This window comes from Triturus cristatus, chromosome 3_2 (assembly GCF_964204655.1).
Source record: "Triturus cristatus chromosome 3_2, aTriCri1.1, whole genome shotgun sequence".
Taxonomy (NCBI): domain Eukaryota; kingdom Metazoa; phylum Chordata; class Amphibia; order Caudata; family Salamandridae; genus Triturus; species Triturus cristatus.
Genome location: NC_140584.1, coordinates 16,674,736 through 17,148,500, shown reverse-complemented (window position 1 = coordinate 17,148,500; position 473,765 = coordinate 16,674,736). Strand labels below are relative to the sequence as shown.

At 45.1% G+C, this 473,765-nt stretch overlaps 1 protein-coding gene across 2 annotated transcripts; it reads left to right on the top strand.

The window, feature by feature from the left end:
• Positions 1-134,737: 134,737 nt before the first annotated feature.
• KCNJ1 (potassium inwardly rectifying channel subfamily J member 1) lies at positions 134,738-463,303 on the top strand. 2 transcript variants are annotated; one of them, XM_085647186.1, is made up of 3 exons: positions 134,738-134,887; positions 428,649-428,751; positions 461,860-463,303. In XM_085647186.1, the coding sequence occupies exons 2-3, from the start codon at positions 428,746-428,748 to the stop codon at positions 462,997-462,999; spliced, it is 1,146 nt and encodes a 381-aa protein (XP_085503312.1). In that variant the 5' UTR covers positions 134,738-134,887; positions 428,649-428,745; the 3' UTR covers positions 463,000-463,303. The 2 variants fall into 2 exon arrangements, with proteins under 2 accessions (XP_085503312.1, XP_085503313.1); XM_085647187.1 differs by lacking the exon at positions 134,738-134,887 and adding an exon at positions 308,882-310,963.
• The last annotated feature ends 10,462 nt before the right edge of the window (positions 463,304-473,765 follow it).

The window sequence follows — 473,765 nt, the reverse complement described above, 5'->3', positions numbered from 1 at the left end:
TGGCAAAGTGAAGGTTTAGAGACTGGTAAGTAGGTTTCCTTACCAAGTCGACATGGCAGTCAGGGACTGCACGCAGGCGCCGCGGTGGCAGGCCTGAGACACATTTTGCACGCTGCTTCTGTGGGTGGCACAACCAGTGCTGCAAGCCCACCAGCAGCAGTTAACTTACACGCCCTTGGCACACGCAGTGCACTAGACTAGGGTCTGAACAGTAAGTCAACCAAGCCAATCATGGTAACACCAATCAATGTAACAATTTAACATAGGGAGCACTTGCACTGTGGCACTGATCAGCAGTGGCACAGTGCCCAAAGCAATAATCCAGCAAAAACATCGTAAACAGAGGAGGCAAACAGAAAAAAATGGAGGAGAGACTCATGCCAATGATGCCAGGTCTAACACGTGTCCCCTCCAGCTGAAATGTGGGGAGAACTACCCTTCACCCAGGGAGTCCTCATCACTAAGGCGGAAAAATCTGGACAGACCATCAGCATTGGCGTGATCTGTACCAGGGCGGTGTTCCACCGTAAAGTCCATCCCCTGTAGGGAAATGGACCACCTCAACAGCTTTGGGTTCTCACCCCTCATCTGCATTAACCATCTGAGGGGCCTGTGGTCTGTCTGAACCCGGAAGTGAGACCCAAACAAGTAGGGTCTTAGCTTCTTCAGCGCCCAGACCACAGCAAATGCCTCACGCTCTATCGCACTCCACCTTTGTTCCCTGGGAAGTAACCTCCGGCTGATGAAGGCTACAGGTAAGTCTCGGCCCTCCTCATTCATCTGTGCTAGAACAGCCCCCACACCATGCTCTGAAGCGTCCGTCTGGACAATGAATTCTTTTGAAAAGTCGGGTGCCTGGAGGACCGGTGCTGTGCACATTGCAGTTTTCAGGGTGTCAAAGGCTTTCTGACAGGCGTCAGTCCAGATCACAAGTCTCGGCTGCTTCCGGGAAGTCAGCGAGGTCAAGGGGTGCACAATGTTGCCATACCCCTTGACAAACCTCCTGTAGTAACCCGTGAGACCCAAGAAGGCTCTCACCTGAGTCTGGGTTTTGGGCGGTTCCCAAGCCAGGATGGTATCTATCTTGGGTTGCAGGGGGGCCACCTTGCCGCTCCCTACTTGGTGCCCCAAGTACACCACTGAACCCTGCCCAATCTGGCACTTACTAGCCTTGATTGTGAGGCCTGCTCTGCGCAGGGCCAACAACACTTCCTGGAGGTGGCGCAAGTGTTCCTCCCAGCTGGCGCTGAACACTGCTATATCGTCCAGGTAGGCGGCGCTGAAATCTTCCAGCCCGGCCAATACCTGGTTAACCAACCTCTGGAATGTGGCAGGGGCATTCTTCATCCCAAAGGGCATCACACGGAACTGGTAGTGCCCATCTGGTGTGGAGAATGCAGACCTCTCTTTTGCCCCATCAGTCAAGGCGATCTGCCAGTACCCAGACGTTAGATCAAACGTACTAAGGTACCGGGCAGCCCCCAACCGATCGATGAGCTCATCAGCTCTGGGGATGGGGTGCGCGTCAGTCTTGGTGACCGAATTGAGTCCTCGGTAATCCACACAGAACCGAAGTTCTGGTGAAGCACCAGGCGCTGCAGCCTTTGGGACCAAGACCACTGGGCTGGCCCAAGGACTGCTAGAGGACTCAACCACCCCTAAGGCAAACATCTTGGAGACCTCCTCCTTGATATATGCTCTGACCTTTTCAGTCACCCTGTAGGCCTTGTGCCTCACAGGAGTGCTGTCCCCAGTGTCCACATCATGGACACACCACTGAGTGACACCAGGGATTAAGGAGAACAGATCAGGGAATTGTACCAACAGGTGGCGACAATCTTGCTGCTGCTCAGGGGTCAGTGTGTCAGAGAGGACAACACCATCCACTGACCCATCTTTTTCTTTTGCACACAGGAGGTCAGGAAGAGGCTCACTCTCCTCCTCCACCCCAGCATCTGTGGCAAGGAGCATGCCCACTTCGGACCTTTCTAAGTGGGGCTTTAACCGGTTGACATGCAGGACCCTTAAGGGGTTCCTGGGAGATTTCAAGTCCACCAAGTAGGTGACATCGCTCTTCTTCTCCACAACCTCAAATGGTCCAGTCCACCTGTCCTTGAGCGCACAAGGTTCCACAGGGGCCATGACCCAAACTTTCTGACCAGGTTGAAGCTCAACCAGAGTGGCATTCTGATCGTACCACCGCTTCATCTCTTCCTGGCTGGCCTCCAGATTTGCCTGAGCAAGATCTCTGAAGCGCCGAGTCTGGTTCCTAAAGGCCAGCATGTAACTATATACATCCTGGGGAGGTTTCCTGGGAGATTGCTCCCAGCCTTCTTTGACCAGACTCAAAGGTCCTCTTACCGGGTGACCATACAAAAGCTCAAAGGGGCTGAACCCTAGAGACTTCTGTGGCACCTCACGGTAAGCAAACAGCAGGCATGGCAAGAGGACGTCCCATTTACGCCTCATTGGTTCTTCAAGACCCATGATCATGCCTTTTAGGGTCCGGTTGAATCTCTCAACCAGCCCATTACCTTGAGGGTGGTAAGGAGTGGTAAACTTGTAGGTTACCCCACACTCCTTCCACAGAGACTTCATATAATTCGAAATGAAGTTGGTGCCCCGGTCTGACACCACCTCTCTGGGGAACCCCATGCGGGAGAAAACACCCATCAGTGCCCGTCCCACCACGGGGGCCGTCACTGTTCGGAGAGGGATGGCTTCCGGGTACCGGGTGGCATGGTCCACCAAGACCAGGATAAACCTGTTGCCCATGGCTGTCTTGGGGTCCAGTGGCCCCACAATGTCAATTCCCACTCGCTCAAAGGGGGTACTGACGACGGGAAAAGGTTGGAGGGGAGCCTTCTGCTTCCGCCCACTTTTCCCACTTGCCTGGCAAGTTTGACAGGTCCTACAATGGATATCTGAATCCCTTCTCATCTGGGGCCAATAAAAATGGGTGACAAGCCTGTCATAGGTCTTGTCCTGCCCCAGATGTCCAGCTAACGGAACGTCATGAGCCAACCCCAGTAGGAAGGCTCTGAAGCGCTGGGGTACCACCAGCACACGGGCTGACCCAGGCTCAGCAGCCTTAGGCTCGCTATACAGGAGGTCGTTCTCCCAGTAGACCCAATGTGATCCTGACTGATCACCTGTCGTTTGGGCTGAGGCCTGCTGCCTCATACCCCCAAGAGAAGGGCACACTTTCTGTTCAGCACAAAATTCCTCCCTGGAGGGACCACCATCCTGCTGCCAATGGGTCAGCTCGGGCAGGTCTCCCAGTTCGGCCACTTGTTCTCCTGTCGGTTCCAGGGCATCCCCCTCAGGGTCTGCTCCCTCCCGGACCGCGGGAACGATGGGGGACGGTTTCCCGCGCCCCCTGCCTCTTCTCTTCACGGTTGGGACCTGGGCCATAATTTCAGGCTCCAGGGCCCCATCAACACCCTTACTGACTGACATGGACCGGGTGGTCGCACACACCCACTCAGGCAGACCCAACATTTCCAGATGCGCTTTTCTCTCCACCTTAGCCCAAGGGGAGTCCTCCAAATCATTGCCCAAGAGACAATCAACAGGCATGGCGGGCCTCACAGCAACCTGAAGAGTACCTGAGACCCCCCCCCACTCAAAGGGAACTTGAGCTACCTCACACTGACTCTGTGAGTTGTCAGCAGCTACAACGGGGTAGAATGCATGAGGGACCACCTGCTCTCTGGACACCAAGTGACACTTGACAGCTGTCACACTCGCTCCGGTGTCTCTGAGAGCTTCCACCCTATGGCCATTAATGGTCACCCACTGCCTATATTTCTTAGTGTTACTAGGCAGAGGGGTTGGAGGGACCATTTCCACGTCTCCTAAAGAGACCAGGGACATTTCTGCGGGACCCCACCCACCGGGGGCACCCATCTCCTCCCCTCCCAGGGCTACACTCGCCACCTGACGAGGGGGTGCACGCGGCGGTGCATTCGAATCCTTCATGGGACACTGGGGATCATAATAACGGTGTCCCACCTGCTTACAGGCATAGCAGGTCATGGGGCCCCTGTGAACAGGTTTACCTGTCGGGGCCTCTGGCTTCTTTACAGGGGGAGGCTGGGAACCCTTCCCTTGGTTCCCTTGGGGACTACTTTGGGGCCCTTTCTGAAACTCCCTCTGTTTACCCCTGTCCCCCCCACTCTTCTGCTGGGGACCCTGCCCACCTTTGGCTGAGTCTCCCACTGGACCCTTGTGGACCCTGGTACTGACCCAGCGGTCCGCCTCCTCAGCAAGTTTTCTAGGGTTAGATAGCTTGCTATCAACAAGGTGCTGGCGTAGCTCTGGAAAACAGTTATTAGACAAGTGCTCCCAAGCAAACAAATCATAAAGAGCATCATAACTATCAACCTTGCTACCCTTTATCCAACCATCCATGGTTCTGCAGAAAAAAGACACATATTCAACCCACGTAGTACCAGGCAACTTCTTACATTCTCTAAAGGTTTGTCTGTACTTTTCTGGAGTTAGGCCATATCTCAGCATTAAAGCATCTTTCATATGAGTATAAGACATCCTATCCTCAGCAGGAAGGCTCAACAAGGTATCTCTCCCCTCGTTTGTAAAGCGGCTCCACAACCCCGTTCCCCAATCCTTCTCAGGGACCCGGTGGGCCAACAATGCTAACTCATATGCTTTAAACCATTGGCTAATATCTTCATTCTTACTGTAATCCTTGATCACATCTTTAGGAAAATAAAACCTACTTTCTGCAGGCACAGATGGAGTGCTGCCACCAGAGGGATTCAACTCTAAACTCTTAGTTTTAAGCTCCATCTCCCTCACCATCTTCTCACGTTCAAACGCTAATTTCTCTCTCTCAAAATCTAATCTTTTGCTCTCCATTTCAGCTTCTCTCTTGCTTCTCGCATTCTCTAATTCCAACTGCCCTCCTAATTTAAGTTTTGCCATTTCTAACTTGTACCCCCTCTCCTTCTCCCTGTCTTCTAATTCTTCGGGGGAAAGGCTCCTAGAGGACGCACTACTGCCTGGAGATGACACTGGCCCATCTGCGGGCTCTTCCTCCTCTTCTTCCTCTTCCGGTACCACCACCGGATCAGAGGGATTTCTGGCCTCTAACCAGGCCTTCAGCGCTTTGAGGAAGTCGTCTTTCCTTGTGAGACCTGTGGTAGGAACTTTAAACTGCTTGCAAAATCCTTTTAGATCCTTTAGCACGTAGGAATCTATCTTCTCCTTATCAAATTCCCCCACAACAATCTCCACAGGTGTAGCAGCTCTGGCATTCTCCATGGTCAAAACTGGCAGTGTTTAAAAAAATAAGCTCCAGGAAAGCGGAGAACAAAAATAGAATATCCTACCAAACAGACTGTGGCTGCGTTATGGTCTGCTTTCACTATGTAGCGTACACTAATCACTGCACATGAGTCATAAATGCAAAGTTCAAATCCTCACCGCTGACCACCAATGTTAGAACCGGCGGTCTCTAGTTGGCAGAGGTATACACTTCTGACAAATAGGGACCAACCAACTCTAGTCAGGGAAAGGGGATTACCCACTCAGATAACCCCTGCTACCCCCTTGGTAGCTTGGCAGAGCAGACAGGCTTATCTCAGAGGCAGTGTGTTAAGCATTTATGACCACATACAGTAATAAAGTGAATACACTACAGATGGACACGACACCGAAGTTATTATAAAAATAGTATTTTTATATAAGGCTTAGCACAAGACCAAATAACGACAAAAATATACCACAGTCTTAATAAATACTCTTTGGCAGGAAAAATAATAGTTCAAGTAAGGTTTCTTCTTGGCAAATAGTTCTTTAGCAAAGTATTCTTCTGAGCACAGTTCTTTGGCAACAATGTAACCCCCACAGGAGTCACACGACGTCGAGTCTACACGATTCCCAAGGTTCGGCGTCGACCGCGAGGAGTGCTACGTCGAGCCTGGAGTCGCAACAGACCCCACAAGTACAGTACCTTGAGAAACGAAGAAAACGATGATCCACGGCGTCGAGATCGGCGTCGAGGTCGTGCCTCGGAGTCGGGTCAATCCGCAGCGGCGTCGAGGGATGTCGGGCCGGAGCAGCGCTCACGGCGTCGAGAAGGGCGTCGAGTCGATGCGATCAGCAGCGGCGTCGGGACGGGGACGCTTGGAGGTAGAGCCGATACTCACTCCTCACTGGCGTCGATACCGGCGTCGAGACGGGGTCACTTGGAGCCGGGGCCGATACCCACTGCTCACTGGCGTTGCTGCTGGCGTCGAGACTGCAGATTTTCCCTTGTGTACTGGAAACAACACTTTCCAGCAATTCAGCAAATGGTGAAGTCCTTTGGCCCTGTGACTTCAGCAGGAGACTGGCACTCTTCCAGCCCTTGGAGATTTCCTAGCAAGTGTTCAGAGAGTACACACCAAGTTCCTCTCTCCTTGTTCCTTGGCAAAAATAAAGAAGCAGCTTTCAGGTTCCTCCACAGCAAAACAGCACTCTGGCAGAAAGGGGAGGCAAGTCCTTAGATCAGCAGGCTTCTTGTCCTTGGTACAGGTTTCCTTGTCAGAAGTGATCTGAGTTCTTGGTTCAGGGGTCCTTCTCTTATACCCCTTTTTCCCTTTTGTCCAAGCAGGGCGATTCCCACCATCTCAGGTTTGTTGTGGGTGTTGCCAGGCAGAGGCACCTGGCCTATTCACTGAGCAGGGCAGAGTCCTCAGCCGCCCAGCAGGAGGCGGAGCCAGTATTGTCACTGGCAGGAGCAGGGCTATCAGTCGCCCAGCAGGAGGCGGAGCCAGTATTGTGTCAGGCAGGGCAGGCTACTCTTCCCTCACTCTACGTGTAAACGCCCCATTCACCCCACACTGACTCACTCAGACCTCTGGAGCCACCCAGCCCCTGACACACACACCAAACCAGCAGAGACCGGTAGATAGTTGGACAAGAAAATAGCCACTTTCTAAAAGTGCTATTTTCAAACATAGAATTTAAAAACCATCCATCCTAAAGGGTGTGTTATTAAATTCTGAGTTCAGGGATACTAAACTCGACTTGCTACCATGCTCCCTGAGTCAGATAGATTATAATGGAGTTAATAATCAGTCTGCCCAGTCTGGCCTATTGGAGGCAGGTAGCCCTTCAATAGTGAACAACGAAAATGGCTGTAATTCACTATTAGGTCATGCCACACACGTCAGGGCATGACCTACCTTTTACCAACAATGCACCCTGCCCTAGGGCCTACCATAGAGGTGTCTGAAATGTGGCAAAGTGAAGGTTTAGAGACTGGTAAGTAGGTTTCCTTACCAAGTCGACATGGCAGTCAGGGACTGCACGCAGGCGCCGCGGTGGCAGGCCTGAGACACATTTTGCACGCTGCTTCTGTGGGTGGCACAACCAGTGCTGCAAGCCCACCAGCAGCAGTTAACTTACACGCCCTTGGCACACGCAGTGCACTAGACTAGGGTCTGAACAGTAAGTCAACCAAGCCAATCATGGTAACACCAATCAATGTAACAATTTAACATAGGGAGCACTTGCACTGTGGCACTGATCAGCAGTGGCACAGTGCCCAAAGCAATAATCCAGCAAAAACATCGTAAACAGAGGAGGCAAACAGAAAAAAATGGAGGAGAGACTCATGCCAATGATGCCAGGTCTAACAATGACTTATGTTATATTGTGTATTCAACATTGCTCTCTGGCATGCACATTCTTCTCCCACATAAGAAATTCCTTAACCTGACCTACCAAAGGCAATTGATTGCAAGTTAGAATTTGTTTGCTTAAATATATAAGTTTCTCTATACTTTTGTGTGGATTTTTGGCAGAGTGTCATGGTGGATGGTTTGCTTTCGCGATGGCAGCGAGTTTGTAATGCTGTTGGCAAACCTATTGTACATTTTTTCGATGAAAGAAATTGTGCGCAGAAAGGGTGCTGCTGCACCGTGGACATGCCCGATAGAGCAGATTAATGCACTACAAAGGTAGCTCGGTGGGTATATGTACCTTTGCCAGCAGTTAACTGGAGTACAGTCAAGCTTAACTGGCACCCGAATTTTTTTTTAACAGACCTGTAATGGAGATTTTTTGCCAATACAAGACTAAGTTACTCTTTTGCCAAGCCATGTCGCAGGAACCTTTATTGCTATGTAAATCAAATGCTTACATTGGCACAGCATGGTGTTTTTTTAGACCCTTGGCCTAATACCACATTTTAGTTTAATTTTTAGGCTGACCTCTCCGCCGGAATGTTCTCCATGAAAGTAAGATAAATAAAAGACAAAACTGCAAGCTCAAAGTCGTATCTAATAAACTTCTCAGTAAAAAAATATGGAATGTGCTCCTTCATACAGTGTCTCAATACACCCAGGTATTCCAACATGGCTACATATGGGCTTTACTATCACCAGCAGTGTTGTAGCTTTCATTGGTGAATCAGGTGCAGTGACACCTGGGCACCGAAGAGTGAGGGGCCCTAATTATTGCTGTATTTCACAGTTCAAACAGCGGCCAGGGGGCCCAGTTCCATTCTTGCACTAGGGCCCAGGACATGTCGGCCTGCCATTACTCACTGGAAACTTAAGATGAATCTACCATAGAGGGTAGGCAGGTACAATGGCGCATGTGGGTGAAGGCGTAGACACACAAAACCAAGAAACTGAAGGCAGAGTCTTTTTTTTAAAGTTGTGAAATGTATTTATAATGCTTACAATTTCTTTCTGGCTCGATCCCACATGAGATGAAACTAAAAACAGGTGAGGAGTGCTTATTTTACAGGGCTGCCCATGAACAAAGTTCATTTTGATGTTTTGCCATCATACAAAAAACATACAAACTATTTTCTCTATCACCTAACATACCTAATCCTTGTCAGTCCTCACATTCAGGCACACAGGCAGAGAAAGATGAAACACCTGGAAATAGCTTAACGCCACGTGCGGCAAGCGTAACAGGACAACCACAAATGCCACAAGGGAAATGTTTGGGTGTTGCTGCCCTGCCCCCTCGACAACTGGCTTTAAGGAGGTTTCAGGCTAAGAGAAAAGGAGACGTGGAAGGAAGATACAGACTGAGGGGTGTGTGCTTGCAGCAGGAGTCCTTTATAGTGTTCTTTTAAGAGGGGTTGTTACAACTGGGGGTCTGTAGTTGGCTGAGGTAGGTACCTTAGTCCAAATAGAGACCCTGGCTTCTAAGTCAGGGAGCGGAAGGACACCTTCTCAGATAGCCCCTGCTCACCCCCTCGGTAGCTTGACATGAGCAGCCAGGCTTATCTCCAAGGCAAATGTGTAAAGTATTTGCAATCATGCTCTCAGTAACCCAATGGTAACACCACACATGACCTCCACACGAGTTTTATAAAACAATTATATGTTTATATAAAAAGATATACGATGAGACCACATGATAACAAACCAATATATGCCTATTTGTAATATTTTACCCTGCTGGTTATTAGGCCAGCAAGCCCTGGTAGGTTCTTGCAGTATTGATGAGCAATTCTCAATGATCCAATACAGTCCTAATGCAATGCTATGCAGTTCGTAATGCAGGAATCAGGCCCTTCGTACTGTAAAAATAATGCAGTTGGTTATGCAACAATAAGGCAGTTCGTAATGCCAAAATAATGCAATTCGTAATGCAACAATCAGGCAGTTTGTAATGCAAAAATAATGCAATGCGTAATGCAACAATCAGGCAGTTTGTAATGCAAAAATAATGCAATGTGTAATGCAACAATCAGGCAGAGTTCGTAATGCAAAAATAATGCAATGCGTAATGCAACTATCAGGCAGTTTGTAATGCAAAAATATTGCAATGTGTAATACAACAATCAGGCAGTTCGTAATGTCAACAAAAATATACTACGGCACCGTGCACGGTGCTCTGGACGGACTCTATGCCACTTGTACTGACTCGCGGTCAGCTACTGCCAAAATATGCCCCCAACAAGGGTCTGATGCAAAACAAAGTGCAGTTCCACGCTCCGGCCCGATACTGCCACTCCTCGGCAAGTAAGGGCAGTGATTCTGACTTGAGCGGAGGGTCGCGCTGCTAAGATGGGAAAGGCTGAGTGCGTTTCTCTCGGAGACCGCACCCCGCCCCAGGCAGTGACACACGCACGTTTGCTGAGCATTACCTGGGGGGTGCAATCTCACTCTCCTGTCCTCTCCTCGTGGTGTGGGCCTCCGGTGCGACTTCGTTGATCTCGGGGAGTGGAACACAGACCCCGACGTGATGGTTTGAGGTCTCTCCTTGGCAACGGCAGGCTCGGGCCGGCGGTGGTGAATTCCTACAGCTGCTCTGGGGCTGCCGGTCCGGGCCGATGGCAATGACGATCGCAGCACTTCTGGTTACGCTGTCAATCAACTCAGAGAACATGACTGCTCCGGGACACACAAGGTCTCAGGCTGCAACAGGGCACACGCACACAGTGTCGCTGAGACTCACTTAAGTTCCGGGTGTACACGATCACAGGGCAATCTCCACGAAGGTCTCAGGCTGCACGAAGCACACGCACACAGCGTCTCTGAGACTCACTTAGATTCCGGGTGCACACAATCACAGGACAATCTTCACGAAGTTCTCAGGCTGCACAAAGCACACGCACAAAGCGTTGCTGAGACTCACTTGGACTCCGGGTGCACATGATCACAGGACAATCCTCACAAAGGTCTCAAGCTGCACGAAGCACACCCACACATTGTCGCTGAGACTCACTTGGATTCCAGGTGCCCACGATCACAGGGCAATCCTTACGTATGTCTCTGGCTGCACAAAGCACACGCACACAGTGTAACTGAGACACTTCTGGAAACTTTTATGTTCCTGAGTTTCCACAACAGGGAGCCAGCTCTCCTTGGGCCCTTGGGGACAAGTTACTTCAGGACACAGCACACAGCAAAGTCCTTTCAAGCAGGGGGACACAGCAAAGTCCCTTAGCCTCTCCTTGGTTAAATCAGCAAACTGCAGGCTAGCCCCAGAACGAACAGCAAGGGTCAGTCCTTTCCTTCAGTCTCTTCAGCTGTTTCTTCCTTGGCAGAGGTTCCTCTTGACCACAAAGTAGTTTCAATCCTTTTCAGTCTTGATCAGTTCCAACGTTTGGGGTCTTCAGCTCTCATAGTTATACCCCAAATGTCTTTGAAGTCTTCATGTTCAGGGGGGCACTGACCCCTGTCAAAACCAGTTCTGGGTGTCTCCCTGCCAGTGACACCTTCTTCCTTTGGTAGTGGAGATCTGGATCCTTAATCACGCAGCAGGGGATGAAGCCATTGTTTTATGTCAGCAGCCCAGGCCTCCTTACCTCCAGGGGCTACTCCTCCCCCCTACACTCCAGATGCAGGTCAGCCTGTTGCTGTCTCACCTCCTTCCCTGGGTCAAGACATTCCCCAGATCCTATCGCTTTCAAATCCAGACAGTCAATCCACAACCAGGCAGAGACACACAGAATTGTTAGAACACAAAAAAACAGCCACTTCTAAAAGTGTGGTTTCTAAACACACAATGCAAAAAACCACCTTCACAAAAAATGTGTTATTAAATTGTGAGTTTAAACACACTAAACTTCACCTCTCCATCTTAAGCTTATGGGAAGACTGGCTGGAAACATATTACACAGGCTCCCCATTTTGTCCTATGGGCAAGATGGCCTTTCAACATTGAAAAACGAAATGGAGAGTTTTTCACTGTCAGGACATGGTACACACCTCAGTACATGTCCTACCTTTCGCATACACTGCACCCTGCCCAGGGGGGTACCTCGGGCCTACCATAGGGGTGTCTGATGTTCATAAAATGGGAAGGGTTAAGCCTGGCAAGTGGGTGCACTTGTCAGGACAACAAGGCAGTTTAACAAACTGCGTGCAGGCACTGCAGTGGCAGGCCTGAGTTCTCTCTTTGGGGCTACTTGTGTGGGTGGCACAATTAGTGCTGCAGGCCCACTGGTAGCATTTGCATTACCAGCCCTGGCACACATAGTGCACTTTACTAGGGACTTTACTAGTTTGGCAAACATAACAATTATGGACAACCAATTACCATTACACTTTATACAGGGAGCACTTGCACTTTGACACTGATCAGCAGTGGCAAAGTGCCCAAAGCATCTAAGTTGGCAACACTGTGTCAGAAAAAGGTCTAGGGCAAATGCAAAAAGTTTAGGGAACTTTAGCCAAAAAGGGCGAAGTCCAACAGGGGTTCTACCCACCCCCACTCCAGCCTGAAAACCTGCCGACAGGGGATTTCGGAAGCTACATGCCACCTTTTGTGAGGCAACACAAGAGCTGGAATCAACAGGTATCCTCAGTTTTGAAAGGTGCAGGGAGTTGGCCCCTGTCCACTGGGGTCTTGGGGTTGAAAGTTCATGCAGCAGACAAACAATCTGAGGAAGGTTTGAGGTCTAGATGAGTCTTCAAATAGGGTGAATCAGACAACTGCAGTTGGCAACAATCGGCCCCGACAGAGGGGTACCGTGAAGCCTGAAACGAGAATTGCCCTAGGCATCACACAAAAAAACATGATAAACTAAAGATCTGTACCTGTAATTTTGGAGGTCTTCCAACAAAAACTGGAGATGTAACAATAATGGAATACTTTGAGACGTTTGACATATTTGCTGTGCAGAAGACCTGGGAGCAAACCAACACCCCATTAATTGTGTAAATTTACTTCAACAGATGGGCATGCAAAACTAGCACCTACGGAAGGGCAAATGGTGGGCTAACGACCTGTGTGAACTCAAATCTATCTGTTAAGGTAACACCATTGGATATAGAGGAACCCTGGTTACTTGCTCTATGTCTGGAGGGATGTAACAAGCATTCGAAAACTCCATTGGTCCTGTTTAGTATTTATCTCAACCTGAGAGAATAAGATAAAACAGTAGGGAAACTGGTCAAGCTGCTCCTGGAGCCGAAAGGCGATAAACAAATGGCAAACCTGGTATTTACCGGAGATTCTATCTGAACCTTTACCAAGATACATATGAGGCTACAGACGAGGCATTACAGTTGATGCTTGAACAAAGTCACCCCCGCATAGATGCCATGACAATCTTGGAAAAAGGCTCTGGAAGGCTTGCGAAGCAGCTGGTCTAGGGGTACTCAATGAGCATCTCCCGGAAAGACTTCGCACCTTCCTTGACAAGGCATTTATGTAAGACGGTCTCTTACCTTGACTATATGATGGTGAGTGCCAGACTGTTTAGTGGAGTAGTCAACTTCAAAATTGAGCACAGAACGGAGAGCGACCATCACCCACAAAATTTCTGTCTAAGCACTGATGTATCCGTACTAGATCCGGTGCGGATAGTGCAGGCTGAAGCTCACACCAAAAATGTAAAATGCCTCAAATGGGGCTCAGCCAACATTGGATGCTTGGCAAGTGAGGCCGAAGGAATCCTGAAGGAAATTCTAACTAATGCAACACAAATCTGTAATTGACGGATCATTGAACCTAACCTGGGGAGCAGGTTGTTTTTTTGCAAATACGCGAAAAAGCAACCCCTGTATTGAGGAAAGAAGAATCCTTTTCTTGAGTCCCCCTCACTCACCAAGGCTTTCCCCTAGGTGACATGCTCCGTCATTGAGGCCATCCCAAACAGCTACTGTCTGTGGCATGCTGCGACTTGCGAAATTACGTAGGAGCACTCACTTGTGAAAAATGTGTAGTGCAGTGTTGGGGGAGTGGTGCAAAATTGACGTTAAAAATACCTAGCTAGTGAGCTAATGTTTTATTCTTGCTCCTAGTTGGTATGGATAAAAAGGGGTTAATATTAGGAGAAAAGTAATTGTTATGTGATTACTGTCACTAATATTTCGTCGACATGTTTCGAGGTGTCCCCTAACCTCTTCTTCAGAACCACATGAGGACCAGCCTCATGCGTACCACTCCGTGAAAAAACCTATAATAAGGAAATGAACTATTATAAAGAAACAATATAATACAATATGTATGCACACCTAATGTGTGGGCATCAAATAAAATACGTACGGTTTCTGAATTAGACTCGTAGTATCTGTTCAGGGAATAAACTAGAATGTCAATTAGTACATGCTGCCTGCCCACCTCTCAAGTGGGCAGGTGACGACTATGTGCGGTTTTGGATCAATGTACTCTTCTAGAGATGATGTAGGTGCCCTTTAAAATTAAATTTAAGTTAGTGCTTTTAAACCAATGTGGCAAGATAATACACATTAGGCGTTTCTGTTGTGGAAAAGCGTGGTTAAATATTTCCTAAACAGTTTAACTCGTGATAAAGGACTAACTATGACACACAACACATAACATTTAAATAAATCTCCATTGTCTTTGAAACATACCTAAGCTCAGGCTCTAATACGCCTCATGGTCTGTACGGGTGGAGGGGCTTGTAGTAACCCTGCAAATGTAACAATAGTATAGTATAATTTTGTTTGTGAAAATTCTAACTAGCAAGGAAACCCCTACAAAGGCATGGGAGTGCCTCTCTTAGACCCTAGGAGCAAGATACCTGGCCAGCAATCAGGAGAAAGGTAAACATATTTCCCACAAACATTTTCTCATTCAGCCAAAGCCAGTTTGCTCAAGCTGCGCGCCTGGCCCTAAAGGCATGCCAACTGCTCTTCTAAAGCTCAATGCCACAACCTGGGCTGTTTTTCTTTAAACCTAATGTTTATGCAAGGGCGTGGTAGATGCGCCCCTAGCAATTACAGGTTGATATCACTGCTCAATGCGGACATCAAATACTTTTTAACATTACTACTGCAAGATTTACAAGAGTGGGTGATGGAGGCAAAAAGGCGGCCAATGAACCAAACAAGGTTCACTAAAAGCAAGGAACCACCACTAACTTGATGGCTGTGGGCCTCATAATAAAAAGAGCATGCAACACCGGGGCATCACTTTTCATGTGTTTTGTGGACTTTAAAGCGGCCTTCAAATGCATCCCCCGAAGCCTGCTCTGGAAAAAACCATCACGTTAGGGAATTCCACAAAACCTTTTAAGGGCCATCCAGCTGATATACACAAAGACCTGGGTAAAGATCAAGGAGGGGGACGGGCGCCATTTATCCAGAAAAGTTCACGCCTCCCTTGGTTTTAAACAGGGATGCGCATTGGCCCAGCTGTTGGTTAATATGTTCACCAGGGACCCCCCAGCCTCCCTGGTAGAAGTGATTTAGCAAGCACCGGTCTCAACAGTTGAACAACATCCTGTACGATTAACTGCTATGAAGCAACACCCATGTGGGCCTACAGAGGCAGATCAATAGGCTCACCGAGTACTCAGTAAACAACTAGGAAATTAACCTTAAGAAAACGAAAGTTATACAATTGAAACGACGAATAGCGAAAAAAGGGAAATGGCCCCTCAGCGTGTCCAACATTGATGAAGTTGCAACATACATGTACTTGGGGTTTATATTGGACTCACAACATTATTTTGCGGCACAAAAAAAGCTATCACTGACTAAACAGAGGCTTTAAACGTTGCCTTGTCAAATCTGAGGCAAAGCCTGTGGGGTCATAATCTAAAGGCGCGGATAAGAGCTATCAAATGAAAACTGATTTCAACCTTATCATATGGAGGCGAGATAATGCAGGGTGGAGATGCAGTCCTGCTGGGAAAGCTCACAATACGAACATATAAACATGCATTCCAGCAGCCAAGGTCAGCCTCCCCCACCCAAGTATGGTTAGAATTTGCCCTCGTAAAACAGTCACTAGCCAGGCAAGTGGCCTTCATGAAGTGCTGCCATCAACTGCGGAGGGCCCCTGAGGGATCCCTGCCTAAACTAGTCTGGGCAGAGTTACACCTGACAAGGGGGAAAGGTCAATTTGAGAAATACCTGCAGGAAATTACACAGAATCTTGGTATTCAGGACTTATGGCAACTGAACATGTGTGGCTATACCTTTAAACAAGCATTTGCAATGCAATAGGTCTCGCATTTGCGAGAGTTTGTGCTATTGACAATGTAAATGACACTGCCTTTTATTTATGTGTTTTGAAAACCTGCAAGTGGTGGGCATAAACACATACTTTGTAGGTTTTCTTAACACATACATAAAAGGCATTGTCATTTACAGGCATGCGTACATAAAAATGTCATGCTAAATAAAGTGTAGCAATGACGCTGAAGCAGCAGGATCACACAGGCCTCCACAGTGGTGTAGCACAAAATGATTGGGACCACCCTGCAGAATGTGATGAGGGTCCCTGAGTCCCAGATATCTTACCGATCCTCCTTGGCCTGAACTGGGGCCCCATTGTTTGAGGGTTGGGGGGTTCCATGGTGTGTCCCTACCCATGCTGCATGGGTTTGTGTTACGCCCCGGGCCTCCATTCCCGAGGAGAAAGGCAAAGTGCTGAAATTGCATGCAAATCACAAGTACAGCATACGTAACAACCTTTTCACTATGGCTTATCATTTTGTGCTTTTATATAGCGCTAACTCGACCTGAAGGTATTGGAGCGCTTTACACGTGAACCAGTTACACAAATTCACGTTATAGGGATTTTAATCAGAATCAAAGGATGTCGAGCTCACACTGAATCTAGAACCTCGTTCCCCCAGTTCCAAAGTTGGCCGCTCTGGATGTAACGCCACATTCCATCCCCCCAGGGCTGCATTGAACATTAAGCAAAATAAGCACATGGGAAGGGAAGGAGGGGCACACAGACATTTTCCATTGCCGGATTTGCCATGGACCATATGGTGAAACTGCAAACTGAAAATATAAAGTGGAAGTATACAAAAATAAACATTATTTTCCAACATTTTGTTTCATTAAAAATATATATATATATATTTTACGGTTTATTATTGTTTATATTTTCATTTAGATATATATGGGGGCACCAAAATCTTTATAAAGTGCTTTGGGCCTCTACAGGTCTTAATCCGGGCCTGCCTCCCCCGTTGCCTGAATTCCCATAGGGCAAAACAATACAACCAAAACAGAGGCTTAGAAGAGAAGAGAAGTCACTCATGTCATCAGATAGTGCGATATTGGTTTGTTCTTATATTACACTCGGTCTCTATCTGAAGCCCTGAAAGCGCGCTACGAAAATGTTTTGGCTTCTGCAATCAACAACATGGAGCACTGTGATCCCAACAAAAGTGAAAAGCATTTATCAAAATACTGAAATCAATTTCGAGTTCACCATAAATTTCAGTCTCATGACACAGTGACAACTAACTCCTGTTTGAGCATTTCAAAACCCCTTCACTGGCACGAATCCTTCTTGTATCAGTCAAGGTCTGTTAAAGGCAGGTACCAATAGTAGCAGCTACATTCACCCTCAGAAACCATTAGTAAACACAAAGACAGGGCAGCTCCTTTCCTGGTTTCAGACTGCATGAAACATTGACGAAGACTCACATTTCCTGCAGGTCCTTAGAAAAGAAGGCATAGATTGTTGGCTGTTGTAAAAACGTGTTCAGAATGCGGGGTGGCTTTAAGTGGGGTGGGTCCCTCCGGCACTAAAACCTGGCAGTAATTAATGACAGACCTTGAAAGGGGCCCCCTATCTAGCCTTATATTCATGTTGCTAACTTTAAAGGAAAAAACACTGATCAATTTCTGAGCAATAACTGTAAAAAAAGAATTTGTTAGGGATGTGGTTACTATTTACATTTCAGATGTTTTACTTAATCTTGCTTTCCCTAAGAGTTTTTGCTTGCTCCAGGATGTTCTTTAGTATTTTTTTTTTTTGCAGTTTATTATCCCTGAATAGTGCCTACTGTGAACTGAGTCGCCTTTAGGCGCCTGAGTGATTGTTTATAAAGGGTCATGTTTGCAACCTCTGGAGTTGAGGCTGAAAGTAGTGCTAGTTTCTCACAGTGCTTTTCAGTGGACCATATATTTAGAGCACATGGTCATTCAATCCTTGGCCTCTTCACTGCGCACAGAGCAATTGACATGTTTGCTACTTGTAATTGTGATTCTATTTGCAAGTGTGCAAAGGAAGTACATACTTGTCAAATATATTGACAGGCTAAAAGTAATCCGCAGTGCTTAGAGGTGAGTGGGTGAGCAGGGATGGTGAAGTGAAAAAAGATACAAGGAAGTAGAAGCAAGAGAAACTGAAAACAGGGAGTTGCGAAAACAAAGAGAGAGAGAGAGGTGAGAAGAGGCTTTCAAGCTGGTCTTCTCGCCGGGTCTCGGTGGGTGACTGCAGAGATGTGACATGGCTATCCGACTGCTTTCAGTGCTGGCACACATCTGGGGTATTAGGTGCCGCTGGGTCCCGGCACAGCTGGGGCTCCCCGGTGGCACGGAAACTTCTCTCTTCCCCAGGAGATCAGAGAGGAAGCTGGCAGGTGACATTTCAAAGCCAATCAGTGAGTAATTTGGCACACTGAGTTCCAGCATCCTCGATTTTCCTCTTTCTACAAAGAGCAGGGCTGGATGTGCTGATGCCGAGGCACTGTTAAAGGAATGTATGTGTGGCACTACATTTGTGACAACCTCATATTCGCATGGAGGTTTAAAGCCCCAGCCTCTGTTACGCAGAAAATAGCACTTCAAAATATGTGCCTATTACACACACAGCACTTCAAAGACAGACCGGATCTGGTTTTTGCTACACTCTGGCTTCGGATTCTTGTGGTGCATGTGAAATGTTACACACTGAGGGGAAAGGGATTACTGAGATGTCTTACATGGCAGACCCACAACAGATCTCAAGGTGCGAGTAATTAATTTAATCTTGTGTATTGTCTGCGTGTTTTTTACATCCGGGTACAAGCTATACCTGAAAACAGATGTTCAAGAATTCAAACAAACACAAATACACACATTCACTCTCTCTCTCTCTCCCAGACAGCCATGACACCACCTACCGAGCAACACTGCTGTGTACAATCCAGCCTCCCATCACCTGAACAATTGGTACAATGCAACACCAAGCACAACAAACTTAAAAAAATTAACCCAAATTAACTCGGCTGAGGTTTTGAGTTTCAAGGTGTGCGTGAGAGACGCGGTCTGTCACATGTACCTCTGTTTGTGTTTCTGTGTGCAAGTGTTTTGTCTAGTCTAGGAGTGTGTTGAGTCTGCGTGTGAGATATTCTGGATGTGTACATGTGCCCTGCTGGAAGTCTACGGACCCCCCACCCCACTCTGGCCTGACTGAGATGCTGTAAAGGGTCCTCGGCTTATCGCGTGCTTGCACCTGGTGCCCTCTTGTCGAGCTGAGAGGTTAAAGCGCCGGCTCCGGAGTCACACACGTGGGTCTGCGGTGGGAGCCGGGGACCCCCACATTCTGCCTCAGAGTAACCACACCCCCTCTTCCGCCTGGGGTGCTGATACCGGAGCAGGCTCATAAACAACGAGGGCAACACGGGGTGAAAATATTTAGAAAGAAATGATGAGGGTAGAGGAGGGAGGTCCGGGGAGATAGGCGCCCGCTTTAGCGATGTTTTGTGTTAGGCGTGCGCTTCTCGTCTCTGCAGGGTGCCACTGGCAATAACCTTTTTGCACCTCTTGGCTGCAGCTCTGAGGGGGACCAAAGGCAGCCGTTGGAAAGGAAGGCGAGGAATAAAAGTAAATTTAAGTGAAGAGTCAAGCACAGGCATGTAGCGAAGCCCAGACCTAATCCGAGGCCAGGCATCCCGGGAAAGGGAAACAAAAGTTTAACAACCCCCCCCCCCCCAGGAGACCTGGGAAGAAGCATCCGACCCATGACTGCCGTCTGGATTCAAAGAAGCATAGGGTATCAGTGGGCACGCAGAGCCCCCACACGGAGAAAGAAGCGCAGCACCCGGAATGTGTGTAATTGCCACTGAAGCAGGCATGGCGAGCTGCTCCCTATCGGCTTCCTTGGGGGTCGCTGGCGTGTCCATGGTGAAGCCGGAAGACGAAGAGACCGTAAAAGAATGTAGTGCTCACCAACTAAAGATGAACACACAAAAGCGGACGAAAACTGTAGTTAGGCGGTGCTGCTTCCGGAATAATCCGGAAGTGAGTATCGGAACAGCAGCCAATGAAAAGCCCTATAAGAAGAGCAATGCCAGAGTTAAACCAATGGCAAGCAGCAGTAGAAAGTACATTGAGTTTCACCCAACATACTAATTACTTAATGCCTCGGAGAGGCAGCGCATGCGCTGCCCTATGCGAGCCCTAAAAATATGTGAACAAATGCTTACAACAGAAAAGCAGGTTGGAAGATAAAACAGCACTGGTCAAATGATCAGATGGGGGGGGGGGGTTAGTAATAAATTCATAGGACTCAAGGAAGGAACAGTTATATTTCGAGGCAGCTTTGTCACTGACCATCAAGCGATAAACTGATTAGGATGTGCCACTTGTGTTGTCAGGCAAAAGAAACGTTTATACATGTAGGTTGTGTGTGCCCGAACTTGCTAGTAACGGGAGGTCACTACTGCGCAAGGAGTGTTCAGCCTTAGATGTTAGAACCTGTAGGGCGACGGCCATAGAGGCTTTAATATTCTAAAGAATTTCATGTTGAACATTTGCATGGTGCAGGTTTTAGAAACCTTTTACAAAGAGGTTGCAATTCTAACTTGAATGCCATCCACGGGTCGGAAGGGGATACACACTACACTTTCAACTCACTATTTGCACAGTTAATGTTTCCCTTACACTGCTCTTTAATGGACGCACTAATTGGACAAAGCTAATCGCATTAGGCACCTTGGTAAAGCACTGCACGTATACATTCTCACTAGGTTGGTAGGAGTATTATTAATAGCTTTAAAATGCCAATGCCTTTTTCGCAAAAATTGCGTGGCTTACTTTTGAGACTTGATAATGTCTATTTTGCACAATAGCGTCAAGTATCATGAATAATGTTGTCATGCACTTAACTCTAGCAGGCGACTGGAGCAGCTGTTCTGTCCTAAAAATGTTTAGATTGTTTTTGCCTTAAACCTGTGGATTTTTGTACACTCTATAGGTTGCACAATCCTTATTGGCTCAGGATAATAAATCTGAGTTGTGAGTTTTATATTGTACCTTTATGATCTCCCTGATACCCAATGCGCAATAAAAGAAAGCCAATGTGTTTATATAGGTCAAAATGTCCATATTTTTATCTTGTTTTATGCACGATTTTTAGACTTGGCTTGGTGTGCTCGTGATGCTCACACTGGTGCTGAGATTGCCTAAAGTGGAGATTTATTGATTGTACACGTATTGTATTGGTGATTATGCTGTGGATTATATGTAAATTTATGCTTTTTATTAACTAATAAAATAAATTGTTGATTGATTGATTGGAGTGGCATATAGTAAAGTGGTGTACAGTCGAATAGGGTACAGTGGAGTGGGGTTTACTTGTGCGGCATAAACTGGAGTTGATAGAGTGGAATAGCGTAGAGTGGAGTGTCATACAGTAGAGTTGCGTTCAGTCAAACAGTGCACAGTGGAGTGGTGTAGAGAGAAGTGCTGCCCAGTGAAGTGGTGAAGACTTGAGCGGCAAAGAGTAGAGTGGGATAGAGTGCATTAGCATAGAGTGGAATAGCGTGGAATGAAGTGGGGTAGACTGCAGTGGGATACAGAGTAATGGTGTACAGTGTAATAGTGTAGAATGTGTAGCATAGAGTGAAGTGGCTTAGAGTGGAATGGCATACACTGGAGTGGTGTAAAATGAAGTGGCATACAGCAAAATAGTTTAGAGTCTAGTGGCATACAATACAGTAGAATAGAGTGGAGTGTTGTAAACTGGAGTGGTGTGCAGTGTAGTGGCATAAAGTGGAGTGCCATACAGTGAAACAGCGTACAGTGGATTGACGCAGAGTGGAGTGGGATACACTGAAATAGCGTAGAGTGGAATGGCACAGAGTGGAGTGGGATACAGTGAAATAGCGTAGAGTGGATTGGCATACAGTGTAGTGGCATAGAATAGAGTTGCATACAGTGGAATAGCGTAGAGTTGTGTTGTGTAGATTGAAGGGGAATAGAGTGTAATAGCATAGAGTGGAGTAGCCGACAGTGTATTGATATAGAGTGTAGACGCATACAGTGGAATAGCTTACAGTGGATTGATGTAGAGTGAAGTGGGACACAGTAAAGTGGTGTAAAGTGGAGTGTCATAGAATGGAGCATAATAGAGTGGAATGGCGTACAGTGGAGCAGAATAGAGTGGAATAGTGCAGAGTTTAGTTGCGTAGCCTGGAGTGGCACATAGTGAAGTGACATACATTGAAATGACGTAAAGTGGAGTGGCATAGCCTAGAGCAGAGGACTTCAATATGTGGGGCACAACCCCCAGGGGGGCCATGAAGTCATGGGGACGGGAGGCATGCATTACCCAGCCTCTCTTCTGCCTGGAATCCAAAACGTTTTCTCTTCGTTTTGGAGAAAGACAACTGTCCCCAGATGGTTGTTAATTCTGATAGATAAAATGCTTCAGCTGGAGTGCTGCTTGCCTGAAAGAAATGCAAATGTGCATAACGAGTTAAGCTGCAAATGTAAAGGATGCTTGGAAGCTGGTATTGGCTATAATTGATCGAATCAATTGAAGCTTTGTGATGACAAAGATTTATTCTTTTGAGCGGTAGTGCAAAGGGTTAACAACTGAGCTCTTAAGTGCATGCTTTTAATTTTCATTGTTTTTACACATCGCTTACTATCCTGTGAAGGTTTTAAAATGATAAAAATTACATTACGCTCGGTTAAGGTATTACTAAAATCTATATATTGGAAGCACCATTTCATTGTCTCACAGAAACTTGGATCAGAGCAGAATCAGCTGTAGAGATTGGCCTCGCCTGTCCTGACGGATTTAAAATTATACATAAACCTAGGATGGGGGGCATAGGAGGAGGGGTGGGATTGATTTTTAGGGAGGAACTTAATTTCACCCTGTTACAGGTAGATGAGTTAGAGGGATTTGAATTGTTGGGTTTTTCGCTTCACGAAGCTAGAGGTAATCTTTTTACAGGACTGCTTTGCTATCGCCCCCCAGGGAGCAACACTCCACAGCAGCCTCTCCTGAACACTATTGCTAACCTATCTCTATCACATTCTAAAATGGTCATTTTGGGCGGCTTTAATTGGTGGGAGAACGCCAGTATGAAGAATCAGTTGAGAGATTTGAAGTATACGTGTAAAAATCTCGGTCTCCAACAATTAGTCACCTCCCCGACTCATCAGGGAGGTCACATACTTGATCTTCTCTTTGCAAATGAATCTGAGGCGGAACTCTTAAACATCACCCCCCAAATCTGGACAGACCACTACCTTATCCATTTTAAAATACAGTTAGCCGATTATCCTGTCCACGCTAAAACTGCTGTACTGTATCGGAAAGGTAGGAACTGGATTAAATTAGCAAGGACAGGTGCCCTCTTAACACCACCCACAGTGAGCCCATTTCAGGCCTCTAGCACGGTGGAGGCAAACTATAACACCTATAAGGAGTTTATCACTGATGCTTTAGATCACTTAATTCCGTTGAAAAAAATAAAAATTAGGAATAAAATCTCAGCGCCCTGGTACAATGAAGACCTGAGACAGCTAAGGCTACACTGCAAAAAGGCCGAAAGGAAATGGAGGAAGGGATATTTGGACAGGGACAAGCTTGTATTAAAGTCAGCACAGAGCAGGTATAAGCTGCTTATTCTGGAAAGTAAGGCTAATTTTTATGCCAAATCCATTGTGAAAGCACCAAATGGGGTTAAGGAACTTTTTAGAATCGTAAGAACTATTTCGGCGCCGAATTGCCTGGAGAACAAAGTAGTTGCCTCACAAAAGCTGTGTGACGAGATTGCCACTCACTTCAAAGATAAAGTGGCAAAGATCGTCGACCTTTTCAAGGGCAACGAAGTGGCTGCTCAGGATTCTGATAAAGAGGTGACCAGGGAGATGTCGGGTCGGCACTGTTCCCTGGCTACCTTTCCCTTCTTCACAGATCTTACTTTCGACACTATGGCTTATAGTATCTCCTCTGGCTCACCCCTTGACCCCCTGCCTCAGAAAGTGTGGAAGTCATATGGCCACCTGACCTTTCCTTGGTTGTGTCAGATCTGCAACCAATCTCTGGAAGTGGGTTCAGTTCCAGAGGGTTGGAAGCAGGCGGTGGTGTCCCCCCTTATTAAAAAGCCCACCCTGGATCCAACTAATCCGGCTAATTTCTGGCCTATCTCTCTCCTCCCTTTTCCTATTAAAATCCTGGAAAAGGCCGTGAGCAGATCCCTCTCAGATTATTTAGAGGAACATCACTTGCTGGATAGGGACCAGTCCGGCTTCCGTCCCGGTCACGGGACGGAGTCAGCCCTGGTCACTATGATGGACAACATGCGAAAGCGGGCTGACAACGGGAGCACCGCTGTTTTGGTGCTCCTGGATATGTCAGCCGCATTCGACACAGTAAGTCATCCAATTCTGCTGGAGCGATTGGAGGAAATAGGGGTAAAGGGCCGGGCACTGCAGTGGCTCCGCTCCTATCTGGTGGGAAGACATCAAGTGGTAACTCTGGGGTCGTTCTCCTCTGGAAAACCCCTTGTAGCTTTTGGAGTACCGCAGGGCTCCAGCATCAGCCCCATTCTTTTTAACATATATATACAGCCACTATTTTCGATCATCAAGGCGCTCGGGGTCGATCTAGTTAACTAAGCAGACGATACGCAACTGGCTTTCTCACTGGAAGGAAAACAGGCGGTCCCCCTAGAACAATTTCAAAACTGCATGAGTCTGACTATAGACTGGCTATGGAGAAACTGCCTGCAGTTCAATGGAGAAAAAACTGAGCTATTGTACTACTCGCCGCTAAGGCAAATTCAACATCTGCCGGTAGGCTCGCTCCGGATGAGGTCCCACTGGTTCCAGCAAGTACAATACGTAATCTCGGCTTTCTGTTTGACAGTAATCTCCAATTGGACTCGCAGGCCAGTAAGACAGCCAGTGCATGTTTTGGGCTACTACGGCTATTACGCCGGATCCATCCGCTTCTGCCCGAAGACATGCGAGCCACGATCGTAAGGAGCACGGTACTAAGCAGAATGGACTACTGTAACTCTTTGTATTTAGGAGCCCCCCAATACATCCTGCAGGGGCTACAGAGAGTTCAGTCAGCTGCAGCGAAGCTGGCGTTAAATCGTAGGCACGACTCTTCCACACTCAGGCGCTGCGAGAGCTTCACTGGCTGCCAGTCAGAGAAAGGGTTCTTTTTAACTCCCTTTGTCTGGTTCATAAAGCAATATACGGGATGGGCCCGGTCCCTCTTCAGGAAAGATTTACATGGTATCTCCCCCCGAGACAGTTGCGCTCCTCCAACGCTAGCCTGCTGGCACAACCTAGATTTAAACGGACTAGGATGGGTGGGAGGGCTTTCAGTGTGGTGGGTGCTCGGATGTGGAACGAGCTCCCACTGAGGATTAGACAGATGGATTCTTTAATGGAATTCAGAAAGAGCCTTAAGACCTGGCTCTTTCCAGCAGCTTGATGGCCCCCGACCTGCCCCCTCCCTCAGCATTAGTGATATCTGTTTTTTCAGAGCGCCAGGATACCCGTAGGGTGATAGTGCGCTATACAAATACCAATACAATACAATTGTAAAATTGTTAGTGCATTTTTTAGCAGTCTATCTTATAATGTGTGTAATGCAAGTATAAAATAATGACTTACATATTCACAGTGCTTTCTGTAACAGGCTGTGACTCTAGCACAAAAAATTAGAACCATTTTCCAGAGCCTCATTGCTGATTATGGCAGGTGTTTGGGAGGCAGTGGCCAAAAATGTCACATAGTTTGTCAAATCCACCACTTTCTAGGGGAATGGAAAATATCGTCCTCAGATGTATGGGTTCTGGACATTGATAGGGGAGAATACGCTGCCACCCCGACCCCTCCTCGGTGATCCTGTGACGTCATCAGGAAGCGCTGGGACGCCTGGAAGCCATTTGCTTCCAGGCGTCCCAAGGAGAGGGTGAGTGTTTGTGTGCTCCGGTGGGGCGTGGGGGCCAGATGCACACGCATTGAGGCATCGGGGGAGAGGAAAGAGCTTTTCCTCTTCCCTGATGTGTCAATGCACGACCTTCCTGCTTCACGATCGCGCGCAGCGTGGCGATCGTGCAGCAGGAATGCCCCACTAGACACCAGGAATGTTTTTTAAAAAAGGAAGTGACCCTTGGGCAAGGGTCGCTTCCTATGGGGGCCAATTAATTTTAAGACTTTTCTGCCGCCCCGGGGACAGTTCGGCCATTTTTTGGGCCGTTTCTGGCCCCAGGGGTGGCTAAAAAGCCCATTAGAGTCAGGGACAATTAGAAAATTTATATGGAAGTGACCCCTTGGGCAAGGGTCGCTTCCAGGGGGCCAATTTTTTAGTATGGGAATTCTACCCTCCCTGGGGGCAGATCGGCCCGTTCTTTAGCCTTTCTGCCCCCGGCAGAAACCCCCATTAGACACCAGGATGTTATGTAAAATTTAAATGGAAGCGACCCCTTGGGCAAGGGTCACTTCCAGGGGGCAATTTTTTTTAATGTGTATTCTGCCCCCCTGGGGCAGATCAGTGTTTTTATTGGGCCTTTCTGCCCCCGGGGGGGGGCAGATAACCCCACTAGACACCAGGGACTAATTTAAAAATTAAAATGGAAGTGACCCCTTGGGCAAGGGTCACTTCCAGGGGGCATATTGTCTTTGTATGCTTATTCTGCCCCCCCCCCCAGGGGCAGATTGGCCTGTTTTTTTTGCCTTTCTGCCCCGAACCCCACTAGAAACCAGGGACTTATTTTAAATCAAAATGGAAGCGAGCCTTTAGCAAGTTTCGCTTCCAGGGGGCAAATTCTTTTTAAATATGTGTATTCTGACCCCTAGGGGCAGATCGGCCCTTTTCTTTGCCCTCTCTGCCCCCAGGGGGGGGGGGGGGGAGAAAACCCCACCAGGCACCAGGGATATTGTTTTGTGTGTAATGGAAGCGACATGGTTGCTTCCAAAGGGGTAACATTTGGTTAATGTTTTTTATGCCTCTTCTGGGGACAGATCTGCCCCTTTTTTTGGCCTTTCTGTCCTAGGCGGGAGGGGGGGGGCAAAAAACCCTACTAGGCACTAGGGATTGGCCTGGCAGACAACCTCACCCGATCCCTTGGGCAAGATCACCCCCTTTTTACTCAGCCCTATTTGAAGGCCCATCTTGCCGATCGACCATTTGGGTAGTGACATAGCGTGTTATAATGTTAATTGTGTTTCTTCTTGTGAATTGCAATTGTAATGCTTTATTTCTCCCTTTTTGTTCTAGTTCAAGGCTTTTGCTCTTTAGACTGTTCCAGGTTGCGGTTTCGTTACTGGTGGTTTTGCTGTTTGAGTAGTTGCATGTGTTTGGTAAGAGAGTTTTTTGTACAAGGTAAGTGAGTTTCATTTCTCTGCATTAATCTGTTTTTGTAAATGGTGTAATAATAGCAGTATGTTTGGCTTCTATTTTTTGAGTGTCAAAAACTTTTTGCATTCGTGCTCAATGTGTAGTTTGCTGTCTTGTGAGTAATTGTTTTTGTTTTTTTCTTTCTAGTGGGATATTGTTGGTTTTTGCTGTGTCTCTGCAGAGGAGGTGCTGGTGAGTGTAGCTGTCTTTTGCAAGTGAATCGTATTGTGTTTGAGCATATAGATTTTTGTGATAAAGGCACACTTTTTTTTACTTATTTTGCACAGTGTTGGTTGTTGTTGACTTGTTTGTGCAGTCTCCTTTCTTAGTAAAGATAATGGCTAGCCGCAGGATTACTGCTCAGCAGGTTGTTTGTATGCTTTTTGAGTCTTCCTCTGACCATGGTTCAGAGACTGACTCTGCATCTGAGGCAGAGGAGGGAGGGGAAGATTCAGGCAGTGAGTTTTCTCTCCACATGGAATCATCGGATGATGAACTACTCTCAGTGCGGATGAAGTGTGTGTGTTAGAGGAGGACATTGATGTGCCGATAGTGCGGCAAGAGGCATCTGGGCTGCAACCTGGGGCTGCAAGACTTCCTGTTGAAAGTGCTGACCTCTGGGTTGCCCCAGGCATGGTGCAGCCGGCATTGCCAGACTTTACTGGTGATCCAGGGTGTAGAGTGAATACGGAAAACGTTTTGCTGATACATTTTTTTCAGTTGTTTATGGACGATGTATTTTTGGCAGAGATTGTTGAGAAGACTAATTTGTATGCCGAACAGTTTTTGAGGGACAACAGTGCCAGCCTTAAGTCCCACTCTAGAGCTACCCGGTAGACTCCCACAAAGCTGGAAGAGATGAAAAAGTTCATGGGTTTATCTTTTTTGATGGGCTTGCTAAGGAAGCCATCAATGTCTTCATATTGGTCTACTAGTCCCTTGATGGCAACAGCTATATTTCCGGCAATCATGAGTCATGATAGGTATTTGCTTCTGCTTCGGATGCTGCATTTTGACGATAATGGTTTAGCGTTGGCACGAGATCACCCTGATTGTGACCGTCTTTTAAAGATTCAGCCTGTCATTGATCACTTTGTTGATCGATTTTCTCAGATCTATGCTCCAGGAAAAGAAATTGCAGTGGATGAGTCTTTGGTCTTGTTTAAGGGCCACTTGGTTTTTAGGCAATAAATTCCTAGTAAGAGGGAACGCTATGGAATTAAGCTGTATATGCTGTGTGACAGTAGGACTGGATATGTCTCTAATTTCAGGGTGTACACTGATAAGGAATCCAGGATTAACACCCCTGGTTGTCCGTTCACTTTTGGAGTGACTGAGAAAATTGTGTGGGAACTTGGTAGAGGACTTTTTAACAAAGGCCATCATTTATATGTAGATAACTTCTGCACTGGTTTTTTTTTTTTTTTTTTGGTCCTCATTAGCCTGCCCCACAATCTCCATGAGAAACGCCACTCCCCTTAGATGTCGTCTGGAACTAGATACCATTCCATCCCAAACCCTGACATCAAACGAGTATAGACCGGCGAGAGACGTTCTCGAGGATGATGTTGTAGGAGGAAAGGGAGAAATGTGTGAAGGCTCACAACCCCTTAGAACTCCATCTTAAACTCGGAAGGCCTTCCGAAGAGACAACCATGGCACCTGGAGTATGATGTTACAGCAAACAAATGATGGACGGAATGCTGACAATGCAGACATTCTCCCCCAGTCAAGAGATCTGGGTTAAATCCATCGTTCTTTTGCCCACTACGCCACCCCAGTTTAGACATGGCCATATGCAAATCAGTCTTGACCCTGTGCCTCATGGGAACAGTCCAGCCCGAACTGCCAAGCCATGTCTTCCCTGGACCGGAATCAAGCATCCTAGGACCGGTTTCTGGCTATCAGCCGTCATCAGCCAGGATAGCTTGACTCCAGTGGCGTAGTGAGCACGGGTCCCACGTCTGGGAATACCCATCCCACTTAGGGCGAAAAGCGTTACAACAAACAAATGATGGACGGAATGCTGACAATGCAGACATTCTCCCCCAGTCAAGAGATCTGGGTTAAATCCATCGTTCTTTTGCCCACTACGCCACCCCAGTTTAGATATGGCCATATGCAAATCAGTCTTGACCCTGTGCCTCATGGGAACAGTCCAGCCCGAACTGCCAAGCCATGTCTTCCCTGGACCGGAATCAAGCATCCTAGGACCGGTTTCTGGCTATCAGCCGTCATCAGCCAGGATAGCTTGACTCCAGTGGCGTAGTGAGCACGGGTCCCACGTCTGGGAATACCCATCCCACTTAGGGCGAAAAGCGTTACAACAAACAAATGATGGACGGTATGCTGACAATGCAGACATTCTCCCCCAGTCAAGAGATCTGGGTTAAATCCATCGTTCTTTTGCCCACTGAACGATGGATTAAACCCAGATCTCTTGACTGGGGGAGAATGTCTGCATTGTCAGCATTCCGTCCATCAATTGTTTGTTGTAACGCTTTTCGCCCTAAGTGGGATGGGTATTCCCAGACGTGGGACCCGTGCTCACTACGCCACTGGAGTCAAGCTATCCTGGCTGATGACGGCTGATAGCCAGAAACCGGTCCTAGGATGCTTGATTCCGGTCCAGGGAAGACATGGTTTGGCAGTTCGGGCTGGACTGTTCCCATGAGGCACAGGGTCAAGACTGATTTGCATATGGCCATGTCTAAACTGGGGTGGTGTAGTGGGCAAAAGAACGATGGATTTAACCCAGATCTCTTGACTGGGGGAGAATGTCTGCATTGTCAGCATTCCGTCCATCAATTGTTTGTTGTAACGCTTTTCGCCCTAAGTGGGATGGGTATTCCCAGACGTGGGACCCGTGCTCACTACGCCACTGGAGTCAAGCTATCCTGGCTGATGACGGCTGATAGCCAGAAACCGGTCCTAGGATGCTTGATTCCGGTCCAGGGAAGACAGGGCTTGGCAGTTCGGGCTGGACTGTTCCCATGAGGCACAGGGTCAAGACTGATTTGCATATGGCCATGTCTAAACTGGGGTGGTGTAGTGGGCAAAAGAACGATGGATTTAACCCAGATCTCTCTTGACTGGGGGAGAATGTCTGCATTGTCAGCATTCCGTCCATCAATTGTTTGTTGTAACACCTGGAGTATGATGGCATAATCATCGGACCCGGGGGAAAAAAAAAAAAAACCCGGGGGCTCAACGGAGCCACTTATTTCCACTGGACCAACAAGTTCCAAAAGGAGAGGTTGCATTGTTGACATGATCTGGCCATATCCATTTTTGATGTGTCATATAAAGACTCTAGCCGTATTCAAGAGTTACTCATGTTTACAGGTATTGGATATCAGATGTCCTGGGTTTTCCTCTACCTTGCCTCCGTTTTCTTTAATTTTTTCTTTTCCCTCCCCCCTTTCAAACCGACCCTCCCCCCCATTCCCACCCCTCTATCTTTTCTTCCATTGGTCCCTCTCCCTTGCACTCTAATTTGCTGATATGAATATGCCTTGATTGGCCCTGATCTTTTCTACTCCAACTCTAGGGCCTTCCTTTTCCTTGTCTTTCAATGACCAGTTCACCTTATTTCTTGGTCCTTTTTCTTTATTTCTTATCTTTGACCTTTCCCTCCCTTTCTTGTACAGCACTGTTTCTTGAATATGACAGCCCAGTCCTGATGATGATCCCTAATTGCTCGGATCGAAACGCCGTCGACTCCTCAGCTTAATTGATGGCCTTATGGTTCTTTATTATGTATATCTAAGTAATTCTATTGTAAAGAAATTGAATTCAGAACCTTTGTATATATTATTCTAAATTTCACTATCACTTCACTTTGCGCCGTCCCCTGCTGACTTCACCTTGTCACTTGCGTCGCCGTCTCTCTGACACGTACACTTTAAGCACCAAGTACAAGTTTGGGTTGTTCTTATGCGTCATTGATTTTGCGTACAGTGCTGATACAACTGTTCCATTATCCTGTTCATTTACATTATTGTATGTCTCCTTGTAAACATTTTTTTGATCTAATACATTATGACCTTTTTCTACCTAATTCTTCCAGAGTCTTCCTTATTCTAACTGTAATGTCTTGTACATGCAATTTATCTGTCTGTGCTGAATGATACCAGTTGAGAATCATTGTTGTTTCTTACACTATTTCCCCAGTCTCAACGAGGTTTAAGGGTTTATGCTCCTGTTGTTTATTATAAGAGTGTGTGTGGACTGGCGCTCGGCTGGCAGTGTACGTGGACTGGCACTTGGCACTACACACACTGCTAGCTAAACGCCACTCCACGCAATCCGTGAGCTGGTGTGGTTGCTGTGTCAGGAATGTGGGCGTGTGAAAGTGATGGGCCCTTGAATGGCGCAGTCTGCTGGTGTGAGTGTTGTAATGTGCTGGGCCCGCGACTGGCGGTATGAATGGTTTTGTATGTGTCACACATATGAAAGGTGAATGAATGGCCTGTAAAGAGGTTGGTGCCGTTTCGTGGCTTTACAGCTCACGAGCTGTGAGTCAATGGTTCAGTTTCTCGTCCTTTCAATTATTAACAGTGCATTTATTTTTTGTGAACTCTCTGGTTAATACAACTGTATATACTGAACCATCACTCACCCTCGTGCCAAATCCAACCAGTATGTATGTGTGTTTGAGGAATAGGTGGTTGTGCAGAAAAATGTGTCTTTTCTGTTTTTGTCAAGCAGGGTATACCTTGTCCCTTTCTGTGAATGTTGTAATGTGTTGGTTTTGTGCCTGGTGGTGTGAATGGTCTTGTGTGTATCATGTATGAAAGGTGTGTGAATGACCTGTAAAGTGGTTGGTACCTTGACTTGGCTTTACAGCTCACAAGCTGTGAGTCACTGGTTCAGTTTTTTGTCCTTTCAATTATTGACAGTACATTTCATTTTTGTGAAATCTCTTGGTAATAAAATTTTATATACTGAACCATCACTCGCTCTCGTGCCAAATCCAACCAGTATGTGTGGGTGCTTGAGGAATAGATGGCTGTGCAGTAATCTTTGTTTTTTTGTCTCTCTGCCAAGGTGTACATTTCATCTAAGAATAACCTACCAACTGTAGATTTTTTCGTAAACTAAACACCCATGGCAGTACATGGTGATGTCTCTCTTGTGGATCCCAACAAGTTATCTTACCCACAATGTCCTGCAAACCTCAAAATGTCTGTCACATTTTCCTTGCAATGTTGTGCCAAAATGTTCACGCTGCAGAAAGACACAACAAATTTCCTACCCCTTTGCCTTTCTCCAAGTATCCCAATAGAAATGGTACCTCACTCGCGTGGATGGGTCAAGGACCCGTGACAGGCAAGGGCCCAAAACCTTTCTGAGGCAACATCAAAATTGCCTATCACAAAACAACCTGGTTTTGCAAGGGGGGGTCACCTGGGTTTTTGGACCCGTGCTCGGCGGCCATATAGGGAAACCTACCAAACCCACACACTTCTGAAAACTAGACACCCGGTGGATTCCTAGGAGGTATGGCTTGCGTGGATCCTCCAACGTTTTCTTACCCAAAATCCCCTGCAAACCTCAAATTTAGCTGAAAAAATCACTTTTTTCACACATTTTTGTGTGGAAAAGTAGTGGCATCACCGGACTGAAACAAAATTTCCTACCACCCAGCGTTCCCCTGGGTCACCCAATAGAAATGGTGCCTCATTCGTGTGGGAGGCCCACGTACCTGTGACAGGCAGGGGCCCAAATCATACTGAGGCAACATCAAAATTGCCTATCACCAAACAACCTGGTTTTGCAAGGGGGGGTCACCTGGGTTCTTGGCCCCGTGCTCGGCGGCCATCTAGGGAAACCACCAAACCCACACATTTCTGAAAATTAGACACCCGGGGAATTGCAGGGAGGTATGCCTTGCATGGATCCCCCAACGCTTCCTTACCCAGAATCCCCTGCAAACCTCAATTTTAGCTGAAAAAATCACTTTTTCACACATTTTTGTGTGGGAAAGTTGTAGCATCACCAGGCTGAAACAAATTTCCTACCACCCAGCCTTCCCCCAGGTCTCCCAATAAAAATTGTGTCTCACTCGTGTGGGAGGCCCAAGTACCCGCATCAGGCAAGGGCCCAAAATGTATTGAGGTGACCTTAAAATTGCCTATCACAAAACAACCTGGTTTTGCAAGGAGGGTCACCAGAGTCTTTGGCCCTGTGCTCGGCGGCCATCTAGAGAAATCTACCAAACCCACACACTTCTGAAAAGTAGACACCCTAAGGATTCCAACGAGGTATGGATTTTGTGGATCCCCCAATGTTTCCTTACCGAGAATCCCCTGAAAACCTCAATTTTAGCTGAAAAAATCACCTTTTTCACACATTTTTGTGTGGGAAAGTTGTGGCAATACCGGGCTGACACAAACTTCCTACCACCCAGCGTTTCCCCAGGTCTCCCGATTAAAATAGTGCCTCCCTCGTGTGGGAGGCCCAAGTACCTGTGACAGGCAAGGGCCCAAAACGTATTGAGGCGACATCAAAATTGCCTATCACAAAACAACCTGGTTTGGCAAAGGGGTTCACCTGGGTCTTTGGCCCTGTGCTCGGCGGCCATATAGGGAAACCTACCAAACCCACACACTTCTGAAAACTAGACACCCGGTGGATTCCTAGGAGGTATGGCTTGCGTGGAACCTCCAACGTTTTCTTACCCAAAATCCCCTGCAAACCTCAAATTTAGCTGAAAAAAATCACTTTTTTCACACATTTTTGTGTGGAAAAGTAGTGGCATCACCGGGCTGAAACAAAATTTCCTACCACCCAGCGTTCCCCAGGGTCACCCAATGGAAATGTTTTTTTTGACAATTGTTTAGGTTTGCAAGGGATTCTGGGTAACAGAACCTGGTGAGAGGCAGTCGAATCACCCCATCCTAGATTCCCATAAGTGTCTATTTTTCAAAAATGTATAGGTTTGCTAGGTTTGCCTAGGTCCCGGCAGAGCTAGTGTTAAAAAACTATAGCTAGGCACTTTGCCAAAAAAGGGTCATTTTTCACTGTGAAATTGTGGTATGTCCACGGTACATTTTGCGCCATTTCCTGTCGCGGTCACAAGGCCTACCTATACAAGTGAGATACCATTTTTCTAGGAAGACTTTGGGGAATGCAGGGGGAGGAAAATTTGTGGATCCACACAGATTCCAGAACTTTCCACCACAGAAATGTGAGAAAAATTTGTTTTTTTGGACAATTGTTTAGGTTTGCAAGGGATTCTGGGTAACAGAACCTGGAGAGAGGCAGTCAAGTCACCCCATCCTGGATTCCCCTGGGTGTCTCTAGTTTTTAAAAATGTATAGGTTTGCTAGGTTTCCCTACGTTCCGGCAGAGCTAGAGTTAAAAACTACAGCTCGGCACTTTGCCAAAAAACGCTCATTATTCACTGTGAAATTTTGGTGTGTCCACGTTGCGTTTTGCGCCGTTCCTGTCACGGGCACTAGGCCTACCCACGCAAGTGAGGTACAATTTTTCTCAGAAGACTTTTGGGAATGCAGGGTGGGTGGAAATTTGTGGATCCACTCAGATTCCAGAACTTTCCACCACAGAAATGCGAGGAAAATGTGTTTTTTTGGACAATTTATTAGGTTTGCAAGGGATTCTGGGTAACAGAACCTGGTGAAAGGCAGTCGAGTAACTCCATCCTGGATTCCCCTGGGTGTCTATGTTTAAAAAATGTATAGGATTTCTAGGTCTCCCTAGGTGCCGGCAGAGCTAGGGTTCAAAAACTTCAGCTAGGCACTTTGCCAAAAAAGAAAGTAATTTTTCACTCTGAAATTGTGGTGAGTCCACATTGCGTTTTGCACTGTTTCCTGTTGCAGGCACTAGGCCTACCCACACAAGTAAGGTACCATTTTCCTTCGAAGACTTTGGGAAACGCGGGGTAGGTGGAAATTTGTGGATCCACGCAGATTCCAGAACTTTCCACCACAGAAATGGAAAATGTAGTTTTTTGGACAATTGTTTAGGTTTGCAAGGGATTCTGGGTAACAGAACCTGGAGAGAGGCAGTCAAGTAACCCCATCCTGGATTGGCCTGGGTGTCTAGTTTTAAAAAATGTATAGGTTTGCTAGGTTTCCCTAGGTTCCGGCAGAGCTAGGGTTAAAAAATTACAGCTAGGTAGTTTGCCAAAAAACGGTCATGTTTCACTGTGAAATTGTGGTGTGTCCACGTTGCATTTTGCATCGTTTCCTGTTGTGGACACTAGGCCTACCCACATAAGTGAGGTACCATTTTTCTTGGAAGACTTTGGGAAACGCAGGGTAGGTGGAAATTTGTGGATCCACGCAGATTCCAGAACTTTCCATCAAAGAAATGTGAGGAAAATGTGTTTTTTTGGACAACTTTTTAGGTTTGCAAGGGATTCTGGGTTACAGAACCTTGTGAGAGGCAGTCAAGTCACCCCATCCTGGATTCCCTTGGGTGTCTATTTTTCAAAAATGTATAGGTTTTCTAGGTTTCCCTAAGTGCCGGCAGAGCTAGCGTTCAAAAACTACAGCTAGGCACTTTGCCAAAAAACGCGTCATTTTTCATTGTGAAATTGTGGTGTGTCCACGTTGCGTTTTGCGCCAATTCCTGTCGCGGGCACTAGGCCTTCTCACGAAAGTGAGGTACCATTGTTCTCGGAAGACTTTGGGATCACGAGATAGGTGGAAATTTGTGGATCCACGCAGATTCCAGAACTTTCCAACACAGAAATGTGACGAAAATGTGGTTTTTTTGGACAATTTTTTAGGTTTGCAAGGGATTCTGGGTTACAGAACCTTGTGAGAGGCAGTCAAGTCACCCCATCATGGATTCCCTTGGGTGTCTATTTTTTAAAAATGTATAGGTTTTCTAGGTTTCCCTACAGCTAGGCACTTTGCCAAAAAACGCGTAATTTTTCACTGTGAAATTGTGGTGTGTCCATGTTGCGTTTTGCGCCGGTTCCTGTCGTGGGCACTAGGCCTACCCACGCAAGTGAGGTACCATTGTTCTCGGAAGACTTTGGGAAACGTGGGGTAGGTTGAAATTTGTGGATCCATGCAGATTTCAGAACTTTCCACCACATATATGTGAAGAAAATGTGGTTTTTTTTTACAATGTTTTAGATTTGCATGGGATTCTGGGTAACAGAACCTGGGGAGAGGCAATCAAGTCACCCAAATCCTGGATTTGCCTGGGTGTCTATTTTTCAAAAATGTATAGGTTTGCTAGGGTTCCCTAGGTGCCGGCAGAGCTAGGGCTCAAAAACTACAACTAGTCACTTTGCCAAATAGGGTAATTTTTCACTGTGAAATTGTGGTGTGTGCACGTTGCGTTTTGGGCCGTCTTCTGTCTCGGGCGCTAGGCTAGGGTGACCAGACGTCCCCGTTTTCCCAGGACGGTCCCCGTTTTTGGGGAAGTGTCCCCGTGTCCCGACACTTTTCTCCAAGTGACTCAAATGTCCCTGTTTTCAAACAGTGTCCCCGTTAAACACAGAAATGTCCCTGTTTTTCATTGTTCCGGTTGAGCATGCGCGCGCATGTTCTCTTTGCACTGTTTACGGCATGTGTCGTCACTGAGGTGAGCGCTGTAGCAAGAAGGGAAATCCTTTGAAGAGAGACATTTTACATGCATGCTTTGTGTTCTCCATATCAAAGCTATGACTTGACCTTTTGACTGACCTTTCAGATCACGGCAAACTGTTTAGCTGGAAAGGACTTAAAGGAGCAGGGTTAACGCCTGTGGGAGAGGCGAGCAGCACTGCTCGAGCTTTTTGCTCAGGTCTTCACAGTATTGCACTATGAGATGATACCAATGGCTAGAGTGCACTATACATACCCCAGTAAGGTAACATGACATCTCAGCAGTAACTACGCAAATGTGGGAGGACAGTGTGGTCGACCAACCTTTGCCACCCTTAAGACCCTAAGGCAGTAATACCTGGAGAGAAGTTTTTTTTTGTACATTGGTCCATGGCTGCCATTTGGCAATTTAGCATTCCGCAGTTTACCTCCCATGCTTTTCTGTCATGAGCAACTAAGCAACATTGGTGAGTTGTACTTTATGTGGTGCTGACGTGCAGCTATAGAAACGAGCATTGATAAAGCTAGTAAATCTGGCGTTTGCTAGCCTGTGATGTTTTATTGATTTTTGGCAAATATATGCTATAGTCCTTAAAAGTGTAAATGTAATAAAAAGTACTAATGCTGCTGTGTGAAGGAGAGGGTTGCCAATAAAAGACCGCGGATTTGTTGTCTGTAATGCTTCATCTCGGTCTGTGGAGGGAGCTGTAATTGTAGTCCTTTTTCTATGTCTATGACAGCTGTCAAATAGTCCTACTTTTATGTCGATGGTTACTGCAAACCATAGTCCTACTTCTATGTCTATGACCTGTCCCCGTTTTTTGTTTTGAGAATCTGGTCACCCTACGCTAGGCCTACCTACACAAGTGAGGCACCATTTTTCTTGGAAGACTTTTGGGAACGCGGGGTGGGTGGAAATTTGTGGATCCTCGCTGTGAGAAATTCGCCTGGCATATGCTGGTCACTAGTTGTATTGGCCACCTTGCACCAGTCCAATTAGACTCTTATGGTAGATAGGTTTAAGACAACCTTTTAAAGAAAGCTATCCTAGTGGTAGCTGTGGAGAGCAGCCTTCAGGCTAAGTCTCAGATGAATGTAAAGCAGCTTGTTTTACTTTATAATCTCTTGAATTACCAAATGAAAGGACACCACACAGGTATATATATCAAATATATATGGATGTATTACTAGACACACTCTACTAATCTCTTTATGAGATTAGAAGTCAAGGACATGCACAAATATCAACGTTTCCCAATAAGTTAAGCATAAATATGGCTGGGACCCTAGGGGCGTACCAGACCATCTACTAAAAGAAGAGGTTTAGGAATGTCGACTTGCAAGGGGACAAGGCCTAGGGCCTGTAGAATCACTGGGGCTTCACTAATCCACCCAAGGCAGGTAAGTAAAAGACCCACGGGAGACACGTGCAGTGTGAGAACACAGCCGCGGGTTCCCTATTGATTTCAAAGGAGCAAGTCGCGGTTGGATTTTTAAAGTTTTAGGGTACTTCGAGGAAGCCTACAAGCAAGCCACTTACAAGGTAAGTAATTCGAGGGCCAACACACACTGGAGCACCAGAGTGCACGAGTTACCTCACCCAGGGAACCCGGGTGCATAGGTGTCTTTTGGTGTCGGGTCGCGTCGTCGTTTTGTGAAGACTGGAGAAGTGTCCGGTGGAATCCAAGGCTGGATTTAAGATGAAGAAGTTCTGAAAGCAGAAGGGACAGTGTTCACAGTCACTTGCCAGTGACCCGGGGCCAGGAAGATTGATGCCCACGGAAGTCGGGTGATTTCAGGTGATCAAGGGTGTTTTGACTCTTCAGCACGAGGTCCAGGAGGCATCGACGATGACCAGGAGCTGGATTCGGACTGTCCCACAATGTCTGCAGCTTACTGAGGTTTTGGCAACCAGATTAGAGCCAACAAGCCTTGGCAACAGCAAGTGTTGTGGAAACTGAAGAAAGTCAGCGGTGCAGACCAGCAAGGTCTGAGGGACTCACCCAGCACAGGTAAGTGAGGGCAGGCCTGGAGCAATCAGGGGAGCCCTTTGGTTTGATAAGAAAGTCTTCAGGGGACCCACAAGCCAACGGGCAGGGGATCGCAAAGACACCTCGTGAGGATTCACTTCAAAGGAGCCCACGGTCATTCGGGACAAGGTAGGCCTCTGATTTTCAAGGAAAATCCTGCTGGAGGCTTGGGCCACACGTGGTCCAATGCACAAGTTCATAGAGCATCATGAAGGGCTTGCACTTTACAATAGTGCACGTTACACGGGTATTGCTGTTCCTCGAGACTCGTGGGGTCCACTCACCTCAGCTTTGCTGGGGACTCACAATGGCCGTCGAGAAGTCAGGAAATCTACTTCCAGGGCTGCAGGAACTTTGGACTCTGGCGGGAGCGGGAAAGTTTGCAACCATTGATTAGAGTTTTTGATGCCTGCCAAGCAGGGGAGTCACTCCTTGACTCCAAGGGAGATTGTTCTGTCTTCCAAAGGTAGTAGAAAGTCAAAGGGCCAGGATTATTCTTGTAAAGCGTCGTAAAGGGATATCTGATTTGCAATGGCAAGTTTTCCCTATCTTATACTAAAGGAAAGGGAGGGACTAGCTCTATGACCACTCCTCTGGGAGGGTCAGGGTAGGGGGTGGTTACACCCACTTCCCTTTGTCCAGTTCCGTGCCAGAGCAGGGACAGGTAGCCCCTGAACCGGTTTGAGCTGGCATATGCACAGAGGAGCCCACTGTTCCCCCAGTGCAGGACTTCAAAGCACTCTAGGAGTGAACCCACCCAGCCCCAATACACTAAATCCTGTCTGCAAGGTGGTTACACCTCCCTGTGACAGGATGCCTATTGTTGGGCCTCCTCCACTGCGAGTTTCGGTCAGAAGCAGGAGGGCAGCCCAGTGTCTGTGCTGGTGGCATCCATTTTGTGATGCCAGGGCTCTTTCAGATTTCTACAGTGTTTCCACAGTGGGTACATGTCGTCCCCTCTAGGAGGGTGGGATCATACTCCCACACCAGTTACTGGTGTGGGGGTATGATTCCAAGTTGTTTGACACCAAACAAGACATATTTTGATGCAGTCATTCCAAAGTAAGCATTTACTGGTAGGTTATAATGCACTTAAGAGTATATGGTTTAATCGCATCCACAAACAGCCATAGAGAATAGACTCTGCCAGCTGCAGAGGGCCCTGCTTGTGCAGTGGCACCCCCTCACATTGTAAACCAAGCACCCTGCCCTCAGGATTGATAGGGCCTGCCTTAGGGGTGTCTGATAGGTTTATATGTGTGTGTATGGTGAGATATAGGGAACCTATACCTCAGTGAGGAGTGCTAACACTACCTCACCCAGGCTGCAGTAGCTGGCCTGTGGTGTCAGATTTAGTCTGCTTCCCAGGGGTGGCATAATACATGCTTCAACCCCTGGCAGGCCTGTGAAGTACCTATGCCCTTTGTACCTAAGGTACCATATACTAGGGGCTCATAAGATACCACAGTATCCAATCACTAGTGCATCTAATATGCACTCCAAGTTGTTTAGAGAGAACAGAGAGACTGGGTGCCTGATTAGCAGGGACCCAGCCAGACTATAGCCAGAAACCAGTGTTATCATCAGAAAAAAAGCGGGGGCAACATAAGCGCAGATCCTACTCTCCTACACAACCCTCCCCCCCCCCAAACGCAGGGACTCTAAACTAACCTTGACCAGTTGAGTCTTCGTGTTCTAAGTGGAAATACATTGAGAGTCCATCTGCATTGGCATGTTGGGTCCCAGGTCTATGTTCCACTGTATAGTCCATACCCTGAAGGGAAATGGACCACCTTAGCAGTTTAGGATTTTCACCTTTCATCGGTTTGAGCCATAGGAGAGGCTTGTGGTCAGTCTGAACTATGAAGTGAGTGCCAAACAAGTATGGCCTCAGCTTCTTCAGGGCCCACACCACAGCAAAGGCCTCCCTCTCTATAGCTGACCAACGTTTCTCTCTAGGGGTCAGCCTTCTGCTTATAAAAGCTACTGGCTGGTCTTGACCTTCATCATTTAGTTGAGAAAGTACAGCTCCCACACCCAGCTCTGAAGCATCTGTTTGTACAATGAACTTCCTGGTGTAGTCTGGACTCTGTAAGATGGGGGCAGTGCACATGGCCTGCTTTAGGTCCTCAAATGCCTTCTGACAGCTAGCTGTCCACTGAACCTTTTTTGGAATTTTCTTTGAGGTAAGATCATTTAAGGGGATCACTATAGATCCATATCCCTTAACAAACCTCCTATAGTACCCAGTCAGTCCTAAAAAGGCTCTCACCTGTGTCTGGGTGGTTGGAGCTACCCATTCCATTATGGTTTGGATTTTGCTCTGCAAAGGTTGAACCTGGCCTCCACCTACAAGGTGGCCCAGGTACACAACCTGACTCTGCCCTATCTGGCACTTAGTGGCCTTGATAGTGAGGCCTGCTTTTTGCAGGGCCTCCAAAACATTTCTGAGGTGGACCAGGTGATCCTGCCAGGTGGAACTAAAGACAGCAGTATCATCTAGATAAGCTGAGCAATACGTTTCCATACCTGTCAGAACATTGTTCACCAACCTCTGAAAAGTAGCAGGTGCATTTTTCAAACCAAAGGGCATCACCGCAAAGTGTTAGTGCCCACCAGGGGTTGAGAATGCAGTTTTGGCCTTGGCATCCTCAGCTAACCTGATCTGCCAGTAGCCAGCTGTTAGGTCAAATGTACTAAGATACTTGGCTGTGGCCAAAGTATCAATTAGCTAATCTGCCCTTGGTATGGGATAGGCATCAGTCCTGGTGACTGCATTGAGGCCTCTGTAGTCTACACAAAACCTCATTTCTTTCTTACCCCCCTGGGTATGAGGTTTGGGTACTAGGACTACTGGACTAGCCCAAGGGCTATCTGAAGGCTCAATTACACCTAACTCCAACATTTTCTGGACTTCAGTCCTGATACAGTCCCTGACATGGTCAGGTTGCCTGTAGATTTTACTCTTGACAGGCAGACTGCCTCCAGTGTCCACCTCATGGGTGCACCAGGAAGTCTGACTAGGGGTCAGGCTAAACATATGTCTAAACTGTTGCAGAACTTGTCTGTATTCAGTTTGCTGATGATCAGTGAGGCTGCTTGCCAAAGCAACACCATCTACTGACCCATCATCAGGGTTCTGTGAGAGCAGATCAGGGAGAGGGTCACTCTCCTCCTCCTGTTCCTCATCAGTTGCCATGAGCAAGCCCATGTCAGCCATGTCCACATATGGCTTAAGTCTGTTGACATGGAGCATGTTAGAACCCGGGGTCTCTGGTTGGCGCAGGTATGCACTTGCGACAAGCAGGGACCCTTTCCTCTAAGTCAGGGCGTAGGATTACCTCTTTAAAAATAACCCCTGCTCACCCTCTAGGTAACGTGGCGCGAGCAGTCAGGCTAGATTCCAGAGGGCATTAGGTTAAGCGTTCAAGTTGTCCCACACAATAATCACCACCCCACCACACAAAGACACAAGGCTGTATTTATATCAAAATAAAGTTCTTTGTATAAAAGATTTCTTCAGGAAGGTTGGCACAATACAGTTCTCTTGCTTTAAATAAAGTTCCAGTTACTTTCAAATGCTTTCAGGCAGTCCACAGTTCTTAAAATGGCAAAATTGTACTTAGAATGGCTTCTTTAGGGTGTCTGTGCGCTTCGTAGCGACTAGCGTACACTTCGTACGAGGATTCGGACATCACTTGCCGTTTCTCATGCTTCTCGCGTGAGCACGCGTACTCGGGACGTGAACCGTACGGACCGTACCTTCGTTGGTACGCGTCGTACACGTCCGGTACGCCTCTTGCCAAAGCTCACGCTTCCCGCGTGAGCGCCGTCAATGTGTTTAAAGCAGGACGAGCCGTACCTCCGTTGGGACGATGCGAACAGCTGATTTTGAACCGTACACCAGTTCACAATACACGCGTTCGTCGCGTATCGGGTCTACAGCGCTAGTACGGCCCGAACAAAGCAGCGGACGGGTCGTACTTCAGCGCGTTCACACACAGTACCTCAGTTCTTGGGTCGGATGATCGTAGCAGCTTCAGGGGTCCTTGCAGGAGCATCCCACGTCGCGGTGTCGTCCCTCTTCGGCAGTGGGCGGCAGTGCTTCGTGGGGGGCTCAGGACGGTCTCGGCCACAAGATCAGGACCAGAAGCAGGAGGGCAGCTCGGGGGCAATCTCTTCAGCGCGTCGCGCTGTCAGCTTCACGGCGAGGGCACAAAAGGCGTCGCAGGTCCTCACAGGAGCTTCCACGGCCAGGGGGGTCGCAGAGGCTCGGCGCTTGGAGCCTACACAGTCTTTTCTTTGCGGTGCGAGCTACGGCTCGGGGGCAGGTGCTTGCGGTGCTTGGACCAGGGAAACAGGTCTTTGCGGTGCTCGCAGTAGCCCCGGTGGCAGATGTTGCGGTGCTTAGACGAGGGGCACAAGGTCCTCAGGGGTCAGCTTCACAGGATCGCTTCCAGCAGTTCTCCTCTTCTGGGGGAAAGGTAGCGCCCCCTGTTCCTGGGGCGCAGTTCAGGGGGCAAGTTTACAAGCAAGCCCTTGGAGATTGTTTGAAAGCACAAGTTGATGCAAAGTCTCTTCCTTTAGTCTTTTCCTCTCCTTCCAGCAGACAGGCACCCACTGCAGGCCAGTCTCTCAGGCAGAGAGACAGTATTCCTCCTTCAGCTTCTCCAGGTCCTTCTCCTTCAGGCAGAGTTTCTTCTTGGCGCAAACAGGATCTGATTTCTTAGGAGCAGGGCTCCTTCTTTTATACACCAATTCTTTTGTTCTTTGTCGCCAGGGGGCCTGGGCCTGGCTCAGTCCAGTTTTAGAGCACTTTGTTGTGGTGACTCTGCTCTTTCCTTTCAGCAGCAGGGCAGAGACATCAGCCTCTCCACAGGGGGCGGAGCTGGCATTGTGGTGGCAGAGCACAGGTCTATTCAGAGTCAAAGGTGTACTCCTCCCACCCATCCTGGTGTAATCTCTCTACCCACCACCTGGCAGCCAGCCTGTCTCCTGGAATTCCCCAGCCCTGCTCCTTACTGTTGCTAGGCAGAACACATACACACAGCAGAGGCGGACTGAAATGGCCATGTCAGTAAATACTAACTTTCTAAAAAGTAGTATTTACAAACGCAGGATATTAAAATACCCTTTACTAAAAGAAGTATTTTATTATTCTGATTTCAGGCATACTAAACTTGACTTTCTACCATGCTCTCTGAGCCCACTGGGATTACAGCGTGTAGTAATTCCAGCAGCCCATTCTGGCCTATGGAGAGCAGGTAGCCTTCAATAGTGAAAAACGAAAATGGCTGTAATTCACTATTAGGACATGCCACACACATCAGGGCATGTCCTACCTTATGCCTACAATGCACCCTGCCCTTGGGCCTACCAGAGGGGTGACTAATATGTAGTTAAGGGAAGGTTTAGGGACTGGCAAGTGGGTGCACTTGCGCAATCAGCATGACAGTAACAGACTGCACGCAGGTTCTGCAGTGGCAGACCTTAGACACATTTTACTAGGCCGCTTCTGTGGGTGGCACAACCAGTGCTGCAAGCCCACCAGCAGCATTTGTATTTACAAGCCCTGGCACTCCTGGTGCACTTTACTAGGGGCTGATAGTAAACCAAATAAGCCAAACATGGACACCAATCAATGTATACATTTTACCATAGGGAGAGCATATGCACCTTAGCACTGATCAGCAGTGGTAAGGTGCCCAGAGTCATAAACCAGACAACACCAGGTCAGAAAAAATACAGGAGGAAGGCAAAAAGTTTAGGGATGACCCTGCAAAAAGGGCCAAGTCCAACACAACCCCCTTCCAGCCAAAACACAGGGCAGACCAATCACCACCATGATGGTCTTCCCTGCTTGGGGCGATAGCACAAGGACCTGGCCCGCAACTGCAGGGGAAGACTCCAGTTCTTTGCCAGGCTGAACCTATTGGACTCCCTCTGTCCATGCTCTCAGGGCCCACCAAGCCAATCCATGGGGAACCCTTCTCCTCACCTGTGGACACCACCTGTGCAGCACCTAACCTTAACTGGCCCACAGGTGTGTCCCAACAGACAGACAGCAAAATGCTACAGCGGCCACTGACAGTAGTCAGGGATGAGACCCAGGCCGTATGCCTCTCAGGGCTCTCAAACCTTTGTGGCACCAGGGAGTGGGGGGCAGTAGCCCCAGGTGCTTGGCACCCTTTGTCCATTCTCCCTCCCGTCAGGTCAGGTATGACATCCTGGCACTGACCCACCAGCCCCAGGACTGTACCCGGTGGCTGGACCAAAGACTGGGGTGGCCTCTCCCACACCCGGTCCTCCTCCTTGGGGCTCTGTACCCTCCCACCTGGAGTGGTACCCCCTTACAGAATTGCCAGGGCACCTGGGGCAGGTGTCCTGCGCAATTCGCCCACCAGTTCAGGGGTTCTATCCTGCAACTGGGCGTCCAGGTCAGGGGGGAACACCCTGAACCTGGCCCTCCAACCTAGGGTCTAAACCCTTCAGTTGAGCCGGGGTCAGAGGCGAGGACTCCCTCCCTCTGCACCCCCTTCCAGAGTACTGCCCACTCCCAACCGGTGTGATACCCCTAGAAGCAACATGGGTCAGGACACTGATTACAGTTGTCCCACCCTCCAGGTCAGACAACACCTGAACCTGGCTTCCCAACCCTGGGACCAACCCATGTGGTTGAACGCTCGCCTGGCGCACCAGGACTTCCCGGGGAGCACGCATGCCCCCCCTGAGGGTGACACATAACTCATGTGTCGTGTGATAGTCTGCCTGGCGCAGATCTCCCCACCCCTGTCCATCTGACAGGGCGCGAAGATCCCCCAGGACAGAAGTGGTGTCACCATGGTCATTCACTGGTGACGCAGCCCTTCTGGCTGGCCCCTGACCCACTGGTTCTTCCACTGGGGACTCTCTCCCCCTCTCACCCCTCAATCTGGACTTCTGCACCCTCCCAACTGGAGCGGTACTGCCAGACACCAGAACTGATGGAGGTCCGATTACCGACACTCCCAGCTCACCAGACACTAGGGGATCCCCCTCAACGGGCGGCCCATCAGGACAGCCTAGGCTCCCCGCCTGGTGTTCCCTTAAAGAACCATCCAGGCTCTGAGACTGGGTTTCGGGCACCTGGGGGCACGCCGCCCCACACTCACTCCTTCTCCACTTAGACAGGATGTGAGGCCCTACACCCCTCCCACTATCATGGGACCTAGCTGGTCTACTCTGCACCACTTCCACCACTCTGGGTTGGAAGATACCTGAGCCACTCCCCACAGGGTCACTCCCCAATGCCTCTCCAGACCCTCTGGAATCCACCAAAAGGTCTGCCTCCAATGTGAGCTCCCTGCAGTCAGAGAACTCACTCTCCAACAGGTGTTGACATAGCTCTGGAAAACAGGGACTTAAAATATGCTCTCCCACAATTGGATCACACAGCCCCCTAGCAGGGTTAACCAAACTATCCTTCACCTCACCATCCAGTGCCTTGCACACGTACTCCACACCACTCTCCTGAGACTGGCAAGACAGTATCTGACTGTCCCTGTCACACAACCCACACTCTTCTGGGCGGTCTTCACACTCACATACCAGGACTTCACTTTTGGGGGAACCCCTCTCCCTGCACCTCTCATCTAGAGTCAGTAGAGTGTCCCTCCCGCCACTAGGACCATGAACCCCTGCACCAGTTACCCTATTCCCTTCAGGAATACTGCGCACTACTGGAGCTACCTCATGCCCTTGAACCTCCTGGTGTATGTTAACCCCCTCCTTCAAGTCAGGCGCCACATCTCTGGGTGTGCGTACTACTCTCTCAGCACTAGAAAATTCAATACTGCTGCCACCATCTGAGCTGGATTCCTCCTCCCACTCAGAAAAGCTCAATCTCTGAGCTACGCACCTTTCTTGCTGCTGGGCTGAGACACTCATGGCCTCAAGCCTCTCGAGCTCCATATCAAGTTTCTTCATCCTCAAGTCATGCTCCATTTGCATTTTCTTTTGTTCCAGAGCCAGCTTCTTGCTTTCTAGCTCCAATTGGCTTTCTAATTCCAGCTTTGCCAATGTTATCTCATGATCCCTGGCGGCCTGTCTGTCTGCCAGCTCCTCTGGTGACAGGCCTCTGCCAAAACTGCGAACGCTTTCCGCTTGTTTCAATGGTGTAACTTCCTTAGTTGCACCCCTTGATTCAATCCAGGCTTTCAGCGCCTTGTAGAGATCTGATCTGTTCTTGCATCCTGCATGTGGAACCTTGAGCTTCCTGCAGAAGTACTGGAGTTCAGTTCTCTTGTAGCTATCCAGTTTCGACTCATCCCATTCAACCTCTCCAGCCTCAGAGGCTTCAGACGCGGTTTTCTCTATGCTGTTTGGGCCAGGCATGACTCCAAACACAAGGGATCTTCTTTACTTGGCAAGCAAAATTATAAAAAGTTCTGTGGCTCAAGCTACTGGACTGTCCTCACTGTGCAATGGCTAGTAATCACTGCGCAGACATCAAGAACGCAAATCTGTAAATCCTCACCGCTGCCACCAATGTTAGAATCTGAGGTCTCTGGTTGGCGCAGGTATGCACTTGCGACAAGCAGGGACCCTTTCCTCTAAGTCAGGGCGTAGGATTACCTCTTTAAAAATAACCCCTGCTCACCCTTTAGGTAACGTGGCGCGAGCAGTCAGGCTAGATTTCCAGAGGGCATTAGGTTAAGCTTTCAAGATATCTCACACAACAATCACCACCCCACCACACAGAGACACAAGGCTGTATTTATATCAAAATAAAGTTCTTTATATAAAAGATTTCTTCAAGCAGGATGTCAAAATACAGTTTGTTCACTTAAATAAGGTTCCAGTTACTTTTAAATGCTTTTAGGCAGTCCACAGTTCTTAGATTGGCACTATTCTCTTCCAAATAAGATTCCTTGGGGTATTGTGCATTTTGTAGCGCCTCCGGTACGCTTCATACCGCTATCTGGGCGCATCGTGACGTTTCTCACTCTTCTCGCGTGAGTACGCGTATGCCGGACATGAACCGTACCCTCGTAGGTACGCGTCGTACACGTTCGGGACGCCTCTTGCCAAACCTCACGCTTCCCGCGTGAGCGCCGGCAATGGATTGGATGCTGTACGGACCGTACAGAGGCAGGGACGCGCCGCACACGGACAGCAGAGCAGGTACGGCTCGTACAAAGGCAAGTATGGGTCGTACCAAGGCGCACAGATCACAATACCTTGGTTCTTGTAGAGGGGGTTCGTGGCGGCCCCGTAGTCCCGCACAAAGGCGTCCCACGTGGGCCAAGTCCAACAGAGCAACCTAAGGGGGCTCCTGGGAGTTCCAAGATTCACCAGCTAGGTGACTTCTCCCTTTTTCTCAACAGCTGTATGGGGGCCACTCCACTTGTCTTGGAGAGCTGCTGGGGCCACAGGCTCCAACACCCACACTTTCTGTCCTGGCTGGTATACAGTCAGCACAGCCTTTTGGTCGTGCCAAGTTTTTTGTAGTTCTTGACTGGCCTCCATGTTTTTAGTTGCCTTCTTCATGTATTCAGCCATCCTGGAGTGGAGAACAAGTACACAGTCCATCACATCCTGTTTGGGAGGTTTGAGAGGTAACTCCCAGCCCTCCTCCACCAAACATAATGAACCTCTTACAAGATTCCCAAACAGAAGTTCAGAAGGGCTGTAGCCAACCCCCTTCTGTGGGACCTCCTTGTATGCAAACAGAAAGGTCCCATTTTCGCCTAAGCTTTTCTGGGAGGCCTTTAATCATTCCCTTTAGGGCTTTGTTGAACCTTTCAACTAACCCATTGCATTGTGGGTGATAGGGAGTAGTGAACTTGTAGTTTACACCACACTCCTTCCACATTGCTTTTAGATACCCTGACATGAAGTTGGTACCTCTGTCAGATATAACCTCCTTAGGGAAACCCACTCTGGAGAAGATTCCAATGAAGGCTCTTGCCACCACAGGTGCTGTGGTGGTCCTGAAGGGAATTGCTTCTGGGTACCTGATGGCACTACCACCAGGATAAACCTGTGCCCAGATGCTGTTGGAGGGTCAAGGGGACCAACAATTTCAATCCCTACCCTTTCAAAGGGAATCCCCACCACAGGTAGTGGTATCAGGGGGGCCTTTGTTGTGCCACCTGACTTGCCACTGGCTTGGCAAGTGACACAGGAGCGACAAAACTCCTTTGTGTCCTCTGACATGTGTGGCCAATGAAAATGTGGGACAAGCCTGTCCCAGGTCTTGTTTTGGCCCAAGAGTCCTGCTAAAGGGATGTCATGTGCTAGGGTCAAGAGGAACCCCCTAAACTTCTGAGGTATTACCAACCTCCCAGGCGCAGTGCGTCCATTGGGGCGTGGGGGCGTTGCCCCCCCGCCCGCGTCCACGCCCGCAGCTCCCTCCTCTGTGTGAATGTCAGTCAGCATGACGTCGGACCGTGGGCGGTCCGGCGTCATGTTGACTGACATTATTGTCTGACGCGCCTTTGGGAAAGGCAGCACAAGTGCGCATGAGTGGGCATGGAGCTTAATTTTTACTCCGTGCCCAGTCATGCGTACTTGTGTTTTTGCTGCCTCGCGCATGCTCATTAGGAGCCCCTCGGTCTCCTAATGGGCAGGCGGCGGGCGAGGAGTAGGCGGTGCCGTCAGCCAATCCTGGCGCTGCTGCAGCGCCATGATTGGCTGAGGGCCGGGTTGCAGTCACTTGCGTCACGTGGACGTGGTGTTCCGGACCGTTTGAAGGGGCAGAGAGGCACCAACGCGGAGCAGGAGAAGAGGCGGTCAGGTAAGTGTTTTTTAATTTTACTTTTAGGGTGGTTTGGCTGGGTTGGCTGTTCTGCCTTTCTAATGTTATTATGTTGGAAAACTGCTTGTCAGCTTGAGATGTGTGATGTACGCAAAACAAAAAACCCTCTCATCGGTTGTGCCTTACCTCGCAAGGCTGTGCTCAAGATTGTAACCTGATACGCAGGGTTCAGCCAAACTTGAAATATTATGACATCGTTAACACGCGAAGCAAACCCAAGAGGAGACATTAATCATGAATAAATAAACTAGAGGAGAGCTTATCCATGTGGCGCACTCCTTACAGACACAAGTGAGGGATTTATGTTCAGAGAATTCATGTCTCAGGCGCTTATGTCACTGAGAACACGAGGAGGCGCGTGCTTGCTTTAGATTTAGCCATGCATGGCAGATTTAATGTACCTCACAATAATAGCAAGCAGCCTCAAATCACTGCGAAGAAATGTTTTATGTTGAGCAGAGCCGTACAATGCGTTATTTCGATAGACCTTGGCAATGTAACTTGAGTGCGACGTTATGAGCTGCATTTTCCTGGTGTCCTCTGTAAGAAATGAATGCCTCTCAGACAGCCGGAGTTCAGTCATACATTTAATTTAGCGGCCTCCCCCGCTAGTATTGCGACTGCGAGTAGTGACTGACTGACACAACTACTGATAGCACCCTGGAGCAATAAAACGTAAGCAGGGGGCAGGTGCAGGCGATGTGGGGAAGGCCGAAGGACTCATGTTCCCAAGAACGATAACTTGAAAACTTTCATACTGAGTAACGTCGTCAGTTATTTATTGGCAAAAACGATGGTATTATGAGGAGAAAAAACGAGTTATTCTTAATAAATGATGTGACGCCGCCATACCCAGTAGAGAGCATAGCAGAGGATGGCAGTGGAATGGAAAGATTTACTTAAAAGGCAGACTCCTTGTTTGAGTCAGTGGTGCTTGAAGGTCAGACATGACTGAGCGTCCGTACTTGAGAACCAATGACCCTCTGTAGGACAAGTGGGAATGTCCGCAACGACGCATCGTGATGCCATCTAATGTGCTATGGGTATAGGGACAGAGTTCATAAACTCACAGCAGGTACATAACCCAGCAAAAAGACCAGCGACCGAGGCCAGAGAGGAGAGACTGTTCGTTTGCTACCATGCGTTCCTGTAGCCACCACTGTAGGTAGAGTGGGGAAGGGAGGAACCGCTGTCCTATATTATTGTGTATCAGATGTTGCTGGTAATGTGTTAAGAAGTGAGATAGACATATATGTAGTAGGTTGTTTCACTGTGTCCGACTTATTGAGGCTGCTTGGTGTCTTAGTTTTGGCCAATCTGATTGTCTTGGTTGGGATAACGGGTATGGGAACTTCTGATGGTACACTGCCTTTTTCAAATTAGGAATAGCAATCGATTGTTACATGTTATCTAATCGAGTTCAAAGTTCAAAGAGGGGGTGACAGAGATGCAGATGAGGGAGATTTGCAGGGAGGGACAGGACAAAGGGAAGTGGAAAGAGGTACAGCAAGGAGAGTCACACAGATGGAGATAAAGAGCGTGTGATGAGGTTCCTAAGGGCCAAATGAGAGTGGAAACAATGGCAATGAGAGGAGAGTGACAGAGATGGAGGTCAGAGAGAGAGGTTCACAGAAAGGAGGAAAGGGCAAAAGGGAGTGGAAAGAGTGACAGCAAGGTGAGAGTGAACGGATGAACATGAAAGAGGGTGCAATTCAGGCAGAGCTGTATGGGGGAAAACAGGAGGTAGAAAGAGTGATGGGGAGACCTAAAGCTGAGGGTGAAGTGCAAAGGGCAGCTGAGGAGAGGGTGGCAGAGATGGTGAAGGGTGTGAGACACAAAGTTACCGAAACACAGAAATGAGTGGGAGGCAGAAAAAGGAAGGTGGTAATTTTTTAACACAGAAAGAAACTCGACTTGCTGGGACAAGCACTCAGTATTTCCTCATCCTGCCCAGCACGTCTCCTGGAAGCTCCTGGAAACTCCCAGAAAGGGGAAGGTGTGACCAGGGGTGCTTATGAGGTGGCACCGGGCCCAGTATGTCTGGCTGCGGGTTTTGTGTTTGTCACTTTGTGAGTGAATCGAGTATTTCACGTCTGCTTGCAGCTGCAGCGGTCTCTGTATACTTTTGTGTTTATAGGTCTTTAAGCCTAAACAAATGTTTGTGACTCGTGCTTTATGTGTGTACTTGAAAGAGTTTGAGTGTGTGTTTTTACTTGTGTTGGGGTAAAGTTGATGGATATAAGGATGTAAGGATGTTATTACAGATCCTGTCATAATACTTTCGCAAGTGCTTTATCAACCTTCCTGCTTCCTCAAATTTGCTTGAAAATGCTCAATTTATCCACACTTTTTCACAATTTTCTTGGAGGAGTTGTTAGGGCTCGCTCGCCTCAGTGCAGTACCATGATAACTTTACGCCCCACCACTTTCAAATGTCACCAGCCGCCCCTGCAACCTCCTGGTGGCTCCAGGGGTAGGATCTCTAGCCTCAGAATATAGGGGTCCCTCATCCCAATAAACTTTATGGGACCCACTAGCAGTCCCAGCAGCCTCAGCAGCAGCCTGCTGTCTGAGGGGTTCAAGAGAGGGGCAGCACTGTTGCTCCTTACTCAGATCTTCCCTGGAAGGTCCCCCTGCCCCCAATAACTCAACCTGATCAGGCTCAAGTCCCACTGGGGCAGCTCCTTCTTCAGAATCTGCTTCTCCTCCCTCAGGAGGGGAATCTGAGATCTGAGACAGAGGGGAAGGCACTGCCTTAACCCTACTGCTCCTCCTCTTGGGTAGCATCTGGTCCATAGTTTTAGGATCCAGAGCTGGTTCAGCTTTATGCATTTTGGCCTGTGACCTGGTCACAGCAAATACCTCGGGCAGGTATGCCTAACATCTCAGCATGAGTCCATAACTCCACTTCAGACCAGGCTGAAGTCTCTAGATCATTGCCCAACACACATTCGACAGGGAGGTCTGCACTGACTACTACCTTCCTGAGGCCAGTTACCCCTCCCCAGGAGAAATTCACAACTGCCAGACTATGGTTTGTCCTGACATTGCTTGCATTGGTAACCTGGTACATTTCACCCAGGATGATCTGCTCAGGGTCTACCAGATCCTCTGCCACCATGGTGACACTAGCACCTGTGTCCCTGAATGCCAAAGCCTCTTTGCCATTTATTACAGGCTGCTGTTTGTATTTGCCCAGATTACTGGGGGTCACTAGGAAGGACATATCAATGTCTCCCTCACATACCAGCAATGCCTGAGTGGGTACTCTGACTAGGCCAGAGTCCACTTCAGAACCCAGGGTCAACCCTACTACACCCTTATTCTGATTACCACCTCCACCAGTACCTGTACTAGGGGTAACAGTTGCCTTAGGGGCAGGAGTGGTGGTGGTTTGGTCTTTGGACATGTTACAATTAGAAGTCCAGTGCCCTTTCCAGAATTTGCACCAGGGCTTCTTTTGGCCGTTTCCCTTTGTAGACTGTGAATCCCCACCAGATGCAGATTTTTGGGGCCCTTGTGAAGACTTCTGGTCTTTTGACTTATCCCCGCTTTTCTCAGAGCCTTTAGGATCCTGCTTCTTAGTGCCACCCCCTTGGTTCTGGGTTTTCTGCCTCACCCTGGTTCTGACCCATTTGTCTGCCTTCTTTCCCAATTCTTGGGGAGAGGTCAGATCAGAGTCCACCAGGTACTGATGCAACAACTGGTTTTGGCAATTATTAAGGATCTGTTCTCTCATCATAAGATTATACAATCCCTTAAAATCAGTAACTCTACTATCAACCAGCCAACCCTCCAGAGCCTTGGTTGCACAATCTACAAAGTCTGTCCAGTCCTAATTCTGTGCTTTCTGGGTGTCTCTGAACTTCAACCTGTATTGCTCAGTGGTTAAGCCAAACCCACCTATTAATGCACTCTTCAGGACTTCATAGTCATCAGCATCCTCTTCACTAACAGTGTGGAGCTTGTCTGTACCTTTATCTGAAAAGGAGAGCCACAAGATTGCTGCCCACTGTTTTTGGGGGACCTATTGTATTCTACAGGCCCTCTCCATAGCAGTTATCCATTTTTGGATATCATCCCCACTCTGGTAGGGAGGAACAACCTTGGACAGGTTCCTATGGTCTGGAATGTAATCTCTGACTCTAGGGACACTGTTGCTGCCACCAGGGGGTTCTATCCCCTCTTTCCTAGAAGCTCTCTGGAGCTCAAAGGCTTCTTTATCTAATGCCAACTGCTTGGACTTAAGGGCAAACCTTGCTTCCTCATACTGCAACAGTTTGTACATTCTTTCAGTGGATGTCTCTCTTCTATTAAAGTATGAGCTCCTCTGATGGACAGATTCTTTTCCAGAGTGATATGAGTGTTCAGATTCCCTTGAAGGGGACCTAACCCTCTCTTCTACTCTGTCAGTTCTCTTAGGGAGAATTCCTCTGTTCTGTTCAGATCCTTCTGGATCTGGCCCTTCAATCACAGATTCCTGGTCATCTTGATTTTCATCATCAGACCCTGACACTGTAATTGACCCACTCCCTGATTCAGATCTGTTAGCTCCTAGAGCCAAACTCCGATCACCTGTTGTTAGCAGATCTATCAGGCCTAGTGTGGAGGGACTCTGTCCTAGCTTCAGGTGTCTTGCAACACACATGGCCTTCAGGTCAAAGAAGGTCATGTCCTTATACTGAGGCTGGGTGGACCCATTGGCTCCAACCCTTAAGGACTTTCTAGTGTTGTGCAGTGTTGTACTACCTACACTAGTTTGTGGCCTACTGATCCTAGCTTGAGCTGTAGCAAGGGTGTGCTATCCCTTCACAAACAGCTCTAAGTTCAGTAGTCCTTCTATGTGGAACTCACTTTGGTGGCCAGCGGCGACTGGGCAATGCCCCCTCCCGGTCATGAAGGTAAGGAATCTGGGTGTGATTTTGGACGATAAACTGGATATGTCTGCCCAGATCAATAGCTTAACGTCATCGAGTTTTTATCTCCTAAAAACTCTCCGTAAAATTCTCCCTTACATTCCTCAGGCGCTCCAGAAGACTGTGATGGCCGCTCTGTTTATGTCCAGACTGGATTACTGCAACGCCATGTTTTTGGGGATGGACAAGTTTCAGGTGGGAAAAATGCAGTCCCTACAGAATGCTGCAGTTCGTGTTATCTTGAACCTACAGAGGGGCTGTCCTTCCTCTGAAGGAAGGAAATCCCTGCATTGGCTTCCGGTCCAGCAGAGGATTGAGTTTAAGGCTCTCTGTTTGGTTCACCGGGCCCGTTTTGGGGGTGGCGCCAATGATGGAAGAGAGAGATTTAAACCCTATCTCCCGCCCCGTGCCTTGCGGTCTGCTAATCAAGGCCTTATCTGTACTTCGAGATTCAAATTGGCTAGATGGGGTGGTCGCTCTTTTGACAGGCGTGCAGCAAGATTGTGGAACCTCCAGCCCTTGGAGCTACGACTTCAACCCGATCATGCTCTATTTAGGAAAATGCTAAAACATCACTTATTTAAGACCCAACCATAATCTGATTTGCTTTCTTGCCTCACTACATACACCACAGCGCCAAGACACCTCCGGTAATAGAGCGCTTTAGAAATTTCTTTATACTTATACTTATACTAAGCTTGACTTTATATGTACCTTGAGTACCTTTAGTGGTTTTCTGTTACTAATTCAAATAGAGATTTTCTGGTAAAACAATGGCAAGCTGGAATCCCACCGCTGCTACCAATGTGAGAAGTTGGCCTGGCATATGCTGGTCACTAGTTATAGTGGCCACCTTGCACCAGTCCAATTCAACTCTTATGGTATATAGGTTTAAGACAATCTTTTAAAGAAAGCTATCCTAGTGGTATCTGTGGAGAGCAGCCTTCAGGCTAAGTCTCAGAGGAATGTAAAGCAGCTTGTTTTACCTTATAATCTCTTGAATTACCAAATGAAAGGACACCACACAGGTATATATATCAAATATATATGTTTTTATTACTAGACACACTCTACTAATCTCTTTATGAGATTAGAAGTCAAGGACATGCACAAATATCAACGTTTCACAATAAGTTAAGCACAAATATCGCTGGGGCCCTGGGGGCGTACCAGACCATATACTAAAAAAGAGGTTTAGGAATGTCGACTTGCAAGGGGACAAGGCCTGTAGAATTGCTGGGGCTTCACTAATCCACCCAAGGCAGGTAAGTAAAAGACCCACGGGAGACGCGTGCAGTGTGAGAACAGAGCCGCGGGTTCCCTATTGATTTCAATGGAGCAAGTCGCGGTTGGATTTTTAAAGTTTTAGGGTACTTCGAGGAAGTCTACAAGCAAGCCACTTACAAGGTAAGTAATTCGAGGGCCAACACACACTGGAGCACTGGAGCACCGGAGTGCACGAGTTACCTCACTCAGGGAAGCCGGGTGCATAGGTGTCTTTTGGTGTTGGGTCGCGTCGTCATTTTCTATGGAAGCCGAAGAAGATTTGCTGCTTGTGAAGACTGGAGAAGTATCCGGTGGAATTCAAGGCTGGATTCAAGATGAAGAAGACCTGAAAGCAGAAGGTACAGTGTTCACAGTCACTTCCCAGTGACCTGGGGCCAGGAAGATGGATGCCCACGGACGTCGGGTGATTTCAGGTGATCAAGGGTGTTTTGACTCTTCAGCCACGAGGTCCAGGAGGCATCGACAATGACTAGGAGCTGGATTCGGACTGTCCCACAATGTCTGCAGCTTACTGAGGTGTCGGCAACTGGATTGGAGCCTACAAATCTTGGCAACAGCAAGTCTTGTGGAAACTGAAGAAAGTCAGCGGTGCAGATCAGCAAGGTCTGAGGGACTCATCCAGCAAGGGTAAGTAAGGGCAGGCCTGGAGCAACCAGGGGAGCCCTTTGGTTTGATAAGAAAGTCTTCAGGGGACCCACAAGCCAACAGGCAGGGGACTGTGAAGACGCCTCATGAGGATTCACTGCACAGGAGCCCACGGTCACGAGGGACGAGGTAGGCCTCTGATTTTCAAAGCAAATCCTGCTGGAGGCTTGGGCCACACGTGGTCTAATGCACAAGTTCGTAGAACATCATGAAGGGGTTGCACTCGACAATAGTGAACGGTACCCGAGTATTGCTGTTCCCCGTCACTCATGGAGTCCACTCGCCTCAGCTTTGCTGGGGACTCACAATGGCTGTCGAAAAGTCAGGAAATCCACTTCCAGGGCAGCAGGGACTTCAGACTCCGGCGAGAGCGGGAAAGTTTGCGACCGTTGATCAGAGTTTTTGGTGCTTGCCAAGCAGGGGAGTCACTCCTTGACTCCAAGGGAGATTCTTCTGTCTTCCAAAGGTAGTGGAACGTTGAAGGGCTAGGATTCTTCTTGTAAAGCGTCGTCCAGGGATATCTGATTTGTAATGGCAAGGTTTCCCTATCTTATACTAAAGGAAAGGGAGGGACTAGCTCTATGACCACTCCTCTGGGAGGGTTAGGGTAGGGGGTGGTTACACCCACTTCCCTTTTTCCAGTTTCACGCCAGAGCAAGGACAGGTAGCCCCTGAACCAGTTTGAGCTGGCATATGTACAGAGGAGCCTACTACACCCCCAGTGCATGACTTCAAAGCACTCTAGGAGTGCACCCACCCAGCCCCAATACACTAAATCCTGCCTGGAAGGGGGTTACACCTCCCTGTGACAGGATGCCTATTGTTGGGCCTCCTCCACTGCGAGTTTCAGTCAGCAGCAGGAGGGCAGCCCAGTGTCTGCGCTGGTGGCATCCATTTTGTGATGCCAGGGCTCTTTCAGATTTCTACCGTGTTTCCACAGTGGGTACATGTTGTCCCCTCTAGGAGGGTGGGATCATACTCCCACACCAGTTACTGGTGTGGGGGTATGATTCCAAGTTGTTTGACACCAAACACGACATGTTTTGATGCAGTAATTCCAAAGTTAGCATTTACCGGTAGGTTATAATGCACTTAAGAGTATATGGTTTAACCGCATCCACAAACAGCCACAGAGAATAGACTCTGCCAGCTGCAGAGGGGCCCTGCTCGTGCAGAGGCACCGCCTCACATTTTAAACCAAGCTTCCTGCCCTCAGGATTGATAGGGCCTGCCTTAGGGGTGACTGATAGGTTTATATGTCTGTGTATGGTGAGATATAGGGAACCTATACCTCAGTGAGGAGTGCTAACACTACCTCACCCAGGCTGCAGTAGCTGGCCTGTGGTGTCAGATTTAGTCTGCTTCCCAAGGGTGGCATAATACATGCTACAGCCCCTGGTAGGCCTGTAAAGTACCTATGCCCTTGGTACCTAAGGTACCATATACTAGGGGCTCATAAGATACCACAGTATCCAATCACTAGTGCATCTAGTATGCACACCAAGTCATTTAGAGATAACAGAGAGACTGGGACCCTGATTAGCAAGGACCCAGCCAGACTATAGCCAAAAACCAGTGTTAACATCAGAAAAAAGTGGGGGCAACATAAGTGCAGATCCTACTCTCCTACACTCACAGATTCCAGAACTTTCCACCACAGAAGTGTGAGGAAAACGTGTTTTTTTGACAATTGTTTAGGTTTGCAAGGGATTCTGGGTACCAGAACCTGGAGAGAGGCAGTCAAGTCACCCCATCCTGGATTTGCCTGGGTGTCTAGTTTTAAAAAATGTATAGGTTTGCTAGTCTTCCTAGGTGCCCGCAGAGCTAGGGTTAAAAAACTACAGCTAGGCACTTTATCAAAAAAGGGTCGTTTTTCATTGTGAAATTGTGGTGTGTTCACGTTGCGTTTTGCGCCGTTTCCTGTCGCGGGCACTAGGCCTACTCACGCAAGTGAGGTACCATTTTTCTCAGAAGACTTTTGGAAATGCGGGGTAGGTGGAAATTTGTGGATCCATGCAGATTCCAGAACTTTCCACCACAAAAATGTGAGGAAAATGTGGTTTTTTGGACAATTGTTTAGGTTTGCAAGGGATCCTGGGTAACAGAACCTGGAGAGAGGCAGTCATGTCACCCCATCCTGGATTTACCTGGGTGTCTAGTTTATAAAAATGTATAGGTTTGCTAGGTTTCCCTAGGTTCTGGCAGAGCTAGGGTTAAAAAATTAGAGCCAGGTAGTTTGCCAAAAACGGTCATGTTTCACTGTGAAATTGTGGTGTGTCCACGTTGCGTTTTGCGTCGTTTCCTGTCACGGATACTAGGCCTACCCACGCAAGTGCGGTACCATTTTTCTTGGAAGACTTTGGGAAACACGGGGTAGGTGGAAATTTGTGGATCCACGCAGATTCCAGAACTTTCCACCACAAAAATGTGAGGAAAATGTGTTTTTTGGGACAATTTTTTTAGGTTTGCAAGGGATTCTGGGTTACAGAACCTTGTGAGAGGCAGTCAAGTCACCCCATCCTGGATTCCCTTGGGTGTCTATTTTTCAAAAATGTATATGGTTTCTTGGTTTCCCTAGGTGCCGGCAGAGCTAGCGTTCAAAAACTACAGCTAGGCACTTTGCCAAAAAAAGGGTCATTTTCACTGTGAAATTGTGGTGTGTCCAAGTTGCGTTTTGCGCTGTTTCCTGTCTCAGGCACTAGGCCTACCTACACAAGTGAGGTAAAATTTTTCTCAGAACACTGTTGGGACCGTGGGGTGGGTGGAAATTTGTGGATCCACGCAGATTCCAGAATTTTTCACCACAGAAATTTGAGGAAAATGTGGATCTTTTGACAATTGTTTAGGTTTGCAAGGGATTCTGGGTAACAGAACCTGGTAAGAGGCAGTCAAGTTACCCCAGCCTGGATTTGACTGGGTGTCTAGCTTTCAAAAATGTATAGGTTTGCTAGGTTTCCCTAAGTGCCGGCAGAGCTAGGGTTCAAATACTACGGCTAGGCACTTTGCCAAAAAAGGACCATTTTTCACTGTGAAATTGTGGTGTGTCCACGTTGCGTTTTGCGCCGGTTCCTGTCGCGGGCACTTGGCCTACCCACGCAAGTGAGGTACCATTATTCTCGGAAGACTTTGGGAATCGTGGGGTAGGTGGAAAATTGTGGATCCATGCAGATTCCAGAACTTTCCACTACAGATATGTGAAGAAAATGTGTTTTTTACAGTGTTTTAGATTTGCAATGGAATCTGGGTAACAGAATCTGGGGAGAGGCAGTCAAGTCACCCAATCCTGGATTTGCCTGGGAGTCTATTTTTCAAAAATGTATAGGTTTGCTAGGCTTCCCTAAGTGCCGGCAGAGCTAGGGTTAAAAAGCTACAGCTAGGCACTTTGCCCAAAAAGGGTCATTTTTCACTGTGAAATTGTGGTGTGTCCACCTTGCGTTTTGCGCCATGTCCTGTCGTGGTCACTAGGTCTACCTACACAAGTGAGGTACCATTTTTCTTGGAAGACTTTGCGGAACGCGGGGTGTGTGGAAATTTGTGGATCCACGCAGATTCCAGAACTTTCCACCACAGAAATGGGAGGAAAATGTGTTTTTTGGGACAATTCTTTTAGGTTTGCAAGGGATTCTGGGTTACAGAACCTTGTGAGAGGCAGTCAAGTCACCCCATCCTGGATTCCCTTGGGTGTCTATTTTTCAAAAATGTATAGTTTTTCTAGGTTTCCCTAAGTGCCGGCAGAGCTAGCGTTCAAAAACTACAGCTAGGCACTTTGCCAAAAGAGGGTCATTTTCACTGTGAAATTGTGGTGTCTCCACGTTGCGTTTCGCGCTGTTTCAGGCACTAGGCCTACCTACACAAGCGAGGTACCATTTTTCTCAGAACACTGTTGGGACCGTGGGATGGGTGGAAATTTGTGGATCCACGCAGATTCCCAGAATTTTTCAGCACAGAAATGTGAGGAAAATGTGGATTTATTGACAATTGTTTAGGTTTGCAAGGTGTTCTGGGTAACAGAACCTGGTAAGAGGCAGTCAAGTTACCCCATCCTGGATTTGACTGGGTGTCTAGCTTTGAAAAATTTATAGGTTTGCTAGGTGTCCCTAAGTGCCGGCAGAGCTAGGGTTCAAATACTACGGCTAGGCACTTTGCCAAAAAAGGATCATTTTTCAGTGTGAAATTGTGGTGTGTCCACGTTGCGTTTTGCGCCGGTTCCTGTCGCGGGCACTAGGCCTACCCACACAAGTGAGGTACCATTGTTCTCGGAAGACTTTGGGAATCGTGGGGTAGGTGGAAATTTGTGGATCCATGCAGATTCCAGAACTTTCCACCACAGATATGTGAAGAAAATGTGTTTTTTCTACAATGTTTTAGATTTGCAAGGGATTCTGTGTAACAGAATCTGGGGAGAGGCAGTCAAGTCACCCCATCCTGGATTTGCCTGGGAGTCTATTTTTCAAAAATGTATAGGTTTGCTAGGTTTTCCTAAGTGCCGGCAAAGCTAGGGTTAAAAAACTACAGCTAGGCACTTGGCCAAAAAAGGGTCATTTTTCACTGTGAAATTGTGGTGTGTCCACCTTGCGTTTTGCGCCGTTTCCTGTCGCGGGCACTAGGCCTACCGACGCAAGTGAGATACCTTTTTTCTCTGAAGACTTTGGGGAACGCGGGGTGTGTAGAGATTTGTGGATCCACGCAGATTCCAGAACTTTCCACCACAGAAATGGGAGGAAAATGTGTTTTTTTGGACAATTTTTTAGGTGTGCAAGGGATTCTGGGTAACAGAACCTGGTGAGAGGCAGTCAAGTCACCCCATCCTGGATTTCCCTGGGTGTCTAGTTCTCAAAAATGTATAGGTGTGCTATGTTTCCCTAGGTGCCGGCAAAGCTAGGGTTAAAAAACTACAGCTAGGCACTTTGCCAAAAAAGGGTAATTTTTCACTGTGAAATTGTGGTGTGTCCACGTTGCGTTTTGCGCCGTTTCCTGTTACGGGCACTAGGCCTACCCACGCAAGTGAGGTACCATTTTTCTCGGGAGACTTTGGGGAACGTGGCGTGGGTGGAAATTTGTGGATCCACGCAGATTCCAGAACTTTCCACCACCAAAATGTGAGGAAAACGTTTTTTTTGGACAATTTTTTAGGTTTGCAAGGGATTCTGGGTAACAGAACCTGGTGAGAGGCAGTCAAGTCACCCCATCCTGGATTTGCCTGGGTGTCTAGTTTTTAAAAATGTATAGGTTTTCTAGATTTCCCTAGGTGCCGGCAGAGCTAGGGTTAAAAAACTACAGCTAGGCACTTTGCCAAAAAAGGGTCATTTTTCACTGGGAAATTGAGGTGTGTCCACCTTGCGTTTTGCGTTGTTTCATGTCACGGGCACTAGGCCTACCGTCGCAAGTGAGGTACCATTTTGCTTGGAAGACTTTGGGGAACGCGGGGTGGGTGAAAATTTGTGGATCCACGCAGATTCCAAAACTTTCCACCACAGAAATGTGAGAAAATGTGTTTTTTTGACACTTTTTTAGGTTTGCAAGGTATTCTGGGTAACAGAACCTGGTGGGAGCCAGTCAAGTCACCCCGTCCTGGATTTCCCTGGGTGTCTAGTTTTTAAAACTGTATAGGTTTGCTATGTTTCCCTAGGTGCCGGCAGAGCTAGGGTTCAAAAACTACAGCTAGGCTCTTTGCCACAAAAGGGTCATTTTTCACTGTGAAATTGTGGTGTGTCCACATTGCGTTTTGCGCCATTTCCTGTCGCGGGCACTAGGCCTACCCACGCAAGTGAGGTACCATTTTTCTCAGAACACTGTTGGGACCGTGGGATGGGTGGAAATTTGTGGATCCACGCAGATTCCCAGAATTTTTCACCACAGAAATGTGAGGAAAATGTGGATTTTTTGACAATTGTTTAGGTTTGCAAGGGATTCTGGGTAACAGAACCTGGTAAGAGGCAGTCAAGTTACCCCATCCTGGATTTGACTGGGTGTCTAGCTTTGAAAAATGTATAGGTTTGCTAGGTGTCCCTAAGTGCCGGCAGAGCTAGGGTTCAAATACTACGGCTAGGCACTTTGCCAAAAAAGGATCATTTTTCAGTGTGAAATTGTGGTGTGTCCACGTTGCGTTTTGCGCCGGTTCCTCTCGCGGGCACTAGGCCTACCCACGCAAGTGAGGTACCATTGTTCTCGGAAGACTTTGGGAATCGTGGGGTAGGTGGAAATTTGTGGATCCATGCAGATTCCAGAACTTTCCACCACAGATATGTGAAGAAAATGTGTTTTTTACACAATGTTTTAGATTTGCAAGGGATTCTGTGTAACAGAATCTGGGGAGAGGTAGTCAAGTCACCCCATCCTGGATTTGCCTGGGAGTCTATTTTTCAAAAATGTATAAGTTTGCTAGGTTTTCCTAGGTGCCGGCAAAGCTAGGGTTAAAAAACTACAGCTAGGCACTTTGCCAAAAAAGGGTCATTTTTCACTGTGAAATTGTGGTGTGTCCACCTTGCGTTTTGCGCCGTTTCCTGTCGCGGGTACTAGGCCTACCGACGCAACTGAGATACCTTTTTTCTCTGAAGACTTTGGGGAACGCGGGGTGTGTAGAGATTTGTGGATCCACGCAGATTCCAGAACTTTCCACCACAGAAATGGGAGGAAAATGTGTTTTTTTGGACAATTTTTTAGGTTTGCAAGGTATTCTGGGTAACAGAACCTGGTGAGAGGCAGTCAAGTCACCCCATCCTGGATTTCCCTGGGTGTCTAGTTCTCAAAAATGTATAGGTGTGCTATGTTTCCCTAGGTGCCGGCAAAGCTAGGGTTAAAAAACTACAGCTAGGCACTTTGCCAAAAAAGGGTCATTTTTCACTGTGAAATTGTGGTGTGTCCACGTTGCGTTTTGCGCCGTTTCCTGTTACGGGCACTAGGCCTACCCACGCAAGTGAGGTACCATTTTTCTCGGGAGACTTTGGGGAACGTGGCGTGGGTGGAAATTTGTGGATCCACGCAGATTCCAGAACTTTCCACCACCGAAATGTGAGGAAAACGTTTTTTTTGGACAATTTTTTAGGTTTGCAAGGGATTCTGGGTAACAGAACCTGGTGAGAGGCAGTCAAGTCACCCCATCCTGGATTTGCCTGGGTGTCTAGTTTTTAAAAATGTATAGGTTTTCTAGATTTCCCTAGGTGCCGGCAGAGCTAGGGTTAAAAAACTACAGCTAGGCACTTTGCCAAAAAAGGGTCATTTTTCACTGGGAAATTGAGGTGTGTCCACCTTGCGTTTTGCGTTGTTTCATGTCACGGGCACTAGGCCTACCGTCGCAAGTGAGGTACCATTTTGCTTGGAAGACTTTGGGGAACTCGGGGTGGGTGGAAATTTGTGGATCCACGCAGATTCCAGAAATGTGAGAAAATGTGTTTTTTTGACATTTTTTAGGTTTACAAGGGATTGTGGGTAACAGAACCTGGTGAGAGCCTGTCAAGTCACCCCATCCTGAATTCCCCTGGGTGTCTAGTTTTCAAAAATGTATAGATTTGCTAGGTTTCCCTAGGTGCCAGCAGAGCTAGGGTTCAAAACCTACAGCAAGGCACTTTGCAAAAAAAGGGTAATTTTTCATTGTGAAAATTTGGTGTGTTCACGTTTTGAGCCGTTTTCTGTCGTGGGCACTTTGCCTACCCACACAAATGAGGTACCAATTTCATCGGGAGACTTATGGTAATTCAGATTTGTAAAGCAACTGTTCTTACCTATTGACTTTGAATGCATTTGTGCCTTCCAAATAAAAGACAATGTGTAAAAAAGAAGTCATTTTGAAAAATGACTGATAATTCTCATGCTAGTATGAATATTCCCAATTTCGAAAATGTGCAAATATCTACTGTTTCTAAACTCTATATTTTGTTCCCATTTCAGAAATACATAGGTGTCTTTCATACCAAGTTTTCCATGTATATATTTTCCCAGAATAATTGCTATATACCCGATACATAATAAAAAAACATTGCAAGTTGCTGCGCAGTTTTTGGCTCTGGTATCGTCGGGTTCTAGGTGAACCTACAAGTCTTAAATATCCTCACATCCAGTACGGCCCAGTGGATGTAACGGTATATTGCTTTCAAAGAGCTGTCATAATTAGAAGAAGTTACAGGTGAAAACGTTGACACAAAAGGCTGTTTTTTCCAACTAATTTTCCATTTTTCATACATTTAACTGTTAGTTTCTATAAAGAAACCTGAAGAATCTACACAAATGACCCCTTGCTAAATTCAGAATGTTGTCTAATTTACTAAAATGTATAGCTTTCCAGGATCCATTACTGCTTTCATACCCATTTCTACCCTTAACTGGAAGGAGGTTGAAAGCACAAAAAATAGCAAAAATAGGCTATGTTCCAGAAAAATACCAAAACTGTGTAGAAATTTTTGTTTTCTAACAAAAGTCTGTAATTCCCTAAAAGCTGGGAAAATTGTGATTTAAGCTCCACAACCCTTTTTTGATATCATTTGCAGGGAAAACCCCAGACCCTTTCATTTGTAGCACTATTTTCCAATTTTCCCCCCAAAAAACAACATTTAGCTGTATTTTGGCTAATTTCTGGGTCCCCTCCAGAGGAATCCACAAAACCTTTAGAATCCCCGGGATGTTGGAAGAAAAGGACGCAAATTTGGGGTGGATACCTTATGTGGTCAAAAAGTTACAGGGGCCTAAGCGCAAACTACCCCAAATAGCCAAAAAAAGGCTTAGCACAGGGGGGAAGAGGCCTAGCAGCGAAGGGGTTAAAGTAAAATGTTTCATGATTATGTTTTCTACTTTATAATAAGAGTAATTGATTAAGTAAGAACCCATATTTTTAAATTGAGTTACGTTTTTGAATCTAATTAGAATAATGAATTCTTAATTTCTGTTTTCCTTATGTATTCTCTTTTCTCTCTCAGTAGTTCGTGTGTTTAATTCCTCAGAAAAATGACGATTTATGCTTTTCCTACGAAGGCCTCAAACCCTGCTGAAGTTATTTTTCTCTTTTGATAAACTAGGCCTCAAAAGGAATGTACTTGGTCCTTTGTTAGTTTTCCAAATTTCAAAATTTGCTGATTTATTTGTTTAGTTGTGCTAAACATATCACTAGAATTCCCTTTCTATGGTTAGAGTATTTCTTTCTATGAATAATTGTGTCGGCTAAGTTGCAAGCTGATGTGGAAGCTGATGTGGAAGCGAGCGTGAAGACGTGAAGAAAGTTTCAAGTTCTTTTCCAGCGTCCATGGAGTGATGGCATCTTTCATTTTAACAATGGACTGTCCTGTTAAAGTTCCGAATGACACAGCTTGGAGAACGATCACCTCATCATCTTAACCAATAGAATTGTGTAGAACTGTGAAATTAGGAACAAAGAGGGGTTGGATTATGAACATTTTGTGTGTAATTATGTCCGTGGGAAAATAATTTGGCAGTAGATGTTTCTATGAGAAGAGATCCTTTAGCTGCTGTATTTTTTCTATGCTACTCCAGCTGGCTATAATCCTTGCAAATACTGGGCGTGACATGCTGCCAGTCCGAACCTGATTTTTCTTTAAACAAAGCTATCCTGATTACCTTGCACTTCATCGGCTGGTGGTGTTGCTTAAGCTATACCTTTTCGGGTGAAGGGTTAGATATTTGACTATTGTGCGCTATGCATTAGGTCATTTATCCTAGGTTCGTATGAATTTTGTATTGCATACTTATATTGCAATGTATTATTTCCTTTGCTTGTCTCTTTCTCTCTCCTCTCACACTTGTTATTGATTTTTATGTATTCGCAATGAACTGTATTTCTTTATTGCACTTTTACCTGTAACATTGAAATAATATTGAATTGACATTACTAATGTATTTGGTGTATTGACCATTCATATTTTGATGATTTAGATAAAAGTGACTTGATGAGTATACAGTGTTTGTCGTTATTTGTGAATTATTTTACATTGATGTATACTGTGACTATTATGGTTGGTTAGGCTTTTTCTTCATTATAGGTCCTCATGAAGGAAATAGCATCTGTCTCTCATTATCTGAGTCCCTATTAGCTCTCCAAAGATCTATTGGAGGACCAAATCAATATAAGTGGTTATCAGTTTCTATGGGCCCAAACTCTTAGTTGTGAAAGTTTCTGTTCATTGTTATAGTGGTTTTATAATAAATGAGTATAAAATTTACACCGCTTCCGCCGGATCAGTATGTTCCTGGTGATGGTTTCTCCAGATCTCTGATCAGTGACCATTGTATCTTTTATTGACTGCACCTTCTACGGATCAATTTCAAAAGGGAACATGAACTTGCTCCGGGGATATCTATTCTTCACCATCAACAGATCGCCAACCACGATAAAGCTACTTCTGGCTCTGAGGACTCTGAACATGCAGTCATTCCGTGTCTGGCACTGTGGCAGTGTGTCAGCAATTTGCTTCTGTATTGATGTTGGCCTATAGATCAATGGAATGATATCACCCATGGGTTGGTTCAAACACAGTGAGCTGGGACTGACTTGAGTTGTTGTGTGAGGTGTCAGGTGGTATTCCTTGAGAAAAGTGTATAGAGCACATTCAATATTTTGTCACTTGGACACAGCAATCAGGAGTACCAGAGTGCAAATTAAATGCTCCGCTTCTGCATTGGCTTGCTGCCATAGGAGCATCACTCACCACTCATCACTCACCATGAACTGACAGGTCAACGCCGTCACCTCCAGCTGCTTCAACACCCTTCGCATCCTCCGCAAGACCTTCAAGTGGATCCCCCCTGAGTCAAGGAAGACAGTCACCCACGCACTCATCACTAGCAGACTGGACTATAGAAACGCACTCTACGCTGGCATCAACAAGTCCCTACTCTGCAAACTCCAGACAATACAGAACACCGCCGCCAGACTCGTCCTCGGCATCCCCCGACACGAACACATCAGCCAACACCCACAAAGTCTCTACTGGCTCCCCGTGGAGAAAAAAGTCACTTTCAAAATCCTCACTCACGCCTACAAATGCCTACATAACAACAAACCCAAATACCTCAATGACAGAATCAACTTCCATGTACACAAAAGAAACCTCCGATCTTCCAACCTTACACTGGCCGAAACCCCGCTCATCCATGAGCCAGAGCAGGCGGAAGATCCTTCTCTCACATTGCTGCCAAGACCTGGAAAGAGCTACCGGCAGACATCAGACACGCCCCCTCCGTGAACACCTTCAGGAAGACCATCAAGACCTGGCTCTTCGGCTAATCAGATCTGCGGACCCCCCTCCCTAAGCGTCTTGAGAACCTCACAGGTTAGTAGCTCGCTTACGATTCCCTGATTGATTGATTGATTGACTTTCTGAGGTTGAGTACTATGGGACCATGAGTACTCTGTGAACTCCTAGACGGGAGCCTCTCAGGAGACAGCCATCAGGGGACACTGCCATTATGGAGTGAACATTGTAAATGGAGGCTAACGTCAGTCTGGCTTCTTTAGTCTGATAGGGAGTCTTGCGGAGTAAAGTGCACCATTGCCCACAAACCACAGTGGAGGCAGCCACCTGGAGACATTCATCGGTGGCCGTGGCCTTGAGGATCTCAGCCACCGAGATTGGACATAGACTGGAATGTTCTACAACTAACCGGGCATACTCCTCCACTTCTTCTGCATCCAACTCTTCACTCTTGGTGGCCGGTCAGGCATGTCTTGATCAATAATCTGAATCCGAACCTCAGTGGGTGTTTAGAGGATGATCCCATGAACAGCGAACTGAGGGGTTTGTGATCTGTATGAACAGCAAAAACGCTGGCCATATAGATACAGGTGGAAATGACAGCAGCCCCAATGCACAGAAATGGCCTCCTTTTCGATGTGCGAATAGCATTGTTCCATCTCTGTCAGCGCACGGCTGGTATACACCATGGGAGGCCATTCTCTGTTGTCCTGTTTCTGGGATAATAGTGCACCACGGCCAGTGGGGGGTTGCATCCAGGGACAGTTCTGATTGACGGGCAGGGTTGTTGTAGTACACCAGAGTGGTGCCAGCTGACAATACTAGCTTCGCTGCTTGGAATGGCTTTTGCCTGATCAGGTCCCCAGTTTCAAATTCTGTTGGTTTTTGTTAGTTCTCTCAATGGATCTCTGAGGTCTATTAAGTTTGAATTAATCAACCACAGTATGTAATCATACCAAGGAAAACTTCGCAATCCTGTAATGGTGGTGGGTGCCGTGCTGCCTGAATGCCCTGGACTTTTACTGGGTCAGGTAGTAATCCATTCTGGGAAAACCTATAACCAAAAAATGCTATTTCTTTCTGGAGGAAAGCACACTTTTCTTTGTGAGACCAATGGTTTGTAGGAGTTGGAATGTGGCTGTCAGCCGATTGAGGTGTTCTTCCAGCGTTGGGGCATGCACCAAGATGTCATCACTAACATTGAGGACTCCTCTAAGACCAGCCAGCATGCTCTTTATAGTATCCTGGAATACCTCAGCTGTACTGGAGACACCAAAACTGAGGTGCTAGTAGCTTCTCAGGCCCATGTGGGTGAAGAAATTTGAGATGGCCCGAGACGTGGGATCCAGCTTCGGCTTGTGATATCCGCCCTGCAAGTCCATCTTGGAGAACCATGGTCGGCGTCAGATGATGTTCTCGCTTAATGGTTAGATTGAGTAGGTGCATATCAACACATATCCAAACTGCCCATGGTTGTTTGGGTTTGTGTGCTATGACAATCGGGGACACCCATGTCGTCAGTAGATAGACCCTCTCAATGATGTCGGCCTGTAAGGTGTCAGGTGGAAAGCCACTCAACGGTTTTTCAAAGCCACAGGCTGGATTGATTCATCGACATGGAGGTGTATCAGACGGTCTTTAAGGGACCCTATGCCTTCCAACAGAGGTGCAAATTTGGTTACCTGGTCAGCCACACTTTCCTAATGTACACTGAAGGTGAAAGCGACGAGATGAAGCTATTTCACAGTGCAATAGCATAGCAACATTCCTGAGCCTCCTTTGGTAGCATACACTTTGGTGCGAGTGGAGTGAGATTCATGGGCAATTTAAGTTGTGAATACTCTGGCCAGTAGGAGTGGAGTCGTAGACCCATATGTAAACACCTGTGTAGGGGTGAGGTGCAAAGTGGGCTGAACAGGAAGTGTCTGTATTACTGATTGATCTATGATGTTAATGGATGCTCCTGTGATGATCAGCGCCTGCACTTGATGACCACAGAGAAGTATATTACACTTCGGGAAATGCTTCCCAGGGGCATCCTTCTGGCGTCTGATATGAATGACATCCACTACCCCTCCGATATCTTCATCATCCATGTCTTCCACGTCCTCTGGGACATGCAACTTCTGCAGAGTGTTGACTGGTTACGTCTTCTGACCCTCTCAGCGGCATACTTTTGCTAAATGGTTCAGTTTATTCCACACAGAGCATCTCTTCCCTTGTGCTTTACATGGCCCTTGATGTAGGTATTAACCTCCACATCCATAGCATGTTTTAAGTTCAAGTCCAGCCTTAGTGCGTGCTTTTCTTTTTCAGGTGTTCCCATAAAAACTGCGTTGATGGTTTCCGTCTTGACTTGGGATTGCAATGCTGCTCCCATGTGTGCTGCTCGCACCTTGGACAGCTCTTTGGACCTACCCATCATCAGCATGTCCCCTATGGGCATTCCTGGGACCTGAAGGATGTTTTCTCTCAGCTTCACAGATGAACATCCCTGGATGAACTGTGCTTAAATTTCATAGTTTTCAGCTGGTAGCATGCAGGCTCTCGCTAGATCTCTCAGGCATGAGTAGAACGTATCCATTGACTCGTCAGATAGTTGTCTGGCTTGGCATAGCAGTAAACACTTGTAGTCAGGGTTTGCGAGAGGCTTGAAGTATAATATTAGAGCTCGTCTCAGCGTGCCATATGTGAACGTTGGTCAGGATTCTGCGACAAATTTTTCAAGCTTGTAGATGGCTGCACCTCCCAGGCGCCAAAGCATGGGACATTTTCAGTCGCTGTCTAATGCAATACTGCGAAGTAGGTTTTAAGGCGCTCTGACCATTCTTTCCACTTCAGGGCTTGAGCGGATGGGGGGTACTCGACTAGGAATGGCTCAATGGGGGGTATGGCTGACACAAGTGTGGTTCAACCACTGAGCACCAGCATGTGCTCTCCAACCCGCCAGCAATCTTCAGTGTAGAGCTATACCACCACTGTAAAGGCTGTTTAGCCGTGTAGAAGGCAATGTCCATGCCTAATGGGCCTCCAGTATGCCCTCAAAAAACCCTCAACGTCTGCTTTACATGAACAGAGGTAGACAGATCACAAATAGGGTTTGCAGGGCTTCACACTGAGAACTTACACACAGATTTAGAACCCAGACTGGCTGGTCACTGGCAGGAGTGTTAGGTTGACTCACTTCCTTAGAGTTGCAGAGTATGGTTTGTGCTGCAGGGGGCCCTCTCTATCGGGTCCAGTATGAGGCCAGCAGCAGATTGGCTGGCACAGGGCGATCTGTGGTGGGGGCTGCTGACAGCATCCAATGCGCAGCTGCACACATACACCAGCAGCGAGCAGCCGAGTGCACCACTTGCATAGACAGTGCAAGCGGTGAGCCCCAGGGAGCCAGAAGCCTGAACAGGAGGCAGCGCAGTTCAGGACAGGTCAGAGGGTCACCTGCCATTGAGACACAGAGTTGGGTAGCTGCACAGCCGGCACACCGGCCCACGAGAAGCAGGAGACACCACCAGAACACGGTGAAGGGGTGTGGGTGAGTCCACCTCTATCTCCAGTTCTTGCGTGGTGGGTCAATGAGGCCCAACGGTTACGGGAAGTGTTGCACAAAGTAAAGACGTACATATACACTAGGGGTGGTTTCAAAAGACCACGAGGTGTGTCCCTCAGGCCCCTTTATTAACTGCCTTCTCCACGTCACGGCCTGGACCATGGCGAAGGTGTTAGAGTGTTAAACGGGGAATCACCTCTCCTGTCGTTTACATAGTAGGCTCACCCACTAACCAAAACATATCAAGAGCAAGCAAACAGTGAAGACAGTCAGTAGAATGAAAGTGCTGATCACTGCTTTAAATGGGCAGGTTCTCCGTTACTGAGTACCTGCACTTCTTTAATTTGAAAGAGACTCTTCAGTACTGCTGCTAAACATTTAATATGAGAGAGTACTACCACCTCTTAGCAGCCGGGCTCTGTGCAGGTAACAGCGGTGGGGCCGAGTAAGGGGGAATTTTGAGGGACGATGCCAAGGGAAATCTAATTATTTATTTAATATTCCCTCTGCATCGTCCCTCAAAATCCCCCCTTACTCGGCCCCACCGCTGTTACCTGCACGGACCACGGCTGCTTCTCAGTAACAAACAGGTACTCTAAATAATAGGTACCTGTACTGCTATATATACATTTAAAGCAATGGCTTATTTAATGCGTGACAATTCTGGAACAGCTGTTGAGGTCCGATCCAGTGGTCCCTTTCCAAAGCGCTTTGGGCCTCATTTATGGCATTTTGCCATAGGGCTTCACATCAAGGTGCCTTGCTGCGCTGTCCTATGCCAAAGTAAAATGGCAGGAATGCACTTTATTTTTGCAATATGGTGCATTCCGGCCCTTTCTGCCTGCGCTGGTGCCATTTCGGGGGCCTATCGCCAATGTAGGCACCCTTGCACCATGGTGCAAGTGGGCCTCCATTGCATGCAGAATTGTTTTTGTGCAGGAAGAAACACCTTCCTGCACAAAATCAATCCTAAGAGGCGTTTTTCTCTTTCAACTGCAGCACAATTATGTAGAGGAAAAAACAAGGAAAAATAAACATATTTTTCCTCGTTACGTCTCACCTCTGGAGGCATACGGATTTGTCACTTTCCTTGATTTGCTTCACTTTATAAATCTGAGGCAGCGTCAAATTCCATGTGTGTTAAATGGGATAACCACCGCAATGCCAATGGAATGGCTCCCTGGTGCAGGGTACGGCAATGCAGGGATTTGCGCTGTGTCACCTTACTCATGATTTATAACGCCACTTAAATCCACACAGGGTTGCTTTGCGTGGCTTTATAAATTGAAAACAGAGCCCTGCGTCACTCATGCACCACTGTAAATTGTGCAAAAGTGACGCAGGGCTCTCATAAATATGCCACCATATGTGTGCTGTTGACAGCATGAGCTGACGAGAGAGGATGGGGTAGGTCGAGAAGTATTGGGAACGAAAGAATATGCTGAGAAACTGGTTCAAGAGGGCTAGAAGGAGGGTACTTTGTAAGACAATAATGGGCTGACAATAAAATATGGCACACATTTGTTGGTGCCAGAACCTGAAGAAGGTGCACCAAATCAGCCAATAGCTAAAAAGAGCTGTACTAAGGCCCATCTCTGAATGTTAAGTGTTGTACGTTATGTATGGGGTGTGTTGTTATGTAGTGTTGTTATGTAGTGTGTGATGTGTGCTGACAAGAGGTTTTCACATACAGCTGAAGTTGTCTGTAGTCAGACTTAAAAAGGATCCCATAGGATTAAAGCAGAGCAGATGTAAATTATGTACAGTTTAAGTAAGAAAGAGTCAAAATATTACATGTCACAATAGTGAACTTAAATATCAACCTACAGAGGTGACGGCTTTCATTCACAAAGAAAGTTGCAAATATACTCTTGCAGATTAACTTTAATGTTCAAGTGTAGGTTTACTACTTTCTGGAATTCACATAACTATCCAGGAATCTCCAGAGAAAGCTGCACTGGGCTTAGGTTTCCATGAAGATTCCTGGGAAATCATATGACCTTCCAATTGGGATCCCATTCCTACTGTACGGAAGGGAACTCCACACAGGAAGGTTATCCATCCCCTGAGCAAATGCCTACTTTGTAACTTTTTTTCTCCAAGGAAAGGTCTTTTTCCCCATGGAGAAACCCCTTCCCCTACAGCCCCTCCAAATCGAGATTTGCTTTATTCCTCTTTCGCCTCTGCAATGGGATTTACACCAGCTTTTGGCTGGAGACAAAATTTGACCCCTCCATTAGTCCCACCCTATGAGTGGTATATATGAGCATGGATAACTCTGCCTTTGTGGCAGACATCTCTGCATTGGAAAAAAAATTATGCCTGCCAGGAATCCCTTTTTTTGTTTTTTGAAGTAACTTTATTGGCATTTACAATTCTATACAAGCCTTTGTTGATTACCAGGAAAAAAGTGACATTGGGACGATTCCCCCCACACTTTTTCTATTCCCAAGCATAACAGATAACATCTAGCTTGATTACATTCAGCAGTTAAAGAAGTTTGGTCCTCATATTTCCATCCTGTATGTCTTCTGCCAATATGAACCCCAGAACCCTCCACTCCCTCCCTCCATGTCAGTGTGTCTGTGTCTATCATTTCTTACAGTGCCTGGGGATGTCTAATAGTCCATGGTTTCCTCACAACCCATCCATCAGCCTCATCTCTATTTAGTACTGGGGGATTGGTCTCATCACCTATGATGTCACACTCTCTGGCGCATCAGTTTTCCCGGAGGCCTGCAAATCCTTTATCATAGCCACCCACATCCAGAGATCATCTTTGAGTTTGTCATCCCTTCGGACCAGTTTCATGCAAACCATCTCCGCAGTTGCCGTGGAGAAGTAGGGGTTAACTATGCTATGGCAATCCGTTGTTTTGCTAACACCAAACCCAGGAGGATGAACCTTCTGCTTAGTTTCTTATTTTTAGGAGTAGGTAGCAACCCCAGCAGTACCATGCGAATCTCTCTGGGTACCATCCATCCCGTGGCGTTTTTTTGTTTCGTTAGTATATCCTCTCAGCATGGGATTAAAACTGGACACGTCCACACCCTGTGCAGAAAAGCCGCCTTGTCTCTCTCATCTGAACGATCTGGGTATATTCTGCATAGTGTTTTTGGGGTGAGGTAGGTTTGGTGCCCGAAATTTTATTGGACCAATTTAAATCGTGCATTCAAACTCACCTTTCTGACACCCTTGTGGATTTTCACTCATTCCTGTTGTGTCAGGGGTTCTCCTATTGTATCATCCCACCCGGGATGTAACTCTGGAGCGCCTAGTATAAGTGAGGTATAAAGCGCCATCCTTGGGCCTTATAAACCATCACTTGCAATACATTTTGCTAGGGGGTTCCTCTGGGTAGGATGGCCACACCTCTCTGGCCACCTTTGAGATCTTTTCATATTGCATAATCTGCCCCTTCCCCAGTTTTTAAGGAGGTCTCCACAGACTCCAGTGTTCTAAATCAACCATTTTCATACAGGTCTCCCACCGTGAGGCAGGCACCCTCCTTCCATCTCCATACAGACATAGATTCCAAAAGTTTGCGGAAGGGCTTCCCCACCCATAATGGCATGTCAAGGGCATAGGGTGTGCATCGCACCACCCTTCTGATCTGGTGATCTGATAGGGCTAGTGGGTACCCCAAGGTCTTTGGGTGCCCCATGCCAAAAGGAAATGGCCTGAATGCCCCTGGAGGGCCCGAACGGAGGCAATCCTTGTGAAGAAGACCAACACTGGGCTATCCCAGTGACTACTATTCTGCCAGCAAGGGTCTGGACCCCCTTGGTGCTTCAGATGAATTCCCTTACATTAAAACATTCACTGAGGGCCAGTCAGTCAGAGTATGCTTTATTCGAATTTCATTCATAAAAGCAAAAACACAATACAATAAAACAAACACAAATACATACATTTTAAAACAAGATTAAACTTCAATCATTGGCATCAATTGCAAAGCACACTTCAAGAAGAAGAGAATTTTTAACTGAGATATTTAGTCCTATATGCGTGTACTGTTCTACCTATATTGATAAGAAAAAGATAATTAAAAAGCATGATTTAGAATAGTTATAAAATGGCTGATAGGACACGAGAATAAAACATAACAGAGAATAGTCAAATAGCTAGCAGTCTCTGCAATAGTTGGGAGAGTAGTTAAGTACCTAGCAATCTCCTTCTAATTGACCACGCCCAACCTAAATACTTTGCGGTGGCTACTGAGACCCATGTCAAAGTGCTGGTGCATATAATACGCAGGGCCACAGTACTGCTATCTGTCCCAAAATTTTTGCACATAGGGACAAACAAATACGCCTGGGTACCGCATAGAGTTTACAAGAGAATAAAAAATGGCCGATGGTTTCTTTAGTAATACCACAAACAGGGCAGGTGTCACAGGATCCACCATTCCACTTAGCTGTCAGAAATTTAAGGGGGAGTGCACCTGCTCGAAGTTGGAAGAGGAGCTTCCTATCTCCAGGCCTGGTAATAGTGTCCCAGTACGATTCTAAACAGGGATACATTTTTGCCTCTAAAAATTCACCAGACATTGAACCAGCACTAGAGCTTCTCCAATGTCGAGAGGCAACCATCTCCCAGTAAGCACTTTTTAAAATACTTTTGGAGGGGAAGATTGCTCTCGTAGGATCTTCCCAAAGTGGGGACATACCAAGCTCAATAAGGGATGTCTTTAATGATTTCAGCCATCCAATTTTGTGGTATACATCAGAACTCATAATGTCTAAAAAACCCTCGGCATAATGTTGAAGTACAGGGGTGGTCCACAACCTATGCCAATAAATAATCGGACGTAACTTAACTAAATCTGTGACTGCTCTTCTACCCAAATCATATTTTAGGGGCAATAATGGGGTGCTTTTAGGAACACCAGTTATAGCCCTGAGAAATTTATTCTCCGAGGTTTGAAGTGCTGCCACCTTTTCAAAACCCCAAAGCTCGGCGCCGTATAGCACAGAGCCTATAGCCTTTGCTTCATAAATCTGCAAGGCGGGTTTGACAGGTTTAGTTAAGGATTTTCTGTGCTCTGCGCAGATAGCACCAGACAATTGCCTATGCCTGAGTATTGCAAGATCAATATGGTGCCGCCAGGTCTTCTCTTTAGATATATGTATACCTAGGTATGTAAAGGTTTTCACTACCTCTAGCGGACGATTGTTCAAAGTAATTTTAGATTTAAAACTTCGATGGGGGTTAAAAATCATAAGCTTAGTTTTGGCTGTGTTAACCTCTAAGCCATACTCCCCGCAGAATTGATCAAAGATTGACAAGGCATGCTGTAGACCACTAGGAGTTTTCGATAGGATGAGCGTGTCATCAGCAAACATTAAAATAGGGATTTTAGTCCCAGCTAAAAAAGGGGCATCCACTTGGGCTGAGAGCATGCGGCCCACAACGTCATTGATGTATAATGTAAAAAGCACAGGAGCCATCGAACAACCCTGACGAACTCCCCTTTCAACTGGAAAGTCCGCAGTTACCGAACCCATCCCCCCCATTGGATTCTAGCATAATTGGATTCGTGAAGTCTCATTATGAGGGATAATAATTCGTTTGGGAGACCCTGTTTCTTAAGTACCGCCCATAACGTAGAACGTGGGACAAGGTCGAAAGCGGCCCTTAGATCAACAAAAGCCGCGTAAAGACTTCCCTCGCCCAACAATACGGTTTTCCACTGTAGCAGTGTGAATCGGAAAACCTGATCGACTGTACTGGTGGAGCGACGGAAACCTGCCTGGAAGGGTGAAAGAGCATTAAACTCCTCCGCCCAATCCAGGAGCCTATTGACGATAACTCGTCCCACAACTTTTTGTATAGTGTCTATAAGACTTATTGGCCTATAGTTACCTGGCTTGGACCTGTCAACTTTTTTAAAGATAGGAATGATTACTGCGCCTTGCCAGGAAGTGGGTACCGGCGCGCCCAGAGCAATGGCATTCAAGAGTAGGTGAATGTACTTACTCCAGCGTTCTTTGTCATTAATAAATAAATCCGCTGGCACTCCATCAAGACCAGGGGCACGCCCACTTGCCACTGAACCAAGGGCCATCATAATCTCAGAGACACTAAAAAAAAAAAAAAAAAGTTTCCTGGGATTGTTCTACTCTAGTTTCTGGCCCCAAGCTAAGACTATTTGGGTTGGCATACTGTGCTCTAAAGAATGTCACCCATTCTTCCTCAGGCACATTATTGTATGGGGTTTCTGGAAAACCAGATTTTCCCCACCTGACAATGTGCCAGAACGACCGGGAGTCCCGTTTGTTACTGGCTACCAGTAACTCAGACCAATGGTGTTCGTCCCATGCTTTCTTAGCCTTTGATATGCTGGTTTTATAATCCCTTCTAGCTGATTGAATTACTAGGGGTGTACCACCTTTAATAGCATTACCCAAGGCTAGACGTGCTTCTCTACATTGTTTATTATACCACTTGGCGGGCTTGAAGATTCTAGCTCCATTATTTTTTGCAGGTTTGAGGAAATAATCTTTAATTGTGGAGAAAAGAGTATTATGTATTCCTTCTACCTTATCTAAACCGGTGTCAAGTGAGTTAGAGAGCTCAATTGCCAGCATTGCTTGATCGACCTGATCAGATATATCAGCAATAACTTGACAATTAGTTGCTATCTTTTCCCACTTTAATCTACGTAGATCATTGGTTGGAACAATCACAGGAGGAACCGGCTCAGAAAAACCAGCATGCCGGTTGGTAAGGGACCACCATTTATGTGTGATACACAAAGGATTATGGTCACTCTCAATTCTCCCAGCAACCTCCATGTCGCATATTGAGGGCCACAAACTAAGACTACATAAAACGTAGTCAATTCGACTACTGTAACGCCCATTGTCAAATGTGTTGGCTCCATTCCTGTCACTGTTAGACCTTCCATTCAGAGCTCTTAAGCCCTTCTCATAGCAGATGGAGTTTAGGGCTATGACATCACTGGTCCAACGCACAACCGGTTTGAGCTCTAGTTTAGGGACTCCCCATTGACAATCCTCTTCCTCCCCAAAAAAATTGTCTTCATTGATCAATGGCTCAAATGTTCTGTTAAAATCGCCTGCAATGACAATGTTGTTATTTGGAGAGTGGGTGTCAAGAAGGCGGCACAAGACTGCTAGAGTCTCTAGGCTCCCTCCCCTATTACTCCGGACATAGATATTATAAATATCCAGCATACCTAAATTTTCTAGGTTCACTTTAATTAGTTGGATATCTCGATTATTAGTTTCTACAACTTTAATAGTTAATTTTAGAATCTGGCGGACCCATATAGTTAGTCCCCCCATTGGTCTTCCTCTCGGTCCTTTTAGTGCAGGCACCGAATAATTCAGGTATCCCTGCACAAAAAGAGGTTCACAAAGCCAAGTCTCCTGGAATATGCACAAATCATAACGATTAACAAAAAGTATCCAATCCTCAGAATCCATTTTAGAGGATAAACCAGCAATATTCCAGGAGAATAGGTTCCCCATGACAGTCTTGGTACCAACCAAACTGTCAACAGGTGGTGAAATATCTGGGGCAGGGGGATAGCCATTAAAAGTATCTGAGCTTGCTTGTAATAATACTGGCTTGCTTGGGTCACTAGAAGCTAGAAGTGTATCGGAGGATGGCTGTTCAAGGGCCAAAGGGGGAGCTTTAGGGCTATCAAGTCAGTCCACATCCTCAAGACTTGCTAGTGCCTCATAACGATTTCTGAGCGGGATAGGAGGGTTAAATTGGTTAAGAAGTGGAGCCTCAAAGTTAATATTGGGAACTATCTCACTTCTTGGATAGAAAAAAGTCAGTTCCCAAGTAGTAATAGAAGATCTCGTGTAATTAATATGCCAATTAAGAATATGACTGACAGCTCTAGGGTCCCTGAAGTTAATTAAAATAATATCTCCATCTATCTTTTTTTGTGTATTTCCCAGCCAGGGTAAACGCCGTACATGAAGAATATCCCCATTAATATGTGATGGAAGAGGGCGGTTCTGGGCAAGCCAGTGAATCACCTTGTTTTTTAGCTGAGAATATCCCTCTGTTGTGCCGTTTTTTAGAGTAGGAACACCCGCAAGAACTACCACAAGGGGGACAGCTACCGGTGGCAAGTTAATAAAGGAAGCTCGATGTGGTTTGGTAATAGGAGCTGACTTATAACCTTTTCTGTCACTCGTTGGGCCATTTTGTGGCAAAACATTATCTCCCAAGTAATTACTGGTATTATTCGAAGTAGTGGGTTGCATTGTATTGCCATCTACATTTGTGCAGGTTATCTTACTGGTACTCGACTGAGTTTGGGAAGTGGTCTCCAGAAGTGGAGCAATATAAGGTGTTTCAACAGAACCTGGCCCAACAGAAGGTACTGTGTGCGATGTACAAAAACCCACAATTGATTCCATTTTACTGTTCATTAAGAATTCCACTTTCTCCAGCCTTTTTTCAATAGCTTTTAAGCTATCAACAACGGGTAACAGAAGGGATTTCAATAACTGATCTATATTACCCATTAACTCTTTAACGTTTATGTTATTTGAGAGACAGGATGTAAGCTTACCAGGAGAAGATAAGTTAACTGCACAATGAGTAGGATCTTTATCAATGAGTGTCATACCAGAATTGCGGCTACGTTTTGTCTTTCTAGTCTTTGACAAATCAGGATCTATCTTTCTCCGTTTATTAGGCAAAGGACCCGTTGATTTAAATTGCCTAGATGGATTAGCCTTGTGGGATGGGGTCTTACCGGCTTGTAATGACCCATTACAAACAGCCGGCTCAGCAGTTTGGCTCGGGGATGTATGTGAAACAGTTGGGGATAAATCGATCAATGTCTCAACAACACATACACTTTGGGGTTGTACGATTGAATCATTTTTACCAGAAGGGAGTGGAGTATCTTTAGGAGAATACCCACTCACAACTGGAGTAGTTACCACATGCTGTGGGCTCGTGAGTGAGGGCGTGCTTTTAATCAGTTCAATAGAATTACGACGCCTCACTCTTAATTCAGCAAGTGTTGCCTCACGATCTGAGCCCGTGGGAACTTTCAATAAATAACCATCGAGTGTACCCCTATCAGCGCAATCAGCCATATCGATGTAACTTGTTTAAAAACACCGCTGTATGGACATATGCAACGCTACAAAAGAGGATATATCACAGTCCAACAGTCCAACGATGTCATATAAGACAAAAAAAGGTTTGTGAACAGTACCAGCAAATGTTAAGGGGGTGTGCCCAGCCCGGCCTCCTTCGGCTCCTGAGGGCTACAGAGGGCCCGCCCTTGTCCCGGGCTTCTCCCGGCGCTGCCCGCGCGCGTCCCGCGAGGCGGGAGTCAGAGGCGACTCTTATGCGCCTCCTGGCGCGAAAATACGGCGTCGGCGGCGACTTCCTGCCGCTAGGGGATCTGGGTATTGTAGTCCAATGCCCGCTCCGCGACCGCTGTAGATGTAGGAGCGGCGGCGGGAGACCGGACAACCAGGAAACCAAGCACTGCGCCAGAGAAAAGGTCAGACCAGCACCTCCACGACCCACAGACAAGTAAGACTGCCCGCTCAGCCGGAGTCAGAGGCGACTCTTATGCGCCTCCTGGCGCGAAAATACGGCGTCGGCGGCGACTTCCTGCCGCTAGGGGATCTGGGTATTGTAGTCCAATGCCCGCTCCGCGACCGCTGTAGATGTAGGAGCGGCGGCGGGAGACCGGACAACCAGGAAACCAAGCACTGCGCCAGAGAAAAGGTCAGACCAGCACCTCCACGACCCACAGACAAGTAAGACTGCCCGCTCAGCCGGAGTCAGAGGCGACCCTTATGCGCCTCCTGGCGCGAAAATACGGCGTCGTCGGCGACTTCCTGCCGCTAGGGGATCTGGGTATTGTAGTCCAATGCCCGCTCCGCGACCGCTGTAGATGTAGGAGCGGCGGCGGGAGACCGGACAACCAGGAAACCAAGCACTGCGCCAGAGAAAAGGTCAGACCAGCACCTCCACGACCCACAGACAAGTAAGACTGCCCCACTTCACTGAGGGCATGTAATGACCAAACAAAACTGGATTCACCAGGCAATTACACTTTCAACAGAATTGGGTATGCCTCCATTCTAGATTATATTTTGATAGATACAAAATCTTGGCACAGGGTAATAGATTTTAAGATCGTGCTTCGCCATGATAGCGACCACAATGCCTTGTTTTTAGAGATGGTTTTGCCATCCCCTTGGAGCGTATCTGGTCCGGTATCTCCAGCTGATGATAGATTAACCCTCACCAACTGTAGGAAGAGAGTTCGATGGGTGGACACGTCAATCCCAAGAAAAACTGTCCTCTGTGCATCAAACCATCATCCCGATTCTAACGAATGCGATGCAATCAGTTTTGACTGACGGCACCTCAATTGCACTTCTGAAAGTTGTCAAAAACCACACTACAGTGACAACCACTATGGCTCATTTTTTCTACCCGAACAAAAGAATCTGGGAAAATAAAAAACACAGACATCCCTGATTTAATTAAAGCTGTTGTATGGCCAAAACAGCTCTGATCTCTGCCATTAAGGCCAAGGATAGGCCGCTAATTAAAGAAAAAAGGGTGGCCTATAGAAACAACATGGATGAGGCCAAAAAAGGGTGGGACCGAGACAAGTGGGATACTCTGAGAAGTTCACTGAGCAACCGTGATATGTGGACTTTCTGTAACGTGGTAAACACGGGCAGATCTGAAGGTAAACCTGCGATAGAACCTAACCTAGGGGCGGATGTGTGGAGGGATCATTTTGAGTCCCTCTACTCGAGGGCAGAGGCAGTAGATAGTGCAGAAGATAATGAGCCTACTCCCCCACAGGTAAACTGTCCTGAGGCACATACGATAACTTTTAAGGAGATAATAGATACCCCTGTGATAACACTTAAAGAGATAATTGCATCCATGAGCAAAGTAGTGCCAGCCAAAGCCCCTGGGCTTGATAAGGTTCCCGGGGACCTCTTCCGTAGCGAACCCACCATCTGGGCAACTTACTTGTGGACTCTATTCAATGCCATCCTGTTAGGAATGGCAATTTCTGCCACTTGGGCAGGTGCGGATATCGTACCTGTTTATAAAAAGGGCTCTTCACAAATTACAGGCCTAAAAGCCTCATTAGTCAAAAAATATTTGCACGAGTGCTGTTGGGTCGTCTACAGAGTTGGATGGAGGAGCATAATGTTCTTAGCCCATTCCAAGCCGGGTTTAGAGAAAAATGGACACACTAGATCAAATTTTTAGGCTCCATTTATTATACTGGAAGACTGTGTGTATAGAGGGTGGCAGTCTCTACCTAATATTTGTGGACCTAAAATCTGCCTTTGATCTGGTGCCGAGAGACAAACTGTGGGCAACCCTACTGGACCTGGGGGTCCCAGTGTTCCTCTGCCAACTTTTGAGGCGATTACACAAAGGTAATTTTGCCCAAATTAGGTTTGGCAAACATGGAGAACTTACCACGCCCATCTCAGTAGACAGAGGTGTCCGCCAGGGCTGTGTCCTTGACCCGGCTCTTTTTTGCCTAGTTATAAATGTATTTGTTGAAGCTTTAAATACTGGGAAGGACGTAGATGCCTCCAAGTTGGCGAACCGTAAAATTCCAGCCATGATGTTCGCTGACGACACTCTGCTACTTTCAAAAACACCTATTGGTATACAGAGGGTTCTTGATAAGTTTGACGGCTTTTGCAAGGAAAGGTGGCTTGAGATTAACCTACAGAAAACAAAGTTTATGTTGTTCACCTCACGTACTAGCACCCGGCCAAATCCGTGTTTGGAAAGCAGACCTCTGGAGAGGGTGCCTGTTTTTGAGTACCTTGGCATCACGATTACAGAAAAAATGGATTGGGGGGGGGCACAAATTAAAAAAGCTAGTTTGAAACTAACCCAGACAACGGGGAGGGCCTGACAAAGATATTCTGAAATTCCATCCATAAACCTGTGGGTCCGGTAGTAGAAATCTATAAAGCGCAAGCTAGAGGTGCTGCCTTGTATGGGGCTGAAATTTAGGGCCACTGTCCCCCTGGCAACTTAGTAAATGTTGAGAACATCTTTGCCCGGCAATTATTTGGCTCCTCTTGTAGCTCCCTCCTCACACCGCTTCGCCTAGACCTTGGGGTCAGATCAATCTCAGAAGAAGCTGCCCTCAGACCACTTCTATTTTGGCAACGTCTGTGGGTTACCCCACAGCTGGTTGAGTATAGGGAAGAATTGAAAGAGGTGTTGAGTATACAAGGGGTGGGAAAACTGCCATGGTTGGCTTTTATGCGGGACACCTTTTTAGGTCTCGTGTGAGCCAGCGCATGTGCTGCTCTGGCGAGACATTTAGTAGCTGCTTTTAAAAGTGCTACCTTGCCTGCCACCAGCTTGCTATTACGCGCACAAGCGTGCGTGACGTGCACAGCTGCCATCTGTCTTTCAGCGTGGGCGTGAATCCCCTCCCCTACCCCCTCGCTTCTCCCACTCCCTCCTCGTCAGCTTCATGCCTTTGCATGCCGCGCGATCACTTTCAGCAGTTTAACTTTCATCATCTGCAAAACTAAAGACATAGAAAGAAACATCTATTTCTTAGATGAATATTTTTGCTATAACGGCGCATTACTTTTACTCACTCCCCGTCAGCTTCATGTCCCTGCATGCTGCGCGATCACTGGAATCCCCTCCCCTACCCCCTCCCTTCTCCTACTCCCTCCTCGTCAGCTTCATGTCTCTGCATGCAGCGCGATTATTGGAATCCCCTCCCCTACCCCCTCCCTTCTCCCACTCCCTCGTCAGCTTCATGCCTTTGCATGCCGCGCGATCACTTTCAGCAGTTTCACTTTCATCATCTGCAAAACTAAAGACATATCGAAGCGCGGGTGCCGCAATTATAGCAAAAGTAAAGAAATAGATGTTTTTTCTAGTTCTTTACTTTTGCTATAATCGTGGCACCGGCGCTTTACTTTTAACATTAAAAGTAAAGCGCGGCTGCCGCGATTATAGCAAAAGTAAAGAAATAGAAAAAAACTTCTATTTCTTTACTTTTGCTATAATCGCGGCACCCGTGCTTTACTTTTAACATTAAAAGTTGTCCAGCCTGCTGCAAGGAAGCTATACCTGCAGTTTAGGCATGGTGTGCTGCCACTGCGAGTTTTCACAAATAAATGGGTGGGCTTATAAACTTTGGGTTGCCCGGCCTGCGATAGCACAGCAGAGACAGAACACCATGTTTTTTTTTCTCCCCAGGATACAAGAAGGCGAGAAAACGATGGCTGATTCAGCTGTGCAGAAACCTGGGAACCAGGCACTGCACAGAGGCTTTCAGGATATTGAAATATGACACGTGTCTCCCTGTAATATTTTCGGTAGCAGGCTTTTTATTCTCTATGTGGTGCACACGCAGAGCTCTCTAGAAGTTGACCCCCATAGACTCTGGCTATTTATTTTATTATATTTGAAAAGGACTTTGGATGTCTTTTTTATTTGTGTGGTAGATTTATGACTCTTTTATGAGTTATTTTTATTATATTATCGATGTATATTTGGTTTTATGAATATTGCACATGTACGCAAGACCGCCAACAAGTTGAACGGTGGTCCTCGGGCTAGGGCGAATACTCATGTTTACAGTTTCTAGTTGATATACACAATCACTTTATAAAAAAACTATTGTAATGGTTGGCCAGTGGGCTAGAGCTCGTGCTTACTTTGCCCGACCTTACATATTGCACATATACTGCATATGCACTTTATTGAAGTTAGTGGGTCTGGTCTGACCGGAATATAGATTGCCTTTATGTTACACCTACATGTTAAGTTTGCTGATATTGTGTATCTCAGTCCCAGGATGCAACCACCACGTTTTTGGATGAAAAAATCACCGTGAGTCAAAAAGTAATCAGTTTTAATCCACTTTCATCATTTTCTTTATGGGTTTTATTGTCCATTTATTTGAATAGATGAAACATGATGATTCCAATGTACAAATGCATGTATAATGCCACAGCCTTTAATACAGCATGTCGGATTCTCACGTTTCAAGTTTATATTTGACCCAATGCATTTCGGCCGTTCGGCCTTCGTCAGGGGTAACTCTGAAGTAAAGAAAAACATTGTATCGTGAATAGTTTCTCAAAACTTGAATACTTTCCTAATAAACTTAAAGTGTGAACTTAAAAACACTCTCCAATAAATAATCCCCCGTTTCTTGTGAATAAGTAAAATCCGCTATTTGTTCAAAACCCATAACGTTAAAAAAACAACTGCATTAAATCAAAATCATCATTTGTTGTTAAACCCTTATGTTGCTCAACACGTGCGCTACATTGTGTCCCAATCCTACCTTCAACGTACAACGATCAAGTTCAAACCCATTCATAATATGCTCCCGCTGACACGGATTGCAAAAAGTTCTGACGTAGCTGTAACCCAACTAAAGCTTATATCCCCAATACCACGCCTTCTGTTACCACGTGTTTCTCCACTGTGTGTGTTCATCGACATAAACAAAATACTTGAAAACAAAAATCAACCGTTATTGCCTCTAATGGTTGATTTTTGTTTTCAAGTATTTCAAGGCTCTTCTTCATGTAGGATTTTTAAATTTGTTTATTTGAGTGAATTTAATTTTGGGAAAAAGTTGAATGGGTATTCGACCACTTGAGCTTATGCCCACTTAGCTGTCTGCTCCTGAGACACTAAAGCAAAAGGGAAACAAGTCTATACAAAGTAAGACTCCGCCTAGCATGCTTACAGTTGCTCCACCTTAATATTGACTCAAAACTATCATTAAGAAATAACAATTGTGGGAAATATATTGTGATGCCATAAATAACGTGGGACTTACTATCAGAGTTAAGAATATAGGTTTTTTAACTTTGCATAAAAGATTGATGTAAATGATTTAGATGAGTTTAATATTGTTGTATATATCATTTTTTCAGTTAATCCACTTTTTACTTTATAAATATTTTATGTTCTTGTTTTTATATTAAGTGTTTATTTTCATTTTTTTTATATTGTACAATATTTGACTGTATAATTAAAACACACAAACACACACACACATATATATATATATATATATATATATATATATATATATATATATATATATATATACACTGAAAAAACTATAGGTTTCACACATGTTATAGTTAGCTGGACATTTCACTCGTGAAAAACCAATGAAATTCCCCCGTTATAGTTAGTTCAGCTAACTATAACTCGCGCCCCCGCAATGCACTGCTGATGACGTCACATATTACATCACTCATGACATGGTCAGTGACATCACTCATGACATCACTGATGACATCTCAAATGACATCAATGATGACATCATCCTTGTGACAGAGTGTCAGACCTCCTCTCACCCGAATATAACCTTTGATACAAACATTCAAAAATAGAGACTAAAATTTTCAAAAAAAAGGACATACCAATACCAGTTACAACAACCTCTTCAGTAATTCTAAGATCCACATACACATCCACTCATTGACCAACAGTCCTGTACAGTCACTCATACATGTACTCACTCATCATATGTACTCATACACCTATACATCCTGTTACACAATGCCTCACATCCACAGAGTTACTGACACACATAGTCACTCATGAAAATAAAGAAAGAAACATACATTTACTTGCATATACATTTATACACACACCACCACACTTACTTCTACGGGAACTTACACATACTTAGTCTTTTAAACAATCACTTATAGTAACACATATTTATTCTTACAGGAACTCTTTCAATCTCTCACTCTCACATATACTCAGTTATATACACCAATAGTCACATATACTAGTTTAAAAAATATGTAGTTACTCATAGAGACACTATTGAGACAGTCATTCACTCACTAACACACCCATGCACACACTCATCCACCCATACAGTCCTGCAGACATGCTGTCTTCAACACATACAAACAGTGAGTCACTCATTCATGTACCTATGCAGTACGTAATACCCCCCACCGAACCATACACACACTCACACTGATACTAAAAAAACCAACTAATAACCTATATAAACACCCATGTAGCTACTCACCAACCCATGCAGCCACTTATACACAAAGTGAGAGACTGATAAAGATATTTACATATTTAAACATTACTCACTAAGCCATGTATTCACTAAGATACACTTAATCAGTCAGTTATACAATCAATTTTTAAAAAACAAATCATCCATTTAGACACTTATATACCCATTTATTCTTCCATCGTCCTTGAGATATACATATATAAAACATATTTAATTTTCAGAAAAATACACATTCACTGGATGATGTCATCAGTGATGTCATATGAGATGTCATCAGTGATGTCATGAGTGATGTCACTGACCATGTCATGAGTGATGTAATATGTGACGTCATCAGCAGTGCATTGCGGGGGCGCGAGTTATAGTTAGCTGAACTAACTATAACGGGGGAATTTCATTGGTTTTTCACGATTGAAATGTCCAGCTAACTATAACATGTGTGAAACCTATGGTTTTTTCAGTGAATTTGCAAGGTTTTTTAAATGCTAATTCCTAACTATAACGTGTGTGAAACCTTTGGTGTTTTCAGTGAATTTGTACGTTTTTTTAAATGCTAATTTTTGAATTATTTAATTAAAAAAAAAAATTTTATATTAAAAATAAAATTCCTATGTATTTATTTATATATTATCTGTATCTTTTTATTTGTTTTTGCTTTTTTATTAAAATTTCAATTAGGATAAACTTGAACAGTTTTTTTAATTTTTGCAATTAATTTTTCTCCACTTTTTTTTTTTTTTATTTAAATTCTTGGGGTGCGCGCTCTGAGCGCGCTCCTAGTACAATTTCGTAAGTTTTTTATGAATACCATCGTACGTTATTTACGTACGCATATATACGTTATAGTGCACGCTGGGAGCGCGCACCCAGTACGTATGCGTACGTACGTACGCATGCGTGCGTGCGTCCTACGCGCTCCACGCGGTTTACTTCCGCATACGCTAAAATTACGCGCAATAACCGTCGCGTATACGCGTGTTCAACGTATGCGCGCTACGTACGCGCATATGACATATGCACATGCGCTCCTACGCGTTCGCGCATACGTAATCACGAGGTGCGCGCTCGGAGCTTGCGCAGTGCGCGCACCTCGAGTATATGCATAATAAAACAGCACTTCTTATTGGTTATCATTACTTTCAGTTTCTGATTGTTTCAACACCACACCCAATCCCCTCATGGCAAGTCATGTGATCAACAATCATCACTTTTGATTGGTTTGAAGTACTTTCAGTTCCAGATTCTTCCCAAACCACACCTACTCCCCTCATTATTAGTTCTGATTCCTTTGGAGAAGGAGCTATTCTGTTGTTGAGAGACAATGGCTGAACAGCAACCATCTTCAGACAGTGACCAGGACACTCTTGAGAGGCAGAGGAGCAGGAAGCAGAAAGACAGCTTTATATGGCAGTTTTTTACTTTCCCAGAGGGACAAAAAAAGGTAAATGCACCTAAAGTTACATGTGTACTTTGTCAAAAAGTCTTGTCACGTGGGAATCCTAACAAGAAATATTCTTTTAGCATTCACACTATGTTGAGGCATGTTGACAAAATGCATCCAGTGACTTTTCGTCGAGCTTCTGGAGCAAACCCTCCACCTGCTCTACCGACGACATCTGCAGCAGCTCAGCCGAGCACATCTTCGGCAGCTCAGCCGAGCACTTCTTCTGCAGTGGTGCCTTTGCCTTCTTCCAAACCTCGTTTTGGACCACCTTGTTTTGCGAGGTTGTCCACACGCTGCACTGATTGCGGTCAACTTATTTCTGTGGGTGAGACCAGTCTTGATCTCATTCAGAGAAAATTTGATGCGCATCAGTGCAGTAGGCCATAGATGTTTTTTCATTTTTTTCGTTTTTCTCTTCCTGTTTCCCTCCATTAACTCAAGGGCTCTTTTAAGATCCACTTATAAACTAAACCCCCAAAATTTTTTGGGGGGTATTTTTTATTTTATTTTTGGGGGGGGGTGCGCGCACCCTGCGCGCACCCAAGGTTTTTTTTTTAATTTTTTTTTTTTTTTTAATGTAATATACAAAAAGAGGTGAAGAAATGGAAGCATGAAAAGGGAGGATTGAGTAATACTAATATTTTTCACTTATTTTTAAAAAAAAAAAAAAAAAAAATTTAGAAAAAAAAAATATTTAAAGTATTTTGCAAGGGAACAGAATTTTTTTATTTTTTCTTTCCAGTTCTGCAAAAAAAGAAAAAAAGTATTAATATTCAATCATACATTACAAAAAGCATTACATGTTTTTACATATTTTACAAAGCAATTTTTTGCCCTTTTTTTGCTGTTTTCAGAATTTTTTATTTTTCACTTAAAATAGTGAAAACAATTGTATTCATCATTTAACAGTGGGCAAAAAAAAACAATCTGAAAGATTGCTTAAAAAAAGCCCTAAAACTTTCCTCACTAAAATATACCTTGTTAGAAATATTACATATATATTACAAGTACTTCTCTAGATGAATAAAAATTTTCTAGACAAACCGTCTTTAAACCTTGTCGCAAAAGCACACATGCCAAAATAATTTCTGTCAAAGGAGTCCACAATTGATTTTATTACTTTTCCTTTAGGCCAAATAGTAATTTTAAAATCCTTTTTAAGTGATATCTTCAATTATAATCCTTTAAAAATACAAAAAATGCTTTGTTCAGATGCAGTTTTTAGTTTTCAAAATTTAGGTTTGAGAAAAATTAAATAAGAATTGGGTAAATCATAAGGCAAACGTTGCTTGAAAATCAATTGGGAATCATTACACAGTGTCCAGCCTTTTTCACATTTAAGATAAACTGTGTAATGCCCAGAAGTTACAGTAGATCCTTCATGAAAAATTATTGCAACTGTAACAAAAGTTTTTCCAGAAATTGATAATTGCTGTCCTGTAAACTTCTTAATTAAAGTTTCCAATTTTGAACCATCAACTCTACAACGTTGCATCATTAAAATTACATACTGACCATATTTCTGTAAAAATAATGTGGAAAGCATGTCTGATTTACATTCAGAACATTCCATGTTGTGATTGGCATCTTTAACTAATTTACTAAAAGTCACTGATTTACTTTGTGGTAATGGTAAAAATATGAACCTTTCTGAATCAACATTACTACTGCATGTGTTCATACAGTTTTCACCGCAATGTTCCCATTTGTAAGAGACACCAAATAAGTTTTCTACTTCTACTCCTTCATCTTCTAGTACACTCAAAATATATATTAAGAATTCCTGTGCATCTTGCTGGACATTTTCTTTAAACTGTGTAAAACCACAACATACATCTAAAAGATTTCTAACATCAGAAACACTTTCTATTTCAGTTTTATCAGTACTCATCTTCTCAAAAAGGAGACTCAGCAGAGAACACAATCTTTTTCCATGATTTACTATTATCTGTTCTAGCAACTTTTCAAGATAAAATACAACATTCAGCACTACACTTGCATAGCAGTTGACACCAGAGCTATTTTAAAAATGGCAACCAACAACCTCTTCAACACTGTCCTTTTTCTTTTTCCTTGCTATCACATCACTGTCCTTTTTTTTTTTGTTCTGTTCATCCACATTACAGATATTCTCAAATCTCCTTTTCCGACAAACAACATGTTTTTCAATCACAGAATACTGACCTAAATGAGGAGCATAGGTTCTTCTTAATCTATTATACTCCTTTACACAGTTTGTATCAGCACTAACTTTTGAGTCCTCAAAGTCTATCATAAATAAACCAGATAATGTTTTCACTCGTGACAAAGCAACATATGCCATACCTTCTTTGAACACAGTAGAACCAATGTTTACAAAAACACTATCTACAGTCAATCCTTGAGACTTGTGAATAGTTACAGCATATGCTAGAGAAAACGGAAATTGTTTCCTACGCACATATAAGTCTTTCACAAGCATGAAACGAACTGAACAACAACAAATGTCTTTAACTTCTTCTATCTGATCAAATTTTATTTTTAAACATTCAATTCCTTCTTTTTTCTGATAATTAATAAAACCCACAACTCTTCCCATAGCTCCATTCACTAAACCTTTTTCTACATCCAAATTTCTCCTTAAAATCACTCGACAATTCATGCAAACATATAGATTTTTTTCTAATCCAGCTGTTTTGGAAATGTTCTTCTCTAGTGAATCCAATTTATTTTTCAGTTTGCCTGTTAATGTAAAAGTAATTCTTTCATGCTGAATTTTGTCCTCTGCTTCCATTTTCTTAATCTCTTCCTTTTCCAATTTCAAAAGTTCCTCATTGAATATTGAGCACTCACGTAGTGTTGGCATTAAGCAGATTACAGTATTTTTTTCTGCAATGTTCTGGTATATTTTCTCTGCAACTATTTCTTCATTTGGAAATAAGTTATGTAGCAACCGACTCTGTAATGTTTTTTTGCCAACTTCTGTGAGTAGTCCAATTCTGATATCTTTCAGAATATTTGCATAATCTTCGTCGTTTGCTTGTCTCATATTGGTAGTGAGTTCTTTGTACTCAAAGAATGACCAAATATTCGCATTACCAATGCTTCCTAATGACTTCTTCGTGTCTTCATGTGTCACAGTATTAAACACTGGTTGTCCTTTAACTGGAGTGAGCTGTAAAAGATCTCCAAAAACTATGACGTGTTTACCTCCAAATAACACGTCATAGTCTCTCTTAAGAATTTGTTGCATTCTTAAATGCACAAAGGCCAGCATTAAATTTGAAACCATGCTCACCTCATCAATAATGAGAACTTGCATCTTCTTCAACACTCTTGAAACTTCGAGGCATGCTTCTCCAGTTAGCTTGTGGTATTCTATTTTGTTCTCATGCTCCACTGGTAACATTAGCAAGCGATGTAAGGTAATTCCTTTTATGTTATAGGCTGCTAACCCAGTTGGAGCAGTTACCACACAAGACAAATTTGAAGCTGTTTTTTGCTGTAGGTAGCTTCTGATGACTTTTATTAAGAAACTTTTACCAGTTCCAGCTTGTCCACTCACATACATCCTGATTGGTTCAAATGATGTGCATGAGCACTCTTTCTTTTCATGTAGTAATCCATGATCAATTTTTTTGGTGACTTCTTCATAAATTTCTTTTTGTTCTTCATTCAGTTGTTGTTCCAGATTTAGTAAGTTGATTGAATCTTCCTGTGCTTGATTCATAGCCGTTTCTACTTCAGTCATGGCTACTGCAGCTTCATTTTCTATGATTGGTTGTCCTAGGGGATCTTGACTAAGTGTTCCTGAACTTTGGCTGTCTTGAGAACTGTCTCTAGCTACTTCAGCCGCAATTTTTGCTTCCTGTTCATTTTCTTCATTTAACATTTGGACATAAGTTGTGAAAGTACTGCATTCTATGCTGTCTTTGCTAGCATTAAAAGAATCTTCATAGCTTTGAAATTCTCCCAGTAGTTCGTCCTCTGAACGCCATGGTTTAAACAGCTGTAAAAGAGCCAAGTAGTAAAATTCCTTTGAGTCAGTAGTTTCGCAACTGAGCTTCCTGTGATTTATCAAACTTCCTTTTGTTTGCTTCACCAAACATCCTTCCTCACCAATGACTTTATATTTTCCATTGTTGATGTCTTCTGTGGCTTTCCGTGAAAAAATGTAGTTCTGCAGCACTTCATAGAGACACATGTTCTCAAGATGATGACTTCTCTTTGGGTAATATGTGTCCAACATGTTTGATTTCAAAATATCTGTACTTTCTGGGTCATTCTCGGCCAAATATTCAATTATCCAACAGATTTCACTACCCGATTTCTCATTCCTGCAAGGCCTAAGCTTACTCAAATTATTCTTCGGGATTTCGAGTAAAGACTTGCAGATGATAACCTATCTGAGCATTCGTAGGATCCAATTTCTCGATGCGATAACATCTTTAAACTGAAACTGTACAGCTTCTTACTGACAGTCTTCTCGTGAGAAATCTCTTCCCACATTTCCTTCAATTCTCTTTTCTCAGATTTAGTGATGTAAGATGTTACATACCGAGCAACAGCAATAGAATTGTCTGCCACATACTGAATATCCATGTTAGCATTCCACATGGATAAAATGACTGGATTGAAGTCATTTATAAATTTTGACTCTTCTTTTCTTTTTAGGTTGTAGGTATTTTTGGGAGAGTTTCTGGTTATAGTATGTCGCACAGCTGACATAAAACTGTTGACTCTTCCTTTTGAAAGAACAGGTCTAGGAAATCCAAATTGACACTTTGTGTAGAATTTATCTTTGGTCTTGTACTTCCGTCGACAGTATTTTCCACACCGATGACTTTGGAAACGTAAAACTTGTTCTTTTAACTTTTTCTCTTCTGTGCTTTTAGGTATAGCACATGTTGCATATTCGTCAATGAAAGATAACACTGCTTCATCAGTATCTGTTCCAAACTTTGGGGCATCCTTGATCCACAACAGCATATGAATATGAGGAGCACCTCTTGCCTGGTACTCTTTTCTCCAAAAGAAATCCACTACTTCTCCAAGAGGTGGATTTTTTTTATTGCAGATGAAGGACATCATAGCCTCAAATCTATGATTGAAATATCTGCAAACATTAACTGGATCCAATGAGCACAGTTCTCCTGCTGTCTTGTATTCAATGTTTTTAATGTTTGAATTTGCCTCTCGTAGAAAATCCAGTAAATCATCCCAAGCGTACTCGGCACAGCTTAGGGTTAGAAACCATGTAGGAGTTCCTAAATTCCGTAACATGCATTTTAATTCACCATGGCGTCGGTACCAATATTCATTTGTCCCACGCTGACAAGCCATCAGATTGATCAGTTGTGTTTCCAAATGATCATCTCGGTGCTGCACTTTCTCCATAAAATCCTTAGCAGACACATTTTGTAAATTTACTCCACTTTTTAAAATGTGATTTACTGCATAAGATAATGCAGACAAGTCGCTTTCAAATAAAAGATGGAACAAATAAGGAATACTTTGACGAAATCTTGGATCTTCTGCATATAATCTTGTAGTCCGATACTCAGAAGCAGGAATCTGTTCTGGGCGTTCATCGTATCGTCCACCTTTTCCTGTAGGAAACAGCTGAGGAAAACATCGAGCTTCCAAGCTCTTCTCCCATACACTCACGGGAGTTCCTTTTGCTTTCTTCATCTGAAACAGATCAATAGTATCTCCCATAACTTCTTTTGAATGAAGAGGATGTATGCTAAAATGTTCATAAATTTCTTCTTCCTTTGACTTGTCCACTTTTTCAATTTGACCAGTTGGTGTTTCTGTGTCTTCTTGTAAATCTTCTTCTTCTTCATCTATATAAATTGATTCATACCATTTATTATTTTTTTTCAAATACAAATTTGCTCTTTGTACTTTTCGTACATCCACCAGCTCCTGCCAAATCTTCTTATTCTTTGTAGGTACACCATTAACCAGAATTACTAATGGTTCAGTTTCCAAAGTATCTGCATCAATAGTTTCCATATTTTTTTTCAAATCCAAGGGCAAATACACCACTCTTCCTTTTAAACCTCTCAGTAAATCAGAAGGAGGTAATTTACCAGTTTTGGGCTCCATACGTACTATGGTCTGGAACGGATGAACACATTGAATGAGTATAGACTCATATGTATTTAATTCATAAAGTTCAGCAGGAATAGCATCCAATTCTAAATTATTATGTACAGCTCTGGTCGGCATTCTATTTTCTTCTAACTTGTTATAACAGTATTTACAAATACGCTGATCTTCACCCAATTCAAAACAATTTTCAAGAAATATATATGTTGCAAAATCCTTCCACTTATAATTATCTTCATTTTCACTTTTTTTATACAGATCAACATTCCTTGTTTGAATTTTATAATGACTTCTGCGGCAACAAATACAAGTAATATTTGGTCTTTCATTAGAGGTGATAGTAAATTTTGTCATTTCATCCTCAAATTTTTTAGTAATAATAAGTTCTACATTCTGTTCCTCATTTTCCTCATTTACTGTGTCCTTTTCTGCACTTTCTTGTTCTTGACCAAAGTAACAAAACTGAATCTCATCAGTAACCTTCACTACATCTGATACAGATCCACGGAACAGAGCATTATTCAACTCATTCAACTTTACTGCTGGACTTTTCGCAAAATACAATGTTCTCACAAACTTTCTCATTTCAGTATGATGAACAGCCAGCATCCTAAAATGATGAAAAACACTTTTACACACTTTTCTAGATAGACAAGCCAGAGAATGTCCCTGCAAACCAGTATTTTCTCTCACTCTGCATGGATCTAGTGTTTGAAGCACCTTCATCTTCTGTTTTACACTCTTTTTACTATATTCTCTTAGAAAGTCACGTAATTTATCAATAGATTCCTGACGCACAGTACAAATACTACTACAGTTCCAAGTGTACACTGGGGCTTTTGGACGTCTCCCCATAGCCTCAGCAGCCATTACTTCTTCCTCATTTCTTGGGACCATTTTCTCTTTTTCCATCACACAACCATCCTTAACTTCATATGCTCTACCATTGGTGTCAACTGCATGCAACAAACTATTACTTTGAAGATAACTCACTTCATTAAAAAATGGTTCAGTACTTGAACTGTGTTTCCATTCTCCCAAGAACACTTTACAAAAGTTACTTTTTTTCACTTCTCTTTTCCTTTTGCTTTGTGACTTCATTGCATTCACTAATTTATCAAATCTACGCATCCTATTCAAAATTAGAATAAAAAGTTTTCTTTTTATTTCCAAAGCCTTACTTACAATATTTTCTATAAAAAAAATTTTCTTAATACATTTTGTTTTTTTCTTATATTTTTTCACATCCTTTAGCAAATTTAACATCACTCTTCTATGAAACATTTTTCGACGAATGTTTTTAAAATCTAACTTTCGTGTTAAATCACTTTGACATACTTCTGATTGTACATTAGCTTTTTTTTTGCTGTTGACTGTGTTGTTGCTTTGTACATAAAATACTGTTTGTTTTACAGTTATTTTTGCCATTTTTTTGTTTTTTGAAAATCTTTTTTAAGAAATCTCTGCTCTGCTTACCAGTAGACTTTTTCTTTTTGCCATCACCAGCTTCTCCACCTATTTTTTTTTTCCCAGTTTTGTCCAGATATACTTGTTGTTGCTTTTCTTTCCTCTTTCTTGCAATACCTGCAAGGAACTTAAAAAAAAATCCTTTTTGTAATTATAATTCAATAAAATATTTTTTTTTACTTTTCATTAATTTCAAATGTTTTTCCATTTGTCTCTCATTTGTGATTTACTAATTTGTGCACAGTGCTAACCACCACAGTTGAAAAAAACCAAGCTGCCCCTTTCCTGCAAGTGCATGTTTTACAGAACATCTGCAACACAAATTATATCTGTGGCCACAATTCCTGGGCGCACACAGCCTCATGGTGTGCTTCTAAGCAGAAAACAGAATTTGATTTGCAAATTCAAAGCACATTTACTACTCTGGTAGATCAAGTGATAATTGCTGTTACAGCCTTACACATTTTCCTTGTAGATCACAGAGGCAGAAAAGAGCACATTTCCTAACAGCTACTTCATACCATAAGTATCTGCAACCTGGGTGAGTGTTTAGAGTAGAGCAAAGAAAATGAGGCCTTGGTGACGTTGAATGTGTTTGCATTACACACAGTCCTGAGTAGTACGCATGGGAGGGTTGGAGAAGCTGCTGCGTGTGTCCCAAGAGTGTGTTTCTGCAGACTATGTATTGTCAGCTGCAAGAGACATGAGCAAGGAGATTTCCAGAACTGCATGAAGACTGCAGGGATGTACGTAACAGTACATGTGTGCTAAGGGATAATTTGTGTAAACACAACAGGCTGCCCCTTTCCTGGGACTGCAATTCTTACTGAACAACAACTTCACAAACTAAATCTCTGCCCACAATTCCTGTGCGCACACAGACTCATGTTATGTTTTTTTGAACAAAACAGTGTCCCTGAATAGTACCAAATTACTGTTACTGCCTGACACATTTCCCTTATCATTTACAGAAGCAGAAAACAGCACATGTCCTAACAGCTCCTTAAGACCATGACCATGTGTTACAGGGTGAGTGATTAGACTAGATCAATTTAAATGAGGCCTTGGTGACGTTGAATGTGTTTGCATTACACATTGCTATCTGAAACAGCACACAGAGCTGAGTACTACACATGAGAGTGTTGGAGAAGCTGCTGCGTGTGTGCCAAGAGTGTGTTTCTGAAGACTGTGTATTGTCTGGTGCAAGACAGATGAGCAAAGAGACTTCCAGAACTGCATGAAGACTGCAGGGATGTATGTAACAGTGCATGTGTGCTAAGGGATAATTTGTGTAAACACAACAGGCTGCCCCTTTCCTGGGACTGCATTTCTTAATGAACAACATCTTCACAAATTAAATCTCTGCCCACAATTCCTGTGCGCACACAGACTCATGCCATCATTTTACGCACATAACACAGGCTGCCCCTTTCCTGGGACTGCATTTCTTACTAAACAACAAATTCATAAATTAAATCTCTGCCCACAATTCCTGTGTGCACACAGAGTCATGCCATCATTTTACGCACATAACACAGGCTGCCCCTTTCCTGGGACTGCATTTCTTACTGAACAACAAATTCATAAATTAAATCCCTGCCCACAATTCCTGTGTGCACACAGAGTCATGCCATCATTTTAGGCACTTAACACAGGCTGCCCCTTTCCTGGGACTGCATTTCTTACTGAACAACATCTTCACAAACTAAATCTCTGCCCACAATTCCTGTGCGCACACAGACTCATGCTATGTTTTTTTGAACAAAACAGTGTCCCTGAATAGTACCAAATTACTGTTACTGCCTGACACATTTCCCTTATCATTTACAGAAGCAGAAAACAGCACATGTCCTAACAGCTCCTTAAGACCATGACCATGTGTTACAGGGTGAGTGATTAGACTAGATCAATTTAAATGAGGCCTTGGTGACGTTGAATGTGTTTGCATTACACATTGCTATCTGAAACAGCACACAGAGCTGAGTACTACACATGAGAGTGTTGGAGAAGCTGCTGCGTGTGTGCCAAGAGTGTGTTTCTGAAGACTGTGTATTGTCTGGTGCAAGACAGATGAGCAAAGAGACTTCAATAACTGCATGAAGACTGCAGGGATGTATGTAACAGTGCATGGGTGCTAAGGGATAATTTGTGTAAACACAACAGGCTGCCCCTTTCCTGGGACTGCATTTCTTACTGAACAACATCTTCACAAATTAAATCTCTGCCCACAATTCCTGTGCGCACACAGACTCATGCCATCATTTTACGCACATAACACAGGCTGCCCCTTTCCTGGGACTGCATTTCTTACTGAACAACATCTTCACAAACTAAATCTCTGCCCACAATTCCTGTGTGCACACAGAGTCATGCCATCATTTTAAGCACATAACACAGACTGCCCCTTTCCTGGGACTGCATTTCTTACTGAACAACATCTTCACAAATTAAATCTCTGCCCACAATTCCTGTGCGCACACAGACTCATGCCATCATTTTACGCACATAACACAGGCTGCCCCTTTCCTGGGACTGCATTTCTTACTGAACAACAACTTCATAAATTAAATCTCTGCCCACAATTCCTGTGTGCACACAGAGTCATGCCATCATTTTAGGCACATAACACAGGCTGTCCCTTTCCTGGGACTGCATTTCTTACTGAACAACATCTTCACAAATTAAATCTCTGCCCACAATTCCTGTGCGCACACAGACTCATGCCATCATTTTAAGCACATAACACAGGCTGCCCCTTTCCTGGGACTGCATTTCTTACTGAACAACAACTTCACAAATTAAATCTCAGACAACAATTCCTATATGCACACAGACTCATGCTGTGTTGGTAGGCACAAAACACAGGCTGCCCCTTTCCTGGGTCATCAATTCTTACAGAACTAATGCTTTTTTCAAATGTGCTGCCATTTTCCTCTCTTTTCTTTCAAAGTGATTTCTGCTAAATCCTAACCATCACAATTAAAAAGAAGCTGTCCTTTTCTTTCAACTGCAAGTCTTACTTTTCAACAGCAACACAAATTAAATCTCTGTCAACAATTCTTCTCTGCACACAGACTCATGGTTTGATGGTAGGCACAAAACAGTATTCCTCATTGTTACCAGTACACATTAACTTATGGTGAATATATACTCCATAATATTTTACATATTCAAGACAGTTAAATATCTCCCAAAACAGAAAATGTAAATCACAACTTTAAACAAATAATCACAATTCTTTTTTTTATATCTAAATTAACCACAAACACCCCCCTCTCAAACTCATAACTCACCTTTAAAATTAGTTATTTGGGAAAGAAATGTGGCAGTCACACAGCAGTTTATCAGACCAGAATCTCTGAGCTAAACACCTCTCTCCTCTCAGCAGAACCAGTTAATGGCACAGTTTCCCTCTCTTTTTTCACACATATACATGTTAATTACAAATCTCAGTGCTTCCCACTTTTTTTCAAATGAAATCACACATTTCTATTGGTTGAAAACTTCAACCCCTTTCCAAATGTACCCTTCCCCCAACTTGACTTCTGCCTGCTACCATAGCAACAGGTCATGGAACACAGGTGTGAGCAGAGAGGTCAGAAGTTCAGCAGACAATGTTTCATTTCCAAAGAGCAAGAGTGCTTGACTTTTCAAACCTAACAGCAAATCCAAATTAATGTTCTTTGTTCACACATTTTTCTGAACCAATACAAAACATGCTTTTTTAAATTTAAACATACAGCCTAGTTTTTAGTGTAGAATGGTTTGAAACAGCCAATGAGTTCTTTTTATAAAAAAAAGTATGTGTGCCCCCATTTTTCAACTGTCTTTCATTTCTTTTTGCCTTTCTACTGAAAGACACCTCCTGAGTGCATCCAGATCTCCTTTGAAGATGTTCACAGTGTGGATTGTAGGTCACAGCTATGTCTTCTGGAGTGAAAAATTTGCAGAAAAAAAAGGTATGGTGAGAGACCTTGCTTTGCCAAATGTAGACATTAAATGGATTGGTCAGAGAGGATTAAAGTGGCACCAATTAATGCCTTTGGTGAAAACCTTTCTACATCTCCCACAGCCTAACCTTATTATTGTGCACTGTGGTGGAAATGACCTAGGCACTTTAACTGGGGTAGGTCTGGAAATGCTTATTAAGGACACCTTTGTGCAATTGATGTCGCTTTTTCCACAAACTGCCTTCGTATATTCTAACATATGCCAAAGGCAAAAGTGGAACTGGTCCAACCAATTTTGTCCGCAGATTGACAAAGCAAGGAAGCACGTCAACAAATCTATTTCTGCTTTCCTCAGAGACTATGGTATGGGTTCTATATACCACAACAACTTGCGTTACAACATGCAAGACATTTATAGAGGAGATGGTGTACACTTCACTGATGAAGGCAACAGAGTCTTCCTCTTGAACTTTAGACTCTGCATCGTTACTTACTTGTAGGTACCAAAAAACAAACAATAAACACAAGGGCTCTTTTTAGAGCCACCTTATATCTAAACACTCAAATGCGATTTTTTATTATTTTTTTTAAATAGTTTTTTTTCGGGTGCGCGCTGGGTGCGCGCACTCGGCGATATTTTTTTTCAAAATATAAATCTTTTTTTTTGCCTTACAAGGTCCTACTGTGACCCCCTTACAATGCCTAGTGGGTCAATATCTCCCCACTCTGCCCCCTTTTCAAGTTCTCCCCCTTTGTTTATCACCCCCTCTTTATGCGAGAGACAAAATGGCGGCCGCCGCTTCCTGATTTCCACCGATTCGAATGTTTACTGACATCTAACAACCAATCAGAAGTGCGCTCGCGCACGGCAAGGTGCGCGCACAGGACTTGCTCAGTGCGCGCACGGTACGCGCGTACAGATATATATATTGATTTAAATGCTAATTTCTCAGGAAATACTGAACAGATTTACACCAAACCTGCAAAAGGCACTTCATGGACCTTATGGCTACCTCTCTGCCAAATGTCACATAATTCTGTTCAGCCGTTCGGGCTGTAGCTGCGACTAAAGTCCCTATGGAAAAATGCATGGGGAAAACGCATTTTGGGACCCCCCTTTTTCTCGGCCCCCGCTTGACGAATCCCCCCGAAACTTTCAGGGTAGGAGCTGAGCGGAGCGCCCCATTAGTTTTGAAAATTTCGCGAGGATTCGTCAACCGGCGCCAAAGTTATTCAAAATAGAATTTTGAGATTTCCTATGGAAACACGGTCCTAACTATAACTACCTACTGGCGACCGCCAGTAGGTAATATATATATATATTTCAAAACACATCAGGTTGCCCTGCAAAGAAACGCCATCACAATTGGAAATCTTTCCTTCTTTAATGTGGGAAGTAGGTACAGCGCATTCACCCTCCAAACAGAAGCGCCATACGCGTTTCGGGTTCTACGCCCTTATCATTGGCTGTAAGTTGAAAGTTCAAACTGCTTTATGGACTGTTCACATTTAACCCCGCCTATTGTAGGATTTCATTGCAGGTAAGCTTTCTGGGTCATGTAGTCCTAGCCTTCCCATAGTGAGCGCCATTCAGAACTTCTTCTAGAAATGCTTTCCCCAAGTGGGTTCCGTGGAGGGAAAAACATGCTGATACCTCACTTGTCCAATTGCCCACAAAATCGGCTTTCCAATTCCTCATGGCACCTCTGACTCAAGGTGCTGTCGGCCCGCTGGATAAGCGACGGGGCGTTTCCGCGGCGAGGCGCGCCGCAAATTCAATTTCAAAACACATCAGGTTGCCCTGCAAAGAAACGCCATCACAATTGGAAATCTTTCCTTCTTTAATGTGGGAAGTAGGTACAGCGCATTCACCCTCCAAACAGAAGCGCCATACGCGTTTCGGGTTCTACGCCCTTAATCATTGGCTGTAAGTTGAAAGTTCAAACTGCTTTATGGACTGTTCACATTTAACCCCGCCTATTGTAGGATTTCATTGCAGGTAAGCTTTCTGGGTCATGTAGTCCTAGCCTTCCCATAGTGAGCGCCATTCAGAACTTCTTCTAGAAATGCTTTCCCCAAGTGGGTTCTGTGGAGGGAAAAACATGCTGATACCTCACTTGTCCAATTGCCCACAAAATCGGCTTTCCAATTCCTCATGGCACCTCTGACTCAAGGCGCTGTCGGCCCGCTGGATAAGCGACGGGGCGTTTCAGCGGCGAGGCGCGCCGCAAATTCAATTTCAAAACACATCAGGTTGCCCTGCAAAGAAACGCCATCACAATTGGAAATCTTTCCTTCTTTAATGTGGGAAGTAGGTACAGCGCATTCACCCTCCAAACAGAAGCGCCATACGCGTTTCGGGTTCTACGCCCTTAATCATTGGCTGTAAGTTGAAAGTTCAAACTGCTTTATGGACTGTTCACATTTAACCCCGCCTATTGTAGGATTTCATTGCAGGTAAGCTTTCTGGGTCATGTAGTCCTAGCCTTCCCATAGTGAGCGCCATTCAGAACTTCTTCTAGAAATGCTTTCCCCAAGTGGGTTCCGTGGAGGGAAAAACATGCTGATACCTCACTTGTCCAATTGCCCACAAAATCGGCTTTCCAATTCCTCATGGCACCTCTGACTCAAGGTGCTGTCGGCCCGCTGGATAAGCGACGGGGCGTTTCCGCGGCGAGGCGCGCCGCAAATTCAATTTCAAAACACATCAGGTTGCCCTGCAAAGAAACGCCATCACAATTGGAAATCTTTCCTTCTCTAATGTGGGAAGTAGGTACAGCGCATTCACCCTCCAAACAGAAGCGCCATACGCGTTTCGGGTTCTACGCCCTTAATCATTGGCTGTAAGTTGAAAGTTCAAACTGCTTTATGGACTGTTCACATTTAACCCCGCCTATTGTAGGATTTCATTGCAGGTAAGCTTTCTGGGTCATGTAGTCCTAGCCTTTCCATAGTGAGCGCCATTCAGAACTTCTTCTAGAAATGCTTTCCCCAAGTGTGTTCCGTGGAGGGAAAAACATGCTGATACCTCACTTGTCCAATTGCCCACAAAATCGGCTTTCCAATTCCTCATGGCACCTCTGACTCAAGGTGCTGTCGGCCCGCTGGATAAGCGACGGGGCGTTACCGTGGCGAGGCGCGCCGCAAATTCAATTTCAAAACACATCAGTTTGCCCTGCAAAGAAACGACATCACAATTGGAAATCTTTCCTTCTTTAATGTGGGAAGTAGGTACTGCGCATTCACCCTCCAAATAGAAGCGCCATACGCGTTTCGGGTTCTACGCCCTTAATCATTGGCTGTAAGTTGAAAGTTCAAACTGCTTTATGGACTGTTCACATTTAACCCCGCCTATTGTAGGATTTCATTGCAGGTAAGCTTTCTGGGTCATGTAGTCCTAGCCTTCCCATAGTGAGCGCCATTCAGAACTCCTTCTAGGCCAATGATTAAGGGCGTAGAACCCGAAACGCGTATGGCGCTTCTGTTTGGAGGGTGAATGCGCTGTACCTACTTCCCACATTAAAGAAGGAAAGATTTCCAATCGTGATGGCGTTTCTTTGCAGGGCAACCTGATGTGTTTTGAAATATATATATGTATATATATATATATGAAGCTCAGTTCCCTCTGGTAATGAACAGAAAGGATGTCGCACTCACGGGGCGTTGAAATGCAGTTTATTCAATCAGATGACCAGCAGCGTAACAGACGCGTTTCGGCGAAATGCCTTTCTCGATGTTACTGAGGCACCGCTAACGCCATGTTTTTCAATCATTTCCATGTCCACAAAATGGAAAAGGGACCAAGAGAAACGCTGTAACATCAGCGCCATTTTGTAGTGGATACACTAATCGGACACAACCCAAAAATTCTGTGTAGGAAGTTACAGCTGCCATTTTATATAATGTGACTCAGTTACAGAGGGGTGAAAATGAATATTGAACCTAATAGAAGGTAGAGGTACCCTGACTTCATATGGGCAACAAAATGCCACAAACTGATTTTTTTACACAATGCTAAGTGTGTCCATGGCAGAGTCGTGAATTCGGCCAAAAAATTTAAAATTAATTCACTTATTCACTCATACACTAATGCACCCACTCACAGACACACTCAGACAATCTCACACCCCATCACAGACCCACTCAGACATTCACGTACACACTCACACCCTCACTCAGACACTCATGCACCCACTCACACATCCACTCACACCCACTAACTCATCCACTCAAAGAATCACTCAAAGACTCATGCACCCAGTCACAGACCCACTCAGACACTCATGTACCCAGTCACAGACCCTCTCAAACACTCAAGCACCTTCTCACACACCCACTCAAAGTCTCACACACTCACTTAGACACCCACTCAGACCCTCACACACCCACTCACAGATGTTCTAAAACACACATACCCACTCACAGACCCACTCAGACACTCATGCACCCAGTCACAGACCTACTCAGATACTCACACATCTAGTCACAGACCCATTCAGACACTCATGTGAGTACCTGCTCACAGATCCTCACAGACATTCACGCATCCACTCCGATCCACTCAGAAACTCATGCCCCCATTCACAGACACACTCAGATGCTCACTCACCCAGTCACAGACCCTCACTGGCACTCATGCAAACCCACTCAGACACTCATGCACCCACTCCCACACCCACTCACGCACTCACTCACACGCCCACTCAGATACTCACACATCCACTCAGAAACTCATACACCCACATAGAGACCCACTCAGATATGGACATACCCACTCATAGAGCCACTCAGACCCTCACATCCCCCTCACAGATCCTCTCATATACTCACACACCCACTCACAGACGCACTCAGACACACAAACACATTCACACATCAATACAGTCACTCACACACCCACTCACCGACCTATACAGCCACTCACACAACCACTCTGAAAAGTTACAGATCAAAGTTAGGAAATAAAATAAAAACTCCTTAGAAATTCTCTGAAAAAACAAAGTTATTTATTAGCAGGATGAAGGTGCTGCCTCCGTGCTTTTAATGAATACATTTGGAAATTTGGATACAGCACTGCCCTGGAGTGCCCGTAGTTCTTTGGTGATCTGAAGTGTTCTGGAATAATGAGTAGAGAACTGCGCCCGCCACAGACACCCGTTCATATGGTGGACAAGAACCCCCATCGTCAAATTGTCGAATTTCTAGCAAGTAATAATTATAATTATATCTATATATCTATATCTATCTATATATCTATCTATATATATATATATATATATATATATATATATATAAACTCTATGTAGTTCGGAAGTTTAGGTGGTGAGGTGGAGAGCTGCTCCTATATATAGAGCATCCTACAACACCGGTGGCACTAAATTTGCTCACCTCAAATATCTGTTTTTGTCGCAATGTTTTTAAGCATAGGATTAGCTAGTGCCATAAAAAGTTGTAGGTTTGTAGCTGATATAACATGTATGTAAATTTGTTATAAAACTCTAGGGTTGATGACTTGTGATAATTCAGGGATCAGGGTACCCATGAAATATTACATGATCAGATTTTTGTGACGCTTTAGGTGGACACGTAAGGTTACTCAATAAAGAGCTTCCATTAACTTTGAACTATGTGTTAAGCAATTTAAGTGAAGATGCAAGTTCTGGGCCTTGACAGCTTAGTTTATATGTCCACAAGAGACATTTTACCATTACAAGCTATCCGATCCAATATTGCAATGGATGCATCATAAGAAAAATATACTAAATACTATATGTAAAGAGTAGAGATGAATTTTATCATAACAAATACTTAATGTTAATAATATTGAAAGGCACAGAGCTTAAGTGAGACTTAGGGAGAGTCAATAAGCACAAGGCAGTCAATACACTGAAACAAGATAGGACACATTCAGATCACAGGTGATATTTTGAATACTGATGTACAAAACAACTCTTAAAACATCCTTTCATAAACATTTCTGGTACATAAACCAGCTACTCTGCATATGTGTAGAGCCTACTCTGCAGCACAGGTGGATCATTAGTAAGTGATGGGATTTGTCAATTTTAAAAATTGGCTATGTAAAATAAACTCATATAATACCACAGCATCTTTGGTTCTAGTGATAAATCCTTAAGACATTGGCTCTTGCCCGCCCTATGATGGAATGTGTTTTTAAAAACATTGTCATGTACACGCTCTATTTTAGATATTAGGGTTTATATTGCAATCATGGAAATTAAGGTTAAAATGAAAAGATTAGATATGCATGCTCTCTACCTATTATAGATACTTTGAGCTATATTGATAATCAAGTAAAGGGTAGTTCATGTCATTATTTGGTTACCTCTATGTTTTCAATTACAAAACTATGGGAGTATGAATTCTTAATTAATGAGTTGATATTACAACAGAATGAAAGAAATGTAAGGGAATATACATGGGGTCAAATTTGGTCAATTTAGAAAAACAGTATTGTGTTTACATGAAATGTTGTTTAAAATATTTATATATTGTAAGTAATAAATGTTAATGACTGATGTATGTAATATTGCAGCTTTCAAAACGTTCCTGCCAGAACGATGTGTGTTACCTGGGCTGAAGATTTCTTATCTCCTCTGGACATTGTAAGATTACTAAAGAACTGAGAAAATACGGACTACGCTTGTGGCAACTGTGGATTTCTTGATTATGAACCACCATCTGAATGGACACAAGATAAGAGTGACTGGGAGCACAAAAGCAAATAAATTCAGTTAATTATATCTATTGTGATTAAATATTTGGAGTGCTTTCCCTATCAGAATATTTTTTTGTCTTATAAACAACAGGGGCGGTATTATGGAATGTGCCCTGGGGGCGTAACGGCCGTGTGCACCCACTTTGTGCACCCCTGGGGCCCTTTGGTATTACAGAAAGACCCATAAACGCTTATGCATTCCTTTCTATAATACAGATAGCGCTGATGCACATATAGCACCAGCACTATCAACAGAGGGTGTTTCCTAAGTTGCATGGGGGTGTGGCCCGATGCAAATGAGCGAATCCCTTAGCCACTGAACCTGCGCCGTATAGTAGGCGCACAACGTGACATTCACTCTTCCCATTTGCCCAAGAACTCTCAGAAACAGAGCGTGTTGTTCATGGCGTAGCCTTTTTATTCACGAAACAGGTAATTCACCAGTGACCAACACGAGAGTAACAGTATCCCTTTTGGATATAAAATTATCAAAGCATCACTCTTTAGCGGTATTAACTTGACGAAGGCTGCCGGGCAATTAGGCACAACATTACACTTGAACTTGAGCTTGGCCGTACACTTTAGTGGCCTTGGCCTGTCAAAGGCAGTAAAGATGAATGCACCACATTACATTTGAACTCTTGAACTTGGCCATACACTTGAACTTGGCCATCTCGGCCCACCAAGCCCCCACTCTGCTGTGCACATTGTGCCAGCAGGCCCCAACGCGCTACAGCGAACAGTTGCACTACTTGTAAACCAGGGCCCCGCATGGCACACTGGCATGCCCACCAGGGTACCTGCACTCAGGCAGCCTCCCCAGGGTTCACCTCAGTCCATAGGTTGTGGGTTAGGGCAGAAGAGTCAGGGACCACCAGCAGGCCAATCCCCCCTTCCGCCTACCCTCTGCACACGTGGCTCCTACCCCTTTCTGGGGGCCATCCAATTGTTTAACCGCCATTGTTGTGCTTGCTTGTTGTTAACTGTCACCGTTCCGCCCTCGCTCTCTTGCCGGGTGGGTGGGTGGTTGACGATGTGCCCCTGCAGCTTGCCGGAGGTTCAAAGGGACAAAGAGGCTGAAGATCGCAGGGCGCGGAATAAATAGCCTTCCAGCGCACCCCGATGACGTCACTTCATTCAGCCCCCTTTGCGGCCCTGGGGAAGGTCCAGTCCCGTGGCGCTACTAAGGGCGCCCCTCCTCTAGGCGCGGGGGGCGCCGGTCATAGTAGGCGCACAACGTGACATTCACTCTTCCCATTTGCCCAAGAACTCTCAGAAACAGAGCGTGTTGTTCATGGCGTAGCCTTTTTATTCACGAAACAGGTAATTCACCAGTGACCAACACGAGAGTAACAGTATCCCTTTTGGATATAAAATTATCAAAGCATCACTCTTTAGCGGTATTAACTTGACGAAGGCTGCCGGGCAATTAGGCACAACATTACACTTGAACTTGAGCTTGGCCGTACACTTTAGTGGCCTTGGCCTGTCAAAGGCAGTAAAGATGATATGCACCACATTACATTTGAACTCTTGAACTTGGCCATACACTTGAACTTGGCCATCTCGGCCCACCAAGCCCCCACTCTGCTGTGCACATTGTGCCAGCAGGCCCCAACGCGCTACAGCGAACAGTTGCACAACTTGTAAACCAGGGCCCCGCATGGCACACTGGCATGCCCACCGGGGTACCTGCACTCAGGCAGCCTCCCCAGGGTTCACCTCAGTCCATAGGTTGTGGGTTAGGGCAGAAGAGTCAGGGACCACCAGCAGGCCAATCCCCCCTTCCGCCTACCCTCTGCACACGTGGCTCCTACCCCTTTCTGGGGGCCATCCAATTGTTTAACCGCCACAGGGCGAGAAGCTCCCTGGCACGCTCGCCCTCCCCCCGCGCTAACTGTGCTCCCAAATGGCCCCTAGCATTGTTTGTATGAGCCACTGCCCGTCTACCAAAATTATGACCTCCATCCTGATTCCACCTCTCCCTTTTGTTATCTGGGCCGTCCTGTGATACATTACCTGCCCCCTTTCAGTGACCATCGAGTTGTGAAGAGCCTAGTTTACACCATCTCCTGTTTCCCCTGAATTAATCCATGACCCCCTGCCAGGAACCTGTCACCAGCTGTATTTCCACCACCGTTATCCTAAAGGGAACTACTACCCCAGGCCCTCCATAAAATGTCCGCCCGTACGGGTGCCTAGATGCTAGCGCAACCCAATTAGACTCCCCTGGTCTCCTGGGACAGCGGAGGAAGTGTTGGACCCGCTGCCTTCCTCTTACTGGTCGCCCGTATCACTTTCTTCCCAAGCTTGTCCTTGGCCTTAACCAGAACCCCCTTAACTTATACTGCCTGCGTTATCCTACTGACCACATATAGAAACTTCCCTTCAGACCATCGGTCATTGAGCGGTGGCGTAATAACGCACCCTCTTACAGCCTTGTGATAATTTACCAGGCCCAAGAATGCGTTAGATAAAATATCTTGGCAACTAACCTCAGCAGCAGGCACATTGTCCAGAAGCCTCTCTTAATGCCCACCGAGTTGGGAAGGCCCAACACTATCTCCCGTTTTTACTTTATGACATCCACCTCCCTCCCCAAGGAAACTAGTCCCTTAGGGCCTCCAATAGCAAATCTGCCCACCGGGATGCCTGCAACCTTAGTGCAACCCTAAGTGTACTCTCCCGAGCCTCTCCGGTATGCCTCTTCGATATGCCCATGAAGTCCAGGACCCCCAGGGGTCCGAACTCTGTCACCAGCCAGGTGACGTCTGGGACCACCGGCAGGTCAGTCCCGTTTGTCGCCAGCCAGACAAAGAAGAACTACTGCCCCATACCGTTACCTACTGACATCAGTCATAGTTAACTTACCAACCAGGCACCTCCTTGTGCCTAGAAACCACTCAGCTATGCTACATATTTTGTGTCCATCAACAGACCTTCTTGAGCCGGACTTGCACTGGGCTGGACTCCTGCACTGCCACCCTCTGAGCTATTGCTCCACCCACTGACAAGGCTGCTCCCTTTGTGAGAGGTGTTGCTTTGCCCCTTACTGTTAGGACCTGTGGGTATAGGCCGCCACAGGGGTATAAAAGGCTGGTTTTGCTTCGCCCCTTACTGTTAAGACCTGTGGTTGCAGGCTGCCACAGGGGTATAAATGGCTGGGTTACCATGATAATGTAGCACCTGCCGGGTAATTACCCTGTGCCCGAGGTGAAGTTTGTAAATTGTACTCCATAACCACCTTTACCAGGGAGCCTCCGGTTACCGTATCCTCTGCTATGTGCCTCTATATTATAAATCCTCCCACCCCGCATGGCCAACACTATGTGAAGATGGCGTTGCCCTTGGTCGAGGGAAGCGGCGGCTGGATGATTTAATTTATTGCCTGGTAACTAGCCAGACCTGGTAGCCCACGCCACAATACTCACCGTTCAGCCCCAAACTGACTACTACCCTAACGGTTATTATGTCCCTCGCAAAAGACCCCCTACGTGAAAGGAATAAATACTGTTCCATATCGGCACAAACTGGTGATTGTAAACTTGGGTTTTGTAAGGGGTCCTCCTGCAACAAGGCCTTGAGAATGTTTTTGCACTGTCTCCTCACACTTATTGGCATCACCGTGAAAACATAACAAGAAACTACATCCATGCCAGAATTGGTTCCCCTGCACTAGCGGCTCAAGGGTAATTGTAAGCAGACAAAATTTCATCTGTTTCCTGACTTCTTAGCAGCACCATGAGCACTTGATGAGACGTTCTCCTTCAGGCCAAGGCTGATTCCCCCTATACTGTGATTCCCCCTATACTATCACACCAGCCATGTGATTATGTTGGCAAGACAGAGTTTATGTCCCTTGTGCTGAACTGACCATAACGTTTCACAGATAACTGGAAGAAGGTAAAAGTTTTGAACTGTTAAACCATTTTTTTTTTGTTTTTTTTATTTTAATATATGGTCTGGTACGCCCCTAGGGCTACAGCCATATTTGTCCTTAATTTATTGAGAATTGTTGATCTTTGAATGTTTACCTGGCTCTAATCTCATAAAGAGATTAGTAGAGTATATTTAGCAATAAATACATATATATTTGACATAAATACCTGTGTGGTGTCTTTTCATTTGGTAATTCAAGAGATTATAAGGTAAAACAAGCTGCTTTACATTCCTCAGAGACTTAGCCACCCGGACCATTATGGCTGGCATTTTTAACCGTACCGTGTTACCCCCAGGAAACTTGGTTATTGCCACTGACGGGAGTATTGGGACCAAACGTACTAAAAGTGACTGAGACCAATGGCTGATTTCCTTATTGTTGGTAACATAAAACGGAAATGAGTATGTGCTGCCTTTAAAATAACAGCATTGTCCGGTTTTAGATCTACTGAGTTCCTACTGGACTGCATAACCTTACTGGAGTTGGTGTAATGGGAGCTACCCGAATACGCAAAGTTCTGCTCAGCTGTGCCTGCAAGAGCCTATTCCAACGTGTACCTTATCAATGAAGGAAAGCCAGTCCGCAAATCCTGCTGTTTAGAGAACTTGTATATGCATTGTACCAGGTGACCTATAGCGTGTGGATTCAGGTACACATCCGGCGCCTATTGAAACTGGGCTGGATCAGCTCCCAGTATTTCCACGTGCAGCCCCTATCCCACTGTCTCATTGCAATGTACCGAGAGTGGTAATAAGCGTACGCCCACCCGGAAGCAATGCCCACTACTAGTGTGCAGTTGCTGTGTACAGCGGTGTGCTTCCGCGCCATTTGGCATGAAATGTACACCCACACCGTAAGAATACCCGCTATTAGCATGCGGCCTCTGTATGCATTGGTGTGTTTCTGCCCCATTTAGCATGAATTATACACCCACCCAGAAAGAATGCCCGCTACTAGCGTGCGGTTGCTGTACGCGACGGAGTGTTTCTGCACCACCTGACATGAATTGTCCACCTTTGTGCAAGGAGTCACAGCATACCTCAGCATAGCCCAGGCCTGAAAACACACTTGCACGTGGTAGGAATGCAAGTCCAGTCCCATTTACAACCAAAGTTGTATTTGAGAAAAAATTCCGCCAACATCGTAACTGGGGATTCCGGGGCAACGACCCCCTATACCTTAAAACGCATTCTTATTCGAGAAAATAAAATAATGTTCGTAACTGTCGCCTGGAGGGCAAAGATCACCCCTTATTTAGGATGTGCAAGGCCGCAGCCCTTCCCATAACATGCATTTAAAACAGTGTAGTTGAGATAACACATTGAGCTAAAATAGTGCTCCTATGACGCAAGTCTAACAAATTGCTCTTTTTATTATCTCGGCCATAATCTCAACTGCGTTTGCACCAATGCCCTCGATGTTATACAGTAATCTCAACAGTAAATTAAATACGTTCCCCAGATCCAGTAACCGAAGCTACGAACAGTGTGCCGGGTTCTCTGTGTATGGCTAGCACTTGGAAAAAACAGTGGTTGTCCAGTTTTTGTATCAATGGCTCTGCATTAAAGAGCTCAGGGTGTAATAGGTGACGAAAATTAGTGATTCTCGCAAATTACATATCTGATAACATCAAACTCTGGGTTGGTTCGAACCACCCAACCTTTCCGTTAATAGCTGAACGTGCTAACCGATTGCGCCACAGAGATGACTCTTGGACAAAATGTATGCTATGCGCCTCCCGCGGGGACCCCTCTGAGTCACATGGAGCGCCGACTGTACAGTGAAAAGTACGGGCCTCTTTGAAGACAGGTGAGTAAATAGACATAACAACGGGTATAGTACGAGCAGTTCGGGTTTCCTCCGTAACATGGAGTGCCACCCTGATAGATAAAACCACACTGCTAGATAACACCTGGACAAATTACACCGCCAAATGTGCCTGCCCGTTATGAAAACCGCTCGCAGCCCCCCCTTTCATCCTCAGCATTCTGCAAAAGATGTGCACAAATGGGTACGCCCTACGAGATCTCCGCAGCCTCCAGCACTATACCGCCTCACGCCCCAAACGCCTATGAGCCCGTCCCAACCTACACCGCTACCTACTGCGACAATAAAAACGGCTATGCGGGACATATAACACCAACAAAATGTGTAATGAAACCGCTCGCGGCCGAATGTTTCAACTCTGCAGCCTCAAAAGCGAGGGCAGGAATCGAACCCATGACGCCAGACTTTGGAGACAACGGCACCCACCACTGCGCCATTTCATTGCTCCGATCGGGCCACCAACTGCACAACCACGACCCAGGCCACGCCCCCCACCAACGGGGCAGGCGGGCCCCAGCAAACTGCAGCATCTATCCCGCTGGCCGCCCCCACTGTCTATTGTTGTGAGCCCTGCGCAATCTGTACTTCCAGGTCCGCTGGCACAACAAAACCCCACCAAAAACGGATCTGTGCCCCATCGCGGCGAGAACCAAGCCCCGTACCGTCCCCCATGCGGACAGGCCCCTGCATAACGGGCAGCCCCCATCCCATGAGCCGTCTTAAACTGCACTAAAAGTTGTCGAACAAGGTTTATTATCTGCACCCTTCAGGCAGGGCACGGCCGTGCTCAGCTAGACGACAATGACTTCCATCTAAACTTCTTTACCAAAAGCTTCTGGGAATGAGTAGGAGCCCCCCACGCCTAGGGGAGGGGCACCCTTAGTCGCGCCACGGACAGCGCGGCAGCTTCAAAACCCATTCTGTTTCCCGCACCAAAAAGCGGCCTCGGTACCTCCCTCATTAAACATCTAAAGAGCTATAAAATACATAAAGGCAGTTGCAGGCATTACAATCGGGCAAAATATCACCATCTACCACCGCGCCCCTCGACAGTAAAGGGAGCATCCCCTCGCATATTGTGGCGAAATGCCTTACCCTACAACCGTATCTTTCCTGTAACAGCACGGAAAGGAAATACACAAGAAAACAAAGGCGCGCCCCACCGCATATGGTGCTGGGCCGCCTCGCACTCTAAAAGGCAATATTTATTTAAATACATGATCGTCAATCTCTCCTAAAACTACGCCTAGGGCCCCCTCAAACCTCCTGTGCCACACTCGGCACACCGCCGACTCGAACTCTCTCCGCGTTGACGATGTGCCCCTGCAGCTTGCCGGAGGTTCAAAGGGACAAAGAGGCTGAAGATCGCAGGGCGCGGATTTAAATAGCCTTCCAGCGAGCCCCGATGACGTCACTTCATTCAGCCCCCTTTTTGGCCCTGGGGAAGGTCCAGTCCCGTGGCGCTACTAAGGGCGCCCCTCCTCTAGGCGCGGGGGGCGCCGGTCATTAGAGATGTGAATGCAGAGGCAAAGAAGCTGTCCGGTGGTGCACTGTAAGTATGCCCCCTGATGGTAGCCCTATGGAGGGGGAAAAGGGGGCCTATGGATCCCCAGGACATCCCCTTGCAGGCAGGTGCAGTCACTCACTGCACCCACCTGCAAGGTGATCTCTTTCCCCTCTTAAAAGTGCAAGTGGGTTGCCACTTGCACAGTTAAACACGGAAACACGGAGTGGCTGCTTCAAAGCTGGCCCGTTTTTCTCACTTGAATGCGCTGCCTCCCGGGCAGCACGACTATGTGGTTGCCATGGGGGCAGTGCATTCAATGTAGTAGGGTGGACTGTCCTTGTTTGTGCCCGGTACACCTACTTTAAGGTGCGCCTTGTCGCAAATAGAAAAAGTGTGCCATATGTGTAATAGGGCCTCAGCTCTTTGAAGGCCTCAGCTCTTTGAATATAGATGCAGAAAAACGTGAATTAGCACACAAAAAATCAAACCAATGAGAATTGGAGAGTGGTAGGAAAGACATGATTAGAACATATATCACCCCTGGTCAGATAACTGCAATGACTCATCAATAGTTTCTAAAATGAAAATCAAAGTTGCAGCTCCAATGTATAACATGCTCGGGTAACACGCAGTTAAAAATTGGTGCAAATAAATGTAACTAGTACACTGCAGAAAGAACACTCCAGTGAGCAACGGCAAAACTGCTAAAAAAAATCACTGTAAGAAAATGCCTTTTTTCATGTTCACCTACTCTTTTTGGACTGATTTTTTAAAAAAAACATACTTTATTGATTTTACAGAGGGCAACATCTAGCGTGGGCATGAAGATGATGGGTGCATAGGCCGAGCAACAAATATTGAATAAGCAGAAAAAACAATTGTAAGCTCAGATTGAATACATTCACGAAATAGGCTGTAACCTATGCAAGGCAACAATATTATTGCATCTACATGCAAGAGAGGATTTATCGAAAGTTAATTTCATTCAATGGCAGTATGTTAACAATATATTTTGAAAGAGCATTTCTTAGTAACCCACCCTCCTTTCTTCCATCTGGCTCACCCATTATCTTTTAGCAAATTCAGAGCTCAGCTGGGCTTCAAATTTCTCAACTCTGGAGGATTCAATCGTTCAGCAAGGCATTTTCGTAAGGCCAACCACGGTGGGCGTCCGGGCATGGCTCTATGTCAGGGGGAGGGGAACTTGTGTTTTATTGGTTTTGTGGAATAGGGGGTTCAATTGCCTTAAGTGCCTCACACATTAGATCCTTTTCCATGGAGATTGGTGTTTTTCTTAGGCCCCTATATTCTTCTCTCCTTATGGCTGCCCTTTCTGCATTGCGCCATCGGACTGCCTCCCCGTGCCATGAGTGTAGTGTTGGGGGAAGGGCCGACTTCCACTTCATAATGATGGAGCGCTTCGCTATGAGTAGGGCCAAATCAGCAAACTGGAGCTGTACTTTCTGTGACTTGGGGCGTGTTTAAGGCCCATTAGACACCGCTCTGCTGTGTCCCAGCCAGGGATGTCTGTGATGTCATCCAAAGTGTGAGCGACCTCGGTCCAGAATCCCTCAAGATGTGGGCACGTCCATAACATGTGGATTATGTCTTTATCCTCCATCTGGCAACTTGGGCAGGAAACCTGGGTGGTGGGGTACAGGTGGTTAAGGCGGTGTGGAGTGAGATAGGCCCTGTGAAGAATCATATACTGTATTAGCTTGAATTTGGCATTACGGGATACTCTTTTAGGGTATTCTAGTAGAGAGGTCCAATCTTTGTCCGTCAGGTTCCTATCCAGGTCATTCTCCCATTTTTCTGAGTGTGGTGAGGGGGATCCCCGCATGTGCCCTGGTGCCCCTATAAAGCCATTTAATCAGGTGGCGCCCATTATCCATGAAGTGTACCGCGTATGTAAGGTCATGTGTCATAGGTTCTTCACCTTTCGGTGCCCAGTGTTTCTTCTTGTAATTGACCAGGGCTGCATGCAGTATAAAGAGAGAGCACGAGGTCCCTTGTGCTCGGGAGAAGTTCTAATGGTCTGCCAGTATCCCATCTGTAAACAGTGTCCCCACCATGGGTACACCCTCGCATGTCCATTTAAGTATACTATGTGAAGTGACCAAGCCAGTAGGGGTAGGGATTCCTAATAGTGGAATTTTAGGGCTGTAGGGCACTGTTTGGCACGTGTATTGTAGTGCCTGCTTCCAATAGGTAAGCGCTATGCGCAGCAGCAGAGGGTTTCTGAGGGGATTCAACTCTGTGGCATCAGTAAGATGTGGAGGGTGCCGCGAGATAGCAGTAGTGGTGTGTAGTCTAGATTGTTTTCCTGCTAGCCAATATGATAGCTATTGCAACTGGCTTGCATAGCAGTAGGCTCGGAAGTCTGGTCCCCCCAGACCCTCTTTGTCCGTCCCTAGCTGTACTTTGGCCAGCCCCACTCTTCTGTGGCCCCTTCCCCATACGAAGTCTGTGAGCAGGGTGTCCAGTATTTTAAAAAGGGGGGGGGGGGGAGATGAGCACAGGTAGGTTAGTGAAGAAAGATAGTAGGCGTGGGAGCATGATCATCTTGGTAATGGCTTTTCTGCTCATTACCGAAAGGGGCAGTGAAGTTCAAAAGGATATCTGTGCATGAAGTGATTTATTCGCCTTTGACAGGTTGCCTTCTAATAGGTCCTGGGTGGATCTATAGATTTAAATGTTTAAAGGTGTCTGGCTCTACTTTGAGACATAGTCGCCCAAAGGTAATGACATCCGGGTGCTCGACTGGCCAGAACAAAATGTGTGAGATTTCTTCTCATTAATGGCTAGACCTGGTACACATTCAAAATGATCGAAAATGCATGGTAGCGGTTCCAGACCATCTGCCAAATTATTAATGTAAAGTACGAGGTCATCGGCATGAGCTGACATAATATGTGTTGTGTTGCCCACTCGGATCCCAGTTTCTATCGCCTCCAATCGGAGTCTCATGGCCAGGGGCTCTAGTGCAAGCATGAAGAGCAAAGGCGATTGTGGGCAACCCAGCCGGGTGCCCCTGCTCACCAAATATGTGAGCGCCAGTTCTGGCTTGTGCCGTAGGGGCAGTGTAGAGCAGCCTGACAATTTTATACAATTCGGAGCGATGCAAAGCCTATCCATTGCTTTAAACATATATTCCCAGCTGAGGGTATCAAATGCTTGTCGCAGGTCGAGGGCGATGCATCCCACACTCTCAATGCTATTGGAGATGGCCTCCGTTACGTGGTAGAGGCATCTGATATTTAACGAGGTGCTGCGGGTTGGGACAAAACCATTCTGGTCAGTGTGGATAAGTTGTGGCATGTGGTGGAGCGGGCAGCGTGATAGTATTTTCCCCAGGATCTTATATTCTGTTGGTAGGAGTGATAAAGGGCGGTAGCCTAACATGTCCAAGGAGTCCCTAACTGGTTTAGGGAGAGAGGTGACCAAGGCCTGCATAGGGGTGATGGGGAGAGCACCCTCCTCCAATGCCGCTTCATTCAGCCTCTCCAGGTATGGAACCAGCGTATCCGAGAAGGTGTCATAGAATTCCTCGGGCAGGCCGTCTAGAACTGTAGCCTTAATGCGGGGGAGCTCACGGATAACTTCTCTGATTTCCTGTTTAGTGAGAGGGCCGGTCAGTTCATCTTGGTCTGACTGCTGAATTTTGGGTTAATGGAGGTCATTCAAAAAGGTTTCTATGATCTCCTCCATTGTCTCCTCAGGGGCCTTGTATAACGATTCATAGTATTCATATTCACAGAAAGCTAAGTTTATGTCATGTCTTAGTGCCATCTGATAAGGATATCTCATGTATAGGGGAGGGAGTATCCCGCAGCAGTCGTGCTAAATGCGATCCCGACTTGTCGGCTTCTGTATGCTTTATTTGTGTATATGACTAGTAATCAATTGTTCGGAGGCGCTCCAGCAGCTCAGCATGTTGTACGCATACATCTTGAAGTTCCTCCTGTTTAGTAGGACTGCTGATTGCCTCTTGTTCTACCCTGTTCAGAGTGTCTTCCACCGTCTTAAGACATTTATAGATCTCCTGCCTGGCCCCTATTGTGGTGCCAATAGCGGCACCTCTTATGACAGTTTTGAACGCGTTCCACTCTATTAGGCATGTGGATGCCTTATTGTTATTTTCGTTAAAGTAATTGGTAATGGCTGATGCCATAGTGGATCAAAAGACTGTGTATTCTAGCATCTGTGTCCAAGTGGGAACTGTTGTAGGGATATTCCCCCATGCCAGCATAATCTCTAAGGGATTATGATCAGAAAAGGTCTTTCCTAGGTAAGTGGCATCAACCACCTGGGTGGTTTTTATGAGGGAGCAGAATATTCTGTCCAGTCGGGTATGAAGTTGGTGTGGCAGTGAGTAAAATAAGTATTTCCGGCTACTTGTGTACGTCTGCCTGTTTTACTGAGACTGCGCTTTGGACGGGGGGGATGAGAGCGGTCCAGTTGGATATCCAGAACCGCTTTATAGTTTCCTCCCAATAACCATGGGTATCCCACCCAGACTGCCAGCACTGTGTTGAGGCTCATTAAGAATTTATCTTGGTCATAATTGAGGGCATATATACTACCTATTACTTTATGCGCACCATCAAGTGTGCCGTGGATAATAACATATCTACCCATTGCATCTGTGCGCAGCTCTAAGGCTATAAATGGGACCCCACCTCAAACCCAGATAGTGGCCCCCTTACAAAGGAGGAATATGATGTGGTGAACACTTGTCCCCTCCATTTGTTGCGTAACTTGATGGCCTCCGAATCAGTGAGGTGTGTCTCTTGCATCAGGGTGAACTGCGCTTTGCGCCTATTTGGTTGAGCGTGTATTCGATGGCGCTTATGTATCGCTCCCATCCCCCTGAAGTTCCAAGTGACTACGGTATATTTACCCTTCGCGCCGATTTGTGTGTGTTCAGTTATAGGATCAGCCCGAGCTCGAGGCCGGGGGCCAACATCTCGCGCATTAAGGGGTGAGCCAGATTCCCAATAAACCATATCAACTCCCAATACAGGGTCAAACCTTAAAATTATTTTGGACCAAACATAATATATAGCATTTAGAACAATTTGAAGAGTTTGTTTTGCAAGTGCTATGGGGAAGGCAGCTATGTCGTCTTGATTAATACTGCTGCAGACAGTAGTGTAGATGACCGGACTGTGGACAGGCAGGAGGGAAAAAGCTGACCCAGGGGATTAGGCAGGGGACAATGAGAGACTGCAGACCACATATTAATTGCTATTACTACGGCAAAGGGTTCCTGCAGTAAGGGCACAAGCTCTAAAGGTCATTTACGGTCTGCGGTGTGACAGTGGGGAACAATGCAAGGCTGTTCTCTGATTCTGAATGTATGGTGGTGTCTTCAGATGATTCTGGCAAGGAGTGAGGATCACAGTCTCTGAAGGTCGCTGCCGCAGTGAGCGCCGCCTCTCTGCCTCGCTTGGCCTGCTCCTAGGAGGGGCTCTTTGATCCAAGTTTACGAGACAGTCTGGCACGATGAATGCCTCTCCCTGCCATCGGTCATGGAATCTGGGCTGTTTTCTGCATTGATTTTCCTGATGCGTGGGAGGGGAATATGACATCTATCCAGTCTCCAACAGCCTCTGGGCTGTTGAAGAAGTGTTACATCTGGTCAAGTATAATCTTTAGTTGAGTTAGGAATAATAAGGCGTATTGCACATTCAATGCTCTTAGTTTTTTGACTGATTGGAAGGAGGCTCTCATTGCACCAGTATCACCAGTATCACGAAGTCAGGATATAGCGAGATCCGTTCATTTTCGTATTGAATAACGGACTTTTCCCTGGAGTAGGGTGTCACGGTCCCTATAGTTTAGTATGCCGGTGATCATTGGTCATGGAGGCGCGCCAGCTATTGGTTTACTGGGAGGGATTTGGTGGGCTCTCTCCACACAGAAGAAGTCAGACAAACCCTCTGGGGCCACACATTCACGCAGCCATTGTTCCACAAAGTGGGTAGGGTTAGCGCCTTCACATCTTTCTGCCAGCCCAACTATGTGGACATTGTTCCTCCTAGTCCTTCCCTCCGCATCTTTGGCTCTGTCTTGTAGGGTGGATACTTGATTCTGTAGATGTGCTATCTGCTCTGTGTGTTCCTTGTGCTGCGAGCTTGTCCAAGGTTGCTTCCGTGTTGGTTGGCGGTATGCAGCTCATTTGGGGCATCTGGTTTGAGCTATCTGAGTCCTCCTGCTGTGATGGGCCCACAGTGGCCAGTCCCATCATGTTTCCCTTCATGCTCCCCATGGTGATCGAGCTAGTGGGGTAGGTCTCCCCTTGGGTGTGGCAAGGGCCTGCGGGCTCTCCTCTCCAAGGGGCCCCTAATTGTTACGTGGTCCTTAATCCAGGAGGGTCCCCCGGTCGATTCCCAGCCTGTCCCCGGCAGTCAGTGGGGACCCAGGTGTAGGGAAGCGGGAGTTCTGTCCAAGGCCCGTGGGCCAGGGGCAGACCCATGGGGCCCCTCCAGCTACGGCTGGCAGGGGAAAGTGGACACCCCACCTCCAACGCTTGTGTTTTTGCACGGATTAGGTGTCACCGGTGCAGTCAGACTGTATAGTATTGTTGGCTGAGGGGGCTCCTTAGCATCCCAGCCCGAACCCAGGGTTGGGCCACCACAGCTAGTGCAGGAGGACCCCTCAGTTATTCTTCTCCAGGGGGCTGAATGAGTATGGAAACCTCCAGTCTACAGTGAGTCCCCCCGCAGTGACCGGGATATCTTCAGGGCATGGCTACTTCTGTTTTGAAGGGGGGTACCCCACTCACCCCTCAGCAGGGCACCAGGAGCAGGCGAGCACCCCCGGCCACGATGAGCCCCCACGCAGCAGATGGGTAACCCCAGGCCTCTCTGGCAGTCGGTTTGGGGGGGCGCACAAGCAGGCGGGGGAAATGGGACTCACTGTTGGTTGTGCCAGCTAGTTCACTCTTGCAGGGCCAAAGATAGACCCCCGCAGCCCAGCAGCGTAGGTCGGCAGCCGCTACACCAGACACCCTAGGAGCTGCAGTCAGCCCCTGGCAGCCCAGCAGTGAGGGTTGGCAGCCCTCATGCCGGACACTTCAGGAGGCACCGGATAGGGGCACAGAAGATCGTAGCACCTCACAGTGAGTGGCAGGCCACTCAACGGGCCATCAGTCTTCACTTTCTAGGCAACGAACGGGGCATATGCTGGCAGGAATGCGTCCCCTGGGATCTGTGCAGGCTTCAGGGGGAAAAGGGCCTCGGATGGCCCCCCAGGGCGCTGAGGTGTGTCTAATTATCAGGGCCGGTTGCAGAGCTTCACTACTTTACGACCGCCATGTTAGGCTGCTAGCCACGCCCCCGACACACACACTTTTTGGACTGATGCTGCTGGTTTTTCGAGTGAGAGTACACTGTGGCCTGCTAACCAGACTTCAGTGTCAGTGTTCTTACCCATTGCAAAGTGTATTTCGAGTTGGCTATCCCGAATTGACAAGTACTGACTTACTTATAAGTCCCTAGCATAGTTCCTAGTATATGCTACCCAGGGTAGCAAGGGCATGTAAGGTATAGTGTCCACCCAGGGCTGCAGCACTGAGTGTGCCACCCTGCATTTGTCAAAGTACAAAACGACTCCCTGTTTGCCACTGCAGACTGGAAGGGCAGAGTTACACTGGTAGTTCAATTGTAAACCAATGACAAAGGCACCACTTCCCCTAAATGTATAGGTAAGTCTCCCCTAAGGAAGGCCTATTGAGCCCTATTGCAGGGGATGTGTATTATTAAGTGGGGAATATACACCTATATATGTCTTAGCATTTAAAAAAAACTAATTGTTGTTTTGCGGTGGAAAAGTCAGTAGCCCCATTGGCTAATATGGGGTTACCTTCTAGCATCCCAGCTTGGCTAACTTCTGTGTGGAACTACCTACCTTGGTACTGTAAGATATAACATAATTGTGGCATTAAATCCATCCTGATGCCCAGGTGGATTTTAATGTAACTATTAAAGTTAGGCAACTTTTATAAAGTTATCACTTGGTGATCCAGTGGTCCAGTAGCCTCACATGGGCTAGGACCAGAAGACAGCTTTCTGTCCGCGCCGGGTAGTATTTACGGCTCCCAGGCTCAGGATCAAACATAGCCTGCAGCAGGGTGAGGTGTTCAAAGGGAAAGCCGCCTTTGATGGGCAAATGGTGTTAACACTCCAGGTAGAAAAGCTGGAGACAAGGACAAAGAGAGAATACCGGTGCCCAAATGTTTTTTTCGTGGGTGTGTAGCCCTCAGGTGACACGCCTCTATGGTGGGCTACTGAGCTCCTTACATCCAAGAGATGGTCTCGACATCTTGAGAGTGGTCAGAATCTGTCTGGGATTGCCGAATGCCACACATCGCTGTAAAGTCGTCATCCAATGAGAGAGGTCCTGATAACCCATTGGTTCACCTCAGGGCACTTTATTAGAATAAAAAGTGCACCCTAGACTATGAGATCATGCTAGATTTGGAAAGAGAACCAAAGAAGTACTGCCCTGCTTCACTTGGAATCGTGCAAAGAGAGACTGCACCATCTGCTGGACTGCACCAGCTGCTGCACTGCACCTGCTGCACTTTGGGCTAGAGAAGTTTGGAATGTGCCTGTAGCTCCTAGCTCATGGAAAAGTTGATCCCCAGACCAAAGCACTGACTCAAAGCTTCAGTCTACTGATCTCCTGGAACCAGCTCTAGGGATAAAGGAGCTGAAGTAGCCAAAACCGGCAAGTTGCTAGCCACCGGAGATTTGCAGCTAGCTGCTGCTGGAAACCTTGAGAGATCGATTTTCAATGGCCAAACGTTGCATCTGAGTCCGCTGGACTCAGGAGTGTTGTCAAAGTCCAGAATTGGTTGCTCCCCTCACTAAATGCTTCTGCTGCAACCGCTGTGTCCGGTGACCAGAAGCCTGCCTGCCACTGTCCTTCTATCCCCGGAAAGAAGACATTTAGTGGACTCCGACTTCTGTGTCCAAAGTCACTCCACATCACCCGTGGACCGAGGAACCACCACAAAGGCGCCCCCGTCGAACACACCACAAACCGATCATCTTTGAGCATCTTTACATCCTGCATCTCCAGCATCAGGACCACTCCAATATAGTCTATGGCAGTCGTGCTGTAAAGGCTGGAACTGGAGTGGAAAACACTCTAGTGGCCAGGAAACTATCCAAATCTACCTCATTGGCCCTATAGACCTCCATTATGTCACATTTGGTTGCACAAGCCAGGCAGGAGTAGTTGAACTAACTTTTACAAACTTTTGAAAAGTTTGCAAACTTTTTTTTTGACCAATGCTTGTTTGCAGTTGGAATTAAAAGTTATAAATCTTTGAAAAATCATATCCTCGGAACCCTCCAGTCGATTTTCTCTAGCTTGTACACTACAACTTAATAAAAATACACTCCATTTGTATACATTGATGTTGTGTTTCTTTTGTGTTGTGTGACTTTCTTATTTCATTGTGTGGTATTATTAAATGCTTTACGCTAAGTTCCTTTGTCCAAGCCTTGCTGCTTGAAAGCTATAGCTACCCATGGTTGAGTTTAAGGTTGTTGAAATGAGCCTGGCTGGAAGCAATAAAGATTTTACGAGTGTATTCCACGATAAGGACCCACAGCCATATCATATAATACACCCAGAACCTCACAATCCCAGATTCAGACTCTAGGACCATAAGCTAGAGAACACCAGTCAGTTCAATGCATTATCTCTTTTTATCACGGAGGAGAGAACCATTCTAAACTAAGAAATGTGCGAAAAACACACTGGTCTGACCCAAATAGGAAATATTCTAACTTTAGTGACCCTCCTCGGTAAATATGGGCCACAAAGGGAAGGAGATAGACTGGTGACAGTCCCCATCACCTGTTTTAGACCCCTTACCCCAGGGTAAAGTCCAGAGTCCCAGCATTCAATCCCTGCATTGTCCCCAGGCAACTCACTAGATAATTGGTTCTTAAACGTTTGACTTCTGTGGACCACAATTAATAATAACTGGTACCAGGGGCCCCCACTGAATCATTATTGGAATCCAGGGACCAACACTGAGTAATTGTTGGTAGCCGGAGTAAGCATTTTTGCTAATTTGAGCTGCAAAAGAATATGAGCAAAATACAGAATCAAACGTTCATCAAACATATATATATATGTGATAAAATATTAATTGAATACACTACACAAATTCAAAAAAAAACAGAATTGTATTTTTATTGGGAAGTTTGGTGCTTTTCTAAATTCAATTGAGGCCACTCGTTGTCCACACAATATTCTGTTTGATGCACTTGCACTGCTCCATTGAATCAATCTGAGGCTACTAATTAAAATTTTACCCTCAGATTTCAAATTCCTTCACGTTTAAGGAATATTTGAAAAACGTTAAATTGTACATTTTGCTTCTTTACTTATACACACTTCACTAATTTGTTTATATTATTTAGTTTTCTAAGCAGTCACAGGACACCTGAGTGGTCTTTGCAGGACCCCAGTGGTCCCAAGACCATAGGTTAAGAACCACTACCCTTGATCACAATAACATCAAGATGTATCTCATTGAGGCACCTACCGGCTGCTCCTTTATCCCTTACACTACCCTCTCCTCCTACCATTAGTGGCAGCTGTCAACTATGCCGAGTGGAGGGCGGAGAAATGGGTGGTAGGCGGGTGAGTACATAAAATAAATACTTTAAAACGAAATGTTACTTAAACATGCCTGCTATGTCCTCCCAACTCCGGTCCTCTTCTTCCCTCATTACGTCCAGGGCCCCCAGCCAACTCCTGTATCCAATCCTGACACTGCTCTCATGCTTTTAATTAGCATAAGAGCAGCGCTAGGATTAGAGTGAGCGGCCACAATCAGCACTCACAAGAGCACTGGACGCAGGGCTTTAAGTGGGATGAAAAACGTAGGTGTCCCTGAAAGGGGTGTGGCCCATATAATTAAGAGTGTGGCTACATTAACACTAAAATTGCCACTCTACCCACATATTTGAACAGAATCACAACTGCAACTGGCAGACGTGTCTATTGTCTATGCGGTTTGCAGAGAGGCCAAAGATTGAATGGCCACGTATTCTGAACACTTTTTTGCACCTGACAAGCACTGCCTTCCCCAACTCAATTGTGTCCCATCATAAATGCCTGGACACGACTCAATTCCAAATTATGCACTAGGCGAAAGTAATATGTTGCTTGAAAAAAAAGTTATAATGTAACATCCTGGAAAAAGCAAACACTCATACGGAATGCAATATTAAGTAAAGGTTGTAAAATATAAGCAGCAAAGGCGTGGATTAACTCAACCCCTTCGCAGCTAGGCCTTTCGAATTGCTAAGCCTTTCTTTGGCTATTTGGGGTAGTTCGTACTTAGGCCCCTGTAACATTTTGACCACATAAGGTATCCACGCCAAATTTGCGTCCTTTTCTTGCAACATCATGGGGATTCTAAAGGTACCCAGAAATTTGCCAAAATACAGCAAAAAAATGTTTTGGGGGAGGGAAAAAAGTGCTGCAAATGAAAGCGTCTGTTTTTTTCTCTGCAAATGGGGCTGAAATATAAATCTTCCCAGCTTTTAGGGCCTGACAGACTGTCAGAAAACGAACAGTTTTTAAACAGTTTTGGCATTTTACTGAGTTAGTGGTAGAAATAGGTATGAAAACAATAATGGATCCTGGAAAGCTATACATTTTAGAAACGTAGATAAAATTCTGAATTCAGAAAGGGGTCATTTGTGTAGATCCTTCAAGGTTTCTTCATAGAAATTAACAGTTGAATATAGGAAAAATTGAAAATTTGTTGAAAAGTACAGCCATTTGTGCCAATGTTTTCACCTGTAACTTCTAATTATGACAGCTATTTGAAAGCAATATACCGTTACATCCGCTGAACCTTTTTGGTTGAGGGGATATAGAGGACTTGTAGGTTCACCAAGAACCCAATGACTCCAGAGCCCATAACGGAGCAGAGTCTTGAAATGGTTTTTTATTATTTACCGGGTATACAGCAATTAATTTGGGAAAATATATACAGGGATATATCGGTATGAAAGACACCTATGTATTTATGAAATTGGAACAAAATATAGAGATTAGAAACAGTAGCTATTTGTCCATTTCCGAAATTGTGAGTACCCATAGTAGCATGAGAATTATAGGACATTTTTCAAAGTGACTTCTTTTTTACCCATTGTCTTTTGAAGGCAGAAATACATCGAAAGTCAATAGGTAATAACAGTTGCTCTACAATTCTGTGTAACCCTAAGTCTCCTGATAAAAATGGTACCTCACTTATGTGGGTAGGCCTAGTGCCCGTGACAGGAAACGGCTCAAAACGCAACGTGGACACACTTTATTTTTACAGTGAAAACTGACCCTTTTTTTGCAAAGTGCCTAGCTGTAGATTTTGAACCCTAGCTCTGCCGGCACCTAGGGAAACCTAACAAACCTATACTTTTTAGAAACCTAGACACCATGGGGAATCCACAATGGGGTGACTTGACTGGCTCTCACCAGGTTCTGTTACCCTCGAACTTTGTAAAATAAACAAATTTTCCTCACATTTCTGTGGTGGAAAGTTCTGGAATCTCCTGTAGCCTTGCTCCCACACTAGAGAGCGTTGAGCCTGAACAAGACAACCTTGAAAATGTGATAACTTGAATCTGTTCTGCAGGTGGAAGCTCACCCTTCTGTACCTCCTTTGTTCATTGGTGCCCGAGCTGGAAAATTCCAGGCTGGGAGGGGCTTTAGGGGTGTTGGAAATGTACCCAACCCTCTTCTCTCAAGTGCTGCCCATAAGAACGGCTAGGAGACCCTATCGAAGGCTTTCTCCGCATCCAGCAGGATCAGCCCGACAGGGTCCCCTGTAATCTCGGCAGCATCAAAGAGAGCAATCACCCTCTGGATGTGATCAATTGTACTCCCTGGAACAAACAAATGTTGGTCCGGGCTGACTAGCTTTTTAACTACTCCTGCTAGCCGGTTTACCAAGATCTTAGCATAAATCTTGACATCGCTGTTAATTAGCGTTATGGGTCTGTAAGAGCCCAGTTCCTTGACTGGTTTCCCTTTCTTGGGAAAAACCACCATATTTGCAGACCCCCAAGAGGTAGGCACCCTCTGGCCTGCTTGGGCTTGGAGAAAGACTTCAACCATTAATCCCAATAGACAAGGAGCTAACTTTTTATAAAACTCCCCGGGGATTAGATCAAAGCCCGCCGCTTTCCCGTTAGCCAAAAGACTAATAACCCCTATCACCTTATCCGCTGTAATGGGGGATTCTAATACTCCTCTCTCCTCGTCAGTTAACCCGTCCCCAGGCAACTCTGAAAGATAATCCCATATCTCTTCTTTACTTCCCCCTATATCATCGGAATATAACAGTTGATTAAAACATTGGAAGGCAGCTCGAATATCTGAAACCTCAGTAACTTCCCCCCTCTGAGGATCATTAATTGCTGTAATCACTCCCTGAGTCACCCTCTGTCTAGTACGTACTGCAAGTACATGTCCCACTCTCTCACTACATTCATACATTTTAGACTGCCACGCTGTATATTTCCCTGCCGCTTTCTTTGTTGAAATTTCCCAAATGTTGTACTTAGCTGTGGTTACCCTAGTCTGTGCCTGGCCCACCTCTCCCCCATTAGCGATAGCTTCAACTAATTTAATTTCTGCATCCGACAGTTTGACATATAGTTCCTGAAGATTAGCTCTAGCAAACTTCTGGATCCTCCAACCATACCTTGAGATTTCCCCCTGATCCCTGCTTTCAGGGCATCCCAGACAACATCCTCTCGGGTACTGCCCTTGTTCTCGGATATAAACCTCGGAACCCATGATTCCATATGAGCAATATAATCTTGTTCCGATAAAAGTGCTCTATCGAAAGTCCACCGTGATGTTTTCCTCTTTTCAGCCTGGAGCGGAATCTCAAAGACAAGCAAATTATGGTCAGACATAACCCTAGGGAATTAAAAAATCTGGCTGCTGATCAAGAGACTCTGAGAGACAAAAAAATAGTCCAGCCTGGCATGTGATTGATGTGGGGCTGAAAAATAGGTAAAGCCATCATCTTGATATCCCTGCGCGATCCAAGCATCATTAAGCCCATGCATCTGACATAGCTCCAGCAGCGAATGAAAAACCATAGGTTTACGTCCTCTATCTAACGCTGACCCCAGCTTCATTGTATTAACTCCCAAATTTATATTAAAAACCCCACAAACAATCATTGGCAATGGCCACCCCACCAATTCCATATTTAACCAATTCCACAAAGTCGGATCGTCAAGAACAGACCCACAAACCGAGCATAGCGTACATGAAAAAGAACCCAAGGTACATAAAGTGATGGCCCATCTGCCCAAATGATCTGCCTTAGGCCGAGAGAAGCTGATGCGTTTCCCACGAGCCATAATAGCAACCCCCCTAGTCCGTGTACCTTGAGATGTGGAAGATATTAACTGATAGCCCTCTAATTCTGCCACCTACTGCCTCCCAGCTTCACTGTGCGTCTCCTGTAAACATATTATATCTGCATTCAAATATTGTATGTCCTCACTGATCCTGCGTTTTTTGGACGGGCAGTTCATGCCACAAATATTTACTGATGCCATTCTAATCTTGCCCCATGCCATTCTGCGTGTTGTCAATTAACTTCCTAGAAATTCGCCTACCAAACATATAATCTCTATACCATTCCATAATTCCTACCCTAATGAACCAGCCAGAACCCTTGAAAGCCCCTCCTCCCCCCAACCTTTAGGCAAGAAAGGTCTGAAGACCCTTGAGATGCCCCCTGCATGCTACTGCTTCTCACCACCACCCATCCAGCTCCCTTATAGAAACACCAGGCAAGAAAAAGAAGAAAAAAGAGAAGAAACAAGAAACAAGAAAGACATTACATTAAGCCTCGATGAGTCCAATACATCAAATAGTGATATATTTCCTTTTCACAGATCCTTGTCGGCCGAAGCTTCTGTGAGCTCTCATAGAAAATCCTGAACTTGAATCTCCGAAGAAAAGATCCTGATATTCCCCCAGAGGATTACTTTGAGGCGGGCCGGGCTTAATAGGTAGACTTCACAGCCGGCCTTTTGGAAGGGAGAGATAAATTGTCGAAGCCTCCACCTCCTTTCAACCGTTACATGGCAAAAGTCCATCCGGACAAAAAAGGAGTGACCCTCCGCTGAACGTTTTGCTTCTGGCCGCGCCTTGTCAAAAAACGCTTGTCGCAGCAGAAAATTGCCCAAAAAAATTAGGATTGCTCTGGGTTTAATATCCCCTTCCATTTGGCCTTTTCTGTTTTTTCAACACCAATGGGAAGCGATGCACCCGTTGCACTTCCGAGTCCCAATCCCAGTGTGAAAGTTCGGGGAGCCCACCTTTCAACAACCGGAGCACAAAACCACGGATATCATCCCCTTCTGCATTTTCCGGAACGCCTAGTAGCCTTAGATTGTTACGCCTTTGGCGGTTCTCGAAATCCTCCAACTTCCACATGACATCCGTCATCCTTAATTCGTTAGAAGTTATTTGTTGAGTAGTACTCTCAGCTCCTGTCTCCAGGGCCACCACCCGTTCTTCCAGCACCGCTGTTCTTTCTGCTATTTCCGTGCAGGTTTTGTTAATTTTCCTAATGGCCCCTTGTAGCAGTTTGGTTGCGTGATGAGCCCTCTTATGCTTCTGTCGAGCCTCGGTTTGGATCTGTTTAAGAGTTGAATAGATGAGATCCATCAAGGGGGGGGGGGCGCTGAGGTGGGTGGTGTTATGGTGGATACGTTGTTCGCTCCGAGAGTAATAGTCTCGGAAGTAGGACCATCATTCATATCAAAGGGCGTAGTGGTATAATCCCATTTTAATTGTTCTGAGAGGCTCAAATCTGAGTCAGAGTACATAGGGTCCTGGTATTTCTTTTTCCCTCCTTTGGTCTTGCTCTGTCGCCGTTTTTGAGTGCTGGGGTTAGAGAAAGTTCTACCCGAGTCAGACTCCTCCGCCAGAGATACCTCTTCATCACAGACACTAATATTGGAGGTCTCAGAATCCTCGTTAAGGGAATAAAATGTATCCCCACCATCGGGGGTACCTGCTGGTACCTGCAATGATACAGCCAGTTTAGCAGTTATTTTATCTCCAGTCATTAAATTAATCCTGTACTCACAGTTCCTGCATCTCTAGCAGCCAAGTTTGGTTGGACCTCCAAAACATTCATAACACCATCAGTAGAATTGTCCAGCGTGTCTCCTCCAGTTCCAGCACGTTGCTCACTTCTCTCCTGAATCCTTCGACATCCTGAAAACATCCCTGGAATTAACCTATTTTTAATTGAGCCAGCCTCCTCCAGACTCAGGCTCAGGCTTGGACTCTGAACACCGACTTTCAGTTTCGAGGGCGCCGCCTCCACGCTCCCTGACGCTGCGAGAGTAGCATCTCCCATCTTTCTTCCTCCCGGACCCCCTCGCATCGCTGGGGGAGGGCGTTGGCTCGCGGCCGCCCCCGCTCCGTCACCAGCCATTCCGGTGTGTCCCCGACCCCGTTGGGGTCTAGAAACCCTTGGCGGCATGATGTTTCGTAGAGAACGGCAGCCTTGGATGCCCGCCGCCGCAGCCGCGCCGTCGTGAGTGCTCTTGCAGCCGTCCGGCTCAACAGGTAAACCACGGTGTTTATCTTACTGTAAGGACCCCCCCGCCCTCGCTTTACCCCATATATTGAGCCATATCTGGCCATGTCCTTCTTAAATCCCTCTATCTCCGTCCATCATAGAGAGTCGTAGAGAGTCGGATGGGTGGTGTATCGCAGCTCTCACACACCCTCCCTCTCAATGGCTTTGTATGCATGGTGCATATGAACGCAAATGCGCACTGCTCCACTACTGTCCTTTTTTGGTACTGCTACTATAGGCAAAACCCATGGCACTGGACCTGTGGAACTTTCAATGCTGTAATGCTTTAAAAGCGCGTCCAACACTTTCTAAAGAGCCACTTGTAAATGGAAAGCAATTCTTTGGTGTCGTTGAGCCACAGGGTGAATATCTTCATTGATATGAAGCTGAAATTTCATTTTTTTGAGTTTTTCCAGTCTATAGAACAACAGTGGGAACCGGTTTGTGATCTAAGACTAAACAAAGAGGTTGTAGTTGAGGGATATCAAACCCATGTCAGAAGCAGTGGAAAAACTGAGCAAACAGGCACTAGGCAAATTCCCTTGTAGAAAATGAATGATGCCTTACACAGAAGTCTTTTTGGGTTTCATTGTCGCTGTGAATGATCCTTGGCTTTGTAGTGGCACAGAAGTGGCCCAAGTATATACCTTAGTAACTAAGGGAGTGAGGCATGGCACAGGAGATAGGCAGTTCAATTTTTCCACTGGCTGAAATTTATTGACGCACCACTGACTTTGATAAAAGTTATGGGGTGATTGTTCACTTTCAATGTTATTTTGGGACAGTGTCCAAATTATATTTGTCGCTTTGTTTGATTAGCTGTGTTTGAGCTGTTATTTACCTTACAGACAGCTAACCCCACATGTGCACGCCATTCTTTGGTAGATATTATTAAACACGCACCCATCTTCTATGTTGTTACTCAACAGTGACGTCAAAGAGCCTTTGTACGATGAGCTTGATAACAATTGATCTTGCCTGGTTTCTACTTGTTGTAGCTGATGTTGCTTTTTGGTTTTGTGGGTGTGGCGAGAGAGTCTCTAGAATATTCTCAAATGCATCTGTTCTTTCCATCGTGACGTATTTGATTTTTCTCTTAGCAAGGCATACGGTTATGAATTTATTCATTTTTCCACAACCTTTCCAAACCTACCAAATGGCTGGACACTCACCTTCATGGGGAAACGAAAATCCACATCAGAAGCATAACTTTGATTTCTTTGAAGGCATCGACTTACGTACAGCTTGCTTTTGCTTGTGTATGCTTTTCACAGCTAAGGCTGCTTAATTGTGGGCTGTTCTTGCATCCATATCAGCAGCTTATTAATCTGCTTGCTCTTCTGCTCTTGCAGCCATCAGCATTTTCCCTAAGCTATGTGTTTCTGTCATCATTCACCTCCTAAACAAATCTGAAAGGCAACCATCAATGACGTTGAATCACATGGCTTCTTTTTCTGTGAAATTACAGAATATGTCATGTTTATTGAGAGTATCAAGTCTTTCAATAAATTCATCCATTGTTTCACCAGCATGTTGCCATGCTTGGTTGAAGATATACCTTTTAAAGTCAACATTCGGTATCGGGTTGAACTTGGTCTGCAACGCCTCTTTTACCATCTGGTATGATTTCACATCAGCCTGTAAAACTTTCTTCAGCACTTCTTTCTCTCCATCAAGCACCTAAGTATTTGATGATCTTCTTTACATTTTCTTCTTCTAATGCATCTATGAGCCATTGAATGTTTTGATCCACGCAGCTCAACTGACCCCAATGTTCTGCTTCTTAGAAGTGTTGAATGCTGTGTTGGCTTCAGGAACAGGGCTGCATTGTATTTTGTTTTCTCTTTTTCTGCCATCGAGAGCAGGTAGTTTCCTGTGCTGTGCTGAAGAAAAGAGGGGCAGACAAATAAACTAACCTCCTTGCAAAGGTGACTGCTTGCCTCAAAGAAATGCAGATGTGCGCAACTGGTGTATCTGCAAATATAAAAGGTACCTGGAAGCTGGTATTGTAAGGGAGCTACCAGCTAAAATGTAAAGTGTGTGCTTTTAAAAGAAAGTTATAAAAGAAATGTAGGGTACGAACAGTCTGCGTATTAGTAAAATCTATATTTTTAAAGCACTTTATCTTAACCCTCTTTGCGGATTGTGTAGCTGCCTTTGTTTGTTATATTGTGTGAAATGCAAATTTAAAATGATGACTTCCATGTTCACAGTGCTTTCTATCACAGACTGGAACCTTGTGGCGCTAACCATACACAAGTCACTATTCTCCACTACACCAACCAGGATTTAGTTATGTGGCTCTCTGGTGCAATGCATTACCTAATAGGGATTTCATACTGTACAATAGTGCATTTCCCACTGATTAACATAATTTGAATTTCACTTTCATTTAAGCTGAGCATTTTTTTATATGTAGTTACCCGTAAGCGAAAGGTACTTACCTGAAGTACTACCCAGTGTGAAAATACTGACCTCAGCAAACCTACCGTGAGAGTTTATGTATGTTAAAATTTGTGTTGGGTGTGGAGCCACATCTCCTTGCACTTTCTAGTGCCCAAGATAGATTTTTAATTACACACTTCAGATTAAATCAACGTCATCACCTTTTACCCTCTCCATTTGGATTTCTTCCTCTAACTCAAAGAGGCCCTTGTGGCTGCGATCTCAATCTCCAGAGGACAGACTTTATGTTTTTTATTGTGTAAATTGCTCTCAGAGCCTAGAACACGTTTCCTCCGGCCTTTATTAAAGAGTCTGAAGTTTAGGCAGGCTAAAGTGGCACTTTTGCATCTGCAGTTGTTAACAAACGCCCATACCCTCCACACAGTGATATGTTTTCTGCTGGCAGCTCATAGAACCAGGCTCTCAAGAATAGATTGATCTCTCATTGCTTTGTATTTACGAGGTCGCTGTTGGCGGGATGGGGTGTAGTGACCTAGATTTGTGTGGCTCCAGTGTCTTGTTTTGTTTTTAATTAGTCGTGATGTTTGTTTTATTGGTATGTAATGATTTTTATATTGTATGACTGTCTTATTGTATCTTTTATGGCTTTTTTTTATTCATCGAAATAAAAAATAATGATTCCTACCTAAAGGTGAAACATCGAAAAAAGTTACAGAATATTTTGCTTTAGACCACGCCCCACGCTAACTCACCCCGCCCCCACTGTGCACAGTATCACAGTCCCCATGCTTTTTTATGCACCTCGACCACTTAATGCAACTTTGGAAAACCAAAAGCTATACGTTTTTGGAAAAAATAAACAAGCCACAACAATTGCGTTAAAATTCAAAAAGGGTGCCAACATTGTTTCTATTTTTTTTTTTTAAAGAAAAGGCTAGTAGCACCCTCCCGACCCTACTTCCATTTTACTACAACGCATGTATCCCTTGTGACGTGCCGTGTACTGACGCTGTCCGCCTAGCTGTGGGGCGTGTATGGTTCCACCACATGTAACTGCAGTGTTGTCGCGATGGCAGTGAACCGAAAACAAGTCGAACTTGACTTGAGGAGTGAAGTTCTGGGAGCTCCCGTGAGTAACTGCTCCTTGATTGACCCTGCGTCCCCATTCATCGCCTGCGTCTCCATTATATGAAAGGATGAGGCTATGCACACACACATAATTAGCTTCTGGCAGCCAGCACACCTCCTCCTAATCTCACCTCTAGGAGCCCGCCCACAATTAATCAATAGTAGGAAGGTGAGCTATGTTCAGGATGTGCCGCTGCATTTAAATAAGGCCAAGAGCCGGTTCCAACTCACTCCAAGGAACCTGCTTGGCCTGGGGGTGCTGGAACGCACATGACCAAGCAGTTATTGAGCTGAGGAGGCCCAACACTCAACAGCAACTCTTGGTCTTTGTAGCTCTGTATAGCTCTGCCGTCCAAACTCGGGGCACCTGTAAAGCGAGGTATGTTTTCTTTTCTCATTTGAGCGTACTAAGTTGCGATTTCTACTAGAGACGATGTGCAGTGAAGTGGGCTATGGTTGTATCAAACGTTTATTTATCTAATTTTGGAATTTGTACAGAGCTATGACGACCATTTCAGAATGAAGGGGATTTTAAGTCTTAAAGCTACATTGAAATCTGTCGCAGTAGCAATTGCATTAGGAAAGAATGTACACATGAATGGATTAATTAAATGTGCCTAGCTGTGAAAACGTAATCACCGTAGGCGATTTTGTCGGTAAGTGAGTTGGTTAGTAGTATTGTCACACATTATGGTCGGGAGGGCATCCCATTGCCAGCTTCCTGTGACTGTGGCGCGCCCCCCACTTCTCCCGGGGCTGCCCCATAGAGGACAGGGTCTGAGCCCGTGAAAGGCATTTAGTCAAAGCCCGAAGGGCTGGTGTGCCAGGTCAGCGAGTGGGGTGGATTTAAAAAAATATATTTTTGGGTCCGATTTATGGTCTTATGGGTCGTTTTTTCCTGTTGCTTTTTCCCTGATAATTAAACAAATGTTGCCTGCAGCAAGCACAGATGCACATCGTCTCCCACACTTAGCAAAACACCTAGACAGTCTGCGTTTACAAGTAGAAAACTCCTCTGATTTGCAGAATGTGGGACACTTTTTAGCTGTCCGGTTCGGTAACCGGGGGCATTTTTATTTTGGTCCCCAGGCCTATTTTCTCTCCCAGTACGACCCTTATAGAGTGTTGCTCCGCAGGGTCTGAGGGCAGGAATACGGAGGCGTCAGGAGTGAGGTATATCATTCTGGTCTCAGAGGTTTGGACATTAGGGGAGGGGCTAAAGCATTGAAGACCATTCTGAAGTTTAAGGTGAGCCGATGGAATAACGAAGCATTCATTCTCTGGCCTACTGAGGTGTTAGGAAACCTATGGGGAGACGTGGGAGTGTGTGTTGGGAGGGAACCTATGGCGGGAATGGAGATCCTGAGGGTGGAGTAGCAGGTTCAGTGTTGGAAGGGGATCCTCTGGAGTTCAGTCACCTGGGCGCTGAAGAGGAGCCTGCGGATGAAGTGAAGATTCTGAGGTCCCAACGGTCACTCTTGAGTTAGAGCGACTGGAGATCCTCAGAGTGAGGCTGGCGACCTAGAAAGACGCCCCGGTGCTGACGAGAAGCCTGTGTGGATCTGAGAGATTCTGAGGTCCCAACGGTCACTCTTGAGCTAGAGCGACTGGAGATCCTCAGACTCGGAGTGAGGCTGGCGACCTAGAAAGTCGCCCCGGTGCTGACGAGAAGCCTGTGTGGATCTGAGAGATTCTGAGGTCCCAACGGTCACTCTTGAGCTAGAGCGACTGAAGATCCTCAGAGTGAGGCAGGCGACCTAGAAAGACGCCCGGTGCTGACGAGAAGCCTGTGTGGATCTGAGAGATTCTGAGGTCCCAACGGTCACGCTTGAGCGACTGGAGATCCTCAGAGTGAGGCTGGCGACCTAGAAAGACGCCCCGGTGCTGAGTGAGCTAGAGCGACTGGAGATCCTCAGAGTGAGGCTGGCGACCTAGAAAGACGCCCCGGTGCTGACGAGAAGCCTGTGTGGATATGAGAGATTCTGAGGTCCCAACGGTCACTCTTGAGCTAGAGCGACTGGAGATCCTCAGAGTGAGGCTGGCGACCTAGAAAGACGCCCCGGTGCTGACGAGAAGCCTGTGTGGATATGAGAGATTCTGAGGTCCCAACGGTCACTCTTGAGCTAGAGCGACTGGAGATCCTCAGAGTGAGGCTGGCGACCTAGAAAGACGCCCCGGTGCTGACGAGAAGCCTGTGTGGATATGAGAGATTCTGAGGTTCCAACGGTCACTCTTGAGCTAGAGCGACTGGAGATCCTCAGAGTGAGGCAGGCGACCTAGAAAGACGCCCCGGTGCTGACGAGAAGCCTGTGTGGATATGAGAGATTCTGAGGTCCCAACGGTCACTCTTGAGCTAGAGCGACTGGAGATCCTCAGAGTGAGGCTGGCGACCTAGAAAGACGCCCCGGTGCTGACGAGAAGCCTGTGTGGATTTGAGAGATTCAGAGGTCCCAACGGTCACTCTTGAGCTAGAGCGACTGGAGATCCTCAGAGTGAGGCTGGCGACCTAGAAAGACGCCCCGGTGCTGACGAGAAGCCTGTGTGGATATGAGAGCTTCCCAGAGGCGCGAAGGGGACCATGTGCAGTTTATTGGAAGAGTTCCGTATTGCTCAAATGTTGTCTGGAAGCACGGGGGAGACAGTGGAGACTGGAGACTCTCGGGGGCTGCTGAGGGAGAGAGCCTTTGGAATGAGTGAAGATTCTCGAGACGAGGAGGGGAGTCAAGTGTTGGCGCTGTTCGCATGGAGTGACTTCGGGAAAGAAGAGAAGGAAGCTCTCTTTATATCAGAATCGGCAGGTTTTACCCCCCTAGAAATCGCAGTGCAGTAGTACTGCGAAGCTATGAGACCGAGGGAGTTTGTGTTTAGACGAGCCTTGGAGAGGCACTATTGAGGCATGAACTGACTGACTGCTGATCAGAGCTCTAAAAGGTCGGTGCTCTGAGGTGTGGCAGAGGATGAGTGAGAGGGAGGAGGTGCGCGGTCTGGACTGTAGTGCTGACCGCTGCATTAATCCTGGGCACGTTCTGAGGACTTCCAGTTTCCTGAAATGAGTGCATAATTTCCACCCCATGTTTTACAGAAGGGACGGTCAATGGATGACAAATTGGACAGAACCGCCGCCTAAACCATCAGCTTCCTGTAACGAGGGCGAGGGAGCAGGCAGTAATTGTTCTCAGAGGCAATGCTTTCAATGGAAAATAGAAGTGCAGGCACCTTGTACCAAAGTACCTGCTTGTTTCTGAGAATTGCCGGTATTTTCCAATTGAAAGTATTACGTCATACTTGAGAAGTGCAGGTACTCCGCCTCTCAAAATAACCAAGTGCTCTTACTCAGTACCAGACAGTACCGGCCCATATAAAGCGTTGGCAGATAGATCACATGCTCTGCGCATCCTATAGAGGAGGTCCCCGTGCATCACGCCTTTAAATTCCATAGTCCCGAGCCGGTTATGGTGTGAGAAAGTTCACAGCAGCACGGCCCGCGCTTCACACAAATGCAGTGCATTAGGGATAGGGTGACCAGGTGTCCCAAATTTGCCAGGACAGTCCCGTTTTTTCACCAGCTCTCCCAGCTGATTTCGTTAATTTTGCTCGTTCCGGTTTTTAGGGGGGGGGGGGGGTGGAGTCAACTGAAAACAGTGAGAGTTATAAAGCTGTGCTAGTTAGCAGCTGTTGTAAGTAAGCAATTTAATTAACAGGTATGATGCTGGTTTTGGATATTACATTTTATTTATTTTCTTAGTCCCTCTTCTGTGTTCCTGTGGTGATGAGAGCTGTCATTCCGTGCAGCTCCGTTGATGTAAAATTATAGTCCTTCTTCTATTTTTACAAAATGTCTCGGTTTTTGGTTCTCAAGATCTGGTCACCCTAATTAGGGAAAGTCTCAGAGAAAGTGTTAACAGGGTGCCAAGCAGACATTTCGCTCTCGACCTCTTCAGTGCGTGAGAATCCCACACAATTGCTGCTCATGATCTAGTCTGTGACAGAGAAGTGTTCACTGCCAGTGTTGTCAAGTAATTCCCCCTTAGAATGATTACCAGAATGTTTGGCTTGGGTTGCCTTGAAAGGCTATCCTCTCTTCTGGAATTAGATGCGACCACCTCACACGTTGTGCACAATAACATTGATCATCTGTGTTTCCGAGCAAGATGACCATGACCCAATACTTCCTAGCAGTCCATTTCTGAGCTCTGGCCATGTAAGAAGGGGTGACGATCCATACAATTTTCCTCCTGCCGACCGTGAGTACTAATGAGATCAAATACATTGATCCTTTATATTTGGCAGTCACGTGGGGCCCAAATCCTGCCTCACATACCCTTTGTACATATTTAATTGCCATCTGCACACTTTCCTTATGCCATCCTAGTGCAAGTTGTGCGGGCGTAGTTGCAGCACTGAAGTGAAAGGAGTGGCTGCCAAAGTGCACAGCCAATGTTCCTTCTCTTCAATGACTTAAGCACCACAACTGAAAATTGGTGCGTGCAAAAATATAAACACACGCTTTGTCTAAATAGCACGGGACCTCGAGCAAGCAGAGGTGGGCGAGCCAACAGGCTTACAGGGAGAGCCTAGCCAGAGCTAACCGAAGGGCGTGGCTCAGATCTTAGAAACCATGCATGATCAATCAATCAATCAATCAAACTGTACTTATAAGCAACACCCTCTACGCCAGAATCAACAAAACTCTTCTACACAAACTCCAAACCATCCAGAATGCCGCAGCCAGACTCGTTCTCGGGACACCGCCCCACCAGCAAATGACCCAACACCTACGAGGCCTCCACTGGCTACTCGTCGAAAAGAGGGTCACCGTTAAACTCCTCACCCACGCCTACAAATCCCTCAACTCCTCACCCACGCCTACAAATCCCTCAACAATATCGGACCCAAATACCTCAACGAGAGATTCTCCTTCCACGTACCCAAAAGGAACCTCCGCTCCACCGACCTCGCCCTGGCAGTGGTCCCCCACATCTGCAGAAACAGAACCGGTGGGAGAGCTTTCTCCTACATCGCAGCGAAAACCTGGAACAAGCTCCCTGTGAACATCAGACACTCCCGACCCTGCACACGTTCAGGAAGGACCTCAAGACCTGGCTCTTCGACTGACCTGGAGCTGCCGCCCCCCCCCCCCTCCCACCAGTGCCTTGAGACCCTCACGGGTGAGTAGCGCGCTATATAAACCCCTTGATTGATTGATAAGCACGCATATCACCCTTGAGGTTATCCAGATGCTGGGCTGTGTGTCTCAGTCGAAGAGCCAGGTCTTGAGTCCCTTCCTTCTGCCAAGGTGGAGGGGGAGGGTGTTACAGGATTTGGGGTTGAGGTGGGAGAAGGATCGTCCTCTGGTGGGTTCGTCCTCTGGTGTGGCAGCCATTAATGTGTGGTGTCTGTGTGAGGGCAAGGTGAGTAGAGCAGCGGTTTCTGGATGGCTGGTGGAAGTTTAAGTGGTGGTTCATGTATGCTGGTCCTTAGTCATGGAGGGCTTTGTAGGCTAGGGTCAGGAGCTTGAAGTGGCATCTCTTCTGGATGGGGAGCCAGTGGAGGTCTCTCAGGTGCTCGGAGGTGTATGTTCTTTTGGGCAGGTTGAGCGTCAGCCTGGCTGCTGCGTTCTGGATGGTCTGCAGTCTTCTCATGAGGTCATCTGTGGTGCCTGCATATAGTGCTTTGCTGTAGTCTCAACGGTTGATGATCAGGGCCTGCATCACTGTTTACCTTGTGCTGGTGGGTAGCCACTTGAAGATTCTACAGAGTATGCAGAACATTTGGAAGCAGGCTGCGGAGAAGGCGTTGACCTGTTTCATGGAGAGTTCGCTGTTGAGGATGATGTCGAGGTTACGGGTGTGATCTTTCGGAGTGGGGGTGGGTCTGAGTTCTGATAGTCACCAGGAGTTGTTCCAGAGGGAGGTGTGGCTGCAAAAAATCAGCACTTCGGTCTAGTCCTTGCTGAGCCTCTGGCAGTTGTCTTTCATCCAGGCTGAGACATACTTCATGCTGCTGTGAAAGTTGGATTTTGTCGTAGTGGGGTCCGCTGAGAGTGAAAGGACAAGCTTGGTGTCGGTGTAGGAGATGATGTTGATATTGTTAGTTCTGATGATGTCTGCTAGCGGCGTCATGTAGATGTTGAAGAGGGTGGGACTAATGGATAAGCGTCACATGACACCGCAGATGGTGTTCTTGGGCTGTGAGGTGAAGGGAGGGAGATTAATCCTCTGTGTGCACCGCAAGAGCAAGGATTCCATCCATCTAAGTGAGTCATCCTTGATGCCGATCTAGTGCAGTATGTGGTGGGAGACTGTGTCAAAGGCGGCGGAGAGTTAAAAAAAGGATTAGGGCAGCTGATTCCTCTCTGTCAAGTAAGGTACAGATGTCAACTGTCGCGATGATCAGGTCCATATCAGTGTAGTTCTTGGCTCTGAATCCTGATTGGGAGGGGTCTAGAAGGTTGTTTTATCTCCAGGTGTTCAGTGAGTTGGAGGTTGATAGTCTTCTCCAGGACTTTGGCAGGGAACAGGAGAAGTGAGATGCAGCAATAGTTCTGGAGGTCGGTGGGGTCTGCGGAGGGTTTCTTAAAGAAGTGTTGGACCTCTTGGCTTTTCCAGGCATCAGGGATGGTGGCTGTAGAGATGGAGTTGATGAAGGGGGTGAGCTGGTGGTTGATCTTGCTTGTCGCTTCCGAGGTTGAACAGTCGATGGGGGCATGGCTCGGTGGGTGCTCCAGAGTGGATGGAGTTCATTAAGGCCTTGGTGTTAGCTGTGCTGAGTTGTTCCCGTGTATGAGCAGGTGGTCGGCGGCTGTCTTCATGGGAATGGAGATGCTAAGGAGGTTTGAGGCTTGGAGCTCGAAGTTTCTGTCTATGGTGGCTATCTTTTTGTGGAAGTGGTCTGCGAGGGCGTCGCAGAGTTCCTGTGAGGGCATAGTTGAGTTTTCTGTGGCTGAAGGGCAGGGGAACTCTCTGACGATGGCAAAGAGTTCCTTGTTCTGGTTTTCATTGGCCTCAATGTGGTGTGCCAGGGCTCTCTTTTTCACGGTTTGTGTAGGTGGGGTAGTTGTTGAGGGCACACTGGAAGATGGCTCGATCACTGTTGCTTCTGCTGGAGCGTCATTTCCTGTCCAGTTGTTTGCATTTGCATTTCACAGTACTGAGTTCTGGTGTGTACCAGCTGGCTCATTTGGTGGGTCCGTGGGTTCTGGGTGGTTTGGTGGGGGCAACATGTTTGGCAGCGCAGGTGATCCAGGCATTAAAATTCTTTATTTATCTGGGTCAGGTTGGTGGAGATCTTGGGCTGGGAGAGGCTGAGGGTGCTGGTCCATTCGAGCAGAGTGAGCTTGGTCCAGCTGTGGAAAGGGGCAATGTGACTGTTGTGGGTGATCGGCAATAGTAAAGTGTATGATGAAATGATCGGACCAAGTGAGTTCTATGGTTTGGCTGTATCTGATTCTGTTTCTGGACGTGAAGATGGGGTCTAGTGTGCCCAGCTCTGTTGCTGGGGTCTGAAACCTGCTGCGTGAGGCCAATGTTGTCCATTCATTCCTGGAGATTGGTGGAGTTAGTGTCTGTGGGGTCATCCAGGAGAAAGTTGAGGTCTTCCAGAATGACAGGATTTGATGGCGAGCAGGGTGAGGAATTCTGTGATGGCGTCACTTAGGCCAGTTCATGGTCCTGGGAGTCTGTGTGCAAGGGTGAATCTAATGGTGGTTTTGTTGTCAGTATGAAACTGGAAATTCAGGTGCTCCAAAAATGGCGTGGTTTAGTCTTCAGTGGTCTTACAGATGATAGCTTCCTTGCATATTATGGGAAGGCCACTTTTGTGTCTGTTGGTGCAGTTGCGGCCTTTCATCTTGCATCCGTTGGGTGTTGTGGTGGCAATGTCCAGGGTGGACGCGGGGGTGAACCAAGTCTCTTTGATGAAGCTCATATCGGGGGTGAGGCTGGAGATGGTGATGGCAATCAAGGAGGCAAATGCTCGTGACATGAAAGTGACGGCGCAAGTGACTAGTGCAAAACACAGCGGGCGGCGCAGAGTGACATGGTGGCAAAAAGCTATATACAGTGATCAATGGTTCAGCACGAATAGTTATATACAATGACTGTGCAAAGTTTTTAATTTTGTTAGAACCAAAGAGAGAAGTGTGCCGTAAATTGCGCTGAGGGAGAGGTCGACGGCGTTTCGGTCCTTTTCATTCAGGACCGGATTGCCAAAGTTAAGAAGTGCATGGACAGGGTCACTCGTTTGGTAATGGAAACAATCCAGGAGAAACCACGGGGCAGGATAGGGTCCCCGATCCGCTGTAACGGTCCACCCGGTCATACTGTATTTGTGGTTCAAGGGCCAGCTCGAATCAATAAGAGGTCTGGCAAAGCGCAGAGGGACTCAGGAACCACCACAGACGTGTGCGGTGTTGGCCGTTTTACAGATTATTATAGAGCATTGATACTCAAAGTACGTCTCAGTGCTGCATACGGCCACCTGACCTTTGCATGCGGCCCCTGGTCAACAGCAGCTCTGGGCTGCTGTTTACTGGACTTAGTACTACAAATAACAATTTGATAAATAAACAGGCAAGCATTTATTTAAACATTAAGTGGTGTTAAAGAAAGGAAGTAACTAGGGAGCCTTGTGCCGCTTAACATTAGGAACCCCTTCATTTTTAAAGATATCTTCCAGTAAAAGTATAAAAATATGACAAAGTCCCTTTCAAAATATAAAAAAATATATATTTCATTAACATGCAGAACCATTTAACCTCAGTACATCAAATTATATCAGTGCATTAGGAAGTATTAATTTGAAAGGGATAGTTTTCAAACATGAATTTAGAAAAATAAATTCTTCCCCCCCCCCCTTGACTACAATGCCAATAGTGCACTAAAGAGTTAAGTTAGCTGTTATGTACACTCTTAGGATGGTCTGGGTTTCTATCGTACATTATAGTGTATTAACTCAAACACTGGAGAAGATTTTGTACTTAGTGCATCCTGAAGTCATGTATTTAGAGATCCTCTTATATGTGATCAAGAAGAGAAAGGAGGGAAAATGAAATAAAACAATTGCCTATGATCACACAGTTTGCTAAGAGGGAAGCTGAGATTGATACCATGTTTTCTGGTTCCACATTGTTCATTCCAGCCACTAGATGTATATGCTGTGCTTACCGTACACCAATCTTGCCGTCAATCCCCCTCGTACCGACCGACATCCCACTGGCATCAATGCGGACCTTGGTCACATCACAGGCCGAAATTCTTTTTGGCCCCTGGGAAAATGTTTGCTAGGATCCATGTTATAGAGCAACATTACAGTCTATTACAGCAAGCACATTACATTTTTGTACAACTGTTATTCTAAACTCCGATAGCTACACAATAATGAAGGAAAAAAGTTTTGGTGAAATTAAATATTTGTCCTAAGATCACACAATGTAAGTGGGAAGTTGTGATTTAGCCAAGTTTTCTGATTTCACTTTATACAAACCAGTCAGGAAATGGGTATCTATATATCTTTCCTCATGTTGAGGCATTATTTTCACCTTTTTTTGCATTTTCTGCAGTTTATGTATAGCGGGAAGTCGACCCGAAGATATTGGAACATTTTACAAAAGTGTTAGTTAAATTACACTATCACATTCATTGTTTATAGGTGAGGGAAAATTAAGTGATTTGCCCAGAAGCACAGGATGTTGAGTCGATGATGAGACAAGAACCTGGTCGGCAGCTCTGACAGTAACGTCACATCCTGGGTAGATGGAGGCAGGCAGGCAGGCAGGCAGGCAGAGGCCAATTGAAAGCTCGGCTCATTATGGGCTCAAAGTGCCAACAGACCTCAAGCTGAGACCCAGCCAGGCTGAAGGCTCGAGCCTGTCTCAAGCTTCCAGTGGCTTGCCCACCTCTACGAACAAGTCTAATTTTCACATAGGCCTTCAGCATGCAAACTGTGCAGTAGCATAGATCTGCTACGAACCCCAGATGCATGACCACAACCCTATCCTTTTGGCTGGTTATGGATTTTCTGATCCAGAAGGACTGCTGTCCTAGGTGTATGCCTTCTGTCCTTGGACATTGCACACATTTTCCTGTGTAATGGCACCAACTTAAAATAGTGATTATGCCTCCAGTTTAACAGCTCCCACAAAGTAGCAAACCTCTAGACATTTATTAGGGCATTGTATCCCACTTCAAGTCTTATTCACTGCCCTATCCTTTCATGGATACGCTGAAAAAGGGGGTTGAGAAAATGGGTTAGAGGTTGAGGGGGGTGGAAGCCCTAATCGGGCAATAAGCACAACCTTTGTGAGAGCGAACCATGAGCAATCACTACATTAACCTGCAGTTAACCCCCTGGCAACTTGCACAAAAGCAACCAGGTTTAATTAAAGGTAATGTGCAAAGTATTTTTCTCCTTGGACAAGCTTCCACTGATGTCAGCCAAGGGTCCAGGACCTGGAGAGGGGTGCACCTATTGGGGATCTGGACTCCCTTCAGTAGAGGCTGGACTCAGGCAGGTACAGGCAGGTCAAGTTGCATGGAGGCCTCTGAAGCTTTTTGTGTTCCTATAGCTCACAAAGGAGATCAGCCAATTGACCCTAGCAGTTACACTGGGTAGCCTATGAGAAAGGCAATGTTCTAGTGTTCCTTCCTCATACAGCGAGGCATTCCTTCAAGCAGTAGGGCAGTCCTATTGCAGCAGAGCAGTACTTCTTTTGATTCTTCCACAGGTTCAGGTGTGTTCTCACAAGTGGTTCTGGCAGTCCAATATTTATACCTGGTTCCAGCCTTTGTGTGGGGGACTCCCAGCCACAGCCCCAAAAATTGTTCTGGAAAGTTCTGCCACTCTCCCTGGTCCGGGATCCAAACTGTCTGGGGTGGCTAAGGCATGGTAGGTCTGGTGTCAAGTCCCTGTGTTTGAGCAGTAGGCAATGCTCGTTGAAGTTTAACTGGAGCTAGATACAGCACCTCCCCAGCTATTCTGTCAGGATGGTCTATCCTGTCCACTCCTAAACGCCCTTTGTATCACTGTCTGAAAGTAGTACACAAACCCCAAAAGCAGATCCACCTACTGCCCCTCCATCTGGGCCTTTGTTCCTTCCTATTAGGAGTAGTGCCCCAGGAAACCTAAGCTTCAGGGTGCCTTGGGCATCCACCCCTCCCGGCTTTTCTAACACTGGTGGTAACTCATTTTTCAGAATGCAGTCAATGGGCATCTGGAACTGGCAATGACTCTCTTCTGGGTCACCTCTCCACCCCATACCAGGGATACCAAAGCCATAGAGTGGCAAAGTCTGGCCCCTGAGACTGGGTTACCCTACACACTTCTCCGTGTACTGATTTGTGGAAACCAGTATTTCCACTACCATGGTCTGGCTGGTAGCCTTAGAGCAGAGAATGAGATCGCATTTACTGTGATCTAATAGAACTGAAGATTCTCACCCTCGGGGGTCAACAGCCTACATTTTAAGTTTATCTCCCATCTAAGGAAGACTAGGGCATGCTCCACCCTCTTCTTGGCAGGGATCCTTGCTCATTTAGGCAGTTTTTCCTCCTCCTGCAGCTCTGGGCCTCGGGCCATGCCCTCTCCTTAGTCATCATCATTCTCCAGATTCACCTCCTTCTCTTCAGGGTCATTACCCTCCTTCTGTCTGGTTGTAGCTTGCATCCTGCAGACCTCCTCTAGGCTCTGAGGGCTATCAAAGTCCACTTTTGTCCCCCTTCTCTAAGGTTAGCTCTCTGTCCTTGAAGAGCTTTCTCAACTCTGCCATCTTGAAGTTGTTAATGCTGCTAAGCTCCAACTCCATCTTCTCAAGCAGATGTCACAGGTGGAGCAAATGTGAGGTAGGAGTGACATTTGGAAAAAGGAAAAAGTAGCTATTTGAGGGGAATAAAAAAAATATGATGTCCTACTATTTATATTATATATTATATTTTTGTTTTTACACATATCACTGAGGAGCACTGCACAAACAGAAGTACTGGATCCCACCACTGAATCAATGTAGAAAATGTGATTTCTGGTTTTGGGGGTGAAAGCCTCACTCAGGCAGCAACCTCAATCCTTGTCAGAGTGAACCAATAACGGTCACTAAATTAACCAGTGCTCAACCCTCTGGTAGCTTGGTACAGTAGCAGTCAGGCTTGACTTAAAGGCAATGTGTAAAGTATTTATGCAACACACAACCAGTAATAAAGTGAAAACACAGCACAAGAAAAATCCCGTACAAATTTAAAAAGTAGAATACATTTAAATCAATAAAATGTTTCCAGAATGGCAAAAATTCAATTAGCTGAATCAGAGGTATTCGATTTTAATGTTTTAGTGAAAATAGCATCTAAAAGCACAAAGCACCTCTCCCGGTCATCTGGTCGTTCTAGGCCGGGAGAACTTCACACTTTCAGGCTGACTGCGATGGAACGTTGTACATGTGCCAGATACAGGAACAAACTCCGTCCCACTGAAGAGTCCGACTTAAGTCCGGCACGACTAGCTCCTTTCGAGTTGGAGGAGGCCGTAAGGATGGGGCTTTCGGTTCGCAAAGCAGGTCAAGTGTTGCAGACGGTCATTGCTGTAGCACGAAGATCTATTCGTGGTTGGATCTTCGAATCAGCAGTCATTGGGGGCTGTTGTTGCTGTTGCGAGAAGAGCATGTCTCCTGATGCCAATCATCGTGACTGCCGTTGTCGGCACAAAGAGCAGGTTTCATCAGAGTTTTGTTTTGGCGGTCGTCATGAGTGGAAGAGTTTTGGTGTGAATGGGCCCATTAGTGGTCAAGAGGAGCCCAACCAGCCAAGAGTCCAGGACCTGGGGGGGACACCTTTTGGGGATGAGGACTCACTCCAGCAGCAGGATTCAGACAGGTCCATTGAGATCCAGTAGAAGTCCAGTTTGTTGTGTCCCTAAAGCTCACACAGGAGGTCAGCCAACTGACCCTTGAAATCATTCTGGATAGCCCGAGGGCAAGGCAAGCAGGTCCCGTCGTCTTTCTTCATACAGCAATGCTGTCCTTCAAGTAGCAAGGCTATCCTCTGGCTGCATAGCAGTCCTTCTTCTGAATCTTCCACTGGTTTAGGATTGTTCTGATAAGTGGTTCTGGAGCTAGCTTGTTGTGTAGTGGGACTCCCTGTCCTACCTCCAAAACTAGCCCTGGAAAGGTTTTCCCATTCCCCTGGTGTAGGTTACAAACTATCAGGGGTGACAAAAGGCAGGACAGGGTTGGTGTCAGGTTCCTTTGTGTGTGCAATAGGAAAAGCCATTTGAAGAGTAAGTGGAGCTGGGTATAGCCCCTCCCAAACAATCCTGTGAGGGTGGCCTATCCTGTTCACACATAAGTCCCCTTTGTGCCACTGTCCGGAAGTAATACACAAACCCAACAGCAGAGCTGTTTACAGTCATGTGTCCCAGAAAATGCTAACTTTCTAAAAGTTACCTTGTGTTAACTCTTTCTAAAAGTGGCATTTTCAGAGTGGTAAATTAAAATCCAACTTCACTTTAAAAGAGGATTTTAAATTACAATTCATTTGAGTGTAAAACATATTTCTGCTCCCAATCCAAAGTTAGCAATTATTACATGTAATAAGTAAGTTAGTAGAATATATTTTTTAGCAACCAGATAAATACAGATAAGAAATGTATAGTAGGTCAAAATAAGGAACAACCTAATAAATAAAGTTAAAATCACTGCACATAATGGGCATTTCACCCTATACAGAGCCGATTATCAAATTAAAATCCCCGAAATTAAAATCATTAAGTCATAAGGAAACTTCTCCTAATGTCCCACATATGCACCAGGGGCAACAAGTTTGCTGGTTGAGGATTGATGTTCTTTAAGGAGTACCCCTGTTTGTCTAAGGTTGAGGGACATCTCCGTTATGTGAGGTTTCCAGGACACCCTATCCGACAGCGTGAGGCCCAAATACCTTGAATGTATTAACACTTTCACGGGAAATCCTGCCTAAGGTAGCCCCCGTATATGCTTTATGGGGCTTGATTGTCAAATATTTGGTTTTTGATGTATTTATCTAAAGGCCGCGCAAGACACAGAAAGCTTCAATCTGATTGAGAAACAATTGCAAGCCACCCGGTGTTTTTTACAACAAAAAGATGTCATCTGCAAATAGGAGCATTTAAATTTACTCCTTATTTAATGATGGGGCATCTGCTGGTTTTGTAGCAAGAAAGTGGACAACCTCGTTCTAATAAAGAGAAAAAAAGGTTGGGGCCAGAACACATCCCTGGCGAACACCCTTGGACACACTAAAAGGTACTGTGAGCTGACCTTGATCTTCCCACCTTACTCTAGCACAATTGTTTTCGCAGAGACATATCACAAATGTTAGAATCTCCAGGGGCATTCCCATACCGTGCAACACGCACCAAAGATTATCTCCAGGCACTAGATCAAATGTAGATTTCAGGTCCATGAAAGTGACATAATGGCTCCCTTTCCCTATAACCATCAATTTCCAGAATAGAAGGATACAAAAACTGTACAATGGTGCCTATCTTCCACCTGAAACCAGCTTGAAGGGGTGACCATATTCTCTGCTCATCTATCTAGTCCTGGATCCTCAACAGCAGGGCCTGGAGAAGATCTTCGGAACTTCTTTGAGACTGATGGGCCTGTTGTCCGTTGGATTATTTCTGTCACCTTTCTTGTATATTGGTGTCACCGCAGCCTCTTTCCAGGACCCCACAATTGGGGCATCACCAGCTGTGGCATTGGAAAGTATCCTATTGTATGCAAACCAACTGTCCCTTTCAAGTAGAAATAAGTCACCAGGAATGCCGTCAAGCCCTGGTGCTTTGTGGCGCACAATTGCATCAATAGAGGTGCGGATTTCCCCCAGATCGAATGGGTTACTATTGTATACCAATTGGAATGGAAATGTTGCAGAGGTATTGGTGAATTCAGAGTAAAGTGATGTACAATCGGAAAGCCACTCCTCTACTGCTATATAATTCTCGATTGATGGTTCAGCTCTGGTACCACCACTTGAGACCAAGGACCAACATTTATTAGGATCCCTATCTTCGCAGGCTTCTTTTTAAAAGGCACCACCTTTCTTCATCCCACTCCTTCTTTACCTGTGTCTGTTGAAAGAGGTTCCTTTGTGATCTTACTAGAGGTACGTCATTTGACTTAATAGCCTAAAAGAGGTGTGCCCGCACTAGTCTGCATTCTCTTTTGAACCAGGTATTCGTGGCCCTTGAGTGTTTCAGTGGCTTGGCTCTTGTCACGGGTAACATAAAATGCTGAAGCAACCAAGCAAAGAAATTAGAATTTGCATCAGCGATTAAACCTAGGCCCCCTACCTCCTAGGTTTAATCGCTACCTCCTTACTCAGAGCTAGGATCTGAGGAGTTCTCTCTCAATTTATAATCGGTTATGTCACGACCTGGGGCACTTTATGACCCCACTTTAGTCATCATTTATTGTTAGGCAGGACCAGGTCTCAAGATAGGGTATTCTACCTGTCACGATTAGGCAAACAGGCCCAAGGAGACAACAATCTTAGGCATAAGGGATTGTGGTCACTTTCCATTCTGGCCCTTATTTCCATATCGCCAACTAGATGCCACAGCCTTAGATCCAGCAAAATATAGTCTATACTACTCGAACTGGTAATCCTATTAAAGGAGAGTGCCCCCTGCTTATCTGACTTAGTTCTTTCATTGAGTGCTCTGACCCCATACTCAAAGGACATGGCTTTAACCTGTGTAGCAGCTTTTGCCAATTTTTTTAACAGGGGATTGAACCAGTCTCTGAAAATGCCATATTTCACCTTCCCCCAACTCCCCACCGACATCACCCATATTCAGGGGTTCAAAGGTGACATTAAAGTCCCCTGCTAAAACCAGAAAGTGAGAAGGGCCTCTCCTGTCCTGTAGCTCCTTTAACTTCTGCAAGTTGTCTGATTGTCTACTCCCCTGTGTTCCTTGTGCATAAATGTTGTAGATATCAATGATAGTATTGGAATTAGAATGTCCCCTAATTCGAATTCCCAAAATTTCAATGCTGCCTGTATGGAGCTGGGTGACACTGTATCTCAATGCGATTCTCACCCAAATCAGCAATCCCCCAGGAATGCGCCCAAACTTGTTTGATGTCACAGGTATATGAAAATTGAAAAACCCAGCCCTATTTATGGGCTCAGCGCTCCAAGTTTCCTGAAAAATGCAAATGTCTGCAAGTTCCACAAATGAATTCCAATGGGGTAAAGTCATTGTTGATTTACCTCCAGCTGTATTCCAGGAAACCAAAGAGATTTTGTGGGATGACTTTGCTATAGATCACTGTGAAACTGACGACAGAGTGCCAGGACTAACCAGGTTTAATGGCAGAATCAGACTTGAAGGCAAACTACCTTGCCCCACTGGCTGGTCTGTGGGGATATCTCTGGTGGTATGGCCATTTGTGGTAAGGTGGACACATGGCTATCCCATTTGAGAGTTCTTATTAGCTCCACCTGATGGGAGCACCTCCCTCCCCCCTGCCTCTGACTTCCTTGTTTCTGTAGTCAGTCAACCAGACCCAAGACTGTCGCCTCCCCAAACTTTGGAACTGGGGGCTGACTGTCAAATGTGTGCCCACAAAATACTGGGCTATACTTGAATTGAATATTGGACCCTGATGAAGGGGTAGTTCTGTGGTCTAAGGCCACCAAATTATCGACCAAGTTCCTATTTGTTAACAACAATTCAGTACAATCAGTGGCACTACAAGGATTCATACACCTTTTAGCTCCAAGCATATCTTCCCCAATAACAGACCTGCAGCCCCTAATGTCGCAAATCCAATGGATGGCCTTGTTCCTCAGCCAGTCCTCATCCTCCCAATGTGGGTTCATTAGAACCCTCTGCACGTTCACCATAAAAACTTTGCATTCAGCTGGGCCCTCCTTTTTCTCTTGGTGCAGTCGGTAAGAATGTATCGGTAGCTTTATTGATGCCCAGCTTAGATCTAGATCCCCTTACAGTACAGGGGACAACATTACCAGTCTTGGGCCCCCCTGAGCCAAATGAAGTCCTCCAGTTACCCAGAAATATTGTACTACATTTGCCTTGAGACATATTTGTCTGCCTAGGGTTCAGGTCAGGTTTCACAATTGAGGCTGTACAAGTTGCCTTCTTTGCCAGCCACTTGGTGGATCAGTGGTAGAAATGGAATGACAGCTAAGCCCAGTGCCCACCAGTGGACAAAAGTCCTCCCTGCCCTCAAGGAGCTGCTTCAATAAGGCCGCAACTTCAAACCCCATAGTCTTAAGAGAGTCTATTTCAGATCTAAGCTCAGAGAGGTCACAGGCCAGGGCTTGTTTGATGGCATAGATCTTAAAGATCTGGAAGACAGGCCCTTTCCACACTTGACACACTGATTTGGCAGGCTATTGGGTAAACAGTGCAGTAGGGTATACTGATTGCAACAAATAACAACTGGAAAAGGTCATTAGCCTTTAAAGAATCACCTTCTATGGATAGAATACTATTAGGCGATGCCTGTCTCTTGCTTGATTTTGCAAACATTCTAGGGATACATTTCCAATTGCTAACACCCATCCTAGGCAGTAATGACCTGTTGCCTGCAGGTGGGGCAAGAGCGTCAGAGGCTAAAATCTCTTCACATTTTACAACAATATAATCTAATCTGTCCATCAAGCAATTGTCACCTGGAAGCTTTAATATTATTTTTTTACCCTCGTTTTAACCACCCACCAGCCAATGCTTTTCTCATGCCCATTTGCATATAAACAACAAATAGAAAAGATGATATAGGTCTATGATGTAATAGAAAGATATGAAGTCATATATGGCTAAATATCACCAAGCAAAAGACCAGCAGTCACTATGGCCTTCCAGAGTAAGTCCAAGAATTAGTCCTCTTATTAGATATCCAACACAAAAAAATAGAAAAATTCATGGAACAGTTTGTGCAGCACAGTTCCTTCCAGGTGATCCAATAACACACGTTAGGAGGGTGGCTCAGCCCAGTCTCTTCCTGGGCTGGGCCACCAGGACGGGCGCAGGACGGGCTAGCCCTTAGCCCAGGCAAAGGGCCCGCATGCATCCTATGCCACGGGAAGTGGAGGGGGTGCTTTGTAATATGCGGCGCAGGTAAAGCAGAGTCAGCTCCTCCTGCTGCTACAAGGGATGATGGGACACCCAGCCCCAGATGCCGGTGAGTCCTGCTGTCCTGCTGCTTGCACGTTCCACAATGTGGGAGATGGAGGGGTGCTTTGTAGGACGCAGCATGGGGAAAGCAGAGTCAGCCCCTCCTGCTGCAACAAGGGATGATGAGACACAGAGTCCAAATGCCGGTGAGTCCTGCTGCCTGCAAATGTAATAAGGTAACCCAGTGCTAGTTAATGGGAGAGATAGGCCTTACAACAGTGAAAAAACAACTTTAGGAGTTTTTCACTGCCAGGACATGTAAAACTTAAATCCACATGCCCTAATTTTTAAATGTCATGCACCTTGCCCATGGAGCTTTTAGGGTTTACTTTCAGGGTGACTCATGGAAACAGTCCAGCCCGAACTGCCAAGCCATGTCTTCCCTGGACCGGAAACAAGCTTCCTAGGACCGGTTTCCGGCATTTCAGCCGTGTTCAGCCAGGCTTGCTTGAATCCAGTGGCAAAGTGAGCAAGGGACTCACGTTTGAGCATACCCTGCCAACTTATGGCGAACAAAGAGGTGCAAAGGGGGGTGGTGATGGACGGAGCCTGGCTGAAGACGGCTGAAATGCCAGAAACCGGTCCTAGGAAGCTTGTTTCCGGTCCAGGGAAGGCATGACTTGGCAGTTCGGGCTGGACTGTTCCCATGAGGCACAGGGTCAGACTGATTTGCATATGGCCATGTCTGAACTGGGGTGGCAGAGTGGGCTAAAGAATGGTGATGGATCAAACCCAGATCTGTTGACTGGGTGTGAGTGTTTGATTGGTTCGATGCTCCGTCAATCACCACCCCCTTTTGTACCGGAGAAGTAGAATACACCAATTGGGTTGATTCAGTGCTATTTTTAGGTCTTGCCTAGAGTGCACACGCACTGTCTAATCAAGACCTTTTGTTTTCTGACAGTAGGCTTAGAGGCCACTCACTGCTTCCCACTGGTTGGTTTAATTGCTACACTCATTTGCTTACTTCTTATTGATCAGATGCCGTAGGCTTCCTTCCTCTTTATGTGCTTGACCCTCCCCTGGAGCATGGCATGGACAAATTACTTGTGTCTGTTTACTGCTAATTCTTTTCCGTGCTACTCTTTTCTTTGTGTTTTTTCCCTTGTGTACTTCCACCCCCTGTGCTTCCCCGTGTTCCTCCCTCCCTCAGCCATCATTCTTGGCCCCACTGTTCATCGCTCCTCTGTGATGCATGTCCACCCCCATCCCTTTGTTGCTACCCATGTTGCTTTTCCCACCTGCCCTACCTTAGCCTGGGGTTTTTGCTGTGCTTTTTGCTTGCCCCCACATGCCTCGCTCTCCTTTCCTTGTTGTTGTTACCCTCACATGCACCATTCCTTCCATTGTTGTTAGTTGGGGGCGTTGTTGCTTCTCCCCAACTGCACACCTGCCTTCCACTGTTGTTGCTTTTCTCCATTTTGCCTCCCTCCTTCCATAGGTTGCTGCTCACCACAGTCCATCCCACTTGCCATTTTCCATCAACTTGCCAAAGTCTCACTCTCTGTTGTCTGTGTGCTTGATCCCAGCCCCAGCCCTGCTGTCTGTTTTGCCCCGGGATCACCCTCCCTCTCTCTGTGTTGCTAGGTGTATTATATAGCTTTTTCCCCACATACTGCATTGTGCTTGTTGCCCTATTTCCCTCTGTGTTGCCCCCCTTCATGCTAGCAACAAAAAGTGCAATGATTCAGCCAGCGCTGGCCACATCATAGTGCTCTCTTTCACTTTTAGCCATGCTGCACAACAGCCACACTGCTGTTCAGCTTGGCTGCACGACACTGACAAAGCCAGTATCTCTCACTCATATGAGACCTATTGGCTTTGCCAATGCCTGTTTACCTTGGTACTTTATTTTCGGAAATGGAAGTCAAAATATTCCAGTGGGAAAATTTCCATTACTGTGGCCGGTGAGGGTCTCTTGAAATCAAAATAGTTGAGCTCCCACTAAGGTTGGATTTGGTGCTAAACATTCAGAGCGAGACAAACATGGATTTCCCCACTGTGGGTCTGATAGAATGATGCCTTGCCCCATGCCAAGGCTTTATCTTCAGGTGTAGTCATTTTTGTGGGAGGTCAAAACCCATTATTGAGAAAAGGCAGGCAGCTGTAGCTGTAACTGGACAAGGTCCAATAACTTCAATGAGAGGCCCCACTGAACCACCTTTTAGCATGGCAAAAAGCTCAGTTACATTGGGTGTTACCTTCTTTGCAAGTCTTAGCACCTTTACAAGTCTTAGCACCTTGTCCCGGTCCTCCAGAGGTTGAATGAGTGACTGAGCCCCAACTTTTTCCAAGTGCTGGAAAGTTCATCCCAGTCAGACCTGCAGTCCTTGGCACCCCAGGGTGGGCCTCTGTGCTCCTGCCAGTTGTCCTGCAGGTCATGTCCTCGGCGATTAACCAGACCCTCTTGCAATCAGGAGTCCTTCTGCAGTCCCTGAACCTTTGAATAAGTACGCTTCTTCCAGCAGGAGCCAGGAGTCTTCTTCCAGCAGTGCCTTCTGCTTTAGATGGAATCTTCCCAGTTCCGGAATGTTGTGAGGAGGTGGAGGTAGAAGTGCCACAATAATCCTATGCATTATCCGGTCATTGGAGAAATTCTAACTTCCAATCCTAGCTATTTTTCCCCCGTTTTGCAGAATGTTTTCTGTGCCTTAATGTACAATTACACAGGAGCCACTCTTTCAAGGCAGGCATGTTTTCAGCTTCTTGGTCACTCCACTATGTAGATGATCTCTCCTTCCATCTGATAGGACCAAACTGGTTTTCTTCCCCATTGTGACTGGAGCCTGGCTGTCAGGGAGTGTCATGGGGAATGAATATGAGAAACCATTGCTGCATATCCAAATCAAAAGATAATTCTAAAGTTGCCCTTTGCTCTGCCAAATATTTCTGCCTACTCCCACATAGTATATCCCTGCTAAGTTGTCAGCAGCGAACACACATATGCTCTTTCTTGGCACCAAGGCTGGCTATTGTCCTCTCAGACAGACAGAGTTGTTATCTCTCAAAGCTAAGGATGTGTATTCTAGCTCCGAAAGTGTGCTGAGTAGCCAGTTCTGACTAAGGTAGCCTAAGGTAGATTTTTAAACAGCTAATTTTTCTCTCATATTATCAAATATCTAATTTCACTATTAATTCAGATTTTGAAATTTAAGTAGGAAATGATTTTGAAGTATTATTTTTATAATTTCCCCCAAGCAGTGGTAGGGAACAAAGATTTTAATTCCATCTTTTCCTGTTCAGGGAAAAGCTAGCAAGGCCTACACAGTAAAATATTGTATGGGTTTTATTTTACTCTGATACCTAACAAAACCCAATTAATAATTTTGCCCTATTTTGATATATCAGCACCCCAACCTGTAGGCAGACAAGGCACTCTTCGGCATGTGATTTATGAATATATAAAATGCTTTTCCTACAGGGAAAATGCATTTTTCCTTACCATGTGTGCTTACCCTGCAACCGAGCCAGAGCACAGTGGAGCACTTGGATGTCAGGATTTTTTTGTTGTATAAATGCATCATGTAAATACACACTGCAGCACCCACACATGGCATTTAAACTTCCATGTCAGTGGGGGCATTTGTGGCACCATTTATAATCAATCAATTGATCAGGGTTTGATAAGCGTTACTACTCACCCATGATGGTCTCGAGGTGGAGTGGATCCTTTGAGTGCTGGGGTCATCCGAAGAGCCAGGTCTTGAGGTCGTTCCTGAACTGGGACAGTGTGGGTGCTTGCTGGAGGTGAAGGTCCTTCCAGGCCTTGGCTACGAGGTAGGAGAAGGGGTTTCCTCCCGTTCAGGTCTTGTAGAAGCGTCGGACCATGGCTAGAGAGAAGTTGGCTGATCGGCGGTGTCTTTTGGTTATGTGGAAGGAGAGGCAGTTGTTCAGGTTTGTTGGTCTGGTGTTGTGCAGGCCCTTGTAAGTGTGGGTGAGGAGCTTGAAGGTAATTCTTCTTTTGAGTGGGAGCCAGTGGAGATCCCGGAGGTGTTGGGTGATATGGCTGCGAAGGGGGATGTTGAGGATCAGTCTGGCTGCGGCATTCTGTACAGTCTGGTGTTTGCAAAGGAGTTTCTTGATTCCGGCTTTGAGCACATTGCCATAGTCTAGTCTGCTACTGATGAGGGTGTGCATGATGGTTTTTCTGGATTCAGATGGGATCCATCTGAACGTCTTTCAAAGCATGCAGAGGGCATTGAAGCAGGTCGAGGATAGGGCATTGATCTGGCGGTTCATTGTGAGGGATGAGTCCTGTAGGATGCCGAGGTTTCCTGCATGGTCTGTCAGTAGAGAGATTTCCTAGGGCAGGGGGACACCAGGAATTGTCCCATGCCGAGGGGGTGGAACCCAGGATGAGGACCTCTGTTTTCTCTGAGTTGAGTTTCAGGCATCTGTTCTTCATCCAGGTGGCGACAGTTTTATCCCTTCTTGGAAGTTGTTTGGTGATGTTGGGTTCATTGGTGAGGGAGAGGATAAGCTCGGTGTCGTCAGCATAAGTGATGATGTTAAGACTGTGGTTCCTGGTGATGTTTGCGAGGGGGGACCATCTAGAGGGTGGGGCTGAGGGAAGAGCCCTGGGGCACTCCACAGTTGGCCTCTGCTGGTTCCGAGAGGTAGGGTGGGAGTCTGACTCACTGGGTTTTGCTGGTGAGGAATGAGCATATCCAGTCAAGGGCCATGTCGCTGATGCCAGCATCGTGGAGTCTTCTGGCTAGGGTGCGGTGTGATGCTGTGTTGAAAGTAGCTGAAAAGTCCACAAGGATGCGGGCTGTCGTTTCGCCCCAGTCGAGGAGAGAGCAGATGTCGTCGGTGGCGTTGACTAGGGCAGACTCAGTGCTATGGTTGCTGTGGAATCCGGATTGGGAGATGTCCAGGACATTGTTAGCATCAATGAATTTTGCTAGCTGGGTGTTGATGGCCTTTTCGATGAATTGTCTGTGAATGGAAGCAGGGAGACGGGCCTGAAGTTTTTGAGGTCTATCGGGTCGGCGGAGGGTTTCTTCAGGAGGGGTGACCTTGCCGTGTTTCCAGTCATCAAAGAAGGTGGTGGCCTCGAGGGAACAGTTGGTCGTCCGACATAGTTTGGTTGTGGTGGCCGTGGCTGCTCTCTGGAAGATGTGGGGTGGGCAGGGGTCTGAGGGTTTCCCAGAGTGGATGCTTTTCATGATCCTCAAGGTGTCTCAAATTGGGCAGGGTTTGTCGGTTTGCGTCACTTGGAGGGCGAGCAAGAGTAGTGTGGAGGTCATGGTTTTCGAATTTGTCGTACATCATCTTAATCCTAAGGTGAAAAAAAAGATGCTGAGTCTGTTGCAGACTTCTTGGGAGGGTGGGGTGTCTGTTGTTTCGCTGCAGGGTTTGGTGAATTCTTTGATGATGGGGAAGAGTTCTTTGGTAGTGTGGCCATTGGTGAGGATTCTGCCTTGGATGGATTTTTTCCTTGTGGATTTGATGAGATGGTGGTGTGCGGTGGTGGCTGCTTTGTAAGTTGGCATGTGTTTCCAGGGTTTTGTTGTTCCTCCATGTCTTTTTTGAGTCGCCAGCAGGAGCGTTTGCATTCTTGGAGTGCAGAGGTGTACTAACTTCCTTTCTTGATACGTCTTCCTGCGACTTTCGTGAGGGGGTAAGTGTGTTCGTGCAGTTCCTGATCCAGCGGTGAAGGTTACGTGCTGCGGTGTTGGCATCTGGTGTAGTCGGAGGTGGAGTGCTGATGAGGGCGGGGCTGAGCAGGTCTTCGGTGAGTATGTTCTAGCTTCTACAGGGGAGGTGGGAGGCGTTTGTTTTTTTTTTAAAGGAATATTGGATGCAGCTGTGATCTGTCCATTGTATATGACAATGACTTTTATTTTTGTTTTGGGTTTTTAAATATAAATAATAGGCATTGTCATTTACAATGCTAATAGCTTAAACTCTTGCAAATGGACCCTTCTCGACCGCTTGTTAGATTGTAAATATCAGAGGAAGAGACCGGCCTGTGATGTCTTCAAAGTAGTGATAAATAGTGCAGTGAAGAAGATGTGTAAGTGTTGTAAATTACACGGGCACAAAGTGTTAAGTGAGAGTTACATATGATCCGAGGTATAAACACTAACAAAGTGCTCCGACACCTTTCACTCTGTGATTGCACTGTCGCGGCTCAGGAGGAAGAGTGGGAGGGGGTGCTATTTCCTGCCCTCTTCATGATTTAAGTGTGCAGTGTGGCATTGCTTAATGTAATTGCTATCTTTGGCCTAATGAAAACACTCAATCTGTAGTAGGGCCCTGGCTTTACCTCCTGGTGCAGGGTGGGCTGTGCTTTATGGCAGGCATGGAGGGAGAAAAGGAATGGTCTTGGCTGCAGCTCTGGCCTCGCACAGTGCCCCTGCTATTACTAGTGAGCGAGAGGCGCTGCGGTGGGGGTATTGGTGGTGGTATTGGCGGTATTGATGGTGCTGGTATTGGTGGTGGTGGTGGCAGCATTGGAGGTATTAGGGGTGGTATTATTGGTGGTGGTGTTATTGGTGGTGGCGGTATTGGTGGTAGTATTGGTATTGTGGTGGTGGTATTGGTGGTGGTATTAGTATTGGTGGTGGTGGTGGTGGTATTGGTGGTAGTATTGGTATTGTGGTGGTGGTATTGGTGGTATTGATATTGGTCGTGGTATTGGTGGTGGTGGTATTGGTGGCGGTATTGGTGGTATTGGTGATGGTATTGGTTTTGGCATTGGTGGTGGTGGTCATGGTGGTGGTACTGGAATTGGTGGTGGTATTGGTGGGGGCAGTATTGGTTGTGGTGGTATTGGTATTGGTGGCGGTATTGGTGGTGGCACTGGTATTGGTGGTGGTATTTGTTTTGGTGGTGGTGTATCCGTGGTGGTATTGGTGGTGATATTGGTATTGGTGGTGATATTGGGATTGGTGGTGATATTGGTATTGGTGGTGGTGGTATTGATGGTGGTGGTATTGGTGGTGGTATTGATGGTGGTGGTATTGGTGGTGGTATTGGTGGTGGTACTGGAATTATTGGTGGGGCGGTATTGGTATTGGTGGTGGTAATGGTGGTGGTATTGGTGGTAGCATTGTTATTGGTATCGGTGGTGGTATTAGTGATAGTGATGGTGGTGTGGTATTGGTGGTGTTGGTATTGGTGGTGGTATTGGTATTGGCGATGCCATTGGTATTAGTACTGGTGGTGGTGCTATTGATATTGGTGGTATTGGTGGCTATATTGGTATTGGTATTGGTGGTGGTATTGGTGGTATTGGTATTGGTGGTATTGGTATTGGTGGTATTAGTATTGGTGGTGGTAGTATTGGTGGTGTTATTGGCATTGGTGGTATTGGCATTGGTGGTATTGGCATTGGTGGTAGTGGTAGTATTGGTGGTGTTGGTGGTAGTATTGGTGGCGGCATTGGTGGTGGTATTTTTGGTGGTGGTGGTATTGGTATTGATGGTGGCATTGGTATTGATGGTGGTGGTATTGGTATTGATGGTGGGGGTATTGGTATTGATGGTGGTGGTATTGGTATTGATGGTGGGGGTATTGGTATTGATGGTGGTGGTATTGGTATTGTGGTGGTGGTGGTACTGGTATTGGTGGTGGTATTAGTATTGGTGGTGATCGTATTGGTGGTGGTATTGGTGGTATTGGTGGTGGTGTTCGTGGTGGTGGTACTGGAATTAGTGATGGTGGTATTGGTGGGCGCTGCATTGGTATTGGTGGTATTGGTATTGTTGGAGGTATTGGTGGTGGCACTGGTATTGGTGGTGGTAGTGGTGGTGGTATTGGTGGTGGTGGTATTGGTGGTGGGGTATTGATGGTGATATTGCTGGTGTTGGTACTGGTGGTGGTATTGGTAGTGGTATTGGTGATGGTATTGGTGGTGGTACTGGAATTGTTGGTGGTATTGGTGGGGGTGCTATTGGTATTGGTGGTAATGGTGGTGGTAATGGTATTGGTGGTGGTGATATTGGTGGTGGTATTGTTATTGGTGGTAGCATTGCTATTGGTACTGGTGGTAGTTGTATTGGTATCTGTGATGGTATTAGTGGTGTTGGTATTGGTGGTGGTATTGGTGGTGGTATTGGTGGTGGTACTGGTGCTGGTGGTGCTATTGATATTGGTGGTGGTATTTGTATTGGTGGTGGTATTGGTATTGGTGGTAGTATTGATGGTGGTTTTGGTGGTGGTGCTATTGGTGGTGGTGGTGGTGGTGCTATTGGTGGTGGTGGTACTGGTGGTGGTATTGGTGGTATTCTGCAGTGGTTGTGGTATTGGTGGTGGTATTGGTGGTGGTATTGGTGGCGGTATTGGTGGCGGTATTAGTGGAGGTGGTGGTATTGGTGGTGGTGTTGTTAATAAAACAGACTTTTGAAAAGAACCTGTCAGGTGGCTTTAGTGCAGATGACATGTAACACAGATGTGCTGGTGTCAGCTTCAGCCCATTAGGACAGGATTATGTGCCATCTGGAAATCACATGACTTAATTCGCTAATAAGTTCTAAATCCATTTTACTTGGGAGGTTGAAACAGACACCAGATAATGCCCTGGTGAAGTGATTGAAACCAGACGCCCATGTTACGGGGCAGCGTTGCTACTTAAAAAAACACAAGCGATTTCAGCTGAAGCAGCGCATGTTCGGCCTGCAGTAAGAGAAACTCAATAAAGTAAATACTGCTTACATACTAAATAACAGGTCCCGTGTAATAACCGAAGTAAAGGGGCCAGTAACCATGAGAGGTTACAAATGAAGACAAGGCCGTACTAAGGAGGGACTAACAAACCTATTAACGAATCCGAAGGCAGCATTTGCGAAAGACAATGACCCAGCCAATGAAAAATATGGGCGTACCTTCTCTCCCATGCTCTACTACAGCAGTCTCACAGAGCGTGTAGCGCATGTGTGCTGCCGCTAGGCTCGACCTAAAAATGAATGTGTCCCTGTGTAAAGTAAATGACGCTCCTATATAGTGCTCCAAAACCTTCGGGACGAGTTTGCCCTATTTAAAACTGCCCAAAAAAATGCTCTCTGCCACTGTTGCCTACTCATCACCCTATGCATGCTGTGTTCTCTGACAACATCCATCCCTCACATTGGTGTAGTAATGGCTTTATCGGCCTTAATGTAAGGCCCCCATCACCTGGTATTATAATTTAAAAAACAACTGCTAACTGGGGTAAAAATGCTACCTCACCTGCTGCACTCACCCCTCATGCCATGCTGCATTATCTGCTCTCTGGCACTGTTCCCGCTGAATGCTCCAAAGCATGCCACCCTCTCTGTCATTGCTTCCACAAGCTTTGACACGTTGTGCTCTGCACTACCGTTGCCACATCATGCCACAATGTATTATGTGCCCTCTTGCATTATTTCAGACTAATGCTTCAATCCACATTCTGGGATGTGAATTGCTCTCTCATCATGCTGTGATGCATGCTGTGCTCTCATCATGCTGTGATGCATGTTTTGCTTCCCAACACCCGTCCCTCATCATGCTCTGTTGGATGCCTGCTCTCTGACAATGTTCCCACATGCTGTGATGGGTTTGTGCTCACTGGACAAGCACCACCATTTTTAGCCCACATTTAACTTTGACATCAGGTCAGCGCTCCACACGCTACTGCAGTCCTGCCCACTTCCTGTCTTTCAAAAGGAAGTGCGCAGAGTGGACGCGCAGCAAAACCAAAAAAAACGAAGCTACAACAACGACAGGTTAGGCAGAGCTGGTGCCATTTGTACGGAGGGGACAAGCACCACCATTTTTAGCCCACATTTCACTTTGACATCAGGTCGGTACTCCACACGCTGCTGCAGTCCCGCCCACTTCCTGTCTTCCAAAAGGAGGTGCGCAGAGCGGACACGCGCAGCGGTGCGCCAACGGCGCGCCAATGGAAAGCCCGTCTGCGCCCATCCGCGACCAGGCGCCAGCCACTCTGCCCGTTTCACCCGCTATTCTGCCTCTTCGAGCCCGTCATGGCTATCCTTCAGTATACCAGTCAGGAACTCCACTCGTTTAGCAAAGTATCCCCCAGGAGGTAGGCAACATCCCCTTCAAACCGATCACGGGTCTTCCCACCCACGAGAACTCCCCACTCAGCATGCAAGTCAAAATAGCAAGCTGTAGCACCAAACACTCCCAAATAAATCCCGCAGCACCAAAACATGAACACCTGATTGGCCTATACTGCAATGCACGCTCCCTTCCAAACCACGCATTAGAAATTTGATCCCTACTCGACTCGGAGAAACCTGACTTCTTCTTCATTGCAGAGACATGGCTCCACGATTCTTCACAACATGACCTCTCCGTAGCGCTCCCCCACGACTACCAGCTGACTAGGCTGGATAGAAAAGATAAAAGAGGTGGCGGGATAGCGATTGCCTTCAGAGCAAACACCAAAATACACACTGCAGAGTCCTTTCGGGCAGAATGGGGCACAATCTGTATATTCACAATAGAGAGCACCAGCAAGGAGTCCTGGAAAGGTGCACTTCTCTACAGGCCCCCTGGAAACAAAGCCCACTTCTCCAGCAATCTAATAGAGACAATTGCGCCGCACGTCCTGGCCGCCGATAACTTCATCCTATTAGGAGTTTTCCGTGATAGTTAAAATCCCCTATCTGATCCTCACACAAATGATCTTACCACCAACCTAACCACATTAGGCTTAATCCAACTGGTGATAGGTCCCACCCACAACGCTGGTCACACCTTAGACCTACTATTCACAAACTCCCCCCTATGTAAAGATTGACCAACTACTTCCAGTCCTATGGTTTGATCACTATGTAATAAGGTTCCATATACATGGAATATCGACTCAACCACATCCCATAAAAGAATCTAAACTAAGTAGGTCATGGAATAAGATAAACTTAGTCATTCTCAGCACACTTTGGCCCCCTTTTTCCTTCGAAACTAGCCCACCCCAACAAGGCCGCCAAATGTCTTGAACTAGCCATTAGCACGAACCTAGACACTATCGCGCCTAGGAAAAAAACTAAATGTCCAAACAAACTTTTCCCTGGTTCACCCCAGACCTAAAAACTGATAAACTCGCCGTTAGAAAGGCAGAATGTAAATGGAGGCATACAATAAAAAAACAGACAGACAGCACCGCAAAACTACACACCGGCATTATATGGACCATATAGCCACAACTAAAAGTCTATTTAAGAAATAGAATAAATCAGGCCTCCGACTCCTATAAAGAGCTGTACAAGATTGTGAAGGAATTCACCAACCCCGCCCCCTCCTGCCACTAATGCAAAACGCTTCCCAGGAGTGGGTCGACTCCCTCTCATCCTATTTTGTAAACAAGATAAATGGCATTCACAAACTCTTTCCCCAGCCAAACGATACACCACCAAATCAGAGACACACAGATTTCTCCCTTGCACACAAACTCTCTCAGAGAATTTGACGCGGTCACAGAGGAAGAAGTATCTGCCACTTTCAGCAGGATTAAATCCGGTTCACCGACCGACCCCGCCTCTTCACAGATTTTATCTAAAATTGGACCTGCCCTTCTCCCCAATCTGAACAGAATTTTCAATCTCTCACTATCCACCGTACCTACACACCGGAAAGAGGCCATATTCAGACCGATCCTAAAAAAGCAGACAGCTGGCCCTAAACAGCTTTCTAATTACCGACCAATCTCTCTCCTACCCCTGTTTGGTAAAATCATGGAATCACTGGTCAACAACCAACTATCTAAATACCTAGAAAGCAACAATCTGTTGGACCCATCCCAATCGGGGTTTTGGGCCTTCTACAGCACCAAAACTGCCTTACTAGAGTTAGTCGACAACATCAGGCTTTTTCTCAATGCAAGACAATCTGCCATCCTAATCTTACTTGATCTATCAGCTGCTTTCGACACCATCTCACATGGCATCCTTTTGGAGCGCCTATGGGAGTTTGGTGTTGAAGGCTCCGCACTGAACTGGCTCAAGAGCTACCTGACGGATCGGTCTTCCAAGGTCCAAATAGGAGATTCTTCCTTCAAGAGCCAGCCAATCGACAAGGGAGTCCCTCAGGGATCCAGCCTAAGCCCCACACTCTTTAACTTATATGTGTCGCACTTGGCTAAGATAATCAGAGCCTATGGTTTTGAAACAGTGTCATACGATGATGACACGAAATTACTAATCACCCTCGGACAAGATCCCACTGGCACTAAACACAGATTTAAGCAGTGCATGACAGCCATAAATGACGGGATGACAAATAACCACCTATTACTCAATGCTGGTAAAACAGAAATCATGCTCTTTGGTGATGCACTGAAAGTATGGACCAACGACTGGTGGCCGCCCTCTTTGGGACCCTGCCCCCCATCCAAGACAGCAGCCCGTGATCTTGGAGTGATAATAGACAACAAACTCTCCATGGCGGACCACATCAACAATGTAGTTCGAACCAGCTATGGTCTAATGCGCAATCTCAGAAAAATCTTCAAACGGATTCCCCCCTATCTCTTGCATGCCCTCGTACAGGGACTAATCATTAGCCGCTTGGACTACGGAAATGCGCTACTGGCATCCATAAATAAAGAGCATCTGACAAAGCTTCAGGTCCTGCTGAACTTTGTGGCCAGGCTGGTCCTAAACCTCCCCCCTCCCTCCACTCTCCATCGGCACCCAGTCTGAAGACCCTCCACTGGTCCCCCTCAGAAAGAGGATCAACTTCAAACTCTACTGTCTGGTACACAAAACCCTTAACAGTAAAGGGCCACAATATCTAGCAAAGAAACTGATAAAACACCAACCAGTTAGAACCACCAGTAAACCACTCCTAACTGTTCCCAAGGTCCGCACAGTAAGGAATGGTGGCAGATCCTTTTCCAGAATTGCTCCTGAAATTTGGAACATATTGCCTTTACATCTGTGGAAACCAATCACAAGAAATTCGCAAGGCCCTCAAAACCTGGCTATTTTAGCTCTGTTGCCTCACTTCTTCTGGTTTTCTGAGTATCAGCTAGCGCTATGAGACCTATGGGTGATATATGCGCTTAACAAATACCAAATACAAATACTGGCACAGGTCGCACATCATGCCCTGATGCGTGTAGTGCTCTCTGGCATAGTTCCCACCTCATGCTTAATGCATGTTGTGCTTTCTGCCATTGTTCTGTCATGGTTTGACACATGCTTTGCTCCCTCCCATTGTTCCCACGTGCTGCGATGCATTTTGCGCTCTCTGACACGGTTCCCACATCATACACTGATGCATGTTGCACCCTCTGACACCATTCCCACATCATCCACTGATGCATGTTGCACCCTCTGACACCGTTCCCAGATCATCCACTGATGCAGCTTACTTAGGCAGTTGAGGAGACTCGTCCCCATCCTCTCCTTTCCAACCATGGGGATAGTGGTGGCCGCCCTGATCCTGGCCCGGCTTGACTACGGAAACTCTTTTTATATCGGACTTCCGGACTCACTGCTGGGCAAAATCCAGGTGGTGATGAATGATGCTGCCAGGTTGATTTTTAACCTACCTAGGCACACTCTGGCATCTCCTCTACTGTAACAACTGCACTGGCTACCTATCAAGCAGAGGGCAAAACTCAAAGGCCTCTGCATCACACATATGGCCCTGTTTAGACAGGCACCCAATTATATCAAGGAACGCCTGGAGAAATATTCCCCTTGTCGCTTGCTAAGGTCCTCCACGGAGGGCCTTTTAAAATGCCCACGATTCAACTACTCCACTAAAGACGGCCGAGCCTTCTCGGTCCTTATACCGCAACTTTGTAACAGACTGCCTGGTCAGCTTCATTCTGAAAGCTACCTCCTTCCATTCAAGAAAAAACTTAAGACCCTATTATTTACTGAAGCCTGGGCATAACACTCCCCTCTGTGATACAACTCTCCCTTGGAACCTCCGTGGATCTACTTGAAGCACTTAGAGACCTGCAAGTATTAAGCGCTCTACAAGTAAAAATTAACATAACATACTATGCATGCTGCGCTCTCACACACCCATCCCACATTATCCACTGATGCATGATGTACTCTCTGGCACCATTGCCATATCATCCACGGATGCATGTTGCACTCTCACACACCATTCCCACATCATCCACTGATGCTTGATGTGCTCTCTCCTCATGCTGTAATGCATGTTGTGCTTCCCGACACCTGACCCTCATCATGCTCTCCGACAATGTCCCCGTACGCTGTGATGGGTTTGTGCTCTCTCCGAGGTTGCTTGTCTCCTGTCCAGGGAGGGCTTGGCTTGGCAGTTCGGGCTGGACTGTTTCCATGAGGCACAGGGTCAAGACTGATTAGCATATGGCTGGGTTTAAACTGGAATGGCATGGGAAGCATACAAACTATAGATTTAGGCCCAGATCTCTGTACTGGGGTGAATGTATGACATTGTTCTGCATTCTGTCCATCTGTTATTTTTGGGTTTGTGCTCTCTGGCACAGGTCCCACCTCATGCTTAATGCATGTTGTGTTGTCTGCTATCGTTCCGTCATGGCCTGACGCATGCGGTGATATCTGACAATGTTCCCACATCATCCACTGATGCATGTTGTGCCCACTGGCACCGTTCGACCTCACAACTCTTGCTGCGCCTCCACGAAGCCCTCCTGCGCTAGCACCTTGTAGCGCCAGAGTGATGGTAGTTCCCAACAACATATGGCTTTTGTTCTACTGGTGGGCAGTCGGGGAATGAGTTGTGGCGTTCCTCTTTCCCTGCTACGGGACGCAGAGGGCATAGGCCCCTGGGGCGGCCCAAAGTATCCTCCCTGCATGATCGGCGCCAGGATACGCACTGAATGCACGCGATTATTAGCCCAGTGCAACACTACAGGCACCTTTAGGTTCTTTTGCTTTACACATATGATATAGAAGGCAAGGACAGGTAGGGCTGGCCCAAGGCATGGATGCCTAAAGGAAACAATGGAGTGATTATAGCGGAATAGACTGATGAAGGAGTAAAATGCTGCTAACCACATGAAACCTGCAGATCCTTACGTTCTCTCCAGCGACGAGGCACGTTTTGTAGAGCTGGGTGGGAGTAGAGATGAGAGGCAGAGGAGTGATGGCAAGAAGGTAGTTGAGTTTATCGGTCGTGTGAGAGGAAGGAGATGGCAGGTGTGAAGGCCAAACTATCCACTCACTTCGGTTTAGGTTCCACATAATTCAGCAGAAGTTTGTCAACTGTACAGCCTTGCACAGCTTCCTCTTCGAGGAAAGAGGTGGGTGTGAGGTAAGTGTTAGGTTCTAGTTGTAGAGTTCTGCGTGGAACCTCCATGTGGAGGTTCTAGTGTAAGTTCCAGAAGCCAGGAAGGTGACAGTTGGGGAGAGAGATAAGGAGAGAGCTGGCACATTGTCTGTCCCTATGTCCTGCTGCATAAATAAAAGCAGTAACTCACCTCACAGTTCCTGTAACTTCTTTTCACTGGCGACGATTGGCCAGCAGGACATCCACGTGTGCAACCTTCAGTCGGCGGACGACGGAGCCCTGGAGCTCGTTTCAAGATAAGCGGCTTCCGTGTGCCCCATGACGTGCTGAAGCATCTGGACAGCATTGATGCCACAATCTCGCGGTGTGTATCTACACTAATTCGAGGTACGTGACCGAAATTAGGGAAAAGCGAACGAAGTCTCGCGCGCAGCATCCGCGCGCTCCTCCTCGATCCCTGCGTATGACGTATTCAGCTCATACGCTCATCGCGCATTCAGCGGATACGCTTTACCTGGAACTCGTAGCGCGTCTGTTCGTTGCTTAGCAACGCGCGCACAAATTCAACTTCCCAGCTTTAAACGAGCAATAGCACATTTTTGACACAGCGATGCGCACGCTAATATATTGAGAAGATTGTGTACACCTTTCACCTTTATTTAATAGAAGATTCTATTAAAGTTGCCAACAATTCTCAACAATTATAACCATCCATTTTTTTTAATCGTCCTGTACTATAACTATATTGACATTTTACCCAGTCTTATGACAAGATACTTTTAGCATTTAACACACCCAACCATCTTATTTTTACTTGTTTCCAATTGCACTCTGCAAACAACCGCTGACGACATGCAACAATCTCTATCTGCTCCTCCAGCATTTTCTCCAAGCTCATCTTCTCCAGAATTGGACTGGGAGAAATGGAAAGAAAGCTTTGAGGCATATCTCGACGCTCTTGATGGCGATTCCTTCACACAAAAAAGGAAGTTTTCGATTTTAAGGCACTGTCTTGGATCCGAAGGTCGCACCATTCTTAAACATACCACAAAAGTGGTCGTTTTTTTAAGCGGAGATGAAGGTGATGATGCGGAAGATCTGTATTCTACTGCTATCAAATCTCAAGATAATAGATTCAAAGCATGCAAGAAAATAACACTAGGAAGACACAAATTTAGGAAAAGAGCACAGCTTTCTGGTGAATCTGCTACTACCTATGTTGGCGCATTGCGTATTTTAGCGGAATCGTGTGATTATAAAAATGTTGAAGAAGAAATGATAAGGGACCAGTTGGTAGAAAAAACTAATAGTAAAAAGGTTCAAGAAGCTCTTTTAAACAAGCCTAATTTGTCCCTACAGAAAGCGCTCGAAATAGCCACAAGGATTGAAAGTACTTCTTCTCATTTGGAACAAATGTCCATCTCCAATTCAGATAGTCAAGCACAGGCAGTCTCTTCTCTGAAAACCAAGACGAATTCCTTCTCAAAAGATAAACGCAAAGAGAAAAAAGATGGACACCTTAACACTGATAAAAATTCCAGAGCTAATAAACGTTGGGAGTGTTACCATTGCGGGAGTAGTTCCCACCTGGGCAATGCCAGGTTTTGTCCTGCTCTCAATAAAATTTGCAGTAAATGTCAAAAGTAGGGACATTTTGCAAGTGCTTGCAGATCCAATAGCAAAGCGTCTTTGAGCAAACCAAACACGTCATCCACAAAAAAGGTTATGAACATTGAGCAATCCTCGGACACATCATCTTCTAGTGAAGAAGAACAGATTTGTGCATTGTTTGACGCTCAAAATGCTGATGTCATTGCTATAATTGAGTCAGAGACTAAACAACCTATATGTACGGTAACTGTAAATGGTGTTAACCTCAAAGTACTGGCTGATTCTGGATCTCCATTTACTTTAATTTCAGTCAAAATATGGAAAGAATTGTTTGAAGCTAAAGGCCATGTTTTAAGACATTCGTTAGTAAAACCTATACCGTATGGTGGTAAGAACATAAATGTTATAGGTGAATTTTATGCTAACATATGATTTAACGGTAATAACGCTAATACAATTGTTTATGTTGCTACGGATGACACATGGCTTTTGAGTTGGAAAGACCAAGGTAATCTGGGAATTGTTTTAGATCCAAATGACCCTGAACAAGTGATATTAAAGAAGGACTTAGTTCTGGTACATGCACTTACGGATGAAACATGGGTAAATACTCATCCAGAGATTTTTAATGATAAGCTTGGGTTAATTAAAGGTTTCAAACACAGAATTAGGCTAATTGAGGGAAGCAAACCTGTGGTGCATAAAGTTCGGAGAGTACCATTGGCCCTGCGTGAAGCACTCAAAAAAGAACTAGACAAACTCTGCGCGAGTGATGTCATCGAGCCCATAGAATCTTCAGATTGGGTTTCCCCCATAGTTTTAGCGTGTAAGGCCAATGGTTCTCTTCGCATGTGTGTGGACCTTCGAGAGTTAAATCGGAACATTTGTATAGATCAGCACCCCTTACCAAACATTACCGAGATGACTAGCACCCTCAAGAATGGGAAAAAGTTCAGTTTGTTAGACATGACCTCAGCCTATCACCAAGTTGAGTTGCATCCTGATTCACGGCATTACACTGCTTTCATCACCCCAGAAGGATTGTTCCAATTCAAACGCATGCCATTCGGTCTTGCATCCGCTTCGGCGGTTTTCCAAAGAATTGTCGAAAGCATGTTTAAGAACATTCCTGGGGTGATGGCGTTTCAGGATGACGTATTGGTTTATGGTTTGGATCAAAATCAACATGATGAGACGTTGTCTAAAGTACTCAATATTTTAAAAGAAAAAGGTGTTACTTTAAGTGTGAACAAATGTAAAATGGACGTAGACTCTGTGGATTATTTGGGGTATAGGTTATCTGAAAAAGGGATCGAACCAAAAGATAGCCTAATTAGAGCCATAGAAAATTTCAGTATTCCAATGGACAAAGATCAATTGAGATCTTTCATGGGACTCATTGAGTTTTATGCTAGGTTCGTTCCCAACTGCTCATCTAAAGCTTTTCACATGAGGAATCTCCTTAAGAAAAGTGTCATTTTCAAATGGTGTGAGGAATGCAACCAGGAATTTCAAAAGATTAAATATGAGGTTGCTCATGCTATTCCTCTGAAACCTTTTGACATCAATGACAGGACCATAATAATGACAGATGCTAGTCAGAAAGGTCTTGGCGCTGTATTAATGCATCGCAGGGATGGAAGGGAGGATGTTGTAGCCTTCGCTTCAAGAAGTCTTAAGGGTGCAGAAGGAACATACTCAGTAATAGAGCGCGAAACCTTAGCTTGTTGGTGGGGAATTGTTCATTTTAAGCACTATCTATGGGGCTCTAAATTTACTGTGAGGGTTGATCACAAACCTTTAGTACAACTCTTCACTACAAAAGGAGGGGAGAGGGCAACACCCCGTATTGCGAAATGGCAATATAGACTGTTAGAACATAATTTTGATGTGGAGTACGTTCCAGGAAAGAGTAACATAGTGGCGGATTGCCTGTCTAGGTTGCCAAGTAGTGAGGACATAACAGAAATAGAAGAGGTGGAGGAAGAAGATGTATTTTGTTTTGCCATTTTTAATCCATGTAGTGCTATTTCAGAAAATGAATGGAGAGAGGCTTACGCTGGTGATGTGGACATCAAGGAGGTAATGGACACGATTCACACAGGATGGAATAATGGATCATCTCCTGGTGATTCTATTGGTAAATTCAAACATATCTTTGACAAGTTATCAATAATCAATGGTTTGTTATTCCGTTCCACTTCTCTTGTAGTTCCGACATCTATGAGGAATAAAGTTCTTATTCTGGCTCATGAAGGACATATAGGGATACGTGCTATGAAGAGAAGGATCAGGAAGCAATTCTGGTGGCCGGGTCTTGACAAACATGTTGAACATTTTGTCAGGGATTGTATGCAGTGTGCCGTCAGCGACAAAACTCAGATTACTGTCCCCAGCCCTGTTCAAGCTGTAGAAGTTCCTTCAAAACCGTGGTCCAAGTTGGCTATTGATCTCATGGGTCCCTTAAAGTTGTCGGATCATGGTGTGTCGGAGTATGGTATCGTTGTCATGGATTATTACAGCCGTTGGCCAGAATTAAAGTTTGTGGAGGTTCCCACAACTTCTTGCATTATAGAATTCTTAGAATTTCTTTTTGCAAGAGACGGTGTTCCTGGCGAAATTGTTTCTGATAATGGTTGCCAGTTCACCTCTTCGGAATTTGGGGAGTTTTTAAAATTCATAGACATAAAACATACCAAAACTTTTATCACCCTAGGAGTAATGGCCTGGTGGAAAGGTTTAATAGGGTGATTAAGGACAACATACAACTCTCTAAGGCTAGCGGTATTGATTGTAAAATCGGACACAGGAGTTTCTCCTTTTGTTTTACTCAGAGGTCGGATTCCCTCTTCTAAAATGTTGAGAGGATGGATGGGGGTGTTTAGCGTGCCAATAACAAGATTACAAGAGGTTGACAAGAAAAGACTTGAAGCTCAAAAGAAGTACGTTCAATCTAGTACAAGACAGCTCAATGTGGAAGTGGGAGATTGGGTGCGTGTTAAATGTTCCAGAATTTTGCCTAAAGGATCATCTACTTGTGGTGAGAACAAATAAAAGTGCAGTACAATTAGAAGATGGAAGGTGGTGGAATAAGGGCAAGATTTCTGTTTCTAACCACCACAATTCATCTTGTATCAATTGGCCTGCTACTAACTCTAGCCAAACCAGTACATGCCTTGATCCCCACATTCGTGAGCGTTCGTCCAGGTCAACAAAATTGCCTAGCAAATTTTGTGATTATGAAATGTATTAATGAACAATTTAATATGTTAGAATTTGGATTGTTAATTCTGTTTTATGGAAACCTAGATGTATGTAACTTGCTTTTAGCTGTAAAGGGGAAAGATGTGTTAGGTTCTAGTTGTAGAGTCTGCGTGGAACCTCCATGTGGAGGTTCTAGTGTAAGTTCCAGAAGCCAGGAAGGTGACAGTTGGGGAGAGAGATAAGGAGAGAGCTGGCACATTGTCTGTCCCTATGTCCTGCTGCATAAATAAAAGAAGTAACTCACCTCACAGTTCCTGTAACTTCTTTTCAGTAAGAGGTATGCTATTTCTACGAGAGAAGAAACTTAGGAAAGAGGGGTAGCCTTCCGGAAGCACAGGGTGGAAGAGGAACATGGCGTGCATTTTTAAGTCATATAACTGCGCAAGTAGGAAGGAGGCTGTGGGTATCGGCCCTACAGCAGCACCGATTACGTCACCACGCAGCGGGAGCAACTGCATGGAACCTGCAGGAAGTGTTCGATACTAAAAGAAGAGGGAAGGACACGGTCCGTGGTAGCTCTCTCCTGCCCTAATAGTTCTGCTTCCTGCATGCATGCCCTAGTTTACAACCCATCTAAGTGCCCAACAACTGTAAAGTTGTCCGTAACATTATGTTATATTACTGGTAATTGTGTGGTATATAATCTGCAGTTGGTATGGGGTTGAAATGCTGTTGGTATTCCAGGTGTGACTTTCCAAATGGCTGTGAGGTTTCCATCACAGCACGAAGTCATGGCTTGTGAAGACCGTGTTACCCGCAGTCAGTGCCACTGGAATCATAGGATTCTGCGACATTTTCCACATAATTATAGATTTGCTGCATTTGGTTCATAATCTAGCATCTCCTGCATAATTTACCGATTTTAAGAAATCTATTTCTATGTCTTATGTGTCTTGACGAGCAATGTAAGGCCACTTGAAAGGTGAACAGATCATCTTTCAAATGTTTATTGCTGGATTTTGACGTTAAAGTGGTACTAATAAGAGAATCATTGACCCAGACAGTGCTAGCATATGTAAGATTGATAAAATAATGAACTGAGACTATTACAAAATGTGCCCCATTATACAGGGACGACTCCTCCGTTATGGCGGAGGAGCATCCCTCCATTGCTTGATTCAGCAGGTGCTTGTAAAATAAAATGATAATAAATCAGGTAATAAAACAACTTTGCAGTTAATAAAACAACTTTATTATCATTTTGTGTTACTCTGGAGCTGCTGCCGAGTCTTGAGGGCAGGGCCGCAGCAACAGGAGGCGTGGTGGGCGCAGGGGACTGTATGTGCGCATTTCGGTTTGACCGGACATCTTAGGAGGGCCAAACCGACATGCGCACTTTGAGATCTCCAGGTTATTACTTGGAGGTATCAGCAGGGCTTAGGAGCACAGGCTCCCAGTCCTTACTGGAAGGTGGAACCAGCCGCTCTACCAAGTCCCTATGCTTCTCTCATGCTGGGTAAACCAAGCATGAGAGTGGGGATGTATGATGTTACAATGCATTCCGTTGCAATGCATGCCTTTTCCACGCATGCGTTACAATGCGAATGCCATTACCGCGCATATCCTTTACCACGAAAATGCCTTTACCACGCATACTTTTACAACGATTTTCGTTGTAAAACTATGCATGATTATGGCATTTTCATGGTAAAGGTTTTCTCCGATCCCTGCCCCAATTCCTTACATGTTCCCTTGCGCCCTCCTTTTTTATAATACCTCTTCCCTGTACCCCTGTGCAACCCTCCGCCCCCATTCCTTCTATAAATTACCCATGCTCGTAACACTAAAAAGCTTGCCCCGCGCGATTCCCCCACCCACAAACTCTTCTATCAAATACCCCTCCCCTGAACCCTAAATATTTACCCCTGCGTGACACCACCCCCTCATTCCTTTATTTATTTATTTATTTTTTAACTAAGATCCTCCTTACCTCTACACGCCCTCTCCACTCCAAGCACTTCCGATTCGCGTTGCATGTCGTAAAGAGGAAGCAGAAGTGTCTTTCCATTTCCTCTAACGACGCCGATTGCCTCCACATCTTTTTTCTTTTGAATCCGAAAACAACAGAAACATGTGCGTTTTTTTGGGGGGGGGGAGACCCCCCAAGCCCCCTTTTTTAACCCACGCTTTTTTTGGTGGGGAGACCCCCCGCAAGCCCCCTATTTAGGTCTCGCCTGACCCAGCGCATGCGCTGGTCTGGCGAGACTTTTTGAGAGGGTTCCAAAAAGTGCTACCAGGCCAGCCTAGAGCTACAGTGCATGTGCGTGGGCGTGCGCGCCGCGCTTTTCCACGATTACTTTCACTTTCGGATCCGCACGTCCGCTTTGATGTTTGATTGCGATCTCTTTCGCGGCCGCTTGGCATAGCCAATAGGTTTCGCTTTTGGGACATTATAAGTATTTAGTTATGCAACTGTTGTATGGCTAAACACTTATAAGGTCCCAAAGGCGAGACCTATTGGCTATGCCAATGATTGTTTAGTTTTACCTTTAACACACATGCCTTTACTAGGTATCTCGTAGAAAAGGAATGCGTGGAAAAGGCTATTTGTGGTAACCACGCATGCGTTGTAAAGCATGCGTGGTTAAGTGTATGCGTGGAAATGGCTCAGTTGTAGTGGCTGTTTCCCGAGGTTGGTGTCTGGATTGGCTCAGGGGAGTCTGGGAGCCTGTGTGAGCATTGTCTTATGTGAAGAGGCGGCGAGGCAGCAGATGTGAGACTGCAAGCAAGTTCTGTTTTCTGTTTTTTTTTTGTGCCCAGCGCTGCCGCACCAATTTCCCCTGCTAGCAGCCACCACTGCCATTATACCGCATACTTTGCATTTTCTTGCTGCATAAACCAGTTAACCCTGCCACAAAATTTGGTCTTCCCTATCCTCATAATTCCAGTGGCCCTGCACGTAATTTAGCCTTCTCTTGCCACATAATCACAGTGGCCATTGGCCCTGCACGTAATTTAGCCTTCTCCTGCCACATAATTCCAGTGGCCCTACCCTTGGTGTGCATAGATATCATCCAATGTGAATGTGTTAACATCTGTGATTTGCAGGTGAACATTCTTGGTGTTTGATGCAAGAGGCAGGACAGCCATACCAAATTTCTTGTGCATCCTATGGAATACCTGTGATACCCATAGCCTGGGTATCACAGAAGTATACATATGTGTGATGGAATTAATGAGTGTCGTCAAATGCCTTAAAAGCCAATTACAGGTATTTTATCATGTACACTAGAAGACTCTCTCTGAAAAGGTAAATCTGTTAAGTTGTCAAGTGGTCTCTATAGAACAAGGGGGCAGGTGGATGAAAGATTTGTTTGGTCTCCTGAGCCCTTCTTGCATGTCTGTGCTAGCAGGCCTCCACCAGTAAATAACCCCAAATGGACGCCGTTACTCTCCCCATCCACCGTCCGATACCATGGACAAGTACTGGGTCTTCAGGCCCCATAAACCAGTGCACTGCCTGCCGATAGATGGTAACCGTGGGCTGGCCATGCAGCTGCCCAAGACCTGGAAGTGCTTTAGTTTCACAAGCATCCGTAGTCTATGACTGACTGTTCGGGTTCAAAATTATTCTTCCTGTGATACTACATCCTTAACTAATAGTTCCATTACATCCTCGTCCCAATCACCCTGCATAGCTTTTTTTCACATTTTTTGCTGATTACAACCATTTTTTAATGCGTGTCTGTTGGCTCCTGGCTAGATAGCCAATTCACTTTAAGATTTTTATTTCAATGAGGATTGACAGTCACAGCCTTTTCTTCACTTCACATAGGACAGCAATCAAATAGCTCAAACCAGTGGGATCTGAGTGTTAGCTGGAGGTCAGAGGTTTTCATTCCCTTGTGACTGACTCAGCCTTTCATGCTGGTTATGTTGGTAAAAGGAGTACCAACAATGTTGGGCTATAGTAAAGCTGTTACAAGGTGTCCAATGGAGCGAGTCTGTGCACTAATAGTAGAAATGAGGAACCCACACATACAGGATGATGGATCGATCTCCACAAAAATGCATTTTTCTTTGCTTCTTCCGGAAAATCATTAGAAATTCAACGAAAGATATGTGGCATGTAAAGGCAGTATTTTTACTATTCTACACTGCGGTCATTCTTCCTGTTTATCTCTACTCAAATGCCCCCACTTTACGTTTTTTTTCCGAGGCACCGAACTCAGGTTTCTGCACTAAAATAGAGCGCTATAATGGTGTTGTTATTGCTGGCCATCACGGGAGAGCCTACGTCATTTTCCTTTACAGCATCCTTGTTGACAGTGATCCATATACATAGCTTACTTCGGAGGAATAACATGACACATGTATTTGTATAGCGCACATTTACCCCATTTGGGTCTCTTGGTGCTGAATAACAGATGTTTATTGTTACCCAACTCTATGGTACTCATTTTATCAACCTCAGATGGATGATAGGTTGAGTGGACCAACCAGGATTTGAACCTGTGACCATGAGGGTGAACACAGACCCTTGGAGTGGATGCATTAGTCCACTGAGCCACCAGACCCAGACTAAAATGATGCGGGATATGCAGATGTGTTCCACCTCTGAGCTGCGTCTGTAGACCGCCCCCCCCCCCCCCTTTGATTCAGTGGCCTGTTCAATTCTGACCCGACTTCCTTCAGCACGTGTGGTTTTTGTGCTGCTGATATGAATAGCTCATAGTTGCCTGCGGGTGCTGTTTAGGTCTACTCTTAGGGTTGTGTACATTATGGACTGCTCCACTGGTATTATGTTCTCCCTTCGGTTTCTTTTTTTTGCTTACTAATGTGGATCTGTCATGGTCGGTGCAATAACAAGTGGCCGCTATAAAGAAAAAGTATACTTACTGTGTAACAACCAAGTTAAGAGGCCAGTAGCCATGGGAGGATACAAATGACGACATGGCCGTACTAAGGAGGGACTAACAAGCCGAATAGGGAATCAGACACCAGCTTTTACAGGACAGAGACACAAGCCAATGACAAATGTGGGCGGGGCTTCTCCTCCATACTCTACCTTCAACAGAACGCTCGACCTAAAAAAGAGAGCAGAGAGAAAGGGGAAAAAAGAGAAAAGGGGGCACAGAGAAAAAAGCCAAGAGAGGCAGAAGAGCAGAGTGCTCACCCACTGGACCACCAGGGATGAGGCGACGGCAGGAGCCTGATGGTAGAGGAGGGCCTGAACACCCTGTAACCGAGTTCAGGGGCAACACTTAGTTGTGGAGCTGCACGGAGGGAGAGCAGTCACATTGACCAGGACAATGGACTTCTAAGGAAGTTAAATAGGCCAAACAGGAAGTATGAATTTATAGCACATGTTTTGGGGTCAGGCACTTTTCTACTGTTTAGCAGTGGTAAAGTGCACAGTGTCCTAAAGCCAGCAAAACAAAGGAGGACAGAATGGGAGGACCATGAGATAAATGGGGTCTTTGAATTTGTCCTGGTCAATCCAATAATTTACATCCTGAACTGCCCTAGCGTCCTGGTTAGAGAATGAACTTCTGTAGTGGCACTTCCTTGGATGGCCTCAGCTCCCTCAATCTGCAGCTCCTTCTTGATTTCCTCTTTAATCATGGTTGGATGCTCTGCTGCGCTTAAGGTCGTTCTAATAATTTTGGTGGTATTTGAATGTGATTGGGATACCTTCCTAAAATCCTGCCAAAATGATTGTTCTGGCATATTTCTGTAGTATTCGTTTAGTATCTATTTGCACTTGTCAATGGGGTACAGTGCTAGTTGGAAAGGGTTAGCCTGTGTAAATGTCAAATTGCTACTCTGTGGTGTGGCTGACGCTCCTGGCAGTGACCCTTTTGTGTGAGCAGCTGTCCTTGCATTGCTGTCTCTTCTGGTATTCTTTCTTATCTGCTGACCTTCTTGCCTTCTTCCAATCAGTGCCTGGTAGCTCCCCCCACAGGTTCTACATCGGGACCCTCATGCTGTGCCCCATGTGCAGTTCCCCTTCTCGTATGTCCAACAGTTGCACTGGTTCATTTGCTCCCTGGTTGGCCTTTCTGCTCAGTGTGATGTTTCGTTCTGCTGAAAGGCATTGCGTTTAACTTGTTTCCCTTTATGGGGGTTTGCTTAAAGGGCTGGGTTAGCAGCTTGCCTACTCCCTTCTTTGCCACTATAATCTTGTGGATTATCCTTAACAGAACCAACCTGTTGTCGATAGTTCTCTCTTCCCTGCCCCTCTTGGCCTCCCCCCCCCCGCTTTTCTAATTATTACATAAAAACTTTCCAAGAGACTCCGATAAAGAGAAAATATTGATAAAAGTGCTACCTCAAATCTTCTCGTTGTCGGAGACGGAATTAGGATGACTAATCCTGTTGATCAAGTAACCATGGGTGGTCGACCAGTCGAGAGTCTACTGTAGTTACTGTTGAGTGACCTAAAATGATGTGTTTACTGATGCTGGGGATTTGCTCCCTCTCCCCTAGCCAACAGCATGCTGCTGTGATGACTGTAATGACTACGGTCTAGTTGTTGGGAGTTTGCACTGAACACACACCCCTACATCCGCAGGCCAGGCGTGGCCTGCGGGGGAGCCAATAAAGGGAAGCGGCCCGCTCGGGGGCAGGACTTCCGACCAAGACACGTTGTGGTGCGGACTGTTTTCTCCCCTCCCCGCCGTATAGGCCTGCTTCTCCCTGTTCCCCCCCCTCCTCTCTAATCCCAATCACCCAGAGCAGTTCGGTGGTCAGGACACTGGCGACGAGGGTGGGATACGGTCCCACACCTGATCGACCCGACAACGGTGAAGGGAAGAGCGCGTGGCGGTGCCGGTGAGATCCGCGAATCGGAACACCAACCGGAACGCGAGCGGGACCACAGGATCCGGGTAGCAGGACCCCGATAAGCAGCAGAGTAACCAGAAGCTACGTGCGAAGCACTGAGGGGGAAGCGGAGCCGCGGCGCATAACGAGGCCCACATGCGGAGAAGCCCTGCGCGCATGCGCAGCAACGAGCGGCCCACCCAACACGTGGGAGCAACGGGAGAGGGCGCACCCGCGGGGGGGAAAGGAGAAGGAAACAGCGCGCAAAGCCAGTGCCTCCAGGAAAGCCACAAACTAAGCACTGGATCAACACCGCTCACTACCGGTGTCTACAGAGAAGCAAACAAGCATTGGCCACCACAAGCTGTTGTGTACCAAAAGAGAAACAGCACAGGCAAGCGCAGTCAAGTGGAAAAAGGGGCAGAGCGGCTCCAGCTTAAGGCCACAGAGGAGTAGGGAATCAAGGGGAACAACAGCATAACAACCCAAGGGGCATAAGAGGAAGGTGTCGGAATTACTCAGGAACAGGCAGAGCCATGGCTGACGACGAACCTGCAACAGGGGCATACATCCCATACCAGCATGCCGCGTCTGGAGTCCTACCTCCTTTCAGTGAGGTCGAAGATCCGTCAACGGCGTCTCCCAGGTGGAAGCTCTGGCTGGAGCGCCTGGACAATTATTTTGTGGCATCCAGGGAAACCGATGGGGCAATCAAGAGATCGTTGCTACTCCACTATGCAGGCGATGAAATCTTCAAATTATTCAAGCACCTCCCCAATACTGGCAGGGTGGACGACTATGACGCGGCTGTCCAGGCCATCAATGGCTATTTTGACCCACAGCTGAACTTGGATTTCGAGGTATTCAAACTGGGGCAGGCAAGACAGAGGGAAGGAGTATCCATGGACCGTTTCTACGCCCGGGTGAGGGAACTCGCAAGCACGTGCACCAACGAAGACCAACCCAAAGCCATAAGAAGGCAGATCATCCAAGGCTGTAGGGACAAGACGCTACGGGGTTTGATCTTGAGGAAGCCCGGCATCTCGCTGGAGGACATACTAATCTTAGCCCGGTCGCACGACCTGTCGGCAGTGAGGGCCACCGCCATGGACCAAGCCCTGAACAAGTATGCAGGAAAAAACAACAATGTCAAGGTGGAAAAGGTGGACGCGGTGAAAACGATGCCGAAGACTAGGTACCACAAGGACGCCCGGAAGGAGGGCTCCCGGTCAAAATGCGGATACTGCGGTTATGAACCACATGCCGCCAAAGATTGCCCTGCACAAGGGAAAACATGCACGAACTGTGGGGTCCCAAACCATTTTGCGTCCGTCTGCCGACGGCGCAGCCACACGAAAGGGCATAAAAACCACAAATCACTGCCGAAATCGGTGCGACAGCTGTCTCTCGACGACCCGACACCCCCGGAAGGAGCCCAGGGTGCCCAAGGAAGGTATCTACCGACGGTGGAGGAGTACTCTGACTCCGAAGACGAGGAAGTACACATCATCTCTTTTGCGCGGGAACTAAAATGCAGGAGGCGACCACAGCCCACGTGCGTCGTCCAACTAGGAGGGAACGAAGTGAAGGCTATAATTGACACCGGGGCCACCGTAAATGTGATGGGAATACAGCAATTCAATCTACTACGACCCAGGCCACAGCTCCTACCCTCCAGGACTCGGATTTTTGGGTATGGGGGCCACACCCCTCTCCCCCTAAAAGGGAAGATGATAGCACCGATCAAAGCTGACGGGGTGGAGGTAACAGCAACAATCCACATCATCGACCGGGAGGCAGAGACACTATTGAGTAGCCACACGGCAGAAGATCTAAGGCTGGTAGCTTTTGCACATCAGGTCCGAACACACCAAGTGGATGAACTGTTGGCTCAATTTCCGGAACTTTTCAAGGGCCTTGGGTGCATCAAGTGTGACCCGATACGGTTGCACATCGACAAGACGGTTAAGCCAACAGCGCTGCGGCATCGCAGGATTCCATTCAACCTGAGGCCTCTAGTAGAAAAAGAACTGGAGAATCTGGAAAGTTTGGGAGTCATCGAAAAGGTGTCGGGACCCACCCCCTGGGTCTCCCCCATGGTGATCGTAGAAAAACCCCGCCAACCGGGAGCTATCGGGTTATGCATCGACATGAGGTTGCCAAACCAAGCCATTAAGAGGGAACGTCACCTAACCCCGACGATGGATGATATAATTGCCGATGTGAACGGATCACGGTGGTTTTCAAAAATTGACCTGAACGCAGGTTATCACCAGCTGCCTCTGGCCGAAGACAGCAGATTCATAACCCCTTTCAGTACTCACCTGGGACTCCGGCGATACAAGAGACTCAATTTCGGTATCTCCTCGGCAGCCGAGGTGTTTCAAAATGTAATCAGAGAGCTGTTGTCCGGGTTACCAGGAGTCATCAATGTCAGCGATGACATCCTCATCCACTCGGCGACGGCGGCCGAACACCACAAACACCTGCGAGACACTCTCCAGAGATTGAGCAGTCATGGTGCGACTTTAGATAAGGACAAATGCCAATTTTTTCAGCCAAAAATTGAGTTTTTCGGTTACGTTTTCAGCCAGGAAGGGATTCAGGTGGACCCCCGAAAATCCAAAGCTATCAAGGACGCACTCGCCCCGACATCACCGACGGAGGTCAGAAGTTTTCTGGGTATGGCCACCTATTGTGGTCGGTTCATTCCGGGTTTGGCCACGTGGAGCGAACCTCTGCGTGCCCTGACGAGGACCGACACCCCGTGGAAGTGGGGGTCGAAAGAAGAGGAAGCGTTCCAAGGGATCAAGATGGCGCTACTGGAAAAGGCCACACTGGCCTACTTCGACCCCAGGAAGCGCACGGAAGTACTAGTCGACGCTAGTCCAGTGGGACTGGGAGCAGTACTCACCCAAGAACAGGGGCCAGGCCAGTGGACAGCCCTCAGTTTTGCCAGCAAGGCTCTCACCCCAACTGAGGCGAGGTACGCCCAAATTGAACGCGAGGCGCTTGCCATTAAATGGGCCTGCAGCCATTTTCATCTATACTTACGGGGACATCCTTTCGTAATGGTCACCGACCACCAGCCCCTGGTACCCCTATTCAAGGGAACCGCGCCCCATCCACCCCCGCGGAAAGAGAGATGGGCGGTCCAATTGCAACCGTATGAGATGGAAGTGGTCTATCGGCCGGGATCAAAGAACCCAGCGGACTTCCTATCCCGCCATCCACCAAGCCCAGACCAAACTGGGACGGATGAAGAAGGCGATGAATACGCCCAATGGGTTGCCCTCACCGCATGCCCACAGAATATGACGCTGGACGACATCAAGGAGGGGGCGGAGACAGACTCGGTGTACATGAAAACGATGAGAGCGGTTCAAGAAGGTTCATGGGCTGGATACCTGCACCAGGCAAATTCGTGGGCGCCAGAAGACAAAGAAGCACTCACTCAGATGTGGCGCATCCGGCACAAACTAAGCGCAACGGAAGACGGCATCCTCCTGCGGGGCTCGCGACTGGTCATCCCGTCGGCCCTGAGACAGCGGGCGATTCAACTCGCACACGGGGGTCACCAAGGGATCACCAAGCTGAAGGCTAGAATCCGAGAGAAGATGTGGTTCCCCGAGCTAGAACAGATGGCGGAGGAACATGTCCGGGGCTGTCTAGCCTGCCAGCTCACGGGTGAGCCGGACCGTCCCCAGCCCGTCATAACGGAGGACGCCTGCCTAACACCCTGGGAAAAAGTAAGTGTGGACTTTGGGAGTTTCCCCGGGGAGGGCCACACTCTAGTTGTGGTGGATGCACACTCCAAATACCCCATAGTAGAAAAAGTACCATCCACGGCCTTCGGACAGGTAGGACCCGTCCTGGAAAAGATATTCTCCATGTTTGGATACCCCAAGGAACTCCGCAGCGATAATGGACCACCATTCCAGGGCGCTGAGTTTGCCACATACCTCAGCCAGAGAGGGATTCGGCACAGACGCATTACACCCCAATGGCCCCAAGCTAACGGGGATGTTGAACGATTTATGCACACACTAAATAAGACATTCCGCATAGCCATGGTGGAGCAGGCTGACCCGGAGCATCGTCTCCATGAATTTCTGAGGGAGTATAGGAGCACCCCACATTGCACCACCCAAAGGAGCCCGTGGAGTCTCATGTTTCAAGGGACCCGGAGGGATCTCCTCCCCAGCAGCCCAGAGTGGACCCCTACGCCAGCCGACCCGGAAGGGGCACAAGAGAGACGGGAACAAGGCAATCGACGTGCCAGTCATCATCGGAGGGCCACGTCAAAGATACCTACGCCTGGAACACAAGTGATCATAAGGAATAGACGGCCTGGGGGCAAGTTCCAAACCCGTTTCGAGCCTGGCCTCTGGACCATCGAGGCCACCAAGGGAACTATGGTCACCGCCCGGAAGGGAGAAGAAACAGTAACGAGAAATGCCTCCTGGTTCAGGGCGGTCCCATTGGTAGAGGGCGGGGATGACACCGAGGGAGACCTGTTGCAAGAAGGGCTCGAGGATAATAACGAAGAGACGGCCACTGAGGAAGCCACCCGGGGAGAGGCTGGGGCATCACCCACGCCAGCTGCAGCTCCTGGTAGCCCTCGGACCCCAATTCCGAGCGGAGGACCCCGCTCGGGGAGGTATGGGTTGAGGCCGAACCCCCAGCCCAGCCAGAGACTGAGGGACTTTGCATGCCTGCTGAGACCCAGCCGACGATGCCCTGGGAGAACGCAAGTATCCAAAGACTGTGAAAATTAATGGTCATGTAAAATATGTTGTCATGTACCTTTTGTGACGCTGTTTGGGGGGAGAACAAAAAGAACCCCGAAGTTTGGTAGGGATGTAATGACTACGGTCTAGTTGTTGGGAGTTTGCACTGAACACACACCCCTACATCCGCAGGCCAGGCGTGGCCTGCGGGGGAGCCAATAAAGGGAAGCGGCCCACTCGGGGGCAGGACTTCCGACCAAGACACGTTGTGGTGCGGACTGTTTTCTCCCCTCCCCGCCGTATAGGCCTGGTTCTCCCTGTTCCCCCCCCCCCCCCCTCTAATCCCAATCACCCAGAGCAGTTCGGTGGTCCGGACAATGTCCAGGCTAATAGCTAAGTTGGTCTGGGTCACATTCTATGCAAAACCCATGGCCTAGACTGCCATGCACTGGTCTTTCAAGGATCACCAACCCCAGCCTGCAGAATGAGCACTACCACGCTGTTCGTCCCATCACTTGTAAACCCGGTGCCTGCGCGCAGTTTGCATGGTTGGGCCGATCAGGGCATCAGCCTATTGAATATTTGTGGTGTACACTGTGGTGCAACATTAAAGTACTGTTCAATCTGTCACTTGAAGCACGAGGTGGGAGTTTCATTGGCTGGGGTTCGTGTGGCTGTAAAGCTATCTGCTAGTGATGCGTCCCTGCTGCTGTTGCTATGGTTTACTCTTTACTAGAGTCACTGAGCCCAAAGCCTGTGATTCGGGGCGCTACGCTTGGGTGCCATCGTGGCTGTGAAAGATTCTAAACACCTGCTGTTCTTAGCTGGGTGTTGAAGTTTTTGTTAAAGGCATTCCAGACAATGTTGCCAACCCTATAATGATTGTGCTGTCCCCACCACATACTAATAAAGGACTTCAGGCATTCTGTCACAGTTGCAATTATTTTCTCACTATTTGGTTGGTTTTCTCGGCATGAGGCATTTTCTGGTGTAGTGCCAGATTCGATGCTGCCATTTTCGCAGACATTAAACCTGCCTCTTCCTGCTTCTACGGTGGCTTCACCTACCCAAGGTCATCTGTAGGCACTGCTAGGTTTCCACCTACACCCTGTGCAGCTGCATGTCCTGCCCTCCAATTTCTGGGACTGCTCACCAAGGACTTGTTTCAACAGCCACTCTTTGCCACGCATACTTTCTGCATTCCTTAACAGTCCGAGAAGGCATTTGATGTCATCCATCTCACTGGTGCTAGGTTGAGGGGTCCTTCTTCTACGATTCTGTAGGTTCTTTCCATGAGACAGCGCTCAGGTGAGGCCTCAGGTGTATGCCGGCCACCTACCGAATCGGGCATACTCTGTTACCCACCCCTGGCCCCTCCTTGACTTTGCAGACAGCCCACCTTTTTTAGGCAGCATGGGCAACAAAGTATGTTCTGCTGAGTTATTAGGCCGCTCGTCTGTTCGTGTGGCAGGTCTTCATTAGTGGTACCTACAACTTATGCCCCTGCTGTGCAGCCGACAGTGCCGTCGGGGACCCTTTACAGCAATGCCTCCTCTTCAATAAAATGGTGGAGAGCACAGCGTATCTTGAGCTCCCCCACAGCCCCTTCGGTCTGCTTTGCAGACCCTTCCTCCGGTCCTCGATGGAGGGGCTGCTGTGCATGGAGTCGAGCGCCTCCATCTGACCTCCTTGAGGTGCAGCCGGGGGCTCCGGTGTCACCCTGCTTGTGCTTTCTTCCTGGTGGGTGCTGGGCAATCTCTTTTGGTGACTTCCCCTTCGCTTGAGCACGAGAACGTAGCCCTGCTCATGCTCACATTGGCAACGAAGATGTTTTCTGCTTCAACTACGGGTCCAGTGGAGCTTCTCCGACCTCCGTCTTTGGCTTTCTATTGCTGTTTGTCTTCAGCTGCTGCTGCGCTCCAGGTAAGCATGGCTGAACTGCAATGTGTGTCTGCCACGCCAATGCTCACCGCCTCAGAAGCTGCTTTGTTGGCTGAGTGGCCTTCAGAACTTGGCAAGTGTCGGGGCCCTGACTGGCCCCCTCAAAGGCCTTGGGACACAGCTAGAAGAGTTTACACTCGTTACCTCGTCTTTCTTGCCTCTGGCACTGTTGACAGGTTATTATGTGGTGCTTTAGGCAACCTCTTCAGGCCTCTCCGTCTTTGCACTCCCCCGGTGGAGAGAGTAGGCTCGCAATGTCCCTTAGAGTGCGTCCCTGTTTGCACACACCCTCGGCACCCGGTCTTCGGCTGGTGTAATTCTCGCCCATCTTCGGCTGAACCTTCGATACATGTATTTGTGTGTGAACTGGGTGGGCTTAAAATCAGGGGAACACACAGCGCCCGCTTTGTTAGTGCAAATGAAACCAGCATTAAAAATGCAATAGGTCTCGCCTTTAATTAAGTTAAAGCCATTTGCTTTGCTGTACAATACCATTAGCAAAGCAAATGTCTTTAACTTAATAAAAGGCGAGACATATTGCATTTTCAATGCTTGTTTTTATTGAAGTATGTATGAAGAAAACGTATATAAGAAGCCCTGCAAACCGGGGCGGGCTAGTATTAGATACTGGTGGCTAATGGAGTGGAACTGCTGCTGCTTTGCATGATGGTATGGATACTTGCTTGTTCTGCTGAATATATTTTGGCAGACTGCATATAGGCGTGCCTGTAGCCCACCTTATCTTCCACATTTTTTAATTCCTAGAAAGTTCCTGACTCCGTTCGTTTGGAGGTAGGATGTCATGAACTTTAAGGGCCTCATTTATGAGGTTTTGCCGTAGGGCAGCGCAGCAGGCCTTGCACTTCCCTACGACAAAAGAAAAGGACAGGAATGCGGCGTATCTATAAGAAACGGCGCATTCCTGTCCTTTTCCCCTGCACTGGCACACAATTGGCTGCTGTGCGCCAACACAGGCACCTTTGCACCATGGGACAAGGGTGCCTGCGTTGCAGGGCTGATTATTTTTGTACAAGAAGGTAAACCTTTCTGTACAAAAATCACAAGAGGATTTTTCCTGTTTCTATGTGTGCTGCAGAATGCAGCACATATAGAACAAGCATTGGCATTGCCAATAGGTCTCGCTTTTGGGACCTTATAAGTATTTAGTTATGCAGCACAATATCGTTGGTGCAACAACATCAACCGTTGCATGGCTAAACACCTATAAGGTACAAGGTTTAGCCATTCAACAGCTGATGGTGTTGCGCAAAAGATATTGTGCTGCAAAACTAAATACTTATAAGGTCCAAAAAAGCGAGACCTTTTGGCTATGCCAATGCTTGTTACAATTATGGGCACGTCGTGCCCATCAGACCCCCTCCCTCCCCACACACACACACAGACACTTGGACTACTGATGTGCGCAGACTCGGGTGGCTTCGGCACCCTCCACAAAGGACGGTTGTTGAGCCCGCGCTGGGCGGGCACCAGACTTGTTTACACAGAGGACATGAGAGCAGCAGCACCCTCGTGCACACATCTAGAGGAGCGGCGCTCAGTGGTGCACGCTTGGTCACCATTACCCTTTAGATACACTTGTAGCAGGGGCGCAACTAGAGCCAAATTTCGAGGGGGCTAAGAAAAAATTCGGGTGGGGGGCTGACTCTTACAGCAGTAGTTAAGAGTGGAGATGCAGGGGCTCTGAGAAGGGGTGAAAAACAGCAAAGCCTCATTCACAAGCAAATGGTCTTTTAAAGACCTGTGAAGTACTCGAGTGCCCAGGAAGCCGTCTCAGCCTGGGTTGCCACACACGACGTGAGGGGAGTGGGGCTGAAGCCCTTTGATCCCAATGTGCGTTGCGCGCCTGGCTCAAAGTTATCTGCACTGTCCCTTACTGTTCGTACCCACCCACACCCCTATTTAGACATGTTAACAGGCAATATGTTTCTTATGTGCATACTCGTCTACACCCCTCCGGAGGAAGAGCCTCGAAAGCCCCTCGTGGTTTCGAAATGAATCGTTTAAAATACTGGAAGCACTGCTTCCAATGGTTTTCATTTTTTCGAGTTTTTTTGTTGTTGAAGTTTTATATAGCGCGAACGCGACCCGAAGGTATAACAGCGCTTTACATGGGCACCAGTTGCATTACAGACCCATTCATTTTGAGGCGCGGTGATATTAAATGATTTGTTTAGTTATGATTTGGGGTTCGTTAAGTTTCTTGGGGAAGAGGATGTGGTCCGTTGGCTAAACTGCCGTCTTTCGTGCTGGAAACTCAGCCTGGGTTGCCACACACGACGTGAGGGGAGTGGGGCTGAAGCCCTTTGATTTCAATGTTCGTTGCGCGCCTGGCTCGAAGTCATCTGCACTGTCCCTTACTGTTCGTACCCACCCACACTCCTATTTAGACATGTTAACGGGCAATATGTTTCTTATGTGCATACTCGTCTACACCCCTCCATAGGAAGAGCCTCGAAAGCCCCTCGTGGTTTCGAAATGAATCGTTTAAAATACTGGAAGCACTGCTTCGGATGTTTTTCATTTTTTCTGAGTTTTTTTGCTGTTGAAGTTTTATATAGCGCGAACGCGACCCGAAGGTATAACAGCGCTTTACATGGGCACCAGTTGCATTACAGACCCATTCATTTTGAGGCGCGGTGATATTAAATGATTTGCTTAGTTATGATTTGCGTTTCGCGGCGCGAAAGTGAAAGCAAATTTGGCGTGTCTGCTCGCGGCGCGAAAGTGAAAGCAAATTTGGCGCGCGCGTTTGGCGGGGGTGGGGGAGCGCATTCCAGGCGGGGGAGCGGACCCTTTGAAGTGCTCCCAAAAAGCGGAGTGCATGGCGGCACCAAGCGCGTGATTATGCGCGTGCTAGCAATGCAATCCGCTTTTTGGGAGCACTTTGAAATGCCCTTTTACAATAGTCTCGCTTTGCGATCGCTTACGCGATAGCAAGGCGAGACCTAAAAACGAGCGGAAATAAAGATATTTCTCCTCGTTGCGCCTCCCTGCCTCTGGAGAGGCGTTATGTTTTGGCACTGCCTCAGATTTATGATTTCTCATAAATCTAGAGCAGTGTCAAAAGGCCATGGATGTTGCTGAGAACACTCCCAGCAGCACCCATTGCACGGCCCTTTAACGCAGAACACTGCGTTAATGGGACTGGTATTTATCAGGCAGCATTAAGCCAAAAAAAGTGGCTTAGTGCTGCCTGATAAATATCACGCAGGCTTCTGCGCCATAGAACGTCACAAATAGTGACGTTCTGGCGGCGCACGGGGCCTCATAAATGAGGCCCTAGTTCTTTACTAGAACACCATGGTCATAATGCATTTTAATGCGCATAATGTCTACTAATTCAAGCATTAGCAGGGCATTTATTAAGACACTGTGATAGACCTATGTTGGTGACAGAACAGCGTTCCTAGACATTTATTGTTTGGGAACGCCCAGCGGAACCATTTTCCATTTTGAAAACGCCGAATGTGGTTTTACCAAATTTTCCAAAGCCTGTAATCGTACTCCCCACATGCCCATGTTTTTAGACACACCAGAGCACAGCTGGGTCGGACTGCATGAGGGGTGAGACAGTACAGTAAAGGACCACATTTGCAGACACGAAGTGCAGAATTTCCAGTGCGAGCAGTGCCAAGTCTCGCATTTGTTAAAGTTAGAGCTATTGCTTTGTAAATGTCCATGTCTTTTACCTATTCGTTTTGGTTGGAGTGCAGTGTCCTTTGGGACGTTATAAGAGTTTAGCGATGCCAGGAGGCTGTGTGGGGGGGCTACTGTTGTGCTAGTTATTTACAGACCTCTGCCTGGTGAGGAGTGAGGACCACCCCTGGTTACTGTCTTCAGCTTGGGGATGGAGGAGAAGGGCAGACGTATGTGAAAGGAAGATGGGGAGATAGCATGAACAGAGAGTTAGGTGGGGTGAGGGGGCGAAGAGAGGGTTAGGGGTGAAGAAAGGGTTGGGTGAGGAGATGGTAGAACAGAAAAGGGAGAACACAGAAGGAGCAGAAAGGTGGTACACGGATACAACCATTATGGTGAGAAAGAAATAAAACACAAACGAGAAAACACACAAACCCGAGGAGGGCCACAAGAGGCAAGAGGAATAGAGAGAGAAAAGACTGAAATGGAGAAGAAGAGAAGACAATTGAGCAGAAAATGGGAGGAACAGTGTGACTGAGTGACATCATGTGCACACGCCTAGGTGCCTCGGAGCCAGCAAAAGCGCAGTGCTTGGTGACTAGCGGTCTCCTTGATGGCTGCAGTGCATTTGTAAGTTGGTAGTGCACACTGTGACCGAGTAGCTGCCACTGCACAGTGTACTTTGTTACTGCCTCTAGGCTCTGTCTAGTGAGCGTTGTGGCTTCCACTGCACACTGTGGTAGTGACGCTTTGTGCAGCGCCGAAAGTGCAGCTGTCATTACCGCAAGGCGCTGTCCATACCATGGGGCTTGTGTGAGGGTGCTACTAAGGCTGCCTTCCATACAGTACATGACTGTCACTGATAGTGCAAAGAGAGGGTTAGTTGAGGTGAGGGGCGAAGAGAGGGTTAGTGGGTGAAGAGAGGGTTAGGGGGCGAAGAGAGGGTTGAGTCAGAGGACAGTAGAGCAGAAAAGGGAGAACACGCAAGGAACAGAACAGTGGGACACAGATACAAGCACTGTGGAGAGAGAGAGAAACAAGAATAAAAGTTAAGCAAGGACACGCAAGGAACAGAAAGGTGGGACACAGATACAAGCTGCTAACGCCATGCAAGAACTAAAAAAGGTTTTAAGGTTCACTGTTCTGCTGCATGTACCCCCTGCGTCATGTATGGCAAACTTAGACTTCCCTGTACAGCGTGCAGGAGGCCTTGTCCTACCGGGAAAAACTCATTTGGGTATGAATGAGGTCACGGAACAGTGATGCTGCACGAACCCCCTCCAGGGGTCAAGTCGTCCCGCTTCCTCCACTGTTACCACCACTGCGCACTTTTACCTTAGAATCACCACTGACAACTTTCTTTGGTGCCTGAAAAGGTCGCAGTTTATTTATCACGTCAATATTTAATTTCTTACATACATTTTGTTCTCCATTTCAAACGTTCATGGTCATTGCGTCATTTAATGTCCATGTTGTACATGTTGTCTCTTTTCATCTATAGTCCTTTGAAATTCTTTCTCTTGCATTATGGACCCAGCCTCCTCTATTTCCTGGGAGGGAAGGGGCCCCTTTTTTCTGGGCTTCTGATTTGCGGGTCTAGGCTTCAGCTTGCTACCCATTTGGAGGGTGTCCGTCTGGACCTACCCGGGCTGCAAGTGCCGTCCCGCTCGCCCTGTAACCCTTTTGTGGGCCCTCCCTTTTCCCAGGGGTCCCTGCCGTCTAAGGCATCCCAAGGACCTGTATCCGGGGGCGAGAGCGTTTTGAAGATCCCCGTACTTCAGGGAACTTCTGTGGAAGTTTATTTGGGTTCGCTTATAAAGTAGTCGGATTTAGACGATTTACGTAACGAGGCCAAGGAGAGTGTATACGACCGCTAAAAGTACCGAACAATGTTGAAACCCTATACTGGGGCTATATATAAGGACTAACGAAGGTTAAGCATTATCAATTTAAATGTTGGATAATTTGGGATTCCTTCAACGAGTTGTATGGAGGATATCGTAGTAGGAGGCAAGGCACGCAATCGAATACAAGAAATAAGCCCTGAGGAAGTCGTATGGGTTAATCCCTTTAGCGACGAAACGCGTTGGGGAGTGGAAGACCATTATGAAAATTGAGAAATTTGAAGATTAAATTAAAGAAGAAGAGAAGCCCACACAATTTTTTTGTCATTGATATTACTATTATACTGCAATTATATAAGTTTGCGTGTGCTTCAACATATGTAAACATCCCAAGGACCTTACTTGGGCATCTACTCTACCTTTCCTGAGGCTGAGTCCTTGTCATCTTCACCCTAGGTACCCCTGCCGTGAGGCATCCCAAGGGTCCTGCGGGATCATCACATTTCTTCTTTTTATGGCGGCACGCCGCCCCTTGGCTCCCTCAGTGCCCCTGCCGTGAGGCATCCCAAGGACACTGTGAGAGCCTTCTATCTATCTTCTAGTACATTTCTCTTTCTACTGGTTTCCTTGTGCTTGTTCCGCTACCCCTTTTCCCCTTACGGCTGCGACGCCCGTGTTCTAGGTGTGGGTGGGTGGGATTTCTTTCTTTCTTCCTGCGAGGGGGGGAAATGTGTCCCCTTTGGGCCGTTGCCCCTTCTTATCCTCCCCCTCGCGTTTCCTCCCTCGCCCCTTCATTGGGGAGAGGGAGCTTGCTTTGTCTAAATTGAGGCCAATCCAATCCTGGCCCCCCGCCGTGTTAGCCGGCATGTTAATGTGGACCGGGGGTGGGCTCCCGCCTCCGGCGGGCGTTCTACCCAGGCCCTCATTGGTCCAGCTTCGCCTTCCCGGCCTGGGTCCAAACCCCCTCCAGGCGTCAAGTCGTCCCGCTTCCTCCACTGTTACCACCACTGTGCACTTTTACCTTAGAATCACCACTGACAACTTTCTTTGGTGCCTGAAAAGGTCGCAGTTTATTTATCACGTCAATATTTAATTTCTTACATCCATTTTGTTCTCCATTTCAAACGTTCATGGTCATTGCGTCATTTAATGTCCATGTTGTACATGTTGTCTCTTTTCATCTATAGTCCTTTGAAATTCTTTCTCTTGCATTATGGACCCAGCCTCCTCTATTTCCTGGGAGGGGAGGGGCCCCTTTTTTCTGGGCTTCCGATTCGCGGGTCTAGGCTTCAGCTTGCTACCGATTTGGAGGGTGTCCGTCTGGACCTACCCGGGCTGCAAGTGCCGTCCCGTTCGCCATGTAACCCTTTTGTGGGCCCTCCCTTTTCCCAGGGGTCCCTGCCGTCTAAGGCATCCCAAGGACCTTACTTGGGCATCTACTCTACCTTTCCGGAGGCTGAGTCCTTGCCATCTTCTCCCTAGGTACCCCTGCCGTGAGGCATCCCAAGGGTCCTGCGGGAGCATCACATTTCTTCTTTTTATGGCGGCACGCCGCCCCTTGGCTCCCTCAGTACCCCTGCCGTGAGGCATCCCAAGGACACTGTGAGCCTTCTATCTATCTTCTAGTACATTTCTCTTTCTACTGGCTTCCTTGTGCTTGTTCCGCCACGCTACCTACGGTTTTTCGATCGGAGGGAGCTCCCCCCACTCTCCCTTCGCCTTCTTCCTTGAGAGAAACCCCCTGCTCTAGGCCTCCCACGTACTGCGTTAGCCCATGGTTCCTACCCCAGCACCTCCGTTTGTGGCGTTGGTCTAAGGACAGATTAGGGAATTCCTTTAGTTCTAGCCACGCGCTTGCTCCAGTTCACGCCCTTGCGCCCTGCTGCGGCACTGGTCTGTCTAAGCTGAATTTGTTTATCCCCGGGGTGTGACATTCCTACCGCCCGGTGCCCCGCATTCCTTTTTCGTGGTCAGAGCCAACGCTTTTGTGTGTATTTTATCCTCGGGACATGTAGTCCTCCATCCCCTGCTGCACCATCCTTTTGGCTGTCGGTTGCAGTGCCCTATTAAGGCTATGGGGATGAGCGCTGTCTGTAGTTAAGGTCAATCATTTGTCCAAGTTTCTAAGCCTCGATCCCACTTCCTCATCCCCTATTATTTTTAGGAGAGGTAATGAAACTTTCACCTTTACTCATTCTGTTCCTTAATGAACAGCAAATGTGCAGTATATTGGTGTTATCAAAATTACCCTCAGCACCCCTTAAAATATAAGATGTCCTTTCACTGGTCCTCCCAAATAAGGGGTTCCTGTCAGTCATTACTGAGTCCCAATAACACATTGACCTGTGGAAAAACATACATGATTTAACACAAGCTTTTTAGAAGAGTTGTTTCGCATTTCCGTGTGAAACTATTTTCCGTTTGTTAGAAATGGCCCCGTTTTATTATCCATCGTGACATCGCTCCCTGTGCTGTACTTATGCATTACCTATACTACTTAGTCCCCCACTCCGAAGGGCTTGTGTACTTAATGCCTGTACCTGACATTTATGCCTTCGCTGAACATGCTGCTGCTTTGTTTGTCCCTGACACTGGACTGCGCCAGAAGCTCACTTTAAAATAATGGCCCTGGCCGTTGAACCCATACCTCCTGTGGAAAGACAAATGATAAACACGAAACGTGCTACATTAGAGACCTGAAACTAGCTTTCGGACGCAGCTCCACAGTGTCTCCGAAATGGAACAGGAAGCATCACACCATATGTGAGTGCATTATTGAGTGCTCTTTCCCGATTTCGACCACATATTTCCGCGCTCTTCGGCATCTTGAAGCTATGCCTGGGACTGCAACATTGTGATTTTAATCGGTGTTTCGTTTAACGCCATTCCCTCAGAGATAGGCTGAAAGATCCGCTCGCTTAGGTTACCGGCTGCCGCATGAATTTAAACGCCTGGCTGTAAAACCAACTTTGCTGGGTGCCTTTCGCACAAACCAACCGCCTACAAAATTGCAGCATACCATTGCCTCGTAACTGGGCATTCCGACTTTTAACCTTCTGTAGCCTCTAACTATTAATAGTAGGTGTGTAACTCGACGGGAATGTTACCTCAGACAGGGAACAGGGGGGGTGGACTCGCGTGTCACCCTTACCGGTAGGCCGTAGGGTTGAAGAGTACTTGGTCTGTACCCGCACAACTCTGACTTTAAATGTAACCCAATGGATTGCGGCACTCTCTAATAACAAGAACTGATTTGCACACCATTGACCCACTTTGCCACCTTGGAATAATGAAAGTATGGGGGGAAAATTCCTATGCTCTAATTTATCCCGTAAACTCTTATTGGTTCTTGGACATTTAATAGCTCCTGTAAACTGCAAACAAAGGAATCTGACAAAAACGGTACCCCCTGACCTGTTGACCTTACATTCACATTGTGAACTGAATTGTACATGTTCTTTGTCGCGGGCATATTAACCCTTGGCGCTGCCTACCAAACTACAAAACTTCCCTGAATCAAGACTCCTACTAGACAAAACTCCGATCTAGGCAGGAAGGAAGCTAATCCCCGGAGTGTTCCTGATAATTTAATTGTCTCCTGAAATTTGCAGGAGGACGGGGAGCTTTTATTCACAACATAAACTAGGGAAACCTGCGCACCCATGCCCGGTCAGCGCTCGGTGCGGGTGCACTGCCCTAGCGCCGGCCCTGAGCTGAAGATCATGCAGCCAGTATATTTGCTCTTCATCTCGGTAAATCTTATGTATTTCTCGTTCCAGGATGCCGCGTGAGTGCGTGTAGATGTTAACGGCAGCTAAAGCCCCGGACCCTCTTTTCCATTAAATTAAATCCCTGAAAATTTCAACTTTGCTACACAACTTAGTTGTTTGAGTATTGAAACGTGTCTTTGTCCCTGAAAGTTGGACCTGCCCCTTTACCTATCCCTTCGAGGCACGCTGAATTACTTTTATTTGTTCTATTCTGCGCGAACTCGACTCAAGGGTATCTGAGCGCTTTGCCGAGGGACACAATATATATATCCATCTATACACACATACATATATATACACCTACACACATACATACACATATACATGCATACGTATACATATATACATGTATATATACACATGCATACGTACATGCATACACACACACACATGCATGCATGTACACATGCATATCCATTAAGTCACGGGCAGACTAAGTGCTCTGCCCAGAGTCACCGGAAGTTGATCGTCCCTGCCGGGACCCGATCCGGTTCCTCAGATTAAGGGGTCCAACGCTTTAGCCGTTAGGCCACATCCTCTCCCCCTCGATCAATCTCAGAGCATGGTAATAGACCAAACCTCTTGGCACTGACCTTGTTTCCTGGGTAATTACCCTCCCAATGTGCTAGCCCGGGGCGTTCTTTATTTTGACCTCTTCCCTCGCACACCGAGGCACACATAGTGTGAAGGTGTACTGCTGAGGGGCATAGGAGACCCCCCCTCATGTTTCGATCTACATTTGGCCTAAAAGTCATTTTCCTGCCCTCGAAATCGGCATTTGCGCGTTTCTCGCCCTAAACGCCGATCTTTCTAACTGGGAGGAGAATACCGCCGTCGCTGTGTCTCTCGCACGCTAGTACCCGGAGGCGTGCATCTTGGGAGATTTCAGGTATCGGAGCGCTTTCCTGGACCCCAACTTTGTTACCTCTGGGCCATTTGTTTATTGTCGGGCACAGGGAGATTCAATGATTTGCCCGTGCTCCAGGGGTGTCTGCAGCGGGAGCATGCACGCCAAACCTTTTTGGACACTTTCACGATTTGCTGGAAATTACGCAGCATTCACACCAATTTCCCGATGTAACCGGTCTATATGCCACCCCTCGGTGGCCGGACTGACTGTGGACTCCCATCTTGCCTCTATCCAAGCGCCCAGCAGACCTTTTCTGCCTTCTATTTATTTGAGGCCCCCGAGAGTGAAACCAGAAAGCGGGCTTTTAACTCATTTTTTGGCAAGAGGCGGTCGAGAAGAATTGTTTTTTTTTTTTTTTAGTCCCCTTACTTCTCCGTGGTACTTTCTAGTTGATACACAACTTAGCCCACCCTGATACAGACGGGTCAACCATCGCTGAACATCTCTCCCCTAACGGTAGCCCGGGAAATACTTGACTGATTCCCCCGGAGGACGTGGCCCACTCACAGCAGCGCTGGCACCGCTTGGCTGAGCTCATTTCCGAGTATTGCACAAACGCCTTGGAGCCGGATCTGAACCAGCGACCTAAGGATGTCAGCTTCCCCACTACAGTCCTCCGCTCTACCAACTGAGCTATCGAAGGCTCTGGACTGTTTACTGGGATTCGAACCCTGTTCCGCCCTTTCGAGGTTGACGCACTAAACCTAAGGTTACATTCTTTCTTTGTTCTCTGCTGGGGTGGGGGTTCCTTAACACTTTTGAGTAGGCTGGCCGCAACCCTTTCATAGCAAATTGAGTCGGCCGTACCCTAGCTTCGCGAAGCCCCGCTCCTTACCTTTTTTCTCTTAATTTGCTTCCAGGCTTGCTATGGGGGCACTGCCGCCCGCACCGGCCTTCCTCTTCTCGGGGGCACCGCCACCCGCACCGACCACCGCGTGGTTCGTGCCCTGCCTTCATGTACACCAGTTACTTGCGCAAAGCCTGCCAACTGCCCCGGAATGGGTTTTCGTGAGCACCGCTGTTCTGGCTTCAGGTGCCTCCGGGTGGCGGTACCGGCATACTGCCCTGCCTCGATCGCCTGGTCCAACTCCTCGTAAACCACCGGCCGTTGCTCCTGCTGCTCTGGGCAACGCCGTATTGGCAGCAAGTGCCCGTGAGTCCTGAATCTGTGGTGGTCCCTGCCCGTACCCTCGACAACAGATGGGGCGGGGGTGAAGGCCGCACTTTGCCTTCCGACCAAAGGCGAGAAATGCCACATAGCGTCCTTGCGTCGTCCTCTTCTCCGGTCAGGTAGGTCAGCTTCCCCGGCATTCCTCTCTCTCTCTGCCTTCGTCCTTCTTCTGTGCGATGAGGTGGCCTTCCTTTCCGTCTTCACTGCTGGTTTTGGTTAGCCTTTCAAAAAAAGGCGCGAAACCCCCGATGCCGTTCTTTGTCCTGCTGGACACCGCTGATCTTCGAGCCACCGCAAGACAAGGTGGAGATATTCCTTTCTTTCTTCCTGCGAGGGGGGGAAATATGTCCCCTTCGGGCCATTGCCCCTTCTTATCCGCCCCCTCGCGTTTCCTCCCTCGCCCCCTCATTGGGGAGAGGGAGCTTGCTTTGTTTAAATTGGGGCCAATCCTATCCTGGCCCCCCGCCGTGTTGGCTGGCATGTTAATGTGGGCCGGGGGCGGGCTCCCGCCTCCGGAGGGCGTTCTACCCAGGCCCTCATTGGTCCAGCTTCGCCTTCCCGGCCTGGGTCCATAATCTTCCTTCAAGTAAAAGCAGCTGCCGTATGCTATGTGATGTACACATGTAGAGTGAGTGAATTAACTGTACAGTGCTACCGTACTGTAAAACAAACTAAAAACTCATGCAACACAGCACAACAGCCTAAGTAGCTTTTCTGCAATGAGTGAGAGGACCGAGCAGAACAACATCATATACAGGTCCGAACTGATGCTACCGGGCACTAGGTGTTGCACCAGTGGGCTGACCGGATAGGGGCCAGTTTGACTGCTGGTGGGGGCCAGTTTTGTTGCTGGGAACCATTCAGCCATGATTCCTGCCTGCAGTGCTACGGTTCTTTGAGAATGCAAAACAAATCGTCTTAAAGTGTACTTCAAAATCATTTGATTTGGCATTTGGGTGGTTCCGGTGTCCTACAGGGTCACCACAAGCAGTGCTGATCTTGGGGGTGAAGGATGGAGAGGAGCAGTGGCGGCACCTCCGTTAAGGCGGAGGAGCATCGCCTCGCTGCTTTATGCAGTGTGAAAAAAGGAAAAATAAAATGATAATAAATCAAAGTTATTATTTAATTTTTTCTCGTTGTGGCGTCTTTGTGGGGCGTGGGTGCTCTCAGAGCAGAGGGAGTAGTGTTGTACACTTCCCATGTAAGCATGAGTGATTAGCCGGAGCTCTCGGGCCACCCAAAACAGTCAAGCTCACATAGCATGTTCTCCATGCAGGCTGCATTACAGCCTGCATTAAGAACATGCCAACCCCACCAGCCCGTGACATAGCACACAGACCAATCTCATTGCATCGTAGTGATTGGCTGCAGGGAGTGTGGGAGCACTGCTGCTTCCTGCTTTCTGTTTCCCAGAAGAAGACAGGAAGAGGACACAGGAGAGGCAGTGGCCAGCCAGCTGGAAGGGAAAGTGATTTCTTTTTATGTTAAACCGATTCACCCCCACCCCACCCCACTGCTGCTTGAAGGTAACAGCCACCGCTGGTGAGGAGTCTGCTATTGCTTGCTTCAGAGTCCAGTACATATATAACACCACCTTTTCAGAATTCAAAACTGTGTATTTATTCATAGTTTGTTCTTTGCAACAGATATTAGTTTAGTATAACAAATTATAACAGTGCATTCAGTGGCAATTCTTAGAAGTGGGAGATTCTAACTATGTTCTTGGAAACATTTAGGCAGGGGCGTAGCTTATTCAGTAAGATTTGGGGGCTGTGAATCTCAAATTTCCTAACTAGAAAATCAGTGAGCTGCAGGGTGGCGGGTGAGATGACCAGTGTTTGGGATGCACTGTATCCATGAGGAACAGGGTCAGTACTGATTGCAATTAGGCGGGCCTCTGTCTAGACTTGCACAGTGGGAGAAAACAATGGGTTGAATGCCATCCCGAGAGATTACCACTGGTTAGACTGTTTGCCAGCATTCATCCCATCACTTTTTGGGGGTTTAATTGCCAGTAGAATATCTGGAAGCTTAAGACTGCCACAGCTTTCAAAGCCTACTCCTGCCAATGTTTGTGGATTCCAAAAAGTAGTCGTTTTGCACCTATTCAAGGAGTATTTCTACAGGTGCAGATTTACAACTTTTTTGTTAACTGGGCAAGCAAAATAAATTGAACAAGTTAAAAACTCTTACTGAAAAAAGAACAAGAAAAACTGACACAGTATCACAGACCCCCTTCGTGGCCAAACTATCAAACCAACGTGTCACCCACCAAATACTCCCCTGAAGCTACGACCCTGCTGTCACACTTGGGCATAATAGATCTCCCAGGGAACTCATGAGAACTGTCATGTACAACACTGCGGCCTGGAGTCCCTGCCCTAGGATCACTCACTACCTCCTTCAAAAAAGTATTAAAAATGTTGTGGCTGAATAGATACCTTTAGCAGTAGTTCTGATCTCATGAAATTCGGACAATCTTGCCTATATACATTTCTGTACCCGGAATACTCAAATTTGTTTGTTTTCACAGTATGTTTTATGTCTTGCTGTTCTTTTTAGGTCGAGCCTAGCAGCGTGCATGTGCTGCTCTCCGAGGCTTCTTGTAGCTACTCTGTGTGGGTCTGACTCCTCCCACGCATTGGATTGGCTTTTGCGTGTGTCTTTCTATAATGAAAGCACGCAAATGGCTAAAGGTGAGTGCATGTCCCACCTCTTTTGAAATGTTTACTCCCACGGCATTTTGCCTCTGGAGCGAGCAGCGGCGAGCAGGGCGACATCGCTTTGACATCATCTTACCCCCCACGTCATCTGAGATCTAACGCTCCTTCACCCCACCGAGTTACTACATGCCTATCAGAACCTGCAATTGTGTTCACTTATCTGGCAGACGTCCGGGAAACAAATAATTTTGCCTTCGTTTTGAAGATGCATTATTAATCACAGTCCTTAAAGAGGCCCAGCTGGTACAGTGCATAAGAATTAGCGTCTGTTAACATTGTGCCCATAGTGTTTTTATTTCTTACTTTCCCAAGACGTTTCTCCCTGAGCTGACTTGGGCATAAATGTGTCATCCAAAAATATCCTACAAAGCAATATTGTAAACCCTAAGGTGCTGTCTTGATGTTTGTTTTGCAGAATGTTTTTGAGATAGTGATTTGAGACGGCGGTACGGTGCTTTCGGTATTGGAAAATAAAACAAGCATTTGCAATGCAATAGGTCTCGCATTGAGCTATTGGCGTTGCAAATAACATTGCCTTTTATTTTTCATTTTCAAACATAAATAAAAGGCATTGTCATTTACAATGCCAATAGCTTACTCGTGTAAATGCGAGAACGATTGCATTGAAAATGCTTGTTTGCTTTTGCTGTTCCAACATATTTGCTATTTGTACAATATACAGCTAACTGAATTTGCATTTGTTTATTGCCAGTGTTCTGTGTTTGAACTTATTTTGATATTTGTACAGCATTCTGATACCCTAATGGGTCATGCTCTCGCTATATAAAATTCCTTAAAAAAAAATGTTAAAAAAATATTTTTTCTCCACACACTTTTCTTTGTCTGTGCTACAAAAAGCCTTGATAGTAAAGTTGTAAAATCAGTGCATGTGGGCAGGGCACCATGTTTCTAGTCCTCCCCTTTTATGAATAATTTTAACAAGTGACTGATGGCCTCATGTACTAAGCCTCCGTTGCAAATAGAGGAGAGAGCATAGACAATTTAATAGGACCTAGCCGAACCAGAGCTAAGCCATGGATCTAACTTTGCTTAAGTCTGTGCATGTGCCAAGTCATGAAAGTAATTTGCATGTACATAGTGCATAAAACAGAACATAAAAATGATACAATCTCTTCAAAATTGAAAGAAGTGTATTTCTTTAACATGCAGAAGTATTTCATCTTAGTACAGAAGATTAAATCACTGCATAGACAGACATTTATTTAAAGTGATAGTTTAAAGAAACAATCCTGGCTCGCTCTACAATGACAATGCCATTAGTGAACTAAGAGGCAAGTCTGTAGTCATGTAAACCATAAGCATAGCCTGGATTCTTATTATAGATAGGGCAACATTTCAGTATAGTAAATCACATATAAGAAGTGCTGGTACAGCCCCCATCCTGAGTTCAAATATTTAATCATGCACTCATATGTGAAATAAAGGAAAAGGAGGCTCTGTGAAATACAATATTTTCATAAGTATCACACAATTTGGACAAGCAGGGAAGCCAGTATTGATTCCAGGTTATCTGGAGCCATCAGATGGCTATCTTTGTCTCTCCCACTTTCGTCTTTTATTCTTGACATAGAAGCAGAAAAACCGACACAGAGAGCGAAAACCAAACTCAGGGCCCTCAGACCCAACTACAAAGCCAAAAAGGCTCCAGGGGGGTGTTACATCCTAAACACCCCCCTGAAGCTACATCCCTGCATTCAAGCCCCCACCACTACTGCCCTGACAATGATGCTAATAGTAATCCAAGAGGAAAGCCAGTAGTCTTTTGCTCACGTACGTGGCCAACGGTGTTACTAGAGCTGGAGTAACTCTATAGTCTTCTTCTTTTGTTCAATACACACCCCAAACTTAAGTATTTCATGGTGCTCTCATGTGATGATGATGGAAAAGGAGGCAGTGTAAAAAATGAAATTGTTTAAGATCACAAAATGTGGTCAAGTGGAAACCCCAATTGATAAAAAAAGGTTTCATGGTTTCATGTTGTGCAGCTCAGTCACTACATGGCTAGCTCATTCTCAGTGCCATTTTAGATCAAGGATTAATGCCTCTTGTGTAAATCTTAGAGGCGCTAAATCAGTGCACTGTACTAAATACTTCCGGGTTATGCATGTTTCACAAGGATTGTTGGTAGTGGTGCTTAGGGAAAGTGATGCAGAAGCTAAAATAAAAGCCAGAGCTCCACCCTTGGTCAGTATAAAAATAGCTAAAAGTATTTGTTCATAGTCATCCATTCTTGAATTAAATCATCCACCAGTTCCTCACTATCAAACTATTCATTCAAGTCAAGTGAAATAAATCTTTATTCAGAATATTTTTATCCATACAAATGTTAATGTTAATGGGTGTTTACGGAGAGCACAGCTACCTGAAGGTATCCCAACGTTAGCTCCTAGTACACAAGCATGGTCAGCCTTATGGGAAAAAAACAAGTCTTCAAGGGCTTTCAGAAAGCCAGGAGAGTAGAGAAGGAATGGATGGAAAGAAGTAAATCATTTCAAGTCTTGACGGTGCCCAGGATGAAACTTCGTCCTCCACAGTTAGCTTTTTGGATCTGGGGACTGTCGGGAGCTTTGCACTGGAGGATCGAATAGTTATGCTGGGAAGATACCAGGTCAGCTTTTGTCTGAGGAAAGCAGGGCTATAATTTTGGGAAGCCTTGTAGGTTTTACAGAGTGCTTTGAATTTAATTCTCTTTGTGACTGGGAGCCAGTGGAGGTCCGCGATCACCGGTTGGAACAGACTAAATTTAGGGGTTCCAGAAAGAAGTCTGGCAGCCGCATTCTGAAGAACCTGAATCCTGTGAAGATGTTGCTGCTGCATGTTCCTGTACTGACTGTTACAGTATTCTAGTCTGAACAGAATAAGCGAGGACACTACAGTTTTTCGGACATCAAACAGTATTCTAGTCTGAACAGAATAAGCGAGGACACTACAGTTTTTCGGACATCAAATGCAAGATTTTTCAGAACATTCATAGAATAAAGAATGTTGTGGAGGTAACTGTGGTAACCTGATCTTAAAGGTAGGGAGCGATCCCATTCTACAGGCCACCAAGAAGGAGACCAGAAGGAGAGGTTGTTACCAAATAAGATAACCTCTGTTTAATTTGAGTTCAGTTTTAAATAGTTCTGGCCCATCAAGACACTGATCACAAGCACACAATAATGGAAGCAGTTGTTATTATTTGTGTCCTGATTCGAGATGGAAACGATAATTTGCGCATCATCCACATAGGATGTAAATGTGAACCCAAAGGATCTAATTATGGGGGACAGATTAGTAACATACATGCTAAATAGAGTTGGACTAATAGACAAAAATCACCAAAACAAAGATAAAATACATCCATATTATAAAGTGTGATGGCATGTACAGCGACTACAAAGGAACACACGAGGGTAGTAACCTACCAAAAATAATTCATTAAAACTGTATATCTTAAAATAGTAATATATATATATATATATTTCTTAATAAAAATACACAATTAAAACTTAAAGCTAAAAAATGTACTTATAAAATTTCATAAGACAAATAATGGATTAAAGTTAACGGAAACCACAGTCTTCGTCAAGTTAATTAAAAGAAGTTAGAAAATTGCAAAAAACGCATACTGTATCTTGATGCTTGGGTTATAAAATAAACAGCACATACCAATGTTCCTAGTCTTATTCATGTGTCAAACTATCATACACTGTTAGTCATTTTCTTTTCATGAAAGCACTGGCAATAAAGGGCAAAACTGCACAGCCAATGTTGACAGTTGCAAGATTACGCAAGAAATAATAAGCCTCTTCATAAAATAGACATATTTCTCATGATGGTCGATAAAACATTTTCTGAGATTGGAATAAAACTTACAGAAGAGGATAAAATTCAACGTAGACTTATTTGATTTCTCATTACATGGGCATTTTAGTAATTGTTTGGACCGGGCGTTCTTTTTGGGATTGCAACCAATCGGTGCACACTGCCTATTAACCTGGTAAGGTTGTCCGGTATAATGGCAGCCCTTGATATAGGGGCCCCTCCAGATATTGAGATACAATACATGTATTTGTCTCATTAAATTACCTTATCGTATCACGTTTTTCTGTGCAAATCAGCATCAATTCAGTTGTACTATACTATAACATACTGGCTGGGGTTTCCATTGAAACATTCTCATCAACTTCCATTAATAAACTCCTTAAATGTGCCTCAAAGCTAAGCAATCTCTAAACAATTCTCTGGTGAATTTGGTGCCAGCCTTACTCCAGATGTTATACCACCCCACTAGTGCACAGACATCTATTGTATCCTCAAGAAAATTAATACTCAATTCCCTAGGTACATTATATGATGATGTTGATCTGGAGACAGCAAAGAGTCTGCATACAAAATAATGTTCTTGTGCTTGCAAGGTTCGACACCTTCCCATTCCCCAAAAGATTGCCCCATATGAATCAATTGAAATACACTTGCTCCTATATAGCTTTACCATTTCACGTGCATGCTTGTTCCCAATTTTTGTGGTGAATCTAAACAGTGCCTCAATTGTCCTTTTCAATTTGAGATTGGCTAGATTTCTATGAGATCCCCAATGTCCAGTATTGGAGAATGTCACTCCTAAATAGGAGAAATGTTGCACCTCCTCCAATCTAAGGCCTTTCTTCTTTGTCCTCCCCCTTCTGCATATCATAATAAACGTTTTTGCCAGAATAATTCTTTTTAATCTTTCTGTCCCATATAGGCAGTAAAACCATTAATCATTTTTTTAAGTCCATTAGCGGTTCTAGGTAGTAAAACCACATCATCGGCATAAAGGAGCACAGGGGTGGGGTGGGGACCAATTCTGGGTGCATCGGCTGCCAGTTCTTGTGACTTGCCATCTATCCGTTTATATAGAGAGAAAAGAGGATTGGGGCCAAAACACAACCTTGCCTTATACCTCTGGTATCTCTAAGGCCTAAGGTACAGTCTCCCTCTAGTCCATATCTCACATGAGCAGTTAAAGAAGCAAACATCTGGGATGAAAATTATACAATATCTTCTGGCGCCTGTTTCAACCAGTGTTATACACAGCTTATTATGATTTACAAGGTCAAATGCACTGCAAAGCGGAGATATATATATGGTCCTGCTTTGCTATCATGTATTTCAAGACCAGAAGGTGGAGATTAATTGATTTTTCTTGTGTACCTATGTCCTTTCTAAAACCATAGTGAGGGTCTGTTAGGACATGTTTTTCAGTCACCCACAACTCTAGCCTCTCTAATTTAATCCTCCCTAATAATGTAGCTGAAGAATTAAGGAGAGATATTGGATGGTATCATTTAGGATTTCCCCTGTGTCCTTTTTTAAAAATGGAGACTATTATTGAAACAGTCAAAGTTGGAGGACTAAAGCCTTTTATCATGGCATTAAATACCTGCATGAGGATGGGAGCCAATAATTCCAGGCACAAGTTATAAGCATCCATGGGAAAGCAATCAGGACCCAGGGCTTGTTAGAAGATGATTCTCAATACCGGATTCCACCTCAGTTGAGCTGATAGCCCGAAGGGGTACTAGGTTTAAGGCAGGGCAACAATACTTAGTATTAAGGTCTTGTTCCATCTGGGCATTGAATATACACTCAATATGGTTTTTCCAATCTAGTGGGGAAACTAAGGACTCAATCCTTGGATCAGCAGTGCCTTTAAAAACAGGAGTTAATTATATTCCGGAACAAAGTATTATCTCTGGTTTCTACAGCTTGTTTTAGACCAGCCCATGCCTGTTCCTGCAGTGCTTTTCTTCTTTGATTTAAAGCATATTTATAATTTGCTCTTAGTGTCTCAATGTCCTCTGTATTCCTTAGAATAAGGTGTAAGGCTTTCTTGAGCTTAATGTTTGCTTGTGTACAAGAGTGATCAAACCATCCCGGGTCCTCACTCTTTTCCCCCTGACAGTCCTTTTTAAATTTTCTGCAATAGCTGTTGTAATGTTAGTAAAAATAATTACTATCTTGTTGAGGGCGGCCCCTAGATCAGTGCAAATTTGAAAACCTTCTATATTACTTTTTGCTGCCTTACCAAGAAGGGTTACTTTATTTATCCCTTTCCATTTTAAACGTATCCCATTTTTCTTTAGAATAACATGAGCCGCCATCTGAGGAATTTCACTTGGCCTATCAGGTAGTGATAAGCTGAGTTTTAGAAGGAAATAGTCACTGAAGCTGGTGGGTTCTACAATTATTTCAGAGAAGAGGTTAGCACCATTTATAGAGAAGAATATGGGCTACATTGAACTACTTCTGTTTCCATAAATTGTCAGTAGGACACTATTCCCACTCACCTCACTTTGTTGCAACCATTCCAAACTATATTTATATAAAAGCTCATTTAAACAATCACCATATCTATTGTGTGGAAAATGGGCCTGTAAGTTATCCCTGACATCATCAAAACCGCAGATTCCTGTGGATAAATAAGCACAAGGGTTAATATTAAAATTACCGGCCCAGATATATATACTTTTAGTCTCAAGCTTTTTAGTAAATGTTTCTAACATGTCATCAAGCTTTTAAACCACCTCATGGTGATTTCTCAAAAGATGTTATTATAATAATTAATCAAAACAATCCATAAATTTGTGTCAGTTGCCAGTTGAAAGTAGGGAGAGTTGATATGCACCTTCTTCATGTGAACTGACGCTAAGGTTGACACTCAAATTGCCAAACCCCCCTTAGCCCGCCCATTGTCTGATGGAGTAGCTGTGTTTGTAACGGTAGTACGGCCATCTATTGCAAACAGTTTTGTAAGCCATGTCTCCTGGAAACATAACAGACCTACGGAGTATCTATGAGTTTGCCATTTTATATTATATACATGCCAGTATATTTTTTTACTCCAGTCGTGTTCCAGTATCTGATGGTTACTGTGTGTGCGGACGTTAACTTTATTGCATGCTCCTTTTCCCAACTGGTGGTGTCTCATGGTAATCTCATTTATCTAGGTGACTTTCCCCATGTTTAGCATTTGAGACCGCTTGCATATACTTTAGTATATACTTTAGTATATACTTATATGTGTATGTACTTTGTGGGCTCTGGATATCAGCCCTACGACTTGTCTGCTTCCACTTAGGGACTTTATTTCTGTTCAACTGCCTCTATTTGACTGTCTTGATAGAAAACGACCAGCAGAGGTCAGTAAAATACCAGAATTGCTTACTGTTGAGGGACTTTTTTTTTTTCTGGCAACTGCCTCTATTTAACTTTCTTGATAGAAAACGACCAGCAGAGGTCAGTAAAATACCAGAATCACTTTAGCATTCTCTAGATTCCAGCCCATAGAAATTGTCTTCCGCAAGCACCCGTAGACAATGATATTTTTTTCAAATCTTGTATTTTCAGTTGTTAGAACAGGGGGTCTCTAGTTGGCAGAGGTAGGTACCTTTGACCAAATAGGGACCCTTGTTTCTAAGTCAGGGAAAGGGGATTACACAACTGGATAACCCCTGCTCACCCCCTTGGTAGCTTGGCACGGGCAGACAGGCTTATCTCAGAGGCAGTTTGTTAAGCATTTGTGAACACATACAGTAATACAGTGAATGCACTACAGATGGACACCACACAGGTTTTATAAAAATAAGTATTCTTTATATAGACTTAACACAAGACCACAAACGACAAAAATCCACAATACTGTACTCAAAATAGACTTAAAGATGGTAGAAGTAACTTAGTTCAAGTTGATGATAAATGCCACAAAGTTCTCTCAAAAGTACCTAAGGTTTAGGCACTGACAAGTGGGTGAACTTACCCAGTCAGCATGGCAGTACTAGACTGCACACAGGCTCTGCAATGGCAAGCCTGAAACACTTTACAGGCTGCTTCTGTGGGTGGCACAACCAGTGCTGCAAGCCCACCAGCAGCATTCAATTTACAAGCCCTGGACACACATGGTGCACGGTACAAGGGTCAGACAAGTAAATCAAATTACCCAATCATGGAGTCACTAATCAAAATATCAATATAACATAGGGAGCACTTGCACTGTGGCACTGAATACCAGTGGCACAGTGCCCAAAGCATCTAAACCAGCAAAACATATAAAAAACAAGCATTTGCAATGCAATAGGTCTCGCATTTACGTGAGTTTAAGTTATTGGCATTGTAAATAACAATGCCTTTTATTTTATTTTTTTAAACGGAAACAAAAATAAAAGGCATTGTCATTTGCAATGTCAATAGCTCAAACTCACGTAAATGCGAGACCTATTGCATTGCAAATGCTTGTTACTCCGAGTCTCAATTCAGGGGGTGCTGCCTAGTACACTGTACCTAGTCGGAGAAGATGCGGATCTCTGCCTTCGGGGTCCATGCATCCTTTTGAGGTATTAGTCCATTGTGTCAATGGCACCCACTTCTTCTCTGGAGTGGCTGTAATTCTTGTTTTAATGTTACATTCTGTTAGAAAAAAGGAGCGACCTGAAGTGGTATGTTGTCTCGCGCTGGTATTGACCCTTGATGATTCAGACGATGGCTCGGTTTCATCAAGCCATAGGGTTTGTTTTTATTCACAACGATGTGAAAAGAACATTGGGGCTGAATGAGAACTGCTCCTCGATTTCATCTGCTAACAACCAGCATACCAAATAACTGAGAAAGCAGTGTCTTGCTGGCCCATCATGGAGTAGCAGAGGAGATAGAGTTGACAGGTTGCTCGGTGTGTCTAGAACAGGCAAAGAAGAATTCCATGTAGGTTGAACATGGTTAACAGCCCCACACACCCCTACCACAAAGGCAGCTCTGGTAGGCCTCACACATTTCAGTCACTGCACAAAATTTGCACCCAGTTTGGCAGTCTTAGACAAATACCAAGGGAAGCATGAGAATTGAGGCTGAACTGTCCTGTTACCCCCATGAGCAGTCCAGTGATGAAACGAGAAATAATTAGGCCCCCTGGCTCCTTGAGACTCCTGTGTCCTACAGATATTCATAGGTCATGGGCTGATTGGGCCCCCCACCCCGGCGCACATGTCCTGCTGGAGCCTGTATTATGCCCCTGGAGTATCTTAAAGTCAAATGATGGGCGACAGAGGTGTGAGAGGATTCACTGCTGCATGAAGACCCCAATTTGTAGGGCATTCCCAGTGCCACAAATTCCCATCTTTAAGTCAGACAAGGATCTGACGGTGTTTCAGTTTCCAGTGTGTTTTACACAAAAAGTCAATCAGGTATGCACTCACTCACCCAGTCACTTGCATGCTCAGTTGTTAACTCACTCCTAAGCTCCCCCACAAGCGAATTCAACATGACAAGTAAATGTGAGAGAATGTATGTGATGCTGGGCACAAGTCGGGGGTACACATGGGTGGACGGCGTCCACCCACTATTTTCACAGGGTGGAATCCCTCCTCCCTGCCACAAAGTTGGGTCCCAGTGAAACATGCTGATTGTGTCCCGGTGTAATTTGCCGACACATTCGGCAGCACCTGCATGTTGTCTGCTTTACATTCAAAGCATCAAAGTGCAAGCGGCCATGGGGCTTTCTTCGGTAGCGGCTCTTCCACTAAGGCGGTGGAGCATCGCCACACTGCTAATTGAACAGTGCAACAACGAAAAATAAAATGATAATACCAAGCAGTTATTATCATTTTATTTTTCTGCGAGGGATTGGAGCCAGGTTGGGGAGGGGCATGGATGAGCACAGTGAGGAGTGTTTTTTGCACTTCCAAACACTTAGCATGTTCTCCATGGGGCTGTGTTGCGCAGCCCCGTGAAGAACATGCCCAGGCTCCCTGTAACTGCCTGAGCGGCCAAACAGGCCGCTCAGACCGCCTTGAACTTAAGGACGCCCCATTACTACGGTAGAATTTAGTGCTCTGTGTATATATAGTCATTCATTTATTCAGCAGCCGCTTGAATTGGAACATCTATCACAAAACAAAAGCTAAATTGTAGCACCAACACTGCACAAAGTACTTCAACCCAGCAAATGGATATTAGAGCCTATAAAGAGCGACAGAGTTACATACCTGTGGCCTCATTATTTAAAGGGCGCACTTTCCATGTTTGCGCCCGGTGCACTTTAAAACAGGTGCGTCGGGCAAAAACAGGGAAAGTGCACCATATTACATGGAATGCGCTTCCCCCAGGGCAGCCTCCAACTCACACTGGCCCCTGGGCAGAGCATTCATGTGAAAAACAGAGCGGCTTCTTTAAAACCGCTCCGTGTTTCACAGTGCAGGTGATAACCCGCCTGCATTTTTAAGGGGGATTAGTGATCCCCTTGTAGGCGGATGCAGTGAGTGACTGCACCCGCCTGCAACGTGAAGTCTGAGGGGTTCATGGCCCTCCAGAGGGCTGCCATCAGGGGATGCACTAACAGTGCCATTTTACTTTAATTTATTTTTGACGTGAGTGATGTGAGTCTATTGCAGACATTTTGCAGAGAGATGTTGTGTTTAAGGTTCATGCAAAATCCATAAAAAATTGTTCCTTTTAGATCACAATAGGACCTCAGGTATGAGAATGGTAGGGTGTCACAGAGATTACTTGCAATAATATTAGTGAGATGTTGCTGGGTTACAATACACTATCCTTGAGCATTAGATGCAAACACATTTAAAGTTTGGATGAGTGCGTCTGTCCACTGTCAGTGATCTGGCCAAAGAGGGCATGAAAGAGCTGGGAACTGAATCAAAAATTCAAAGCTGTTCCAAACAGGGGCACCAAAGAAACGTTGGGCCCAGCGCCCCCGAAATCCTTAATTTGTCCCTGGGTCAGGGAAACAAACTCTGGGGAAACAAGATAGTGGTGGGATTCCACCCGTAAGAGTTTGGGCTTGGAACATCTAGGTAGCCATCTTGTTTGGAACCCCTTTGTCTCCACAACACAGCAAATCTTTACCACAAAATCCAGAAATCTAATTTATCAAATACACCATTTAGATTTCAGTTTAGTAATATAATCTAGGAGTTTGAGACCAGAGCCTTTGTGCACTCTCCGCTATAAATCCTCCCTCTTGAGTGGTACAAATGCTGGCGTCTATGTCTATGTAAATTATGCACATTGGTAGTATTCCGCAAATGGAATTTTGGTGTCCTCTGGTAGAGAGACTGCCAAGCAAAAACAAATAAACTGAGTGGGTTGCTTTAAACAGAACCGTAATTTTGTCCTGAAGGAGATTTTGACATCAGATTTGCCTATTGTCAAGATGAGGGGAGTGGACTTCAAAGGGGACATGACCTCACATTTTGATAGTGAGCTAAATTGGTAACGTAAGCAATAAAGACATCACTTGAAAGTGCAGTGTTCTCGGGGCCGCTAAATCCGACTTTTAGAGGCACCCATCAACAGTGTGGTGAAGCAGATTACAGATGTGATTTTAAATAGCCGGCCGCTGATTGCAGAGAACAAACCACCCACCGTATGTATCTGTTTACGGGTTCGCCACTCCTGCTGCTCCGCACGTTGTAAAGGGACTGAAAAGGAGGCGGGGGCCGGGGGTTGTCATCGGGCGGGGCGGCCCACGCTCCAAAAGCTACATTTAATTTCATAATTAATTAGTGATTCTTAACCCCGGGCTTTTTGAGTGCTCTGCCTGATAATAACAAGATGGAGGCCTTGTGAATCAACGGGGCCCTTTGCCCTTACCACTCTCATTACATCAGCTGCTGTCCTGTAGAACAGAGACACCAAGTCACTGCTTCCCGCTCGGGGAGGGTGAAGGTCAGAGGTGCTCACCTCTGCTAACACGGGCCGCGCACAGGGCCTTTGTTCTTTCGCAGGGAAAACGGAAAGAGGAATATGGGAAGAACGGAGAAAAACTCGAAGTGAATGTATCGAGGGGACTTCCAGATGAGAAATTAGATGGAAATACACCGGTAGCAAAATAATGTCCAACGCGAACAAACAATGGAAATAGATAGAAAGGAACGGGGAAAGGAATAGGATAAAATTGGGGAAATAAATTAAACAGGAAATGGGAAAAATTAAAAACAGGAAAGAGAGAAGGAAAAGAGGAAGAAGCAGAAGGAGGACAAATGACAACAAGCTTTGGCAACGCGGCCGCGAAAGTGCCGCGAAAGTGAAAGTGATCGCGATCGCGATTACGGGAGGAAAGACACATGGCACTGTGCGCGTGCACGTTCACGTGCACTGTAGCTTTAGGCCATGGCAGCACTTTAAAAAGCCTGTATACAAAATGTCTCGGCCAGATCAGCGCAAGCGCTGGATCAGGCGAGACCTAACAGAGGAGGGAGTCAGTAAAAAATGGGAGACCCACGCCAATGGTACCAGGTATAACATCAGTGATATGACCACTGAAGGCCCTGATTTTATATTAAAAACAGAGCTTTGGACTATACCATTTCCCGCTGAAAGGCAATATTTCTCTCCATGTGTTCCCATACCTGGCATATCACGTAGTTTGGTGCTTACTTTCCCTCCATGTTAAAGAACAATAGATGATTCAGCACCCAGGCTAATGTGCTGCATGGCTAAATACATACAAGGTCCCAAAGGTGAGACTGATTGCATTGCAAATGCTTGTTTTCCCACAGTCAGCCTTGCTCCACTAGATTTGAAAGTATGACACATCTATTAGTTGTTTTCACGTTATTGAATAGAACGTGAGATGGTATAAAAGAGCACTATTCATTCATTAAGCCACTCGGCATTGTCTCTAAATTCCACAAATCCACTTAATGCTCTGACAAGGTTCTATAACGAAATATGTGTTGCAAAAAAATGCACTATATTTATTTTTGTTTTGGAAAAAAACTACCCACTACTAAGCATTGTTGACACTCCTACTGCAAAGTCCAGGTGTCATAATTGTGCAAGCGGCAGTCAAAGGATGTGTCGCTGACACAACTTTACAAAAACTAGAATGCTAAAGAGCTCAGAACCACTGCTTAGGGATTCTAAAGTGACAGCTGTGAACTCTTCCGGCCATGCACTGGCAGCTACACCATTCAAATTGAGAAAGCACTGCGCCCCGGCACAAGGAGAAACCTGCTAGATGGTGGAGTCTGAAATAGGACATCATTTGAGAAGCAATTCGCAATTCGTTCAGTTTAGGGACAGGCGGAAATTTTGAAGTAACATTTTCATTGAACATTAGTTTGCAGTTTTCCACTGACAACAGAGATTGGGTATTAGGAGAACATTTAGAATTAATCCAGGGGCATATTATCAAGAAACGGCGTTAAAATTATCGCCGCTTTAGCGGCAGACAACTGCCGCTAGAGCGGCGATAATGGGCTTGATAATATGCCCATGAGAATTCCCATAGAAGCCCATGTTCTGTTGTCAACATGGGCTTCATTTGGAATTCTCTGCGGCATATTATTAAGCCCATTATCACCGCTTTAGCGGCAGTTTTCGGCCCCTAAAGCGGCGATAATTTTAACGCCGTGCTTGATAATATGCCCCTCAGTTTGCAATGTCCTCTTCCCCAAAAATTAAAAGACATCTTTTTTGCACTTTGGTCCTTTTATTCCAAAGCGTGCCTCTTTTTAGATTAGTAGAACTCTCTAAGAAAACCTAACAAAGAAAATAAAAGACCACTCTCAGATTACCCAACATGGGGTCTTCCGTATAAGATACTCAGAAGATGCCTTTTCAACGAAATGGGGATCATGGGGCATTTCTACAGGAAAATATGTTCCTTTAAATGCAGCCATCCTCTTTTTGCCATTATTATTATTAAGAAGGTAATAAAAAACTTTTCCTTCAGAGCCATCCTAGTTGTTTGATCAGTTATTTCGGAAGTTCACACCTCTCAGGAACATTGGGCCAGATGTTTGTACGACGCCTTTTAGCATTGGCAAACGCTGGGAGTTGCTAACTCAAAGGATTTGGATAGGGTTTATGACAGCTAAATGGGTTTTTGGAATGTTACTAAATCCATTTTTTAGCAGGTTATCAAATCTCAAAATGGGCTTGGAAGTGTATAACGAATCACTATTTGAAAGGGGTGTGTGATTCACTATGGTATGTATCTAAGGTTTGCAACCGGAATCCAGTCACAAATCATTGACATTTTACAGACTCCCAACATTAAGTGGTAATCATTACCAAAAGAGAAGGGGGGGGGGGTAACTTTGGTACCCCTTGTCCTTTGTGAATGTGAACAAAAATGTTGGGGAGTTGGTAGTGGTCCAGGAACCACTCTCTATTCTCAAAACTTTAATGCTTTTTTAAACTTTAACTTTTTTTTAATGGTACCCTCTTTTTTGTTTTAAGTTCAACAGGCTGCACTTAAAAAAATATACATCCTGGAGCCATTACTATTACGCCTAGCAAGGGACTCTGTGACAAACTCGCCAACTTCTTTTATGAGAAGGTGAATGTTATTTTTTCTGCCTTTTCCCAGGCGAAATCTGAGATAACTATGAATAACTGGAAGGACCTCATAGTAGCCAAGAAAGCTTGTCTAGATCAATTTCAGGAACTTTCTATTAATGACACTATTAACATTATGACAGGGATCAAATCAGGACCCCCCTCAGATCCTTGCCCGATATCTATAGCTAAATTAGCAATAGAACCAATCTCACAAGCTCTCACGCCCATTTTTAATGCAATGTATAAGGAGGGATATTTTCCCAAAGAATGGGAAAAAACCTCTATTCTGCCTCTCCTAAAAAAAACAAATCTGGATATAAAAGACCCTAATAATTTCAGGCCTTTTCTAGACTGTCATTGCCGGCCAAAATCGTGGAAAAAAATCTTAACACTCAACTCAGTTTGTATTTGGAGGCAGCGCAAGCTCTGCACCCCACTCAACACGGATTCAGAGGAGGCCATAGCACGGAATCGTCTCTTCTTAAATCTATCGAAGAGATCCGAGCCATTTTAGATAATGCAGGTAAGGCCGTTCTCATCATGCTGGATCTCTCTGCAGCTTTTGATACGGTCCATCACGATTTGTTGATGGACCGGCTGCAGGAGATCGAAGTTCAGGGTCCCGCATGGAACCTACTGAAGTCCTTCCTCACTACCCGAAGTCAGTTAGTATCACTTGGGGAATTCTCTTCGGAATCCTTTTCTCTACCTTGTGGGGTTCCACAGGGGTCCTCGCTAAGCCCCACTCTGTTTAATGTCTATGTTTCTTCCCTGGCACCAATGATTCAGTCTTTCGGGTTTAGCCTGACTTCATATGCTGATGATACACAAATTGTGGTGTATTTACAAACACATGAATGGCAAAAGACGGCATTGTGTTTTAAGGACTGTATGAGTGCGTTGGGGAAATGGATGGACAGAAACTGTTTGAAATTGAATTCTAACAAAACGGAGGTAGTCTGCTTTGGTAATGCCACTTTGTTTTGGACCCCGGAATGGTGGCCGGACTCTATGGGCCTACTTCCTAACAACAGAAAAAAGTAAAAAATCTGGGAGTTTGGGTGGATCACAAGCTCAGTTTTAGTGATCAAGTGAATGCAGTGTCCGCTGCCACTTCTTTTGCCTTAAGATCTTCTAAGAAAGTTCTTCCATTTCTGCCCATAGAGTGCCATCAAATAGTAGTTACGACACTTACTATGTCCAGGTTGGATTATTGCAATGGTCTATATCTCAATATCCAGGAAGGAATAATGAATAGACTGCAATTATTGCAGAATGCCGCTGCTAGGCTTATATCAGGCATCCCCAAGTATGCCTCAGTCTCAAAGGAGATAAGGAGGCTTCATAGGCTCCCTATAAGAAAACGCACTCAATTTAAGGCTTTATGTTTGGTGTATAAAGCGGTCCACGGAACAGGTTCAGCATACTTAAAAGAGCGATTAGTATGGTATATTCCTGCCCGAACGCTTAGGTCAGGTGCCGCAAAAGTAGTCTGTGTTCCTCGTGCAAAAAAAGCCTCCTGGGGGGGCAGAAGCTTTGTAGTGAACACAGCCAAAGCATGGAATAAGCTCCCTTTACATGTAAGAGAGCTCACTAATCTCTTGGCTTTTCGTAAAGCCTTAAAAACGTGGCTATTTGCGGAATAATCTCTCCTGTTTGATGCTGAGTCTCTTTGTTGTATTTTACACAGCGCCAGGACACAGCGCCAGGACACCCTCGGGTAACAGCAGCGCTTTACAAATGTTATAAAATAAAATACAAAATAAATATATATATATTTTAAAAGTGATCACAGCCATAGTAGTCTGCTGACCCCAGCACGCCACTGTCACTATGATGGCCTCCAATAATAGTGAGTTGTAGTTCACGACCTCCCTCATCAATATTGATGAGGTAGGTCAGATTGCCACTTTATACGACTTCGAATCATGTGATCCAACCTATTATTACATGTCAGTTTGCAAAATTCCACACTAATCGCAAAAATACTGGTCACAATTTGCGAGAAATATTTTGCAAGAAGTATTTTGCAACCAGTGATTCATGCATCTGGCCCATTATGCTTCCTTTTGCTAATATATATATATATATATATTTCATAAGCCTAGCATTGATTTTGGATACAATTTGAGACATATTGGTAAATTTTCTGATAAGGAGAGTATTTTGTATTGTTTCCCTGATCTAATTGCTTGGGGTAGAACCAGACATTTTTCGATGTTCTCTAGACGATGTATAGAGTTTGCATCATGATCTAAATTGCTCTTAAATCATTTTTCCCTTACTTCTTTCTAGTTTAGAATTATATCTCTGCTAGCGGTACCGCTCTCCCAGGTCATCCCATTACTTACAGCAATTCACAATAGAAAAGTCTAACATGACAACATTTGTGCACAAGACCAGGATTATAGTTTAAAATCAGCGGAAAGAAGTTAAATGTGCACTAGGCAATCAGTATCCTGAGAGTGCCCTGGCACTGACTATTGATGCTTTCTGAATTCTATGTCCGGACTGGATGCGAGGATTATGCCTTTTATTCTTCACTTTATTACTCAGCAGCCATTATTTAACAACAGACTAAATTTCCCATCAAACCAAGGGAAACTGTAGTCAACAAACCACCAATAAGCAATGTCCTTAGTCCACCAATCACCGTCCTCCAGCAACCATGTAGTCTGCTCTCATTGGCCCTTCCTCCTCTTTCTTTGCTGCTCAGCAGCCGAGTTAAGTGCATTCCTCTCATATTGATATTTGTGGTTTCATGGCGTAATTTTGTGATTTTACATATTGCTCGCGTAATCGCTGAGCTGTCTGGCGTGACTGCTATGTGCTGTTTATTATTTCCTTGCTGATTTATTCTGAATGTTTGGATATTGCTTTCCACAGGGCGCGATTGTATTTCTTTCTTCTGTTCCTTACGGCCTCCTTTTAGCGCTGTCTTTGTTTGCCGGTTAATGACGTGGCAGTGCCCGCGTTCACCTGGTGTCTCTTGTGCTTTTTTTCCTTGTGGCGATTGCCCGCCCATGTGTGGTTTTGAGCCGCGGGAGCTTTCACTCCTACGCTGCTCGTCTGGTGTGCCCCGCACTCCTCCGCCCGTCGGGGGACGCGTCAGGAGTTTCTACGGCGCGTGCATTTTAAACCCTGAAGGGTCTGTGCGACGCGCCGTAAGTTGGGGGTTTTCCTGGCCTGAGGAGATTACGCAAGCGGGCTGCCTTTTCAACATTCATTTCCGGCGGCCCCTCGCTGTAACTACTACGCTCCATTCGGCATTTACTGGAGTCTTGTAAAAGCTTTGATACCTCATGCCCTCTGGGTCTGTATTATCGCGCATGTTTTGCGCTGGTTGGGCACACATTCCCAGGCCAGTCTTGAGGTTGTGTTATAAATTTGGTTTCCAACATACATTGGTGCCCGGGGTTCTTTAACCCCTTTTGCCTGCTTAATTGCGAGTTTTCCTCGCCCTATTACATTGCTGACACCCAGCCCTTTCTAACTGGAGCTTTGCCCTCCTGTTGTGTCTGACACCCAGACCTTACAGGAAATTCTAACTCTTCCTGCCGGGGTCATGGAGTTTGATTATGGCGACGATTCCTATGGAGGGGATGATGCCCTCACCAACTGCCAATGGGATGAAGAGTTTTATGAGGCTGTGGACACCTCTATATATCGGGCAGTGGGGGAAGCAATGGCTTCCCTGGAAGACCGGCTTACACAGTGCATTGACCAAGCATTGGCGTTCTTTGTGACCATCCCGGCGGCTACTACTCCACCGACTGTGGCTGTACCTGTGATCTCTCCTCCACCAGCCAAACGCCCATGTGACGCTTTTGACAAGCTTAAGCAGGCTTTTCTTGCTACGCAACCCAGCTTGCCACAGGAGGATTCTTCCTCCACCCTCCGAATCAGCTGACCAAGTTCCTGGGCCCTCCGTCCCATCCGATTCCGCTCCTCTGCCCGAAGTTTTGGACATGTTTGATCCGGACGAGATCGTACATCCCCGTTCCTCGGACTGAGCTCCAGCAGACAAGATAGCGGAGTATGTGGCACAACGAATCAGGAAACCTCTGGATAAAGACGCACGTAACTGCCTGCGAGCAGAATGTCCTTGGCCCTCTTTAGAGGGCAAGGTCGCCCTGACTCCTTTTCTGCAAAAGTTTATGCGAGACCCCAAAAAGGGTATTGAAAGGTCCTGGTGGGCTTGCCAGGACAAGCTTCTGGATGTCCTTGGCCCTTTGACCAAGATTTTAGACATAGCGGAGGAAGCAAAATCTTCAGTATCCCTCATCTCCCCGGAGTCCTTGTCAAGATGGGCCCAGAGAGCTATAATGTTCCTGGGCAATGCCAACTGCGCCATTTCAACAGTGACGGCGCTCTCTCTCCTGATTAAAGTTGACCTCAAACTGGAGGACCTAGCGGACTCAGAAGCAGGTGCGGTGGCCAGGGCGGTTTGTTCGGTGAACCATTTGTGAAAGAGCTGGGAAAGTTCATTAATACCTTTTACTTCCCTTGATAGAGCTCAAACTACCATCAGAAAGGTTTTCCTTCTGGTTTTCCGGGGGGCCGGTCGAGGCAGGGGCCGCTCGGCCGGCCGATGCACCAACAACCAGCCTCGTGGGCAAGGCTCTACAAAAGGACAGTATCAAGATCAATCACGTTTCGGTAGCTTTTACCCAACGGGAAGCAGAAGAGGCAAAGGTCGAGGCTTCAGAGCAGCTGCTTCCTCTTCCAACGGTAAGTCTACTCCCTTCTTCCCATCTAAAAATATGGGGGCGGCTGGGGAATTTTTGCCAGGCCTGAACTTCTGTCATGGGGGATCAGTGGGTCGTACAAACCATTCAGGGTTTTCGCATAGAATACCTGGGAGTCACTTCACAGCGCATCAGACCGCACCCTCTGCAATTCTCTCAACAAGACGCTTTGCTTGTAGACACAGAGGTTTCTTCTCTCCTCGCCAAAGGGGCCATAGTTCCCTCAGTACTTCACCCTCGGGGTTTCTTGAATAACATCTTTCTCATCGACAAAACAGACGGTGGCAAGCGCCCGGTTATCAACCTAAGCAGTTTCAACTAATGGCTAGTGTACCGCAACTTCAAGATGGAGGGCATCCATCTTCCCAGGGATGTGCTCCGACCGAACGACTGGATGGTCCGTCTCGACTTGAAGGACGCCTATCCAGTGATCCCGGTTTATCCTCCCCATCACCGGTTCCTACAGTTAGTTTGGCAAGATCAGGTTTTTGAGTTTACCGCCCTTCCGTCGGTCTCTCCTCCTCAAAGGTGAATTCAAGCTGAGAGGTACCTGCAAGCAGAGGGGGCAGAGTCTATGCCACTCACGAGTGACAGAAGACGAATCCCCAGTGAATGTCAGAGATGCAGGACAGTTGATGGTGCCCTTGGCGCTGCTGCTGTGGAAGACCAGGAGCCATTCATGAGCTGTCCCACGTCAGATGGCAAAAGCCAGGGGGTCGATGTCTGTCGGGAGCACCAACAAGACTTGGCAATGGCAACAAATGTAGTATGCAAAAAAGAAGCCGTTTTGGATCTAGCAAGGTCCAAGTGACTCTTCACGAGCAGGTAGGTCAGAGCATTCTCTGAGCAAGTATGGGAGCCCACTGGAGCCTAAGACCCTCAAGAGGATCCACAGGCAAGGCTCAGGAGTCACAAGAGGACCTTCAGCATCTAACCACTGATGCAGGCCCAAGGTGCAGAAGATGCGGTGAGGACAATGATCTTCATTACAGGAAATGCTTGAGGCTGGAGCTTCTTGGAGCCTGATGATCTCTGGAGGAGAGAGTCAACAAGCCTTGGCAATGGCAAGTCGATGCGGTGCACGTGGGTACTGCTCCAGTGGTTCAGACGAAGGATACTGGCTTCAAACTTGCTGTGAAGACAGTGCAGGCCTCGAAGCGAGTTGCAGAACCACCACCTGTGTTGCTGAACCTTTTGTAGTCAGTGGAAGCTCAGGAACAGCAGACTGGTCAGCTTTGTTGCGGTGCCTGCAGATGCAGGGGAGTGACACCTTCACTCCAAGGGAGATTCCTTCGGGTGTCTTGGATGTCTGCAGGGCTTGTGAAGAACCGAATGGAGCACAGGCACAGATGACGCAGAAGAATAGCAGGACGACGAGGCCAGGTGCAGCAGGAGTCTTCCCAATTGTAGTCTCAGTTACCAAAGGGAACCCCAACAAAGTCCAGATTTTTCAGACCGTTGAAGATGAAGTGGTTTTGGATCTGAATCTTGTCCCACGACGAATCTAAGAGACCACCCACAGGTAATCACTTAAGTACTCTAAGGAAAGGTTTAAGACGATTCAAGGGTCCTTTCCACAGGAGGGGCTGGACAGTGGGAAGGATACTCCAATGTCCTTCGTCCAGTTTCACTCCAGACAAGGAGCCAAAGGCTTCCTGAACTGGTTCCAACTGGAGTATGCAGGAAGGGCACCAAATGTGCCCTTCAAAGCAGTTCTATGGCACTAGCAAGCGCCCCACCCTCTCCCAATACACTAAATCCTGTCTGGGAGGTGGCTACACCTCCCTGTGAAAGGAAACCTATTGTCTTGCCATCCCCTGCTTGAGCTTGCCTCAGCAGCAGGAGGGCAAAATCGTGGCTCAGGTCTGCAGCAGCCATAGTTTGCTGTCCGAGTTTAGAAGACTGGTACCGGGAGTACTGAGGGCCTTCCGGAGGGGCCCCACAGTGGATGGAATCATATCTCCAACAGAGTTTACGGTGTTGGGGTATCATTCCAACATGTTTGATACCAAACACAACAGGGTTTTTTACAGCCAGTTTAGAGAAAGTCATTGTGTATTGACACATGGACACTCTATATATCGTAATGGCTGATGCACTTACAACCTGGAAGAAAGGACTCTGAGGGATGGAGGGGTGTCCTGCTCATGCACGGACACCCTCATACTTATAACAGAGTACCCTGCTTTCAGGATTGAACTTGACTTGTAGGTTTTAAGTGTAGTGACCTTTAGGAATAAGGAAACATATATCTGTCGTTAGTGGTGCTAGCACCAGCTTACTCAGGCTGCAGTGGCAGGCCTGTAGTCACAATTTGAGCAGTCTCCAATGGGTGGCATAATACATGCTTCAGCCCATGGGGGACCCCTGGTGTACCTATGCCCTGGCTACCTTAGTACCATATTCTTAAAACTTACAAGGTTACACATGTCTAAGTACTCACCATGTCTAATTTAGGCAAGAAGCATAGAGACTGCTGTCCTGATTAGCAGGATCTCAGTCCGACTAGTCAGAAAAACATAATGACACCAGCAAAAAGTGGGGGAACCATGAAAGCAGATCCTACACCTATCTACAAACATTGCTAGACAGTAATTTTCACCAATATCTTATCTGTCCTCAAGGCAGGCGTAACAAGGAGAAATGCTTTCTTTTCTCCTAATTTTCTTAACTTTTCATGTGTGTTACATTGCACAGCACACATACAAAGTGGAAAAAGCCTTTGAATTTTCTTTTTGTACTGGAAGGGACCCATCTCCACTACAAAACTGAGAATGTACACACCCCTGCACTACAGCGCACAGGTGTTTGCAGTGTCGGTTGGCTGCCAAAGTGCACTAGGGCACTTGGAAAGAAAAACGCACCAGAATTTAGTGGATATTGTGCATTTTGTTTCTCTCCCTTTGCCGCAAGACAACACAGCAACTTTGGTGCAGGGTGGCTTACATCAAATAGTAAATCTGGGCTTCATGTCACACAGTATCACTCACTACCTGTCACTAACTCTTGCTCACTTTCATTCACACACACATGCTTACACATGCACATGCTCTGTCTCATATAAACACATTCTCAACTGCAAGCTTTCACGCAACATACATTTAAACCAATTTTACTTACCACAGATCCACAGGTCCTGTTCTAGCGTTTGGACAAAATATCGGAAAAAAATATTGAGATACATAAATAACGTCAAATTTCGGAATATCATAAATATCACCAACAGGAATACTGAAGTAAATAATATCTTTTATTTTTATTTTTATTATCATTGTGAAAAATATTGATGTACAAAACATAGTTGTATGTGATATGTGTAACTTTTAACTAGTGTTTCATTTATTTGAGTGTTCTTGATTGTATATGTGTATTATTTTTTGGTATGCTAATAATAATTAATAATTTTGAAATCTTTATTTGTTACATTAATAATATAATTTCATTTTATGTTAAAAAATTATATAATAATATTATTATATTCTTTTAAATAAAGTAGAATCTTAAAAAATATTTATGTCAATTTGAATTTTATTTTATCTTTTTTAGATATTTAAAATTGCATAATAATTACATATATTTTTTTTACTCTATGGTTGTTAATTTTGTATTGTGATTTTTTTTCCAGTTTATTCTTTAAAGTGTATCAATGTAGTAAATATTTTCAACAATGTATTCATTTTTGATAGCCACAAAAAATACATTTTACATATTAAAATTTTAATAAGTATATAAAGGTGTGTAGTTTATAATAGCATGTTTTTAGATAACGTTTTAGGTAATTTTAAATGAAAACGTGTGATTATGAAGTATTGATTGTGTATGTGAAATATTTAATTTGTATTACTTTGTGTGAAATGTTTTATTATTAAGTGGATATTGTAAATGTCATCTCTTTAGCTTCCAACACCTTATTTAAATAGCCTTAAAGTTGAGAAGGATTAGTATTTTCAACCCTCTGTTGTTCAGCACCATCCCCCAATATAGTTGGATTGGAGTGGGAATAGTAAATGTCACCCATTTAGGGCCCGATTACGAGTTTGATGGTGTGGGAGTGGGCCGCAACACCACCACCCCACTCACACAACAACACTGCTAAACAAGGGCAGTGAAATCGTGGTCTGGCGGGCAGGTGGAGTGGCAGTCCTGCGGCGGTGTAGTAAAAAGGATCAATTGTGAGTCTTAATGCTGCACCGCCGTGGAACCACCACAGCGCGTTCCAGGACGGCATGGACTGTGCCCCGTGCATGCACCAACATGCATGTTTCCTGACTGCCAGCAGTTTCATGGAGTAAGAACCTCCATGAGACTGCTGGTGGTCAGGAAACTCGTAATATGCATGGCAGTGCCCCAGTGGCACCACCAGCATATTGTGAGATCTTGACTGCCGCGCCACTGCCAGGGAACATGGTTCCCTGCCGGTTGAGGTGGTCCAGTGGCGGTCCAACCTCCTAAGTTGTAATACGCTAGTCAGACCACCGGTCCAACATCTTCCCTCAATATGCTTAGATTGGAGTAGGAATAGTAAATGTCACCCCTATAGTGCCCCAAACCATTCTTCAATATAGATAGATTGGAATGGGAATAATAAATTTCAGCCTGTCAGTGTCCAATGCCTTTCCCAAATTAGATTAGACTGGAATGGGATAGTGTAAGAAGGTAGGATCTGACTGCATGGTTACCCCACTTTTTTCCTGGTGTTTTCCTGTTTTTTGACTATTCTGGCTGGGATCCTGCTAATCTGCTTTCTCCCTTAAATTGATATGTATGCACTTTGGTACAACTCCAGATTGGATACTGGGGTGCCCTTATCAGTCCCTAGTATATGGTACACATGTACCCAGGGCATCGGTATCCCAGAGGGATCCCATGGGCTGCAGCATGTATTATGCCAACCATGAGAGGCAATGCAAAATTGAACCTCAGGTCTGCTACTGCAGCCTGTGTAAGCTGGTGCTTGCACCACTTTAGAGAGAAATAGATTCACTATATCTACATGTATCACTACAGTTAAAACCTTATAAGTCACCCCTATAGCAGGCCTTATCATTCCTGAAGGCAGGGTGCTGGGCTTTACGTGAGAGGGTGTTCCTGCATAAGTAGAGCCCCTCTGCAGCCTTCGGAGACCATTCTCCCAGGCTGTGTGTGATACTTCCAGACATATAGGTAGAGGTGCATTATAACCTCGCGGTAAATGCTATCTCAAACAGCTGCAACGAAGTATGTCGTGTTTGGTGTTAAACTTGGAATCATACCTCCACTCTAGTAACTGGTGTGGGAGATATGATTCCTTCCCTCAGAAGCGAGATTCTGGGGTACCTAAGTCTAGTGGTACCAACTTTCTAGAGCCTTACAGCACAAAATGGATGCTGCCAGCCACAGACATGAGTCTGCCCTTCTTGCTGCTGAGCCAAGCTCGAGCAGAGGAAGGTCGGACAACAGGTATCCTGTCACAGGGAAGTGTGACCACCTCCAAGACCGGATTTAGTGTATTGGGGCTGGGTGGGTTCACGGTCTCCATGCCAGGAAGTCTGCACGAGGGGCACATTTGGTGTCCCTGTGCTTAGTCCAGCTCCAACCAGTTCTGGAAGCCATTTTCTCCTGCTCTGGTGTGAAACTGGGCAAAGGAAATGGGTGTAGCCACCCCTCTGTCCTGTCCCTCTCCTAGGAGGGCCCCTAGAATCTGTCCAACCCTTTCCCGTAGGTATTAGGTGGGTTACCTGGCTACAGGACATTAGATTTTACGTTGACAAGATTCTGCAAGCAGATACCACTACACTTCGACCGTCTGGACACGCTGGACCTCCCTTAGTCCTTGTCTTCCCTTGCCGTACCCAGTCACGCCACTGTCCGTTATCCATACAGGCTCCGAACTGGACCCTGTGAACCTCCAAAACAACAGAAGAATCTCCCTTGGGGGGAAGGAGTCACTACCCTGCAAATGCAGATACCGTAACGCATCTGACTGGTCTGCTGATCCTGAGCTCCTGTGGACTCCGAAGTCTCCAGCAACAGAGGAGTTGGGTTTCTGAAGGTCCCTGAGGTTGAGCTGCCCTCTCACTGAGTTTGAGGGGGATATCCCTTGTGGAGACCATATACCCTTACCCCTGTGCACCGCGGTTCATTTGCAGCTGTACATGCTTGTTGTCATGCAACAATTCCGTGCATTGGGCCATTTATAGCCCTGACCCCAGCGCATCTTTTCTGACAAGGACTCCGGCATCCTCGCACTATGTGCCCTGCTAGCTGGTATCCTGTGAAACCACCTGAGGTCCCCTTGCGACTCCTGTGCCTTAGGCCTGTGGGTCCACTTGAGAGTCAACTTTGATTTATTTGGGCTCCCCTGGTTGCTCCAGGCCTGCCCTGACTCCCCTTACTGTGGTGAGTCTCCTGGTCCTTGCTGGGCCAGCCTATCATCGAATTTGACCATCTCTGTTCTTTGCCACTGCCAGGGCTTGTTGGTGCTCCCGCCGGACACCGACCCCCTCAGTACTCAACATCCTTTGTGGGACCACTTGCCTCCGGCTCCTGGTCATCCTAGATTTCTCCGGATCCTCGCAGCTGAAGAATCAAGATCACCGTCAACACAACTGAAGCACCCGACAATGGTCAGCATTCGTCTACCGAACCCCTGGTCACTCCAAAGTGACCCAGACTCTGTCCTCTCTGCTTTCAGGTTCTTCTCATCTGGAACCCAGGTTTGGATTCCACCGGACACTTTTCTTACTTCCAGCAGCAGCATTTCTTTGTCGACATCCATAGAGAAGGACCAGGGTTTCCGATGCCACTTCGTGCCTATGCACTCAGCTCCTCTGGGATAGGTAACTCTGGTACAAAGGTATCCACAGGTGGGGTGGCTCTCCAAACTCTTAAGTTCCAAGGGTTGTCTTCGTAATCTGCAGGGAAGGGTCCTTAATCTTTAATTTTCCAACCGCGACTTTCTGATTGAATTCTACGGAGCACGCAGTCATATTCTCACACTGCATCCGTCCTCTGTGGGGTCCCTACACACTCACCTTGGGTGGTTCCTTGGGGTCCCTGCGATTCTACACCTTCTAGACTAGATCTAGTCCTGATTCGTGCTTCTTTTACCACTTATTTAGTATATGGTTTGGTGTCCCCCTGGAGCCCACTGAGCATTGTGCTACTTACGTTTGATTCTTGGCAACTGTATTATTGATTTGTGTTCTATCCTCGTGTAGAGGATGCTAGAGAGTGTTATAGATAATAAATACATATTTTTATAACTACTGTGTGGTTTCCCTTTCATTTAACCAACACTATAAGGTTGCATTCTGGTAAAACAAGGTGCTTACCATTCCTTCAAGACTTAGCCTGAAGGCTGCTCTCCATAGCTACCACTAGGATAGCTTTCAATAAAGGTTATCTTTGACCTAATCACCATAAAGGTTGTTTGGACTGGTACAAGGTGCCCACTTTAATTAGTGGACAGCATATACCAGGCCAACTTCTCAGAGATGGTGAATGTAACCCCTTTAGTGTTCAACACCTTCCCAGAATTGGTTTAGATTTTGGGGGGGATGTAAAGTAAATTTCACCCCTTTAGTTTCCAAAACCTTCCTTTAATATCGTTAGAGTGGAGTAGGAATAGTAAATGTCACCACTTTAGTCCCCAACCCCTTTACCAAATTGGTGTAGATTGAGGTGGGAATAGTAATTGTCACCCTTTTAGTGTCCAACATCTTTCCCAAACTGGTTTGGATTGGAGTGGGAATATTACTTATTACTCCTTTAGTGTTAACACCTTCAAATAGCCTTGAGACCGATTATGAGTTTGGCAGTGCCAAGAAGAACTTGGCGGTTCCCTAAAAGACCGCAGTGGCGGCAGACTCCTGCCCACCATATTACGATGTCACTGCTGGCCCAGCAGTAGTGTTTCTGATGCAGGGGAATATTTTTCCATGTGTGTCGATGCAGGTGTGTGTGTACTTTGACTGCACAATTGTTAAATGTACACATATGCATGACAAATTTGAAAGAATATCTACTACTAGTACTTACCCATTGCTGGATTCCAGACCTTATGTGCCCAGTCCAGTGAATGGGCAAATACTGCAAAACATACTTGCCTGGATTTTTGGCAACAATAGGGTTGTTTTCTTTGGGGTCAAGATGCTGCTGAGAAGAGGGGCCCTGGAGAATGGGGTCCATGTGTGAGACTGATTGGAAGAGAAGGAAATGGGTGAGTATGTACCCTGATTCCTTTGATTCTGCCGTCTCGAAGCTGTTGGCTGTCTGGCCACGGTCCGCTCAACAGAAAGCCAACTCATAATTTGGACAACAGTGAACTCGTCTGTACCACCCTCTGAAAGCTGTTTTGCCCCTACCACCATTGACTTGGTTGGTGAATGGCTGGCAGTGGTGGTGGTGCTCTGGCGATCTTTCTTCCTGCAGACCGCCAACATCTTAATACGGCTGGCGGACCGCCAACTAGGCGGTGGGGTTTTTGACGCTGTTTCAATGACGGTTCCCTGACTGCCAAACTCATAGTCAGGTCCTTAGATTGGAGTGGGAATAGTAAATTTCACCCCTTTAGTGCTAGATTACGAGTCTGGCGGTTCACAGACGGCCAGACTCGCGGCGGTCTTCTGACTGCTCTATCACGAATTGGGCAGTAGGACTGCCACAGTCCTGCCGCAGGCGCAAGGAAACTAACTTTCCCTGGCAGTGTTGCAGCTGTCAGGAGCAGTATGAGAACAGTGGTCCCAGCATACAGAATCATTCAATACAAAACATTTAGAAAAACAATGTACCAAGAAACCTTTTTAAAGGGGTTCAAATGCCTATTTAATCACATTGAACACTAGTAATTTGTTATTACTGAGCTCCATAGTACAGACAATATTTGAGTATTATAACAGTGCCCAGAAAAGAGGAGGAGGAGTCAGGAGGTGAGTGATAAAGTGTAGGATTTGGAAGGAAGTGAGTACAAAAATTAGATACATTCAAAAACACAATCAAATTAATCGGCAAAATTAACTCTCTGCCGTATTTACATTCCGATCAAATCATAATTCAGATATCTACAATTCTTAGAGAAGCCATATGAAGACAATCACAGTACATCCTGAACTGGTGATAGTATTGGCAAAGATGTTGTGTCGACGTTTCGACCCCTTAAGGCATGTAGGTACTCATTGCGACCTTACGGGATGGGGTCTTCATCAGGACTGGGGTGCAAGTGGAAGGGGGGGGTTTTGGTTGTGGGCACCTAAAAAACAAAATTAAACGAGCGTAAGGCTAATGGATCTATAAAGACGCAAAGGAAACTAATTGCATAGTTTTAAAAGAAGGTTACCCTATCTGTCAGAAGACAGAACTCTAAGACGTCAAAAGATCGTCAAAGGTGGAGGGTAGCAAGCTCCTCGAGGGTAATAAAAAGAAGCGGGAAAGGAGGTATCCACCTAAAAACGAATAGGTAAATTAGTGGATAAAGTGGAGATAAATAACCAAACAAATACGCTCCACGATTGAGCGCATAACTTACTGAGTCGCAGAAAAACTTTTCTGTCGAGTTACATCAGGAGGTTCCTATTATTCGGCACTCCCGGAAAGAAATCCAATTCAGTATGAACAAGGCAAATGGGGACTAGTCACCACTGATTCACCACCAGGGAATTAATCTAAAAAGGAAGGGAGGGAGGGAGAGGATTAAACAACCAGACGTCAGACAGGACCTGCATAAATCACAAAGCATGAATGAACGCACCAGGGTCTTGCTCCGTGGAGCTAGTGAAAAAAAGACCGTACCCTTGATACGCGCGTTGACAACAGAATCACGAAGGTATCGTGATCTGAAACATGTGACCCCAAGGGTTCTTGAGTGTGTTAAAGAATACCCAACCGGGGCCAGTCACTAAGGATAGTAGGACATAGGACCGTGTTGATCAATGAATTAATCAAAAGTATAAGAAAGCGGCTTAAGTCTAGGGGCGACACCGCAACTAAAGGAAAACAGTACAGTTGTCAGGAAATTAAACGGACAAACTGTACAGAGTAATACAACAAATAGTTAAAGGGAAGCTACAACGGTGCTCTTACCCTGCTTCTCCGGTCCCGTGTGAAGGATGAAAGGGGAAGCGGGCCGAGTGAACGTAGGTTTACTTAAGACGCGAGATCAACACGTGATCTCCGTTACTGTGCTGGCGCTAGATGCCGGTGACTTAACGTAATGGAAAAAAGACTTTGGTTGGAAAAATTACCGGGAGCGGTGGACACAGTTCTGTGGTTGGCATGTTAATCTAGAAGGTAAACAATAACCAAGTATGGTTCCAACATAAATGAACTAAATGTATATATACACTCGTTACGGCAGAAAACAATATATGTTATCCATAGACAGTGTATATATAAATGTCAAACATTGACAAATGTCAAGTAAAGTTTTCCATATAGTCATATCACATAGGACAATAGTTCGTACAGAAAGTAAATGAACTAAATACTCATTAGTATTAGGTGACAACCAATGATTAAAAAAGGAAGGGGGGGGTTTTGGAAGCGATTCAGAAAAAGGTTACAAATTTGTAAGGAAACCCAAGAGGTTAAATTCTAAGGACTGCTAACTGGGCATAGCTACCATCGAGTTCGTTTAATCCATTGATTACAGTGTCCAATTTAGTCATCCATTTGGATTCTCTTACATTTAGAATAGCTGAGAGATTGCCGCCTCTAGGGCCCACTTTTACCTTTTCTAACACCAACCATTTAAGATCATCAGGCTTGTGATTCTTTATGACACAGTGTTCAACAAGGGGTGCACCCACTACATTACACCGGATACGGCTGTGGTGTTGCAGAATGCGGGACTTGACTTTCTGTTGTGTCTGTCCAATGTAGAGGAGTCCGCATGGACAGCTGATGCCATAGATTACATGAGTAGAGTTACAATTGGTAAACGAGCTCAAAGTGATCGAATGTTCTTTGTAGCAGAAAATTTTTGTAGTAACAGTAGTTTCACAGGCCTTACAATGACCACACTTAAAATGCCCCATCACTGGTGGTAGGCTCCAAAGTTCTTGGATGGTTGGCGCTGTAGTTGTTTCAAGGAAAGACTGAACTACATAGTCCTTCACACTTCTGGCTTTCTTGAAAGAATGCATAGGTGGAGTGTGTTGGTCGATGTCATCAGCTACCAATTTCCAGTGTTGATTGATCACTTTCTTGATTGCGTTGCTTCGTGTTGAAAATGTAGTTACACAAATCATTCTCTGCAAAGACGAGTCTTGTCTGACCTTGGGTGTTAGGAGAGTTTCTCTCGGGTTGTACCAAGCCCTCTTGCGTGCTTTCTTGATCAACCTCCTCGGGTAACCCCTAACGGTTAATCGGTTACTGAGATCTTCAGATTCTTTGAAATAGTCATCCTTTTTGGTACAGTTTCTGCGGATCCTCAAGAACTGACCAAATGGTAGATTATCCCTTAAGCCACGCGGATGATGGCTGTTGTATCTTAGTAGGGAATTTCGTTCGGCAGGTTTTCGATAAAGTGTTGTGTGGAATTTATTGTCCTCACTGTAAATCTTGATATCCAGGAAAGCAAGCTCATTTGCATCGGAGTTTATGGTGAACTGAATGTTATCATTACAATGATTAAGCCACTCATGAAAATTCGCCAGATCAGCCGCATCCCCATTCCAAATCATGAGAATATCGTCGATGTAACGTCTCCACAAATCAATCTTGTTAGAGAATGTATTGTTATTGAAGATGAACGACCGTTCAAAGTGATCCATATAGAGTATTGCTAAATCTGGAGCAAAGGCTGCTCCCATGGCTACGCCCTTGGTTTGGACGTAGTATTCTCCTTGGAAAACAAAGAAATTCTTATTCATAGCAATCGTCAAGAGTGAGATTATAAACTCAGTTGGAACTCTCATCGGGGTTGGTCGTGTGTCCAGAACTTCACTAATCACAGCCAAAGCAGGTATCTGTGGAATACTAGTGTAGAGGGACACGATGTCACAGGTCACCAATAGCTGGACGTTGGGATCAAAGGCTAATTGATCAACCAGGTTGATCGTCTGCATCGTGTCCCTTAAGTAAGCTTCCGTGTTTTCCGCCAGTGGTTTTAGAAAAACATCCACATATTTGCATAAAGGTTCCAAGATGGAGCCACATCCTGACACGATTGGACGTCCAGGTGGTTTCTGGAGATCTTTATGTATTTTTGGCAAAGTGTATATGGTAGGTAAACGGGGATGTCTCTGGTTAAGGTAGTCAAACTCCAGTTTGCTCAGAATACCTTGCCCAAAAGCTTCAGTGGTGACTTTTAGAATTTCCTCTGCGAGGTCCTGAGTCGGGTCGGATCGTAGTTTGCAATAACTGACTCCATCTTGGAGCTGTCTCAAAATTTCATCTTTGTATGCTGATGTATCTTGGATAACGATGGCTCCACCTTTGTCGGCGGCCTTTATGACAATGTCTCTATTGCTCTTCAATTTGGTAAGAGCCGCCCTTTCCAATTTGGTAGTATTTGGGATGGTGTATTTTCGAGTAGCTAGTAATTTCATGACATCCGTTAGTACCGTAATACGAGAGCATGGTACTAAGGGGTGAAATTTACTTTTAGGCCGCCGACAAAGGTGGAGCCATCGTTATCCAAGATACATCAGCATACAAAGATGAAATTTTGAGACAGCTCCAAGATGGAGTCAGTTATTGCAAACTACGATCCGACCCGACTCAGGACCTCGCAGAGGAAATTCTAAAAGTCACCACTGAAGCTTTTGGGCAAGGTATTCTGAGCAAACTGGAGTTTGACTACCTTAACCAGAGACATCCCCGTTTACCTACCATATACACTTTGCCAAAAATACATAAAGATCTCCAGAAACCACCTGGACGTCCAATCGTGTCAGGATGTGGCTCCATCTTGGAACCTTTATGCAAATATGTGGATGTTTTTCTAAAACCACTGGCGGAAAACACGGAAGCTTACTTAAGGGACACGATGCAGACGATCAACCTGGTTGATCAATTAGCCTTTGATCCCAACGTCCAGCTATTGGTGACCTGTGACATCGTGTCCCTCTACACTAGTATTCCACAGATACCTGCTTTGGCTGTGATTAGTGAAGTTCTGTACAAAACGACCAACCCCGATGAGAGTTCCAACTGAGTTTATAATCTCACTCTTGACGATTGCTATGAATAAGAATTTCTTTGTTTTCCAAGGAGAATACTACGTCCAAACCAAGGGCGTAGCCATGGGAGCAGCCTTTGCTCCAGATTTAGCAATACTCTATATGGATCACTTTGAACGGTCGTTCATCTTCAATAACAATCCATTCTCTAACAAGATTGATTTGTGGAGATGTTACATCGACGATATTCTCATGATTTGGAATGGGGATGCGGCTGATCTGGCGAATTTTCATGAGTGGCTTAATCATTGTAATGATAACATTCAGTTCACCATAAACTCCGATGCAAATGAGCTTGCTTTCCTGGATATCAAGATTTACAGTGAGGACAATAAACTCCACACAACACTTTATCGAAAACCTGCCGAACGAAATTCCCTACTAAGATACAACAGCCATCATCCGCGTGGCTTAAGGGATAATCTACCATTTGGTCAGTTCTTGAGGATCCGCAGAAACTGTACCAAAAAGGATGACTATTTCAAAGAATCTGAAGATCTCAGTAACCGATTAACCGTTAGGGGTTACCCGAGGAGGTTGATCAAGAAAGCACGCAAGAGGGCTTGGTACAACCCGAGAGAAACTCTCCTAACACCCAAGGTCAGACAAGACTCGTCTTTGCAGAGAATGATTTGTGTAACTACATTTTCAACACGAAGCAACGCAATCAAGAAAGTGATCAATCAACACTGGAAATTGGTAGCTGATGACATCGACCAACACACTCCACCTATGCATTCTTTCAAGAAAGCCAGAAGTGTGAAGGACTATGTAGTTCAGTCTTTCCTTGAAACAACTACAGCGCCAACCATCCAAGAACTTTGGAGCCTACCACCAGTGATGGGGCATTTTAAGTGTGGTCATTGTAAGGCCTGTGAAACTACTGTTACTACAAAAATTTTCTGCTACAAAGAACATTCGATCACTTTGAGCTCGTTTACCAATTGTAACTCTACTCATGTAATCTATGGCATCAGCTGTCCATGCGGACTCCTCTACTCTACATTGGACAGACACAACAGAAAGTCAAGTCCCGCATTCTGCAACACCACAGCCGTATCCGGTGTAATGTAGTGGGTGCACCCCTTGTTGAACACTGTGTCATAAAGAATCACAAGCCTGATGATCTTAAATGGTTGGTGTTAGAAAAGGTAAAAGTGGGCCCTAGAGGCGGCAATCTCTCAGCTATTCTAAATGTAAGAGAATCCAAATGGATGACTAAATTGGACACTGTAATCAATGGATTAAACGAACTCGATGGTAGCTATGCCCAGTTAGCAGTCCTTAGAATTTAACCTCTTGGGTTTCCTTACAAATTTGTAACCTTTTTCTGAATCGCTTCCAAAACCCCCCCCTTCCTTTTTTAATCATTGGTTGTCACCTAATACTAATGAGTATTTAGTTCATTTACTTTCTGTACGAACTATTGTCCTATGTGATATGACTATATGGAAAACTTTACTTGACATTTGTCAATGTTTGACTGTTATATATACACTGTCTATGGATAACATATATTGTTTTCTGCCGTAACGAGTGTATATATACATTTAGTTCATTTATGTTGGAACCATACTTGGTTATTGTTTACCTTCTAGATTAACATGCCAACCACAGAACTGTGTCCACCGCTCCCGGTAATTTTTCCAACCAAAGTCTTTTTTCCATTACGTTAAGTCACCGGCATCTAGCGCCAGCACAGTAACGGAGATCACGTGTTGATCTCGCGTCTTAAGTAAACCTACGTTCACTCGGCCCGCTTCCCCTTTCATCCTTCACACGGGACCGGAGAAGCAGGGTAAGAGCACCGTTGTAGCTTCCCTTTAACTATTTGTTGTATTACTATGTACAGTTTGTCCGTTTAATTTCCTGACAACTGTACTGTTTTCCTTTAGTTGCGGTGTCGCCCCTAGACTTAAGCCGCTTTCTTATACTTTTGATTAATTCATTGATCAACACGGTCCTATGTCCTACTATCCTTAGTGACTGGCCCCGGTTGGGTATTCTTTAACACACTCAAGAACCCTTGGGGTCACATGTTTCAGATCACGATACCTTCGTGATTCTGTTGTCAACGCGCGTATCAAGGGTACGGTCTTTTTTTCACTAGCTCCACGGAGCAAGACCCTGGTGCGTTCATTCATGCTTTGTGATTTATGCAGGTCCTGTCTGACGTCTGGTTGTTTAATCCTCTCCCTCCCTCCCTTCCTTTTTAGATTAATTCCCTGGTGGTGAATCAGTGGTGACTAGTCCCCATTTGCCTTGTTCATACTGAATTGGATTTCTTTCCGGGAGTGCCGAATAATAGGAACCTCCTGATGTAACTCGACAGAAAAGTTTTTCTGCGACTCAGTAAGTTATGCGCTCAATCGTGGAGCGTATTTGTTTGGTTATTTATCTCCACTTTATCCACTAATTTACCTATTCGTTTTTAGGTGGATACCTCCTTTCCCGCTTCTGTTATTACCCTCGAGGAGCTTGCTACCCTCCACCTTTGACGATCTTTTGACGTCTTAGAGTTCTGTCTTCTGACAGATAGGGTAACCTTCTTTTAAAACTATGCAATTAGTTTCCTTTGCGTCTTTATGGATCCATTAGCCTTACGCTCGTTTAATTTTGTTTTTTAGGTGCCCACAACCAAAACCCCCCCCTTCCACTTGCACCCCAGTCCTGATGAAGACCCCATCCCGTAAGGTCGCAATGAGTACCTACATGCCTTAAGGGGTCGAAACGTCGACACAACATCTTTGCCAATACTATCACCAGTTCAGGATGTACTGTGATTGTCTTCATATGGCTTCTCTAAGAATTGTAGATCTCTGAATTATGATTTGATCGGAATGTAAATACGGCAGAGAGTTAATTTTGCCGATTAATTTGATTGTGTTTTTGAATGTATCTAATTTTTGTATTCACTTCCTTCCAAATCCTACACTTTATCACTCACCTCCTGACTCCTCCTCCTCTTTTCTGGGCACTGTTATAATACTCAAATATTGTCTGTACTATGGAGCTCAGTAATAACAAATTACTAGTGTTCAATGTGATTAAATAGGCATTTGAACCCCTTTAAAAAGGTTTCTTGGTACATTGTTTTTCTAAATGTTTTGTATTGAATGATTCTGTATGCTGGGACCACTGTTCTCATACTGCTCTATACCCAGGTCCCAGTGACTTTATATGGGTTTACCCTTTATTTTGACTGCAGCTGTCAGGAGGCCGCAATATTCTTGGCGGGACCGCTGCAGTCCCACCAAGCATATTACGAATTTCCTCTCCGCTGGCGGTATCATGGAGGTTCTTACTCCATGAACACCGTGATGGGTGGAAACAAAGGGGGCCCTGTGCCTCCTCCAGATGTGGATTCACACAAAGGGCCAACAAATGTGCTCACTGTGTGCATGCACTGTTTTTGACATCCCCATTACGGTGCCTATTTTCTGAGGCATCTCTTTTGAAATAACAAAAACTAGCCCACCAGAAGGAAACTCCCACTCTTGCGGGCAGTGTGACCACGGCTTTGGCGGTGTGGTGGCAAGGTGGACCCAGTGCCGCACCGTCAAAGTCATAATTAGGCCCTTAGTGTCCAACACCTTCCCCAAGTTGGCTTGGATTGGAGTGGGAATTGTAAATGTCCTCCGTTTAGTATCCAACACCTTCTACCAATATGGTTAGATTGGAGTGGGAATAGTAAATGTTAGCCCTTTAATATCTAACAATTTGTTAAAAGATTTATGTTGGAGTGTGATAATTTTATTACAAAAACATTTATTTTACTTTTATTTGCCTGTAGTATGAATGTTTTATCTTATTTGATTATTATTGGTGGTGATTAGCAATACAAAAAGAAATCAAACAATACAATTTGTAAAATAAAAATGTTACACATTTTTCTGTTTTTATTTGTTTTAATTGTTTTTATTGTATATGTTTACATTTTTAATCCTATACACCTCCAGTAAAAAAAACAATGATATAAAGTTACATAGATAGCACATTTGTTCATTATTTCCTATTGACTAATTTTTTTATATTTTGTAACTTGTTTTATATGCAGATTTTTACATAATATTTTACATGTTTTATCAGTGTAGATTAAATAATAGTATATGTTTTATACAATTATTTAAGTTCTGCTCTACAATTTTTTCATAACTTTTTCATATTTTCTACATGTTTTATATTTTTTTTTACATCTTTTTAAACATTTAATCAACATTTTTACAATATTTTCTATTCATTTGTACGGGAAGATTGTCTTTTTTTAGTTTCATTTAGCGGCAATTTATTTTTTGCTGCTACCTTTCATTTTGTAATCTATTTTTTGTCTGTTTTCCTGGAACCAGGTTGCGGTAAGATGCTGATGTTATTCAGAACAGATAAGTCCTTTTTTTAGGATTTCTTAAGGGTTTTGATGGTAGGGGGATGTAGTAGGGAGGTTTAGAAGTCCGTTATAGTGTTTGTGTTTTCTGTGTGTATTTAGATGTATTATTGCTAGTGTTTTTCACTACTTTGGTGCCGATTCCGATCCGGGTCGGAAAGCACTCCGACCGAGCCGGATCTGGAGTGTTTTCCGACTGAGCCAGAGTCCTACAGTCCGACCGAGCGAGTACGATGCGGCCGTATGCTGCCGGACTCGGTTTCGTCAGACTCCTATAGTCAATGGGAGCCGGTCGTACGACGCGTACATGGGCTCCCATTGACTGAATGGGTATGTCTTGCGCAAGGGCACCTCCTACAGTGGGTACGCGTCGGTGCCATCCGCACCGTACATGACTGTGTTGAGGAGACCCTTGGGCCTCCCCATGTGCCTGAGTCGTAGGGCTGCGGGTGACAGGGGGTCTGACACGGACCCCCAAAGGCACCCACCCGAACGATTTGCGAGCCGGACACTCCGGCTAGCACAGGCTGTCCGACGCGTGCATCGTACTGGCTCGGTCATGAATCGCATCCATTGCACGCCACTGTTAGCTTACAACCGAGATGTACGGAGCGGTTCGGACCCGGAAACGGCTCGGTCGGTGAATTTCATGTAGCTCGAATCGTACTTGCTCGCTCATACAGCTGTACGAGTTGGGCGGAAAACACACGTACGGCTCGTAGTTTTTCCGGCCGGATCGCGTTCGGTGCCCTTCTGACCCGGATCGGAATCGGACTCTTTGTAGCATTGCATTTTCGTGCTCTATTTTAGTAATGTAAAACAAAAACCAAAGGAAATGATGGACGGAGTGTTGAACATTGCAAGCACTCACCCCAGTCAACTGATCTGGGTTTAATCCATCACCGTTCTTTAGCCCACTCTGCCACCCCAGTTCAGACATGGCCATATGCAAATCAGTCTGACCCTGTGCCTCATGGGAACAGTCCAGCCCGAACTGCCAAGCCATGTCTTCCCTGGAGCGGAAACAAGCTTCCTAGGACCGGTTTCTGGCATTTCAGCCGTCTTCAGCCAGGCTTGCTTGAATCCAGTGGCAAAGTGAGCAAGGGACTCCCGTCTGAGCATACCCTGCCAACTTATGGCGAACAAAGCAAAAACCAAAGGAAATGATGGACGGAGTGTTGAACATTGCAAGCACTCACCCCCAGTCAACTGATCTGGGTTTAATCCATCACCGTTCTTTAGCCCACTCGACCCCCCCAGTTCAGGCATGGCCATATGCAAATCAGTCTGACCATGTGCCTCATGGGAACAGTCCAGCCCGAACTGCCAAGCCATGTCTTCCCTGGACCGGAAACAAGCTTCCTAGGACCGGTTTCTGGCATTTCAGCCGTCTTCAGCCAGGCTTGCTGTCCATCAATTGTTGTTTTTGCAACTATTTTAGTAATGTATCATTACCTTGTGTTAAAATGTGTGATGATAGTTATATTTTGATGATCAACATTACAGGTTTTTTTGTACAAAAGTGTCCTATGGGCATTTGGAGGTTGAGTTTCTTTATTTAAAGAAATCTATTTTGTTTTATAATAAACCAATGGTTTTTACTTTTGTTTCCTTTTTTCAGGTTTTCTGGCAAGGTTCTTGTTTCTAAACATTTTTTCAGGTTTTTGTATGGATCCTAGATACTTTGGATTGCTTGGAGGGATTTATATTGGATTCATTATATTATGCAGTGTTTGTTGGGATTTTTGCATATTATTTACCTCATATTTGGCGGATTACTATTTATTTTGTGGATATAGAGAAAGATGCAGCTGCAGAACAATAGGTTTTCTTTCTTTCTTTTCTTTACTATGCTAAATGGGATATTATATTGTTTATGTCAAAATTATTGGGACTTCTTTGGTTTATGTGTGTAATTATTCTGTCTGATGGATTGAGTTTGTTTTCAACTATCTTCGTTGGAAATGGTTCATTTTCTTAAATAATTTATATCTAATCGTACTAAATAAGTCTCCTCTTATATTACTATTTTAAATAATTCTTTCACTGATGATATATATATTTTAAGTTTAGTATGTTGGTTTTTTAGTTTATCATAGTTTTTGAGGGTATTGGTAGGCTACTATTTATTTTATAATATGCTATTGGCTATGATTTCTAAGTAATATACTCTTATGTTATTTATGAAGAGTTTGACTTTAAATTGTAGCATGTTGTACATTCATTTGATTTCTTTGCTCAGTTTAGGCCCAATTTAGATTGCCCCCAAGGAGAATGTACACCCAAATTTAGAATGGGGCGTGGGATATGACAAGGCTGTGTTCTTGCACCAATTTTATTTTCTCTATTCATTAATGGAATAGATAAACACCTACTGACAATACAGGCAGACGCCCCTATGGTGGTAGGTCGTACGATGCCGTATTGTTAGCAAGAACTGCAATAGGCTTACAGAGACTGATGGACACATTCTCTACCTTTATGGTACAGAAGAAAATGGTTATAAATAAGCCCAAAACATACACCATGATCTGTGGGCCTAAACCTAAACCGCTCAAAACCTTTTTTATTGAAAAAAGCGCTATTCAGACTGTCACTTCCTTTTCCTATTTAGGTATTCTTTTTATGGATAACGGCTCTTGGCCTCCACATGTTACTAATATTAGAGCCAAAATGAACAGGGCAACCCAGGGAATTTATATTTTTTCTTCCAAACTAGGGAACCAGACAATTTATTAGATGGTAGCTTTGTATAAAGCCAAAGGTGCAATATCAGCCCTTTATGGGGCAGGGCTGTGGGGTTACACAAATAATAGTCTTGCAAATACAAGAAAACCTCTTCCTGAAACGCTTGCTTTTTCTACCACCATCTACTTCAAACACCATCGCACATTATAAGGCGGGTCTTCAGTTTATTGAAGACCTACTATTGGTACAACCATTAGTATTCTGGGACTCAGTATGGAAAAGGGAAGAAACTGCTTTTACAAAAGAAATTATTTTAGATTGTCTTAAATTGCATTCTGCACTTAAAATACCGTGGTTGTCATATGTTAATTCCACTCTGGAAAACGTGTATAAGGTAACAACATGGTCAGAAATTTCTAAAACACTGATGTACACGAAGAAAGAGATTAAAAACACCTTTCTAGAACTTAGGCTGGACCTGAGATCTAAGGCGGAAAAGGACAAATCTATTGTTGTTCAGTATATATCAAATAGCATAGAGGCAAGCACAAAAAATTATCTATCATATGTGACCTACACCCATCATCTATATGTGCTAATTAGTTTAAGATGTGGCAATGTTCATTATCTTGTAGCTTTCCCTACTATGCAGATCATCCACCTGAAGATATGCCATGTCCATGTGACAACAGGAGTAAGCAGAGTACAATGCATTTTTTGCTATTTTGTAATTTTTAGAAGAATTTTAGATGTTTTTATCTGAAGCCTCTTTTTCTCACCCATCTTATCAGGTTACACAAAGAAGTGTTGAAATTCTTGGTGACATTGGGTGACCATCTGACTTGTTACTATGTTGCCCTGTGATCTTGAAAGCTATTAAAATGAGAAAAACTATGAGTATCTAGCAGAAAGGAAATGACATGATCCATGGAATTTCAGAAAATTAGTATTATATTTTTTATGTATAATTTTTATGGCTTGATTTTTTGGTGATGTACTAATATGAACTTGCATGTACGATTTTAATATAAGAAATGATTTTATCAATTTGATTGTACCCATATACAAAACACGTTTTTTCTTTGTATGATGTACTTTTATGACTATCTTTAAACGAACGAACGATAACAGATCGTTCCATTTGTAGTTGTTGGTAGATTTACTCTTTTGTAATACTTCTATAAATTTAAAGTAAGTGTGGGTTGAGTTCTGTGTAGTGTGAATTGGAATGTGTTGTACCATCCTACCACTGCGTTGTTTGCTTTGGCTTCCTGAGACATGGTGCTGTCGTAGACATTCAACTATGGCATTTGGAATTTGGGTTGGCATTTGTGTCCAGAGCAATGCAGTCTGCCAGCCCAAGTGTCATTGAAATAGTCCATCATGGGACTCATTTTGTCTTTGTTTTATTGGTAGGAAGGGATCTCTATTACTACAGTTTAGTGGTTGGCTACTTCTGTGACAGGGACATAGGCTAGTGCTATAATTTCTTTCATTTCAATGGCAAATTGGCTGTTTGTAGCATAATCTATACTTTGCTGTAGATTTGTGGAGGTGTCTTCATATACTTTAATTGCAATGACAGTAACAGCCTTGCATGGCTGTGTGTCGGTAAATTTTTAGAAGTTTTGAATAATTGCTTGCTCAAAGTTTATGAATATTTTTGGGGGGTAATAGTTACTTATTTTAGGATTTATATGTTTTAAGAGGTGGTAGTAAGTGCTGTTTTGTTAATTTAGTAGTAGGGCATATATAAATGGGATATTTGCGTTTTTTGCTTTTCAGGATGTATGGTGTATATCTGAGTGAATGGTTTGGGACACATTTTGAAGGTTCCATCTATCATTCAGGTTTGACATTGGCTAAGTTTTACTCAGTTGACCACTGTAGAGAAAATTAGGTTTGTTCCTTAATATTTAGTTTAGTATGCAAAATAAAAGGTTCCTCGTTAGGGGCTTTATTACAAGTCTGGCAATCCACGGACTGCCAGACTCGCGGAGACAAAGTGGTGGCGGTCTTCCGACCACCCCATTATGACCAGGGTGTTAGAGATCCCTGGTGGTGTTGTGGTGGTATTGAGGCAGCAATATGCTTGGCGGGGCTGCTGTGGCCCCGGCAAGCATATTGCGAGTTTCCTCATTGCCACACTGCATACTTTTCAAGGCAGTGTGACCACCATGAAATGTGTGGCAGACTGGCAGTAAGGAAACAGGGCCCCTTGTGCCTCACACCATGTGGATGCACACAGGGGGCATAACATGTGCCCCCCCATGAGCATGCACACGGTAAGCAAAAGGGTCTAAGGGAAATTTATGGACCATGCACACCAGTACCTACATGGCATGGACTGCAGACATCCATGCCATGCAGGTACTGCCTTTGATGTTCCCATTGCAGCGCCTATTTTATAGGCATCGCCCTGGGAATGTTCAAAGACTGTCCGCTAGACAGGAGAAAACTCCTAATCTGGTAGGCCGTTTGTACATGGGTTTGGTGGCGCAGGAGCGGGATGGTCCCACTCCCACACTGCCAAACTCATAACGAGGCCTCATTTGTTACTGTTAAGTGTTCAAGCATGTGTATGTTTTAGTATCTTCCACGGGTAGGTGGGGTATCACTGGTGTCTGTTTAAGTTCCTGCAATTAACATTTTAAGGTGGGTATAGGTGGTAGTTGCCCTGTTATGTTTGCGGACTTTAGGTAGTATATATTTAAGGATTTTGGTTGAGTTTATGCTTTTTTTAAAAATATATGTATACTTACTTTTTTTTACATATTTTTGCTGGTTTCTCATAGTCATCATTTTCTGCCAGTTTTTAGTTTTTCAAGTTGTAGATTCTTTTCAGAAGTCTACGTAAAGAGATAGAATTTGGAGAGTATGTTAATATTTATTTGCTATTTTGCATTTTTCAGTTTCATAATAGTTACCTTTTAGTTTAAATGTAAGTTGTACATATTTGGTTAGGTAGTTGTTTGAAATGTATATATTTTTTCTTGAATGGTCTGATGAGAAAATCTGGCAGAGTTTCCTCCTCTTGCAGAGTCTGCCATTTTTTAAGTATTTAGTTGCTTAAATCAGTGTGCCTTTTATATTGATTTAATTGTTTGTTTGATTTTATTGGTTAAAGTTGTTTAAGTTTTATTTTATTGATTGGGTTAGTTTAGATTGATTTATTTTTTTATCAGTTGAGTCCTTGTTAGGTAAATACTAATTTAGGTTTTGTATTTGATTTATGATCTGTTGTTTGATATTTTGGATGTAAATGTATTTCTATATATTTATTAATATTAAGGTTGGTCTTTAAAAGTTTTTAGTTAATGCTCTATTTTATGTGGTTGTAGTGTTAATATTTTAGTTATATCATTTTTGGGGGTGAATGGTTAATATTTTGTTGATGTGATATATTTTTATTTAATTATGTGTATAGCAATTGTTTTTTAAAGTGTTATCTGTAAAAGTGTTTTTAATCTATTTATGAATGATTATTTCATTATTTTGGTGATATTGTAGTTGAGATTCTTTTCAGTGCTATTTTTGATATATTACGGCCTTCAATGCCAAAATCTCCAGCTGCTCGCATCCACATTTGGACGGAGTGGCGTTGGAAAGGGTCTCTACTTGTGATTATTTGGGAGTTACTCTGAGTGATCGGATGGGGTGGGGGCCCCAGGTAGCCAAAGCAAACATGAAGCTGGCACAATCTAGTGGTGGCATTCTTAAAGTGCACACTAGGTCCCCATTCAAATAAGTTGGCCCGCCCCTAGAAATATATAAGACCCAGGCTAGAGGAGGGGCGCTTTATGGGGTGGAGCTATGGGGTCACCTGTCTGCCACTTCCCTGATAAGCACCGAGAATACCTTTATCAGACGCTTTTTGAGCTTACCACAGAGTACACCCCTGCTTCCCTAACGCCTTGACTTGGGTTTACCCCCCATTCAGGGGGTCATTTCGAACCGCCCTCTGTTATACTGGAGACGGCTCTGGTCTACACCAGAGCTGCTAAGCTACAGAGACGATCTAAGGGACCTACTCTCTCTAAGGGGGGCTGGGAAAATTCCCTGGCTCCAGCATATTAAAAACACATGCCAGCCTTTGGGAAGGGTAGATATTTGGGACGCCCCAGAGTGGACATGCCACTCCCTCTCTAGAAGAGAGTGGGCTGTCACACTTAACAATCATCGTTTGGAACTTGTGATCACTAAATCCTCCCTGGGCACGCTGACCAATAGGTTCCCGGAGGCCAAGGACCATTATCATTTTGAGAAATGTCTAGATGACATCCAACCTCCCTTGGCTAAGAAGCTTTACATCCAATTGAGACATGGGACACTACCTCTCCGGGCAGCGACATCTAATTGGTCAGCCTCCCCTCGGGCCTCTAGTCTTTGTGTTGGTTGTGAAAGGTGCGTAGAAACAGATCTGCATGTTCTGCTCTTCTGTCCGCTCTACGCTAGGAGCAGAGTCAAGTGGATTATTCCTCTTTGCAAATTGCTGGGCCTTAGAGACTACAGGGAGGTGTATAAATTACTTAAATATAACACTACTTTTGTAATTGTTCTTGCGACTTCGAGATTCCTAAGGGCCATCTGGAATGCTCGCAGTGCTAAAATCAAATTGCATGTACCCGCTGTATCTCTGTCTTTTTAGGCCTACTATTTTCTTTACGGACTGATTTTCTATAACCCATGCTCGTAGTGCATAGGGCTATTCGGCTCTTTTAATCATATTTTTAATTTTTTATTTGTATTTTATCTACATATGAATTTATTTGGTGGTAGCCTGGAAATGCTGTTTTTTTCTCCATGTGTTACTGCTTTTTTGGTTTTTAACCGACAATAAAGCTTTATTTTATTGATATATTATATGTATATTTAAAGGTAACAATATTTTTGTTGTGTTCTCGTTTGTTGTTTATAAAACTGGATATTTGTGCTTTTTTTATAGCTAACTATAGGAAGTCAATATTTCTTTAATCAATAGTTAATCACCGATATTTTCGTTTTTGATAATATATCTATATTGTGTATCATTTACACATTTCTAACATTGCATAACATATGCATCTGTAATATGTCAGTGATCCCCTATGCCAGCTCAGTAAGCTCCATTTTCTTATTGCACTAATTGGGAATAATAAAATATTATTCACACATAGTTTGATGAACAATGGGCAGAAAATAAGGAGTGAGGAGCCGTGCATGTGTTCTTGACACTGATTTTGCCACCACTGAGGTGAGAGGTCACAAAGGCATTGTCAGGAGTCACAATGGGGAAGCCAGGGGTCACAGATGCAACCTTTGATACCCCGAAATGGTATCCATGATGATGCACAACAAAACTCTTTCTGCAGTCTGTATTACTACATTGTGGCATAGTGCCACATTTGTGCCCCTAAGGCAAAGTAAATGATATGTAGAATTGGATACCATGGATATCAGCTATGCATGTATTCCATTTTGCAGGTTTAGGCATAAAGAGAACACGCATATATTCCTAAATGCAAAATAATGTTGCTTCTCTATGATTGGCTATTTATTATTTTTAAAGTCATCATCTTCTTGAAATGCTACCTTTTCTAAAATACTGTATCTGCAGCCATTGTCAACAGTGGTGGTCCGTGCAGGTAAGCGCGGTGAGTCGGGGGGATGAAAGTGACATACAAGGGGATGAGAAATATTCTTATTATAGAAGTACAGATCTTATTATTTTGAATGGGAGAGTGCCTGTCGACAAAGCAGCACAATTTACATTTCACTCTCATCATACTCAGAGTCTCTTAGACTATGTGGTTGTCTCTTATCAAATGTTTGGGGCTTGTGAAAATCTATTTGTCCTCTAGTCGGTATGGAGTGACCATAGTATAGTGGGTATGACAGTGGCTTTTGATCTACCTGTACCTGGATCCGGGGAACTTTGGCCCAGGTATGGCTGTCTTCAATAAAGCAAATGGACGCTCCATTTGGACTTTAAAAAACTATCTCTGAAGTAAGTTTGATGGAGAAGAGGGCTTATGTAGAACAGCAGGGTAATGCTCACGCTAATATCATTCAGTATTTTGAGGCCCAAATGGAAGAGATACATAATTTAAGCTCTAAATCTGCTGGCTCTCGCTTGACTAAACAGGGTATGTTTTCATTGAAAGTATTAAATCAAGAAATTAATCGACTAGTCCGAAAACAGCATATATAATTCTCTGAGTCGACAGAGGGAAATCAATCAACTTAAGCGAGTAAGAAGCCTCCGTAAAGTCAGTGAAAAGAGAAGGGAGAACGACTCCAAGTGGATTGGTTTGAGGGAAGCGGCATGGGCCAAAGATTCAAGAAAGTATTGGCACTTGATTGCGGAATATTGTTATTCAAGGCAGAGGGCTCTGCCTATGCCGATCCCAGAAAAGGATTGGGTGGATTATATCTCCCTATTATATAAAAATAACAGTCCAGTTGTTCCTGTGACGATTGGTGTGGATGAGTCTTCTCTTCTTGAATTTAGTCCCCCGTCAGAGGATGAAGTAGTAGGATTTACAAAGAACGCCAGAACATCCGGTGCACAAGATCCAGATGGAATTACGATTGTGCTAATTAAAAATTAGTCAGCTACATGGGGAGCTCTCTTAGCGCCACTGTTTAATTATTGTTTTCGAACAAGTAAAATTCCCCCCTCTTGGAAGGGGAGTATTATAGTCCCTTTGTATAAAAAGGCCCGAAAACTTCGCCAGCTAGTTTCAGACAGATTGCACTGCTGGATGCTTTGGGCAAATTATTTGCTAAAAGTATATTATGTCATCTGCAACAATGGGCCAATGACCAAAATATTATACACCAGAACAAGCTGGTTTCAGAAAGAAACATAGTACCTTGGACAATATTGCGGTCCTTCAGACCATTGTAGAGAGCTATGTGTTTTTTGCAAGGCATGTCACTCTGTACTGCATTCATTGATTTCTCCACGGCGGTTGACAAAGTGGATCACCAAACACTGTTGAGAAAGCTCCTTCATTTTGGTATACCACATCACCTTTTGGGTCTTATTATAGAATTACATACAGATACCTGGTGCCAAGTTTTGATGGGAGGTTCGCTCGGGCTATAATGTAAGATCGGAACATATAATGGGCTTAAGCAGGGCTGTCTGCTGGCCCCTCTTTTGTTTTTTTATCTATATATATATCCGATCACCCCGGCGTCTCGATCTCAGTGATGGGGGATGCTCCCAGGATCGGTACAATATTCATTGGTTCTCTATTATATGTGGATGACGTGGCTGTTTTTGATTTAACGCCTATTGGTTTGCAACGTCGCCTGGATGCCCTGACTAAATATCCAGAAGCCTACTTCTTGAAAATTAACATTGCCAAAAGTAAGATCTTGGTTTTCTGCAAGAAAGGGCTCAGAATAAAGAGATGTTTTAAGTGGATGTTGGGGTCTGAAAAATTGGAATTAGTTGATTCTTATTTATATTTGGGGAAGGTTTTTTCAAAAACAGGGCGAGATATCAAACTTTGTGTAAGTAGGGCTGTGTCCCAGGCTAGTGCATTACACAGATTTTATAAGACTTGTGGGAGACGCCATTTTGGCCATGTTCTGTCAGTTTTCAAGGTTAAAATTCCCCCTTCACTAACATACGCTGCTGAGGTATTGGATATGGACCATTGGCTTTCCTTTGATAAGGCCGAAGGTCGAATTCTGCACCAAATTTGTTATTTAAACTTTCTGGTTGCCCCACACGTTTTACGTATCAAACTTGGTTTATTATCCTCATATACTTTATCCCTGGCAGCGGTTCTGAGGCAGGGCGATTCCCTCTGCTGGGGGATGAGGATACTCTTAGGGCTGCCTTGGGAATGGAAATCTTTGATAAACTGAAAGAACAATCAACATTTTTTAGGTCCTTTGCACAAGCAAATGATTAATTTGGGCTCAGACTGAACCCTGTCTCCCCCAAGCCAAAGTCTGCATTGAAGTTGTTTATAAAGAAGTCGGCAACCTCTATCAGTCTGGTCAGAGATATCGCTTTAAGTCAGCCCAAGTCTCGTAATGAGGTGGTCTGTGGGAGCACTCTGGGGAAGAAACCACAGCCTTATTTAACTTGGAACCTACCTCACGGGATTAGAAGGCTGATACTTTTATTGAGAATCAACTTGTTGCCCCTAAGAGAAGTTACCGGTATTTGGGATAAAATACAGAGAGAGGAGAGAATTTGTGAAATATGTTATTTACAAATCCAAGATTTTAACCATGTGCTATTTGTGTGCACGGAGTTACAAAGGGCCAGCCATATGTTTTAAGATAGTTATTTATCGAATGTAATATTCATTCTGCAAGGAGGCCCATTTATTTGTTTTGTCCCCACCAAATGAAATGGTTTGTTATAAGATATATAAATTTTTTTAAACTTTTTGGGCTATTTATTAGGTAATTTTTTACTCTATTTTGTATGTCGCAATATTTTGATGGTTGGATATTTGATTGTATATATGTTTTAATATTTCTCCTCTCGTTCCATAGGAATGCTCTGATTTATTTATCTATTTTTCTTTCTTGCACACCATACAGTATGTTTGATAAGTCTTTTTTAGGAGGCAGCCATGTATAAAGGAAGAATTACGTATTGTATGTAAAATATTACTTGTTTAATCTGTGTGCGTATTGTTGTGGACCTCTGTAGGAGTTCCATATCAAAATAAATAATTGATTGGATAAGAAATATAGAATAAATAATTAAAACCACTTACCTTGCGCTCACTGAAACGCCAAGTCGGCAATGCCCCAGCGCAAGGTAAGTGGTTTTAATTATTTCTTTATTTTATATTCCTTATCCCATCATATGTCACTTTCACCCCCCCCAAGCCCCACCCCCTCAACGCCCCAGCCATCCCCCACCGCGCTTACCTGCACCGACCATGCACCGAGCATGGGCCGAGCCATTTTTCCAAGTGATAAACAGAAAGGGATAAAGTGTATTTCTCCTCTGGCATCCCCCACAATTTACATCTACATTAAAATGGTGCCTCGTGATGAATTGTTTATGTGCATAAAAAGAGAGCACAGATTACCTTGTGTGCATACTGGTGTTGTCTTCCTACAATTGACTATTTACCAATGTTTATGAATTCACCATCCTGAAGTGTGGCCTTTTCTCAAATACTGCATTAGCAGACGTTAGGATGCAAGGAAAGTGAAACAACCTGGTAAGCTAAGTGTCAAACCGTTGTTATTTCTTATTTGTATAAACAGCAGTAAATCCTATGATTTTTTAAATCGTGCTTTGTTGCAGCGCGGAAACCTGGGTAACGGAAATCAGAGCAAAACCCCGTACCAAAATCCTCCCTTCGTCACAGACCAAATATCACACCAAAACATTCACTCATGCATTCATTGGTGGGGCCCATAACACCAACACTCAAACTTCACTTCTCACTGGTCTGCTCTTACGGGAGAGATGAATGTTCCAAGCCCTGACATGAAAGGAATACCTTATGACCTATAAAGGAAAAGGTATTTACATATCCATACACTGAATATCCTTATTCCTACACATCTTAAAACCTGAACCTTAAGATACTCCTTCCACAATGATCAATGGATCATTTAGTTAGATTGGAGTGGTGATTTAATCCTCTCTAAGGCACCTGCAAATCCTGATCTATCCCCTCTCAATAAACGACCAAACACATTTTCTTGTTAATCAATAATTTTGTTTATATAATTAATGCAAGAATTTAATCATTATGCAAAACACAGAACACCATATTTACCCAATCTGGCTATTAGTCGTCCTCTAAGTCATCAAATTTGATCGTCGGCTTGTCAGAAATTGAAAGCTCTTCATGCAACACGCTACAGTCCCAAAGATTGGGTCAAGGACCAGAGACCTGCAAGCATCAATCAATGCCCATAATTTGCAGGAAGTCCTTAGTTCATCAAGAAATTGGGCAGTGATTCAGTCTGTCAAAGATTCAGGAATACAGCAGTCTTGTCGCGTCACCGTCGTCTCCGTCAGCAAGGAAATATGCAATCTAACAGCAGCCTTTTTCCCCTCTCTATTCTACCGTCTTTTATAATAAAAGTAAGGTCCAAAAGATAAAATTTTACAGATTTGGGCATCTTTCATTGGTCAGTTAAGACCGTCCGGTGAAGTTTCACACAGTTTAGGGGTTTAGGTCATAGGACGTGATCCATCCGGTTCTTTGCATACGTCTTTTGTTTGAATATTTGGCAAACTTCCTATCGTGTCCTTGCTCGGGTACAGAAAGCCTAGGGTCATGTCGAAGCCACTGATACATGTGGTGGTGCATGCGCACTTCACCCGAAACCTCGTGGAATGGTGGCCATCGTGTCAAGTCAGTTAGTCGGCCATCTTGATTTTAGGCCCTACGGATAACTTAAGCGAAACAAACACAAAAAGGTAATTAAAACATAGAAATAACAAATAAAATGTTAAACCCACACTAATTCCCCTATGTGCTTGTAATTATCTGGCATATAGCGACATTTAAAGCGTTTATATTCACCTATTGATGTCATCTTGTGCAACATACGATAACGTCACAAAAGCAACATATATCATGCAATATTCTATTTTTCTAGTATTAGTATGCGTACGTATGTTAATTACAAATTATTTTAGCCATGCAAAATGCAATTCCCGCGTGTATTTCGTACATTAGTAATGTTGATTAAACTTCATGCAAACACATTAATATTATTACAATTAATAGATTATTCTAATTAGTGTGAACATGCAGAATAGGGGGGTATACAAAATGTTGTACTACCCGCTCCATCACTTTCAATAATAGTATGATTAATTTGCCCCGTACTATAAAATTGGAATATTATTAACTGGCTTATAAACTGCAATAAAACATTCTTTTATTTTTTTGTCCATAATCACAAGTAGAACGAGATGTTCTTGTATTCCGAGTCTGACAGCCTATCACACAAAAGACAGAAGGAAACATTTTCATAAGATGCTTTCCTTCGATAGAGCTGCAGATAGTACCCTTGCTTTGCAGCTTGGTATCCGTGGCAATGCCTTTGTTATCCCTGATCAATAAAAGCATGAAGAGAAATGTAATGTAAATGGGCAATACCAGTCTAGTTCAGTTTCAGAAGTTTCCACCCGCTGCCCTTCCTCTTACCCCTCAGTACCAGATAGGAGGTTGATGAGGACCCACATGGGATAAGATGTTCAGCACCGTGATGTCATCTGAGCCAGGGGTGTGGGATGCCAGTTCCCCAGGTAATTTGGTGAATCAAAGCCCATGCTTTGAATACGATTGTATGGCACCGTTCGGACTGGCCTGCTCATCCCTTTTACACTGGGACTTTAGTAACCTTAACCGGCCACAAATTAATAATAACGCGGCTGACAAAGGTTCTGCTGGCTGACAGAAGCTGCCTGGCAGTGATTAAAGAAAGCTCCTGGCAGAGGCGCGGGAGAAGCGGGAAGAGCTATGAACAGAGGGAGTGTGTGCCGGCCTAGTCTTTTGTACTGGGCAACATGTTTTATTCACTTTTATGCTTTAGCAACAATGATTGACTGATATATAAATGAACGCATCTATTGCAATCATATTTATAAAGCCATAGTGTTTTTTAAGCCAGGTCTTTATAGAACAGAACCCACAGTACCACAGGGAAGACTAGAGGGCAAGTATGTGAATGAGCGCCAGATTTACAGAGGAACGAGCGCATTAGCCTCTGTAACAATGAAAGGGCTTTACACGCCTCCCTTGCCTCTTAGACACATCGCCAGGAAATAATTCAATGTGTCTTTTACTGCCCAATCAGGAGCCCGAATGTCTGAAGTGAAGCGTGTCAAGGCATGCAAACAAACTGTGCGCCACCTCGAGCTGAGGATTACCCAACAGTGTCAAACCTGCCAACCACACGCACGAGCGAACTAGGGTTAAAGCAACATATCAAACAAGGTTCAATTGTGCCGCTAGTTCCGAGCGCATAAATGCATGAACCATTTGGGTTTCAGTTTAATTCCCTACGGGCGATGGCTATGCCACCTCTGTGTCCCGTGCTTGCTATGTCACATGACTTAGGCTGCACCTCACTGATGAGTTCAAAACTGGTTTGAGTTTTCTTGTATTCCTCTCTGGTGGTGATCTTGGCAAGACGTTTGTGCTTCATTGCTCCTACTGGGGTGAAAGCCATCCAGATTTCATAAAGGCTGGTCCATGTCTTGAGAGGCAAAGTGGGTTTAAAAACGATGGACTGGAATGCAACTTGCTTAATTGCAAGTGGCTGAGACTTCTGCAGTCATTCTACACATCGCATTTTGTGTTTCATTACAACTCCCAATGGACGGGGTTTCCCGTGCTTGCTGAGGCACAGGACTCCAGTCTCACCTCACTGATCAGGCTGAATAAGTATGCCAAACCAACCTAGGGTTGCTTGTGCTCCCACCTAGAGAAGTCTTGGCCTGGCATTTTGGGCTGTAATGTTCCTATAGGGCCAGGACCGAGCCGATTTGTGTATGACTGTACCCTATATAGAGTGGCAAACTAAGCAAAAAGAAAACAGACTGGAATGCACCTTGGACGATTGCCAGAGCCTGAAACTTTGACTAGCATTTCAGCCATCACTTGTGCTTTCTCTCTAATGCAGGGCGCATTTCACTACATTGCTTCTTCTCACACTATCCAGTAACACTTCCTCCATTTATGCGCTCATCATTTCTCTTAGCCTTCCATCAACACACTCATTCTCTCATAGTTGCAGTCAATAATTCACCAATCCACTGCCCATTCCGTCATACACTGTCCTTTCTCCCACACTGTTACAGTTACTGCACAAGACGCCACATATATTTTCGGGGCACCAAGTAATGAGCTTTGTTCGCAACATATCTCAACCTGAAGCTACTTCTAAATTCAGTGGCGATACTGAAGAGTGATGGAGCAGTCATATATTCAGGGAATATAGTTCTTACTCTAGCCTAGTAGCATCATGAGCCATTTGTGGAGGTGCAAGGTGAATCTTAGGAATTCCAGGAAGTATAAAGGAAGTATAAAGTTCACCTGTTCATGCATAGAAGCAAGATAGGATTGGACTACCATTTTCAAATGAAAGTGTGAGTTGTAGGAATTAATACCAAACTGCTGTCACAACTGATGCTAAATGAATTTGGTTTGTGAGTTGATGTGTGCTTGCAAAATTAAGGCTTTGTGTAGGAGAGTAGGATCTGCTTCACATGGGTACCCCCACTTTTTGCTGGTGCTTCACTGTTTTTCGACCTTAGTCTGGCTGTGGCCCTGCTAATCAGGACCCCAGCCTACCTGCTTCCTCTCTAAAATGGTTTCCATGTACATTAGGTACATCTCTAATTGTATTCTGGAGTGCCTTATAAGCCCCTAGCATATGGTATACTATGTACCTAGGGCATAGGTACCGCAGAGGCCTACCAGGGGCTGAAGCATGTATTATGCCACCCCTGGGAAGCACTCCAAAATGACACCACAGGTCTGCTACTGCAGCGTGGGTAAGGTGGTGCTTGCACCCCTTACTATGGTATAGGCTACCTATATCACTACCATTGCACACATATAAAACCTATAAGTCACTCATATGGCAGGCCTTAACAATCCTGAAGGCAGAGTGCTTGGTTTTTATGTGAGAAGGTGCCCCTGAATGAGCAGAGCCCCTCTGCAGCATTTGGAGTACCTCCTCTAATGCTGTTTGTGGTGCAGCCTGACCATATACTCTTAAGTGCATTATAACCTCGCGGTAAATGCTAACTTTGGACTGGCTGCACGGAAACATGTCGTGTTTGGTGTCAAACACTTTGGAATACAACCCCACCCGCCAGTTCTGGTGGCGGGGGTAGCATTCCACCCTTCTAGAGGGAGACACATGTTCACACTGATCTACCCGGTAAAGACTTTCTACAGCCCTGGCATCACAAAATGGATGCCACTGCCACAGACACAGGTCTGGCCTCCTGCTGCTGACCAAAACTCCGGCAGGGGAGGCCTGGACAATAGGTTTCCAGTCCCAGGGAGGTGTAACCACCTCCCCAGACAGGCAGATGTGTATTGGGGCTGGGCGGGAGCACTCTCTGGTGCTTTGAAGTCCTGCACTGGGGGCACACTTGGTGTCCCTGTGCATAGTCCAGTTCAAACCGGTTGCAGGGGCTACCTGCCCCTGCTCTAGCATGAAACTGGACAAAGGAAATGGGTGTAACCACCCCTCTTTCCAAACCCTCCCATAGGTGGGTCCCTAGAGTATGTCCAACCCCCAAACTTTGTATAAGTATGGGAACCCAGTCCTTTAGATTACCCTGGACGAACCTCTGCAACATATATCCTGGACCTTCAACGTTCTACTTTAACTAGAAGACTGAAGAAATCTCCCTTGGGGTCAAGGAGTGACTCCCCTGCTTGGCAGGCACCAAAGAGGCAACTGTCCGGTCTGCATCGCTGAAGCTGCTGCCGGACACCAAAGTCTTTGCATCACCACAGGTGGATTTCCAGACTTTCCTGAAGCCACCCTGAGTCCACAGCAAAGCTGAGGCCCGTGGCTATCGTGGGTGATGTGGAACCGTGACCCCTGGACACTGTGATCTTTTGCTGATCCATCATCTTACTGGTCTTCCTCAAAGTTGTTCTTTGGGCTCCGAGTAGCCCCAACTTTGAGCACCTCCTGCACCGAAGATTTCTGGCAACCACTCCACGAGTGACCCGTGGGCCCGTTTCCAGTGCGACCGCTCGAGGCTCCTTCGCGATTGCTATCCCATTGGCCAGTAGGTCCCCACGAAGGTGACTCCTCTTTTGATTGGGCTTTCCTGGTTGCTCCAGACGTGCCCCGACTTACCCTTGTTGGGTGAGTCCCCCAGGCCTTGCTGGTCTGCACCGACGTCCTTTCTCTGATTCCAAGTGACTTGCCGTTGGCAAGGCTTGTTGGGTCCAATGTGGTCACCGACACCACAGCACTCGACAGACTTTGTGGGACAGCTCAAATCCAGCTCCTGGTGGTCATCGGCGCCTCCTGGACCTCGTGGCTGAAGAGTCAAGACACCCGTCAACTCACTTGAAGCACCCAACACCTGTGGGCATTGGTCTATCGTACCCTTGGTCACTGGTAAGTGACCCAGACTCTGTCCCCTCTGCTTTCAGGTTCCTTCAATCCTAGATCTGGGCTTGGATCTCTCCGGACACTTCTCCTCTTCACGGCAGCAGCACTTCCTGAACAGCTTCCATTGAAAACAGCGACGTGACCCAACAACATTTGACACCTATGCACCCGGCTTCCATGGGTGAGGTAGCTCGAGTACTCCGGTGCTCCTGTGGGTGTTGGCCCTAGACACCTCTAAGTCCAAAAGGGTTCACTAGTAGATATCCTCTAAGTGTCCTTAAACTCTACATTTCCAATCGCGACTTTCCCCATAGAAGTAAATGGCGATTTGCGGCTGTGTTCTCACACTGCACGCGTCCCCGTGGGTCCCCTGTGTCACTGCCTTGGGTGGTTCCTTGTGGTCCAAGCACTTCTACAGGCTCTAGGCCTTGTGTCTAGCTCAGTCGTGGTTCTTACACCACTTTATTGGTATATGGTTTGGTACGCCCTTAGGGCCCAAACGTGTATTTGTGCTTTTACTTTTTAATACTGACTTGTAACTTAAGTACTTCAAACTCTAGCCTCGTAAAGAGACTAGAGGGGTGTGTTTTATCTTAAATACATATATTTTAAATATATACCTGGCGTGGTTGTCTTTTCATTGGATCATTCAAGAGATTATAGACTGGTAAAACAAGCTGCTTTACATTCCTTCAAGACTTAGCCTGAAGGCTGCTCTGCATAGCTACCACTAGGATAGATTTCAATAAAGGTTGTCTTTAACCTATCACCATACGGCGTTGTTTGGATTGATACAAGGTGCCCATTATAACTAGTGGACAGCATATATCGGGCCAACTTCTCACACTTTGTCTATGGTGAAATTCGGGAAATGATTGCAGTCGATAAGTGGTGGCTTGCAGCCTAGGCTTCAGAGTAAGTCAAGCCAGGTGTCGACAGGAGTGGAGTAGCGGTTAATAGGGAGGTTAGAATTAGAGGATATTTTGTTTTTAAAGGATTCAATTTGAGGTTGTGGAAGGTCATCAAGGATTAAATATCCTCAATAACCCGAGTGAGGGTGGAGGTATCATTAAGGGAAGAGACTTTCAGGTACAGCTGAGTTTCATTGATGTATGTGATGAGATGTTAGTCACTAAGAAGAGATTCAAGTGATTCGGTGTAATTATTGTATTTGAAGGTATTTAATATTGTGTGTTTATTTACTTTATCTGATGATGCTTATAGATCCAACAGGATGAGTAAAGTGTCTTTATTATGCAGGATGGGTAGAGCATCATCAGTTTATTTGAAGCAGGGTTGTTTAGTGCTGCATTCAGCTTCAGCCCCTGATTCCAGGCTGTCACTATACCATGTTTCAACATGATTTATTTTATCTGAGAAGCCACCTTATTTTCTACGGTTTTTGCTGGGAATGGCAGTATTGTCAGTGGGTGAGGGTGAGGTTTGTTCAGGGATTCTGCGTTTGCCCTGGTTTCTTTATAAGTGATGCTAGCTAACTTTCTTTTACACAGTAAGGGGTCTCACCATGAGTCTGGAATGTGTTGATGAGGTTTGTCCACCAGGGGGCAACCAAAGTGCATAAGTACTAAAGCAATCGGGTTTGAGACGTACAAATAGGGTTTGATGTTAGATATCCTTTTACTCACTTAACTTAGTAAAAAATAATATTTACCTAGGCTTATGGCTTAGGTCCTTGTTAGGGAGTGTGAGAGAACTTTGAATCTTTTGATATTCTCTTGTTGCAGGGATTCTGCTTATACACAGAACTATGCGTAGAACCCCAGGACCTCAGTGAGTTGTGGTGTACCAGAAACTCACCTCAGAACCCAGAACCCAGTATCCGGCTAGCATAAGTGTCCCATTCGTTATCCGAGATTTAGCTCGGAGGTCCCAATGAAAAGACAACCCAGAACACGCGACTCAGTACATACTCAGGAATGGTGGGAATCGGAAATACCTGTTCGTATATTATTCTCACATCAGTCCACAACAAGAATCAACAGAGACACGGTGAAAATAAAAAGAGTTTATTTTTATAGACCACGTGTCCTAATATGCAGTACTTTGGCTAATACAAGCAGACAAATGATTAAAATCAAAACCATCAACATAGTTACAATACCAAGAATATAAAAGGGGTGATCATGTTATAATGACAGTGGATACTACCACTTTCCCTTTACTAGGAGGCTAATATTATTATTAGACTAACAGAAGGTCTCTCAGGCTTGAATAGGGGACCCCATACCTCAAAGATCAGCTTAGTGAAATCACATCACAGGAGCATCAGGAGACTTCTCGCAGGAAGGCTCGTCTTCGGTCTGAATAATAAACATGATGTCCGTGATATTAAAAGCACCAACTTTCAGGTATGTGCAGCTGCTCGTGTGTTATGGCTAAATAGTGGGTCGATCAACCTAGAGTGGAAAACATGCATTGTCTAACAACTCAGACTGTTTGTCACATCGTGTGCAGACCAAGGTCGCTTCGCAGAGCTCGGGATGGTAACAACAGATTGCTCTCGTGTGAGGCAAAACTCGAGTCAGCAGTTCGTTTAAGCAATAACATGTAAATGCAGTGTCGTGTGCAAAAGCAGCAAGATGGCTTTCCAACTTCTAACGTGGTTATGCTAACTTAACAATGTATGTACGTATTAAGGGAGTCCTTACTACATGCCCCCTTGATCGAAGCACTACTTAGTATGCAAGAAAAGAGAGAGAACGCAGAGTTCAAGCGCGACAGAGCAGAACAAGGCGTATCCAATCGAAAAAGGAACTGGTCAGTTCAGGCAAAGTTCGAACAGGAAAAAACCTCAAAAATAGAGAGGAGAAACAAAAACAAAAAAAAAAAATTCAAATTGGAATCGGGGAGGTGAAAAAATGAAAAAACGCCTCACCGGGCAGAAGTGCAGACGTACAGGGCCAGTTCAAGACAAGTGAGGAAAACACTGTGGACCAAGTTCACTTAATCCATAAAAGTATATGCAGCATATGTGGCCACTGCTTCCAGCAGAAAATCATTGGCACGGCCACTGAAGGTTTCAGCCATCCAGTTAAGTAAAGAAAAGGAACATACGTGTTCTTCTATCAGCGGAGCCTCTAGCACCATCAGAGGGCAACCAGCGTGTACTTCCAAGTAACTCATATTCAAGAAGTCATATGCCGCTCTCACGATGTCCCAATTACCCAGGATACCATGTGCCGCACCGCAGGCCATAATCCGAACACCAGAACAGGCAGACTCGTGAGACACTAAGGGCCTCATCAGTCGATCAAAATCCGGGTCCGGAGACACCATGTTGGTTAAACACAAATCCATAGGCCATTCAAAGGGACAATCTAGGCAGTGGAAGACAGGTTGCACGCAGGTGAAGTAGGAATACCGGAAGGATAATCCATATGCCAGGCTCAAAGTCGCCAACGGCAGGACACCATAGTAATCAAGCATCCTGTCACGAAGAAGCTGCAGACGGGACAGGCTGACGTGTGGCACAGAAAGAGCAGCCATTCCGCAAGATGAAAAGTAAAAGTAGCACACCTGCCACTAGAGCCAGAATTAACGGGACACCTCCAAAGACGCTGGAGAAAATAGAATGAAAAAATGCCGGAATCACACCAAAAATAGTTTGGAAAGAGGTCACGAGGCCCGAGCCCACAAGTTTAAAAAAATGAGCCAGGCCAGTCGTAGACGAGGCATTGAAAATTGTTTGGATCAAAGCACCAAAATGCAGGGGGAGGTCAGTATTCAAAAGCGCCTGTACCTCGGTGCGCGTATTTGCTACGTGAAGGACAAATGTTTCCCGGGAGGAAGTCAATGGCACCTCCTTTTGGGACAATAGCGCTCTTATTCTGCTCATTTTGTCGAACTCTGCTTTCAAGGTTGGAATTGAAGGCCAGATAGAAGCATCCAGCCTCCCATGCGGGGGTGGAAACAGGACGTTATTGCAGCAGACAACCCTCTGTGTTACAGTTACTATATACGGGATCCCTACTAACATCCCGCAGCAAGCTTCATTATTCAAAATTAAATAACTACCGTTTGCAAGCAGCGTGAAAGATGGCGTAATCACTGGTACCGGGATACCTTTGAGGACGCAGGCCAAGTTCGGAGCGTGTACATTACAAGCACCGTGCAATTGAATGTGCCTACACACAACAGAATGATCAGGTGACGTTGTACATTCTTCACCCTTCAAGTAAACCTCAGTACCGTCCCTTGTACATCTATACGTAAAGGGGAGGGACCAGACTTCATGTATGAAAGCGGTACCCAGCCGTTCATATCTTCCCAGAGCATAGTGTTTCATACAAGAGGTAAACTTAAAAAGCGCAAACGGTAGACTTATCAATCCGTGTAAGAGCCACACAGCGGAATCGACTTCCGCAACAGAAAAAGGTAACGGCTCCAATTTCTCAATATGGAGCAGGGAATATGTAGCATTTTTCATGGACATGAACTGCTGTTTGTCAGTAAGGTTAAAAGGAAGAAATAACGATGTTGTATTCAGATAGTCCCAAGGGACCTTCCCTGCCTTCAATGTTTGTAATGTCCAAGCAAACTGCATAACAGAACGCAACTGGTTTTGACCATGATACAACACAGACACATCATCCTGCACAATATCAACAATTGAAGACACAATATTATCTAATGTATAAATGCGAGAAGAAAGAGTGTTAATGCTGTTATCAATAACTGCTAATACTTTTTCCATATTAGCCTGATCAATAGCTCTCAATCTTGAAGCTGCCTCAATTTGCGACAGTTTCCATACTTCGTTGTAAATAGCATACGCCCATCTCCTGGATCTGCCACTCACAGGACCTTTAACAAAATCATTCAAATCTATTTTGTCATGTAATTTTGATAAATGAACTTTGACAGATGCCAAGGTGGAATGTCGCAGCCAGGACTGACATAATTTCCCTACAGAGTATGTAGTTACTGTATGTGACGACTCAAACCGGGGGTCCACTCGATCTTGAGTATACCCCGGTTTCAGTCCTAGAAAACGACGTTGACAGGTATCAGAACTGCTTTGCCAAATTAACCATCCCTCACTATTAAATTTCGAAATGTTGAAGGACGAATTGGAAACCAATAACTGCAAAGCAGGAAGGGACAGATCTGTGTGATTATCCCAATTTGGGTAAGCACCCAGATCCGGCACAGAAGGCGAATTTAGTTTTTTAGAAGTGGCCAATCCGAAACAGGTGGTTTGGAAGATGGTTGCATTTAAAAACAACATATGATTTGGTACTAGACAGGCACGGTGTAAAGCTTCAGTTCCCTGAACCTGCCACGGTTTGGAACCCCAAACCGACTTAAGATCAATAGTAGCCTTCCATAGATCATAACCTTTGATTGACAACTCATCCATAAAGGACTTAGAATATAGCAATTTGGTGTGTGTCAGTCTAACCTTGGAGGTAGACTCAGGCTTAACTTTAAAATAAAAGGAAGCCGGGGCTGAAACACTGAAATCAGTAAAATAAGTAAACGTATCAACTAATGTGTGTGAACTGCCAAACGAGGGGGTGGGACAATGTTCCCACTGGGTAAAATTTACAAAATTTCTAAACGAATTTGATTTATGCAAGAAGTGATTGCCATAATGTTGAAAACAATACTGTTCCGCATAATTAGCCGCATTTTCATACAAATCCTCAGCATCAAAGGCGGCATAATATTTCAAATCTGAAAACAGTGCTTCAATGGCGTGTACATCCCAATCATCAGAACGTATGTTCTGTTTAACTACATCACCCATAGAAACACGAAATACATTAGGCACATTAATGACCTCTGTAGGCCCATGAATTTGAAATTTAACAGCATCCCATGCGATTCCATCCATGACGGGCCAGGCAGTAATATTCACAAAAGTCTGGTCCCTCTTCATGATGTGGGATGAGGAGTGGGGGGCCAAAGTTCCATTGATAAGTCTAATTGTCGATCTCTCTTTGAGATAATGTCCATCCACCAAACGGAAGAACACTATAACAAATCCAATGGACATAAACAAAAAAATACCAAAAAGCATCAACCAGATGTATGTCCAAGGAGCTATCAAAAAATGCTTCTTAAACCAGCTCACAAAAACAACAATGTTTGATGGGGGAGGTGAGGGCAAAGAGTTAGTGTCAAAGGAAAAACGGGACTGGCCAAGTGCTGTAGATTGTAAAACAGGCGAAGGTCCACGTGTAGGATAAGCATACTCAGTCTCAACGGACAAACCACCAGCCGGTGGTATCAGCAAGGGATCAGTAACTGAATGCATCTCGATTGCAACATCAGACAAGGTGGTAGAAGCAGGAACCATCATTGAATTTCTTTGCATTGTCTGGCATGAAACTGCCGGAGTCATACTAAGAAGTATCGGCCACTCGCTGAAGTTTGACATTGTCAATAGAGACGTACCTGTTTTCTTTGCGACCAGGAAGTGGAGGTAAAATGACTGTTCTTGTACCCTGCACTCCAAGCACTGGAACTGGTGCACGATAAGAGGGGCCGAACTCCTTCTTGTTCTCCACCTTCTCACGGACCAGATCACCAACTCGGGGTAGCCAGCCGACTACCGGAATCTGAACCTCAGCTTCAGACGTGGAGGGCAAATGTTCTTTCGAAAGAGAGTCTCTGGCTTTTTGTAGAGTCTGCAAACCAGCACAGTGATCATCTACGTCAAAGGGTGCGGTCGACGCCGCAATGTCTAGACCATCAAGGTCTGGAACAAACATTCTGATTCCGAAGAGCATCATGTACGGGGTCCGCCCACCCAGAGACCTTCTAGGGAGATTATTTAGTGCACGTTGAACGTTATACAAATGGGCTAGCCAGTTCCGGCCTGTGCCTAAAACACGTGCTGTCAATGATTGCTTTAAGTCACGGTTCATTCGCTCCACCACACTATTACCCTCAGGTCGGTAGGGAGACGAAAATTTGACAAGGACCCCCACATTTTTCATAGCCTCCTTGTAAGCCTTAGAGGCGAACGCAGGGCCCTGGTCAGAATGGAAGGTACCACACGCAAAAGTTCCCACAAAGACACGCAAATCCCTGATGACAGTCCGCGAGTCAGCACTCCTTTGTGGCCACACCCATAGAAAACGTGTGCACGAATCCACTGCAACCAAGATGTACTTGTACGCAGTATCAAAAGAAAAAGGACCGCAGTGATCTAAATAAACACAACCAAATGGCTTATTAGAGATGTACAGCTGTGTCTGTGGTGGGCGCGCAACAGTAGAAGGTTTAATCTGTTGGCAAATGTCACAATCAAGAACATAAGCGCGCGCTTGTTTATATAAACCAAACCACCAGTAACGTTGTTGTAGCAGAGATATTGTAGCTGACACACCGGCGTGGGCAGACGCCAACCCCTCATGTGCAGCCAAGATCAGTGCTGGTCTGCAGTCCGCGTTGGGAATTATTCTATCACCAACGTCGTTAATCCTCACTAACGGGACGTTATCAGGACTTAAATGGTAAATATACCGAGAGGGAAAACCCTTCGGGTAATCTCCTCCCTTCTCTGTAGCAGCAATAGCTGCCAAGATGTCATCATCAATCTTACTTTTGGATCTTGTAACTGCTGCCACTAAGTATGTAGCCACTGCTGTTTTCGCTGCCTCGTCAGCTAAGCTGTTGCCGACAGCATGGACACCAAGCCGCTGGTGACCAAGAGTGTGTATAACACTTACGAGTGGGAGACGGTCTTTAAAGTCTGCCACTCGAACCCAAAGCGTTTTATGCTTAATTGTGCTACCTTTAGTGTCACGGTAATCATTCTGAGACCAGAAGTGTAAATTGTCATTGTAGGACTGGACACAGTAGAAGGAGTCACTCACTATAAGAGTAGTGACTCGGGGATCAGCAAACTCCAGTGCAAGCACTAGAGCCCGGAGCTCCGCCAATTGCGCGGTACAATCACCCAATGACTGCGTATGCACTGCATCAGATTGGAATTCACCATTTACGAATGTACCTACGACAATTGCGCAAGCCGCTGAATAAGCGTGCTTCGATCCAATTGCGGGTTGCGCAGACCCGTCAGTGTATATGACACAATGGTATTCTTCGAGCGGGCGCAAAGACAGAGGTGCCGGATGAACGAATTCATACTGCAAGTACTCTTGAGTCTGTAATGATGCATCAAAGATGTAAGTGACGTCTGGCGACGTCAGTGTTGTAGCCCATTGTATCCACCGTGGATGCAAAGCTTTAGAATTTGGTACACTTGCTTTTGTCACTGCCTCTAAAGCAGGATATGGTGTTACAACCAGAATCTGTTTCCCATGCGACAGTGCGCGTTCCTTGAGGATCGCCATCTGCACAGCAGTCAGAACTTTTTCGACCGTGGAAAAACGCAATTCAGCAGAGGTGTACAAGTGGGATTTGTACGCAATGGGGACTGTGTCGCCCTCATTAAACGTCAAATACGTGAACCCCACGGCGCCTGGTACTATTCTGATCACCAGGTTAGTGCGGTTATCACGTGTCAGCAAGTATTGTGAAGCAAGAAGGTCAGCCTGTAAAGACTGTAAAATAGCAGAGTGTTCTAGCTGCCAGCTAGACTTCGAAAATGAAGGCTGTACCAAGGCGTAAAGCGGCTTGATACGCTGGGCATAATCAGGAATATACGTACGGCCGAAATTCAGAAAACCCAGCAGAGATTATAATTTCTTCAGTGTCGTAGGAGCACTCAAGCGTGCACACTTTTCCAGAAAGTGGGGGGCTAACCCCTTACCTTCATTGTTGAGCTTGTAACCCAAAAACAACACTGTATATTCTGCGATGTGAGACTTCGCAAAATTGAATTTGTAGCCATAGTCTGCAAAACTCACGATAATATTGTCAACGCGAGACAGATGTGGCATCAGCTCATCATCCGTAAGATAGATATTGTCAACATATGAGTATGCTTCGGGGTCTATTCTTTCTAAAAGAGAAACCACGCGAGCAGAAAAGACGCCAGGGCTATTTTTGTACCCCATGGCTAATCTGGTAAACTGTTTTTGTTTTCCGCCCGAAGTAAACGCTGTCCACTGGCTACTCAGTGTGGACAGGTTATGGCTAAAAAAGCCATTGGAAATGTCAAGTGTCGTTTTAAATCTTTTACGCACGAGACTGTCGACCAAAGCCGAACTATGTGTATTTTGTACCGCGCAGGTCCGGCAGTGGGAGTTTAGGTGCCGGTAATCCAAAACTAAACGGTACGAGCCGTCAGGCTTCGTTACAGTGAATAAAGGGTTATTCATAGGGGACACACATGTTTCAATAACACCCTGATATTCCAATTGTTCAAGGATTGCCACGACGTGAGGTCTCGCTTCACGACGCATAGGATATTGGGGTTGAGGCTGGGGCATAGACCGCAATGGAATCTCATGGCAGGGGGACAATCTGTCCCATCCCACCTGAGTGCGATACACCGCCGGCGCAAGCGCAAGCGCCCACTCCCCAGCATACACTTCAGCTTGGTCCTTAGGCACTGTGTGCGCAAAGGACGGGAGGATTACTTCCTCCCCTCTAGGAGCCTCTAAAATGAAAGCTGGGGGCCAATCTGCCTCCGCTAGGAGGATATCATAGGTGGTGGTCAGATTATCCCAAAAAATCCCTTTTATTGTACGTTGTATGTCACCCTCAATTAATAAGACTATTTCATAAAGTCTATCAGGGGGAGCCACTCTGGTGTCAGCTGTTTCCACAGTAACCGATATATCAGTTGCTGTCACCGCCAGAAATGGACGCAGAGCTTGACGGACTATGGTAATTTCCGCTGCGCTGTCCAGGAGCGTCAGCGCCCATGTCCGGTTCCGAAGCTGTGTCCGCACTATCTGAGGCATACCTTGCCGTCAGAGCCGCCACTTTCTTCTTCTGAAACGGGGGTCTTTGTCGTGCAAATTCGTCCTGCTTGCCTTTACCCTCAGTCTGTCGGGGCTGGTCACGCTGTTGTGGAGCACCCCGACCTTTGCCACCGCCTCCGCCACCGGACTGTGTAGCCGATGTTTCCTGTGAAGAACGAGGAGAGCGCTGTTCAGAAACCTGAAATCGATCAGGAGACTTTATAGCAGCACGATCGCGCAGATCATAAGTGCGTTCACTACTAGACTGTACGGGAGAGGCAGGCCGAGAGCCCTGTTTCTGCTGCTGCTGCTTCCCCTGTTGTTTAACCTGCCATTTTTGTTTAGGAAAAAAGGGCCGGTCGTCCTTACCAGACATTTCTGCCTTACCCTGCTGCTTTAGATCGGGATTCTTTATGACAGGCTTAACTCCTAAAGAGCTACGACCCAAATCCCGATATGCCTCTGCGATTATTTTCGCAAATTCCTGCGGTTTGTCCTCCTCAGGAACTCGTTTCAGTTCATTACGAACCTGGAAATGCAAAGCATCACCCTTCAGGTTACCAATTATCATGGTAGCCACCAGGTCAAATTGCCCGAGGAGCCGCATCCCTAACTCTATCGCAGACTCCGCACCATGGTTCTCTTGAACTCTTTTGATTACGGAGGGCAGCTGCAACATAGACGGAGTGCCATAGCACTGCGCGTACGTCGCTGCAAAGACCTTGCCCCAATTTGTACAATCGTCAATGTGTGGGACCAAGTCCTTCGGCAAACTAATGGTGAGGATCCTGTGTTTCTCCACAGGTGAAGTATTCGGATAAACCGCTTCTATTTGGTCAAATTTCTCAGCAAGCCAAAAGGGGAAATCATCCCTAGTAAGGGGGCGCTTGCCCATAACAAAATTGACCATAACAGGACTAATGACCACCGCGTGATGATCAGTAGGCTGTCCCGCAACAGCAGGCGCCCCCGCCTGCATATTGCGCGACACATACTGCACCAACGCCCTATATACCGTAATTAGGGCAGTGTGTAGTACACGCAACTCAGCCACCGTCACCGTGAGGTAACGGGGATGAGGCGTAAATCCGGCTAGTACCGGCCAAGTGGCCCCTGCAATTGATAAAGGGCCCATTCTCGGCGGTATAACCACATGGGGAAGGGCGCCATTAAACCAAATAAGATGCTGCCAAGCAGATATTGGTATTTCCTGTGTCCTATACGGCGTATAGTTCGCCGGCACTGCAGCGGCAGTGTAAGAATGAAAGGTGTCATCATCCCCCACCGCTGGAATCGTCACCCAAGAGTAGAACAACTCATAGGGATGAGCCGCATCGGCTCCCACCACAAAGATGACGTTCATACCAGTGTCCGGTACCCCATACTGCGTCAAATGACGTTTTAGAGCCGCTCGGCTATGCGCCGCAATATCCACCGACATTAGGACAACACACGTGAAACTATCAGTAGCACAAGGGTTCACTAACCTTTTTAATTATCAAGCTTGAAAGAACCTATATCAATAGACCTAGGTAGGTTTAAATCCGTCAGACTTGTTATCCGGAAACAAGAATGAGGGAGTTGTGGACAAACGCAAGCACTACTAAGGCGTTTCAACTCATAGACCAAACGTTAGGTGCGCCATGTTGCAGGGATTCTGCTTATACACAGAACTATGCGTAGAACCCCAGGACCTCAGTGAGTTGTGGTGTACCAGAAACTCACCTCAGAACCCAGAACCCAGTATCCGGCTAGCATAAGTGTCCCATTCGTTATCCGAGATTTAGCTCGGAGGTCCCAATGAAAAGACAACCCAGAACACGCGACTCAGTACATACTCAGGAATGGTGGGAATCGGAAATACCTGTTCGTATATTATTCTCACATCAGTCCACAACAAGAATCAACAGAGACACGGTGAAAATAAAAAGAGTTTATTTTTATAGACCACGTGTCCTAATATGCAGTACTTTGGCTAATACAAGCAGACAAATGATTAAAATCAAAACCATCAACATAGTTACAATACCATAGAATATAAAAGGGGTGATCATGTTATAATGACAGTGGATACTACCACTTTCCCTTTACTAGGAGGCTAATATTATTATTAGACTAACAGAAGGTCTCTCAGGCTTGAATAGGGGACCCCATACCTCAAAGATCAGCTTAGTGAAATCACATCACAGAAGCATCAGGAGACTTCTCGCAGGAAGGCTCGTCTTCGGTCTGAATAATAAACATGATGTCCGTGATATTAAAAGCACCAACTTTCAGGTATGTGCAGCTGCTCGTGTGTTATGGCTAAATAGTGGGTCGATCAACCTAGAGTGGAAAACATGCATTGTCTAACAACTCAGACTGTTTGTCACATCGTGTGCAGACCAAGGTCGCTTCGCAGAGCTCGGGATGGTAACAACAGATTGCTCTCGTGTGAGGCAAAACTCGAGTCAGCAGTTCGTTTAAGCAATAACATGTAAATGCAGTGTCGTGTGCAAAAGCAGCAAGATGGCTTTCCAACTTCTAACGTGGTTATGCTAACTTAACAATGTATGTACGTATTAAGGGAGTCCTTACTACACTCTTAAAAGATTAAACAAAATTTCACTTGTATTCATTAGGATTGTGACTCATTGGATACGTTAATTGACAAGTGGTCTCGGTCAATTTCAAAGAATGTTCTGGATGGACTAATTTACATTCTGAAGACAGTGGATTTAGCCTTACAACTGTCTGTTTGTGGTTCCTGCATTCAGAGCAAAGGTTTTCTATGTATTTAGTCCAGGTTCTTTGACACCACTTTATTTGGAGTCTGAGTGACTTTTTTCATTCAATCAGGTATTTAGAGCACCACATAGGTGATTTTTTCATTTTGCAGATGCAAGCCCATTCAATATTTATAATGTGGTCTTTATTGTAACAGTTCATGAAAAAATTGATCTCTTGCTCATCTGGAAGAGTAAGTTAAAGTGAGGAGACTCTTGCTGCCAGTATCATATTTATAGTGCTAATGTGTTTGGTGTCTTTGACACAGTGTTTGATCCTTGTGGGTTGACTGTTGATAACTATTTTTGGCTGGGTTTAGAACCAACAGGTCCACTCTTGCTGTGAGTTACCTTTATCTACCTATCTTTCGTGTTGGATCATGTGAACCCTCTAACATAATGTGTCGTCCTCATCAGCTATCACTGGGGTGGGTATGTGGCTTCAGAATCCTGGCTCCTCCAGGATTCTAGAGCCAGTCATTGTGCGAAACTGTGCTTGTGAAGTGACAGTTGGAACAAGGCTGTGGCGTTACTAATACACTTCTGCTCCATCTTCTGCTAATGTGGTACTTCATTTTGTGAGCTGTTTCTCATTTTACACACAATGGTCCACATTGATTAATGACAATTTCCTTGACACCATGTTTCCAAAACTCAAAGAGCAAGATGGCGGTCTGTGAGGCGGGGATGCGCTCAGCTGAAGAGTACGAGCACCGATACTGGGTTCCATGAGAAGCGCCAGTGAATGAGAAGGGCTTGGACTTATGAGAAATGATTAAACATTTTCGGCCTCCATTTCAAAAGGACAAGGGGCCCTGACTGCCAGAGAGCGCTTTGGCTGCTAGAATGCTCGTTGTCACATATTGGATATTTGCAAAGGCTACTGGGCCGTAGCGCCCTGGGAAATTTACTACATGCTGGGGTTGGCGGCACTGAGGGACTAGTTTGGTGCCCTTCCGTCCTCAATATATGTTCCTGTATCCCCGCCCCCCCCACCCTCCTCCCTCTTTTGTGACTGAGCAGATGGGGCTGGGCTATGAGCTGCTTTAGTTTTATTGAAGTGTGTTTTGAACAACTAAATACATTTTGGTCTGGTGACAATGAAAGGTACTACTGGTGGTCCGATCAGACGTATATATAATTTGTGCTGTCCGCCCCGTAACAGATGCACACTACTCCAACTGCTTCTGTTTTTGCTTGGCGTGCGTAGAAGGGTTTGTGCTCCCCTAACTCACTGGAGAGGAAAAGTTGATACTCACAGACCTCTTAAGTACTCTACATCCAAATGCTGCTCGCTTGAATAACGGCTACAGAGACAGATACCTTGCAATCCGGATTTGGAGATGGGACCCTTCACAAGGTAGCAATTGTGCTGGTGAGGCACAGAGAATAGTTCAAAAAGTCTTGAAAGTTGTATCTGACTTAAAGGGCTCTCTGGAAGTACAAATTGATGGGGTGAAGACTGTGAGTCCCCTCCATCTGACCAAAGAAAACTGTCTGAAAGAAGGATCGAAATGCCTGGAATACCTGGAATAAAATGCCTCTCCATCTTCGCATTACTCCTGAACATAGCTGCTTCGGCAAAAAGTTGAAGACCTGGCTTTTTGGAAACTAGATCTAGTCTGTTTATCAGAGCTATCTGCAAGCGCCATGAGACTCTTGTGAGTGATGTGTGCGCGATACAAATGCTCTTGACTTGACTTCACTTGAAAATGAATTCTCCTTGTCCTCATTGAGACCTTCGGCTTGGGAGCTGCAGACACAAATTAAGCTGTTGGCAGAGAAAGTGGACTACCTCCAGAATAGGGTGGAGGACGACAAGAGTCGTTCTTGTAGAAATAACTGCTGGGTCACAGTCCTTCTGGAGAAAATAAGGGGACAGAATGTTGAACAATATATGGAAACGTGACTACTAGGCAACGTATTCACAGGCACTCCTCCCTTTTTTGCAAGTGAATCGAGCACCTGGCAGCCCCCCCTCAACCAGGAGCCACCCCGTGACCAATGAGGGCAGGGTTATTTAATTATAGGGACGGGAATCATATCTTGCAGCGACCCGACAGATACATCTGTGGACAGTTGAAGGAATCCAAGTTTATATGTTATACCACCAGAACACAAAAATTAGGCAGCTCTTTCCTTGAGGTTAAGGTGAAATTGCTGCAGCTTCACATTATTATGCCCTATTGTCCCGGATGCGTCCCCAGGTTTCTAAAGATAACGTGGGCCATATATTTGCCACTTCAGCCGCTGTCTGGGATTGGCTTGAAAGCAATGAAGTTTCCCCGGTGGGTGGATAGTAGTGGAATAAGGTAGGTCAATGAAGAGATCCCTGATGATGATGGAGGAAGCGCAGAGCTCCTGGTCATGGACTAGACATCAAGCAGAAGAGGAACGAATCAGAGTCGTCGCAGATGTGGAGTACTAGAGTCAGTCACAAGACCACGGGCCGGACCTGAGCACTGAGTTGCAGAGGACTGATATGGAATCTGATGCTGAGGAGTCTACGGGTTGGCTGGCTGGAGCCCAGCATTGACCCCATAGCAGCTGAGTGTATAATTTGATTTAAGCTGTTTGGGTATACACTATGTACCTGATCGGAACTGCTTAAACTAAGGTTGGTTTGGGGTCTAGAGCAATGATGCTCATGCAGAGACGTTTTAAGGCATGGGCAAAGTGGGCTCTGGCCCAGGGCCCAAGCCCTTCAGGGGCCCCTGAAAGAGCCGCCTCTGTTCTGCAGGGAGTCCTGATGCCCTTATAAAATTCTTAAATAGATTGTTTTAAAAGCCGTTTTCACACATCCATAAAGTTTTTTTCAGATCAGAACAGGACCTCACATATGAGAAATGATAGGGTGTCGGAGGGATTATATGCAGTAATATAAGTGAGCTACTGATGTATTTAAATATTGAAAACACACGTCACTATAGCAGGTATAAATACATTTGGAAGAGTGTGCCTGTGCACTCTCAGTGACCTGTCCAAAGAGGGCATGAAAGAGCTGTAATCGGATCATAAATACAAAGTTGTTTCAAACAGGGGCCCCCAAAATACGTTTGGCCCAGGGCCCCTAAAATCCTTAAGATGTCCCTTTGCTCACGGAGTGCAAGTGTAGAATGCAGATATTGGGTCTTGGGCTCATCCGTGATACCTGTGATATTGTAGATACCTCTCTTCTCCCATACAAAGTATGTGAGTGAGGTGGTTGTCCAACTGTGACATGTTGCTGTTATTTCTTATTTAATTTTTATTGGGTGTGAAGTTAATTTGCTATGTATATAAGCCATGATCTGGGTATAGGCGAAAACTTAATTATGAGTGGGAGTGCATTGCATTTTGCAGATGAATATCACAAAGTAAACTTGTACTTTGTCCCATAATCTATTGCATACTGCATACAGATCAATTACGTGGACTGTAAGAGGAATGCTGTATTGTCTAAACGGCACAAAATGTACTCCTGTTCAAAGCACTGTGAGTGCACAGATTGTATGTCTCCAGGAGACTCGCCTAATAGAAGCAGATTTAGAAGCATTAGAGCAGACATGGGGGGCGGGAGGAATAGTGCCATCAAGTTTTCCATGCTGGCTTCGGGTACCCTGGTGTGGGTGGCCACTGGGATCCCCCTTCATTTAGTACATTCACACGTAGAGCCTGATGGTCGATTTACTGTATTCTATTGGACCTTGGAGGGGACCACTGTGCTTATAGTCAGTGTGTATGCTCCTATTGGACAAGTGCAGTTCCTGCTCTTATGCCTTGGTTTGTTACCAATATTATAAGGGTATATGGGGGTGGGGATTACGACATGGTGTTAAGTAATGACTTAGAGATCCCTAAACCCACTTTGAGCATCCTACAGCGCATTAGTGACACAGAAATGTGCCTCTTGGATGCAACAATGGCACCTGATTGACATCTGGAGGGAGATACACGTTGAGGCTCGGGAGTATTCCTACAACTCAGCACTACACATACTCTATACTAGATTAGATACATTTCCAGGGAGGAAACATGTCTAAAGGTTTTACTGCAGACTGAATGCCTAGCTCATACTGTGTCGGGCCAAAATCCTATGAGATGAGGATAAGAGACCCTGAAGGTGCCATTGTGGCAGCAACAGCCAGAGGCACTACATGACACAGTGTTTCTAGCAACATAAACTGACAACATTGATTTATATTTGTGGGAGAATGAAGGCTCGGTCTCTGCGGCTGCTGTACAGTGGGACACCTTTAAATTGGTGATATGTGGTAGTTGCAATAAAGCCATTTGAGGGGTCAGATCGAGAGTAAGATATGGAAGCCAGTATATCAGATAATTAGAAGCAGAAAATGCATAGGTGAATTATTAAAACTGAAGTTGCAGCATGCAGAGCGGGTGAACAGACTTGGACACTTAGGCTATAAAGTACGCTTAGCGAGAACCCATCAAGAGGGGGACAAGCCTGGCCAACTATTGGCATGGTTTCTCAGGAGTGAGCTTAGGAGGAAGCATTGTGTGCAATTTGCTCACTCACTGGTGAATTCGCAAACGTAAAGAAACTCAGTAGTTGAAAGTATTATCGCAATCTATATACTTAACCTCTAAGGGTGTGTTAGATCTGGTGCCATTGGCGTGAGTCTCCCTTCCATTTTGTTCTGATTGCCTCCTCTGTTTTTGATATGTTTTGCTGGTTTAGATGCTTTGGGCACTGTGCCACTGCCATTCAGTGCCACAGTGCAAATGCTCCCTATGTTAAATTGATGTACTGATTAGTGACTCCATGATTGGGTTATTTGATTTACTTGTCAGTCCCTAGTGCAGTGCACCATGTGTGCCCAGGGCTTGTAAATCCAATGCTGCTGGTGGGCTTTTAGCACTGGTTGTGCCACCCACAGAAGCAGCTTGTAAAGTGTGTCTCAGGGCTGCCATTGCAGAGCCTATGTGCGGTCTGGTACTGCCATGCTGACTGACCAAGTGCACCCACTTGCCGGTCCTTGAACCTTCCCTTGTCTTCATATCAGACACCCCTATGGTAGACCCAAGGGCAGGGTGCATTGTAAGTATAAGGTAGAACATGCCCTGGTTTGTGTGGCATATCCTAATAGTGAATTACAGCCATTTTCGTTTTTCACTATTGCAAGGCTACCTGTTCTCCTTAGGCTAGAATGAGCATTTTGATCATTACATCTTATAATCCTAACTGACTCAGGGAACATGGTAGAAATACGAATTTAGTATGCCTGAACTCAGAATGATAAAACACATCTTTTAGTGAAGTTGGTTATAACATTCTGTGTTTGAAAATACCACATTTAGAAAGTAGGTAATTTCTTGCTTCACTGTCCAAGCCTGCCTCTGCTAGGTTGTGTATTCCTTGTCTGGAGTTTGAGTGACAGGGCTGGGGAATTCAATGAGACAGGGTGAGGCAGCCCAGTGGTGAATAGAGAGATCTGCATCTAGATGGGAGGAAGGAGTTGCACCCGGGACCTGAATAGGGCTGTGCCTTCCCTCCACAATACTGGCTCCACCTCCTGTGGTGTGTCTGATGTCTCTGCCCAAAGGAAGCTGTAGGAGTTGGACTGCCCCCCTGCCAGTGTGCTGTGTTGTTGAGTTGGCCTGCCGTGGTGTCTTCATTACCAAGGAGAGGAGAAGGAACTTTTACAGAGCTTTCATCATCTTGCAGAATATTTCTCTAAGGGCTTGAACTTGTGCTTGCCGCCTGCTGAAGTCTCAGGGACAACAGACTTTACCACTAGCTCCCCTCTGAATTTCCTTGCATGGAATTCCATCTGCAGAAGCCTGCGTGTCGCTGGGAGCTGGAAGCGCGACGCACCGAGAAGAAACGTGTTGCCGCCGTAGCTGTATCCATTGCATCGCCGGAGAAGCGTGCCGCCACCGCATCTCCCAGAAGCGTGCCTTCGTCGCAGCTGTCTGCTGTCGCATCACCGGAGAAGCACGTCGCAACCGTGAGGGTCGCTGTCGCATCATCGGAGAAGCGTGTCGCAGGGCCTGTCATGGCTTCAAAGTACGAGAGTCGCCGCAAGGCTGCCAGGGTGTGGCATCGTCTCAATGTCGTCGCATCAAGGGCGCCATCTTATCGCATCGCACCGGATTGTCGCATTGCATCCAGGCGCCATCTTGCCGCATCGCAACCAGGCTGCAGCACGAGAATCTACGCATCACCTCCTCTCCAGTAAGGATCAAGACGCATCCCATACTCTGAGCAAGCATTGAGGCACGACGCATCGTCTCCCCCGAAGCAAGGAACCAACGCATCTCCAACGCTGCGAGCCTTTTGTTTATTTTGCGTTATGCATCCAGGTACTTTTGTGAGAACTGTGTCGCATTTACCAACAACTTGAACTAAGCTAATTCTACCATCTTGAAACCAATTTAAAGTACAGTATTGTGGATTTTTGTCGTTTGTGGTCTTGTGCTAAGCCTATATAAAGAATACTTATTTTTTTAAAACCTGTGTGGTGTCCATCTGTAGGGTTCTCACTGTATTACTGTATGTGCTCACAAATGTTTAACACACTGCCTCTGAGATAAGCCTGTCTGCTTGTGCCAAGCTACCTAGGGGGTGAGCAGGGGTTATCCAGTAGTGTAATCCCCTTTCCCTGACTTAGAAGCAGGAGTCCCTATTTGGTCAAAGGTACCTACCTCTGCCAACTAGAGACCCCCAGTTTTAACAGGGTGGATTTATCGAGGATGGAAGAGTACTTGGATCAGCCCAATTGCCAAGAGTGACTGGTGAACAGGTAGAGATGATGGAGCAATTGATAACAGCTGAAGAAATTAAACATGCTATTTATCAGTTGGCTAATGGGTACACTCCTGGTCTCTGAGTTTTACACATATCAGGTCCAATTAGTCCCTAAATTACTGAAATTTACATAGACACCTACAAGACGAGGCATCTACTAGCATCTACTAGAGAGTCCCATTTGGTGGTCCTTTTGAAACCTGATACGTATCCCCTTGATGTAAAATTCTATTGACGCCTCTTGTTACTTAATGTTGAAACCAAGATATTAAGGAAAATATTGGCTAATAGGTTACTGAAGGTGGTGGGGTCTTAAGTGCATGAAGACCAATCTGGGGCATAGCAATGCTTACATTTTCGATGTCTCTTGTTTAGCGTACTTGGTGCTACAGATACACATCTAGGTGTTGCATCACTTGATATCGAAAAGGCGTTTGATACCATAGTTTGGCATAATTATTTGCAGTTCTTGCACAGATGGGGATTCAAATTAAGGCAGAAATATGCTTATATTAGGATTCAGTTTAGGTTGATGGTAAATATTTAGTTTTATTTTCAAATCAGTTATTTAAGGATCAAGGTTAGTGTTAGTTTAGTGATGCATATTACAATACATTCTATAGATAAAGTAGGTACTGGGGACAGTATAAGGGATAGGTTCAGGATATTGCAATACATGCATTGTATTGTAAATTAATTACAAGTTAAGGTTAGTATTAGGTTAAAATAAATTAGTTTAATGTAATTGAAAATGAATTAATTAGGGTCAGTATTAGGGCTGGCATATGTATAATTAATTATGTTGAGTTATTTACAACAAGTTCTTGAAACAAATGTGACCACAAAAAAATAACTATTAGGGTTATGGTAAGGATAATTAGGAATAAAATAACGTTAATTTAAAAAACAATAAGAGTATAATTACGGTTAGGAAAAAATTAATCATTAAAGAAAAAATATTTTAATTAATAAAAATGAAGGTCAATGTTTTTACAGAGTAGTGGGGCCACAGTAGTTGCAGTGGTCACATTTTTAGTGACTTTTCAACGTATGTACAAAAACGTAATAGTGTACAGCTCACTAGTTAACGACTTTTATTAGGGAGATGATGGAGCTATCCTACCAGGGTCTAATTTAAAAAAAAATGCTAACATGTTAATGCCTATGCATATAGCGCTGTTAAATAATACATTACATGCTAAAACCTGAACTGAAAATGTTAAATCTGTGCAATAATATAACATCTCAATGCAGGAACCCGGTTGTAGCCATTTTAAAATCAACCTAAAATCTGATTGAAAAATCAGTCTCATCTCACAATTTCCAGATTTTGAGGAAGCTCCTGAGCTTGGCTGACACCAAAAAAGAATTTTTATCTTATTTCTGCCCAATTGCAGAATTTCAGATCTGATTCCAATCAAAGACCGGAACTTTTGGCAGTTTGTGATATTACTTTGGTTCCAAAGTCAAATCAGCTTGCAATCTGGAGATCGTTTGCAGACATTTCATATTGGTGGTAGGAGGCACGTAGCAGTCAAATAATCTTTATTTGGTTAAATTCCAGCCACAAAAGAGTGCATCAGAGATTTAAAAACATTTAAAATATAATACAAACAATATATAATAGACTTTATGACAATAGAGATTCCTAATCACCAATGTTTAAATTGATATTTCAACAAAATACAGCCTGGCACTACTTAGCAAATAAAAAATAATATTTTCGAACAACCATGGATCAACATATGAACAACATATATTGATCTTTAAAACAAGCCTATGTCCCTAAGAACCATGATATTCAAAAACAATTCATTAAAAATCAGATTAGAATTAAAAAAATCATTACCCAACCAAATTCTGTAGGCGGACAGTTGTGGAAATATATCTGTAAACCATTAGACATGTATATTCATCATTTAAAATCTGGAGGTGGTATAGGGATGACCGACACTTCCTAGAGTCACATGGGCATGGATCCAGTTTAGCATCACAGTACGCTTTGAAAGGATAAGAAACCAAGAAGTGCGCAATGCTAAACCTGAATCTAATACGATAAAACATTTTTGCATGACAAAAATAATGAGAGATAGGGCTTGACACTTGAGGAGTGTACTAGAGGCAAATCTTCCGGAACTCTTTTTCCCTATCTCCAGGTGCTCACTAGACAACTTAAAAAAAAGTTCAAAGGTCCTTTTTCAGCTGAAGTTTTGAGGTCTTTACAAAAACTTCTGGGTTGTAAAGACAATCCACTAGCCCCACTGTCTCCAACTGCCTTTTTATATAGTTGGACCATGGTATCTTCTGCATGTGATTGAGTCTAAAACAATCCAATATAATTGCACGATTAAGGGCTGGCTCATCTTTTACCTAAGCTGAATGCCATGATAAAATTGGCGCAATTTGTATACCATGGGTTAAGGGAGTCAAGCCAAGTTCATTATGACAGAAGGTGATGGGGAGACTACTTGGAACTGTTAATAAGCGTATCAGAAAGTTATTCACAGCTACCTGAAGACACGTCGGGTTACAAAAGCCCCACACTCCAGCCCCATACAAAATTAAAGAACACGAGCAAGCTTTGTAGATGTTAATTATTGAGTCAATGGGTCTTGAACCCTTTTTTCTTTGTATACCTAACTAATGCCTTCAAATTTTGGTTAAAACTACTAACCCTTGTTTCAACCAAGTGGTGCCAAGTACTTTTCTGGTCAAAAGGGATTCCCATATACAAAAAAGTTGGGACATAGGACAACCTTTCATTATTAATGAAACATGATTTTAAAAGGGGGGGGGGATTTGCCTGCCACCATGGTGTAAGACGTGGTCGTTTTGGTATTTAAACCCAAATCAGTCATGAAATCATTTAATCTAGTGACAAGCTTTTGCAGGCCCACACTGGTTCTGGACATTAACTCAGTCATCGGCATAGAGTAATGCCAAAAGATTTCTAATACTTATCTTGGGAACATCAACATGCCATTGACTTTCTAAATTGTTGCTATAAAGACAAAATAAAAAGGGGGCAAGGATGCACCCTTGACAAACCCCATGAATCATTTTATTGGGAGCAGTGAGTACCCCGTCCACCACATACCTAAACCTCCCAATCACATCCTGGTGCATCTGAGCTAGAAAATGAACTAGGGGTGGATCAATGCCCAGGTCCAGCATTTTTTCCCATAGTTTCCCTCTCTGCACCCAGTCAAAAGCCGATGTAAGATCCTTGAACCCAAGATAAAGGGAACCGTTCTTGGCTATTCTGTACTTACATATGACCAGGTGGAGGTTGAGACACTGTTCAACAGTTCCCAAGCCCGTGCTGAGGCCATATTGTAGATCAGAGAACTTCCCACTTTCAGTTACCCAAGTCTCCAGACAATCTAAAATGACCCTGCCCATCAGTTTACAAGTACAATCAATTAATGAGATTGGGCGATAACATCTTGGGTCTGACATGTCCCCTTTTTTAAAAATGGGAACTGTAATCACGGTGGCCCAAGATTTTGGAGGGTCCTGGAAAGCTATACACCTTAAAATAATTTTTAGCAGAGGAAACAAGAGGACAGGATTGGTCAGAAAAAGATTGGCAGGGACGCCATCCAGACCAGATGCCTTATTCTTTACAGTCTGATTCAATGGCTTTTCAACTTCATCAAGCGTTGGGCGTGCCAGCTCTAATATTCCCTGACCATTTTTCGTGTCCCTATAATTTGAGATGGAACAGTGCTCACCCTTATTGCTATATAGGATGGAAAAGTATTGTACCCAAGCATCAGGCAAAATTGTGGCATCAGTGCTACTAATGTGGGTACTTTGGAAAAGAGTTGAATTAACAGTTTTCCAGAAAAGTCTAGGGTCCTTATTGACACTTGCTTCATGCAATTGTTCCCATGCTTCTTTTCTTGTGTCCAATGTACGTTTCACACTGAATTATCCCTATTTTTTTTTCAGTGCCTTAATAAGGTTGGTGTGAGATTGTGAGCAGTCACTATTGAACTATTTATGAAACCTTTGGGATCTCGGTCTACTGTCACCTCGTAAAACAGCGTTAATGGTCTTGGTTAATTCAGTAAGAGCCCTTAACCTGGACGGGGGAATTTCTTCTATTTTCTAGACACTCCAAAATTTGTGCCTTATTGGTAGTCAAAATCTACTGAAGGACCGAGTTTGGATCTACCAGGGACTACTTACGCAAGAGACCTTTGTTTTTATTATAAGTTATAGGGTGTAGATTTGATTTCCCAGAGGAATGGCCAATCTGGATCTCTAAACAAATAGCTAGGGGAAAGTGGTCACTGAAGCAAACTTTTAAAATGGAAAATGCCACAGAGTAAAGTTTAAAATATTCGTAAAGGGTAATAAAGTCAATGAGGCTACCTTGGCCTCTGCTCATAAAGGAGACCTGGTCTAAACCAACGGGTTGGATAAGATCTATTGTTAAAAAAAGAGAAAGTTCAAAAGCAGGGAGTTAAAAATATTCCCACAAGGATTATGATGAAAGCGACAACCACCATCATTTTCCCCGTCTACTAAACAACATGCAGACTGCTTTGATAAAGGACATAATCTACAGTTAAAATCTCCCACCCAAAGTACAATAAAATCTGTTTTTAGTTCCTGTATATGTCTACTTAATGATTTCTCTAATTCTTCTGCAATGATAGTGTTGTTAGAAACAAAATTATTATGATAAAAAACAATAACCAATATTACACTCTGATTATATAAAATGTTAATAGTTTGAAAATGTGGCAAGTCAAGCTGTGTCTTGCCAACTTTATCTGCTAGTGTAGTTGCTACTAGAGTAAGTAGGCCTCCTTTGAGATTGCTACCCAGTGCTGCGCCTACAGGAGTATGTATAGAAGTATAACCATCAATATGAACTATCTCTCTCATCCAGGTTTCTTGAAGGCATATAATGCTATACAAGGTTGAGCCAGGCCTCATTCCTTACTTTGTTTAGTAAACCTGCGATATTCCAGAACAAGCCTCCATAAACAATTGTACTATTATAACCAGAAGGTGTTCCCCGGCTGCTTGCATGGCCAACTATCTGGAAATCATCCCAAGATTTCTTGGCTATATTTGGGGATATCATATATTGGCCCTTGTCTACTAATGGAGTCTTCACGGTTTCCACTGGGACTACCGTTGCCAAATCAGGCATGATAGGTTTACCTACATGTGCCGGGCCATTAGTCACTGGCATATCAATGCTACCCTCAGCATCTGTTGTAATTAAGTCACAGTTAATATCCAATGTAGTTCCCAGCACCCATTGATGTAGTCAATCCACCTGTTCTAAGGGAGAAAGTCGATTAGAAGTTGACATGACATAAACTGCTGCAGAGCACTGTGATTTACATAATGTAACCTCAACTCTACCTCTTTGCTAAGTTTATAAAGATTACCGGGGGCGGAGCTAGCCACACAAGGACATGGACGCTTGGTAAGCGAGCTCTCCCGACTGGGTCACCATCCTGCAGTTATCCTGTGCACATAACCCTTGAAAAGTTAAACAGACCATGTAACTGCAAAGAAGAGATATTCAGCTACACGACAAGGTATCTTTTGGCCACCTCACGTACAGTTAATGTGAAGCAGCGCCGCAAGGAAAATCTTAGGGCGATGGCTGGGAGCGTACCCTGGCTGGTGTCAGGACGTAACTCCTACGCAAGGCTGAGGAGCGGTTTCCGACTGCAGGCCTGAGAGGGGAGTCATCTCTGCGCTGGCTGGAAAATGGCAGAAGACTGCACCCAATCGGAGCAGGAATCAGGAGTGACCGCTGTGTGTGCTGATCCGAGGCAAGGTGCGGCTGGGGAGTTGGGCGCTGTGACACCGATACGTGACGGCGGGCAGACCACAGCGTTCGCCCCCCCCCCCCTTCCACAGGAGAGTAGCTGGATATGGGGACCGGCCAGCGCCGCTTATTTGAGGTGAGGGCACTGGGGGTGATTCTCTGCGACCGACCCCGCACGGCTCGGTAGTCGGTGGTGGGAGGCACACATGCGGAGATAGCCTCTAACTAGGCCCAAGACTACATAATCCTAAACGGCGCCGGTGGTCAGGCCGTGCAGGCACCCACGGAAGTACTAACTGCTGAACACCAATATATCTGAAAGCTCCACTAAGCTCAGGCAAAGCACGCACCATAACTGCTGATAACTCGTAAGGGACTGCTTTCCAAACTTCGGAAGACATCCTGTGCCTGGCCTGTTTTTTGATACCTGGCTCGTGCCTGAGGTCTGGAGGAAGCGCTGCGTCACCAACACAGTGCTGCCGTCATATTTACAGCGTACTGCACCAAACTGCCACGAGGCGGTCCCACCGGTTGCTTGTAGCGCGGAATCCCCAGATCCCGGGTGGTTACAATTCACAGGACTATAACTAGCTGATGCCATACTGGGCACAGACCCACACCTTCACGGTGATACGAGGGCGGCATTGCTGATCTGAGACGACTACAAGTGTGTAGTTTGAGTAAAATAAAATTTGGACTCTAGGTTCCGCCTACTGCCACTGCCTTGATGGTAACGTGAAACCCACAATTAAGCAGCCCCTTACTCTGTTCATTTCGCAGACATGCTACCTATATGAGAAAAGTAGATAAAAATAGGAAAGAAGCGCCTGCATTACTGGGAACATTTTTAAAGGTTACTCAAGATACCCCTCAAAGAAAGAAAACACAGACAGGACTACACAACTCTCAGAGTAATGGGGAAACCAGACAAAATTCAGCCCAAGCTGCAACGAAAGACGCCAGATATGAACGCTGAGACCCCTAATTGAGGTACAGGGAATGCCGCAACTGCGACCGGCTCGGAAGCAGCGGTAGACTTCCAATCAATGTTTGCGACAATACAATCAACTCTGTCTAATATAGACGGGAAACTAGACTCACTGACCTATCGTGTTGACCGCATGTCCGAACGCCTAGATAAGCACACAGAACGTATAGACATGGCGGAACGCCGTATATCAGACATGGAGGACACCCACCAGCAGCTCAATCTGAAACAAACCAAGGCGGACAAGGTCCTGCAGACCCTCCTAGCTAAAACAGAAGATTTGGAGGCCAGATCACGATGCTGTAATCTACGAATTATGGGAAAGAACGCGGACAGGATACATGGAAAAATACATCGAGACACTGTTGATAACATTGTTAGGTAGACACACATTCTCTGACGTATTCATAACGAGCGCATAGGTCTCTTGCACCACAACCAGCACCTGGAGCGCGACCCCGCCCCATAATCGCCAATATTCTAAACTATAGAGACAGTGATGCCGCACTCCGCAAAGCCCGAGAGGTGGGGGGCTTAAATCACTAAGGAATGAATATATCTATATACCCAGACTTGATATCGCAGGTACAAGAAGCAAGAAAAAGATTTATGGATGTGAAAAAGAAATTGAGAGAGAGCGATATTGCTTACGCTATGATATATCCCGCATGATTGAAAGTCACTATTGACGGAAAGAGCACCATATGCAATGACCCTAGGGAAGTATTTAAATTCCTGCAATTACACCACCCACAAGTACTCCGCCAAAAATCTCCACAACACCTGAATGCTGAACAAGACCACATCTCAGATGTTGAGTAAAAATAAGACTATCGGATCAGGTATTGGGAGAAAAAAAAGAGACTCCTATGATGCTCCCTAACAGAACTTTCCCGGTTATCCTTTTTATACTCATTGTATTATCCCGGGACGCGCAGCAGCATACCAGATATGTAAGTAGAGATAGCTATATGACTGGCGCGGACTGTCGTATTGCAGTTGATATTGTTATCTAGAACTCTCAGAATGCAGGTAAATTATATCTTCTGTTGGGGATGTTGCACATGTCATTATTGCTTTATTAGCATTTTGTACTAGTGACCTGGTCACCCCAGCTATATCACTGCTGGGGTCGTTGGCGGGCAGCCGCTGCCCCCCCTGTGTACACCACAACTTCGGTTCCTCCTTACTGGTTGTTAATTAGCAGGGCGGTGTGGGGGGCACTGTTCCTCTTTGTTAAAGGTTCAAGGGAATTGTCTTTGCCATAATGGGGTTGGTGAAGTGGGTGGGGGGCGGGACGGGAGGGCGTTTAGTAATGTTTGTTAATTTCTGATATGCATGAATGTATGTATGCATTATCGTCCAGTGGAACATGCACAAGTGGAATGGAATGGTACCAAAACCATATAGAGCCAGACCAATTACACATGAATGTGGAAGCCAGAAACACAGAACATGACTACAGCCACACCCTTAAGACTTATAACCTGGAATGTCAGAGGCCTAAGCAGCCCCAAAATGATTAGACAGGTTCTAACCTATATTGATAGACCCCACCTCCCCCGAGGCACCCCCCTCTACGGCACCTCTACAAAGCATGCTCTCCAACTTTCCAAAGAAAGTACTAACCCTCTTCCTAACCGGACCCATCCACCTCAACCCTGTGAACAAGCTCTGCCGACAGTGACCCTTAACCACACTAGCGCTCGCACAGATCTCAGAAAGCTGAACCCACACATTGACCCAACTCACCCCCCCCCGCTTGATCCCAAAAAGCGACACCTTGTCCTACACAATGAAGGATAGGCAACATTCCACCAACAAGAACTACAACACACAGGACGAACCCCCCCGAGACGTCCCCACCCTCGCACACAACTCCACGAGACAGCGGCTCACGTCCCTAGAAAGCCAGATAGACTCGATCGCCCGGGGCTTAGCCGAAATTATCACCAACCTAGACAAGGAACGCAGGTCCATCCAATCCCCCCCCCCTGGGTACCCTCTACATCTAACACCAACCACCACAAGTGCCCTACCTGCCCCTCAGCAATCACCGGGTCACGATTGCAGAGGCTACCAAGACCGGTCGCGGAAACCTGGTCACAAAATTCCCTGAGAAACTCAGGCCCCTCCACTAGGGCTCAGAGACGCTCATATTCAAATACCGTGCCTCTGACTTCAAGACCCACTAGGACAGAAGCTGCAATGACGGACAAAGAACCAGCTGATCTAGCCTCCTCATATGGCACACCCCACACACCTCACACCAACTCCCCAAAATCCCAGTGATCACGGGTTTCCGAAAAGACCTGCCGTGCATAAAAATCCCCAGACTGCCCTGCCTTTCCACCCTACCCAGGGCCCCCATAGCAATGATCCCTAGCCACGAAGAGCCTTCCACCAACTGCTTGCTCATTAATTGCAGGTCGGCGTCCATGCATGCTACGGGACTAGCAGAAGCCATCCTCTCACAGGACATCGACATTGCATTCCTCACGGAGACCTGGCTCAACGAGCTCTCCTCACCATGCTTAGACATGCTTGTGCCACCAGGCTTTTCCATTATCAACAAAGACAGAAAAGACCCACGAGGGGGAGGGGTAGCTATCATTCATAAAGAGAAAACATGGTCATCTCGGTAATAGAATCCTGCAAATACAACACATTTGAATGTCTCTCAACCAACATAAAGACCAAAGATAATGGTTCTCTGCTCTGCCAACTTCTTTACCATCCACCAGGCAATACCTCCATATTCGGTGAGCATCTATCTGACCTGATAGCTCAATGTGCACTAGGAGATGCCAACTACCTAATCCTTGGTGACCTTAACCTGCGGTGGAATGAAACTACCAACCCGCTAATTCAAACGCTATCCAATCTCCTCCATGACAACAATTTAATCCAACACTGCGCGGAGGAGACACACTACAAAGTAGCCATCCTGGACGCCATCATTGCTCAACAAAACGCAATTACAATCAACCACATACTCCCCGTGGACTGGTCGGACCACCACTTGATCCTATTCCACATCAACCAACAAACTGTCTCCCAACCGCCTAGGCAAGCCCCTTCCAAATGGATTAGAAACTTCTCTCAGATTCCCATGGAAATCCTTGAAGACAGGATAAACTCGCTTCTTCCCCAAACCAATGACCTCCTCTCCACAGCTGAACTCACCGATTGTTACAACACAAAGCTAGTGACCATGCTTGATCAGCTTGCTCCCCTAAAACTGAAAAAAAGCAGAGCAATCCCATCCAGGTCTTGGTTCAACTCTGACCTGAATTCTGAAAGGAGAAAACTAAGAGCCAAAGAAAGAAGCTGGAGGAATAACCCTACCTCCATCCTCCGCGAACAACTCAAAACAGCCCGCAGGAAGTACAACAACCACATAAAAAACAAGAAATCCAGCTTTTTCCGCTCAGCGCTCGACAGCGCAAAAAATAGACCTAAAGAGCTCTATAGCATCATCAGGAAACAAACCTCCAATCCCGTGAACTCCTCTATACAGGCGTCCAAAGAACTCTGCAACAACTTCGCCAACTTCTTCAGGGATAAAATCAATAAGATCAAACTTACACTCGACACCCCCAATACACACCCTTCAAGAAGCATCACGTCCGGGTCGCTCGACTTCTCTCCCGATACCCCCGCCAATTCCTGGCTCAGCTTCCGCCTCATACAAGAATCCGAGATTGTCACGCTGATCTCCTCCTCCAAACCATCAGCACATGACCCAGACCCCATTCCTCCCCTATTGACCAAAAAACTGAAGCACACCCTTGCCCCTCTTTGGTGCACAATCATAAACAGTTCCTTAAAAAATGGAGTCGTTCCAGACTGCCTTAAAATGGGCCAAGTCACACCTCTGCTGAAAAAACCCGGCCTTGACACTACGGAACTGAATAACTTCAGACCCGTTTCGAATCTCCCTCTTCTGTCCAAAACCCTAGAAAGATGCGTGCTCCAACAACTAACCCAACACCTGAACAACATCAACCTACTGGACTCCCACCAATCAGGCTTCAGAAAAGGCTGTAGCACAGAAACCGCGATCCTCAACATCATTGACGATATCCACAGATCACTCGACTCTGACCAATGCTGCCTCCTCATACTCCTTGACCTCTCGGCAGCATTTGACACGGTAGATCAAAATCTGCTCCTTAGGGCTCTCCAAGAAAGAGCCGGCCTTGGCGAAGTGGTCCTCCAATGGTTCTCCTCCTTCCTGCACAACCGCACGCAAAAAATTAAAATCAAAAACTTCACGTCCGACCTCCACCAAGTCAACAAGGGTGTCCCGCGAGGCTCAGTGCTATCCCCACAACTCTTCAACATCTACATGGAGCCTCTCGCTAAACTACTCATCCTACATCTCTACGCTGATGAAACTCAGATATATTTGGAAACTACCTCCCTCAAAGACATTCAAAGACTCAATGACGTACTGAGCGATGTTCAACACTGGCTATCTTGCAAACCCCTTAAACTAAACCCGGACAAAACTGAGACACTCCTCATCTCGAATAAGGAAGAAAACCCCCAAATTGCCGAATGGCTAAAGGCTGTCGATGCGCTCAAAGGAAATCTCACTCTTGCAGATTCTGTCAAATCACTAGGCATCACTCTAGACCCGAAACTGAACATGACCAGACATATCAAAAATTCGGCAAAGAGTGCTTTCCTTAACCTCCGACTACTGAACAAAATAAAACCCCTCATTCCTCCCACCGATCTCAAACAGGCCACCCAAACTCTGGTACTGTCAAGACTGGACTATGGGAACGCAGTCCTATCTGGAATTCCAAAATCGCACCTGGCTCCCCTCAAAACGACGTTGCATGCGGCAGCCAGAATGATCACCGGTATCAAGAAATTTGACCATATTTCTCCTGCACTCAGGGAACTTAAGTGGCTTCTGGTCGAAATGCGGATTAGCTTCAGAACAGCCTGCCTCACTCATAAAGCACTACACACCGGCAAACCCCCTTATCTGGCAAAAAAACTCAAAAAAGCCGGTCAGGCTAGGCATCTCAGAAGCTCAAACTCACTTCTACTCATCCCACCAAAAACTCGAAAACAAAAAACTGCAGATCGGTCCTTCGCCGGTAGCGCTCCAAAAATCTGGAACTCTATTCCACCTCACATCAGAACCATCCCCTCCTTTGCAAAATTCAAAAGCCAACTCAAAATCTTGTTTCTAAAACGTTCCCTAGGGAATGGATAGGATCAATCGGAGCAGCGAGCCGACACTGCGCTCTGCTCCAACGCCAAGGCCCCGAAGGACTACAAAGACTCAGTCTGTCTTGCACTGTTATTCTGTCACTCTACTGTTTGTCTTGTTGAATCTATGCAATGTTTCCCGCTGTAAAGCGCTCCGATACGGAGCAGCGAGCTGACACTGCGCTCTGCTCCAACGCCAAGGCCCCGAAGGACTACAAAGACTCAGTCTGTCTTGCACTTTTATTCTGTCACTCTACTGTTTGTCTTGTTGAATCTATGCAATGTTTCCCGCTGTAAAGCGCTCCGATACCCTAGGGTCTGGCCAGCGCTATAAAAAACTTCTTAAATAAAAATATGTTAACATTGCCCTAATTCAGGAAACTCATCTACTATCGACCAAAGCAGACAAGTTAGGCTATAGATGGGCAGATCACGTGGCATCTGCAACCTATTCCTCATATGCACGGGGGTGACAACCTTAATACGTAAAGGAACTCACTTTCTATTAGAGCAGAAGATCACAATTGCAGTTCGTCATTATCACCGGCACACTACAAGGCACCAGGATTGGCATTGTTAACGTCTACGGCCCCAATACGGACGATCCTGACTTCTTTATGAATCTGGTGGCGAATATACGTAATCTGCCAACTATGGAGCTGATTTGGGGGGGGACTTGAATATTACATTGGATGCTATGAAAGACAGATCTCAAAACACCGTAGAATACCACAAGCGTGCAGTTTCTGTTTTACTGAACGGTATGACGGAGCTTAGTTTATATGACATATGGCGCATGCGACACCCCACCACCCTAGAAAGTACACACTCGTCAACAGTGCATAACAGTTGGTCCAAACTGGACTATTAGCTCCTCACAGACCACGCCTCCACATGGACAACGGACGTACGTCATCTACCCAAGACAGTGTCTAATCATATACCTGTTCTATTAGCCTTACAAATTCCAACGTACATACCTCCACCATTCATATGGCATTTTAAAGCAACTACCCTACTAGATCCCATTTATAAAGAAACAATACATCAAGCAATAGTAGGCTTCTTTGCAGATAATATACGATCTGTGGACAGTGCTGTTGTACTGTGGGAGGCCTTCAAGGCAACTCTACACAGCATCTGTATTAGTACAAATGCCGGCATCCTAAAAGATATACGAACCCAATTACAGAACTGTGAAGATCGAATTAAAGCAGTAGAGGCGGAATATGAGGCCACCCATAGTGCACTTATTCTTGGAAATATAGGGGCAGAGGTCAGTAAATACACTGCACTTGCAGACGATGAAATAAAATACACTTCCCGCCACTATGCAGCCCGTACACTGGGGGAAGGCAGCAGACCAGACGGAATATTGGCGCAAAAAATACGGCTGGAACATAAGCATCACACCATGCTGCAACTAGAGGACGATACTGGACAGGTACACTGTGACACCCCAGGTATACTGACAACGTTTGCAGACACATATAGCAATTTTTATAGAACGCACCATTCGGTACCGGAGACCAAAATATTACAATATGTGGAAGACATAGCGCTGGTGTGGTTATCTGACTCCCATCGCGAGTACCTAGCCCAACCTATAATGGAAGAAGAAGTACTATTAGCAATAAAATCGTTACCTAATGGCAAGTCACCAGGCCCGGATGGGTACACTGGTGAATTCTACAAAACCTATTCTGAACTATTGATCCCACATATGCTTGAGATGTATGATGAAGCATATAGCAATAAAATTCTTCCACCCACCTTACGAGAGGCGCTCATAGTAGCGCTACTAAAACCAGATAAAAGCCCAGCTAAAGCGGATTCTTACAGGCCCCTCTCACTAATAAATACAGACGTTAGGGTATTGGCTAAGGTAATCGCAACAAGGCTACAACCACTCATGTCTACCATAGTCCTACCCGCTCAATCGGGGTTTATCCCTGAGAGATCAGCCACACATAATCTACTCACCATCTTTGCCTTATTGCACCAACTGAACCCGGATCTCCAAGCTGTAGCAGTCCTACTGGACGCAGCTAAGGCCTTCGATTCCGTTGAATGGCCCTATATGTTCGCGATTTTACAACGAATTGGTCTGCCACCAATATTTCTACACTGGATTGCCCTCCTCTATACTAAACCAACAGCCCGTATAAAAGTGAACAGACATATATCTGATGTCATATCTATACAACGCGGTACCAGACAAGGCTGTCCGTTGTCCCCTCTGCTCTTCTCCATAGCCCTAGAGCCGTTAGCATGTAACATACGGGAGAATTATGCACATACAGCACTGCGATTTAGTCTGCGACTGATTGGTATATCGCTATACGCAGACGATATGGTGTTATATCTACGGGAACCTGAGGACAACTTGTCTCCACTCTTACGAGAATATATAAAATTTGCCCGTCACTCCGGACTACAAATTAGTTGGAGCAAGTCAGCAGTGATACCGCTGACGGTGAATACCAGAGCACCGAATCTTGAATTTCCCCTCTTATGGCAGGAGGATCCAATTAAATACCTTGGAATCTGGGTACACCGAGACTCTGAATTAGTCCTTAGATCTAATTACGGTGTCGCAGTGGATCGTATTGAAACGCAAATAAATAGGTGGATCACTCTCCCCCTCTCCTTAGCCGACCGAATATCGCTGATAAAAATGGTGCTATTACCCAGATAATTGTATATATTTATTTATTAATATACCAATACCACCCCCTGCCTCAATCTTCAATAGGATACGCATGAATTTCATCAAGCTGATATGGGCTGGCAAACAGGCCAGAATCAATCTTTAAACCCTAACGCTCCCATATCCCGCCGGGGGTTTTGCAGTCCCTGATATCTATCTATATTACTTATGTGCTCAGGCACAATATGCCTACTACTGGTTTCACCCAGTAAAATATCTACCACACCTTGCTATAGAAGATGGTGACACGGACCCCATACCACTATCAAATATAATCACACATATACGTCCTCACTTATCTAAGATGGAAATAAACACAATAAGAACAACATTGCAGGCCTGGAGCCGAATAAGCCAATTAGCAAATAAAACTCCCATATACACCCGGAATCTACCACTAGCACACCACCCGGTGCTGTCTGTCACACAAGAACAAAATAGTATGATGCTGCTGGAACAAGTAGGTATAGTGCAAATGGGTGACCTATACCCTAACGGAATGTTCATCACCCCCGATGACCTATCCTTTATACGGAACCAATCACTCCTGTTCCGTTTCATATATCATCGGCTTCAGGCAGCTACCAAGGCATTATACCCTTCCTTCCCTATTGAACCTCCGATCCTTCAATCACTGCAGACCCTAATAGATGCATCCACACACACTCATACGGTCGCACGACTACACAAAATGGTGCAAACGGAACTATGAGCGGACACCGCCAGGGCACATCATAACTGGAATAAAGTATTAGACTCACTGACGGAAGAGGACTGGGCCTCCTGCTGTACACTAATCACATTGCTTACACCAAACCGCAATTTACGCATCATCCATTACAAATACATACATCAAACGTATCATACTCCAGTCGTTATGTAAATATGGACTTCGCAACGATGCACACTGTAAGAGATGCGGAATGGATCAGGCAGACTTCGTGCACCTAGCGTGGAATTGTGATACGGTACAGAAATATTGGGAGGATGTAATTTACCACTTGGGAATTCTAATTTCGTCTACATTGCCATGCTCCACCCAGTTATGCTTATTGGGCCTTGGCATACCTCTGAGATCAAAAAAGAAGAAATTGGTTGCCATAATGCTGTTGCTTGCAAAGCGCAGGGTAGTGATGCACTGGGATAGTAAGACATCTCCCACTCTTACAAGTTGGATATTGGACGCGATCTACTGCAGAGACAATTTTCTGATATATGCAGAAGAACTACCAACTGCTTCTAAGCCCTCGAATATTTGGGAAACCTCTGACTATTTATCTGCGTGATCATCCGGATTTATTGAAAACAAATAAGAGAACTAAAATGTTTGCTCGCTGATATATGGTGTAGACATGCTGTATAAACTGCTCCACTATGTAATGAAGGATATTTTGGCATACTAGATACCTCACTGTAATGTAACCCTTGAAACCATATAACTGTGTTAACTACTGTATACAACTGCCAGAACTTTGAATAAAAATAATTAAAAAAAAAAAAGTTTATAAAGATTTCCAAGGGGTACTGCCGCAATAGAACCACCAGCATTTCTATACCTAGAAAGCCTTTCCATGAGGGAATGTACCAGAGACATGTTTTTAAAGTTAATGACAACACAATCACCAGCATCAGTTTTACGTTGTGAGCCCACCCAAGATACTCACTCAACATTATTTATATTCCTAAATAAGTCTTCACAATTCATCCACTATGTGGCTTACGCTAACAAGTGTACAGTTTTATTCCTTAACAGCGGCAAATCTTCCTCCTTGTTAGATGATAAAGGTGGAACATTTTTAAGGACTATAACCAACGGGGTTGCTTCCGGTGGAAGGCGAAGGACTCTATCATGATTTTTCCTTGTTTCAAAGTGGCGTTTGCAGACTGGTTAAAACTTTCCAGTAACATTTGACCCATTTGAAGTTGTTGGATATCGGCCACCGCCAACTACAGTGGGTACAACATTTACTCTGGATTGAGATGGGCAAGGTAAAATGTTATTGGCCATGATGTTGGACTGGAGACCAGATATAGGCTGATGGTCTGGCATAACCGGCATCTGAGGGGGCAAGGAAGTGCACCGCATAGGCAGAGCCTCAGAATCTGTTACCTTTTTCGTCCCAGTGGTTAAACTTGACAGGCTTGAGCCAATCAAAATTTTCAGTGGTGTCAACGCTGTTTAATGTTTAGGGTCGAGTAGAGTTTTCATAGTTATGTCCAGAGAGCTAACACTCTGAGCATATGGCACAGAGTCGCACTGGCCATGGGGTCCTGATTCAACTTCCAAGTTAGATTCCCTTACTCTCTTCCTTGCAGTGGCTGCAAGTGGCAATAACTCTCTCTTGGGTTTGCAAAGTCCATGCAAACTGCATTACAGAACGCAACTGATTTTGACCATGATATAAAACGGACATATCATCCTGTACAATATCAACAACAGATGAAACAATATTATCTAATGTGTAAATTCTAGAAGAAAGGGTGTTAATGCTATTATCGATAACAGCTAGTACTTTTTCCAATTTGGCTTGATCAATGGCTCTCAATATGGAAGCCGCTTCAATTTGCGATAATTTCCAAACTTCGTTATAAACAGCATACACCCATCTTTTGGATCTGCCACCTACAGGACCTTTGACAAAATCATTCAAATCTATTTTGTCATGTAATTTAGATAAATGAAGTTTAACAGATGCCAAGGTGGAATGTTGCAGCCAGTTCTGACATAACTTCCCTACAGAGTAGGTAGTAACTGAATGGGAAGAATAAAAGCGAGGGTCCACTCGAACCTGGGTATATCCAGGGTGTAGACCTAGAAAACGATGTTGACAGGAATCGGAGCTCATCTGCCATAGTAAACATCCTTCACGATCAAAAACAGAAATGTTGAAGGATGTATTAGTAATGTACGACTGCAATTCTGCAAGGGACAGATCTGTATGATTTTCCCATTTAGGATAAGCACCCAGATCAGGAATAGAGGGGGAATTCAACTTTTTAGAAGTAGCCAATCCAAAGCAGGTGGTTTGAAAAATAGAAGAATTCAAAAACAGCATGTGGTTTGGGATGAGGCAGGCACGATGCAAAGTTTCCGTTCCCCGTACCTGCCATGCCTTAGAACCCCAAACAGATTTAAGATCAACAGTAGCTTTCCACAAGTCATAACCCCTGATAGCTAATTCATCCATAAAGGATTTGGAATACAATAATTTAGTGTGTGTCAGCCGAACCTTCGAGGCAGACTCAGCTGCCAATTTAAAATAAAAGGTGACAGGTTTTGAGACACTAAAATCAGTAAAATATGCAAATTTGTTCACCAATGTTTTGGAGCTGCCTTGCACGGGCGTTGGACAATGTTCCCACTGTGTATAATTTACAAAATTCCGAAACGTATTGGCTTTATGTAGGAAATGATTGCCATAATGTTGATAGCAAAACAGTTCCCCATAATTAGCAGTGTCTAAATACAAATCTTCAGCATCAAAGGCAGCATAATATTTCAAATCAGAAAACAGTGCCTCTATAGCCTGAACGTCCCAATCATCAGAACGGATGTTTTGTTTCACAACATCACCTATAGAAACACGAAGAACATTCGGGACATTAATAACCTCAGTGGGTCCATGAATTTGAAATTTAACAGCATCCCACACAATCCCATCTAACACAGGCTAGGCAGTAATATTCACATAAGTCTGGTCCCTCTTCATGATGTGTGCTGAGGAGTGGGGGGGCCAAAGTTCCATCAATTAGTCTAATCGTAGATCTTTCCGTCAGGTAGTGTCCATTTACAAGACGAAAAAATACAACCACAAAGCCAATTGACATAAACAAAAAAATACATATGAGCACCAGCCAAATGTAAGTCCAAGGGGGAATTAAAATATGTCTTTTAAACCAGACAGCAAAAATAGAAATCTTAGACGGAGCACTGGAAGTCATAGAATAAGTGTCAAAGGAGAAACGTGACTGCGTAACTGCCGTTGATTGTAAAACAGGCAATGACACATCTGCTGGATAAGCGTACTCAGTATTTTCAAGCGGACCACCAGCCGGTGGTGTCAACAAAGTATCAGTAACTGCATGCATCTCGATGGCAATATCAGGCATGGTGGTAGAAGCCGGAGCCAAAACAGAATTTCTCAGCATCACAGGGCAAGAGACCGCTGGATTCATACTAAGAAGAATCGGCCACTCGCTGTAGTTTGACATTGTCAATAGAGATGTACCTGTTATCCTTGCGACCAGGAAGTGGAGGTAAAATGACTGTTCTTGTACCCTGCATGCCAAGCACTGGAACTGGTGCATGATAAGAGGGGCCGAACTCCTTCTTGTTCTCCACATTCTCACGGACCAGGTCACCAACTCGAGGTAGCCAGCCGACTACCAAAATCTGAAGCGCAGATGTGGAGGGCAAGTGTTCTTTTGCAAGACTGTCTCTGGTCTCTTGTAGATTCTGTAATACAGCACAGTGATCATCTACGTCAAAGGGTGCGGCTGACGCCGCCATGTCTAGACCATCAAGGTCCTGGACAAACATTTTTAGTGCCTAAAACCCTAGCTGTCAGGGACTGCTTTAAGTCACGGTTCATTCGCTCCACAACACTATTACCCTCAGGCCGGTATGGAGATGAAAATTTGACTTGGACCCCCAAAGATCCCATGGCTTCTTTGTACGCCTTAGAGGCGAACGCAGGGCCCTGGTCAGAATGAAAGGTACCACATGCAAAAATTCCCACAAAGACATGCAAATCCCTTATGACAGTTCGAGCATCAGCACTCCTTTGTGGCCATACCCAAAGAACGCGTGTGCACTAATCCACTGCAACTAAGATATACTTGTACGCAGTATCAGAGGAGAAAGGACCGCAGTGATCTAAATAAACACACCTAAGTGGTTTATTGGATATGTACAACTGAGTTTGTGGTGGGCGCGCAGCAGTTGAAGGTTTAATCTGCTTGCACATGTCACAATCAAGAACATAAGTGCGAGTCTGTTTATACAACCCGCGCCACCAGTAACGCTGTTGTAACAGAGTAACAGTAGCTGAAACGCCGGCGTGGGCAGAGGCCATACCTTTGTGAGCTGCTGTTATCAAAGAAGGTCTGCAATCCGCGTTGGGAATCAATCTGTCACCAATGTCGTTAATTCTCACATAGGGGACTTTATCAGGACTTAGATGATAAGAGTACCGAGAAGGGAAACCTCTCGGATAATTACTTCCCTTCTCTGTTGCAGCAATAGCTGCCGAGATGTCATCATCGATCTTATTTTTGGATCTTGTAACTGCTGCCACTAGATATGTTGCCTGTTTTCGCTGCTTCGTCAGCTAAGCTGTTGCCGACAGCGTGGACACCAAATTGTTGGTGACCAAGAGTGTGAATTACATTCACGAGAGGCAGATTCTGTTTAAGTTCTGCCACACGAACCCAAAGCATTTTATGCTTAATTGTGCTACCTTTTGGAATCGCCATATTCATTCTGAAACCAAAAGAATAGATTGTCGTTAAAAGACGAACACAGTAAAACGAGTCACTCACTATAAGCGTAGTAACCCTACGATCAGCAAACTCCAGTGCAAGCACCAGAGCACGAAGCTCTGCCAATTGTGCGGTACAATCACCCAATGACTACGTATTCACAACATCGGACTTGAATTCTCCATTCACGAAAGTACCCGCTACAATTGCGCAGGCAGCTGAATAGGCATGCTTCGATTCCGTTGCCAGTTGCGCCGAACCGTCCGTGTAAATGACACAATGGAAATCTTCAAGCGGGTGCAAAGACAGAGGATCTGGATGAACGAATTCATACTGCAAGTACTCCTGAGTCTGTAATGACGCATCAAAGATATAAGTGACATCTGGCGATGTCAAAGAAGTGGCCCAATGTATCCAACGAGGATGCAAAGCTTTAGAATTAGGTACACTGGCTTTCGTCACTGCCTCCAGAGCAGGCTATGGCGTCACCACCAACATGCGTTTTCCTTGCGACAGCCCTCGTTCTTTAGGAATCTTTCAACCATGGAAAAGCGCAGTTCAGCCGAAGTGTACAGGTGTGATTTGTAGGTAATGGGGACCGTATCGCCCTCATTGAACGTTAAGTACGTGAAACCCACGGCGCCTGGCACAATTCTTATCACCAGGTTAGTGTGGTTATCACGTGTCAGTAAGTATTTCGAAGCAAGAAGATCAGCCTGCAAAGATTGCAAGATAGCGGAATGCTCTGGCAGACAGCTCGATTTGGAAAAAGTAGGTTGTACCAAGGCGTATAGCGGCTTGATACGCTGGGCATAATCGGGGATGTACGTACGCCCGAAATTCAGAAAATCCAGCAAAGTTTGTTATTTTTTCAGTGTTGTTGGAGCGCGCAAACATGCGCACTTCTCCAGGAAGTGAGGAGCTAATCCTCGACCTTCATTGTTGAGCTCGTAGCCCAAAAACAACACTGTATACTCTGCAATGTGGGACTTCGCAAAATTGAATTTGTAACCGAAGTCCGCAAACATAACAATGATGCGATCAACGCGACACAGATGCGGCCATAATTCGTCGTCTGTGAGATAGATATCATCCACATACGAGTACGCATCAGGGTCTATGATCTCCAATAGAGAGACAACACGTGTGGCAAAGACACCAGGGCTGTTTTTATAGCCCATGGCTAATCTCTGTTTTTGTTTGCCGCCAGAAGTAAACGCTGTCCACTGACTACTAATAGAGGAAAGGTTATGACTGTAAAAGCCATTGGATATGTCAAGTGTGGTTTTAAATCTTTTTCTCACGAGACTATCAACAAGGGCAGAACTGTGGGTATTCTGTACAGCACATGTCCGACAATGAGTTCAAATGCCGGTAATCCAAAACTAGGCGGTACGACCCATCTGGTTTCGTTACAGTGAATAAAGGATTATTCATTGGTGACACGTTTCAATAACACCCTGATATTCCAATTGCTCATGGATTTCCGCGACATGAGATCTAGCTTCGCGGCGCATGGGATATTGGGGCTGAGGTTGGGGCATAGACCGTAAAGGAATCTCATGACTCGGAGACAATTATCCCACCCAACCTGAGTACGGTACAACGCCGGAGCAAGCACCTGAGCCCACTCTTCGGCAAACCTTTGGCACTGTGTGCGCAAAAGACGGGAGGATTACCTCCTCCCCTCTGGGAGCATCCAAAATGAAAGCCGGGGGTCAGTCCGCCTCCGCTAAGAGAATATCATAGGAAGAGGTCAGATTATCCCAAAAAATCCCTTGTATTGTACGTTGTATGTCACCTTCAATTAAGAGAACTATGTCATATAGTCTGTCAGGGGGAGCCACTCTAGTATCAGCAGTTTTTACAGTTATGAACGTATCAGTTGCTGTCGCCTTCAGATATGGACGCAGTGCTGTAACCTCCGCTGCGCTGTCAAGCAGCATTAGTGCCCATGTCAGGTTCCGAAGCTGCGTTCTCACTATCTGTGGCATACCTCGCTGTTAGTGCAGCAACTTTCTTCTTCTGAAACGGGGGACGTTGATGTGCAAACTCTTCCTGCTTGCCTTTACCGTCAGACTGACGGGGTTGCTCACGTCCTTGTTGGGCACCCCGACCTTTGCCACGTTCTCCGCCACCGGACTGTGAGGCCGATGTTTCCTGTGAAGAACGAGGAGAACGTTTTTCAGTAACCTGAAATCTATCAGGTGACCTAATACTAGTGCGGTCGCGCAAATCATATGTGCGTTCACCAGTCGCCTGTACCGGTGATGCAGGACGAGACCCCTGTTGCTGCTTTCCCTGTTTCTTTGTTCTCCAAATTTGTTTAGGAAAACTTGGACGGTCGTCTTTCACAGACTAACTCACCTTAGTTTGCTGTTGTATGTCTGGAATGACAATAGTAGGCTTAATCCCCAAACTACTACGGCCAATAGTTCTATAAGCCTCCGCAATAATTTTAGGCAACTCTCGGGGCTTATCGAGTTCGTCGACGAGGGCTAAACCATTCTCCACTTGAAAGTGTACTGCATCTCCCTTGAGATTACCAAGGATGAGAGAGGCAACTACGTCGAACACACCGACAAGCCGCATTCCTAACTCGACCGCCGCCTCCAGACCGTGTTGATCTTGAACACGCTTGATGACAGAGGGAAGCACTGCCATAGATGGGGTGCCGAAGCACTTTGAGTAGACCGCAGCAAAAACCTTACCCCAGTTGTCACAGTCTGACACCTCTAGGACTAAGTCCTTCTGCAAACTAATGGTGAGTATCCTGTGTTTCTCCACAGGAGTAGAGTGCGGAAATACTGCTTCCAGCTGGTCAAATAGGTAAATCGTCCTTATTCTGGGGACGCTTGCCCATTACCGAATTAACCATGACGGGACTAATGACAATCCCGGCCGGGCCAGCTGGCTGTCCCGCAACAACAGATGCCCCCACCTGCACGTTGCGTGAGACGTATTGCACTAAAGCCCAATATACAGTAATCAGGGCCGTATGGAGGACACGCAACTCATCCACCGCAACAGTCAAATAACGAGGATGAGGCGTAAATCCGGCCAATACCGGCCAAGTGGCCTCTGGAATTGATAAAAGGCCCATTCGAACCGGTGCAACCGTATGGGGAAGGGCACCATTAAACCAAATGCGATGCTGCCAAGCCGAAATAGGAATCTCTTGCGTCCTATATGGCGTATAATTTGCTGGGATCCGCGTGGGAGTATAGGTGTGAAACTTATTATCATCCGCATTCACCACCAGCATAGTCACCCAAGAGTAAAACAACTCGTAGGGGTATGATGCATCGGCACTCACCACATAAATAACAGCCATCCCATCGTCCGGCATCCCAAACTGCGTCAAATGATGTCGCAGAGGTGCTATGTGCTGCAATATCGACCGCCATATGGACACAGAGAAGAACAACAATTTGTAGTAGCACAAGGGTTCAAAAATATAAAACCTTTCTAATTAACAAGCTTGATTGAACCTATCAGACCAATAGGTAGGTTAAAACTGTCACTCCCGCAATCCGGAAACAAGAGTGAGGGTGTCGTGGACTAATCTAAGCACTACTAAGGCATCTCAAATCAGAAGACCAAACGTTGGGTGAGCCATGTTGCAGGGATTCTGCTCATGCACAGAACTATGCGCAGGAAACCAGGACCTCAGTGAATTGCGGTGTACCAAAAACTCACCTCAGTACCCAGAACCCCTATCCGACCAGCATCAGTGTCTCATTCGCTCTTCATACCATATAGAAGCTACCAATGATTAGACAACCCAGAACATGCAACTTAGAGTACTCTCAGGAATGGTGGGAATCAGAAATACCTGTTCGTTATTATTCTCATATCAGTCCACAACAAGAGTATTCAGAGACACAGTAAAGTTTAAAATGTTTATTTTATAAACTACATGTCCGAAGATGCAGTACTTTGGCTAACATAAGCAGACAAATGATTAAAATTAAAACCATCAGCATTGTTACAATACCATAGAAAATGAAGGGAGAAATCATATTACAAATGACAGTGGAATACAACCACCCTCCCTTCGATAGTAAACTCGTATTATTATACTAATAGAAGGTCTCTAGGTTTGAATGGGGAACCCCATACCATAAAGATCAGCTTAGGTGAATCACATCACAGGATCAGCTTTGCTCTGCGCCTGGAAAAGTTCTTCTCCAGAATGTGTGTCTAGTGCATGCAAACTGCAATATTAAAGGCGCTCGACTTTCAGATGTTTGCAGCTGTGTGCGTGTTATGGCGTGGGCCGATCAACCTGAACGCAAAAACATTCATTGTTTGGTGGCTCAGACTGTTTCTGCACACAATGTTCAGACCAAGGTCGCAGTGCACGTCTAGAGATGTGAACAACAGACAGTTCTCATGTGAAGAAAAGGCAAGAAAGCTGTTTTCAAATAACATCTATCTGCAGTGTCATGTGCAGAAGCAACAAAAGTGGCAAGATGGTGTTTCTAACATCTAAGACGCTTATGCTAACATAGCAATGTGTGTCATCTAAAACTCCGCCTCCACTATAGTGTAGAACAAAGAGTGAGGCCCAATACTGGAAACGAGGCTTTTATTCCGGCATTTTTAGCAGCACAGCATGCTTCCATTAGCTAACATTTCGGTGATTGCCTTGTTCACAGCTGGAAGTTAAAACACCTGATTTGCAAAGTGCGTTTGTGCTTGCTTTTAAAATGTTGATCACATGACTATATGCAAGATATATAAATGAAACAAATAATGTTTTTTAATCCTTTTATGTATACAACAAACAATGTTTATGATATAAATATGAGAAAAGAAATTCTATCACTCCTGTTTTAGACACATTTTCATAGTTCACTTTATTTAATTGTTTAGGCAATCGTTCGTGGTACTTTTGCAGAATGTTGAGCATTTGAGAAGAGCATATGAACAGGGACATCTTTTTGTAGCACAGGTTTTGCAAGTACATGTGGGTGTTCTGTTGGTGAAGGCTTTAGAAATGTCATAGATTTTAGCACCTGATCAATATCTTCCCAAACAAATTCACACAGATCTTTCTCTACATATGCATGATCCAAAACATTTAAACATCTTCTGATTAAGTAGTACGTTCTTTTAATGCATCCACACAAAGAAGTTGATGTCTGGGGAAGGTCACTTAGCGGAACTCATCTCTTGAACTCACTGTACCGAAGAATGTCAAATGGGTGACAGTCGGAACTCATTTTCCACACTCGTGCAAGGTATTTTCCTACGTCTTTCTTCTTCTGTCTCAGCAAATCCTTTTAGAAACTTCACAAAGCTCTCAGGAAGAGCAAAGGAAAGTGCAAATGACTGGAGAGAGCATGGCGGAAAAATTTCAAGTCTGAGTATAAAGAAACCTATTACAAAGCTCTAAAGGTCCACTACAATAAAATGTATGCAGAGAAAAAAAAAATCTTCTCAGCTAAAATTGAGGCAGCTGAGAATCAAAGTAAGGACATTTTATAAATAGTGAAAAATTTCTCCTCCCTGAGTGCGGTCACCAGAGTTTTCACCCCCACTAGTGAATGGACCAATCAACTTGCCCTATACTTTTTCGACAAAATTAAAACTATTCAAGACTCCTTTACAGAATCCAACAGGACAAAGGGCGGTAGTATAATCACGCTACCCTCCAGAGTCCATATCGGGGGTCCTCCCTCTCACACAGTTTCCCCCTATCCCGGTGGAAACGTCCCTCGTGATTTTGAAAGGCCTTAAGTCTGGCTCTCCCTCTGACCCTTGTCCGGCTAAAGTGCTGGCATCCATAGCAGAGATCATTAACCCTGCCATCAACACTGTCCTTAACTCCTCGCTGGAGACGGGCCAGGTGCCAGGCAAATGGAGAAAAGCAAAAATCCTTCCACTATTAAAAAAACCCTCTGCCGATCCATGGGTAACTTCCAACTACAGACCGATATCACTCCTTCCTTTCTTCTCTAAAGCCCTTGAGGTATGTGAATTTGGTGACCACTGAATACATGGAAACTAATAATTTGATCCACCATAGCCAATCTGGCTTTAGATCCAACTTCCGCACAGAAACTGCCTTGCTTGAAATTTCTGGGTCAATCAAGGAAATATTAGCTGATCTTGCTAGACCTCTCTTCAGCCTTTGACACCTGCCCCATGACCGTCTCCTGCACAGATTCCAGGAGTGCGGCCTGGTGGGCATGGTGCTCAAATGGTTCACCTCCTTTTTGGAGGATAGACACCAAGAGATCTGGGCCCCTCCCTTTGCGGCTCCATTCCCCCCATGCAGGTGGGTGTCCCTCAGGGTTACATCTTGAGCCCAACACTGTTTAATCTATACATGGCCCCCCTGGACCCATTAGCGGAAGAAAGCGGCGCAACAATTATTTTGTATGCTGACGACACACAGCTGTTTTTCACATGTGACAAGGGCGAGGACTTCTTAGATGAGAAGATCAACAAATGCCTGACGGGTCTTTACTTGGCTCAGGGATAATCAATTAAAATGTAACCCTGCGAAATCCGAAATAATTTTCTTCGGCTCTTCTCCTCATGACAACTGGTGAAATTGGTGGCCATCTGACATGCCATCTCCCTCAAACCCAGTTAATACAGTAAAGAACCTGGGGGTTAAGTTGGACATCACCCTCTCCATGAAAGCTCGAATTCAGGCAGTTGTGGGATCCTGTTTTGGCCTTCTACGAATGCTAAAGAAAGTTCTCCCTCTACTATCCATTACCCACAGGAAGACCATGGTCCAAGCCATCATTGTCTCCAGGCTGGAATATGTAAACGTTCTGTACCAGGGTCTCCCCGAGTATTTACTAAGCAGGCTTTAGGTAGTCCAGAATGCGCTCGCCAGGGCGATCCTCATGTTGGGTCCCAGAGCTCGGATTTTGCCTCACCTGAAAGCTTTGCATTGGCTTCCCGTCTGGAAGAGAATCCGCTTCAAAGCCTTGATCTTGGCTTTCAAGGCTTTTCATGAAATGGGCGCTCATTGTATTAGGAAGAGAGTTCTAGAGTATGCCCCTACCAGAACCCTGAGATTCTCTTCTCGGCAGCAGGAGATTGTTCCTAAGTTTTTCCGTACCTGCACCATTGGCCGCTCCTTCCAAGTTCAGGCTGCCCGTGTGTGGAACCTCCTGCCTATATCTCTCAGACAGGTGTCTGACTTACTCACCTTTAGGAAACAGCTGAAAACCTGGTTATTTCCACAACAACCTTAATCCTTCCCTCTTCTCAGCTACAGTAACAGTCCTATTATGAGGCCCTTAGCACCAGGACACTCTTCTTGAGTAGCTGTGAGCTCTATAAGTACCCATTAAAATAACAGGTTCAGCAGTTAAAGCTCCAAGCTTTGTTCCAACTTTGCTCATAGTGTCATCACCCATAAGACTACGTGCCTGGATAAGAATACTGGGCAGCTCTGGATCAAGTTTTGTGTACAGGATACGAAGCAGGATTAAGTGTATTTTCTCCAGGGACAGCTTTTCCACTAGGGTGGAGGAGCGTCGCTCCAATACTTTCTCCCAGTTGGAGAAAGCCAAAACATAAAATGGAAATAACTTTTAGTTATTACCATTTTATGTTTGCTTTGTGCACTGCGGGCATGTGGGTGGGTGGGTGGGCAGGGCTGCTCTGCTCTTTGAGCAGGGCAGGGGAGGAGTGGTTTGCCCACTCCTGAGAGTGCAAAGACTGTTTGGTCAGCCCTCTCGGGCCACCCAACCGAGTCATGCGCACTCTACCCTTCTCCATGCAGGCTGCATTGCAACCTGCGTGGAGAACATGCCCACCTCACTAGCCCCTGGCTGGGTGCCATCCTGACCAATCGCAACACTGCAATTGCAGCGTTGTGATTGGCTTAGGGGAGGGATCCTGGCTGCCTGCTTCACGTTCTTGTCAGAAGCAGGAGAGCAGGACAGCAGGAGCAGAGAAGACCCGAGACATGGCAGAAAGGTAAGTTTAATTTTATTTTTATTTTTTTCCCCGAGACACCCCTGTGACTCATCAGGCCCATCCATTCACCCGCTAGCAATGCCAGCCACTCCTGCTCTTGTCACCAGTTCCATAACGTATTCATAACTTTTACAATCCGTGACTTATGAACATTGTAACATATCTAAGTAGCACAATAATAACATCTGTGTCATTTGTCAGTAGCAATGACTCGATTGGAACCATTTCACAAAGGTCAGCTTCCTCCAATTTGCTGTTAAGTTCTTAAACAATATGGCCTGCACCTTTTGATTATATCTCACCAACTCCTGATTGACAATCATTCCACTTGCAATAATTGGAAATTCAGTGTTCACTGAAGCATCAGAAATGTTTTGGCGAGTAAACATCTCCAAGTTCATCATGTTCGATGTTGATGACCAGAATTTATCAAGTTGCAGAGGTATATGTGTCGAATTTTCGATGTCGGCAAGGTCAATTGTTCCACTTGTATACATTTGTCTGATTCTCTCACATTCTTTGACAGATAGTTCAAGATAACTGCCAAAGACAATGTGCAGTTCTTGCAAGGTGCACACTGACTTTGATATCGGTCAAACAGTCTGAACGATCACTCCAAAGTTTTGCATGGATGAAATCTTGACCATTCACAATTGTGACATATAATCCAAAACAACAGCAGTTAATGAGGACACCTTTTCAAATTGAAATTCTTCAAGTAAAAATGTTCTTTTGAACTCTTGTATGAGTTTGTGCTTCACTGGTTTTGTTGCAGCATCTCCATCAAATAATATTGGGCACTGCCCCACTTACATTTGAATGGGTGTGTCCTGCCTCCAATCAAAGGGCCGCATAACCTTTGTACTTAGTAGAGAGCCAGGACAAGGAAGGAAGGGCACCTGTGCATTTCCAAGGCATGCCTCTTAACTTCTCTCCACTTCAAAGGTGCAACCTGGACCTCAAACACCAACTGTTCAGTACAATTCTGGACCTTTGGATTATCTGCAAGGAAGAAGGCCTGCTGTGCGGCTGAAAGGACTGCCACTTTGCTGGACTTCTGCTTTGAAGGACTCCTGCACTGCTGCCCTGACCTGCTGCCCTCTATCTTGGGTGAGAAGGACTGGACTTGCATCTGTTTAGCCCATGACCACCAGATGACTCCAAGGGCTGGTTGGATGGCCTCCTGATTGGAACCTTAGGGATACAAGGCTCCAAACATTTCAACCCCAAAACCTGGATTCTTCCATCTGTGAGTCCACCCTGCCAAGTGGTGCCACCCCAGTCTTGTACCCTTGGAGGTTGGCCTAAGATGCTCTCCCAGCCTCTGTGGATCTAACAGAACCAACACTGATCCTCTATTGCATGGTGAAACCCCATTGAAACTGACGCATCACTTATGCATTGATCTGTAGTGCCGGAAAGACCCACATTGCAGCCCGTCGCCCCATTGGAACCGGCACTGCAATACGCATCCTTGGCGCAGGCCCTCGCATCCCTTGTCAACGGCAGCCTCAACGATGATGCCGAACTCCGCATCGCAGCCTCACAGCTCCACAGAACTAGCGCATTGACCAGACTGCTCAACACATCCTCAATGCTGGACTTCCCATAGCAAGTGACTTTGTCATAGTTTAGCGTGACCACATATCCACAGTTGATGCTTTGTGCTTTTTGCTGCTATTTTCTCTGAAATCTTTGAATTACATGTCTCCATTTCTACTGATTGAGTTTTTGTCGTTTTGGTCTTGTTTTAATTTATTAAAAATCACTCTGTTTTTCTAACTTGGTGTGAAATCCTTTTTGTGTGGCGTTTTCCATTTTATTACTGTTTGAAGTGTTGCACAATACTTTACACATTGCCTCTAAATTAAAACTAATTGCTATGTGCCAAGTTACCAGAGTGTTGAGCACAGGTTAATTTAGGGTTGACTTGTGCCTCACTCTGACAAGGATTGTGGTTGTTGCTTGGCCAGGGGTCACACCCCAGTCAACCAACAACCCAATTTCTTACAAATGCTATTGAAAATAAACAACAAAGAACTCACAGAATGCAATAATGTGTTAAAGAAAGCCCACAACTGGAAACAGTGTGTTCGACTAACATGGAGTGGTTTGGCATTCCCATGCCTAACACTGCCAAATGCGGAAAGAGCTCTTGCAGCACAGAGCTCATGCTGACCCAACGCCTTGATTAATTTTCCCAACTTCACCTCTTCCAAGTTTGACACTTCTAAATGACAGTGTGTGCATGATATACACTAGCAGAGATCCTTGCAGTCGGAAGATGAGATGCTCTTTGCGTACCACCTTCCAAAACGTGGAGCCACCCCATTCCCAAAGTGACGTGATAATTCATACAAATTGATTAATGCAAGCATGAGGCACCTGTTATTTGCAATCACCTAATATTTGTTGTGTGAGAGTGCTGCATGTTAACCAGTATGATTTAAAAAAGAATTTGTTAAATCTAATATAAATTAATATTAGAATGAAGACACTCATTTTTATGTAATATAGCGCCTACCAGAGTGATACATTTATTAAGCACTGTATTTCTGACACCCTACCTATGAAGAATCCAAACATGGATGTAAAAGGGCCAGGAACGAATGCATCACCACTTATCTGTACGGTGAAGGGAACCAATGTGTTAGAAATATCATAAAATATAAAACTGTGAAACAAAATGGAATGAATGCCAAAAACCAGGACCTTTGGCACTGCCTCCTGATTTACTTTGTTTCTTAAAAGTAAGACATGACAGGCAGTAGTACAGTTACTGTATCCTTTTGCACATTTTTGTCCACACTTTTAGAACCAGTATTTTGATGATAGAAATGTGGTGCGGTTTTGCTGTCTCCGGAGAGTTTTAATGCTTTGGACATATTGCAAATGGGAACTAATACATCAGAGCGATTTAAACTTTGTATGCACAAACGAAATAGATTGAATATGTCTTGATTTGGTTTGACACTACTAAAATGTTTGTTCCATTCACTCTTCAGGATTACAGGGGAAAAGTGCTTTATTGGTACTTTACATACGTTTGATTTATTTTGAAAGACTTGCTAAATTAAGATTGTAAAGAAAGCAGTTGTTTGATATACATTTTTTTATAAAATGTTTGACATAGTTTAGCCATCTTTCACAACTACCTATACCCAAGCAAGGGTGTCATTTACAAAATGCTCTCTCTTTGCAGCCAGAGAAAGCAAAAGCAAACTGTTAAAATAATTAACAGTTGGTCAGGAAATGTGTCTAACACTAAGGGGCCGATTACGATCTTGCTCAGTAGGGCTCCTGATGGCATCCGTCAGGAGCGAGTGCGAGTCGTAAGTGTGATTTTCGGACCACTCATACCGCTGTACGAGCGGGCAAATACAATGCGAATATAGCCTTGCTCTCCGAGCGACTCGTACCCGTCACAGAGGCCCTCCGGACGACTCCGACATGGCCAACGCGACAGCGCAATGGGGCCGATTTCCGAGTGACCAAGTACGATGCACACGTCGAGCAGTTAGATCAAGTCAGAGCCTCTGACTCGTGACAGCATTGGGAAACGGACTTCGGGGGGCTGTAGCGGGCCCCCCTTCACCCGTAGCCCTACAACTCGGTCACTGGGGGGGACCCTTCCAAATGCATGGGTGGGGAGGCTAGCACCGAGGCGTCCTTACGACAGGGGGTGCCCTTTTCCGCGACCTAACTTTAAACTCCATGGGAGCCCATGTACACAACAGGCTTCCATAGACTTCAATTAGACTCTGAGCCACGAGTCCGTCAGTGCTCAATTTCTTCGCACTCGGTCGCACGGAGCATCAGAGCGCGAGTCGCTCGGAAAGCTCTACAGGACTGAGTCAGCCGTAGGGCTTTCCGAGTGAAATCGTAATCGGCCCCTTAGCCTTTAGAATGTGTCGCGTGGTTACTCCATCACAAATGTGATGGGTTTCCTGTCCATCCTATTACAAGTGCATGATATCCCATGGCACATGTAATACTGCGTATAGGATATCAGTCATGTTTGTGACCGTTTACCCGTCCTCAGTCCTCTAAATCATGGCCTGTGTATTTAACACGTATATACGACAAGAAGTACATACACTCTGTTTACTGAATTTCTATGGGACATCACTCACGGTTATCCAGCGGTACTGCAGCACCTCCCGTACCACTACTTCAAGCTTACCTGACCACCCTAGAAAAAGGAGTGGTGGGCGAAAAAGGGACCTGATCGGGCCCTAACACCCACGATAGTTCCAGGTCCTCTTTGCTGTACCCGGGGAGTTAATAATGACCATTATTACGCCTGAGCCCAGACTTGGGAACTCACTTCAATGTCAGCTTACTGGTGTTGCCGGTATTTTCATGCCAAGCGAAGTAACTACGGTCATATAAATCATCAAGCTCCGTTATTCCCCCTTCTAAATAAAAACTTAACTGTACAAAAAATGAAATATCGAGAACAATACTTACGCTTACCTATCTAGTTGTGAACACACGGGTGCCACAAGATGTGTTTCTACTCCATTATTAGACGAAGAATTCTGGTGCAAGGAGCTTTTTTTTCATTTTAATGCTACTCGAGATTTCACAATGTTCCCATTTTTTTTAAATAATAACGATAAGATTATTTTTAATAATATTGATATGACAATGTTACAAGATGCTAACTGAATAGACGTTTAAGTCAAATACCATTACACGGTTTTTAGTAATAATTATTGCTGTTTAAATAATTGTCTTGCAAGAGTGCTCCACTTCCTCTAAGTTTGATGAGAGTTGAGGCAGTCTTTAAGTAAAGCACCTTTCAAATAAATTCAGAAAAACCTAAGCCATTACAATACATTTCAGGCTAGTGGCACTATTTCGGCGTGACACCAAAACGCACATATGAACGCATTCTGAAATCTGCAGCATTAAACACCATGGCCCAGTCACGACCAGGCCACTGAAATTGTGTGCAATTGCTGTGCCATTTAACTCGGAAATGGGGAATAACACAATAATGATGCATACATTTCCAACGTCTGCGAACACTGCACTTCTGCTATTTGATCCTGTAATTTTCAGATGGTTCAAGCACTACAAATCATGGTGCAAACACCTGCAATTTATGAATCCACACTAATCCTGTTTTGCGCGCAAACAAGAGTTTGCACCCAAACCAGGATGAACGGACTGCTCAGATCGAGGCCTTGGCCTGCAGTGTGCAGGCCCCTTAGCAAGCTAGGACCCTGGAGCATATGTTCAGGGGGCATGGTGGCTGGTGACAACAACAATGTCAAATGGATTTTGGGACGGGTGAGGTGGGTCATTGAGCCAAACACAGTCGTTAAAAGATGATAACGTTAGTGTGGGTGAAGGGTCTCATTAGCAATGTCTTGAAAGATACTGCGAACATATTCTTCAAAGCCAGCGTCCTTGCTGAAAGCAAAGCTTATTTAAATACAGCATCAGAAGCAGAAGATGATCTTCCCTATGGAAATTTTGTAAAAACTAGTCATACATTGTGCATTTTGGAGTAGGAATAACCAATCCTCGAGGCAGCACAGAATTTAAACACCATTTTAATCTGGATTTGGGGGTTCTCTCTTAACAGCAGGGATGTCATAACAGCCGTATGGAAAGCCTATTCTGGAGGATGGTAGTGGTCTGGAAATGTTGCGATACCTTAATATCATAACCAAATTATTGAAGAGGAAATATTAAAAGGGAAGTACAAATGTATTATTGTTAAACTCCTCAGCCACGCTCGAAGAGACATATAATCAATGCACCTTGAAGATATGTACAAATTGTCAAGGTACATACATGAGGCGTGGAAACTCTACATCTACTAACCTGACGAAATCTATGGACCACAATACTTTGGCTAGGATATTAAGGTACAACAATATTCCCAAGTCGATAATAAGGAGCCATACCCATGGCTCCCTCCCTAATGCTGCTATGCAAGGCTTGGTGTTTACTTCCTTCTTACTGGTTTGCTTACTGGCTAGTCCACTCGCTCTTCTATCCCTGCGAAGTAGATAACATGAGTTTTATTGTGTTGCTTAACTGTTTGTAGTGTTCATACCATCAAAAAAGAATGTATATTTTAAAATGGCCATGCACTATCATGTAGTAACATGTTATAGTAGCAAGGCTTTATTATGTGTACCGAGGAGAGTGAGCAGAGCTAGCAACTCATGCTATGAACATCGACCAAAGGCAGTTGTTACCTTTGAAGCTAACAATTTATCATATGAACCTCGGAAACTCCACTTTTCCAATTAAGAGCAAAGTCCGAAAATCCCACATGTTCGGTCTCGCTGGTGTTGACCCCTTGACACAAGGGGAGCTGGCAGTGATGATACATACTGCTGAAACAACAGGCCACATCATTTATTACACAGCAGAATGGGCATGGTAAAAGTTCAGTCCAGACTGCATCCTGCTGTATAGGATGTGAGCTGCCTGAGCTGAGCACAAACACCAACCCTCCTATCAGCTTCTCCCAAATAGGGATGGGGTATGTCGGATCATTTGCTAGTAGAGGTTATTCGGTAATGTCCTTGTCGAGTTGTACACGAGTCGAGTAGATATGAATAGAGGAACAGAGGCTGAAGGAGAGTCAGACTGCATAAGCAGGAGGGGACAGTGAAGCATTTTCACGATTGGTCATTTCAGTTTACATATACAAGATCTCTTAAATTGGCCCACCTTGACGGGATGTGTCCTCTTAAGAATGGGTCAAGCGTTGAAACTTTCATGTGTATTGTGAAAGAAATAAAAAAAAGTGCACACATTACATAGTTGCGGTGATTGCATAGCGCTGAATAGAAAGGTTATTTCCAAAGGATAGCATTGGGCATTTGTACTTTAATGAGAGTAGGCTCTTGTGGGTTGAAAGAACATCTGAGGCCATTAGGCCCTCTATCAGCATTTCAGCATCACTGTCATGGTGCCAGTGTCCTTGTGATGACATCTGTGCGTTTCGCTGGGTCCATGGGCATGTGCCCCTGTGTTTCTTAGCACATCAATCATCCTTTTTCAGTGTCCCTGCACCGGTGTCCTGTGCCAGGTTCCCTCTGTGCATGTCAGTAAGTCAATCTGAATGTACACATATAAGTAACCCTGTGCCAGCGATTTACTGTCACTAACACAATGGGTCCCTGTACCTTTGTCAGTGTCCCATCATCAATGTCATGGTCTCATTGTGAGTGTCTTAAGAACTCTGTCCCCATATCCACCTCACCAAGTTAGTGTCTCGGTGTCAGATGTGTACCATGTGATGGCCTGAGCCTGTCGAGTGTTCATGCACAATTGACCCATTGTCAGCATTCTATGTTTAGTGTTCGCATGTCACTGTTCCGGTGTCAATCTGTCAGTGTTAGTCCTGGTGTCTCCGCGGCTCCATTCTCATATCACTACCCATGTGCCAGTTTCCCTTTGTCTATGTCACTATCTTAATGTCATTCACCCGGTAATCGTGCCCCCTTGCCCTGTTTCCCAGTGTTTCTCGTGTCAGAGTGTCTGTGCCAGTGTCCTCGAGCTCATGTTTCAGTGAGTATTTCCATATCAGTCTGATCAATGCGCTCAGCTTGTCACTCGTTATCCAGGTGCCCCAGTGCGCATGTCCCACGATTGTCGCCGTGTCAGTGTCCTGGTTCCCCAAGTCACTCCCCTTGCCCCAGTATACTCATGCCAGTCACTGTGTCTCCAGTCATTGTTGGTGCCTGCACGTTAGTATTCGTATCACAACACAATCGGGTTCTCATTGATGAGTGAGGGTGTTACGCGAGTGTGTGTTGGATTGTGTAGCACTCAGACCATAGCAAGAAAGCTTAAACCACAATCAGTGAACAGCAAGGAAAGGAGGTCACACCCTGGTGGAGGGTCTCTGAAGGTGCGAAACGATTTCAAGTGAGGTGGTGACAGAGATGAACAGCTCAGGGACAAGAGATTCGTTCGAGAGAGTACCATGAGAAAACATATTTAAAATAATAATCTGCGTTTAAAACCACAGATTTTGAACAAAAAAATAGATAGATGGCAAACTATTTAAACAGTACACTGTGCAACATTATTATTATTGTGCATCAGGTTCAGGTCTCACTCATTTTGAAAAGAAATGCGAAAGTTCGCTTCACCGTGCTGAGACGCACTCCTTGTGCTTCAATTTGAGGTGAATAATGTTTGAAATAAGCTGAACATTTCATTTGGAAGCACATCTACTGTTAAGGTCCCCGCGCTGCCTGCTGCTGGGGTTGTGTAGAGAGGCAAAAATAAAACTTGACCGGTCGGGCCACCTCGGCCCTGCCCTGTACACAGCCCCACGGTCAGTAGAGCACACACTAGTGTTTGGACAGGGGGGAAATAGACCTAAGCCATTACTATCGCTCCTGCAATGTGGGCACACTGGAGAGAACACAAGCTGTCTCTCATTTGATCATCTAAAATAGATGGTCCCTACAATTGTAGGACACGGGAAAAGATCCGACACAAGGGATTTGAGGTCTGATTGGGGAAACAGCCTTTACCACGTTTACGCCCGCGTTACGTTTACAACGGTACACTTACCTCGTAAACGTCTTCACAACGCGTATTGCTTCAACGACGTCTTTGGAACGCAAGCAACGTCATCACCGAAAAACGTCTTCCTGGTCGAAAAAAAAGCGTCAGTCCTTCGTTAGTGTCGGCGAAGACCTAAGAAAAAGGAAAAAAAAAAAGAACGGGGGCTTGGGGGGTCTCCCCCACCCCCCCCAAAAAAAACGAAAAAGCGGGGTAAAGGCAAGATCGAGGTAAGGGCAATGCGAAGAAAAAACATTCCGTTGTAACGCATGCATCTGATTGTAATACTAGGTTCGTGCACACATTCTCCAGCTCCCACCTCATCGCAACCCCCTGACCTTCCACATACTCGATGTGAGTCGTCAAAATGGCAAGTTTTCCACTTGAACTCTGTCCGGGAAGGCAAGGCTTTGTGAAGAGATGCACGTGCGCTCCTAGCTCAGTCACCGGAGGGCAAAGGGCAGACTCATGGCACGCTCCGCTGCCCACGCGGACATTATTCTCTGAGTTTCCAGCTCTAACCAGCTCTCCTTGCCCTTGAAAGCTGTGGAGGATTGCTTCATCAAAACGAGTCGCACGTGAAAAAAATGAGTTAATTTTGTACTAGCTTTTTGGTGTTTTAATGGCATTCATTTCCTTTGGGTCGCTCACATTTTCTCTGCATCGACCTTAGCTGGTTTCCAAAATTCTCAGTTTATTTAGCACCTTATCACTAACGAAGACCCCTATAATAAGGGGGCGAGGTTAAGGTTCGAGGCCTTTTAAACAACTTTGCACTGGATCGGAATTCTGAGCGCGATAGTTCTCACCCTCTGCTGTTTCTCCCTTCTAGCTGTGAGCAGGCTAAACCAGACGAAATGTTTTTGTAAGGCGGTGGGGAGAAAAATGTGTAATTCGGTCATTTAAAAAATAAATAAAAATAAAGCATTTTGTTATTCATTCCAAGTTAAAAACTCAGAATAGCATGTTTTTACCGCATCTGGTAAATCCCCTACCCCGCCATGGTATTTGTGTGTTAAATACCCCTCTCTTCTGCACAACTCGTAATAAGGGCCTAAGAAGGACCACTTTCAATGGCGAAACCCCTCCCTGCTTCGTTATCACATAAGAATTCCTCTAACATATTGTTTGTAAAATGAATTGTAATCGGCTTCCGTTTTTGTATATTTTCATGTAGTAATGTTTTATTCGCCAATTGAATGGCACTGTGCGCTATTTAGAAAAGCCTTGATTTTCTCGCAGCTCATCTCATCTGTTGCCAACTCAAGCAAGTGTGGCAGAGCTGGTTTCAAACACCACTACACTTCAGCAGATGTAAGTTTGTGCAGTGGAACTGCTCAATTTGCAAAACAATCTTGGTCCCAATTATCGGAAAGGCCCTCAGCTTCTATGTGCAAACATGCATATTTGGTGTGCACATGGGCACAATGCCTGCCAAACACTATCCTGGAAGAAAGTGTGGGCTCCTGCATATATATTAACACACATACAGAGAGAGCCTCCTCCAAGGCCAAAGTTCATCGTGGGCATGTCCACATCCCATTTGTGTACCTTTGGCCACGGTGGCAGGTGGTGTGCATCTGCACCTCAGTCTCTTCCAAGAGGTGGCTGGAGCCCCACCGGAGGAGTAGAGGTCAAGTGATCCTCAATGCCCCTCCCATCTGTCCCATTGTCCCCAGCTGCATGCTAAATGCACCACACCTCGAATTGCAGACATTCAGTGCATACCTTGTAGTTTTTTTTTGCAATGGGGGCATGGATAAGGGCAAATGTGGTTCCCTCAAAAGCATAGGAACACAACATCTCCATGAAAATAATCTAATGCCCCAGTCGATATACCAGAAATACCCTTGTAATCCCTTCTGTAATACAACATAGCCACCCCAGAATGGCAAAGCTAATTAAGTGAGCCTCATGCTGGGAGTGCACATTTGATAATGTGGCCCCCACTATGAACAGAGAGTCAACTGAAAAAGACTACTGATGGCACAAGTCATTCAAGAAGAATTTGCTAACATCCCATCCATCTTATGGGTCACAGTGACATGTAAAGAGCACTGAAAAGGAAAGGGAGCACCATTTAAGTAGGTCATGATGTTATGTGTGCACATATACACTGAGAGGTCTGCACTCTGTATGCATACCTGGGATTTGTTTCTGAACCTACCAAAACATTTTTTGACAGAGTTGATTACTGATGTATTCAAAAAGCCTAAGTTGTATCTTATGCCAAGCACCACCTTTGGTCCAACACAATGGTGTCAATAGCTGACAAAATGTAGGAATATCTAGGTATGAATTCAGAAATCGTGGCCAATCACTGTTTCATCTCAGCAACGGGTGGATTATCTTGCCAAACGTTGAATTTACCTAGAAGTATTTTAATAGAGGTAAACATTTCTTAAACTCGCTGGGCATGTAATGCTTTATTTGGGCACAACTTGGCATGATTGGACACATAAGGTTGATATTTCAGTCACCGATTCACAAAGCTGTCAAAGTCTGGTATATTTGTTTAAATATTTGCCATACCTTGGCCTACCAGAATTACAAAAGCCCATTTTATCATTAAGAGTAGTAGACCAAGATAAAATGGCTTTCAGAGGTAATATGATTAGCTCCTGACAACCCTTCAGATTCCACTTTTTATATGTGATAAATGTTAAAATGCTTATTAAAAACACACACAAAAAGCACACAGAATGCAAAGCCTCTGTCATAGTGACAAGTTTGGTGCAAATGCTTCTGCAGATTGTTTGTAGCGATCATTTGTCAAATCTTTCATATAGGAATCTGAGTGGAAAACACAAATGTTGTGACTCCCGCATAACTTTCCTCAACTTTATCTGATTCGCACGGGACTTTAGAGTCAATCTTACTTGGATGAGCACTTTTTATTGTTCAAAGCTTCATGCATATTTATCAAAGAGCAGCAAGATGATTAGCAATCAAAAAGGCACTTTCCATCTACTTTAACTGGATTGACCACAACTGCAGGGCCGCTATCACTGACTCTGTGTTGTGTATTGTGAATATGCTGAACTGGTGGCCTAGATCCGGCGCAGTGGTGCAATATTGGGCACACACATTCTAACACATTCCTCCTCCAAAGTACTTTTGCTTTTCATTTTTATGCCACTCCACCTTGGACCAATGACTAGAACAATTGACTCCTACTTTCTCCATTTCTGGACCACATTATTTTTTTTCTTAATCCTATTGCTTCGTCTACCAATGCACGCGCAATGAATCACCACAACCAGTTAAAAGAAACAACACTTTGTCATCATCCCAGAATAACTGCGAAGTACAGTGAGCACTACGTGCCATTTCCTTCAAGTTATTTTTTAAAGCCTTTTAAACTTTGGTTTATGTGATGGATGGCGTAGTAACGTCATACATTCGAGTCAACCTACTGGACACTTACAGCTGCTGATATCACATTGATTTGGTATGTTTAGGCACGAAGTTAATGGAACAGAATCGCATAAACCAAAGTTTAAAAGGAATGTATGGTCACGTTTTGAGGAATGAAAAAAAAAGGGGGAAATAGAGCCAAATCTTCTTTAAAGAACCCAACCCCCCCCCCCCGACAGAGATAATGTGGGATAATACGGATATTAGGGTTAAGGTTCAACGGGTCTTTAAAGTTGGAACCCTCTGACCTGCAAAACAACCAGTTTACTGCTCTCTTTGGAAGCGTGTATTCGGGGTGCCTTTATCCATGGGTCTGAAGCTTTGAACTCAGATCCTGGTGGATCAGATGCTTTGACATGCGAAGCCAGCCATTATCGAGGGTTTTCTTACAATAATACGGGTTTCTACTTAGCTATTTGACTAGAATGCGTGTCACATTTAGTTCGGTTTTTGCTCATCAATTCAGAAACTTTAAACCAAAATGAGCTTACACCGTTTGTAAACTTAGAACAATGAATGAATGCTTGCCACTCCCCCAGTATTTAAAATAATGTTCTTTGTATGAAGATCATCTGCTGTTTGTAATGTGCTCCTGGCTGGTAGTTATGAGAATGTGACCAACCCACAGAGGAGTGCTCCCAAATGCAGTAAGTCACCACAACATGCTAAACAACACTGCTGCCAATATTTTAATAAAACAGATTTATTTTGGGAAAATGAATTAAGTGAATGTCTGCTAATGTTATGGATTACTTAATAATGGAGTATTCAATGTTTCTTAGAACTTCCAATTTTAGGGATAAGGGAAAACAGCTTAGGTGACAAATGTTCTTTCAGGACTGAGAAAGCAGCACCAACCTGCCAATATATTTGGCCTGTCCTGCTTTTTCTCCTTAATTGGCATGACAATGGCTGAGCCATGGGGAGGTGCTTAACAAATGTGTTGATGACAGGCAACAGAAGGCTCAGCTGTTTAGCATAGAGAGCTGGTCCCTAATAAGGAGAGCAAGCAAAGCACAACAGACCAACCTAATGTCAGTAAAGAGGCCGCCTTAAGCAAGTTAGAAATTCCATAGTGACAAGGACCTTACAGCCCTACTGGACCGGTCTGCTCTATGCCATTGATGTAATGAGGAGGGTTAAGAACCAGCAGAGAACATTCTAATACTATTGGTGTAATGAGCCTTGTTCATCCCAGGCTCACCCTGTAATCAACCCCTGATTATGTGGATGCCTGCTATCTTCCCCTTTCCAGCCTGAGATTGAGAGAGAGATTTTTCCTCTTCATCCCAAATCTTTGGGTATTGACTTGCAGGCTGTGAGATACATACAGTGGATATTCATTCTGAGATCAGATCAGCTTTTAAATGCCAACCCAAAGCACTGTCTTTGGACGCCAGTCAACCCAGTTAGATGTTAGCAGAATGGGAGCAGTACCTGTCCCAGACCAATTTGGAACTGGGGGAATCCCGGGTTTCTACTGGTGGAGCCTCAGCTGGCCTTTACCTGCCAGCCTATTTGCCACTGGGCCATCAGTTCACAATGATGGACACCCCACCCTATTTAAGGTAAAGCAGCTGTCGTTGGATTTTCCTGACTAGGACCGACATACGAGGTGTGGCAGTCTCACCTGCAGGGTTGGATTGGGATTAAAAAACAAGTGGCCCTCATTTGCATATTGCCTTTCGACAAAACACTGCTTCAGCAAAATGTTATAAAGGGGGGGGGGGGGGGCTTAAAAAAAAATGTATTCGTATACACCTGGTGAAACACACCTGAAAACAAGCGAGGCCACTTTTGATAAGGCCCCTTGCCCCCGCTCAATATGCATACATTAATGAGCCTGCCGAGCGAGAGAAAGGGAGAAACACCTCCTTCCCGTTGGTAAAAGGAAGGTAATGGATGCCCATCAGCCTCCAGAAAGGCCACTCAGGCATCCACTGGGCCTGTGGCGGCATCCTAACAATGCAGAAACCGCCCAAATCGCCCCCCCAGGCTGCCCAGGAAAGCAGCCCACAGCTGCACCTCGGATACCGGTCCCTCGGCCATTGCCAGAGTGCCCGCATTACCAATCCGACCCTGCCGGAGAGTTTTTTCAAATTCAGAAACAATCTCTTTCATCACCGATATCGGCAGAGTCATCTTTATCACAGAGATCCCTGCCAGGTGGTCGGTATCTCTAAAGATGGCGGTTCTCGACGAAAGGAGCAGAGGCCAGGGCCTACACTAACCTTGTGGGACCCTGCTAAGGTATATAGAAGTCCTCAAGGTTATCTGACTTTGGAAACCGGCGTTTGGCACACTAAAACATAATTTTCGATTTTGCCGGGACTTCTGTTCAGTTTGAGGGGTGGATCTTTACGCATTGAATTTTTGTAGCGTATTTGCCGATTCTCAGGCATCTTGGTTCAAACAACTTACAATCTCCCTCCTCACACAAATACTCCTCGAAACTAACTTCCAAAGCTAAAGCACATCATGGAAAGCTTGATACTTTGTTGTTCCACCTAAGGCCTTGCCCTGATAACTTTGATGAATCAATTCCATAGTAAAAGATTTGAGATCTGTGAGTAACGGTAAGTAACTGAGAAGCCTGAACCTTTCTCTGTATGATAGTGCTGGCCACAGAAGGCATGTTATGTGTACTGCAGGTCTGTGCTGCATATGTTCTACAATTGCATTTGGTTTTGTATCCATCTTTTAACTACAATAGTTTGCAATATGTAAATAAATAAATATTTGTAATATATGTAGTGCTGACTGGATGCTGAACCTATTGAATATTATTACTCGTGTCTTACACTAGCTGCATCTCAAACCACGTATGACCTATGACTCTTTCTTGGAGAGTCACGTGTAAAAAGGAGTAACTTCATTTTCCAATTGAAGTGCAATAGTTCCTCGGCCTTGAACACCAATGATAGAACAACAAGAAGCACAGGCATCACTAACTGCCCATGAGCCCGGAGCAGGCCCCACAATCGATCTGATGAAACAGGTTCTAATCATCAGTGCCGTTAATGTATGGGTCCTGCTGTCAGGAGAGGTAGTTATTGACTCATTGGTACACCGCTTCAAAACCAACATCCTTTATCTGTGACAGAACTAGTATTGAGGCAGTTATTGAGCAGATAATTGTGCAGAAAGATGAGTAAGTCAAGGTTTACTCAGGAGGTGGCAGTAGATTTGAAACGCATATACTGTGCAACTGAATAATGGTACACAACAAATTCAAAGCCCAATCAACACTATGACTTTTTGAAATTAATTGGCATTTTTTGTATTTATCTGTGTGGAATATGAGTTAAAATTGAGAACACTAGGAAACCGAAAAGTCTAAGCATTTGCAAGAGCCGGGGTATGAAGTTGAATACATTTATAGCACTTCGTGACTAGATGCAACATTTCAATTAACATTGAGGCTTCCGCAATATCTTCGTAAGCTCTTTGGTCTAAAGTCTTTTACTGCAGGAGGTTCTACAATACCTGTTCAGGGAAGCAACGGTCTCATACAGAATCCTATGATGAGCCACGTCTTCTTTGATATATCTGCACTTTATCCTACATTCTCAGTGACCCTTTGTGCAATACAAAGCGAATCAGTTGGTCACACCCAGGTTGCTGAAAAACACTAAAATGCTCAGAGATTCGAGAACACACAAACCTAATCTCCAAAGGTGACCTTGTATTTTCACACACACTTTGATTATGCACTAGATGCTAGTGGACTTGTTTCTTAGGGGAATGCAAAATGTGTGTATTTTGCTTTTGCATAACTATGGGAAATTTTAGGAAAAGTTGATAAAATGACATAAGTGGCATACAGGGCTTAAAAATAGTGCAAAAAACACAAGCGCTTCAAACAGCAGCCATTTGCATCGCACTGTTTCCCAAGGGTTCAGGAGAGTCCATTGGACCCATACGTTTCCTCTCACTTACTAGAAAACAAGAATTTTGAGCTAAAGGCCAATCACATATTTTAACCACTGTATCTCCTGAGTGGTAAGGGGATACAGAGATAGTTTGCTTGGCTACAGAATCGGGGAGAAAAGCCTGAGCCAGACGCGCCCTATCTCTGATTATAACGTGGTCAGAAAAGGGGTGATATTTACCTCACATGGTAAAATCCTTTACCATGACGTAAGGTTTTTACAGTGCAAGGGAAAGACCTACTATTCCAAGTTTTCAATTTGGGAATGAAGCATGGCATGTTGCAGAGGAATTTAGTGAACATAATTCTGCCTGTTTTGGGACATTTTTCCCTGAGCTCAAACTTCCTGAAATCTGTCATTGTAAAATTGTACAGGTGTGATGCAAAAGAGAGAATACTGTAACCTGAGCACAATGATTTGAATTTTCTTCCACACTCTGAGCCTTAGAGTGCAAAGGAAAATCCATTTTGTACCCACCATGCCTGTAATGAGTTAATTTCAGCTTGCATATATTTAGGAATGTAAACGCCTAGACGAGGTCACCGAATTATGAAGTCATTCAATTATCCATGCCCTCTCTTGACTCTCGAATGAAAGAGGTTTCTTTAATCTGACAGTCAGCTAGGGGCGCACTATTGAGACTCTAGAGAAGGCTTGGTTCCTCAAGATGTCCTTTAGACGATAGAGCCAGCCTGACCTTCCTCTTTCTTTTGAGATTTATCAGTTTAGCTAGTACTTAATTTGACCAGGGCCCAAGGTTTGCGCAGAAGCCGCCGTTGGATTTATCGAAGTCAGTTGCCCAGTACCAAGGTTGTGTCGTTTCTGATTCCACCTCATGCCTCTTTAATCCACCACGGACACTCCCTGCCTCTTTATCTCACTCGTGCAGTTACTTTTCACCCTGCTTTCTGCCTCTGTTTTCCCGCCTTTTTCTTCCTTCTTCTTTCCCTCTTTTGTGTTTTTCTCTGCCACGGGGTCCTACCAGCTCCAATTAAGCGTCTTCAATCAACACAGAAAGACACAGCAGCTAGAGTTCTTCTGATAAAGCCAGCACATTGCACTCAAACACACATACACTGCGCAGTTCACCACATTAACGAAGAAGAAAATGAAAGACGGAGACCCCAGTTAGATGCGAATGAAGAGTTGTTGCATATAACCACTGGATATCTTAACCAGTGGCACGTACGGGTAAAGACACGCCGGTGACTCTCATTACAATCTCATCTGCCACCCACATAGCCTGGCGAGGCGGTAGTAGACACCCGGCCACATTTCTCTTTATGACATTTTAGATCAATGTTTGAAGCCAAATGCCCTGCCTCCATTTCTGAAGACAAAAAATGGGCAGGTCTTTCCGTCAATCTTGATTTCTTAAGCATGAAGGAACTTAGTCTAGTATCGGTTTTAAATGATTTTTTCTGTTCATTTATTTGAATATCCAGAGCCATATTCACTAACAAATGGGTGATTTCACAAGTCCTAGCTAACATTATACCTAAGATTTTTATAACGTTTTTTGTTTTCGAATTCATAAAACTATCTAATAGTCTGCGCCTGGAGGTCTATGAAAGGCCGAGATTTTTTGTGCGGATACATAGCACTAAACCAGACGATTGTCCATACAATGTTAGTTTAGGGATATTGTTAAAGTTAAGTGCGCCTTTACTTTTTTTTCTTCACATAGAATATATTTTCCATGTTTGGAAATTCCTTCAAGTCAAAAATGATTGTTCTGGTTGGTCATTTTTCACATCCATTTTTCATTCTTAAACCAGACTATGAGCCATTGAGATCTTCGTAGAGGTAAGAATTTGTGGGAGTCCTCCTCAATGTCAATAGCAACTCCATGGCCCTTTCCTCGAAAAATCTACAAATCATGAGTGTTTGAATCATGATTTTGGATTTTTCGGTGCAAATGCAACTTTTTACGCACCTGAATAACACTTAAGTCTGCGGAAAGGTCCGCAAATTGGGCCATCAGTTTCTATGCTTTTAGATATGCCTATTCATCTGGGTTTAAAGCCTAATCATTTCAGTGAATGCTGGAGATCAGCAAAAATAGTTGAAACGGGAAACATTACATGGCACTACTGTAAAACTCAGGCTTGTGGTCTTTGCACAGCCTGCAATAACACCGGAGATCCAGGTTTTACTCAACTCCGGTCTCTGAGAGCTCAAGTAGGTCAGGTTTTCTGGTTATCCTACATACAAACTAAGCTTTGCATGAAATTGATATGAATAATCAAATCAAAACAGAGCAATCTGTATGTCTTTTTAAGCCCAACATATGCTCAACAGGCAAAATATCCAAACAGTTACCACTGCACTGAACAATGGATTTATTGGGACCAATATCAACTGCATGGTTGATAGTAGACATGTGATAGAATGTAGTCTCTGTATTCTGCTGATGGCTGTCCTACACCAGGGGGATGAGAACCACATTAATGGATCTGCCTGAAAACCACCCTTGCAAGTTTAGGTGTGGGGTACAGTCTTGTTATGATCCCCAACCTAGGCCTAAGTAGCAAAGTGACCTTTTAACATTTGTCCTACCTTGCTCTGCATAACGGTTCTAGCACTGATCTTTTACACAGTTATGTGCTGAATAAATGTCAATTGGTTTCCTTGAAACTAGCCTCATTTATTTTTTATGAAGATTATTAGCAAAATCTCTTGCACATGAAGTGCATAACAGGATTAACATGCTCTGTGCTAATTCACCGCTATCTTCATCCTAGGGCAACAGGAGTATTTTGCATAGTTACAATTATTAATTTAGGCTCCTCTACATAATCGTACTCAGAAAATATTGATTATAGTAAAACCCAGAGCCTACCTTTTTGGTGTAAAAGAACCGCACCTTCACTAGGTAACAAGAGGAGACTCTTCCATGCTGACACAAGACACTAAGGAGCTGAAGCTTCACCATGAAGGTGTCTGACAACCCTTGCGGGGTGTACAACTCGTGACCAAGACGGTGTCCTTCATTCCCTAGATATTTTATGCCTTCCCGCGCCAGCTGGAGTTGGCTGGGGCCGACATTATAGCCACCGATCTTGCCTACTGGGTACAAGTATGATTTCCCCCAGTTAATTTTGTACCCGCATGTATACCATACGTCTCACAGCTGTCCATTATTGCATGGAGTGTCGTCTCCGGGTTCGTGACATACAGTAAAATGTCGTCCGCATATAAGGGTATGTGTTCGTCGGTCTCAGCATCCTCTCCACTCCTGAATCCCGTGATGCCCGGGTGCCTCTAGGTCCATTCTTAGACATTGTAAGTGCAGTGCTGCCATTAAGAGTATATGGTGCTGGGAGTTTGTCATTACGAACTACACAGCACCATAATGGCTACACTGAAAACTGAGAAGTTTGGGATCAAACTTCTCAGCACATTAAACCCCCACTGATGTCAGTGTGGGATTTAATGAAAAATGCACACAAAGGTCATCTTAGAGATGCCCCCTGAAAAATAACCCACCTCCAGTGTCCCGACTGAGTGGCTGCTTAGGCTGCCATCAGCAGACATATTTCTGGACCCCTGGGTCGAGAGCCTGCTGCTCTCTGCTGCCTGAAACAATACACATCCTGGGACAAGGTGCCAAGTCTCCTCCCCCAGGATGGGCAGGGCTCACGAAGGGGAGGCTACAAAGGCATGCCGCCTTTGTGAGCTTCCCCAGACCACTTGCTGCTTTCTGCAAATGGTCCCCACTGGTTCTGCCCCCCACTTTTGGTGGGAGAACCGGCGTGAAAAAAAAGTGAGGGAGAGAGGTGTGCCCACCTCTGCCAACTCCACCTCTCAGGTGGGGAGGCGAGGTGAAGCACAACTTGAGGATGGGGGACCTAACCAACCAGGGACAGGCTCATGCCCCCCTCTCACTGAAGGGTGGCACAATAGGGGGTGTACCCACCCCAGGGAAGGGACCCATTGGTCCCTGCCCTCTACCTACCTGTAACACCCCTAAATCTAGTATTTAGGGGGCACCCTGAACCTTGCTTCCTCAGATCCAGAAACGACAAAGAAGATAAGAAGGACCGAAGAGCCGTGCGGAGCTAAGAAGAGGACGACACCCACTGACTTGGCCCCAGCCCTACAGGTCTGTCTACCTTTGAACCTGCTCCTGCAAAAACCTGGTGTGCCCTGCAGCCAGCACCTCAAAAACCCCGGAGGACCTGCCTTCCTTCACTTCTAAAGACTGCTACTCCCGTGGACACTCGATTTGTTCAACTGCAACCTCTGGCAGCAGCCGGAGACCGCTAATCTGCCCCACTCTGCACCTGCTGTCCACGACCCGAGCTTGAGTGGGTAAACACCACGAGGAGGTCACCCCAGCAATCCTGAACAAAGATCCGGTGACCCTTGACCTGCCTCAAGCCTCCAGTGGACGCCTGCAGCCTAAATCCAGAAGGCCCCCCTAACCGTGACCCGGAGCTGGTAAGAAGATCAGACACCAAAAGGCACCCCTGCATCCGATGCCCCACGGCCTTGTGTGCCCAAACTGACAGTGCCTAACCACCCCCTAACTTCCCAACTTACCTCTCGAAGTGGTGGTCGCACCCAGAAGTCCTTCGTCTCCCTGCCTGCAGTGCTTTTGCAAACCGAAGGTTCTCCATTGAAAACAACATGGCACCCCAACTCGAAACAGCACCCTGCACCTGGCCGCCCTAGTGCCGCTCTGGGTGCACCTTTAGTGCTACTCTGTTTCCCCATTTGCCCTGAGCTAAAGTCCAGGAGCTTTCCTCCCACAACCCAGTGGCCTGCTTGGCAGCAGCCACCAACCGGAGGCCCCCTATCCCCCACTGAATAACATTGGGTCTCAACACTCTGCACCCAGCCGCCCTAGTGCCACTGAGGGTGTAACAAGAGTGCATCACTGACCCTGGGGGACCCTGAGCCTAACCCCAGAACCTTAACTCCCACAGTCAATAACTTACCTTTGAACCAATAACCTGTTTTTCCTCCAAAGGATAACATTGACAATTTTCTTCCAAAAAGTGTCTAAGTGTGGAGTTTTGAAATCTAAAAATATTCTTTAAAAATTGCACGAATAGCCAAAACGTATTTACTTACCTGTTTGCAGGAAATGTCCCAGTGCTGAATCTAGGTATCCAGCACTGAGTTAGAAAAGTAATGTAAAAAGTGACTTACCTGTAATTTACTGAAAAAGTCTATTCATTTCAATGTACTGTATTTGCTAAGTATTGCCATCTACTGCATCCCCTGTTAATCAAACAAAGTACAATTCCTATTGCATTTTCAAACTGTTCTACATTATGCAACGTATTACTGGAAAGTACTTAATGCTTACCTGTGCCAAGCTTGCTTGGTTCTAAAAATAAAACAGCATATTTTTATACAAAAGCAATTGGTCTAGAGTTCGGTCCTTGAGTGTGTGAATTCATTTGCTGACTGAGTGTGTACATCAAATGCTTAACACTGTCCTCTGATACTGCCTTACTGCTCGACCAAGCTACCACTATTAGAGAGTAAGGTTCTATCTAACTTTAACCTCTGCCTATCCTGGGGACACTTGGACTCCATACACACTATACCTCATTTTGGTGTAGTATATATAGAGCCAGTTTCCTACAGATGCCTTTAACTTTTGTGTCTTTTTTGATGTGTAGGCATGTGTAACAGCATGTTTCACCTTATGCATTTATCGCTGATAGCCTTTGGCTTTCCTATTAAGCAGTGAAGTATGCGAGTCGTTGGTTATATATAAACATGTGAATGGTTCTTAGTCTACAGGTATAGATGATTATCTTGACCCTGCTCTCTTTGCAGCTACTTGATATGTACGTTTTTGTTAAACAGTTTCCAATTGCTAAATTATATTAGGTGCGGTAATTTGTTTGGACTTCTTATTGTGTAGGTGTGAGGCACGTTCTCTGGGTATTGGACCAACCAGAATTCATGGACAGTATCTGTGGTGAATGTTTTCACCCCCACTGGTGTTCCAGGGCTCCAGTTATTATTGCATTACAAATGGATGTCAAAGTTGCTCTGGTTTTGCATTTGACGCCCTGAGACCAATGAGGATGAGCCGTCCAGTCTTATTCCAGGAGACTGTTTGTAACTTAGATGCTGTTCAACACAAATTATTACAGTCACACTCAATATCCATACAGAGCGACACCTGTCAAACGTGGATATTCTTTTAACATGAGGGAAAGTGAGCAGATAAAGTTCGGAAGCCACAGAAAGGCAGAAGGTTCTAGGCCTCTTTAGGTCTGAGATACAAACTTTTCTTTTTTTAATTTCTTTATTGATTTTTTACAAATAAAACGTAAGAGAGAAACAAATAATATCCAGACAATAACATCAATGTCTACAATTGCAAGGGGAAGTCTATCTGCAACAAATGATCATCAGTTCCGTCTATCTGCAACAAATGATCATCAGTTCCATGTGTATTCCTGATAAGATTGCGGCAAGAAAATAAAATGGAAAAGTAAAAACATGGGGTCCACTCCGAGAATGATCTAGGAGGAGAGACATGGTGTCACTAGCCCCAGCGGGAGGGTGGTAAGGCAAGCAATGTAAAGGGATGTGTGACATATATTATGGGGAGAGCAGATTACACCCAGAAAGTGAAGATGCCACAGGGATGTGAGGCATTGAGGCTAGAGCCTTAGTTTATGAGACGTGAGAATGTTGCTGTTATATACGATTATACATATTTGTATCAAAGTGCAATATGTTTTAATCCAAGTCAGGGTGGTGGGCATTGAGCAGAACAAGTTGTAAATAAGTATGCAGTGGTTGCCATATGTTTTTAGGCCTGGAAGTGGGTGGCTGGAGAGTTGCATAAGTATCACTTGTCCAGTCGCAATTCACCAGATCTTGAATCCAGCCCTTGGCCGTGGGAATGGATGTAGCCCCCCAGTGTAAGGACACTTGGCATGTAGCTAGTACAAGTACAATAGCAGCATAGCGCCGGACCCCAGCAGGGAGCGTCCAACGAAGCCCAGTACTGCAGTCAGGGGAGTTGGGTCAAGTTCAGTTTCGATAATTTGTGACAGGGTATGAAACACCTCTTCCCAGTAAGCAAGTATGGGTGTATGAAGTTAGCATACATACAGGTGTATGAAGTTAGCATGATCTGCTGCAAATCAAGGGAAACAATGGGATTTGGTGGAATAAAATGTAGCCATCAAATGGATGGTGGTGTAGGAGTGCTGCAGATATTTGAAATGTGGTAGTTTGTGTCGGTGGTAATTAGAGACCATTCTGGTCTCCTCACAGCAATAGTATCACATCTTATTCAACAGTGGGGCTCCCAGTTCCCTTTTCCATGCCGCCCTCACTCCCCTATCAACCATTGGTTTCAGAGATGAGGCTGTATGATAGAGTCGGGATCTCAAGTCTGCGGTTGTAATGGCCTGGGACAGAAGGGAGAAACAGGGGGTTCTAGGGGGCGGTCCGGATCGTGGCGCATAGTGCACTGCGCAGTCTATGCAAAATAAATCTTTCCACGTGTGTTACAGCTTGCCACTCTGCAAGAGAAGTGACCGAGTGCAATCTCTGAGCTTTCTGTAATTGCATCTAGAACACAACAACTGGCATACATTTAAAACCAGCCAGGACTATTGACTTAGTCAATTGCTGTTAGCTGTTTAAGATAAATAATAACCATGATCAAATGTTTAACTTCTGAAATTATGAGACTGTGAATGAAACATTACTGAGGCCTGTGGAAGTTGTAGTTGTCTTCAGAGTCGCAATCCCTCATGTTATGTTCACTCTATGTTAGACATGTATGACCTTTTTCTTTCCACATTTCGTCCAATTGTAGATCTTACACCTCATCTCCTTCCTCTTTGGTGACTTTTTTCATGCTCCTGAATACACCTGCTCCTAACTCCTTCACTTTATCATCCCCAAAACACACAAAGCACCAAATCACGTGTAAGCACTGCATTTTCTTTTACTTTCGCCTTGTCAATATTTTGACAATTGTGTACCTTACTTCACACATATTTGCACAGTATCACAATTGTAACTGAGATACTTGATCATTGCTCTGTGCACTTATGAGCAAGCATTCTGAAAACTTTTTTGACCCGCTGACTGGCACTGTGAGAAACTTGCACTGCTTCCAGGCCCCACTCCAAAGCTCTCAGTCCTCGCCCTTATAAATACCAGGGGTAAACTCTTGTTCAGAGAAAGCTATATTCGTAAATAATTCGGTGGCTGAAGAAAATACTGTAATACAGCAACTGGAAAAAGCAAACACTCTTTAGGGAATGCACGGTTAAGTGCATCATGTGTAATATAAACAGGAACAACATGGATTAGCTTAACGTTTTTTACATACAGCGTTCAGAAAATGATCACTGCTTTTGCCTGTGAAGTTAAGGAGATGAATATAGGGCAGTGACCCGTTTCAATCTCCATTTCCCATTAGTAATAGGTCTGAGACCTGGGCCACATAAAGCCCTGAGTAAATGATAGGTTTGATATGGGTGAGGTGAAGTATGTTTATGATCTGCCTCTTCTAGAGGAGGGTTGTGATAACTGTTCCTTACATGTGATTGATAAAAGCCCAGTCAGTCTCGCCATGCCTTCTTTATCTTGGGGTTGTATTTATAGGAGTAAGGTAGATGGTCTGCCAGGATTTCTCATCTTACTACCCCTTTAATATGGCCTAGCTTTTCTATCTAAAATGTCTGTTTGACCATACAGAACCACCATATATGTATGAAGGTACCTATGGCTGATGCAGCAATATGTTGTAGATGTTGTGGGTAATATTTTGCAGAGCCAGTGGAAGTTAAAAACCATTAATACATCATCTTGTAGGCTGATTCTCTATGGAGGGTGCTCTTATGGGTTTTGGTGCTATCTCGCTATAACCGTTCCCAATGTTTGAAATATCTACCCCCAATGTTGAGCTTTCAGCGGTAATGAAGTGGGTGTTTATATGTCTGCTTTTTGCCCTTGCTCCTCAGGAGTAATGGATGCAAGGACATTTAACAGAGTGGAGTAGAGGTCTGGTGAATGGGGATCTGTAAAAAGGTCCTAAAATCAGTTACACAACCACCCACAATCCGCAATGAACATATGTTCCACCTAAATCAACATATAGGGCCAAATGCACAAAAAAGTAGGAATTGCGATTTCCTGTTCATTGGCAAACCGGAGTAGAGGGAATTGTGATTTTGTCTTGAGCCCTAAGCTAAAGCCTCCCCAGCCCTTCATTGCTGTCCTACAGTAAAATGTCCCAGTTGGGCCCCTCCCAGTTGCCAGTTGACAGAGTAGGTCTGCACATTATCCCGACTCCGGTTTGCCAATGAACAGAAAGTCATCCAGGTAGTGTTGGTGCCCACCCACCGGGTGATGTGTTTCCAGTACCCACTCTAAGACACTGCCTGGAGTTCGAAGCTGTCAAGGTTCATGTTATTGAGTACTTTCAGGTGTGTTTTCTTGTTGTGATTTCATTGTGTTGTACTGTGATTTCGTACATCTACTCCAAGCTATGAGACTGCCCATACATTTATCCAGTACTTAAACAATCCCAATTAGAAATCAAAAACTGTTGGTGTACCCACAGGCACCTCCATTAAGAACTTCCTTTAGTTACCCCTGCTGGTGCTAAGACTTCAGCTGCCAACCCAGTGGTACTCTCAGTGCACCCTTAGAAAACTTCCAGGCGGCCCTCAAAAGAACTCTGTTTTACCCTTGGTGGCCCTCAGCCACACACCAGAGCTCACCTGCAGACACAACCAACTGCCCATCACAGATCGTCATTCAGCCTTCAGACACATCATATGGTACTTAGATACTAGTTCAACTGGACCTTGTACACCATTACAGATTTAGTCCTCAACTGGCAAAAAGTGTCCAGAGCTTCAGTGACTTTTTTTTCTGGGAGAAATTTCTTGCCCACCCACAAATAAGAGGCTGCTTGTAATTAGGTTCTGATGGATAAAGGCTGAGTACTAAAACTAGCACAAACTAGCAATAGCCGTGGGCGCACATACTTTTTAACGACGAGTAAATTAGGTTGGTTATACAACTATGGGGGATATTCTCAAGAACATGTGATAACTACCTCAGAAATAGCTTACGCAACACTTCACATCGCAGTCTATCGCGGGCAAATAACACTGTGTTAACGTGGTATTCACAATACGGCGGCACCAAGTGATAGACCCACCACAACTCGTCAAATGAATGCATTAAAATCAACGCGCCACCGCAAAAATGCAAAACACCAACGCGAAAAAAGCGGCGATGACGCAAATCGCGATACAGAAATCAGCGAAAACCAGCCACAGGCCTGCAATCCCCACGTGACATGCGGGAAAATGCACTATACAATTATGAAAAAAAACCACATACAAAAGCCAAACGGCGAAGCACAATGGAGGCAGCTGGAGCAAGTGCAGAGGACAACCAGAACCCCACAAGCCCCCCCCCCCCCTCCCTCCCCCCAGGAGGACCAGCCTGGGACCTCGGGCTCAGGGAAGGGCAAGGACAAGAAGAGTAGGAAGAAGCGGTTCAGTCCGCAGGAAAACACCATCCTGATAATGGGGGTGATAGAACACCATCAGCTACTGTTCATCACCTCCACTGTGTCACTGGCAACTAAAAATGGAATATGGCAGACCATCGTAGACAAGGTGAATGCAGTCGGAGTGCTGAAGAGGACAATGGAAGAGGTCAAGAGGCGCTGGAATGATGTAAAGTGCAAAACCAAGCAGAAACTCGCAAACAACCGGAAGGCAGAAATGCAAACTGGAGGTGGGAGCCCAGTGCCACAGGAGGAGCTGGACGAGATGGAGGAAATGGTGGCCACAGTCATCAGTGGGAGATGGTGGCAGGAGTTGGGGGACCGGACACTGCTCAACATGACCGGACACAACAGCACCAGGGTAAGTGACAACCAGGGACTGAGGGATGGGGGGAGATGGGCACAATGGAACACATGCACAAGTAAGCATAGCGCAGCTGTGGACAAACCATGCCCCAGACCCCCAACTCCCACCAAGAGACCAATGCATCCAAGTATGCAACATCCCCGAACTGTATAAGCACCGAAGTCAGAGGCACATCACATGTAAGGGATAAGGGCCAGCCAAATCAGAGCTGTTGGGGCAACTCCCCCAAAATGCGGCACACACACATCACTTGCAGAGCACATCAACATTGACAACGATGTGACACAATCCGCAACACGTCCACCACAGAACAGAGGACACAACTGGTGCCGCTTGTGTGCAGAAACTGGCCAATCACATGTGGCATAGCAGGGAAATGTGAGTTGACGATGTCCACTGTCCCCCATCATATAGGCAGCGCCCCACAAACAGTCACAATGTACACTGTCATGCAGTCTGAATGTAAACATGTACAATGTAACAAGATACATGTGAACACAATGTTAAATTGCATCTCCCCTTCATATTGCAGAGGGAAATCCAACACCTCTTGCAGAGCAGTCCCAACCTCTCTTCTCTGATGACAAAGAGGACCACGACACCTTTGACTCCGACGCCCTCCAACAGCTCGTGGACAGCCTCCGCAGCCCACTTCCAGGAGCAGGGCAGCTCAGCTGCTAAGAGGAGAACCCACCCCCTTCACAGAACACACAGCAGGCAGCACCCACCACACGGCTGCCTCCCAGGACCCCCACGACAAACACATGGGCTTCCAACGCCGTGTGTTTGGGTGCCTGGAGAAGCTGGCTGAACAGGTGCACATGGCAGACAGACACCCACGTATGGTGTCTAGCTTAAGTCCCATCAGGGACCACTCACAGTCCTTAACAGACACCGACAGTCCGCTCCATGCCCTCCAACGAACCATGGCTGACATCGCCAGAGTCCTGACTCTGCGACAAGAATGACTGTCTAGTCAGAGTGGCTCCAGTGAGCTCGCCTGGGAGTGGGACTCATGCGGAGGCTCATGGAGAAAATGGAACGGACGCGGGCGGAACGATCGGCTGGTGTGGCTGCACACGAGCGAGAGGTAGCTGCGTCACTCATGCTATAAATACCTTCCTCATGGAATTGCCTCACAAGGCCTGGCGCTGATGCATGCTGCTGCTACAACTCCATCCACATCCCCGGCCCCTGATGTATCAGTATCACACAGTACTGGAGACAGACCACCACCACCCACATGTGAGGCACCTGAAACAGCAGAGGACGAAGATGCGAATGAATCTGCCCCCGTGGTCAGAAGGAAGCGGTAGCATTCATCTCCGTCATATGGCCCGTTTCTGCTTGGTTCTGCCCTCTGCATCATCGCCTTCCACTGTCCCTCGATACACTCTGTGACACTCACCTTGGACCTCGACATGGACTGCCATATTCTGTTTGGTCACCAATGACACAGCATTCAGACTGCGGACTGAACTCTTCCTCTTCCAATGTACATGTCATTCGTTGAAGGACTCTGGCTGGCCCTCCTCGGGCTCACAATGAAAAGTGGGGTTTGCAGGGCCCTGTACTGCTCCAGCTGCAACACTCCACTGAATGTGCATTAAACATTCATTTCCACACCAATGTATCATGTCTATGATCTTGCAAGTGTGGAGGTATGGATGCATTTAGGATCAATGATTCCCACTTACGTCCATGTTGCCCATGTTGTGGGACTTGGGTCACAGGGTGACACATTGCCGAATGTGTGCCGGGTGGTGCTGACACTAGTACAGAGACACACGGACTAGTTACTTCCTTGTCCAGCCCAGAACAGAAGCACGCCCAGAGCACCGGAGTCATTAATCACACCCTTACGCTGGACTGGCATACGCCAGGCCAGCCCACTCCGCTTACGCTCACAGGGGGGGGACGACAATGCTACATGTCCCAGGTCTACCCTGTAGGGATCTGCTACTCACAGGTCTAGTTGTCAGCATGCCACAGCCACTCCCTCACAGCTGGTTCACACCCACACCACACCCATCCAGCACAGCCATCACAGGACATGTGACCCTGCCAATAAAAAGGCCCTGGCGCACGTGCTGGACGCCATTTCAACTCTGCAACTGCGTGTCTCCGTGTGGGTATCATTTCTGCCTAAGGACCTAGGGCCCGGGCACAGCACATTGCCTGGTGCCGGGGGTAACATGATGGCATCCGCACCACAGGACCCAATCATAAAGGGTCTATGGCTTGCGGTGATTAATTTGGTGGCACCGGATACACTGCCACAGGCACACCACCACGGGACGGGTTCTTTCGGTGCACTGAGGTAGCGGCACCTTAAGTGCTGAGCGGATGTGCAGCCTGCGATGATGCGCCGTCCAGGAGGTCCGGAATGGTGGCATTATTGTGAGCCCTGCTGGACCGCAGTGTAGGCCTGAGCCAGTGGGCAGTGCGGGCCTACCACCATGTGGCGTCGCCTTGCGGTTCACAGAGTTAGTGGCACCTCTAGTGCTGAGCGGGTGTGCAGCCTGCAATGAGACCGGGTGCAATGATATGTTCTCTGCCATAGCAAAATCAAGACCCAGAATCAAGTGTGTGACCTGGTGGCCCGCAGTGCGGGGCTGAATGATGTGGAGGGTGCCATGGTTGTGGGCCCCAGGCTTGGGGCTCTCACCGGGACATGGTGGGCCCTCTTGGAGACACGTCGGTGGTGGAAGGTAAGCAGTGAGGCCTGGTTGCACAGGGGCAGTCCATCTCCGCTGGGTGGCGGGAGGGGCTGGGGTGCATCGGCCTGTGTGCGCAGGGTAAGGCAAGCGGGTATTGTGGCCCTATTGGGGCTCCGGGCTGCATGTTCAGTTGCTTGGGGCATCTGTTGTTCTTCATGTTTGGCTCTGGGCTGTGCTCCCTTGTCTGGTGCAGTTTGTCGTCCGACTGTGCACCAGGTCAGAGCAGGTGTTAGTTTCCTGCTGCTAACGCGCCTTATTGCATGTTTTGTGATCTTATCGCCGATCGGGCTGGTCATGTTTGGGTATGGGCTCTGCTCTCTTGTCTGGTGCCGTTTGTCGTCCGACTGTGCACCAGGTCAGAGCTGGTGTTAGTTTCCTGCTGCTAACGCACCTTATCGCATGTTTTGTGATCTTATCGCCGATCGGGTTGGTCATTGAGAATGTTGAGGTGTGGTGTTGTCACAGTTTTTTGCTCGGGAATGCCTACTCTGCATCTCATTTGCAATAGTTGCCGCGGTCATCCGTTGTGATGTTTTTTGAGGTTGCTATCGCCGGAAAACTGGTGATATGGGCTGTTAGCACCAGCTTGTGAATAGGGCGGTAAATTTATCGCGACTTTGGCTGCGATAAAGTGCCGATAACTCGGCGATAGATCCTTGAGAAAATGCTCCTATGTTTTTTCCTGCTTTCCCCTTTGAAACTTTCCTGTTGTAGGGTGCACAGTCACTTTCTTTTCACATATACAAAAGCATTTCACTATGATAATATACATTTCTAATGATAGAAACTCCCAAAGTCCTTACCAATATATATATATATATATATATTGTCTCTATTTTGCATGGTCAGTGCTTCCATAAGCCAAGGTACAATGCAGAAGATAAGGACCAGTGGGTAGGTAAGTATACTTATATAAATGAATAGTTAAAAACTTAAGCAATCACTACTTGATGAACAAAACTTACAACGGACCCCTGTGGCATCTTTGGAGGAAATGCTTGTACTTGGGCAGGGCTCTCGTCAGGAGCCCACTGCAAGCTGCATCACCCATTGCCCCTGCCAACGATGCTAACAGCACCTATACAACAACTAATCATCACAGTCTTGTAAGTGTAATAATTCAGATAATTTCAGGCCCCCAAATCTATGAGAATGGCTTGGGCGGCAGGTATTCGTCTTTTATAACATATATTGAATTAATAAACAACTGTTTTTCTGCTCATCTCTAAGTTACACAAAGAGTGCCACCATGTGGCAGACCGTCATAAGTGGCGCTGTTGTTGATAATAACGTGCAGGTGCCGAGCACCAGAAATCATCAGCTCAAATTAAGCGCTGTATTAGGTGATATAATCTCTTAATACCCTGGATTGACGCAATTCCCTATCTTTTCCATTTAATTTAGTGCCTCTCCGTGACTCCCTTTTTAAAGTCCCCAACACAAGTGTCTCCATGATTTAAAATGCATTTCTTAGTTGTGCAACTTTGTTGTAGTTCACATTAATGTACTACAGGCAGAAAACTGGCAAGAACTGTAGTTCACAACCAGCTCCAGGGGCGACAGTGAAAAGCAAAACAACCCCTAGTTGACAGGCATTCAAATGTCATGTGCGACTTTTATTTAGGAAGTCCTGGTTGAGTCCTCACAGATTGCTCTTCAGACTAACAGTTATACATGGAGGAGACACACACTAAAACGAACCCTCACTCGTGTCTTGAGTTACACCCAGGCAGTGCACGTATACTATCTGGGCATTGAAGTAGTTAAGTGGTTGGGTGCAGAGAGAAAGAACGTATTCCTTACTATCTTCATAAACAGTAACCAGAACATGATCTCATAACTTATCACAATCAAAAACACATTTATGCAAGAAATACCAGATCCTTACCCAAAAAACAAAGATAATTACCATGCCATAACCTCACAAATACAAAATAGCCTTAAATAACAAAATCATACATCATCTAATCAGTACAGATAACCATTGGGCATAGTCATGACTCTGAGCAATAACCAAAATATACATAACAAATAACCATAGCCCTAACCAATAAACATGACCATCACTAATAACCATAACTCTAACAAAATACACATCGTAAAAATGCACCGTTAACCAATAAATATTAACAACATAACCGTAATCAATAACCACAACAATCACATAACATATAACAGTAGCAAACATTCAGTTCTGTTCAATATATTTATTAAGCAGTAGAAGAAGCAGCCATTAAACTACACAAAACAGATTAATCAAAACGGCATTAAAATCATTCCACATAATCGACATGTTACATACTTACTTTCAGTGTCATACCACAATTCAAAACTGATGCAGCGGAGTTTACCAGCTCTACATATTCATACACGCAACACTCATTTGGGCCCATATACATTCGTACACTCAATGAGCTAGTAAATATCCACTGGTCATCAATTTATTTTACCCTAGGAAACCTTTACACCAGTATTCTTACCATTCCTGTCTCCTAAGTAAATGCATATTCGAAAGATCTAGTAGTAGATTAGAATAGGGAGGAAAATACAATAATGCATTTAACTTTTATTAAAAGAACCACAGACTCAGAAGGAGTTTTAAAAGTTTATCTGAATTAATAATTTTGTGAGTCAAATCAGAATACACATTGATATGCCATAATTCTCATCAGGAAAAATAGTACAGTTAGCTTATAATCAGTTTGCATTAATTAATTTCTTGCAATGACAGCACCTGAGGAGAGAAAGGATAGAGAGCAAATACGGAGCATTAACCCTACAATTATATATACCTAGAATGGTGCGAGGACCTCGACATCAGAGTCAAGGATTCAGGATCAAGACTGGGAAGGTGACCTCTCCTAGTGTAACGCCAGCATTACACCCCTCACTGGTGCTACACTCTCCAGCTCGGGCTCGTCCGGACCCCTTCCTAGATGTGCCTCCTCGGTTGTACCGTAAATTTCCCTAGTGTTGGGTTGGGTTCTTCCGTCAGATTGTAGCAAAATCGGGCAGCATCTCAGCATAGCATCAGCATCTCAGCATTAAGTGTGTCTAACTATCTAGAACTTACCTCTGTTATACCAATTCAAATGTATGATCCACCCCCAAATGTTTCAATTGCATGTTCACCCGCAATTTGATTGGGCCAAGCAGTGGGGTGAGGGCATCACACCATATGAAGTGCAATATTTTTCTTTAGTCTATTGTTCAGCTCCCCGCCCCTTAATTTTAATACCCACAAGCTTTATTCCCACAAGCATTTCATATGTGGATCGATAAATCTATAATACAATATTCCTTCTTCTTCCTCTCGTGGGGTCAAGAGTTGGTTTTCCCATGTCCTTGCTGGGCTTAGGGTTTGGCAGACAGTCAATAACTTTGCAAGTTTTCAGGACAAGCAAACATTGCGCATGCGTAGAAGCCACAAGGAATCAGAGACGCAGTCTCCCTCCAAGGCCCAAATACGAACTATTAACAAAGTCAGAGAAGAACATGCTAGAATACACAAAATTAAATGAATTCACTGTATACCACTTACTTCTAGTCTAACCCCCTTTACTTAATACAACTTTTGCATTAATGGCTTAGTAAATCTTGCATAGATTAGTCAGCACAGTATGTTCGTTAGTGCGTTACTTTAAAGCAGCCATATTAAAAGCTATTGCGCAGCTGCAAAGATTTCCCCCAAGCGACAGAAAACGTCATACTACGTAGATGTAGTAGACACATGCGCAGAAGAGTTCCCGCGTTTTTGGCGGCCATTTTAGGACACTCAGGTTACTCATTAGTGAAGCACATAGGAAAGCTTCCCCTGGATACAAATGTAAAATGTGGTGCACTGTTAGTACTCACAGACATGTTGATGATAATGTTACAGGTTATTCGAGAGGATTGCTTACGAGCAAGTTTCGTTTTATGCAAAACCTTGCTCCATCAATATGTCTCTGGAATCTGATTCAATTTCCCCCTAAATTCACGAAAAAGAACAACGTTAAAACAAACTTGGTGATTATTCAGTGCAAGCAGATATTTAAAACCAGCCATATAGATCTTATATTCTGTGCAACAAACAATGGCTTAAGGTAATAGTGCCTGTATTAAGAATACATTTTACAAAACAAGATAAAGTGCAACGTGCTTTGTTTACTTATGCCATCACATGGACATAAGGCCAAGGTTGAGGGACAAGACCTCATAACGGGAAAAGCAACCAAATGGTGCACAATTCCAAGTCCCAACCTGGTCAAGACAAAACGATGCTGGATATTAATTACACAAGGCAGGTATTTTTGATACCCCTCCTCAAATCAAAGGGACAGATAAAAGGCAAATGTCGGCTTGATCTTCTCAGTGCCCTTCCGAAAATCATTTCTATATAATAAAATATGTCTTTGATACCTTTCTTAGTAAAGGGCAACACTTGGAGTGGATCAGTCCACACTGACAATTTAGATAAAATTCTAAAATAGTGCACGTTTACTGGCCAGGGGATATGTGAGATATTGTCCAGAGCTAAACAATCTGAAATTATGGATTTAATAAAGCTAGTTTCCTCTTTCGACCATATGGAAAGCCATATTAAAAGCAGTCTTACTAAAATTAAATCCTCCAAATACTGTAGGACCACCTCACAGTGAATGATCGTGTCTGATGCGGTGGCTGGTAGACAGACTAAACGTTTAATGAAATTATTTTCCTCTACCTGTAATCACTTACAAGAATCATAACCCCAAAGGCCAACCCCATAGGTTGCAGCAGCCACCCCCTGGCCTCATAGATCACTACCGCCTCTTTAATGCGTCAACACCCCAGTTTAGAGAAAAACCTAATTATCCCATGAGAGTTTTGCTCATCTTTTCTTTAGCGGCTAAAATCTTTTGAGACAAAGAGCCAGTACTCGTAAATAGGACTTCCAGGTAACAAAAAGAATGAACTCTGGAAATTACAGTGTTATGAATGAAAAAGGGACTATATTTGATAGGTTTATGGCCACATATCATGGTAAAAGTTTTTTGTTTATCACCATTTTATTTTATGCCATAAAATCCTTAAAAGCATCCATCAGCCAGAGCAAGCCAACTGGGGTCCTAGATATAAGAACAGTGTCATCAGCATATAATGACATATGGAACATCAACTTATATGGACTGCAGGGGTGTCTCCACCCTATTAATAACAAGCATTTGCAATACAATAGGTCTCGCAATTGCGAGATTTTGAGCTATTGGCATTGTAAATGACAATGCCTTTTATTTATGTGTTTAAAAAACCTACAATAATAAAAGGCATTGTCATTTACAATACAGATAGGTCAAAGTTTATAAAATGCGAGACCTGTTGTATTGCCATTGCTTGTTTTCAAGCGCCCCATAAAGCATTTTCACGCTAATTGAGGCCACGCCCCTTTGTTTGGATGAGGGGCGTCTAAAGAAAGGTCCACTGCCGCTGTTAAAGGAAGGGTCGCTGTGATCTGTACTGGGAATATTTTCCGAGCTATGGAGTTGCAGAAATGTTTTGCAAATACGAAAAAAAATCTGATTGAACTGCATGTAACTTTTCTGGTTACTTATTTTAGATTCTAAAATGCGCTTCTGGGTAAAACAAACATTACATGGATTGGGGGGTGGAGGGTAGGTTGAAGGTGATCTAATGTGTCATGTAAGTGTCAGTAAATACATGGGACACCGCATAGTGTCAACTATATTTAAAGACGTGCTCCCTGAAAATCATTAAAACAATTCACTACCAAATCTCTTATTCAAAAATGTCAACAAAACTAGACAAAAAGAGAGCTGTTGAACTAAGAATTTCCCTCTTCAGTGTCCTGGTCTAATGGCAGTGTCATTTGTGATATTTCCATAGAGAGAGTTACACAGACATCTCTCAGCTATGTTATAAACATCACATACTCCCCATGTCCTGTCTGAATTATACCCAACTATCCAGGCTCTCTACACAAAATATTTTATTTGATCACTTTTGTCTTAGTTGTTGTTAATTAACCTATTCACAGAAAGAAAGCTTAGTGAATCACTAATCTTTTTTCTGCAAGTAAGTGGTCTTTCTCCTGAGAACAAGTAACAAAGCAGAAGGACAACATTTACTTAGAGAAAATGTGCCCCGAATTATACGCAGAACATCACGTTTTTAATTCACAGATAAGGCACGAATAAGGCACAACTTCCCATCAAACAAGCATTGGCATAGCCAATAGGTCTCGCCTTTGGGACCTTATAAGTGTTTAGCCATGCAAAAATTGATGTTTTTGCACCAAGGATATTGTGCTGCATCACTAAACACTTATAAGGTCCCAAAGGCGAGACCTATTGACTATGCCAATGCTTGTTATTCTGGCCTTAGAGATGGCAAAATCAGTGCCAGGTACACAGGGGCAGCTTGTCCTTATGGACGACGGTTGGGCTCCATTTTCCTGGTTTGCTGTCAATTGTGTTATTACACTAATTGTTAATAATAATATGTTTTTCACTGTTAGTGTAATACAAAATGGAGTACAATTAGCTGGAATATGACTCTATCTTGCACCTGAGGTCAGTACAAAATGTTTTTAAATATATGTTGTTTGAATGCTTGCGGGTAAGAGTGTGTTTATTTATGTGAGAGTGTGTGTATGAGTGAATGTGTGTGTATGTATAAACATGCGTGTGAGTGAAAGGTCAAATGATGATGTAATTTCCCTGGCATTCTGGTGTTTGATGCCCATGCCTCCCTGGCTGCAAAATGCAGTCCACCAAGGTGCTGGCTTCCCATATCAATTCTGATTCACTCCCAACAGCCACTTCTAATAAAGGTCCTTTTTGGATTTTTTCAAAAATGCTGTTCTTTCATCTGATTAATGGTCCATCTTTAGGAGAGAGGATGTTGCCTAACGGTTAGGGCGGTCGACTTCAAATCTAGGGAACCGGGTTCGAGTCTCTGCAACGACGCTTAACATCCTGTGATTCTGGGCGAATCACTTAATCTCCCCGTCCCTAACAAAATGAATGTGTCCTCATGTAAAACGCTCTGATACCTGATTTCGTGTCAAGTTCGTGCTATATAAAGCTTCGAGACAAAGAAAAAAAAACCACTATCAGAATAGGTCCCTATGTCACACCCATTCTGATTGGCTGCTGGCACAAACTATCCTGCCAGCCAGTAATTTTACAACAGTGCTGTGAAACACACCTGCAGCTGACTTTTGTTTATAGTCTGTTGTAGATGGACATTGATCCCCCCCAAACCAGCAGCTTCAGCCCAGGATGTGCCTCTGCATATTGTGCACTTATAAGGTGTGCCCACCTCTGGTCCTACAGCGAAGGAACCTCTTGCCTGCAACAAAAGAGTGGACATTTATATCTGGACATTTCATCTGTTTGGCTCTAGGCACATGCCCCCTTGACTGGAGGGAGTGTAATGTGCTGTATACAAAGGAGCTTATTGATGCTCCATTTGGCTGTGGGCATTTTGCTGCGCACCAATACCAGAGTGGTGGGGATCCTCCTGCAACTGCAAGCAATGCACTGGGGTCTGAAGACCCAGTCCTGATTTTCTGAAAATTTAATCAAGGTAGCAGTGCACAGAGGACTTTTTTTTAAAGTTGTGACTCACAAAATTTTCATTTTGACAGACCAGGACAAGGTTCAAAATAGATGAGAAAAAGACTTGTTTTGAAATGCTAACATGTTTAACAGGTTCATAATAAAACAAATAATATGGCAATCAAGGCCATAGCAGCACAATTGCCTACCGCAAGAGCACAGGAATAGAGCATAGGTGGCTTCTGGCTGCTGTTGTTCGTGTTCTATTGCTTTTAGTGCTAATTTCTTAGCACAAAATGCTTCCTCGATTCATTTTGGGCACAAGGGTGCATTTGTGCTAAGAAAACAGTGCAAAATGCTGGGTTATGTACCTCACGTAATTCTGCGCAATTTTACATTATTACGCTACAACAAATTGCATGAATTAGGACTACTGGTCATTTAAAAAAAAAAATCATTTGAAGATTTTATTATATTTTTATATGACGTTTACTACACAGTTTACATGCCAAATATGCGGTTGGCTCGACATGTGTTATGCCACGTTCTTAGAGCCAAGTCAAGCTGTCAGCTCGCCTTTGGCTTGATTCTCCGCAGAGCCGCAACTAGAGCCAAATTTAGGGAGAGGCTACGAAAAATTTCGGGGGGGGGGCGGGGCTGACTCTTCCAGTAATATGCATTGTGGAGATGCAGGGGCTCTAAGAAGGGGTGAAAAGCAACAAAGCCTCATTAACGCAAATGGTCTTTTCAAGACCTGTGAAGTCTCGGGTGCCGCTCTGTGTGTGCCCGGGAAGCTGTCTCAGCCTGGGCTGCCACCCACGACGGGGGGGGGGGAGGGGCTGAAGCCCTTTGAGCCCAATGGGCGTTGCGTGCCTTATTCTCCCTCTTAATTTGCTAGTGTGCCCACCCACCTCGGCAAGCGGCCTCCATGGGAGGTCTGTTGAGCAAGAGGGCAGCATTTTTTGTTTTTCTTTTTCTAGCGCGAACTCGACCAGAAAGTATCAGAGCGCTTTACATGAGCACCAGTTGCGTTGCAGACTGACACATTTGTTTTTGTTAGACACGGGCAGTGTATGTGATTTGCAGAGAACCACAGGATGCTGAGCATCCCTGCCGAGTCTCGAACGCCGACCGCTGGGCATTCCAAAACAGACAATTCACGTGAGGAATGGCAACCTTTACAATGAATGTTGCCGTGACGCACTTCTGGTATCATTAAAGATGGGACCACACCACATGATGGCTGGGGAGTGGCGAGGAGGTTGGGTAATTTCAAGAAGCAGTCCGAGCACATTGCCCGGGCTGTAAATGAATGTAGGGACACTGATCAGCAGAAAGGCTACCGCCGGAGGCTGCCTGGAAGCCAGAGACAGCCTTGCCCCATCCAGCCAGCGGCTTGAGAAACATGCGTCGCACGGCTGTCTCTTAACAGTGGTACTTAAAGTTCTGTGGTACAGCCTCTGTTTAAGACTTCCCTAAGAAGGGGCGTTTGCAAAATAAACCAGCGTGGGGTGTAATGCCACGTGTTGCGCAATACAGCCCAGAGCCCAGGAATTAAATTACAGCGCGCACTTGTGAGAAATTACATTTAAATGTCTAAATTATACTAACAGAGTAAACCCCTCATGTGCCCGCAAAACATTGAGCAGTAGTTGCAGTTAGTGAAATATTGACCATTTTCAATCAGGCAAAAGACACGGGACATAATTTACAAGCAAATACACACAAACCTTTTTTTCAGTTAATTAATTTTCTCCAAGGTGGGAATGGCGAGATGCAAAACAGTTGCCATGTGACCAGCATTCGCTCATTCAACTGAGTTAGCTGTGGCAGTGAACAAAACCATCTCTCTGCAGGGCCTGGAAGGTGTCCTAAAAAAAGTTTTTAAAATGTTGTACTTTTCAGGTCAACTTTTCAAAGAAACTAATATGTATTACAAGCTTCTCTGAGGGGGCATGAGTGGCGGCAAAAGTGAAAGCATTTCCCTTGCGGGAGCGAGCAGCGCCAGGAGCGATAATTGCTAACATGGTGCCAAATCTTGCTCCCGCAAGGGAATCGCCAAACGTGCACGCGTTGCCATTGAAAGCAATGCAACGCGTGCACGTTTTTGCCCGTAAAGCTGTGCCGATTACAAAAGGTCTATTTCCTATGCAGCACATTCACGCTGCATAGGCGAGACCTAAAAAGTGTGGCATTTGAGCCATGAGATAATTACCATCTGGCAAAAGGTTAGCCAACTCACCCGCATATACACACACACAAAGCTTCTTTGCAAGGCCCGTGAGCAATTGTAGTGCTATGCTACTCAGCCACTAAAAGTGTAACAGCTCTACTGAGAGGTACAAGTACTCTCCACTAAAGTAAGGCAGTCTTGTGCAAAGTGTTGGTATTTTTGGATGAACATTCAGCAGGCACGCTGAGAAGTGCTGGTACTGTCCCATTAAACGTAGATTTGGCCTTTTGTACTAAAAATAAAGTTTTTTTTTTTTTGTTTTTTTTTTGTGTCCTCATTTTCAACCCACTCGGGCTTGTCCATGCTGATGATTAGAGAGAAGTACAACCGTCTCAGTACACTGGATCTGCTGGCTTATACCCAATAAGGGCCAAGCCTGCCGGTGTTATCTCGATCAACAGTTCAGGGACAGTGCCCACTTGGGAGGCCCATTACTCAGCTTAAACTGCTGGAGCGTCTCAATCATACCCATAAGAGGGCAATAGGGTATACCAGAGAAGGCGGGCTGTGTAATCCTTGGACTAGGGGGGGAAAAAAACAAAAATAAAAATAAAAATAAAAAAAACCCTAGCTCCATTTCAACAAATTCCAGAAGTCTCGCTTCTTCTTATTTCCTGCCCTTGAGAGATCTATTCTAGATATCCTCAACAGAGAGGTCTGCCAATCTTGATGTGTAGGTGGTAACGAGTCTTTCCATATAATGCAGATCTCTCTTTTGGCAAGTAAGATGGCATAAAATAGAAGTTTCTTAGATGAGCCTTCCAAATTATCTGCGAGACCAAAGATAAGCATAGGTAAATTGATAGTAACATGTATCCCCAATGACCTTGTGAGTGGGTTACTCACCCCTTCCCAAAAATCAACAAGCATTTACAATGCAATGGTCTCGGCATTGGTAAAGTTAGAGCTATTGGCATTGCTCATGACATTATTTTTGTTTATGTTTTTGTTATTAAAACATTTAAAGAAACGGCATTGTTATTTACAATTCACAAAGCAAGTTCTTGAGCAGGTCCTCGTACGCGTGGGGATTTATGTGTGTAGTGCAGGATTCACTGCTGGATGGGCCCTTTATAATCAGCCCTTATTCTTAGCCGACTGGGACTGTTACTGGAGTTAATGCTATTTTTCCCCAGAATACACATGTTGACATTCAGATGACAGGTATGCTTTTCCCTATGGAAGCACTGCGTGCTGTGTAGACGCGTGGTTCTTTGTACTGTGATGATTATGATAGACTTACGTATGAGACTTCAGGAGCATCCTTTAACTCCTCAATATTAAGTTTGGACCAGATGCGATTCCTCTTAGTAACCGGTACAGGAGAGTGATAGGCATGGCAAAGCGCAGCATCCGCATTTAACACCCACTGGCCTTTCTTTGGCCCAAGAGCAAGCCAATGCTCTGTGAGTCAGGGTGGTTAAGTCTCCCAGCCAAGGATTTGTATTCAGCACTGAAGGTGGCAGAACTGGTTTTAAGTCAATTCTGGCTCAGGCAGCCTTAACTAATTTTTTTATAAAGGTAATTTTCTGCTTAAGTTATCTAAAATTTGATTTCATCAGTAAGTCAGATTGTAAAAATAATCAGAAAACTACTGTTTTGCCCGTTCCTCAGTGGAGATGGGAAAAAAAGAGTTTGATCCGACTCATACCTATACGAGAAAAGTGAAGTTCAGCCTACTGACTTAAACAGCACTTGACTTTTATTTAACTGTGAGGGCACACTAACCCCAATAGGTGGTGTACCCTAATTTTATTATATATTAGCACCCTGATCTATGGGCTAACTAGGCACACTTTACGGGTGATTTATGGTTATATATAAAAATAGCTTTTTTCCACATAGCAAAGGCAGTTTGTCATGTGTCACTGCAGTGCATTTAGGTATAAATAGTTTTTACCTGCATTTAGTTCTTTAAGTAACAGCCTCAAGGTGGGCAAAACAATTCCATGCATGCCTCCCATTAACATGAGAGCCACTCCCTCCTCCATGCCCTCTGTCCTCGCAGACACAACCTGGAATCATTGCCACCCTAAATAAGTCCTCATTGTCCACCCTGATTTATCAAACACATTACTGGGGCTGAAAGCTATTTGTTTGACCTGAGAAACTATATAGTAATAGTTTTCTACCTTGGAAATGACAAGTATCTTTATCACTCTGAGTGTACTGCAGTGCATTTAAACTGCAGCATAGGCAGCGAACAGTGGCACTGCTGGCAGAAATATGTTAAGTCACTTATGTGGGTGGTGTGAAAATACACTGCAGCCCATGTATGACGTTGAACTTTCCATGCCCCAGATACACTTTAGGTACCATTTACAATGGACTTATAGGTAAGTTACATAGGCAAAATAAAGAGTTTCAATGTACAGCACATGTTTTAATTGGGATGCAAGGACACTATATAACTAGTTAGCAGCGGTCAAAGTGCACAGAGAGGCAACAAATCTGGGGTTGACCTTTCAGAAAAATGCAAATTTGATACAGTCCAGAATTGTTTAACTCTATTATGAATCTGTACCCTTGGCACACTAATGAATGAAAACTGCTCCACCTTCCATCACATCTCCCATAATTAGACCCGCTTGGTCACGTTTGATGTTTCCTACATGAAACTGTGCCTAAGCGAGGCTTCAGTTAAGGTTACCTTTGGTAGTGAGGGCCCCAGAGTAAACACTATGTCCAATGCTCGCAGAGGCTGCATCCGATCCTGGACCAGGTTGGGTCCCACATCTAATATCTATATAGACGACAGGATGTGTGGTACTCTTAAAAACTGTAAAATGTTGATAACCCATAAAACACATAGGGAATAAAACTCTCAGAAATATCTGTCATTTAAAAAAAATCTATCATAATTTGCTTAAGGCATTTCAAAAGTAGGGAGAAAAACTGGTAGGTTGGAAGGCATTGAGAGCTGAAACCCTGAGTCTATGCCCTAGGGGCAAGGCCGAACAGTAGCGAAGCAAGGGTGCCATCGCCCCTAATGCAAAATAGGGAAATGGGCCTCCAGTGCCCTAGTTTGGAAGTTAAAAAAAGAAAAATACTATAACTGACCTGCAGTGGGCCCCTCAGTCCTCTTGGCCCGTGTGTTTTGACTTGCAAATGGTGCACTATTGATAACTAGGCCCCTGGAACTAGCAATGTCACACCTCTACCCTTCCTTGTACTGATGAGGGACAAAATATCCACCCAATTTCTGCAAGGAAAGAGATTCCAAAAATTCTTCAAAACCCCAACCCCCAATAATCACACGGTGGATACGTTTACACGCTAGTAAGGCCCGCTTGACCAGAATACTAGGTTTGGCAATCATGTATTTGATTGCATTTTTAAAACGGTAACATAACTTAACTGCATTGTTTAAACATTGCTAGTTAAATAGAATAATTGCGAAAATGTTGAGGGGGTGCTGCTGTTTTTTTTTTCCACTAGGGGGCGTGGCATTAAAAGTTTTAAGTCTACTTCTCTAACCCTATAAAGGCGCTGTGTATACAAAGTGTCTTTAGACAACAAAATGAACTGGTCTGTTGATGGAGAAGACCTGAGATTGAAAAACTGTAAAGACTGCAGCAGATTTCAGACGACAGAACATATTGAAAAATAATCAGCCCCGAGGCGATGCACATGAGAACAGTTACTATCTGCACGGGGCTGGCAGGGTGATGAGAAAATGTAATATTAAAGAGAACATTTCCTCCAAGCCTAAAGATAACTGTTCTATCAGCTTCACTTGTATTGTTCAACCTGAGCTTCCGAACTGTGTAAAAATGTTTTACTACTTCCATAAATCTTACAAAGAAGCAGGGGCGCCTGGATTGCTACAGAAGTGGAGCGCTGCTATTCAAGGAGTGCTATACCCGTGGTATGTGTATTATACCGTCTCCATGAACCAGAGGCGCAACTAGAGCCAAATTTCGGGGGGGGGGCTAAGCAAAAATTTCGGGGGGGGGGGGCTGAATCTTTAAACAGTCAGCAGAGTGGCGCTGATTTCGGGGGTGGGGGGCTGAATCTAGGCAGAGTGGAGCTGCAGGGGCTCTTAGAAGGGGTGAAACAACAGCGAAGCCTCATTAACATGTAAATGGTCTTTTAAAGACCTGTGAAGTGCTCGGGCGCGGCTTTGTGTCTGCCCGGGAAGCGGTCTCATCCCGGGCTGCCACACACGACGGGGGGGGCGGGGGGCTGAAGCCCTGTGAGTCCAATGGGTGTTGCGAGCCTGCCATGAACTAATGCTCTTGGCTAGTCAGGTCTGTAGGAGTATCAACCGTCGTTGCAGGTTGCATGTAATACATAATTTAATAATTTTTAATGGAAAAAAATTTATAAAAAGAGGTTAAAAGATTCACTAGTGCACGCCACACACAGATGTTTGCAGGGTGGGCTAGAGCGCAGACAGCAGAAATGTGGTGACCGTGCGCATTGATTTGCATTGCAATGCCTGCATGTGTCTGCATTGTGCTTTTAGGTCGAGTATCTCTCATATGCGATTACATACAAAGGATTTGCACTGGAAGCACAAGTAAGACACGCACAAATGCGAGTCCCGTGGCAGCAGTTGCACGTCAACAGCGCGGAAGCAGTCCCACGTCTACCATGTGAGGTTCGCTCTGGGAAGGAGAGGGCGCCTCTCGGCGGCCCGACATATCCCGCCAACTCAAAGACACAATTAGAATCCAGGGGGCAGACGCTCTGCCATGGAGGTACCCCCTCCCAACCTCGCTGCTTCAGCGCAGCCGCGGGCTTACCGGACTGTGGAAGAGGGGCTCGCTAGTGCCGAATTAGCACTTCCTGGCACAGTGCCATCATGTGGCACAAAACCGTCAGCATTCTGCCCTAAATAAAAGTATTTTAAACAAAGTCCCCAACTGACCCAGGCAGCCCAGAAAGCGAGTTTGTATCTCGCCCCGGCAGCAATATCCCCGGCTTTTAAGGAGACCAGGATCCGCAGGAATTTAATTCTATCCTCCCTGAAACAGATGTATCCACCAACCAGCCCTCCACGAGATGGGCCTGGCGGCGAGGGTGCGTATCGCGTTCACCCAACCGCACTGGATGTTTTTTGGAGATCAGACCGCCTTCCCATAGAATGGAATCCCTGCTTTCAACAGTGGTTACGGACGTCACATTTTTTCAAGTAAACAGGCAAGAATAGTGAAACCCCTGGTATACCTCGTCCTCTAGCCCCCACAGATCTCACCCCTTCGCTCTGCATGTGTATTCAGCCATTCAGCCAGTCTGGGTTAATATCGTTACTACGATTCATGCACGAGCACGATTTCTAATTGTTGCTTTCTCAAGAGGACGAGCCCTCAATTAATCTCACTAACAGGAGCAAACAGTGCGGGCCTCGCTTACCATGATTTGTATCAAATTCGTATGCAAGCCTTTAAACAGCTAAGAGAAATACCGAATTAAACAAGCCGAGGGCACCGGAAGACAGCACCGCCTTTCTCCGAGGCAGAGCAGAAATGCCTCGGAGAAACGCAGCGTCCTTTTCGGATTCGGGGGCGTGTTTTGCTGTTGTCTCCTCCTTGAGACTTCTCGCAAAAAACACGCCCCCGGATCCGAAAAGGACGGGGCCTAATCAGAGTGACTGACCTCTTCTCCAGTGGCTGGCCAGCATTTACGAGGCCAGCCAATGGAGAACAGGGGAGAAGAGGGGCTGGTTCAAGCCCCTCTTCTCCAAGTCATTAAATCTCCGACTTCCGGTTCTGCCTTTCGGCAGACCGGTAGTCCTCGACCTAAAAAGGGCAGGGCAGGGCAGTTCAAAAACATGTGGCTATCTGAAGCCGCAATTTCCCCACATTTCACACAGCATACTGGTGGACCATTTGAGAATTTTGTAATCCTCTGAGGTGAATAATAGGCCCTGTGGATTGTAAAGAGGTGATTCCTGCGAAGCCAGGCTGGTTTTACAGTGTCCCACAGCATTTTACAGGATTTTAACCATAGTGACTGAAGGTCTTGTTGTGGGATACAGCTCTCCCAGAGTAAGATAGGCAGTTGAAATTCACCATCCTCCTCTTCCATAATGCATCGATACCAAAACGCAACTTCTTTCTTTGCTGGAGGTTTATGTAGGATCAGGTGCTCAAATTGGTTGGTACCGCCCATTAGATGTTTATTTCGGGAGGCTTCAACAGCAGTGGCCCAGCTAGTTAGTTGCAGGTATTTGAATCTAGAGAGAGATGAACCTACTTTATCTCTGAGAACCTCCCACCCATTAGATGTTTATTTCGGGAGGCTTCAACAGCAGTGGCCCAGCTAGTTAGTTGCAGGTATTTGAATCTAGAGAGAGATGAACCTACTTTATCTCTGAGAACCTCCCAGGGAACTAATGTGTTTTCCACAAAAAGATCTCCCCACCTCTCAATTCCAGCCATCCTAAGGGGGATTGAAAGACTATCTAACAAACATTCTGGAGTCCCTGGAGAATTCCAAATTGGAGCATAGCTTGAAAAATATCCCAGCTTCAACGAAACCCTAAGCTTAACCCATGTTCTTACCAACCCCTGTAATACCTTCAGCCTAACTTTTTTGAAGAATTTTGGGTTACCATACTTGTATAAAAAGCCTTCCTCTGGGATATCAGACCCTCTCAACATGGCCAGGAACATAGTACCAGCTCCCCCACTAGCAGGAGTCTTTAATAACATACGCGAGTGGGAGAGTTGAAACGCCCAAGCATAAAGCTGTATATCAGGGGCTGCTAGGCCTCCCTTCTCTCTCCGCCTTCTAATTTTCTTCCAGGCTATCCTGGAATGCCGAGAAGCCCAAACAAATGTATTAAGTTCACTTTGGAGTTTAGCCAAAACGCCTGTGTCAGAAAATAAAGGGATGGCATCAAAAAGAAAAGTATATCTAGGCAGGATAGATATCTTAATTAAATTAACTCGCCCCAGTATTGAAAGAGGTAAGAGAGCCCAAGATTTCATTAGCTTACGAGTTTCTCTTGCAATCAGCATTAAATGGTAGGTAGGTATCTTATCAATATCTTGGAGAATGTATATTCCCAGGTATCTCATGTTAGTTTTCAGAGAAGGGAGCTGATGTTGAGCCTTCGTGTTCCATGCCATTATTTCAGTTTTAGAGGTGTTGACCTTGTACCCTGAAACTATACCAAATTCTTGTGCCAACTCCATAACTACGGGGTAAGCGCTATTCAGATCTGATGTAAATATTAATACATCATCGGCATACAAGGCCACTTTTTTTTCCCCATACTTAAAAGACGACACTCTGCACTCATCTCTCAATAATTGGGCAAAAGGTTCTATATAAAAATCGAACAACAAAGGGGAAAGGGGACACCCCTGACGCGTACCCCTCGAGATCTCAAAAGGTTCTGCTAGGGAGCCATTTATAAGTAGATTAGCCAATGGTTTACTAATACAAGAGAGCAATAGAACACCTAAACTTATTTCCGATTTTAAACTTTGCCAGGGCCTCCGACAAGAACAACCAGTTGACCCTGTCGAAGGCCTTAGCAGCGTCAAGGGTCAGCACCGCCAGTGGAAGAGACCACGTTGAGGCCAGATCTATAGCCCCAATCAAGTCATAGGTCAGTTCTGAGAGATGACGCCCCGCAACAAAGCCCCTTTGGTCCTGATGTAAAAGATCCCCTGCCACTCTTCCAAGCCTAGTAGCCAAAATAGAGGCGTAGATTTTATAATCCACATTTAATATAGAGATTGGCCTTTATGATTCACAGCTTGTAGGTGATTTTCCCGGCTTTAATATTAGGGTTATAGTTGCATTATTCCAAGACGGCGGGGGCGCCATGCCATCTTGAAGGATTTGATTAAATAGAGTTGTCAGGATCGGGACGACCTCCTTAATAATACATCTGTATATCTCAGAGGGAAGACCGTCCGGACCTGCTGCCTTGCCCTTTTTCAATCTCATTATTTCTTTGTAAACCTCCTCTTGAGTTACCGGTTGGTCCAAGGCCACTTGTTGTTCTGGGTTTAGTGCAGGGACCTTTATCTTACTTAACCAAGATTGAATCTTCATAAGGTCTGAATCGCCATCCTCCTTATAAATTTCCTGAAAAAAGGAGTGAAACACCCCTCTGATGTCATCATCAGAAGTATAGGATATACCATCCTTGAAGACCGCATTGATATGATTTCTTGCTTGATCAGATTTTACTTTCCAAGCAAGTAATTTCCCTGCACCTTCGCCATATTCAAAATGGGCTATTTTGCTAGCCTCCCACCTTTGCATTAAGCGTGAACTCAACACCGCTTCAAGCTGCCCCTTAAGATCACGCAATTTGGCTTGTATTCCCACTAGTGAACCCGGGTTTTGTAAATCGAGCAATGTTTGAGTAGTTTTAATTTTGCTCTCTAACTCGGATATATCTTCCTTATATTTTCTCGTTTTATAAATCGTAATGCTAGTAATACTACCCCTCAAAAAGGCCTTGAATGACTCCCATACATTAGCCACAGAAGCGGTGTCCTGATTCCTCGCCATGAAACTTTCGGTCTCTCTGGAGAGTAAGTGAGATGTCTTCTGATGCCATTAGTGAGCGGTCCATGGACCAAGTCCTTGGCGAAGGAACCACAACTCCTTCTATAACCAAGCTCACAGCCGAGTGATCCGAAAGATGGGCGGGAAGGTAGGAAATACTTTTTACTATTTTATTCAAAGAGTGCCTAACAAGTATGAGGTCGATTCTAGATAGATGTTTATACTTATAATTACAAAACGAATACTCACGTCTAAGACCCGACCTGGCCCTCCATATGTCTAGGTACCCAAATTGTTTCATGACACCCATGAGACAACCTCTTGTTTTAGGAGAGGTTAACGCGCGGCTATTTATGGATTTATCTACTAAAGGATCTAGAACTATATTAAAATCACCTGCTAATATAACTGGTTCTTGAAAATCCAACAAGGCTGATACCAAGTTTTTAAATGAAGAAGGGTCATCCTGATTCGGACCATAATAGCCGGCGATCGTCACTCTCAGACCGATCAACTGAAGTTCTGCAACAGCCCATCTGCCACTTGGGTCCACCGTTGATGATCTGAGAGTCGCCCGTGCAGCTCTTTTAACCAGGATTGCTACCCCTCTTGTGTTAACTGATTGTGTAGTGCTAATTACATCTTGACTTCTTAGCTAAGGCTAATAGCTCCTGTTCAATCAAATATGTCTCCTGTAGGACAATGATCTGCGCACTACTATCACGTAAATATTGAAAGATCCTTTGTTTTCTGGGATTAGTACGCAAACCATTGACGTTCCAGGAGAGAACATGGATTGAGTTCATAAAAAAACTACTAGCAATGTATACCGTTTCACCTGCCCATGTAACCTAAGAAAACCACAAGAAGAACAATGATATACATATGCGCTTTTTTCCTTTTTTCCCTTTTTTAAGGCTGCCAGATAAAGAGAAAAGCATTTTATCACTGAAAATAAGGACATTATTATAAGGGGGTTCCGACATTGAAAGGCTGACATTGGCGCATGCAGGAAACGGGGCGCTTGATCTTTCCTCACCGTCTCCGTCTTCGGTTAGCATTGTTGAATCTCTTCAGCGCACAGACGAGTGTGGAGTTCTAAAAGTGCGCGAATATCAGCATATATCTGACGATCATTCTGAATACACTGTGGGCGAAATGCTTAGAGCTTTATCCCAGGATATCAAAAAGGTTTTCAAGCCTCCACAGCAAATCAAGCTGAAATTAGAACTCTTTGTGAGACGCTTGGATCAAAAGTGGATCTTTTAGATACTAGAACAATTCAACTAGAAGAAAATGTCACCAACCTCACGGTTAACTTAGAATCTGCCGAGACCAAAATAAAGTCTCTTAAATTGAGTGAGGCAGCACTTTCTGAGCGTCTAGAGGCTTTAGAGAACAACGCAAGGAGAAATAATCTCCGAATTCTAAATGTTCCGGAGGATAAAGAAGGAGGGGACCTTAAACGATTTGTTGTTGCCCTGTTAAAAGAAGCTCTGGATCCAGAGTTCTCAGAAGAGGTGTTATTCAAGGACATCCAGCGAATACACAGGGATTCTTTCCGAAGAAACTTGCAAAGGCTGAAATCTCGAAAGATATTAATTAACTTTCAGACATATGTTCTTAAAGAACAAATCCTCACTTTAGCACTCAAGCAAAAATCTTTAACAGCAAGTGGTTGTACCTTTCAAATAAGATCAGATTTGTCAAGAACCACTCTTGAAAGGCAATGGGAGCTAGGTAGGAGATTAGACGATTTTAGGAAACTGGGCGCAGTTGCCCAGTTGAAATTCCCTGCAGCCCTAAAAATAATGCTTCACAATAAAATGCATAATGTGAACTCAGTGATGGCAGCAGATGCGCTTTTGAAAGAACTAAGCAAGTAACGATGGCCTAGATGTCATAACTACTTGATACACTTAGACAGCAATGACTACAGCAACGTTCTTCTAAAGGTTGAGCAAACTTGCTTTGAAGTACTCCTAAAACCACATCACATGTGTATGTAGCACTCCTCGCGCCTGGTCTGTGGTGTTATATGCATGTGCATGTTGCACTCCTTGCGCCAGGTCTGTGGTTTTACATGCATATTGCACTCCTCCCGCCTGGTCTGTGGTGTTACATGCATGTGCATGTCGCACTCCTTGCGCCAGGTCTATGGTGTTCCATGCATGTTGCACTCCTCGCAGCTGGTCTGTGGTGTTACATGCATGTGCATGTCGCACTCCTCGCGCCTGGTATTTTGTTTTGCATGCTACACGTGCAGGGCGCATGCAGCAGCTGAGGGGCTGTGGAGCCCATGCCGGCGGACGCTCTTCCCCCTTTTACCTCTTGTGTCTGTGTAGGCGCAGTGCCCCAAGCCTGGAGCAGGAGGAGACAGGGCCGGGATTCAGACGCACGCGATTGGTTGGCAGGGGAGGCCTGTGATTGGATCCTTCAAACAGGGAGAGCGGAGTTCAGTCAGAGTCCCAGAGAGGAAGAGAGAGACTGCAATACCAATAAAGGACAGAGGAGGGAGAAGGACAGTGAGGGGTAGAGGAGGGAGGACAGTGAGGGACAGAGGACAAGGACAGTGAGCGACAGAGGAGGGAAAACAAGGACAGTGAGGGACAGAGGAGAGAGAACAGGGACAGTGAGGGACAAAGGAGGGAGAAGGACAGTGAGGGACAGAGGAGAAGGACAGTGAGGGACAGAGGAGGGAGAAGGACAGTGAGGGGCAGATGAGGGAGAAGAGAGACAGTGAGGGACAGAGGAGAGAGAAGGACAGTGAGGAACAGAGGAGAAGGACAGTGAGGGACAGAGGAGGGAGAAGGAGGTAGAAGGAGGACAGTGAGGGACAGAGGAGAGAGAACAGGGACAGTGAGGGACAAAGGAGGGAGAAGGACAGTGAGGGACAGAGGAGAAGGACAGTGAGGGACAGAGGAGGGAGAAGGAGGGAAAACAAGGACAGTGAGGGACAGAGGAGAGAGAACAGGGACAGTGAGGGACAAAGGAGGGAGAAGGACAGTGAGGGACAGAGGAGAAGGACAGTGAGGGACAGAGGAGGGAGAAGGAGGGAAAACAAGGACAGTGAGGGACAGAGGAGAGAGAACAGGGACAGTGAGGGACAAAGGAGGGAGAAGGACAGTGAGGGGCAGAGGAAGGAAGAAGAAGGACAGTGAGGGGCAGAGGAGGGAAGAAGGACATTGAGGAACAGAGGAGGGAAGAAGGACAGTGAGGAACAGAGGGGTGGACAGTGAGGAACAGAGTTGGACAGTGAGGAACAGAGTTGGACAGTGAGGAACAGAGTGAGGTAGAAGATGGACAGTGAGGGGTAGAGAGAGAGAGGTGACCGGCTGTCCTTGGAGGGGCTGCCGGGGGCCCTCTGGGGATCGGAGGTCCTGAACCCCACAGGTCACTCACGCCTCCGCCAAAAGAGGGCAGAGCTCCCAGAAGAAGAGGTGGCACCTGGAAGGGAGCCTTGAAATAAGAGGCCCATGTGGTAAAAATATGGGCCTTTGTGATTAGGGCGGTGCGGGGTGGGGTGACCTCAGTCCCACAGGCTGAAGGGTAGGGGGGGTGCTCCTGCCCCTCTAGTGTAAGGCCTGGTGGGCCCCGTGTGATGAGGGAGGGGTGACCCCGGCCCCACATGCCATAGGGTGTCTTCCTGCCCCTTTGGTGTAAGGCCTGCTGGTGATGTGTGGTAAAAGCTGGCAGGGGCCCTGTGTGGTAAAGTCCAGAGTGTAGAAACAGTAAAGCCTGTGTGTCACAGGTGCCCTGGCCGCGGCCCTCACTCCCACTGGGTAACAAGGGCTCGAGCCCTGACCTGCCCTCAGAGCCCACGGAGACCCTCCTGAAGGAAGCGCCATGGACGGAGCCGTTAGAGCTCACCACTTCTACCTTCACCCTCTGTTTGTGCGCGTCCATATCCCTGGCCCTTAGACTTTATTATAACCAGTGGCCCTTCTGGCTGCGGAAGGAAGTGTTTTATTCCCCACTCTCTGCACTCTGGGATACATGCTTTTCACTAAAGATGGAGTTTCTGGTGGTAAAATCTCCCTGGGGCACGTCTGTGTGGTAAAGTCTCTGGCTTAAGATTTTGCATCACCAGTGGATGTGAAACGACCCTGTGGTAAAAGGTGCATATATCATGTGGTAAATGTTGTAAAATGTGCTGGGTGCCGCACCCCTGCTGTAAAAAAATCCAAATATGATGTGGTAAATGTGGTAAAATATCTTGGTACTGCACCCCCTGCTGTAAAGGATGTAAATATCATGTGGTAGTAAAGGGTGCAAATATAATGTGGTAAATGTGGTAAAATGTGGTGGTGCTTCACCCCCTGCTGTAAAGAATGCAAATATTATGTGGTACATGTGGTAAAATGTGGCGGGTGCCACACGCCCTGCTGTAAAGGATGCAAATATCATGTGGTAAATGTGGTAAGCCATGGCGGGTGCCCCCCTCCCCCTGTGTGGTAAAAGACTGTGTTTGCTGCAGCCCCCTCCTTTGAAGATGGCCGCTCATGGTCCACGTCCGTGGCAGCTGCCCTTCTTTGTAAACTTGTTGATTCTCTGCAGAGATGTTTCTGCACGGGATGCTCAGCGTTCACTCTCATGGCATGCTATCGTCTGGGAAAGTGATATGCGGCAAACGGAGGCAAACATTTGTGGGAACATTTTTATGGCAAACGAAGAGAACCACTTGTCACACTCAGTGGGAGCTTCAGGGGCCAGACTGCTTTCTTTCAAAAACGCACACCTCTGTGTAATTAAAAAAACTGCCCATAAAACACACAGATGCAGAGAAGACTTGCTATAGATCTCTGACAACGCAGCCCCCATGGATGCCCTGAGACTATCAAGTGAAGGCAGCCTCGGTCCCCTCTGCCACGCCATTGGACGAAAAGGCTTGGCATTGCTTAATTAATTCACTCAATAAGCAGCGCTGGCCACTAGGGAGGGCTCTCTTGGAGAGTGCCCTCAGCCCTGGCTGGGAGCCAGAGGCGAAGCTGAGGAAAACTTCTCACGGTGCGTTCTCCAAAGGACAAGTTCGGCTTGGACGAGTTAACTGTTAATGGATCTGCTGAATGCCGATGCCTCGAATGCATCACCTGACCAACTTGAACACTGTGAATTCTAGATGAGACATGGTTGGTTACTTGTGTACTTTGTAAAAATATTCTAACCGTGCAAACTACAAAGAGTATGTTGAATAGACATTCTTAGGGAATATGTTCACGCTGTAGAAAAAACAAGCATCGATCCCTTGTTTCTAATTAGAAACACATGGCCCCATAAAGATAAGAAAGTGCTTTGCAACCCAGTCCGGATCCGAGGCGAAAGGGCATAAATAAAAATCCCTCATTTCCAATGGCAGGCCACCGTTTAGCATAAACGGTGACGCCAGCCAATGGAAATGAGGGGCGGGGCTTCAAACCCATCTTCCCAAACTCCTTGTTGTCATTAAATTTTGCCGAGGCAAGCAGCGCTTTGCGCTGCAACGCCACGCGAGACATAAAAAGGGAAAAATAAGAGAGGGGCCAAAACACAACCCTGTCAGATTCCTGGACCTACTTTAAATGAATGGGAGTATTCTCCCTAACGGCCATTACGAACTTTGCTTGATAAATTCTCATACGTTCATGCCAGAAAACTAATAATGGCTTTTGGGGCACCAAGGGAAAGCAGTGGCAACCACAATAAAGCATGGTCCACAAGGTCAAAAGCACTGCTTAAGCCAGCAAAACAGAGATATAAAGATCCTGGTTTAGCTATGGTGTACTTCCCAATCTAGAGATTTAGACTACCACACTGCTCGATGGTACCTAAACCCTTTTTAAAGCTAAACTGGGCTCCGGATAAAATCAAAGATTCCTACACCCACTCTTCCAGTCTCATGAGTAACATTTATCAGCACCCCATCGAGTCCTGGAGCCCTACCACTGGCACTATCATACAAAGCTTGGGTAACTTTGTCCAGGGTAATATCTAATGGGAGACTGTTCCAGTTAGCCCTCCCAGCACAAGCTCCGAAGCTGCTACTCACACTATTCTGTGCAAAGATTTCAGGGAAGTGTGTTACCCAAGCTTCACAGGAAATTAAGGAATTAAACTCAGGAATTATATAATTTTTTAAGAATGGAGCATTAATCATATCCCAAAATAGTTCATGGTCTTTAGATTTGCCCTCTAAAATTAGTTTGGACCATGCCTCCTCTTTATTGCTGCAAGAACCTGCCTATATTCTGCACAAAGTGACTTAATTAGGGTATAATCCCATGGGTAGGAAAGTAGGGTCGCTTTCAATTGCTGGGAAGCCTTGGTACATGGATAATTGAACAATCTCCTATTCCTTGTATAAGAAAGATTCAAATTCAAACGTGTGTTATTAGAACAAGTGATATGTTTAAAGTTAGACAACAGCCTGTCAGTGGCCACGTCCTCCTTTGAACAGTAATAAATATCAAAATGGTTTCTATTTACTAGCTCTTGTAATATTTTAATTGGCTCTATTCCTGCCCATTTGTCTCGCACACCATGAGGCTTAGTAGGAATGATGTTGAAAGCTAATGGAAAGGCGACACATTTCTTATCCCAGAAATGATCACTCAATGCCAACTGAACAATCCTTGGGCCACCACACAAATAGCTAGCAGACGCAGATACCAACACAAGATCAATGACTGACGAGGCATTTCTACCCATAAAGAATGGAATTTGTTTCCTATTTTCACCACATTTGCATTTCAGCAACAATAGGTCATACTTAAAGATTATTGAATTGAGTGCATCCCCATAATCATTATCTCAAAAATGTGTGGAACCCTCCCCATCCAAATGTGTACATCAGCATACCCATTTGGATGGTAATGGGCAAGACCTGAATATAAAAACAGCCTGCTCACAGCACTACAAAACAAGTATGTATAGGGCGTAGAGCCCAGATTTAAGTGCGTAGACCACCTTACTACGTATGGAATCAAAGATGTTATTATAAAGACCAACTTGTAAATGGGGGCCTGTTTGTGAATGTTTTTTTGCAGGTTACTGAGCGCTTGTTAGAAATGAGGATCTGTAGCCCTCCTTTGGCTCGCCCAGCGCTTGAAGGTATAGCACTTAAAAAGTAAGAGGAAAAACCCTCAACATGTTTAGGAGTCGTACACCGTGGCTCCAGTAGACAGATAACATCAATGCCTGATATGGTATTGGCCCAATCCAAAGTTCCCAAATAATTTGATAGCCCTACCACATTCCATGTAGTCAATTTGTACCAGCCATCCAAATCTGGAGAGATATTACACATATTATGCTCATTGTTATGCTGATACCTAGGACTAGGGTCAGCCACTCATATATCTTCTTTAATATTGTCATAAACTCCAGATTGAGTAGGGCATAGTTCCTCAAGGTTGAAATGTGAAAGCATATTGCACATAGTTTGCTCATTATTATGATGACACCTAGGGCGGAAGTTAGCAGCACATATCTTCTCATCAATGGTGTCAGGGGCTCTAATTTAGGGTGGGCAAGGATTAGGGTCTAAAACAATAGACAAGTTAACCATACTGGAGAGTTAATCCATTGATGAAAGGGTGTCAAATATGTTTGCGTCGGAATAGAAAAAAGGTTCTGGGTCTGTTGCAGGAATCCACTGGGCCATGGGAAAAAGTCACCGGGGCCGATTCACAAAGGTGATCTGAGACAAAAGTCTAACTTTATGACTTTTGGTATTCACAAGGATCATTTACTAGTCGTATCTTTATGTCCGCAGTCGGGCCATACTCTCCACACCCGGGCCGTACTCTCTGCACCCGGGCCATACTCTCCGGCTAGGGCCGGGTGAAGTGTAATCAATGAGCCAGAATGAAGTTTTTACAAAAGGGATCATTAGGAACATGTGATAAATGGCAGAGGAGGTCACAAAAATCAGTTTGGGCTGGGAAAAAATGGTGTGGCCAGACACTACAATATATCCCAGAAAAGTGTGCTCCTTTGCATCATGGTACACGCAGTGCACAATTTGTGTTCCCCTCAATGTTGACTGTAGTGTTAACACTACAGTCAACACTAAGGGGATCTCCCTTTCTGTTGACTGTAGTGTTAACACTACAGTCAACACTGAGGGGCGCACAAATTGTACCATGATGCAAAGGAGCAACATTTTCTGGCATATGATGTAGTGTCTGGCCACACTCTTTTCCTTGCCCAAACAGTTTTTTTCATGACCTCTTCTACCATTTATCATATGTTGCTAATGTTCCCTTTGTAAAAATTGCATCTGGGCCATTGATTACACTTCTTCCGGTCTGGGTGCGGAGTGTACGGCTCGGGTGTGGAGACTACGGCCTGTGTGCAGAGGGTACGGCCCGTGTGCGGAGAGTACGGCCCGTGTGCAGAGATTCTGGCCTGACTGCGGACATAAAGATATGACTCATAAATGATCTCTGTGAACAACAAAAGTCATACAGTTAGACTTGTGTCTCAGATTACCTTTGTGAATAAGCCTCTCAGATGGCACACAAGACGGAGCAATACATGTAGAGAGGGGGGGTAACCAGAGCTGGGAGATATGAGCTGAGTCACCAATAAAATTACAGAGCCCACTAGCAGGAGACTTCTGTCTGTTAACATGGCGATTCGCGGGCCTGTGGAGGAAGCCCAGTGGTACCTACGTGATATTACTCTTAAATGCAGACTTTAGATAAACCCGATAGTAGATTATGAGCTTAAAATGGGTCCCTAAAATTTATAATCACACGTTCTCGCGAAATGTCTGTTGAATCTGGTCCAAACCAAGCACAGTATTGCACCATTAGGATATCTTTCGCATAAGCCAAGGGAAAGCTTCTGCCTCTCACCAGCCAGTTCAAAGATGTACTATACACTTCTTCAAGCACTCACCCAAGTCCTTCAACAGGGTTGGAACCCAATGAGAACCATTAGATATTGATAGGTTGCCGTTGGAAAATTACCCACTGCTCGGACAGACATTTAGGCGGGAATACTAACCGTAGGTGCAGCTTCACTGAAGGTCGTCATTTGATGTTCTACTGTGATGCTTTCAGCAGTCTTAGTAGAAGGGTTAGAGGAGGTGGGCCATGGGAACTGGGCCCATGGCACTGCTTATAGGGTGAGGCGGCCCATGAGGTGTATCTAGTTGGACTCCTTCCGTCAAAGGTGCTAGGTTTGGGGCATATGACGAGGCCACAGACTTAAGCTGAAGACTAGGCAAGCACAAAGGTGCTGGAAGTTGTGAGGATATTCTAACATGAGGCAGGGTAACCAAATGGGGTGTATATAACAATTTAGATTCTCCGGCATCTATGGGAGAAAGTTCTGATTTTATCAAAGTACTTAGGCAGGTAAAAAAAGTCCTTGAATAGCTGCTCTGTGCCTTTTTGTGATAAGCAATCATTAGTCTTCACCCCTGGTTGATGACTTTATCAGCTTTCTTTGCAGCTGGGCAAAGAAGGGATATGACAAGCTGTGTTAGAGTAGTAGCTGTGTTACACGTTTTTTTTAGATTTACACGCTTGGATTTCCTAGGTAATACAGGAAAGTCAGCATTTTCCCTCACATCACCAGGGCAAGGTCCCTTCATATCACATATTAGCTGGCAACTCAAACTTGGGGAATTAAGAGGCACTGGAGACATTAAAGCAACAACACCATCACCTGCAGTCCGAATGGCAATATTGGGGTAGGCCGGTGCTAAATTGACTTCAAGGCCACAACCTTGGTCAAAACTGAGTCCAGTAAAGCAAATAGAGAGTCTCCTCTTGGCAAGTGCTAATTCATTGCTCACCGCACTCACAGCTCGTTCTAGCATCCGATCAGTAAAGGTGCTCTTATGCAATGGAGTGGGAACAGAGCCACTCTTGATTAACTTATTTTTCTCCATGCTAGAACTGGCATCAAGAATTCCCTTGAGTCAGCAGGGTGAGTTGGGGCCCACAAGCCCTTGCTAGCAGCAAAGCGCTGTAGGATTGGCAGGGTGCTTTTCAGCACCTCATCGGCAGCTGGCCACACTCCCTCTCCAGCTGGCTCTTGAACCGCGCTTCCTGGCCACCTGGCACTTGGGGGAGAAGGACTCCCCTTGAATCGGCAGAGTGAGTAAGGGTCCAAGAGCCCTTTACTAGCAGCAAAAGCGTCCGGCGCTGCGGGGTTGGCAGGCTGCTTTTAAGCATATCTTTGGAAGCTGGCCACGCCCCCTCTCCAGCTGGCTCTGCTACTGTACCTCCTGGTGCTTGCTGGTGGGGGGAGAAGGAATCCCCTTGAATCTGCAAGGTGAGTAGGGGCCCAAGGGCCCGTTCCTAGCAGCAAAAGCGTCCCACTACTTCTGTCACAGACCTTAGTAATGTTTAACTCAAATTCTGATTCATGCATAACACCTGCTCAATCTGGCAGCATCTGTTGTTTTTTTTATCTCTGACTCTTAATTGGAATTTAACAATCACTCAATGGCAAATGGAATAGTTTTACACAGCTGGAAGATAGGGGTGATAACTCTGCTGATGAAAATGCCATCCTTGGCCCTGAAGGATGTGGCCAATTTTCACCCAATTACAATTTTCCTCACTTTAGTGAATGTTCTGCAGAAAATAGTGGCTAGGCAATTTACCACAATTTTGGTAAAGCAAATGCTGTCCTGTGTCCTCCCAAATAGAGTTCAGCCCTATAACAAATGTGGAAACTGCTATCTCATCAGACACTGAAATACTAATTACTGAGTGCTAATTGTAGGCCTTTCTGATGAAATTGACATGATGTTCCTTGAGATCCTAATATCTTGCAGGAAGTAAGCAGGTTTGGAAGGCATTGTCTTTCAATTATGTTTGTCATTCCTGGAAGGAAATCTCAGTCTGCACATTTCACATCATCCAGCGTCAGGACTTTGCTAGAGGTTCCTCTGGGATCCTCTTGGTCACCCATCCTTTTTTATTTTAATGTTGATCTCTCCAGGCTCATTCATTCCTCAGGATGACAGGGATGACACACAGCTCATCACCTGTCCAGGGCTCTCTGCTCCATTGACCGTCTGCTGGCCCTGCAACAAAGGCTGGTTAACAATTTCTTAAAGTAAAGTGTCAACAAGAAAGATTGTTGGAAGGAACAGAACATGATGAGACGGATCTCTGTGTCCGTCCCAACTTGTTGCCGTTTGGCACTCTCCTAGACCAAATGTCTCAATGAATACCCAAAGAAACCCTATGTGAAGTCCCAGCTTCCAAGTCCTACTTCTTTTAAGATATACTCCTCTGTTCTTCCAAAAGAACTGCAATAATCATTCATCGTGGCGTGCATTTTTTCAAAGAACGATTAATGTAATCTGTTATATCTGAGATTACCAGCACCTGCCCTTTGAAAACCTTAAGTTAAAAAAGCAGCCCTACAACTAATCTGTCAGTTAAAAGGTTTGACCATATTTCCAAAGCTAGAATATGCCTGCACTGGTTAGGAAAAGAGAAGAGAAAAATGTACCAAGACTTTAACCACCCCGCGCACGTTGCCTGGCCCAACATCTCCATTATGCAACAACAAAAATCCTCCATAAAAAAAACCCAGCTATTCTTAAAGGCTGCTCCAAAGTGAAACTCATATGGGGTGGGAGGCGATCATTCACATTTCTCTCCCAAAGATGTGGCCTGAACTTGTGGTGCAGTTGAGACACAATGGGTAGCTTTTTGCTTTCAGAAAGTCCCCGCAGGCTGGAATAAATTCTCAGCATTTGTCGCCAGTGGTTTTGAAGTTCGTCGGCACTATAAGGCCGATGCTAATGAATGCTGAATGCTGCACTTAATAGGAAACCAAACCAACAACAATAGCGCTAACCGCTAAACATGATCTTAAAATATATATAACACAGTTACAGCGAAGGAGATGTTACATTTTGTGTGTGTTGTGTTTAATTGTGCACAGAGATGTGTAGTGACGGAGCCACCCGGCCCGTTCACACACACTCAGCACGCCTTATACTACGACAACCCGGCATCACGCTCAACAAGATTCTTGTGCTCGCCAGGTCCCATGAGCTGTCCAATGTTCGCGCGGATGAAATCGAAGCAGCCCTCAAACGACCCTCTGCGCCACAGCGAATGCCCATAATCAAGGAAGAAAGAGTGGATGTGATCCAAAGGAGACCGTCTCAATCGAGAGGGACCATGAGGCCTCCGCAGAAGAGCGCGTGCAGAAACTGTGGCCTAGATCACCCTCCAGGGGGTAGGTGCTTCGCAAGAGGAAAAACGTGTTCACAATGTGGGAAGCTCAATCACTTCGCAAAAGTCTTAAGGAGTGGGAGAGGAAGGAGCAGCGCTCCGAGCTCACGTGGGCTAGCGACGGCAGCGCAACATTTAACGATGGAGGATCCAAAAGACCAGGTCGACAACACCCCTCCAGGGTTTGGCTTTGGGACGGAAGATGATGAGGTGTTCTTTGTGTCATTTGCCGGCCGGGAAGGAACAAAGCGCCGCCCGCCGCCCATGTGCAACATCACCATAGCAGGGTCCCGGTGAGTGCCCTCATTGACACCGGGGCGTCAGTCAATGTGATGGACAGTGACCAGTATGAAAAGCTGTCGCCGTGCCCGCCGCTGCTACCATCCAAGGCAAGAATCTACACGTACGACAGTGATGAGCCACTCCCGCTACATGGCGTCATGGAAGTCGATGTCAGCAGTGAAGGCCGTAGTCTAAGCACAAAATTCCATGTCACAGAAGGACGACGGGGCACCTTACTCAGTTGCCACATGGCAGAAGACCTGGAGCTTGTGTTTTTTGCAAACCAAGTACATGATCTACACGCTAGAGAGATGCTCAAGGACTTTCCCATGTTGTTTGAAGGCCTTGGATGCCTAAAAGGAAAGACACTCAAACTGCATGTAGATCCCACTGTTCGGCCCATGGCGCTGAGGCACCGGAGGGTGCCATTTCACTTGCGGCCGCAGGTGGAAGAAGAACTGAAGAAGCTGAAGGACTTAGGGGTGATAGAGAAGGTGTCTGGCCCTACACCGTGGGTGTCCCCTCTCGTCGTGGCCCTGAAGCCGAAGCAGCCGGGAGCCATTTGACTCTGCGTCGACATGCGCCTACCGAACAAGGCCGTAAAGAGGGAACGCCATCTCACACCCACGATGGACGACATCGTAGCCGACCTAAACGGCGGCAAATGGTTCACCAAACTCTACCTCAATGTGGGGTATCACCAACTGCAACTCCACCCCAACAGCAGAAACATCACGATGTTCTCCACCCACGTAGGACTACGTCGCTACAAGAGGCTGAGCTTTGGTGTCTGTTCGGCCACGGAGGTGTTCCAAAACGCCATAAGAGAAACACTCTCATGACTGCAAGGCGTAATAAATCTAAGCGATGACATCCTGGTATTCTCCAAGACGCTGGAGGAGCACCATCTACACCTCTGAGACATCCTTCAACGACTGGCAGACAACAGACTCACCCTGCACAAATCCAAATGCTCATTCTATCAGGAGTCAGTAGACTTCTTTGGATACATCTTCTCCAGAGAAGGGCTGCGGGTACGCCAGAAGAAAGCGGAGGCCATACGATCTGCCCCGAGGCCCACGTCAGCCACGGAAGTTTGGAGCTTCCTGGGAATGTCCACATACTGTGGCCGGTTCATCCCCAACCTCGCGTTCCTATCCGAGCCACTCCGTATGCTCACGAAGGCCGGCCAGCCATGGGTCTGGTCGGCCAAAGAAGATCTGGCATTTCAGGCAGTAAAAGAAGCCCTCATCGATGACCGAGTCATGGCATACTTTTGCCCGCATCGACGCACGGAAGTTGTGGTGAATGCCAGCCCCGTAGGACTGGGCGCAGTCCTGATGCAGGAGACAGAGTCCAAAGAATGGGTCCCCACCTTATACACCAGCCGGGCGCTGACTGCCACCGAGATGCGGTACGCGCAGATAGAGCGCGAGGCTCTGGCCATCAAATGGGCATGCCAACACTTCCATCTGTACCTGTATGGGCACGAATTCCGAGTGGTCACCGATCACAAGCCCCTTGTCCCGCTCTTTGCTGGCACCGCTCGACTTGCCCATCCCCGGATCGAGAGGTGGGCAGTGCAGCTGCAAACGTACCATTTCGAAGTGATCTTCCGGCCAGGAGCCAGCAACCCGGCCGACTTCCTCTCGCGGCACCCTGGCCCACTCCGGCCACTCCATGCACCAACAGACGAGGACTATACCGAAGAGTTCATCCGCCTAATTTCTCTTGAAGCGTGTCCTGTAGCTCTCACGCTCGAGAACTTCGGGAAAGCAACAGATTCTGATGAGTGCCTTGTCAAGGTCAAAGCCATGTTAGTCAATCGGAACTGGCGCCACTTTCTGGATGGCGTCAGCTGTCTCACTGCAGAGGAACAGCTATTCCGGCAACAAGTGTGGAGGGTGCAAAGTGAGCTCAGCGAAGGCCTCCATGGAGTGGTCCTGAGGGGATTCACCCTTGTGATCCCGAAGAGTCTGCAGAAGGAGGTGGTCCGTCTAGCGCACCAAGGTCATCAGGACATCTCGAAAACCAAGGCCAGACTCAGGTTCCCGGGAATGGACGCCATGGTGGAGAAAGCTGTATGTACCTGTCACGCCTGTAGCATCACGGGCAGTGACCCTGCCTAGAGCCGTGGTCCAAAGTGAGCATTGACTTTGGGTCATTCCCGGATGGGAGGAACACACTGGTGCTCATTGATTCACATTCGAAGTTCCCAGTGGTGGAGGTGGTATCGTCAACCGCGTTCCTCCACGTCAAGACAGCTCTGGAGCGCACGTTTGCCATGATGGGACTGCCGGAAGAGATTAAATCCGACAACGGACCGCCGTTCCAAGGCAGAGACTTCCAAGACTACCTAGCCTCCAGAGACATCCGACACCGAAAGATGACTCCACACGGGCCCCAGGCGAATGGAGAAGTGGAGCCGTTCATGCGTACAATGAACCGGGCTCTCAGAATTGGGGTGGATAGGGGAGAAAATGCCGAGCAGTGCCTCTCGCAGTTTCTCTGTGCGAACCGTCAGACCCCACACTGTACCACCCGGTGTGCACCAGCTCATCTGATGTTCCGACGGGCTCCAAGGGACAGCATTCCTGCCGATCCATCATGGAGTCTACCAGAGCTGGATCACGGGGCAGCCCAGGACAGAAGGAAAGCATCCAATGACAAGGCCAGCAAAGCTCGAAGAGCCCAGTCGATGAGCATCCGGGTTGGAGACAAAGTTGTGGTGAAAGACCGCCACCCCAGCTGGAAGTATCGCACCCCATATGAGCCCGAAGTGTGGAAAGTGATCAATGTACATGGCACCATGGTATCAGCCATGCGGGGAACCCGTGTGGTCACAAGGAACACCTCATGGTTCAAGAGAGTAGCAGATGGCTCGACACCGGCTGACCAAGCCAGGGAAGATCTGGAAGACGAAGACGGGGCAGTCCCCGCAGAAGACCTTCGAGGTCATCCTGAGGATGTGCGACCATGACCTGGAAGAGAAGCAGGGGCAGTGGAAGAAGTGGGAAGCCCAGAAACTGTATCCCCCCAAACCCGAGATGGAACCAGAGGGGTCGGAAGCAAGAAAGAACTCCCGGAGCCAGAAGTATGGTCTCCGGCTAAATCCGACCCCCAGTCAGAGACTGAAAGACTTTGCGTGGTGTGCCAAGAGAGACTGAACTATTTCCCCTGAAAAGAGTTGTTGTATCGAAAAGATTGGAGGGATGTAGTGACGGAGTCCCCTGGCCCATTCACACACGCTCAGCACGCATCCACGCACCCCGAGGGCGGGCTCGCCCGAGAGTTTAAATAAAGTGGTGCAAGACCGCTCGGGGTCTTGGCCCAATGAGTAAACCAGTGTGTGTGTGCCACCAGCATTGTAGCGGCCTGACTCTGCGGCCTCGTTAGTATCAGAGGGCCCCAGTATACCCCGATAGTACAAGATGGTACCAGACGTTAGGGGAGGAATATTTTATTTTTATTTTATGTTTCCCCAATTCAAATGTATTTGGTATGTCTGCTTTACGAACTTCACCAATTAGACAGCAATTTGATTTTGTGCTGTTTTGGGACTTAGCATTTCTTCCATCACACTGGGGGATCTTGAAGCGATACATCGAGTGAAGAGATGGTTAGGTTGACCCTAAATGCCAGTGGCGATCTCTGCGTTTGGCGCCTGTGGCGTCCACAGTGAAGACGGGGGTGCTGGTGAGTATTTTCTCCGTTTGCCGCCCCCTTGTGGCAAACTCATTGAGGGGTGTGTGTGTGGGGGGGGGTGTTGCTGCCCTGAGACGATGCCGCCCCCAAAACACGTGCCGCCTGAGGTGGCCAGCCCCCCAGCCCCCTCCCCTAGCTACCTTTCACAGAGAACAATATGCACCCTTATGCATCAAGCCAAAATCCAGTCGGTAAAATACCGATTCCTTATTAGCTCCCGGTATTAAGTAAAAAATACCCAATCCCAATGCATCAACCCAAAAGCAGAAATCGGTATTTAAGGAATCCTTAAATAGCGATTCTTTAAATAGGGATTCCTTAAATACCGATTCCTTAAATAGCTCTTGCATTTAAGGAATCCCAAAGTGAGATTCCTTAAATGCAATGCATCAAAGTTAAAAAATTAGCGATTTCGCTAATAAGGGGAGCAAATTACCATGAAGATGAACTGCATGGTAATTTGCAAAAACTTTGAAAAATGCACTTTTGTGCATTTTTCAAAGTGTCATGTTGCGCACACACATGCCCTTAGAGCATGTGTGTGTGCAACATATGTGCACATATCATTTTCAGGGGTGCAACAGGGTGTCCTTTTGACACCCTGGCACCCTTGAAAGTGCTCCAGCTATTAGCGATTCGGTAATACCGAATCGCTAATACAGAATGGCTTTACATTCATTCCTATGGGCCTCCAAGCCCATAGGAATGAATGGGTAGGTATTCCTTATTACCGATTCGGTATTACCGATTCGGTAATAAGGAATGTTAAGGAATCGCTATTTGAATAGCGATTCCTACATGCATAGCCTTTTGCTATTCCTTATTAGCGATTCCTTATTTTTCGCTAATAAGGAATCGCAAATGCTAATGTTGATGCATATGCCCCATGGTCATTTGCTCATGTTTCAAGATTCTGCAAAGGCCCAGACATGGTACTTGATATAACTTTACATAAAGTTATCTGTATTCATTTTCAACGTGGCCTTTATGTCTTTGTTTACTTTAATTATCACGCAGGGCTCATTGAGGCAGTTCTGGAAGATATTTTGAAGTGCTTTATTCTATTATTTACTGTTTAAAGTATGTACTTATAAGGGGAAATGCTGCTTTAGGTGATTTTCCTAATTTTTAAACCAGCTGGCACATTTAAATACTAATCATGCCGGCAAAAAATAAGGTCAGGTGGCAACCCTAGCTGAGGGGTGTCTCTCCTAAGGTGGCTATCATGTGTGCTTGCTGGGCACATAATGGCTCTTGCAGTATACTGGACCTTGTACACAGATGTCTATATACAGAAAACAAAAACACATCTTGAGCCTTTGCTTTCCCACTGCTTCAGGCTACGTTATATTTTTCCATTCAAACAAGAGCGGTGTGCGCCTAACGCAGAAATGTTAGCATGTGCACTGAATGGACAAAATGTGGTGTTTTCGGGATAAATCAGCAAGGTAATCTATAATGCTCCCTCTAATATCAGGTGTACAGTACTTAAACTCTACTTCAAGAAATACTGGAATGCTAGTGCTGTTAATGTGTGACTTTGCTCAATTCAGCATAATGTAACACGTACAATCAAGGCATGTTAATAATGTACCTTTTTAAGTCCTTCAGAAATGACTTGCGTGACCCTCATGTCCTATATTCCACTGTTCTGGTGTCCCCCCTTCATTGAATAACGTCCACATACTAGTCCGGGTCCCTCCAACTGCTATTGTCCTCACACTCTCTCTCTCTTATTCTATTTCTCGTTCAATTATCTAGATACTTTCTTCTCGTACAAAGGTAGATTGCCCTTTGGGAAGATTGGCTGAGGGTCTAATCATTCTGAAAAGCCTCTAGGCCTGGTAGATTTTTCCTAGTGAGAGGTCTAGCAGGTCCTGGTGAATGAGTTCCTTTCCTGCAGTCCCAATGACTTTAAAATTCCTAGCATTTATTGACTTTATCAATTATTCTGGAGGTTAGTCTAATCCTTCTCATCTCTTTCCTCAGTTTTATCCTTTCAAATGTCCATATTGTGCTAACCCAGCTCTTTTTGCTAATCTCCTCTTACTATTCTCCCCTCACTCTTTGCCCCACTATTAGCACTTTCTAATCACTACCTCTCACCTGGCCCTTTTCCTTTTTTAGGTCTCGTCTGAGACAGCGCTTTAGCGCTGCTCTGGCGAGACTTATAGTAAGCGAGTTTTGGAAGTGCAAACAGTGCTTTTCAGGCCTCCAAATACAGTGCATGTGCCCTGGGCGCGCGCACCATTTGGCAGCCTGAAAAGCACTGCCTGATCACTTGCTTTGATGTCCTCAGTGAGCCGCGGGGCCACTGAGGACATCAAAGTGCACACCATTTGCCACCCCCTTGTTTTTTCCTTTGATCCCTATCTTTCCCTTCCTCAATCTCACCCTCTCCCTGCCTTTTACAAATGCGGCCCGCACCACTGCGCCCGCCCCCACTCCCCCCTCCCACTCCCTCCTCGTCAGCTTCAGTGCGCTCTTGTTCTGTGCCACTCGTTTTTCCTCGTTTTTTGTGCCTTTCTGCCCTCTGTTCCACTCGTTTTCCCTCTTTTTGTGCCTTTCTGTCCTCTGTTACACTCGTTTTCCCTCTTTTTTTGTTCCTTTCTGCCCTCTGCTCCTCTCGTTTTTGTACCCTTCTGCCCTCAGTTCCACTCGTTTTTGTGCCCTTCTGCCCTCTGTTCCACTCGTTTTTGTGCCCTTCTGCCCTCTGTTCCACTCGTTTTTTGTGTGCCTTTCTGCCCTCTGCTCCTCTCGTCTTTTGTGCCCTTCTGCGCCACTCTTTTTTGTGCCTTTCTGCCCTCTGTGCCACTCGTTTTCCACTCTTTTTTTGTGCCTTTCTGTCCTCTGTTCCACTCGTTTCCCTCTTTTTTTTTGTGCATTTCTGCCCTCTGTTCCACTCGTTTTTTTGTGCCCTTCTGCCCTCTGTGCCACTCGTTTTTCGTGCGTTTCTGCCCTCTGTTCCTTTCGTTTTTCTGTACCGGCTTGTGTGGAAACGCATATAATTGGGTGAGTATTTGTGCTTTTATCTGTGTATGCTTATTTTGCTTGCATACCACTTGGTGAATATCTGAGAGTGTGGGTTTGTGTGCCTTTTTGAGCTAACCAGGGACATTTCCACCTTAAAGATCAGGGAAAATATTTTAATCAAGAAATATTTCCATGGTTTGTCAAATGTCCTGGGCATACGCTGGTATTCAGTGAATATAAAAATGTGTGTGCATTGCAATGTTTGTGCAATTATATGCATTTAACAACAAATACATAGACAAAAAGAATGCTCTACAAATAGCAGAACTGTTGCTGCGTAATTGTGCACCGTTTCACACCAAGAACATATCAAATTAACTGCTTGTCTCCAAGCCACGCCCTTAGCTTCGCCCCTTCTGTTACATTTAGTTAGTGCCTGCATTTATTTTTTTTTCCATTTAAAGCACTGATGCTTCCAAGTACATAATTCTCCATTAGTCTGTACACGTTTGCCTAGATCTCTGAATAATAATAGGTTCAATAACTCGAAAGAGAAAAATATACAAGAACAGTATTTCTTACGAAACGTCCCTAAACCTATAAAAATTAGCAGAAAAGAAGTTGGTCATTTAAAGAAGCAGCGAGTGCTTTCCTAAGAAGAGCTCTTCAGGAACCAGCCAGCGCCACGTTGACTGCAAGGTGACATGTTTACGTAGGACCACGTTCCCAGAACAGATGGCTGGCTTGTCTTTACCCACGCAGAGGAAAGGAAATTAGGGCTGCACACAGAACAAGCATTTGCAATGCAATAGGTCTCGCATTTGCAAAAGTTTAAGCTATTGGCATTGTTCATGACAATGCCTTTTTTAATCTATTTTATAAAACAAACACATAATGGCATTTATTTATCATTTACAAAGCCAATAGCTAGTGTTGCATTATTATTAGCAATGCCAGCTGCTCACACTTTTATAATGCGAGACCTATTGCATTGCAAATGCTTGTTTCAATTGCTAGTCTTTCTCACCTTATTTCCCTCTCACCTCATGCCATTCACCCTCCATCTGTTGTTGATTGCCTCTTCATTCTGTTCTCTTGTCTTTCATTGAATTCTTTTAGAGTAACTTTGCCTTGCTGTGTTTCTGTTTACCCACTGGCATACCCATCTTTTCTCTCATATTTTGTTATTTACTGGCATTTTCTCCTAACATCACTTCTCCTCACTTGTCTTGCCTATGATTCTCAAAGTATCTTAGCTTACCCCCTTTCCTTCCCATGAACTTATTGTGTGCACCAATTCCAGTGTTCCACTCTCTGTCTCTCCCTTGTACAAGAGTTTTACATAGGGGTGGGAAGTTAAATATGTGAGGCATCCCTATTAACATATCACCCCTCCAACTCTTTCCCAACCCTCCTGCACAGTTTGCTGAGACAATCCAAGATGGCACCGCCAGGTGGTCTCTCCTCACATCTCCTCTGGAGGCCTCAGCTCTGCCTCTAGCTGACATCAATGCTAGGGACTTTCTGACCAAAAGTTTAAAGGGAAGCCCACTCCTGGTTTGGCTCCAGATGCAGATTTTCTTCTTTACCTCTTCTTCCTCAGGAGCTGAGTGAAACACTATTAATTACTCCTTTTAAGTAAGGATGCCTTTGTTCCCTCTGCTGGAGTGCAGAGTAATTAACTTGGCCCAGCAAGGTAACAAAATGCCTTTACGCTGATGCTGAGTTGAGCCACTGAATTATGAAAAATCTGGGTGACACCTAATTAGGGGTCCCGGTTTTATTGTTTATTTTTCGATAATTTTATCTGTATTCATTCATTTTTATTTTTGGTTTTGCGAAAAAATTAAGCTTGAATGAGTATATTTATACATTTATTTAAGGTCAAAAATGTGTACTTATGCCCGAACCTCTGGCAAGTTTCAGTGATATAAACACACTCAGGTGATAAAATATGCACTTATGAGAAAATATTGGAATTTTTGGACTTTTAGTATCAGGGTTGTGCATATCTACTGGTGTTTAAGGCTCTTTACTTAAATTCCTTTATATGTTTAACCCTCTTACCTGTCAATCCGCACAGCTATTGGCCTGGCAGTCATGAATGACGACACAAAACAATTTCTGTTTTTATCAACATTTAAAGTATATACTAACAGGAAAATAAATGTTTTTCTGACTGTATTTATCTATAAAAATCAGTAAAAATGCAGAACAGGGTACCTTACACATGTTTGTGGTTGGGACTTATTCAAATTGGTGCACATGTTTCACATGTTTGGTAACTTGCTGGGCTTTGTAGGACTAAGCGAAGTGAAACTGCACTTTAAGGGAGATTCTGCCTGTAAAGAAATGCCTCTTTTTGGATGTTTATACCCACATGTTTGGGCTGATGCTACTGGTTTATTGACTCTGAGTGCACTGAGGCCTGCTAACCAGACCTCACTGCCAGTGTTCTACCCCATTACAAAGTGTATGTCGAATTGGCTACCCCCACTTTGCCGAAACTGACTCACTTTTATGTCCCTAGTATATGGTACCCAGGGCACATAAATTAGTGTGTCCACCCAGGTCTGCAGCACTTATCGTGCCACCCTTCGTGTGACAAGGTACTCAATGGCTCTCCGCTTGCCACTACAGACTGGAAGGGCAGTGGTAACACTCCTAGTTCGACTGTACCATTTATACTAGTGGCAACTCCCACACTTCCCTTAACAATGTGTGTGTGTGTGTGTGTGTTTGAGTCTCCCCTAAGGAAGGCCTATTGAGCCCTAAGGCAAGGAGCTGTATATTATTAAGTGGAACATGTATATTTCATGTTTGACTTAGCAATACTTCTGAATTGTTGTTTTTCTGTGGGAGAGTTAGTAACCCCATTGGCTAACACAAGGTTACCGGCTGACCCCTCAGCCCGGCTATCTTCTAAATGGGACGACTCAGATGGGCACTGTAAGGAATTAAATTAATCGGGCATTACACCTGACTTGATGCCCAAGTCAAAATTAATGTTACTGTTAACGAAATGGCACTTTTAGAAAGTTGCTACTCTGTGACCCAGTTTATCCAGTGCAAAAAGAACAATTGATGGACAGAATGTTGAACAATGTCATGCATTCACCCCAGTACAGAGATCTTGGCCTAAATCCTTCATTCTTTGCTCCTCATACTGTGGAAAAGTGGATTTCCCTGATCAGTTATGTCCCCTATCTTGGACCCCAACGGTTCTATATGCATGTTACAAGTACATGTATGTTCCCTCCAGTTCCAGTTTCTAAGACGCAAACATATGTGTGTCTACTGTCAACATGTTCTCTGTCAGATCCGCCATCAATGGGCTGGATATTCGGTTCCTTAGTATGAAAGGCCACCGACTTTATATGGCTAAGTTACTCCATTTTTACAGTTCAGGCGAGTAGGCCCGATTCTGTCCTCAAAGCCTTTCCCTGCTCTCTGTCTCTGACAGCTTCAGCTTGAGCTCGCATCTGTATCCATGAACTTTGTCCTACTCCCTGTGCAGCTAACGGTGCCTGCCTCGGCCAGTTTTCGCCTGTCTGCCAAGAAGTTGTATTTCACCTTCGAATTATCTATTTTGCTCTCCAGCCGATGCATTCCTGTCCAGTGATTTAGGTAAACATTTCCTTTAGCTCACAAGCAAAGGACTCAGTCTTTCCGTCCTCCTGCAAGTGATTCATAGCCCTGTTGCCATGGAAAGTTTTCTGCCCCTCGCATCTCATATAGACACTTAGACGCTTGTACACGCACACAGTCAGTATAGAATAGATTCTGTCCGAGAGTCCTTCCTTGTGGATAACATAGTTCTTTAAACATAGGATGTTAGATATGATTTGGGATTAGGATGACTTGACCCCAGACTTCTCGTCTCCACATGTAGAGCTAAATGTCAAGTCCCCTTCACCCCCTAGTTGCACGTCAATTACACGTCATGCTGCCGCGCGCGCATCTATGCCAAGTATTATCTTATAGATCCACCTATGCCTGATAATTCTAACCAATCATGTTTCTTTTATTCCTTATTACGCCTAGTTTCGATTATGTCACTGTCACGTCATTTTTCTTATCAAATGTTACGCCTTCTACATTCGTTTCATTGTAATGTACTTATTATAAAAATACATGTCTGTTAATAAATTATTGTACTTCACTTCCTGAACCTTCGTGGTGACGGAACCTGAGGGCCGCGACTCGAGTCGGCCATTTTGAATGGAATAAAGCCCATTAGAAACCTCTTATACCACGGATTCTGCCTCTTGTTATTTTGAGCTATTTACTTTAATTTAAGATTCCGCATGAAATTCAGTCAGGTAATATTTATTTTATTTACCACATAATGGCGCCCGAATAGGGACACTTTCTCATCTCACGCGCCGGCGGTGCGTTGCAGGCCCGGTCTCCTGCCACAGCTGGACGGACCATAAACGCGTACCAGCAGGATTTCCTGTAAGCTCCCTCCGGTCAAGCGGGGGCGACTGAGGCTGCGATCAACCCAGACGAGGCGGTGAGAAGTGCGAAGTATCCCGACCAGAGCCTAGCTGAGAGAGCAAGATCCGAGGTATACAGAGGCCCACCAGGTTTTCCGAAATTCCGACGTCCAGAGGGTCCGATGTCCGCAGTTATCGAGTCCTGTCCATTCTCTGAGGCCTTCCGTTTCAAGGAGCTACTCGGTGAGTACCATCGCCGAGGAGGCGTGTTGACGCGCACATAGGTTGTGCCGGTCAAGACGGATTTTGGGTACACAAATCCGGTCTGCACTGTTTAGCAGTGTATATGTACTGTTTGGCAGTATATCAAGTATTCCGAAGTATTCAGTTATTGTCAAGAATTCAGCGTGGTGATTAGTTAGGCAGACTGTCATCATTGTCGATCATTGTTATAATGTTTAATGTTTAATGTTTAAAGTATTCAGAAAATGTCTTGCATATTGTGGTATGAATGACTGTTTATTGTTCACTGTTCATTATTGTGTTTCTCGTATTAAGTAAGTTCAAGAGTAAGTATCAGATCAGTTGTCAATATGCCGCTCTTCTCGAAGTTAAGACAAATTACCACCAGAAAAGGGGTGCTTGAAGAAGCAGTTCCTATTCCTCCTAGAGACACTCCAGGACATTTCATGTACCATAAACATGGCTTAGATGCCATATTGTTTCTTGATCTATGGGTAGATTATACCAAAGGATTACCGGAAAGTCAAAGGTGGCCCATAGCGGGAACCTGGGATGCAGAGTGCATCATGAAAGTGGAGGAAGAGTTATGGAAAAGAAAGGTCAGACAGTCACAGAAAGACGCCGTTGAGTTATGGCGTAAAGAATCTCATAGACGAACAGAAAAAGCACGTAGACAAGAAGAGAGGAGTAAAGAAAGTTCAAATAAAGTTCAAGAAAATCTATTAATTGAGGAAGGTATCCGAGTGAAATCAGAACAAGTAAATAGACAAAGAAATGCTCTTATGAATGGTATGTATCCCCTTCTAGCCGAAGGACTACCTAAGGCTGTTACGGAGGTGCCAAAAGACTTGCCACCCCCGTTATTTCCAATTAAGGTACATCCAAAGGGGCATCCCAGAACCGCAGAAGATGTTTTCCTTTCCTCATATCTAGACGATGCAGCCCCCGAGTATGCTAACGCCACACCACATAGACCGTCTGGCGGAGGGATTCAACGTCAGGATCAGGTATCTGTCCCCGTGCAACAGCAAGTCCCGATGCAAGCTCCGGCAAGCACATCTGTTTCCGCATCTGTTTCCGCAGTCGACTCTACAGGGGTATCGACACCCATAGTTGCTGTATCACGTTCGACGAACCCTTTCACACCCGACGCCCCAGATGGGGCCACGGGAGGTGCTAGCAGTATTTTCACGCCACCTAGAATAAATAAACTTGTTTTTCAAGAGTCAGCACATTCACGTACACCTAAGTTCGTAAATGAACGTACGCTTAAGGAACTTCTTGTAAATTGTAGATATGACCCGGTGGTTGGTAAAGAGGACGAAATGGTCCTGGCATCATTACGTATCAGACGAGCCGCAGAGTATTTAGCAAGGTTACCAGGGATGACTACGCATCTAGATAACATATACCATTTTGTTCAAACGGGACGAGATCCAGGATGTATTAACAGAGCTATGGAATTCCAGAAAGTAGAGATACAGGGGGAACTGTTACGTTTCCTCATAAACTGTGTGATCAGAAATCAAGATCGTCCGGGGGTAGACCGGAATGCAATGCTTATTCTTACAAGATGGAGTCAGAATATATCAGAAGGGAGACACGATAAGCAAAATTGTATAATAGCCATGTGCCGAAAAATACGTAAAGAAATAGAGCGTATTCATGAAGAGAGATTGGGAACAGACGAGTTTGAGCAAGATGAAGTGTCCGAATCAGAGAATTCTGCAAGACAGTCAGAGACCATAGCCTATGTAGGCAGAGGAAGATCTTGTGAAAATACTAGATGTTTTTCTGATCCAATACATTCTGTATGTCCAAATAATAGCAGAACGTATCCGACGCCTGTAATAAATCTGAAGTCTCCTGAACATTCGTTTCAAGCCGCAGATAAAATACTACGAGAACGAAGGGGTTACCACCTCCTCGATTCCATGGATGAGCAAGAATTAGTCAGATCAGCCGTTCACTGGATTGTTAGTCCTGAAAAATACGGTGATGAGACCGTAGCACACACGTTTCTCAACCTCAGTACAGATGAACAACGTTTAGCTGGAATCTATATGATTCAGCAACTCCTCATATTATATAAGAGCCAACATGCTGATCCTGGTCCTTTACCTGATATATTAACGGAACTACTCACGTACAGATGGAGAGGTTCTAGTAACAAGCTAATTAAAGAGATATTAGTGTCACGTAAGCAGTACGTCCTTTTTGTAAGTCCGGATTCTCTCTCCCTGCCCCCCAGAGAAAGAGCACCGTACTACATGGATAGACAAAATCCTTTACGAGAAGTACACCCAATAAAAGGCGAAGACAATGAGTTTCACCGTGTATTTGTTTACACACCCATATCAAAAATGGAATTATTAGAAATGAAGAAAGTAGTACCTAGTCATGACAAAGACCCAGCGGGTTTCCACCGAGAAATTAAAGACATGTTACTGATGGGAGAGTACACCTTTCCTGATATTATGACAATATTAAAAGTGCTTTTGCCTGCTGGCATTTATGAAAAACTGAAAGAAAAAGAGTGGGAAGTGGGAGACCAAAAGATAGACTGGACAGCATTAGCAGAGGAAGAAAGGGGCCGAGCCGCAGGTTCAGGGCTCGGGGATAAAGTTAAACTATTACCAGGTTTACTAGTACAGGTACTGCCACGTTTATTAACTACAAAAAAGGAAGATTGGGGTGCAATCACAGCCTGTAAACAAAAGCAAGATGAAGACACAAGTGATTATTATGCTCGATTTGAAAAATGTTTTGGTATAAATAGTGGTATAAAAGCAAGTAGTGACTCATATCCACATTTATTTGTGACAAAATTAGTGGAAAATGCATTGCCTCCAGTGAAGAATAGAATATTGAAATTCGAGAGTACCTGGCAAAGTAACACTCCGTCGCAAATGCTACAAATGTTACAGTATCATCACAATAGAATTAGGGATGAACAAGAACACGAGCATAAACGCATGAAGGATACAAAAATGAAAATGCTAGTTTCTCAGACAGTACCAGCAGATGGTCACAAAAAGGGTGTGACACATTCTGGTGATTCTGCAGTTCCTGTAAAAGGAACCTGCAATTACTGTAAACAACTAGGCCATTATGTACATGATTGTCAAGTCCTGAAACGAAATATAGCTACAGGTATTGCAAAAGAGAGACCACGATTAGTTAGACAAGATCAGAATGAAAAAGGAGCTATGCAGCATGGACAGTCCGTGCCAGTTCAGCAACAGTCTATGCCAGCCTCACAGCAACCCATACAGTTTGTGCCAGCTGCACCACCGTTGCCTGCTACTGCCACACAAACCACAACACAACAAATGTATCAGACTGCACAGTATGAATACCCTGAGTATCAGCGTTACGCATGAACCAGCCTAGAGAGGGAAGTTGACTTACCCCTTATCGAGATTCCAGTAGATCAAGAAGGACCTTATGTACATAGTGAATTATTAGGTCAAGATAGAAAATTCTTACTCGATACAGGGGCAAGTCGAACAACCATAAAACGTAGTGAAGTTCCAGGGGCACCCCTCTCAGGCTCTCAAAATGTTTCCCTTGGTTTTTCAGGAAAACCTATTGTTAATGAAGTATCACAGCCTCTACCACTTACGATAGGACCTTTGACACGAACTACAGATTTATTGCTTACTAAATCATGCCCAGAAAATTTGTTAGGAATTAAAACTCTGAAAGCACTAGGAGCCATAATATGTTGTTCTCCGGAAGGAGTAAGGTTGTTTTTGCGTGACTTTAAAGGTCACTATGTGTCTAGAGACATGGATCCCCGACTACAGATTTTACCAGTACATCTATGGGCACAAGGCCCTACGGATGTTGGCTGCATGAACATTACACCCTATCGAGTTACATTGAAAGCAGGAGTGGTATTACCACGAATGCGACAATACAAGTTACCGCATGATGCTGTAGTGGCTTTGTTGAAAATCATTGATGAGTTAATTGCCCAGGGAGTAGTTGTAGAAACAGACTCCAATGTATGTAATTCACCGATAATTCCGATTCTTAAACGAACTGATCCTACTGCTCCCCCAGTGTACCGATTGGTTATTGATTTGCGTGAACTAAACAAGTGTATTGTACCACAATTCCCTGTGGTCCCTGATATATCATCATTGTTGACAGCAATTGATTCCGAAGCAACATTCTTTACTGTAATTGATCTCAAGAATGCTTTTTTCAGCGTCCCAATAGATCCGGAAAGCCAATACTTGTTCGGATTCAGTTTAAATGGGCGCAGCTTTAAATTCTCACGCGCTCCCCAAGGATTTACAGAAAGCCCCAGCATCTACAGCCAAGCACTGAAACGAGAACTTGACAGTATCCACATGCCAGTCAATACTGCACTGCTTCAATATGTCGATGATCTGCTGATCACCGCGAGAAGCGAGCCAGAATGTGAAAAAGCTTCTCTGACAGTTTTACATTTCCTAGCCGACAAGGGGCACAAGGTGTCCCCTTCTAAGCTGCAATTCTGTGTTCAGCGAGTTATTTATCTTGGTCACTCGCTGTCCAAGGAGGGAAGGCAGCTTACACCTGATCGCATTCAGTTAATTGCAAACATGCCAATACCGCAGACGCAAAAGGAAGTGCGGGCTTTTATAGGCCTCACTTCATACTGTAGACAGTGGATTCCCCAATATGCATTTCTAGCGAAGCCACTCATTCAGTTGACAACACAGGAGGCAGCCACGTCGACTGTCCTCCCTTGGACTCAGGAACACACACTAGCTTTTGAGAGCTTAAAGAAAGCTCTATGTCAAGCACCAGTTTTAGCAACACCATGTTATAGCAAACCTTTTACACTCTTTGTTACAGAACGCGAAGGTACTGCCTTGTCAGTACTCACTCAGGATCAAGCAGGATCATGCAAGCCATGTGCTTATTTTTCCAGTACATTAGATCCCGTAGCTCAGGCTTTGCCTGCATGCCTGAAATCAGTGGCAGCGACAGCTTTAGCAATCAGACAAAGCGATGCCATAGTATTAGGACACCCATTGACAGTTCAAGTACCACATGCAGTAGAGGTTCTTGTGAACCGAACACAAACGCAACACTTGACCATAGCAAGACTTACCGGTTATGAACTGACATTGTTTCAACCACACATAGAGATCCGACGGTGTAATACATTGAATCCTGCTACACTATTACCTGTAATTGGAACAGACCCACTAGCTCATGATTGTGTTGAAATCATTGAAATAAAGACGAAACCTAGACAAGACTTGACAGACGTTCCATTGTTAGATCCAGACCTGACGTTGTATGTAGACGGATCATGCATGAGAGCAAGTACAGGAGATTTAGTGGCCGCGTATGCAGTCACAACAGACACTGAAGTTATTGAGACACATTGTATAGATATTCTGTCAGCCCAAGCAGCAGAACTTGTTGCTCTAACACAAGCCTGTATTCAAGCCACGGACAAGAAAGTCAACATATATACTGATTCACGTTATGCATTTGGAGTCGTACACGACTTCGGCGTGCTATGGCGAGAGAGAGGTTATTTAACTTCCCATGGTGCCCACATTCAGCATGGACCCCTCATTCATGCCTTGTTAGACGCGATTCATTTACCGACTGCAATATCGATTATGAAATGCAAAGCACACACGAAGGTTACTGATACCATTTCTCAAGGCAATGATTTAGCTGACAGAACAGCTAAACAGACTGCTCAGAATCGCACATTAGACATGACAAAGCCAATAGTTCAGACACCAACACAGTGTATGGCAATTAAGGATCCCACACTTGACGTAATTGACATACAGACACATGCCACAGCAGAAGAAATAAAGAAATGGACTGAACTAGGAGGGATCCAGACAGATCAAGGATGGATGACGAAGGAGAAATCTGTATGGTTCCTCCCCGATTCCATGGTTCAAGCCATTATAGCTACAGTTCACAGTCCAGCACATTTAGGAGAGAAGGCTATGCTAGACAGCATTCAGCACATTTGGTTCAACAAACATTTACGAGCAGCAGCTAAACAAAAAGTTCGTACCTGTATGATATGTTGTCAGTTTAATCCAGGAAAGAGTGTTCCCGTAGAGCAGGGTGGATTTCAGCCTCCTGACCATCCTTTTGAAGTCCTCCAGATGGATTATATTCAGATGGAACGTTGTCGAGGATTCAAATATGTCCTTGTAGTTGTCTGCGCTCTCTCCCGTTGGACAGAGGCGTATCCCGTATCAGATTACACTGCCCCGACTACTGCCAAGCAGCTAGTTCGAGAATTCTTCCCACGGTACGGTTTACCACGTGTTGTATATTCAGATAACGGTCAGCCTTTCTCATCCGAATTAATGAAACATGTCTCACTCTTGTTGGGATATCAGTAGAAATTCCACTGTGTCCGACACCCCGAAGCAGCAGGTCTCGTAGAAAGACATAACCAGACACTGAAAATCAGACTGTCCAAAATATGTAGAGAGAAAGGTGTCGACTGGATAGTAGCATTACCAGTTGCACTCTTTTACATGAGAATGGTAGCACACTCTAGAACAGGGCTATCCCCGTATGAGGTGATCTTTGGTAGACCGCCGAATATGTGGGGGACGCCTATACCACGTAAAATAACTGATGTTGACTGTAATATGCTGACAGATTACCTGGCTTCCTTGATGTCTGCACTACAATCTTCTCGTTCACAGGTAGCTGCAGCCTTTCCCGACAACACTGAGGCGAAACCCCATGACGTGGTCCCCGGGGACTTTGTCCTGGTTCGGAATTTTGATAGGAAAAGCCAATTGGATCCTAGGTGGAAGTTGCCTAAGCAGGTCCTGCTGACGACCAGAACAGCTGTGAAGATCGAAGGACGGAAAGGATGGGTGCATTCCACCCATATAAAAAAATTTCATGGACTACCTTCAGATATAGACACTGTGCCCTGCACTCCCTCACAGACTGATTCAAAACTTCCTTTTGTTGAACTGAATGACTCTCAGTGCTATAAACAGAAACTCAGGTCCAGATCTAAACTGTCGGACGATTTGATTGTTTAAGTCCTCTCCAAGGTGAAGCGGTTGAATCTGTCCCGACATGTATCCCTTAGGTCTGAATCATGTAGAGTCCAGAATCATAATGAAACGACATGCTTATTGTAAATTACTGCGTAACCACTGTATTGTGACATTATTAATTTTGTTTTTATTGAGTATTTTAGTAATTATTACGAGTATGATTTTGCACATATATCATCCTGTTTCTAAACGTGTTTTCAATATAACTGATGAACATTCTTTTAGTGACCTACCGCCACATGAATTATCCTATAGACTTGCGCTGCGCAATAACACATTCATTAGTATGTTACATCATTCCCATCAGACTAGTAATGCGACCAATTGTTGGGTGTGTGGCCGACTCCCTCCCTATCAGAATAACAAAGGAGTTCTGCCTTTCTTTCCACATCCGTTCACACACAATGGCTCCTGTGGAGCATGGTTTAGTTTATTAAATTCCATAGACCCAGACACAGCAGTTTATCAACAACATTGGATATGGGGAAATCTGAATCTAGTTTTATTCAAAGTCTGTCACCCTAATAAGGAGGGTCACCCCAGTAGAACAGGAACTGATCTAGAAAATGAAGTGTATAAATTAGGTAATTTTACACCTAATCTTATGATTCTGAATGTCAAATCCGAAGTTGAACTAATTTTGCCCACTATGTCAGTATTTCCAGTTAAGGGTGAATTATGTGTAAGAAAAGTTGGTTCCATACATATGGGCCATAGCCAATGCGTTACTACAGTAGAATATAGTGATCAAGGCAAATCTTCATTTAGAGCTTCTCGCCATTCCTACTTCATATGTGGTCAGACTGCATATATGCGTCTGCCTCTAGATTGGGATGGTACCTGTTACATAGCATTCCTTTTGCCACCTGTTTTCCTAGCTCCCCCTGATTATTATCGAAATGTTCATTTAGTACACAATAGAGAGCGAAGAGATCTCCCAGTTGTCGATTATACTGAGACAGCATGGGACAAGTATGTAGATTTCAATAAAGGTATCTTTCCCTATATAGGTACTATATCAAATAGTAAGCTGATACGCAGACTCACCAAGACTCTTGAAGCTGTAGTAAACGAGACTATAGCCGCCCTAGGTAATCTGACAGAGGAACAATCAGTGATGAGAATTGTTGTTCTCCAGAATCGTCTTGTCCTTGACGTCATCCTGGCCGATAGGGGCGGAGCTTGTAGGGTCATCGGATCCAGCTGCTGTATATTCATACCAGAAAATTCGCCATCTGTATATAAAGCTATAACACGCCTTCATAAGATTGTAAGCCAGATACACGAGAATCCAGGCACTTGGACGTGGTCCGGGTGGTTTTGGAGTGTGATATCAGCCTGGGGATGGAGAGTTCTATCCTTCCTAGGTATTGGCCTTCTTATGCTCTTCAGTTGTTGTCTATGCCTGCAATGTGGACCAGCGATTTGTGGTCTGTGTGCCACATCGTGTATTCCACATCAAGGTTTTCGCTCAAGATCCCGGAAGAAGAAAGAAGAAGAAATGATGCTCCATGAGCAAATCAATGGAATGATGAAGATTAATGTTTCTTGATGGGCAAGTAAGGGGACAAGGAGGGAATGTGGAAAAGTGGATTTCCCTGATCAGTTATGTCCCCTATCTTGGACCCCAACGGTTCTATATGCATGTTACAAGTACATGTATGTTCCCTCCAGTTCCAGTTTCTAAGACGCAAACATATGTGTGTCTACTGTCAACATGTTCTCTGTCAGATCCGCCATCAATGGGCTGGATATTCGGTTCCTTAGTATGAAAGGCCACCGACTTTATATGGCTAAGTTACTCCATTTTTACAGTTCAGGCGAGTAGGCCCGATTCTGTCCTCAAAGCCTTTCCCTGCTCTCTGTCTCTGACAGCTTCAGCTTGAGCTCGCATCTGTATCCATGAACTTTGTCCTACTCCCTGTGCAGCTAACGGTGCCTGCCTCGGCCAGTTTTCGCCTGTCTGCCAAGAAGTTGTATTTCACCTTCGAATTATCTATTTTGCTCTCCAGCCGATGCATTCCTGTCCAGTGATTTAGGTAAACATTTCCTTTAGCTCACAAGCAAAGGACTCAGTCTTTCCGTCCTCCTGCAAGTGATTCATAGCCCTGTTGCCATGGAAAGTTTTCTGCCCCTCGCATCTCATATAGACACTTAGACGCTTGTACACGCACACAGTCAGTATAGAATAGATTCTGTCCGAGAGTCCTTCCTTGTGGATAACATAGTTCTTTAAACATAGGATGTTAGATATGATTTGGGATTAGGATGACTTGACCCCAGACTTCTCGTCTCCACATGTAGAGCTAAATGTCAAGTCCCCTTCACCCCCTAGTTGCACGTCAATTACACGTCATGCTGCCGCGCGCGCATCTATGCCAAGTATTATCTTATAGATCCACCTATGCCTGATAATTCTAACCAATCATGTTTCTTTTATTCCTTATTACGCCTAGTTTCGATTATGTCACTGTCACGTCATTTTTCTTATCAAATGTTACGCCTTCTACATTCGTTTCATTGTAATGTACTTATTATAAAAATACATGTCTGTTAATAAATTATTGTACTTCACTTCCTGAACCTTCGTGGTGACGGAACCTGAGGGCCGCGACTCGAGTCGGCCATTTTGAATGGAATAAAGCCCATTAGAAACCTCTTATACCACGGATTCTGCCTCTTGTTATTTTGAGCTATTTACTTTAATTTAAGATTCCGCATGAAATTCAGTCAGGTAATATTTATTTTATTTACCACAATACCATTCCAGTTTAGACCCAGCCATATGCAAATCAGTCTTGACCCTGTTCCACCATGGGAACAGTCCAGCCCGCACTGCCAAGCTAGGTCCTCCCTGGACTGCAAACAAGCATCTTAGGACCGGTTTCGGGGTATCATCCCTCATCAGCCAGGATAGCTTGACTCCAGTGGCATGGAGAGCACGGTACCCACATCTGAGCATACCCATCCCACTCAGGCTGACACATTCAAAAAGAACAATTGATGGACAGAATGCAGAAAAATTTCATACATTCACCCCAGTACAGAGATCTGGGCCTAAATCCATTGTTTTTTGCACCCCATGCCATTCCAGGTTTTACCCAGCCATTTTCTAATCACTCTTGACCCTGTTCCTCATGGGAACAGTCTAGCCCGACTGGCAGGCCAGGTCCTCATAAGACTGGAAACAAGTACCCAGGTCCAATTTCGGGGTTTCACCCCTCATCAGCCTGGTTAGCTTGACTCCAGTGGCATGGAGAGCACGTGATCCACGTCTGGGTATTCCTGAGGGAGGATCTGGCTTGGCAGTTTGGGCTGGACTGTTCCCATGAGGAACAGGGTCAAGACTGATTTGCACATGGCTGAGTCCAAACTGGGGTGGCATGGTGAGCAAAAAAAAATGATGGATTAAACCCAGATCTTTGTGACTGGGAGTGAGGGTTTGCATTGTTCAGCATTTCGTCCATCATTTGATCCTTTTGCCATTTTATCCAGTGACCTTACACAGTCAATGGCCACCAGGCAGCTTTCTGCCCTCCTGGGGAGAAGTGTGAATGAATCCCAGGCTTAGGAACACTAGCATTCTCAACAATATGGAGCTACGGGAGTCAGAAGGCACGTCGCCCCCCACTCATAACCATATACACAACAAGACCTGCTCAGAAAAAGGATTTTTTATTTTTATTAGCACAGTGAGTATCTAGTCAAAGACCCTGGCTCTTTCAAAACTGTTGTGTTTTATACCACATACACGGCAATTTTTGCCATTCACCAAACGGGTCTGGTATCACTGGCTCAAAAAACTCCAATATGTCTAAGTGTGTGTAAGAGTGTTTACAAAAGTGTTTCCCTGATAATCTGTTTCCCAAATAATGTGTACAAGGAGGAAAACTAGACAGAACCAAATAGTGTGGTACCTGTTCAAACACCACAGAGATGGAGAAAAAGGTGGGGGGGCCGGCAGTGCCAAACGGAAGTAACCCCAACGAGGATACGCAGACAGATACTCGCCTGCTACCTCACGTTCTCATCATAGGCAACTGCCGCCCAAAAGGAAAAGAAGGAATAAATCAAGAAACCTCATGTCAATCCTAATAACTGGTGTCTAGTGAAACTAATATTCTAATCTGTGTCTATGTTCAAAAAATAATAATGGGCGTGTCGACCCCAAGACGAGGAAGACTGAGTCTGATCAGGACCCACGTCACTCCAAATTAAAACCGAGCAAGACTACACTGGCTATATGAAACTTTATTCTGTGCTGTGTGTCTGCCCATTAAAACCAACATGTTTCGTTGCCTGTTTAAGTTAGCGGCAACTTCTTCAGGGCTAGGGTCGACTGGCCTCTCTGCGTTGCTAGTTCAGACCAGTAATCTATCTGTCTGCACCGTCAGGGTTGCTCTCATTCAGCATACCTCAACCCTTGGTATAGGTAGATGTGTGCTACATCAAATAGTCCTGGACTGCTTGCCCACTGGCCGCGGATTCGCGTTTCTCGTCAGCCTTGCAATCCGGATACTCCTCGACCTTCAGGAACACTATCAACCTGCTACAAGGTGAGGTGTCACCTCCCCTTCTCAGGAAGCCACTCAGAATGTTAGCCTAAAAGACGAGCTTAAAGAATTAAGGGGCCGACATCTTGAGACTGGTTAGATTTGTGCAGTCGGATGTTGGCAGATGACGCATATAGCTGGAAAGTCATCACCAAAAGGGAGGGGGCCTGGTAGCCCATTTGCTAGTGACATCATCACTCTAGGGCACTTTCTGGGAATAAATATGGCACCCCTGGCACCCTGAACCTCAGATCATGTCAGAAATGGAAAAAAAGACTGAAGATGGACCCCAGACTAAAAAAGTGACTCCAAGGGTTAGCCGGATGAAACCTGCACCATGGTCATCAAAGCTAAAATAGCTCACCTATGCAAGTCAGTAGCCACTTCAGAAGAATCTCCACTGACTCGATGGTCATAAGTTGCACCCAAGTCAACTGGACCCGGAAGTGTCCTCTGAGTCCAGATTGGTAAACCAAAATCACCCAGAGGGCCACCAGTCTCTAACAAAGGATATTGCTGGGACTGGTGTGTACAGAGACTAGAAGTCCAGCCACAGCTGGCCTTCCACTGTTCTAAAGAAGACTTCAAGGGATCCAACCTCTGTAAAAGTGCCCCCCTGACTCATGGACCGAGGAATAATGGCAAAAGTACCCCAGTTGACCACACAGCACCCAGGGCATCCTTGAGCATCTTCCATCTCCTGCATCCGCATCATCAGGGCCACTCTATTGAAATTTATGATAGTCATGTTTTAAAGTTTGGAATTGGACTTGTAAAAACACTTTGGTGGCCAGGTAACTGTCCAAATTCTCCTTATGGGCGGTCCAGACTTTCTCTCTGTTGGATTTGGTCTCCTAAGCTGGGCCGGCGTATTCAAACGTTACTCTTCCAAACTTTTTAAAAGTTTACAAACTTTAAAAAGTTTACAAACTTTACAGTTACCAATGCTTGTTTGTGGTTAAACTGAGATTTGAGGGTTTTTTTTATCGGTATCTCCGGAACCCTCTGGTAGATTTTGCTCATCTTGAACTCTAAAAGTTTATAAAAATATCATCTATTTTTATAAATTGGTGCAGAATTGCTTTCATGCTGTGTGGCTTTCTTATTTCATTGTTTGGTGATGTTAAATGATTTATACTAGTTCCTTTGTTTAAGTCTTGCTGCTCAAAGCGATAGCTACCCAGGGTTGAGCTTAAGGAGCCTGACTGGACCCAAGACAGTTATTGCATGTGTATTACATGGTAAGGCCGCAGAGCCATCCCTTATAGTACACCCAAATCCTCACACCCCATGTGTGTAATATAGTGACTAAGCAGGTAAACCAGTAACTCTACTGGCCTTACCTGTGAGTGCCCACTAAAATATATGCATGTTTACGTGTAACCAGCAAAGTGTCCCTTACCCTAGCTGCATCGCAGAGCCCTTTTCTTAAAAGGTGAATTCTAGTGTTAAACACAACCAGTTCATTTAATATGTGATTACAGTGGGTGAGACACACGTTGTGAGACTCACCCATAGTAAAAGAAAATAATTATAAGGTGATCAAAAATGACAAACCTAAATTCTGGGTATACTAAATGGACTGAACATATTCGCAACAGATCCACAGTCATGCATAAAATAGGAATAATGTCTTCTTGCAGGGAGATTCATTGGTAGATGACTGAATATAAAGCTTCCTGTCAGACTTTCACGCTCCCACTGCTGTTTGTTCAGGTGATACTTTATTTTTCCTTGCTCATATGTAAGACATTCCAAAGCTTTCTAAATCCCCTGTTTTTCTCTGTAGGGTGAGTGTGCCTATGTCATCCCTTCCTCTATGTACTCAATAAATATCAATGTTGTCCCTGCCTTTACAACTACTTCAGCACCATAACTCCCATTTCTAATCCATTCCTTTCCTCTCATACATTCCCCTGCTTCCAAACAAGCTGTTTGTGAATTGATAATTATAATTGAAACTGCAATTTCCATAGGTTCATTCCTGGCGTATCCTGATAATAGTAGCTCACACATAGACCTGATCTAATGATCCTTCTTCTTGCATGGCTTTTTAACTGTATAAAAAAAACTTGGACCAGCAACTGTTACATTCAAACTCTGTACCAAAATGTTCAAGATTTCATTTTACTTTCACAAGCTGCATGGGTGAAGATCATGTCAATATGTCGCCTGGAAAATGAGTCAACTGGGCCAATCCATTTTGATGAACAGAGAAATGTGATTGGCTCTATCTTGCCAAACATTCAACATGCCAAGAAGGCCTCAACCCATTGGAAGACTCCATAGTCTTTAGACTAAAGTAAAATAACAGCACTGAGCAAATCCCAAATGCATCTGCACATTCAATGTGCTCAAACAGGATACACCTGCTTCTTTGCATCATAATGTGACCACAGTCCATAGTCACTAACAACCTAATTTCGAGGTGGGTGGCTATCTACTACACCAAGCGCCAAAGCTAACTTCAAGAGACATGGTAGTTTACCAGCTGGCAAATCTGGGATGCTTAGTCTAACAGTACAACCAATAGAGTACATTCGATAAAGACTGTAATAAAAATGGTGTTGACCATTCCTAAAAATGTAAATTTAATGTTTCTAACATAACCAGTGATAGACCCCAACATTTTCAGGGTTATTTCTAAATAGGCACACAAAATACACCCCACTTCAGTGGGCATTAACACTTGACTACTTTTGTTGGCAACATTGCCAGGCATTGGTACATTTTTCACCAAATGTTTTCAACCCTTGAATTGATCCTCCTATTGCAAACATGTCACCCACACAGACAAGCTAAAATATGCTGGATTTTCAACCCCCACCTAAGCAGAACTTGTATATCTGCCCACATTGTGGATGGAAAATCTTCAGAAAAATCCTCAATTCAGCCTATGCCTACATGATTTTGAAATTACTAAAAGCATTTATAGCCTTTGTTTATTCTGCAAACACTATAATTCTATCTAATTAATCTTCACATTAATTCAGTAAACTGAACCACTGCTTCTCATTACATTTAATAACTCGGGCTTCTTTTACCATTGAGTTACTCTTCTTTTATTTTACTTACAAAGTGTCAACAGCTCAAAAGAATCCACATTCTAATGAGTTTCTTCACTCATTGAATGCATTAGGAAACTGCCAACGATATTCAAGACAACCTAAGTGAAAGAATTACTAGCACTGTTGTAATCATTTCCCTACTGAAATCCCAAAAAGCCAAATAAACACATTTCCTACTAAACGTTTACTAAGAAAATAAGCATTGGCAAAGTTAACTGGTCTCAGCAATCCAAGAGCTGTAGGCGTTGCCAATGTCAATGTCTTTTATCTATGTGTTATGGAGTGGATGTATGTGGTGTGGAGTGGAATTATGTGGGTTGGAAATGTTTGTTGTGGAGTTGTGTGGTGTTGAGTGGAGATATGTGTAATGTAATTATGTGGCAAGGTGTGCATTGAAATTTTGTGGCTAGTAGTTAGATATTGAATGTAGTGGAATTGTGTGGAGGTTTATGTGAGATCTATTGGCTTTGTTAGAGTGCAGTGGTGTGGTGTGGAATGGATTGGAGTGCGATTGTGTGACTTTCTGTGCTGTGGAGTGAGTCGCATTGAGTGGCGTGGAGTGGTTTTGAGTGAGCTGCACAGATAGATAGATATTTTGCCATTATTGGTGGACATAGAAAGGCTGTGTTTGACCCCCAGGTACTGAAATTAGGCTGTGGTATTTTTTTCTGCAGCATTACCAGAGCAAATGAAAAACACATTTTATTTCTTTATTTACCATTTCTTAAATAGCGCTACACAGCTCTGAAAGCAGTCAGTGAGCTTTACTTAGATTACGAAGTATAAATTAAAAGGGAAGATTTACTGTAAACATAATTTGTAAATTTTAAATTAGCACTGAGAAAGATTGGATCAGCAAGAGAAACATAAAGTGAATGAGATAATGGAGGGGGAGAATGCACAAGTGTGAGAGCTTAATATGCAGGACAGCAAGACCATGGACAAACAAAAACAATATGGAGGAGAGGGGGCACAGGCGAAAGGTGGGGGTGGGCTTTTCATAAAAACTGTAAAGAACAGGAGATGAAAGATGTAAAACACTCATGCCGTCACGAAAGAGTGCTTAATTTGCAATTGTCTTTAGAAAAATTCAAGGTATAGTTGCAGTCTTTTCTTTAAAGTTGCAGTACCAGCATGTCTCTTATTTAATGAATGATACTTTTAAAAGGTTTAATGTATTCTCTTGAACAAAGACCAGAAATCAAGAGACTTCTTCTTGCACAACAATGTAATTTAAAATCCTTCCATGTCATATGTTGAATCTTGTTTCCTTTAGTCGAGTGCACAACTTGAGACAAACAAATAGAATGACCTCAGTGTTAACAGCGAGCAAAAAGTCAGTTAAAGAGGTCCGTGGGATCACTGCCTGCTCTGAAAAAATATTTTCACTACTATTCACAAAGGGGAAGGGGTGCCTTGGGGATCCTTTACCATTTGCAAATGGGTTACCACCAACTTGAAGTAGGTGGTAAAATGAGAATGTTTTGTGAACACATTTCGGTCACAAAACATTCCTACATACCTCTGCGATTCGGTATTAGGAAGGGATTCACTGAACACACCCCATCCTAACACCGGATTGGTATGTATTCACAATTCCAAATTGTGACTTGGTAACATGTTACTGAATTGAAATTTGTAGTTCAGACATACCAAAATGCATTTTTGCGGTCGCAAATGGCCCGATTGGGCCATTTGCGACCGCAAAAATGCATGATACATACAGCCCTGTGTTTTTGATTTCTTAATTTATAGATCCATCTAGAAACATATTCAATGTACTTATGCTTTTGAGGCTTACTATTACAATGCACATTTCAATGTGGTTATTATTTCGCATATTAACTGTTTGAGAGTAACTGCAATTCTCTACGGTGCGCACCTGCACACTGCCACCACCTCACGACATATAAAGTTTGTACAAGTGGGCATGCACATTTGTTGAGATGGGCTGATTCTTTGACAAAGAAAGCAGAGGTTAGCATTATACACCGCGGCCTCGGTTCTTGGTTATGAGGCTGAAAGTACACCTTTTCAATCTGTTATTCACATCACCACTCTAAAGACAGCACAGATCTACATTTTCCAAGCTGTGCCACAACTAGTTTTGCGAATGCACTATGCACATCGTGAAAACATTGTGAGACGATATTCGTTCTCACACATCACTCCCTCGTTTTTTGCCAGTTGTGAATGTCCTTTGTCCTGAAGGCTCATCATCAGTGCCTCATAGGGGAAGCATTTCAATGGGAAATCTGGGAGCCTCTGGGTTAATTGGTGTGAATTGTGCGACAGAGCTTTTCATAATCAGCTGAAACACCATCACTGAATTAAAATTTAGAAATTAACAATTTTCCAAAAGCCTCATGTTATTCAATTACAAGGCTTATGGCGTTTTAAAACCCTTTATTGCTTTTCTCATGCCAAGTTAAAATTTCCGACCATCTCTTCACATCGGTTGTACATTTTGTTGTGCTTCTTTCAACTAAAATATATTTTATTTGCATCTTCCCTGCGTGTTATCTATCACATGCCCTCCCACTGGGCATCCAACATGTTTTTTAGAATGCCGCGGTAAATGCTCATATTTCGTAACTTTTCCCACGGAGGTCAGATATGTAGCAACAGTCCATCAGGCTATTTGAAGGAAGCGAGATGACGCACGCTGAGGTGCATGCAAAGCCTCCAGGCCAACTGTTTTATGTGACTGAAGCCTGGTGGCCACAGCAACCTCTCCTGATTGACAATGACATACTAACTGTTCTACTCATACCTAATGCAAGCAGCCCTTGTAAGCAAATTGTAAAAAAGCAAAGAAAAACGGCAAAGCCAAACTAATGAACTGGTGTTTTCACTTACCCATGTAGTATTTTTCCAACACCAGGATATTAACAACAAGCAGTGATGAGGGATCGGATGGAGGCAGGGCCGTTTCTACCATTAGGCAAGACAAGGTGGCCGCCTGGGGCGGCAAAAGTGGGAGGGCGGCAAAAAAAATGAGTTTGGGAATATCTAATGCATTAATTCTTCTAGCCTGGATGACGGGGGTGGGGGGGGAGTGATGTTAGTAATAGGGAGGGGGCGGCATTTTTCATTTCTCGCCTAGGGCGGTAAAACACCTAGAAACGGCCCTGGGTGGAGGGACGGCTCAACAGCAAAGCGGGAGAGGCTCGGCGATATTTGACCTCACAGAATATGTGGCAAACTAAGAGCAAGATTTACAGGCCTGTTTACAGAAACACCGCTCGAAGAGAATGAAATAATGAACGCTAGTGCAAACTGCTCTTCAGCAAAGAAAAATATAGATCCTAAGACAGTTCCTAAATTGAGAGCAGTGAATGGATAGTGGTAATTGGTCCATATTCTAGTGGAGGGCTAAACACAGAAAGAGGCATGATGCATGCATGCCATGGACATATAGGGAGAAAGATAAGAGAGTGATGATAGAGCAGGTAAATGGGACACATATGGGCAGGCTGAAGCCCTCAAAGTATATACACATGTCTCTACGAGGCAGCACATGCGTTGTCTATAGCCGAGACCTAAAAATGTATGTAAGACATGTACGCTTTCCAAGAACCAAAAAAGCGAAGGCTTTCATAGTCAGAAGAATTCACAAACCAAGATATTTCCTCTCCTGGGAAACATTTGTGATAATTAGAGTACTATTCAGCTCTTCCATCTTTAAAATAGAACCAGGTCCTTTTCAGAAATGTGTGAATTAAGTCATGTCAAGTTCAAACTGGTCACTGTTGCAGGGTGTGCAAACTCCAACTACAAAAATCCATCCTACAAAAACAATTATGGTGTATATCCTTAACAAAAGCCTATCCAGTACTCCAAGGTCCCCATTACAGACAGGGTACACTTTTCTTGTTTGCACAAGGGCACACCTTTAAGCAGGCGTGCAGAGTACAAACGGGGTAAGTGCGCTATATTATAATAAATGCTCTGCCCTCAGGTCAGCCGCAAATGCGCACTGCCCCCTTGGCTGCACATTCAAGAGAAATAGAGAGCAGCTGTTTAGGAGTTGCTCCATGTTTCCCTGTGCACGAATCAACCTGCCTGTACTTTTAAGAGAGATTAGAGATCCCTTTGCAAGGAGATGTCTGGTGCCATGGGACCCCTTTTCATCCCCCCAGAAGGCCCACATTAGTAATACAGCGCATGCACAGAGTCAAAGAGATTCTGTTATATGCATAGGCACTCTCACTCTAATGCTATCGCTGAGGCTACATGTGTGCCAGCACTATCTGTATTACAAAAGGGGCCACACAAGCATTTCCTACCCCTTCTATAATACTAAAGTGCCCAAGGGTGCACGAAGCATGTTCATATGCCCGTTGGGCAGCTGAGGTTTCTGTAATACAGCCACCAGGTTTCTCCTTTTTCTCTGCTCTTGAGTAAAGCTCCTTTCCTTACTCCATTCTAGATTCACTCTTTGTCTTAAGAAGCTTAAGGTGTATCCAAAAATTGATCCAACTGCAGACCTTTGTCTGCAAAGGTTTCGGAACAAAATCTTGGCTCACATAGATAGTATCCAAATTGCAATCCACCCACATCTGTTGATAATAATGTTGAATACACACTGGCAAAGTCAGGGGAATTGTTCATGAAATAGAAAAATCGAGATTTATTCTAAACGACCTCTAACAACCAGGTGAAATCAAAACATTTTAATCTTACAAAAGGGAGTTCTCAATTGACAACTCCAGACGACTCCAATTCTTGCAACTCTCCTGTGTCCCCTAGTGAAGAAGGTATGAGAGACCTTTCGAAAAACTGCTTCCATCATATGATTTTTTTAAATGTCTGATTTCTAACCTTTACATTGTGCTGACCTCTGTTTAGAAGTCGCTAGCATTTCCAATTTTGAAGGTTTGGGAGAAAATGTTGGGTAATGTTTAAAGACACACCACAGATTACCTAGAGTGTGCAGAATGGAGACTCTCTGTATAAACATTTGCATATCTGGGTTAGGATGACCTAAAGACGATTTATCCTAATGCAATAATAGGTTTAGGAGACAATGTGGTTTAGGCGAGTTAAATTACACATGTGCTGGTCTTGTACGCTTATACAAGTATTCTATAAAGAGGTGAGCCATATTCAGAGTACTGTGTACAAACCAATACCAAATGACTCCTGAGTTACATTGCTAGACCTACGACTCATTGCTCTAAATGAGATTGGGCTTCAATTACATATATAATATTGGCAGTGAAGCAGGATTATCCTCAAAATAGAAAAAGACACATTCGCCATCAGTGCAGGATTGGTCAAGAAGACTCTGAGTAATTATTACTACTGAAATGCTAACGCATGACATGATAAACGAGAGAGAATATTTTTTGCTGCATTGAAACCTCTTCTAGGCCACCTGTAAAGTGCATTTCTGTCCTCCTTCTGCCATAGGACATTACATGCATTAACTTTTTCGATCACTCAACAGTAAGAGAAAGCACTGGATGTTACAATTAGTTCTTTATGCAATGATGTAATAACACAACTTTGCCATAGTTATGTATGATTTCGCATTGTTTAACCAAATGTGCAAATTGTTTAACCAAATGTGCAATATAACAAATCTTTCTTTCTCCAGGTGGATAGGTGAGAGAGAGAATAGTAACTGACACATAAAGACTTAATGTAATGGAAAAGGAAATGATTTTAAACAATGTAAGCATTTGAGTGCTTGTATTTTATGTTAAAGAAAATATATACATATATATTTAAAAAATGCTAAATTTCTACTCATTTTCCATAGACGTATTTAAGAAGAGCTATAGCAAAAACGACTGAACTGAATTGCACCAAAATTGGCAGGAAGCTAGATCTTCTCCCGCAGATTGTGCTTTTTGTGATTTGCTGTTGTCGCCACCTGTGCCAGGACCCGTTTTTTTCTCAGCCGATAGGGAGCAGCGAGTGAAGCAGAGCGGACTCCATTTCCCGGCATCCTTGGGTGCACGCGCACCGTACCAGACGTTGGACATGCCAGGAGGCACTCAAAACAACGCCACGGCTACTGCAGCGCGGGAGCTCTTTTTGGATTTACCTGTTGCCACCACCAGTGCCAGGACCCGTTTTTTTCTCTGCCTATAGGGAGCCGCGAGTGAAGCGGAGCGGACTCCATTTCCCGGCATCCTTGGGGGAACGTGCACAGTCCTGGACACGCCAGGAGGTGCTTGAAACAACACTAGGGATACCGCAGTGCGGAATGTGCCTGGGCCAAGCCCAGGCCAAGGGCGGGCCCGTCCGAGCCCATCAGAGGCCGGAAGAGGCCAGGCTGGGCCACCTTATGTTCATCTTGTGATTTAGACTATCAGGGACCTTAATGCGAACATTGGGACTAAGGTACGAGGGTTTAATACTGCAGCTACATATTGTTATATATTGCTGCCACTACGAATAATAATAGTGGAAATGGCACAGAAAACACAGAACAAACGGAAATCATTAACAGGTCAGGGAGTGGTGGGGGCTCTGGATGCTTGTCTGACCCTGTAGTCCTTACTAACTCCCAAAAAAGTTCAATTTTGACTAGTGTATCGCTCAGTCAGGTAAACAAACCTAAAGATTACCCCAAAGACAAATAACATATCCACTCGGCCTAAAGTAAATACCAGTGGACAAAAAGTAAAAATCGCCAGGGGAGTTGTCCCTTAATCCAGTCTAGGAAAAGAAAATGGCAGGGCTCTAGCAAGCAATCTCACCTCCTGCCAAAAAGAAGGCGTAGAAGTAAAATCATGGTGGAGGAGAAGGAGGGGAATTGTCCAGCTACTAGCATTACTAATAATAAGCCTTTCTTAACAACTCTATACCCCTGCCCGCAGTGTATTGATAGTGGGGCATTCTGGACAAAAATGGGTGAGGTTGTCTCAGTTTTATTGAACCCACTGATGCAAAAGTTATCCAGATTGGAAGCGAGCATAGATAAGCTAGAAAAACTCACATGTAGTACTCATACAAATCAGCTGACCCAGATGAGTCAGATGGGCTTTCAGACTACTCAGTCACACCTGACTAATATATGTCAATGTAGAACTACGTCCACACAGTCAAACAGGAGTGACGGATCCATAATTGCACAGCCTGGCATTTTTGGCCTCGGCTTAGTGGAAGCACCCCTAATTACTCCATCTGTTCCCTTGCTTAAGCCCCGTAATACAGCGGTTTGGGATAGGCCACATGACACAGTACATGCCCTAAGCACTATTCAAGAACGGCTGTTGAGCATCCAAAAGGAGCCCCTCCCCAGTAGACCTAACTACGCATGCAGAAAGGAAGCCCACTCACAAGGTGTTCAAAGACAATAAAATCAACCATTGAGAGGCCCACCCAGCATGAACACATTACAACTCCCTCCAGAAGCAAGGCCTTGCACTATTGTGTTGGCCAATGTCCCCCCGTTGCCACACGGAGCCAGGGAACTTTGGACAACACTAAAAAATAAATTGTTTCATGTGATAAGCGCTAGGACAGGATTATCAACTCCGCTCTTTTCAGAGTTTAAGATGGTCAGACAGATTGGCTGGTTAGGAAGATCTAAAAAGTCGCTAGAGGGTGACTGCGTAGTATTAACATTTGGGTCACCAGATCTAGTTCAAACAATACTAGATAGGGCGGGCAACTGGTCAATAGAACAAATGGGGATCAACATTTTACCACTGGGTTATTTCTACAAGCCACATGGCCCCCACAGCTTTTACTAGCGGAGGGCATACTTGGGGGTGGAGACAACATAGATATACTATCCCAGTGAATAACTATTATGATGTCCTCAGTACCTTAGATGATAATGACTAACTGAAGCTATTAAACGAGGGTTCAGTTGTCAACATGGATACCTCAAGGGTCAACTCGTTCGTAGTAACATCTATCGATCGCTCTGTAGTACAAGAGACCGTAGTTCCTATGCTATCGCACTTGCCAAATGAGAGGGAATCCCCTGAGAGATGCACCAAGAGTAGCTCCCCAGTCAACCGACGAGAGAAGTGAACCATCAACCACGGCCCTAAGCACAAGCCCATACTAGCAACCCTGCCCCCCTGAGTCTGCTTCCCCAGAGAAATACTCATTGCGGTGATTGTTTTCCATGCAAGGTCATTTCCTGGAACATTGCGGGGCTGCGCTGTAAGATACACAGCCAACCATGGGGTAACATTATCTCTGACCAGGACATGTTATGCTTCCCAGAAACCTGGGTCAGAGAAGACCTTCCACACACCAGCGGTGAAAGAACAGGGGGGGAAGAGCAAAGGGTGGGCTTTGTGTGTATATTTCGAATAAACTTGACTTGGGAACAATAGATTTATTACCGGGGTACAGATACTATCAGTTGGTAAAAATACATCAAAACCTGAACCTATCTATTATCTTGGTTAATTTTTACAACCATATTCCCCCAGACAACTGTAGCAATGTTGCCCAAAAACTGGGTAGTGAACTTAACTCACTTATTAATGCTAGCCGAAAAGAAACCATGATTATCTGTTGGGGCGATTTTAATTGTGCGCTATGTTCTCATGTTGATAGCAGGATCTGCGGCCATATAGACGAGGAGAGCACACATAGTACACACTTTTGCCACACAGCGTTGGGGGAGCTGTTTAATGAGTTGATTGTGAGTATGGAGCTGAGTTTCGTGAATGACCTTGTGGCCAGACCTTTTCCTATGCCCTCGACATTTAATGGAAGAGGCCTATCCTCCACTATACTCACTTAACCACATACACAGGCTGCATTCTTTTATGGTGGGGGACAACCCCATGAGTGACATCTTTCCATTAAGCCTAGAGATTAACTTGCCATCACATAGGCTTCCCAAAACAAATAATGTTGCAGTAATGGGGGGAAAGTAACACTCAATAGAACTACTGGCTGCACCTTGAGATGGTCAAAGGTTGACCCGAGGCCGTCACAAAGCAACTGGTAATAAAATGCAAAAAAGATATTGCAAATTGCTTGAGCAAATTAGCCCCCAAAGATACCATTTGTCTGTCCTTTCAGCAAATCGCGGCGGGGTGAGAGACTTATTATTCATGCAAATGAGTAATAAGGCCAAAAAAGAGGGGTGGTTTACCACAAAATGTACATGTGCACTCACTAACCTAAAATTGGAACTGCATAGGCATCCAAGAAATCTCATTAAGGTCAGACATGCAAGACAAGAGAATAGATGGGCTCTCAAGGGAAACCAATGTGCCCAAAAAAGGGAAGCTTGGGAATCTCTACGTAGCGCAGCACAACTGAAAGATAGCGCTGCCTTCTGGAGAGCAGTAAAAAACCCTTTTCTACAAGCTAAGGATGGCCCCACAATAGAAATTGCCATATCAAAGGAGCAATGGATTAACCACTTCTCCAAAGTATATAATGGACAGACGAATCCCCATCCCCAAGTTAGTGATACGCCAGGGGATTCAATGGACTATGCAGATTTACAGGTCACCCTGGAGGAAGTGGAAAGATCACTGTCAGCTAGTCAGAGCGGTGAGGCCCCAGGCCCTGACGGAGTACCAGTGGATCTCTTTAAGTCAAACACCCCACTCTGGGGCCCCATTATAACTCAGGTGATTAATGCCAGGTTGTGAGAAGTTGGCCTGGCATATGCTGGTCGCTAGTTATAGTGGCCACCTTGCACCAGTCCAATTCGATTCTTAAGGTGATAGGTTTAAAAGACAACCTTTAAAGAAAGCTATCCTAGTGGTAGCTGTGGAGAGCAGCCATCAGGCTAAGTCTTGAAGGAGTGTTAAGCTTATTGTTTTACCATAGATAACCTCTTGAATGACCAAATGAAAGAGTATTCCTCACAGGTAAATATATAAAATACATGTATTTATTCTAAACAGAATCCCACAAGTCTCTTTATGAGGCTAGAGGTAAAGTTACAATTCAAACAAGCATTTATAGATACAATAAATAGCACTGGAATCACAGGGTCCCAGGGGGAGACCAAACCATATATTAAAAAAGTGGTATAAGAACCACGACAATTCTACAGATAATGCCTAGGGCATTTAGGATCGCTGGCCCCTTGAGAATCCACCCCAGGTGATGAGGAAGGGGACCCACGGGAGGCACGTGCAGTGGAAATAGCTGCTATCGGGATCTCTATTAAAGCCTATGGAGAATGTCGCGGTTTGATTTAAACAGATTAAAGACACTTCTAGCAGTAGTTCAAAGTTAAAAACTTAGAGTTAAGATTTTGAGGAGCCCACTACCACGGGAGTACCGAGGTACCATTGTTACCTGCCCCAGGGAAGCCAGATGCATAGGTCGTTTTCGATGTCGGGTCGCGGGCTGATTTTCAATGGGAAAATGTACAAAACTGCTGCTAGCCAAAAGCATCGATGATGCCGTGAAGAATGAAGTTGTAGATCTTGTAGAGAAGAACCTGAAAGCAGAGGGGACAGAGTCTGGGTCACGGCACAGTGACCAGGGAGCTCGAGGAAAAGAGCCCTTCAATGTTGGGTGCTTCAAGTGGAAAAGGTGTAGCTTGGATCTGCAGCCACGGGCTCCGGGAGGCTTCAAGGAAGGCCAGCTTCTGGAGGGCAACTATCCCGCAAGGGATGAGGGTCGCTGCGGTGTTAGTGTCCGGATTGGATCCACTAAGCCTTGGCAACCGCAACCAACGCAAGATAAACAAATCAGCTACTGGTGCAAACCCACGAGGTCTGAGAGAGGTCTCCTTCAAGGGAAGTGTAGAGCAGGCCTGGAGCAACCAGGAAAACTCTTAAAAGTAAAGATTGTCCTCCGCCAGGGCTCACAAGTTGAGAGACAAGGGACCGCAGAAGGCAGCAATTTGGAGTGCGTAAAAGGGTGCCCACGGGCCACCGGAGTGAGCTAGAGTGCTGATCTTTGGCACAGTTGCTGCTGGGAGGTTGGCTTAATATTGGGCCAAAGCACAACTTCCCCACTGGTCAGGGTCGTGTGCTACGCAAGAGGTGGCTGGTGTCCTGGGGTATTGGGGATCTCGGCACCCACGCGGTCCACGGTGCTCAGACTTGCTGGGCATGCTCACTGGCCTCTGAGATGCTAGGAAACCTACCTGAAGGTTGAGAGGAGTCGTTGATGTCCGAAGGAGCAGCAAAGTTCCAACTGGGTCACTTGCAGTGTTTCAGGTGCCTGCCAAGCAGGGGGGTAACTCCTTTACCCCAAGGGAGATTTCTTCAGGCAACTGGGCAGCAGCTCGTCGAAGGTCAAGTCTGTGAAGTCCAAGATTAATCTGATTCTCTGGGGACATGTTATTCACCTTTATCCACAAGATTAGGGGAGTGTCCAGATCAGTGTCCACCAATGGGAGTTGAGGCGGGAAAGGGTGGCTACACCCTCTCCCCTTTGTGTGTTTCCCGCCTGGGCGAGGGCAGGATGCCCCTGAACCAGTTCCAGGTGGTGTATGCAGAATGTAGGCGCTGTAGCAGCCTACGTGCAACTCTGAAAGACATCCTATGGTGCACCCACCCAGTTCCAATCCACATAGCCTGTCTGGGAAGGTGCTGGCACCTCCCTGCAACAGGATCTCTATTGTCCAGCTGCTGAGGCTGTGGTTTTGCCCAGAAACAGGCAGCCAGAGTCGTGTGGGTGGCGAGTAGCATCCATTTTGTGATACGTGTGCACTTTCAAATTGGTGTCTAAATTCTGCCGCTTTTCCCATATCGCCCCTGTAGCAGGGGGGAATCATGCCCTCATGCCCGTGGCTGGACTGGGGGTATGATTCCTACATGTTTGACACCAAATGCGATATGGTTCTGTGTAGCCATTCTCAAGTTATCACGCTATCGCGATATACTTATAATGCGGTTAAGAGTATATGGTATGGCTACACTACAAACAACCCAGCAATGGTTTTTACGAGGGTTGCAGAGGGGCCCTACTCAGGTAGGGGTCCCCCCTCACACATATCTCAGCACCCTGCCTTGTAGGATTAGCAAGGCCTGCTTGAGGGGTGACCAATGAGAATACATGTGTTGTACATAGGTGGGATACAGGGTACCTGAATCCCTGTAAGGGGGTGCAAGCACCACCTTACCCAGACTACAGTAGTGGTCTGGTGGTGTCATTTGGTATGGCTGTCCCAGGGTGGCACAATAAGTGCTGCAGCCCTGGTAGGCCTCTGAGGGACCCATGCCCTGGGTCCCTAGGGTACCATCTACAAGGGCTGACAGGGTATCCTCAGTATCCAATTGGGTTGTACCTAGGGTACTCACATCAGTTTAGAGAAGAAGCAGATAGGCTGGGGTCCTGGATAGCAGGGCCACAGCCTGGCTAGGGTCATAAAACAGTCAAAACATCAGCAAAAAGTTGGGGGCAACTATGCAGTCGATGCCACTCTCCTACACAGTTGCACGGCCCCATTACCTAAAACATGGGCAGAATCCATCATAGTCCCAATTTTTAACAAGCATTTGCAATGCAATAGGTCTCGCAATTACGCAAGTTTAAGCTATTGGCATTGTAAATGACACGCCTTTTATTTATGTTTTAAAAACAAAAATAAAAGGCATTGTTATTTGCAATGTTAATAGCTCAAACTCGCGTAAATGCGAAACCTATTGCATTGCAAATGCTTGTCCCTGAAAGTTAGTGTTAGTCTGAATCTTTTTTTTTTTTTTACATTCAATCATCTTTCATGAACTGTGCCCTTAGAGTATTATAAAATTCCTTCACTTCGGCAGATGCTGTAAATAAAATTTGTGTTTACTTACAAACCCCATTCTTGTAAGTATGTGAACAGCGTTATCAGGGTAACGCATGAAGGAGTAACAACTTTGGCGAGATTGGCATGTCGCAAACACACTGTGCAAAATGGCGTTTGTAGCATGCCCTTCGTTCCTCACAGATCAAGCTAGCTGTGTAGCTTAATGCTTTGGTACACAGCCGCTTATTCAGAGTCCCCCACCACTTGTATACGGGAACAGAGACACACACATTGTCATTAACAGACACCTTGTTATGCACCGTGGAGCCGTACATAAACAGCCACAGGACTGACATTCCCAGGGACCGAGGCTGCAGCTGGAGTAACCAGATTAAAGTCCCAGCACGTTTCAACTGCCTTTAACGAATAAGGATAGGTCTTGACGATGTCACGTGACGCAGAGGGCGCCCATCGGGAAAGCAAGTATGTTCTATGACGTGACTCAAACTTTCATGAAATCCCTGTTGTGCTAGGGAATACGATGTAGATAGCAGAAATACAGATAAAAGCCCAAACAGCCGTGTGTGACAGCAGGGCTTTGATAGACGAAGTTGAACATTGTCCTGTGTTCGCACTGCTGGCCTCAGCCTAGTTGTGAGTTTGTTTCAAGCGTCTGCTTTCCACCTCCTGTCAACGGCTGGCACAAAATGGTTGCTGCTAATAACTTAAAACATTTAGAGCTACCTAACTTATAGTGATTAAACGTCAAATGTGAAAATGTTTCTTAAGTACACCTCAAAGGTTGTAATGTTGCAAACAAGCGTGAGGTACAGGCATGGAAAGAGTAAGGGAAGGAGGGGAACGATAGAGGCATGGAGGAAGGAAAGAAAGTAAAGGAGAGGCATTCATGGAGGGAGGAAGGGAAGCAAGGGAGGGATAGAGTCATGAGGGAGGAAAGGAAGCAAAAGAGAGAAAGAGCCATGGAGAAGGAGATAAAGTAAAGAAGAGAGACATTCATGGGTGAGGAAGGAAAGCAAGGGGGGTCAGAGACATAGAGGAAGTAAATGAAATGCAGGTGAGATAGAGGGAATGAGGGTGGAAAGTAAGCAAGACATGGGTAAAGGCTTGGAGGAAGGAAAATAAGTAAGGAAGACAAAACAAGCGGTGAAAGTGATCGCGATCAAACATCAAAGCAAATGGTGTGCAGGCTGCCAAATGGTGCGCGCGCCCGGCGCACATGCACTGTATTTGGAGGCCTGAAAGCACTCGTTTGCACTTCCAGATCCCCCATTTACAAAAGCTCTCGCAAGCGCAGCGCTAAAGCGCTGGCTCAGGCGAGACCTAAAAAGGGGGACCGAGATAGTCCCGGGTGCTACTGCCCGATCGCTCTAATAGACTCGATGGTCAAGGTGGTAGGACGGGTTATATTGGAACGCCTGCAAGCCTGAGCAGAGGAAAACTCAGTCCTTTCAGACATCAAATATGGTTTTAGAGAAGGTCTGGGGACCATCAAGCAAAGCCCAAATCTGTCCTTACTGGTTGGTAGTATATATGTGCGAGTCAAGAAAGGCCACTTTTCTTTGGAGTTCGTCGACCTCAGTGAGACATGATGGGCTCTGGGAGGTCCTTGTTGCAGTAGGGGACGATCCTCACATTATTTTCTTTTTAAGGCGCCTGTACAGAGATGCATCAGCGAGTGTGCATTTTGGAGTGGCAGGTGAGCTTACTCCCGCTATGCCGGTAAAGAAGGGGGTGCGGCAAGGCTGTTTCCTGGCCCCCTTCCTTTTTAATTGTACACTAATGGTATGTGCCAAACCCTCCTTAGAGATAACCAAGATTTCCCTACCGTGAACGGACTTCCCATACCTGTGCTCCTTTATGCGGATGACACCGTTTTAATGTCTAGAACCCAAATAGGACTTCAGAAGGTTCTAGATAGTTTTAATATTTTTATGAAAGACCTGGGGCTTAGTACCAATATTTCTAAGACCTTCACTATGAGTTGTGGCCGTGGGGTACAAAGAATGAAAACTATGTTCATGGAGGGTCAAAAATTAACCCAGACAAAACGTTTTTCTTACTTAGGTATTTTATTTAACCAAGGGGACTCTTGCGTACAAGCAAGTACCGCAACAAAAATTGTCATTTATCAAGACTACAGCTGTAGTAGTGTCTTTTTCAAGAAGACTAGGCAGGAAGCCCCCGTATGAGCTTACCCAAATCTATAAGGCTAAGTGCACCGCTAATGCAATGTACCTTGGCGGGAGTGTGGGGTTTTGCTAATACCCTCCGCATACAAATTGTAGAAAATTATTTTTTAAGATATCTACTATCGGTGCCACCAAGTACACCTTCCTTTGCCTGTCATGAAGAATTAGGCTTTCCTTACATCTCAGACCTTATTCAATTAGAACCAGCCCTTTTATGGCTTCGGATATGGTCAAAGGATCAGCCTAAGTTAAACAGGGAAATCCTACAGGACTGCCTTAAGTTGGAAGGGCCCCTAAAGATCCCCTTGATAAAGTACATCTGCGATTTTATGAAGGATATTGGGCACCCAGAATATTTTACAGACCCTACTGTCTTACAGGCGATTTCCAGAAAGGCATAAAAAAAGGTGTGCCTTGAATCATTGGGTATAATAAGATTGTCAGGAGCAATTATAAAACCCAGTGTAAGGCAACATCAGCTAGCAGTAACTGCCATATACATGGAACCTTATCTCACATTTGTACCGGATAGCTTTGACAGGTGGCTATTAACATGGTTTAGACAAGTCAATGACTGGTCACAGGAGTTGCCTCTCTGTCCGTGTGCCAATCTTTCTACCCAGTCCACAATCCATCTGGTATTATTTTGTAAATTTTATGATGCGATGAGGAAAGCATTGATTTTACCTCTTTTAAAATCACAGGGATTGCGGCAATGACGCCCAGCATTAATTAGACATCAGATGTTGGAGAACAAACAAACTGCTTGGTGCAGAGCTATGTTTTTTAAGAAGGTGCTTCTCCAAAGGAAGTCTTATTTAACAAGCAAAGTCTAATGTAAAGAGACTTTTTGACATTTTAAAGACTTAATGGCTGCTGCTTTATCAACATCTGATACTTTAATGTATTTATAAGATAAATGTTTTTAAAATTGTATAACATTGTGATAATGTTTTATTGTCTTCTTCTTTTGCATGTGCTTTTATGACTGTAAAAAAATCAGTCGAATAAAGCTTTCCTTGACTTGACTGACTTGATTTGCTGTACATCCGTTCAGTAGTGTTCCTTTTGGCCCAGGGATCTTTATTTCCCTTGGACCAATTCACTCCCACGGGAGTGTGACTCCCGTGAGAGTAAACGCTCTGATTGGCTGGCAGCAACATCAGAAACATTTTGCTGGCAGCCAAAATCAAGGACTTAGTCCCCTGTCCAAAGGTTTGTTAAAAGTAAAGGCTAAGGGGGCAGGGTAGGGATGCCCTACCCCCAAAGCCCCATTCAGGGCCCAGAGGGACCCCCCCCCCAGCCAAAATTGAAAAAAAACATAAATGTCCCTGCAGGACTCCAATGAGATTGTAACCTCCCCCCACCCCCCCCCAAAAAAAATGGCAGCAGTCGGGCCGCATTGGTGAATTAAGGGGAGGTGGGGCAAGCGGCACAATCTTGGTACATTATAGACCTCCAGACTAAGAAACCCATAGGTCTCAATAGAAATGAGGACGTGGCCACACATCAGGGAGGTTAGCATATCTGATAAGATTAGAGCTCAAGCATCAATTTTGTTATATTAAGTCTTTTGAGTAATGGCACATTTCAAATGGGACAGAATTATGTGAATGTTTTCTTGTGTTTAAGCCCATTCAGGGCAAAATAAGTTATAAGGCACTCAGGCTTGACCATACAGCATTTTAATGAATACAGAAACAATTATGACATTTGGTCTTTGTGTATGCTGCATTCTGTTAACAAGCCCATCCAGATCAATACGTATGTGAATGTACATTTGTTTTCAAATATGCTGGCATATCGTTAGCAGGCATCTTGAGAGGGGGATGCTTGGATACATATACCCGTCCAGTGCAGAATGTGTTTTATGCCAGTTCTGCTTTAAATTAATTATGCATACAAAGACTATATAAGATGTTATTAAACATCGATAGTTGGTTGATTAATGGCCAACACCCAATAGAAAGAATTGAATAATGCACTTTTAGATATTTTGTATATTTCACAAAATCATGTTTTCATATGAAGATAAGCTGCTGTCATATGCGAGAGTAATCTAAATGCACATATGATTAGAGAGTGGTGTAAAATGTGGCAATTTGAAGCCATGACATTGATAGGCTATGAAGATATAATAGTGATAAGATGGCTGCCACTATAACCATGAATGGGGATTATGAATATTCCATCTTCAATTGACATGTACATGTTTCCTAATGATGTGCCCTCAGCCGATCATGCCGACATTGGCAAAGGCGCACAACTGAAACGCTTCTTTCTTTTCCAACCTTATATTAAGGATTACTCACGAGACACGACTTCCCATACTTCCTTCACACTGGTTTTTCCTGCCTTTGTAGTGTATGAACTAACATAGTGGGCAACTGCTGTAGAGTTATCTGTAACAAATTGTATATCGATATTGGCAACCCACATACATAGAATTAAAGGATTGTAATTGTTAATATTTTGTGATGCTTGTGGTCTCCTAAGATTGTAATTGCTTTTTGGTGATATGCCAGTAACCATCTGTCTTACAGATAAAATTATATTGTCAAGGTAACATTGCAGATTTAGGAAGGGACGAGTTGTTTACCAATTCAGGGGAGGGGATTGTCAAGGCTGATCATAATTGGGTTAGTGAACATTTTCTTACCCAGAGATCATTAGATAGAGGGCCTGTGGCTCATCAGAAGTTGTCAGGATGAGGATATGTGCTGCTGTAAACAACCCACTTTACAGAATCTTACCTTACTGTTGTAACATCTAACTTGGGGAGAGGAGTTGGCTTAACGGCTATGGCGCTCGACCTCGGAAGTGGGTGTGAGTCTCGGTAATGACGCTGAACATCCTGTGATTCTGGGCAAATCACTTAATCTCCCCGTGCCTAACAAAAATAAATGAATGTGTGTCCTCATGCAACGTAACTGGTGCTATGTAAAGCGCTTTGATACCCGATTCGGGTCAAGTTCGCGCTATATAAAACTCTGCAAAAAAAAAAAAAAAACTTTGTTGGGTATCTGCTTACCAGGTTTCGGTTGAACTTGCTACAACAGATGCTAGCATCGCCTTGGGACACACAAGATGTACATTTGTTAGCACCCTATGGCTGCAACCAGGTGTCTCCACAGGACACACTGCACTTTATTATATATTTGGACATACTTTGAGATTACTAGGAAAGTTTATATTATTCCTCTTCTGAAGGCTCGTCCTTTTAAACAAGCTCGACGTGCTCTCCTGTTTTCACAATTGCTCACTGATTAAACTATTTTTAATGTTGCTAGTTTTTTTAAAAAGCCGCATTGAGATCTATGAATTCTATGGATGGTTAAAAGCTTCTAGGTGTATCAGGATGGCTGTGTCTCTAATATTACAAAAAGAAGTGCAATCCCATTCATTTAGGGTTTTTGTTGTTTTTTTCCTGCAAATTGTCAGTAGATATTATTTTTTCTTTTTTTTATTGCATACTATATTGCCATGTAAGATTTCATGACATTGGTCTTCATGTGTGACTGAAAGGACACAACAATTCTGTTCAAGGTAACTCTCTTCATGAGTGTATGGTTCAAGGCTTCAGGTATCTCTGCACGTCCCTCGGAAAAATGTTGCAGAAGTTTCTTCTTGTTAGTTGTACCTTATGTAGTTTATGTATTTTATAAGTTGAAATTAAATGGCCTAGGATTTAGGCATGATTAATTAGGAAAATAAAGTTTTTTTTCACTACAAATACTTTTTTCACAAAATATTGAACATATAGTTTCTGTGTCAGTTTGTCTATTTGTTTCCTTAAAACGGGAAGAGTTTGTAGCAGATTTCTGTGGACACTTCATTTATAATGCTCTGCAGTTATATTAATAAGCGTCTCTTTACTTGTGAAAGTGTATATTGTTGTTGAAGGGGCAGCAAATCTTTGTTTCCAATGCCTCAGAGTTAAAAGTGGTCTTTTGTAAATTGCTTCCTCTTGAAATGTTATCACCAAGGTCAAGTTGTGTAGAAAGAGTAGATAATTTTGCAGTACCGTATTGTTTTCAGTAGACAACCTCCTTTGCCCTGTTCCATTATTTTCTTTTTCCTTAATGTTTTGTACAAGGCCCATGTTTTCTTCTGCAAGTATTGTTTTGTAGGCATTGTATTCAATGTGACCAACTCTGTTTTAGCAAAGACATAAAGAAGTATAGTTATGAGCACTTATTGTTCTACTACAACTGGTAACTTTTTTATTATAGTTCCCTGTTTTTTTAACATTATTCCATAAAGCGATATACCTGTTTTATGTCCAAATATGAAGATGGAGTTGATGAGGTATTTTTTCAAATTATCTGCATTATCTGTGAAGAAGACACATCTCTCTGTTGTTTTCCAACAGTCACCAGAGTGGCTATGGTGGTCATGGTGTCAGTGTTGTTTAGAAGTATTGATCTGTTTTTTAGCCCAGTTTGTGTTATAAACCAAATGCGATTTAGCCTTACTTCTTTGTTGTATGTTATCTACTTTCTATTTGTTTTAATTGCAAAGTGACCGAACATATGTGTTTAGCAGTATTAAGCTGTGTTTATAGCCCATTTTCTTTTAATAACCAATCACATAATGCTTTACTTGTTTATTCTGCTTCTTATCGATTTTGTCTATTAGTTTTCATTCTCATGTAACTAGAAATGGGGGTTTTACATGCCTTTGTAATTGGTGTGAAATTTCCTAGCTGCAGATTAGCTTATTTTCGGACATTATTTTGGCAGTAATGTGTTACATTTGTAGCCCAAAATGAATGTAAGCCAAACATTGTCTTCTTTGTACTTTCCTGCTGGCCTATCATCTAACTTTGTATGTATTTGTTTCTGTGCTCTGTGTTTCTCACTTTTGTATGACAGTACAGGTGCAAGAGGGTTCATATTTGGTTTGTTGGGCACAGTTGAATATTTTGGGCCACCGAGCATGCCAAGAAAGCAGATTTGGAAGCAAATTTAGTTTTGAAAGGAGTAGACATGTCATGGATTTGAGAAGAAATTTGAGATGTTATCAGTTATTCCCTCTACTTTCTTCTGTGAGTGCATGTGTCCATCCTCACTTTATGATTATCCACTGGGTGACACTTAACGGAAGTTAGACTAGAAATTGAGATGAAGACATTTTCAAACTATTGTGTATTTTTCCACACACACAGTTTGTCTTCTTTAACCCCTTCTGTGCCACGCCCTTTCCCCCTCCTGTGCCGGGTGTTACATTAGTGGGCGGGTTTCATGATGAGATAGTCTCGTCATGGGCACAGCGCGACCGTGCTCCATGACGAGACTATCTCGTCATTGGCACAGAAGAGGTTAACATTTGTCAGAGACAAAAGTTTCAGTGTTCTACATTAAATGCTGCTAACTTTGAAAAGACTCGAAGACATGCCATAAAATAATTGTCTCAGCATTCCTTGGAGATCAGGGCATGTCTCCCATTTTTCATTGAGTTATCAAATATTCCAATATAGCATTGTATCATCCTGATTGTGTACATTTTACCTACTATGGAAACTGTGCTTTCCTTGCAAATCTGAAAACGTGGATTCTCCAACACAGTTAACTAAGTTTAGTTTGGAAAACAACCAAATTCTCTTCTAAGAGCCACCCTATAAAATATGTAATTAATTTTTTTTCTTAGATAACGTTTTTAATTTAGATTGTTTAAAGTACCACAGTATTTCCTAGATACTTTTGCAGTACTACTGCAGTCATCAGTAATATTTTTTTTAAAGGTGTTAATCAACAAAAGTAACTTTCTGTACCACTACAGAGTTAGCTACACTGACTGATCCCTTCCTCTACAGTACAGCATCAGTGATCACCTATATTTCACATTGAAACATAGAACATAGAACATAGCAAGAGTGTGTTGTATTCAACATGGCTGCATTGGAATGGCTTTCATTAACCAATCATATTGGATTTTGTCATCGCTGTGTACCGTGGTATACCATGGTAGTACCACTTTTGCCCTATGGCCAATTAAAAAGTCTATGGAAAATGCATTGGTGGAAAAAATGGTATTGGGGCCCCTTTTTGTCTTTGCAACCCCCTTCACAAATCAACACAAATATTCCATCTTTGGTTAAGGTAGAAAAAGCATTACGTTTTTAAAGTTTTGTGGAAATTCGTCAACCAGCGACAAAGGTATTAGCAAGAAAACATCTGAGGAATTCCTATATTTGGGAGTCCTAACTATTACTTCAGAGCGGCTACCATCAACTTAAGGGTGAATGTAGAAATTGGTTACCAGACGCACTTGCCTAAACCAGGTTCATATCTTATCAGTGTCAACATTAGGGACTCATCAAATCAGGTAGTCTACTTTCCCCTGGCCCTTCAATCTAGCAACCACATGCAAGCTCCTAAAATATCACATCTGATTCTGCAAAACCATTTTATTGTGGCACAAATACTACAAACTTTCAAGCCACAAGCATACACAGGAAATCTTCCCAATGCTGTGCTCAAAATGAACAACCGCGTCTATGGGAAGAACAAGTGAATGATCACACAATCAGAAAGAGTATTTGGGCTTACAAACCTAACACTAGTAAAGGGATAACAGACCTGTAATTCACTCCCAGAAGATGCTAGATTGCAAAGGTAACATCTGGAAACACTATGATTTTGTAAAAAAAAAAAACCAGTATGAGTGCTAAGTAACACCTTTACCTGGGTGTGGGTAATTTGGAGGCACAGAGAGGGAATCCTTATAAATCTGAACTTGAGAGTTGGTGCTCTAATGCAAAATATGACATAGAAAAAATGGTTTCTTTATCCTTATATGCTCTGGTCTCCATAATGTAGGTGACATACGACCAGTGTTTTGAAATTGCGCACTAATTTCCAGTTTGTTGTCAATGACAACCACGCAGCTGACCTAGTATATGATGTACACTTATGTAAGTGGACACCTTGCACCAGTCTAGATAACCATATGGTGATTTAAGAGGTCTTAGACAACCTTAGAAAGCTCTCTAAGTGGTAGCCTTCAGGCTTAGTCCAAAAGGAGGGTAAAGCAGCTTGTTTTACGAGAATACAATCTTAAAGTGTAGATTAAGTGAAACAGAACCACGCAAAGTATTTATAAAATATGTATTTATTATACAATGCTCTCTAACACATAGAAATATCTCCTACCTGGATATATGCATGATGTACACAATACTTTATCAAAGAAACATAGTAAATAGCATGAAATACACAGTGGACCCAGGGGGGACCAAACCATATGCTAAGAAAGTGGAATAAGAACCACGATCCGGGTAAAGAAAGGATGAGAGGATCTAGCTATGAGGACCAGGCAATGCTGAGGAAGACCAGGAGCTGTGCACAACCTGTCCCATGAAGGATGTTGAGTGCTGAGGGTTCGGTGTCCAGCGGGAGCACTACTAAGCCTTGGCAAATGCAACCAATGAAGGAATTGAAGAAGGCTCCTTCACTCTAAGGGAGATTTCTTCAAGTGTCTTTGATGCTTCACAGGCCTTGGAAGGCTCCTGTATGATGCACAGGCACAGACGATGCAGCAAACTGGAAGGGAGATGAAGTCAGGCTGAAACGAAGTCCAGTAAAGTCCAAAGTGCCCGGACCGTGGAAGAGAAGTGGTGTCTGATCTGAATCTTAACCCACGACGAATCAAGGGACCTACCCCCAGGTAAGCCCTTAAGTATCCTAAGAAAAGGGTCAGTAAGATTCAGGGGACCCTCCCAGGGGAGGGCCTGAAGAGGTGGGAGGATACTCCCATGTCCTTTGTCCAGTTTCATGCCAGAGCAGGAGTCAACGGCTCCCAGGACTGGTTTGAACTTGACTATGCACAGGGACACCAAATGTGCCCCTCACACAGACTGAGTGGCACTGGCAAGGGCACCCACCCCATTCCAATACATTAAATCCAGTCTGGGAGGTGGTCACACCTCCCTGTGACAGGATGCCTATTGTTCTGTCTTCCCCTGCTTGAGCTTGGCTAAGCAGCAGGAGGGCAGAATCGTGTCTCTGGTCGGCAGCAACCATTTTGTGCTGTCAGGGTCAAGAAGGCTGGTACCAGGAAAACGGAGCCTAACGGAGGGCTCTTCCAGGGCTTGAAATCACACCTCCCACACCGGATTCCAACATATTTGGTACCAAACATGATAGGAATTGTTGGAGCCGTTTTTGAGATGGTCATCTCATAATTATGTGGTGCCCTTCTATATTGTATATGGCTGCTTCACTGACAACCCCTGAGAATGGATTCTGTAGGCTGCAGGCATGTCCTGCTCATGCAGGGGCACTCTCTCTCTTAGAACCAAGCGCCCAGCCTTCAGGTTTGCAAAGGCCTTCTATAGGGTTGACTTATAAGTTTTAAGTGCAGTGACCTTAGATATAGAAAACCTATATCTTTAGTAAGTGATGCTAGCACCAGCTTACACAGGCTGCAATGGCAGGCCTGTACTTCCATTTTGAATGGTCTCTCATGGGTTGCATGATACATGCTTCAGCCCATGGGAGACCTCTGGGGTACCTATGCCCTGGGTACCTTAGTACCATATACTAGGAACGTATAAGGGTACCCCAGTATCCAATCTGGGATGTACCTAAGTACTGAACACACACTTTAGGGAGAAAGCAGATAGACTAGCGTCCTGATTAGCAGGATCCCAGTCAGGCTATTCAAATACAGCTTAGAACCAGGCAAAAAGTGGGGGGTAATCATAGAAGCAGATCCTACTTTCCTACAGTTATACTTTACATGCTTTCAAGTATGAGGTAGATTCACATTTGCTTTACATTTGTCTCCGCAAGTTTTTAACCCTCAAATGATGCTTATGTTATCTACATCCCTCTTTAACTGCTCTCAAATTTCCCATTTCTTTTGGTGACAGAGTCCCTTCTACTATGCCCTTGTGCTACACTTTATCCATAGATTTATTTCTAACTTTAAGATGTAAGTGACTGGAAAATAAAACATAACATTCTCAAAAATGCTGGAGTCATTCATCAATTACTGCCTTTTAAAGTCAGACTACCCCCATTTGTCTTTTTCATTTGCAAAATTAATCTTGAGTTCTAATAAATTGCAGTTTTTATCACAAATGCTCATGTAGCAAATCACAGGTGTCTTCACCTAGCCAAAGTCTACAACATTCACTTACACTTGAACACATATTATTAATCTCCTTTAAAAACTAAGTGGGTCAGCATGATAAGCTAGCGGATCTAAATTTGTGCTGTTTAGTTATATTTAGCCTTTGCTTGTCTAGATGGTCCCATTTCCGAGGCTTAATAGTGGCCACCATAATCTGTCATAAATAGCAGGTTTATTGTTCTTTGTTTTACCAACACTGTATTGAGCAGAAACTGGTAATCTTAGTATTGGGCAGTGGTTTTTTGATCTTGTGTTTTCCGAGTTTCAGTTCTACTAAGTCAGTATCTTTTTTCTCTTTTTGGATCCTGGAGATATTGTCTGAAGAATGTTTTATTGGAGACCTCTCTTCATTGCTCTGGTGCACATGAGTGCATATTTTTATTTCTTGCTCTAAATCTGTTGTGTGGAAAGAGGCCAGTCTTGGCATAGATTCTTGCATTCCACAGGTAATCAGTGAATATGTTATTAAAGTTTAACCTGCTTCAGTCTCTTTACTTGGAAATGAGGAAGCCAGAAGTCATTTTAGAGGTAAACATTTTACTCTTTAGCTGATAATTACCTTTAATCATGGAAAATAGGTTTGGAAATAGTGAAAACGTACTTTATGGAGAATCAAAGGTTTATCATACTATATGCAGTTGAAATAAAGCATGACAGTTCAGAATTTGAATCTAACAGCCAACTCTTCGACACAGATTGGGGCCATGAAATATTTCCATACTGGCAGCAATCATGTACTACATGGAGACCATGTGCTACAATAAATCCAAACTCTTGGGACCCTATTACTTATAAGGCACACTTTTTGTGTTTGTGCCATGGCGCACCTTAAAGCAGGTGGGCCAGGTGCAAACAGGAAAGGTGTGCCCTATTACAAAGAATGCGCAACCCTTATGGCAGCCGAGAACTCATGCTGCCCCTAGGGCAGGGGATTCAAGAGAAATATGAAGCAGCTGTTTAAAAGATGTTCTGTGTTTCTCTGTGCAGGCGGCACCTGCCTACACTTTAAAGAGGGATTAGAGATCCCCTTGCAGGTGGGTGCAGTGAGTGACTGCACTCGCCTGCAGGGGGATGTCTGATGGGTCCATGGTACCCCCTTTTATCACTTGACAGGGCTGTCCTCAGGGGACGCACTGACATTGCACCAACATTTTGTGATGAACTCTCAGTGCACCTTCTAAGGGAATGGTTACCTCTGGGCCCATGTTGGTAATTCAGCATGAGTGCAGCGGCAAAGTGAGTCCTTCATTTGCTAGGGGCCACGCCCCCATGGAAATGAGGGAATGCCCTCTCTCGATAGCGCTGGTGCTACATGTGTGCCAGTGCTATCTGTATTACAGAAAGGGCTGCACAAGTGTCTGCGGCCCCTTCTGTAACACCAAAGTGCTCAGGGGGCACACAAAGAGGGTGCAAACGCCTGTTACAACCCCAGGAACCTGGTGCAGAATCACTACAAAATCCCATGGAATGAAAGTTCAATGTGTGGATCTTAGGAAATACACCTCCTTCCCTAGTGTGGTGGATGTTGGGAAATATGACACTCTGACCTGAGACAGGAAGCCATAAGGATCAGGGACATTGGGTATAACCCAAGTCTAGCAGGCCCACAACATCTAGGCACTGCTGATTTCTGAGTAAATGCCTGAAAATTGCTATCATGCAGGCACTAAGACCTCAGAACAATTATTGCTTGACCCTAACCCCTGCGTCAGCAACACAATATCATGGACCAGAGCATCTAGTTAAACCATCGTCGTACAGCTATTTTGTCTAGCCACACATTGTAACTGAGCTATTACAACCCTGAGTCTCCCAAAATGTCATTCAGGACCCAAGTAATGTCCACAATATTTGCTTCAAAGAATTAGGTGGAAGTCTTTAAGGGCTGACTCCCGCAATGCTAAGCAAGCTCCACATTCACATAGTTTAGCCTGGAATGTTGAAATACTACCCCAGCACAAACACCTCCTAGGTATAGCAGATAACCCCCAAACCACTTACCTTAATCAACCAGGGATTGGACTAATTCCTCCATCCCACAGTGAGTAAAAGCTGTGAAGAATCACAACTTTTACCGGAGATGTGATGGCCTATCTCCTCTGAGCTGGAAGATTAGGTGTGCAATGCCCACAGGGCTAAAAGGGCTTTAGTGCCCTTCTACCACCCAACCCTACCTACCCTACCTACCCTGTTGTGCATCTTAGCCCAGGCTGCTACTGCTTCCACAACAGACACAATTGTTCAGCTGATGGGTCCTTGGCTGCACTATAGAGGGGGCTGCAATTACAGCCTCATACAAAGTATTTCACAGGTCATACAGCAGTTGAGGTGTATTAAACAAGTATGGGAACTGTGATCTTGAGTGCAAAGGGGACCAGGACAGATACGTGGCTAACATAAAATAACTATTTGTTGCCCTTTCACTTTTATGTAAATAGGTATAACCTACACACCTTAACCCTTTGGGTGCTCATGACGGAATGGTACCGTCATGAGCTCCAGTGCTAATGTGCTCATGACGGAACCATTCCGTCATGAGCACATGCTCAGAAAATCCCTCTGCTGCAGACAGCAGCAGGATTTCCCATTCTTGTTTTTGCCTGGGGAGGTGGGGAAGAGCTTCCCCAACCTCCCCCGGACTATTTTTGCATTTCGTTGCGCTATCGTCATTGCAATCATAACGAAACTGAAACTTAGTTTCAGTTTCTCAGTTTCGGTGCTTGTGGGGCTATCTCAGCCCCCCGAGCACCGAAAAAGATTGGAGGGATATCGTTGGAAAGGGGAGAATCTCCCCTTTCCAATGGTACCCTTCCCTAGTGAATCCCTGCTTGGGGATCACCCCAGGAGGATGATCCTAAAGTAGAGATCCACCCACTAGCACCAGGGAGGGGGGAGCTGCCCCTTGGGCAAGGGCCTTTACTCCCCCCAATTTTGTTTTGGGCACAACGATCTTTCTGCCCCCCTTGGGGGCCGTTGTGGGCCGTAGCCACACTAGAAACCAGGGATTTTTTTTATTGACGGGGTGAGGCAGGCCAATGCCCCCACCTCCCAAAAAAATGCAAGTCTTTCTGCTCCCCCCAGGGGCAGATGGGGCAACAGCCCCTTATCTGCCCCCGGGGGGCAGAAAGCCCACAAGGCACAAGGGGTTTAAAAAAAAAATAATGTAAGGGTGGGGGCTGCCCAGAATGGGCATGATAATGCCCCTATCCTAAAAATTACCACAGTATTTCTGCCCCTCCCTGGAGGCATATTGGGGTAATAGCCCTTTAGCTGCCCCCCGGGGGGGGGGGCAAAAAGCCCACTAGGCCTCAGGATTTTTTTTTTTTAATTCAGGTGTGAGGTCAGCCCAGAATAGGCAGGCCAATGTCCACATCTCCTGAAAAAAAGGCCACAGTCCTTCTGCTACTCCCGGGGGGTGGATGGGGGCAGTTGCACTTATGTGGTCCCCCTAGCAACACCAGGTCATTTTTGGATACATAGGGGGCATCTGAGTTTTTGGTCCAGAGTCGGCAGCCATCTAGAGAAACCTACCAAACCCACACATTTCTGAAAACTAGAGACCCAGGGGAGTCCAGGGAGGTATGGCTTGTGTGGGACCCCCTACGTTTTCCTACCCAGAATCCCCTGCAAACCTCAAATTTTGATGAAAAAATCAAATGTTTCTCAAATTTCTGTGTGGGAAAGTTCTGGAATCCTCGTGGATCCACAAATTTCCTACCACCCAGTGTTCCCCCAGGTCTCCCAATAAAAATGATACCTCACTTGCGTGGGTGGGTCAAGTACCCGCGACAGGCAAGGACGCAAAACGTATTGAGGAGACATCAAAATGACCTATCACAAAACAACCTTGCTTTGCAAGAGATGTCACCTGGGTTTTTGTCCCCGGACTCGGCGGCCATCTTGGAAAACTACCAAACTCACACATTTCTAAAACAAGACACCCAGGGGAGTCCAGCGAGGTACGGCTTGCGTGGATCCCCCAACGTTTTCTTACCCAGAATGCCCTGCAAACCTCAAATTGAGCTGAAAAATACACATTTTTCACATATTTGTGGGTGGAATCACTGTACCGGCACAAATGTCCTACCCCACAGCGTTCCTCTCAGTCTCCCGAGTAAAATGATACCTAACTTGTCTGGGTGGGGCAAGGGCCTGTGACTGGGAAGAGCCCAAAACAAAGGGAATAAGGGTATAGCTCAGAGAATTCTAAGCACTATATTTTTTTAAAAAATACGTTTTTAGACAATTCTGCATTGGACACCCACACAAGTGTGTCCACGTTACGTTTTGGGCCGTTTCCTGTCGCGGGCACTAGGCCTACCCACACAAGTGAGGTACCATATTTCCCGGAAGACTTTGGGGAAGGCGAGGTGGGTAGAATTTTGTGGATCCACACAGATTCCAGAACTTTCCACCACAGAAATGTGAGGAAAATGTGTTTTTTTGGACAAAATTTTAGGTTTGCAAGGGATTCTGGGTTACAGAATTTGGTGAGAGCCGGTCAAGTCACCCCATCCTGGATTCCCCTGAGTGTCTAGTTTTCAAAAATGTATAGATTTGCTAGGTTTCCCTAGGTGCTGGCAGAGTTAGGGTTTAAAATCTACAGCTAGGCAATTTGCATAAAAGGGGTCTGTGTTCACTGTGAAAATGTGGTGTGTCCACATTGTGTTTTGGGCCGTTTCTTGTCGCGGGCACTAGACCTACCCACACAAGTGAGGTACCATTGTTCTTGGAAGACTTTGGGGAACGCGTGGTGGGTGGAATCTTGTGGATCTATGCAGATTCCAGAACTTTCCACCACAAATGTGTAGAAAAATTGTTTAGATTTTTTTTTTTTTTTAGGTTTGCAAGGGATTCTGGGTAATAGAACCTGGCGAGAGCCAGTCAAGTCACCCCATCCTGGATTCCCCTGGGTGTCTAGTTTTCTAAAATGTATAGGTTTGCTAGGTTTCCCTAGGTGCCGGCAGATCTAGGGTTCAAAATCTACAGCTAGGCACTTTCAAAAAAAGGGTCAGTTTTCACTGTAAAAATAAAGTGTTTCCACGTTGTGTTTTGAGCCCTTTCCTGTCGCAGGCACTAGGCCTATCCACACAAGTGAGGTACCATTTCTATCGGGAGACTTAAGTTAACACAGAATTGTTGCGCAACTGTTATTACTTATAGACTTTTGATGTATTTCTGCCTTCCAAATGAAAGACAATGTGTAAAAAAGAAGTAATTTTGAAAAATTACCTATAATTCTCCTGCTAGTATGGGTGCTCACAATGTTGGAAATGTGCAAATATCTATTGTTACTAAACTCTATATTTTGTTCCAATTTCAGAAATACATAGGTGTCTTTCATATCAATTTTTCCATGTATATATTTTCCCAAATTAATTGCTATATACCCGGTACATAATTAAAAACCATTGCAAGATGCTGTTCAGTTATTGGCTCTGGATTCATTGGGTTCTTGGTGAACCTACAAATCCTATATATCCCCACAACCATAAAGGTCCAGGGGATGTAACGGTATATTGCTTTCAAACAGCTGTCATAATTCGAAGAAGTTACAGGTGAAAACGTTGACACAAATGCCTGTTTTTTTCAACTGATTTTCAATTTTTCTTATATTCAACTGTTAGTTTCTATAAAGAAACCTTGAAGGATCGACACAAATAACCCCTTGCGGAATTCAGAATGTTGTCTACATTTCTAAAATGTATAGCTTTCCAGGATCCATTATTGCTTTCATACCCATTTCTACCATTAACTGGAAGGGGGTTGAAAACACAAAAAATACCAAAAATAGGCTATGTCTCAGAAAAATGCCAAAACTGTGTAAAAAATGTGGTTTTCTGACAAAAGTCTGCTTGCCCCTGAAAGCTAGGAAGATGGTGATTTCAGCACCACAACTCCTTTGTTGATACCTTTTGCAGGGAAAAAAACAGACTCATTCACCTGTAGCCCTTTATTCCCATTTAAAAAAAAATGTAGCTGTATTTTGGCTAATTTCTAGGTCCCCTCAAGGGGAATCCACAAACACTGGGTACCTTTAGAATCCCCATGATGTTGGAAGAAAAGGACGCACATTTGGCGTGGATACCTTATGTGGTCAAAACGTTACAGGGGTCTAAGCGCAAACTACCCCAAATAGCCAAAAAAAGGATTAGCACGGGGGGGAAAGGCCTAGCAGTGAAGGGGTTAAATGAAAAATAAATGCAAGTTAAATTAACATGCAAAATGCATTCTTTTATTTAAGGAACGCTTAATTGGGTAATGTGCTGACTGCAAATGTCTGTGTGTAATGCCAGAGTGTCACACAACTGAATCCTGGTGCACCAGGGAATAGTGACATCTGTTTATAGTGCTACAAGGTTACAACCTGAAACAGTAAGCACTGTAAATAAGTAATTATTTTAACATTTTGTTACACTTATGTTGCAAATGGGGTCTCTAGCTGGCAAGGGATTGCACCTTTGTCCACGTAGGGACCCTTCTTCCTAGTCAGGATAAGGAAGTTACACTCCTAAAATAACCCCTACTTGGCAGGAGCCTTCAGGCTTATCTTAGAGGGAGTGTGTAAAGCATTTGCACATGACCAACAGTAATACAGTTAAAACACTACAAAAGGATACCACACCAGATTTAGAAAAATATCCCCTATTTTATATACTTACTACAAGACCAAAACGATAAAAATCCACAATACAGTACTCAAAAAGGGATACCTTGCAAGAATGCTTGAAAAACACAGTTCGTACTAGTCGGTAGCTCCGTCCGGGGCTACCGGATGTTGAAAACAAGTCTAACAGTTCCCGCCGACCAAGTCGGTACAGGCCAGCGAAAGTGTGAACAGAATCGGTAACAGTACCTTTCTCATTGCGGCTGACACGTTGGTGCGATCCGGTCGGGCCAACCATCGCGGTTATGTTGCAAAATGGAAGCGGTGCAGGGTGCGGTGTCCTCTCGATGCGGTGCAGGCAGCGGCTAGGTGACAATCGTCCAGACAGCGTCGGTGAGACCAAGGCTTACGGTGCAGCGCAAGATGGTGCTCAATGTGGTGCGGGCAGGTTAAAGTGCAGGCGAAAGAGCCGGTTAGCGGGAGTTGGCATCGGTCAGCCCAGACAGCTGTGTCTTACTAGCGGAGGCCCCAGCCACTATGAGGTCATGGGTGTCGAAGTCAGCAGCAGCAACAACATTGGTGAGACCAGGATGGTGAAGTGAAGCGAGGCGATGCAGAGTGCGGTGCCCACAGGTCACGGTGCAAGCAGGGCTCGGTGGCGGTAGTCGTCATCGGCAGTGAGACCAGGGTTGCGTTGTGAGATGCGGACGGTGCAGTTTGCGGTGCCAACAGTACACAGAGCCAGCGACGAAGTCGGTTGCGTTTCCCTGCTCTGTGGCAGCTGAAACAGCGGTTCCAGAAGCGGTACCGAGAGATCAGGGAAGTCTTTGAAGTCCCTGAGACTTCAGAATAGGAGGCAAGCTCTATTTCAGGCCCTTGGAGATACTCAATAAAGAAGTTGCAGAAAGTTCAGTCCAGTCCTTTCACTGCCTAAGACAGAGGCAGCCACTGCAGGCCAACACAGCAAAGCACTCAGCAAAGTGGTAGTTCCTCCTCACAGCATCTCCAGCTCTTCTTCTTGCCAGTCTTCTTGGTCCAAAAGAGTTCTAAAAATCTGGGGCTGGGGCCCAATATTTATACCACAAAATCCTTTGTTCTCTGGAGGCAGAGAGTGTCTTTGCCCAGCCAAAACCAGTTCTGTCCACCCCGGTGCAGCTTCCTGGCAGGAGGTGGCGATAGCATTGTCAGAGGCAGACCAGGCCCCATTCAATCTCCTCCCCTACTCTAAATGCAGCCCAGGTCTATTCGGCCCAGCCCTGACTCATCAGGCTCTCTGGAGCCACTGCTCCTCCCCAAACCCCAGTCATCCAAAAGCCAGACATGCAATACACAAACCTAGCAGAGATATATTGGATGGCTAATTAAGAAAACATCTACTTTCTAAAAGTGGTATTTTCAAACACAGATTGTAAAAATCACCCCCACTAAAAGATGCATTTTAACATTCTGAGTTCAGGCATAATAAACTTTATATTCCTACCTTGTTCCAAGGGGTAGTTATGTTTATACAATGTTGTAAGAAAATTCCCCATTCTGTGCTATGGGAATAGATAGCCTTGCAATAGTGAAAAACGAAATTGGCAGTATTTCACTATCGGGTCATACCACACACACCAGGGCATGTCCTACCTTTCACATACACTGCACCCTGCCCACAGGGGCACCTTGGGCCTACCTTAGGGATGACTAATATGTAAGAAAAGAGAAGGGTAGGGCCTGACAAGTGGGTGCACTTGCCAAGTCAACATGGCCGTACTAAACTGCACACAGATACTGCACTGGCAGACCTGAGTTTCCTTTTCAGGGCTACTCATGTGGGTTGCATAATCAGTGCTGCAGGCCCACTAGTAGCATTTGATTTAAAGAACCTGACACACTCATTTCACTTTACTAGGGACTGACTAGTAAATTAAATATGCCAATCATGGAAACACTAATCCATAATAACAATTTACAACAGAAGTACCTGCACTTTAACACTGAACAGCAGTGAGAAAGTGCGCAGAGACACTAAACCAGCAAAAAATCGAGTCAAACCCAGGAGGTCAGAAAGCAAAAAGACAGGGAAAACATGCCAAAAGATGCCAAGTCTAAAGCATGTCCCATCCAGTTGAAAGTAGGGAGAACTACCAAACCTCCTGAGAGTCCTCTTCACTAAGGTGGAAGAACCTGGACAGACCATCTGTGTTGGCGTGTTCTGTGCCAGGTTGGTGTTCCACCGTAAAGTCTAATCCCTGTTAGGGAGATGGACCACCTCAACAGTTTTGGGTTCTCACCCCTCATTTGCATCAACCATCTCAGGGGCCTGTGGTCTGTCTGAACTTGGAAGTGAGTCCCAAACAGGTAGAGCCTTAGCTTCTTCTGTGCCCAGACCACAGCAAAAGCTTCCCTTTCTATGGCACTCCACCTCTGTTCCCTGGAGAGTAGTCTCCTGCTAAGCAAAACTACAGGCTGGTCTAGGCCCCCTTCGTTCAGTTGTGAGAGCACCGCTCCCACACCATGCTCTGAAGCTTCAGTCTGCACGACAAATTCCTTGGAGAAGTCAGGTGCATTGCGCAAGGGCTTTGTGCACATGGCTGCCTTCAGGGCATCAAAAGCTTTCTGGCAGGACTCAGTCCAGATCACCTTCTTGGGCTGCTTCCTGAAAGTCAGCTCTGTTAAGGAGGCAACAATGGTGCCATAGCCCTTGACAAATCTTCTGTAGAACCCGGTGAGGCCTAAAAAGGCTCTCATCTCTGTCTGGGTCTTGGGGGATTCCCAAGCCAGAATGGTGTCAATCTTGGGCTGTAGGGGCGCCACCTGGCCACTCCCTACGTGGTGTCCCAAGTTCACCACAGAACACTGCCCGATCTGGCACTTACTGGCCTTGATTGTGAGGCCTGCCCTCTGCAGAGCCCTCACCACTTCCCCGGGCTGCTGCAAGTGTTCTTCCCAGCTTGAACTAAACACTGCAATGTCATCCAGGTATGCGGCACTGAAATCCGCCAGTCTAGCCAACACCTGGTTAACCAACCTCTGAAAGGTGGCAAGGGCATTCTTCAATCCAAAGAACATCACCCGGAACTGGTAATATCCTTCTGGGGTTGAGAATGCTGACCTTTCCTTGGCCCTATCGGTTAAGGCAATCTGCCAGTACCTAGGCGTTAAATCAAAAGTGCTGAGGAACTTGGCAGCTCCCAATTGATCAATGAGCTCATCAGTCTTGGTGATGCGGTGTGTGTCAGTCCTGGTGATTGCATTGAGCCCACGGTAGTCCACACACAACAGCACTTCTGGAGTGGCACCGGGTGCAGCAGCCTTTGGTACCAACACCACTGGGCTGGCCCAAGGACTGTTGGAGGGCTCTATCACCCCTAACGCCAACATCTTAGAGACCTCCTCTTTGATGCTGTCCCTGACCCGGTCAGTCAACCTGTAAATCTTGTGTTTTTCAGGAGGGCTGTTACCAGTGTCCACATCATGGGTATACCAATGAGTAACACCTGGGGTCATAGAGAACAGTGGGGCAAACTATCCCAACAACTGGTGACAGTCACCCTGCTGCTTCCACTTACCCATTGTGCTCCTTGGTGGACAGGAGGTCAGGGAGAAATTCACTCCCCTCTTCCACCCCATCAACTGTCGCCAAGAGCATGCTCACTTCGGACCTCTCAAAGTGTGGCTTGAGGCGGTTCACATGGAGGACCCTCAAAGGGTTCCTGGGAGTCTGTAAATTCACCATGTAGGTGACATCACTTGTGCGCTCCACCACCTCAAAAGGCCCAGTCCACTTATCCAGCAAGGGAGAAGGTTCCACTGGGGCCATGACCCACATTTTTTGTCCAGGTTGAAATTCAACCAGAGTGACATTCTGGTCATACCACTTTTTCATTTCTTCCATGGCTTGCTTCCAGGTTCGCCTGAGTGAGTTTCCTGAAGCGGGCAGTATGGCTTCTGAAGGCCAGCATGTAGCTAAACACATCCTGGGAGCTGCCTCCCAGCCTTCCTTCACCAAACTGGTCCTCTCACAGGGTGACCATAAGGGGGTGGGGGGTCAAAGAGACTGAACCCAAGAGACTTCTGAGGCACTTCCCTGTATGCAAAGAGAAGGCATGGCAATAGGATGTCCCACTTATGCCTCATGAGTTCTGTTAGAAGCTTGATCCTGCCCTTCAAGGGTTGGTTGTATCTCCCAACCAAACCGTTACCTTGGGGGTGGTAAGGAGAGGTGAACTTGTAGGTTACACCCCACTCCTTCCACAAGGATGTCATAGACTTCGATATGAAATTGGTCCCCTGGTCAGAAACCACCTCTGGGGAAACCCATGCAGGAAAAGATCATAATTAACGACCCGTACCACCACTGGCGCCGTTGTTGTACTGAGAGGGATTGCCTCTGGGTACCGGGTGGCATTGTCCACCAAGACCAGGATGTACCTGTTGCCCATTGCTGTCTTAGGATTCAGTGGCCCCACAATGTCCATCCCAACCCGTTCAAAGGGGGTTCCAACAACTGGAAAAGGTTGGAGAGGAGCCTTACATTTTCTCCCTCTGGCAAGTTTGGCAAGACCTGCAACGTCAAGCTGACTGCCGTCGCATTTGGCACCAAAAGAAGTTGGTGACAAGCCTGCCAAAGGTCTTGTCCCGCCCCAAATGTTCTGCCAAAGGCACGTCATGAGCCAGACCCAGTATGAAGTTCCTGAAGCGCTGGAGTACCACCAGTACACGGGCTGACCCAGGCTCAGCAACCTTTAGCTCACTGTACAGGAGACCATTCTAGCAGTAGATCCAATGTGATCCAGACTGATCACCAGCTGCCTGGTTTGCAGCCTGCTGCCGCAAACCCTTTAGAGAAGGGCATTCTTTCTGCTCCCTGCAGAATTCCTCCCTGGTGGGACCACCTTCTTGCTGCCAATGGGTCAGCTCACAGGTGTCTCCAGTTCAGCTACCTGCTCCCCTGTAGGTACTGGGGTGTCCCCTTCAAGGTCAGCCTTCTCCCAGACCATGGGAACCTCAGGGGCTGGTTTCCTGCACCCCCTGCCCTTTCTCTTGGCAGGGACCTGGACCACTATCTCAAGCTCCAGGTCCTTTGGATCTCCCTTTCCAGCCGCCATTGACCGAGTGGTTACACATGCCCACTCTGGCAACCCAAGCATCTCCAAGTGAGACCTGAGCTCAACATCCTTCCACAAGGACTGCTCCAGGTCGTTACCTAGCAGACAATCTATAGGCATGGTAGGGCTCACAACCACCCTCAGGGGGCCTGAGACCCCCCATTCAAAGGGAACCTGCCCCACCATACACTGGCGCTCTGAGTTGTCCACAGCAACTACTTGGTGGAATGCCCCGGGGACTACTTGCTTCTCAGAGACCAGGTGACACCTGACTGAGGTCACACTGGCTCCAGTATCTCTGAGAGCCTCGACCCTTTTCCCATTGATGGTCACCCAGGTGCTGTATTTCTTTGTGTTAGGGGGCACCTGGTTCCCTGGAACCATCTCACTGTCCCCTAATAAGACGAGGGTCATTCCTCCCCCCTAACAGCACATCTTGCCTAGAAGTAGGCTCTTCCGCCTCCCCTCTAAGATCTCTAGACTGCCCACAGGCATGTCTGGCTGCTACTCAGGCCCTCAGCACCTTTTGTAGCTCCTCCTTCCTGGTGAGGCCTCTGACTTGGACATTTAGGTTTTTACAAATAGCCTTCAACTCCTTGGTGTTGTAGGTTTCCAACCTTTCCTCCTCAAAGACCACCTCTAAGGATGCAAGTGATGATGCTGCTGTATCAGGCATGATGCAGTAGGAAGTTAAAGTTCCAAAATGATAGGATCACAAAAATGGACCAGAAAAAACAGTTTGTGGCACGTTATGGTCTGCGATATGGTAGTAGTGCACAACACTCACTGTAAGTCAAGTGCAAACACAGGTCCTATCCTCACCGCTGACAACCAATGTTAGAAATGGGGGTCTCTAGTTGGCAAGGGTTTGCACCTTTTTCCAAGTAGGGACCCTTCTTCCTAGTCAGGATAAGGGAGTTACACTCCTAAAATAACCCCTGCTCATCCCCTTTGTAGCTTGGCACGAGCAGTCAAGCTTATCTTAGAGGCAGTGTGTAAAGCATTTGCACATGACCAACAGTAATACAGTGGAAAGACTACAAAAGGACATCCCACCAGTTTTAGAAAAAGATCCAATATTATATATAATTAAAACAAGACCAAAACTATAAAAATCACAATACAGTACTTAAAAAGGTATACTTTGCAAGAATACTTGAAAAAAACTGGTCGTACGAGTCGGTAACTCCGTCCAGGCAACTGGGATTATGAAAACAACTGTTCCAGCGGACCGCGTCGGTATAGGCGAAAGCGTGAACAGACTCGGGTAACAGTACTTTTCTCATTGCGGCTGACACGGTGCAGGCCGGTCGTGGCAACCTTCATGGTTGCATTGCAAAATGGAAGCGGTGCAGGGTGCTGTGTCCTCTCGATGCTGTGCAGACAGCGGCTCGGTGGCGATCGTCCAGACAGCGTCGGTGAGACCAAGGCTTACGGTGCAGGGCGAGACGGTGCTCGATGCAATGCTGGCAGGTTGCAGTGCAGGTGACAGTGCCGGTTAGCGGGAGTTGATGTCAGTCGGCCCAGATGGCTGTGTGGGACGAGGCGGTACATCGTGAAACTTAAGAGCGGTGCCCCCAGCCACAATGCGGTCACAGGTGTCGAACTCAGCATTATATTCTTTTAGCAGTTGAATGATCCCCTTACCTTATAGTTTTTTTGTGTCTATTAATTGTGCAGATGATCACAATCCACTTTCCATTCAATTGAATTATTTTATTAAACCCACAAACCCCATATGGAAAGACAAAACAGTTCTCGAAGAGTAGAGGACTAAAGATGAAATGCAATACAGTAGATCCAGTGGTTTTTAACCAAGACATTGTAAAGATACCATGGGATCTATCGTAACTGTTGAATTCAGGCCAGCTAAGATACAATTTGAGTTCAATAACATTTGCAGGTCTATTATAACCTCACTTCTACCAGATCCTCCTATGAGACAGCACTGTGTTGGTGGTCTAATGTAGCATGTTCAGTGGCCCATAAACAATTATTAGCCACTTTGAAAAGCCACCCGCCTGTAGCAGACTATGTCAAGGAGGCAAGGAGAATATATGAACTGGTATAGAATAGAAAGCTAGGATCAGGAATAAAGCCTGGGAAGATCTCATAGTTGCAGGGACGTTAACGGGTAGCTCTAAGTATTGAGAAGTTGTTAATCAGCCTTTTTGTACTGAGTTAGATGCACCCAAAATAGACAGCTTAATTAACGGGGATGCATGGGTGACCCACTTTTTACGAAAATCTTCTCACTAGAAAATGTGGCTACTAATTTAGGCTCAGATTGCAGCCTAAACATCAAGCACTCTTATAACTTCACATGACCTATTGAAGTCCACAAAGTGTCTTTAGCAATCAAAAGATGTATCTCAGGAAAGGCCCCAGATGGCGTTCCAGCCTATATTTTTAAAACTTACATACATTTGTGGGCTTCTTTACCGACTAATGTATTTAGATCTGTTGTATCAGGTCCCAATTCTTGGAGGACCACTACCGTGGTCGCAATTTTTAAAAGGGAGATAAAACCCAGCTAACTTGCTATAGGCCAATCTCTCTAATGGACTGGAGTGCCAAGATCCTGGCGCAAGAATTACTGTCTCGACTAAAAGAATGGGCTGCAGCAAGCAATGTTATGATTGAAGTCCAATTTGGATTCAAACCTGGCATCGGCACTGTTGAACAATGTTTAAATCTTTACCTTATAGCGGGAAAGTATGTTAAGGCCAAAATGGGTTAATTACGTTGGGCTTTTATCAATTAATCAAGTGCCTTTGACCTAGTGAATCGCTAGAATTTTTGGGACTTGATGGGTGGATGGGTTGAGAAAGAACTCCTTACCCTCATTAGACAACTACACCAGGATCTCACTGGAAGGGTGCATTACTGCCCCTCTGGTGAATGCTTCCCTAATATCAGCTCTACTTGGCGTGTTAGGCAAGGGTGCATCCAGGCCCCTTTCCTCTTCCTGCATTATATTAATGGTATTTATAAACACCTAATGGAACATGGAATGGATTTGCCATGTGTGGGAAATAAGCTTACACCCATTTTGTTATACGTTTCTGATGCAGTGCTTGTTGCCTGCACAACAAGTGGCCTGCAGACCCTTTTGGATTTGTTTTTAGCCTACATGAATGACTTGAACCTCCAGGTAAATTATTCATAATCTTTTGTAATGACTTGTAGCAATCGAAGCATGAAGTCTACGCGTTTTGTCATGAGGGATTTTCATTCAACAAAAGTAAAAACTTTTAATCATCTAGGTATTCTTTTTAGGACTTTTTCTAGCTGGACTGCAATTTTAACATCAAGAGCCCAGAATTTAAATAGGAATATTGAGTCCATATTCAAATGTGCACATAAGTAAAAAAAAAAATAATAATTGTAGAAATGTTAAGTCTTTATGAAGGCAAATATATCTTGGTTGGGGTCTATGGTGCCGGTTTATGGGGCTATTGTGAACCGGGCATCCTCCAACGAACTGAAAATCATTTTATCCACAGATTATTGTCAGTTCCTTGGGGCACTACATTCATATGCTGTGAGGAACTTGGATTGCCATACCTGAATGGTCTGATTGGACTTGCCCCACTGTTGTTGTGGATTCAAATTTGGGGAACTCCCAAGGCTGGACTTGTCAGGACCTGCATTACTGAATGTCTGTCACTTGATAGGGCAGAGCAGATACCCTGGCTTTCATACCTGAGGGAGTCATTTAAATTAATAGGCTTTCAAGAATTTGACAATAATCCTTTTATAATTGGGCCGGAATATAAAGAATGGGTCAAGCAAAGCTATTGGGGCCATTGTGTGAACATAGCTTAGAGAAGGTCTAGGCTATGGAAAAGGCTATGGAATTGAAAGTCAGATATTCATTAGAGTCAACAAAAGGAGCATAGAGCCCCATTTTGAATCCTACTCAGCAACAATATATTATACTCTTTAGGCTCTGTATATTGCATTTCAAAATTGCGTTCCCCATGTGCTGCTGTAACAATGTTACTATGCAAAGAACAAGCCACTATAAACTATTTTGCATTTTGTATTCAGCTCTGGGGCTATTCTGCGAAAGTCGAATTTGAGACAATATAAGTATGTTGTATCCTTGCAGTGTTTAGGAAGCCCAGACATCTGCTATGCCGTTTTAAATTTCATAAGAGTGTCTTTTAATATTAGAATGCAATAAGATTTTAAAAATCCATGTACGCATTTTAAATTCCACCTGAGCACTTTCTCCTTTTGAATGAATTAATGTCTCTTCTGAAATTTGAATTCTCTGGTTTTCCACTGTGATGACTGGTTGTAATTGATAGGAATTTATATGAAATGTTTTAAACTTCGTGATATACATGCATTATGACGCACCTAGGCACTTTTTCCTATTGAATTGAGTTTATATTTTTGCTGAAATGTTCACTCAATATTTTTTATGTTGATGCCTCTTTTAAGACTCTGGCTGAATAATGACACACTTTCATTTATTTTAGGTAGCAGACAACCTGGCAAGAAGGCTTGTTTCTTCTATTGCTGTCTTCCTCTAGACAGGACAGGAGACCACCTCCCTTGCCTTTCAGCTGGAGGCAGATGAAGGTAGGCATTATAATTCTTGAGTTGTTGTTTTTTAAACTTTTTTGTTGAAAATAAAGGACGCCAATAAAAAATTGAAAACGATTATGAATGTTGTTCCTAATTGATCCCACCCACTTCAAAACTGAGGTTGTTCAAAACCCATCTGCTGGTGGAGGAGGATTTGTTTGCTTATTCATTTCCTCTGCCCTGATGGTGTTGCACTCTCTCTGCCTAATCAGGCCACTTGCAAGTTGCCCAAGGGCCCAGATTGAGAACTGTGAAGAGCAGAATTCTCATGTGGAATTCTGAGCTGCAAAATTATAAGAGGTCCACTGTTCCTGCTTTGGGACTTACTGGCTGCAGGAACAACAAACCAGATTTTTCCAGGTGAAAACCCCAGAAAGTAAAATCACTGCAACCTATCTCACTCATTTTCTCTGCAAATTCAATCAGAGGCATAGCAACAAAACATATTAAGAGCATAACTCTGGCCTTGACGCATGACATAAAAAACGCCCCAAATAGGCCACACAATAAACACACACCATTTAATGTATTGTATTCCACCGAGAAGCCATTAAATGGCTTTGGTTCCTCGTTAGGAGTATTAGGTACTGTATAAACACATGAATGATACAATACAATATACTGAAACCCTACTGCACAGCGAGCCCCCAATGATGATAATACAGAGCTAGCCAAATGGCTATCGGCATAACCTATACCTGCCACAATTTATAAACACATATGTAACTTATATCCCTGACTCAAAGTTGTGATATAAATTCTGATCCAGGCACCAATGAATGTTTGCAGAATGGTTGAAATTCTGAGTCGTGCATCAGATACCACATTCTGCAATTTTCTCCTGACAGATATTCCCAGGAAATGTATCAGGATAAAAGGTATGAAATAAATGGAAAACAAGTAGAAACTGGCGCTGTAAACACCTGGTCCTCTTGTTAGGCTTAATTTTGAGGTGAGGTAGTCAGGAGAAGTTAATTATGTCTTGAATATAATATCCCACACTAGGGTAACGGAATTTACCATGTTCACTAATTATAGCCCAACTAAAACATAACATGAAATCTTGGCCATAGTCTACAAATAATTATTTGTGCTTCTAATATCATGATATTCATACAGGTCCATACAGATCCATAATAAAACACTTTGCTTTCCTGCTGAGCATATTATGAAACAATCATCATGCTGTTTGTGTTTGCATTCAAATCTAATTAATCCCTTCATTATTGCTCCTCCCTCCTGCTGGCAGTACTCCAATTTAGAAAGGCTCGGTGGGGGGAGGGGTTTGAGGGAGATGTTCCTTCCCTTTTGTGCTTCCTCTGTTTGGAATGTACTCCATCATGGCCTGTACAAAATAGAAGAACTTTCGATGGTTAAGAAGGCTCTTAAATTGAATCTGTGTATTGATTATTTTCATATCTTCTAATGTTGTGTAGTCAAGTCACTGCCAAGATGCCTTAGAGCGTTCATTACATTTAATAAGTAACGTCTCAACTCAATTCTTTTCTTGCATGTGCAGGTTTTCACTATACTTAATCATTGCCCTTAGGCCCTTAACAAAGGGCTAGTGGCAACGTTAGAAGAAATTGGGCAGAAATGATTGGTTGTGGCTCTTGGCCTTTGATGATGGCGCATTGGCACGTGAGACATAGCAAATCTGATAGATTGCTCAACTATGATAAGCTTGAATGTTCAGATGGAAATGTACTTGGCATGGTAAGAGACATGCGCCCCTGCCTTGACTGTCCACCTGCACTGTTATCTGGATCCCTTATGCTGATTTTTTTGTCATCGGCAAACCTTGATAATGCATGTGCATCATGACATAGACTGCTCTCACGGATTGCAGTCTTGTTGGACAGGGAGGGTTGCCCAAAGCACTACCTTCAGAGTGGTGGAAGGCTACTGCCTCAATCAAGAGTTAAGCAGCACAAGCACTTTAGTGGGAGTATACCATGTAGTAATCAGTTGGAGCGAACAGGTCAGTTTTTTTTTGTGCCACTGGATTGTAGCCAACAAGCTCACTCACCTTTTTAAAGTTCCGCTGCTGTATGATTAACTTACCCTTGGCCTACATCAGGTAGATGTAGAGAGCTGCGTAGTGCAGGAGTGGTGACCCTGCGCTGAATGTATGTGTGCCTTGGAAGGGTACAATACAGAGGTAGAACACTACTGTGCAGTACATGTGGGATTCGTGTATGTGTTGAATGTATGTTATGCCTACATGGAATAAATGACATGAAAGATGTGCTGTGCAGTGCTTGTGCAGTGAAACACATGTGATGGGGTGTGTGTGTGTGCTTGTCAGAAGTACAGTACATGAAGGGTGAAGTGTTGTGCAGCATGCACATGGCAAATCTGTGTGTGCTGACAGTGTGTGTGTTTGCAAATACGTACCCTGGAACAATAGAGAGAGGCTGCAGTACTGAATGGTGCTCACAGATTGAAGGTGTGCTGAATGTATGTGTGTCTGTAGTAGCAAAATGCATGGAGGTAACAGTACTGCAGACTATGTATGCTGTGAAAATACAAGGAATGCAAGCATTCCTGCAATGGTACATTGCATGAAGGACCCTGTGTTCCATTTTCAAAGCTGAGGCCTGCCTGGTGAAGACATGAAGAGTGGAGACAGATTTATGAATTTCTGCATTTCTGTGAGCTGAGTGGGACACACACTGGAGAAAGAGACTCCACTTTATTCTTCAAAAGGTTGCTCTTTGAGTAAATGATAGGTCACAAGGAAGGTGACTATACACATCTCAAGAAGGAGATGGAGCAGATGAGGAAATCATAAAAAGAGGACTGGGGGCAAAATTATCCTTTTGATGCACATATCACTTTGGCTTGTAGCATCCTGCCCAGCCTAGGAACCCACCATTGACTACACCACACACGAAGCTGAATATTGCATGTCTTTATTCATGTGTGAATACCTGCGAACTCTACATTCTAAAACAAGCTTTCATTACATCACAGCTCTATGTAGTCTCTTTGAAGCAGAAAGAGTGCTGTCATAAAACTCGCAACACTACGTCTCCCAATATGATAAATAAAAACTCAATTTTTTACAAATTAGTGTGTGTGTATATACATTTATTTTTATATATATATTCACTGAAAAAACCATAGGTTTCAGGGGCGTTATAGTACGCTGGACATTTCCCTCGTACAAAACCCTAGAAATTCCCCTGTTATAGTTAGTTCAGCTAACTATAACTCGCGCCTCCGCTATGCACTGCTGATGATGTCACATATTACATCACTCATGACATGGTCAGTGACATCACTCATGACATCACTGATGACATCTCAAATGACATCACTGATGACATCATCCATTGAGTATGTGTTTCTGAACAGTTTTATTATGTTTAATATATATAGGGAAAGGTCTGTTGAAGAATAAGTGGGTGTACAAGTGTGTGAATGGATGATTTTCTAGGTGCTTAACTGACTCTATAAGTGAGTCATTAAATGTATCTTACTGCAGACAAGTGACTAAACTGTGTGAATGTCTGTATGTGTCTGTGTGTTGGTGTATAAGTGGCTGCATGGTTTTGTGAATAGCTATATGAGTGTCTATATGGGTTATTGATTGGTTGTCTGAGTATCTGTATGGGTGCCTGAGTGTTTGTGCGGGTAGGGTGTGTGTGACTCTGTGACTAGATGTGTGAGTGGGTGATTCAGTGGGTGCATGGTTTTAAGAGTGCATTTGTGATGGACTGTATGGTTGGGTGAGTGTACGTATGGATGTGTTAGTGACTGAATGTATATCTCAGTTGTACATGTGTCAGTAACTACATATGTGAAACGCAGTGTATATGTGTGTAAGAGTATATAACTATCTATATGTGAGAGTGTGTGATTTTGGGAGTGGCTGTATGCGCCATAGTGCAATGATATCTGTGTCATGTGCTGTTTATTTTTCTGCAGGAAGACACAGAATTTGTTAGTATTTTTATGAGTAAGTGAACTTGAGTGTGTTTAACTGTATAGGTGAGTAAATTGGACTGTGATTAATTATTTTGCATGACTGACTAGATGTGTCAGTACCTCAATGGATGATTGGCGGTGTGTGAGTGTCTATGTAGGTGTATAAATGCACAGAGTGACTGTAAGTATGAGTGACTGTACAGGTGAGTGAGTGGACATGTATGTAGACCTAAAAGTCAATGAGTGGGTGTGTAGTTATTGGTATTGGAGTATCTATGGTTGTCAAAATGGCCGTTTGAAATTTTGAGTCGGTGTATCAAAGGTTATATTAGGGTGTGAGAAGGTGCACTAATTTGTCACATGGATGATGTCATCAGTGATGTCATCAGTGATGTCATTTGAGATATCAGTAAGGTGGTCGCCAGTAGGTAGTTATAGTTAGGACCTAGTTTCCATAGGAAAATCATTTTTTGATTTGCCAATATCTATGGCGCCCATTGACGAAACTTCACGAGATTTTCAAAACTAATGGCCCACTCCGGTCAGCTCCTGTCTTGAAAGTTTGGGGGTGATATATATATCCTACTGCCGGTCACCAGTAGGTAGTTATAGTTACGACCTAGTTTCCATAGTAAAATCTAATATATATAATAATAGCTAATATATAATACATAAAATATAATTACATCTCTTCAATTAACCTTCTTGGTGCTGAATTATTCAACCGACCTGATCTGGTTACTGGAAGCTGGGTGCTGTCATCTTCAGTGTAAGTCATCTTCAAATACAGTGAAGAGATAACAGCAGTCACTGAGATTTCAGATTCAGTCTTTCCTTCAGAATCTCAATCAGAAGACCAATGATTCAATGTCAAAAGTGAGAACAGTCTCCAGTAACAGATTTTCCAGGACTCTGGACAGTCACCATGTGTCTCTTGGTGGACACTACATAAAAAGGTTCAGCATCATATGGAGCATCAGAATTCCTTCTTCGCATTTGTCGGGTGATCACTAGATCCCCTCTCTTAAACTCGATGGGCCCGATTCACAAAAGTAATCTGAGACAAAATCCTAACTTTAGGATTTTCAATATTCACAAAAGCCATTTAGGAGTAGTAAAGTTAGGATTCCTAACTTTACTACTCCTAAACTGAGACAAAATCCCAACTTTATGACTTTCAGTATTCACAAAAGGCATTTTAGAGTAGTAAAGTTAGAAATCCTTACTTTATTACTCCTAAATACCTTTTGTGAATACTGAAACTCGTAAAGTTAGGATTTTCTCTCAGTTTAGGAGTAATACTCCTAAATGCCTTTTGGGAATACCGAAAGTCGTAAAGTAAGGATTTTGTCTCAGATTACCTTGGTGAATCAGGCCCACAGTTCTTTGCATGGCCTCTTTTCTCCACAGGCTTTCATTTTCTGCTTATTAACCACGTCCTTTGTACAAGTTGTGTTCTCACTTCCTTCTCTTTGGTTGGTTTATTGAGGTAACTTGGTTGTCATTGCTCTCCTGAACATCAAAGTCACAGGACTTTCACCTGTGATCAAGTGATGTGTTGAACGATAGGCTTGTAGGGTAGAGTTCAATACAATTTTTAAACTGAGCCTCTCAAGAGTGACATGCTGTGCTGCGTTCTTTGGCATACTCATAAACCCCTTAACTAATTTGTTGGCCTGCAGCCATAAAGATGTACTCTTCTGATGCTTTATGTTCAGCTGCTCCAGGAAATCCTTGAATTCTCGACTGTTAAAAGGCAGGCCATTATTAGACTTAAAAATGACTGCAGCACCCCATGTTGCAAAGATGCCAACTAGTCTCTCAATGACTCTCTCCTGAGTTGTGGATGAGATCTTCTATAATTGGAAAACATGAGTACTTATCCATCATTACCATCAGATGATGTCCATTATCGAGTAGACCAAACAAATCAATGGCTGTTCCTTCCCATGCATCCTTAGGGAGTTCTGATATGTTAAGGGTATGTTGAGTAATATTGGTAGAAATATTGGTAGAAAGCTAGTCACATGGATGACAGGCCTGGAGTTCCTTTTCAACAATCTCATCTAAGTATGGAAACCAAACTCTGTCTCGGAGAGCACTTTGGTGGCGACAATACCACAGAGTCCTTCGTAAGCTACTTTAATTATTCAATGTCACAGACTCTCTGTAATCAGGATACTCAACCCTTGCAGTATATATAACTCCTTCCTGAGTTATAGACAGTTCATCTCTAACATTTTTATATTTTTGATATTCACCATTACTGATAAGAGGTTGAATATGTCGGTTAATGATATCTTTCAACTTCAGCATGTTACTATCATGACTCGTGGCAGGGATGTACTGGGCCAACGATATAGCAGATGGAAAACTGTTATTATACAATTAAATTAATGTAGACTTCAGCCATCTTGGATGGAGTACCCTACCCATGTATAGGCACTCTGGAAAAGTAGTGAGCAGGGTCCTGATCCTTCCCTGGATGGTGCACAATGGTATAATTGCGCTCTTGTAATCGTCCCAACAGTTCAATGCAAGAAGGCAACTTAACTTTTGGATTGCCGGTAAAGCTTGATGATCAGTTACCAGCGTAAAAGGCTTTCCATACAGGAACACATGGAAATGTTCACAAGCCCATACCATGGCTAAATTTTCTATCTAAAGTTGTGAGTAAAGCATGTTCTGTCTTAGACAATCTTCTACTGGCTTATGCCACAATATGCCTTCAAGCATTTGGGTGTCCTCTGTGTTGTGCAAGGTTAGCACCTAACCCGACTGGACTAGAGTCAACAACAACCTCTGTATGGATGTGATAATTAAGTTGAGGGACTCCTATTTGGCGATACGAAACAATACCTTGTTTCTTTTGGCATTGAGTCCCTCTATACTAATATCCCACAAAATGAGGCTTTGTTGGTACTGGGAGATGTATTAGAGTTGAGACCTACTCCATATGAAGTCCCTACAGAGTTATTAATCTCTTTGGCAACCCTTCGTTTGAAGAACAATTTCTTTGCATTCAAAAGTAATTTATATCTACAGATAAAAGGCATTGCCATGGGGTGCAGCTTTGCCCCAGAAATAGCTAACCTGGTAATAGACTACTTTGAGAACAAGTTGATCTATAGTAACACAACTCCGTATAATACACATATACAGAAATGGTTCCGGTACATTGATGATATCTTGATGATATGGAAAGGCGACTATGCAACACTAGATGAGTTCCATGGATGGCTCAACAACTAGGACACTAGACATGAATCTCTCCATAATATATGTCACCCAAAAAGCCAACATCCTAGATCTAGTAATATTGAATCAGATAGATCATTTGGAAGTATGCCTGTTCATTAAGCAGACTGTGCGCAGTACCCTGCTCCAATTCACATGTAGCCACCCATGTTCCCTCAAAGAGAATCTGCCATACTTTAAAAATGCTGAGACTCTGATGAAAAAAATTATTAACAGAGGTTACCCCAGAAAACTGGTTAAAACAGCACTGAGCAAGGCCTGGTTCACACCCCGGGAGTCACTACTGAATCCCAAAATATGCCCGAAACCAATTCACTCATTTGTGTTTTGATATACAACCCCAAAGCTAATAAAATCAAAATTATAATAATACATAATTGGATAACTTTAGAGCACCTCAATATTCCCAAACCCATGTTTTCATTCCATAGAGCCAGCAATTTATGTCAACATCTAGTAAAAGAAGAACACCCAGAAGAAGCTAGAAAGGACTTAAAAGGAATGCTAGGGCTCCCGAATGTTATGGGACATTACAAGTGTTATACTGCGCAGCATGTGAATTTACGGAAGATACTAAATTCATAGACATCAGAGGCAAAAGACACTCGCAAACCAGGTTTTTCAATTGCAACACAAAAATGTAATTTACTGTGTGCAATGCCTGTGCGAATTGTGCTATATTGGCCAGACTACACAATCAGTCAAATCGAGAATCCTACAACACAGATCCAGAAAAAGATGCACAGTGCAGGGGGCTCGACTAGTCCAACATTATCTATAACACAAACACACGGAGGATGGTATCCGATGGACAATCCTGTTCGTGTTGCAGAAAAATCATCGAGGGTGTAATATTGAGTCTGTACTTAACCGAACTGAAGCAAGAATGATTGAGAGATACGGGACAGCCATTAAAGGCCTGAATGAGTTTGATGAATGATGGACATTAATCTAAATCTGATAACATTCTCGATTGGTTGCCCTTACGTACTAGTTTTCGATTTTAAGTTACAGTCTTCAGTTGTTCTTAATATAATGTATTCAGCACACTATACATACATCCGAAAGGTGTAGATTTTCTTGATTTTTAACTGTCTAGATGCAATGTAGATGATAATTAAGTCTGCCATTCTGTTTCACAAGTTTGGTCATTCACAAACTATTTTAGGTAGGCTATTATGCGATTTTCTGGAGCAGTTCTCTGTGTTATTTGCATGTTTTATTTAAAGCCACTCACACACTGTTGCACAAAAAATAATTTTTTGTGCCCGTGGATACTATACTCTGCATGCCCCTCAGCTGTTCAAAGATGGCTGATACTTTTCCCTCTGGTAAGCTCCAATATATAAATCTGCCACTGTGCATGCACTACCAGTGCAGGAATTGGTTTGTGCACTACCAGACTTGTTCTCACAGATGGTCGAATGTGAGGAGGGAGCGTTACACTCCCCGCTATACAGTAAGCTTTAGACCAAGAACATTGAATATTTCCCCACCAAGGTCTGAGTCTTTGATGTTTAGCCTTCCCCTCTTCTTTTTTCTGCTTCCCCCAGATCGAATCATGCTGCCAAAATAAGGGTGGCACCGTGTCCTCAACTAGATGTTAAAGGGAAGGTTCCCTACCTTTCCTACATGCATAGAGTATTCCACATGGATGGCTGACTGCAGCAGTCATTCACTACCACATTTGTACCGCTTGGCACTGGGTTGATTTTGGCTGGACACTTTAAGTGTAAGCTGCCCGGGAGTACCTCTGATACTCTTTCTGTGAATTAGTGTGAGTATTTCCGTATGATCAAAGCATACCCACTACACACTTATACAATATATATTGTGAATGCCAGACATGCTACCTTAATTCACACGCATGTAGCATAAACTAGAACAAGAGCTTCACTACTTTTCTCACATAGATTGGTGCGACCTCTTTCACACCATAATATAGAGAACATATGACTCCCACACAAAATGTTAGTTGACACCAGCTTGTCTGTTGTGGCAGACTTGATATTTATTACTGGAGGTGATATGTACACACTGGGTCAACTACGCTGACTCAGGAGAAGATGCTTTATGCCGATAATAGAAGCACAGCACTTATAAGTAAAACTGGTATCTACGTTAATCCACGGGTTTCTCATCTTCCTATGTCCCGAAGACGCCCAATGACCACGGCAGAAATGTGTCGACTTCTATGATTGGAGGGGTCTGATCTAAAACTAAATCTTGTTTAGACTGCAAGGGGCACACAAGAAAATTTGTGAGGGCCGGACGTTCCGTCATCTGTGTAACCATAATGGACTACCTCTAATATGGACTGCATATAATAATTAGAAATTGCAGTCGTATAGTTGTATGAAACTTTTGGAAAAGAGACGATTCCAATTGATTTGAGAGACCCTGAATATATGTGTGTTTTTTCTGTAAACACTAAATTAGTTTTGATTTATGTGTAAGAAGAAATGTTTAATGTTGTGATGTTAGTATACATGTGTTTTGTTGTTGTTACATGTAGGCACACTTCTCTACTTACCTCTTTTTAGGAGTTTGGGGATTTTTGGTGTTCAACAAGTCAAATAAATGGTATTGTGTAATCTTGTATAACAGACCAGTGATCAATTGATATGTTTACTGACATCGTTTTGTAACCATTTATTCCCTCAAGTTGCCATTTTTTTGTTTTCTATACCCTAAGTCCAGGTCTGAGTGGGATTATTTGGGCAAATCCCTATTGTTGTATACATGTAAGCTTGTCTATCAGCACACTCTTCAGCTCTGGATGCCATCAACACTCACTCAAGCATTAGAGTTTCTCTCAACATTTGTCATCTGAATGAATCTGACAAGCATCCATGAAAAACTCTAAGACGTATAGCTTCTTCATCATTATATTAATTGAACTTACAAATTTTGATGAGTGTATGGTTTCTCTCCACAAATTCATCAATGACTTCTGCCATTATTTTGGTGTTCTTGACTGAAAATGTATCATTCATAATCAACATTTGGCACTGGATTGAACTTGAGATTCAGCGTTTATTTAATGTGATGGTGTGTGATGTATTCGTCGGTTCACAGGATTTTGTTTATGACTTCTTTCACACCAGCAACATTTTTCCAATATATGATAATTCTTTTTGCTATCAGTCTCTTCAAGTACATCAATGAAATCTCCAAATGTCTGTATCCACATAGTCAATCTATTGCCAATATTTAGTTTTTTCGCTGTATCAATAGGTAATGGTGGTTTCAGGAATGCAGCAGCGTTATAGACCAGTGTGGATCTTAATGACACTGCTGGTGGATCACTGTGACTTAGTTTAGGCAACTCAGCTGAGAGATCTTGCAACGTGTTGGCCTCTGAATCATTTTTAATTATAGCTGGAAATGTGACTTTCTTCTTAGCCATCTGATAAAAATTCACTATTCTGACAGTTGGTCTTGGCTCTTCATTCTTCGATGACTGTGAAATTGTTCTGACCCCATTCAGCAGTTTTGGTGGCCGGCTACTTCAGCTATGGACCGCTCAGTAAACACAACCCTGGGTACTTCTCCCTGAGCCACTTTACTAATGCTGAGGAGCATATCGGACCCTGGGTGGGCTCCGGTCCGGAGCGCGAGGATCGAAATCCCACCACAACCATGTGCAGAAGTTTCACTTACCTCATCCCACAGATTGGGAGCAATTCCGATCACTGGGAAAAAACAGCAGTGCAGCTTGAAGGAGACATGCTGCCCCTGCCAGGTGCTGGTGTGTGAATCACAAGCAGCCCGACTTCTCCAAACATGATTAGGACCTGTGAGCATCCAAGGACAGGGCACTCACTGTACCGCTGAAGACTTCAACTGGGCCATTGGGCTCAGGGGGACTCGCTGCTGACCATGCTGTGGCACCATAAATGAGAATAACCCCAACCACCTTACAAAGAAGAGGGTTTGAAAGGGATTTGCCTAACAAACACTAGATCCCAGAACTCAAGAGGATTGTGTTAATGTTTTCAAATATTGTTATTCCTTTGAATGTGTAGAGTTAGAAATAAAATACTTATTTTTCTTATAAAAGAAAATATTTGAATTGACATTGATTTATTGACTACTGTATGCACTTTCTGTTGTCATATTCACTTACCTGTATCTACAACCCCGCCCCCTCTTCCAGGGGCATTTAACTGCTTGCCCACAGCAACCACTGAGAGTCAAGTGCAGAAGAGATACTTGGCCCAGTTGCTCAGGATCCATAGTGGGTCGGGCCAAGGGACATCAGGAGTAAAAAGCCTTGACCACCATGATTGGGCCCAGTAGTCTTTGCATGCTCAGTGGCCTTCTGCAAGGGGTTCTGATACTAAACATACAATTTATGTCTAACTGAAGACATACCCTCTCAGCCTAAAGCAAACATTTCTATGATCAGGTAATCAGAGTGCGCTGTAAGATAGGTGTAGTATTTGCATTAATGTTTGACGTGTTTTTGTTGCTAGAATGGTGTCTGTGCAGACACAATGCACCTGAATTCCCCTTGTGTATGCATTGCATCAACGTCTACTGCCTCTTCAAACTAGCGTTTGCTTGTAAAATGTTACTCTGCTGTCATACTTAGCCTGGGTCTGTCAAAAGCAGCATCATTTGATATAGTGTTATAGGTTCCAATGCAAAAGTGTTGTTCAATGAAAACACTGTTCAGGTCTCACGATGACAAACTGGTAACGACATTGTCTACCTGGTGTCTCACTTGAGCCCCATTCAAGGTTGCCCCTTACTCTACTCAGGCTAGGCTAATTTTTAAAGCTAGTATAGGCATTTATTCACAATTGTTATAGAGCCTATAGTCATTCTTCTCAAAGAAATTTTGGGAGAAATGTTTTACAAATGTTGCATTGTATAATGCACATTGTCCTTACAAGAGGTAATTAAAACAAAATTGGTGGATTTCACACTTTGAGCTGAGGACTTCAGAAGCAAATTGAAAGCATGGTTGCTGTTAATATAACATATGCTATATTATGTTTCTGTTGGAGTGACATTTTTGCTGGTACGTGGCTTATCAGCCACACATTCTATGTGTTCAGGAGCTTAAAGGAATACTAGTAACCTTTTTCTGCAATGTTCTTTAGGTCTGGTGGCTTCCTGCATAGATGTAGCTCTACCATCTAACGTGAGAACTGCTCAATGTGGTGTGATAGCAACAAAGAACTAATTTGATTTAAAATAGTGCAGATCCCTGGCAAAGGAATTAACAGGCTGTAATATTTTCAAGTGATTACCAAGCACTAAGGGCCTTATGTAGGTGGCCTGGCATTTACCACTTCATAAATACCGAATCATACCGATTCGGTATTTATGAAGTGGTAAATGCTATGTAGGTATTCCTGCGGTAAAAATTACCGATTCGTAGAAATTCGGTAATTACCGAATCGGTATTTACCGATTCGGTAATGAGGCATACCTTCCCATTGATTGAATCAATGGGAAGGTATGCCTCATTACCGAATCGGTAAATACCGATTCGGTAATGGGGGGAACACAATCAAGGGTGGCAGGGTGTCACATTGACACCCTGTTGCACCCCTGATTCCTGCATGTGTGCACATGTGGCACACATACATGCCCTAAGGGCATGTATGTCTGCCACATTGCACACTTCTAAGCGCTTGAAAATGCATTTACAGAGCCATTCTTCATTTACCACCAACTATTAGTTGGTGGTAAATACCGACTCTACACGACACCCACACACTCCCCCTACATATCATTACAGGATTCGGTATTTACCGAATCGGTAAAATTACCGATTCGGTAATTTTACCGATTCGGTAAATTACCGAATCCTGTAATGTGCCCCCTACACTGCAAAAGCCTAAATACCGGTCGGTAACGGTATAATTACCGAAAATCGGCCGTTACCGACCGGTATTGGGCTACCTACATGAGGCCCTTAGTCTCAGGAATCGAATAACTTTATTGTACAGTTCACTAAAATTCACAATGTTAAAACTTTCGTCATTAAAAATCATTTAAACCTTGTTATGCACATATGTTATTAGAGTAAAAAGGAAAAAAGTGTTTTACACTCTATAAGATCGTATCAGTCTCAGTTGCTTTATCTGTATAGTCCTTCTCTGGGTTGGTAAAGGGAATGTGCCTCAGTTTGCCGGTGCGCGATTATGGCTTGGCAAGTTCCTTAGCTGACTGTCCCTTTATTTGGTTAAAATGCTGTTGCTTTCTGTTCTTCAATGTTCCATTTGGCTAGCTCTTAAGTCTTCTGGCCACTATGTTGAAGTACTTTGTTAATCTGCAGTTTAGCTGGCTCTCTTCAGGTTTAACGCACAGCATCACAGCCTGCCTGCAGCTTGTTATGCCCTTTTGGTTCCATAATACTTGGAGTAAGGCGCGCCTTATATCCATCAAATTTGGGCAGATGCAAATTATGTGTATTAGGTCCTCGTTCCCTGTTCTGCAAAGACGGCAAAAGTGTTCATTTGCTCCCTTTTTCCAAGGTGCCAGGTGAGGTAGTATTGGTAGGATGCCGAAGCCCAGGTTTAGAAATGTATCTTTTGTCTTCCGTGTTAGACCCTTTTTCAGGTATTCTTGCGGCTTAAGAGCTTTATAATCTTTCAACACTGTCCATCCATGAGCCCTCTTGGCCAAAATTTCTTTATCTCTATGGATGATATCATATTAGTTACTTTTTTGTTACCACCTTTTTGAAGCTTTTTTTGTCTGTGGATGACTCCCAGAGGTTTGGTAATTCCAGTGATTCTAGTAGATACTTCTTGGCGGGTGAGTTCTCTTGAGTAGACAGTTCGGTCCAAAGGTGGGCATTTAGAGATCCTTGCTCCGCGCCCCTGATTTTGTGCCAGCTTTGTATATAGGCTCCTCTTCTCTCCACCGTTTGCCTCCGGAGACCAAATTCGAAGGTGGATTTGGGCAGGCGACAAATAGTTCAGGAGATGGAAGATTGCCCTGTATACTCTAGTGATTATTTTATCTAGAGCGGTCGCGTCTTTCCCTTGCATGGGGTCACTACCGTATGTGAGCATTGGCTGTAGACGTGCTCTGATCACCCGTAGAAGGGGATCCGATGATCGATCGGGGAGAACTTTCTTCAGGGGCTTCATTGAGAAGTAGAATGTTGTGCCCTTCCGACGGATGGCGTAGGAGAGTAGGATCTGCCACTTAGTCTGGCTGAGACCCTGCTAATCAGGGCCCCAGCCTCTCTGTTCTCTCTAAACACATGGAGTGCATATTAGGTGCACTAGTGATTGGATACTGTGGTGCCTTATGAGTCCCTGGTATATGGTACCTTAGGTACCAAGGGCATAGGTACTTCACAAGCCTACCAGGGGGCTGAAGCATGTTTTATGCCCCCCCTGGGAAGCAGACAAAATCAGGCACCACAGGCCTGCTACTGCAGCCTGGGTGAGGTGGTGCTAGCACTCCTCACTGAGATATAGGTTCCCTATATCTCTCCTGCACACACATTTAAACCTATCAGTCACCCCTAAGGCAGGCCCTATCAATCCTTGGCAGGGTGCTTGGTTTCCTTGTGAGGGGGTGCCTCTGTCTGAGGAGGGCTCCTCTGCAGCTCTCAGAGTCCATTCTTTGGGGCTGTTTGTGAATGCAGTCAAACCATATACTCTTAAGTGCGTTATAACCTCGCGGTAAATGCTAACTTTGGAATGGCTGCATCAAAACATGTCGTGTTTGGTGTCAAACGCTTTGGAATCATATCCCCACACCAGTAACTGGTGTGGGAGTATGATCCCACCCTTCTAGAGGGATAGACATGTACCTACTGTGGAAACACAGTAGAATCCTGAAGAACTCTGGCATCACAAAATGGATGCCTCCAGTTACAGACACTGGGCTGCCCTCCTGCTGATGACCGAAACTCACAGTGGAGGAAGCCCAACAATAGGTATCCTGTCAGAGGGAGGTGTGACCACCTCCCAGACAGGGTTTAGTGTATTGGGGCTGGGTGGGTGCACTCCTAGAGTGCTTTGAAGTCCTGCACTGGGGGAGCAGTAGGCTCCTCTGTGCATACACCAGTTCAAACCGGCTCAGGGGCTACCTGCCCCTGCTCTGGCGTGAAACTGGACAAAGGGAAGTGGGTGTAGCCTCCCCATAGGTGGGGTCATAGAGCTAGTCCCTCCCTTCCTTTCAGTATAAGTTAGGGAACCCTTGCCATTGCAAACTAGATACCCCTGGACGATGCTCTGAAAATGAATTCCGGACCTTCGACGTTCCACTACCTCTGGAAGACAGAAGAATCAACCTTGGAGTTAAGGAGTGACTCCCTGCTTGGCAGGCACCAAAAACTGCAATCAACGGTCGCAAACTCAATCTCTCCCGCCGGAGCCCGAAGACCCTGCAGCCCAAGAAGAGGATTTCCTGACTTCTACAAGGCCATCGTGAGATCCCAGCGACGCTGAGGCAAGTGGACCCCACGAGTGACGAGGAACCGCAATACCTGGGTACTGTGCACTATTTCCGAGTGCAACCCCTTCTCGACGTTCTACGAATCTGTGCATTGGACCATTTGTTGTCCAAGCCTCTAGCAGGAATCCCTCTGAAGATCAGAGGCCTACCCCATCCCGAGTGACCGTGGGCCCCTGTTGAGTGGATCCTCCTGAGGCGTCTTTGCGATCCCTTGCTGGTTGGCTTATGGGTCCCCTGAAGACTTTTCTACAGTTCCAAAGGGCTCCCCTGGTTGCTCCAGGCCTGCCCTGACTTTCCCTCGCTGGGTGAGACTCTCAGACCTTGCTGGTCTGCACCGCCAACTTTTTGTCCTTTCCATGAGACTTGCTGTTACCAAGGCTTGTTACCTCCAATCTGGTCACCGACACCGCAGTAAGCTGCAGACTTTGTAGGACATGCCGAATCCAGCTCCTGGTTGTCATAAACGCCTCCTGGACCTCTTGGCTGAAGAGTCAAGACACCAGTGGATCACCTGAAATCACCCGACCACTGTGGGCATCCATCTTCCTTGCCCCGGGTCACTGCCAAGTGACTTTGAACACTGTCCCCTCTGCTTTCAGGTCTTCCTTCTTTTGAATCCAGCCTTGGATTCCACCGAACACTTCTCCTGACTTCACAAGCAGCAAGTCTTCATTGGCTCCCATTGAAAACGACGCCGCGGCCCGACACCAAAAGACACCTATGCACCCAGCTTCCCTGGGTGAGGTAACCCCAGTACTACGGTGCTCCTGTGGGTGTTCGCTCTAGAACTACTCACCCTGTAAGTGACTTGCTTGTAGACTCTCCCGAAGTATCCTTAAAGTCTTCATTTACAATCGCGACTTGCTCCATTGAAGTCAATAGGGATTCGCGGCTGTGTTTTCACACTGCATGCGTCTCCCGTGGGTCCTTTACTTACCTGCCTTGGGTGGTTTTGTGATGCCCCAGCACTTCTGAAGGCCCTAGGCCTTGTCCCTTTGCAAGTCATTGTTCTTAAGTCTCTTTTTTAGTATATGGTCTGGTACGCCCCTAGGGCCCCAGCCATATTTGTGCTTAACTTATTGTGAAACATTGATTGTGCATATGTTCCTGCCTTCTAATCTCATAAAGAGATTAGAGAGTTGTTTAGTAATAAATACATATATATTTGATATATATATACCTGTGTGGTGTCCTTTCATTTAGTAATTCAAGAGATTATTAAGGTAAAACAAGCTGCTTTACATTCCTCTAAAGACTTAGCCTGAAGGCTGCTCTCCACAGCTATCACTAGGATAGCTTTCTTTAAAGGTTGGCTTAAACCTACTACCATAAGAGTCGAATTGTACAGATGCAAGGTGTCCACTTTAACTAATGAACAGCATATACCAGGCCAACTTCTCAAATTAGTGGGTAGCGTGTGAGATTCCAGCTTGCCATTATTTTACCAGAAAATCTCTATTTAAATTACTAACTGAAAACCACTATAGGTACTCAAGGTACATATAAAGTCAAGCTTAGTATCAATAAGTTCTACTGAACTTAGAGCTGTGTGCCAAGGGATAGCACACCCTTTCTACAGCTCAAGCTAGTATCAGTAGGCCACAAGCTAGTGTAGGTAGTACAACACTGCACAACACTAGAATGTCCTTAAGGGTTGGAACCAGTGGGTCCACCCAGCCCCAGTATAAGGAGATGACTATCTCTGACTTCAAAGCCATGTGTGCTGCAAGGCACCTGAAGCTAGGACAGAGTCCCTCCACACTACACCTGATAGATCTGCTGACAGCAGATGATCTTAGATTAGCTCTAGGAGCTAATGGGTCTGAATCACAGTGAGTGGGTCAATTATAGTGTCTCGGTCAGATGATGAAAATCAAGATGACCAGGACTCTGTGGTTGAAGGGCCAGATCCACAAGGGTCGGAAAAGGACAGAGGAATTCTCCCCAAGAGAACTGACAGAGTGGAGGAGAGGCCTAGGACCCTTTCTAGGGAGTCTGACCACTCCTATCACTCTGGCAGAGAATCTGTCTACCAGAGGAGCCCCTACTTTCCTAGAAGGGAGACCTCCTCTGACAGAATGTACAAACTGCTGCAGTATGAGGAAGCAAGATTTGCCCTCAAAACCAAGCAGTTGGGATTAGATAGAGAAGCCTTTGAGCTCCAGAGAGCTTCTAGAAGAGAGGGGTTAGAACCCCCTGGTGGCAGCAACAGTGTCCCTAGAGGTAGAGAATATATTCCAGACCATAGGAACCTGAGCATGGTTGTTCCTCCCTACCAGAGTGGGGATGATATCCAGAAGTGGATAACTGCTATGGAAAGGGCCTGTAGAGTACAACAGGTCCCCCAAAAGCAGTGGGCAGCAATCTTGTGGCTCTCCTTTATAGATAAAGGTAGAGACAAGCTCTTCACTGTTAGAGAAGAGGATGCTGATGACTATGAAGTCCTGAAGAGTGCACTGATAGATGGGTTTGGCTTAACCACTGTGCAGTTCAGGTTGAATATCAGAGACACCCAAAAGGCACAGACTCAGAACTGGACTGACTTTGTAGATTGTGCAACCAAGGCTCTGGAGGGTTGGCTGGTTGGCAGTAGGGTTACTGATTTCAAGGGATTGTATAATCTAACGATGAAAGAACAGAGCCTTAATAATTGCCAGGACCAGTTGTTGCATCAATACCTGGTGGACTCGGATCTGAATTGGGAAAGAAGGCAGACAAATGGGTCAGAACCAGTGTGAGTTCAGAAAACCCAGAACCAAGGGGGTGATACCAAGAAGCAGGGTTCTATGGGCTCTGAGAAAGGTGGGGATAAGTCAAAAGACCAAATGTCTTCACGAGGGCCCCAAAAATCTGCATCTGGTGGGGATTCACAGTCTACAAATGGAAAAGGCCAAAGAAGCCCTGGTGCAAATTCTGTAAACAGAAAGGGCACTGGACTTCTGATTGTAACAAGTCCAAAGACCAAACCACCACCACTCCTGCCCTTAAGGCACCTGTTTCCCCTAGTTCAGCTACTGGTGGAGATGGTACACAGAATAAGGGTATAGTAGGGTTGACCCTGGGTTCTGAAGTGGACTCTGGCCTAGTCAGAGTACCCACTCAGGCATTGCTGATTTGTGATGAAGACATTTATATGTCCTTCGTAGTGAGCCCCAGTAATCTGGCAAATACAAACAGCAGCCTGTAATAAATGGCAAACAGGCGTTGGCCTTTAGGGACACAGGTGCTAGTGTCACCATGGTGGCAGAGGATCTTGTGGACCCTGGACAGGTCATCCTGGGCGTAATGTACCAGGTGACCAATGCAAGCAATGTCAGGACCAACCATAGTCTGGCAGTTGTGAATTTCTCCTGGGGAGGGGTACCTGGCCTTAAGAAGGTTGTAGTCAGTGCAGACCTCCCTGTGGAATGGCTATTGGGCAATGATCTAGAGACTTCAGCCTGGTCTGAAGTAGAGTTATGGGCTCATGCTGAGATGTTGGGCATCCCTGCAGAGGTATTTGATGTGACCCAGTCACAGGCCAAAATGCATAACACTGAACCAGCTCTGGATTCTGAAATTATGGACCAGGTGCTTGCCAAGAAGAGGAGCAGTAGGGTTAAGGCAGTGCCTTCCCCTCTGTCTCAGATGACAGATTCGCCTCTTGAGGGAGGAGAAGCAGATCCTGAAGAAGAAACTGCCCCAGAGGAACTTGAGCCTGATCAGGTTGAGTTCTTCGGGGGCAGGGGGCCCTTCTAGGGAAGATCTGAGTGCGGAGCAACAGTGCTGCCCCCCTCTTGAACCCCTCAGACAGCAGGCTGCTGCTGAGGCTGCTGGGAGTGTTAGTGGGTCCCATAAAGTTTATTGGGATGAGGGACTCCTATATTCTGAGGGTAGAGATCCAACCCCTGGAGCCACCAGGAGGTTGGTAATACCTCAGAAGTTTAGGGGGTTCCTCTTGACCCTAGCACATGATATACCTTTGGCAGGTCACTTGGGCCAAAACAAGTCCTGGGACAGGCTTGTTCCACATTTTCATTGGCCACATATGTCAGAAGACACCAAGGAGTTTTGTCGCTCCTGTGTCACCTGTCAAGCCAGTGGCAAGTCAGGTGGCACAACAAAGGCCCCCCTGATACCACTACCTGTGGTGGGGGTACCCTTTGAAAGGGTAGGGATTGACTGCATCTGGGCACGATTTATCCTGGTGGTAGTGGATCATGCCACCAGGTACCCAGAGGCAATTCCCCTGAGGACCACCACAGCCCCTGTGGTGGCAAGAGCCGTCATTGGAGTTTTCTCCAGAGTGGGTTTCCCAAAGGAGGTCATCTCTGACAGAGCTGCAAACTTCATGTCAGGATATTTGAAAGCAATGTGGAAGGAGTGTGGTGTAACCTGTCAAGCCAGTGGCAAGTCAGGTGGCACAACAAAGGCCCCCCTGATACAACTACCCGTGGTGGGGGTACCCTTTGAAAGGGTAGGGAGTGACTGCATCTGGGCACAGATTTATCATGGTGGTAGTGGATCATGCCACCAGGTACCCAGAGGCAATTCCCCTGAGGACCACCACAGCCCCTGTGGTGGCAAGAGCCTTCATTTGAGTTTTCTCCAGAGTGGGTTTCCCAAAGGAGGTCATCTCTGACAGATCTACAAACTTCATGTCAGGATATTTGAAAGCAATGTGGAAGGAGTGTGGTGTAACTTATAAATTCACCACTCCCTATCACCCACAATGCAATGGGTTGGTTGAAAGTTTCAACAAAACCCTTAAGGGAATGGTTAAAGGACTCCCAGAGAAGCTTAGGCGAAAATGGGATCTTCTTCTTCCCTGCCTTTTGTTTGCATACAGAGAGGTTCCACAGAAGGGGGTTGGTTACAGCCCATTTGAGCTTCTGTTCGGACATCCTGTAAGAGGTCCATTATGTTTGGTTAAAGAGGGCTGGGAGTTACCTCTCAAACCCCCCAAACAGGATGTGATAGGCTATGTACTTGGTCTCCGCTCCAGGATGGCCGAATACATGAAGAAGGCAACCAAAAACCTGGAGGCCAGCCAAGAATTACAAAAAACTTGGCATGACCAAAAGGCTGTGCTGCCTGTATACCAGCCAGGACAGAAAGTGTGGGTGTTGGAGACTGTGGCCCCAGCAGCCCTCGAAGACAAATGGAGTGGCCCCCATACCATTGTTGAGCAAAAGGGAGAAGTCACCTATCTGGTGAATCTTGGAACTCCCAGGAGCCCCCTGAGGGTGCTCCATGTCAACAGATTGAAACCATATGTTGACAGGGCTGACATGGGCTTGCTCATGGCAACTGATGAGGAACAGGAGGAGGAGAGTGACCCTCTCCCTGACCTTCTCTTACAGAACCCTGATGATGGGTCAGTAGATGGTGTTGCTTTGGCAAGCAGCCTCACTGACCATCAACAAACTGAATTCAGACAAATTCTGCAACAGTACAGACATATGTTTAGCCTGACCCCTAGTCAGATTACCTGGTGTACCCATGAGGTGGACACTGGGGACAGTCTGCCTGTCAAGAGTAAAATCTACAGGCAACCTGACCATGTCAGGGACTGTATCAGGACTGAAGTCCAGAAAATTTTGGAGTTAGGTGTAATTGAGCCTTTAGATAGCCCTTGGGCTAGCCCAGTAGTCCTAGTACCCAAGCCTCATACCCAGGGTGGTAAGAAAGAAATGAGGTTTTGTGTAGACTACAGAGGCCTCAATGCAGTCACCAGGACTGATGCCTATCCTATACTAAGGGCAGATGAGCTGATTGATACTTTGGCCTCAGCCAAGTATCTGAGTACATTTGACCTAACAGCTGGCTACTGGCAGATCAGGTTAGCTGATGATGCAAAAGCCAAAACAGCATTTTTGACCCTAGTGGGCACTATCACTTTGTGGTGATGCCCTTTGGATTGAAAAATGCACCTGACACTTTTCAGAGGTTGGTGAACAAAGTTCTGGCAGGGATGGAAACTTATTGCTCAGCTTATCTAGATGATATTGCTGTCTTTAGTTCCTCCTGGCAGGATCACCTTATCTACCTCAGAAATGTTTTGGAGGCCCAGCAGAAAGCAGGCCTCACTATCAAGGCCACCAAGTGCCAGATAGGGCAGAGTCAGGTTGGGTATCTGAGCCACCTTGTAGGTGGGGGCCAGGTTCAGCCTTTACAGAGCAAAATCCAAACCATTATCTAATGGGTTGCTCCAACCACCCAGACACAGGAGAGAGCCTTCTTAGGCCTGACTGGGTACTATAGGAGGTTTGTGAAGGGATATGGAACTATAGTGACCCCCTTGAATGATCTTACCTCAAAGAAAATGCCAAAAAAGGTTCAGTGGATAGCTAGCTGTCAAAAGGCATTTGAAGACCTAAAGCAGGCCATGTGCACGGCTCCCATCTTACAGAGTCCAGACTACACCAAAAAGTTCATTGTCCAAACAGATGCTTCTGAGCTGGGTGTGGGAGCTGTACTGTCTCAACTGAATGAAGAAGGTCAACACCAGCCAGTAGCTTTCATTAGCAGAAGGCTGACGCCTAGAGAGAAACGTTGGTCAGCTATAGAGAGGGAGGCCTTTGCTGTGCTGTGGACCCTGAAGAAGCTGAGGCCATACTTGTTTGGCACTTACTTCATAGTTCAGACTGACCACAAGCCCCTCCTATGGCTTAAACAGATGAAAGGTGAAAACCCAAAACTTTTAAGGTGGTCCATTTCCCTACAGGGGATGGACTATACAGTGGAACATTAGACCTGGGACCCAACATGCCAATGCAGATGGACTCTCAAGGTATTTCCACTTAGGACACGAAGACTAAACTGGTCAAGGTTAGTTTAGTGTCCCTGCGTTTGGGGGGGTTGTGTAGGAGAGTAAGATCTGCCTCTTATGTTGCCCCCACTTTTTTTCTGATGTTTACACTGGTTTCTGGCTATAGTCTGACTGGGACCCTGCTAATCAGGGCCCCAGCCTGTCTGTTCTCTCTAAACAACTTGGAGTGCATAATAGGTGCACTAGTGATTGGATACTGTGGTGCCTTATGAGTCCCTAGTATGTGGTACCTTAGGTACCAAGGGCATAGGTACTTCACAGGCCTACCAGGGGCTGAAGCATGTATTATGCCACCCCTGGGAAGCAGAAAAAATCTGACACCACAGGCCTGCTACTGCAGACTGGGTGAGGTGGTGCTAGCATTCCTCACTGTGATATAGGTTCCCTATCCCTATATCTCTCCTGCACACACATTTAAACCTACCAGTCACCCCTAAGGCAGGCCCTATCAATCCTGAGGGCAGGGTGCCTGGTTTCCTTGTGAGGGGGTGCCTCTGCCTGAGTAGGGCCCCTCTGCAGCTCTCAGAGTCCATTCTCTGGGGCTGTTTGTGAATGTGGTCAAACCATATACTCTTAAGTGCATTATAACCTAGCGGTAAATGCTAACTTTGGAATGGCTGCATCAAAACATGTCGTGTTTGGTGTCAAACGCTTTGGAATCATACCCCCACACCAGTACTGGTGTGGGAGTATGATCCCACCATTCTAGAGGGATAGACATGTACCTACTGTGGAAACACGGTAGAATCCTGAAGAGCCCTGGCATCACAAAATGGATGCCACCAGTCACAGACACTGGGCTGCCCTCCTGCTGATGACCGAAACTCACAGTGGAGGAAGCCCAACAATAGGTATCCTGTCACAGGGAGGTGTGACCACCTCCCAGACAGAGTTTAGTGTATTTGGGCTGGGTGGGTGCACTGGGGGAGCAGTAGGCTCCTCTGTGCATACACCAGTTCAAACCGGCTCAGGGGCTACCTGCCCCTGCTCTGGCGTGAAACTAGACAAAGGGAAGTGGGTGTAGCCACCCACTCCCCTGACCCTCCCATAGGTGGGGTCATAGAGCTAGTCCCTCCCTCCCTTCCTTTCAGTATAAGTTAGGGAACCCTTGCCATTGCAAACGAGATACCCCTGGATGACACTCTGAAGACGAATACCGGACCTTCGACATTCCACTGCCTCTGGAAGACGGAAGAATCTCCCTTGGAGTCAAGGAGTGACTCCCCTGCTTGGCAGGCATCAAAAACTGCAATCAACGGTCGCAAACTCCATCGCTCCTGCCGGATCCCGAAGTCCCTGCAGCCCAGGAAGAGGATTTCCTGACTTCTCCAAGGCCATGGTGAGTCCCCAGCGATGCTGAGGCAAGTGGACCCCACGAGTGATGAGGAACCGCAATCCCTGGGTGCCGTGCACTATTTTCGAGTGCAACCCCTTCACGACGTTCTATGAACCTGTGCATTGGACCACGTGTGGTCCAAGCCTCTAGCAGGAATCCCTCCGAAGATCAGAGGCCTACCCCGTCCCGAGTGACCGTGGGCCCCTGTTGAGTGGATCCTCCTGAGGCGTCTTTGCGATCCCTTGCTGGTTGGCTTATGGGTCCCCTAAAGACTTTTCTACAGTTCCAAAGGTCTCCCCTGGTTGCTCCAGGCCTGCCCTGACTTACCCTTCCTGGGTGAGTCCCTCACACCTTGGTGGTCTGCCCCGCTGACTTTTTGTCCTTTCCACGAGACTTGCTGTTACCAAAGCTTGTTGGCTCCAATCTGGTCACCGACACCGCAGTAAGCTGCAGACTTTGTGGGACACTCTGAATCCAGCTCCTGGTCATCGTCGACGCCTCCTGGACCTCGTGGCTGAAGAGTCAAGACACCAGTGGATCACCTGAAATCACCCGACGACTGTGGGCATCCATCTTCCTTGCCCCGGGTCACTGCCAAGTGACTTTGAACACTGTCCCCTCTGCTTTCATGCCTTCCTTCTTCTGATTCCAGCCTTGGATTCCACCGGACCCGTCTCCTGTCTTGACAAGCAGCAAGTCTTCATTGGCTCCCATTGAAAACGAAGCCGCGACCCGACACCAAAAGACACCTATGCACCGGCTTCCCTGGGTGAGGTAACTCCAGCACTACGGTGCTCCTGAGGGTGTTGGTTCTAGAACTACTTACCCTGTAAGTGACTTGCTTGTAGACTCTCCCGGAGTATCCTTAAACTGTTAATTTCCAATTGCGACTTGCTCCATTGAAGTCAATAGGGATTCGCGGCTGTGTTTACTTACCTGCCTTGGGTGGTTTTGTGAGGCCCCAGCGCTTCTGAAGGCCTTAGGCCTTGTCCCTTTGCAAGTCGTTGTTTTTAAGTCTCTTCTTTAGTATATGGTCTGGTACGCTCCTAGGGCCCCAGCCATATTTGTGCTTAACTGATTGTGAAACATTGATTGTGCATATGTTCCTGCCTTCTAATCTCATAAAGAGATTAGTAGATAGTTGTTTAGTAATAAATACATATATATGTGATATATATACCTGTGTGGTGTCCTTTCATTTAGTAATTCAAGAGATTATAAGGTAAAACAAGCTGTTTTATATTCCTCTAAAGACTTAGCCTGAAGGCTGCTCTCCACAGCTACCACTAGGATAGCTTTCTTTAAAGGCTGTCTTAAACCTACTACCATAAGAGTCGAATTGTACTGGTGTAAGGTGTCCACTTTAACTAGTGAACAGCATATACTAGGCCAACTTCTCACAGATGGCTTCTAGTTGAGGTTTAAACGAACCTCTGCTGTCTAATAATACACCAAGGTATTTATAGTTGGTTACATGATCTAGCCTCTGTCCATCCAGGAACCATGTAAGTTTCTTTGTTTTATTATAATTCACTGACATAACTTTTGATTTGTTTAAGTTGATCTTTAATGCATTGTTTATTGAGAATTTGTTTGTGGTGTCCAGGAGGTGTTGGAATCCGATTGGGGACCGACTTATTAAGACCAAACCGTCTGCATATAGGAGATTTGATAGCGAGATGTCTCCCAACCGTGGGGTATGCGATTTGGTTTTATCCAGTTCTCCAGGAAGGTCTGCGAGAAAAAGGTTAAACAGCATGGGGGCTAGAACGCACCCTAGTTTTAGACCTTTGGTGGTGTTGATTTGCCTTGAAAGGTGCGTTCCAGATCCCAGTTTGATTTTGACCCAAGTGTTGGTGTGCAGTAGTATTAGCTGTTTCAAAAGTGGCCCGGGTATTCGCCATTTTACCAGTTTCTGCCAGAGTTTGCTGCGGTCTACGTGGTCAAACGCTGCGCAGTAATCTATGAAGCATAAAAATAGCGAGCTCTTGGCTGTCTTGACCGTGTCAATTAGTAGAGTTAGTGCCATGATATTAGTTATTGTGCCCTGACCTCTGCAGAATCCGGTTTGGTTTACTGGGATGATGCGTTTTAAAGTTGCCCAGGATGTTAGTTCTTCCAGGAGGAGTTCCGCATAGTACTTTGCCTCAGTGTCAATTAGGGCAATAAGTTGATGATTACTTGGGTTAATCCTTTTGCCCTGCTTATAGATTGGACTTATTATTGATCCATTCCAGGATGATGGACATATCTCTGTTTCCCTAATTTCCAGGAAGACTGGCGCCAGTGTGTCGCTCCAGAAGTCAGCATCTTTCTTGTACATTATTTGCGGGATTCCGTTGGTGCCGGGAGCTCCTTCCAGTTTCCCTTGTGATATTCGTAGCTTGATCCTTGCCGCTGTTGCAACGTGTTTTTTTTTCCTTCCTTCCTGATGGTAGTTCAGAGCTTGTTGTTCCTGCCTCCTCCAGATTTGCAGGTTTACACAAGGTCTCAGTATGGTTGATGTTGTCGCTTCCTTCTTGTTTATGTATTCCTATGTTGTTAGTACATGTGTTCATCATGATTGTCTGAATTTTTCCTCAATGTGGGTCCGCCTCTGGGTATTTATCATTGAAATGATTTGATAAGTAGTGTGCCCATTCGGATTCAGATATATGTGAGTTTATTCCATTATGGCCTGGCCGTTGAAGGTTATGGATTGTTTTCCAGAATCTGGCGCTGTTCTTCTGTTTTGAGTCAAACACGATTTTCGCCCAGAGTTCCTCGTTCAGTTGCCTTTTCTTTTCCCAAATCATCTTTTTTTGCTGAGCCTTTAGGGTTCGTAACTCCTTTTGCAGGGCTTCATTGTTCGTTTGTTTGCGGAGCTGCCTTAGGGTCTTGTTTATTTTCCGTTTTAGGTTTTCTATCTCGGGTGTTGTTACCTTTCCTAATGTGTTGCAAGATACGTTCCCTTTATGGGTTTTTTGCTCTGTGGCGTATGTTGTTCCCAGTTCCATTACGAATTCTTCCCAAGCCTCTAATGGGTTCTTCGGCAGGCTTGTTTTCCAATGGATAATTATTTTTGCATTGATTGTTAGTTCTTCTACTTTATTGGTCTTGCACCTTATCCCTCTAAAGTTGGAGGTGTACTCTGTGCTGACGCTTTTTCTTGCTTCCATATTGTTCCCACTAGTGATGCTTAGTTTCACTTCTTGTGGTAGGTGGTCACTTTGACCGTTTTCTCCAACCTTGAACGAACTTATAATATCAAACAGTGGAAGAGTTGCAAGGGTGAAGTCGAGGTGAGAGGAAGTGGTTGAGGAGAAATATGTTAATGCTGGCGGTGTATCCTCTTTAAGTCAACCATTTAGTACCCTCAAGTTTAGCTGCTCCAGATCTTTCAGTAGTTCATTTGAGCATCCGGTTTGCTTGGTTGGGGAGGCTGGGGCTTGATTTGGTATTCCCCATGCAATGTTAAGTTCCTGTGTTATTTCGTCTTCTGATTTTTGTCCGAAGAGGTGAAGATTGAAGTCGCCTGCCAGAAGTAAGTTCTCCATTTCCATTTCTTCCATGAGCCTTACCAGTTCGCTGACCAGTTCTCTTGCCCCTTTTAGTCTATGCTTGGGGTGTATGTATTTGTTTATTATATAGAGTGGACAAGCCACCTGGTTGTTTAGGATTGTTGTTGCTATTGCCTGTATAGCACTTGGGGGAGTGATTTTTACCTTAATCACTTCCATTGTTCCTATTGTTAGTATTGAAGCGAGTGACGCCAGGCCTCCTGAGCTGCGACCGAATGTGGAACCTCTAGTAGCTGGATGGGTTTTAGTTGTGTATCCTTGTAAGGGTAGCTCTTTCTCTTCCCAGGTTTCTTGGAGTAAAATCAAATCAAATGATTTTAAGTAGTTTGATGTTTCAGGGTTATCCAGTTTACTTGTCAGACCGTTTATGTTCCAAATGCATACTTTAATATTTGAGGTGTCAACTTTTGTAAAAGTCTGGACTGGTGCCCTTTGTCACTTTGTATCTCCTGTGGTTATTGTCTGCCGTATGTTTGCCCAGTTTGAATCAGGTTGCTGGGTTGTTGAGTGTTTTAAGTGTGAAAAATTGCTGTTGGGTCCTGGGTAGTAACTACGTGCTCCTTTTAAAATGTATTTGACTGTTTGTGAGCGATCTTTTTTGCTTACTTCTAGGAGCGGGGTGGGGTAAGCTGGTCTTTTTCCTGGTTCCAGCTTTACCCTCCATTGAGAGAATCTGAGCGTTTCCCCCAGGATTTGGTCTGCTACATCATTTGTTTTCCATGTTGTCTTTGTCGTTTCATGTCCTTGTTGGTCTGGTGAAGAATGAAATTCAATTGTGAGCAAGTCAGTTGTATTAATGTGTTTTAGGTTTTCAATTGAGTGGATGAGTCTTAGTATGTTACCCCTGTTTCAGGGTGCCCACTCTTCCTCTGTATTTGAATTCTGGGATAAATAGAATAATGTCTGTCTCTTTTATTCCAGAGATCGGTATTCGCTGATGTGTGGTTAACTTGTGTTGTTTAACCCCGTGTGGGGGCTGAATTTTGTTTGTTATGTCGTGGTTTACTGTGCAGGCTCTGTGGTGATCCTCTTTTGCCTGTTCAACGGCCGGCTTGTTCGTACTTTGTGTGCTTACTGTCATCTGTTGTTCCTGGGTGGTAATTTCCTTGCGATAATTAACACTATTTGTGGATGGGTCGGTGTTTATTTCTTCTGTGATGATATGGATGGACTCCTCTGGAGCATGCTCTGTGACCTGTTCCAGTTTGTTTTTTTACTTTTGGCAGATTTTCTGCCATACTCCTTCCTTTGCTCCGTGTGACATTTGCCGGTTCGGGTATGTTACATAGTTGCTTGGATTTAGCTGGGCCGATGTCCTTAAGCTCTATCTGTTTGCTTGTTTTCTCTTTTGATGGTGTCGATATTGGGGTCTCTACTGTTTGTAAGGTCCTTGTGCCAGTTGATTTATTATCGGGGGATTATGACTTTTTATCTTCGATGTAATTCATGGTTTCTACTATTTGCTCTTTATCCCCAGGTGCTGTCATTTGCTGGTTCTCGTCAGTGTAACCTACTCCTATTGTCGTTCTGTTCCTACCCTTCCTTTTTTGTTTGTGGCAGGCTCGCGCATTCTTAGATGTCTCTGCGCCAGCCCTTTCAATGGTTGAGGTGTTCAAAATGGACACTTCTGGTGTGTGTTTGGATTTTGGAGATGAGTCCCCTTCCTTGATGGCATTGTGGTGGTAGTTGCCGGCTCCTGATGGTTTTTCGCTGAGGCCTGTACTTCCGGACCTGACCTCCGTAATGAGGTGCGTTGTTGAGTTTATTTTTAGATCCGCCAGGAGGTTCCCTAGCATCATCATTAGTGTAGATAGCTTGTCGATTATTGGGGAACAGGTGCAGTCAGTTCTTACTGTTTGAGATAGTTTTGCTGCTTCTTGTCTTCTTTTTTTATGAGGCCATTAAGATCCGCAAGCTTTCTTTCTATCTCTGAAGTAGCTTCTGCTAGCGTTTGGAGGACGGTCAGCTGCATGTCTAGTTTGTCGAATTGGTACTGCAGTGCTGTTGCCGACAGCTGGATTGTATTTAGTAAGGTTACCCAAAATGTGTCGGTGGAAACTCTACTCCCCTCTATGTGCGGATTGGCAAGCCCTTCAGTGGAGCTATTGAAGGTGGGTTTTACGTTGTATGATGCTACTAGGTCCTCCCATTCTTGTGACGCCAAAAAGGTCATATCGCTGTATGTGGTGCATGAGTCCTCATATAGCGAGTGTGGAGGGAGATTTGCTGGGTCAATACTCCTTTGCTGTTTCTCAGCTGTTGGAGTTTCACCTTGTATTGTCAGTTGCTTATATTGAGAACTATTTTTTGCGTGAGATGTTATAATCGCTCCATCATGTTTGCTCAATGAGTTCTGGTGGGGTGGGAAATGTGGGTGGAGGTTAACTGACCACTTAAGTCTTTGGGTCTCTGGTGCTCTTGGAGTCCTTCTGGTTCTGCGTCCCTTTCACTCTCATAATCCTTCTCGGTCACGGGCACGAGCCCCCTGGCATTTATTTCCTGGTCCCCTAAGTATTTTGGCAAATTGTTTTGGCCGCTGACCCCCTCAGTTGCTTCAATGGTATAATCCCCCATTGTACTTCTCAAGTGGGTTGTGGACTTTTGACCATGTGTATTTCTACAGCTGTATATGTTGTTGTTCCTGATGTTTGGGGTAAAGGACGTTCTGCTTCGGCAGGTCACAATGGGGATTGTAGACCATTATGGCGTCGTTATTTGAGTAGATTGCTTTGCCTGGGTCTTTTAGAAAAGTACATTTCGTATAGATTTTTGGCTGGTAGAAACTTGTGATCTTCCTTGGAGGTTATCCTTCTATATTTACAAGTTCATCCAGATTTCTTCTTTTGTCGCTCTTGGGTATTACGTTTGACTGATTTACACTTTTTAGCTCTGTTATGGATGATGGATTGTTTTCTTTGTTAGCTATCAGACCTTCGATTAAGCAGGATTTTGTGTCTAAGGTGTTCCCCTTGCTGGTGTTTTCGCTGTCCATGATGTTGATTTCTCTGGAGTTGTCATTTTCTAGAGCCACTTTACATCCGTGGTTTTCACGTGCGATTTCCTTTCTTTTCAGTTTTGGTGATGGCCTTGTTATAGATCTTCTTACTCTTCCGGACCTCATGACGGTCCAGAGGAGAGGGGGTTGAAGGAGGTTGGTGCCAAGGCAATGATGAGTTGGTGTGATGATAATGGGCTGTAACAAGTTGGTTTGGTGAGGTTGGGGTTCCTCGTTGCTTCTGCTCTTGCCCCTCTCTGGCAGGGCAAGGCAAAGCAGGGCAGGCAAAGCAGAGCAAGGCCGTGCCCGTTTTGTTTGCCTGACCTAGTTGCCTCTGTGCATCTGTGGATTTCTCTTGTCACCGCTAGTCTATGGTCGCACTTGTTGTTGCCACCTTGTACCTCCCTTAGTAGCAAAGTGCTAAGGTCAGGGAGTCGGGCTGGCGCAGCGTAAGGAAAAACCTGTGTGCAGCTCCTGCTGTGTTAAACGCCAACATGGTGGCATAGAAGGTCAGGTAGATTGAATGCTGCCACTGGGGAGGTCCAGGGTAGGGTCGGGCGGCCGGGTGGAGGTGGACTGTCGAGCTAATCCCCGGTCTTGCAGGTTTCTTGGCCGGCCAGCGGCCGGCTCCCAGCCGCTCACAACCCTTATTCCCCCCCGCTCTCCGCACCACGCTCCTTGTGGTAAGGAAACGTGTGAGTGTATGGCTCCTGCCGCGCCACTGCGGCACAGAAAATCCAAAATCCGATAGCCTTACCGCTGCTGCTGATGAAAGGGGCCCGGTCCCTGGCTCACCGGTTTGCGGCTGATGTGCGACGTAGCCACGGTTGCGGTTGTGGCTGCGGCGGTGGGTCGGCAGCTAAGGCGGCTTCAGTGGCAGCTTCTGCGGCCTCGGCTCAGCGGGTTTTCCTGGCAAGATTACAGCCGTTCAGCCGCTGACTGTTCACCGTCGTTCACAGCCCTCTCCTCACACCTCGCGCCTTGCTGCTACTGCAAAACATGGACTGGAGTCCACTTCTGCTAACAAAGGAATTCGAAAGTCTACACACCAGGAATACAACTGGAACCTGCAGAAGCTTAGAGGATTTCGACAGATAGAGTGGGCCAAATGAATGACGTTGCGGAGGCGTGTATGTGAAATATGGGAATCCGCAGAATAGAGGAAGGAGACAGGTTTTGGGATTCACAGAAGAAAGTTTTCTTCCCCCCACATAGTCTCAGGAGGCATGGAAGATTCATGAGGAATCAAATCTTAGACTTATTAGTCACACATCCAAATTCTTGTGCGTTAACTACCAGGATCAGTATTGTGAGACGTATGCATGTGTGTGGCCTCACAAACGAGCTTAAGTTGCAACAGCTCAATGAGCAGACGGGAAATGTCTGTAGTATCTTTCTGAAGATGAAATAAAAAATATTTTATGAGCTCATTGTCATTTCGCAGAAAGAATTTTGTGGCGAATTGACGAAAAGGGTCCTAATCTTAAAATAACTGGTTCTAAAGTGCTTTTTATTGCAATCTGCAGAAGCTGCTGCTTAGCTGTCAAATCGCTAATGATTACCCTTTCATAAAATCTATCTGTAGTGTATAAACATTGTCAGATCCACTGAACCATGTTTGTTGTAATCTTCTAAGGTTTGACTAATGTTTTTAAAATGCACAATGTATTACTCTATTTTCTTTTAGTAGCTTTAAAGATAACTCTACCCTATTTCTTGAAGTGTTAGGCACTGCTCCATTGGCCGACCTGTTGGCTCCCACGAAGTTTGGGCCTAGTTGCCTCCTGGGTAGATATGCGCCCATGCTTGCTATATATATTGAAATGATTACTGAGTCCCTCTTGAAATCGCAAATCTGCAATGGATGTGGCCTAACGGCTAGAGCGTTCGACCTTGAAGCCGAGAAACCGGGTTCGAGTCTGGGCAGGGACGCTCAACATCCTGTGATTCTGGGCGAATAACTTAAACTCCATGTACCTAACAAATTGAATATGTTTCTCTAAATGTAACTGGTGCTACTAAAGCCCTCTGATACCTGCAGGTCGAGTTTTCACTATATAAAACTCCCAACAACAACTACAAAAAAAACAATGGGTGTTATTAAACAATTGAGTTAATGTTCCTACAAAAATATCAATTTCGGCCAAGAAGAAATCGATAAGGACAAAATATTTCCATATTTGCATCTATGGAGCTAAATACACCTCAATTGTAGAGAAAGGAGGACGCTTGATGAGGCCGGCATTCATTATAGACCAGCCTTATCTATTTTAACTAATAATACCTGTTTTGTGTATACATTTATTACAGAGATTGTAACTATATGTTTGTTTTCCCCTACATATGAAACGTGATATCGAAAGGAATGTGACAAACTAACACATTTACAATATCGGGAACAGCATAAACAAATATTGAACCAAGTGCATACCTAGCATTGTTTAGAAGACCCCAACGTTTTTTTCAATTTAAAATGTACATTTAATTAAAAGTGTTTTTGCCTGCAAATTTCCTGAACTGATTATCAGTTTAAATAGGAAAATATTGCATACTGGCGGTACTACAGGTTTATGATAAAAATGATTTTTCTTTTCAAGGCTTCCTTTAGCAGACACATGTTTTCGTCTTTTTTCCCGTGGGTCTAGAGTCCAAGCAGTCAAAGGTCGTTTTACAGATCTTGTTGAATGTACAATCAACATTCCAGCCTGCTTTGTATTTGAATGCTGCAGTGGGATGTCTTAAATATATCTCTGACTGCTTATTTCTCTTTTAGGTGGGATTGTTACTGGGCAGGATGCGCAACTTCCTATGCAAACATTTTGATTGCCACTTACCGGAAGGCAAGAGGAGACGGGGACGGCTAGTATCCAAGGATGGGCGATGCAACATTGAATTTGGCAACGTGGAGGAACAGACACGGTTTGCCTTCCTTTCAGACATATGGACCACTGTGCTGGACTTGAAATGGCGTTTCCAAATGGCTATCTTCCTCACTGCCTTTTTGGGGAGCTGGTTTCTTTTTGGTCTGCTTTGGTATGCTGTGGCCTATTTGCATCAGGACTTGCCACAGTTCAACCCTTCTCCAAACCATACTCCATGTGTGGAGAATATTAATGGCTTAACTTCTTCCTTCTTATTCTCCTTGGAAACTCAGGTGACCATTGGGTACGGTTTCAGGTGTGTTACTGAACAGTGTGCTACAGCCATATCTCTGCTGATCGCCCAATCCATCCTTGGTGTCGTCGTCAACTCGTTCATGTGTGGTGCCATTCTGGCTAAGATATCCCGGCCCAAAAAAAGAGGAAAGACCATCACTTTCAGCAAAAATGCTGCGATCAGCAAACGTGGTGGAAAGTTAAGCCTCATAATTCGCGTTGCCAACCTCAGGAAGAGCTTATTAATTGGTAGCCATATCTATGGCAAGCTGCTGAAGACCACAGTCACACCAGAAGGAGAGACCATAATCCTTGATCAAGTAAACATAGAATTCATGGTGGATGCTGGCAATGAAAACTTGTTCTTCATCTCCCCACTAACTATCTACCACATCATTGACAAAAACAGTCCGTTCTTCGAGCTGACTGCAGAAACTATCCTGCAGCAGGATTTTGAGCTGGTAGTTTTTCTAGATGGCACAGTGGAAGCCACTAGTGCCACCTGCCAAGTTAGGACATCTTACATCCCTGAAGAAGTCTTCTGGGGCTACCGATTTGCCCCAATTGTGTCAAAGACCAAAGAGGGCAAGTACAGAGTCGACTTCTCAAACTTTAGCAAGATGGTGGAAGTGGATACCCCACACTGTGCTTTCTGCCTTTACAATGAGAGGGATGCTAAGGCTCGGCTCAAGAAAGCCTATGATAATCCGGGATTTGAGTTGTCAGAAGTGAATGAAATAGATGAGACTAAAATGTAATTGCTGCAAGAGCGAATCTCAATCTCTGTGAAGGATAAACATTGAACATGCTGATATACGGCCCAAATGGACACGCAAATGAAGGGTTATTTTTATTGCCAAAGTAGCAAAAGACTTTATGAATGTTTATTTAAATGTGACTGGTAATATACCTTTTAATATATTTTTGTATTTTAGTTTGATTCTACATTAATTGTGAGCATGTTGAAATGCCTTCTCTAGAATGCAACTATGCCTGTAGTTAGAGGACTAACAGAAATATAATTTCATATTATTTGTTCTACCAATACAGATCTAGTCATAATTCATTAGATGAATGGTCTTCCTTCTTCCATCGTTGTTTACTCAGGATATGGATTAGGAATACAGGCACAGCTATTAATAATGTGCATACAATTTACAATGTGCATGCCATTCACGCTATTGCTACATACCGTGTTGCACATGAGTTTCAGAGATACACATGGCAGTGCGAGCTTCTCCACTGAATATATAATCTAGGAGCTGCCATGTGGATATAGAGACAGTAAACAACATGTGTGCAGAAGAACTCCAGAATACAGACTGACAAAATCTCGATCTTTCATAAATAAATCCCGACAGAAATGTTGAACTGGTTAATTTTTAAATCCTGTCATACTCTCTTCCCATATATAATTATGAACTGGGTTCATGTATTATTCTACCTCCAGGCAGTGCTTAATATGAGCGGGTGGGTCCACCGGCACTAATTTTTTGAGGCGGGCAATTATTTTTTTCCTTCTCAGATATTTTCTGAAAGCAACAGAAAGAAAAACGCACAAACCGGAAAGAAGGAGAAAGAGAAAGACAGAAAATACGTCACCAAGGGAACAAGCAGGAACCTGTAAGAGTTAGATAATGGAATAGAGAGTGCCTGACATCGAAGTAAAGAGGAATGAGGTGGATTCAGGACTTGCACCCTTGGTATGCAAGTCGGCACACTGACACACTGACATTTCATAGCACCGGTCACGGGTGTCTGTGTAGGCTTTGGACACCGACACTTGCTATTTTACAAAATAAACACTGCCTCCAGTACTAGAATATTTTGGGCATGTTTGGTACTGGGATAAGGAAGATTTTCAAGAGATACTGAGCTTGCTGAGATGTGGAAGGCAGTTTGTATCTGAGAGTGGGAGAAGTTGCACTTAGGACAGTACTGGTGTTTCAGACAAACACATCGTTTTGGGTAGAGAAATGTGAGGTACTTTTTAATTTAAATTCAATTCATTTAAATTCAATGTAATGTATTTACTAATGCCTCTCTCCTCTTCAAGAAGTCAACAGGGCACACGCAATAACATTTAATACACATACATTATACACGAGTTAAAGGAAATGAAAGAAAAAACTCCTATGTCCTTTGTACTCATAAAAATTGACAACAGGTTGATAAGCCTAATACGAAGCATGTTGCCTGGAGAGATATAGATTGCCTCAACAAGCAAAAACTGCCCTTAGCCTTGTTCAAAAATAAATATACGTTCGTGCGGTAGATGTATCACACAGAACAAAGTAAGGTTGATGGGCCTTTTGTCCTATAAACTCTCAATAAGTGAAGACTGTGCCCTTGTTCAGCACATTTATAAAGGGAATGTATCACTGTGCTGTTTGCTATGGCCTTAGCATTTTTAAGTGCATCACTTAGCTCTTGTGTAAATACCTTACCCAAATAAACATATTATTTCACTTTCTCCAAATTTCCTGTCCCAATTGCCAGTTAAATGGAGTACTTTTGTACCTGTCACTACAGGCTATGATCTTACCCTTTGATATTGATCTTCAGAGAAAATGCTGGTCAGAGTAATGGTATAATTCATACTTGGCGTGCTGTAGGCTTATTAGTGTTAAATCAAAAAGCATTGCATTACCAGCACACATTAACATGTGCAATAGGCGTGATCCAAGAAATGAAGACATTGTTGGAGTCATTAGACTATTCTGGAACAATCATATAAACACAAGGAAAGTAGCAGAGGCCCAAAAGGAATACAGAAATCATTATTTAAGGCAAATCTCTGTATCAATAAGTCTTGATTGTTCAATAGAGATGATTCCCTCTCTGATACACTGGAGTGTACATTTTCTAAAAGACTCTGAATGAACAACTTTCCGACTGAGGTCAGGAGTGCAATCTTCCTAATGCTTGTGTGGACATTTAGTGTCCCTTTTCATGGAGACGCATTATTGTGTTATCCTCCAAGTACTACGTTCTGAGCTTCGGAGGAAACTTTTTTTGGGAAGTACAATAGTGCTACCGCGAAAGTACTGTGGTACTTAGAAATGTTAAAAAAAAAATAATTAAGGGATGCAAGTAGAGGGGTGTAATATATAATATACTACACCACTCTACTGTATGTCACTGCACTGTACTGCAATATTCGCCACTATACTGTAACCACCGCACTACACGCCTCTACTTGCATCCCTTATTTTAGTTTTTATTCGGAAATAATGCAGTACTTTTGAGGGAGTACTGCTGTACCTGGCAAACCTTTTAAAAAATATATAAAACAATTATAAATCATTTTCCCTTCCTGTACAGACTGTACAAAACGTCCTCATACTGTAGCTTAAAAATATACCAATAAGCTATATCTCACCATAGAAACCCACAACACAGCAAACGTGTGGTATAAACATTATGGCTGCCTTTTAATTTCATTTTACTCCACTGCACTGTAGGCCACTGCACTTTGTCACTGCACTGTATGCCACAGCACTCCACACCACTGCACTGTACGCTACTGCACTCTATGCCAGTGCACTGTATGTTCCTGCACTCCATGCCACTGCAATGTACACCACTGCGGTCTGAGCCACTGCAGTCTGTCACTGCACTGTACTCCACTGCACTCTACACCACTGCATAATATGCCACTATCCTGTATGTTGCTGCACTATACGCCAATGCATTGTACATTAAACAGCTGTACACTACCATACTCTACACCATGTGCTCTATTTTACAAAACTGCACTTTACGCTGCTGACCTCTATGCCACTTTACCCTACTTTGCACCACTCTAGTCTAGGCCACTGCACTCTATGGAACTTCACTCTACCCTACTGCACTGAATGTCACTGGTCCATATGCCACTGCTCTGTAAGAGAATGCACTCTGTGCCGCTGCACTTTGTGCCACTCTACTGTACTATAAATTGCTGCACTTTATGCCACTCCAAGCCACTTTCTTCACTCTACTCTATGCCCCTATAATCCACTCCACTCTATTTTACCCTGTGCCACTACACTCTACACTGCACCACTTCACTCTGTGCCCCTCTACTCTACCCCACTACACTTTACGCCACTCCACTGTACACCATTCTACTCTACACCAATCTTCTCTACCCCTCTTCACTCTACCCCACATCACTCTACGCCACTCTACTCAATTGCACTCTACTGTATTCCACTCTACTCTACTCCACTCCACTCTACTCTACTCCACTCCAAGCCACTCTACTCCATTACACTCTGTGCCACTTTACCCCACTCTACTCTATTCCACTCTACCCCACTGCACACTGTGCCACTGCACTTTACTCTATGCCACTCTACCCCACTTCACTCTATTCCACTGTACTCTTCAACATTCAACTACTCTGCACCACTGTATGCCTCTGCACTCTATGCCACTCTACTGTACTCCACTTCACATCACTGCACCCTATGCCACTTATTTCTACTCTGCACTACTGTATTCTATGGCACTTTACTGTAGACCAGTGTACTCTAAGTCACATTACTCTTCCCGAATACACTCTCCCCCACTTCAATCTAAGCCACTTCACTCAATCCCACTTTCCTCTACTCCACTCTACTGTACGCCATTGTCCTCTACACCACTATACTCTTTGCCATGTTACTGTTTGTCACTCTCCTGTATGAAACCTAAAGCCACTTTACTCCACTCCACTCTACACCATTCTACTCTAATATGCACCACTCCACTTTACAACACTGTGCACTTCTCTACACCACTCTACTCTACTCCATTTCACTCTGTGCCACTCTACTGTAAGCCACTCAACTCTGTGCCAGTCTACTCTACCCCACTACACTGTACTCTACTTCACTCCACAGCACCGTAATCTACCCTACTCAACTCTGCCTCATTTTACTTCATCCCACTTCACTCTACCCCACTTCACTCTACGTGACTCTACTCTATGCCTCCCTTTCCACTGACCCTTAAACCCTTCTCATGTCCTGCTTTTCAGATAATGTATGTTAACAAGATATGCCAGAATGATTGTTGGGAAATCTGAATCTCACCCTACAAATCTTACTGACCAAGCTACTCTCCAATGTACGCCACTCGAAGCTACTGTACCCCACTCTATTTTATGCCGCTCTACTCCACTTTACTCCACTCCACTTCTCTACATCACTGTACTAGAAACCACTGCACTCTATTGTGTCTGCACCACTGCACTTTATGCTGGTCCGCTGTACAACACTGTACTCTGCAACACTGTGCTCTACCCCACTTCACTCTACCCCATTTCACTGCTCCCCACCTCACCCTTTACAAATGTACTCTACTGTACACCAATCTACTCTATGCCACTGCACTCTTTGCCTTTGTACTCTAATCTGCACCACTCTGCTCAACGCAACCACACTCTTTGCCACTTTACTCTATGCCACTCTACTGTATGCAACTTTACTCTATCCAACTTCATTCTACCCCTTCACTCTACCCCACTTCACTCTATGCCACTGTACTGTACACCAATCTAGTCTACACCACTCTACTCTACCCCACTTCACTCCTCCCCACTCTTCTGTATGCCACTGCAGTTTATGCCACTGAACTCTATGCCATTCTATTCTGCGCCATTCTACTCTATGACACTGTACTCTATGGCATTCTAAGCCAGTCAACCCCACTCCACTCTGTCACTGTACTCAACTTAGCTGTTATCCACTCTACGCTACCTCACTCTGACCACTGCACTCTACTCTGCACTACTGCATTATATGCCCCTAGACTGTACATCACAGTACTCTACATCACTGCACTCTTCCATCATTTTACTCTTCGCCACTTTACTGTACAAAACTCAAAGCCACTCTACTCCACTCTGTACCACTCTACTATATGGCACTGCACTGTATGCCACTGTACACTACTCTGCACCACTTTCCTCTACCCCAATTCACTCTCGCCACTCTACTGTACCATACTCTATTCTAGGCCGCACTACCCCACTTCACTCTATGGCACTGTTCTACCCAACTCTACTCTACTCCACTTCACTGTCCCCCACTTAACTGTACACCACTCTACTCTATACCACTCTACTCTATGCCACTCTACTGAACACCCAAAGGCGTAGCTTCAGGGGGTGTTTGGAGAGTTACACCCCCTAACAAATATATTCTGTGGTAAATAGTTGGGAACAGGGGCTTTCACTCACAGCAGCGGCTCCTCTGCAATGGCGGAGGAGCATCACCCCACTGGCTCAAGGCCAGCAGCTGAAAAATGAAACAATATTTTACTATAGTTTTATTTTTCAGCTGCGCCAGCGTGTGCAGGGAGGGGCTCGGCAGGTCCATGGGAGAGGGGAGGAGGAGTGGTAAATGTGTACTTTTAAGTGTGCATATCAGTTTAGCCAGCCATTTCAGTCCGGCCAAACTGACGTGCACATTTAGGTTTCTCCAACCCGGTTGTTTTCTCCAACCTGGCTGTATTGTACAGCCGGGGCGGAGAAACAGCACAGACACCCTGTGCCTGAGCGAGCGTTTATCCAGCCCGCTCAGGACAATCCTAATGCTGGAGAGCAGTGTGGGGATTGGTTGGGGAGTCCAATGCTGTCCCAGAGACTGCCGGGACCAGAAACACGAGGGGCAAGGCAGGCAGCAGTACTAGGTAAATCTTGTTTTTTAAATAGATTTTTACCCCCTGCTGCGCTCTCCCCTCCATGCTTCCCACTGGCCCCTCTCTCCCCGCAACCCCTCCACCCAACCCCCCAGTATGTATCTCTGTCAGCTGCCACTGTTTAGTTGGGTATGTTGAGGTATCTGTTGGATCTCACTTAGGATTTTTATATGCACACACAGACTAAAACGCATATACACACACTCTCTCCTCTCTGTTTTGAAGTTCTCAAAACATGTTGGGTATTTTACAAAATATATAGTTTTAAGTACCACTAATAATTTTCCCTCCTCTCCCTTTCTACTGCGCTCTAAGCCCCCTCATGTCCTGCTTCTCAGATAATGTATGTTAACAAGATATGTCAGCATGATTATTGGGGAAGCACATACTCTTCAATCTTACTGACCAAGATTTGCCCCTGACTACGCCAGAAAACTACTATACTCCACTCTATTCTATGCCACTCTACTCCACTGTATTCCTCTACAACTCTAGGCCACTGCACTGAATTCTATCTACGCCACTGCACTTTATGCCACTCCACTGTACAACACTCTACTCTACAGCACTCTACTCTATACCACTTCACTCAGCCCCACTTCACTGCTCGCCACTTCTCTCTTCTCCACTGTACTCTGCTCTGCACCAATCTACTCTACACTGTACTCCTTTGAACTCTGATCTGCACCAGTCTACTTGATACAACCACTCTCTATGCCACTGTACTCTATGCCACTTTACTGTACGGTACTCTACACTTCATTCTACCCTACTCCGCTTCACTCTAACCCACTTCACTGTATGCCACTGTACTGTACCACTCTACTCCACTTTACCTCACTTTACTCTACACCACTGTACTGTACCACTCTCTACACCACTTTACTCTACCCCACTTCACTTTACGCCACTCTTCTGTATGCCACTGCACTTTACGCCACTGAACTCTATGCCACTCTACTGTACTCTGCACCACTGTACTCTGCACACTTAGACAGTCCAAGCCACTCAGCTTCACTCCTCTCTATGCCACTGTACTCAACCTAGCTGTACTCCACTCTATGCTACTTCACTTCTGCCACTACACTCTACTTTGCACCATAGCACTCCGCGTCATACCACTATACTCTACGCCACTCTACTCTGCCCCAGATCACTGTACCTCACTTAACTCTACGCCACTCTAGTCTATACCACTCTACCCTTCCCCACTTCATTCTATCGCACTTCACTCTGTCCCACTTTGTGCTACCCCACTTCACTGTATGTCACTTCTTTCTTTGCCACTCTACTCTATGCCACTCTACTCTACCCCACTTCACTCTACCGTACTTCGCTGTAAGACACTTCACTGTACACCATTGTACTCTATGCGGTATGCCACTCCACTCTACCCCACTTTACTCTTTCCTACTTCATTCTACCCCACTGTAACGCAGTGCCTGTCGCGGCCGAGAATTCCAACATGGCGCCCGTGATCGGACGCCAGGAAAAGGAGGTCGGCAGTCTAGTTCCGGACTACACAGGAATGCTGGCTCAGGAAGAGGAGGGGCGAGAGGAGGGAGAAAAGGACGCCATGGAGGCGATCAGCTGCCTACGCTGGTTGGAGGAGGAGAACCCTGAGGAGCTGGAGCTGCGAAGGGAGAGAGAAGCACTGGGAGAAGGAGTCCAGGAGGAGGAGGAAACACCAACTGAAGAACCGCCTAGAGGCAACATCCTAGAGTCAAGCCGGTCTGAGGAGAAGGAGGACGGCGAGGCTGCCCCTGCCACGGCCCTGGAGGGTCGTGGCCACAGGCAAACACCTTTCTTTTCATATTTTTCCACGGGCTGGTGGAGGTTGGGGCGGTGAAGGACACCTGTATGTGCATGTGCACCCAGCCACCTATTCCCTCCACGTGTTTTCCCAGACAGCCTACCCAATACAGCCCTTTGTAACACAACCAACCCCAGGTGACGGCACACTGACTACCTCCGCCCTTACATATTTGAACACTGTCTGTCTTTTCCTCCGAGGGCCCTGCCTACTGACCCCTCTCCCTACATTCAGTGGGGCCTGAAGAAGAGAACGCAAGGACGTCTCCTAGCAAGACAGAGGGAGCGAGAGACTGACCCAGGAACCTAGAGACTAAGTACAAGGAGTCCTCCAGTTTATTTGAATCATTGACTTTCATGGATCTTTTGTTTCACTTCCATATATTTTCGTTATTTAATCATTAAAAAAACCCTATATAACCATCCCTGACTCTCTGTTCTATATGACCACACGACCACACCCACTTCACTCTACCCCAATTCACTTTACCCTACTTTACTGTATGCCCCTTCACTGTCTGCCATTGTAATCTACACACTCTATTTCACTCTACCCTACTCCACTCTATGCCACTGTACTCTGTCGCATGCTAATGTAAGCAACTCTACTCTACCCGACTTCTCTCAACAGCACTTCACTCTGCCCCACTTTGCTCTATGCCTCATTACTCACCACTCTACTGTACACCACTGCACTTTACACCACTGTATGCTACTCCTCACTACTCCACTCTGTGCCAGTGCACACTGTGCCACTGCACTGTACACCACTGCACTCTACTCCACAACACTTCACTCTATACCTCTCTACTCTTCACCATTCTATGCTACGCCCCTCTCTTCTATGCCACTCTACTGTACTCAACTTAATTTGACCCCACTTCACTCAATGCCATTCTACTCTAGGACACTGTACTCTCAGCCACTCTACTCTCCGCCACTTTACTCTACCCCACTTCACTCTACCCCACTTCACTCTACTCAACATTACTTTACACCAATGTACTCTATGCCACGCTACCCTACACCATTGTACTGTATACTACTTCACTGTACCCCACTTCACTCTAAGGCACTCTACTGTATGCCACTCCAAGCCACTGTACTCAAAGCCACTCTACTCCACTCTAAGCCACTCTGCTCTAGTCCACTCTATGCCACTACACTCCAGGTCATTGCACTCTACTCTGCACCACTGCACTCCAAGCGAGTCTACCCTACCCCACTTCACTCTCTGTAACTTCACTGTGTCCCACTTCTATGTACGTCACTCTACTCTACGTCACTTCACTGTAACCCACTTCACTATATTATAACCCACTTAACTCTATGCCCACTCTACTGCACGCCACTCTACTCTACGCCAATTTCCTCTACCACACTTACTTCTACCGCACCTCAATCTACCCCACTACACTGTATCCCACTCTACTCTATGGCACTCAATGCCACTCTAATCTACCTCACTTCACAATACCCCACTTCGCTCTACACTGCTTTGATTGTACCCAACATCGCTCCATGCCACTTTACCCTATGTCACGCTACTCTACGCCATTGTGCTGTGCCCCACTCCACTGTACTGCATTTTACTCTACCCCACTTCACTTTATGGCATTATAATGTGTTACTGTACTCTACATAATTCTACTCTGCACCACTTACCTGTATGCTGCTTCACTCTATGCTACTGTACTCTAGTCTGCACTACTCTATCCTAGGCCACAGCACTCTAAGCCACGGAACTCTATAACACTCTACTTTATGCCACTCCAAGCAACTCTGCTCCACTTAACTGTACGCCGATTGACTCCACTGTGCTGTACGCCACTCTACACCACTGTACGTCATGGCACTCCACTCTACGCCACTCCTTAATACATTATGAAACAATAATCGGGGTAATATTCAAATGAAAAAAACATTCTAATGAACTAATTAATACCAAAATACACCACATCAAAAACAAATTTTTCCAAATAAAAAAAACAAATTCTATTAAAAAATAAAGCTTGAAGATAAGTTATAGTTAGCAGACCTCATTTTATTATACAAATCAACCAACTTAAACCTCACAAAGCTTGGAAAATAAAAAGTTATAGTTATAACTTAGTTACAACTTCCACCCCAAAAACATTTCTATAGTTTGCACGCCTTCATACAGAGTGTTATAAACTCGCTAGACTAAAACAACTATAACTCGGTGCTCAACCATGCACAGTGTTTTAATAAATAGTGTAATTTGAGATGGCATGAGAGTTGTTATGAATGTTATGATTTAAGGTGTTATAAGTGACCTATTATGAAAGGGTATAAGCAGTGCAAGGTGAAGGCATGAGTCATAGTTGATTTAGTGTGCCCAGAGAGTTTACAACACTCTGTGTGAAGGTGTGTGAACTATTTAAAGTTTGTGGGGGGCGAAAATTATTACAAATCATAACTTTAAGTTATATCTATAACTTTTTTAATTTCCAAGGTTTGTGTAGTTTAAGTTGGTTTTGTATAGAAATACTAACTTAAGCTTTCCTAGCTATAACTTATCTTCAACCTTTGATTTTTTTTTTATTGCATATATGCACATATATTACAGAATGCCGATAGGCATAGTTAGGATTCCAAGAGTTAGGAATTCCTAACAGTGAGGACTTAATTTATCTCTCTCCCTCTTCTTTCTCCAAATTTTGTATTTTCCCTCTTCTTGATTTAGTAATTACAGGCAATTGTTTTCAGGCATCATATCTATGTCCTGATGATGATCCTATATCTCTTTGTAAAGGATCGAAACGCCGTCGACAAGTTGTCAACCTTATACACAGTGATTTTTATGTTATATTATGTGTAAAGGTGACCTTTCTGTAAATGTTGTTTGTTTTATTGTGATTACCCGATACAGACAACTACATGCTGCCTGAGCCTTTTCCGTTTTCCTTTGTTATGTGAGTTCATGGATACAGGCTTGTGTCCCACTGTAATTAATTCACATGTTTTGCTTATTTCATTTATTTGCATATTAAAACTGCCCTTATCGGGCTGGATAACGGCC